The sequence below is a fragment of the Ceratotherium simum genome, chromosome X, assembly GCF_057802395.1.
Source record: "Ceratotherium simum simum isolate JZ-2026a chromosome X, ASM5780239v1, whole genome shotgun sequence".
Lineage (NCBI taxonomy): Eukaryota > Metazoa > Chordata > Mammalia > Perissodactyla > Rhinocerotidae > Ceratotherium > Ceratotherium simum.
In genome coordinates this window covers 56,317,237-56,893,952 of record NC_141940.1, presented here as the reverse complement: position 1 = coordinate 56,893,952, position 576,716 = coordinate 56,317,237, and the positions used below count along the sequence as shown (strand labels likewise).

General features: G+C 35.2%; 1 protein-coding gene and 1 pseudogene across 1 annotated transcript; both read left to right on the top strand.

The window, feature by feature from the left end:
- The first annotated feature begins 173,850 nt into the window (after nucleotides 1-173,850).
- On the top strand, nucleotides 173,851-174,157 carry LOC101392382 (U6 snRNA-associated Sm-like protein LSm6 pseudogene; annotated as a pseudogene).
- A 177,788-nt stretch (nucleotides 174,158-351,945) lies between these two features.
- Nucleotides 351,946-352,926, top strand: CPXCR1 (CPX chromosome region candidate 1). Its single transcript, XM_087427260.1, has one exon. It carries the CDS (start codon nucleotides 351,946-351,948, stop codon nucleotides 352,924-352,926), a length of 981 nt encoding a protein of 326 aa, XP_087283386.1.
- The last annotated feature ends 223,790 nt before the right edge of the window (nucleotides 352,927-576,716 follow it).

Below are 576,716 nucleotides of genomic sequence, written 5' to 3'. Positions count from 1 at the left end.
AAATACTTTACATAGGTCCAACTGGAAGTCCTAGCCAGAGCAATCAGGCAAGAGAAAGAAATAAAAGGGATCCAAATTGGAAAGGAAGAAGTGAAACTCGCACTATTTGCAGATGACATGATTTTATATAGAGAAAACACTAAAGAATCCACCAGAAAACTTTTAGAAGTAATAAACGAATATGGTAAAGTTGCAGGATACAAAATCAACATACAAAATCAGTTACATTTCTGTACACTAACAACGAAGTAGCAGAAAGAGAAATTAAGAATACCATCCCATTTACAATTGCAACAAAAAGAATAAAATGCCTAGGAATAAACTTAACCAAAGAGGTGAGAGATCTGTACACTGAAAACTATAAAACATTGCCAAAAGAAATTGAAGAAGACACAAAGAAATGGAAAGATATCCCGTGCTCTTGGATTGGAAGAATTAACATCGTTAAGATGTCCATACTTCCTAAAGCAATTTATAGATTCAATGCAATCCCTATCAAAGTTACAACAACATTATTCACAGAAATAGAACAAAGAATCCTAAAATTTATATGGAACAAGAAAAGACCCCGAATAGCTAAAGGAATCCTGAGAACAAAGAACAAAGCCGGAGGTATCACACTCCCTGATTTCAAAATATACTACAAAGCTATAGTAACCAAAACAGCATGGTATTGGCACAAAAACAGACACACAGACCAATGGAATAGAATCGAAAGCCCAGAAATAAACCCACACATCTATGGACAGCTAATCTTCGACAAAGGAGCCAAGAACACACAATGGAGAAAAGAAAGTCTCTTCAACAAATGGTGTTTGGAAAACTGGATAGCCACATGCAAACAAATGAAAGTAGACCCTTACCTTACACCATACACAAAAATTAACTCCAAATGGGTGAAAGACTTGAATGTAAGACCTGAAACTGTGAAACTTCTAGAAGAAAACATAGGCAGTACGCTCTTCGACATCGGTCTTAGCAACATCTTTTCAAACACCATGTCTGACCGGGCAAGAGAAACAATAGAAAAAGTAAACAAATGGAACTGCATCAAACTAAAAAGCTTCTGCACATCAAAGGAAACCATCAACAAAACGAAAAGACAACCTAACAATTGGGAGAAGATATTTGCAAACCATACTTCTGATAAGGGCTTAATCTCCAAAATATATAAAGAGCTCATGCATCTCAACAACAAAAAACTAACAACCCAGTTAAAAAATGAGCAAAAGACCTGAACAGACATTTCTCCAAAGAAGATATACAGATGGCGAACAGACAAATGAAAAGATGTTCAAAATCACTAACTATCAGGAAAATGCAAATCAAAACTACAATGAGATATCACCTCATGCCCGTCAGAATGGCTATAATTAACAAGACAGGAAACGACATGTGTTGGAGAGGATGTGGAGAGAAGGGAACTCTCATACACTGCTGGTGGGAGTGCAAACTGGTGCAGCCACTATGGAAAACAATATTGAGATTCCTCAAAAAATCAAGGATAGAACTACCATATGATCCAGCTATTCCACTGCTGGGTATTTATCCAAAGAACTTGAAAACACCAATTTGTAAAGGTACATGCACCCCTGTGTTCATTGCAGCGTTATTCACATAGCCAAGACTTGGAAGCAACCTAAGTGCCCATCAAGGGACGAATGGATAAAGAAGCTGTGGTATATATACACAATGGAATACTACTCAGCCATAAGAAACGATGAAATCCAGCCATTTGTGACAACATGGATGGACATTGAGGGTATTATGCAAAGTGAAACAAGTCAGAATGAGAAGGTCAAATACCACATGATTTCCTTCATTAAGTAGCAGATAATAACAACAATAAAGAAACACATAGAGACAGAGATTGGATTGGTGGTTACCGGAGGGATGGGGGAGGGAGGAGGGTGAAAGGGATAATTCGGTTTCGGTACATGTGTGTGGTGATGGGTTGTAATTAGTATTTGGATGGTGAACGTGATGTAATCTATGCAGAAATAGAAGTATAATGATGTCCACCTGAAATTTTTACAATGTTATAAACCAATGTTATTGCAATAAACAAAAAATTAAAAAAAAAATACATAGGTCCAGAGTTGGGGTTTGTTTTTCAGTCTTCCCCTGTCATTCTAATGAACACCCCCCAGTTGAGAACCAATAGAGTAAAGAAAACCTCAGGTAGATTGACACTGGTAATTCAATAAGGGAATATATGAAGGTATTTGCCAGGGAGAAGAAGGCTTGAGGTGATATTGAAGTGGTTTAATAATTTCAACATAACCTATTTTAATTTTATGTATAGGATTTGTTCTTTAGAATAACCAGATTCCAATAGGACTTTCTGCATGATGGAAATCTTCTGTATTTGCACTTTCCAGTGTAATACCCACTAGCCACAAGGGGTTCTTGAGTACTTGAAATGTGGCTGGTGCAAGTGAGGAAATGAATTTTTTATTTGATTTCATTTTAATTAATTTAAACAGCTACATATAATTAGTAACAATATATTGGGCAGGGAAGCTTTAGAATTTCAGCAAATAAATTAGCCACAAACTATCTTTCAAGGCAAATAACTGAAAACAACACAGAAGCCTGGCTGCCTTGATGGACTGCTGTTTAGACAGACAAAATACAGAGGATTGGCTCTAGTGTGAATCAACATCCAGAATAGAGGCTGAATATTTCTTTCCACCCTGAATTGTTTGGTTGTTTTGACATGCCTGCACATACAATTGTTCCTTCTTTGTCTTTCCTAGATTGGCTTTTTTCCTCAGCTAATTCTGAAAGAGTCCTCTCCCGACTCCAGCATGTTTCTTAAGATGCTGAGATGAAGCTTTTCTAATTCAGTTCCTTTCTCTGACCAAATTTGAAATTATGTATCCCTCCTGCTTTACTGACTGAGGTGATGCTATTCTCAAATTTTATTTTCTCCAATTGAATTTGAAGGAATACACATTTCTTAACTCCATACAATTCTTATACTACTGAAATAAAGGCTCTTCTAAGTAATTTTTTTCCTTGAATTTACAGCATCTTTTATAACTTAAACCACTGCTTAATTCCCTGAGATAGAGCAACACTTAGGTCCATATTTCTCTATGGACAGGTTTCAGTGGAGCTTCCAGGATAAGACAGACTAAGAAGAAGGACCAACCTGGCCACCAACTTCCAAAAAATTGGCCATAAAAACCCTATGAATAACAGTGGAGCACTGTCTGATACAGTGTGGGAAGGTGAAAGGATGGCACCAAAAGATTGGGCAGGGTTCTGCTCTGCTGTACACAGGGTTGCTAAGAGTCAGAATTGACTCAATGACACTAACAACAAAGTGTACCTACTATATAACCCTACACACACAAAAACACACACACAAATTGGCAGAAAAGTCAATTGCATATATTATGGTTTACCAGAATTAAGAGTCAAGAGGTAAGGAAAGAGGCTCAGAATATAATTTTTGTGCCTTAGGCAGGATCTAAATAAAAATCTTTCTTTAGTCTTTTCCATAGGTAAACTAATTATGCAGGAACTGTATGCTATTTTTATTGCCTTTTCCAATTAAATTTAATCCAGACAATTTAACTAGCTCTTGTTAGAGAATCAATGCATGACAATTAATAGTTTTAGCAAATTTCTTTCCCTGGTACTTAGTTTGCTATAAGTGCATAAAGACAGGGTTGGTTATCCTTCTTAAAGCTGATTGGAATTTTCTCATAATACGGTTCAGAATGTGGAGAAAAGGAATGGCTTGTGCCATTCCACCAGAGGAAATACGTAGCTGGAATATCCTCATAGATTTTGGGGGTTTTATTGTTTGTTTTTTAATTCTTTCTTTTTCATTTATTTATTTATTTTTTAATTTTTGTTTATTGCAGTAACGTTGCTTTATAACATTGTATAAATTTCAGGTGTACATCGTTATGCTTCTATTTAGGCATAGATTACATCATGATCACCACTCAAATACCAATTACAACCCGTCACCACACACATGTGCCAAATTATCCCTTTCGCCCTCCTCCCATGCCCCGTACCGTCTGGTAACCACCAATCCAATCTCTGTCTCTATGTGTTTGTTTATTGTTGTTATTATCTGCTACTTAATGAAGGAAATCATGTGGTATTTGACCTTCTCATTCTGACTTGTTTCACTTTGCATAATACCCTCAATGTCCATCCATGTTGTCACAAATGGCTGGATTTCATCGTTTCTTACAGCTGAGTAGTATTCCATTGCGTATATATACCACAGCTTCTTTATCCATTCGTCCCTTGATGGGCAGTTAGGTTGCTTCCAAGTCTTGCCTATTGTGAATAACACTACAATGAACACAGGGGTGCATGGATCTTTACGCATTGGTGTTTTCAAGTTCTTTGGATAAATACTAACAGTGGAATAGCTGGATCATATGGTAGTTCTATCCTTGATTTTTTGAGGAATCTCCATACTGTTTTCCATAGTGGCTGTAACAGTTGGCACTCTCACCAGCAGTGTATGAGAGTTCCCTTCTCTCCACATCCTCTCCAACATATGTTGTTTCCTATCTTGTTAATTATAGCCATTCTGACGGGCATGAGGTGATACCTCATCGTAGTTTTGATTTGCATTTCCCTGATAGTTAATGATTTTGAACATCTTTTCATGTGTCTGTTGGCCATCTGTATATCTTCTTTGGAGAAATGTCTGTTGAGGTCTTTTGCCCATTTTTTGATTGGGTTGTTAGTTTTATTTGTTGTTGAGATGCATGAGTTCTTTATATATTTTGAAGATTAACCCCTTATCAGATGTATGGTTTGCAAATATCTTCTCCCAATTGTCAGGTCGTCTTTTTGTCTTGTTGATGGTTTCCTTTGCTGTGCAGAAGCTTTTTAGTTTGATGCAGTTCCATTTGTTTACTTTTTCTATTGTTTCTCTTGCCTGGTCAGACATGGTGCTTGAAAATATGTTGCTAAGACCGATGTCCAAGAGCGTACTGCCTATGTTTTCCTCTAGAAGTTTCATAGTTTCAGGTCTTACATTCAAGTCTTTAACCCATTTTGAGTTAATTTTTGTGTATGGTGTAAGGTAAGGGTCTACTTTCATTTGTTTGCATGTGGCTATCCAGTTTTCCAAACACCATTTGTTGAAGAGACTTTCTTTTCTCCATTGTATGGTCTTGGCTCCTTTGTCAAAGGAGCCTTTGACATTAACTGTCCATAGATGTGTGGGTTTATTTCTGGGCTTTCGATTCTATTCCATTGATCTGTGTATCTGTTTATCTGTTTTTGTGCCAGTACCGTGCTGTTTTGGTTACTATAGCTTTGTAGTGTATTTTGAAGTCAGGGAGTGTGATACCTCCAGCTTTGTTCTTTTTTCTCAGGATTCCTTTAGCTATTTGGGGTCTTTTGTTGTTCCATATAAATTTTAGGATTCTTTGTTCTATTTCTGTGAATAATGTTGTTGGAACTTTTATAGGGATTGCATTGAATCTATAGATTGCTTTAGGAAGTATGGACATCTTAACTATGTTAATTCTTCCAATCCAAGAGCACGGAATATCTTTCCATTTCTTTGTGTCTTTTTTAATTTCTTTCGGCAATGTTTTATAGTTTTCGGTGTACAGATCTTTCACCACTTTGGTTAAGTTTATTCCTAGGCATTTTATTCTTTTTTTTGCAATTGTAAATGGGGTTGTATTCTTAATTTCTCTTTCTGCTACTTCGTTGTTAGTGTATAGAAATGCAACTGATTTTTGTAAGTTGATTTTGTATCCTGCAACTTTACCGGATTCGTTTATTACTTCTAAAAGTTTTTTGGATGATTCTTTAGGGTTTTCTATATATAAAATCATGTCATCTGCAAATAGTGCGAGTTTCACTTCTTCCTTTCCAATTTGGATCCCCTTCATTTCTTTCTCTTGCCTGATTGCTCTGGCTAGGACTTCAAGTACTATGTTAAATAGAGTGCTGACAGTGGGCATCCTTGTCTGGTTCCTGTTCTTAGAGGGATAGCTTTCAGTTTTTCACCATTGAGGATGATATTAGCTGTGGGTTTGTCATATATGGCATTTATTATGTTGAGGTACTTTCCTTCTATCCCCATTTTATTCAGAGTTTTTATCATAAATGGATGCTGTATCTTGTCAAATGCTTTCTCTGCATCTATTGAGATGATCATGTGATTTTTATTCTTCATTTTATCAATGTGGTGTATTACGTTGATTGATTTGCGAATGTTGAACCATCCCTGCATACCTGAAATAAATCCCAATTGATTGTGGTGTATAATTTTTTTAATGTATTTTTGTATGCGATTTGCTAGTATTTTGTTGAGGATTTTTGCATTGATGTTCATCAGTGATATTGCCCTGGAATATTCTTTTTTTGTGTTGTCCTTGTCTGGTTTTGGTATCAGGGTAATGTTGGCTTCATAGAATGAGTTAGGGAGCTTCCCTCCCTCCTCAATTTTTTAGAAGAGTTTGAGAAGGATAGGTATTTAGTCTTCTTTGAATGTTTGGTAGAATTCAGCAGGGAAGCCGTCTGGTCCTGGACTTTCATGTTTGGGGAGGTTTTTGATTACTGTTTCAATCTCCTTACTGGTGATTGGTCTATTCAAATTCTCTACTTCTGCTTGATCCAGTTTTGAAAGGTTGTATGATTCTAAGAATTTATCCATTTCTTCCGGATTGTCGAATTGGTTGACATATTGCTGTTCATAGTATTCTCTTATAATCATTTGTCTTTCTGAAGTGTCTGTTGTAACTTCTCCTCTTTCATTTGTGATTTTACTTATTTGTGCCTTCTCTCTTTTTTACTTCGTGAATCTAGCTAACGGTTTGTCAATTTTGTTGATCTTTTCAAAGAACCAGCTCTTGGTTTTATCAATTTTTTCTACTATTTTTTTAGTCTCTATTTCATTTATTTCTGTTCTGATTTTTATTATTTCCCTTCTTCTACTAATTTTGGGCTTTGTTTGTTCTTTTTCCAGTTCCTTTATGTGCATTGTTAGATTGCTTATTTGAGATTTTTCTTGTTTGTTGAGATAGGCCTGTATAGCTATGAACTTCCTTCTCAAAACCGCTTCTGCTCTATCCCATAAATCCTGGCATGTCGTATTTTCATTTTCATTTGTCTCCAGGTATTTTTTGATTTCTTCTTTGATTTCTACATTGACCCAGTCATTGTTCAGTAGCATTTTTTTTAATCTACAAGTATTTGTGGCTTTTCTGATTTTCTCCCTATAGTTGATTTCCACTTTTACACCATTGTGGTCAGAAATGATGTTTGGTATTATTTCAGTCTTCTTAAATTTATGGAGACTTGTTTTGTGGCCTAATATGTGATCAATCCTGGAGAATGTTCCATGTGCATTTGAAAAGAATGTGTATTCTTCGGTTTTTGGATGGAATGCTCTGTATATATCTACTAGGTCCATCTGTTCTCGTGTGTCATTTAAGGCCAATGTTTCCTTATTGATCTTCTCTTTGGATGATCTATCCATTGGTGTAATTGGAGTGTTAAAGTCCCCTACTAATATTGCGTTACTATTTCTGTTTTTATGTCTGTTAATAATTGCTTTATATATTAACGTGCACCTACATTGTGTGCGTAGATATTTACAAGTGTTATATCCTCTTGTTGGATTGTTCCCTTGATCATTATGTAATGCCCTTCTTTGTCTCTTTTTACAGTTTTTGTTTTAAAGTCCATTTTGTCTGATATGAGAAGTGCTGCCCCAGCTTTCTCTTCATTGCCATTTGCGTGGAGTATCTTTTTCCATCCCTTCAGTTTCAGTTTGTGAGTGTCTTTAGGTCTGAAGTGTGACTCTTGTATGCAGCATATATATGGGTCTTGTTGTTTTATCCAATCAGCCACCCTATGCCTTTTAATTAGAGCATTTAGTCCATTGACATTTAAAGAAGCTATTGATAAGTATGTACTGTCTACCGTTTTTTAACTTTTTATTTTTTCTCAGTTTTTCAGTCGTCCTTCTCTGTTCCTTTCTCCTTCTATACAGAATTGATGGTCTCTTTAGTTTGACTTCTGTCTAAAAACTTTACTCTTTAACTCCCCTCCTCCCTCATTTTATGTTTTAGATACATATCTAACCTCTTTTTTGTGCATTTGTATCCATTACCCTCTTATCATGGAAGTAGATAATTTTCCCTATTTGTGGTCTTCTCTTTCCCCTTCAATCAGTCCCTTTAACATTTCTTGTAGCACTGGTTTCTTGGTGACAAACTCCTTTAATTTTTGCTTGTCTGGGAAAATTTTGATCTCTCCTTCCATTTTGAATGTTAACCTTGCTGGGCAGAGTATTCTTGGCTGTAAGTTTTTTCCTTTTAGCACTTTAAATATATCGTGCCACTCTCTTCTAGCCTCTAAGGTTTCTGGTGAGAAGTCAGCTAATAGCCTTATGGGGTTTCCTTTGCATGTAACTTGTTTTTCTCTTGTGGCTTTTAGGATTCTCTCTTTATCTTTAATTCTAGACATTTTGATTATGATGTGTTTTTGTGTGGGCCTCTTTGGGTTTATCTTGTTTGAGGTTCTCTGTGCTTCCTGTACCTGGATGTCTGTTTCCTTCCTTAGGTTAGGGAAGTTTTCATCTATTATTTCTTGAAATAGATTCTCTGCCCCTTTGTCTCACTCTTCTTCTGGGACTCCTATAACACAGATGTTAGTGTGCTTGATGTTGTCCCAGAGGTCCCTTAGACTGTCCTCACTCTTTTTAATTCTTTTCTCTTTTACCTGTTCAGCTTGGGTAATTTCTTCTAGTCTTTCATCCACCTCGCAGATCTGTTCTTCTGTATCCTCTAATCTGCTTTTGAGTCCCTCTAGTGAATTTTTCATTTCCGGTATCGTATTCTTCATTTCTGATGGGTTCATTTTTATATCTTCCATTTATTTGTTGACATTCTCACTGAGATCATCTATTCTTCTCCCCAGATCAGTGAGCATCCTTAACAATCTTAGCTTGAACTCTTTCGGGTAGCTTGCTCATTTCTGTTTCACTTAGTTCCTTTTGTGGAGTTTTGTCCTGTTTCCTTCCTTGGAATATATTCTTTTGCCTCCTCATTTTCCTCTTTCCCTGTGTGTTTGACCACATATTAGGTAGGTCAACTGTGTCTCCTGCCCTTGGACAGGTGATGTTATGCAAGTGATGCCTTAGGAGTCGTGCAGTGAGCTTCCCTCAGTTCTCAATGTTGCAGGGTTGACCCCTATGTGGGCTACGTGTGTCCGTCTGTTGTGGCCTGTTTGCTTTCCCTGTATGCACCCAGGTAGGCCAAGTTATGCTCCTGGTCACCGTTGTAATGCTCAGCTGTTTGCAGTTGTTGTGGCCCTTTCAGTCTCTTTATCAGGTGTGGGGAGCCCCAGCACAGTTGGCTGAGAGTTCTAATACAACATTTGTGTTGCAGTATTTCTTTTAAGTGAGTAGGCCCCCAGCATGGCAGGTTGTTAGGCTCAGGGCCTTACAATTGCTATAAGCCTCCAGCCTTTAGGTGTCTTGTCAGCTATCTGAGGATTGCAGCTGGGTGGGACTGGCCTCAGGCACGGGAGCACCCAATTGTTTCAGGCTTTGGAAGGTGGGGCAAACCCCCTATGTGGGTCTTTGAGAGGCACAAGTCTTCTGCAGCTGACAAGCCTTGCCACCCACAGGTCCACACACACAGTCAACACAGTCCTGCCCCGTGTGTGCACCCTGACCTCCTGAAGTGGACCCAGTCTCTCCACAGCCAGAGTCCCACACTCTCCACCACTGCCCCACACTCTCCACCCACTCCTTGTGCATGCCCTGCCCCACTGAAGTGGGCTCAGTTTCCAGGCTGCAGAGAATCCAGGTCCAATCTATGCAGGCCCACACGTTGCCTGAGGGCTTGTTGTTGGGTGGGGCCAGTCTCTACGGTGGGCTGCCTGCCGTGCCTGAGCTGGATTAAATGGGTGCTCTAGCGGGTGGGGCAAACCCTGGGCTAGCTGGCCCCAGGGAGAAGTCCAATGGCATCTGTGTCAGCACGCCCACACCATGCCACAACAATGGATGCCGCCAATGTCCCAGTCCCTGGAGAGGTCTCACCTCTCACTAAGATGCACTCAGGGCCTATCAGATGAGTCTCTTTTCACCAAAGCACTACGCACTTTTCTTTCTGGTGATTTTCAGTTGCTTTCTGAAACGGGTGAGATTGTGCTTGGGCCCTTTAAGAGCAGTTTTAATTTCTTTGTGAACCAGCTTTTCTGGGGGTACTCCCCAATGTTTTAGTAGTAGGAAAATTCAGTTATTCTGCCACTTGTCTCGGTTTTGCTGGGTCCATAAAATGCCCACAGTTGGGGCACTCCCCGGCTCTGCCCCCTCGCCTCTAGGGAGGGCTGCGTACCTGTGGGCAGCTCCCAGGCAGCCGTGAAGCTGGCGGCTTGCGAAGGCAGCATTTTTTCTCTCCCCAAGGGAGTTTCTGCCTCTTCCACCTCAATTAGGATTGTCCTTTCTTGCAGGAGTTCCTCTTATCCGGTTTTCAGTTCTGTCTCAGGGTTAATTTTTCCACGAGTAGTTTTGTAAAATGGCTGTGTCCGCGGGAGGAAGTGAGTTCAGAGTCTGCCTACGCCGCCATCTTGACTCAGCTCCCAGTTATCTGGTTCTAAGTGGCTAGTTTTTGTTTACATGTTTGGACGGTAATTTCTTACCATTATTCACCCTTTCTCTTCTCACAGTCAGAGCCTTCTTCTGGTCTGCTAATTACACCTGAAGACGAAATTGCTGTAATCAATTTTCCATCTGTTATTGGCAACTGATTCTAACCAAAACATAAAAATAATAGAGGTGATAGAGGGTTATCAGCTTTCACCAAACTTGCTGCGCTTTTAACTTTTCCATTGGCCTCAGTTAACAAGCTACCTGCAACTACATTAGCCGTAGCAATACTGACTGGTCCTCTCCGGGTCAGTCTTCTCTGATCTCTGCACTCTAGACCTGCACATCAGTTCATTCTCTTCATCCAATATTATCTGCAAACAACCTCCTCAAATTGATTTTTTTTAAAGGCACAAAATAAGAAAAGCACAATTTAAAAATTGCTGGATATGACTACCTCTTAACTGCCCCTTTTATTGTCATGTTCACCTCTCTGCTCCTTTTGAATAGTGGTGTAGCTCCTTTACACTGAATTCTTAATGAAGATATTTACTGTGCATGCTCAATGAATGTGGGCTTTATGGAATAAATCCTCTGTTCTAAGCTGTGTCTCAGAGGACATTCTTTAGATATGTAAAAGAATTATCCTTTAACTGAGGTGGGTGTGTCCTACTTAGGCAAAGCTCTCATACTCAGGTCTTAATTATTTAAGAATGTCACAGAAAAATAATGGGGAATTTTTCTTTTACACATAGATCAGTTTTGCTTGCAAAAAAGCACACGCATCATGTGAATATAAATCTATCCTGGTCATTTTGTAAATATTACCACTTTAGTTGAAAGCTAATCTATAGTAATACTTTATACTTTATGGTATAACATGTGACTGGCCTTAGAAATATAATTGAGTAAAGTAAAAATTTGGCTTTATTAATTTATTTCAATTATGCCTTATAGACATAACCGAAGTAAGCAAATACATGCAACACATGAATTTATCCATGCTATAGACTGAATATTTGTCTCCCTCAAAATTCATATGTTGAAACGTAAACCCCAAAGTGATGGTATATGGACATGGGGCATTTGGGACGTGACTAGGTCATGAGGATGGAGTTTTAATAATAGTTTTAAGCTTTTTGTCAGAAACTATACAAGCAAGAAGACAATAGAGATACATCCTTAAAGAACTGGAAAAAATTTCAACATAAAATTCTGTACCCAATGAAAATATCTTTCAAATATAAAAGCAGAATTAATACTTTTCCAAACAATAAAAAGTGAGATAATTTATTGCCAGGAGATCTGCAAAATCAAAATGTTAAACAATGTTTTTCAGGAAGAACAAAAATATTTCAGATAGAAGTCCAGGCCCATAAAAATTAATAAAGAGAACATAAAATGGTAAATATATGCTGTCAGGGAAGAGGGAGAATCCCCCTCTGCCCTTTCCCTTAAAGTTTTCTGGCTGGACAAATAATTAAAAGACAGGTTAGCAGGAGAAAATAATACCAAGTTTAATAACATGTATACATGGGAGAAACCAGGGAAACTGAGTTTCTCAGCACAATGGCAGCGATCCTTGTCTTAAATACCATCTTCAGGTAAGGCAAAGGAGGATGTTGGGGGTGGGGAGGGAGACAGAAATCACAGTAATCAAGGGTATGTAGATTTAAGTCTTCTTCTTCTGTCCTGATAAGAGTTTTCACAGATAAGGTCATCCCCCCCTCTTACCACTACACAGAGGGAGATACCTTTACAAATGTAAATATTTGGTAAACAGAACTTTGTTAAGAATGGGTTTAGCGAGGACCCTGCCAGTCTGTCTACACCCAGAGTTAAATTCCTTTAGGCAGTTTGGGGGAGGTCAAATGTCCCTTAGAGAAAATAATTATGGTAAAGAGATGTATTTCTGCTGGCCAATTTTGATCTCCCACAATGCAAACATTAACAAAGACAATTTTTCTCACTTTTAATTTTTAAGAGATTTATTGAGATATAATTTACATACAATTCACCCATTTAAGGTGCATAGTTAAATGGCTTTTAGCATAGCCACAGAGTTGTGCAATCATCATCACAATCTATTATAGAACATTTTAATTACCCAAAAAAGAAATCTTGCATGACTTAGCTGTTAATTTCTGCAGTGAGTTGAATAATGATACCCAAAAATTCACGTCCACTCAGAACCTCAGAATGTGATCTTATTTGTAAGAGGGGTCTTTGCAGATGTAATTAAAGATCTCAATATGATATTATACTAAATTTAGGGTGAGTCCTATATCCAGTGACTGATGTCCTTGTAACAAGAGAGGAGGAAAGAGAGACATACAAAAGGCAGCAATGTGAAGATGGAGGCAGAGATTGGAATGATAGATCTACAAGGCAAGAAATGCCAAAGATTGATGGCAACCACCAGAAGCTAGGAGAAAAGAGTGGGACAGTTTCTTCTCAGAGCCTCCAGAGGGAACCAATCCTATTGACACCTTGATTTCAAATTTCTGGCATTCTCCAATTTGTCCATTTCATTTAAATTATCTAATTTGTTTACATACATTGTTGTTTACGGTATTTAATTAAAACTATTTTTATTTCTTTTAGGTTGGTACTAATGTCCCCTTTGGTATTCTTGTTTTTACTAATTTGAGTCTTCTCTTTTTCTCTTTGTCAGCCTAAGAAAGATTACATCAGTTTTGTTAATATTTTCCAAGAACCAACTTTTGGTTTCATTTATTCTCCCTATTGTTTTCCTATTCCCAATTTCATCATTTCCTCCCTTCTGCTTAAGGCTTATTTTGCTCTTCTTTTTCCAGTGTCTTAATGTGGAAATTAGGTCATTGATTTGAGATTTTCCTTCTCCTGCATCCCAAAAGTTTTGGTATAGTGTGTCATTTTTATTCTTCTCAAAATATTTTCTAATTCTCGTTTTTTTTTCTTTTAGACATTGCTTGTTTAATAGCGTGCTATTTAATTTCCACAAAACTTTGTGAATTTCCCAAATTTCTTTCTGTTATTAATTTCTAATTCCATTCTATTGTGAATGGAGGATAGACTGTGTATTTTAATCTTTTAGTATTTATTGAGGCTTAATTTATGGTCTAACCTAAGGTCTATCCTAGAGAATGTTCTCTGTGCACTTGAGAAGAATGTGTATTCTGCTATTGTTGGGTGGCATGTTCTGTCGATATCTGTTAGGTATAGCTGGTTTACAATTTTGTACAAATTTTCTATTTCTCTACTAATCCTCTGCTTTCAGGACATGGAATAGGATGGAACACTTCCCAAGTCATTTTATGAGGTCAGCATTCCTCGATACCAAAATTAAACATATTACAAGGAAACATGTCTAACGTCTAATATACTTAATACATATAGAATTGAAAATTTTTAACAAAATTGTAGAAAATTGAATTCTGTAACACATAAAAATGATAAACATCATAGTCAAGTAGAAGTTATCCTAGAAGGAATTCAAGATTGGTTAAACATTTGAAAATCAATTTGACTCACCCTATCAGCTAATTAAAAAAAAATCATGTAATCATCTCAATAAATCAACTCAAGAAAAAGTACTTGACAAAATTGAGCATCTATTCATGATAAAAATTCTTCACAATCTTATGATGAATTTCCTAAACTTGAGCTTCTACAAATAAATTACATCATGCTTAATGATAAAAGACTAAATGTTTTCAATCTCAGAATGGAATTAAGGCAAGGTTGTTCACTTGCACAATTATATTCAACATTGTACTGGAGGTCTTAGCTTTTATAATGGGAAAAGAAAAAGAAAGACAGTAAAAGAAGAAATACAACTGTCTTTATTCTTTGACAATAAATTTATCCATTCTCAAACAATATGATCAAGTATGTAGCAAATCAAACAAATCTTCAAAGAGTTATTCAGTCTACTAAGTGACTTTTACAAGTTCACAGGGAACAACATCCATATACAAAGTTCAATAATATTTTTACATAATATCAAGAACTATTGAAAATTTAAATAAAAACATCATATAAATTACATTTAAGAACATGAAACACCTGGGAGTAAAATTAGAAAATTTGTGCAAGATTTATACGCTGAAAACTGAAAAATAAGCACAGGAAAAGATGCTCCACAACATATATCATCAGTGAAATGCAAATTAAAGCAACAGTGGGATACCACTACACACATATTTAGAATGGCCAAAATCCAGAACATTGACAACACCAAATGCTGATGAAGAGGTAGAACAACAGGAATTCTCATTCATTGCCGGTGGGAATGCCAAATGTTACAGCCATGTTGGAATCTTAACAGTTTCTTACAAAGCTAAACATACTCTTATCATATAATCCAGCAATCATGCTTCTTGGCATTTATCCAACTTGGAAATTTATGTCCACACAAGAACCTTCACACAAATATTTGTAGCAGCTGTATTCAAAATTGCCAAAACTTGTAAGCAGCCATGATATTCTGCAGTAGGTGAATGGATAAATAAACTTTGGTCCATCCAGACAGTGATATTCACTTAAGAACAAAAAGATGATAAGCTATCAAGCCATGAAAAGACAAAGAGCAATCTTAAGTGCATATTACTAAGTGAAAGAAGCCAATCTGAGAAGGCTACATACTGTATGATTCCAACTATATGACATTCTAGAAAAGGCAAAACTATGGAGACAATAGAAAGATCAGTGGCTGCCTGAAGTGAGCAGGCGGAAGAGATGAATAGGTGGAACATAGAGAACTTTTAGGGCAGTGAAAATACACTGTATGATATTATAATGATGGGTATATGTCATTACACATTTGTCCAAACAAATAAAATACACAACACCAATAGTGAACCCTAATTTAAACTATGGACTTTGTGTGATTATGATGTGGCAATGTAGGTTCATCCTTCATGAAAAAAAAGTGTACCAATTTGGTGAGTGTTTTTTAATTTTTTGAGGAAGGTCCGCTCTGTTTTTCATAGTGGTTGAACCAATTTACATTTCCACCAACAGTGCACAAGGGTTCCCTTTTCTTCACATCCTTGCCAACATTTGTTATCTCTTGTCTTTTTGATGATAGCCATTCTAACAGGTGTGAGATGCTATCTCATTGTGGTTTTGATTTGTGTTGCCCTGATGATGAGTGATATCAAGCCCCTTTCATGTACCTGTTGGCCATTTCTATGTCTTCTTTGGAAAAATGTCTATTCAGTTCCACTGCCCATTTTTTAATGTTTTTTTTTTTTTTTTTTTACTATTGAGTTGTATGAGTTCTTTATTTTGCATATTAATCCCTTATCAGATGTGTGATTTGCAAATATTTTCTCTCATTCTGTAGATTGCTTTAACTTTTTGTTGATTGTTCCTTTTGCTGTACAGAAGTTTTTAGTTTCTTGGAGCCTCATTTATTTATTTTTGCCTTTGTTGCTTGTGATTTTTGTATCATATCCAAAAAATCAATGCCAAGATCTATTTCAAGGAGTTTTTTCCCTGTGTTTTATCCTGGGAATTTTATTGTTTCTGTTCTTATGTTTAAGGCTTTATACCATTTTGAGTGAATTTTTGTGAGTGGTGTAAGATAGGGGTCCAATTTTATTCTTCTTCATATAGTTATCTAGTTTTCCAAATACAACTTATTGAAGTAGCTATCCTTTTCCCATTGAATAATCTTGGACCCCTTGTCAAATAATTGTTGACTATCTATGTGTGTGTTTATTTTGGGGCTCTCAATTCTGTTCCATTGGTCTCTGTCAATATTTATGGCTAGTATCATACTATTTTGATTACTATAGGTTTGTAGCATAGTTTGAAATCAGGAAGTTTCATGCCTTGAGCTTTTGTCTTCTTTCTCAAGATTACTTAGGCTGCTCAGGATCTTTGGTGGTTCCCCACAAATTTTAGGATGTAATTTTTTTTCTATATCTGTGAAAAACATCATTGGATTTTTGATAGCGATTGCAATGAATCTATAGTTGACTTTGGGCATTTTAACAATATTGTCTTGATCCGTAAACATGGGATATATTTCCATTTGTTTGTGTCTTCTTTGATTTTTTTCATCAGTATCTTTTACTTTTTAGTGTCCAGATCTTTCACCTCCTTGGTTAAATTTATTTCTAAGTATTTTATTGTTTTTGATACTATCTTGATGGCATTGTTTTCTTTATTTCTTTTTCAGATGTTTCATTGTTAGTATATAGAAATACAACTGATTTCTGTATGTTGATTTTGCATCATGCAACTTTACTGAATTCATTGGTTAGTTATAAGTTTTTTGGTAGACCTTTAAAACTTTCTATATATAAGATCATACCATCTGCAAAGATAATTTTATTTCTTCATTTCCTATTTGGAATCATTTTTTCTTTTTCTCTTCTGATTGCTTTGGCTATTAATACCATCACTATGTGAATAGGGGTGGTGAGAGTGGGCAGCATTGATTTGTTCCTGATTTAGAGGATGACATTTCAATCCTTCTCTGTTGAGTATATTGCTAGCTGTGGGCTTTTCATATATGGCCTTTATTATGTTGAGATATATTCCTTCTATACCCAATTCTTTGTGAGTTTTTAAAATGAAATCATGTTGAAATTTGTCAAATACTTTTTCTACATCTATCGAGGTGATCATATGATTTTTGTACTTTATGTTGTTAATGTGGTAAATCATGTTTATTGATTTGCATGTGATGAACCATCTTTACATTTCACAGATAAATCCCACTTGATCATGGGGTAAGATCCTTTCAATGTGCTCTTGAATTCAGTTTGCTAATATTTTGTTGAAAATTTTGATATCTATGTTCTTCAGAAATATTGGTCTATAGTTTTATTTTTCCCTTGCAGTGTCCTTACCTGGCTTTGTTATCAGGGTAATGCTTGCCTCAGGTAATGAGTTTTGACATGTTTCTTCCTCTTCAATTTTTTGTATAGTTTAAGAAGTTTTGGCATTAGTTCTTCTTTAAATGTTTAGAATTCACCAGTGAAGTCATCTTGTCCTTGGCTTTTCTTTGTTGGGAAGATTTTGACTATTGATTCAATCTCTTTACTTGTTATTGATCTGTTCAGGTTTTCTATTTCTTCATAGTTCTGCCTCAGAACATTTTGTGTTTCTAGGAATTTATCCACTTCTTCTAGGTTATTGAATTTATTGGCATATGATTATTCATAACAGTCTCTTATGATCCTTGTTATTTGTTTGGTATTGGTTGTAATGTCTCCTCTTTCATTTCTGATTTTATTTATGTGAGTCTTCTCTTTTTTTCTTGTTAGTCTAGCTAAAGTTTTGTAAATTTTGTTTATCTTTTAAAATACCTACTCTTAGTTTTTTAATCTTTACTATTGTTTTTCTGTTCTCTATTTCATTTATTTCTGCTCTGGTCTTTGTTATTTCTTTCTTCTGCTAACTTTGAGCTTAGTTTGCTCTTCTTACTTAGTTATTTGAAGTGTAAATTTATATTGTTTATTTGAAATCTTTTTTTTCTTAATGTAGGTGTATATTGCTATAAGCTTCCTTCTCAGAACTGCTTTCAAAGTGTCCCATATGTTTTGATATGCAGTGATTGCACTTTTGTTTGTTCCAAGATGTTTTTTTATTTCATTTTGATATCTTCTTTGACCCATTAGTTGTCAGGTGTGCATTGTCTAATATCCACATGTTTGTGAATTTTCCAATTTTCTTATTGTTATTGATTTCTAGTTTCATAGCATTGTGATTACAAAGTATACTTGGCATGATTTCAATCTTCTTAAATTTGCTAATATTTTTTTTTTAATTTTTTCTTTATTGCAGTAACATTGGTTTATAACATTGTATAAATTTCAGGTGTACATCATTATACTTCTATTTCTGCATAGATTACATCATGTTCACCACCCAAATACTAATTACAACCCATTGTTTGGTGACCTACAGATGATTTATACTGGAGAATGTTTCATGTGCATTTGAGAAGAATGTGTATTCTGCTGCTGTTTGAAAGAACATCTGTACAAATCTATAAGGTCAATTTGGTCTAAATCGTGGTTGAAGTCAAACATTTACTTGTGATTTTCTGTCTGGAAGATCTCTCCATTGTTAAAAGTGGAATATGAAGTCCCTTACTAATATTATGTTGTTTTCTATTTCTCCCTTCAGATTTGCTAGTATTTGCTTACTATATTTAAGTGCTTCAAACTTGGGTGCATAGGTATTTACAATTGTTATATCTTCTTGATGAATTGACCACTTTATCATTATATTATGACCTTCTTTATCTCTTTTTTGAATTTTGGCTTAAAATCTATTTTCCTGATATAAGTATAGCTATCCCTGCTCTTTTGGATTCTACTGGCATGAAATATCTTTTTCCATCCCTTCACTTTGAGCTTATAAGTGTCCTTAAAGCTAAAGTGAGTCTCTAGTAGGCAACATTATAATTGAGTCTTTTACTTTTTTTTAATCCTTTCAGCCACTCTATATCTTTTGATAGGAGAATTCAATCCATTTTCTTTAGAGTAATTATTACTAGATAAGAACCAACTAATGCCATATTATTAATTGTTTTCTGGCTGTTTTGTGGTTCCCTTGTTCCTTTCTTCTTTTCTTTCTGCCTTCCTTTTGAATTGATGATTGTCCCTAATTTTATGCTTTCATTACCTTCTCCTTATCTTTTGTGTATTTACTGTAGGTTTTTGCTTTGTGGTTGCCTTGAGGCTTACATAAAACATATTATAGATATAATAGCCTATTTTATGCTGATAACAATTTAAGTCCAATCACATACAAAAACTCTATCTTTTCACTCCCCTCCTTTTTGTGTTTTTGATGGTACAATTTATATTTTTCATATTTTCTATCCATTAATAAATTATTGTAGATATAATTTTAATACTTTGTCTTTCAAACTTTATAGTAGAGGTAAAATGTTAACATACCACAATATTACAGTATTATAGCATTCTGAATCAGTCAGTATTTACCAGTGTCTGCTTACCTTTACCAGTATGTTGCATATTTTCATATGGTTTTATGTTACTAATTTTCCTCCTTACCTTTCATCTTGAATAACTTCTTTCAGCATTTCTTCTAAGGCAGGTCCATTGGTGATGAACTCTCCCAGCTTTTGTTTGTCAGAGAAAGTCTTTATTTCACCTTCATTTCTGAAGGACAGCTTTGCTGGGTAATGTATTCTTGGTTGGCAGTTTCTTTCCTTTAGCACTTTGAATATACCATCCAATTATTTCCTGACCGGCAAAGTCTTTGCTGAGTATTCTGCTGATAGCCTTATGGGAGTACCCTTGCATGAGACATTGTTTTTTCTCTTACTGCTTTTAAAACTCTCTCTCTATCTTTAATTTTTGACAGTTATATTGTAATTTGTCTTGGAGAAAAACATTTTGGATTGAAATATTCAGATGACATATTCACTTCATGAATTTTAATGTCCAAATCTCTCCCAAGGTTTAAAAACTTCTCAGCCATTATTTCTTTAAAAAAAAAGTTTTTATCCTTTTCTTTCTCTTTTCTCTTTCTGGGAATTCAGTGGTGCACACATTATTTCTCTTAGTGGTATGCCATAAGTCTCATAGGCTTTCTTTACTCCTTTTGATTCTTTTTCATTTTTGCTCCACTGATTGCTTAATTTCAATTGATCTTTCTTCTATCTCACTGATTCCTTCTTCTGCTTGGTAATGTGTGCTGTTGAAGCTCTGTAATGAATTCTTTGGTTCAATCATTATATTCTTAGGTCCAAAATTTCTGATTGGTTCTTTTCTGTTTTCTAGCTCTTTGTTGAACCTGTCATTTTGTTCTTGTATTGCTTTCCTGATAGTGTTAAATTGTTTTTATGTGTTCTCTTGTAGGTCTCTGAGAATCTTTAGAATAATTATTTTTAATTCTTTGTCAAGCAATTCCTTGATCTCCATTTCTTTGGGGCCAGTTACTGGACATTTACTAAATTCCCTTTGCAAAGTTTTGTTTTCCTATTCTCCATGACTCTATAGCCTTGAGTAGGTGTTTGTGCATGTGAAGAAGCTGTCACCTCTTTCAGACTTTATAGACTGACTTCGGTAAAAGAAAACTTCACATATGGGTAGGGACATACTGGAACATGCTGTTACTGTGGGTCTAGTGGTGCAGGGCACCAAGTACAGGGGTGTGTGGTGGCACCAGGTACAGTGAGGTGTGATGTTTCTTCAGCTCAGGCCACTGGCATCCACAGCATCAGCACCTGTGTGGTCCTTTGCAAGCAATGCTGGGGGACTGCAGTGACTGCAAGGTTTTTGGGTTCCTTGGTGTCACCTCCAAGTATAGCAGTTAGGAGCCAAGGGGTAGGCAGTAGTGGTGGCTTGAGTTAGTGTTGTGCACACATTCAGCTGTGGGGACCACATGCTGATGCCTATGTAGTGGCAGGGATGGATGCAGATCATAAGTTGTTATGGCAGCCAGGGCAGGCAATGAGGGCTCAGGCCAATGATGGTCTCACTAGTAGCTGTGGGAGTCCTGCCTGTCTGCATTCTCTCCTATGGCTACATAGACTTCCCCCAGGCATGCACACTGCAATGGAGGCCAATGATGGAGGATGGGTGGGGGGCAGGCCGGTGCACAACTGGAGGATTTAGATGCTGGTGTGCACATGCTGGTGCAGGCCAGTGACAGAAGACAAGATCTGATACAGGCCCACAAGCATCTGTGGGGCCCTTGGCTATCGGCATGCTCTTTCATAGTGCACAGTCTCTATTCAGGTGTATGCATGCAGTGTAGGCCAGTGACAGGTATAAGGCCAGTGGCATGCAAGTACACAGCTAGTGGGGTTAGCCCCAAGTGTGCACACAGCAGTGGGGCCCAGCTACAAGGGTCTAGGCTAGTGTCTTTTACTCCCATATCTGCAAGGCCTGGGCTGACTGCTGTTGTGGTTTCTGGTTCCAGCGGGGGTGGGAGAGGAGGCATCAGGGAGGGACTCAGGTGGCTGGCATCTGTGAACACAAATGCTTGTGGGGCAAAAGCTGGTGAAACCTGCAAGGTGTCTGTGGTGACTGTGCTGGCTGTTAGTTTCTTCAGTGGTGAAATCTGCTGTGCTTGTCTACAGAGCAGGTCACTATGAACCATGATCAATATTGCTGCATGGCTGTCATTAGTAGTCCCTGCTTTCCTTCCTTGTTCTAGCTGCCTCTCTATGTCTCAGCTTTGTAAGTCTGAATGGGGCAAAACCAAAGTATGACTTTCTTACAGTGCCATAAAAAGCTGTGGAAGCTGAACACTCACCCCACTCTTCCTTTTCTGGCAAGGGAAACTCTTTCTCGTTGGGAAGTCCCTGTTTGTGCTGAGCAATGCCAGCTTGGGGAATGGGGTAATGGAGGTAAAATAAAGCTGCCTTCCTTCTCTTCTTGTGAAGGTATTGTCATGGTTTTTGTACCACTGTGTTGCTAAAATTTCTTAAGTGGACTCCAGAGATTTTTCAGAGCTGTTTTAGTTTGTGGATAGCTGTCTGACTTTTTATCTTTGTGGGGGGATGGAGGCTGAGGTCTCCGATGTCAACATTTTAGAGATGTCACTTTGGTGCATATTGTTGATAACGGGGAAGAGTATGAATGTGTGGGTACATGAGGTATATCAGAAATTTCTGTACATTCTTCTCAATAGTTTTCAAGCCTAAAACTGCTAAGAAAATATAAAATTTTAAAAAATACTGAAAAAATTTAAAAGGTCTAAATGAAGAGATACTACTTGTTCATGTATCAGAAAACTCAATATTCTTAAGATGTAAAATCTCCCCAAACTGATTTTTATACTAAATGAAATCACACTCAAAAGTCCACTCAGTACTTTTGTAAAAATTAGAAATTTTATTTTAAAACATGTATTAAAAAGAAAGGGCTAGGATAGATTACCTTTCAATGTATCCCATTCCACTAATGAAAAAAAAATTTAGTAAGGCAGGCAGAAATAGAGGAAGCGACAAAAGGAGGGAGGGAGGCAAGAAAGGCAAGAGAGGCAGGGGAGAGAGAGGGAAAGCGAAAGAAATCTACTGTGCTCATAAAAGAGACCTTTTTTAAGGTTGAATAGGTATTAGAAATAATTTTTTACTAAATGAATAAATCTAGGACTTAAAAACCCCTTACTTACATAATTTGGGATAATTACATCAGAACCGTGATTTTAATATAGAGGAGACATTTGAAAGACCTGGGGAAAATCAATCCCCATCCCCTCTTTGCCCTTGAAACTTTTATAGATTTAGAGGATATCCTATAGCAGAGTCATAAAATGGAGCTCACAGTTGCACATTATGTCAGTGAAAGTATGCCACTGAGTTTATTGATCCTTAGTTCTTAGTTGGGAAGTGAAGTACAGATAGATTCAAGTAGAGGTTATCCTGTCAGATGTGGACTGAGAACAATTGACGTATCTATGTGTTCACAAAGCCAAGCTAAATGCTGCCAATCATTATGGATGAGGTAGTAGTAGAAAAAAAATGATTATTATAAGTTTGTGAACAACACTAAGGATCCTGATGCTTTCTGGTTCAGTCTCTTCCAATAAGCTATTATCATTAAGTCTATTTGGGAAAAAAAACAAAGTGTGGATGTTTCCCTGTGGGAATTATAACAGAAATTAATGATATTGTCTTCAGAGATAGTCACAGTTAAGTATATAACCTTGGTTAAATCAAGAACCAAGCTTGAATAAAAAGACTCAAAGAATACACAATAAGAAGATGAGACGAGAACCAGCATCTTCCGTAGGAGACATAGAATTTTGATTAAAGATAAGTAAAACCAAAACATGGTTTAAGAAATACTTAAAGACTACTTGTGAGGACAAAAGATACAAATGATTTTTTTTTTCCGAGAATGCTATCTTCTGATTCTGAGATCTTTGCATGATGATTTTGGCCCACGTGGAATAATTCTAAAATATATACTGGACCTAATTTTTGGCCTAAGATAGCAGCTGAATGGAAAATAAATTATGAGGTGTATTGCTTCTTCAATTAATGGAAAATATTGATAATATGGACAACCTACCTGGAAACAATTTGAAAAACCAGTCTCTATATTTAGTATACACACACTTCTTGCCTTTGAAAGGTGATATATGAAAAAACGATAGTGAATGATCACTTGAACATCTATGAGCAAAATTATCCCACTGAAAGCAGAGGAATTACATAGTTACACAGGTGTAATTGAAGAAATGCTTCTCACTATGTGAATTTCTCAGTATAAGTCATGCACATCTAGGGAAGTGCTCTGAGACTTGTCAACTGCATTGAGTATTCAAGTTATGTGGGATAAAAATGTTCCTTTTCCCACCAGAGAGTTTACTAACTGAGAATTTCAACTGCTACACGCTAATTACACTGACTATTTCATTTAGGTTTCTGTGTCTCCAAATAGTTAAAATGATCAGTGTGCAGCATTACTTGCACATGTCTAATACTCAACTATGAGTAATTATCTCTCATTTTTTTGTTTGGGTGGGAACACTGACTTTACACTGACATCTTAATTGTGGTAAGTAAGGGGACTAAGGATTTGCAGATTTCCTCTCAGTATGTAGCCAAACTAAGACACACTACAGGATAAAAAAATGGTTAGCCACCACTGGAACTTGCATTAACACTGATAGGTATAAGTTTTAATTGGATAGTTAAGTGTGATATCAGGAGCTGCAATAAAGAGATTGAGTCTTAATGTGGAATTTGGAACAGTCTATTAAGTAAAAAATAGCTAACTGGTTGAAAATAATTCCTTGTCTAATGATGTAAAAGACTAGGGTGATGTTTTCATTTAAAGTGTAAGAAAAAATGTAATAGCAGATCCATCAGTATAATTTATTGCTAATACGAGAACTCTTTGAAAAAGCTGTGCTCAGAGAGCATCCTCTGTAAAATGATTGTTTGTGTAGGGAAATCACACTTTCAAAGGACCACAAATGTTCTGTAGAGTAAAGAGTTGTAACAGAGTTCTCTGAGACTGGACACCCAGGAGTTTAGGAAACAAATGGCTAGAAGTTGGAACAACTTTCTATTTTAAATTTCCCAGTAATTTTTAAAATTTATTTTTGGAGAGATACTGTTCTTTGCTTTGAGGAAAAAGGTTTAAATTATCTTTTATTTATTCAAATATAAAGTGGAGTATCCTATTCTAGAATTGAAGGAATGAGTTCTACATTTCTGACAAAACCAGGGCAGAGAAATGGCTATATCCCCATGACATGAAATGGGAACTAAGATTTTGAGGCAATTAGTCTGAGTCAGTATGACCCTGAAAGCATAAGGCTAGTAGGAATGCACAGAAATCCTAGGTAGGACACTGGGCTTTCCACTGAGATTAGAATAATATTGGAGTAACCTCATCTTAAACCTAAATGACAAGGTGACCTAAAGTGAGACAGCCCATGAAAAACCTACTCTGTGTGTGTGCCTGCATGCGCACAGGCGTGCGCATGTGTGTGTATTCATCTATCTTCCTGAGTGTTATACATACAAGAACACAAGTTGAGAAAAATAATGCTTATTGTCATGGAGATATTGTGTTGTTTGCTATACTCAATCACTGTCTCAGTTCTGAATGCAAGCCTCCTCTTCCCATTCACTGAATTAATGACACAATACAGGACAGATTAATGCCAGTCATGGAGCTTTCAGAGTTGAATGCAAGCAGATAAAACTGCAATGCTAAATCTGTGACTGTGAAATTTCCAGTCTAATAATTACAAAAGTATGCAGCTGAGATTGTACATTTCATCCAACAATATCCATTTGAACTTTCATAATCAATAATTTATATAAGCAGATTGTCCGTAATGTGTGGTGTCTGATTTCTTTAGCAGTTCTGCATCTTGGCTGCACGCTACAATTATCTGGGAAATTTTTAAAAATTCTGAAGATCTTGCCTCATCCCCAGATAAATTAAATCAGAATTTCTCAAGAAGTGATCTGGGGGAGTATATTTAAGCTCTCCAGGTGAATCTTATGTAAAGTTATGGTGGAGAACCACTATCCTAGACTACTAAGGAAGCCTCCTACAGAAAAAGTAGAAAAGTTGCTGCTATAGAAGTGGTTCAACATTCACCTGCTGATCTGTTAACTGTTATAATAGTTTATACTAATAATAGTTAATATTGTTGAAAGTTAACTATTATCCAAGTTCTATAATACAAAATTTGCATATATTGTATCCTATAACACTCACATCAAGCTAATAAATTGGGTGCTATTATGTTGTTCTTTTTACTAATGAAAGAACTAAGACACAGAGAATAAGTTACTTATCCAAAACTTCTTGACTAGGAGATATGGGATTAGAATTCAAGATTCTCTGATTCCACTGTTGCACAGAACACTACACTATACTTTCATTTCGTGCTTAACATTCAAGAAACAGGATAAAGATATCCTCCATATGATTGGTATCCCAGGAATAATTCTCCAAGATCATTTATTCATTTAGGATTATATAGTCTAAGATTAACATTCTAAACCTTTTCAAATCACTTAGCCCTTGACCAAAGAAATTAATTCGGAGTATTATGTTACTGTATATAACAGAGAAAAACAATTATATTGTAGGCTGACCAATTTTCAATTTAACAAATTAAATATTAACCAATATATGACAATTTACTCATTTGTAGTTTGGCCTATCTGCAAATATCCAGATAAGCTCTGCTCATATTGAAGAATCTTTCAGACCATTCAAAATTAATTAGAATTTCAATACATATTCCAAGACAGCTAATAGCAATTGAAATATCAAAATACCACTAACTTCAGCTAAGCAAAATAAACAAAGCAGTGAACCCAAGAGAAGATTCAATATTATGTTATGTACATATCTGCGACTTCTGTTGTGTTATCTAAGATTCTTTGTTATGGCCCATCAGATCAGTTACAAATTTTAACTTATATGCCCCAAAGGACTTCATTGTACATTTTATAGATATTTCTCCCTAAAATAAATAAATAAATAAATAAATAAATAAATAAATAAATAAATAAATAAATAAAACTAAAAAGGAAATTTAGTGGATACTCCAGTTGTTTTTCAACTGCTAATAAATACCAGATTAGAAAAGTCATTAAAAATTGAAATGCTGCACCTTGGTTTGGGAGAGTGTTAATGCAACCAATCAGTGTAGGGCAGAGATCTCAAACTCAAATGCTTTCAGCGGCCAAGGAAATAGTGTAAATATGGGTTGTGTATAAGAGCATAAATGGCAACTGACACTTAGTCTTATCGTTATGGGGATAATAGGGGTCAGTGAGACAATGGAAAAAGAAATGCAGTTTTAGACAATTTTATCTATTTGTGAAGGAAAACAAAATCTTGTGGTTTTGAGAAAGAACATTAAAGGCCAATATTTTAAGTAGTTTTAAATAATAGCAATGAATGCATATGTTGATAACCCTGCAGACCAACACTATCTGAATCTAATCATTCTCTTATTCTCCCAAACATATCTCTGGATCGGTGGAGCCATCTCTTATCTGCTCATGAGAGCTAATTGTGCACATATTTTTCCAATGGTGCTTCAATGAAATCACATCGGTAGCTTGAAATTGGACATGGTGGGAGTATTTACACCACAGAAATACGCAATGCATAAAAATTCTTTTCCTTCTCCTTCTTATTATTTATTTTCTAGAGAGCTGGTTTACTAGCAAACTGCTGCTATGGATTGGATTTGGCATAGAGAGTACCAATTTGTGGCATCTGCTATAAAAGATGATGTCAGCTTGTTCCTAATGTATCAAGTATGGTGTATTCATAAGGAATACTTGGACCACAAGTAACAAAGCCTAATGTAGATTATTATAAATAAAATTAAAGGAATTCTTGAAGAGAACACTGATATAGCACATAGAATTAATGGAATTGAGGTAGTAGGTTGTGTTTGGTGGGTGAGGTGGGTCATGACCTCAACCTGCTCCAGGCTCTTGTTGTTCCTCCATTAATGATCTCAGAGGGTAAAGAGTGAAGAGAGAACCTCTTTCTCAGTTTTTCAATATATAAAGCATAGGTCAACACTCTGATTGGCCCATGTTCAATATCATGCATAGCCCTATGATCAACCAATAAAACAAGTAGATGAGAGCTGATGATCAGGTAGATAGGGATGTATATTCAGGAGGGCCTGGGTGATATAGAAACTGAACCATTCACCGTTATTTGCAACTTTATTAGAATATGGTCGGAGTGACAAAGGAACATTTCCATAATGGAAAGAACAATTTCTTTTATCAGAAAATATTTTACAAATAAGTATTCTTTTCAAGAATAAGAAAATCATATACATATTCCAATACTTTTCTAATTTTTGTATTTAGGTTCCTGACAAGTTTCATTGCCTTAAGTGCTGTCATGAAATCACTCCGCCTCTTTAAATTAAAACAGGTCTTAAGGCTTTTCCACAAGCGATAGATGTCAAACTTTTAGACTCTCATGACGTTCTTCTCTGGGTCTTCTCCAGCTTTTCCTATATCTATTAAAAAATGTAGGACAAAAAGCAGAGTATAATACTAAGTGAATGAATAATTAATTTAAAAAAATGTTTTCTGTCCTGACTCTCTCAATATTCTTCTTGCTACATCCCTGTGTTAGATCAACTTCCTTTCCCTTTGAGTAACCATGTTTTCTGTTCTCTTGCTTATATACCTATGAGAAAAATTGTTATTGTATCTAACTCTATGTTTAACTTTCTCAGGAAGTGCCAAACTATTCTCCAAAGCAAAGCAACTACACTATTTTACTTTCTCACTAACAATGTATAGGAATTCCAATTTCTCCTCAACCTCCTAAAAACATGTTATTGTGAAGTGGTATCTCACTGTGGTTTAGATTTGCATTTTCCTAATGATTAGTGATATGGAGCATCATTTCATGTCTTCACTGTTTATTTGTATATATCCTTTAAAGAAATATCTATTCAAATAATTTTTCCCATTATTAAATTAGGTTGTCTTTTTCTTGCTAAGTTGAAAGTTCTTTTTTTTATTGAGGCAACATTGGTTTATAGAATTATATAACCTTCAGCTGTACATCATTATATTTTGACTTCTGTATAGATTACATTGTGTTCACCACCAAAAGTCCAGATTCCACCTGTCACTGTACAAATGTCCCCCTTTACCTTTTTTGCCCTCTCCCCATCATCTTCCTTGTTCGATAACCAGAAATTTCTTCTTTGTATCTATGTGCTTGTTTGTTTGTTTCTTTTTAATCTTCCACATATGAGTGAAGTCATATGGTATTTGTCTTTCTCCATCTGACTTATTTTACATAGCATAATACCCTCAAGGTCCATCCATTTTGTTGTAAATGGCAAGATTTCATCTTTTTATGGCTGAGTAGTATTCCCCTGTATATACATATATACCACATCTTCTTTATCCATTCATTTATCAATGTGCACTCAAATTGTTTCTCAAGTCTTGGCTATTATAAACAGTGCTGCAATGAACATAGGGGTGCATATATCTCTTTGAATTAGTGTTTTCATATTCTTTGGATAAATACCCAGAAGTGGAATAGCTGGATGATATAGTTCTATTTTTAATTTTCTGAGGAATCTCCATACTGTTTTCCATAGTGGTTGTACCAATTTACATTCCTACCAGCAGTGTATGAGGATTGCCTTTTCTCCACATCTTCTCTAACACATGTTATTTTATCTTTTTAACAATAGCTATTATGACAGGTGTGAGGTGATTATCTCATTGTGGTTTTGATTTGAATTTCCCTAATAATTAGTGATGTTGTATATATTTTTATGTGCCAATTGGAAATCTGTATATCTTCTTTGGAAAAATGTCTGTTCAGATTCTTTGTCCATTTCTTAATTGGGTTGTTCATTTTTTTGTTGTTGTTGAGTTGTGTGAGTTCTTTATATATTTTGGATATTAACCCTCTATCAAATATATGATTTGCAAATATCTTCTCCCAATAGATAGGTTGTCTTTTCATTTTGATGATGGTTTCCTTTGCTGTGCATAAGGTTTTTAGTTTGATGTGGCCCCATTTGTTTATTTTTGCTTTTGTTTCCCTTGCCTAGGGAGACACATTCAAAAAGATACTACTAAGACCAATGTCAAAAAGCATATTGCCTATTGTTTTCTTCTAGGAGTTTTATAGTTTTAGAGCTTACATTCAAGTCTTTAATCCATTTTGAGTTAATTTTTGTGCATGGGGGGGTGTAAGAATGATAACAGTTTACTTTCATTCCTTTGCATGTGGCTGCCCAGTTTTCCCAACACCATTTATTGAAGAGACTTTCCTTTCCCATTGTATGTTCTTGGCTCTTTTGTTGAAAATAAGGTCTCCATAAATGTGTGGGTTTATTTCTGAGCTCTCAATTCTGCTCCATTGACCTGTGTGTCTGTATTCCTGCCAGAACTATGCTGCTTTCCTTACTATAGCTTTGTAATATATTTTGAAATCAGGAAGTGTGATACCTCCAGTTTTGTCCTTTTTTCCAGGATTGCTTTGGCTATTCAGGGCCTTTTGTTGTTCCATATCAATTTTAGCATACTTTGTTCTATTTCTATAAAAAAATGTCATTGAGATTTTCATAGGGATTTCATTAAATCTGTAGATTACTTTAGGTAATATGGATATTTTAACCATATTAATTTTTACAAACCACGAGCATGGAATATCTTTCCATTTCTTTGTGCCTTGTCTGATTTCTTTCAACAATGCTTTATAGTGTTCAATGTACAAGTCTTTCACCTCCTTGATTAAATTTATTTTTAGGTATTTAGCCTCTTTGTTGCAGTCATGAATAGGATTCTATTCTTGATTTCTGTGTCTGCTAATTTGTTTTTAGTGTGTAAAAATGGAACTGATTTTTCATGTTGATTTTGTACCCTGCAACTTTACCCTATTCATTTATTATTTTTAACAGTTTTTTGGTGGATTCTTTAGGGTTTTCTGTAAATAAAATCATGTCATCTGCAAATAATGACAGTTTTACTTCTTCCTTTCCAAACTGGATCCCTTTTATTTCTTTCTCATGCCTAATGGCTCTTGCTAGGACTTCCAATACTATGTTGAATAACAGCGGTGAGAGTGGGCATCCTTGTCTTGTTCCTGCTCTTAAAGAGACAGCTTTCAGTTTTTCACCATTGAAAACGATGTTAGCTGTGGGTTTGTCATATATGGCCTTTTTTATGTTGAGGTATTTTCCTTGTATACCCATTTTATTGAGAGTTTTTATCATAAATGGATGCTGAATCTTTCCACATGGTTTTTCTGCATCTATTGAGATGATCATGTGATTCTAATTCTTCATTTTGTTAATGTGGTATATCACATTGATTGTTTTGCAGATGTTGAACCATCGTTGCATCCATGGAATAAGTCTTGCTTGATTGCAATGTATGATGCTTTTAATGTATTGTTGTTCTTGATTTGCTAATATTTTACTGAGGATTTTCCATCTATGTTCATCAATGATATTGGTCTGTAATTTTCTTTTTTTGTATTGTCCTTGTATGGCTTTGGTATCAGGGTAATGTTGGCCTTGTTAAATGAGTTAGGAAGCATTTCTACCTCTTCAATATTTTGGAAGAGTTTGAGAAGAATAAGTATTAAATATTCTTTGAATGCTTGGTAGAATTCACTAGAGAAGTCCTGAACTTTTGTTTTTTAGGAGGTTTTTGTTTACTGTCAATTTCCTTACTAGTGATCAATCTATTCAGAATTTCTATTTCTTCTTATTTCAGTTTTGGAAAGTTGTATGATTCTAAGAATTTATCTATTTTTTTTGGTATACTTTTTCTTTGTATACCATTTCTTTGCATAACTTTGCCTTTTCGTTTCATGTGGGAGAGCTCCTTTCAAGATTTCTTGTAAGTCGGATCTAGTGGCGAAGAAATCCTTCAGCTTTTGTTGTCTGGGAAATTCTTTATTTCTCCTTCATATCTGAAAGACAACTTTATTGAATAAAGTATTTTTGGCTGACAGTTTTTATCTTTCAATATTTTGAAAGATAATCATTTCACTCTCTCCTGACTTGTAGGGCTTCTGCTGAGAAGTCTGCTGATAGCCTAATGGGGATTCCCTTGTAGGTTATTGTTTTGTTTTGTATTGGGTTCCCAGTTGCTCTTAATATTCTTTCTTTGTCATTGATTTTTGAACAGATTTATTACCATGAGTCTTGGTGAAGGTTTTTTTGTGTTGAGATAGTTGGATGTTCTATTAGCACCATAGATTTGTATATCCAGTTCCTTCCCCAGATTTGGGAAGTTCTCAGCTATTATTTCTTTAAATAAGATCTCTGCTCCCTCTGTCTTTCTTCTCTTTCTGGGATACACATTATTCTTATTTTTCCCTTTCTAATCAAGTTGTATAATTCCTGTGGAATTTCTACTTTTTTTGGTCTTAGTTCTTTCTCCTCTTCTATCTGCATCATTTCTACGTTTCTATCTTTGAGCTTGCTAATTCTCCTTTCCATATGATCTGCTCCTTTTCTCAATAAACTCTCATTTATTGAGTTCCTCAACTCCAGAATCTCTGTTTGGCTCCCTTTTTAGAGTTTTAATCTCTTTGGATAAATATTCCTTCTGTTTGTTGGTTTTATTCTTCAGCTCATTGAACTATCTTTCAGAGTTTTCTTGTAGCCCATCGAGTTTCTTCATGACAAGTACCTTGAATTCTTTATCAATAAAATCACAATCTTCCATGACTTTATATTTGGATTCTGGAGAATTGCTATTTTCTTTCTGTGATGCCATTTCACCATATCTTTTTGTGGTGATTGCTCAGTTATACCTGTGCTGGTGCATTTGTCATAGCAAACAGGTTTCCTATTTAGGTATAGTTTTGTTTGTTTTGATTCAAACTTTTCAACCACTTCAACATTAGAAGCCTTTCTTTTATTTTTCAGTAGGTGGTACTATAATGCTAGTTTTTGGTTCCTCTTACCTGAGCTGCCTCTGGCTATATATGAAGTTATGCATGTTTCACCTTCCACCACTTCTATTTGAGATGTTTCTGGTACTCTTGTCATTGCTGCCTTTGCCTCTTAGGGGTCAATGATGCCTTGCTGTTGCTGGTGTGCCTGTGGCCCCTGGCTTTGCCACTGGGGCACCGGGATGACTGACAATTCCACTGTGTCTGGGATCATCTGGGTCTGAAGCTCTGCCACAGTGGTGGGGAGAGGAGGAGGGTAGGAAAGGAGCTGGATTCAGGGGGCACTGCCTCAGCTGGTGCCTATTACCTGGTGGCCACAGGTGCCACTAGAGTTAGGATGTCAGAGCCCTGTGCACACCTCTGCTACTGCTACCAGAGTCTGAGCTATGGCTGGGGGCCTGAGATCATGGGGCTTCAGCTCTACTGCTGTTTTACTTCCGACGGCCACAGATGGTGCTGCAGCTGGCTGACTAGAGACACACACATGCCTCCACTGCTGCCCAACAGGTTCTTTGGGGCTTAGGGTGGCTAGCTCAGACACGGGGGTCCAGGACTCTACCTCTGCTCTTCTCCTGTCTAGCCTCCTCTATGAGATCCAATCCACCCACTTCTGTATGTACTGATGTGTTGATCTCTCCAGCATCTTGGTGTGTTAGGTAATGTAGCCTTTATTGGGTTATGGATGCTTTACTTGCTGTAGATTGAAGGGTAAATACAAAGGGATCCTCTTACTCTGCCAAGATAATGTTGTCTCCTCTGGTCCCTTTTCCTAGTTTTGATTCCTTATGATATTTAGGTGGGAGCATGGAGGAAATCAACAAGAGAAAGGTTTTTCTGTATACTCATGTGACACACACAAAAATTTCATCTTTGCATTAGTAAGTAGTTTCTTCTCTATTACACTAGAGAAATAGAAACAATTTATATATATATATATGAATTAGAGCACACAATTATGAAGGTTACAATCCCAATATCTGCAGTTAGACAGCTGGAGATGCAGGAGATCCAATAGTATTGTCTCAGTCCTAGCCTGAAGGTCTGAACATCAAAAAAGCCAGTTGTATAAATTCCAGCCTGAAATATGTCAAGTTTGAGACCTAAGAAGAGCTAACATTTCAGTTCAGATCTGAAGGCACAAAAAAAAATGATGTCCTAGCTCAAACAGTCAGGCAGAAATAGTCCCCCTTACTCATGAGAGAGTCATTCTTTTTGTTATATTCAGGCCTTCAGGTGACTGGATGAGGGCCTCCCACATTTGGGAGGGCAATCTACTTTTCTCAGTCTACCAATATAAATGTAAATCTCATCCAAAAACAACCTCACAGACACACCCAGAATAATGTTTGACAAATATTTGGGCACTCAATGGCCCAGACAAATTGACACATAAAATTAACCATCACAACCTTTTTGTTAGCAAATTTCTTCCCCCGTATTATTTGACCAAAGATAATGTTCATACTCTAAATAGGGAGAGAACATTTAAATTTTGGACTTGTGAAATAATTCTTTAAAAAAATGAAATTTTGTTGTTTTAAAATTTTAAATCTAAGCAACAACTTGACTAATTGAACAGTATCTTTGAGGAGTAACATCAGCAAGATGGTGGAATAGGAGATTCCAACTCTCACACCTTCACAGAAACACTAACTTTGACAACTTTCCATGTATGGTGAACCTGGGGGTATAGTGAAGAGATTCCAGCACTTTGAGAAAATATCTGAAAATATATGTATTGTTGAGGATAAAAAGAACAGCTTCACTTTAACCATGACATCCCTCCCCCAAGGTGGCACAGCTCAGTGCTAAGAGATACTCCCTTGACCCGTGATGTTTCACACAGAGGAGAGTGAGAAGAGTGAACACTTGGCTTCTTCACCCTTGCAGAAAATTGCTCAAGATGCCCACTTCTGCATTTCCCCACTCAGATCACTGAGGGGATTAGCACAGCTGTGTAGTCTGAGGGAAGATAAGATCAGGGAAAGCAGGCAAGTGCTCATAGCAACAGTTGCATGAATTTCAAAAAACTATCCACAGATCCTACTAACTGGCTCATGTCTCCACTGAGAGGCCCTCTCACAATGTCTCTAGGATGCCTCACTTGCAACGTCCCACACAATTGGCCAATATGCCCCTCCACCACTCTGTAGGTGCATGATAGCCTCCACAGACAGTGTGCACACTCCCACAGACAGCACGTGCAATCTTCCCAGGATAGCAAGCACACACTTCCACAGAGGGCACACGCAAACATTCACAGGCCTTATATTGATATCAGTAGCTGGCTTGACTCGACAGGATTGGGAGAAGGTACATAACCTTGAACATTTCAGGGGATTTCCCTGGGGAAAATAAATGGGAGGCTCTCAACACTAGATCTGACTTTGTGGGATGTAGAGAAGGTAAACAATCCTAAGACTTCCCTTACCCAAGAGGGAAAAGGAGAATTGGAGCAGATATATCCAAATGAAAGGCTTGAAAGACCTCCAAAATCTTTAACTGGGCTGGCTGGTGAAGATCTTTCTTTCCTGAGGCCAGTTAGTAAAGACGGGAGAAGGGACTTCTTCCTCAAACGCAAAGAGAGAAATGGAAGACTTGAAGGAAAATGAAGAAGCAAGGAAATATAATACCACAAGAGGAATACAATAAAGTTCCAGTGGATGACCCGCAAAATGGAGAGCTATGATTTTCCTGACAAAGAGTTCAAAATAATAGACTTAAACAAGCTCAGTGACTACAAAAGAACACAGATAGAAAACTAAACAAAATCAGGAAAATAATACATGAAACAAATGAGAAGTACAACAAAGAGATAGCAACCAAAAAAAGGACCAAACAGAAATTACGGACATGAAGAATACAATATCTGAACTGAAAAATTCATTAGAGAGCCTCAACAACAAACTTGATACGCAGAAGAAAGAATAAACAAACAAAAATTAGACCACTTGAAACAATACAGTCAAAGGAACAAAGAGAAAAATAATGAAATAGAAGAAAGAATGCCTACATAACTTATGGAACACCATCAAAGAAAACAATACACAATATACAAATTGAGTTACATAAGGTGAAGAGAAATAAACAGGGCCAAAAAGCTTATTGAAAGAAATAACGACAGAAAACTACCCAAATTTGGAAAAGTAAATGAATATCCAGATTCATTATGTCCAAAAACCACAAATAGACTGAAAATCAAAAAATCTTCACTTAGACACTTAATATGTCAAAAGTTAAAGACAGATTTTTGAAAGTAGCAAGAGAAAAGCAACTTGTTAAATAAAAGACAACGCCCATAAGACTATAAGCAGATTTCTCAGCAGAAACCTTGCATGTCAGGAAAGAGTGGGATGATATATTCAAAGTGCTGAAAGAAAAAAAACTACCAACCAACACTACTTTACCCAACAAAGTTTGTCCTCTAAGATTAGGAACAGGACAAGGATGCTCACTCCTGCCACTTCTATTCAAGATAGTACTGGAGTCCTAGCTAGAGAACTTAGGCAATAAAAAGAAATAAAAGACATCTGACTTGTAATGGAAGAAGTAAATTTGTCTCTGTTTACAGATTACTGATCATATATGTATAATACTCTAAAGAATCCACCATAAAACTTTTATAACTATACAACAAATTCAGTAAAGTTGCTGTATACAATATCAATATATAAAATTCAGTTGATTTTCTGTACACTAACAATGAACCATTTGAAAAAAAATCCCATTTACAATAGCATCAAAAACAATAAAATAGGACTACATTTAACCAAGGAGATAAACAATCTGTACATTGAAAACTACAAAACAGATGTAAGAAATTGAAGAAGACACAAAAAAAGGGAAAAGTATCCCATGTCCATGGACTGGAAGAATTAGTATTTTGAAAATGTCTTTACTACCCTAAACCATCTATAGATTTAATGCAATACCTATCAAAATTCCAATGGCATTTTTCACAGAAATAGAAAAAACAATCCTAAAATTCATATGGAACCACAAAAGACCCTGAATAGACAACGCAATCTTGAGAAAGAAGAAGAAAGCTGGAGATATCAAATTTCCTTATTTTAAATAATATTACAAGCCTATAATAATCAAAACAGTTTAGTACTGGCATAAAAACAGACACATGGACCACAGGAACAGAATAGAAAGCCCAGAAACAATGCCATATATGTATGGTCAATTAATCTTTGACAAGTGCACCAAGAACACAAAATGGGGAAAAGATAGTCACTTCAATAAATTGTGCTGGAAAAACTGGACATCCACATGCAAAAAAAAAAAAAAATAGAATGTTATAGGACTCTTATCTTACACCACACACAACTATCAACTCAAAATAATAATTACTTAAACATAAGACTTGAAATCATAAAACTCCTAGAAAAAAATATAGGGAAAATCTCCTTGACTTTGGTCTTTGTGTTGATTTTTTGGACATGACATCAAAAGCATAGGCAACAAAAGCAAAAATAAATAAGTGAGACTACATCAAACTAAAAGGCATGTCTACAGTAAGGAAATTTTTAACAAAAGGAAAAGGTAATCTATGGAATGCAAGAAAATATTTGCAAACAAAATACCTGAAGAGGTTAATATCCAAAATATATGAGGACTTCATGTAACTCAATAGCAAAAAATACGATTTAAAAGTGGACAGACCTCACAGATGCAGTTGGAGTTCTCCCTGGGGCCTGCTAGCCCAGGTCTGCCCCACCCACTAGAGCACAGATTTAATCAAGCTTAGCCAGGGCAGGCAGCCCACACTAGAGACTAACCCCACCCAACAACAAGCCCTCAGGCAACTTGTGGGCCTGCATAGATTGGTGACTGGATGCTCTGCAGCCTAGCAACTGAGCCTACTTCAGTGGGGCAGGGCATGCACAAGGAGGCGATGAAGAGTGTGGGGCGCTGGTGGGGTGTGTGGGGCTCTCACCGTGGAGAGACTGGGTCCACTTCAGGAGGTCAAGGCATGCACATGGGACAGGACTGTGTTGACTGTGTGTGTGGACCACTGGGTGGTGGGGCTTGTCAGCTGCAGAAGACTTGTGCTTCTCTAAGATCCACATAGGGGGTTTGCCCCACCTTCCAAAGCCTGAAACAATTGGGTGGTCCCATGCCTGAGGCCAGCTCCACCTAGTTGCAATCCTCAGAGAGCTGACAAGAGATCTAAGGGCTGGAGGCTTACAGAAATTGTAAGCCCCTGAGCCTAAAAATCTGCCACGCTGGGGGCCTACTCACTTAAAAGAAATACTGCAACACAAATGTGGTATTAGAACTTGCAGCCAACTGTGCTGGGGCTCCTCACACCTGATAAAGGGACTGAAGGGCCCACAACAACTACAAGCAGCTGAACATTACAACAGCTGGCCAGGAGCATAGCTCAGCCTCCATGGGCACCTACGGGAAGATCAACCACGTGACAAAAGAAGGACACACACAGCCCACATAGCGGTCACTCCTGGAAAATTGAGAACAGAGAGAAGCACACTGCTGGCCCTCATAAGGCATCACTTACATAAGGTCACCTCTGCAAGAAAAGGAGACGTAGCAGACCTACCTAATACGTAGACACAAGCACAGGGAAAGAGGCAAAATGAGGAGGCAAAGGAATACATTCCAAGTAAGGGAACAGGACAAAACCCCAGAAAAGGAACTAAGTGAAACAGAAATGAGCAACCTACCAAACAGAGAGTTCAAACAAAGAGTATTAAGGATGCTCACTGATGTGGGGAGAAGAATAGATGAACTCAGTGAGAATGTCAACAAAGAAATGGAAGATATAAAAAAGAACCAATCAGAAATGAAGAATAAAACACTGGAAATGAAAAATTCACTAGAGGGAATCAAAAACAGAGTAGACGATACAGAAGAACGGATCTGTGAGCTGGACGAAAGACTAGAAGAAATTACCCAAGCTGAAAAGGTAAAAGAGAAAAGAACTAAAAAGAGTGAGGACAGTCTAAGGGACATCTGGGACAACATCAAGCACACTAACATCCATGTTATAGGAGTCCCGGAAGGAGAGGAGCGAGACAAAGAGGCAGAGAATCTATTTCAAGAAATAATAGATAAAAACTTCCCTAACCTAAGGAAGGAAACACACATGCAGGTACAGGAAGTACAGAGAGCCCCAAACAAGATAAAACCAAAGAAGCCCACACCAAGACACATCATAATAAAATGTCCAGAATTAAAGATAAAGAGAGAATCCCAAAAGCCACAAGAGAAAGACAAGTTACATACAAAGGAAACCCCATAAGTCTATCAGCTGATTTCTCAGCAGAAATCTTACAGGCTAGAAGAGAGTGGCACGATATATTTAAAGTGCTAAAAGGAAAAATATTACAGCCAAGAATACTCTACCCGGCAAGGTTATCATTCAAAATGGAAGGAGAGATCAAAAATTTCCCAGACAAGCAAAAATTAAAGGAGTTTGTCAATAAGTAACCAGTGCTATAAGAAATGTTAAAATCACTGATTTAAGGGGAAAAGAGAAGACCACAAATAGGAAAAGTATCTATTTCCATGATAAGAGGGTAATGGATACAAATGCACTAAAAAGAGGTTAGATATGATATCAAAAACATAAAATGGGGGAGGAGGGGAGGTAAAGAGTAGAACTTTAAGACAGAGGTCAAACTAAAAAGACCATCAATTCTGTCTAGAAGCAGAAAGGAACAGAGAAGGATTACTAAAATACTGAGAAAAAAAGTTAAAAAATGGCAGTAAGTACATACTTATCAAAAGCTACTTTAAACATCAATGGAGTAAATGCTGCAATTAAAAGGCATAGGGTGCCTGACTGGATAAAACAACAAGACCCATATATATGCTGCATACAAGAGTCACACTTCAGACCTAAAGACACTCACAAACTGAAAGTGAAGGGATGGAAAAAGATACTCCACGCAAATGGCAATGAAAAGAAAGCTGGGGTAGCAGTACTCATATCAGACAAAATAGACTTTAAAATAAAAACTGTAAAAAGAGACAAAGAAAGACATTATATAATGATCAAGGGAACAATCCAACAAGAGGATATAACACTTGTAAATATCTAAGCACCCAATGTAGGTGCACCTAAATATATAAAGCAATTATAAACAGACATAAAAAGAGAAATAGACAGTAACACAATAATAGTAGGGGACTTTAACACTCCACTTACACCAACGGATAGATCATCCAAACAGGAGATCAATAAGGAAACATTAGCCTTAAATGACACACTAGAACAGATGGATCTAGTAGATATATACAGAGCATGCCATCCAAAAACTGAAGAATACACGTTCTTTTCAAATGCACATGGAACATTCTCCAGGATTGATCACATATTAGGCCACAAAACAAGTCTCCATAAATTTAAGATGATTAAAATAATACGAAACATCTTTTCTCACCACAACGGTATGAAACTAGAAATCAACTATAGGAAGAAAATCAGAAAGGCCACAAATACGTGGAGATTAAATAAAATGATACTGAAAAAAGACTGGGTCAATGAAGAATTCAAAAAATACCCGGAGACAAATGAAAATGAAAATACGACATGCCAGAGTTTATGCGATACAGCAAAAGCGGTTCTAAGAAGGAAGTTTATAGCAATACAGGCCTATCTCAACAAACAAGAAAAATCTCAAATAAACAGTCTAACAATGTACCTAAAGGTACTGGAAAAACTGGAAAAACAAACCAAGCCCCAAATCAGTAGAAGAAGGGAAATAATAAAAATCAGAGCAGAAATAAATGAAATAGAGACCAAAAAAAATAGAAAAAATTAATAAAACCAAGAGCTGGTTCTTTGAAAAGATAAAAAAATTGACAAACCTTTAGCTAGACTCATGAAGAAAAAAAGTGAGAAGGTACAAATAAGTAAAATCAGAAATGAGAGAGGAGAAATTACAACAGACACCTCAGAAATACAAAAGATTATAAGAGAATACTATGAAAAGCTATATGCCAACGAATTTGACAATCTGGAAGAAATGGATAAATTCTTAGAATCATACAAACTTTCAAAACTGGATCAAGAAGAAGTAGAGAATTTAATAGACCAATCACCAGTAAGGAGATCAAAACGGTAATCAAAAACCTCCCCAAAAATAAAAGTCCAGGACCAGACGGCTTCCCTGGCGACTTCCATCAGACATTCAAAGAAGACTTAATACACTTCCAAATTCCTCAAACACTTCCAAAAAATTGAGGAGGGGAGGAAGCTCCCTAACTCATTCTACGAAGCTGACATTACCCTGATACCAAAACCAGACAAGGACAACACAAAAAAAGAATATTACAGGCCAATATCACTAATGAACATCTATGCAAAAATCCTCAACAAAATACTACCAAATCACATACAACAATACATTAAAAAGATTATACACTACAATCAAGTGGGATGTATTCCAGGTATGCAGGGATGGTTCAACATTCGCAAATCAATCAACGTAATACACCACATTGATAAAATGAAGAATAAAAATCACATGATCATTTCAACAGATGCAGAGAAAGAATTTGACAAGATACAGCATCCACTTATGATAAAAACTCTGAATAAAATGGGGATAGAAGGAAAGTACCTCAACATAATAAAGGCCATATATGACAAACCCACAGCTAATATCATCCTCAATGGTGAAAAACTGAAAGCTATCCCTCTAAGAACAGGAACCAGACAAGGATGCCCACTGTCACCACTCCTATTAAACATAGTACTGGAAGTCCTAGCCAGAGCAATCAGGCAAGAAAAAGAAATAAAAGGGATCCAAATTGGAAAGGAAGAAGTGAAACTGTCACTATTTGCAGATGACATGATTTTATGTATAGAAAACCCTAAAGAATTCACCAGAAAACTTTTAGAAGTAATAAACGAATATGGTAAAGTTGCAGGATACAAAATCAACATACAAAAATCAGTTGCATTTCTATACACCAACATCGAAGTAACAGAAAGAGAAGTTAAGAATACAATCCCATTTACAATTGCAACAAAAAGAATAAAATACCTAGGAATAAACTTAACCAAAGATGTGAAAGAGCTGTACACGGAAAACTATAACACATTGCTGAAAGAAATTGAAAAAGACACAAAGAAATGGAAAGATATTCCGTGCTCTTGGATTGGAAGAATTAACATCGTTAAGATGTCCATAATTCCTAAAGCCATCTATAGATTCAATGCAATCCCTATCAAAATTCCAACAACATTTTTCACAGAAATATAACAAAGAATCCTAAAATTTATATGGAACAACAAAAGACCCCGAATAGCTAAAGGAATTCTGAGAAAAAAGAACAAAGCTGGAGGTATCACACTCCCTGATTTCAAAATATACTACAAAGCTATAGTAACCAAAACAGCATGGTACTGGCACAAAAACAGACACACAGACCAATGGAATAGAATCGAAAGCCCAGAAATAAACCCACACATCTATGGACAGCTAATTTTTGACAAAGGAGCCAAGAACATACAATGGGGAAAAGAAAGTCTCTTCAACAAATGGTGTTGGGAAAACTGGATAGCCACGTGTAAACAAATGAAAGTAGACCCTTACCTTACACCATACACAAAAATTAACTCCAAATGGATTAAAGACTTGAATGTAAGACCTGAAACTATGAAACTTCTAGAAGAAATCATTGGCAGTACGCTCTTCAACATCAGTCTTAGCAACATATTTTAAAGCACCATGTCTCACCGGGCAAGAGAAACAATAGAAAAAATAAACAAATGGGACTACATCAAACTAAAAAGCTTCTGCACAGCCAGGGAAACCATCAACAAAAGAAAAAGACAACATAGCTATTGGGAGAAGATATTTGCAAACCATACATCTGATAAGGGCTTAATCTCCAAAATATATAAAGAACTCATGCATCTCAACAACAAAAAATCTAACAACCTAATTAAAAAATGGGCAAAAGACCTGAGAAGACATTTCTCCAAAGAAGATATACAGATGGCCAACACACACATTAAAAGATGTTTAAAATCATTAACTATCAGGGAAATGCTAATCAAAACTAAAATGAGACATCACCTCATGCCTGTCAGAATGGCTATAATTAACAAGACAGGAAACAACATGTGTTGGAGAGGATGTGGAGAGAAGGGAACTCTCATACACTGCTGGTGAGAGTGTGAACTGGTGCAGCCACTATGGACAACAGTATGGAGATTCCTCAAAAAATCAAAGATAGAACTACCATATGATCCAGCTATTCCACTGTTGGGTATTTATCCAAAGAACTTGAAAACACCAATACATAAAGATACATGCACCCCTGTGTTCATTGCAGCATTATTCACAATAGCCAAGACTTGGAAGCAACCTAAGTGCCCATCAAGGGACGAATGGATAAGGAAGAGGTGGTATACATACACAATGGAATACTACTCAGCCATAAGAAATAATGAAATCCAACCATTTGTTACAACATGGATGGACATTGATGGTATTAAGCATTGTGAAATAAGTCAGAGGGAGAAGGTCAAATACCGTATGATTTCCTTCAATAAGTAGTAGATAATAACAACAGTGAACAAACACATAGAGATAGAGATTGGATTGGTGGTTACCAGAGGGCACGGGGTGAGGGAGGAGGGCGAAAGGGATAATTTGGCACGTGTGTGGTGATGGGTTGTAATTAGTATTTTGGTGGTGAACATGATGTAATCTATGCAGAAATAGAAGTATAATGATGTACACCTGAAATTTATACGTTATAAACCAATGTTACTGCAATATTCAATAATTAAAAAAAAAAGGGCAGATCTGAATAGACATTTCTCAAAAGAAGAATGCAAATGGCCACTAGATATATAAAAAAGTGTTCAGTAACACTAATCATCAGAAATGCAAATCAAAACCACAATGAGATGTCATCTTACACCTATTAGAATGGCTATTATTTAAAAAAATTAAAAAAGAATGATAAGTGTTGGCAAGATGTGGAGAAAAGGGAACCCTTGTACACTGTAGGTGGTACTATAAATTTGTTCGTCCATTGTGGAAAAACGTATGAAGTTTCCTCAAAAAATTAAAAATAAAAATTTATATTACCCAGTGATTCCATTTCTGAGTATTTTTCCAAAAGTATTGCAGTCAGTATCTCAAAGAAACTTCTGCATTCCTGTGTTTATTGTTGCATTATTTACAATAGCCAAGATATGGAAGCAAACTCAATGTCCATTGACAGGTAGATGGATAAAGAAAATGTGATATATATACACAAAGGAACATTATGCAACCTTACAAAGGAAGGAAATCCTGGCATTTGTGACATGTATGGACCTGGAGGACATGTTAAGTGATATAAGCCATACACAGAAAGACAAATATTGTATGAACTCACTCATAAGTGGAATCTAAAAGGTTCAAACTCAGTAGAAGCAAAATGTAACATGGTGGTTACCAGGGGCTAGGGGGAGGGGTATATGGGGAGATTTTGGTCAAGGGGTACAATTCTTCAGTTATGGAAGAGGAGAATGTTCTGGAGATTTAAAGGGTAGTGTGGTGACTCTACATAAAGATAATATACTATAGACTTGAAATTTTCAAAGAGCATAAATCCTAGGTGTTTTCACCACACACACACAAAAAGGAAGCTGTGTGAGGTGATTAATATGTTAATTAGCTTGATTATTTCACAATTTGTATAGCAAATCATCAAGTTGTACACAGTGGAATCTACACACACAAAAGAAACCTCCTTGAAATATTTATGCTGAAGTCTATCTCTTTAGTTTGGAGAATCAACTTGACACATTGGTAAAACTAATAATAGAATTTATAGCAAAAAAAAATACGTTGGACACCATAATTTTATAAAGTTCTATTAAATTAATGAAACTTGAAATACAAAGCAAAATATATCTGTGTTAAAATAAATTCCTCTATGAAATATATATATATGATGAAAGTTTGTGAAAGTCAAAAGAAGACATGTACATTTTGATTATTCAATCTTCTGATCAACATTTCCCAAATCACTTAGGAAATAAGAAATTAGAAGCTCAAAGATAAATGAAGGCTGCTAAGGTGGGCAAAAGGTATATACACAGATATTATGATAATTATTTCTTCCCCCATTTTAGAATAAATTTAATAATAAGTAATAAAAGAAGGCCAGTTATATAAGTACTATATTTATTTTCTTTTCACCATGAGATACATTATAATTGCTTGACCAAAAGAAATAGCTAAATTTATAAATGCTGCATTTACTTTTGTGCACATAAGCAAAGTGAAATAAAGAGTTTGTGAAAATTAATAAACAGAATCCTCATTAGATTGGAGTTTGGAGGCCAAAAGGGGGAGCTCTCATGCCCTACACTGATAGCACAGCCCAACAGGAAAAGGAAACACTTCCTTTTCTTAACCAGCAAGAAGTTTAGCCAATGAGAGACTGTCACAACTCAGCCAATGAAAAACCGCTGCAGTTTGAATTCCCAGTCTCCTCCAATGGACATTTTGTTTACAATAGCTCTCTCAACATCCTCTTTCCCTCTATAAAAGAGTTTCTCCTCTCCTAGTTGTGGGGAACTTGAACGTGGCTTGCCATGATTGCAGACCCCAAATTGCAATTCTTTGCTGATCTAAAATAAACCCATTTTTGCTGGAGAAATAACCAGCCGTCTATTTGTTTAAGGTCAACAGGTTGGACAATCCAAAGTTCATTTAGGCTGTGTAGATGAACAATGTAAAAAAATCAGGCAACCAAATGTTAATTTCTTCCATAGGAGGATTTCTTTTTGGTCCAAATTACCTATATTATTACTTTAACCCTCTGCTTTTCTTTGCCTGTGAAGGCATAGTCTTAATGTATTTTATACTATATCACATCTATGGCTTTTAAAGACTCACTGTCAGGTTTAATATGCTTAGGTTACTATGCTTGGATTCTGCAAGTTTTATCTGCCATAAATAGCAGCTTTTACATCCTTTATATCTTTCCTATATCAGCCATGCGTCAGGATAAACAACATGCCATAAAAGAGCAGAAGGCACGGTTAAGATAGAATCATTATGCAAATAGGTTATGACATGCTTTATATGAGAACAGCTTCCCTAAAGAGACCTAATGGGATGACTGACCTATAAAGCATTTAATTTGTTGTTAGCATTTCATTTAATTGTCTTGTAGTTCCTCCAGGAATAAAACTTTTAATTGTAAAAACTTCTAAATGACACAGTGGTTAATTCCTTTTCCTGTAACTAACAGATTCCCTCACTGTAGAACACAAAATTGTATACTATCATTTTAGGGCTGTTTCTCTGGAATGGTTTTTAAACTCTAAGATAATGAGAGGATCTACAGTAGTTAAATAGATCATTTCTTAACCTGTAAGAGCTTGTTTTAGGAAACAATTGCTTTGTTAATATGCACACAATTCTATGATCACAAAAGAAAGAAGAATAAGAATGCAGAGAGGGTATGATTCTTCATCAAGAACATAATGAATTTTTCACTTTAGTACAGAAAACCTTCTGTAGTATGGAATCTATATACTAACATTTGGCAATGAATAAATGGTAAAGATATCAGAGGCTAATAATGTTAAGACATTTCTTGCTGTTAATAGAATTTTTTAAGAATGTTAAACTTTTTCCACACACGTTATCTATACATACTTGGAACCATTTAAATTGTCCAAAAAAGTATTTTAGAATGTAACTCAGTGGTCCTCAAACTTATTTGCACACTGGAGTCATCCAGAGAGCTTCAAAAACTATTGATATCTATGTCCCACCCCAAGAAAGTGAGATATACTTCATCTAGGATGTGGCCTGGTCTTTGGAATTTTTGAAAGGTACCCAAGTAATTCTAATGTCCAGGTAAGATTGGGAAAATCTGGTGCAACTAGAATTAATTACTGGAACTTAAGTTCATTGTTACAGTTTCAAAATTAGAGAACTAAGCACTAGTTAAGTACTTGCTGATTAAGCTCGCCTATTAGGCATATCTAATAGTTTTTTTAGATGCTAATGGAACACACACACACACACTCACAACTTCTGAAAAATATTTTGACAATAGAGAACCAACCCTCTTAATTTGTTTTACCACATGAATATAGTAGAATAGCTAGTACAATGACACAAGTAAAAGCCTCAAGACTCATTTGCTGCTTTCAGAGCTACATGGAGATTTTTCCATTTTATCCATGAAACAAGTTGTTATAGAAATAAGAACATTAAGAAGTATTGGGTTATAAGCAAGAATTTTTCAAAACTATAAAATACAAATGAAAGGATTTTTTTCCCTCCTATTGGCCACAGACATAGACGTACTGCCAACAGTTCATGTGCCTTTGTAGTCTCTAAACAAGCAACCGACTTTGGACAGATTCAGAAGACAGAAGTAGCTTATCATAAGTTTTTTTAGTATATTATCAATGATACACCTCTAACTCCTTTTTCTGCAAATGTACTTTAAACTCTTGCCTAGATTAGGTGAAATTAAATACGGCAGATATGGTGGCAGAGTTGCTGTCATGAACTATGGGATAATGATATAAAAATATTTTATGATTAGAAAAAGCTTAGCAATCACCAACGTGTCAAGGCATACAAGCGCTAGAAGATCATATATGAACATCATAAATGAATTCAGGCTTAGGGATGAAAAGCCCACAGAGGTCTAGCTACCTCAAATATTACGTACCAAGTCACACTAAGGGTGAATAATTGTAACGATTTGCCAGTGACTGAAGCATTTACCAAGAGGAAGAATTTTCAGTGTTAAAAGTGGGACAGTCTTGGGCAAAGAGGGATGATTAGTTAATCTAACACATTTCACCTTCTGAAATTCTCTGAAAGCTTCTTTGTTGTTTCAAGGTACATATTCTTTTTTAAACACATTTTTTATTTTAGATACACAGAAAAGTTGCAAGGATAGTACAGAGAGTTCCCTTACACCTCACACCCAGTTTCCTCTATTGCTAATGTGGGAGATCAAGATTTGGCCACCCTGAAATATATCTCTTTACCTTGATTGTTTTCTCTGAGGGACATTTGACCTCCCCCACTAACTGCCCAAAGAATTTGACATGGTGTCTCCTTCCTGGAACAGATCTTCTATCTTGATGGCTGTAATGATAATGTAAAATAGATGTTACAATGGGAGGGGCACCAAGCCCCTTTTATCAAAAAACTCTATCTCTCCCTGACCACATTATCTATAGATGACCCTGAAAAGAATTGTCTTCTTGCCCTCTGAAATACCAGACCACTACCCACCCCCAACACCTTCCTTGCCTTTAGCTACAATACTTAAGCAAGCAGCTTAGACAGAGGGACAAGTTGCTCATTTCTGAGTTTCTCCCATGTATACATGTTATTAAGCTTGGTATTATTTTCTCTTGCTAACCTGTCTTGTTAATTATTTGGCCAGCCATAAGAACCTTAAGGGAAAGGGCAGAGGGGGATTCTCCCTCTCTCCCCACACTAACATCTTACATTAGTATAATATATTTGTCACAATTAATTAACCAATATTGATACACTCTCACTTTATTAAATAAAGCCTATACTTGATTAGATTTCCTTAATTTTTACTTTTTTATTATTTTTCTGTTTCAGGATCCCATCTAGCATACTACCACATTAAGTTTATTTATCACATCTGCTTAAGCTATCCCTCAAAAGCTTGAAGATGGAGAACATCTCTCAATTTGTTTTATGATGGCTAGCATTACCCTATACCAAAGCCAAAAAAAGACACTAGAAGAAAACTAAAAATCAACATCCTTTATGCATATTGATGAAAAAAGTTTTTCAACAAAGTACAACAAACATAATTCAATGGTGTATTAAAAGGATTATACACTATGACAAAGTAGGACAAAAATCAATCAATGTTTTCAACAAATGGTGCTGGAACAACTGTACATCCACATGCAAAAAAATGAATCTAGACACAGATTGTATACCCTTCACAAAAATTAACTCAAAATGGACCACAGACCTAAATGTAAAATGCAAAACTATAAAACTCCTACAAGATAACATAGGAGAAAACTTAGATGACATTGGGTATGGCAATGACTTTGTAGATACAACACCAAAGGCATGATCCATGATAGAAATAATCGATAAGCTGGGTTTCATTAAAATTAAAATCTTCTGCTCTACAAAAGACAATGTCATAAGAATGAGAAGACAAGCTATAGACTTGGAGAAAATATTTACAAAAGACACATATAATAAAGTATTATAATCCAAAATACACAAAGAACTCTTAAAACTCTACAATAAGAAAACTAACAACCTGATTTAAAGTGGGTGAAAGACCTTAACATAGATCTCACCAAAGAAGATATACTGACGTCAAATAAGCATACGAAAAGATGCTCCACATAATATGTCATCAGGGAAATGCAAATTAAAACAACAATGAGACACCCCTACACATCTATTAAAATAAACAAAATCTAGAATACTGACAACATCAAATGCTGACAAGGACATGCAGCAGCAGAAACTCTCATTCATGGCTGGTGTGAATGCAACATGGCATAGTCATTTTAGAAGACAATTTGGTACTTTCTTACAAAGCTAAACATACTCTTACCATATGATCCAGTGTTTGTGCTCATTGGCATTCACCCAAAGGATTTGAAAATTTATGTTCACACAAAAGTTTGCACATGAATGTTTATAGCATCTTTATACATAATTGCCAAAACTTGGAAGCAAGCAAGATGTCTGCAGTAACTGAATGGATAAATAAATTGTGTTATATCCATTCAATGGAATATTATTCAGCACTAAAAAGAAATGAGCTAACAAGCCATGAAAAGACATGGAGTAATCTTATATGCATATTACTAACTGAAAGAAGTCAATCTGTAAAGGCTACATACTTTGCTATTCCAACTATATGACATTCTGGAAAAGACAAAATTGTAGAGGCAATAAAAGTTTGGTGGTTGCCAAGGGTTGGTAGGGAAAGGGAAAGGGATAAATAGGCAGAGCACAGATAATTTTTAGGGAAATAAAAATACTCTGTATAATACTATAATGAAGGATACATGTTATTATACATTTGTCCAAACTCATAGAATGCACAACACCAAGAGTGAACCATAATGTAATATATGGACTTTGGGTGATTATGATTTGTCAGTGTAGGTCCAGATAATCCTGGTGTTCTAGCCAGCACTGGTGGTCTAGTGGTTAAGATTTGGCACTCTCACTGGCACAGCTCAGGTTTGTTTCCTGGTCAGGGAACCACACCACCCATCTGTCAGTTGTCATACTGGGGCAGCTGTGTGTTGTTTTGATGCTGAAAGCCAAGGACCTGGCCACCTGTTTCTGAAAAAATTGGCCATGACAACCCTATGAATAGCAATGGAGCATTGTCTGACATAGCACCAGAAGATGAGAGGATGTGGCAAAAAGACTGAGCAAGCAGGGTTCAGCTCTGCTGCAGACAGGGTCCCTAGGAGTTGAAATTGATTCCATGGCACTAACAACAAAATGTAGGTTCATCAATTGTAGCAAATGTACCAACTGGTAGGGGATGTTAATAATGGGGGAGTATATGTATAAGTGAGGGAAGAGAATATTTGGGAAATACCTATACTTTCCCCTCAATTTTTCTGTGAACATAAAACTGCTCTAAACAAATAAAATCTTAATGAAAATAGGTTTACAAAATCAATCTAACAATCAACATATACACCACACTGATAAAGGAAACAAAACCTTACAGGACCATTGATGCAGAAAAAGCATTTGACAAAATTCAACAAACTTTCATGATAAAAAAAAAAAAAATTTCACGAAATTACGAATATAAGGAAAGTGCCTCAACATAATAAAGGTCATATACAGAAAACACACAGACAATATCATATGCTCGATGAAAACAGAAAGAATGTTTTCCATCTAAGTTTAGGAACAAGATAAGGGTACCTGCTTTTGCCGCATCTATTTAACATGGTATTAGAAGTTCCAGCCAGAACAATTTGGCAGAAAAAGAAAGAAAAATATCCAAATTAGAAAAGAAGAAATAAAATTATCTCTGATCACAGATGATATAATCTTATATGTAGAATACCCTAAGGATTCGCAAAAATTGTTAAAACTAATAGACAAATTCAGCAAAGTTGTAGGATATAAAATCAACATGCAAGAATCACTTGCATTTCTATACACTAACAATATAAGTTCTAAAGAGTAAATTAAGAAAATTCAATTTACAGTAACATCAAAAAAGAATAAAATATTTGCAGTGATGTCAACAACATGGCAGAGTGAGCTTTTCCCTGTGTCTCTCCCCCTTCCAACTACTACTAAAACGACATTCATCAATCAGTGGAGGACACCCACACAGCACACCAGGACACTTGAGAGACCCAAGCAGCTGTGTATCTGAAGGTGGATGGACCACCCCACCTCCAAGGAGGTGGTGGAGATAGGTGAGCACCATCTGGATCCCAAGCAGCCCAGCACACACGTGTGTGATTATTTTCCTGACTGCAGTGATCATAACACCACTGCGGCCACAAGGATGGGAGCGTACCTCAACTCGACTGTGGAAACAGGTGACAGCAGCCCTGAGCCCCACGTATGATCACTTCCCCATCTAGTGGGGGAGCCCTCAGGGCCACACAGCCCACAGAGAGTGGCACAGGCTTAGACACAGTGTGGTAGCCCCTCCCACTAAGCACAAATGCCAGTGCTACCTAGGAGCAGAGGGCAGCTGAGCTGCCACTCAGGTAAACAAGCTCCCAGCTGTTGTGAACACCCATAGTACTGCTGCAGCCGCAAAGTGGGGAAGCATGTCTCAGCGGGACTGTGAGAGCGGGTGGCAGTGGCCCCGAGCCCCCGTGTGATCACTCTTCCATCTAGTGGGATAAACCACAACCCCACAGTGGTCCTAGGGAGTGGCTTTGGCTCAGTCCCAGAGGGGAGGTCCTGCCCACCAAGCACAACAGCTGGTGTGACCTAGGAGCAGAGGGTGGCTGAGATCCCAGTCTGGGTGAATAAACTCCAAGCTGCCATAAACACCCGTGGTACTGCTGTGGCCCTAAAGGGGGAAGTGTGTCTTGGTGGGACTGTGAGAGCTGGCGACAGTAGCCCTGAACCCCTGTGTGATCACTGTCTCATCTGGTGGGAGAATACACAGTCCTACCCAGTTCCAGGGAGTGGCTTTGGCTTGGTCCCAGAGGGGAAATCCCACCCACCAAGCACAATGGCTGGTGCGACCTAGGAGCAGAGGGCAGGTGAGATCCCAGTCCAGGCAAACAAGCTACTGGCTGCCATGAACACCCATAGTACCGCTGTGGCCCCAAAGGGAGGAAGCATGTCTCAGGGGGACTATGACAGCAGGTGGCAGTAGCCCTGAGCCCCCATGTGAACACACTCTCATCTGGTGGGAGAATCCACAATTCCACACAGTCCCAGGGAGTGGCTTTGGCTTGGCCCCAGAGGGGAAGTCCCACCCACCAAGCACAACAGCTGGTGTTACCTAAGAGCAGAGGATGGCTGAGATCCCAGTCTGGGCAAACAAGCTCCTGGCTTCCATGAACAGCTATAGTACTCCTGTGGCCCAGAAGCAGGGAGCACAACCCCTGGGGTCTGTGGGAGCAGGCAGCAGTAGCCCTGAGCCCCCCATGTGACTACTTTCCCATTCAGTGGGAAACACCACAGGGCCACTGTGATCCCAAGAAGTGACCCAGGCTTGGACAGGCACAGCTGACAGGGATCATGGCAGTGGGCTCAGATTACACAGTTCCTCCCCCCCCAAAATGGCAGTAGGCAGAACCTACATCCAAAATCTATCACTACCAGCCAGTATAAATCCACTCCATCAAATGGTGTAAAGAAATTTATTAATACTCCAGACCAGAAGAAAAAAGACAAACACCCAAAAATCAATCCTGAAGGCATGGAAATCTACAATCTAAATGACAAAGAATTCAAGATAGCCATCATAAGAAAACTCAATGAGCTACAAGAGAATTCTGAAAGACAGTTCAATGAAATCAGGAACCAAATTACTGAACAGAGGGAATTCTTCACAAAAGAGATTAAAACTATAAAGAAAAACCAAACAGTATTGTTAGAGATGAAAAACACAATGGATGAGATAAAGAAAAATCTGGAGTCCTTAAACAACAGGGCTGATAATATGGAGGATAGAATTAGCAATCTGGAGGTTAGGAACACAGAAATGCTTCAGATGGAGGAGGAGAGAGAAATTAGACTAAGAAGAAATGAAGAAATGCACTGAGAAATATTCGACTCAATTAGGAAATGCAACATAAGGAGTATAGGTATTCCAGAGGGAGAAGAGAGGGAAAAAGGAGCAGAGAGCTTGTTCAAAGAAATAATAACCGAGAACTTTGCAAACCTGGACATGGAGCTGGAATTACATGTCAAAGAAGCCAACAGGACTCCTTATTACATCAACGTAAAAAGACTTTCTACAAGGCATATATTAGTAAAGCTGGCAAAAGTCAACAATAAAGAAAAAATATTAAGGGCAGCAAAGCAGAAGAGAATAACCTGTAAAGGAAGCCCTACCAGGCTTTCAGCAGATTTTTCAGCAGAAATGTTACAGGCTAGGAGAGAGTGGAATGATATACTCAAAATTTTGAAAGACAAAAACTTTCAGCCAAGAACACTATATCCAGTGAAAATATCCTTCAGATATGATGGAGAAATAAAATTTTCCCAGAAAAAAGAATAGAATACTTAGAAATAAACTTAACTAAGTGGGGTAAAAAACTTGTACACTGGAAACTAAAACATTGCTGAAAGAAATTATGAAAGATACAAAAAAATAGAAAGATATTCCAAGTTCATGGTTCGAAGGCTTAATATTTTTAAGATGACAGTAATACCGAAAGCAATCTATAGATTCAATGCAATATCTATGAAAGTTCAAATTTTGATTTTACAGAAATAGAAAAACAGATCCTAAAATTCATATGGAATATCAAGGGATCCTGAATAGTCAAAAAAATATATTGATAAGAAAGAACAAAGTTGGAAGTCTCACACCTCCTGATTTCCAAACTTACTACAAAAGCTACACTAATTAAAATAGTGTGGTACTAGAATAAAGAGACATATAGAAACCAGTGGAATAGAAGAGAGAACCCAGAAACAAACCCTCCGATACATGGTCAAATAATTTTCAACAAGGGTGCCAAAAAGCTTTAATGAGTAAAGGACAGTCTTTTCAATAAATGCTGGGAAAACTGGATATTCATATACAAGAGCATAAATTTGGACCCTTACCTTACACCATATACAAAAATTAATTCACAGTGGATTGAAGACCTGAATGTAATAGCTAAAACTCTTAGAAGGAAACATAGGATAAAGCTTCATGACGTTGGATTTAGCAATGATTATACCAAATGTACAAATAACTCTTTTAAAAATGAATAAATTAGTGTTGACAAAATTTAAAAAAGACCTTTTGTGTATCAAAGGACGTCATTAGTGAGATAAAAAGACAACTCAAAGAATGGGAGAAAATATCTGCAAATTATCTATCTTATGAGGAATCAATATCCAGAAAATATAAAGTACTCCTATAACTCAACCAAAAGAAAAAAAATCAAACCCAAACAACCCAATTAAAAATAGGCAAAGGACTTTAGTGTATGTTTCTCCAAAAAACATATACAAATGGCCAAGAAAGCATATGAAAATATCATCATCATTAATTAGCAAAATTCAATCAAAACCACAATGCGATAACATTTCACATCAATTAAGATGTGTTTTATCAAGGTAAACAGAAAATAACAATTATTGGCAAAGTTGTGGAGAAATTAGAACCCTTGTGCATTATTGGTGGGAATGTAAAATGGTGCAACCTGTATTGAAAACTGTTTAACCCTTCCTCAAAATGTTAAACAGAATTACCATATGATCCAGCAATTTCACTCCTAGGTATATACACAAAAGTATTGGAAGCAGAGATTTAAACAGATATTTGTGCACCCATGTTCATGGTAACATTTTTCACACTAGGCAAAAAGTGGAAAAATCCAAGTGTCTACTCATGGATGAATGGATAAACAAATTGTGGTGTATACATACAATGGAATAATACCTGCACTTAAAAAGTAATGAAATTCTGGTACATGCTGCAGCATGGATGAACCTTATAGATCTCATACTAAGTGAAATATGGAGACACAAAAGGACAAATACTGTATGATTCCTCTCATATGAGGTACCTAGAGTAGTCAATTCTTAGAGACAGAAAATAGAATGGTATTTGCTTGGGGTTGAGTATCAGTTTGTGAAAATGAAAAAGTTCTGGAGATAGATGGTGTTGATATTTGGTTAATAATGAGAATGTACTTAGTGCCACTGAACTGTATACCCAAAAGAGGTTAAAATGAGAAACTTATGTTCTGTATATTTTACCATAATAAAAAGCTACATTAGTAAATCTCAAAAGTAAATTTCACATTTGTCTTATGTTTTACATATATATTAACATGTAACACTTGCATACATTGTCATTATTTACTTTTTCTTGTCCATAATTTCCATAGTGCATGACTTCTCTGCTATTACTTTTAATTAACAATTTGGATTATTTAAGCAACATGTTGAAACCGAGCATGAAGAGGTTAAAAAAATCTTCCCAGGGCTAGAAGAAGAGAGCAAAAACTGTGAGATAAGATTTGCTAACTAGAGCTGTGCATATTCAGCATAATCAACTGTTGTTTAAAACTAACCAGGTCTTTCTATCCCTCCTTAGTATATGAGTGAGCTGTCTTTCCCTGGAAATCGAGGTCCAGACATCAAGATTCAGCCTCACAAGGCCAAACTCAGGCTGAAGAGGAAAACTAACCAGAAAACTCCAGACAGTCAAGGCAAAGAAATTCAGTCTTCAAGGCCAAATGCAGGCTGGTGGGAAGGTGCCAGCCAGCACGTCCACATGCTCCCCCTCCTTTACCTAAAACCCCAGCATGTGCTCTTCCTTGCAACCTTTAAAACCCCTTGCCTCCCATCTTTCGGGGAGATGGGACAAATTTGAGAGCTCTCGTCTCCCGGCTGATGTCACCTGAAATAAAAACTCTTTCCTTGCCATAAGCCTGGCATTCCAGTTTTATTTAGCCCCTCTTGTGTGGCGGGTAAAGAACCTGGGTATGTATCCGGTAACAATATCTATGGTTAGCAGCTTTACTAATTCCTTGCATGTATGAGAATAGTCTTTACTTTGAACATGATTGATGCTATGACTGAGTAGGGAGTAGAGTATTACTCAGTAAAACATATTTTTTTATCCTAAATATTATTCTATATTCTATTGATTGAATATAATTATGCGTGTGTTTGTGGTAGAAAATGAAGAAGAGGTATAAATTTTAAAAGGATTTATACATACCACTTTATTTATACATACCTTTTATATATGTTATGGACACATACATATATAAACATATATGTGATCACATTCATTGAAAGAAACTGGAAACTGCTAGGATAACACAGCAAAGATAAATAAGATATCATTTTATCTTTTATGAAGTTTACATTTCCTTCTGCATGCCAGTCCCATTTTTAGTAAATTATAAACTGCTAAGATGCAGAAATTATATTATATTTGCTACATATTACATGAATTTCATATATTAAAATAGTGTATACATATATACACACATGTGTAAATGTATATGAATATTTTTATTTTATAGTGTGATGTCTATGTGAAAAAGTCACAGACCTGGAACAAGGAATCAATGAATGCTTTCAATATATAAAATGATTTGGAAAAGATTTAAACATCTGTGTCAAAAGGATCATGAGAAAAGGAGCTAGAAGATTGGATTCTGCTCTTGGCAGGAGTTATTTGAAGTTCATTTTCTTTATTTTTTTAAATTTCTACAGTGTAGATAATCATCATCATCTCAGGATTAAAATGATCAAATAAAATATGGATGTGAAAGTTATGAAGAGAAATTCAAATATTTTATTGTAGTTTAGTATTTGCAGAAACAAAAGTTGCAAATTAAGAACTTCATCTTACCTTTTGTCCTGAAAACGTTCATTCTTCAGAAGCATTTTAATAGGAACTTTTATTTCAGTATAACATATTTTAAAATGAATTATAATGATCTGTCTAGTTTCTACTGTAGCAATATGTCTTATCAAAAGTAAAATATTCTTTCATAAACAACAATACATATCTCTGTAAGGTCATGATTAAAATTATATGTTAGCACCTCAGAATCAAAAATATGACATTTAACTTGCACTATTGCTACTCCACATGTTAAAATTGGTAGAACTGCTTTGTGATTGTCATAATTTAAGTTGTACTTTCTTAGGAAGTTACAACTTAACTACACATTATTTTACTGTGTCACGAAAGGCCTAAATTATTTATAGAACATGAAAATAAGTGTATATAAAAAAGACAGAATAATAAACTGATAAAAAGTGGAAAATTCTTAAAGAGGGAATAAACAAGTGAAAACCAAGATAAGCCAACTATATGAGATAATCTACATGGAATCTTTGTTATATGCCTCAGAAACTCAAAGTAGAAATTAGTGTATCAAACCATTTTTAGAGAGTTGTGAATTTATTTTTTTATTCCTCCGTCTATATGGCCACCATGAAAATTTCAGTCCCTATGATGAGAAACATAATTTGGGAGAATAGTCTTTACCTAAGTTTACCATCCATATATACATGGATCTTGTTTAATAATACAAAATCACTGAGAAGAAAATTAAAAGCAACAGTAAGAACCTAAATTTGCATCCTTGCTTATGTGATATGAGCTAAGGGGAAGTGCTTCTGGACCTCCAGAGATATCTCAGAATATATCAGAATCTTGAACAACAAGGCGAGATATCAATGCCAGAAAAATCCTTGGTAAAATGCAGATGCTGCTTGAGGAAATGTTACATCGATACATATTAGATTGGATTAATATTAATTAGTTGTCTTCCCACCCAGCAGAAAGCAGTGCCTTGGCAACTACCCTTTCAAATTAGTCTGAATTTTATTGGTTTAGTGTGAGGAGCAATTTATGCCCTAGAGCATTGTTGAATAACACAGAGCATCCACCAGCAATAAGTAGAGCTGAACAGCTGGGTGTGGTCAGGGAAAGAAGCAGTCAAAGAGAGCCCTGCCAAAATCACTGTCATCCCGGTGTGACTGGGTGTATACACAAGGTTGCATTCCTTGAGGAGCAGGATCAGAGGTTTAACAATGTTGTATGGAGGTAGCATGGTAAATAGACTCTGTCAGAAGCTCAGCTGAGCCAGAGAGACTGAGAACACTGAGCTGTCAGGTGCGAGGAGCCAATTAAAGCAACAAACCAAAAATGAAAGTAACAATTAAGCCTTTAATCACTTCCTATGTTAGTATAAGCAAGAAACTAAAACCAAAGAATGTGCCAACTTTTCCCTGTTCAATTTTCCCCCATGGAATGGCACATTGGTTGATGTCCAGGTGGATCAGCACAGATGGGGGTCATTTCACTGTTGAGGGAGCCCAAAACAAAAGACTGTTACAGTTTTATGGGCCCTGGGAGTGAAGAGGGAGATGGCTGGAGTGGAAGAGGAATGAGTACAGAATCAGAATAGAGAAAAGTATCTTCTAGTTTTCTTCCTCCTCTCCACAATAATGAGGCCTCAGCTGAGGCACCTGAAAAAGATCTCAGCGGAAGGCCCCAGACAGGGAGACCTAGGAATAAAGGTGATTAGTTAGGAATGCAAATATGCATAAGAGCATGACCAGCCAGAGGGGGCATAAATTCTTGACTGCAACTCCCTTCAGAATTTGCAATACATTGGCTCCGCGTCACGTCTGGTGTGGTGAAGGCAGTTTTCCCCATGTGTAGCTTCCAAGTAAAGATTTTGTAATTGCCTATGGCTAGGCATGAAAACTCACACTTAGGTTTTAACTAGGACCTTTTACAAGTTTGGTATTTTAGATTCCAAATATAAGTAACATCATAAAGTACTTATCTTTCTCTGTCTGACTTATCTCCCTTAGCATAATGTGCTCAAGGTCTACCTATGTTGTCTTAAATGGCAGAATGTCCTTCTTTCTAATGACAGAGTAATATTCCATATATATATGGAATACACCACATCTTCTTTATCCATTCATCAACTGATGAGCACTTAGATTGTTTCCATGTCTTGGCTGTTGTGAATAATGCTGCAATAAGCATAGAAATGCATGTATCGCTTTGATATCCCTGTTTTAATTTCCTTTGGGAAGATAACCAGAATTAGAATTGCTGAATCATATGGTAAATCAATTTTTAATTTTTTGAGGAACTTCCATGTTGTTTTCCATAGTGGTTGATCCATTTACATTCTCACCAGCAGTATGAAGGGTACCTTTTTCTCCACATCCTCTCCAACACTTGCTATGTCTTGCCTTTTTGATGATAGCCATCCTAACAGGTGTGGGGTGATATTTCACTGTGGTTTTAGTTTGCATTTTCTGATGATTAGTGATGTTGAGCACCTTTTTACGTACCTGCTGCCCATTTGTATGTCTTTGGAAAAACGTCTATTTAGTTGTTCTGCTCATTTTTAAATCAGTTTGGGTCTTTTTGTTATTGAGTTGCATTACTTCTTTACATATTTTGAATATTCACCCCGTATCCAATATATGTTTTGCAAATTTTTCTTTCCCGTTCTATAGGTTGCCTTTTTGTGTTGTTAACTGTTTCTTTTGCTGTGCAGAAGCCTTTAAGTTTGAGGTAGTTCCACTTGTTGATTTTTACTATTGTTGTTTGCGCTTTTGGTGCCATATCCAAAAAATCATTGCCAAGACCAATGTTGAGGAGATTCTCCCCTGTTTTTTTCTAGGAGTTTTCTGGTATCAGATCTTATGTTTTAGTCTTTGATCCATGTCAAGTTATAGTTTATGAGTGGTGAAAGATAGGGGTCTAATTCCATTGTTATGCATATGTTTATCCAGTTTTCCCAGCACAATTTATTGAAGAGACTATCTTTTCCCCATTGGGTGTTCTTGGTTCACTTGTAGAATATTAGTTTTCTGTCTATGTGGGGGTTTAATTCTGGGATATCTGTTCTCTCCATTGGTCTGCATGTCTATTTTTATGCCAGTACCATAATTTTTTTTTCCTTTAGTTTTGTAGTATAGTTTGAAATCAGGAAGTGTGATATCTACGGTTTTGTTCTTTTTTCTCAAGAATGCTTTGGCTATTCAAGGTTTTTTGTGGTTCTATACAAATGTTAGGATTGCTTTTTCTATTTCTGTAATGAATGTCATTGGTATTTTGCTGAGGATTTCAATAAATCTACAGATAGCTTTGGTAGTATGGATATTTTAACAAAATTAATTCAATAAATGTATGATACCATACCTTTTATATCTCTTTTTAAAAATAAAAGTCCAGGAGCAGACGACTTCCATGGTGAATTTTACCAAACATTCAAAGAAGAATTAATACGTATCCTTCTCAAACTCTTCCAAAAAATTGAGGAGGGGGAAGCTCCCTAACTCATTCTACGAAGCTGACATTACCCTGATACCAAAACCAGACAAGGACGACATAAAAAAAGAAAACTACAGGCTAATATCACTGATGAACATTGATGCAAAAATCCTCAACAAAATACAAGCAAATCGCATACAACAATACGTTAAAAAGATTATGCACGATGATCAAGTGGGATTTATTCCAGGTATGCAGGGATGGTTCAACATTTGCAAATCAATCAATGTAATACATCACATTAATAAAATGAAGAATAAAAATCACATGATCATCTCAATAGATGCAGAGACAGCATTTGACAAGATACAGCATCCATTTATGATAAAAACTCTGAATAAAATGGGTATAGAAGGAAAGTACCTCAACATAATAAAGACCATATATGAGAAACCCACAGCTAATATCATCCTCAATGGTGAAAAACTGAAAGCTATCCCTCTAAGAACAGGAACCAGACAAGCATGCCCACTTTCACCACTCTTATTTAACATAGTGCTGGAAGTCCTAGCCAGAGCAATCAGGCAAGAAAAAGAAATAAAAGGGATCCAAATTGGAAAGGAAGAAGTGAAATTCTCACTATTTGCAGATGACATGATTTTATATATAGAAAACCCTAAAGAATCCACCGGAAAAAATTTAGAGGTAATAAACGAATACGGGAAAGTTACAGAATACAAAATCAACATACAAAAATCAGTTGCATTTCTATACACTAACAACGAAGTAGCAGAAAGTGAAATTAGGAATACAATCCCATTTACAATCGCAAGAAAAAGAATAAAATACCCAGGAATAAACTTAACCAAAGAGGTGAAATATCTGTACACTGAAAACTATCAAACATTGCTGAAAGAAATTGAAGAAGACACAAAGAAATGGAAAGATATTCCATGCTCTTGGATTGGAAGAATTAACATAGTTAAGACGTCCATACTTCCTAAAGCCATCTATAGATTCAATGCAATTCCTATCAAATTTCCAACAACATTATTCACAGAAATAGAACAAAGAATCCTAAAATTTATATGGAACAACAAAAGACCCCAAATAGCTAAAGGATTCTCGAGAAAAAAGAACAAAGCTGGAGGTATCACACTCCCTGATTTCAAAATATACTACAAATCTATAGTAACCGAAACAGCATGGTACTGGCACAAAAAAAGACACACAGATCAGTGGAATAGAATCAAAAGCCCAGAAATAAACCCACACATCTATGGACAGCTAATCTTTGACAAAGGAGTCAAGAACATACAATGGAGAAAAGAAAGTCTCTTCAACAAATGGTGTTGGGAAAACTGGATAGCCACATGCAAAAAACTGAAAGTAGATGCTTACCTTATACCATACACAAAAATTAACTCCATATGGATTAAAGACTTGAATATAAGACCTCAAACTATGAAACTTCTCGAAGAAAACATAGGCAGTATGCTCTTCGACATTGGTCTTAGCAACATATTTTCAAGCACCATGTCTGACCAGGCAAGAGAAACAATAGAAAAAATAAACAAATGAGACTACATCAAACTAAAAAGCTTCTGCACAGCAAAGGAAACCATCAACAAAAGAAAAAGACAACCTAAAAATTGGGAAAAGATATTTGCAAACCATACATCTGATAAGGGCTTAATCTCCAAAATATATAAAGAACTCATGCATCTCAACAACAAAAAAACTAACAACCCAATTAAAAAATGGGCAAAAGACCTGAACAGACATTTCTCCAAAGAAGATATACAGATGGCCAACAGGCACATGAAAAGATGTTCAAAATCATTAACTATCAGGGAAATGCAAATCAAAACTGCAATGAGATATCACCTCATGCCCGTCAGAATGGCTATAATTAACAAAACAGGAAACAACATGTGTTGGAGAGGATGTGGAAAGAAGGGAACTCTCATACACTGCTGGTGAGAGTGCAAACTGGTGCAGCCACTATGGAAAACAGTATGGAGATTCCTCAAAAAATCAAGGATAGAACTACCATATGATCCAGCTATTCCACTGCTGGGTATTTATCCAAAGAATTTGAAAACACCAATGCATAAAGATACATGCACCCCTGTGTTCATTGCAGCGTTATTCACAATGGCCAAGACTTGAAAGCAACCTACCTGCCCATCAAGGATGAAAGGACAAAGAAGATGTGGTATATGTACACAATGGAATACTACTCAGCCATAAGAAACAATGAAATCCAGCCATTTGTGACAACATGGATGGACATTGAGGGTATTATGCAAAGTGAAGTAAGTCAGAGGGAGAAGGTCAAATACCGTATGATTTCCTTCATTAAGTAGTAGATAATAACAACAATAAACAAACACATAGGGACAGAGTTTGGATTGGTGGTTACCAGAGGGGAATGGGGGAGGGAGGAGGGTGAAAGGGCTAATTCGGTACATGTGTGTGGTGATAGTTTGTAATTAGTGGAGCTGCAAGGTGTAGCATTTTTTAATGTAATTTGTAAGTTAAATAAGTATCAGTTTAAAGTAGATTGTTATAACTTTAGAATGTTATATATAATCCCCATGGAAATCACAAAGAACATATTAATGGAATATATACAAAAGGAAATAAAAAAATAAAAATCTATGTCTATGAAAAATCAACTAAACACAGAGGAAGACAATAAGGAAAAAAAAAGGACAAAAAACTATAAGATATATAGAAAATAAATAGCAAAATGTCAATAGTAAGTCTTCTCTATCGGTAAATACTTTCAATGTAAAGAGATTAAACTCCCCAATCAAAAGACATAGATTGGCTGAATGGATATAAAAGAAAACAGAATCCAACTATATGCTGTCTACAAGGTACTCAATGTAGATCTAAGCATGAACATAGGTTGAAAGTGAAAGGATGGAAAAATATATTCCATGCAAATAGTAACCAAAAGAGAGCAGGAGTGGCTATATCAATAACAGAGAAAACAGACTTTAAGTCAAAAGATGTTATAAGAGACAAAAAAAGACATTATATTATGATAAAAATGTCAATTCATGAGGAAGATATAACAATTGTTAATATTTATGCATCAAAGAGCAAAGCTTCTAAATGAAACAAACATTAACAGAAAAAAAAGGAGAAATTGCTCCACAATAAGAGTAGGAGACCTCAATAGCTCACTCTCAATAATGCATGGAAAAAAACAAGACAGAGATCAATAAGAAAATAGAAGAATTAAACAACACTATAGACCAATTGGATCTAACAGATATATACAGAACACTCCACTCAAAATAGCAGAATATATAATTTTCTCTATGGCACATGGAACAGTCTCTAACATAGACTATATTTTAGGCCCCAAAAGAAGTCTTAATACATTTATAAGGATTTAAATCACACAAAGTATCTTTTATGATCATAATGGAATATTGGAATATTCCATATGATCCATTCCATTTCTGATCCATAATGGAATAGATATCAACAACAGAAGGAAAATCAGAAAATCCACAAATATATGTAAGCAACACACTTTAAAAACCAATAGATCAAAGTAGAAATCAAAAGAAAAATTAGAAAATATCTGAAAAAAATGAAAACAAAACATACCAAAAGTAACGAGACTAAGTAAAAGCAGTGCTGAGAAATTTAAATTGTAAATGCTGATATTAAAAATAAAGAATATTCTAAAAATCAACAACCTAACTATAAATCTTAAGTAATTAGAAAAAAATCCACAGCTAGTAGAAGGAAATAATGAAGATTAGAACAAATATGAACAAATATAGAGACTAGGAAAACAATACAGAAAATCTATAAAACCAAGAGCTAGTTCTTCAAAAAGATCAACCAATTTGATAAATCTTTGGCTAGATTGATTAAGAAGAAAAGAAAATTACTGAAATCATAAATGATAGAAGGGGCATTACTATAAATTTTACAGATATAAAAAGTGTTATAAGAAAATATCGTGATGAAGTGTATACTAAAAAATTTGATAATTTTGATAAAATGTACAAATTTCTAAAAACAACCAACCTATCAAGAATGATTCATGAAGAAATAGAAAATCTGAGTAAATCTATAAATAGGAAGGAGATTGAGTCGGTACCCAAAAACTTCCCTACAAAAATAAGTTCCAGAACCCGATGGCTTTACCAGTAAACCCTGTTAAATATTTAAAGAAGAATTAAGAACAGTCCTCCTCAAACTCTTCCAAAAAATTGAAGAGTAAGCAATAATTTCAAACTCATTCTTTGAGGCCAGCATTATGTTGATATCAAAGCCAAAGACACTATAAGAAAAGAAAACTACAGACCAACATCTCTGATGAAAATTAATGTAAAAATCCTCAAAAAATACTTGCAAACTTAATTCAACAGCATAGTAACAGGATTATGGAATATGACCAAGTGTGATTCATTCCTGGAAGGTAAGGGTGTTTCAACATATGAAAATCAATCAATGAAATATGCCTCATTAACAGAATGAAGAAAAAAAGTCCACATAATCATCTCATATGATGCAGAAAAAGCATTTGATAAAATCCCATAACCTTTCATTAAAAAAAAATAAAAAAACACTCATCAAACCAGAGGGAAGAGCAGGAAACTTTTCAACATAATAGAAATCATATATGAAAAACCCAGAGATAACATCACCCTCAATGTTAAAAGACTGAAAGCTTTTCTTCTAAAGTCAAGCAAAAGACAAGGATACCTGCTTTTACCACTTCTATTCAACATATTACTAGAAGTTCTAGCCAGAGCAATTAGGCAGAAAAGATAAATTAATGGCATTCAAAATCTAAAGAAGAAATAAAATTCTCTCTTTTCTGCAGACAATGTGAACTTCTATGTAGAGAACTCTAAACATTCCACCAAAATACTGTTGGAATTATGCAACAAATTCAGAAAAATTGCGCAAAATCACATTCAAAACTCAGTTGTGTTTCTAGACATTAACAATGACCAATCAATAAATATAATTATGAAAAATTCCATTTACAATAATATCAAAAGGAATAAAATACTTAGGAATAAACAAGCAAGTAGGCAAAAGACTTGTAAACTGAAAACTATAAAACATTGCTGAAAAATTAAAGAAAATAAAAATACATGCAAGGGCATCCAGTATTCATGGATTGGAAGACCTAATATTGTTAAGATGTCAATGCTACCCAAAGTATAGATTCAATGCAATTCTCACCAAAATATCAATGATTATTTTGCAGAAATAAAAAAAAATTATCTTAAAACTTATATGGAATCTGAAGGGATCACAAATTGCCAAAACAATCTTCAAAAAGAAGAGTTGGAAGACTTACACTTACTGATTTCAAAACATATTACAAAGCTAGAGTAACCAAAATAGTGTGGTATTGACATAAAACAGACATATTCATATGGGAAAATATATATGGAACTATATATATATATATATAAATCACATTGAAACATTATTCAGCCTTGAAAAGGAACTAAATTCTGACATGTAACATATGCTACAACATGACTGAACCTTTAGGATATTATGCTAAGTGAAATAAGCCAGTCATAAAAGGATAAATACTATATGATTCCACTTAAAGTATCTAGTGTAGTCAAATTCATAGGGACAGAACGTAAAATGATAGTTTTCAGGGGTTTGGGGAGGAGAGTAATGGGGAGTTTTTGTTTAATAAGATAGAATTTCAGTTTTGTAAGGAGAAAAGAGTTATGCAGATGAATGGTGGTGATGGTTGCACAACAATGTGAGTGTACTTAATGTCACTGAGGTGTATACTTAAAAATAGTTAAGATGGTAAATTTTAAGTGTATTTTTCCACAATTATAAAAAAAATAAAAGGAATGTTTGAAACAGTAGTTCAAGATCCCAGCAATCCTGTAAACAGATTTACTAGCTTTCTAATTTTTCCAGTCTAATAAGCAGAAATTAACTCATTATTGTTCTAATTTACATTTATTTAAAACATAATGTATTTGAGCATTTCTTTTTTTTAAATTTTTTGTTTATTGCAGTAACATTGGTTTACAACATTGTGAAAATTTAAGGTGTACATCACTACACCTCCACTTCTGCACAGATTACATCATGTTCACCACCAAAACACCAACTACAACCCATCACCACACACATGTACCGAACCATCCCCTTCACCCCCTCCCTCCCTCGCCCCACCCCGGCAACCACAAATCCAATCTCTGTCCCTATGTGTTTGTTTATTGTGGTTATTATCTACTACTTAATGAAGGAAATCATATGGTATTTGACCTTCTCCCTCTGACTTATTTCACTTTGCATTATACCCTCGATGTCCATCCATGTTGTCACAAATGGCTGGATTTCATCGTTTCTTATGGCTGAGTAGTATTCCATTGTGTATATATACCACAGCTTCTTTATCCATTCGTCCCTTGATGGGCACTTAGGTTGCTTCCAAGTCTTGGCTATTGTGAATAACGCTGCAATGAACACAGGGGTGCATGTACCTTTACAAATTGGTGTTTTCAAGTCCTTTGGATAAACACCCAGCAGTGGAATAGCTGGATCATATGGCAGTTCTATCCTTGATTTTTTGAGGAATCTCCATACTGTTTTCCATAGTGGCTGCACCAGTTTGCACTCCCACCAGCAGTGGGAGTTTGGAGATAAGCATACATCTGTAAAACCATCACCATAATCCATGCCATAAGCATATCATCTCCTCCAAAAGTTTCCTCTTGCTTTCTTTATTTATTCTTTATGCAGTCATGTTAATGTTCTTGTACAAGAGGAGAAAAAGGGATCTCTTTGCTAACATTATTTCCTTTGAATTAAATATTTTCATAGTTCTAGTATTTAAGAAGTATACTGTACATGTACACTAGGAACTGGACTGAGAATTCTACACATAAAGTTGATCCACACCAGTAGATGCAAGAATAAGTTTATCCTATAACAATTGGGGAGGGAACCTACTTAAGATGTATTCACACTCTATTGCAAAATCTCAACCTGAAAAAATATAGTCTTAAGTGACAGTAAATAGATAAAAAAATAAGATGGCAACTTGAAATAAGAAAAAATACCTAAGATTGGAAATATAAATACTTTAAATAATTATTTATGCAGAATCCAAAATAGAATTTCAACAAAAATATTGTCACCTTCAAAATAAATAAAAAGAAAATAGACTTTGAAAGTAGAGCATAAAGTTGTAAAGAAAAAATGAGGTGAGGTGAACAGTAACAAGATGTGATAAAGAAAGAATACAAGAATAACCAAAATATAACAGCAGAATTAATGTCTATGAATCCGTATAAAATTTGAATTCATATTTTAGAGGATATGCAAGAGCACTCTTCAAATTCAGAGAAAAAGGACCAAAAATTGAAAATCATTAGTGAGATAAAGGAAACAAGGATAAAAAAAAATGCAAGAAAAGACAACAGATAAGGAGATCAGAGAGAAGATATTTACATGATACATGATATGCCTGAAGATAAGAGCAGAACAAAAAGAAGCAAACTTTATCAAAAAGGCAGAGCATAACAATTTCTTAAGTTGAAAAGCACTCATTGGGGCCAGCCTGGTGGTCTAGTGGTTAAATTCAGCACACTCTGCTTCATTGGCCTGGTTTTGGTTCCTGGGTGCAGACCTACACAACTCGTCAGTGGTCGTGCTGCAGTGGTGACCCACATACAAAATAGAGGAAGACGAGCAAGAGATGTTAGCTCAGGGCAAATCTTCCTCAGCAAAAAAAAGAAAAAAAGAAAGAAAAAGCACTTGTTTTGAAGAGCACTAATATATTTCCAGGAAAAGTTACTGAAAAGAGATCTCTACTTAGAAATTCCATTGGCAATGACAAAGGCAAAATGTTTAAATTTTAAGGATAAAAGTAGAGCATGATAAACATTTATGCAATAAATCTTAGCTACCTAAAAAGGAACCAAATAGCAAGTCATTTCTATATCTTTTCTATGCAATGAAAAATGCTAAGTGATGAAGTAGCAATATTTAGAGTTTTGATGGAAAATGTAGTGATATCAAACTGTAAAACAAGTCAAATGTTTTTCATATGTGATAGAACATTCTCAGATTTACAAGACATCAGACAATATGGTACCCATGAAACATTCTAGAAAAGTGTTGCTTGAAAGCATATTGTAACTGAGAAAGAGATGAAGCACATTTAAGCGACCAACAATGACACAGGATAAAAAATGACAAGTTTGGGGACTAAAATCAGTAAAATATAGAAGGGTCTAAATAAACATTGAAATGTGGATATAAAACATGTTCAAATATAAATAATTATTCTTGAAAGCTAATGCACTGGGTAAAGAATAATTTTAAAATCTGTATAAGATTGAAATCAATTCATAAATATAAAACCAAGAATAGGAAACAAGTCAAGTTCTTGTTATATTATTAGATCCTCTGCATCCTTCCCTGCCTTTATATCTACCCCATGGACTTGTCAATTATATGATTCAATTGATTCCCATTTCTTTTTTCAGAAACTTGAATTGGACATCTATCCCTTGGAACAAAAAGTGCTCTTGCTGAGATACTAAAATAGCAATTTTAAGTCTTAATATTCCATATTTTTTGACTCAAGAGATTGTAAAACATTTAAAAAGAGAATTAGATTCAGTAACGATGAATACCTTGGAAATAAACTTTGTATATAGTGCTGGTTGAAATGTGCATCTCTAGACCCATTTGAAAAACTAATTTGGAAATATCTAGTAAAATTAAAAATACACATTTATTTGACCCAGCAATCTCATTGCAGTTCAGCCTAAAATAAAAACAACAAAACAAGTTTAAAAAGTAGGTAAGGATATATGTACTAAAATATTTATTTCAGTATTGTTTATACTGATTAAAATGGCTAAAACTAAATTTTCAAATTAGAATAAATTGTGGTGAAAGCAAACTACAGGATATTACATAGCTAGGAAAAATTGATTTTGAACAGGAAGTATTAACCTAGAATGATGTCCATGTCATTCTACTAAAATAATTTAAAAAGTTTCAAAGTAATATACATACTGTGATCATATTTTTGTATTAAAAAATAATAATTTAAAAAGAGACTATATTGTATTCAGCCAACAAACGACTGGAATTTCCTGCAGCATGACTCCATGACATATTTTTGTCAGTGGGGGAAAAAAGTTGCTGAAGGTAAATTTCTCACATATGCTTTACTTCAATATTACTCCTATATATTGCAACTACAAATGTGGAACTGATACATTCAATATGGAGAGATCAGAATCCACAAGCAAATCTCTAAAGAGATAGATAAAACATATGGGTAACGTGTACAAACCGAATATTACAGAAAATTGAAAATCACATGAGATATTTTAATGCAAAATGGAATATATGTAGCATCTCCATTCTTTCTCCCAGGACAGAATAACAAATATAACGGTTAACATTTCCCTGGTCACTAGAGAAACCATTAGCAGTTTGCTCTGATTAATCATCTTATTTTATTCAATAAAATTTATATACATGACTTTAGGAAGAAAACATTAATTAGTTTCTGGAAAGACAAATCTTATTCTCTAATAGAATACTAAAATTTGATTGTGAAAATAACATAATTGAGTCTCATGAAGTTTTTGAGTATAAAAAAGACCAAATTGAAATGACATTTAGTAAGGGTAATAATTTGACCTACTGAATTATCAGAATAATGAATGGTACACAATGCTAAAATAGAATGAGATTTTAATTTTATGGATAACTAAAAAGTTCAATTAAATTGATAAAATCTCCATTCTTTTAAATTACTAACAGTATTTTATAATTCAGACTAAAGCATTATTAAGAGAAACAGTCATCATTATTACATGTATTTTATCTTTTCTTGGTGACCAACTATAAGATGTTTTTTACTTCTTTTTTGATGACTTGGATAATAATAGAGAGGTACAGGACAGATCATAGTTATTTCACTCTGACACATAAGTTCTCTCTTTACAAGAGAAAATTATTTTTATAGGTTTTAATAATGTATTTAGTGTTTTTCTAATGTTTAAATACATATGGAAACTTTTTACTTTCCATTAAAACAGTAAAACACTTTAAAATTGCAATCATGGTAAAGTCAAGTCTAAACTAGTAGAAGCTTTGGTTTTACATTAGCAGAAACTAAACTTGCAGAAACTAAACTAAATTTAGTACGGAGACTAAGTCTAGTCTCCGTAGCATTATGTAAAGTTGAGCAAATAATAAATAATTGCTTAAATGCAACCTTCATAAGTAGCAATCAAGAACCCCCACATCAAAATCACTGGAAATAGTAAGATATTAAAGACTGGCTTGCTGAGTGTCTACATTGTGACAAGCAACAGAGTTTACCAAAAGCTATCACACTCATTGTCATTTTATTCTCACAACAAATCTAAGAGTTAAGTATTATTTCCCTTTGTTTTTGGTAAGGAAACTGAGTCTCAGAGAGAATTAATGGAGTTTGTAAAGAAGGTAATTTACTGTGTTCAAGCCAGAACTGGACCTGATTTATATGTGACTGTAGGGGAGGAAAAGGCTTTTCTCAGCCTTTTTAGGGGTCTAAAAACTAAACAGACAACTATAGGTTAACAGGAGGAAAGCATACAGATTTTATTAAATTTTTACACATACCTGGGACTCTTCATAAGAGAATGAAGACCCAAAGAAGTGACCAAAGCAAGAAGCTTTTATACCTTTTCGACAAAGAAACAATAAATTTGTGAAGAATTGATAAGACAAAGGGGTTTGGGCTAGGGGTAGCAAGTGATGAACAAGTAACTGGGAAGATGAGGGTTTGTTTAACAAGGTTTGTTTGTACAGATTTCTCAGCCCCAAATTCTCCATCTCTGGTAATAAGAATGTCTTCCTTCCTCCTGGTGTGTGGAGGGTATCTTTCACATGGGAGTTTTGTGACCTGTTTCAGGGAAGAAGGGCAAGGAATGGGGAGGGCAGAGTGACCTTCCTGCTTCTGCCATTTTCTCAAACTTAGCCTAAAATATTAAATGTGCCAAAGTGCCATATTTTGGGGTAGTGAGTCTTGAACTCCATCATAATTCTACAACCCACGTTCTTTCCTTCCACTATATATTTAAACCCTAATAGGTTAAATGTCTAACTTAAATTTTGCCAAAACCAAGTTTGAGAGGATGTGAAAGTTCCTAAAAAAAAAGCTTAGAGGAAAAGATATTGAAAACAATTTATCACAAGGTATCTAGGGATAATCCTACATAAGATGATATGTCCTAGGATATCTAGAAGTACAACAGAAGTGATTATGTCATGTTCAATGTATTTACATAGTAGGGAGAGAGAATCAAATATCAGTTAATTAAAACCAAACTAATCTGAACTTGTGGTAGGTATAATTCTAAGATAGCTATCAAGATTTCCATTCACTAGTGTACACACCTTATAAAATACTCTAGGCTTGAGTGTGGGTGGAACAGATGAATATGATGGAATAGTCATTTTCTAGATTAGGTTACCTTGTATGGCCAATCATGGTGAGACAGTCCCTCCCATGATTGTATTACAATTATATGAGGCTCCCTCCTGATAGATTGGAGAGGGAGAAATCAGAGATGCTCTCATGTTGACCTGGAAGAAAGTAGACAGCATTATTTTAAACTGCATGGCCTATGGGGACCACATGATGAGAAAATGTAGTGGCTTCTAGAAGCTGAGAGGCCAAGAGCTAGTAAGAAAATAGCCATGATCAACTGAAGTGGGTCAACAACCAGTGTGCTAAGGAAGAGAATCCTGAGCCTCAGATGAAAATGCAGTCCTGGCCAACACCTTGATTTCAGCCTGGTGAAATCTGAGCATGCTGTGCAAGGACTCTTGGTTCCTGGAAACAAATGTGCTGTTTTAAGCCAGTAAGTGAGTGGCAATTTGTTACAACAGCAATAGAAGAGGAATACAGAACACTTAATTAAACTAGTTATTAATTTTGCATTCCAATTTACAGATGAGAAAAGTATGATTCAGAGAGCCTAAGTGACTTGTCAAGGCCATACTTACAGGGCCTTTTCTCATAGATCATCAATAAGATTAAATAATGTTTCAAAAATATTTCTTCTTGAGGTCAATGATTGATAAAATGTATTTAGAAATGTCACATTCTAAGATTTTTATGTAGAAGGTAATGTGGTAATTCTTAAGTTTGAGAACCAGAACATCAAATATTTGTTAAACATTATAATGAAAACTTTAAAATGTCCTAATCAGCTCAGACAACAATGAATTTGATCAAGCAAATCCACTTAAAACCCAGTTACCAAAGTGTTTACTTGTAGTTAATTAATCTACTAAATGTAGATCTCCCCAAAATATTATAAGTCCTCAATTATAATGCCGAAAATATTAGGACTAAAAAAGTTTAATGTGGATAAAATAGTTTGGAAATTTCTCCTATGCACATTCTCCCATAGAATAGAGATCTTTGTAAAAATCCAATCATTATTCAAATGTCACATTATACTATTTACTACTCACTCAGCCCAAGTTCTTTTTTAATGAGTCTAAAGGGAAGTCATTAGGTAATTCAAAAACACGAGACAGACATTCTTTAAAACAATTACTATAGCTACTTTAAAATAAAAAAAAAAAAATGAGAGGTGCTAAAAACTTCTGTTTTGTACCTTAATGTGGTACAAAGGGTAGAAGTGGAGATGCAAAAAAGAGGACTGACTATGAATCTTGGATGTAGAGTTGATAGGATTCCTGATGCGTTGAATGTGGCGTAAGAAAAGGAAAGAAAGATGCTTAATAATATACGTTTATAATCTGGCAGATCACTGATCATTTTCAAAAATTTTTAGCTCTTTTCACTTATTTATTTTTTCCAAATGAACTTTAGAATTCTTTTATTATGTTTTACTGCAAATTATTTTTCTATTTTTATTACTATTACATTTAGCAGGTGAGTCCAGAATAAACTAAGTACAATCTTGGGAGGCAAATGCTCTGAAATATTTATATTGATTATGTCTTGATAGTAAGATTCTGCTTAATTTCTAGTTTCTTCTTTATATGTTTTAGCACTTCTAAAGTTTACCTCAATTTCCATATCTTATATTAATAATTTTGAAACCAATGTATTTTATTTAAAGTGAAAACAACAAACAACAGCCAATAGTGAGGATACACTACTATAAGCATCAAGTCAAAATAGTCGTGGAGGGTTTAAATAAAGAAAGCAAAGAACTGATGGGGCTAACATCAACTGAATATTATTATGTGCCAAGCATGCTGCCAGCTCTTTTTGATGCATCATTATCATTTAATCTTCACAAGCATTCAGGGACAATATTGTTAACCACATTCTATTATAATGAAATTGAGGCTGAAAAACTCATATTATCCCAGGTCCTATAACTAGAAAGAAAAAGAATGTAAATGTACTGATAAAATATTCCATTTAGAATAGCATCACCCCAATTGACATGTTACATGGAGTCTTGTGATCTATGTATAGATTGTGTATTTTCCCCAAATCTGGGTAAAAACACTGGGTTTGTACTAGCCAAATAAGACCAATATTCATGACAACTAGCATTTTGCTAAAGTTTGGTAATGTATTTTAAATATCATGTTGAATGAATGCACAGTTTCATAAGCTATGTGTCCCCATCAGTAAAATAGGAAAAAATATCACTTTTCTCAGAAAAAAATAATGTGAACATGAAACACAATATTTGTAAAGAGTCAGTATACCAAAGTGCTTAAAAAGTGTGGACTCTTTATTCAGAAAGATCAAATCTAGCTATGATGCATATAGCTGAGTGACATTTTCACTTTAACTCTCCAATTCCTTATTTATGAAAGAATTAAATAAGAATACTTACATCAATGAATTGCTATGAGGATTAAATAAAATAATATTTATAAACCACTTAGCCTAATGTCTGGTATATAGTAAAAACAAAACAAAGAGTCACTAGTATTAATAGTTCTAATGTAATGGTAGTAATAGTAGCACAGGAGGAGTAAAATAAATTTTGCAGAGTGTCTAATACATTGTTAGGTACAAATTGGAGTGAGGAACAAAACTGCTTATGAATGAGATCCAAACAATTTAGTACTCCACAGTTATAACTCACAGTAGGTTATATAAATATGAATTTGAAGTTAGCACTCAAAACTTATGATTATATACACAATTACAGCTTACACTAAATCTCAATGGACTATTTCTGAAAGTTTTACAAGTCATAAAAACTATACAATTTAATTAACAGGTTATCTACTGGGATTGTTTGTAACTAGGCAACTGTGCCTGGATAATTGATTTCCAGTGAGAATATAATTTTTAAACACAACTTTCTGGCACATTTTATACCACATTTGGGGGGAATTATTTTATGATGGTTTTCCAATAATGTTTAAAAATATTCATATCCAAGTGATGTTTTTATTCAATTTTAAATATGGAAACCTATCTTTCACATATAAATGAGCAGAGTTATCTATTGATGAAAAAGTTGTATGCTCATATCCACTGCAAATTGCATCCCTTATAGTGCATTTGTATGTATATGTGATAATCAATTGAAATAGCAACATAATTATTAAGTTACATATGTAAATTGGTGAGTTGTCCATTAAAAATAATCCAATAATTGGTAATACTATTAATTGCATGCATAGTCTCTGCCCTAGATGTTGATCCTGCCAATTAGATGAGGGTGGAATGGGATACCATTTAAAAGCTGTCCTCTTAATTTTCAGTGATGTTCTTTGATTACTACATGTAGAGATTTAACGAGCTATATCCTAAAGAGCACTTTTTATTTCTCCCAATTGTGTTTTATGTGAAATGTTTCAGTAATCATGACATGATAAAAAGATACATTTAGGGGCTGGCCCAGTGGTATAGTGGTTAGGTTTGCGAGCTCCACTTCAGCAGCCCGGGGTTCACAGGTTCAGATCCCTGGCGTGGACCTACACACCACTCATCAATCCATGCTGTGGCAGCGTCCAACATAGGGAAAAAAAATACAGGACGATTGGCACAGATGTTAGCTCAGGGCCAATCTTCCTCAACAACAACAACAACAAAATACATTTAGAAGTGCTAATCACACAATATATTTTTTCCTTAGTAGAGGTGTAGCTAAAAATCAGTTCCTAAAAACAACTTTCTTCCTGCTTTGCACTTATTATGTAATTGGGGCATTTGCAATTACACTGCACCCTTCATTTAAACTATCATCAGAGAATATTAAGGACTAGGATGCTGAAAACAATAAGCAAACAGAAAAAGTAAAAATAATAAGCTTAATTAAACGTAATATTTGATGTTCTACCCTTTCTTTACAACCACTTTTTCTGTTTGTGATCAATTATTTGTTAAATAATCAAAGGCATATCCGAAACTGTTTTACAGATTGCAAACCCAAAGGCTAAGAAACCTCATAATGCCCACAACGCAGTATGGCACAGGGTTGTGGAAATGAGTATCAGAAGTTTCCAGGAGGGAAAATTAGTTTCTTATATGAACTGGGAGGAAGTTGAAGATTTGGGTTAATTTTATATGTTGCTACATTAAGTATGCATCTTAAAATTAATTAGAGTAATCATAAACAAACAGTACCACAGTGAAATATGGAATAAACTAAAACTCAGTAGAATCAAGAGAATTTAAGAAATTAGACAAATAGAAAGCACAAAGTAATATGACAGAAATAAATCCCAATATGTAGTTATAATAATAAATACAAATGGACCAATACTCCAGTTACAAAAAAGTATTGCTAGACAGTATACAAAAAAATCAATTAAAAGTTGTTTACAAAAAATACCTGTGTTAGAGGTCCCCTGTGTGCCTTCTGGAATTATGATCCTTGTATGTGTCCCCTAATTTTAGCTGAAGTGATTATGCCATTTCTTCAGATGTAAAAGTCATTCAAGTCAGCATCAATTCACTGGCCAGAATTGTTATAGATAACATGATTTCCATAGACTTCTGCATTGCAGGTGAAGGTGACATCTGGTCAAATTATTAGTATATTCTGCTATACCTGTATCAATGCTTCGGGACAGATGAAAAAGGTTAATATACTAAAAAGTTAATATGGAAACAAGAGACAGCCACCTGACTTCTAAGAAAGACCAGTATGGTTAATGGGATTTCTTTTAACTGGCTAAGTTCAGGACACTTAGAGAGCATGACTGATGTGAATACTGAAGTTTGGCTTCATTCTGCTGCCTGAAGTCTTGCTAATAGTAGTTTTGAAGTAAAGATATCTTGGCCAAAGTCCAGAGGGTTGGACTGTGCAGGTAGGAATGAACATAGCAAGTTTGATCTTGCAAAGAGCCTACTTATATGGCTGTCCTTTCACTGTCATCTAGGAAATTGGCCTTTGGAAGGCTCTCTACACCAATGAGGTTGTTTTGCCTGCCTGGAGCACTAAAAATCTGCTTTAGTTTTAGGAATTTGAAATTTGGGTTGTTGTGCCTGATAGACAGTGCCTATATGACCAGCCCCTATTCAAATCCTTAGGCATTTAATTTCTAATGGGCTTCTCTGGCCAGAAATATTGAACCTATGTTCTTCCATTTTTGTTGCTGAAGAAAAGATCACACTCAAGTGTGCTCCCTCAGAGGAGGAAGCAAACATAATAATTCTTAATCTCTCCAAACTCTGAATAATGTGTCTTATCCCTTGATGATCAATGTAATAAACTATAGCCATGAATACAACTACATCTGGTTCCTTTGAGTTCTTCTAATGAATCACTGAATGTAGGGAGTGGCCAAGGGATCCCTGACACATGAACAAATGTAAGAATGATTATAGACTTCCCATTTGGAAACTGTATAAGCAAAAACAAAAGGAAAACATCTTTAAAACACTGAAACTATTTTCTATGTTTAATTTTATATACATCAAAAATATCCTTGCAAAATGGAACAAAATGGCAGAGTAGGAAGCTCCCAGTTCTCATTCCCCAATAGAAACATCAAAAAACAACTAGAAACTGGCTGAACTAACATTATAGAAAATCTGGAAAAAAGACAAAGATGTACAGCAGTCAAGCAAATATGCAATCATAAAAAAAGCCACATTCAAAACACTAGAAAATTTCATGTGGTTTTCATTTGTTCTTGCCCCACCCATTCCATGGCACAGTGCAATCAATCCTGATCTGGAGCAGGCAGCAGCCCTGATTCCAATTCCTTCCCTTGAACAAGAGGAAGCAGAGCAGACATTATTTGCAATGTTCCAACCTGTCTGAACTCTGCCTGAAAGACTGGTCTCTGACTTGACTAACTCAGATCTCAGGTAGGGAAAAGTGGCTGGAACAGCCACTGGTTGTGAAAACTAAAGGGATACTAAAGGGCTGAAGAGTTCTGGGGCAAGAGAGTACAGGTGAAGACATACAATAGACCACCAAAGGCACTGAGGAAAATGTGGGGTAAAACTCTTTGAGGTGTGTAGATGTTCAAAAGCAGCCATGTATATGGTTGATTGGAGAAAGCCAAAAACAAACATAGACAAGATGCACACTCAGAAGAGACCTGAGAAAACATTAAGCTTCCATCTTGGGGAATCACTAGGCTCAGAGCAAGTCCACCTAATTGGAGACTATGCCAACACAAAGAAAGTCTGCAAAGACTGGGAGAGGTGACTGTTTTTTCAAAGGACCAATATTGAACAAAAAATAACAATGTGTATGGGGAAAAAGCAATGCATGTCTCATTCAAAGGAAGAAAATAATTTTGAGAAAGTATCCCTGAAGAAGCAGAGACATTGGACCTACTAGAAAAAAACTAAAACAACTAGCTAAACTATGTTCAGTGAGCTAAAGGAAAATATGGACAAATAACTAAAGGAAATCAGGAAAACAACATATGAACAAAATGAGAATATCAACAGAGAAATTACAAAAAGGAGCCAAACAGAAACTTGGGGTCTGAAAAATGTAATACCTTAATTAAAAAGTTAGTTCTAACAGTTCTTTGGTGGAGTCTTAGAGTTTTGTATATATATGATCATGTCATCTGCAAATAGAGACAATTTTGCTTCTTGCTTCCAATTTGGAAGACTTTTATTTATTTTTCTTGCCTAATTGCTCTGGCTAAGACTTCCAGTACTTTGTTGAATAAAAGTGGCAACAGTAGGTATCCTTATAATATTTCTGATCTTAGAAAAAAGGTTTCAGTTTTCAGTGTTGAGCATGCTGTTAGCTGTGAGCTTATCATTTATTGTCTTTATTATATTTGAGGTATATTCTTTCTATATCTGATTTCTAGAGAATTTTATAATGAAAGTGTTGTATTTTGTCAAATTATTTTTCTGCATCAATTAAGATGACCATATGATTTTTATCCTTCATTCTGTTAATGTGATGTATCACATTTACTGATATACATATGTTGAACCATCCTTGAATCCAAAGGATAAATACAACTTCATCATGTTTTATCATCTTTTTAATGTGTTGTTGAATATTTCTTGCTAGTGTTTCATTGAGGATTTTGTGTCTATATTTATCAGGGATTTTAGCCTGTATTTTCTTTTCTTGTAGTGTTCTTGTCTGGGTTTGGAATCAGGTTAATGCTGGCCTCATAAAATGAGTTTGGAAATGTTCCTTCCTATTCAATTTTTTGGAAGAGTTTGAGAAAGATTAGTACTAATACTTTTTTAAATGTTTAGTATAATTTGCACATAAAATCATCTTGTCCTGTGCTTTTCTGTGTTGGGAGATTTTTCATTAAGGATTCAATCTCCTTACTTGTTATTGATCTTTCAGATTTTCTTTCTTCATGATTCAGTCCTGGTAGGTTGTATGTTTCTAGGAATTTATCCATTTCTTCAAGCTAATCAGTTGTAATGTCTCTTCTTTTATTTATAATTTTGTTTCAGTCCTCTTGTTTTTTTATTTTCTTTGTTAGTTTATCTAAAATTTGTCAATTTTGTTTCTCTTTTAAGAAAAAAAAACTCTTAGTTTTGTTGATCATTTCTATTGTATTAATAGCTTTTATTTCATTTATTTCTGTTCTAATCTTGATTATTTCCTTCCTTCTGCTAACATTGGGTTTAGTTTGCTCTTTTTCTTCTTCCTTGAGGTGTAAAGTTAAATTGTTTAACTGAGATCTTTCTTTTCTCTTTACGTAGATGTTTATCACTACAAACTTCCCACTTAGAACTGATTTTGATGAATCCCTTAAGTATTGATATGTTGGGTTTCCATTTTCACCTGTCTCAAGGTAATTTTAATTTCCCTTTAGGTTTCTTCTTTGACTCATTGGTTTTCAGGAGTGTATCATTTAATTTTCATGTATTTGTGAATTTTTTTTCAATTTTCTTCCTTTTCTTGATTTCTAGTTTCATACCACTGTGGTCAGAAAAGATGCTTTATATGATTTCAATCTTCTTAAATTTGGTAAGATATGCTTTATGGCCCAATATATGATCTATCATGGAGAATGTTTTATGTACACCTGAGAAGAATGTGTAGTCTGGTGCTGTTGGATGGAATGATCCATATATGTTATTAGGTCCATTGAGGCTATGATGTTATCAAGTCCACTGTTTACATATTAAGATTTCTGTCTGGATAATCTACCCAATATTGAAATGGGCATTGAAGTCCCCTAAAATTATTTTATTGCTATCTATTTCTTCCTTCAATTCTGATGTTGGGTTCATATATATTTACAATTTTTATATTCTTTTGATGAATTGATGTATATAATGACCTTCTTTGTCTCTTGTTACAGTTTAGTCCTAAAGTCTGTTTTGTCTGATAAAAGTATAGGTACCTCTGCTCTGTTTTGGTTTCAATTTGGAAGGAATATCTTTTTCTATTCCTTCACTTTGAGCCTATCTATATCTTTAAAGATGATGTGAGCCTCTTCTAGACAGCATATAGTTGGTTCTTATTTTTTCATTCATGTAGTCACTCAAAGTCTTTTTATTGGAGAATTTATTCCATTTATATTTAATGTAATTATGGATAGGCAAGGACTTACTAATGCCATCTTATTAATTGTTTTCTGAGTGTTTTATAGTTCCTTTGCTCCTTTCTTCCTCTCTTGCTGTTCCTTTGTGAATTGATGATTTTCTGTAGGGGTCTTTTTTGATTCCCTTCTCTTTATATTTGTGTATCCTCTGTACATTTTTTCTTTGTGGTTACCATGTGGTGTACATAAAACACCATTATATCAGTCTATTTTAAGCTAATAACAACTTAACTTTGATCACATACATAATCTCTACCCTCTTACTTCTTCCAAATTTCATGTTTTTGATGTCACAATTTACCTCTTTTTATATTGCATATCTATTAACAAATTATAGTAGGTATAGTTATTTTTAATACTTTTTTCCTTTAATTTTTACACTATAGTTAAAAGTGATTAACATACCACCATATTACAGTATTAGAGTATTCTGAATTTGACTATATACTTACCTTTACCAGTGTTTTTTATTTTTATGTTTTCAAGTTACTAATTAGAAATGTTTTATTTAAGCTTGAATAACTCCTTTTAGCATTTCTTATAAGGCATGTCTAGTGGTGATGAACTCCCTCAGCTTTTCTTTCTCTGGGAAATTCTTTACCTCATCTTCATTTTTGAAGGACAGCTTTACTGGGTAAAGTTTTCTTGCCTGGCAGGTTTTTTACTTCAGCACTTTGAATATATCATCCCATTCTCTACTGACCTGCAAGGTTACTGCTGAGAAATCCACTGATAGCCTTATGGGGGCTCCCTTGTATGTGAGGAATTTTCTCTTGCTTCTTTTAAAATTCTCTCTGTGTTTGATTTTAGACAGTTTGTTATAGTGTATACCAGAGATGTTATTTTTGGGTTGAATCTGTTTGGGTACCTATGAAGTTTATGAACTTGGATCTCCAAATCTCTCACCATATTTTGGGATTTTTTATTTTTGTATTTTTTGTATATGAAATTTTGAATATTGAGTGTATATTTGAATATTGAATACTCAATAAGGTCCATGGTTCAAAAAGAAGATTCAGAGAAGTGGTTCTCCTAAAGGTAAATAATGGAAAACAATAGAGAAAACGTGCTGAAATGATACAAGAAAAATGCACACATACTATATTAACTATCTAATTCTGCATAATAAATTACCTCAAATCTTAAAAATAACAAACTTCAGTATGTCACAGAGTTTATAAGCCTCAGGAATCTGGAGTGGCTTACTGATGGTTGAGGCTGAGGGTCTCTTATGAGGTATAGGTGAGGGAAGGAGGATCCACTTCCAAGATTATTTACATTGCTGTTAGCAGGAGTCTTCAGTTCCATGACAAACAGGCCTCTCCAAAGGGCTCATCTTTTTATAAGCTAATTTCTAAAGTAATAACTGCCTTGTTTTGTGGGTCACACAGAATAATCCTAGTACAATGTGGGAAAGGGCTACCCAAGTGTGTGAATACCAGGAGGCAGAATCATTGAGGGCCTCTTGGAGGCTGCCTACACCACATATATACATACATGTATTACCGAGGAATGCCTTCCAGGGGAAAGAGAAAAGAATTTTCCAAACCACATTCTCACACTTTTGAGGACATTAAAGGAATATGAAATCAATTGGGAAAATAAGATGAAATAAGATTAAAAAATAAAGTGAAAGATAAAAAGCTAGTGAAACAAACAATAAACTAGAAAAAAAGGCATCAGAGGACTTCCTGGTAAGTGAAGACAATGGTAAATTTATAGAAAGTAACTTCCCCAAATCTCCTCCCCAAACAATATGGAATAATTCCATAATTACAGAATTTCTATGCAAAACCACACATTGGAAAGATTGCAAAATAACTGTGAGTAAAAAGGAAAAAAATGAAGAAAGAAAAACATTCTGGTAGTATCCCTACATGTTCCTGATCCTCCTTTGCCCCACTATGGAGCTTCACAACTAGCAAAATCAAACCCAATAAAACTGCTAGGAAGATACAGGAGGTATACTGGTTTCCCCACCCCAACCCCTAGAAGAGTTGGAGTAACCACCAGAAAGATTAAATCACCCAAAATATAAAAACAGTTTAAAAAAAAGTAACCTGGAAGAACTGAGCAGGACTGCAGGAAATGGATTTCAAAGTAAGAGCTATTTAAAGGGTCAGGTAGCCATTTAAAGGGCCAGGCACAAGATTTAAAGGCATGGACAATATTTAAAGGGACAAGAAAGATTTAAAGGGACAGTTTTCTAAACACGTAGCTACTGGGGGAAAAAGTCAGAAAGGAAGAGAGAAGGACTCTCTCATATTGAGTTGTGAAGGAGAAGAGAAGAAAAGAGGGAAAATTACTGTTGCAAGCAAGAGAACCAAAAAATCTTGGAGGATTCTCAACTCTGCCCCCATCATCAAAACAAATATAAAAAATGTGCTAAAGTACTTGAACTTTGCTAGACTGATAGAAAATGTTATCCTTAAACTGGGAATCTTGTAAAACATCACAATATCACAATGATGAATAAGGGTGAAGTAAAATCCATAAAGAACTATTGCAGTATATCAGGAAAGTAATTTTCACCCAAACTAACTGAGGAAAATTTCCCCTGAGAAACAACCATGAAAGAGAGTAAAACCATAAGTCTACACTGCAAATAGAGTTAAATATATTCAAACATTTTAATTGATTTAAGAATTCAAATCTAAGAACAGAAGTATATGAGAAATTGTAAAAATGGAAAAAAACTTGATTTAACTCAGAAAATAAATGGAAGAAAAGGACAAAATTATTTCAGAAATGAAGGATAAATTACAAGGTGCCTAAAGAAGAATACACTAAAAAGAAAATGTAATAAGAGTCTTACAAAAAGCAAGAAAACAACTATAGGAAGGAAATGACATAACAAAGAAGTAAAATGGGCCAGAGTAAAGTAATGGAAATAAAAGAAAGGCAATGTAGAAAAAATATCTATATTATCAGAGTTTCTGAGGAATTAGAGCAAAACAAAGGGAACTAACATCTAAAATGATAATCCTAGAGGGGCCAGCCTGGTGGTGTAGCTGTTAAGTTCGCACATTCAGCTACAGTGGCCTGGGGCTTGCCAGTTCGGATCTTGGGCATGGACCTACTCACTGCTCATCAAGCCATGCTGAGGCAGTGTCCCGCATAGAAGAACTAGAAGGACCTACAACGAGGATATACAAAGATGTACTGGGCTTTGGGGAGAAAAAAGAAATAGAGGAAGATTGGCAACAGATGTTAGCTCAGAGCCAATCTTCCTTAAAAAAAAAAAAGCTTTAAATAAAATAAAATGATAATCCTAGAAAACTTTCAAGATGTAGAAAAAGACCTGAATTACATATTTAAAGGTCTCAGTGGTTACCCGGGAAAATTAACCCAGGACAAATATCTCTGAAACTTAGTATAGCCAAACAATTACATTTAAAATATAAAGATAAAATCCATAAGGCTTGCAGGAAGAAAGAACAAATAAAAGAACAAATAACTTACAAAGCAAAATATTTACCTTAGCATAAGACTTTTTGAAAGCAACATCCAACTCAACAATGGAGGAGCATTGGGAAAAAAACACTCAATGAAAGAAACTATAAACCAAGAATTTTATATAAATCCAAGCTGTCCTTCATATATCAATGCTATATAAAAATACTCTTCAACATACAAGAGCTTAAGGAATTATGTGCACATCAACCCTTCCTGAGGAATCCACTAGGAGATGAGCTTCATCCAACCAAAAGATGACTAAAAAAACTTCAATAAACTAAACAATGGTGAGCATTTGAAAATCTGTAAATGTACATATAAAACTGAAACAAGGTTTGGGATCATGGTGAAAGACTAATTTACAATGGATTCGTATTGTGACAAAGTAAAAATATTGCAACTAAAAAAAAGTGAAAAGAGAAAGGAAAAGACTATAGTAGAAAATGCTAATTGCTGTGTAGGCAATAGGCAGGTATCAAAAGATAATGGGGAAAAAACCCTGATAAGCTAGACAGTAAAAGTTTAAATAAGAAAACAGGAGACTAAGAACATTTTTAAAAGCACGGGTATAAGAAAAAGTAGTAGAACAAATGTGAAATCTTCCTAAATATCCAAACTTAAAAAAAAAAAGCACAAAGAATACACACCTTGTAGATAAAACAAAACAAATATAACAAAATACACATAATTAATAGAAAAGTATAAAAGAGTTGAAATTAAGCATATCAATTGTAACAATAAATATGCATGGGACAAATTCACTTATTTAAAGAAAAGTTTCCATTTGTGTTGTAAAACAAAACCCCAAAATATGCTGTTTACAAGAGACACACTCAAGACAACAGGATTCAGAAAGACTTAAAAATAGAGATGGGCCAAAGTATATAAGATAAAGTAAACCAAAAGAACTCATAAGGAAGGAAATACTAAAGATAAAAGTAGAAATTAATAAAGTATTTAATAGTAAATTGATAGATCTGATTAATCAATCTATTTTTTTGAAAAAATAATAAAATATATAAATGTTCATCTTATTTGCTAAGAAAAAAGTGAGCACAAATATATAAAATAAGATATGATAATGGGGACTAACCATTAAAATAGAAGAAATTTTAAAAACATAAAAGACAACTGTGACACCTCTACGCACATAGATATGAAAATAGTTTCCAAGGGAAGCACAGATAACCAAAATTGATCCCATTAAAGTTAGAAACCTTAAACAGACCAATTTCCAAAGAAGAAATAAAGTTTTTAAGGAACTACCCCATACTGCATCAGGCCCAAATGATTTCACTGAGAAATATTATCAAACTTTAGGAGACTAGGTAGTGCCAATGTTCTAAAAATTATTCCAGAGCATTGCAAAAGAAGGAAAACCTTCCTTTTATAAAACAAATATAACACTAAAACTTTCATCAGGTAAAGGCAGTACAAAGAAAGAAAATAGACCATGAATATCAGTGCAAAAATCTAAATAAATATTAGCTAACAAAATCCAACTACACAATAAGAACATAATATATCATGGTTAAGTGGTATTTATTCAAAGTATTCTAGGTGGTTCAATATTAAAAAATCATTAATATTGTACATCATATTAATAAATCTAATGAAAAAATCATATGACTATATCTTTAGACCCTGAGAATTGCTCTGACAAATTCCACACCTATTCATGATAACAAGACACAAGGAAATAGTAACTGAAGAACACTTTCTCAAAATGATAATATATACATCTCTTAATCCTAAAACAAGTATCTTTTAATGGAGAAACATTAGATGCATTTCCACTAAACTCAGGGACAAGGCAAGGGTACTTATTATCTCTGCTTCTGTTTAACACTACTATTCACTTCTATTCAACACTACTGAATATTTTATTCAATATTTAATATTACTTAATCCAATTAGGCAAGAAAAGTCAATGAGGCATAAGAATAGATAAAAAATGAAATAAAATTATCTCTATTTGCAGATGATATGATAATTGTGTTGGGAAGGAGGTTCCCCAAGACTACCACCAGGTTCAATGATTTGTTAGGACTCACAAAACTCAGCATACAGTTGTATTCATGGCTATTATTTGTTGCAGTGAAAGTATACAAAGGAAAATCATCAAAGGAAAAAAGTGTATTGGGAACAATCTGGATGAAATCAGGTACAATGTTCCAAGAGTCCTCTTCCAATGGTGTCACACAGGATGCACTTAATTTTTCCAGAAACAAATTGTGACACAGGTATGAAATGTCTATCAAGGAAGCTCATTAGAGACTCAGTCTCCAAGGTTTTTATTGGAGGTTGGTCATGGAAGTATCCTCTGCCTAACACATATCAAAATTCCAGTCTCTCAGAAGAAAAGCAAGTGTACACCATAAACCATATTGTTTGTACAACTTAGGCACAATGAGCTACAGTTATCAGTTCTAGGAATGGTGATAAACCTTCCTAAATCCAAGTTCCCACATGCCAGGCAAGGGCCAAACTTGCAAGTGGGCCTTTCTAAAGATAACAGTCTCAGGCCTGCTACATTAATTATTTTCTACACATTAATAGTCTACCTGGAAAGCCCCAAAGAAACAATGATAAGATTAACTTAAAAAAATAAAAGAATCCAGTGAAGTAGGAGGATACGAAATTAACATACAAAAATCAATACACTTCATATACACAAATGATAAAAAGAGAAAATAATGTTAAAAAAATCTCATTACAATAGCAATAAAGAAGATTATTTAGTAATAAATTTAATAAGAAAAACGCAAAACCTATATTGGGAAATTTTAAAACCTTCCTGAGTGACACCTAAGAAGATTTAAAACAGAAAATATTCCCTTAATTTTGGATAGCATAAATCAATATTATGAAGAGGTCAATTTTCCTTAATTTATTAATTCAATGCAATTCCAATAAAAACACTGTAAAAAAAATATTTTATGGAGTTAGACACATTGGCACTAAAGTTCACCTAGTCAAATATGAAAGAATAGCTAGGAAAATATTGATAAAGAAAACCTAGGAGGGAGAACTAGTCTTATAAGTCATGAAAACATGCTTTAGAGTCTCTGCAATTAAAATAGTGTAGTACTGGCACATGGGCACATGAGTAGGAAAAATAGACCAGTGGAACAGAATTTAATGTCTAGAATTAGATACAACAACATATGGACATTTAGTGTACAACAAAGCCGGTATTTCAACTCACAGTGTAAAAATGGACTTTTTTTGTGTGTGTGTGAGGAAGATTGGCCCTAAGCTAACATCTGTTGCCAATCTTCCCCTTTCTGCTGAGGAAGATTGGCTCTGAGCTAACATCTGTCCTCATCTTCCTCTACTTTGTGTGTGGGACGCTGCCATACCATGTCTTGATGAGTGGTGCATCAGTCTGTGCCAGGGATTTGAACCTGTGAAGTCTAGGCCACTGAAGCAGAGCATGTGAACTTAACCACTATACCACCAAGCTGGCCCCCAAAATGGACTTTTTAATAAATGATTATTGGAAAACTGTGTAACAATCCAGAGAAAAGATAAAATTAGACTCATGTTTCACACTATACCAAAAAATAAACTTCAAATGGATTAGAGATCTAAACTTAATATATGAATGCCTAAAGTACTAGAAGAAAAGATGGATGAATTTCTCTTTTTTTTCTTAATAGAAATCTAATTGTTTTCCTTTTTTTATTGAGGTATAATTGACCTATAACATTATATTAGTTTCAGGTGTACAACATAATGATTTGTTATTTGTATACATTGTGAAATAATCACCACAATATGTCTGGTTACTGTCTGTCACCATACATGGTTACGATTTTTTTTGGGGATGAGGACTTTTAAGAGTTACTCCCTTAGCAACTTTCAAATATGCAATATAGTATTATTAACTATAGTCACCATGCTGGACATTACAGGTGAATTTCTGTTTAACCTCAGTGCAGTGAAAGGTTCTCTAACTATGACTCAAAATCCAGAGACAATAAAATAAATGACTGATAAATTTGACTATTTTGAAAAAATTTTGTATGACAAAAGTGACCATAAATAAAGTCAAAAGGCAATTGACAAAGAAAAAATATTTGCAACGTATACTATACACAAAAAGCTATTTTCCCTAATATATAAAAACTATTAAATGTTGAGGGACAAAAGACCAAAACCCAATAGAAAAAAATTAAAAGAAGATATGAATACACAATTGACAAAAAAGACGTAAAAATGACTCTTAAACGTATGAAAAAAATTCTCAAGATCACTCATAAGTAGAGAAATGTAAATTAAAAAAACAAAAAAGAAAAGAGATACCATTTCTCACCTATCAGACTGGCAAAAAAGAAAATGACAACACATTCTGTTGGTAAAGCTGTGGGAAAGCAAGCACTCACAGTTAAATTTCATTTGTTCAGATCAAAAATTTTTGCAACATGTTTTTAATTAAATTTATTTTGAGATAATTGTAGATTTGCATGCAGTTGTAATAATACCGGCTCATGACAAGGTTGACATAAGGGAAGCCATGTTGTAGAAAAGAAACCCTATTGTAACTTTGAATGACCTCTGACAAACTAACCCAGCTGGGTATGCACCCTCCAGGGGATCTAACTGCTTTGTTGATTTTACAACCCCTGCCTGTGCATATACCTCCCAGCTGCGATAAGATGATAACTTTGTTCTTTTGAGTTACTTAGGAATGTGATGACCCCCAACAGAGAATCTATGCTAATAGCCATCATCAATGAAAACCAAGATCTGGGGTGGTGACTCTCAGTCTGTAAGACTAGAATGTCAACATTCCTATCCCCCTCCCCTATAACTCACTGGCCCATAACTGTTGTAAGATTTTGTGCCCTTTTAAGATGGTTCTTTCAGACATGAGTCAGCCATCTTCCTCTTGCTCGCAAGCTGTAATAAAAAGTCCTTTCTTTCCTACCACCTTGCCTCTTGACTATTGGCATGTCTGGCGGCGAGCAGAAGGCCCCACATTGGGCAGTAACAGTAACAAATTTTGTTACAAAAACAGTAACAAAACAGAGATTCCAGATGCTCTTTACCCAGTTCACCAATGACAATATCTTGCAAAACTACATTATAATATCACAATCAGAATGCTTACATTGTCCCACCCAACCCTTATTCAGATTTCTCCAGTTTTATTTGTACTCATTTGTGTGTGTGTGTGTGCGAATGTGTGTGTATTTAGTTTTACACAATATTATCACAAGTATAGGTTCAAGCAACCAACCACCACCAGAGTCAAAAAACAGAAAAGTTCCATCACCACAATTACCCCTCATTTTTTACAACATATTTGAAATCTCAATTTTTCTCATACCCCATGTCCTAACCACTGGAAAACACCAAGTGGTCCATTTAAAACCGAAGCGAGTTCGTGAAATACTTCAGGGAGTCACAGAGTAAAAACCAAGGCTTTTATAATCACCCACAGAGTCATAAGTGATTTGGCCTCAGCGCCTACCTCTCTGGCCTTGTCTTTTACTACTCTGCCACTCTGCCTGGGGCTCATTCTGCTTCCGGCATAGGCACACTGGCCTCCTTGCTGTTTCACAGTCACCCTCATTATGCTATTGTCTCTGAGTCTTTACTCTCATTGTTCTTTCTGCCATAAATGCATTTACCCCATATTTGTACATGTCTTCCTCACTTCCTTCAGGACTCTGTTGTAATGTCATCAATTTACAGAAACCTCGCCTACCCACCTTATAGGAAAAAGAACCCCCTAGCTTGGCACTCCCTATTTTTTCACATCCTGCTTTATTTTTCTCCATAGCACCTATTAATATATCTGGCATCATATATATATATATATATATATATATATATATATATATATATATATATATATATTATATATATTCATATATGTGCCATGTGTTTACATTGTCTGTATCCTCCTACTAGAAAGCAAGTCTCATGAAATTTGTTTTGGTCAGTCCTATATTCCTAGCACTTGATTAGTTCTGGAGAATTTAGTAAGCTAAGTAATATTCGTTGAATAAATGGATGAGAGAAAATAGAATACAAATAAGCTATGTCTAGTAATAGTGGTGGTGGAGGGAGCCTACCTATTGACTAAATGCAGCCAGATAAGAAATAAATCAAAATGAAGAACTGAAAATTTATAAATATGTGAAATTTGACCTATTATTGGTTGATCTGTAGTCTGCTAATTTCTCTTTCTATTGTCGGGAGAGAGGAAGAATCTCCCTCTGCCCTTTTCCTTAAGGTTCTTATGGCTGGCCAAATAATTAACAAGACAGGTTAGCAGGAGAAAATAATACCAAGTTTAATAACATGTATACATGGGAGAAACCAGGGACACTGCGTTTCTCAACACAATAGCAGAAATTCTCGTCTTAAATACCATGTTCAACCAAAGACAAAGGAGGATGTTGGGGGTGGGGGTGTCAGTTACAGGAGATTATCACTAAAACACTGTAAACAAGAGTAAGGTTTATTATGCAGTTTTAAGGCCTCACCTTCCACATCGATAAGTTTCTATAAATTAGGTCATCCCCCCTCTTCCCAATACAGAGAGGGAGATACCTTTACAAATGGAGACTTCCCTTATAAATGTAAATGATTGTCTGGCAGCTCCTCGCAGGGCCATCCAGAGAATGTGGCCAAAGAGACAGAACTTCCGATAAGATGGGCTTGTTGGTGCCTTTTCTATTGTAACCTCTATCCTACATTATCTTTACAGCCATCATGATAATAACTCCTTCCTGAAACAGATCTTTTGTTTTAAATTCTTTAGGCAGTTTGGGAGGGGAAACTCAAATATTCTTCCTGAGTTCTCTGAGTCCTTATTGTCTTCAGCTCGAAATAATCCGCATACCAGAGTGGTGCCTCTTGGGATAGCTTGCCCTGAGCACCATCACTATCCACTGTGAAAAAGATACACATATGCAAGTCTGTGTAAGCACAGAATGAATGTCTGTCAAGATATGCCCCAAAGTGTTAATAGTATGTAGCTAATACTATTGGTGCCACATCTAGATCCCTGTGCCATCTCTAAGCTTCTGCAAATTTTGTGCTGAAGATTTAGATCAGCAAACTTTAGAGCTTGCCCTTAGGTACTGGATCTACTACCCTGTATGAGGATGCCTGGGAGTTTTACTCATCTGCCCCTTAACCACCTGTAACCAAATACTGACAAAAGTGGGAGTACAAAGCCTTCAATATCTTTGTCTGGAAACAGGAAAAAAACCCTGAGGCTGGGATGACTACATAATTTATGGGGCCCAATGACAAATAAAAATGGTAGATCCTTGTTCAAAAATTAAGAGGAGCCTTTCTAAGTTGGGAGAGTCTGTGCAGTTAGGCCTCATGTCCATAATACTGGCCCTGTTTTGAACTATAATTTATGCTCTGGAAGTCCAGAGGTATTTGCTGAATTTCTGACTTCACCTGAAATTGTACCCTTTCTTGAATCCTTCTTTGTCCTGCCACTTCCCTTTAATGATTTTCCTGGGAGTACTCCTTTAATAATTCCCTTACACCTGAATCCATGGCTAAGGATCATCATTATGAGTAGTAAATGTTTTCACAATGTAACTATGAGGTCATGTTGCTCAAAAAAATGCTGAATAATACACAGTTTGCTGCATTCGATATCCAATTAGAGAGAATATACTAGGTAAACAGCAGAATTTACCCACCATAAATACTATTTGCTCTCAAGTTTTTAACACTTGTTATTTTGGTAACATTGTATCAAAAATATGATATAAATGAATAAATAAACAAAGAAAAATCCTAACCACACTATGTTCTCTGTCCACAGTAAAATGAGAAGCAGGCTGGCAAACTTTCCTCAAAGTGTTTGCTTCCTCTGACTATTTCAAAGCATTAAAGAAAGTAGTAATGAAAGTTTCCATATCCTCATAAATTCTGCAAAGCAGTACGAGAGATGTTTGTAGAGAATGTTTTCACTCTCAAAATAACCATGGAGAGCTTTAAAGGAACTGTGAAGTGGCATGAGCTGTGAAGTGGCATGATAAGACTGGTGAGGCATATTTAGCACATACAAAATGTGAGCCTCTTTTGAGCTGTTGAATTGGATTGTCACTCTTTTTACTGCCATGAATTCAATCTCCTTATTCTCTCCACTTCAAATGATTCTTTTCAATAGGTATAGGGAGCATACGTGGATACTCCAATGGCTGGACACTCTCTGTGAAGAAACAAATAACAGATCTAACTAAGAGAAGGGTTTAATCATCAAAGGAAATTTCAGTCAATTCTCCAATGCCAAATTGCCTTCCAATAGTTATTAATACAAAGCTGATATCTCTAGGTTATACTAGGCTAGTGAACAAAAATATATGTGGCAGGCTTAAATATATCTGTAACACATGAGTTTCCTGTGAGGGTTCTGCTGGAGTTATAAACCAGAAATCATTACCACCCTATCATTTAAAAATTACTGGTACAATCAAATATTTTTTGCATGTGGGGATTTTCTAATCTTCCCTGATCATAGTGGATGTCTATTAGGTAGAGAATTTAATAGTTCTCTTATACTCACCTCTCACTAAATACTGATTTTTTGTTGGTAGTGGCTGGTTAATAGCTTATAGAATTAGAATTCAAAGTAACAGAATGAAAACAAAACAAAATGAATTAAAAATTGGTATGCCTTTTGAATGTGTCTTATCCATGCAAAACATTCTATTCATATAAAATACAGGATTGAACAAAGTAATGCATCAGAGACAAAACCCAGGAGAATCCCTATATATATGATATTCTGCCTCTGCCAATAATTGATTGATGTATGGCAACTTGCCTGAATCATGTGTGAGGCACAATGTGGAGTAGACATCCACAGTGGGGCACAAGGGAAACATTTATATCATAGCAAGCTTTATATGGTGTGGGACTTATTTCTTTAATATTTATCTTAATTTTAGTTTCACCAGTAAGTACATAAAATTAGTCTCATGGCTTACACAGTATAAACTTGAACATAAATTGAGGGATTAATGACAGACGGTTAAAAGGAGTGACTAGATTTCTCTCGCGTCCATTCATGCGTGTACTTGGAGAGGTAGAGAAATCATGTCAATTAATTTTTTTTTTGTTTTTTTGCTTTAAAAAACAGAAATTTATTCTCTCACAGTTCTAGAGGCTAGAAGTCCAAGATCAAGGTGTTGGCAGGGTTGGTGTCTTCTGAGGCCACTCTCCTTGGCTTGTAGATGGCCACCTTCTCCTTGTGTTTGCACACGGTCTCCCCTTGGTCTGTGCATGTCTGTGTCCTAATCTCCATTTCTTTTTTTTTAATTATTTGTTTATTGCAATAACATTGGTTCATAACATTGAATAAATTTCAGGTGTACATCATTATACTTCTATTTCATGTCAATTAATTTTATGTAGCCTGGTGGTATTCAGATAAAAGATAAGAAAAGTCTGTTCACTCAGCAAGCCCAATTATCACTCTTCTTAAATGTGTAAATGGAATTTAAAAAATGTGCTTACTGTGATGGCATAGACAAACATTCATAGGTGTTTCAGAAGTTCCAGGTAACCTGATTTTTATCTCAGGTTCCAACTTTCTTATCATAAACTCTCATTCGTTGATCCTCCTCAAAGGAACCATTGATTGGGGATTTTAAACTTCTATAAGTGTGCTTCTGTAGCCCCCTTTTACCTCCAGAATACCCTGAGTAGTTTCAATCCATCTTTTAGATATCCCGGCACTACTACAGAAAAGCCTCACGTTCTAGCAACCCAGGAAGAATGTGTTACTATTTTCACCTAGATTAACAGTTCAGAAGTTATCTTTCTAATCACTTGGAGAGTTTTTCTCAGGTGTTGGCCGGTAATAGAGTTTGGAGATCAAACAAATTATTCCAGAGTAGTTAATTTCTAAATGAAACTCCATATCTACCACATGTCAGAATGTAGCAGAAAATAGGCTGAAGACCCTTACAGAGGCAGTTACATTTAGTGCACGTTTTATGAGACACATATAAAGCACTCATTAGCTACATGATTCAAGATAATATGTATTTTATCAAGCAGTTACTATGGCTTGGCCACATACAATTCAGAATTTATTTCTTTGTAGCCTTAACACTATCTTAAGGAGTCATTTTGATAAATTTTCTATAATACATTATATAATTCAGGACATTCTTTGTCATCTCTTCAAAACCCTTTACCCCTTATATGGTGCCAACAGCCTTAAGCATAATGGACCCAAGCAGCCTCCATGGAGAGGTTATTTGACTTTTATAGATCAATAGTAGACAGTCTCATGTCCCTTGTCTAACCTCTTGCTTAATGCTCAAGTCTAACTTCAAATGGGCCTTCAAAAAGCTATTTTCATTATAAATTTATTGAAAAATCCGTAAACATTTTTTCTCCTAACTTGACCCTCAAGGGGAAAAACTACCTCATATGGGACATTTATTCTTAGCACCAATAGCACTTCCACACACCAGCCTCTCCCTTCCTGGGACCTCCCAACCTTCTATGAGAAAAAATATATTTGAGCATTATAAGTATTCTTTGCTTTCCCATTAGAAATATTTCCTTAAGGATTCCTTCTGATTTACCTTTATGTTGGTGCTTAACTCCCTGTTTTCCTCAGCAACAGGAGCATGTTATTATTTTTTAACCATGAAGTAATTTGAAAAGCCATAGAATATATTTATACCTCTGAATGGCTTATCTATCCTGAATGCAAAAAGATAAGTTGGTTTGTCTTTGCTATGGATAATTGATCTTGCTAACAAAGGAGCTGAAGGGCTCCCTTGATTCTGAAGAGAGCACACACAGAGGATGCCAGAGTGAGAAACTTATTATCTCTATAATATCTCACTCTATTTTATAAAAAGAAACAAATATATTTTGGATAAAGCTCTTTGTAAATGGAATTTAATGATTAGTAATATGATTCTAAGAAAGCTGGTTCTATACTATATCTTAGATAATTTTCTAGTTTTGAAAAGGCGATTTGTACAAATAATTCTAGTTGCTTTTAGCAAAAGCAGGAAATTTCCTTCTACTTCTTTTGAGTTGTGAATTCCAATTAAAACAGAAAGTCAGTTACTTACAGTGATGTATTTCTTTTACTTGGGGACTAAATTAATGCAAATCTAAGGTGCCCTGTGTGTTCTAAAAAAAAGCTATTCTACTGAACTATATCCTTTTGTTACAGCTTCCCAAATTCTTTTGCCTCTTTTATCTGTCTCTGATCTCTAGCTCTGACCAGGCAGATTCCTTATGGAGATTAAGAAAGAGTAAAAGTAGGTATTATAATTTGGCTAAGATAACTTCTGGGAACTTCAAAAATGATATAAGCAAAGAGATCTTCTTGAAGAGTTGAGCATAAGTGTGCTGCTCCAATACAACCATTTATTTAAGCAGTGTTGTATTTTGAATTTTGTCTCCCTCAAAATTATATTCAAGTCATAACCCCAGTGCCATAGACTGAATATTTGTGTTCCCCCAAAATTTGTTGGTTGAAACCTAACCCCAATGTGTTGGTATTTGGTTCGGGGGTCTTTGGGAAGTGATTAGGTCAGGAAGGTGAAGCCCTCATGAATGAGATTAGTGCCTTAATAAAAGAGACCCCAGAGAGATTTTTCTTATTTTCTGCCATGTGAGGACACAGAGAAAAGACAGTTGTCTATAAACCAAGAAGTGAGCTCTCACCAGATACTGCGTCTGCCTTGATCTTAGACTTCCCAGTATCCAGAACTGTGAGAAATAAATTTTTGTTATTTATAAGTCTATGATATTTTTGTTATAGCAGCCCAAATGGACTAAGACATCCAGGTACCTGTGACTGTGACCTTATTTAGAAATAGGGTTTTTCCAGATGTCATCAAGTTAACATGAAATCATATTGCATTAGGGTAGGCCCTAAAATCAATATGATTGATGTCTCTATAGGAAGAAGAGAGGACACACAGAGATAGAGAGATGCACAGGGAAGAAGGCCATAAAACAGTGGAGGCAGATTTGGAGTAATGTCCTGCAAGCCAAGAACACTAAGGATTGTCAACAACCAATAGAAGTTAGGAGGAAAGCATGGAGTAGTCTCCCTCAGAACCCCCAGAAGGAACCAACACTATTGACATCATGATTTCAAACTTCTGACCTCCAGAACTGTGAAAGAATTAATTCTTATTGTTTTAAGCCACCCAGTTTATGGTGACTTGTTATGGTAGTCTTAGGAAAATAATATAGACTTTAATATAGGAGTGGAGTACTGTTGTAACAAATACCTGAAAGTACGGAATTTGCTTTGTTATTGGGAAATAGGAATAGGCTGAAGAATTTGCAGGTTCATGATAGAAAAAAACCTAGATTGACTTGAAGAGGCTGTTCATAGAAATATGGATGTTAAAGGCAATTATGTAGAGTGCTCGGAAAGAAGATAGGAGAGCTGTAAAGCTTCTACTGCCTTCGAGAACATGTATATCATCAAGAACAGAATGTTGTCAGAAATATGAATGTTAAAGATGCTCCTGGTAAGGTCTCAGATAGTAATCAGGAACATGTTATCGGATACTGGAGAAAAGGGTGATCCTTGTTATAATGTAGCAGAAAATCTGGCTGAATTATATTCTACTGTTGGGTGGAAAGCAGAACTTGTAAGCTAAGGAGATTTCCAAGCAAAGTATTGAAGGTGCAGCCTGGTGTCTCCTTACTGCTTATAGTAAACTATGAGAGGAAAGATAAATTGAGGAAGGAACCGTTAAACAAAAAGGAACCAGAACTTGATGATTTGGAAAATTCTTAGTCTATCCATATTGAAAAAAATAAGAAAGTGTCCTCTGAAGAGAACACTAAGTGTCTGGCTGGACAAACTTGCTGGAGAGATGAGGCATGTGACTCTTGGATCCAATCAAACATCTCAGGAGAAATACTGCCAGCTTGGACTGCAGGGGAGAGAGACAGGAGGGAATAAAGAACATCTGTCAGACTTCTGGGATTCTACAAGCAGGAAATAAGCTGCAGAGGGCAGAACCACTGCTGAGAGCTGAGTGAGTGAGGCTGATACATCCTCTACATGCACAGAGGCCAGGGCCAACAGTTTCTCTGAGGGCCAGGAGGATGAGGCTCATTGAGCCTCCATGGGCCCAGAGGGTGGATCAAGTGACAGAGAATTATTCTCGGGTTTAAAACCTAATGAGATTTTCCCTGCTGGGTTTTATACTTGTTTAGGACCCATGACCCCTTTTGTCCTTTCACCTTCTCCCTTTATAATGGAATATCTATCTTATGCCTATCCCACCACTGTATTTTGGAGGCAGATAACTTGTTTCCTAGTTTCACAGGTCCACAGATGGAGATACATTTTGCTTCAGGATGGACCATTCCCAGAGTCTTACCCATAACTGATTTAGATGATATAGATGAGATGTGGAACATTGTGAGTTAGTTAATATATTTATATGAGATTTTGGTGTTAGAGTTGATGCTGGAAGGGGTTAAGAATTTTGGGAATTTGGGAAAGGTGAATGTATTTTGCACATGGGAAGAACATGAATTTGAAAGAGGCAGAGGGCGATCTGTGTGTGTTGAATTGTATTCCCCAAAAAGTTACGTAGATGCCCTAAACCCAGGTACTGTGAATATGACCTCACTTGGAAATAGGGTCTCGGCAGATATAATCAAATTAAGATGAGGTCATATTGGATTAGGGAGGGCCATAATTTTGTGATTTTTATTCTTATAAGAAGAGAGGAAATTTAGACACAGAAACACACACAGGGAGAACTCCATGTGATGGCAAAGCAGAGATTGGAGTGATGCTTCTACAAGCCAAGGAATGCCAAGGATTGTTGGCAACCACCAGAAGGTAGAAGAGAGGCATGGACAGATTCTTCCTCAGAACATCTAGAAGAAACCAATCTTGCCAATGACTTGACATTAGCCTAGCCTCCAGAACTGTGAGATAATAAATTTCTGTTGTATTAAGTAAACTCATTTTTGGTAATTTGTTACAGCAGCCCTAGAAAACTAACACAATCAGTAAACACTAGATGGGAAGGGAAAAATGGCAAGAAACTTGCCTTAATTTGCTTTAAAATCAGAAAAAATTTCCTAGAAGAAGAGTTGTCATAGCAGTACCGATAAGGATTCTAATTATTTTTTCATTCTCTGCCATGGTTTATCGCTATTCAAGGATATTAAAATCCATGTTTGATGTAACTGAAATATAGATATGCAGAGAGAAAAAATCAGAATTTTATAATATTAAGCAAAGGAATTTATATCATAAGGATCCAGTCAGAAGACAGGAACCACACTATGATTTGAACAAGGAACATTTAATGTAAAGAATTGTTAATCAGTAACAAGGGAATAAAATACTAGAGAGTAAAGAGAACTCAAAAAATCCAAGTATAGCAGATATAGGAAGGAGCCATTACCTCAAGGGTGAGGTAGAGTATTCAAGGAAGGATATAGTTGTTACCTCCATGGTAAGGCAGAGGAGCCAAAGAAGGAAAAGGTTTGGAAGATTCCCACCACCACCATTCCCCACCCAAAACTGAGATTTAGACTTCTTTGGGATGGGCATGGCTATGGACTACTAGATGGTAGGGAAGTTCATTGACATTCTTCAGGTTGAGGTAGGTAAGCATGAGACCACCCACTGGTGTGACAACAAAACTAGACTGCTTGCAAGATTCTTTGGGAAGCTACTCTTGGAAGCACTACTGAAAATAGCTGGGAAGGTGAGTGCCACTAAGTGTCCCCATGTTGCAGACCACATACTACAGGAACAAGCAGTGAAGAGCACATTAGAACCATAAAAAGAAGGCTCTTCTTACTGTAGTGTACCTATAGCACACTTTACTGACAAAATTTAAATCATGTCAAGTGGCAAAGTAGAAACATTTATAGAATCTGGCTCCAGTAAAACAAAGCAGGACAAAGAAAGGTAGATTTGGAGCTGGGAGGCAATAAAATGATAAATAGCACAGGTATAATTCTTTATAAACTTGAGATGTGAGATTCTTTTGTTTCCAGACACTATGAGTTTGCAGTCTATAAGCCCCACATACCTAAGAAAATACCAATAAAGATTCAGATTTTCCCTCGACAAACTCTATGATTCAAAAAGTTTTTTAAGTTATGAACAAGAATTAATAATTAAAAACATAGAGATAACAATCCAAATAGACCTCCACTCACTGCTAAATATAAATTTTGTATTCTTATATAATGCTTACTAGTCAGAGAAAATGAGAAAGAAATTACTTTTAAGCTATATGCTCCTCATTACAGTTAAGAAAATATAGCATTGTCAAAATGAACTATTAGAATATCTCCTTTGATAAATAAGAGTATTTTTCTTTCATTGTTTAGAATCTTTGACCATACAGGGTTATTTTTTTTCCTGTAAAAATCTTCAAAGATGATGACACAAATTAACTTAGTAAATAACAAATTCTTCAATTGAACTGTTTCACTTAAGGTTACCATTTTTCTTAAATAAATGTGATATTGAAATAATCATGAATCTGCTTAGAGTATTCAGATAGGTTCAGATAAAAAAAATAGGAATGTGATTGCAGTATAGTTAAGGGAATATTTATGAAGCATTATTTTCCTTGTTATAAAAGTTTACTTGGTGGTAGACATGGCATTTAAAAATCACCCTAATCAATAAATTGTTCAGGCAACATTTATACAATTTAAGAGTAATCAATTTTGTTGAGAAAAATATTGACTTAAAAATGTACATATTATCACCAAATCCCCGAACCTTAAAATGAGAGTTTGTTTTTTGAAGAAAGGAAATAGTAGAATTGTACAAACACAAATAAAGTGTTTTTTACATTGTACAATGAATATTGAACATACAAACTCATTACACAAAATGTTTATAGGGTGAAAATACAGTTAAATTCAAGAAGAAAATGGGTATATTCCTAAATCGTGAATTCAAAACAAAAGATAATGTTAAGTATGTTTTGAGATGCGATTGTAATCTTTTGAAGATGACCTCCCATAAAAATTGACTTGGAAACATTGTCAATACACATTTTTGAGCTATTTTTAATGTTTCACCCATGTAATGTAAAGCATGAAAAAGAAAAACTAGATTATGAGCATGACACTTCAAAGTCAAATATGAACCCTTACCAGTTACAGGAAAGTGTTAATTTTGTGTGTGTTACAATGGAGATACAACAAAATATATACAACTGTTAATGTTACTTATTTAAATAGTAATGAAAGAAATGGCTCAAAATTCCATTGCTGCCTATCCTACTTAGTCTAGAATATAGAGATATACAATTTTCCTCAAAACTTTTTCTTCTGATACAGGCAGTATCATGGTTCTCTGGAAAGTAATAAGGTTATGAACAAAATTGTCACAGAGGAATCTGACAGATGCCCATTTGCAATCTATGCTACTTATGTAGTTAGCTGCTTTTGCTTCTCACTTATCAGAAACTTTTCATCAATGCTTCTTCAGGTTTCAGCAATACCTCAAATGAAAAACAAGTTTTTTACTCAAGACATAAAAGTGTATCTTTGTTCTAAAGCCATAGGACTCAAAACACAGTCTTAATAAACTAACAGCATATTCAAACATTTTTTTCTAGTTTCATATCATCCTCAGTATTCTCAATGTATAATATCCAATATTAAATGAAGAATTATATAAAAATAATTCCTACATATTAATATAAGAATTGTCCATTTTTCTAGAATCTTTTACCCAGAAACAGAATAAGCATATATCTGGACAACTGTGATAGGTACCTGATGAGCCTGAGGCCTTGAAAGACAATCAAGTGCCTTCTGAATCATCAAAAATTAAATTACTTTCAGTATAATTTCAGTTTTATGTGAGTTTTGTCTTCTAAGTCTCTGAAAATTGATGATTCTTGTGTAGACTATATGGAAAATCTCTGCTAACTTAATATGTGATTCACTAGAAAACTTTCTTTATGACCACACTTGCTAAAAGAGAATTTATTGTAGCTGTGATCAATATTAGCCCCCACAATTATTGGTTAAACTTGGAGATCATTTCATAATTTCCTAATTATCCCATCCTGAAACAGGTATCAGGCAACTATGCCACACACACCTCATGGCCATTCTAAAAGAGACACAAACTCTCATAAATATTAAAACTACTATGCCTCTTCTTGGTTAAATAAAGAGATAGGGACACATCTTGCCTGCCTTAATTTCTTTTTATTGCCAAGATGTCATTGGCTTCATACTTTGTATTGCCTTATGTAGTAACAGTTGATTTTTAGAAGTCATTTTCTTTAAGTCATGCATTGTTTCCCATCTAGATTGAGGCTGGCTCTCTCTGGTGTGTAAATGTAGGCATTTAAGTGGCTATGTTTCTATCATAGAGAAGTATTATTTATGAAGATGTCCTTTTTTATTGATTGCTTAATCAATTCAAAATATAAAATATAAATTTAAATATATCCTACAGTCTTTTTTTATATAGGATCTTTTATATTTATATTTAAATTCCTAAAGTACTCACTTTATACAATGTCCTATACATAGCAGACGTGCAATAAGTATTTTGTAAAATGACTAAATGTTTTGAAATGCAGTGATGCAATTATGGAAAGTAAAGTTTAGGTAAGACAGAAAAGGGGGCTTCCTGACATTAACAGTAGTTAAACTTTTAATATTGTACATCCTAAAACATTAGGGAATTTATGAGATATATTGCTGTAACTCTTCAAATTTGTTCATGTAATGTATTAGTTTCCTTGCACTTCCATAACAAAGTGCCACAAAGTGGCAATAACAACACTAAACAACAGAAATTTATTGTCTCATAGTTATGGAAGCTAGAAGTCTGAAATCAAGGTGTCTGTATAGTCATCCTCTCTCTGGAGCTGCTGGGGGAGAATCCTTCCTTGCCTGTTTCAGCTTCTGGTGGTTGACAGCGATCCTTGGCGTTCCTTGGTTTGTGGCAGCATAACTAATCTCTGCCTCCATCATTACATGGCATTCTCCCTGAGTGTCTGTTTCCATGTCTCTGTCTTCTCTTCTTCTAAGGACACAAATCATTAGATTAGTTCAGTATAACCACCATAGTTCAGTATAACCTTATCTTAAATAATTGCATTTACAAAGATGCTATTTCCAAATCGGGTCACATTTTGAGGTTCTGTGTGGACATGAATTTTGGGGAACACTATTCAATGTAGTACAGGGAGTTTTAAGTTACTGTATAGAAACAAGAAACATGACTACATGGTTTCTAAAAGCATATTCCAGAGCTTAGGTTATTTTATTTTATTCATTCTGCTTTGTCTAATAAATATACTATTATAAGGCTGTGGAACCAACCACTGTTTTTAAGATTGTAGGCAACATGAGCATATAATAAGTTGAAATCTCTTTCTTTACATACAGAGTAAGTACTGTTTGTTCTCATATATGCAACTGTGAACAAAATTAACTCCACATGAATTGTGCCTCAAATAAAAATCTTCACTTCTTCGCCATTTAGCTTTAGTAAATAGGTCAAGTAAGTGTTGGACCTTTAATTCTTCCCTTTCACATTCCACATATTTAACATGGGCACAATTTTAAGTCTCTTATTCTCTGCTTCTAATTACAAATCTTTTCATTGCCACCTAGGATCACATCCCTGAAGAAAGTGACATGGAATTCTCCATAGGTCATTCATAGTTGCTTCGATAGCATCATCTCCAAATAATTGTGTAGTCTCTAAACTGAAAATTACCTCATTTCAAAAGTAATTTCATTTTAATCTACCTGAGAATTTGTTCTATTTTTTAAATAGTATATAATATAAAGTGCTTTGTTTAGAATAACCATATTCCATTTTCTGATAACATGATCTTTATTATATTGTGTACAATCAATGATTTTTAATATCTTCACAAAGTTGTATAACAATCACTACAATAAATTTTAGAACATTTTCATCATTCCAAAAATAAACCCTGTACATATTAGCAGTCACTCTCCCATTTCATCCCAATCGCACCACCTCCCAGCCCTAAATAAACACAAATCAACTTTCAGTCTCTATAAATTTGCCTATTCTGGATAATTCATATAAATGGAATCATACAATATATGATCTTTTCTGACTGGTTTCTTTTACTTAGCAAAATGTGTTCAAGGCTCATCCATGTCGTAGCATGTATCAATCGTTCAGTCCCTTTTTTGTTGAATGATAGTCTAGTATATGGATATACCACATTTTGTTTATCCATTCATCAGTTTATAGACAATTGATTTGTTTCCACTTGTTAACTGTTATGAATAATGCTGCTATGAATATTAGTATATGTTTTTCGTGTAGGCATATGTTTTCATTTCTTATGGGTATATACTTAAGAATGGAGTTGGTAGACCTTATGGTAACTCTGTGTTTAACCTTTTGAGAAATGTCAAACTTTCTTCCATAGCAGCAGCATAATTTTACAATCCTACCAGCACTATATGAGGGTTCCACTTTTGTCACGTCCCTACTGACACTTGCTAATTTTTTAAAATTATTATAACCATCCTAATAGATGTGAAGTGGTATCTCATTGTGGTTTTAGTGTGTATTTTCCCAATTTCTAATGTTGTTGAGCATCTTTTAATGTTCTTATCAGCCATTGCATTTCTTCTTTGGAGAAATGTCTATTCAAGTCTTTTGCCCAACTTTAATTGGGCTGTCATTTTACTGTTGAGTTGTAAGAGTTCTTTATGTATTCTAGACATACGCTTTGCAAATGTTTTATCTCATTTGTGGGTTGTTTTTTTTCTTGATAGTGCCCATTAATGCACAAATTTTTAAATTTGATAAAGTCCAATTTATCAATTTTTTGATGGTTGTGTTTTTAATGTTACACATAGGAAGGCTTTGCCTAATCCAAAGACACAAAGATTTACTCCTATATTTACTTCCAATAGTTTTACAATTTTAGATCTTATATTTAGGTCTATGATCCATTTTGAATTAAATTTTGTGTATGGTGTGAGGACAGAGTCCACCACTTTTCTCTTGCAAGTGGATATTCAGTTGTCCCAGCACCATTTGTTGAAAAAATTATTCTTTCCATATTCTTTCCTTGGTATCCTTGTTGCAAATGAATTGACCATAAATGTGAGAGTTTATTTTTGGATTTCCCAGTCTATTCTATTGATCTTTATGTCAGTCATTTTTCCAGGATCACTCTGTCTTGATTAGAGTAGATTTGATTTAAGTTTTCACATTGGTAAGTGTGAGTCCTCAAACTTTGTTGTTTTCAAGACTTTTCTGGGTCCCGTGATTTATCATACAAATTTTAGGATGGGCTCGTCAATTTCTGTAAAGAAACTATCTGAGATTTTGATAGGGATTGTGTGTGTGCTGTTTAATTTTCCATATTTGTAAATATCCCAAATTTCCCTTTGTTATTGATATGTATTTTATTTACATTATGGTCAGAGAGCATCCTTTGTATGAATTTAATCTTTTTAAATTTATTGAGCTTGTTTTATGTTCTACCATATGATCTACTCTGGAAAATGATTCATGTGCACTTCAGAAGAATGTATATTATGCTGTTTTTTGTGGAGTGTTCTGTACATTTCTGTTATATCTAGTTGGATTATAGTGTTGTTCAAGTTTTCTATATTCCTGTTGATTTTCTGCTTATTTTTTTAATCAATCATTGAAAATGGGGCATTGAAGCTGTTATTGTATTGTTTATTTCTCTGTTGAATTCTGAAAGTTTTTGCTCTACGTACTTTGATGGTCTCTTATTAAATATATATGTATATATATATGTTCATATATGTTTTAGTTGTTACATCTTTCTTATGATTGACTATTTTATTATTATAAAATGTTTCTCTTTAGATCTAGTTACATTTTTTGGTTTAAAACCTATTTTGTCTGAGATCAGTATAGTCATTCCAGTTTTCTTTTGGCTGCTATTTACATAATATCTCTCTTTTTCCATCCATCCTATTTGTATCTTTGAATTTAAAGTATGTCTCCTGTAGACAGCATAAAGTTGGATCTTGTTTTTTTTTGTTCATTCAATCTCTTTGATTGGATTGTTTAATCAGTTCTCATGTTATTATTGATAAAGTTAGATTTACATGGATCATTTTGCTTTTTTTTCTGTGTCTCCTGTTTTTGTCCTTCTATTCCTCTGTTTTTGCTTTCTTTTGCATTGTTACTCTGTTTTAGTGTAATATTTTAATTCCTTCAATGATATTTCAATACACTTTTTGAGGTATTTTCTTGGGGGTGACTCTAGAGCTTACCTAATACATCTTAACTTATCAGAATATACTTCACATTTATACTGAATTAACTTCAGTTAGATATAGAAATGTTACTCTTAAATAGTTCTATTGCCTTTTCTTACTTTTGTCCTATTATTTTATACATTTTTCATCTAGAAATACTATAAACCCAAAGCATTGTTGTAATTACTACTTTATATAATTATATGTCTTTTAAAGAAGGTGAGAGAAGAAAGTAAAGTGCCCATTTTTTTTCTGATGAGAAGTCAGCTCTTTATCTTATTGGTGTTTCCTGGTATGTGATAAGTCATTTTTCTTTTACTGCTTTCAATATATTCTTTTTGTCTTTCAAAATTTTACTATTAAGTGTTTGGTTTTTTTTCTTTGTGTTTATCCTACTTTGAGTTGATTGAGCTTTTTGGATACTTAGATTGTTTTTCATTAAATTTGGGAAGTTTTCAGACATTATTTCTTTCCATTTGATTATTTTTCATTTCTTTCTCTCTCTCTGTTGATATTCTCTACTTGATAAGATACTACATCATGTCTTCCTTTTCATGTTTAAGTATGATTTTGTTTAGGTCTTTGAACACTTTATAGTGGCTGCTTTGAAATTTTTGTCTGATATATCTGACATCTGGGCTCTCACAAAGACAGTTTATATTTCCTGGTTTTGTGTATATGGGTCATACTTTTCTGCTTCTTTGTACATCTCATATTTTTTAATTGAAATGTTGACATTTTAGATGATATATTGTCGCAACTTTGAGTACTGCTCCTCCCACCGGGGGTTTATTGCTGCTTTTGTTTGCTGGTTTGAATGTCTTTTGACTTGGCTGGACTATTTTCGTAAACTCTATCCTCCCCCTAACTGTAAAGACTTTAATGTTGCTCTTCTGAGGGCATAGCCTTAAAAATATGCACAATCATCCTGTGATAATAATGGTTTGAGCAGGACTCACTTTGCCTATCTCTTTCCCTGACCTCTCTGTTAAACGGTCTTCCTCTTTCGGCATTACATTCATCCTTTAGGCTTCAATAATTGCTAACTGACTGCTCTATCATTTTCAAAATTTCCCTGGGGAGTAAACTGCTCCACAGCCTAATCCAATTAAAATTTATATGCTTTACAAGGTACTTTTTGTTGTTTTCTTTGAGGAAGAGTAGCCCTGAGCTAACATCTGTTGCCAATGTTCCTCTTTTCATTGAGAAAGATTGGCCCTGGGCTAACATCTGTGCCCATCTTCCTCTACTTTCTATGTGGGACACCTGCCACAGCATGGCTTGATAAGCAGTGCATAGGTCCACACCCGGGATCTGAACCTGTGAACCTAGGCCGCCGAAGCAGAGCATGCAAACTTAACCACTACGCCACCGGGCCAGCCCTTTGCAAGGTAGTTTTGAGGCCAGTATTTGAGTTTAACCCCAGAAAGGTTCTTAGATTTTCTGTCCCTGGTCCCCCCTGGTAACTAGGTGGCCTACACTTTAGGCTGTTGCTTTCATGGAGCTATCAGACTTTTCCTATTTGCTTAGCACAAAAGCCTCCGTTATTTTCAAGAGTACCTTTAGGATTGGATTCCTCCTCACTGTGTTCCACATAAAATCATTTCCTTTGGGAAGAGCTTTGAATCTCTTTATTCTTGTGGACTGTATCTCCCACTGGGAAAAATCTCTGAGTCAATGCTCTAGAATTGTGGGCAAGTATAGTGACCCACTTTCCTCAGAATTAAACTCTTGCTATATGAGCAGGGCACTGTGTGGGAGTGGTTGCCTCTGGTCTTCTCAGCTTGCCTGAGAAGGATATAGAACCTCCACCCTACAAGTGAGCTGTGGAAAGCGTGGTTTTGGCCCTAGTATTCTTTTTTTTTTTTTTTTTTTTTTTTTTATAGAAACTGCAACCCTATAAGCTCAATAGTCTTTTTTTTTTTTTTTTAAAGATTTTATTTATTTATTTTTCCCCCCAAAGCCCCAGTAGATAGTTGTGTGTCACAGCTGCACATCCTTCTAGTTGCTGTATGTGGGACGCGGCCTCAGCATGGCCGGAGAAGCAGCGCGTCGGTGGGAGCCCGGGATCCGAACCCGGGTCGCCAGCAGTGGAGCGCGCTCACCTAACCACCAAGCCACGGGGCCGGCCCGGCCCTAGTATTCTTAGTATACCTTACTATACCTTAGTATACTTAGTGTACCTTAGTATACCCCACCTTATGGGTGGGGGTTGGGTGGAGAAAGGAAGACCCTGACTTGCAGAAAGACTGGCAGCTTACATCTGCTGAGTAGATTCTGTAGCTCTTCTCTGGGAGCTGGGGAGAGAGATGGAGCCTCATTTTCTTAGCCACACCCATCCATAGTGGAGCTTCCTTCATGCTAAGCTTGCAGTGGAGGAGGGACAGGGTTGGTCATGGCTCCTTCACCACAGACTCTTACGCTTCTTACCAATACTTAGTAGATTTTTATCAATGAATGTTTCTTCATTTGCTGTGTGCCCCTAGGACAATTTCCAGAGACTTTAAATGATTACTTTATAATTTTAACAGTTGTTTTTTTTTTCTGGATAGTGGGTCAGCAGAGCTTCTCACATGCCATTCAAGAAATATACTTTGCAAGTTTTACCATTAATTAAATGCAGACATTTCTATAACTGGATATAGAATAGAGAGAATGTAAAATTAATAAAAAAGGTATTATACTTGTTCAAATTCAAACTGAGTTCTTATAAATTACATGGTCAATCTATCCGAGAATTTTGCCACTTGTGAGAATTCTTTGAAGAACCTAGCAAGGGATTTAAAAAAATTACACACATAACTTGATATGTTATCAGTGCTTTCGATCATTTAGTCAAAGGTGCATTGTATGTTTTCTTTAGAGAAATAGAAAATAGAATTCAACATTCAGTATAAAATACATTATGAATATCATATGGAAGTTAATTCCTATTGTTTTAAAAAAATATATCAGTCAAAATGCACATAAACACACGCACACAGACACACACACATACACCAATAAAGCCTGACGACATGAAACCTCTAAGACTCTTCACAGGAAGCCATTTTTATAGCTAAAATTGCATATAACTGTTAAATCTATAAGACAAGACTTAAATCCATGACAGATCAAAGCAATTGAGTTTGTTTAGTTCTCCATCATGCAGCCATTATTTAGTTAGTGAAATACACAATCTTATTGACATTTATCCTCTTTCTTTTATTATCCTTCTTTGAGCATTACAGATTAGATTTTCAATCTCCTGTCTATTGCTTTATCTAACTTGCATATACCATGTTCAAAAGAGAAATGATTAAATGTATGTATATACAAGTGTGTATAAATAATATATATAAATATGTATATATATAATTGCATAAAATACACACATATTCATAATGGATAATATTTTTGAAATTAACACAGTGATTTACTTTTCATTACACAAAAATTATTTTTCTCAATTTCTTATCATTTGAATTAATAGCATTCATTGAAAAATAGAAAATATATAGAAATTGTTCACCTTGAAATTCAAACTAGATTTTTAAAATCAATAATGACAATAGTCTTAAAGACCATGCAAGTTCTGAAAGCTTTCTTTGAATGCCAGGAACCAAGCCTGGCCTAATTGGATCGTATAAATTTATAAGCCTGTATATGCCTTTAAGAAAAAGAATAAGCTAGATTATAATTACAAAAAATAACTCAATTAAAAATGGGCAAAGGGGGCTGGCCCCGTGGCTTAGCTGTTAAGTACAAGCGCTCCGCTACTGGCGGCCCGGGTTCAGATCCCCGGCGCACATCAATGCACCGCTTCTCTGGCCATGCTGAGGCCACGTCCCATATACAGCAACTAGAAGGATGTGCAACTGTGACATACAACTATCTACTGGGGCTTTGGGGAAAAAAAAGGAGGAGGATTGGCAATAGATGTTAGCTCAGAGCCCTTCTTCCTCAGCAAAAAGAGGAGGATTAGCATGGATGTTAGCTCAGGGCTGATCTTCCTCACACACAAAAAAAAGACAAAGGATTTGAGGAGAAATTTTCCAATGAACATATATATAAATGGCCAACAAGCACATGAAAAGATGTGTATTGCCGTTAGAGAATGCATATCAAAACCACAATCAGATACTACTTCACATCTAAAATCAACAAGACAAACAATAAATAATATTGGCAAGAATGTGAGAAATTGGAACCCTTGTACCTCACTGGTGGCATTACAAAATGGTGCATCTACTTTGAAAAATAGTTTGGCAGTTCCTCACATAGTTAAAAGTAGAATTACCATATGACACAGTTCCTAGATATAGACCCAAGAAAAATGAAAACATATATTCACAGAAAAACTTACAGATGAAGGTTCTTAGTAGCGTTATTGATAATAGCCAAGAAATGGTAACAGCCTAAATGTCCATCAACTGATGGATAGATAAATACTATACAATATGTCCATATAATTGAATATAATTCAACATTAAAAAAGAACAAAGTACTGTTACATGATCTAATGTGAATATTGAAAACATTATGCTAATTGAAAAAAGACAAACACAAAAGACGACATACTGTATGATTCCATCTATATGAAATGTCCAGAATATGCCAATTCATAGAGACAGAAAGTAGATTAGTGCTTGCCAAGGGCTGTGAGGAGAAGGAAATGGAGAGTGACTGCTAATGGATGGGGGTGTATTCTTTTGAGAGTAATGAAAATACTCTAACACTAAATTGATTTTGTGGTTGCACAATTTTGTAAGTATACTAAAGATCACTGAATTGTATAATTTAAAATGGTGATCTTTATAGAAATTATATTCCATATAATTTCTAATTTAGCTATAAATATAGATTTCATTATATCTCAACAAATCTATTATTTTAAAAAATGAATATGTGGTATTGAAGTAAGCAAAGATACCACTAGACATGAAATGAGGGAAAAAAGACTTTTGTGCACTTCAATGAGGTGAAAGGATATAAGGATGTAATAATAATAATAATAATAATAATATTTATTATATAATTATTATATATCACATTTAAAGAGCACTTTATATATATCAGGCACTATTCTAAGAGCTTTCTATGTATTAACTCCTTTAATCCTCACAATAACGCCAAGAGGTATGCACTATCATTGTTCTCATTTTAGTAATGAGGAAACTGAAGCAAAGGAAGGTTAGGCAACATACCAGACATCATGCAGCTGGTAAAACACAGATGTCACCAAGTTAAACAGTTAAGCTTTGAATCCAGGCAATTTGACTTCAGAGTCCATGTTATCATAACCACTTTACAAAACTGACTCTCATACAGTCAAAATATGCAATTAAATTACTATAACATCCATTTTGAACTCAAAACTCCTGAGTAAGAAATAAATAAAAGGATTGGAGAAATAGCCAGTATTTAGAGGATCCCAATTAAGGGGTAAGAGGGAGGGGCTCCTTGTTTCTTAAGGCATAGCCTGTGAAAATTATAAGAATTATCATAATAATACCATAGCCAATATATCATGAGAGAAGTAGAGAGGCAATGTTGAAGGCATTAATTAAAAGTAGTTTCACAATGTCCTAAATATTGTGGTATCAGGGGGATAACATAGCTGAATTTTCCCTGAATACTTGGCAGGGTTGGGAAGGCAAGATGTGCTGAGAAGAGCATCAGAAGAAGCCTGAGCTTATGACAAGGAGACCACACATTTCAGATTACATACAAACAGAGGCTTATAAGTACTATAGATTTCTGAATTGGGTACCAGTAAGTGGGCATAGTTGGAACCAGTCATATTGCAGTAGACACCAGAACAGATCATCCTATAATTGATTCAGATCAGTTTCACAGTATCAGAGATAGAAAAGACCCTTTGTCTATAACCTCTCATATGCCATTTCAAATTGCTGGGTCATACCTTTTACTCCTGCCACTACTGGGTGATATTTTTGTTCAAGCTGCCACCAGTTTCACACAGGTGCAATCTAACAGCACCTTTTGTAGGACTCAGACTATCAACCTCTCATTTCTTGCTCTGTGTTTTCTATGACACACATAGGAAACCTTTCAGCATTCACTCTTGTGCAACAACAGATATATGAACATGCAAAGAAACAGGAAAATGGGACATATACAAAGAGAGGAAAAGTCAATAGAAATTAACACTGAATAGCCCAATGTTGAGTTTAGCACAGAAATACTTCAAAGCAGCTATTAAAAATACAATCAAAGAATTAAAGAAAACTATATTTAAAGCACTCAATGATATTACAGTGACAATGATTCAACAAATATGGAATCAAAATAAATAAAGAAAAACTACTCAAAGTATCGAAATTAAAAGATGAAAAGTACAATAACTGAAATGAAAAATTCACTAGATGAGCTCAATCACAGAATTGAGATAGCAAGAGAAATAAACTGTGAACTTGAAAATAGATCAATAGCAATTATATAATCTGAACAGAGAGAGAAAAAAAGATTAAATAAAATGAACAGAGCTTCAAAAATCTGTGGGTAAATATCAACTGCATTAACATAAATTTATTGAAAGTGTTATAAAGAAAGAAAAGAAAGGGACCGGGAACAATATTTGCAGAAACTGTGGCTAAAAACTTCCTAAATTTTATGAAAATGATTATTATACAGATCCAACAAACAGAAGGAAGATAAACTCAAAGAAATTCACACCCGAGCATATCATAGTCCAGCTGCTAAAAACCAAAAACAAAGGGAATGTCTTTTTAAAAAAATAAGAAGAGGTAAGAACAAGTTGGGACCTCTCTGAGGACTGAGAAACTGGCGGGAGCCATTTTTGAGATCATACTCAACCTCGCAAATGCCAGCACTGGTGGGTGCCATTTTGAAGTTTTCCCCTTAATGTGCTAGCACCAGTGGGTGCACCCTGCTGAGAGCCCCACCCACCTCTATGCCTCAGCTGAAATTTATATCTGGGCAGGGCAATAACCTCACCCACCAAAGCACCACAGCAAACTTGGCCACACCTCACAGCAAGTCCAGGAGCCAATATCACCCACCAATGTGTGACAGCAGTTGTGGGTGTGCCTCACAGCCAATCCAAGGGCTAGTCCCTCCCACCAATGTGCAGCAGCAGTTGTGAGCATGCTTTACAGCCAATCCAGGGGCCATACCCACCTACCAATGGGCTGCAGCAGTAATGGCCACATGCTGAAATAGTACTGGGCATCAACTCCATTCATCCTGGTGCATTAACCATGGCCCCACCACAACAGGAGGGCACATGTGGCCCACAGAGGGGACAACACTTAAGCACCTGGCTCTGGTGGCCAGACTGGATTGGGCCTCTGGGCTCCGCAAGACATTTTCTACAAAAGGCCATTTCTTCACGACTGGAAGAGGCATCTGATCTACCTAATACATAGAAACAAACACAGAGAGTTAGGCAATATGGAGACACAGGAATATATTTCAAACAAAAGAACAAGACAAATCCTCAGAAAAGGAACAAAATGAAACAGAGATAAGCAATCTACCTAATAAAGAGTTCAAAGTAATGGTCATAAAGATGCTAACTGAACTCAGAAGAACAGGTGAACACAGTGAAAACTTCAATGAAGAGATAGAAAATATAAGAAAGTACCAACCGGAAGTCATAACTGAACTGAGAAATACACTAGAGGGGTTCAACAGCAAACTGGATGAAGTAGAACAAATCAGTAACCTAAGACCAAACAATGGAATTTACCCAGACAGAGCAGCAAAATAAAAAAAAAGAATTTATAAAGCAAAAATAACTTAAGGGATCTCTGGGACAACATCAAGTAGAATAACATTTGCATTATAGGGGTCTTAGAAGAAGAGACAGAGAAAGGACCAGAAAAATTATTTGAAGAAATATTGGCTGAAAACTTTTCTAATCAAGGAAAGGAAACAGATATTCAGGTTCTGGAATCCCAGAGAGAACCAAACAAGATGAACCCAAAAATACCCACACCAAGACACCTTATAATTAAAACGGTATAAGTTTATGACAAAGAGAAAATCCTAAAAGCAGTAAGAAAACAGCAACATGTTACATACAAGGGAAACCCCATAAGGCTATCAGCAGATTTTTCAGTAGAAACTTTACAGGACAGACGGGAGTGGCATGACATATTCCAAGTGCCAAAAGGAAAAAACTTCCAACCAAGAATTTTCTAGCCAGCAAAGTTATCAATCAGAATTAAAGAAGAAATTAAGAGTTTTCCAGAAAAGCAAAAGCTAAAAGAGCTCATCACCACTAAACCAGCACTACAAGAAATGTTAAAGGGACTTTTTTAAGCTGAAAAGAAATGTCAATAATTAATAATAAGAAAACATATGACAGTAAAAATATCACTAGAAAAGGTAAATATATAATAAATGCAGTGGATCAATCACATATAAAGTAAGCATGAAGCTTAAAAGACAAAAGTAGTAAAATCAACTAAAATTACAATAAATAGTTAAGGGTTCCATGAAAGAAAAGGATGTGAGTGTGACATCAAGATATTAATCAAGGAGAGGGAAAGATAAAGCTTTGGAATGTGTTAAAATGTAAGTTGCTATCAACTTAAAACAGACTACTATTTACATAAGATGTTATATGTGACCCACAGGGTAACAATAAGGGAAAAACTCATAATAAATACAGAAAAGAAAATGAGAAAAGAATCAAAACACAACATTAAAGAAAGACATAGAATCACAAGGAAAGAGAGAAAGAGAATAAAAGAACAGAGAGACACTACAAAAACAGCCAGAAAACAATTAACAAAATGGCAATAAGTACATATCTATAAATAATTACTTTAAATAGAAATGGGCTAAATTCACCAATCAAAAGACAAAGAGTGGCTGAATGGATTAAAAAAAAGCAAGATCCATCTATATGCTGCCTGCAAGAGACACTTCAGAAGTAAGGACACACATAGACCTAAAGTGAAGGGATAGAAAAAGATTTTCCATGAAAATGAAAATGAAAAGAAAGCTGGAGCAGCTGTACTCAGACAAAATAGATTTTAAAACAAAGACTGTAATAAAAGACAAAGAAGGGAATTACATAATGATAAAGAGGTCAATCCAGCAGGTAAATATAACATTTATAAATATATATACTAAAATACATAAAGCAAATATTAATGGACTTAAAGAGAGAAATTGAAAGCAATACAATAATAGTAGGGAACTTTAATACACCATTTACTTTAATGGATAGATTAGAAGACAAAAAAATCAATAAAGAAACACTGACCTTAAATGATACATTAGACCTAATGTACTTAATATATATACAGAACATTTCATCCAAAAGCAGCAGAATACACATTCTTCTCAAGGTCACATGGAACATTCTCCGGGAAAGATCACATGCTAGGCCACAAAGTGAGCTTCAATAAACTCCAGAAGATTGAAATCATGTCAAGCAGCTTTTCCAACCACAGTGGTATGAAACTAGAAATCAGTTACAAAAAGAAAAAAGAAAAAAACGCCACAAAAACATGGAGACTAAAAACATGCTACTGAACAACCAATAGGTCATCAAAATATCAAAGAAGAAATAAAAAACTACCTAGAGAGAAATGAAAGCAAAAATGTGACATACAAAAATCTATGAGAAGCAGCAAAAGTGGTTGGTTGTAAGAGAGAAGTTCATAACAATACAGACCTCCCTCAAGAAGCAAGAATAGTCTCAAATAAACAACATAATTTTACATGAAAAAGAACCAGAAAAAGAAGAGCAAAGCCAAAAATTAGTAGAAGGAAGGTTATAAAAAATATTAGAGAAGAGATAAACAAAATAGAGACTGAAAAAACAATAGAAAAGATCAATGAAAATCACAGTTGATTCTTTGAAAAGATACACAAAATTGACAAACTTTTAGCAAGATTAACTTAAGAGAGGGCTCAAATAAATAAAATCAGAAATGAAAGAGAATTTACAACCAATACCACAGAAACACAAAGAATCACGAGACTACTGTGAATGATCACATGTCAACAAATTCAACAACCTAGAAGAAATGGATAAACTCCTAGAACCATACAATCTTCCAAGACTGAATAATGAAGAAATAGAAAATCTGAATAGATTGATTAATGGTAAGGAGATTGAAACAATAATCAAAAATCTACCAGAAAGCAACGTCCAGGACCAAACCACTTAACTGGCAAATTCTACAAAATATTCAAAAAAGATGTTATACCTATCCTTCTCAAACTCTTCCAAAAAAAACTGAAGAGGAGAAAAAACTTCCAAACACATATTTTTTTTCAATTACTTTATTCAGATCACAATGGTTTATAACATTGTGCAATTTCAGGTGTACATTATTATTTATCAATTTGTGTATAGACTGCATTGTGGTCACTACCAGTAGTCTGATTTTTATTCATCACCATACATATGTGCCGCTTTACTCCTTTTACCCACCCCCTAACCCCCTTCCCCTCTGATAACCACTAATCTGTTCCCTTTATCCATGTGTTTCTTAATCTTCCATCTTTCTCTATATGGCTTATTTTGCTTAATATCTTACCCTCAAGTTCCATCCATGTTGTTGGAAATGAGATGATTTTGTCTTTTTTATGGCTGAGTAGTATTCCATTGTATATATATATACCACATCTTTATCCATTCATCCAAGAAGGGCACTGGGGTTGCTTCCACATCTTAGCTACCGTGAATAATGCTGCAATGAACATAGGGGTGCATAAATCTCTTTGGATTGTTGATTTCAAGTTATTTGAATAAATACTAATTAGTGGGATAGCTGGATTGTATGGTATTTCTATTTTTAATTTTTTGAGGAATCTCCATACAGTTTTCCATAGTGGTTGCACCAGTTTGCATTCCCACCAGCAGTGCATGAGAGTTCTCCTTTCTCTACATCCTCTCTAACATTTGTTATTTTTTGTCTTGGTAATTATAGCCTTTCTGACAGGTATAAGGTGATATCTCATTGTAGTTCTGATTTGCATTTCCCTAATAGTTAGTGATGTTGAACATCTTTTCATGTGTCTGTTGGCCATCTGTTTGTCTTTGGAAAAATGTCTGTTCAGATCCTCTGCCCATGTTTTGATCTGGTTGTTGGTTTCTTTGTTATTGAGTTGTATGACTTCTTTATATATTTTGGAAAATAACCCCTTGTTGGATATATGATTTGCAAACATTTTCTCCCACTTGGTGGGTTGTCTTTTCATTTTGTTCATGGTTTCCCTTGCCTTGCAGAAGCTTTTTAGTCTGATATAGTCCATTTGTTATTTTTTTCTTTTGCCTGAGTAGACATAGAATTCGAAAAGCTGCTGCCAAGACCGATGTCAAAGAGTGTACTGCCTATAATTTCTTCTAGTTTTATGGTTTCAGGTATTACATTCAAGTCTTTAATCCACTTTGAGTTAATTTTAGTGGATGGTGCAAAATAATGGTCTACTTTCATCCTTTTGCAAGTGGCTGTCCAGCTTTCCCAACACCATTTATTGAAGGGATTTTCATTTCACCATTGCATGTTCTTGGCTCGTTTGCTGAAGATTAACTGTAAATAGATATGTGGTTTTAATTCTGCACTTTCAATTCTGTTCCATTGATCTCTGTGTCTGTTTTTGTACCAGTACCATGCTGTTTTGATTACTATAGCTTTGTAGTATGTTTTGAAGGCAGGGATTGTGATGCATCCAGCTTTGCTCTTTTTTCTCAGGATTGCTGTAGTTATTCAGAGTCTTTTGTTGGTCCATATAAATTTTAGGATTCTTTGTTCTATTTCCATGAAGAAAGTCATTGGGATTCTGATTGGGATTGCATTGAATCTGTAGATTGCTTTAGGTAATACTGACAATTTAACTATGTTTATTCTTCCAATCCATGAGCATGGACTATCTTTCCATTTCTTTATATCTTCTTTAATTTCATTCAATAACATAATTTTCAGTGTACAAGCCTTTTACCTCTTTGGTTAATATTTACTCCTAGATATTTTCTTCTTTTTTGTTGAAATTGTAAATGGGATTGTATTGTTGACTGCTCTTTCTGCTAGTTGATTATTAGTGTATAGAAATGTAACTGGTTTTTGTAAGTTGATTTTGTACCCTGCAACTTTGCTGTAGTTGGTTATTATTTCTAATAGTTTTCTGATGAATTCTTTAGCGTTTCTATATATAGAATCATGTCATCTGAAAATAGCAAGAGTTTCATTTCCTCCTTTCCAATTTGGATTCTTTTTACTTCTTTCTCTTGCCTAATTGCTGTGGTCAAAACCTCCAGTACTATGTTGAATAGGAGTGGCAAAAGTGGGCACCCTTGTCCAGTTCCTGTTCTCAGAGGGATAGCTTTTAGTTTTTCACCATTAAGTATGCTGTTGGCTGTGGGTTTGTCATATATGGCCTTTATTATGTTGAGATACTTTCCTTCTATATCCATTTTATTGAGAGTTTTTAGCATAAATGGATTTTGGAACTTGTCTAATGCACTCTCTGCATCTATTGAGATGATCGTGTGATTTTTATTCTTAATTTTGTTAAAGTGGTATATCATATTGATTGATTTGCTGATGTTGAATCATCCCTGCATCCCTGATATAAATCCCATTTGATCATGATGTAGATCCTTTTAATATATTGCTGTGTTTGGTTTGCCAATATTTTGTTGAGGATTTTTGCATCTATATTTATCAGTGATATTGGCCTGTAATTTTACTTCTTTGTGCTGTCTTTACCTGGTTTTGGTATCAAGGTAATGATGGCCTCATAGAATGACTTAGGAAGCATTCTATCTTCTTGACTATTCTGGAGTATTTTGAGAAGGATAGGTATTAAATTTTCTTTGAATGTTTGGTAGAATTCTCCAGAGAAGCCATCTGATCCTGGACTTTTGTTTTTTGGGAGTTTTTTGTTTACATTTCCAATACCTTTACTTGTGATTGGTCTATTCAGATTCTCTATTTCTTCTTGATTCAGTTTTGGGAGGTTGTATGAGTCTAAGAATTTATCAATTTCTTCTAAGTTACCCAATTTTGGGGCATATAGTTTTTCATAGTATTCTCTTAGAATCCGTTGTATTTCTCCAATATCCATTGTAATTTCTCCTCTTTCATTTCTAATTTTATTTATTTGAGTCCTCTCTCTTTTTTATTAGTGAATCTGGCTAAGGGTTTGTCGATTTTCTTTATCTTCCCAGAGAACCAGCTCTTGGTTTCATTGATCCTTTCTATTGTTTTTTGTTTTTAGTCTCTATTTCATTTATTTCTGCTCTTATTTCTATTATTTACCTCCTTCTGCTGACTTTGGGACATGTTTCTTCTTTTTCTAGTTCTGTTAGGTGTAGGTTAAGGTTACTTCTTTGAGATTTATCTTGTTTTTGTGGTAGACCTGTATTTCTATGTATTTCCCTCTTATAACTGCTTTAGCTGCATCCCATAAGAATTGGTAGGTTGTGTTTTCATTTCTATTTGTCTCCAGGTATTTTTTAATTTCTCCCTTGATTTCTTCACTGATCCAATGTTTGTTCAATAGCATGTTGTTTAGTCTCCACATATTTGTGACTTTCCCAGTATTTTTCTTGTAGTTGATTTCTAGTTTCCTAGCACTGTGGTTGGAAAATATGCTTGATATGATTTCAATGTTCTTAAGTTTATTGAGGCTTGCCTTGATTTCCAACATATGGTCTGCTTTGAGAATGTTCCATGTGCATTTGAGAAGAATGAGTGTTCTGTTTTTGGATGGAATGTTCTCTATATATCTATTAAGTTCATCTAATCAAGTATTCATTTAAATCCACTATTTTCTTGTTGACTTTCCGTTGGGATGATCTATCCATTGATGTAAGTGGGGTGTTGAGGTCTTCTACTATTATTGTATTACTGTTAATTTTTCCCTTTAGGTCAGCTAATAGTTGCTTTATATACTTTGGTGCTCCTGTGTTAGGTGTGCATATTTTCATAAGTGTTATGTCCTCTTGGTGGAAAGTCCCTTTTATCATTATATACTGTCCCTCTTTGTCTCTCACTGTCTTTTTTATCTTAAAGTATGCTTTTTCTCATATAAGTATAGGAACACTTGCTTTCTTTTGTTTACCATTTGCTTGGAGTATCATCTTCCATTCCTTCACTCTGAGCCTATGTTTGACTTTAGAGCTGAGATGTGTTTCCTGGAGGCAGCATATTATTGGGTCTTGTTTGTTAATCCATCCAGCTACTCTGTGTCTTCGGAGAATTCAATTCATTTACACTTAGAATGATTATTGATATGCAAGGGCTAATACTGCCATTTTATCTCTTGTTTCCTTGTTGTTCTATGATTCCATCATTTCTCTTCCCTTGTATTTCTGACTGTCATTTTATTTTGGTGGTTTTCTGTGGAGGTTTTCTCAGTTTTCTCTTTTTTTATGAATTGTGGCTGTGGTCTGATATTTTGTTTAGTGGTTACCATGAGGTTTGTATAAAAGATCTTGTAGATGAGATAGCCCATTTTCTGATAGCCTCTTATCTCCATTAGCCTAAGTAGGTTCCATCCCTTTCCTCTTCCACTTCTGAATTTTTCTTGTCACAAATTATTCTGTTTTGTGTTGTGAATTTGTGACTAAGTTAACGTGTTTATAGTTACTTTTGATGCTTTCCTTCTCTTTATCTTTTAACTTATAATTAAGTATTTGCTTCCTGTTTTGAAAGAGAGCTGCAGTTTTGTGATCTTGTCTGTCTATTTATCTCCTTGCTGAAAGCTTTGTGGACCTTTGCCTTTTTGTTTCAGCTATGAGGGCATCCTTGATCATTTCTTGTAGGGGAGATCTAATGGTTATGAACTCCATCAACTCTTTTTTATCTGGGAAAGCTTTTATTTCTCCATCATATCTGAAGGATATTTTCACTTTATAGAGTATTCTCAGCTGAAAGTTTTTGTCTTTCAGTATTTTGAATATATCATTCCACTCTCTGCTGGCCTGTAAAGTTTCTGCTGAGAAATCTGCTGAAAGACTGATAGTGGTTCCTTTGTAGGTTATTTTGTTCTGCCTTCTTGCCCTGACTATTTTTTCTTTGTCATTGACATTTGACAGTTTTAGTAGTATGTGCTTTGGTCTTTTTGCATTGATGTAATTAGGAGTTCTGTTGGTTTCTTGTATTTTATAAGCCCAACTCCTTCCCCTAGTTTGGCATGTTCTCAGCTATTTTTAGTTTGAACAAGCTCTCTGCTCCTTCCCCTCTCTCTTCTCCTTCTGGAATGCATATAATCTTTATGTTGCTTTTCCTAATTGAGTCAAATATTTCTCAAAGAATTCCTTCATTTTTTTTTAAATCTTAGTTCTCTGTCTTCCTCCACCTGAAGCATTTCTATATTTCCTTACTCTAAATCACTAATTCTTTCCTCCCTAACATCAGCTCGATTTTTTAGGGATTCTAGATTATTTTTTATTTCATTAATTGTGTTCTTCATATCCAGAATTTCTGCTTGGTTGTTTTTTATAGTTTAAGTCTCTTTGGTGAAATCTTCCTTCTTCTCATTAACTTTATTTCTGAGCTCATTGAATTGTCCTTCTGAGTTTTCCTGTAACTTGTTGAGTTGCTTTATAACAGCTATTTTGTATTCTCTGTCATTTAGATTGTAAATTTCTGTGACTTCAGGGTTGGTTTATGGAGACTTGTCATTTTCCTTCTACTCTGAATTGTTGCTGTCATTTCTCATGGTGTTTCATGAACTAATATTTTGCTGACACATTTGTGGTAGTATCAGGTTCCAGATTCCACCTGCTACCACTAGGGGGAAGCAGGAGCTTTGTTTCTGATCCAACTCCTTCTGCTGGAAGTTGTGGAAGTACAGTTGGTGCTCCTACTAGCTGGGAAAGCATTCACAGGTGGGCTCAAGGCTGCCACTGCCTCTTCTTACAGTTGAGCTGAGGCATGTTCCCACTTGTGGAACTGTAGTGGTACTATGGGCGCTCCCACCAACTGAGAACAGTCCACATGTGCATGTAGATCTGCTGCCACCTCTTCTTATGGTCACATTGTCTGCTCTGCTTTTTGGGCATGGCTTCTTCATGGGGTGAGAGCCTGGCCACTCATTGGGACTGCAGTGGCATGGTGGGCTCTCTTGCCAGTGAGGAAAGCATTTGTGTGTGGGCTCAGGGTTGCCACCACTTCTTCTTACAGTCATGCTGAGGCTCATTTGTGGGGACACTGTGGTACTATGGGTGCTCCCACTGGCTGAGAAAGCATTTGCATGCACTTGGATCTGCTGCCACTTCTTCTTACAATTGCACTGGCTGCTGTGTTTGCTGGGTGGGGCTTCTCCATGAGGTCTGAGCCTGGGTTATTCATTGGGACAACAGTGGGACAGTGCACTCTCCCACTTGCTGGGAAAGCATTCATGTGTGGGCTCAGAGCTGTTTCTGCCTCTTCTTATTGTCACACTGAGGCACGTTCCCACTTGCAGGACTGCAGTAGAACTATGGGCGCTCCTGGCTGGGAAAGTGATTGTGCATGTGCACAAGGCTGCCAGAGAAGGGTTGGGGAACACTCATCTATCTCCACTACTTCCTGAAGGCCCAGTCTATCCACATTCAGATGTATAGCTGTGTGGTTCTCTCAGGTGTCCTGTTGTGCTGTGTGGATATTGTCCATTGGTCAATGAATGTCCATTTTGTTGTAGTTCAAAGAGGAAGACATGAGGGGAACAGGTCCCTCCACCGTGATGCTGATATCACTCCTCCCCAAACACATTTTATGAAGCCAACATTACTCTTACACCAAAACCAGACAAGGATGCCCCTAAAAAGAAAATTACAGGCCAATATCCCTGATGAACATAGATGGAAAAATCCTCAAAAAATATTAGCAAACCAAATTCAAGAATACATTAAAAAGATCATACACCCACCATAATCAAGTGGCATTTATTCTGGGGATGCAAGGATGGTTCAACATTTGCAAATCAACCAATATGATATACCACATTTACAAAATGAAGGATAAAAATTGTATCATCATTGCAATGGATGCAGGAAAAGCATTTGACAAAATTCAACATCCATTTATGATAAAAACTCTCTACAAAGTGGGCATAGAAGAACACACCCCAACATAATAAAGGCCATATATGACAAACCTGCAATTAACATCACACTTAATGGTGAAAAGCTGAAAGCTTTTCCTCTAAAATTAGGAATAAGACTAAGGATGTTCACTTTCACCTCTTTTATTCAAAATAGTATTGGAAGTCTTAGCCACAGCATTTAGACAAGAAAAATAAATAAAGGCATCCTAATTGGAAAGGAAGAAGTAAAATTGCCACTATCTCCAGATGACACAATGTTATATATAGAAAACCCTAAAGAATCCATCAAAAAATTATTAGCGCTAATAAGTGAATTAATAAAATTATAGGGTACAAACTCAATATAGAGAAATCTGTTGCATTTCTATACACTAACAAACTATCAGAAACAAAAATCAAGAAAATAATCTGGTTTGCAATTGCATCAAAAAGAATAAAAAATACCAAGGAATAAATTATCCAAGGAGTTTTAAGACTTGTACTCTGAAAAATATAAGACATTGATGAAAGAAATTGAAAACGACACAAATAAATAGAAATATATACTGTGATCATGGCTTGAAAGAATTGATATTATTAAAATGTCTGTAGGACCCAAAACAATCTACAGGTTCAACTAAATCTCTATCAAAATCTCAATGACATTTTTAACACAAATAGAACAAAGAATCCTAAAATTTATATGGAATGACAAAAGGCTCTGAATAGCCAAAGCAATCTTGCTAAAAAAGAACAAAGCTGGAGGTATTATATTCCCTGATCTCAAAATATACTATAAAACTATAGTAATCAAAACAGCATGGTACTGACACAAAAACAGACACATATCAATGGAACAGAAATTGAGAGCCCAGAAATAAACCCACATATCTATGGACAGCTAATTTTCAACAAAAGAGCCAAGGACATACAATGGGGAAGGGAAAGTCTCTCTAATAAATTATGTTGGGAAAACCAGATAGCCACATGTAAAAGGATGAAAGTACATCATTTTCTTACACTGTACGCAAAAAATAACTCAAAATTGACTGAAGACTTGAATGTAAGACCTAAGACGATCAAACTCCTAGAAGAAAACATAAACCGTATGCTATTTGACATTGGTCTTAGCAGTATCTTTTTGAATATTGTGTCTCCCCATCAAGGGAAGCAAAAGAAAAAATAAACAAATGGGACTACTTCAAACTAAAAAGCTTTTTCAAAGAAAAGGAAACTATCAACAAAATGAAAAGACAACCAACTGAATTAGAGAAGATATTTGCAAATTATATATCATGTAAGGGTTTAATGTCCAAAATATATAAAGAATTCATACAATTTAATATCAAATAAAACCAAACAATTAAAAAATGGACAGAGAATCTGAACAGGCATTTTTTCCAAGAAGACATACAGATGACCAACAGGTATATGAAATGATGCTAAACATAACTAATCATCAGAGAAATGTAAATCAAAACCAAAATGAGATATCACCTCACACCTGTTAAAATTGCTATTATCAAAAAGACATGAAATAACAAATGTTGGTGAGGATGTAGAGAAAAGGAAATCTTTGTGCACTGTTGGTGGGAAGGTAAATTGGTGCAGCCACTATGGAAAACAGTATGGAGGACCTCCAAGAAATTAAATATAGAACTTATGACCCAGCAATTCCACTCATGGGTATTTATCCAAAGAACACAAAAAAACTAATTCAAAAAAATATATGCACATCTATATTCATTGCAGCATTATTCATAATAGCCAAGACTTGGAAACAACCTAAATGTCCATTGATGGATGAATGGATAAAGAAGATGTAGTGTATATATATAAATGGAATACTACTCAATCATCAGAATGAATGAAAACATGCCATTTATGACAACATGGATGGACCTTGAAGGTATTATGCTAAGTGAAATAAGTCAGACAGAGACAGTCAAATACTATATGATTTTACTCACATGTGGAATCTAAAAAAACAAAACAAATGAACAAAATAAAACAAAATCTCATAGATAGAGAGAACAGATTCATGGTTAACAGAGGGGAAGGAGGTTGGGGTGTGGGTGAAATGGGTGAAGGGGGTCAACTATATGGTGATGGATGGTGACTAGACTTGTAGTGGTGATCACCTTGTAGTATAAACAAATGTTAAATTACAAAGCTATACAACTGAAACTCATACAATAAAAAAATAAACTAAAAAAACACTTCTAGGGGCTGGCCCTGTTGCATAGTGGTTAAGTCCATGTGTTCCACTTCAGCATCCTGGGGTTCACTGGTTCAGATCCTGGGCACAGACCTACTCACTGTTCATCAAGCCACGCTGAGACAGCATCCCACATAGAAGAGCTACAACTCTACAACTATTGTACACAATTATGTACTGGGGCTTTGGGGTGAAAAAAAGAAAAAGAAGAAGATTCGCAGTACATGTTAGCACAGGGCCAACCGTCTTCAAAAAAACAACACTTTGACACACAAAGAAAAAAATTTTAATTAAAAAAATAAGAGAATAATGACATGACATACAAGGCTATAATACTTCTGACAGCTATTTTTTAATCAGAAAAATTGGAACACAAAAGGGAGTAAAATGATGAGTTCAGCATAGTAAAAGGGAAAAAATACTTTCAATTAAGAATAGTATGTGGGTTCCAGTCCAAAATGGCAACATAGGAAGCTCTTGAAATCACTCCCATGGACACAACTCTCTCTGAAAGAAATCCGGAAACTAGCTGAGAAATTTCTACGCATAGGGAGAACAAGAAAATATCCAGATAAAAATTGGTAGGAAAGACTCAGACACACACTTCCCATGAACCCTATCAGCACAGCAACATACAATCATGAGGGAACTCACAACCCTCAACTTCTGCTTGAGGAATGAAGAATTTAAACCCAATATCTAGAGTCCCAAATTTAAGACTTTCATCTGAGGGACAGGTCCCAAAATTACCTAACTCTGAGAGTCAACGAAGCTTGTGTCCGTGAAACCCACAAGACAACAGCAAAGAAACAAACAAAATAACAGTTTTTAACAGGCTCCCAAAGACTTGTTGTAAATATACCTCAGATCTCAACCCAGAGGGAGCAGACAGAAATGCCAGTCTCCCAGTCTTTCCCTGAAAAAGGCCTATTTACGTACTTCAAAAGCTGTGGCCTGAGAGTCAGACTTCTAATTTAGCATATATTTTGGGACAGACTGTGATTTTCCCAAGAGACTGGGGAGGCTGAGGAGCATTGTTCTCCCTCTGGCCCACTCCAGGTTGCTAGTGCCTACCTGGAAGGAGCTTGTGCATACACCTGCTGTCCTGGATTTTGCAGCTGCCACCCAGGGAATGCACCCCTTGATCTCTTGGCTCTGGTGCCCAATGAGGCTTGCATTTCCTGGTCCCACAGGACTGTAGCAAACAAAGAAACAGTTTTTAATGGCTATTCCCTTGAGGCTCAGCACAGAGGGAGCAGAGAGAAATACTGATCTCCCAGTCTTTCCCTGAAATAAGTTTATTTGTGTACTTTAAAACCTGTTGCTTGGGGCCGGTCCCATGGCGTAACAGTTAAGTACGTGCACTCCGCTGCTGGCGGCCTGGGTTCAGATCCCACGTGCACACTGATGCACCGCTTGTCAGGCCATGCTGTGGTGGCATCCCATATAAAAAAGTAGAGGAAGATGGGCACAGATGTTAGCCCAGGGCCAGTCTTCCTCAGCAAAAAGAGGAAGATGGGCATGGGTGTTAGCTCAGAGCTGATCTTCCTCACAAAAATAAAAAAATATTAAAAAAAAATAAAAGCTGTTGCTTAAGGATCCAGACTCCAATCAGCCTGCATCTATATGCTGACTGAGATCAGCCCCTTTGGGATGCTAACAGGTCTTGGCACACCCTCAAGGACTGGAAGACACAAAAACAAAGGCAGCAGCTTGGACAATCACAAAAGTTTGAGAGAAAGTCAGAGCTTAAGCTGGGCTGAACAGTAAGATTCATTTCCTACATGAGACCACTCCATAAAGACTGGTAGAGTTACCTGTTTTATCTAATGTACAGAAACCAACAAAGAGGGTCAAGGAAAATTAAAACAAAGGGATATATTCCAAACAAAAAAATAAGATAAAACTACAGAAACATACCTTAATGAAATGGAAATTGATTTACCTGATAAAGAGCTCAAAACAATGGTCATATAGATGCTCCCCAAGGTCAGAAGAAAAACTCATGAACAAAGTGAGAATTTCAACAAAGAGACAGAAATATAAGAAAGTACCATACAGAAATGATAGAGCTTAAGGGGCCAGCCCAGTGGTGCAACTGCTTAAGTGCACATGCTCCGCTGCGGCGGCCCGGGGTTCGCAGGTTCAGATCCCGGGCGCTCACTGATGCACTGCTTGTTAAGCCATGCTGTGGTGGCTTCCCATATAAAGTAGAGGAAGATGGCCACGGATGTTAGCTCAGGGCCAATCTTTTTCAAGAAAAAAGGGGAGGATTGACATCAGATGTTAGCTCAGGGTTAGTCCTCCTCACAAAAAAAAACCAGAAATGATAGAGCTGAAGAATACAATAACTGAACTGAAAAATTCACTAGTGGGGTTCAACAGCAGACTGGATGATGTGGAAGAAAAGGTAAGTGAACTTGAAGACAGAGTAATGGAATTCAATCAGAGGAGCAAAAAGAAAAAGAGTGATGATAGTTTAAGGGCCTTATCAGACATCATCAAGCAGACCAATATTTACACTATAAGGGTCTCAGAAAAAGAAGAGAGAAAGAGGCAGAAAGCTTATTCAAAGAAATAGTGGCTGAAAATTTCTGTAACCTGGGGAAAGAAACAAACGTCCAGACTCAGGAAATCTAGAGAGTTCCAATAAGATAGATATAAAGAGACCTACACTGAAGCACATTGTAATTTAATTGAAAATGTTAAAGACAAGAAGAGAATCTTAAAATCAGCAAGATAAAAACATCTTGTTACATACAAGGGAACCCCTCTAAGACTTTGAGCAGATTTTTCAGCAGAAACTATGCAGGCAACAAGGGAATGGAATGACATATTCAACGTGCTGAAAGAAAAAAACAAACAAACAAGAATACTCTACTCAGCAAAGTTGTCCTGCAGAATTGAAGGAGAGAGAGTTGTCCAGATAAGCAAAAGCTGAAGAAATTAATCACCACTAGACCAGGCTTATGAGAAACGTTAAAGGGACTTTTTCAAGCTGGAATAAAGAGACACTATCTAGTAACATGAAAAAATATGAAAGTATAAATCTCACTGGTAATGGTAAATATATAGTTAAATTCAGAATACTCTAATTAAATAATGGTGGTGGGTAAATTACCTATAAATCTAGTACAGAAATTAAAAGACAAAATATTACAAATAACTATGAATAAAATGATTTGTTAATGGATATACAAAGTAAAAAGATGTAAATTGTGGCATTAAAAACATAAAATGGAGGGAGAGTAAAAAGGTAGAGCTTTAGTATGCATTTGAAATTAAGTTCTTATCAGCTTAAAATAGACTATTTTAAATATAAGAGATTTTATATTGAAGTCTCATTGTAACCATAAAGTAAAAACCTATAATAGATACTCAAAAGATAACTAGAAAGGAATCTAAGCATAACACTTCAAAAAATCATCATATCACAAAGGAAGAGAACAAGAGAAGCAGAAATGAACAAAGAAATTATATAACAGCCAGAAAACAATTAACATAATGGTAATAGTAAGTGCCTATCTTTCAATAATTGTTTTAAATACAAATGGACTAACTTCTCCAAAAGATAGAGTGGCTGAATAGATAAAAATATGAGACTCAGCTATATACTGCTTATAAGAGACTCACTTCAGCTTTAAGGACACACAAAGACTGAAAGTGAAGGGATGGAAAAAGATATTCCATGCAAATGAAGATCAAAAGAAAGCAGTGGTAACTATACTTATATCAGACAAAATAGACTTTAAGCCAAAGAATGTAATAAGAGACAAAGAATGTTATTATATAATGATGAAGGAGTCAATCTGACAAGAAGATATAACTTTTATAAATATTTATGCACTTAACATGGGAGACATAAATATATAAAGGAAACCATCAACAAAATGAAAACTAACCCTACAGAATGGGAGAAGATATATGCAAATCATATATCTGACAAGGGGTTAATATCCAAAATATATAGATATCTCATACAATTCAATAGGAAAAAAACAAACAATCAAATTAAAAAGTAGGCAGAGGAACTGAATAGACATTTTTCCAAAGAAGACATAGAAATGGCCAACAGGCACATGAAAAGGTGTTTTGACGTCACTAATCATCAGTGCAATGCAAATCAAAACCACAATGAGATATCACCTCACACCTGTTAGACTGGCTATCATCCAAAAGGCAAGAGATAACAAATGCTGGCAAGGATTGAAGAAAAGGGAACATTTGTGTACTGTTTGTGGGAATGTAAATTTGTGCAGCCACTATAGAAACAGTATGGAGATTCCTCAAAAAATTAAAAATAGGACTACCATATAATCCAGCAATTCTGCTTCTGGATATATATGTACCGACATGTTCATTGCAGCATTATTTACAATAGCCAAGACATAGGAACACCTTGTGTCCACCAATGGATGAATGGATAAACAAAATGTATATATACAAAAACGGAATATTATTCAGTCATAAAAAATGAAATCCTGCCATTTGTGACAATGTGGACAGATCTTGAGGGCATTATGCTAAGTGTAATAAGTCAGAGAATGGCAACACTGTACTACCTCTCTTACACATGGAATGTAAAAAAGAACAAACTCAAAGAAACAGAAAACATTGATTGTTGCCAAAGGTGGAATGGGGCATGGGGAAATAGGTGAAGGTGAACAAAAGGTACAAACTTCCAGTTACATGATAAATAAGTTCTGGGGATGTAATGTACAGCATGGTGACTATTGTTAATACTGTATTTTATATTTGAAAGTAAATCTTAAAAGATGTCATTATAAGGAAAAAAATTGTAACTATTAAGGTGATGGATGTTAACTAAATTATTGTGATAATCATTTCTCAATATATGCAAATGTCAATTTATTTAGTTGTACACCTTAAAGCATTACCATGTTATATTTCAATTATATTGCAATAAAGCTGGGGGAAAAACCTAGTAGAATATCTTAAAAAGAAAAAAGAATGTTACATTCAGCAAAATTTTCCTTCAAAAAGGAAGGTGAAATAAGGAATTTCAGGATAAACAAAAAATAAGATATTTTGTTAGTTATGTAACTGACTTCAAGAAATGTGAAAAAAAGCATTTTAGAAAAAAATAAGTGGCATGTATGGTAACTTGAATTCACAGGAAGAGTTTAAGAACACATGAAATTTTATGAACGTAATTTTCTCTTTTCTTAATTCCTTTATAAACACAAAATTGTATAAAGCAATAATTGTAACTTGCATTATCAGACTTATAACATATAAGATGTAATATATGTAACAAAAATAGCAAAAAGGAGAGAAGAGAAATTAGAGCCATATGGCAACAAAATTTGAATATCTTAACAGAATTAATTCATTATTTACCTTAAGTAGATTGGGATGAATTTAGATGTATATTTTAATTTTTATAGGAATTGCTAAAAATGTAACTCAAAACATATAGTTAAAAAATCAATAGAAGGACTTCTGGTTTCCAGTTTGACATGTAAAAAGCTTGAAAGTCATGTCTCCCATCCATAGAACAAGAAAAAGCTGAATAAACAACAAATAGAAACATAACTCTTCTTAGAGCCACCAGAGAACTGAAGTCACAGAAGAAACCTCTGCCTAAAAAATTAAAAATATAGACAGGCAGATACAGAGAATCTCAATTTACCAGAGCAGAAACCTGCATAGGATCCAGTAAGATAGAAGACACTATACTGTAATTGATGAATTTCTGGAGACTTGCCTGGGCAAGTTTGAGAGATTACAAACTATGGGGAGGCAGTCTTAGGGGAGCTCCCACAATTTTGTGAGTTTTCTGTCCAGCAGCCATACCAAGTTTTCACAGAAAAATTGGAGGAAAATCCCCTCATACTTCTGGCAAGGAGAGGGAAAATGTCACCATTTTGAAATACCTCCAGAGCATTCTGTTCTTAGCAAGACCTGACCCTCCAAAAAACTATTTCAACAGAGCCTAACAGATTAGAGTTTTACCAGATCCTAGGTTACTTGGGGAAAGTGAAATATCCAACTCCATCCCACACCAGCTTTTGATATGGGGAAGGAAAATACTCAGGTCTAGCCTTCCCTAGCCTTCCAGTCTCAAATAAAGGAGGGTTGGAAGCTCAGAAGCATTTATGAAGCTCACAGAGCTGGGGCACGTTTATTAAAATATTGATACCTAATCATAGGACTATAGAATGCTTCCCTTCCTCCACATCTTACCAACACATCACTAAAGACATATTAACCACAGTTCATTTTACCCAGTACTTCATGTCCAACTTTCAACAAAAAATTACAAGATATATTTAAAGGCAAAGAAAATAGCTGGAAGAGACAGAGCAACAATAAGAACCAGACTCAGATGTATCAGGGTAGTTTGTATTATCATAGGAAGAACTTAAAATAACTATGGTTAATATTCTAAGGGCTCTAATGGAAAATGTATATGACATACAAGAACAAATGAATACTGTAAGTAGTAAGATGTAAACACAAAGGAAGAATAAAAAAGAAATGCTAGAAATAAAATAAGAATAATAAGAAGTGAATAAAAGAAATGAATAATTCCTTTGACAGACTCACTAGTAGATTGACCACAGCCAAGGAAAGAATCAGTGAGCTTGAAAACATGCTGATAGATACTTTAAAAATTGAAAAGCAAAGAGGAAAAAAAGACCAAAAAAAAATGGAGCAGGATAGGTAAAAATTATGTGAGAACTCCAAAAAAATGTAACATATGCACAAAGGGAATACCAGAAGGGGAATAAAGAAAGGAACAGAAGAAATATTTGAAACAATAATGATTGAGAATTTCCCAAGATTAATACAGACATCAAAGCACAAATTAAAGAAGCTTAGACGACACCAAGCAGAATATATGTCAAAATATCTATACCTAGGCCTTAACATAATCAAACTACAGAAATACAAAGACAAAGAAAAAATCCTTGCTGGAAGCCAGAAGAAAAAATCACCTTACCTAGAGAAGAGTAATGATAAAAATTATATCAAACTTGTTTTCAGAAACTATGCAAGAAAGAGAATAGACTGAACTATTTGAAGTGTTGAAACAATAAAAAAAAAAAATACCTAGAATTCTAATCCAGTGAAATTATACCTAAAGGTGAAAGATAAATAAAGACGTTCTCAGACAAACAAAACTAAGAGAATTTATCACCAGGGGACCTGCCTTTCAAGAAATGTTAAAGGATATTCTTCAGACAGAAGGAAAATATTGTAAATCATAAACTCAGATCTACATAAAGAAATGAAGAACATTAAAGAAGGATTATGTGAAGGTAAAATAAAATATTTTATTTGTTTCATACTTAATTGATCTATCAGATAACAGTTAATTCAAAATAATAATAGCAACAATGTATTCAATGCTTATAGCTTATGGGTCAGTAGAATGAAGGACAACAATGATAGAAAAGATGGGAGGGAGGAATTAGGAATACATTGTTATAAAGTATTTGAACTACCTGTGAAATAGTATAGTGTTATTGGAAAGTAAACTTGGATTAACTGCAAATGTATATTGCAACTTCTAGGGCAAACACTAAAAAAAAATAAAAGAAATATAATTAATATATATGCTAAGAAAGGATAGAAAATGGCATCATGAACATCATTCAACTAAAACCACAAAGGCAGAAAAACAGTGGAAGATAAAAATAGAAACAGAAAATGTACAATGAATAGAAAACAGCAACAAATATGGTACATATTAATCCAACTATGTCAATAATCACTTAAAATCCCAATGGTCTAAATGCACAAATAAAAGACAGAGATTGTCAGAATAGATCAACAAACAAGACCCAACTATCTGTTGTCTACAAGAAATCCATTTTAAGTATAAAGACACATTTATATTAAAAGTAAAGTGATGAGGGGGCTGGCCCCGTGGATTAGCGGTTAAGTGCATGCGCTCAGCTACTGGCGGCCCGGGTTCGGATCCCGGGCATGCACCTACGCACTGCCTCTCCGGCCATGCTGAGGCCGCGTCCCACATACAGCAACTAGAAGGATGTGCAACTATGACATACAACTATCTACTGGGGATTTGGGGGGGAAAAAAAAAGGAGGAGGATTGGCAATAGATGTTAGCTCAGGGCCAGTCTTCCTCAGCAAAAAGAGGAGAATTAGCATGGATGTTAGCTCAGGGATGATCTTCCTCACAAAAAAAAAAAAGTAAAGTGATGAGAAAGATATATTATGCTAACATTAATCAATAGAAAGCTGGAATAAATTTATTAATTTCAGACAAAGTTTACTTCAGAGAAAGAAAAATTATCAGGGGTAAAGAAGGGCATTACATAATGATAAAGGAGTCAATTCTCCAAGAAGACATGACAATCCTTATTGTGTATGCACGTAAAAACCATGTGTCAAAATACGTGAAGCTAGTATTGATAGAACTCCAAGGAAAAATAGCTGAATACACTATTATAGCTGGAGACTTCAACACGCTTTTATCAGGAATGGATGGATCTAGCAGGCAGAAAATCAATAAAGATATAATTGAACAGAACAGCATGATCATTCAACTGGATCTAATTGACATTTATAGAATATTTCACCCAAAAAAGCAGCATACACATTCTTCTCAAGCTCACATATAATAGTCACCAAGATAGACCACATTCTGGGCCATAAAACACACACTATCAAATTTAAAAGTATAGACATAATTCAAAGACTTAACTCTGTTCAGTGACCCAGTTACCCTCAGAATTCTACCTTCCAAAACACCATGGAATATTTCTAGTCAGGAAGACCACTGGACTTTGTGTGATCCCCAAGCCACAGTCTATCCTTCCTATTTTGCAGTTCCCTCTGTCAAAGTTTTCACCTATCCATAATCCACCATCAGGCCAGTCCTGAATTCAGCCCTGCAAGACAATTCTGTTTCAAGGACAGATCCTCAAGTAATGACTGCTTGTCTGGCTTTACCTTTAGTCTCTACCACTGTGTTTTGCCTACCTGGTCAGTATCTTACTGCCTTCTGGAAATCTCAGTGCTGGCTGATCCATGAGTTTGATAAGACCTTAGACTCTGTTTCTAGTCTTCCCAGCTGTTGCCCCATATTCTGTTTCTGGTGCATGGTGTTTCCAACCATTATCTGTCTATCCTCATAAGTAGGGCTCAGGTGAGATCCCAGTCTACTCTTTTCTCTTTCTTATATAACATTCTTGGAACCAGGGGCAGAGTATCATGTCTTGAAGCCAGCATCAATCATTTATGAGGCTGGTGGAGAAAAGTAGATTCAATTAATTATTCCCATTTTTTAGATGAAGATACTGAGGCTACGGCAGCTCAGAGGCTTGTCCAAGGTCAAAAAGGCCCTCAATTTCTGGGAAGGAAAATGTTTATTATTGTGTCTCTGCATGCCAAGTTTTTCTCTCTGCTATACAGCAAGATTCTACCACCTGGCCTCTATGAGCCCAGTATTCCTTCTTTAATCAGGATGACATAAAATGAGAGGAAAGAAAGAATACGAAAGACAAAAAAATTTACAATTCAGCATAAATTCAATTTGATATGACAAGGCCAAGTCTATCTTTTCATGGTGACAGTTGCTTAAAGGACATTGATTCCATGGCATCATTAAAGTAATAGCAAAGACAGATTATAGGAAATTGTGGATTGATTGATAAGTGTTGTTCAATCTGTTCAATGAAATAAAGAATTGGATCATCAACATTAATTTAAAAATGCAGCAGAGAAATTAAAATAATTCACTAAAAATATGTGTTTAATACAAAATATAGAAACAAATGAGGAACAAGAAGGACACGGAATATAAAAAAAAAAAAACAAATTGGCCAGTTTAAATTCACTCACATCAATTTTTTTAATTACATTAAATGTTTAAAAATCCCACTTAAAAGGTGAAGATTGTTAGACTGTATAAAAAACAAACAAGATTAAACTACAAGTTGTCTTTTGTTTCAAAGAGGAGACATACTTTTGTTTCAAAGGTACAAATAGTTTGACAGTAAAAGTTTGGCAAAGATATATCATATAAGCAACAATCTTAAAAAAGTAGAGTGGCTATACTAATATCAGACAAAATAGACTTTAAGGCAAAAATTTTTCTAGAGAAAAAGGACATTTCATAACAATAAAAGGGTCATTTCATTAAGAAGATAAAACAATTATAAATATATATACAAAAAAACAAAGGCCTGAAATACATGAAGCAAAAACACAGAACTGAAAGGAAAAATAGATAATTTTAAAAATATATTTGGAGATTTCAGTACTCTGCTGTCAGTTTTGAATAAAAGAGCTAGACGGCACATCAGTAAGGATATAGAAGACTTGAACAATGTTATCAACCAACTTAACTGAACAGATACCTATAAAGCAACCCACCCAAATAAATGTTAGACTCTGGCAGAAGGACTCAACTCTTGGATTACGGGGCTTTTTATCTGTCTAATTGGAGAAGTGTCATCTCATTCCTTTGCATAATTGGGAACTGTGGTATACATAAGTCAAAATGACATATAAAAATCTTTATTACAGTCCTATTAATCCAGAGCATTTATAATGGGGTGGAATGTTGGCATCTGTCCTCTGCTAAAGTGATAAGGGGGCAAGGATCCATGTCTTACAGACTCAGCTGTATGATGTGGAAGACCAATAGTGTTATTCATGACTTCAGCACTCATGTTTGTGGGAAAACTAGCTCTTCCTCTGGAATTATGAGGGAGCTAGGGTTCTAGCATTACATTTATAGCTGTACAATATGGCAAAAACTTGGGCTGAGCCACTAACTCACCAATCTACCAAAACTGATTGCCTTAACCATTTTGCTATATCTGGTTTCCATGAAGTTTGCAGAAGGCCAGTCTGCAAGTAGCCAGTATTATATGTCAATCCTTATCTCTCACTCCTACAGATGATATTCAAAACAACTATCATAAAAATTGATGAAGTTTAGTGTCATAAAGTATAGTCTCCTGACTCAAAAAAAGGAGGTAACTAACACCAAGGTAATAAAGTACAAAATAATCTGACAAAGGCCTTAAATGTTGTTTTAAAAAATCCTCAGAGATGAAAGGGAAAATAAGAGTCGTGAAACAGAAACAGGACTAGGAAGTTAAGAATACAAAATGAGAAGATCTGAAGAAAGACTAATAAAAATTTTAAAATACAAATTTGAGTAATTGAAAAAATATAAATCTCAATAGACAAGTTAAATAATAAAATAGATGCAAATAAAGGCACAATTAGTAAAAGGGAAACTATACTCAAAAAATGTTACAGAATGGAGCTCAGAGGTATAAATAGGAGACTATATGAATTAAGTTTGAAATATAGAAAAAGAGAATGGGAATCTTAACATTCTTCTAATAGAATGTCTTATTAAGTTAAAGAAGAGAAAAAATACTGGAGAGTCCAAATTAAAAGTCCAAATTAAAAGACATAGACTGGCAGAATGAATAAAAAATGAAACCCATCTATATGCTGCCTACAAAAGACAAAATGTAGATCTAAGGACATGAAGAGACTGAAAGTGAAGGGATGGAAAACATATTCCATGCAATGGAAACCAAAAGAAAGCTGGAGTAGCTATACTTATAGAAGAAAAAACAGACTTTAAAACAAAAACTGTAATAAAAGACAGGAAAGGTCATTATATAATGATAGTGATCAATCCAACAAGAGGATATAACATTTGTAAATATTTATGCACTCAATACATGAGCACTTAAATATATAAAGCAAATATTAACAGACAAAGGGAGAAATAGCAAGACAATAATTGTAAGGGACCTTAAGACACCACTTGCACAATGCACGCATCATCCAGACAGAAAATCAATAAGGAAACATTGGCCTTAAATGACATGTTAAACTACATGTACTTAACAGATATTTACAGAACATTCCATCCCAAAACAACAGAATACACATTCTTTTCAAGTGTACATGGAACATTTTCCAAGATACATCATATGATAGGCCACAAAACAATTCTTAATAAATTTAAGAGGATTGAAATCATATCAAGCATCTTTTCTGAGCACAATGGTATGAAACTAGAAATTCCATAAAAAAACTGGAAAATTCATAAATATGTGAAGACTAAACAACATGCTACTGAACAACCAATGGGTCAAAGAAGAAATCAAAAGAGAAATCAAAAAATACCTTGAGACAAACAAAAATGGAAATGTAATAAACCAAAATTTATGGGATGCAGAAAAAGCAGTTGTAAGGGGGAAGTTCACAGCCATAAATGTCTACCTCTAGGTACAGGAAAAGTCTCAAATGAGCAACCCAACTTTATATCTCCAGGAAGTAGAAAAAGAAGACTAAACAAAGCCCAAAGATAGTAGAAGGAAGGAAATAACAAAGACTAGAGCAAAAATAAATGGAATAGAGACTAAAAAGGTAGTATAATGATCAATGGAACTAAGAACTGGTTCTTTGAAAAGATAAACAAAATTGGCACACTTTTAGACTCACCAAGAAAAAAAGAGAAAGGAATCAAATAAATAAAATCAGAAATGAAAGTGGAAAATATTTTAACTGATATCACAGAAATACAAAGGATCATAAGAAACTACTATGAGCAATTATACACCAAAAATTTGACAATCTAGAAGATATTGATATATTCCAACAAACATACCACCTACCAAGACTGAATCATGATGAAATAGAAAATCTGAAAAGACTGATTACTAGCAAGGAGATTGAATCAGTAATAAAACACATCCCAAACAAACAAAATTCAGAACCAGACAGCTTCACTGGTGATTTCTACCAAATATTTAAAGAAGAACTAATATCAGTCCCTCTCAAAAACTTCCAAAAAAGAGAAAAGGGTAATTCTTCCAAACACATTTTACAAGGCCAGCGTTACTCTGATACCAAAACCAGACAAGGACAACACAAAAGTAAAGAAAAGTATAGGTCATTATCCCTGATGAACAAAGAAGCAAAAATCTTCAACAAAATATTAGCAAATTGAATTCAATGATACATTAAAAGGATCATACACCATGATCAAGTGGGACTTATTCTAAGGATGCAAGGATGGTTCAGCATCCACAAATCAGTCAATGTGATACACCACATTAACAAAATGAAGTATAAAAATCATACGATCATCTCAATAGATGCAGAAAAAGCAATTGACAAAGTTCAACATCCATTTACGATAAAAACTCTTAACAAAGTAGGTATAAAGGGAATGTACCTAAGCATAACAAAGGCCTTATTATATGGCAAGCCCACAGCTAATATCATATTCAATGGTGAAAAGCTAAAAGCTTGTCCTCTAAGATTAGGAAAAAGACAAGGATTTCACTCACATCGTTTTTATTCAATGTAGTGTTGTAAGTCTTGGCCAGACTTACATCAAAAGAAATAAAAGACATCAAATTGGAAAGAAGTAAAACTGTCACTGTTTACAGATGACGTGCTATTACATATAGAAAATTCTAAAGAATCCATCAAAAAACTGTTAGAATTAATAAATAAATTTAGTAAAGTTGCAGGATACAAAATCAATACAAAAAAAATCTGTTGTGTTTCTTTACACTAATAATGAACTATCAGAAAGAGAAATTAAGAAAACAATCCTACTTATAATTTCATAAAAAAGAATAAAATACCTATGAATAAATTTAACCAAGGAGGTGAAAAACCTGTATATTGAGCACTACAAGACATTAATGAAAGAAATTGAAGAAGACACAAATAAATGAAGATATTCTGTGCTCATGGTTTGGAAGAATTAGTATTGTTAAAATGTTCGTACTATCCAAAGCAATATGCAGATTTAATGCAGTCTTTATCAAAGTTCCAATAGCATTTTTCTCATAAATACAACATAGAATCATAAATTTGTATGGAACCACAAAAGACTCCAAATAATCAAAGTAATATGAGAAAGAACATAGCTGGCGACATCATGCTTCATGAATTCAAACTACATTATAAAGCTATAGTAATTAAAACAGTATAGCAATGGCATAAAAACAGACACAAAAATCATTAGAACAGAATAGAGAGCCCAGGAATAAACCCACACATATATAGTCAAGTAATTTACAACAAAGGAGTCAAAAACATACAATGGGGAAAGGACAGTGTCTTCAATAAATGGTGTTGGGAAAATTGAACGGCCACATGTAAAAGAATGAAACTGGACCATTATCTTACCCCATACACAAAAGTTAACTCAAAATGGATTAAAGATTTGAACCTAAGACCTGCAATCATAAAACTAGAAGAAAACATAGGTTGTAAGCTCCTTGGCATAGATCTTGGTGATGACTTTTTGAATCTGACCCCAAAGCAAAAGCAACAAAAGCAAAATAAACAAGTGGGACTATGTCAAACTAAAAAGCTTCTGCACAGCAAAGGGAACCATCAACAAAATGAAAAGGAAACATACGGAATGAGAGAAAATAATTGCAAATCATATATCTGATAAGAGGCTAATATCCAAAATATATAAAGAACTCATACAATACAATAGCAAAAAAACCAAAAAAATTGATTAAAAAATGGAAAGAGTATCTGAAGAGACATTTTTCCAAAGAAGACACACAGATGACCAACAGGCATATGGAAAGATGCTCATCATTAATCATCAGGAAAATGCAAATCAAAGCCACAATAAGGTACTACCTCACACCTATTAGAATTGCTATTATCAAAAAGAAAAGCAATAACAAGCATTGGTGAGAATGTGGAGAAAAGGGAACCCCTTTGCAGTATTGGTGAGAATGTAAATTGCTGCAACTAGTAGGAAAACAGTATGGATGCTCCTCAAAAAGTTAAAAGTAGAACTATGATCCAGCAACTTAATGATCCAGCAATTCCGCTTCTGCGTATTTTTCTAAGAAAGCAAAAACACTAATTTGAAAAGATATGTATATATACATATATATATATATAGATATGTATATAACCTCATGTTTTCCTGGAAAACATTTAAAAGCAAAGAGATAAATGGAAAAAAGAAAGATGAAACTGTTTTGGGTAAAACTAGGAGATGCGTACTTTTCCCAAATTGAAGCTATATTTAAGTTTTTCAGATGTGCCTGAGATTAACCAGGAAAGACACTAGAACAAGTGTAGATTGAAAGTCACAGGAAGATAACACAAAGGTGAGAGGACCTTGTGACTGTACTTATAAAGTTCCTGCAAAAGTACACTTCCTGATGGTAAGGGACACATCCAGAATGCAAAAGCTGTATTCATGATTTGCTACAATAGGTGCAGGAATGAGGATGTACTGTCTAAATTATAGGTGGCAGGGCTGTTTCTGAATCCATGTTACTTCAGAGAAGCTGCAGTGGCATGGCTACATAAATATTCCCCTAATAACTACAATTGCAAAAAACAGGCTATCTTTGTGGCAGAAGACATTAATACAGCTTTTTGTGTTGTGTAAACTAAAATAGAATACTATTCCAACCACCTCCAGGAACCTCTTGCAAATAGCTAGTTCAGAAAAGCCTAAATCATTCAATAATTAATAATGAAAAAGCAAGTAGTAGAGCATTAAACATGATATTATAAGGAAAAATAGACAAAAGGAGCAAGATCAGAAAAATGTTGTTATTGGGTCAATGAAAATTGTGAGTATAAATGCTACCATAAATAAAGAAAAAGTAAGCAATAGCTCCCAGAAAAGAAAAACACAAAAAGAAATGCAACAACTCAGGGAGGAGAAGATTATACGCCAAAAGGAGATTAAACCTTAGCTGACAGAACTCAGAAAGAAAGAAGAAGAAACAAAACAAACAAACAAACAAAAAACAACAGAATTCACATGAATATTCACATGAATATAAACAAATTGGGAGAATTATGGGTGAGAAATGGTATTCCAGAAAAGAAAGTATGAAGACAGAACTGTGAAAAATGAGCAAAATAAAATAAAAATGAAGAAATAATTAGGGTTAGTGAGAAAATAAATGAGAAGAAAGGCAAGTAATATTCTTTTACATGCATAATGATTATCCTCACTGTGAGATAATAGAAAATATATATTCGTTTCTGCCCCCAGTTCCTGGCACAGAACTCCTAAAACCCTTATAATTTCATTTTTTTTTAATTTTTTGTTTATTGCAGTAACATTGGTTTATAACATTGTAAAAATTTCAGGTGTACATCATTGTACTTCTATTTCTGCATAGATTACATCATGTTCACCACTAAAATACTAATCACAACCCATCACCACGCACATGTACCGAATTATCCCTTTCACCCTCCTCCCTCCCCCCTTCCCCTCTGCTAACCACCAATCCAATCTCTGTCCCTATGTGTTTGTTTATTGTTGTTATTATCTACTACTTAATGAAGGAAATCATACGGTATTTGACCTTCTCCCTCTGACTTATTTCACTTTGCATTATACCCTCAATGTCCATCCATGTTGTCACAAATGGCTGGATTTCATCGTTTCTTCTGGCTGAGTAGTATTCCATTGTGTAATTTTACCACAGCTTCTTTATCCATTCGTCCCTTGATGGGCACTTAGGTTGCTTCCAAGTCTTGGCTATTGTGAATAACGCTACAATGAACACAGGGGTGCATGTACCTTTGCAAATTGGTGTTTTCAAGTTCTTTGGATAAATACCCAACAGTGGAATAGCTGGATCATATGGCAGTTCTATCCTTGATTTTTTGAGGAATCTCCATACTGTTTTCCATAGTGGCTGGAACAGTGTGCACTCCCACTAGCAGTGTATGAGAGTTCCCTTCTCTCCACATCCTCTCCAACACATGTTGTTTCCTGTTTTGTTAATTATAGCCATTCTGACAGGCGTGAGGTGATATCTCATTGTAGTTTTGATTTGCATTTCCCTGATAGTTAGTGATTTTGAACATCTTTTCATGTGTCTGTTGGCCATCTGTATATCTTCTTTGGAGAAATGTCTGTTCAGGTCTTTGGCCCATTTTTTAATTGGGTTGTTAGTTTTTTTGTTGTTGAGATGCATGAGTTCTTTATATATTTTGGAGATTAAGCCCTTATCAGATGTATGGTTTGCAAATATCATCTCCCAATTGTTAGGTTGTCTTTTCGTTTTGTTGATGGTTTCCATTGCTGTGCAGAAGCTTTTTAGTTTGATGTAGTCCCATTTGTTTATTTTTTCTATTGTTTCTCTTGCCCGGTCAGATGTGGTGTTTGAAAAGATGTTGCTATCACCGATGTCGAAGAGCGTACTGCCTATGTTTTCTTCTAGAAGTTTCATAGTTTCACGTCATACATTCAAGTCTTTAATCCATTTGGAGTTAATTTTTGTTTATGGTGTAAGGTAAGGGTCTACTTTCATTTTTTTGCATGTGGCTATCCAGTTTTCCCAACACCATTTGTTGAAGAGACTTTCTTTTCCCCATTGTATGTTTTTGGCTCTTTTGTCAAAGATTAGCTGTCCATAGACGTGTGGGTTTATTTCTGGGCTTTCGATTCTATTCCATTGATCTGTGTGTCTGTTTTTGTGCCAGTACCATGCTGTTTTGGTTACTATAGCTTTGTAGTATATTTTGAAATCAGGGAGTGTGATACCTCCAGCTTTGTTCTTTTTTCTCAGGATTCCTTTAGCTATTCGGGGTCTTTTGTTGTTCCATATAAATTTTAGGATTCTTTGTTCTATTTCTGTGAAAAATGTTGTTGGAACTTTGATAGGGATTGCATTGAATCTATAGACGGCTTTAGGAAGTATGGACATCTTAACTATGTTAATTCTTCCAATCCAAGAGCACGGACTATCTTTCCATTTCTTTGTTCCTTCTTCAATTTCTTTCAGAAATGTTTTATAGTTTTCAGTGTACAGATCTTTCTCCTCTTTGATTAAGTTTATTCCTAGGTATTTTATTCTTTTTGTTGCAATTGTAAATAGGATGGTATTCTTAATTTCTCTTTCTGCTACTTCGCTGTTAGTGTACAGAAATGCAACTGATTTTTGTATGTTGATTTTGTATCCTGCAACTTTACCATATTCGTTTATTACTTCTAAAAGTTTTCTGGTGGATTCTTTAGGGTTTTCTATATATAAAATCATGTCATCTGCAAATAGTGACAGTTTCACTTCTTCCTTTCCAATTTGGATCCCTTTTATTTCTTTCTCTTGCCTGATTGCTCTGGCTAGGACTTCCTGTACTATGTTAAACAGGAGTTGTGACAGTGGGCATCCTTGTCTGGTTCCTGTTCTTAGAGGGATAGCTTTCAGTTTTTCACCATTGAGGATGATATTAGCTGTGGGTTTCTCATATATGGTCTTTATTATGTTGAGGTACTTTCCTTCTATCCCCATTTTATTCAGAGTTTTTATCATAAATAAATGGATGCTGTATCTTGTCAAATGCTTTCTCTGCATCTATTGACATGATCATGTGATTTTTGTTCTTCATTTTATTAATGTGGTGTATTACGTTGTTTGATTTGCGAATGTTAAACCATCCTTGCATACCTGGAATAAATCCCACTTGATCATGGTGTATAATCTTTTTAATGTATTGTTGTATGCGATTTGCTAGTATTTTGTTGAGGATTTTCGCATCGATGTTCATCAGTGATATTGGCCTGTAATTTTCTTTTTTTGTGTTGTCCTTGTCTGGTTTTGGTATCAGGGTAATGTCAGCTTCGTAGAATGAGTTAGGGAGCTTACCCCCCTCCTCAATTTTTTGGAAGGGTTTGAGAAGGATAGGTATTAAGTCTTCTTTGAATGTTTGGTAGAATTCCCCAGGGAAGCCGTCTGGTCCTGGACTTTTATTTTTGGGGAGGTTTGTGATTACTGTTTCGATCTCCTTACTGGTAATTGGTCTATTCAAATTCTCTACTTCTTCTTGATCCAGTTTTGGAAGGTTGTATGATTCTAAGAATTTATCCATTTCTTCCAGATTGTCGAATTGGTTGGCATATAGCTTTTCATAGTATTGTCTTATAATCTTTTGTATTTCTGAGGTGTCTGTTGTAACCTCTCCTCTTTCATTTCTGATTTTACTTATTTGTGCCTTCTCTCTTTTTTTCTTGGTGAGTCTAGCTAAAGGTTTGTCAATTTTGTTGATCTTTTCAAAGAACCAGCTCTTGGTTTTATTAATTTTTCTATTGTTTTTTGGTCTCTATTTCATTTATTTCTGCTCTGATTTTTATTATTTCCCTTCTTCTACTGATTTGGGGCTTTGTTTGTTCTTCTTTTTCCAGTTCCTTTAGGTGCATTGTTAGATTGTTTATTTGAAATTTTTCTTGTTTGTTGAGATAGGCCTGTATCGCTATAAACTTCCCTCTTAGAACTGCTTTTGCTGTATCCCATAACTTCTGGCATGTCCTATGTTCATTTTCATTTGTCTCCAGGTATTTTTTGATTTCTTCTTTGATTTCTTCATTAACCCAGTTGTTGTTCAGTAGCATTTTGTTTAATCTCCATGTATTTGTGGCTTTTCTGATTTTCTTCGTATAGTTGATTTCTAGTTTCATACCGTTGTGGTCAGAAAAGATGCTTGGTATTATTTCAATCTTCTTAAATTTATGGAGACTTGTTTTGTGGCCTAATATGTGATCAATCCTGGAGAATGTTCCATGTGCATTTGAAAAGAACATGTATTCTTCGGTTTTTGGATGGAATGCTCTGTATATATCTACTAGGTCCATCTGTTCTAGTGTGTTGTTTAAGGCCAATGTTTCTTTATCGATCTTCTGTTTGGATGATCTATCTGTTGGTGTAATTGGAATGTTAAAGTCCCCTACTATTATTGTGTTACTGTCTATTTCCGTTTTTATGTCTGTTAATAATTGCTTTATATATTTAGGTGCACCTACATTGGGTGCGTAGATATTTACAAGTGTTACATCCTCTTGTTGGATTATTCCCTTGATCGTTATGTAATGCCCTTCTTTGTCTCTTTTTACAGTTTTTGTTTTAAAGTCTATTTTGTCTGATATGAGTACTGTTACCCCAGCTTTCTTTTCATTGCCATTTGCGTGGAGTATCTTTTTCCATCCCTTCACTTTCAGTTTGTGAGTGTCTTTAGGTCTGAAGTGTGTCTCTTGTATGCAGCATATATATGGGTCTTGTTTTTTTATCCAGTCAGCCACCCTATGCCTTTTAATGGGAGCATTTAGTCCATTGACGTTTAAAGTAGCTATTGATAAGTATGTACTTACTGCCATTTTTTAACTTTTTTTTTTTCTCAGTGTTTTAGTAGTCCTTCTCTGTTCCTTACTTCTTCTATACAGAATTGATGGTCACTTTAGTTTGACCTCTGTCTGAAAGCTGTATAATCATGGAAATAGATACTTTTTCCTATTTGTGGTCTTCTCTTTTCCCCTTAAATCAGTCCCTTTAACATTTCTTGTAGCACTGGTTTCTTGGTGACAAACTCCTTTAATTTTTGCTTATCTGGGAAAATTTTGATCTCTCCTTCCATTTTGAATGATAACCTTGCTGGGCAGAGTATTCTTGGCTGTAAGTTTTTTCCTTTTAGCACTTTAAATATATCATGCCGTTCTCTTCTAGCCTGTAAGGTTTCTGCTGAGAAGTCAGCTGATAGCCTTATGGGGTTTCCTTTGTATGTAACTTGACTTTCTCTTGCAGCTTTTAGGATTCTCTCTTTATCTTTAATTCTGGACATTTTGATTATGATGTATCTTGGTGTGAGCCTCTTTGGGTTTATCTTGTTTGGGGCTCTCTGTGCTTCCTCTACCTCGATGTCTGTTTCCTTCCTTAGGTTAGGGAAGTTTTCATCTACTATTTCTTGAAATAGATTCTCTGCCCCCTTGTCTCGCTCTTCTCCTTCCGGGACACTTATAACACGAATGTTAGTGCACTTGATGTTGTCCCAGAGGTCCCTTAGACTGTCCTCACTCTTTTTAATTCTTTTCTCTTTTACCTGTTCACCTTGGGTAATTTCTTCTAGTCTTTCTTCCAGCTCACAGATCCGTTCTTCTGTATCATCTACTCTGCTTTTGAGTCCCTCTAATGAATTTTTCATTTCCAGTATTGTATTCTTCATTTTTGATTGGTTCTTTTTTATATCTTCCATTACTTTGTTGACATTCTCACTGAGTTCATCTATTCTTCTCCCCAGATCAGTGAGCATCCTTAACACTCTTAGTTTGAACTCTCTGTCAGGTAGGTTGCTCATTTCTGTTTCACTTAGTTCCTTTTCTGGGGTTTTGTCCTGTTCCCTTACTTGGAATGTATTCTTTTGCCTCCTCATTTTGCCTCTTTCCCTGTGCTTGTGTCTATGTATTAGGTAGGTCAGCTATGTCTCCTGCTCTTGGATAGGTGACCTTATGTTAGTGATGCTTTAGGAGGCTTCCAGTGTGCTTCCCTCAGTTCTCAATGTTCCAGGGGTGGCCCCTATGTGGGCTACGTGTGTCCTTCTATTGTGGCCTGTTAGCTCTCCCTATAGGCACCCAGGGAGGCTGAGTTATGCTCCTGGCCAGCTGTTGTAATGCTCAGCTGCTTGTAGTTGTTGTGGGCCCTTCAGTCTCTTTATCAGGTGTGGGGCACCCCAGCACAGTTGGCTGTAAGTTCTAATACCACATGTGTGTTGCAGTATTTCTTTTAACTGAGTAGGCCTCCAGAGTGGCAGGTTGTTAGGCCCAGGGCCTTACAATTGCTGTAAGCCTCTAGCCTATTAGGTCTCTTGTCAGCTCTCTGAGGATTGCAGCTGGGTGGGGCTGGCCTCAGGCACAGGAGCACCCAATTGTTTCAGGCTTTGTAAGGTGGGGCAAACCTCCTATGTGGGTCTTTGAGAAGCACAAGTCTCTCTGCAGCTGACAAGCCCTGCAGCTGACAAGCCCTGCCGCCCACAGGTCCACACACACAGTCAACACAGTCCTGCCCCATGTGAGTGCTCCGACCTCCCGAAGTGGACCCAGTCTCACCACAGCGGGAGCCCCACACACTCCGCCACCACCCCACACTCTCCACCCGCTCCTTGTGCACACCCTGCCCCGCTCAAGTTGGCTCAGTTGCCAGGCTGCAGAGAATCCAGTCACCAATCTATGCAGTCCCACACATTGCCTGAGGGCTTGTTGTAGGGTGGGGCCAGTCTCTAGGGTGGGCTGCCTGCCCTGGCTGAGCTGAATTAAATCGGTGCTCTAGTGGGTGGAGCAGAGACTGGACTAGCAGGCCTCAGGGAGAACTCCAATGGCATCTGTGTCAGCACGCTCACACCAGGCCACAACAATGGCCGCCGCCAATGTCCCAGTCCCTGGAGAGGTCTCACCCCTCACCAAGATGCACTCAGGGCCTATTAGGTGAGTCTCTTGTCACCAAAGCACTGTGCACCTTTCTTTCTGGTGATTTTAGGATGTTTTCTGGAACGGGTGAGTTTGTGCGTGGGCCCTTTAAGAGCCAGTTTTAGTTTCTTTGTGAACCGGGTTTTCTGCGGGTGCTCCTCAATGTTTTAGTAGCAGGCAAAGTCAGATCTTATGCCGCTGGTGTCGATTGTGCTGGGTCCACAAAATGCCCACAGCGGGGGCGCTCTCCGGCTCAGGACCCTGCGCCTCCAGGGAGGGTGCGTACCTGTGAGCTGCTCCCGTCGGCCGTGAAGCTGGCGGCTTGTGAAGGCGGTGTTTTTCCTCTCCGGAAGGGAGTCTCTGCCTCTTCTACCCCAGTTAGGATTGTCCGTTGTTGCAGGAGTTCCTCTTATGCAGTTTTCAGTTCTTTCTCAGGGGTAATTTTTCCACAAGTAGTTGTAAATTGGCTGTGTCCACAGGAGGAGGTGAGTTCAGAGTCTGCCTACGCCGCCATCTTGACTCCGCCCCTCAAAACCTTTATAATTTCTTAAGTGATAAGAACAGTAGGAGCATGTCTTATTCTAATATTTGGTCTTTGGCCCCATCCCTGGCACAGGGTTCCTAAAACTCTTGTAAATTCCTAAGTGATAAGAGCATTAGGAGCATCTTTTGTTTTATGAGGTGACTCTGAGCGGGTTCCTCGATAGCATCAGGATGGGGGTTGGTCACCAGAAAGACCAAGTCATAATTAGGAGCTTGGGATTTTTAGCCCCACCTCTCATCCTCCAGAGTGGGCAGAGGGGCTGGAAATAGAGTTAATAATTGATCATGCTTACATGAGGAAACCTCCAAAAAAATTCCAATAGCATGGGGTTTAGAGATCTTCCAGGTTGATGAACACATACACATGCCAGGAAAGTGACACACTTCAACTCCACAGGGACAGAACTGCTGTCTTCAGAACTTTCCCAGACCCTGCTTTATGCATCTTTTCATCCTACTATCCATCTGTATCCTTTATCATACCCTTTAATAAACTGGTAAAAGTAAATAAGTGTTTTCCTGCGTTCTGTGAGGCACTCTAGCAAATTAATCAATCCCAAGGAGAGGGTCATAGAAGAATAAATGATAACCTGGGCTTATGACTGGTGTCTGAAGTGGGGTGGCAGTCTTGTGGGACTGAGCCCTTAACCTGTGAAATCTGATGCTATCTCTGAGTAGATAGTGTCAGAATTGAGTTGAATTGTAAAAGACCAACTGATGTCACAGAGAATTGCTTGGTGAGGAAAAACTTCCACACATTTGGTGACCATAAGTAACAGAAGTAAAGTGTTGTGAATGTTGTAGTAGTGTGAGAGTAAAGGAGACACACAGGAGGAAAGAACTGAAGTTTTTTCCTAATATTTAACTCCCAAAAAGAAAATTGAGATGATGAGATAGGATAAATTTTAAAAGATATAATTCTAGAGCTCTATCCAGAAAAAAAGAAGCATTGAATCCACATAAGGCATTGCACACTATGTGTCCTGACAAAATGATCCTGAACAGCCAAAATGACACATGTCCTGCTAAGATGACTAGAATTCAAAATTAAAGACATAAATCTTTGGGAAGCCATAGAAATTATCATGTCACAAATACAAGAAAAAAAAAATATGGCCAGCTTTAAATTTGTCCATAGAAGCATTCAAACATCAAATGATAGAGCAACAAGCTCTTAAAAATCCTTAAGGAGGAAGGTCTCCATAAAGTGATAGTGACTACTTAAGCCTGAATCTCTGCATACATCCTCCAAACACCCATACTGTTTAAGAGAGGGAACAAATAAAACCACATATAACCAAGACCTTCAGAATAACTAGTAGATCAAACTACCTACTATCCAATTCAGTGGTAGAGCTTTACCTGTACAAATAAAAATGGACACAGAGAGGTTCAGAATGATGGTACAGAGATAAAATTACTCCAGCAAGATTAGGCCCTAGGCTGAGTGCAAAAATACTGAGAAAAGATATGAAAAATGATACATCAGAGCATGGGCTACAAAAAAAAATCTAAAGGAAGTGATTTAAAGTACTCAAAAATCAAGAAGGTAGTTATAGGAAAGTACCACTGTTGTTAAAAAAACGGTAACTTCTGTTGGAAATTTGTCAATAAAGGGAAGGAAAGAAGCAAGAAGGATACTGTAACAGTTATACAAAAGCAAAAGGCATTGGAAAATCAGAAAAGACATCAAACTCTCTCCACCAGAAAGAGAACAACCTCGATTAAATAAACTGCACTTCACTGTACCAACATGAGAGGTCACCAAATGAAGAAACATACATAGCCACTCGAAGTCCTCACTCCTATTGTCATACAACTGTTAGTGCTGATCCAGCTTAAAAAAAAAAAAAGAAGTCTATATGCAAAGATAGCTCCTATAAGAAGAAAAGAGAATAATAAAATGAAATATTTCAACTGATGAACACCTGCCCCGAAATAAACACAAAATGAAGAAGAATATAATGCAACAGCCCAACACAAATTAAATGGCTTTAAACAAATATTTACAAATATAAAAAAAATTCTTGAATTGGAAATTCAAAATACTTCAAGGAAAAATAAATGTAGCCCAAGGATTTTATAGCTACACAAAGAGCCCATAAAGTACCAAAGCTACAAACAAACTAGTTGGAACACGCAAGAACTAAGGATATGTTCTTCCCATGAGCCTTCTAAAGGGAATCTTAAAAGGCCAAATTCCAGCCAATGAGTAGGGAATTTCATCAAAAAGACTTGGTATACAGTGAATAAATCTATATAATTATAGAATAAAAGCTTAAGCAAAGTTAGTTATTAGGGTGACAGAACATAATGAAATATTGTTGCATTAACAATGTAAAACTGTTATAACTTATAAAAAGTGGAAGCTGACTAGGAAAAGAAGGTAGGAAGTAGAGTAAGTATATTGATTGCCTGGTGTTTATTAGCTAAAAATAACAGAATATCATTTAAACTGACAAATCAAAATATAGAAGTATAAACATATTGACAGTACAGGTATAAACAGTAACAAAAATATTATTAAATAAAACTAGGTTATGGAAGAGAGGAAGGGGAGAGAGGAGGAAAAGTATATAGGCTACGATTTTTATCATTTGTAAATAGGATAGTGATTCTCAAATTTTAGCTCCTAAGACCCTTTTACACTACTAAAAATATGAAGGAACTCAAATAGCTTTTATGTATGTAGGTTTTATCTATCAATAGCTATCATTTTAGAACTTAAAATGGATAAATTTTGGTTATTAATTTTCCTAAGAAGTTACCATAATATACCCATTACATGTTAATATAAATAACATATATATCTGAAAAATAACTATATTTTCCAAAAAAGGAAAGCAATTAGTGAACAGTGGTATTGTTCTACATTTTGCAAATCCCTTAAATATCTGACTTAATATAAGAAACTTGGATTCCCATATCTGCTTCTGCATTCAGTCTCTTGTTTCATAACACATTTTCTAGGCTTTGGAAAACTCCACTCAACACACAGGCGAGAATGAGAGTAAAAAGGAAAATGATATGTTAGTATTATTATGAAAATAAGTTTGATGAAACAAACTCTTCAAAAGTGTCTTGGGACTCTCAGGAGTCCCAAACACATAGTATGAGGTTGAAAATATAGGAAATAAATAGTACTTGTCAAAAATAAATACAGGGGTAATAATACTATATGAAGTTATCAATATTAAGGTAACCACGAAAATTACACAAAAATCTTTCTAATATGAGAGTAAGTACAAATAAAGAAACAAAAGCCAAACAGATCAGAGTGAAAAACTTTTAAAAACGTAATATCGGTGATAAAATAAAACAGAAAATTAAGATAAGGTCAAACATATTTGTCATATCTGTTCTTAAATTAAACAAGGAGGTCATTAGACTGAGGTGGCTCTAATGACATACACAAGCAAACCAAAATCTAAGCCTGTAAATGCCTCAAGGTTATGAAATTAAAACCTATGGACAACCAATCACACACAGACAACTAGGCTTTAAGCTAGAGTTAATAATTTCCTTCCTTTGGGCCGGCCCGGTGGCGCAAGCGGTTAAGTGTACGTGCTCTGCTTCGGTGACCCGGGATTCGCAGTTTTGGATCCCAGGCGTGCACCCATGCACTGCTTGTCAAGCCATGCTGTGGAGGCATCCCATATAAAGTAGAGGAAGATGGGCATGGATGTTAGCTCAGGGCCAGTCTTCCTCAGCAAAAAGAGGAGGATTGACAACGGATGTTAGCTCAGGGCTAGTCCTCCTGACACACACAACATAATAATAATAATAATAATAATAATAATAATAATAATAATAATTTCCTTCCTTTGCTTTCACCTCTTCTCTATAAAAGTCTGTCCTCAGCTCCTGTTTGTGGAGAGTTCCTAATCACTTCTGATTTGACACTGCCTGATTCCAACCAATTTTTGCTCAAACAGTTAAAATTTTTAATATGCCTCAGTTTATTTTTAACACTGTGAAAATAAATGAGATTAATTCAACAATTAAAAGACAAAAAGAACCACAATTTAAGCTTAACTTTATATAATATACGTGACACTTCTAAAGCAACTTGATGTTGAGCAATTAAAATTAGAAGTGTGAGAAAAATTGTACTAGTCAAATGAAAATAAAAATAAATTTGAGGTCACAAAGTAGTACAACACAAGGTATAATCAATGCCAAAGCTACTAGACAAGAATTTGAAGCACAATTTTTAGTGCTAAAGAATACAATTCAAAATGAAGATAAAACATTATGAATAGCTTATTAATCAAAGAACATAGTATCAACATTCATAAAGCAAATCCTACAGCAAAAAGAAATAGAGATAAACATACAAGTGTTAAAATACTTCTATTCCAATTCTTTGAGTCCCTGACAGATCAAGTATGAAAAATTAAGTATAGTTACAGAAAACTGAAATAATATAACTGCAAAGTTTGGCTAAACCGTATATATCTAACTCTGTATTTGAAAATAGACAGCATGCATTCTTAACAATTGTCCATCTAACTTTCAAATTGACCAAATAGGAGGACTTAAATCAAACTTCAATAAATTGAAGATGAAAAATAATCAAGATTCCTTTGATAATTTTGAAAAGAAATTAAATAATCCTTTCTGGAATTAAGTAATAATTCTCTCTTAATGAGCTTTCAAGTCAAAGTAAAAATACAACATAAAATGTATATATCTCAAAAATAATGAGAATGAGAAACTATGAGAGATCTAGACAGTGTTCAGAGGAAAGTTCTTAACATTAAATGGATATATTCATTCATGAAGAAAAAAATAAAGTCAAAAGCGTAAAATATGCAACTTTAGAAGTTAAAAATGGAACAAATATTGAAGGGAAGAACAGGTATGAAATTATTTCATATAAGTTATGTTAATGAATTTTCAGAAAAGAAAATTGTGTACTTAGTAAATAAATACAAACTCCTTTTTGTGAAAAATCCAATAATTTAGATAACATTAAAGGACAAAGCACAAATATAGTAAATACGAAATGATAAGAGGAAAATAACCACAGTAATACAGAAATCAAATACACAATAAAAATAACAAATCTATTTTTCTAGGAGAATGTAATTTGTTCAAATTTTCTCCAAAAATGGTGAAACATCTGTTTATCTCAGTGCTATTTATGATGTTCCAAAGCTGAATAAAGAACAATTGCTTTCAGTTTCTTTTTTGAAGCAAACTTCTCATTGACGGTAAAAGACTACAAAGATTGAACAAAAAGAAAAAGTTACAGACCAACATCCTTATAAATATTAGCACAAAACTCTACATAAAATGCTGACAATATAACAATATATTAAAAAATTATACAACATTATCAATAAAGTTTGCTCCAGAAATGCAAAAGTGAACAATATTGGGAAATATATTAATACTATTTATTATTTACATAATAAAAATCATGTTATTGTTTCTATAATGAGGCATTTGTAATCCATTCTTAATTTAATTATAAAATAAATAAAATAGGAAAAATGAATAATTCATTAAGACAAAAATATATGCCCCGTGCTTTTAGAGAGCATCAGATTTATTATAATTTAAGTTAGAAACAAGACAAGTGTGTCCACCATCACCTGCATTATTTATCACTGTCTTCAATTATTAGCCAATATGTCTAGACAAGAAGAGAAATCAATTATAGATGAAAAACCAAAATTGCAAGGGAGAACACATCAATTACCATTTGCAGATACTATGATTTTATAACTGGTACACTCAGGAGAAATTAACAGATAGACTACTAGAATCATTGTAAGATTTCACTAGGGTAATGGAGTATAAAGTTAACTGTAGAAGTCAATAGCTTTCATATTAACAATAGCATTAATTTAGGAAATATAATGTAAGAAAAAACGTTACTTGCAATAGCAATAAAGATGAAATACTTAGGAATAAAAATATAAGAAATGTGCAAATCTATATGAAGAACACTTTTAAATAATTCTGAGGGACCCAAAATAGACTTGAACAAAATGGAAAGGCATTCCATGCTCTTGGAGATAAAGATTCAAAATCATATATATATAAAATCTTTATAAATTAATACATTTTATGCAATCTAAATAAATGTAATAATGTGGTATTGATGTTATATTTGGAGATGTAAATATAGAAATATTAAAATCTATGTGGAAAACTCTTAAGAATAATAAGGTGGGACTGACCCTTACCAAAATTAAAACAAAACTTTAATGATTAAAACATGCAGCAATGTAGATGAATAGAAAAAAAAAAATGGAACAGGATAAAATGTTCAGAAATTGACCCAAATATACATGGAAATTGATTATGAGTCAATTTCTTCATGATTGCTAAAATAGAATTACTTATCTCAATCTTTCAGATAGCCAAGCAGGAACTAAACTGATTGTAGCCTCTAAGCCAATAGCTTCAGACAGTGCACAGTGTCTTCATAGAATCTTTAGAAGTCTCTTCACTGCATATTTCACAGTTTGGTTTCTTACAGTAAGTAAGCAAGAAGAACATCTGCATCTCACTTTGTTTGCCATGATGGTCTTAGCCCAATAAAAGATGTACTCCACCTCCACTTTGACATTGGTTTTAGAAGACAGCTTTTAAAGTGCAGCACTGCTCATTTTGGAAAAGGGGTTATACAGCTATTTGAAGAGTCAAAATTTCAGGTGAACAAGAAACATAACATCTGGACATGCTTGCATTGGAGAGAATTGCACAGTTAGGAGAAGGAGATGGTGATGAAAAGCCAGTCAGTAGCTCTTATTAGATGAAGATTGAAGGAATGCTCAAAATATGTGTCTTGATATATATTGCATTTTTTAAGGATATACAAACTAGTTATAGAATGTCTGCTCCAAAAATGCATATAGGAGGTGGCTCGAGCATCACGGCAAAGTGAGTTGCTCCCTTTGTTTCTCCTCTCTAAGTTACAACCAGTAAAACCTCCATGAGCCAACAAAGGATTCTTTTCACAGCACACCAGAATGCCTGAGAGATCCATACATCTATATATCTGAAGGTGGATAGACTGGACCTCATGGAGGTGATGGAACCAGGGGACCAGTGGCAGTGGCTTCCAAGATTGGGGGCTCCAGGAACTACAGTAGCACCCACAAGCAGAGGCTCCAGGAATTGCAGCAATGCCCACAAACAGAGGATCCAGAAACTGAAGCAGCACATATAACCCAAGGATCCAGGAACCTTCTGAGGTGACTGGGATTGGAGGTTCCAGAAACTGCAGAAGTCTCTGCAACCCAGCCCCCTCCCCTTCCCCTGGTAGTGGTACTTGTGACCCTGACACTCACAGCAGTGGGGACTGTATCCAAGACTCCATTGCTCCCAGCAGTTGAGGTGGTGCTTGTGACCTCAGATTCCTAGAACCATGGCAGCACCCAAGACTAGAGGCTCCAGGAATTCTGGCAGCATTCAAGAACAGAGGATCCAGAAACCACAGTGGCACTTGCGACCAGAGACTCCAAGAACCATGGCAGCAACTATGACCCAAGTACCCCTCCCCCTTTAGCAGTGGCAGTGATGCCCACGATCCCAGCCTATCTAGTAGTGACAGTGACACCCACAAATACAGTTCCCCTGGCAGTGGCAGTTTCAGCACACCCAGAAAACCTGGGAGCAACAACAGAGTCAGCACACATGGCAGCAGCCCCCAGCTGCAGCAGCGCCAAAGAAACATGGAAAGCCCAGTAGGAGCAACAGCAGAGACACTGACCCTGGTCTTCCACCTGCAGAAGCAGTGCCTGTGGACCCAACAACCCTGGATGTGGTGGAGACACCCATGACCACAGTTCCCACCTCACCCTCCCACTCTCCCTGCCATGATGGGAAACCTGTGATCCAGGTGACCCTGGAAGCAACAGAGGTGCTCACCAGCCTGGTAATCCCAGTGGCAACATCCATGACTGCAGCAACACCAGAAGCAGCAAGGCACCAGCAAACTGAGAGCCACAAGCAGCACAACAAGGGCACTGGCAATATGTCTGGCAGAGGTAGAGGAAGGTGAAAAGCACTGGCTCTCAAATATAAGAACAGACTCAGAATCAAAGTAAACAAAGCCTTACCTAAATAAGAAAAATGTTTGCTACTATAAATACACTGGCAGAAGAACAACTCTTCAAGCACCATGAAAAATTACAGTAACATGGTATCACAAAAAGAAAATGGCAATTCTACAGAAATAAAACTTCAAGTCACAGAAGATTGCTATCTAGCTGATAGAGAATTCAAAATAGCTGTCATGAAGAAACTCAATGAGCTACAAGAAAACTCAGAAAGATAGTTCAATGAGCTTAGGGATAAAAACAATGAACAGAAGGAGTACTTCACCAAAGACGGTGAAACTCTAAAAAATAACCAAACAAGTTCTGGAGCTGAAGAACTCAGTAATTGAGATAAAAAATAAAGTAGAAAGTATTAGAAATAAAACAGACCATATGAAAGAGAGAATTTGTGAGCTTAAATAAAGAAATCTAAAAATAATTCAGAGGGAAGACAAGAAAGAACAAAGACTTTAAAAATATGAAAAAAATTCTATGAAAAATATCTGACTCAATTAAGAAAATCAACATAAGGATAAGGGTATCCCAGAATGAGAAGAGAGGGAAAAGGGAGCAGAGAGCTTATTTAAAGAAATAATAGCTAAGAACATTCCAAACCTGAAAAAGCAACTGGATATACAAGTACACGAAGCTAGTGGAACACCTAATTATCTCAATGCAAAAAGATCTTCTCTAGGACACTTTATATTAAAACTGTCAAAAGTCAAAGACAAAAAAAGAATATTAAAGATAGGGAGAAAAAACAATAATACACAAGGGAACCCTCATTAAGCTATCAGAAGATTTCTCAGCAGAAATTCTACAGGCCAGGAGATAGTGGCATAATTATTCAAAATATTGAAAGATAAAAACTGTTATCCAAGAATACTCTATCCAGCAAAGTTATCTTTCAAATATGAAGGAGAAATAAAGGCTTTCCAAGTCAAACAAAAGGTGAGAGAGTTCATCATCACTAGACCTGCCTTACAAGAAATGTTTAAAAGAGCTCTTCTACCTGCAATGAAAAGGCAAAGATATAAAAAGCTTTAAGCAAGGTGATAAATAGACAGAAAGAATCGGAAAATTGAAACTGTATATCAGAATAGTTTAGTAAACACTTAGTTAGAATATAAAGGTTAAAGGTAAAGAAAGCATTAAAAATAATTATAACCACTTCAATTTAGTAACAAACTCACAATACAAAGAAGGATAATTTGTGACAACAAAAACATAGAAGAGGAAGAGAAAAAGAATGGAACCTGCATAGGCAAATGAAGATAAGATGCTATCAGCAGAAAAAGGACTATCTCATCTATGAAGTCTTTTACACAAACCTCATGGTAACTACAAAACAAAAATTCAGAATCATGAAACATAATAAAAAAGAGGAAACTGAGAAACACATCACAGAAACCTACCAAACTAAAATGCCTGACAGAAACACAAAGAAAAAAAAATAATGGAAATATAGAGCAACGAGAAAACAAAAAATAAAATTGCAGTATTAAGTCCTCATATATCAATAATCACCCTAAATATAAATAGATTGATTTCACCTATCAAAAGAAACAGAGTGGCTGGGTGGATTAAAAAACAAGACCCAGAGCCAGACCTGATGGCCTAGTGGTTAAAGTCGATGTGCTCTACTTGGGCATCCTGGGTTCAGTTCCCAGGTGCAGAACTACACCACTGGTCTGTCAGTAGCTGTGCTGTGGGAGTGGCTCACATACAAGAACTAGAAGAATTTACAACTATACACAACTAAGTACTGGGGCTTTGGGGGGAAAAGGAAGAAAAAGGAGGAAAATTGGCAACACATGTTAGCTTAGGGCAAATCTTCCCCTGCAAAAAAAAAAACAAAAACCCAACAATATCCAACAATATGCTGCCTCCAAAAAACTCATCTCCACTCTAAAGACAAGCATAAACTCAAAGTGAAGGGATGGAAGATAATGCTCCAAGCAAATGGCAGCCAAAAGAAAGCAGGTGTAGCCATGTTTATATCAGACAAAATAGATGTCAATCCAAAAAAGATGACAAGAAACAAAGATGGAAATTATACAATGATAAAGGAGACCATCCACCAAGAAGACATAACATTTATTAATATATATGCACCTAATATAGGAGCACTAAAGTATATAAAGCAACTATTAACAGATATAAAGGGAGAAATTGACAGCAACACATCATAGTAGGAGACATTAGTACCCCACCAACATCAATGCATAGATCATCCAGACAGAAGGGCAACAAGGAAACATCAGCCTTTGATGAAACACTAGACCAGATGGACTTTATATATATATGTTATTATGTCCAAATAATGTTATTTTGTCCAAAAGCAGCAGAATACACATTCTTCTCAAGTGCACGTGGAGCATTCTCAAGGATAGACCATATGTTAGGAAACAAAACAAGCCTTGATAAATTTAAGAAGACTGAAGTTATATCAAGCACCTTTTTTGAACACAATTGTATGAAACTAGAAATCAACTACATGATGAAAGCTGGAAAAGTCACAAATATGTCGAGACTAAACAACATGGTACTGAACAACTATTGGATCAAGAAAGAAATCAAAGGGGAAATCAAAAAATACCTGGATACAAAAGAAAATAAAAACATAACATACCAAAACCTATGGGATGCAACAAAAGCAATAATAAGGGGGAAGTATATAGCAATACAGGCCTACCTCAAGAAAGAAGAAAAATCTCAAATAACTAATTTCACTATACCTAAAAGAACTAGGAGAAGAAGAACAAAGCCCAAAGTCTGTAGCAGGAAGGAAATAATAAAAATCAGAGTGGATAAAAATGAAATAGAGACTAAAATAAGAATAGAAAAGATCAACGAATCTAGGAGACAGTTCTTTAAAAAGAAAAACAAAATTGACAAACCTTTAGCTAGACTCACCAAGAAAAAGAAAGAAAGCTCAAATAAATAAAATCAGAAACAAAAGGGGAGATATTACAATGGATTACACAGAAACACAAAAGATTATAAGAGAATACTATGAAAATCTATATGCCAACAAATTGAATATCTTAGAAAAAATAGATTAATTCTTAGAAACGTACAACCTCCTAAAACTGAATCAAGAAATGTAAAGGATCTTGATAAACTGATCACTAGTAATGAGATTAAACAATAATCAAAAACCTCCCCAAAAACAAAAGCCCAGGACCAGATGGCTTCTCTGCTGAATTCTACCAAATATTCAAAGAAGATTTAATACCTATCTTTCTCAAACTGTTCCAAAAAATTGAAGAGGAGGGGATGCCTCCTAACTCACTTTACAATGATGGCATAACCCTTTCCAAAACCAGAAAAGGACAACACAAAGAAAGAAAATTACAGGCCAATATCACTGATGAACATAGATGCAAAAATCCTCAACAAAATATTAGCAAATTGAATACCACAATTGTACACACACAATGTGTTAAAAGGATCATATATCACAATCAAGTGGGATTTATTCTTGGAATGCAAGGATGGTTCAATATTGGCACATCAAGCAATGTGATACATCACACTAACAAAATGAGGAATAAAAATCACATGATCATCTCAATAAATGCAAAGAGACTAAATGACAAGATTCAGCATTCATGTATGATAAAAGCTCTCAATAAAATGGGTATAGAAGGAAAGTACCTCAATGTCATCAAACCACATGTGACAAACCCACAACTAACAACATACTCAATGGTGAAAATCTGAAAGCTATCCCTCTAAGACCAGGAACTAGACAAGGATATCTACTCTCACCATGCTTATTCAACATAGTATTGAAATTCCAGCCAGAGCAATCAGGCAAGAAAAATAAATAAAAGGTATTCAAATTGGAAAGGAAGAATGAAACTGTCAGTATTTGCAGATGACATAATTTTATGTATAGAAAACCCTAAAGAATCCTCCGAAAAATTATTACAAATAATAAATGAATACACTAATGTTGCAGGGCACAAAGTCAACATACAAAAATCAGTTGTGTTTCTCTACACTAACAATAAACTAGCAGAAAGAGAAATCAAGAATACAACCTCATTTACAATTGCAACAAAAAAATAAAATACCTGGGAATCAGTTTAATCAAGGAGATGAAAGACCTGTACACTGAAAACTATAAGAAATTATTGAAAGAAATCAAAGAAAACACAAACAAAGGGAAAATTGTCCCTTGTCCATAAATTGAAGGAATTAACATAGTTAAAATGTCCATAATACCTAAAGCAATCTGCAGATTCAATGCAATCTCTGTCAAAGTTCCAAGGACACTCCTCACTGAACTAGAACAAAGAATTCTAAAATTTATATGGAACAACAAAAGACCCTGAATAGCCAAAGCAATCCTTATAAAAATGAATAAATCTGGAGGTACCACCCGTCCTGACTTCAAAATATATTACAAAGCTATAGTAATCAAAACAGCATGGCACTGGCACAAAAATAGACACACGGATCAATGGAATAGAATTAAGAGCCCAGAAATAAACCCACACATTTATGGACAGCTTATTTTTGACAAAGAAGCCAAGAATATACAATGGAGAAAAGAAATTCTCTTCAATAAATGATGTTGAGAAAACTGGACAGCCAGATGCAAAATAATAAAGGTAGCCCACTATCTTACCCCATACACAAAAATCAATTCAAAATGAGTTAAAGACTTGACTGTAAGACTTGAAACCATAAAACTCCTAGAAGAAAACATAGGCAGTACTCTCTTTGACATTGTCTTAGAAGCATCTTATTGAATATGTCTCCTTAGGCAAGGGAAACAAAAGAAAAAATAAACAAATAGGACTACATGAAACTGAAAGCTTCTGCACAGCAAAGGAAACAATCAAAAAAAATGAAAAGACAACCTACTGATTGGGAGAAGATATTTGCAAATCATTCATTCGATAAGGGGTTAATATCCAAAATATATAAAGAACTCATACAACTCAACAACAAAAAACCAAACAACCTGATTAATAAATGGGCAGAAGATCTAAACAGACATTTTTCCAAAGAAGATATACAGATGGCTCACAGGCACATAAAAAGATGTTCAACATCGCTAATTATTAGGGAAATGCAAATCAAAACTACAACAAGATATCACCTTATGCCCATCAGAATGGCTATTATTAAAAAGACAAGAAATAACAAGTGTTGGAGAGTATGTGGAGGAAAGGGAACCCTCTCACCCTGCTGGTGCGAATGTAAATTGGTGCAGCCACTATGGAAAACAGTACGGAGATTCCTCAAAAAAGTAAAAATAGAACTACCATATTATTCAGCTAGTCCACTTCTGGATATGTATCCAAAAGGCATAAAAACACTAATTCACAACATATGTACCCCTATGTTCATCCCAGCATCATTCACAGTAGCCAAGACTTGGATACACACTAAGTGCCCATCGACAGATGAATGGATAAGGATTTGGTAAATATATACAATAGAATACTACTCAGCTATAAAAAAAGATAAAAATCTTGCCATTTGTGACAACATGAATGGACCTTGAGCGTACTATGCTAAGAAAAATAAGTCAGATGGAGAACGACACTGTATGATTTCACTCACATGTGGAAGAAAAACAAACAAACAAATACATAGATACAGAGAACAGATTGTCTTAGCAGTATCTTATTGCCAGAGGGGATGAGGGGTGGAAAGAGGACAAAAGGGGTAAAAGGGCACATGTGTAAGGTGATGGATGGAAACTAGACTTTTGGTAGTCAACGTGATGTAGTCTATACAAAAGTTGAAATATAATAATATACACCTGAAATTTACATAACATTATAAATCACTATTACCTCAATAAAAAATTTTTAAAAATTAAGAAAAAGACATTACTGGGACAACTGACAAAACTTGAAAGGGCCTGAGGATTAGGTGGCAGTAATATATCAGTGTGAATTTCCTGATTTTGATGGTTGTATATGAGAAAATATAAAGTTTAACAGATCTAATGGGATATCATATTCCCAAATAAATCCCAATTGGTTCAGGGGGAAAAAGAAAGAAAGAGAAAGGAGCTTTCTCTCTACCATGCCAAATGGCAGAGGATTAAAGAGAAAATGGCACATATTATAAAATGTAAACGCTATCCATTGGTTTTTACTTATATTTATATAATTACCAAACACCTCATCTAATGCAACTGACAATTAAAAGCAATTGAACCCCCCAAAAATATGCATATGGAAGACTTCCATTTTCTGCTCCAGCGTGTAGTGAGCTTCAATCATCACTTTCATTTTAATAACAACAACAAAAAGCTAAACAAACTGAAAATAAACCACTCTTCTTAAGTCCACAAAAGAATTGCAGTCATAGGACAAATTGACATAGCAAATATTGAAGAGACAGACAGGCAAATACAGAGAATCTCATCTTATCAGAACAGAACACCCAGGAGTAGAAATTGCCATTGGAGCCAGTGCTAGGATAGCAATACTTCAAGAATTGATGAATTGCTGGAAGATCAGTGTGGACAAGCTTTGAAATTTAAAATTCTGGGATGAATAGTCATAGGGGCGTCCGTACTTTCACGAGTTTCATCTCGAGGAGCTCTACTAGATTTTCATGGTGAAGAGAGAAAAAATAAATCCCCTTGTCCTTTCTGCAGAGGGAGGGGAAAAGTAGCCATTTGGAAATACACCTAGAGGATTCTGTTCTTAAGAAAGCCAGCCCTAAATAGAAATTATTTTACCACATCCTAAACAACTGGGATTTTACCAGAGCCTATCCAACCTTCAGAAGGGGAAATACTCAACTTACCACCTTCTAGACTTCTTGTCTCACCTAAAGGGGAGGGACTGAAAAGCACTTTTGAAAGTCACAGCCCAGGTGCACAAGCTCACTAAAAAATTGAGACCTAATCATAGGACTGTAGAATATTTTCCTCTCCCCATGCCTTTCCACTACAATAATCTGGCTCCAGTAGAAGTGGAATACAAGTGAAAGAAATGCATGTTGAGACTTTACATAAAAATGGGTAACCCAAATAATATAGGGGAGACAAAAAAGGACAACAAAGAAAATTTTGTTCTCTGAAACCTACAGCTAGGAAAACAGCTGATAACCATATAATCTCACACTAAAGCCTTATTTACCTCAGTTACTTTTATCCAGTACATTGTCTAGCTTCCAACAAAAATTTACAAGCCATAATAAAAGGAAGAAACACAGTTTGAAGAGATAGAGTAAGCATGAGAACCAGACTCAGATATAACAGGGATGTTGGAATTATCAGACCAGGAATTTAAAACAACTGTAATTAATATGTTAAGCGCTGTAATGGAAAAGGAGACACCATATAAGAATAGATGTGTAATATAAGTAGAGAGATGGAAACTCTAAGAATGAATCAAAAGAAAATGCTAGAAATCAAAAACACTGCAAAAGTAATCAAAAGAGTATGGTGCTGGCATAAAATGGACATATATCAATGCAATAGAATAGAGAGCTCAGAAGTAAATCCACACATTTATGGTCAACTGATCTTCAGCAAAGGTTTCAAGAAGTCACGATGGGGAAAGGATAGTGTCTTCAATAAATGGTGTTGGGAAAAATGGGTATCCACATACAGAAGAATCAAATTGGACAATTATCTCACACTATATACAAAAATCAACTAAAAATGGATTACAAGTCTTAAAAGTAAGACCTGAAACCATAAAACTATTAGAAGAAAACATAGGGAAAAATCTTGTTGACATTCATCTTGGCAATATTTTTTTGGATATGACACCAAAAGCATGGGCAACAGAAGCAAAAATGTGACTATTGTTAACAATACTGTATTATATACTTGAAATTGGCTAAGAGGATAGATTTTGTGTTTTCCCTACAGAAAAAAGGAAAAAATACAAGGAAAAAGGTAACTATGTGAGTGATGGATATGTTAATTAGCTTGATTGTGATGATCATTTCACAATCTACAGGTATATACAAAAATCAAGTTATGTACCTTAAATTACAATTATTTTTGTCAATTATACCTAAATCAAACTGGAGAGAGAAAGAAAATAGACAAGTGGGGTTGCATCAAACTAATAAGTTTCTGTACAGTGAAAGAAACCATCAATGAAGTAAAAAGGCAACATATGGAATGGGATAAAATATTTGCAAATCTATAAGGGGTTAATGTTTAAAATACATAAGGAACTCATACAGCTCAATAAAAAAAAAAAATTACCCAATTAAAAAGAGAACAAAGGACCTGAGTAAACATTTCTTAAAAGAAGACATACAAGTGGCCAAAAGATATATGAAAAGGTGCTCAACATCAATAATCATCAGGGAAATGCAAATCAAAAACACAGTGCGATATCACCTCACACCTGTTAGAACGGTTATTATATAAAGGCAAAAGATAAGTGCTGGTGAGGATGTAGAGAATAGGGAACACTTGTACACTATTGGTGGGAATGTAAATTGGTTATAGCCATTATGAAAAACAGTATGGAGGTTCTTCAAAAAATTAAAACTAGAACTACTTTATGATCCAGCAATCCTACTTTTGGGTATATGTCCAAAGGAAACAAAATCAGGATCTCCAAAAGATATCTTCACTTCCATGTTTATTGCAGCATTATTCACAATAGCCAATATATAAAAACAACCTAAATGTCTGTCTATGGATGGATGGATAAAGAAAATGTGGTATATATACACAAGGGACTGTTGTTCAGCCTTAAATAAGAAGGAAATTCTGCCATTCATGACAACAGGGATGAACTTGGAGGATGTTGTGCTTAGTGAGATGTCAGACACAGAAAAAAAATACTGCATAATCTCACTTATACGTGGAATCTAAAACAGTCAAACTCACAGAAGCAAGGAGTAGAAGTGTGGTTGCCAGGGGCTGAGGGGTCAGTGTAATGGTGAGATGATAGTCAAAGTGTACAAAGTTTCAGTTATGCAAGGTAAATAAGTTCTGGAGATCTAATGAACAGCATATTAACTATAGTTAACAATATTGTAATGTATATTTGAAATTTTGTGAGAGGATAGATCTTAAGTGTTTCACTATAAAAATAAAAAAGAATATGGTAAATATGTGAGACAATGGATATTTTAATTAACTTGATTTTGGTGATTATTTCTCAGTGTATACATATATCAAAACACCAATTTGTATACTTTAAATATATGCAATTTTCATTTGTCAGTTATACCTCAATAAAGCTGAAGAAAACACACTATAACAAATGAAAACATCTTTGATGGTCTCATCAATAGACTGGACACAGCTGAGAAAAGAACCAGTGACTTTGAGAAAATGTCAACAGAAATATCCAAAACTGAAATGCAAACAGAAGAAAGAATGAAAAAGATGGAAAAGAATACTCTAGAACTGTGAGACAATTCCAAAAAGTATGACATATGCGTGATCAGAAAACCAAAAGAAGAAAGAGGAAAATTCAACAAAGGGAATTTTTGAAGTAGCAAAAGTGTAGAAACATTTCAAAAATTATTGACAGACACCAAGCACAGTTCCAGGAAGCTAAGAGGACACCAAGCAGGATATATGTCAAAATATCTACACCTAGGCATATCATATGCAAACTGCAGAAAATCAGATAAAGAAAATATCTTTTAAAAAGACAGAGGAAAAAAATTCTTTTCCTATAGAGGTGCAAGGATAAGAATTAAATCAGGCTTTTCTTCAGAAACCGTGTATGCAAGAAGAGAGAGACGTGAATTATTTAAGATGTTGAAATTTAAAAAACACCACCTAGAATTCTATATCCAGTGAAATGATCTTTCAAAAATGAAGGAAAAATAAAGACTTAGACAAACAAAAACTGAGAGAATTTGTTTTCAGTAGACCTACCTTGCAAGCAATGTTAGAAGATGTTCTTTAGACGGAAGGGAAAAGTATATAGGTTAAAAACTCAGATCTACGTACAGAAAGGAAGAGCATTAGAAAAGGAATAAATAAAGGTAAAAATAAAACTATTGCTTCTCTTCTTAATTGATTTAGCAGATATAGTTTGTTCAAATAATAATAGCAACAATGTATTTGGTAATTAGAGGTTATGTATCATTGAAATGGAGGGCAGCAATGTTAGAAGCGACAGGAAGGAGGGATTAGGAATACTTGAATATAATTATTTGCACCACTTGTTATAGTGTTACTTCAAAGTGACACTGGATTAGTTATAAATGTATATTGAAAACCCCAGGACAACTTTTAGAAAAGGTTTAAAAAATATATAGTTGATATGCTAAGAAAGGCTAGAAAATGAAATCATAAAATGCTCAGTTAAAACTACAGGAGGCAGAAAAAGAGTGGAAGCCAAAATAGAGAACAAGAGTGTGTGAGAAAAACAACTATTTTGAGTTGCTGCCTTGGCATTTCACAGTATGACAACCCCACTCACACCGAGTCTGGACATTTAAAGACCCAAGCTCAGGATTCCTGCCACAGCTCCCGCTTTGCTTTTCGTGAGGCATCTTTTAAAGTAACCACTTAGAGTTGAGCCTGCAAAAAGTTAGTGACCTCCGCCCCAATCGCCTTGTAGGTAATAGGTGCTTGCCACCCTGCTCTCTATCTCCCGCTTGCTTGTGATCTGAGACAGAGGATTGCACTTCCATCAGCTCATTGTGCCCCCGACCCCGTTTCTGGGATCTGTAAGTAACAAATCTTGTGACTTTACTTCCTTTGTGTGGGTGTATTGAAACTGTGTCTTTCAATCAAAATGACCCTGGGGGTTTCACTTCTCCAAAATGGGAGCTCAGATGCTGAGGGAGCTACCTGCTGACTCCATGTGTCTATGGATAGATGGATAAAGAAAATGTGGTATATATCTATACAAGGGAATATTGTTCAGCCTTAAAAAGGAGGGAAATTCTGCCATTCTGCTTGTGCCTCTTCATTCAACAGGTCATAATCTGCTTATTCTTAATTTAATACACCAGTTACAACTTCTCAACACAATTGGTGGTGAGGAGGATGGGATTGTGGGTGCAGTTTGTACCCCTATACAAAGCCTTTTAGCTGCAACTGGCTTACTAACTTCTTCTCTCAGACCACTCAGTCCCTCTGGAAAGGAATGACTGCTTGCTGGTGGTCTGTGGCGTTACTTTGAGCTGCTGTGTGTTGCTGCTTCCAGGTATTGTCATGTGTCCTCACCTTAAATTGCTGGTGCTGTTAAAGGTCAGACTTCCCTGTGGACACTGATCGGCCGGCCCCAGTCTGTGGTGGATGTGTTTCCCATTAGTCTCTAAACGAGACTCCTCTGGGTGTCTGGTCTGGAAGTGATTGGCTATTATCATAGGCAAAAGTACTGGTGTTGAGCCAAGGTGAGCTAACCAGGAAGGTAGGTAGGTCTCTGCCTCTCTCCCCCAGGCATGGGGGCTATCATGTCCTAGAAGCCAAGGAAAGTTCCCCTAGATTAGTACCAGAAGGGGAGGCCAGCTGGTCAGGACCAAGATGTTGAGCTTGGAGAGCTAGCCCTAACCCACGACAGAGTCAACTCTACCAGGGGCATCATGGCACTCTGGGCAGGCAAATCCTTCTGAGGCAAGTGTCTCCTATGTTGCTGCATCCCTTGCTGCTGTCACAAATTGTCCCCCAGCCCCTCAGAGGTTGAGTGAAACACCCTAGAATGGGAGGTGTCAGCATATGAGTCAAAGAGGAAGCCTCCTTCCCAGGTGTTCCCTGTCACCATCCATTGTATCAAAAGGTCCGATGACTAGCATGAATAAGAAATGGAAACATGTAACTATACAATGATAGAAATGCAAATTTTTCTAGAAAAAATTGTCCAAAGGGAGGGGGAGAAGGATGCTTTCTGTAATTATAAGGTCATGCTGTTACTATTCATGGAAATGTCTTATACAACACAACAGTCATTAGACTGCATTGATGCTGTAGCTAAACATAGAAAAGAGAATTTTTCTGAAGCCCAAAATCTTGTTTGCCAGTAAAGGTGAATGGGCAGTACTGCCACCTCAGCCAGGAACTCAATGGAGGGGCCCTAGGAGATATGGGGGCTTCTGGGCCACATAGTCCCCACTGAGCACCGGTTCCTCAACCCAGCTCCCTCCCTCACAAGATGACCAACAGGCCTCCCTGTACTGGCAGCTGCAGAGATCCAAGGTCCCTAATGACTTAATCTCCAGACAGCCCAAGCACAAGTTAGAAACCTTTGCTTGGACAGTGAGACCTCTTCGAGAGACTGCCGGCCCAGTCCCGTGGGTATATGCAGTCACCTCTGAGGACCTCCCAACCCTGGCAGCAGGATCCCATACTCTGACCTCCTCCAAGGCCCCTGCCCTAGGGACCCAGCTGCTCCTTTGAGCATATCCTTCTTCTGAGGGACAATCACCCGTATACTTCTTTAATGATCCATGGGGACACACATAAACAATGTTTTTTATGTCTCTCACTGACACTGGAACCTCAATTACAGTGCTTCCCAAGAACACCCCACAACATAAGCGAGGGGCATCCTTTAAATTACAAGGTATAACAGGCAGGATAGTAGAAGGTATTCAACTTCCATTGGATGTCACTATCGGAATAATCTTTATCAAAAATATTTTAGTGGTGGTGGCCCCTTTGACCTTTTTTCTGTTATAGATATGGATGCTTTGATGTGCCACCACACCATCTGGAACAAACCAGAATTCCTGGCATTTGGAGCTGCACATTAGGAGCCTATAAGACTGCCACTCCTGATTCAGACAATAAATACCCCCAACATCGTTTACAACTGGGGACTGAGAGACTGCAGCCCATAAGTCAAGTTTTATTCAAGAAAGAAGTCATTAAACACACCATTTCTCCTTTCAATTACCCCATTTGGCCAGTATTAAAGCCTGCTACTAATGAGTGGTGCCCTACAATTGACTACCAAAATTTAAACACTTAGGTGCCCCCATCAAGGCTCTTATTCCCAACATTGTCCAGTTAACTGAGGACATCCAAAGGGCTCCAGGGGACTGCTTCCAGGATCAGTCTAGCTAATATGTTCTATTTAGTATTGATCGCCAAGGAGTCCCAGCCACAGTTTACTTTCACTTTCAAAGGCACCCAATATATCTTTACCCAGCTGCCTAAGGGCTGTCTTAACAGCCCGGCTATTACCCACAATCTTTGCTGGCAAGACCTGGATGCCCTGACAGTGTTCCCTTGCACCGTCTGGCACTACATTGATGACGTTCTAATCTGGGGCCCCTCAGAGGATCAGTGTGTGATGGCCTAACATGGCTAGTGACTCATCTATAACATAGAGGTTGGGCTATTGCCCCACATAAAATTCAAAAGCCAGCCACAACTGTCAAATTTCTGGGCATTAATTGATCCCCTAAAGGCTGGGAAATTCCGCTTACAGCTAAATATTAATTTCTAACTATTTAGCCTCTCATCACGCTATGGCAAGCCCAACGCATCTTTGGTCTCTTCACATTTTGGAGGTAACACATACCACACTTATTCATCATTCTTAGACCCATTTATGCAGTCATACGCAAATCCTCCACATTTTATTGGGGAGAAGCTCAACAACAATCTTTACAGCTGGCACAAAGATCAATTAATTAAGCCCTCTCCCTGGTTCCCCTGGGCTCCTCCTTCCAGTTGAGGTGCTGACCACCATGGGCTATGCATCCTGGAGCCTTTGAACTAAACAAGGCTCCTCCTGGCTGCCTATGGGCTTCTGCACCAGACACCTACCCTCCACAGTTGCCCCCTACACCTCCTTAGAATGTCAAATTCTGACCACTTATTGTGCTTTGTTAGAAACAGAGGCCTGTTCTCTGCAAACCCACATTCCTATTACGTCATGGATAAGAGACATCTCCCAACAGTAGCTTGGCATGGCAACAAATGCCTCTTTGCTGAATTGGAAATGTAACCTTCAGGAATGAGCTAAACCTGATATGGCAGGCCTTTCCAAATTATAGGAGGATGTGATTTCCCCACTCCTCGGCCCCCTGCCCATGGATCTTCAGGAACTGGTAATAGTACCCCCTTGCCTAAGCCTCTGGCAACCTGGAGTATCCCCTGCAAAGAGCTGATGGAGTGACAAAGTGAGTCTGTGTAGTTAACAGATGGCAGCACCACCACAGTACAAGGTGGAACCTGTTGGAGAGCAGCAGTGTACCATCCTGACAGTGGCGCCACTCTTATCAAAGATAGCAAGTCGGGGTCAGCTCAGCTTGCTGAGTTTGTGGTGGTACAAATGGCTGTGCAGAGCACCATTGCCCATGACAAGCCTCTTGTCCATATTTTTACTGACTCGTGGGTAGTTGCTAACAGGCTAGTGGTTTGGTTGGGCCAATGGCAGCAGGACAATTTTCACATCCAAGGCCATCCCGTTTGGGGTGCCCCAATTTGGAGGGATATAGCCCAGGTGCCAGTCAAAATTAAGATTACCTACGTTTCAACACATACAAATGCTACCGCACCAGAGGCTGTCCTTAACTGCAAGGTGAATGCCGTTGCCCCAATCCAGGTCACTGCCCACTCGGGGCTCTCAACTACCGACTCTATACTAACAACTCCCTCAACTCCTCCACCCACTACCACAAAATCCCAGCTTCCCCCTCCCCCATCAATCAGTCCTCAGCTCCACCATTCCCGCCTTTGTTAGTCACCACTTCCATACTCCTTATTCCCTGGCTGAATGGTCCCATATCTTTCTGGTCATAGAGGAGCTGCTGTCACACTGGTCTGGGACTGTTGTAGGGGTGTTTTACTTATGGCAGCCCTTGTAAAATGCATTGTTTTTAATTTCAAATTATGCTCACAAACCAAACACTGGAAACTGCCTCATCATGCTTTGGTTCCATGAGGGGACCACCCATTTTGCTGCTGGCAGGTTGATTCCATAGGGCCGCTTGCTCTGTCTGCAGTCACTACCCAATTCACCATTACATGTGTGGATAATTTTACCAGGCTACTGCTTGCTACACCTACCAGGAACACCTCTGCAGAGCAGGTAACTTCTTTCTTTTCTAAGTATATCCTGCTCCCATTTGGCCCTCCTGACATCATTGACTCAGATTAAGGATCTCATTTTGCTGCCCATATAACACAGAACTGGGATCTTGAACAGGGCATCCAATGGAACTTTCATCTCTCATACCAGCCACAGGCCTCTGGCATTGTTCAACACCACAATGGTCTTTTAAAATCCTTGCTCCTTAAGTTACAGGGTGGTAAATGGACTCCTAAATGGAATTTCTTGCTATCAGAGGCAATTACCACTTTAAACTCAAGGCCATAAGGCCACCACTCTCCTCATACCAACTCAGCTCACCCGGCCATGCTGCCTATGATTGTTATCACAGGGGAAGCTGATACTTTCATCTTACAGGATGATATTATTTACATGTTTACCAACAATTTTGAGTCCTCATACAGATTTAAAATGTTGATTATCTTGCCTTCCAATATTCATTGGCAACCCAATTGGAGATGGGTGGTTAGCGATGACTCCCTGGTCATAGATAGTCCTGGCCCATTAGAACACAGATCTACTATGCTGCAGCTGGACCGCACTTTCCTGATTGATATACAAATTCCAGCTGAAATTCCAAAGTATAGTGGCTTTAGTGGATGGCTTATTTCTCCTAACCATACCTCCCCACAGGAAGTGGAAATAATCCTGGGCACTGGCCATTACACTGCCCTAATTGCAACCCTAATTGGCCCACAGGCTTATGCAATTCAGATCCATCTATGTTAATACAGGGCCAAACATTAGATTGTCATGGGTATATAACTAAATTTTCTTTAATCAAAGCTACACATGTGCCTCCAACCTTTACTATGTATTGATGAAGACCTCCTATGCATCGGAGGAGAGTAACACCCAATCATTTGCGAGGTGCATACCTGAGGACCCTCAATATTTGCTGAGAATTTGTGATACCAGTAAAACACTACCGACGGTGCAAGCAAACCTTAATCAGGGCATCCTAAATCTATGTGACCCTGTTAGACCTCTTGGGCCCCTCAGTTCCTCTCCTTCGTGGCTACCTGGGAGAGCCACCCCTCACTGGGATGGCACCCTCCACCTGCGACAATGCTGGAGATGACAACGCCCCAGCCCATGACGTCACAGGACACAACTTCATCCCAAATGCTGCCTGCACAATGTTCCACTATAGCAGAGATGAAACCAAGGAAGACACGGCAGCTGATGATGGTGAGCATTCCCCAGGACTTGGTTGCTCAACTGAACACTTGCTTATCTAAGTTCCCCAATGATGATCCCTTTGAGTGGCATTTTGCAGAATTAACTGTGTGTTTACCTCAGGGTTCCCTTGCATACTACAATGCTTGCTGCTCTAGTGTGAGGTGGTACTCTGACTGCTAAGCTGCTCTCCACTGTGCTTTTGAGCTTTGGAAAGCCAAGGTATGTGTTGAGTCTCACAATCTTACAGGGGCCTCTTTAAACACTTCACTTAGTTGCTTGCCCTCACCATATCCATTAAATTGGTCCGCATTATGCATCCTGCTGGGGGTTAGTGAATTTAATTTCTATTGAGAGGACCCATCGCTGGCTACAGATGCTGCTACCACCACAGCACCCCCCTTAAACCTTCCAGGACCACAGCCACGGTGTCACCTTTCTATACCATCCCAAAGAGACCCTTTCCCACTGTCACCACTCAAGATTCCACAATCCTCTCATTTAAGCCCTCCAATAGTCTTAATATATTTATACAATGGGAAGAAATTGGAGCTCATTTTTGGGGCCACCATCATTGATGGGCATGTTACCAGGTTTGACAAAGGCTTTTTCCTGAGTTAGTGGCCTACCCAGCTAATTTATTGACCCTACCTTTGTTTGCCCAACTGAAGGCACCCCATGCGCTCCTGTGTCTTGCCCAGCCACTCTCTATGGTGCTCAACTTCTCATGTGCCAGGACACGTCACAATAGAGTATGTGGCACTTGGCAGGAGCTTCCACATACCCTTTATAATCTTCCTTATCTGTCCAGCCACCACTACCACATGGATGAATATGACTTCCACCTCGTACCAGGGATAAGACTTACATGGTCTTGGGCCTAGTGACCCGGCCATCCAGGGGGGAGCCACAACCTACTTTGGCTTCCCTGATCAGGCAGTTGTGGGTCCAGTGCCCTGGGGCCATCACACATAAATAGTTCTCCATATGTGCACTTCTCCCTTCTTCAACCTTCAACACGTTTGCCTCCTTGCTGGCCCCTGGGAAGTCCTGTCTGTTCATACCAATGTACTTTAGCCTCTCTGAGACTACCCTTACAAATCACTGAACAGGACCCTCAATCTGTCTTTCTTTCTTCCCTTCAAGTCAAAATCGTGTGGTATTCGTTCCCATTAGGTTGGAAGCAGGTCTGCTACTGTCCTTCATGGAGACTGGGTTAGACGCTGCTGCAATGAGCATGTAACAACAGATTATTAAGGCAAATACCAACCTGTCAGCCACCGTGGCTGAACATATTGGACTGTTACACCAAAGCCTAGCCTTTACACTACAACAACATGATTCGTTAGTTCAGATGGTTTCAGATAACTGTTTAGCTTTAGATTACTTATTGGACAAGGAAGGAGGTATATGCAACTGTAAAGGACATGACTTGCTGCATACATTTTAATAATTCTGGACAAATTCATACAAATTTATAGAAGATGGCCCAACAGGGACAAGTATTCCATAATTTCACTCAAATTTTTAATCAAATACCTACTTTAACCTTATCCAAAGGCTTTGATTTATTTTCTTGGCTGGACCCCAGCAAATGGGGGGATGATTATGGACAAAATTTCAAACTATCATTTATCTATAGATATTGTTGATTGGCATTTTGCTGTACTCAAATGTTTCATGTGCTGGGTGACCAAAGCCTTACCAGTGGCTTTTAACATCTCCACTGTCCAAACAGTGTCCATGAGTTTCCTTAAAGATTAATGCCTAGGCATCATCGGGTCAATTGTGATGAGAAAACAGCTATTTTAAGTTGCTGCTATGCATTTTACAGTATGACAACCTTGCTCACACCCAGAGTCTGGACATTTAAAGACCCAAGCTTAAGATTCCTGAAACAGTTCCTGCTTTGCTTTTCTTGAGGCATGTTTTAAAATAACCACTTAGAGTTGAGCCCACAAAAAGTTAGTGATCTCCACCCCAACCACCTTATAAGTAATAGATGCTTGCTATCCTACTCTCTATCTCCTGCTTGCTTGTGATCTGGGACAGAGGACTGCCCTTCCACCAGCTAATTGTGCCCCCTCCCCCATTTCTAGGATCTGTAAGTAACAAATCTTGTGACTTTGTTTCCTTCGTGTGAGTGTATCGAAACTGTGCCTTTAATCAAAGTGACCCTGGGGTTTTCACTTCCCCAAAGTGACAGCTTGGATGCTGAGGGAGCTATGTGCTGATCCCATGTGGGTGGCTTACTCCTCCTCATTCAGCAGGTCATAATCTTTATATTCTTAATACACTAGCTTTGCCTTCTCAACACAAATGGTAATGAATAGAAAACAGAAACAAATATGGTAGATAGTAATTCAACTATATCAATAATCTTTTGTCATTTTAAACTTCAAAGGTGTAAATGCACCAATTAAAAGACAGAGACAGCTGGAGTAGATCAAAAAGCAGAGCCCACTATATGTTCTCTACAAGAAACCCACTTTAAATATAAAGGTATATACAGATTAAAAGTACAGGGATAGAGAAAGAAATACCATGCTAACATTAATCAATAGAAAGTTGAAATGGTTTTATCAATATCTGTCAACACAATGCATAATAAATCTATAAATCAAAATTAAGGTGAGTTTATTATGAGCCAGGTTTGAGGACTATAGCCTGGGGCCTTCCTTGAAAGAAGGGCACCAAAGAAGTGGGGTGTACAGAGTAGTTATATACCGTCTTGGAACAAAGAGCATACATCACATATAAAAATGCTGAAGTTCTAGCACCTTTAATCCCCACAGGTATATCTCCCAAAAGCACTTCCTAATAAACTTCTGACATGCAAATCTCTGCCAGAGTCTGTTTCCAAGGAATCTGATCAGGATCAATTTATTAGGTAGTATTGTTGAGTTCAGAGGTTTGCAATAACGACACCAGTAGCATACTCCTTAAATCTGGTCTCAGACAGGGTTGGCGGAGGCCGGGCTTGTGGGGCACCTGGAGTGGGGCTCTGGATCCCAGCCATGAGATTTCTGATCAGGATTGTTAAAATGAGTCTGCGGAAGCAAACCCCCAGTGACTCCTTAAAGCAAATCATTGGACGACCAGTTGTGGTAAAATTAAATTCTGGAGTGGATTATCGAGGGGTCCTGGCTTGCCTGGATGGCTACATGAATATAGCCTTGGAGCAGACAGAAGAATATGTAAATGGACAACTGAAGAATAAATACGGGGATGCATTTATCCAAGGCAACAATGTGTTGTACATAAGTACACAGAAGAGGAGGATGTGAAGACACCAAGAGTTGTACACCAAGTACAATACTTTTCATTCATACTTGGATCTATATTTTATGAAGTATTTGGTTCTTTTGTGATACAATTTGTCCTATTTCATAATAGTTGGTGATTTTTCACTGACATGTGGGTAACATATATGTATAAAATTGTGGATTTAATTATAAAGAGTTCTTTCATATTTAAGTTTCAGTCATTTTCTTTTATTGGTATGTCAGTGTGCAGAATGCAAAAAGAATAAAAAAAATAAAAAAGAAAAAAAAAATCTGGTCTCAGACAGTAGGGATTGGTGGGAACCCGTAGTTCCACAAAGTTTGAGGCACTCTGTCTTAAATTCCAGAAGCATGTTGGAGAAAACAAGTGTGATATACAATTTGACCCTTGTGGGATCATCTGTTTCCTTGATTAGCTTGGTTTGAAATGTCACCAGTTTGATAGTCTTCACAGTGGGGAAGAAATTGCCCCTGAAATCTCCTCCATTCAATCAGTCAAGTCAGCTATGTGCTGGGCATTATGCTCTTACACTCAAGAGAATCAAAGATGCATCAAACTACCCCTGAAAGCTCTTCCATTCATGTTGGACGACCCAACATAACGACACATTATGTTCGGGTTGTTAACATTGCACTACCCTTGAGAAAATCAAAGATGCATAAACCTGGTTCCTGGCCTCAAGTAGCTCTTTGGTTTAGAAGGTAGTTCTCTAACTTCTGTGCATCAGAACCACCCATAGAACCTGTTAGAAATACCCATGATTGGCCTTGGAATGGGACCAGGAATTATTCCTACTTAATTTTTATATTCTGATACAAATAGTCCCTCAACCACTTGTGGAGAGACTTGAATTCAAAAGATGATATAAAACGTGCATTGCTTGATCAACAGAGCACCAAGTGTCATGATAGGCTCTGTGGAGAATATCTATATAAATATGAAAAGGAATATCTCTTTTACTACTGTCATAAGATGCTTAGCTGGCACAGCAGGACAGTGGTCAGCAGGTCAGTGGTCACAAGGTGAGCACAGCAGGTCTGTAATTAATCCTTGGTTTCCAGGAAGAGATGCTTACCCTTAAAGAAATGCTGATATGGGGGGAAGTTACATCCCTATCTTTAAGGACATCATTCTTGTCTTTGGGACATAGTAAATGTTTAAAGCAAATGTACAATGCATGTTCAACAGGCCACGTCAGGCCCTTTTGGAAAAACAAGGTCAGGCCAAGTTAGTTTTAAACCAAATGGCTTCCTCATATACTCCAGCATATCCTATTGCTTTTTATTTATTTATCATTTCAGACAAGGCATATGTGATGGTTAATTTTATGTGTCAACTTGACTATGCCAAGGAATGCCCTGGTAGCTAGTAAAACATTATTTCTGTGTGTGTCTCTGAGATGTTTCTGGAAGAGATTAGCATTGTGATTCAGTAGACTGAGAAAGACTATAGTCCTCACCAATGCAGATGGGCATCATCTAAACCATTGAGGTTCTGAATACAACAAAAAGGCAGAAGATGGACTAATTCTCTCTCTTGGCTTGAGCTGAGACATCCATGTTGTCTTGCCCTCAGACATCTGTGCTCCTGGTTCTTGGACCTCCAGACTTGGACTAGGACTTACACTGTTGGCTCCCCTGATTCTTAGGCTTTTGGTTTTGGACTGAATTATACCACTGGCTTTCTTAGTTCTTCATCTCACAAATAGCAGATAGTGGGGCTTCTTGGCCTCCATAATCGTATGAGCCAAATCCTATGGTAAATCTCCTTTTATATATCTATCTATCTGTATATATCTATCTATATATATATACAGATAGATAGATATATCCTACTGGCTCTATTTCTCTGGAGAACTGTCACTAATACAGATTTTGGTACTCAGAGTGGTTCTAGAGAAACTGAATTGTAAGGATGAGTCTTGGAATTGGTTCTGGGTTTCTGGAATTGACTTTCTTAGGACAGTTGGTATATTCTGAAAAAAATATATATTTCAGATTTTTCAAGGTACTAGGAATAGCATAAAGAAAATGTTAAGAACAAAGTTGACATAGTTTACAATATAAGAGCCTTCTAAAAGAGAAGAAAGGACAAGTGGAATCCTATAAAAGAGAAGAGATTATCAGAGCCCTTAATTTATAACAAAGAAGAACAATCTTAGACATGTTAGACATGCAAAGAAATTTGAAGATGAGTTCATTTTACAGTTTATTAGTTCAATCATCTAATTTTACAAATGATAAACCTGAAGTCCAGCTAAGAGAGATGAAATAACTTAACCAAGTTCAGAATTAGAATCAGAAATAGAACTTAATTCTTCTACCAATTCAGTTCTCAATTATTTTAAATATTATATGGCTGAAGTTTTCACTCAGAAGAATCCTAGTTCATAGTGTCAAATTAGACTGAGTATATTTTAAGATGTTCTCAATTGCCAACTTTGTAGAATTAGAATATTAAAACTGGCAAAACCTATTATTTATTTTAGACCAACTCGATTATTTAAAAAAACAAGAATATTGATATCCAAAAAGGTGAAGGGACTTGCTTAAAGTGTGATAGTGAGTCAATGGCAGAGCCAAACTGGAATCCTTGAATCTCCTACACTTATACATGTTGGCTTTATGTATTTTTGAATAATATCTTAAGAGATCCTTCTACTATGGCAATCAGAATAGCCTTTTTAAAAACATAAGTCAGATCATGTTACTCCTATTTAGAAACTTGCAATGTCTCTCCATTTTATTGCCATTAAAAGGTAGTCTTTAGAATGGCTAATATGGCCTTATCTGATCTGGCCTCATGTTACCTTCATGGCATCATCTCATACTAACCTCATCTTTGTTCACTCCAATTCAGCCACACTTTCCTCTTTTCTATGCCTTGAAAACTCCATGTATTAGGCTGTTGAAATAACTATTCCATCAGCCGGAGAACATTTTTACGAACTAGCCTGCTTAATGACTCGTATGCTTATCAATTGATTTAATACTGAAATCCCTTCTCTAAGTCATTCAAGGATTCCCACTCCCCCTACCTTGGCGTACTGTTTTTTCATTGTATTTATTACTTTCTGTCACACTAAGTGATTAGTTATTATTTTTTGCCAGCTTTATTGAGGTATAATTGACAAATAAAAATTGTGTATATTTAAGGTGTACAATTCAATGATTTGATATATCTATACATTGTGAAATGGTTACCACAATTAAGCTATTTAACACATCCACCACCTCACATGGTTATGTGTGTGTGTGTGTGTGTGTGTGTGTGTGGTAAGAACATTTCAGATCTACTCTTTTAGCAAATTTCAAGCACACAATACAATATTATTTACTATAGTCATGATCCTGTACAATAGATATCCAGAACTTATTCACCTTTTAACTGAAAATTTGTACCATTTGACCAACATGTCCCCATTTCACACACCCTCCGTTCCCTGACAACCACCATTTTACTCTCTGATTCTGTGAGTTCAACTTTTTTAAAATATACATATAAGTAAAATCATTCAGTATTAGTCTTTTTGTGTCTGGCTCATATCACTTAGCATAATGTCTTCCAGTTTCATCCAGGTTGTCACAAATGGCAGGATTTCCTTCTTTTTTATGGCTCAGTAATATTGTATTATATATATATAATAATATATATGTAATATATTATATATATAATAAATCATGTATATCACATTTTGATTATCCATTCATCCATTGATGGACGCTTAGGGTGTTTCCATATCTTTGTTTTTGTGTATAGCGCTGCCATGAACAGGAGGGAAGATATCTCCTGGAGATCCTGATTTTCTTTCCTTTGGATATATATCCAGTAGAAGGATTGCTGGATATTATGGTAATTCTATTTTTAATTTTTTGAGGAACCTCCACATTGTTTTCCCTGGTGGCTATACCAATTCACATTCCCACCAACAGTGTACAAGGGTTCCTTTTGCTTCACATACTTGTCAACACATTATCTCTTGTCTTTTTGATATCCTAACAGGTGTGAGGTGAAATCTCATTGTAGTTTTGATTTACATTTTCCTGATGATTAGTGATGTTGAGCACCTTTTCATATACCTATTGGTCATTTGTATGTCTTTATTAAAAAAATGTCTGTTCATATCTTTGCTTACTTTTTAATTGGGTTATTTATGGTTTTTGGCATTGAGTTCTATGAGTTCCTTACATATTTTGCATATTAACTCCTTATCAGATGTATGGTTTGCAAATATTTTCTCTCATTCGTAGATTGCCTTTTCATTTTGTTGATTGTTTCCTTAGCTATACAGAAAATCTTTAGTTTTATGTAGTCCCGCTTGTTTATTTTGGCTTTAGTTGCTTGTGTTTTTGGTGTCATATCCAGAAAAATCATTGCCAAGACCAATGTCAAAGAGCTTTTCTCTATATTTTCTTCTATAAGTTTTATTGATTCAAGTCTTACACTTAAGTCTAATTTCAAGGTAACTTTTTCGTATGATGTAAGATAAATATCCTATTATTTTGCATATGAATATACAGTTTATCCCCTGTCATTTATTAAGCAGACTATCTTTTCCCCAGTATGTATTTTTGTAAAAGATTAGTTAACCATAAATATGCATTTTTTTCTGGGATTTCTCTTCTGTCCCATTGCTCTATGTGTCTGTTTTAATGTTACTACCACACTGTTTTGATGACTATAGCTTTGTAGTATAGTTTGAAGTCAGGGAGTGTGCTGCCTCCAGCTTTGTTCTTCTTTCTCAGGATTGCTTTGATTTTTCAGTATCTTTTGTGGTTATAAATGAATTTTGGGACTGTTTTTCTATTTCTGTGAAAAATGTCATTGGAATTTTCACATGAGTTACATTGAATCTGTAGATAGCTTTGGGTAGTAGGGATGTTTCAGCAATATTAATTCTTTCAATCCATGAACAATGGATATCTTTTCATTTATTTGTGTTTGATTCAATTTCTTTCATCAATGTTTGATAGTTTTCAGCATATAGATCTATATCCTCCTTGGTGAAATTTATTCCTAAGTATTTTATTCTTTTTGATGCTATTGTAAATGGGATTGTTTCCTTAATTTCTTTTTCAAATAATTTATTATTAGTGTATAGAAATGCAACTGATTTTTGTATGCTGATTTTGTTCACTGAAATTTGCTGAATTTGTTTATTCTAACAGTTTTCTTGTGGAGTGTTTAGGATTTTCTATATACAAGATCATATCTGCAAACAGAGAGAATTTTACTTTAACCTTTCTGATTTGGATCCCTTTAATTTCTTTTTCTTGTCTTATTGCTCCAGCTAAGACTTTCAGTATTTCATTGAATAGAAGTGGTGAGAATGGGCACCTTTGTTTTCTTCCTGATTATATAGAAGCAGTTTTCAGATTTTCACAGTTGAGTATGATGTTAGCTGTGAGCTTGTCATATACGGCCTTTATTATGCTGAGGAACATTCTATCTATATCTAATTTGTTGAGTGTTTTTATCAGGAAAGGATGTTCAACTTTGCCAAATGCTTTTTCTGCATCTACTGAGATGACCATATGAGTTTTATCATTCATTTATTAATGTGGTGCCTCATGTTTATTGATTTGCATATGTTTAATTATTCTTACATCCAGGGATAAATCTCACTTGATCATGGTGTATGATCTTTTTAATGTGCTGTTGAATTTGGTTTGCTAGTATTCTGTACAGGATTTTTGTGTCTATGTCTATCTAGTTTTCTATTCTTTCTATCTGGCTTTGGTATGAGGGTAATGCTGGTCTCATAAAATGAGTTTGGAAGTGTTCCCTACTAATCAATTTTTGGAAGAGTTTGAGAAGGATTGGCATTCATTCTTCTTTAAATATTTGGTAGATTTCCCCTATGAAGCCATGTAGTCCTGGGCTTTTCATTGTTAGGAGGTTTTTTTAATTACTGCTTCAATCTCCTTACTCATTATCGGTCTGTTCACGTTTTTTATTTCTTCTTGATTCAGTCTCTGTAGGTTGTGTGTTTCTAAGAATTTATCCATTTCTTCTAGGTTATCCAATATGCTGGCATATAGTTGGTCATAGTAGTCTGTTATGATCCTTTGCATTTCTGTGGTATTAGTTATAATGTCTCTTCTTTCATTTATAATCATGTTTGGTTTCTCTCTCAGGTTTGTCTGATTCTTTATCATCTGTGTGTTTGTTTGAAGGAGCAAACACCTCTTTCAGTCTTTACAGACATTTTTTGACAGGTAAAGGCCTTCTCCTGTCAGGTACTTGGGCTGATGGGATTGCATCCAGGATCACAGTTGAGTGGGGTTGATACTGGGTCATGTGACTGTTACTGGGTCCACAGTTGATTCTACTGTTGGCTTACCTGTTACCAGATGCTTGAGTGGGCGTGGGTCCTGTCTGGTCCCTGGGTGGATGGGACTGCTTCCAGGACATTTGTTAATGGGGCTGGTGCTGGAACAAAGATCCACTTCAGGGTCCACATTTGGGTTCTCTTATGGCAGGCCTGTTACCAGGTGCATGTAAGGGAATGGCTTTTGTTGGTTTCCTGGGAGGGCTCCTGCTGGGTCACTAGGCACATCTTTGAGCTTGCAGGACTGGTCCCAGACCATGGCTGAGAGGGGCTGGAGCCAAGTTACAACACCAATTCAGGATCCACAATTGGGCTAAGGTTCACAGGCCTGCATCTGGGAACTCAAATGAGTGTGTTTTCCTTTGGGTACCTTGGTGGGCAGTATAGCTCCCAAACTGTGGCTCAAAGATCCTGAAACTGGGTTATGAGATGCTTGATGATCTGCAGTCAGACGAGTTCAGTGGGCCTGCCTCTGGGGACACAGTTGGGAATGTCTCCTGCTGGGCCCCTGGGAAGGCAGGACTGTCCTAAACTGCAGTTTTGAGGGGCTGGAGCCAGGTTATAAGGCTGCTTCAAGACCTTCTGTTATAAAGAGGTCAGTAGTCCTGCCTCCAGAGGCACAGACTGACATGTCTCCAACCAGATCCTTGGGTGGGTAAGATTGCTTCTGGACTATAACTTGGAGGGGCTGGAGCCAAGTTAAAGGACTACTTCAAGATCTGCAGTCAGACTGAGTTCAGCAGGCCTGTCTCTGGAGGCATGGACGAACATATCTTCTGGTGGATCCCTGAACAGTCAGGGCTGCTCCCAAACAGTGGCTTAGCGGCTGGAGCTGAGTTACAGGGATGTTTGAGGATCCACAATTGGACGAAGTGCCATGCGCCTGCCTCCAGGGGCACTGACAGATGTGTCTCCTGGTGGGTTTCTTAGTGGGCAGGACTTGCTTCCAGACCATGCCTGACAAGGGCTGCAGCCAGATCACAGACTGTTTCAGGGTCCACAGCCGGGATCAAGGCTGGAAGCCCTGTTACTTGGGACATGGGCAGCCATGACTCCTCTTGGGTCCTTTGGTGGATGGTGCTTGCTGTAATACCAAGGCCAAAGGGGGCTGTAGCCAAGTCCACATAGGAGTGAGGCTGTTTCCAGGTCTGTAGCTGGGACCACGGTTGGCAAGCCTGCCACCTGGGCATGGGCTTGCCTTCTCAAAATAGCCCTTCTCCGTCTTGGGCTCGCCTGGGATTTCACAACCGCCTACCTTGATTCCAAAGCTCTCATAAATGCATTTTTGTCCATGGATGGCTGCCAAATTATTGTTTCTGTAGGAAGATTTGAGCAGGAGATCTCCTATTCCACCATCTTGCTGACAACACACTCTCTAGTTATTATTATGTTTAATGTTTTTTTGTGTCTACCCCAGCTAGAATGTAAGCTCAATATGGACACAGACTTGAGTCTGTTTTGTTCACTGATGTATCTCATGTATATACATAGAAGAGCATTTGATGCCTATTAGGGACTTAATTTTTTTTTATTTGAAAAAAATATAGAAAAATAGCTCAGGGGTTGGAGAAGGAATCAAATTCCCTGTGATCAAATCCTCTGGTTAATTTGGCAGCTTGTCTTATGGAAAAGCCCATACAATAATCAGAAAAAATATTTAAATATTAGGCATTAAGTTATCAAGATCCTTTTCAATAGTAAAGTTAATAGAATAAAGGCTCAGGAAAAGAGACAGCAGCAATGTAACCCAGCCATAAAATCAGCACATTCAATTCCAAGTGATTTCACTGCATGTTGTGGTTTAGTCTAAAAGAACCAGGTAGTTCAAAATTTGTGGCAGCCAATATGAAATTACTTATTGCATGCCTCTTGTATGTATTTTTGATACAGTGTTAATGCATCAACATTTTGGTACTCTAATAAATGAACTTCCAAATACTTTTCTACAATCGATGTTGAAATATTCTTCAGTTAAGAATTAGGGCAATCATTTATCCATGGTTAGGTCAGGTTTAGGTTTCTCTTTTATTCACATGAAACATGTTCTGCAGATTTTCTTTGACATGGGGTATTTGTGAAGGTTTTGCTGCCCTTTAATGCACTGCTTAGTGTTCTGGTATTTTATTAGTTTCATATGAAGTTTGATTCATTTTTTCTATTTATATTCAATGTTAGAATTTGGTTTTTTCATAATTTTTATTTTGTTTCTTTACATGTAAAATGTATAATCAAAGTCATATAAAATGGATAGTCAGGGATATCTAACATCACTATATTTATCCTTTCCCTAATGTCCTTCCCCCCAATTTTATTAGTTTCTGGTTTATCCTTCATATGTTTCATTTTCCAAAAATAAGCAGATATGTATATGTAATTTCTTTTTCTGTCTTACACTAAAGATAATATAATATATATATTCATTAGCAACTGGCATTTATCACTTAAACATATAACCAAAAAATCACTTTATTCTAGTTCATAGAAAGTTTCTTCATTATTTATGTTTTAAGAACTTTTTGAGGTATAAGTATCATACAATTCACCATTTTAAGTGGCAATCCAATAATTTTTAGGAAATTCATATAATTGTGCAACCATCACCATATTCCAGTTTTAGATCATTTTCTTTACCCCAAGAAGATCCCCCATACTTGTTTGTGGTCAATCTCCATTCCCATCATCCACAGGCAACCATTAATCTACTTTTTGTCTTCGTAAATTTATCTTTTTTGAGCATTTCATATAAATGAAATCAGTATGTGGTTCTTTGTGTCTGATTTCTTTTACTTAGCATAATATTTTTGAGGTGCATCCATGTTGTACCATATATCAGTACACCATTCTGTATATTGCTGAGTAGTATTCCATTGTATGTCCACACCACGTTTCATTTATCTATTCACCAGTGGATGGACATTGGATAGTTTCTTGTTTGGGGCAATAATGAGTTGTGCTGCTATGAAGACTTATGTACAAGCCTTTTGTGGACATACATTTTAATTTCTTTCACTAGATACTTAGATGTCAAATAGCCATATCGTCAGTTTATGTATAACTTTAAAAGGAGCTGCCTAATTGTATTTCAAAGTTGCTCTACCATTGTATATTCACTACAGCCATTGTAAGGGTTCCAGTTCCATCGCGTCCTTGTCAATACTTATTATTGCCTTTGTTTTTTTATTATACACATTCTAGTTGGTGTGAAATGATATCTCATTGAGGACTTCAGTTGCATTTCCTTAAAGGTTAATGATGTTGAGCATTTTTTCCAATTCTTATTATCCATTTGTATTGCTTCTTTCGAGAAATGTATTTTCAAATCTTGTGACCATTTCTTAAATGGATTGTTTATCTTATTTTTGAGTTATGTACTCTGGATACATGTCCTTTATCAGATATATAATTTGCAAATATGTTCTCCCAGTCTCTGGCTTGCCTTCTATTTTTTTTTTCTGGTGTCTTTTGCACTGCAAAAGTTTTTATTTGATGAAATCTAATTTATTATGTTTTTCTTTAATAGATTGAGCTTTTCATCATGTGTCTAGGAATTCTTAGCTTAACCTGATGTTACAAAGATTTTCTCTCATGTTTTTTTCTAGAAACATACTTTTAACTTATATACAAAAATGTAATCCTTTTCAGGTTAATTTTAGTGTATATAGTTTAAAGGAACATCTACATTCATCTTTTTGCATGTAGAGAGACAACTGTCTCTGTATCATTTATTGAAAAGACCATCCTTTCTCCTATTCATTGTTTTGGTTTTTTTCTGGATACTCAATTCTGTTACATTAATCTACATGTCTTTCTTTATGCCAGTTCCACATATTGTTGATTACTGTAGCTTTGTAGTAGATTTTTAAATTGGATAATGCCTATATAAATTTTAGGATGAGCATTTCAATTCCTGCTGAAAAAAGCTTGCTGTAATTTTGATGAAGATTGCTTTTAATCTATACACAAATTGGAGAGAATTGCCATCTTAATATTGAGTCTTCCAACTGATGAATAGGGATTATCTCATTTATAGATTTTACTTGATTGTTTTCATAAATGTTTTATATCTTTAGTGTAAAAGTCTTGCATTTATTTTTAAAATTTATTCATAAGCAGTTTATTATTTTATGTTTTTGTAAATGGAATTGTTTCGTAACTTTATTTTTGGATAGTTCATAAGTAATATATACAAAACAATTAGTTTTTATATGCTGTTCTTCTATCATGCAACCTTGCAGAACTTGTTTCTTAGTTATAGGCGAGTTTTTTGTGAATTCCTTCAAAGATTTTACATAAAGGATTTTGTCATCTGTGACTGAAGAAGATTTTCTTCACCCTTTTCAAACTAAATGTTTTCATTGTTATTACTGTTATTGTTATCATTATTATTTTGCCATATTGCATTGGCTAGAACTTTAGTACAATGTTGCATAAATATCGCAAGAGTGGGCATACCTATCTTGTTCCCAATTTTAGGGGAGAAGAGATTCAGCCTTTTACCATTGAGTATGATGTTAGTATAGGTTTTTTTGTGGATGACTTTTATTTGGTTATAGAATTTACCTTTATTCTTTGTTTATTAGGTTTTTTATCAGGAATAGATGTTGGATTATGTTAAATGCTTTTTCTGAGTCTACTGAGAAGACTACATATGTAGTTTTTATTCTTTATTTGGTTAATATGGTGTATTATATTGATTTCTGATGTTACGCAAAACTGGCATTCCTGAGATAAATACCACTTGGTCATGGTGTATAATTCTTTGTATAAAATACTGGATTCAGCTTGCTAGTATTTTGTTGAGAATTTTTGCATCTATATTTTTAAGGGATATTATATTGGTCTGTAGCTTTCTTTTCTTGTGATGCTTTTGTCTGCTTTGGTATCAGGGTAACACTGTCTTCAGAGCAAGAGTCAGGAAGTGTTCCCTTCTCTTAGAATTTTTGGAAGAATTTGTAAGGGATTGGTGTTAATTCTTCTGTTAACATTTGGTAGAATTCACAAGTGAAGCCATCTGGGCCTGGACCTTTGTGGAAAGTTTAATTCTGTTTCTTGACTCATTATAGGCTATTCAGGTTTTCTGTTCTTTCTCGAGTCAGGTGCAGTAGTTTTTCTCGTTCTAGGAATTTGTCAGTTTCATCTAGGTTATCTAATTTGTTGGCATGCAATTGTTTATATTATTCTCCTATAATCATTTTTAGTCCTGCAATGTCGGTAGTAATATCCTCTCTTTCATTTCTGATTTTAGTAATTTGAGTCTTCTTTCTTTTTTTTTTAGGTGAATCTAGTTAAAACTTTGATAATTAGCACTGTTGATATTTTCAAAGAACAAAAAATACGTTTTTTGGTTTCATTTATTTTTCTATTTTCTATTTCATTATTTCTGCCGTATTCTTTATTATTTCCTTTCATTTGTTTGTTTACACTTTTGTTTTCTCCTCTTTCTCTATTTTATTAAGATGAAATCTGAGGTTATTGGTTTGAAACCTTTATAATTTTCTCATATATGCATTAACAACTATATATTTTCTGCTAACCTCTGCTTTAGCTGCATCCCATAAATTTTAGCATGTTTTGGGGTGTGTATTATATAGAAAATATTTTTATATTTTTGCACAGTTAGGGCTGTCTGAGTACGTATTACTTGGGACCTGGGATAAAAGACAATCCTAGACACTAAATTGTGAATGGTTAGGTATTGAGAGACCATCCAGAGAGTTTTACCTGCTTCGAGGTATATGCATACTTCTCAAAGGGGGACGAGACCTAGGACCATGAGACCTAGGACCATGAAGATATTCCTTAGGTTTTAAAACTGAAGATGCTAGTCTTATGACCCCTGCTGGAAGGATTTACTTATATTCTAAAGAATAAGAGTAAGGTTCCAAGATCCTTCCCAAGGAACAAGGGGTGTCCTCCCCTTATTTTGAGAGTGACAAGGAGACAGCTCTGTCTTTTCTACATAAACACTCAGATTCATATTTTCAGGTTTTCTCGCCTACAATACAAACTCTAGTACCTGTAGGCTAACATCTGTTTCTCATTGTGTCAGCCAGGAGTAAAATTAGGACAAAGGTAGACTGGTATGGTTATTATTATGTAAGTATAAATAATCTGCTCTGATCCAGAATCCTTATGCTTGTGTTCAGGAAAACACTAATAAATATAGATATTAAAAAATTAACACGTGTTTTCATTTTCATTTACTTTAAACAATTTCTAATTTCTCTTGGGAATTGTTCTTTGACTCATGGGTTATTTAGAAGTTTTTTGTTTAATTTCCAAATATTTGGCGAATATCCAGATTTTTTTCTAGATGTTTAATTTAATTCCTTTGGAGTCACAGAACATACATCGTATAGTTTCAATTATTTTATGTATTGAGACTTGTTTTATGGCCTACCGTATGACCTATCTTCAATAATATTCTATAATCGCTTGAAAATAATGTGTATTCTGCAGTCATTGAGGAGAGTAGTTTATATATGCCTGTTAAGTTGAGTTGGTTGATAGTTGTTCAAATATCATATATATTTTCTGATTTTCTGTTTAGTTCTTTCATCAATTATTACTGTTTAATAGTGTATTTATATCATCAATTCTGTCAGTTTTTGCTTCAGGTATTTTGTACTTCATGGTTAGTATATGTGTATAATTGTAATATCTCCCTCATGAATTCACTCTTTTATCACTAACAAGTGTCTTTTTTTTTACCTTCAGTAAATTGTTTTAAAGTCTATTTTGTCTAATATTAATATATATGTACTCTGGTTTACTTATGCATACTATTTGCATGGTGTATCTTTTTCATTTTTTTTTTTTACTTTCAACATATTTCTGCCTTTGATACTAAAATATGTTTCTTGTGGACAGCACAGGGTTAGATCTGTTATTTTTAAAACTCAGTCTTCCAATCTCTTCCTTTTGGTGGGAGTATTTAACACATTATATTTTAGCATAATTATTGATATGCTTTTTGCTGATAAGTAAAACTAAGCCACTGAAGCAGTATAAGTAATAGATGAGGAGTAATCCCTAATATGACCTATGAATCCACAGACGCTTTAACTCCTTACCAATTTGTTCTTGCATCTTTCAAATGCATCACGTTATTTCCCATTTTAGGGCCTTGATAGCTATTGTTTTCTCTGGCATGTTCTTCCTCCATTCTACATCTGACTATTTTCTACTCTATCTTCATCTTTCAATGAAATAGTCACTTCCTCAGGAAACCCTTTTGTGACTCCTTCATCACAGTTATACTTTAATGTTATTTCTTCAAAAATTTTATTATTTTTAAGTAGAAGATAATTAGAATAGTTTTGCAGTGAATGCTCAATACCCACCACATACATTCTATAATTAAAATTCTACTCTTCATGCTTTACTACATACCTAACCTTCTCTTCATTCATATTTCCATCCATAAGTCCATCTTATTTCTTGTTATTTTTCATATAAGCTTGAGACATTAGTATACTTCACTCTTAAACACTTCAGATTTATCATTAATTAGAATTGCATATTTTTAAGTTATTTTTTTCTTCATAGGTAAAACTTATATACAATGACATGCACAAATTTTTTTGATAAGCACATGCAGGTGGGTAACTCAAAACCCTATTGAGATATTGAATATTACATCATCTCAGAAAGTTCTCTTTATATCCTCTCAGTCAATATATTCTCCACAAGCAAGAATACTCCTAATTTTTTCCCACTATAGATTAGTTTATCCTATTATAGAAGTTCATGTAAATATAATTATATGCCAATAGAATTACATTACAGTAGGCATTTTTCACTCAGCATAATGGTTTTAATACTTATCCATGTTGTTGCTTGTATTTGTAATTCTTTCTTATTTATTGCTGGATATTCTGTTAAGTTAATATCTCACATTTATCCCTTCTTCTGCTAATGGATTTTTGTTTATTGTATTGACCACCACATACCCAAAACGTAGATAATCCCTGGATTATAGTCGATATTCAATAAATGTTTGTTTAATAATTATGTATTGAGTGAGGATATAAATGATAATCCAAAATATACCATTGAATCTGATCCTCACAACCTAAGGATTTTGCCCTTTGTACCATTAATTATGTGTTCCAAATTACGAAGCCTGCCAGAGCTGTTATCTTAGATATATTATAAATTATAAACATATTTGTCAAGATTATTTTTCAAGAAATATGATTAAGTATATATAATTGACCAATTGGATATTTGAGTGATTTCATAGAGGCTAAACCTGACGCATGCTGCATTTCTGAAAATTTGGCTATGATATTCAACAGTAATCAAAATCAGGAACTTCTTTTTAATTTTTTTTGTAATGGAATCTGTAAAACTGTGATGTTGTTTTGTAGATATAGAAACGTTTCTCACTTTTAACCAACTGATATAAGCATTTAGAAAGTAGTTTGTAGAATTAAATCATATTTTATCCAATATTTCTGTGCATATTTTATGTTAATCACATGAAAAAGATAAGATTTTGATTAGTATTTCAATAAAAATTGATCACTAAAGGTTATATGAAGAAAAAGGTAAGAAAATATTTTTTCTCATTTTCAAAATAGCTTAATTTTAATACATGCTAGTCACAAATATATCTAAATTTTCTGGAAGAAAATAAAATAAAAGATAAATATTTATAAGTAAAATGTAACCCATATTAAATGAAAGGTATCATTCAAATAAATTAAACTCATGAAAGTTCACGTTGCGTGAATTCTGAGACAACAGTGAACTTGGGGTAAATTTTTAAAAAGTAAATGAAGAGAGATTTTATTACCATCAATATTTTTTCTTCCCAACAATATATTTCCAAGAGAATTGTTTAGTTCTTGTTTAATTGTTTAATTCGAAAGTAAAGTTAATTCTAAGTTTGAGTCAATAGCTACAAATTACTACTCAATGTTTCTTATCTTCATTAATATGAAAGCACAAGAACAATAATTTGCTGTTGGCAGGATATCTCCTTCTTGGAAAGAGATAAACACATTTATGTAATATGCTTACTTACATTATTTACTGTCTTAAAATTTATCTTTATATTCCAATATTTAATAACCTTTCAAAATGTAGTAAAATCAGAATTCTGCAAATAAATATCTGACTTTGGGATTCTTATTCCTTTTTTCTTGTGAATTTATGTATTATCCTGGATAAGTCTTTCTTTGTTAGTGGAGTGGTAAAATATGAGGTTTGGTTCAGGATTTAGTCACAACTATATAAGCCATATTTGCTTGTAGATACCATGATGCATTTAGCCTACACAAAAGAAGTATTCATTGAGTTCCACTCTAGGTCATTAGAACTCAACATTGGAGAATGAAGCCAGTGCCTATAAATAATAGAAATTGTATTTTTACTAGTCATGGGTCTCCATTCATGTATTTGCTTCATGGATGTTGAAGATAGTGGTGAATGAACTATTAAACAACAAGATTTAGGCATTTGTAAAGAATGTTTGAGTATGAATAGCTAAAGGCTGGGATGAGCACTCTCAATTATCTCATGTATTCCATGAGTTGATATGAGTATTCCATGAACAAACTACTCACACACAAAAATTTTAAAATCCATATTCCAAGAAGAATCTTTAATAAAGCTTTGTTAAAAAATAAAAATAAAAATAGCTTCCATTCCTTTAGGTTTTTTGGAACCTAGCTAAAATCATTAAAAATTTCAGATATAAACACCAATGTCACATTTAACTGACTTTCTCTCTTTTCAAAATACAAATAAAATAACACTTTGTGCTAAATTGACACTTACCATTTCTAAAATACACTGAAATTCCTCATCTGTGTGTGAAAGTTCTTTACATCAAAACTAATTTGAAAAATTTGAATTTCATGTTGGAGCACAATTGCAGTTTTTAGAACATTGGGTTGTCTTCAGTCAAAAACAAAAATATGGGAATTACAGGTCAGAATATAACAGATGTGCATTGTTCAATTGGTTCAATAAGTTACTATTAAAGTTTAAGTGAACCAAGAAAGAAAGTGTAGGATAAAGGATTTAGTAGCAGACTTTTAGTAGACTTCAATTACTAAGTGGTCAGACTGAACATTTGTAGAATTCCCAATCTGCAGCTAATTGATTGGTGTCATAAAGACAAATCCTGAGTGGTACACATTTGGAAAACTATGCCTGTACATGTTATGCAGCATCTTATTGCCCATTTATAAATAGCCACATCTGTACTCTTTTGACTTTGTAGGGTCCGTAGACTTTTTTGAGACTTGCTTTTATTTTTCGTGGAGTCTGGGTTATAACCATAATAGTATGATAAACATTGTATGACATGTCTATTCTAATATGTATCTAGACAGGGCCTTTTAATGATATTAGTATTAGTCTACAAGCCCCATACCACATCATATTGTATGTATTAAAACACATTCATATCTTCCATTAGGTATAATTCAACTATATAAGTGGGTTGAGATGCAGGCTAAGGGATTACATTTTATAGGCTTTTGATTAAATAAAACTTTAATAATTTATATTTTGAATTATAGTATTTTAGAACTATAAATTATTTTCAAGTCTTAATATTTTTGGGGTCTTAATATTTTGTAAATATCCATGCACAGTGTCTTAATTCTTGATAGATAAAAACAGTCTTGGGCATTTTAAAGGTAATTTCCATAAATAATGTGCATAGGCAAGTCTCCATGTATGTGAAAATATTAGTTCAAATGGTGTAGCAATAATGGACACATGAGGGAAAAGTCTATTTTTCAAGATTTCATTCATCTAGTTATTTTAAGACTCAAACTACCAGAGAACAGAAACTATCAAACATAGTAATATAAACAAAAGGGAATAAAAATATATTCTTTTTTTTTTTAAAGATTTTATTTATTTATTTCCCCCCCCCCCCAAAGCCCCAGTAGATAGTTGTATGTCATAGCTGCACATCCTTCCAGTTGCTGTATGTGGGACGTGGCCCCAGCATGGCCGGAGAAGCGGTGCGCGCCGGGGATCTGAACCCAGGCTGCCAGCAGCGGAGCGCGTGCACTTAACCGCTAAGCCATGGGGCCGGCCCTAAAAATATATTCTTATTGCGATGATTTCATAGTTTACATTTTTTTGAAAGATGTTTTAGTGGTTTCTAACTGTGAAATTTTGGGTTGTACATTTTTGTTTGTCCATCACCACATATATGACTCCCTTCACCCCTTGGGCCCACCCCCCACCCCCTCTACTGCTCCAGTGCAACCACAGTCCAGTTTTCTCTGTCCATGTGTTGGTTTATATTCCACATATGAGTGAGATCATACAGTGTTTGTCTTTCTCTTTCTGGTTTATTTCACTTAACATAATAGGCTCCAGGCCCATCCATGTTGTTGCAAATGGGACGATTTTGTCTATTTTTATGGCTGAGTAGTATTCCATTGTATATATATATACCACATTTTCTTAATCCAATCATCAGTCGAGGGACACTTAGGTTGCTTCCACTTCTTGGCTATGGTCAATAATGCTGCAATGAACATACGAGTGCATAAGCCTCTTTGGATTGTTGATTTCAGGTGCGTTGGATAGATTCCCAGTAGTGGGATGGCTGGATCATAGGGCATCTCTATTTTTAATTCTTTGAGGAATCTCCATACCGTTTTCCATAGAGGCTGCACCAATTTGCATTCCCACCAGCTGTGTATGAGGGTTCCTGTTTCTCCACATCCTCTCCAACATTTGTTGTTTTTTGTCTTGGTGATTATAGCCATTCTAACGGGCGTGAGGTGGTATCTTAGTGTTGTTTTGATTTGCATTTCCCTGATGATTAGTGATGTTGAGCATCTTTTCATGTGCCTATTGGCCATCTGTATATCTTCCTTGGAGAAGTGTCTGTTCATTTCCTCTGCCCATTTTTTGATCGGGTTGTTTGTTTTTTTGTTGTTCAATTGTGTGAGTTCTTTATATATTATGGAGATCAACCACTTGTCAGATGTATGTTTTGCAAATATTCTCTCCCAGCTGGTTGGTTGTTTGTTCATCTTGATTCTGGTTTCATTTGTCTTATAAAAGCTCTTTAATCTGATAAAGTCCCACTTGTTTATTTTTTCTTTAGTTTCCCTAGTCTGGGTAGGCATGTCATCCGAAAAGATTCCTTTAAAACCAATGTCAAATAGTGTGTTGCCAATATTTTCTTCTATGAGTTTTATAGTTTCAGGTCTCACCTTCAGGTCTTTGATCCATTTTGAGTTAATTTTTGTGAATGGCGATAGCACATGGTCCACTTTCATTCTTTTGCATGTGGCTGTCCAGTTTTCCCAACACCATTTATTGAAGAGACTTTCCTTTCTCCATTGCATGTTCTTAGCACCTTTGTTGAAAATTAGCTGTCTGTATATGTGTGGTTTTATTTCTGGGCTTTCAATTCAGTTCCATTGATCTGTGTGTCTGTTTTTGTACCAGTACCATGCTGTTTTGATTACTATTGCTTTGTAGTATGTTTTGAAGTCAGGAATTGTGATGCCTCCTGCTTTGTTCTTTTTCTTTAGGATTTCTTTAGCTATTCGGGGTCCTTTGTTGCCCCATATAAATTTTAGTATTCTTTTTTCTATTTCTGTGAAGAATGTCATTGGGATTCTGATTGGGATTGCATTGAATCTGTAGATTGCTTTAGGTAATATAGACATTTTAACTATGTTTATTCTTCCAATCCATGTGCATGGGATATCTTTCCATTTCTTTATGTCATCATGGATTTCTTTCAATAATGTCTTGTAGTTCTCATTGTATAGGTCCTTCACCTCCTTGGTAAGATTTATTCCTAGGTATTTTATTCTTTTTGATGCAATTGTAAATGGTATTATCTTTTTGAGGTCTCTTTCTGTTAGGTCATTATTAGCATATAGAAATGCAACTGATTTTTGTAGATTGATTTTGTACCCTGCAACTTTGCTGTAGTTGTTGATTGTTTCTAATAGTTTTCCAACAGATTCTTTAGGGTTTTCTATATATACAATCATGTCATCTGCAAATAGTGAGAGTTTCACTTCTTCGTTACCTATTTGGATTCCTTTTATTCCTTTTGCTTGCCTAATTGCTCTGGCCAAAACCTCCAGTACTATGTTGAACAGGAGTGGTGAGAGTGGGCAGCCCTGCCTCGTTCCTGTTCTCAGAGGAATGGCTTTCAGTCTTTCCCCGTTGAGTATGATGTTAGCTGTGGGTTTGTCATATATGGCCTTTATTATGTTGAGGTACTTTCCTTCTATTCCCATTTTATTGAGAGTTTTTATCATAAATGGATGTTGTATCTTGTCAAATGCCTTCTCTGCATCTATTGAGATGATCATGTGGTTTTTATTCTTTGTTTTGTTGATGTGATATATCACGTTGATTGATTTGCGGATGTTGAACCATCCCTGCGTCCCTGGTATAAATCCCACTTGATCATGGTGTATGATCTTTTTAATGTATTGTTGTATTCCGTTTGCCAATATTTTGTTGAGGATTTTTGCATCAATGTTCATCAGCGATATTGGCCGGTAATTTTCTTTCTTTGTATTGTCTTTGTCTGATTTTGGTATCAGGGTGATGTTGGCCTCATAGAATGATTTAGGAAGTATTCCATCTTCCTCTATTTTTTGGAATAGTTTGAGAAGGATGGGTATTAAATCTTCTTTGAATGTTTGGTAAAATTCACTGGAGAAGCCATCTGGTCCTGGAGTTTTATTTTTTGGGTGGTTTTTGATTACTATTTCAATCTCCTTACTTGTTATTAGTCTATTCAGATTCTCCATTTCTTCTTGGTTCAATTTTGGGAGGTTGTATAAGTCTAAGAATTTATCCATTTCTTCTAGATTGTCCAATTTGTTGGCATATAATTTCTCATAGTATTCTCTTATAATCCTCTGTATTTCCATGGTATCCGTTGTAATTTCTCCTCTTTCATTTCTAATTTTATTTACTTGAGCCTTTTCTCTTTTTTTCTTAGTAAGCCTGTCTAAGGGTTTGTCTATTTTGTTTATCTTCTCGAAGAATTTTTAGACTCAAACTACCAGAGAACAGAAACTATCAAACATAGTAATATAAACAAAAGGGAATAAAAATATATTCTTATTGTGATGATTTCGTAGTTTACATTTTTATTCAATATACTTTCTAGTAAGGGAGGAAAGGCAATCTTGTCAAAATAGGTCCACAATTTAGACAAACCTTTCAAACACAAATTATATTCCAGATAATTCTAAAGTATAGTATATTATGATGTTTAAATTCAAGATATAACAATTCAACATTTTCTGTTTTCTTGATGAAGTGAATTTAACAGATTCTTTTAATCAGCATTAAATACCTCCTGAAGCAGAGAAATACTCTAATATTGCAGTCCTTTTTCTAGTGCTCCAAATCTGTGATTCATTGAAAAAAAATCTTAAAAAAGTTCAAACCTGGAAATAATATGTGGCTCCAAAATACAATAATGTATTATACAGGTGTAATACAAACCTTATCTTTCACAGTCTGAAATCCTTATCTGATTTGTGGAGTTTAATATTAATATATTAATGTATTGTTTTAAAGAATAAAAGCACAAATTCTAATTTTACTCTGTTCAAAGAAAAACTACTTTAAGATATAAGATAAGCAATGTTCTATAATACTGTAGAAAATAAATATGTTTTCTATTAAATTGATTAAATTCTCAGTCAAGCCATAAAAACCTACATTAAATCAGGTGGCATAATAATCTATAAGAAAATAATATTGTTTGTTGAAATTGAAATGCTTAGTTTCAATATATGGTTATCTGTCAGAGTATTATGCAGCTATAAACACAAGATAGAATTGAACCTTTAGGGACACGGTGTTGAACTTCTAAATCTTATTACACTAAAGGTATATACTTCATAAAAATGTTAGACATATGAAGAAGCCATCATCCTGACAACATTGAGCTACAGCTAGAATATAGAAGAAAAAAACTCCAAAAAATTTGGGATTGGTAATAAGTTATATGGATATTCAGATGGTGGGTAAATTGTGTTAAATGAACTAAATAAGTGTGAAATTTAATTTATTTGGGAAAATGTTCAGACCATAGTTCAAAACTTAATCATAGACAATGATCAGAGGATCACAAAGAAGAACATTAGTGGAAAACTAATATGTTCTAAATAGCTCTGTGTTAGTGATATTAGTAATATCACCAGTAGTTCAATCCTTAACTTTTAGGAAGAAATGTTGATTTAACAAAATATTTGTTGTAACTTTGTTGCAATATATTTTATACTCTAAATACAAGTTTAATAGAATTTATATTTTATTTCATGCTTCACTGTAGTATAAAACTTTTATTTATCACGTTTTCTGTGATTAACTGATTAATTGATTGATCCATTGCCTTATTTTAAGAACTGCGCCAAAAAGTGTAACAAATTTACTGGATATGGTGTATTGTCAACAAAAGAATAAGAGAAAATTAATGACATAAATAAAGAAATGTTATTCAAAAATAAGTCAACTTCCGGTTTCCAGCACTACATAAAAGAAGGTTGCAAGTCACCACTTCATCCCAACAACAAGTAAAAAGCTGAATAAGTTGAAAAATCAATAATTCTTCTTGGGCCCATATGTTAAGTGAGGACACAAGGCAAACCACTTCCCCCAAGATTGCAGAGAAAAACAGGCAAATACAGATTTCTGACTCACCAGCAGAAATCACTGCATGAACCAGAAACAGGGTAGGAATATCTGTACTATAAGTGATTAATTGCTGGAGACTCAGTGTGGACAACTCTGAGAGTTAAAAACTCCAGGGGAGCGGGCCCGGTGGCGTAGTGGTTAAGTTCATGCGCTCCACTATAGCGGCCTGCTATGCACCGCTTATCAGGCCATATTGTGGCAGGCCTCCCACATAAAATAGCGGACAATGGGCACAGATATTAGCTCAGGGCCAATCTTCAGTTTTGTGAGATTCACCTCTGAGACTTTGACCAGTTTGTCACAGTAAACATCAGAGAAAAATCATCTTGTCCTTATGCAGCAGGAGGGGAGAGAAAACCATTTTGAAATACAACACAGCCCTCTGTTTTTCTTTAAAAAGTCTGCCCTCAAGGGAAACTATTTATACAATGCTTAACCTGTTGGGGTATTATCAGAACCTAACTGAACTGAGGAAACAAAAATACCAAGTCAAGTCCACTATAGCCTTCCATGTGGGAGAAGAAAAATACCCAACTCCAGCCCACTTTAGCCTTCCATGTGGGGGAAGTGAAATACCCACACTCAACCTTCTCTAGCCTGTCTCATCTAAGGGGGAGGAAAAAACTAAAACCTTTTGTGAAGTTCACAGTCCAGACACATAGGCTACTAAAAAACTCATATCTAATCATAGGACTATAGAATGCTTCCCCTCCCCCTACATCTTACCACCATGTTACTAAAGGCCTATTTACAACAGTTTCTTATACCCACTACATCATGTCCAGCTATCAAGAAAAAAATTCCAAGGAATACCAAAAGGCAAAAAAACACAATTTGAAGAGACAGAGCAAGCACCAAACACAGACATGGCAAAGATATTGGAATTATCATACCTGAAATTTTAAACAACTGCAATTAATATGCTAAGAGCTCTAATGCCTAAAACAGATATCATGCAAGAACAGATGGGCAATGTAAGTAAGGAGAAGGAAATCCTAAAAAAGAACTGAAAAGAAATGCTAGAAATCAGAGACACTGTTACAGAAATGAAGAACGTTTTTAGTGGGCTTATTAGTAGACTGGACATGGCTGAGGAAAGAATCTCTGAGCTTGAGGATATCTCAATAAAAACCTTCAAAATTGAAAAGTAAAGAGAATAAAGACTGAACAAAAAAGCCCAGAACATCCAAGGACTGTGGGATAACTTCAAAGATGTAACATATATATAATGATAATACTAGCAGGAGAAAAAAATATTCGAAATAATAATTACTGATAATTTCCCCAAATTAGTATGAGATATCAAACCATAGATCCAGGAAGCTCAGAGAACACTTATCATTTTCTAACTTCAGAAAATTATAGATAAAGAAAAATCTTGAAAGAAGCTGGGGGGAGGGGAACCTTACCTATAGAGAAGCAAGATAAGAAGTGTACACAATATATCCGTAGAAAACATGCAAGCAAAAGAGTGAAGTAAAATGTTTAAAGTGTTGACAGAAAAGAACCACCAACCTAGAATACGGTATCCTGATACATTACCCTTAAAAAGTGCAGGGAAAATAAAGACTTCCTCAAACCAACAAAAATTGAGGGAATTTGTTGCCATTGGACCTACCTTGAAAGAAATGTAAAAAGAAAAGTTCTGATAGAAGGAAAATGATACGTCAGAAACAAAGATCTACATAAAGAAAGGAAGAGCATCAAGAAAAAATAAGTGAAGACATAAAAACTTTTATTTTCTTACTCTTAATTGATCTAACATATAACAATTTGTTCAGAGTAATAATAGCAACAATGTATTTCAATATTTATATATACTTATGTATGTTTATGTATCGCTTATATATAAGTAAAATGAAAGACAGAAATGATACAAAAGATGGGAGGGAGGAATTAAGATTATTTTGTATTATAAGATATTCACGTTACCAGTGAAGTAGTATAGTGTTATTTGAAAATGGACTTGGATTAGTTGTAAATGTATATGGCAAAGTCTAGGGCAACCACTAAAAAAGGTAAAAAAAATGAAATATAACTGATATACTAGATAGCAGAGAAGATAAAGTCATATAACATGCTCAATTAAAACCACAAAAGGCAGAATAAAAGGAGAAGACAAAAAATGGAACAAAGAACAAGGGCAAAAATAGACAGTAGCAAAAATATATGGTAGATAGTAATGTAACTATACCAATAATCACTTAGAAAGTAAATGATCTATATGCACAAATTAGAAGAAAGAAATTCTTAGAGTGGATCAAAAAACAAGACCCAACTATCTGTTGTCTATAAAAACACACTTGAAATACAAAAATACATATGGATTAAAAGTAAATGGATTGAGACAAACATACCATGATAACATTAATCAAAAAAAGCAGGAGTTGCTATATCAATTTCAAACAGAGCAAACATCAAAACAAGGAAAGTTATCAAGGATAAAGAAGGGCATTATAGGGGCCTGCCTGGTGGTGTAGTGGTTAAGTTCATGCACTCCACTTTGGTGGCCTGGGGTTTGCAGGTTCAGATCCCAGGTGCAGACCTATACACCGCTCATCAAACCATGCTGTGGCAAGCATCCCACAGATAAAAAGTAGAAGAAGATGGCCACAGATGTTACCCTAGGGCCAATCTTCCTCAACAAAAAGAGGAGGATTGGCAACCGATGTTAGCTCAGGGTTTATCTTCCTTACCAAAAAAAAAAAAGAAAAAAGAAAAAGAAAAAAAGAAAGGCGTTACACAGCAATAAAGGAGTTAATTCTCCAAGAAAGCATACCAATCCTTAAAGTGTGTACACTTAACAACACAATGTCAAATTACATGAGACAAATCTAATAGAACTGCCAGGGAAATATATGAATCTACTATTACAGTTGGAGACTTTAACAACACTCTATCGGAAATGGACAGTTCTAGCAGGCAGAAAATCAATAAGGACATTGTTGAATTCAACAACACTATCAACCAACTGAATATAATTGACATCTATAGGATTAGGAGTTGACTAGATGGTGACATAAGAGGCCCAAGAACTCACCTGCACCCATGGACACACCAAATGTACAGTTGTACATGGAGTAATTTCCTCTGAAAGAAATCCAGAAACTAGCTGAGTGACTACTACACATCAGGGGAATGAGAAAATATCCATATCAAAATGGGTAGGAAAGGCTGAGACACACTTTTGCCATAAACCACATACTTGGACAGTGCCATACAGTCAAGAGGGAACCTGTAACTCTCACCTTCTCCCTGAGGAGTGGAAGGTTTGGGCCCCACATGTAGCAACCCAAATTTTAAGACTCTTATCTGAGTGACAGGCCACCAAAACACCTAGCTCTGAAAATAACAAGATTTGTGTCCATAAGATTCACAAGACTATAGCAAACAAAAAGCTATTATTAACAGTTGTGTGAGCACTCACTGTGGATATCCCGCCTGGGCTCAGCACAAAGGGAACAGGCAAAATCACCCATTTCACAGTCTTTCCCTGAAAGAGGTCCATGTGCAAACCTGAAAGCTGCTGCCTGAGGGTCAGGCTTCTAATTTAGCACACATGTAAAGGCTGAATTTTATCTTGCCCAGGAACTAGGAAAGCTGGCAGACACCTTCCCCTCCTTTTCCCTCTAGCCTGCTCTAAGTCACCAAAATCTCCCTAGAAGGAGCATGTACACATAACTGTGCTCCAGCTATTGTGGCTACCATTTAAGGGCTGGGTCTATACATCACTTGGCTCTGATAGCAAATGTGGCTTGCATTCACAAGTCCCTTGAAACTGTAGCAAACAAAGAAGCTGTTCTTAATAAGTAAAGAGCATCCCCTCACAGTTATACAACCTGGCCCAGCACAGAAGGAGCAGGCAAAAAAGCCCTTCTTCCAGTTTCTCCCTAGAAGGGGCTTAACTACATACTTTCCCAGATGCTACCTAAGGGTCTGGCTTCCAATAAGCCATCCTCTAGATGCTGAATGTGATCTTCCCTTTTGGGACACTGACAGGCCTTGACACACCCTCAACTACTGGGAGGCACTAAGAACAAAGAAATTGGATTGGACTATTACAAAAGTTAAAGAGATAACCAAAATCTTGGGCTGGGCAGATTGACAAGATTTATCTCCTACATAAGACCACTCTGTCAAGACTGAGATAGGTGGTTGTTTTATCTAATACACAGAAACCAGCACAGAGAGTCATGGAAAAATGAATAAATAGAGGAATATGTTCCAAACAAAAGAACAAGATAAATTTCCAGAAACAGATTTTAATGAAATGGAGATAAGTAATTTACCTGATAGACTGTTCAAAATAATGCTCACAAAGATGATTACTGAGGTCAGGTGAGCAATGCATGAACAAAATGAGAATTTCAAAAATATATAGAAAATATAACAAAGGTGAAACAGAAATCATAAAGCTGAAAAACACAATAGCTAAACTAAGAAATTAAATAAAGGGCTACAAGATCAGACTAGATCAATCAGAAGAAGGATTAGCAAACTCAAAGACAGGGCAGTAGAATTCAGGGCAGTGGAAAAGAACAAAAAAGAGTAAATTAGATTGAAGGACTTACAGAATACCATCCTATGGACCGATATACACATTATATGGATCTCATAAGCAGAGACAGATAGAAAGGGACAGAAAGCTTATTCAAAGAAATATTGTCTGAAAATAAATAAAACAGATTTCCACATCCAGAAGGCACAGGGAGTACCAAAGATGATCCATAGAGACCCACACTGAGACACATTATAATTAAATTGTCAAAAGTTAAAGACAAAGAGAGAATCTTAAAAGCAGCAAGAGAAAATAGCTTGTTACATATGAGAAAACCCCCATAAGACCATCAGCAGGTTTTTCAGCAGAAATTTTTCAGGCCACAAGGGAGTGGCATAATATATTCATAGTGCTGAAAGAAAAAAAAAACTGCCCACCAAGAATACTTTACATGGCAGTGTTGTCCCTCTGAATTAAAGGCGAGTTCAAGAGTTTTACAGACAAAGAAAGCTGAAGGAGTTTACCATCACTGAACCATCCTTACAAGATATGTTAAAAAGAGTTTTTCAAGCTGAAATGAAAAATAGACTTTTAGTGAAAGACAATAACAAGAGACAAGGAAGGTCATTAAATATTGATAAAGGAGACTATATATCATGAAGATACAACATTACTAAATATTTAAGCATAACTAAGCTTAAGCATTGCTAAATACCCAACATAGGAACACCTAAATATATACCTAGTAACCTAGTAACCTAGGTTTCCTAATACCTAGTAACAGGAAAACATATAAATGTAAAAAATTCAATGATAAAGGTAAATATATGATTAAATCCAGAATATCCTAATGTTTTAATGGCTATGGGTAAATCACTTATAACTCTAGTATGAAGGTTAAAAGAAAAAAAAAAGTATTAAAAATAGCTACAATAATTTGTTAATGAATATACAATGTAAATAGTTACTAATTGTTACATCAAAAACATAAAATGTAGATGAGGAGCTTTTGTATGCATCAGAAGTTATTATAAATTGTTATAAATATAAGATTTTTTTGTAAACCTCATGGTAACCACAAACTAAAAGCCTATAGTAGACACACAAAAGATAAAAAGAAAGAAATCAAAGCATACCACTAAAGATGATCATCATATTACAAAGAAAGAGATCAAGAAAGGAAGAAGGGAACAAAGTAATTACAAAAACACAAAAAAATAAACAAAATGACAATAGTAAGCCCATGTCTATCAGTAATTACTTTAAATGTAAATAGACTAAATTCTCTAATCAAAACAGAGTGGATGAATGGCTAAAAAATGAAAACTCAACTTTATGCTGCATACAAAAGACTCACCTCAGCTTTATGGGCACACATAGACTGAAAGTAAAGAGATGGAAAAAGATATTCTTTGCAAATAAAAACCAAAGGAAGCAGAGGTAGCTATACTCATATCATAAAAAATAGACTTTTAGTGAAAACAATAACAAGAGACAAGGAAGGTCATTAAATATTGATAAAGGAGACTATATATCATGAAGATACAACATTACTAAATATTTAAGCATAACTAAGCTTAAGCATTGCTAAATACCCAACATAGGAACACCTAAATATATAAAGCAAATATTAACAGATCTGAACAGAGAAATGGACAGAAATACAATAAAATCCAGGGACTTCAATACCCCATTTTTAACAATGGATAGATTATCCAGACATAAATTAATAAGGAAACATTGGACTTAATTATGTGTTAGATCAGATGGAACTAATAAGACATATGCACAACATACCCCCCAACAGCAGAATACACATTCTTCTCAAGTGCACATAGAACATTGTCCAGGATAGTTCACGTTAGGCCACAAAACAAGTCTCAATAAATTTAAAAATATTAAAATCATATCTAGCATCTTTTTAAACCACAATCAATTACAAGAAAAAAACTGAAAAATTCATAAATATGTGGAGATTAAACAACATGCTCTTAAACAACAAATGGGTTAGAGAAGAAATCAAAAAGAAAAAAAAAATCTTGAGACAAATGAGAATGGAAACACAACATATCAAAACTTAGAGGATACAGCAAAAGTGGTTCTAAGAGGGAAGTTTATAGTGATAAAGGCCTATATGAAGGAAAAAAATCTCAAATAAACAATCTAACTTTACACCTCAAGGAACTAGAAAAAGAAAAACAAACCAAGCCCACATATAGCAGAAAGAAGTAAATAACAAAGACCTGAGGGGAAATAAATTATTTAGAGATTAAAAAGACAATGGAATAGGTCAATGAAACTAAGAGCATACTTTTTGAAAAGATAAACAAAATAGACAAAACTCGTTAGACTTACAACTGATGCCACAAAAATACAAATGATCATAAAAGATTACTATGAACAATTATATGCCAACAAACTGTACAAACTAAAAGAAATGGATAAATTTCTAGAAATATACAACCTACCAAGACTGAATCATGAAGAAATAGAAAATAAGAATAGACCATTACTAATAAGGATATTGAAGCAGTAATCAAAACTCTCCCAAGAAAGAAAAGTCCAGAACCATATGGTTCTGGAATTCTGATAGAATTCACAAGTGAATTCTACCAAACATTAAAAAAAGAATTAACCTATCCTTCTCAAAATGTTCCAAAAAACAAAAGAGGAAGGAATACTTCTCAACTCATTTACTGAGGCCTGAATTACCCTGATACCGTATTCAGACAAGGACAGTACAAGAAAATGAAATTACAGGCCAATATCCCTGATGAAGATAGATGCAAAAATCCTCAAAAAAATATTAGGAATCTGAATTCAACAGCATATTAAAAGGATTATACAACGTGTTCAAGTGGGATTTATTCCAGGGATGCAATGATAATTCAACATCCACATAGTCAATCAAATCATTAACAAAATGAAGGATAAAAATTATATGATCATCTCAATAGATGCAGAAAAGGTATCTTTAACATTTAACAAAATTCAACATCTTTTCATAATAAACACTCTAAACAAACTAAGTATAGAGGGAATGTACCTCAACATAATAAAAGTCATATACGATAAGACCATAGCTAACATCATACTCAACAGTGAAAAGCTGAAAGCTTTTCCTCTAATATTAGGAACAAGTCAAGGATGACCACTCTCACCACTTTTATTTAACATAGTATGAAGCCCCAGGCAAAGCATTAGGGAAGAAAGCAAAATAAAAGACACACAAATTGGAAAGAAAAAGTAAAATTTTCTCTATTGGCAAATGACAGGAGATTATATATAGAAAATGCTAAAACTCTACCAAAAAATTGTTAGAACAAATCAACAAATTCAGTAATGTTGCAGGATATAGAATCAATATACAAAAATCAGTTGTATTTTTATACAATAACAATTTCTAATAACTATTAGAAATAGAAATTAAGAAAACAGTCCCATTTACAATAGCATGAAGATGAGTAAAATACTTAGGAGTAAATTTAACCAAGGAGGTGAATGAGCTGTACATGGAAACTATAAGACATTGATGGAAAAGCATCTGAATCTGAAGAAGACAGAAATAAATGAAAAGATATTCCATGTTCTTGGATCAGAAGAATTAATATTGTTAAAATGTTCATAATACACAAAGTGATCTATAGATTCAATGCAATTCCTAGAAAATTCCAATGGCATTTCTTAAAGAAATAGTAAAAACAATACTAAAATTCATATGGAATGACAAAAGACCATGAATAGCCAAAGCAGTCTCGAGAAAAAAGGACAAAGTTGGAGGCATGATATTCCTAATTTCAAACAATATTACAAAATTATTGTAATCAAAACACTATGGTACTGGCATAAAAATAGACACATAGATCAATGGAACAGACTAGAGAGTGTGGAATAAATCTACACATATATGGTTAATTAATTTTTGACAAAGGAGCCATGAATATACAACGGAGACAGGATAGTCTCTTCAATAAATGATGCTGGGAAAATTAGATTGCCACATGAAAAAGAAGAAAACAGAACCTCTATTTTATACAATACATAAAAATTAGCTCAAAACTGATTAAAGACTTGAATGTAAGATAAGAAACTGTTAAACTCCTAGATGAATTTGTAGGAAGTAAGCTTCTTGACATTGGTCTTGGCAATGAATTTTGTATTTGATACCAAAAGTAAAGGCAACAAAAGCAAAAATAAATAGGACTACATCAAACTAAAAAGCTTCTGCTCAGCAAAGGAAACTAGCAACAAAATAAATAGGCAACCTACACAAAGGAAGAAAATTTTTACAAACCAAATATCTGATAAGGTGTTAATGTTTTAAATATACAAATAATTCATACAACTCAACAGCACAAAAAAAAAAATTAAAAAATGGACAAAGGACTGAATAGCCATTTTTTCCAAAAAAGACATAGACATGGCAAACAGGTACATCACTAATCATCAGGGAATTGCAAATCAAAACCAAATTGAGATATATCCTCACACCTTTTTGGATGGCTATTATTCAAAAGAGAAGAGATAACAAATGTTGGTGAGGTTGTGGAGAAAGGGGAACACTCATACACTGTTGGTGGGAATGTAAACTGTTATAGCCACTATGAAAAAGAATATTGAAGTTCCTTAAAAAATTAAAAATAAAACTACCATATGATCCAGCAATCCCATCTCTGTGTGTATATCCAAAGGCATGAAACCATTACCTCAGAGAGATATCTGTACTTCCATGTTTATTGCAGCATTATTCACTATAGCCAAGGTATAGAAACAAAGTGTCTATCAAAGGATGAATGGATTAAGAAATGCGATATATGTATATAATGGAATGTTATTTAGCATTTAAAAAGAAGGAAAGCCTGTCATTTATGACAACATGAAAGAATCTGGAGAGCACCATGCTAAGTGAATAAGCCAGATGGAAAGACAAATACTACATAGCATCACTTGTATATAGAATCTAAAAAATCAACAAAAAAGTCAAACTCATAGAAACAGAGTAGAAAAGTAGTTGCTAGGGGATGGAGTGTGGGGAAAATATGGAGAGATTGGTAAAGGGTACAAGCTTTCAATTATAAGATGAACAAAGTCTGAGGATCTAATATACAATATGGTGACTACAGTTGATTACACTGTATTGTATAATTGAAATTTTCTAGGAAAGTAGAACTTAAATGTTCTCACACATACACAAAAAAAGTAAATATGTGAAGTGATTGATGTGGGAAATCAATGGGGGAATCCTTTCCCAATATATATATATGTCAAATCATCATGTTGTACACTTTATCTTACAATTTTGTCAATTACACCTCAATAAAGCTGAAAAATAAATAAAATACAATGTTATTTTAAAAAATTGACATATATAGACCACTTTATCCAACAACAGCAGAATAAACATTCTTCTCAAACTCTCATGGAGCATTCACCAAGATAAACCATATATCTAGACATAAGACATGCCTTAACGATATAAAGAACAGACATCATACAATGTCTGCTCTTAGACTAGAATGGAATTAAAATAGAAATCAAGAACAGGAAGATAACTGAAAATCCCATAATATGTGGAGATTAAACATGACACTTCTAAATAATGCTTGGGTCAAAGAAGAAATCTCAAGAGAAAATTTAAAATATTTAAAATACAGTCATGAACCTCATAATGACATTTCAGTCAACGTGGATCACATATGCTACAGCAGTCCCATAACATTAGTACCATATAGCCTAGATGTGTAGTAGGCTATACAATCTAGGTTTGTGTAAGTACACTCTCTGATGTTTGCACAATGACAAAATTGTCTAATGACACATTTCTCATAACGTATCCCTGTTGTTAAGCAAGCATGACTGTAAAGGAAAATACAGCTTATCAAAATTTATGGGATTCAGCAAAACAGTGCTTAGAGGGAAATTTATAACATTGAATGCATACACTCAAAAAGAAGAAAGATCTATAATCAATAATCTAAGTTTCCGCGTCGGCCCCGTGGCTTAGCGGTTAAGTGCTCGCGCTCCGCTGCTGGCGGCCCGGGTTCGGATCCCAGACGCGCACCGATGCACTGCTTCTCCAGCCATGCTGAGGCCGCGTCCCACATACAGCAACAAGAAGGATGTGCAACTGTGACATACAGCTATCTACTGGGGCTTTGGGGGAAAAATAAATAAATAAAATTATTAAAAAAATAATAATAATCTAAGTTTCCTCCTTAGGAAACTAGAAAAAAAAAGCACATTAAAATCAAAGTAAGCAAAAGAAAAGAAATAATAAGAGTTAGAGCAGAAATCAATGAGATTGAAAGCAGAAAATCAAGAGAGATAATCAAAAAAACCAAAACCTGGTTCTTTGAAAGATCAATAAAATTACTAAGCCTCTAGCTAGGCAAACAAAGAAAAAAAAAGAGAAAGGACACAAGTTACTAATATCAAGAAAGAAAGAGAGAACATCACTACAGAGCCCACCGACATTAAAATAATAATAAAGGAATATTATGAACAACTCTATGGTGACAAATTTGATGACCTAGATAAAATGGACCAATTTCTTGAAAGACACAAGCTGTCAAAATTCACACATGAAGAATTAGACAATATGAATGGGATGATATCTATTAAAGAAATTGAATCAATAATTAATAACCTTCCAAAACAGAGAGCAACAGGCCCAGATGAGTTCGTTGGTGAATTCTACCATGTATTTAAGCAGGAAATTGTACCAATTCTCCATAATCTCTTTCAGAGGATAGAAACAGAGGGCATACTTCTTACCTCATTCTATGAGGTGAGAATTACCCTAAAACAAATATGAGACAAAGAAATTATAAGAAAGAGAAACTAAGGACCAATATATCTGATGAACATAGATGCAAAAATCCTCAACAAAATATTAGCAAATTGAATCCAACAGTGTAACTGGTTTAACACTCGAAAATCAATTAATGTAATCCATCACATCAATAGACTAAAAAAGAAAAATCATGTAATCATGTCAATAGGTGCAGAAAAAGCATTTGACAAAATCCAACACCCATTCATGATAAAAACTATCAATAAACTAAGAACGGGGGAAACTTCAGCAGCTTAAGAAATAATATCTACAAAAAGCCTATAGCTAGCATTATACTTAATGGTGAGCAACTACAAGCTTTCCTACTAAGATCAGGAAAAAAAGTGTCCCTTCTGACCACTCCTTTTCAACATTGTACAGGAAGTCCTAGCTAATGCAATATGACAAGAAAAGAAAAGATATAGAGATTGAGAAGGAAGAAACAAAACTGTCTTTGTTCACAGATGACATGATCAACTGTGTATAAATCCAAAAGAATTGACAAAAAAAAAAAAACAACTCCTGCAACTAATTAGCAATTATAGCAAGATTGAAGGATACAGGATTAATATACAAAAGTCAATCGCTTTCCTATAAATCTGCAATGCGGAAGTGGAATTTAAAATGAAAACACAATACCATTCACATTAGCACCTCCCCAAAATGAAATACTTAGGTATAAGCCTAACAAAATATGTTCAAGTTCTATATGAGAAAAAAAATACAAAGCTTTGATGAACAAAATCAAAGAAGAACTAAAGTAACGGAGAGACATTACATGTTCATTGATAGGAAGAGGCAATATTATCAAGATGTCAATTTTTCCCAAATTGACCTATAGATTTAATGCAATCACAATCAAATATCAGGAAGTTATTTTGTGGATATTGACAAACTGATTTTAAAGTTTATAATGGAGGAACGAAAGACTCAGAATAGTCAATACAATATGGAAGGAGAAGAACAAGGTCAGAGAACTGACACTACCAAGACTTCAAGACTTACTATGAAGCTACAATCACAAAGACTATGTGATTTTGGTGAAAGAATAGACAAATATATCATAGGAAAAGAATAGAGAGTCCAAAAACAGACCCACATAAATATAGTGTACTAATCTTTGACAAAGGAACAAGGCAATCCAATGAAGTAAAAATAGTCTTTTCAACAAATGGTGCTGGAACAACTGAACATTCACACACAAAAACACAAATCCAGACACAAACCTTACACCCTTCACAACAGTTAACTCAAAATGGATCATACCTAAATGTAAAAGGCAAAACTATAAAACTCCTCAAAGATAGCATAGGATAAAATCTAGATGACCTTGGATATGGCAATGACTTTTTAGATACAATACCAGTGGTATGTTCCATGAAATAAAAAATTGATAAGCTGAACTTCATTAAAATTAGAAACTTCTGCTTGGCAAAAGACAATGTCAAAATAATGAGAAGATAAGACATAGACTGGGAGAAAATATTGGCAAAATACACATCTGATAAAGACTGCTATCCAAAATATACAAAGAACTCTTAAAAATCAATATTAACAAACAACCCAATTAAAATATGGGCCAAAAATCTTAACAGACATTTTGCCAAAGAAGATACATAGATGGCAAATAAGCATACGAAAAGATGCTCCACATCATGTTATCAATGCAAACGAAAACAACAATGAGATACCACGACACACCTATTAGATTGGTCAAAATCCAGAACAGTAACACCAAATGCTAGAGAGGACGTGGAACAGCAGGAATTCTCATTCATTGCTGGTGGGAATGAAAAATGGTACAGCCACTTTGGAAGACATTCTATCTGTTTCTTATGTATCATATATGTATATCAATGTCTATTACCAAATGAAAGAAGCCAATCTGAAAAGGCTACATACTGCATGTTTCCAACTATATGACATTCTGAAAAAGGCAAAATTATGGAGACAGTAAAAAGATCAGTGGTTGCCAGAAGTTGGAGTAGAGGAGGGATAAATAGGCAAAGCACAGAGGATTTCTACGGCAGTGAAAATACTCTGTATGAAGCTATGACAGATAGATGCCATTACACGTTTGTCCAAACCCATAGAATGTACAACACTATGAGTGAACCCTAAGGTAAACTACAGACCTTGATTGATAATGATGCTAAATGTAAGTTAATCAATTATAACAAATGTACCACTCTGGTGGAGGATATTGACAATGGGGGAGTCTACACATGTGTAGGGAAAAGAAGTATATGGGAACTCTCTGTACCTTCCTCTCAATTTTGCTGCGAACCTAAAACTGCTCTAAAAAAAGTCTTAAAAAATTAAGTTAGATGGAGTCTTATACAGTAGAAACAATAATTCTACATTTATTAGTTTTCCAAACTAAATAAATACCTGTCCTATAAATATGGTATATGATGTTTCATATTACAAAATATTTCATATTCTAGTGACAGTATTTTATGCCTTGGATCAACAAGTATAAATTTATGGAAGTGAAATAATCTGGGTTGGCTATTCCTTATTTATTTTAATAAAATGTAATCTCCAAACTTGATTCTTAGGAATGTAGTCCAGCAGTTATGGAATTTGGAACTGTGGATTATAAAGCCCCTTCTATGTATCATAAAATAATCTAAATTAATTCAGAATTCAACAAGATTTTGAGGGAAGTTCTAAATTTTCTCTAATGAAATAAACGAATCTAAAGTAACTCTAATCCTATTGAATGATTTTTGCTCCCTTGCCAGTCAGTTACTGTTGCCCCTGAAATGTTTAGTCTAATACGCCTCTCATTCGTATGATATCTGACTAAATTTTGGTAATAGTTTAATTTTTGTCATATTCAAAAATTATCTTTCATAATCTATTAGGTTTTTGTATCAAGGATATGCTGATCTGTTTCCATGAGTTAGGGGATGTTTTCTTTTTTCCTATACTGTAAAATAGTTTTTAAGTTTGAAATTTTTAAACGTTGTACTCTACTGTCAACAATGTTTTTCTTCATTGTTTAGAATTTCTGGTTAAAAGATCTATGCCTACTATTTTATTGTTTGACAATATCAAATCATTGATTCAATATTTTTGATGTTTTTATTGCTATTCATGTGTTTATTTTTTTAATGGAGTTTTGGTGAGGCATTTTTCTAGTAACTTATCCCATATACATTTTTAGATTTATTGTCAGTTGGTTCATAGTCTCTTCATTTCTTCTACATTTCTGCAGAATCTGTTTTGTCTCCTATTTCTCATTCCTAATAATATTCTAATAATACTTATTTGTTCCTTTTCTCATTTTAATATTCATCTATCTTGGCAGAAATTTGTCAATTTATCTCAACTATGTAAATATTTCAATTTATTGATTTTATATATTTGTTTCCTATTTCATTAATTTCTGCTCATAATTTTCTTATTTATTTCTAAATGTTTTTGATTTATTCTATTTTTGAGCTTATTGATTTCAGCCTGCCTTGTAAAATGAGCACTTAAGTAGTGCCATTTGAATTGTGCCATTTGAATTGAATCAGACATATTTTATATATGTATTTCTGTTTTCTTCCAGCTGTAAATATTTTGTAATTTACAGTATAATTTCTTTTTCACATAACTTACTTATAAGTATGTCTTTTAGTTTCATATGCATGGGAATAATTAAAGCTATCTTTATTTTTTGGATTTCTAACTTAATTGCATTGTGATCAGAGAATGTGGATTTTATGATACTAAGCCTTTGAAATTTATTGGAACTCAGTCTATGGTTTGGTATGTTTTGGTATGTGGTTATTGTACAGTGTATGCTTTAAAATATCATGTATTTTACACTTATTTGTTATAGTGTTCTGATTATATCTATTAGATTAAGCTTATTGTGTTATTCAAATCTTCTACATCCTTACTGAGTTTCCATTTCTTTGAGCCATCAATTACAGGTAAAAGTGTTAGAATATCCTACTATGATAGTGTATTTATTTTTTCCTTATATTTGTGTCAGTTTCTGTTTTATATATTTTTAGATGCATACAGATCAGTGGTGTGCTGGTAAATGTTTGAAAATCAGCTCTCTGCAAGGAAAATGATACCCTGATTTGTAGTGTTTGCCAATTTCTGTAGCTCAAATGGCCCCATCAAGCTATCAAGCTGAGGTCACTAAATGCCGAGCCAAGAAAAGATGCTAACAATCAACTCTCACAAGCCAATTGTAGTAGGCTCCAGCACACCACCTATACAAATGTGGAATTGTTATATACTCTTGGTTATTTGAATATATGTGTGTTTGTGTGTGTATAATCTCTGTTAATTTTTATTTATTTTTTTCTTTGAAGCGTGTGTGTGTGTGTATGTCTGTGTGTTTTGTAATGCTATTAATATCTCTAACTCACCTTTCTTTGGTTAGTATTTGCCTGGTGTATCTTTTTCTATTATTTCACATTCTGCTTTTATGTACCCTATATTTAGATATGTTTTTTGTAAATAGCACATGGCTGGATTTTATTTTGTATGTACTTTTACACTCTTCATATTTAAGAGATTTAAATTACTGAAAAATTTTTGTTAATTTAAATTATTTAATTTTGTGTTTTAACTTCCTGTCTTTTTTTTCTCTTTTTTCCTACTTTTTAAAGTCTTTTTTCTCATTTCATTTTTTTGCCCTCTGCTTGTTTGGAAGTTATAAATTTTGACACTTTAACAGGCATATTGAATCAAAATTATAACCTTCCTTGCAAAATAAATAATACAAGTTCCTAAAAACATTTTAACTATGATAACCACCCTCTTGACTAATAATTTTTTTTGTTTTCATGTGATAAATTTTCTCTATATCCCAGTAAAGAAGAACTATTAGTATTTCAAACAGTGAATATTTGTTTACATATGACCACGTATTTACCATTTTCTTACATTGATTATTCCTTCTTGCATCTCACAATACAATTACTAATATTAAATATCAGTTGTATCCTACTTTATTTTACTACTTCAACATCAGGAAATATTCCAACTTCTCATCAGTTTTATCCAATGTATTACCTCAATTGCATATTTTTTTTCTGAAAGGTAAAGCTATGACTTCTATTTTATACTATTGATTTTCCCTCATTCATGGTGAAACTGTGTGAAACCACAATTGAACATTTAAGAAAATATTGTAAAAATCATTCAAGTTCCATTGATTTTTGTAGCCAATGTTTTTGTTTTTCACTTCTATCAATAGGTTATTAGAAGCAACATCAAATTAAGGTTTTTGCTATATATATCCATATGGTGTGTGTTTTTTAATATTGCAACAAATTAATATAAGATAAAATTTAAATAATAAATGAGCATGTCTGCTGATTCTCCTTTTAACATTATCACATTACAAAGTTATGCAATATTTATAATACATTTAAAAACAATCCTAGTCTGGATTCTTAGTAAACTGTAAGCCAGGTTCTAAATTATATTGTCATCTCATGGCTATAGCGATAGCTCTCTGTCAAAAAGCAAAATAATCTGCATTTTGAAAAAAATATATAGATTTACTTTAATCTCCCCACATAACCCAAACAAACAAAAATAAAATCTGAATTTGAAAAAGATTTCTAATAAATAAAATGACTAATATGGTTTGCCGTAAATGTTTTAACAATTGAGGTCTAAGGAGATAAAGATTTTTTGCTATCTTGATGTGCAAAGAATCAACTTAGAAATCATTTCCTTGGGATCAATGTCATTAGGTTAGGTTAATAAAGTTATTTCCTACATGACCTTTTAACAAACAATCTTCTGAATTTATATCCAGTTCGGGGCCCTTGGCATCAATGATGTATATGATCTAATATCTTCTCTTTCTAGTTCAGTTACTTTTTAAAGCCTGTAGAAAATATCCATTTGATCTTCAGCCTCAGCAAATTCAGAAAGATTCGTAGAGAAAAAGAAAAAACGGATTGATATTTTTATATAAGCCTCAATTTGGGAGTTTTACAACATTGCCTGATAGCTTTAATCAGATAGTCTCATCTGTCTTTGTTCTATGTCAAACAATTCACTACTGTAAATATAAGGAACTGGTAATGAATAGCACCAAATTGAAGTAGTCATTATGTCTTTAAGCTCTATATCCTTAGAGAGTGTGAGCCTGCATAATTTTTAAACAGAAGCAATTTTAAATGGGAGATATAACATCAGCCATTAAAACTAGCAGGTGAATTAGAACCAATATAAACTTTAATCTGTTTTGAATCCCGGCTCCATGCATATAAATTTTGTTGGCAGCTTATGAAAGTAAAAGAGCTGCAATGGTCTACATTCTCATCAAACATATATCACAGTAACAGATGAGTTGGTTTATGCATGAAATTGAATGAGTTATATTCTGTATAGTGAAAAATTTGAGCATATGGCAAATAAATATTTGGGTGTGATTATGAAACAATGCACTTGCTTTGTACAGCATAATATAGTCAGCTCACAGAGGTTTTAGGGTTGTTAACTAGACATATCCTTTTCTCTGATTAGCCTTACAAAAGTGATATTTCTATCTTTTTTTCTTTTCTTTTCAGAGAGCTGCTGTAGCAAGATGCATTAGGGTGAGAAATTATAAATGGAAAACTCATAACCTATAATCCTGAAGTGAATTTTTATTCTTTTGGTTCTTACAGAAAATAAATAGTGGTGGAACTTATGGCTCAGTACTTAATTCTTTGTCCCTTAATTCTTCCCTTCATCCCTGGAAGGATCTGTTTATTCTTTTTCATCTATCTCAAATCTACTTCTTTTCAAATATTAATGTTACATATTAATATTTATATATTAGTGTTAAATACCATTATTAATGCTAATGTTAAATCTTTCTCTAAATAATCTAGTTCATATCAATCTAGTATCTATAGAATAGTTTAAGGTTTACTTACATCATTTTGAATTTTTTGCTCTATGTGCTCTGAATGTAGGGCTTTTCTCCTAACAATACTGTAAGCTTCTGGAGGGCAAAATCCAAAAGTCAGTTTTAAGTTTTTATCTTATCTAATCTTCCAGCACTTGACATACTTGATCTGTCACTCCATCTTGGCATTATTTCCTTACCTTCTAGAACATCATCCTCTTTTTATTTCCTTCTTCATTAACTAGTTCATCTTGGCTTCCTGTACTAATTACAGATCATCTTCTCAACCAAACTTGTTCTCTTTTCTGTGCACACTTTCACCTTAGGTAATATCATCATTTCAGTGGTTTCAAATACCAAGTGTATTCTGATGACTTCCAAATGTGTATCTTTAGCCTGCCTCTCTCTTGAGCTCCAGACTTCTCTAACTGGAAATTTAGTGGAAATCTCAGACTTACCAGGTCCAAAATGGAAATCTTGCTTTCTCCTTCAAAATTTGTACATACTCCAGTGTTTCACATCTACTATAAATGTTACCATTACACAGCAAGATGCTTGGGCTCCAAACCTAGGAGTCCTTGCCTCATCTCTCTGTCTCACAACTTATATTCAATTCGTCAGCATGTCTTTTCAATTATGCCTTCAAAATATATCCCCAAACCAATGACTCCTCTTTTATGTTAATACTATCCTGGCCCAAGCCATCATCACATGTAATTTGCACTTAGAATAGCTTAATATAAGATCTCACTAGATCTCACGCTTTTTTTCTTGCCTCATTACATATGTATAAACTCATTTGATTCTCCACTGAAGAACCACAATGATCTTTTAAAAAATAAATCCCATCAAACTCCTAATAAAATCCTCCAAATGTATTTTGGCTTATAAGGCTCTACTTATACTTGCTCCAGGCTACCTCCTGACCATACTCCCTACCACTCCCACTACTCTTCCCCTTCAGCCACATTATCTTTCCATTTTCCTTGAAGCATACCAAGCATGCTCTCCCCTCAGTGTCTCTGCATGTGTTGTTTTTCTGCTAGAAATCCTCCTTCCTAGAGCATCATATGTTTCTTTTCTTCATTTTATTATCAGAATGTAACTCAGCAGTTACCTACACATAGTGACCTCCCTTGCCACCCAGAAAAGAATATCTCATATCTAGCATCATTCTTGATCCCCATACTCTGTAATTTTTCTTTCATTGTACTCATTATCTGAAATTGTATTATAGAATATTATTTTCTGTTTTCCCTACTACAACACAAACTCCCAATGTAACTGTATTTGGAGAAAGAGCCTGTAAGGAGGTAATTAAATTTAAATGAGGTCAGAAGGGTGGGGTCTTGATCCAATAGGATTAGTGTGCTTATAAGAAGAGACTTCCAGAGAGCTTTGTCTCTTCCCATGAGTGCACAAAGAAGAGGTCATGTGAGGATACAGTGAGAAGGCATCTATCTATAAGCCAGGAAGAGAGTCTCATCAGAAAGCTAGCACCCTGATCTTGAGCTTCCCAGCCTCCAGAACTGTAAGAAAATAAACTTCTGTTGATTAAGCCACTCAGTCTATGGTATTTTGTTATAGTAACCCTAACTGACTAAGAGAGATCATCCCAGAGATTCTGCCCCAAATGAACAACTGCATGGATATCCCCCACACGTTCAAATTCTACATGTCAGACTGAACAAAAATTACCCTCCCACTTCAACCTGTTTCTTTCCAAATACACCCTATCTCATCTTATAGCAACACTTTATACAAAGTCATGCAAAACAGAAACCTGAGAGTTATCTTTGATTTCTCCCTCTCGCTAGCAACATCTGATCAATGACAAAGTCCAAAGCTTCTATTTTATTATCATTACTTAAGATTATCTTACTTTCTCCATGTTCCTGATACCACAACCCAGGTCCAAGGTCCACCATCTTCTTTTTTTTTTATTAATTGATTTTAATCTCGCTTCTGCTGGTTTGTCCATTTCAAAGTTACTCTCCATAGTGAAGCTAGAGTAATTTTTTAAATATATACATTTTATTTTTTAGGGAAGTTTCAGATTCACAGCAAAATTAGGCAGAAAGTACTGAGAATTCCTGTATATTCCCTACACAAACACACACACACATAACCTTCCCTGCCATCAACACAGTGCACCAGGGGGGTACCTTTTTAAAAAATCCATGAGCCAACATTGACACATCATTATCACCAAAGTCCATAGTTTATATTAGGGGTAACTCTTGGTGTTGTATATTTCGTGGGTTTTGAAAAATATATAAAAAAATATATCCAACATTATAGTATTATACAGAATAGTTTCACTGCTTTAAAATTCCCCTGGGCTCCACCTATTCACCCTCTCTTCTCCCAGACCTCTTCCAACCACTGATCTTTTTTATTGTCTCCATAATTTTGCCTTTCTGGAATGCCATATGGTTGAAATCATACAGTATGTAACATATTCAGATTGGCTTCTTTCACTTAGTAATAAACATTTAAGATTTCTTCGTGTCTTTTTGTGGCTTGATAGCTCATGTATTCTTGGTGCTGAATAATATTCTATTGTGTGAATGAACCACCATTTATTTATCCATTCACCTATTGTAGGTCATTTTGGTTGTTTCAAGTTTTGGCAATAATTAATAAAGCTGCTATAAACATACACATGCAGATTTTTTTTGTGGACATAAGTTTTCAACTCATTAGGGTAAGTACAAAGGAGTGCAACTGGTGGGTTTCATAATAAGAGTATGTTTAGCTTTATAAGAAACTGCCTTTCACAATAGATTTACCATTTCACACATTTCACAGTGGGTTTCTTATCTTTGCTCCTCTATAAGTGAGGTATTTTCTCCCTCTGGTTTCTTTCAGGATTTTTTTCTTTATTTTTGATTTTTCTGTAGTTTGAAAAAGATATGTCTAGTTGTGGTGTTTTGGGCATTTATCCTGCTTGGTGTTTTCTGAGCTTCCTGGGTCTGTGGTTTGGTGCCTGACATTAATTTGGGGAAATTCTCAGTAACTATTGTTTCAAATATTTCTTCTGTTTCTTTCTCTCTTTCTTCTCTTCTGGTATTCCCATTACATGTAGGTTATACCTTTTTTTTTTTAATTGAGATATAACTGACATAACATTGTATTAGTTTCAAATATACAACAGAATGATTCAATATTTGCATAAATTGTGAAATAATCACCACAATGTCTGGTTAACTTCTATTACCACACAGTTACAAATTTTTCTTGTGATAACAACTTTTAAGATTTACTTTCTTAGCAACTTTCAAATATACAATACAGTTTAACTATAGTAGCCATGCTATATATTACATCCCTATGACTTCTTTATTTTATTTAGGTATGTTATACTTTTGAAGTTGTCCCACACTCCTTGGATGTTCTGTCCTGTTTTTTTCAGTCTTTGTTCTCTTTGTTTTCAATTTTGGAGGTTTTTATTGAGATACCCTCAAGCTCAGAGATTCTTTCTTCAGCCATGTCCAGTTTAATAATAAGCCCATCAAAGACATTCTTCAATTCTGTTACAGTGTTTTTGATCTCTATCTTTCTTTTTGGCTCTTTATTAGATTTTTCATCTTTCTGCTTACATTGCTCATCTGTTCTTGCATGCTATCTGCTTTATCCATTAGAGCCTTTGGCATATTAATCATACTTGTTTTAAATTCCCAATATAATAATTTCAATATCTCTCTCATGTCTGTTTCTGATGTTTGCTCTTGTGTTTTTTGCCTTTTGTTATGCCTTGTAATTTTTTCTTGATATCCAGACATGATGTAGTGGGTGAAAAAAGAAACTGCTGTAAATAGGCCTTTAGTAATGTGGTAGTGAGATATTGGCAGGAGAGACGGCATTATATAGTCCTATGCTTCAGTCTGAGTCTTTTAATGAGCCTATGCCTCTGGACTGTGAACTTCACAGTGTTTTTCAGTTTTTTCTCACCCTTTACATGGGACAGGATGCCTAGAGTGAGCTGGAGTTGGGTATTTCCCTTTCCTCAGGTCATTGAGCCTACACCAACTGATTAGGTTCTGTTTAACTAGTTTCTCCTGAGGTCAGGCCTTGTTAAGAACAGAGTGCTCTGGTGTATTTCAAGATGGTCCCCTTCCCCTCCCCTGGCCAGAAGCTCAAGGGGATTTTTCTTTGATTTTTACTATAAAATCCTGGTTAAATTCTTGGAGGTAAAACTCACAAAAGTATTGGGCCTCCATATGACTGAGTCCCCTAGGAGTTTTTAATTTTCAGAGTTGTACACATTGAACCTCCAGCAATTTTTCACTTACAGTTCAGGTTGTCCTACTCCTGCACTGATTCCTGTGGCATTTCTGCTCATGAGTCTCTGCTCAGGTGAGCCATGACTCCCTGTATTCACCTGTCTATCTCTCAAATCTTGGGGGCAGCAGTTTACTCTGTGTCCTCATCTCTCTTATTGATCCAAGAGAGTTTATTTTTAAACCTATTCAGCTTTTTACCTGTTGTTAGGATGGAATGGTGACTTCCAAGCTCCTTACTTGTGAAACCAGAAACAGGAAGTTGGCCCTATGTTTTTAATATCAAATTGCAATTGTTCATTGCTCATATATAGGAAAGCAACTGTCTTCTGTATATTAACCTTGTATCCTATAACCATTATCTTGTGACTTATTAGTTCCGAGAGGTTTTGTTTTTGTTGAATGTTTCACATTTTCTACATAAACAATCATGTCATCTGTGTATAAAGACAGTTTTATTTCTTCCTTCATAATATTTATACCTTTTATTTGTGTGTGTGTGTATTTTGTCTTATTGCATTAGGTAGGACTTCCCGTATGGTGTTAAAAAGAGGTGATAAGAAGGGACTTGCTTGCCTTGTTCCTGATCTTAGTGAAAAGCTTCTAGTTTCTCAGCAAGTATGATGTTAGTTATAGGTTTTTTGTAAATGTTCTTCGAAGTTGAGGAAGTTCCTTCTATTCCTAATTTGCTGCGAGTTTAACCATGAATAGAATAGATGTTGGATTTTGTCAAATCATCTTTTTGTTTTCACATTGATATGATCATGTGAATTTTCTTCTTTTGTCAGTTGATGTGATACATTATATTAATTGATTTTCAGATGTTGAACCAGCCATGTATATTTGGAACAAATCCCATTGGTCAGGTGTATATATTTTTTTATCTTTCACTTGCTTTTAAAATTATTTATAATAATAAAATTATTATTCTAACATAAAGAAAAGACACTTAAGGGGAAGAGCCTGGCTGGACCTTAGACCTACTCTCTAGCGTATGACTTGCCTTATCATGTGTTTATGAGTGTGTTTTGGGGGAGTGAGGAGGCATGAAAGGCTGGAAACAATGAGTTATGCCCTCCTCTGACATTTCGGCTGTGCTATGCCTATAGCTAGTGAAACCCAAATCATTTTCAAGAGTTTGTAAATTCTACTTTTTTCCTGCTTCCATTTCTCTTTTTATGTTCTTAGCATCAAACAGCCTCTTGTTTTCTTTAATTCCTCCCTCCTCCAAGGCCTGATATGTATAAATATCATTAAAATATACTCTTGATCAAGAAATAAAGAAGAAAATTAGGAGAAGACTGAGTATGGGGATTATATAATTGTCCTCAAGAATAAAATTACTTGCAGGTTTTCCTCTCTATTCTCAGCTGTTATATTTTTGTAATATATAATTCTTTTTGTACATTCCTGGATTCAATTTGCTAATATTTTATTCAGGGTTTTTGTAACTATGTTCATGAGGTATATTAATCTGCAGTTTTAGTTTTCTTTAATGTCTTTGTCTAGTTTTGGCATTAGAGTAATCTTTACCTAACAGAATTAGTTAGAAAGTATTTTCTCTGTTGCTATATTCTGGAAGAGATTATAAAGATGTGGTATAATTTCTTCCTTAAGTGGTTGGTAGAATTCACCAGTGAACCCATCTGGGCCATTTTTCTTTTTCTTTCTTTGAAGACTACCGATTATTCATTTAATTTCTTTCATAGATGTAGGCGTATTCAGATTGTCTATTTCTTCATGTGTGAGTTCTAGCAGGTGTGTCTTTCAAAGAACTGGTGCATTTCGTCTAGGTTATAGAATTTGTGGACATTGAGATGCTCAGAATATTCCTTTATTATCCTTTTAATGCCTATGGGATGTACAGTGATGGCCCCTCTGTCATATTTCTGATATCAGCAATTTATGCCTTCTCTCTCTTTTTTCTTAGTTAGCCTGTCTACAGCCTTATCAATTTTATTGATCTTGTCAAAAAAACAGCTTTTGGACTCATTTATGTTCTGTCTTCCATTTCATTGATTTATCCTCCAGTTTTTATTTCTTTTCTTCTGAGTATCTTGGATTTAATCAGCTTTTCTTTTTCTAGTTTCGTAAGGTAGAGGCATAGATTATTGATTTTAGATCTTTCTTCTTTTCTAATAAATACCTTTAATGATATAAATTTCCCTCAAGCACTACTTTTGCTGTACCCCATAAACTTTGATAAGTTGTGTTTTAATTTTTATTTAGTTAAAAATATTCTTATGTTTCTGAGATTTCTTCTCAGGCCATGTATTACTTATAAGTGTGTTGTCTAATGTGCAAGTATTTGGGGATTTTTCCAGTATTGAGTTTTAGTTTAATTCCGTTGTGGTCTGAGAGCTTACATTTTATGATTTCTAGTCTTTTAAACTTGTTAGTGTGTGTTTTATGGCGGAGAATGTGATCTATCTTGGTGAATACTTCATGTGAGCTTGAGAAGAATGTGTATTCTGCTGTTGTTAGATAAAGTAGTCTGTAGGTGTCAATTATATAAGATTGATGGTGCTGTTGAGGTCAACTATGTCCTTACCGATTTTCTGCCTTCTGAATCTGTTCATTAGTGATAGAGGTGTGTTGAAATCTCCAAGTATAATAGTGTATTCATTTATTTCTCCTTGCAGTTCTACCAGTTTGTGTCTTATGTATTTTGACATTCTGTTGTTAAGCACACGCACATTAAGAATTGTTAGGTCTTCTTGGAGAATTTCACCCTTATCATTATGTAATGCCCCTCTTTACCCCTGAAAATTTTTCTTGCTCTGTAATATGCATTGTCTGAAACTAGTATAGCCACTTCAGCTTTCATTTATTAGTATTAGCATAGTAAATTTTACTCCATCCCTTTTCTCTTACCCTGTATATGTCTTTATATTTAAAGTGAGTTTCTTGTAGACAATATATAGTTGGGTCTTGTTTTTGTATCTCTGACAGTTAATTGGTCTTTTAATTGGTCTGTCAGTTAATTAGTCATTTAATTAGTGTATTTAAACCATTGATTTGATTATTAATATAGTTAATTAATATTTATCTTGTTTGTTACTGTTTTCCATCTGTTACCCTTGTTCTTTCATTCTATTTTTGTATTCAAGTGTTTTTCTGCCTTATGTGATTTTACTTTATCATTTTATATGATTCCATATTTTTGCCTTTCTTAGAATACCAATTATACTTTTTTTAAACTTTTATTAGTTGCTCTAGAGTTTGCAATATACATTTAAAACTAATTCAAGTTCATTTTAAAATAACACTATATTCCTCACAAGTCGTGCAAATAACTTACAATGAAGTGTTCCTGATTTCCCCTTCCTGACCCTTGTAGTATTGTTGTCATTCTTTTCACTTCTCCATACTCTATAATTTTCAAATATGTTTTTGCTGGTATTATTTTGAACAAACTGTTACCTATTGGATAAATTTAAACAAAAAAATAAAAATTTTGATTTTACCTTCACTTATTCCTTCTCTAATGTTCTACCTTTCTTTACGTAGATTCAAGTTTCTGGCCTATATTATTTTCCTTCTCTCTGAATAACTTCTTTAACATTTCCTGCAAGGCAGGTCTACTAGCAACAAATTCCCTCAACTTTTGTTTGTCTGAAAACATCTTTATTTCTCCTTCACTTTTCAAGGATAATTTCTCAGGATACAGAATTCTGTGTTGATATTTTTTCTCTCTGTCTCAACATTTTAAATATTTTGATCCATTTCCTATTTTTTTGCATGATTTTTGAAGTGAAGTCTGATGTAATTCTTATCCTGGCACTTCTATATATAAGGTGTTATTTTCCTCAGGCTTCTTTCAAGATTTTTTCTTTGTCTTTGATTTTCTGCATTTTGAATAAGATGTGATTAGATTTATTTTTTTTACATTTATCCTGCTTAGTGTTCTGTGAGTTTCCTGGATCTGTGGCTTGATTTCTGCCATTAATTTTGGGAAATTATCAGTCATTGTTGCTTCAGATACTTCTTGCTGTTTCCTCTCTTTATTCTCCTGGTGTCCCTTTATGCATATGTTACATTTGTAATTGTCCCATAGTACTTGGATATTCAGTTCCCTTTTTTTCAAGCTTTTTTTCTCTTTACTTTTCAGTTTTGATTCTTTCCTTAGCTGTGCCCGGTTTACTGATGAGCCTGTCAAAGAAATTCTTCATTTGTAATATTGTTTTTATATATCTAGCATTTTTTTGATTCTTTCTTAGAATTTCTTTTTATCTGCTTCCATTATTGTGATGATTTATTTTATGTATCAGCTTCACTGGGTAATGTGGTACCCAGATATACGGTCAAACATTATTCTGAGTGTTTCGCTGAGGCTTTTTTAGATAGGATTAACATTTTGATTGGTAGACTGAGTAAAGCAGATTGCCCTCCCTAATGTAGGTGGGCTTTATCTAATCAGTTGAAAGGCTGAATAAAACAGAAAGCCTAACTCTGCCTTGAGTAGATAGATTTCTTCCTCCTCAGAGTAGAGAGAATTCTTCCTCTCTGACCACCTTTAGACTAGGTCATCAGCCATTTTCCTGCCTTCAGACTCAAACTGAAATATCAGCTCTTCTTGGGTCTCAAGCTAGCTGGACTTTGGCCTGGAACTACACCATTAGCAGTCCTGGGTCTCAGGCTTTGGGACTCAGATTGGAACTAAACCATTAGGTATCTTGAGTCTCCAGTTTTCCAACTCACTCTGCAAATCTTGGGACTTTCCAACCTCCATAATGACATCAGTTTCTTGCAATAAATCTCTTTCTCTCTCTATATATATAGCCTATTGGTTCTGTTTCTCTGGAAAACTCTGACCCATCCTTTCTTGCATGTTGTCTACTTTTTTCCATTAGAGACTTTAGCACATAAATCATAGTTATTTTAAATTCCTTGTCTGATAATTACAATATCCCTGCCATATCTGAGTCTGTTTCTGATCCTTGGTCTGTCTCTCCAAATGCTTTTTATTGCCTTTTAGTAGACCTTGTAATTTTTTTGTTGAAAGTCATACATTATATAGTGGGTAAAAAAAGTAAAATAAATTATCTTTCAGAGATGTTTTGGTAGGGTGTAGGGCTAGGCTAAGCTTTCTTTAGTACTGTTATTAGGTGTCAGCCTTTTAGTGAGCCTGTGCCCCTGAGCTGTGACTTTCACAAGCGCTTCTCAGTCCCCCTACTACCTTAAGGTGAGACAGGATGACTAGAGCAGTCTGGAATTGGGTATTTCCCTTCCCCTAGGTCAATTGGTCTCTGATAAAACCCTACTAGATTAGTCTCTATTAAAGTAGTTTCTCTTGAAGGTAGGTCTTATTAAGAAGAACAAAATACTCTGGGTGTATTTCAAAATGCCTAGTTTCCCCTGTCTGCCAGAGCATGATGGAATTTTTCTCTGATCTTCACTCTGAGAACTTGGTAGGACTCCTTGAAGTAAAACTCTCAAAAGCATGGGACTCCCTTAAGATGGGGCCCCACTGGAGTTTTTAACACTCAGTCTTGTTCACACTGAGCCTCTAGCCATTTGTCAATTACAGCTTAGGTTTTCCTACTTCAGTACTGGTTCCCAGAACATTTCTGCTTGTGAGCTTTTGCTCTTGGACATTGTATCTGTTTGAGTTTACCTGTCTGTATCTCCAGTCTGGGGGACAGTGGTTTGTCCAGTGACCTGAATTCTCTGGCATATCAAAGAAGAGTTGTTGATTTTCAGTTTGTTCAGCTTTTGACTTGTTGTTAGGATGGAGTGATGACTTCCAAGTTCCTTACATGCCAGACCAGTAACAGAAAATCATTCCAGCAAGGGTAATTTTTATCAATTAAAAATATAATCTTTTTATTTGCTTATAGTTTCTCATTGTACTCAACATAAAGCCCAAATCCCTCCTTGATGAAGACCTTGCTTACTTCTCCAGTTTGAACTCTCAGAAAAGTCCTCTTCAGGATTCTTAATTTTTAGCTATAAATGATTGGTTATTCATAACCAATAAGTGACATGATTATTCATGTATGTTTTCCCTTTTCCTAGAATGTATTTTCCTGTCTCCTTTACTTAATAATTCCATTTGACCTTTAGACTTGAATAGCACCTTTTTTACAAAGCTTTTTCTGATAGCAGCTCTCCTACCTCTGTCCCCTAATCAATGGGTGGAATTCACCTCTTTTTTATTTGTTCTTCCATAATATGTACCTGTAAATATCACATGGCATCAAAATCATCTCTGTATAACTTAGACTGAGGAAGGTATGATATCAAAGGCATAAATTTTTGATAGGAAAAATATATCACAAAATAGATTTATATTCCGAATTAATTGTTCTCTATTCTATCCCCAGACTCTCAAATAAGGATTGGCATAAAATAGATGTTCCAATAAATATTGGTTGAAATAATATATAATACATGAACATACAGGTCATAAAAAGTCTGGTTAAAGAAGTGAGCATATAAGATATTCATCTTGATTTTCCTTTTTAAGTTGTTGTTAGAGAACGTATATTCCTTGAATACTAAGAGAGAAGTAGCTTTCTTTAACTCTCTCTCATTGCTTTCCATTGAGCTTCTATTGGAATACATAACTAAGCCTGCATTTCATAAACAGTACAAATAGAACATTGATCCACTGAAAAATGGGAGTGAACTGCATTTGTTAAACCAAACTGTCCTTTAGATGTGTGCATGCTATGAAGGGTAGGGAAGATGGGATTATAAGAGCATTCACATTGCTTTTATTTAGCAAGAGCCTTTGCAGTCTAGCCCGAATAGAGTTTTCAGTTATACATCCCAATATATCTAATCTTTCCAGTCTTTCCTTTGGGGTGAATTACATTTAACTACTTCCATAACTTTGTGCCATTCCCTCTACACATTACTGTTTTCGAATTTCTACCAGTATTTCATCATTCTACTTAAATGCCCACGTTTTGTCCTTGATCATGTCAGCAAAAAAAAAATTCATATGTAAAATACATATCATAATACTTGTTTCATACTAAGTGGTCAAGACTATTAATCCCTTCTCTCTGTACTACTGTCATGAAAAGCATCACACTCTGCATTGAAGTTTGGATATTTAGTTATCTCTCACTAAATTGCCCATTCTCTGAGGGCAAGACCTGCTTGATTTTCCTCTTTCTTTCCACACTTTTGAACATTATTTTTACATAGGTACATGCATTTATCAAAATTAATTGAACAGTACACTCAAAATCTATGCATTTTAGTGCATGTAAGTTATACCATAATAAAAATTTCTAATGTTCTGCACAATTTCCAGCAAAATCACATGCATGTGTTGCCCATTAGCTATTTTCTTTGTTTATTTGTTTTTTTGTGTGTGTGTGAGGAAGATCAGCCCTGAGCTAACATCCATGCCGATCCTCCCCTTTTTGCTGAGGAAGACTGGCCCTGAGCTAACATCTGTGCCGATCTTCCTCCATTTTATGTGGGACTCCACCACAGCATGGCCTGACAAGCGGTGCGTTGGTGCGACCCCGGGATCTGAACCCAGGCTGCCAGCAGCGGAGAGCATGCACTTAACTGCTACACCACGGGCTGGACCCCTATTTTCTTTGTTAATGTGTATTTTCTACTATGTTCCTCATAATTTTCATATGGTGAAGTACGAAACAAAACACTAGATATTAAATGTTTTCCCTGTTAGTAAATTAGGAGACTTTTCTTTAGAAAATCACTTTCTCTGTGAACATCCTTTAACAGAGCAGTCTTCAAATATATGTAACACATCCATGGGAATATCACTTCAGAAAATTGTTCTTAAAAAAGCTTATTCTGCCACATTGTGCTCAAATTCCTTTACACGACTTTTAAGGTCTTCTACCTTACCCATCTTACATTCCATGATACACACTCCCTTGTAGCCAGGATTTTAATTTCTCTACCTGTGTGTTTTGCTTGTTCCACTACTGGGTCTTCCCATTATTCAATTAATTCTCTCCTATGTATTTGCCATTTTAAATTATTTTCAAACCTCAAAGTCAAGTTATCTATTCTCCTCCAAAAAAATCTTATTTGACCATTTACACCCTTATCAGTTTTTTTTCTTTTCTCGCTTCGTATTGTATGAATTTGTATTTGCATCACCACAAAATTTTTATTCTTCAAGAATACATATTTTATTGCTGTGTCATTCAATAATTGTCATAAATATCTTCTCGGAGATGATGTCATTGACAACACAAAGCAGAGTGGTTGCCAGTGCCAATTAATCTACTCTTTTATTAACTTGTATTTTCCTTATATTATTTGTTACTTTATAAAATTATTTTTGTCTACATACTTATTGTTTTTATTCCTCTAATGTCTGCAAGTTTCCTGAAGGCAGTTATTGTCTGCTGTTTGCAGCTGTTTATCCAGCACCAAGAACATTGTTCAGAATATACTATGTTCTTATATAATATACATTTTTATAATTGAATATATGGCTCTAATATAATTAATATAATTCAATCAACTCCATATTTCTTCCATATTAAGTTGTTTGTGATTTTCCACTTTATAAATGGCTATTCCTTTAGAGATATCTAGCTCAAACTCCCATTGCGTCCTTCAGATAGAGTCCAAGAAGACTTATTTTGGAATCAAATGTTATGAAATTTTAGTTTTATAATATTTTATTGTAGTATAATTTACATGCAGTGAAATGCTTGGATTTTAAGTATACTGTTCAATTAATTTTGATAAATGCATATACTCAGGTTGCACACACGTACTCTTTAATATATGCATTATCCCAAAGAATTCCTTATGTCCCACCCAGTCAACAACTCATCAAAATAAAATAATCTCATTTCTATCAAACTATGTTAGTCTGTCTGCTCTTGAGCTTTCTATAAATGAAATGACAAAGTGTGTAAATTATACTTTTACTCAGAATAATATTTTTAATATTAATCCACGTTGTTTCATGTATCATTGGTTTGTTCTTTTTCTTATTTAATATTCCATTGTATTAATATATCATAGTATTTTTTAAAACATTGTCCTGTTCATGGACACCGAGATCATTTCCAATTTTTGGCTATTATGAAGAAGGTGCTGTGAACATTTATAAACAGTCTTCTAGACATATGATTTTATTCTCTTGGGTAAACACATGGAAATGGAGTTATTTACTCATAAGGTTGATGCATGTTTACCCTTTAAGAAACTGCCAAGTGATTTTCCAAAATGGTAGTTCCGTTTTACATTCTCACCAGCTGTATATTATATTTCCATTTTGCCACAGTCTCATCAACATTTGATGTCATCAATATGTTTTTATTTTAATGATTCTAGGTGTGTAATGGTTTTGGTGTGCATTTCCCTGGTGAATAATGATTCTAAGCCATTTTTCATTGTTTATTGGTTATTTTTATATATTTTTGTGCAAGATCTTTCCAAGTTTTGGCTCACAGTTTTAAACTGATTCCTCAGTCTTTTTATTGAATTGTAAGAGTTATTTATATATTCTGTATTTAAGTCCTTTGTCAGATATGTGTTGCAAAACATTTTGCCATCTGCATTTTGCATATTTACTTACTAAAGTCTTTTGATGAGCAGAAATTTTGAATTTTGTTGAAATTGACTTACCACTTTTTCTCATATGGTTAATGTTTTATTTGTTTGCTCTAAGAAATCTTTCCCAATTCAAGGTCTCAAACATATTCTTTTTCTTCTAGAAGCTTGCTAGTTTTACCATTTATGTTTGGAGCTGTGATTCCTCTTTGATAAATTTTAAGGGCATGATGAGAGTTAGGCTTTGAAGTTGATTTTTTTCTTTCTATATATTCAGTTATTTCAGCACAATTTTCTTAGGAAAGAATCTCCATTTCCCATTCAGTTATGTTGGTGCCTTTGTTGAAAATCATTTTAATCTATACATGTGAGTCTCTTTCCAGCTTCCCTTTTCTCCATTAATGTATTTGTCCATCCTTACACCAATGCCAAGTTGTCTGTGTAATGTTGCTTTTTTTTAAGTTTTGATGTCAGATAGACTAAGTCCTCAAACTTTGTTTTCCTTTGTAAGGATTCTTGTGGTTGTTCTGTGTCCTTTGAATTATCATATAAATTTCTAGAATCATTTTGTCAATTTCCTCAAAAAACATGCTGAGATTTTAATCAGGATTTTATCTATAGATCATTTTGGAGCTGTTAACATCTTAACAATATTGAGTCTTTCAATCAATGAACATGCATATCTTTCTATTTATTGGAGTCTTTTTTTTATTGAGGTAACATTGGTCTATAACATTGTATAAATTTCAAGTGTACATCATTATACTTCTATTTCTGGGTGGATTACATCATGTTCACCACCCAAATACTAATTACGATCCATCACCACACATGTACCTAATCATCCCTTTCACCCTCTCCTCTTCTCCTATATTTCTCAGTGATATAGAAGTTGGTGTAGCTAATAATTTTATATTTGGGTTGGTGTTTTTATTTTTTTTATTTATTTATTTTTTTTTACAATTTTATTTATTTTTTCCCCCAAAGCCCCAGTAGATAGTTGTATGTCATAGCTGCACTTCCTTCTAGTTGCTGTATGTGGGATGCAGCCTCAGCATGGCTGGAGAAGCAGCGCGTTGGTGCGCGCCCGGGATCCGAACCTGGACCTCCAGCAGGGGAACATGTGTACTTAACCACTAAGCCACGGGGCCGGCCCCAGGTTGGTATTTTTAAAATTTTATTTTCCAATGTTTACTGGTTATATAGAGAGATGTAATTGATTTTTTATTGACTTGTATTATGTGACATTCCTAAATTTATATATTATTTCTGGTATATTTTTGCAGATTCTTTAATATTTTCTTGGTACAAAATCTAGTCATTTATAAATAAGTACAATTTTTATTCTTTGCCAACCTATATAATTTATATATTTATTCCCCCTCTTGCTTAGTTAGTATAACTAGAACCATCAACACCATATGAAACAGTTGCAGATGCCATTGCCTTGTTCTTGATCTAAGGGGTAAATATTCAGTGTTTTACTAAAAATTATGATATTGATGGTAAGATTTTTGGAGCCACATTTTACTAGGTTAATTAGATGTCTTTTCTTCCCAGCTTGTTAAAAGTTTTTAACATAAGTGGATGTTGAATTTTTCAAATGCTTTCACTACTTCTATTGAGATAATTGTGTAGTTTTCCTCCTTTTTTTGTTAGTATGTTGAATTACATTTACTTTGTATAATAGTGATATTATTTCTTTCCTCAATATTAGATAGAACACAACAGTGAAGCTATCTTGGCCTCGATTTTCCTTTGAAGAATATTTAAGCTATAAAATCAAGTTATTTAATACATATACGGCTATTTAAATTTTATCTTTCTTGGGTCAGTTTTGATAAGTTTGTCAAGAGATTTTGCCATTTCATCTGAGTTTTGGAACTTACTGGGAGTTTTTCATAACATTCCAATATCATTTTTTAAAAAAAATTTTTGAGGTATAATTTACACTTGTTGGAATCACGGATTTTATGTGTACATACAGTTCAATCAGTTTTGCTAAATGCATACACTGTGAAACTACACACCTATCAAGACACCAAATATTTTTACCATGCTAGAAAGTTCACTCATGCCTCTCTCCAGTCCATCCCTAGTCCCTTCAAAGCAACCACTGAACTGATTTTTGTAAACACAGATTAATTTTGCCTGTTCTTGAACTTCATATAAAAAGAATCATAATATATACTCTTTTGTATCTGGCTTATTTCACTCAGCATAATATTTTGAAATGTATCTGATTTTTTTGTTCAGATCAACAGTTGTGCATTTTTTGTTATCGAGTGGTATTCCATTGTATGAATACAGCAAAGTATATTTACCATTAACCTGTTGATGGACATCTAGTTGTTTCTAAGTCTTGGAAAATATAAATAAAGCTGCCGTGCATTTTCTATTAAACTTTCTTGTGGACACAATTTGATATTTTTTTGACATTTAATAAAGAATGTGTTGCTAGATCACAGAAAATATTTATGTTTTACATTTGAAGCATTAGCCAAATGGTTTTCCAAGGTAGTTTTACCAATTTATACTCCCAACAGCAATGTATAAAAGTTCCACTTTCACCAAATTCTCAGAAAAATTTGTTCTTGTCAATCTTGTTTTCATTTTTGCCATTCGAATGGATTTATGATAGAAACGTGTTTTTAATTTGCATTGATGACTAATGAAAGTGAGTTCTTTTTATGCAGCAATTATTATTACTATTAGTAAATATCCTTTTGTGTGAAGTGTATGTTCAAGTTTTCTTGTCCATATCATTATGCTGGTTTGATGGTCTTTTTTATTATTGAGTTGCAATAGTTTTTTATGTATTCTGGGGACAAGTCTATTTGTAGATATGTGTGTTGCTAAAGTTTTCCAGTTTCTAGCTTGACTATTTTCAGAATGTTGTCTTTGGATCAACAAAAGTATTTAATTTGATGAAGTCCCATTCAGCCACTTTTCTTAAGGGTTATTGCTGTGTCCTCTCTAAGAAATCTTTACTAATCCAAAGTCTAAAGACATTCTCCTATGTTTTATTATGGAAAATTTCTAATTTCATTGTCTGCATTTGGATCTATGACCCATGTTGAGCTATGCTTTTAATGTTGTTATATTAAGGGCCAATGTTCATTTTACCGCATATGGCTATACAATTTTTTCAACACTTTTTGTTTAAAAGACTAATTTTTCCCCATTGGATTGCCTTGACACTTTGTTGATAATCTATTATCTATATTTATGGGTGGATGTGTGAAATCGTATTCTGGTCCATTGATCTATATGTCTATCTTTATGCCTATTTTAAAATAGAGTCACACGTGCATAATGACTAGTCAATGACAGACCGCATATACGACTGTGGTCCCATAATATTAGTCCCATATAGCCTAGGTGTGTAGTACGCTATACCACATAGGTTTGTGTAAGTACACTCTATGATGTTCGCACAATGAAGAAATTGCCTAACAACGCTTTTCTCAGAACGTATCCCTAGCATTAAACAACACGTGACTGTACAGGTTTTCTTATTATTCAGATACGGTGAGGCCAACATATCATGTGGTGATTGCCATTGAAAAGATTGTTCGTTGCACTCACAGATCCCAAGAGATGGGGACATACCAGGCCACAGTGGGTGCTATATGAGGAAGTATGGGGCTGGTTCAGGAGACAGACGAGTGGGGGAAAATGTGGGCAAGAACTTTTATTGTGGTTTCTGCAGGAAGGGAAGGGCAAAGCAGGGTAAGAAAGCTAGCTTTGGCTAGTTTGAACAATTTTAGTGGGCTCTGGAACATAGAGACCATAACTATTTTTCTGGTACCTTTTTGTTTTAGGCTTTTTGCTTCCTGAAGCCATAGATTTTAGTTTCTGTTTCTGAGTGGTAACTCACAGGATCAGTCTTCTAGGCAATTGAAGGAAAAGTGAGGAGAGGGAGGGGCCCCAGTGGGCAGCCCTCTTCAGTAGCTGTTTTTTCCACTCAAGTCTTCCCAATGCACCTCCCAGAGATTGGTGTTTACACTTAGCCATAGTTTCCTCTCCTTGAGACAGCACAGTTAACCCCCTTGTCTGAAATATCAGTCCCTTTGGACTGTCATTTTTTGTTTTTCTTTTTTGTCTCCTATCTTTCTCTGACTGTTTTTACCCTTTGGGTGTTTACTGAATAAACTGTTGGTCCCAAGTGACCCTATCCATAGGCAGTGACCTCCCTCTCTAGGGTGTCCCCATTGACTTCTTAGGGCCTTGTGAAACAAGAGTCTCACTTTTAAGAAAGCAATGCTTATTTTATCAGTATTTTTGAGGCTCAGTACTTTTAGATCATAAGGCCCCTCACATTGTGGTAAGCAGTAGTGCTTAATAAGGCCCATGTGCATTATCCCAGCATTTTACATTTCTGAATCAGTTGTGTGACCTCCTCAGAAATCTTAGGCAGGGCAGGGATAAAGTGCCCTCTCCCTCTTTTCCTTTTCTTTAATTATTGTGACACTGGTCTCCAAGGGTGTGATTCCTTGCATCCCACTGGGTCAGGGGATAAATTGCAACATAGCAAGGTGAGCAACAACACAAGAGTTTACATCTGGAACAACAACTTTTGTGGGGTGCCATGCCATGGTCCCTGAGGTGGATGTCCTCATACTGACTCTGTGTGTGTGTGCCTCACAACACACAAGCACCTTCAAAGAGTACTCTCCCCGGGGCCTACCCAGTGGCACAAGCGGTTAAGTGTGCACGCTCTGCTTCAGCGGCCTGGGGTTCACAGGTTGGGATCCCGGGTGCACACCCACACTGCTTGTCAAGCCATGCTGTGGCAGCATCCCATATAAAGTAGAGGAAGATGGGCATGGATGTTAGCTCAGGGCCAATCTTCCTCAAGAAAAAAGGGGAGGATTGGCATCGGATGTTAGCTCAGGGCTAGTCCTCCTCACAAAAAAAAAAAAGAGCACTCTTCCTTTACTCAACAGGGTGGGCTGAAATGTATGGGAAATAGCACACCAGTTTGCTCCACTACTTAGTGTAGGCTGGTCGACTAATCAGCCCATCTCACAACACTTGGGGGCAAGACATATATCCTTCCTTTCAGAGGAGCCTTTCATAAGCTTAGTTAGTTAATATAAAAAACAGTTACTCCTGGGAGTGCATCTCAAATCTAGACAAGTAACCCAGCTCAAACTGGAACTCTGGGAGGACTCAGCTTTCAAGTTCTAATTTCAGGCTGGGAATCCATAGCAACACCCAGCAAATGCAACAAACTACTTGTGGCTCCAATGCAGGAGAATGCCAGCAGGTACAGGTATTTTCCCAGGTTGCTGCTGCCGTCTGATGAAATCAGTTAGTTAGCCAAGAGCAGTCTAGTGGCCTACCATTATAGTCTAAAGCCAGACCATTGTCCTCTTTGCGCTAATTGTTTTAAAATACAAATTCTGCTATTATTCAGGTATGGTGAGGCCAACAGATGAGGATATAACTGCCATTGAAAAGATCACTTGTTACACTCATAGATCCCAAGAGAAGGGAGCATACTAGGCCAAGGGGGACCACATGGGGAAGCACTAGTGTCAGTCAGGAGGCAGAGAGAGTGGAAGGAAATGTGGACAAGAACTTTGTTGTGGTTTCCACACGAAGGAAGGGGCAAGGCAGGGTAAGCAAGCTTAGATTTGGCTAGCTTGAATAATTTCGGGGTTTAGGGCATAGAAGCTGCCCCTAATTGTCTGGTAGCTGGACCTGGGGTGGTTGGTGGCCCTGAGTGTGAGAGCCCCATAGAGGAAGTGGTTGAGGGTGTGGGCTCTGGATTGTTGGATTTGCATTTGAAAGGCATGCTTTAGAGTGAGTTGTTTACTCTCTCTAGTGATTGGCTAGCATTGGGAGGGGAAGTCCCTCCAAGGTCAACAAGGCCCCAGATTTCAAAGCATCAGGTTAAAACATAAATAAAAAGACAGCATTAATACAATGCCAATAACACCCTTTCTTGATTACTGTAGCTTTATAGTAAGTCTTGAAATCATGTAGTATAAGGCCTTCTACTTTGTTCTACTTTTCAAAGTTGTTTTGACTCTTCTAGATTCTTCCCATTTTCACATAAATTTAGAATCAGCTTGACAATATCTAAAAAACTCCCTTTGACATTTATTGTAATATCTGTGAAATCTGTAGTGATGCCCCTTGTTTCCTTTATGGTTGGTATTGGTAGTTTGTATCTTCTCTTCTTTTTTTTATTGATCAGTCTTATTGGAGATTTATCAATTGTATTATGTTTTATAGAACCAGTCTTTGAATTGTTGACTTCTCTATTATTTTATATTTTATTGATTTGTACTCTGATTTTTATGGGTTTTTTTCTTCTACTTACTTTGCTTTGAATTGGCCTTTCTTTATAGATCATTATTTCTCTATCTTATTTCTTTTTTTTTTTATTGATGTTTTAATGGTTTCTAACATTGTGAAATTTTGGGTTGTACATTTTTGTTTGTCCATCACCACATATATGACTCCCTTCACCCCTTGTGCCCACCCCCCCCCCCCACTGCCCGGGTAACCACAGTCCAGTTTTCTCTGTCCATGTGTTGGTTTATATTCCACATATGAGTGAGATCATACAGTGTTTGTCTTTCTCTTTCTGGCTTATTTCACTTAACATAATACGCTCCAGGCCCATCCATGTTGTTGCAAATGGGACGATTTTGTTTTTTTATGGCTGAGTAGTATTCCATTGTATATATATACCACATTTTCTTAATCCAATCGTCAGTCGAGGGACACTTAGGTTGCTTCCACTTCTTGGCTATGGTGAATAATGCTGCAATGAACATAGGGGTGCATAAGCCTCTTTGGATTGTTGATTTCAGGTGCGTTGGATAGATTCCCAGTAGTGGGATGGCTGGATCATAGGGCATCTCTATTTTTAATTCTTTGAGGAATCTCCATACCGTTTTCCATAGAGGCTGCACCAATTTGCATTCCCACCAGCTGTGTATGAGGGTTCCTGTTTCTCCACATCCTCTCCAACATTTGTTGTTTTTTGTCTTGGTGATTATAGCCATTCTAACGGGCGTGAGGTGGTATCTTAGGGTTGTTTTGATTTGCATTTCCCTGATGATTAGTGATGTTGAGCATCTTCTCATGTGCCTATTGGCCATCTGTATATCTTCCTTGGAGAAGTGTCTGTTCATTTCCTCTGCCCATTTTTTGATCTGGTTGTTTGTTTTTTTGTTGTTCAATTATGTGAGTTCTTTATATATTATGGAGATCAACCACTTGTCAGATGTATGTTTTGCAAATATTCTCTCCCAGCTGGTTGGTTGTTTGTTCATCTTGATTCTGGTTTCATTTGTCTTATAAAAGCTCTTTAATCTGATAAAGTCCCACTTGTTTATTTTTTCTTTAGTTTCCCTAGTCTGGGTAGGCATGTCATCCGAAAAGATTCCTTTAAAACCAATGTCAAATAGTGTGTTGCCTATATTTTCTTCTATGAGTTTTATAGTTTCAGGTCTCACCTTCAGGTCTTTGATCCATTTTGAGTTAATTTTTGTGAATGGCGGTAGCACATGGTCCACTTTCATTCTTTTGCATGTGGCTGTCCAGTTTTCCCAACACCATTTATTGAAGAGACTTTCCTTTCTCCATTGCATGTTCTTAGCACCTTTGTCGAAAATTAGCTGTCCGTATATGTGTGGTTTTATTTCTGGGCTTTCAATTCTGTTCCATTGATCTCTGTGTCTGTTTTTGTACCAGTACCATGCTGTTTTGATTACTATTGCTTTGTAGTATGTTTTGAAGTCAGGAATTGTGATGCCTCCTGCTTTGTTCTTTTTCTTTAGGATTTCTTTAGCTATTCAGGGTCTTTTGTTGCCCCATATAAATTTTAGTATTCTTTTTTCTATTTCTGTGAAGAATGTCATTGGGATTCTGATTGGGATTGCATTGAATCTGTAGATTGCTTTAGGTAATATAGACATTTTAACTATGTTTATTCTTCCAATCCACGTGCATGGGATATCTTTCCATTTCTTTATGTCGTTGTGGCTTTCCCTCAATAATGTCTTGTAGTTCTCATTGTATAGGTCCTTCACCTCCTTGGTAAGATTTATTCCTAGGTATTTTATTCTTTTTGATGCAATTGTAAATGGTATTATCTTTTTGAGCTCTCTTTCTGTTAGGTCATTATTAGCATATAGAAATGCAACTGATTTTTGTAGATTGATTTTGTACCCTGCAACTTTGCTGTAGTTGTTGATTGTTTCTAATACTTTTCCAACAGATTCTTTAGGGTTTTCTATATATACAATCATGTCATCTGCAAATAGTGAGAGTTTCACTTCTTCGTTACCTATTTGGATTCCTTTTATTCCTTTTGCTTGCCTAATTGCTCTGGCCAAAACCTCCAGTACTATGTTGAACAGGAGTGGTGAGAGTGGGCAGCCCTGCCTCGTTCCTGTTCTCAGAGGAATGGCTTTCAGTCTTTCCCCGTTGAGTATGATGTTAGCTGTGGGTTTGTCATATATGGCCTTTATTATGTTGAGGTACTTTCCTTCTATTCCCATTTTATTGAGAGTTTTTATCATAAATGAATGTTGTATCTTGTCAAATGCCTTCTCTGCATCTATTGAGACGATCATGTGGTTTTTATTCTTTGTTTTGTTGATGTGATGTATCACGTTGATTGATTTGCGGATGTTGAACCATCCCTGCGTCTCTGGTATAAATCCCACTTGATCATGGTGTATGATCTTTTTAATATATTGTTGTATTCGGTTTGCCAATATTTTGTTGAGGATTTTTGCATCAATGTTCATCAGCGATATTGGCCGGTAATTTTCTTTCTTTGTATTGTCTTTGTCTGATTTTGGTATCAGGGTGATGTTGGCCTCATAGAATGATTCAGGAAGTGTTCCATCTTCCTCTATTTTTTGGAATAGTTTGAGGAGGATGGGTATTAAATCTTCTTTGAATGTTTGGTAAAATTCACTGGAGAAGCCATCTGGTCCTGGACTTTTATTTTTTGGGAGGTTTTTGATTACTATTTCAATCTCTTTACTTGTTATTGGTCTATTCAGATTCTCCATTTCTTCTTGGTTCAATTTTGGGAGGTTGTATAAGTCTAAGAATTTATCCATTTCTTCTAGATTGTCCAATTGGTTGGCATATAATTTCTCATAGTATTCTCTTATAATTCTCTGTATTTCCATGGTATCCGTTGTAATTTCTCCTCTTTCATTTCTAATTTTATTTACTTGAGCCTTTTCTCTTTTTTTCTTAGTAAGCCTGGCTAAGGGTTTGTCGATTTTGTTTATCTTCTCGAAGAACCAACTCTTTGTTTCATTAATCCTTTCTACTGTTGTTGTGGTCTCAATATCATTTATTTCTGCTCTGATTTTTATTATTTCTCTCCTTCTGCTGGCTTTGGGCTTTGTTTGTTCTTCTTTTTCTAGTTCTGTTAGGTGTAATTTAAGGTTGCCTATTAGGGCTTTTTCTTGTTTGTTAAGGTGGGCTTGTATCGCTGTGAGCTTCCCTCTCAGGACCGCTTTTGCTGCATCCCATATGGTTTGATATGGCATGTTATCATTTTCGTTTGTGTCCAGATAGTTTTTGATTTCTCCTTTAATTTCATCAATGATCCATTGGTTGTTCAGTAGCATGTTGTTTAATCTCCACATTTTTGTCACTTTCCCAGTTTTTTTTTCCTGGTTCATTTCCAGTTTCATAGCCTTATGGTCTGAAAAGATGCTTGTTATGATTTCAATCTTCTTAAATTTATTGAGGCTTGCTTTGTTTCCCAACATATGGTCTATCCTAGAGAATGTTCCATGTGCGCTTGAGAAGAATGTGTAGTCAGCTGTTTTTGGGTGGAGTGCTCTGTATATGTCTACTAGGTCCATCTCATCCAGTTTTTCATTTAAGTCTAATATTTCTTTATTAACTTTTTGTCTGGATGATCTATCCATTGCTGTAAGTGGGGTGTTAAGATCCCCTACTATTATTGTGTTGTTGTTGATTTCTCCTTTTAGGTTTGTTAATAGTTGTTTTATGTACATTGGTGCTCCTATGTTGGGTGCATATATATTTATAAGTGATATGTCTTCTTGATGGAGTGTCCCTTTTATCATTATATATTTCCCTTCTTTGTCTTTCTTAACCTGTTTTATCTTGAAGTCTACTTTGTCTGATATGAGTATGGCAACACCTGCTTTCTTTTGTTTGCCATTAGCTTGGAGTATTGTCTTCCATCCTTTCACTCTGAGCCTGTGCTTGTCTTTAGTGCTAAGATGTGTTTCCTGAAGGCAGCATATTGTTGGGTCTTGCTTTTAATCCATCCTGCCACTCTGTATCTTTTGAATGGAGAGTTCAATCCATTTACATTTAGGGTAATTATTGAAATATGAGGGCTGAATGTTGCTGTTTTGTCACTTATTTTCTGGTTCTTTTGCATTTCCTTTGTTTCTTGTCCCATTTGTTTTGGACTGCCAATTCAGTTTGGTTGTTCTGTCTTATGATTCTTCTAGTTTTCTCTTTGTTTATCATATGTGGTTTTGCTTTGATTATTTGTTTAGTGGTTACCTTGAGGTTTGGGCAAAAAATCTTGTGTATGAGATAGTCCATTATCTGATAGCCTCCTATTTCCTTATACTAAGTCAATTCAGTCACTTTCCTCTTCCCCTTCTAAGTTGCTCTTGTTATACCTTATTCTATCTTGTGTTGTGGCTGTGTGTTTACAGTGATGAGGTTAAATTTATTTTTGGTGAATTTCTTCCTTTGATCTTTGAGTTTAGTATTTAAGTGGTTGCTAACCTATTCCGGTAAAGATCTACTATTTCTCTGATTTTGTCTACCTACTTTTCTCCTTACTCCAAGTTTTGTGTTCCCTTTCTCTTCTTTTTTTCAGGCCTGAGGGCCTTCTTGAGTATTTCTTGTAGTGGGGGTCTCGTGGCCATGAACTCCCTTAGCTTTTGTTTATCTGGGAGAGTTACTATTTCTCCATCATATTTGAAGGATATTTTTGCTGGATAGAGTATTCTTGGCTGAAAGTTTTTGTCTTTTAGTATTTTGAATATATCATTCCAGTCTCTTCTAGCCTGAAAAGTTTCTGTTGAGAAATCCGCTGAGAGCCTGATGGGAGTTCCTTTGTACGTTATTTTTTGTTTTTGTCTAGCTGCCCTTAATATTGTTTCTTTGTCGTTGACCCTGGCTAGCCTTACCACTAGGTGTCGTGGTGAAGGCCTTTGTCTGTTAATATATATAGGTGTCCTGTTGGCTTCACTTACTGGTATTTCCTGCTCCTTCCTCAGATTTGGGAAATTCTCAGCTATTATTTCCTTGAATAGGCTCTCTGTTCCTCTTTCCCTCTCCTCTCCCTCAGGAATACCTATAATTCTTATGTTACATTTTCTAATAGAGTCAGATATTTCTCGGAGTCTTTCTTCATTTCTTTTTAGTCTTAGTTCTCTCTCTTCTTCCATCTGGAGTATATCTGTATTCCTATCCTCTAAAGTACTAATTCTTTCCTCCATATTGTCAGCTCTGTTCTTTAAAGATTCCAGATTCTCCTTTATCTCCTCCATTGTGTTCTTCATCTCCATCAGCACTGATTGGTTTTTCTTTTCTATCTTATTTCTTAAAATGGATGTTTACATTTATAAACATCCCTTTAGAAACTACTGTAGCTGTGTTCAACAGATTTTTATTTATTGTTTTCCATCATCATTCTGTTTTAAGAATACATAGATATGTTTGTGTGTGTGTATTTGTATAGATATTTTCCCTTTTATTCCTTTGATCCATGGGTTATTAAGAAGGATGTTGTTTTATTTAAAAATGTTTTGAGATTTTTTTGTGTGTGTGTGAGGAAAATCAGCCTTGAGCTAACATCCATGTCAATCCTCTTTTTGCTAAGGAAGACTGGCCCTGGGCTAACATCTGTGCCCATCTTCCTCCACTTTATATGGGATGCCACCACTGCATGGCCTGATAAGCAGTGCATCGATGTGCACTCGGGATCCGAACCCGGGCCACCAGCAGTGGAACACACGCACTTAAGCGCTACGTCATGGGGCCGGCCCCTGTTTTGAGATTTTTTAAGATATCATATTGTTATTAATTTCTACTTTAATAATGTTTTGTCAGAGAAAATACAGTGTATAATTTATAAGTTTTAATATTTATTGATACTGATGTTGTGGCCTAGAATATGATCTATCTTGTTGACTGGTCCAGATGAATTTGAGAAGAATGTGTATTCTGTAGTTGTTGAGTGTAGTGGTTTTCAAATATTATATCAAGATGGTTGATAGTCAAATCTTCCCTATCAAATCTTCCCTATACTTACTTTTTGTCTATTTCTCTTAAATTCTGAGCACAAGTTTTTCAAAACTCCAAATATAATTTTTGACTATGTATTTCTCCCTTTAGCTGTGTCAATTTTTGCTACATGTATTAGAAAGTTTTGCTGGTAAGCATGTATACATTTAAAATGGTTTTGTCTTCTTGATATATTAACATTTTTATCATTATGAAATAGCCCTTTAGTAATTCTTTCTCTTTAAGTCTACCTTTTCTAAAATTAATATAGCTATATCAGATTTCTTATGCTTAGTGTATTTGTGGTTTATATTTTTTCTATCATTTTACATTTAAACTGTCTTGTTCTCTATCTTTAAAATGTGCTCCTTATAAACAACATAATTGGATCTTGCTTTCATTTTCTTCACTGACTTTTAATAGTGGATGTTTATCCAGTTTATATTTAATATAATTACTGATATGTTTGGATTTATGTCTAAAATATTGGTGTTTGATTTCTCTTTGTCTCATTTGGCTCTTGTACCTCTTTTCCACCTTTGGTAGCTCTTGCTTCATAAATTTCAGTATTTTTTAGTGTTCCATGGTATTTCCTCCATTGGATTTTTACTTATGTCTCTCTGTTATTTTTAAGTTGCTCTAGATTTGTAATATATATCTTTATCTTATTAAAGTCTACTTTAAAATAATTCTACTATTTCATCATCAATATAAAATCTTACAAATATATATTTCCAATTACCTCCTTTCTTCTCTTTTTATTCTTCTGTGTTATAAACTCCATATTTTGTTACAATTTTTACTTCAGTCAATAGTTTTTGAAGAGATTTAAGTATATATGTATGCATATAGATATGTATATATGTGTGTATACGAATATTTTTTAAAAGTTTCCTTACATTTATTGACATATTTACCCTTTCTGATGTTCTTAATTTCTTCCTGGAGCCCCAAGTTTCCATCCAGTATTATTTTTCTTCATTCTAAATAGCTTACATTATCAAGTCTTTCAGCACAGCTCTGCTGGAGACAAATTCTTTCCTCTTTTTCTCTCTGAAAATAACGTTTTCATCTTCATTTTTTGAAGCTCAGTGTAGAATTCTAGGTTGACAGCTTTTTCTTGTCAGCACTTTAAAGATGTTTCATTTTATCACTTTAAAAATGGCTTATTTTCCTTTCTCTCCATTGTTTCTAATGAGAAATGTGCCATTACTTATAACACTGTTCCTCTCGTGTAATGTATTGGATATTTTTTCCCGCTGGCTCCTTTCGTGATTTTATTTTTATTTTTTGTTTTCAGAAACTTGAGTATGATTTGTCTAGTTGTGTTTTTCTTTTTATTTATCCTGCTTAGGCTTTTTTGAGGTTCATGCTTCTGTGTACTCTTTTCTTTGATTTTGGGAAATTATTATGCATTATCTCTTCAAATATTTCCTTAGCTCTATTCCCTATGTCTTCTCCTTCTTAAACTTCAGTTACTCAGATGTTAGAACATTTAGTGTTGTCCCACAGATCTCAGATGCTTTATTCCATTTTTTACCCCTTTTTATTTTTTTAAATTTCACTTTCGAAATTTCTATTGATCTTTCACTGCCTATTTTCTCTGCTGTGTCCTGTCTGCTTATTAGCCTGTTGAAAAACTTCTTCACGGACATGGTATGTAAAAGAACAATAGAGATTAAAGTAAATAATGTTTATACCCAGGAGAAGACATACCCCTTCTTCCTCCAAGGCATTAGTGTGGGAGATTGAGACACTCTACTGTGTAGTTGATCAGAGACAACTGCTTGTTGTTTGTTTATTTAGATTCACTTCAACACAGGCTTCACCTGATTTGAGGATATAACAAGAACTTTTCCTTCACCAAGACTAGGGATCTGAGTGCTAGGAAGTTTTCACTCAGTTTTCCTGCCCTGTCCTTTAGCAGGACTCATGGACTTATGTTTCCCTGGTGGAATTCTCAGAGCTTCTCTCCTACAAGCTAGAGAATACTACTATCTTGTACTTAGTGTAAGGCTCAGAATGCACATGGTGTTACAGTTCTTCTTCCTTGCCTTTAAATTTCAGCGAGGCCTGTGCACCTATGATATGGTGCAAGAGGTTTATCTCAGCACTCCTGATGTTCCCCGGTTGTAATTGGACTCTTCCTAGTACCCAGTGTAAATCCTAGAATGTCTGTAGGCTTTATCTAAATTCTCCTGCTCTGACCTCAAACTTCAGATAACTCTAAGTTATCTGCATCTTAGAGATGATCTCTCTCAGATTTCTTGCCTTGCCTACAATCTTTCTCATGAGCACTTGGTGAAAGCCTTTAGAAAAAAGTTGATGGGTAGTTGAAAACTCCCTATCCTTATTTCTGGAGCTTACAGAGATAACTGTCATATTAGTCAACACTCAGCCTTTAAAAATGTGTTGAAATTTGGTCTATTATAATTTTGAACTCCAGTTAATTATGCATGTTTACATATTTAGGGAGAAGAATATCTATGCCTGCAACTTATTCTGAAATACATTAAAAAATCTGACTGATGGGAGCAGCCCAGTGGTGTAGCAGTTAAGTGAGTGCGCTCCACTTGAGTCGCCTGGGGTTCACAGGTTCGGATCCTGGGCGTGCACTGATGCACCCCTTGTCAAGCCGTGCTGTGGTGGCATCCCACATAAAGTAGAGGAAGACAGGTATGGATGTTAGCCCCGGGCAATCTTCCTCAGAAAAAAGAGGAGGGTTGGCATCAGATGTTAGCTCATGGCTAATCTTCCTCAAAAAAAAAAAAAAAAATCTGACGGATGGATAGAGGGATCAACAGATGGCTAGTTATATAATAATGCAAATATAGTAGGCTGCTAATTCTAGAATCTAGATGTTCCTTATATGGGTGTTAACTATAAAATTCTTTCAATTGGGCTGTATGTTTGCAGCTTTTCATAAAAAAGAATTAGATAAGAAGTTTAGCTCTATGTTGATAATGGTATATTCTTTCTCCCACTCTTCTGCCAAATACAAATGCTGCTATGGGATCCCCTCTCTCCTAGGAGGGCTGATTAACTTTTGAGATTTTAATTCCTTGGATTTCTTTACAACCACAGGTCTCTGAATGGGTTAAAACATATGCTGCTTAGCTTGTATGACTTATTCTTCTTATTGAGGTATAAACAACATTTTCTTGTTGCTTTCTAAATTTAGGTATATCTTCGTATGTTTTATTATCAACTATTTAAGGCTTTCGATATACATTGCGGAACATCTTTCTGGAAATATTATACAAAGTAATACCCCCACCATCTTTTTAAAAAAGGGTTACATGTATCAGGGAAATGCAAAGCAAAACTACAATGAGATACCACCTCACACCCATCAGAATGGCTATAATTAACAAGACAGGAAACAACAAGTGTTGGAGAGGATGTGGAGAGAAGGGAACTCTCATACACTGCTGGTGGGAGTGCAAACTGGTGCAGCCACTATGGAAAACAGTATGGAGATTCCTCAAAAAATTAAGGATAGAACTACCATATGGATCCAGCTATTCCACTGCTGGGTATTTATCCAAAGAACTTGAAAACACCAATGCGTAAAGATACATGCACCCCTCTGTTCCTTGCAGCATCATTCGCAATAGCCAAGACTTGGAAGCAACCTAAGTCCCCATCAAGGGACGAATGGATAAGGAAGATGTGGTATATATACACAATGGAATACTACTCAGCCATAAGAAACGATGAAATCCAGCCATTTGTGGCAACATGGATGAACATTGAGGGTATTATGCAAAGTGAAATAAGTCAGAGGGAGAAGGTCAAATACCGTATGATTTTCTTCATTAAGTGGTAGATAATAACAACAATAAACAAACGCATAGAGACAGAGATTGGATTGGTGGTTACCAGAGGGGAAGCCCCCCTTCCAAATTTCAACCCATTTGGTTTCAGAAATTATAAATCTTATGACAGTAAAAATCTATATTTAGAAACAGTAAATTGTGCATGTAATTCACAAACTTTGTTATAAATTCTTTAATATTTTTTCAATACAAATATTGAAAAATATGCATTTATTACACTTTATCATGCAATTCAGACAAATGAGTATATATTTTGGCTATATTCTTGCATTGGATTTCATGATCTTTTTGTCAAAATAAAAAATAATCTGAATTTTTAATTCTGTCTAGCTAATCCAGGGAGCTGTTCCTTAGTGAAAATTCTCAAAACCTTTTGCCCCTATAAATCTATCCAATAGCACTAAGTTACTTTGCAAATACCTTTAGAAAATTTTTCCTTTATTTTTGTTTTACATGAGCAGTCTTGTGTAATGAATATATTATAGCTGTATTTTTTGTTTACCAGCTATTTTAGGGCAAATAAATACAACTCACTAGATTTTCTCTTCCCCCAGGTAAGTCTGTGTTATTGTTATTCAGTGCAATGAATGTAACAGAGGTTGAAAATGAATAAATTCAATTTTTAGAACAGAAGCCTGTTGATATTTACACATAGGAAGAGAATTCTTAGAAACTGTCAAAAACAATGAAATGGAAAAATAAAATAATGTGTAAGAAAGATATTGCCCACCAAGATACATAAGCAAATACTATTCTTCCACATTTAAAGGGAGTATAAAAAACTACATATGTGTTTTGACATAACATTGATTTTGCTTTGTTTATGTACAAAATCAATGTTGACAATGAACCTATAATTTCATTGTTGCAGATTCAAACATAGATAGAAATCAGACAATGGTTATATAGAATAAAGGGTAAGAAAGAATACTTTCCACGAGGCTTTATCAAACAGGGACAGTTTGGGGCAATGTGGACATCTTTCTTCTTCGTTCTTACTAATGAGAAAATGTCTTCTACTGTTTGTATTTTAAATCATGTTGTTAAGGGCTTTTGTCAAAACAAAATATTGAAAGCACAGAAGATAAAATGCCTTTTTTTTAAAAAATATTTTGTTTATTGCAGTAACATTGGTTTATAACATTGTATAAATTTCAAATGTACATCATTATACTTCTATTTCTGCATAGATTACTTCATGTTCACCACTCAAATAGACTTTAAAAATTAGAAAGAAATGTCTGTACAGGAAAATTGTATAGATTTACTAATATTTTTAAAAGAATATTATTAAATGGAATTATGAATAATTCTTGCTTATATTTCCATTTTTATATTTTGCTACAATAAATTGTCTGTGATATAAATCATAAGCTTTTGGGGGCTGAAAAGTTTGGTTTTTCACCATTACTAAGTCAAGAAGAAATGTTGGGTAAATAATATAAATAATAATTTCACCTAATCAAACAGACCATGTAAGTATTTGAAGATGATGACTTGGGTGGAGTTAGCATTTAACACTTGTCCATATAACAAACCTAGGACAATACTCCAATAATAGGTTTCCTTCATGATAACACTTGTATATATTAAACAAAAATGCGTTGTTATTAATGACCATTTGTGACCAAAGTTGGCATCATCAAATGCCTGGTAATTAGGCTAAGATTACTAGGCATGATAAAATTTGGTGATTGCTAAACACCAAACTTCATGAGAAAACAAAGAAACTAATATACTTGGAATTAAGTTCTAGTTATAAATCATATTTCTAAGGTACTTTAAATTTTTTATGCTATGTGCTTTATGAGTTACAGTGGCCTAAATAAAAATAGCTTATCTTTGTCTACAAAGGAACATTTGTTTACTTCATCAAAAATACCTCACAACATAACTATGCCTAGAGATATTGCCAATTTTCATCTTAGTGATTTTTATGAGAGAAATCAATATTCTCATTTCATTCACCTCTGAGGTTAGAAATGGATCAGAATCTAACTTTTAGTCACATCATTTACATGACTTTATAGTGACCTACTTATAAGCAACTGTCTGGTTGTAAACTAAGCTGACACATTTTCTCTTCTGGGTATACGTAGATGATTTGCTAGAGAAACTTGTAAACTTGTTCTGTGGGCTGTACCAAGTTTCTTTTTTTTATTAAAGAAACATGGAAAATACTTATATTTATATCAAGTTTCTAGTCAATATCCAAATGTGTATATGCTATAAAAGTAAAATGAATCTTATAAAATATTTGATTCACTATGGTACATTCTTCATATAAGTGAGTTCTATTTTTGATTATTTATCAGTAAAACTTCAAGGTACCACCAAATCAGGAAGTGTTACTTCAAAACTGCTGAGTATATATTAGGCGTTATAGAAATGAGATCCAGGGTCTTTGTCTTTGAGAAATCTGTCATTTTCTTGAGGACAATAAGACTAGGACATATGAAACACTAATAAAAAATCCTGTGGAGTCTAGAAAATAAGTGACATTATTCTAAACTAGATTACTAAAGGGAGTTTCCAGGAGGAACAAAAAGTACAGAGATTTCCCATAAACTCCTTCTCAACTCCCAAGCCAATTTCCCCTATTATTAACATCTTGCATTGATGTGCATTGGTTACAATTGATAAACCTACACAGATACGTTGTTATTGACTGAAGCCCGTAGTTTACACTAGGGTTCACTCTTTCTGTTGTACAATACTATGGATTTTGACAAAAGCATAACATTATGTATTCACAAATACAGTATAATATAACACTGCCCTAAAAATCCCCTGTGCTCCAATAACAGGTTTCATCTCGCCCCTGCCCAAACCTCTAGTCTTTTTACTGTCTCCATAACTTTGCTTTATTCCAGAATGCCATATCCTTGGAATAATGCCACATGTAGCCTTTTCAGTTGGCTTCTTTCATTTAACAATATACATTTAAGGTTCCTCCATGTCATTTTGCAGCTTGATAGTGTATTTCTTTTTATCATTGAATAATATTCCATTGTATGGATATACCACACTCATGTATTCATTCGCTTATTGAAGGACGTCTTAGATGCTTCCAAATTTTGGAAATGATTAATAAAACTGCTATTCACATTATTATGCAGGTTTTTTTGTGCACATGAGTCTTCAACTTATTTGAGTAGATACCTAGGAGCTCAATTGCTGGATTATATAGTAAGACCAGGTTTAGCTTTGTAAGAAACTGCCAAAATGTCTTCCAAAGTGGCTCTACCATTTTATATTCTCATCAGCACTAAATGAGAGTTCCTGTTTCTTCACATCCTTGCCAGAATTTGGTGCTATCAGAGTTTTGATTTTTAGCCATTCTAATAAATGTGTAGTAGTATCTTGCTGTTTTAATTTGCAATTCCCTAATGACATATTTATTGAGCATCTTTTCATATACTTATCTGCCATCTATATATCTTCTTTAGGAACATGTCTGTTCAGATATTTTGCCAATTTTTTTTAATTGTGTTCCTCACTTTCTCAACATTGAGTTTTAAGTGTTCTTTGCATAATTGGAATACTCGCCTTTTATCAGGTATTTGTTTTGAAAATATTTTCTCCCAGTCTGTGGCTTGTCTTCTTATTTTTTCAATAGTCTCTTTCATAGAGCAGAAATTTTTAATTTTAATGATGTCCAACTTAATTTTTTGTCATGAATTGTGCTATTGATATTATATCTAAAAACACATTGCCAAACCCAAGGTCACCCACATTTTTTTCCATTGTTACCATCTGATTTTTATAGTTTTGCATTTTATATAGGTTTATGATCCATTTTAAGTTAATTTTTATTAAGGGTATAAGGCCTGTATCTAGATTTATTTATTTATTTATTTGGTGAGGAAGATTGGCCCTGAGCTAACATTTGTTGCCGATCTTTCTCTTTTTGCTTGAGGAAGACTGGCCCTGAGCTAATATCTGTGCCAATCCTCCTCTATTTTGTATGTGGGACCCCACCACAGCATGGCTTAAAGAGCAGTGTGCAGGTCTGCACCCAGGATCTGAACCTGTCAACCCCAAGCCGCCAAATTGGAACACACAAACTCAACTGCTACTCCACCAGGTGGCCCCTAGATTTATTTTTTTGCATGTGGATGTCCAGTTATTCCATCACAATTTGTTGAAAAGTCTATCTTTTATCCTTTGGATTTCCTTTGCTCCTGTGTCAAAGATCACTTGACTATATTTGTGTGAGTCTATTTATGGGTTCTCTATACTATCCCATCATTCTATTTGTCTATTATGTCATCAATACTACATTGTCTTGATTTCTGTAGCTGTATAGTAAGTCCTGAAGTCAGGTTGTGTCAGTCCTCTTACATTGTTCCACTTCTTCAATATTATGTTGATTATTCTTCATCGTTTGCTGTTTTATATAAACTTTGGAATCAATTGGTAGATATCCAAAAATTAACTGTTTGGGATTTCGATTGAGATTGCATTGAATCTATAGATCAAGTTGGGGATAACTAACATCTTAACAGTATTGAGTCTTCCTAACACTTAACAAGGAATATCTCTCCGTTTATTTAGACATTCTTTGATTTCTTTCTACAGGCTTTCACAGTTTTCCTCATATAAAACTTGAATATACTTTGCTAGATTTACACCTAACTGTTTCAATTCTTTTGCTAATGTAAATAGTGTTGTCTTTTTAATTTTAAATTCCAATTGCTCATTGATAGTTTTTAAAAAAGTAATTGACATTTGTATGTTAAAATGCTATCCAGCAACTTTGATGTAATTACTTGTTATTTCCAGGAGTATTTTTGTTGATTCTTTTAAGATTTTCTGCACAGACAACTATGCCATCTGAGAACAAAGACAGTTTTATTTCTTCCTTCCCAATCTGTGCACCTTTTCTTTTCTCTTCTTGTCTTACTGCATTACCTAGGATTTCCAGTATGATGTTGGATAGGGGTGGTGACAGGATATATTCTTGCCCTGTTCCTAAGCTTAGGAGAAGCACCTAGTCTCATCATTAGCAATGGTTAGCAATAGTTTTTTGTAGATGTGCATTATCAAATTGAGTAAATTCTCCTCTGTTCTTTACTTGCTGAGAGTTTTTTTTTAATCATAAATGAGTGTAGGATATTGTCAAATGCATTTCATGCATCTACTGATATGATAATATTATTTTTTTTAGTTAGCCTGTAGATTTGATGGGTTACATTAATTTATTTCCAAATGTTGATGCAACCTTGAATACTTTCCACGTGGTCATGGTTTTAATTCTTACTGTACAACGTTGAACTCAATTTGTTAATATTTTGTGTAGGATTTTTGCATTTATGTTCATGAGAGATATTGGTCTATGGTTTTCCTTTATTGGAATGTCTTTATCTGGGTTAGTACTAGGTTAATGTAGGCCTCATAAATTGAGTTAAGAAGTATTCCATCTGCTTCTATTTTCTGTAACAGATTCTAGAGAATTTGTATAATTTTTTCTTTAATTGTTTGATAGTATTCACCATTGAAACTATCTGTCTTGGGCATTTTCTGTATAGGAAGATTATTAATTATTGATTCAATAACTTTAATAGACCTACCCCTATTCAGATTATCTATTTTTCCTTTTGTGTGTTTTGGTAGATTATATCTTCCAAGTAATTGATGCATTTCTTCCAAGTTATCAAATTTGAGGTCATAGTGTTGTTCATAACATTCCTTTATTATCTTTTTAATGTCTGTGGGATTAGTAGTGATGGTTCCTTTTTCATTTCTCATATTAGTAATTTGTGTCTTTTTTCATTTATTAACTAGCCTTACTATAGGTTTATCAATTTTATTGATCTTTTCAAAGCATAAACTTTTAGTTTTGTTGAATTTATCTATGCTTTTCCTGTTTTCAAATTTATTAATTTCTGCTATGATTTTTATTAATTTTTTTCTGCTGCTTCCTTGAGTTTAATTTGCTCTCTTTTTTTCTCGTTTTCTAAGGTGAAAGCTTAGCTATTGGTTTTAGATATCTGTTCTTTTCTTTTTTTGTTGTGGTAAGAACACCTCACTTGTGATTTACCTTCTTAATAAATTTTTAAGTGCACTATACAATATTTTTGACTATAGGCCCAATCTTGTACAGCTGCTCTCTAGAGTTTATTCATCTTACATAACCAAAACTTTATACTCATTGAACATCAATCCCCCATTTCCTCCTCCTTCCAGGCCCTGGTAACTACCATTCTACTCTCTGTCTCTATGAATTTGATTATTTTAGATATCTCATATAAGTGAAATCACTCAGTATTTGTCCCTCTGTGACTGGCTTATCTCATTTAGCCTAATGTACTCCAGGTTTATCTCTGTTGTCACATGTTGCAAGATTTCTTTTTTTAAGGCTGAATAATATTTCATTGTATGTATATACCATATTTCCTTTATCCATTTATCCATCGATGGACACTTAGAATGTTTCTATATTGTGTTGATGGGCACTTAGATTGTATTCCATTATTGTAAATAATATTGCAATAAACACCAGAGTGCAGATATCACTTTGAGATCTTGATTTCAATTATTTTGAGTATATATCCATATATGGGATTGCTATAAATTTATGCTTCATTGCACTGCTTCATCACATCCAACAAAATTGCTGCATTGAATCTTAAACAGGATGTAAGTTTTAGAGGGGAGGGAAGGATGTACCTGGGATCAGAAAACCAAATAGAACTTTGAAGTATAATCAAATTTAAACTTTGAAGTCTATAAAAAAAGAGCAATAGGGATCTGCCCAGTGACGTAGTGGTTAAGTTCATGCATGCCACTTCGGTGGCCTGGGGTTTGTGGGTTTGGATCCCAAGCATGGACCTACACACCACTCATCAAGTCATGCTTTGGGAGCATCCCATATACAAAATAGAGGAAGATTGGCACAGATGTTAGCCCAGGGCCAATCTTCCTCACCAAAAAAAAAAAAAAAAAAAGAGCAATATATAATAAAACCCAATAATGTCGAGAACTTAAATACTATATATAAGTTCAACATAGTGGACTGAACACATATATTTATGTCCATCTTCTACCTAAGCCCTTAAAATGATAGTAAGTGAATTTAAAAAGCATGCAACTTTACAGACAAAAAGAATGAGACAGTAGACAATGGCAGATAAGTGATGTCATAAAAATTTTCAATTTTGAAAGTCCTATCTAACTGAGGATACTAGAGAAAGCTGAAACCTCCACTTGCAATGCAGAAAACCAACAAGGAGCAAGTTGATTTTAAATTCACAACACCATAAAGTATGAAGACTCAGAAATATCAAATTTTTCTAAAAGTGGATGTGTAATATATGGCTGAACAGGAATATTAGCTGAAAACTTATATGAGGAACATATAAACCCCTAGATCATCTTCCTCACCTTTCATAGCCAGATAACGTTTCCTTCCCTATTCCAGATAAAGACAAGAATTTACTCTGTGGATAAATTTTATAAAGCTGAAAATGGAGGTGAAGCATTATCCTAAAAATAGGATGATTAATGAAAGTGTGCATGCTGAATATTGAGTTCCCAGCAGACCTCTGAATGATTTTACCTCGTAACTCTCTATAATCTAGATTTATACTCTCCATATACGAGATTGGAGAATTCCTGCCTGAGGAAAATGATGGCTTGAAAGAACCTATAGTGAGAACCACAAGTTAGAAATCCCCACCAATGTACATATGGCTTCCAATTAACTTTTTAGTACCTAATTCTTAGATATGAATGGATAGCAAAGGATTGCCATATATTTGAGAAATACACCAATAGCAAGGTCAGATACCCTAACAAACAACTAAAAAGGAAAAAATGCAATACAGAGAGTAATATCTGATGTAAGCCAAGGGCAGAGAATATATTGCAGACATGAAATAAGAACAGGAAACCATAGAAAAAATATTCAGAGAACAATGAACTCTTTAAAAATAAAAAAAAGTCAATAAAATCAATAGCTGATTTGGAAAACAGATAAAAATATGGATTAACAGTAAGAGGAAAACATGAAGTTTAGATGATGAGTCTAGGAGGTCAAAACATTGCTCAATAGAAGTTTTAGAAAGATAGAAAAGCCAAGGTAGGAGGAAGAAATTATAAAAGAATAATCATAAGAAAATTTCTAGATCTGAACCACAATTTTTCTATATTAAAAGAATCTCAATTGTCCAGCAAAATTAATGTCAAATGCAACTGTATCAAAGCATACTATTATGTAATTCCAGAATTCCCGGAGATAAAGACAATCCTGAAATTTTCTACTGAGAAAACAAATCCCAAAAGACTATACTGGATTCTCAAAAGTGATACTGTTTGTTAGTTTTCTCTTGCTGCCTGACCAATTACTAAAAACTTAGAAGCTTAAAACAACACAATTTTTTTTGTTTTCATCTCACATTTTCAGTAATCCTGATATAGGTTAGCTGGGTTCTCTTCTCGGAGTCCAAGCAAGCCAAAATCAAGGTTTTGTTCAAGGTTGTTTATTTCATCTCAGGCTCTGGGTCCTCTTTCAAGCCCCCTAAGGTTGGAAGATTTCAGTTTCTTGTGGTTGTACAACTGAAGTCACCTTATTCTTGCTGTCAGCCAGAGACCACTCTCAGCTTCTAGAGGGCCTTGCCACATCGTCCCCTCCATAGGCAGTTCACAACATGATTGTTTGCTTCTTCAAGGCCAATAAGACAAATTATCTGTCTCTTCAAATCTTTTTGACTGCTTTTAAGGGCTTATCTGATTAGGAACAATTAGATAAGGCACATCCAGGATAATGTCTCTTTTAATAACTCAAAGTCAACTGCTTAGGGAACTTATTTCTGTAAGTTTCCTTCTACCATTTAACATAACATAATCATGAGAATAATATCCTATCATACTCAGAAGTCCTGCTCACTTGAGGGGAGAATTTTATGCAGACTATGTACATGAGAGGGCTACAATCTTGTTGGTCATCTTAGAATTCTGCATTCCACACACCGGAAATTAGAAAAAACAATGTGTATTGTTTCCTCAGATTTTTAACCTGGAATTCCCTAACCTGCCAAACACTATCAATGAAGTGTGAGAGTAAAATACACATTTTATAGTTTAAAGTCCTTAACTCTACCTTAAATTCACTCTTTCTTGGGAAGCTACTGTTGGCTGTTCAACAGCAAAATGAGAAATTAAATAATGAAAGAGGAAGACATTGCATTCATAAATATGGTGGTACACATAGTATGGAGGTGAAGAAAATTACTAAATTATTAAATACAGATGGTCCCTGATTTATGATGGTTTAACTTATGATTTTTTTGACTTCACATGGTTGCTGCAAAGGCATGGTATGGTGCAAAATCAAGACACATTTAGTAGAAACCGTACTTTGAATTTTGTTTTTCCCCAGGCTAGCAGTATGTGGTAAAATACTCTCTCATGATGCTGGGCAGCAGCAGTGAGCTATAGCTCCTCGTCAGCCACACAATCATGAGAATAAACAACTGATACACTTACAATGATCCTGTACCCATATAACCATTCTGTTTTTCACTTTCAGTACAGTATTCAATAAATTACATAGGATATTCAATACTCTATTATAAAATAAGCTTTGTGTTAGATGATTTTGCCCAACAGTAGGCTAATGTTAAGTGTTCTGAGCCCATTTAAAGTAGGCTAGGCTAAGTTATGATGTTCCATACGTTAGATGTATTAAGTGCACTTTTGATTTACTATATTTTCAACTCGTGATGGGTTTATCAGGACGTAACTCGATTGTAAGTCAAGGACAATTTGTAATGGTGAAAAAACTCTCTACAGTGATAGTTGTACAATTTGCCAAAAGATCATGCAGTTCAAACTCAAAAAGCACGATAAAATGCTCCAGGAATGATATCTCTATCAATAAAAGGGGAGGGGAGGTTATACATTACTAGTGTTTGATTATATTGAGATTACACTAGGGGCAATATTTATATTACCATAATAATATCATCACTGATTATATAAGTAAAAATTATAATATAACTTTATGTGGGAAGTATGGTAGAGGGAAATATGTGTATGTGATGTATAAAAATACTAAATTCTAACTTTCCAAATAAGAAGTTAATAGATGATGTGTAGAATTAATAAATTAGAAATAATAATAAAGTATTTTCTTTAGATATATGGAGGTACATGACAGAAAAAACAAGTAAGATAGATAAAAGTAGCTGCCTTTGAGAAATGATCATTGGATTGAATGGGAGGGAGGGCAGCATAGTATATAAATATGGTATATTTCAATTTGGATTCTTTTTTCTTTTATTTTTTCCAATTATTTTATTTAGGTCATAATGGTTTATAACATTGTGTAATTTTAGGTGTACATTATTATTTGTCAGTTTCTGTGTAGACTGTATCATGCTCACCAACAATACTCTAATTTTTATCTGTAACCATGCATATGTGACCCTTTACCCCTTTTGCCCACTCCACAACCCCCTTTCCTCTGGTAACCACTAATCTGTTCTCTTTATCCATGTGCTGGTTGATCTTCCACATATGAGTAAAATCATAGTGTTGTTTTTTCTTTGTCTGGCTAATTTCACTTAATATCATACCCTCAAGGTCCATCCATGTTGTTGCAAATGGGACAATTTTATTTTTTTTTATTACTGAGTAGTATTCCATTGTATATATATACCACATCTTTATCCATTCATCAGTTGATGGGCACTTGTGTTGCTTCTACATCTTGGCTATTGTGAATGGTGCTGCAATGAACATGGGGGTACATAAATCTATTTGAATTATTGATTTCAAGTTCTTTGGATAAATACCCAGTAGTGGGGTAGTTGGATTGTATGGCATTTCTATTTTTAATTTTTTGAGAAATCTCCATACTGTTTTCCATAGCAGCTTCACCAGTTTACATTTGCACCAGCAGTGTATGGGGGTTTCCTTTTCTACACATCTTCTCTAACATTTGATATTTTTTGTCTTGGTAAATTATAGCCATTCTGACAGGTGTAAGGTGATATCTCATTATAATTTTGATTTGCATTTCCCTAATAATTCCCTAATAATTAGTGATGTTGAACATCTTTTCAAGTGCCTTTTGGCCATCTGTATATATACTTTGGATAAAAGTCTGTTCATATCCTCTGCCCATTTTTTGATCGGGTTTTTTGTTGTTGTTGTTGAGTTGTATGAGTTCTTTATATATTTTGGAGATTAACCCCTTGTTGGATATATGATTTGCAAATATTTTCTCCCAGTTGGTGGGTTGCCTTTTCATTTTGTTCATGGTTTCCTTTGCCTTGCAGAAGCTTTTTAGTCTGATGTAGTCCCATTTGTTTATTTTTTCTTTTGTTTCCCTTCCCTGAGTAGATATGGTATTCAGAAAGATGCTACCGGGACTGATGTCAAAGAGTGTACTGCGTATATTTTCTTCTAAGAGTTTTATGGTTTTAGGTCTTACCTTAAAGTCTTTAACCTATTTTGAGTTAATTTTTGTGTAGAGTGTAAGACAGTGGTCTACTTTCATTCTTTTCCATCTGGCTGTCCAATTTTCCCAGCACCATTTATTGAAGAGACTTTCCTTTCTCCATTGTATGTTCTTAGCTCCTTTGTCAAAGATTAACTCTCCATAGACATGTGGTTTTATTTCTGGGCTTTGAATTCTGTTCCATTCATCTGTGTGTCTGTTTTTGTGCCAGTACCATGTTTTTTTGATTACTATAGCTTTGTAGTATATTTTGAAGGGAGGGATTGTGATGTATCCAGCTTTGTTCTTTATTCTCAGGATTGCTTTGGGCATTTGTGGTTTTTGTTGTTCCATATAAATTTTAGGATTCTTTGTTCTGTTTCTGTGAAGAATGTCATTGGGATTCTGATTGACATTGCATTCAATCTGTAGGTTGCTTTAGGTAATATGGACATTTTAACTATGTTTATTCTTCCAATCCATGAGCATGGAATATCTTTCCATTTCTTTATATCTTCTTCAATTTCTTTCAATAATGTCTCATAGTTTTCAGTGTATACGTCTTTGACCTCTTTGGTTAAATTTATTCCTAGGTATTTTATTATTTTTGTTGCATTTGTAAATGGGGTTGTATTCTTGACTTCTCTTTCTGCTAGTTCGTTATTAGTGTATAGAAATGCAACTGACTTTCGTAAGTTGATTTTGTACCCTGCAACATTGCTGTAGTTGTTGACTATTTCTAATAGTTTTCTGATGGATTCTTTATGGGCTTCTATGTATTGAATCACGTCATCCACAAACAGCAAGAGTTTCTCTCTTTCCAATTTGGATACCTTTTATTTCTTTTTCTTGCCTAATTGCTCTGGCCAAAACCTCCAGTACTATGTTGAATAGAACTGGTGAAAGTGGGCACACTTGTCTTGTTCCTGTTTTCAGAGGGATAGCTTTTAGTTTTTCACCATTAAGTATGATGTTGGCTGTGGGTTTGTCATATATGGCTTTTATTATGTTGAGGTACTTGCCTTCTATATGCATTTTATTGAGAGTTTTTATCATAAGTGGATTTTGGATCTTGTCAAATGCTTTCTTTGCATGTATTGAGATGATCATGTGATTTTTATTTCTCATTTTGCTAATGTGGTGTATCAAATTGATTGATCTGCAGATGTTGAACCATCCCTGCATCCTTGGTATAAATCCCACTTGATCATGGTGTATGATCCTTTTAATGTATTGCTGTATTCGGTTTGCCAATATTTTGTTGAGGATTTTTGCATCTATGTTCATTATCAATATTGGCCTGTAATTTTCTTTGTGTTGTTCTTGTCTGGGTTTTGGTATCAGGGTAATGTTGACCTCATAGAACGTGTAAGGAAGTGTTCCAACTTCTTCAATTTTATGGAATAGTTTGAGAAGGCTTTGTATTAAATCTTCTTTGAATGTTTGGTAGAATTCTCCAGAGAAGTCATCTGGTCCTGGGCTTTTGTTTTTTTGGGACATTTTTGTTTACTGTTTCAATCTCTTTACTTGTGATTGGTCTATTCAGATTCTCTATTTCTTCTTGATTCAGTTTTGGAAGGTTGTATGAGTCTAAGAATTTATCCATTTCTTCCAGGTTTTCCAATTTGTTGCCATGTAAGTTTTCATAGTATTTTCTTAGAATCCTTTGTATTTCTGTGGTATCCATTGTGATTTCTCCTCTTTCATTTCTAATTTTATTTATTTGAGCCTTCTCTCTTTTTTATTAGTGAGTGTGCCTAAGGGTTTGTCAATTTTCTTTATCTTCTCAAAGAACAAGCTTAGTTTCATTGATTCTTTCTACTGTTCTTTTAGTCTCTATTTCATTTATTTATGCTCTGATTTTTATTATTTCCATCCTCCTGCTGACTATGGGCTTTGTTTCCTCTTTTTCTAGTTCTTTTAGCTGTAGTTTAAGATTACTTATTGGAGATTTTTCTTGTTTGTTGTGTTGTGCTTGTATTGTTATAAATTTCCCACTTATAACTGCTTTTGCTGCATCCCGTAAGAGTTGGTATGTTTTATTTTCATTTTAATTTGTCTCCAGGTATTTTTTAATCTCTCCTTTGATTTCTTCATTGATCCAATAGTTTCTCAGTAGCATGTTGTTTAGTGTCCTCATATTTGTGACTTTCCCAGTTTTTTTCTTGTAGCTGATTTCTAGTTTTATAGCATTATGGTTATAAAAGATGCTTGATATGATTTCAATCTTCTTAAATTTATTGAGGCTTGCCTTGTTTCCCAACATATGGTCTACCTTTGAGAATATTCCACACGCACTTGAGAAGAATGTGTATTCTGCTGTTTTTGGATGCAATGCTCTGTATATATCTATTACGTCCATCTGATCAAGTGTTTCATTTAAATCTACTATTTCCTTGTTGACATTTTGTCTGGATGATCTTTCCATTGATGTAAGTGGGGTGTTGATGTCCCCTACTTATTGTAATAGTAGCAATACTATTGTATTGCTGTTGATTTCTACATTTAGGTTTGTTAATAGTTGCTTCATATACTTTGGTGCTCCTGTGTTAGGTGCATATATATTCATAAGTATTACATCATCTTGGTGGAAATTCCCGTTTATCACTATATACTGCTCCTCTTTATCTCTCATTGTCTGCTTTATCTTGAAGTCTGCTTTGTCTGATATAAGTATGGCAACAGTTATTCTTTTGTTTGTCATTTACTTGGAATATCCTCTTCCATCCTTTCACTCTGAGCCTATGTTTGTCTTTAGAGCTGAGATGTGTTTCCTGGAGGCAGCATATTGTTGTCTTGTTTTTTTAATCCATCTGGTTACTCTGTGTCTCTGGATTGGAGGATTCAATCTATTTATATTTAGGTGTTTATTGATATTTGAGGGCTTAATACTGCCATTTTATCTCTTGTTTTCTGTTTGTTCTATAATTCCATCATTTCTCTTCCCTTGTGTTTCTGACTGCCATTTCATTTTTGTGGTTTTCTGGGGTGGTTTTCTCAGTTTTCTCTTTATTTATGATTTGTGACTCTGCTCTGATTTTTTGTTTAGTGGTTACCATAAGGTTTGTATAAAAGATCTCGTAGATGAGATAGTCTATTTTCTGATAGCCTCTTATCTCCATTAGCCTAAGTAGGTTCCATCCCTTTCCTCTTCTCCTTCTGACTTTTTAAATTGTTCTGTTTTGTGTTGTCACTTTGTGACTAAATTGAAGTGTTTATAGTTACTTTTGATGTATTCCTTCCCTTTATCTCTTATGTTATAATTAAGTGTTGGCTCACCTGCTCTGATAGCTGTAGTTTTCTGATTTTTGTCTGTTTATCTCCTTGTTCAAAGCTTTGTAGACTTTTGCCTTTTTGTTTCAGGTATGAGGGCTTCCTTTATCATTTCTTCTAATGGAGGTCTAGTGGTGATAATCTCCCACAACTTTTGTTTATCTGGGAAACCTTTTATTTCTCCATCATATCTGAAGGATCATTTTACTGGATAGAATATTCTTGGCTGAAAGTTTTTGTCTTTTGCTATTTTGAATATATCATTCCATTCTCTCCTAGCCTGGAAGGTTTCTGCCAAGAAACCCAATGAAAGCCTGATAAGGGTTCCTTTGTAGGTTACTTTTTACTGCCTTCCTGCCTGTAGTATTTTTTCTTTGTCATTGATTTTTGCCAGCTTTACTATTACATGCCATGGAAAAGGTCTTTTTGCATTGATGTAATTATGAGTTCTGTTGGCTTCATGTATTTGTCAGTCTGGTTCCTTCCACAGGTTTGGGAATTTCTTAGCTATAATTTCTTTGAGCAAGCTCTCTGCTCCTTTCTCCCCGTCTTCTCCCTCTGGAATATCTATAATCCTTAAATTGCTTTTCCTCATTGAGTCAGATAGTTCTCAAAGAATTCTTTCTTTTTTTTAAATCTTAGTTCTCTCTCCTCCTCCACCTGAAGCATTTCTATATTTCTATCCTCTAAATCACTAGTTCTCTCCTCCATATCATCAGCTCTGTTTTTTAAGGTTTCTAGATTATTTTTTATCTCATTAATTGTGTTCTTTGTATCCAGAGTTTCTGTTTGTTTTTTTCTTATATTTTCAATCTCTTTGGTGAAGTATTCCTTACGTTCATTAATTTTATTCTTGAGCTCATTGAACTGTCTTTCTGTGTTTTCTTGTAATTCATTGAGTTTCTTTATGATAGCTATTTTGAAATATCCATCATTTAGATTGCATATTTCTTTGACTTCAGGGTTGGTTTCTGGAGACTTGTTGTTTTCCTTCTGCTCTGAATTGTTACTGTAGTTTTTCATGGTGTTGGATGAACTAATCCTTTGCTGGTGGTTTTGTGGTAGTATCAGGTCAAAGATTCCACCTGATACCACTGAAGGGAAGCAGGAGCTGTGTTTCTGATCCCACCTCTCCTACTGGAAGTTGTGCAGGTACAGTGGGTGCTCCCACAGGCTGGGATAGCATTTGTGCATGTGTGCAGGACTGCTGCCACCTCCTCTTACAGTCGCACTGTGGTGCATTCCTACTAGTGGGGCTGCAGTGGCATAGTGGGTGTTCCCACATGCTGGGAAAGCGGTCACACGTACATGCAGAGCTGCTGCCACTTCTTACACTCATGCTGAGGTTTGTTCCCACTGGCAGGGCCATGGTGGCATGGTGGGTGCTCCCATGGGCCAGGGTAGCCTTCCCTTGCAGACTGGGTTGTCCCCACTCCTCTTAGAGTAGCACTGGCAGCTGTGAGAGGACCCATGACCTGGCTCACTGCTACTGGGGTGTGGTGGGGGAGCACTCACCTATCTTCACTGTTTCCTGGGACCCAGTCCATCCACTTTCAGATGTATAGCTCTGTGGGTTTCTCAGGTGTCCTGTTGTGTTGTATGGGTATCCTTTGTTGGTCAATGCATGTCCATTTAGTTGTAATTCAGAAGGAGAAAGACAAAGGGAACAGCTCGCTCCACCATGTTGCTGAAGTCACTCAAGTCTTCTTTTTTCTACTGTAAACAGGTATTACTTTGATAAAAATTAAATTAAAAATTGAAAGACTCATAAGTTTTGAGTGTCTGACTTTCCTTTTCAAACTGCAGTATTCCACTCCAAGTTTTAGAGATAGAATATCAAGCTCCATATTCCATTTCTCTTTTTCTCTTTTTTTCATCTTTTAAGACACTTTAATCTTTCTTTAATTTAATTTTTAATAGCCAGTCTAATTATTAAAACCTTATAAGTGAACAGCATTTTGATGAAAATAACACTTGTATGTATTTTATTATTTTATTTCTTTTTTTTTTTGTGAGGAAGACTAGGTCTGAGCTAATATCTGTGCCCATCTTCCTTTATTTTGTATATGGGATGCCTGCCACAGCATAGCTTGATGACTGACTCATAGGCCCCCACCTGGGATCCGAACCTGCAAACCCCGGACCGCCGGAGTGGAACGTGCGAACTTAATCACTACGTCACCGGGCCGGCCACAATGATTGTATGTATTTTAAAAAGTTCAAAACATAAAAAATATTTGGTTATATAACACCAGTATTTTTTTCATAGAATTGAAATATTAAAGTACTGCCTTGGAGAAACCTTATACTCAACCATGTTCTCATCATAATACACATGTCTCATTCTCACTTTATTGATAGAGTCAACAGCAAAGGAAATCCCTGCATGTATCCTTTTCTTAATTTTTTTTCCCTGTTCTTTCTTTATTTATATTTTTATGTTTTTTTTAATTTTTTAATTTTTATGTTTTTTTTTTATTGTGGTAACATTGGCTTATAACATTATATAAATTTTAGGCGTACATCATTATATTTTGCTTTCTGTGCAGGTTACATCATGTTCACCACCCAAAGACTAATTACAATCCATCACCATACACATATCCCTAATCACCCCTTTCGTCCTCTTCCATCCCAGCTTCCCCTTGGGTTATCACCAATCCAATCTCTATGTGTTTTTTGTTGTTGTTTTTATCTTCCATTTATGAGTGAGATCATACAGTATTTGACTTTCTCCCTCTGAGTTATTTCACCCAGCATAATACCCACAAGGTCCATCCAAGTTGTTACAAATGACCAGATATCAATGTTTTTTTATGGCTGAGTAGTATACCATTGTGTATATACACTACATCTTCTTTATCCATTCGTCCCTTGGTGGGCACCTAGGTTGCTTCCAAGTCTTGGCTATTGTGAATAATGCTGCAATGAACATAGGGGTGCATGTACCTTTATGCATTCATGTTTTCATCTTCTTTGGATAGATACCCAACAGAGGAATACCTGGATCATATGGTAGTTCTATTCTTAATGTTTTGAGGAATCTCTATACTGTTTTCCATAGTGGCTGCACCAGTTTTAACTCCCACCAGCAGTGTATGAGAGTTCCCTTTTCTCCACATCCTCTCCAACACATATTTCCTGTCTTATTAATTATAGCCATTCTGATGGGAGTGAGGTGATATCTCATTGTAGTTTTAATTTGCATTTCCCTTATAATTAGTGATGTTGAACATCTTTTCATATGACTGTTGGTCATCTGTGTATCCTCTTTGGAGAAATATCTAGTCAGATCTTTTGCCCATTTTTAAATGGGGTTGTTAGTTTTTTTGTTTTTGAGATGTATGAGTTCTTTATATTATGTATATTAATCCCTTATGATATATTTGGTTTGCAAATATCTTCTCCCAATTGTTATACTGGCTTTTCATTTTGTTAATTGTTTCCTTTGTTGTGCAGAAGCTTTTTAGTTTGATGTAGTCCCATATGTTTGTTTTTTCTGTTGTTTCCCTTGCCCAGTCAGACTTGGTACTTGAAAATATGCTGCTAAGACTGATGTCGAAGTGTGTACTGCTTATGTTCTCTTCTGGAAATTTCATTGTTTCAGGTCTTACATTCAAGTCTTAATGCGTTTTGAGTTAATTTTCAGGTATGATGAAAGATAACGGCTTACTTCCCTTCTTTTACATGTGGCTGTCCAGTTTTCCCAACACTATTTATTGAAGAGATGTTCCTTTCTCCATTGTATGTTCTTGGCTCTCTTGTCAAAAATTAGCTGTGCATAAATGTGTGGGTTTATTTTGGGGTCCTTGATTCTGTTTCTTTGGTTTGTGTGTCCATTTTTGTGCCAGCACCATGCTGTTTTGGTGACTATAGCTTAGTAGTATATTGTGAAATCAGGGAGTATGATACCTCCAGCTTTGTTCTTTTTTCTCAGGATTCCTTTGGCTATTCAGGGCCTTTTGTTGTTCCATATAAATTTTAGTATTCTTTGTTCTATTTCTGTGAAAAATGTTGTTGGAACTTTGATAGGGATTGCATATAATGTACAGATTGCTTTAGGAAGTATGGACATTTTAACTATGTTAATTCTTCCAATCCAAGAGTATGGAATATCTTTCCATTTCTTTGTGTCTTCTTCAATTTCTTTCAAGAGTGTTTTATAGTTTTCAGTGTACAGATTTTTCACCTCTTTGGTTAAGTTTATTCCTAGTATTTTATTCTTTTTGTAGGAATTGTAAATGGGGTTATATTCTTAATTTCTCTTTCTGTTACTTCATTGTTAGTGTATAGAAACACAACTGATTTTTGAATGTTGATTTTGTATTCTACAACTTTGCTCTACTCATTTATTATTTCTAAAAGATTTCTGGTGGATTCTTCAGAGTTTTCTGTATATAAAAACATATCATCTTCAAATAGTGACAGTTTCACTTCTTCCTTTCCAATTTGCATTCCTTTATTTCTTTTTCTTGCCTTATTGGTCTGGCTAGAACTTCCAATACTATGTTAAATAGGAGTGGTGAAAGTGTGCATCCTTTTCTTGTTCCTGTTCTTAGAGGGATAGCTTTCAGTTTCTCACCATTGACAATGATATTACCTAGGGGTTTGTTATATAGAGCCTTTATTATGTTGAGATAGTTTCCTCCTGTATCCATTTTATTCAGAGTTTTCACCATCAATACATGCTGTATCTTGTTAAATGCTTTCTCTGCATTGAGATGATTATGTGATTTTTATTCTTCATTTTGTTATTGTGATGTACCACGTTGATTGATTTGCAGATGTTGAACCATCCCTGCATCCCTGGAATTAATCCCACTTGATCATGGTGTATGATCTTTTTAATGTATTGTTGTATTTCATTTGCTAGTACTTTGTTGAGGATTTTTGCATCGATGTTCATCATTGATACTGGCCTCTAATTTTCTTTTTTTGTGTTGTCCTTGTCTGGTTTTGGTATCAGGGTAATGTTGGCTTCATAGAATGAGTGAGGAAACTTCCCCACCTCTTCAAATTTTTTGAAGAGCTTGAGAAAAAGAGGTATTAAATCTTCTTTGAATGTTTCGTAGAAGTCACCAGGGAAGCCATATGGTCCTGGACTTTTATTTTTGGGGAGTTTTTTGATTACTGTTCTGATTTCCTTACTGGTGATTGGTCTATTCAAATTCTCTCTTTCTTGTTGATTCAGTTTTGGAAGGTGGTATGATTCTAAGAATTTATCCATTTCTTCTAATTATCCAATTTGTTGACATATAGCTTTTCATAGTATTCTCTTACAATCTTTTGTATTTCTGAGGTGTCTGTTGTAATTTCTCCTCTTTCATTTCTGATTTTATTTATTTTAGCCTTCTTTCATTTTTTCTTGGTGAGTCTAGCTAAAGCTTTGTCAATTTTGTTTATCTTTTCAAAGAACCAGCTCTTAGTTTCATTCACTTTTTCTTTTTTTTTTTTTTCAGTCTCTATTTCATTTATTTTTGCTCTGATTTTTATTATTTCCATCATTCTACTGATTTTGGGTGTTTGCTTTCTTCTTTTTCCAGTTTTTTAGGTTCACTGTTATATTGTTTATTTGAGATTTTTCTTGTTTGTTGAGGTAGGCCTGTATTCCTATAAACTTCCCTCTTAGGACCACTTTTCTGTATCCCATAAGGTTTGGCATGTCGTATTTTCATTTTAATTTCCTTCTTCAGGTATTTTTTTTTATTTCTCCTTTGATTTCTTCGTTGACCCAAATGTTATTCAGTAGCATTCTGTTTAATCTCCACATATTTGTGGCTTTTTTGATTTTCTTCCTGAAGTTGATTTCTACATTCATACCATTGTGGGCAGAAAAGTTACTTGACATTACTTTAATCTTCTTAAATTTATTGAGACTTGTTTGGCCTAACATGTGATCTATTCTGGAGAATCTTACATGTGCGTTTACAAAGAATATGTATTCTTTGGTTTTTGGATGGAATGTTCTGTATATATCTACTAAGTACATCTGGTCTAATGTGTCATTTAAGGCCAATCTTTCCTTGTTGACCTTCTTTTTGGATGATCTACGCATTGGTGTTAAGTGGAGTATTAAAGTCCCCTACTATTATTGCGTTACTGTCTATTTCTCCTCTTATGTCTGTTAACAATTGCTTTATATACTTAGATGCTCCTATGTTGGTTGCATAGACATTTATAGATGTTATATCCACTTGTTGGATTGTCCCCTTTATCATTATTTAGTGCCCTTTTTTGTCTCTTGTTACAGTTTTTGTCTATTTTGTATGATCTATGTATTGCTACCTCAGCTCTCTTTTCATTGCCATTTGCATGGACTATCTTTTTCCATCCCTTCACTTTCAATTTGTGAGTGTCTTTAGGTCTGAAATTTGTCTCTTGTATTCAGCATATATGGGTCTTGCTTTTTTATGCAATCAGCCTTCTGATTGTAGCCTTTATTCTATTGATAGTTAATGTAACTATTGATAAGTATGTACTTATTGCCATTTTGCTACTTTTTTTCTGGGTGTTTTAGTAGTTCTTGTCTGTTCCTTTCTTCTTCTCTTGCTATCTTCCCTTGTGGTCTGATGGTTTTCTTTAGTATTATGCTTGGGTTCCTTTCTCTTAATTTTTTGTGTATTAATTATAGGTTTCTGGTTTGTGATTACCATGAGGTACATATATATTAACCTACGTATATAGCAATCTATATTAAGTTGATGGTCTCTTTAGTTTGACCTCTCTCTAAAAGCTCTACTATTTTACTCCCCTCTTGCCACATTTTATGTTTTTGATATCCTGTCTAACCTCTTTTTTTGTATGTGTGTATCCGTTACCCTCTCATCATGGAAATAGATCATTTTAGTACCTTTGTCTTTTGACCTTCATATTATCTTCATAGGTGGTTGATCTGCTATCTTTACCATATTTTTGCTTTTATCAGTGATTTTATTGCTTTTTTTTTTTTTTGGTAAGTTTCTTATTCCTATTTGTGGTCCTCTCTTTCCCACTTAAATAAATTCCTTTATCATTTCTTGCAAGGCTGGTTTCTTGGTGACAAACTACTTTAGTTTTTGCTTGTCTGGGAAACTCTTTATCTCTCCTTCCATTCTGAATGATAACCTTGCCAGGTAGAGTATTCTGGTCTGTAGGTTGTTTCCTTTCAGCACTTTAAATATATTGTGCCACTCCCTTCTAGCCTATAAGGTTGCTGCTGAGAAGTCAGCTGATAGCCTTATGGGGTTTCCTTGGTATGTAACTTGTTGCCTTTCTCTTGCAACTTTTAGGATTCTCTCTTTATCTTTAAATCTTGACATCTTAATTATAATGTGTCTTGGTGTGCACCTCTTTAGGTTTATCTTGTCTGATGCTTTCTTTGCTTCCTGTACTTGGATGTCTGTTTCCTTCCATAGCATAGGAAAGTTTTCAGCTATTATTTCTTTAAATAGAATCTCTGTTCCTTTGTCTCTCTCTTCTGGGACAATTATCATACAAATATTAGTGCACTTGATGTTGTCCCAGAGGTCCCTAGACTGTCCTCATTCTTTTTAATTATTTTTTCTTTTATCAGTTCAGCTTGGGTGATTTCCTCTAGTCTTTTGCCCAACTTGCTGATCTGTTCTTCTGTATCATCTACTCTGTTGTTGAGTCCTTCTAGTGAATTTTTTATTTCCAGTATTGCATTCTTCATCTCTGATTATTTATTTTATATATTTTCCAATTCTTTGTTGAATTTCTCACTTAGTTCATCCATTCTTCTCCCAAGATCAGTGAACATTCCTATGACTTCTTTTGTTTGAGCTCTTTCTCAAGTAGATTGTTTATTTCTGTTTCATTTAGTTCTTTTTCTGGGGTTTTGTCATCTTCCCTTACTTGGAACATATTCGTTTCTCTCCTCATTTTTCCCCTTTCTCTGTGCTCATATCTATGTATTATTTAGGTCAGCCTACATCTCCCGATCTTGGAGAGGTGGCCTTATATAAGAGATGTCTTCTGAGGCCCGGCAGTGTGCTTCCCTCTCATCACCAGTTCCAAATGTTCCAGAAGTCTCCCCTGTGTGGGCTATGTGTGTCCTGTTGTGGTAAGGTTGCTCTTGCTGCAGGTGCCCAGGGAGGCTAGGCTGTCACCCTGGCCAGCTGGTTGTAATGTTCAGTGGTATGTGGCTGCTATGGACCCTTCAGTCACTTTATTGGCATGGGGAGCCCCAGCACAGTTGGCTGCAAGGTCTAATAGCACATTCCTTTTGCAGTTTTTCCTTTAAGTGAGTAGGCCCCCAATGTGGCTGGCTGTTAAGCTAAGGGGCTTACAATTTCTGGAGGCCTCTGGCCTGCAAGGCTGTTGTTATCTCTCTCAGGATTGCAGGTGTGTGGAGCCAGCTCCTGTCATGGGAGCAGTTAATTGTTTCAGGCTTTGGAAGGTGGGGCCAATCCCCTATGTGGCTGTTTGAAAAGCACAACTCTGCTGCAACTGACAAGCCCCACCACCCACAGGGCCACACACCTCATCAATGTAGTCCTGCCCTGTGCACACACGCCACTGCAGAGGCCCCACACACTCCACCAACACCCTACACACTCCACCTGTCTCCTTATGCACATCTTGCCCAACAGAGGCAGACCCACTTGCTGGGCTGCAGAGGTTCTAGGCACCCTGCCTATGCTGGCCCACAAAGTACCTGAGGGCTTGCTGTTGGCTGGGGCCAGTCCCCAGGGTGGGCTGCCTGCCTTGGCTGAGCTGGATTAAATTGGTGCTCTAGTGAATGGGGCAAACCCTGGGCTAACAGGCCAGGGGAAGTTCTTCAATGGCGTCTGCTTGTATCTATGTCAGCATGCCTGTACTAGGTCACAGTAATGGCTGCTGCCAATGTCTCAGTCCCTGGAGATGTCTCACCTCTCACTGAGATGCACCCAGATCCTATCATCAGGTGTGTCTCTTTTTACCAAAGACTGTGCACCTTTCTTTCTGGTGATTTTAGGTTGGTTTCTGAAATGGGTGAATTTGTGCATGGGTCCTTTAAGAGCAGGGATTTTTTTCCCTTATGTCTGGTAGCTTTTCTGGGAGTATTCCCAGTTGTTGTTAGTAGCGAGCAAAGCCAGATATTATGACACTCATCTCAGTTTTGCTGAGTCCAAAAACTGCTTATAGCAGTAACACTCCCCCGCCCAGATCCCCTGCTCCTCCAGGGGAGGCTTCATACTTTAATGTTATTCCTGGCTGGCAGTGAAGCACCACGGCTCATGAATGTGGCTTTTCTTCTCTCCAGAAAGGAATTTCTGCCCCTTCCACCTCATTCATCACTGTCCCTTGTTGCAGAGGTTCTTTTTATCCAATTTTCAGTTCTCTCTCAGGAGTAATTGTTCCAAGAGTAGTTGTAAATTTGTTGTGTCTGTGGGAGGAGGTGAGTTCAGAGCCCACCTATGCTGCCATCTTGACACTGTTTCCGACCTCATCCTCTCCTACAATTAGTTTTTTACAAAACTGCCATGTATATCATGCTGTACCAAGTATTTGCTATTTAAATGACAGTTTTTTAAAAATGGTAAAGTAACATGGTCTGACATTATGAGCAAACCTACTTTCCTTTCTTTAACAATAATTGATTTTGAATTTATTATTCAATTTTTGTTTGTTTTTTGTCTTTGCTATTTATAAATAACAGTAGCTTAGATAGAGGCACAAAATTTTCAATCAGTGATAAATGTAGTCTAACCACTAAATTAACAAAGATTTTAATTTAGTGTGTTTTTTTCTGGGTTTTATCTTATTATGTTTTCTCCTAGTAGTGGACTTTGGAGACTTTAAATTGAAATATAAATACATACACTTCTGACAAAGATATGCAATATGTAAGTATAACTTGGAATAGAAAAAGATAATTAAATAAAATTTTATAACACCCTCTTTGGGAAGATTTTCTTCTCTATAAGCATTTTAATGACAGTAATGTTGGAAAGGGCAATTGCACAGGAATTCCATGTATCTAAAGTTATGTTGATTCACAAGCATTGAAAAAATATTGCCACAATATTATTTGGGGTAAAAATACTTAACTGTAAAATTTTCTTGGCAGACTTAGACTAAAACTTACATGTTATAATGTGAAATTAGGTTTCTTAAATTCCTACAGCATTTAATTTCTATCAAGTTTTGGATAGAGGTTTTGGATACACACACACACACACACTCACACATTTAACACTCTTCTTGATGTTTTCTCAAAGGTCACATTGCTCATCCATCAATTCTTTGAGAGAGAATCTAGGAATATTCATGCTGTGATGTTGCCCATCTGTCATTTTGCTAGGAATAAATCAATACTTGAGATTAAAGTTTTCTATGGGAGCAGCCTCAGGCAGACCTGTGATAGGCACTTAGTGTAAAACTAAAGTGCTGTTCACAATTTTAATTGATGGAACATAATTTATATCGAATTTACTCCAATCAATGACTTACCAAGGGAGAGAAGTGTGCAAATTGTATAAAATTACATACAGATTCTCCTTGACTTACAGTGGGGTTATATCCCGATAAACCCATCACAAATTGAAAATATCATAAGTTTAAAATGCATTTAGCACACCTAATCTACCAAACATGATAGCTTAACCTACCCTACCTTAAATGTGCTCAGAACACTTACATTAGCCTACAGTTGGGCAATCATCTTGAGTTTCATCTTAAGAGTAATTGCCTTCCTCTTCTTCTTCTCACCAGAAGCGGGAGACACAGATGGGCATTTTGTAAACATGATGTGATGCAAAAATATGATATCCAATATATGCTGGCAACACAGTCACTGTGGAGTATTGGTTGTTTGCCCTTGGATCATGTGGCTGGCTGGGAGCTGTGGATCGCTGCTGCATATCAAGAGAGCATTGTACTGCATATCGCTAGCCTGGGAAAATATTAAAACTCAAAATTTTAAGTACAGTTTCTACTGAATACATGTCACTTTTGAACCATCATAAAGTTGAAAAATTGTAGGTTGTAATATCGTAAGCTTGAGGCCATCTGTATAATATTCTCAGATGAAGGATGCTATGCTTATAAAATTTTCAAAGTTAACCATTTAAATAAATTACAGAACAGCAACTTTTTATGTTGCTGTCATTTTTAGTTGTATTTTGCTTTGTTTGGGGGTTGGTGTTTTGTGTTGTCATTTTTGTGTAGTTTTGCTTTATCTCATTGGAAGAGACAATATTTTGACTATATTATTTTGAACATATTAAACATAAGGACATATAAATTTTATATATGTGCGTGTCTCCAATCTAAATGTCCACAGGTGAAACTTTTCTTAAATACTACAAAATACAATGAATCATAGAGTAATCATTTCTTGTAAAAGTTACTGTACTGCTCAAAAGTTAAAGACAAGTTTCCAATAGGAAGACTCTGTTCTCCTTTTCTTTTTCACTCAAATTTTGCAAAGAATCTGGGAAAAGGTAAAATAAGTGCAGAAAGCTAGTGGTAGAGAGACAGACAAAAGTTCCTAATGCTCTCTGCTTTTCCTAGCCTTAGCTTTAAAAGAAACATGCAAATCTTGAAACAATGTATTAAAATTTTTTTATTCTCAATTTCACCACTTGATTTCAAATTATCTGTCATATCTTATTTAAAATTTTAGCAAGGGACTATTTTTTATTAGGTATGTGTACTGTCTACTTGTACTATGAAATTTTCTCATTTTTAAAAATATTACTTCATTAAAAAAAAATTTGTATATGTTCTATTCTGACATCTCAATTTTCCACTTCTCACTTAATTTCTTAGACTATAAAAGGTGGTTTCTTTGATTACTTTTTTATGCGAGTTGAGAATAATTTGTTTTTATCTATTCTTTTAAACCTTTCCAAACATGTGTGTTTAATATTTGCCACATGGTCTCTCAGTGTACTTCACATCTCTGACCCATTAATCAGTTCTTTCAAAAACCTCTGGACTCTTCCAGGTCCTCTCTTTCCTAGATTTCCCTTTGTTCCCATGTGTGAAATCTGAAATTAGAGGAACAGAATGACCAACGAAAATAAAGTGAATGACATAGTCCAGCAATGGCTTTGGAGACTTAAAGATGGCAAAGCAGACAAGCAAAAAAAAAAAAAAAGCCACCAAACATCTTAGGTGTGGGAGAGGGTTCAACTACTTCTTTGGCAAAGGAATCCATTTATGATTAAATGGTATCCCAATCATATAATAAAATTTTAAATTATACATGGGCTCAATTCCCTAGGAGAAAAGAGCATATTTTTCTATGTGATTCACTGGAAAACTAAGATGTTCTGTTTTAAGTTACTGTGTCTGAATGATCATTTTAGTTCCAGCAAACAAAGCTCTCAATGGGTAACCACACTTATCTGTTATAACTTTCTAAGACCTAAGGAATCAATAATTTTTCTTTATGCCTTTGCATGTGCAAGCTTGCAATCTCCACTTCTCAAACACTGCCAGCAAGATCATCTTTCTAATATCAAAATCTGATAAGGCCACACCAATTCATTATGGCCTCACTCACTCTCTGTTGACCACAAGTCAAATCTCCTTAGTATGGAACATCACCCCATTCACAATCTAACTTCAATCACCTTGTCAGCCTTGCCTTCTAAAACTATCCCCATGCTACTGCTATAAAACACTCTGGGTTCTAGAAACAATAAATTTCTCTTCATTTCCATGATTTGTTTTGCCTTTTCATAACAACTCTTTTATGCTACATTTTCACCTCTGCCTGATGTGAATTTCTCTCACTTTACTCATTTCTGGAGATAAACACCCATCATTCAAAATAGGTTCAAATGTTGCCTCTCTTGTGAAGCCTTTTTCACCTTTAATGATTGCCTCAAGCAGAGTTAGTTGATATCTCAAGTGTACTTGCATATTACCATCCTCATGCTTATTTTAGCACTGACTGCATATGTTAAAACAATTTGCACATCCATATTCTCACTAAAACATGAGTTTACTGAAGACCAGGATTGCAGTTTATTAGCCACTATATTCAGAGACTGGCATAGTGTGTAAGACAAATTACACATTTCATCAATGGTTGTAGAATGGAGGAATCATTTATGGCATGCATGTTAGCATTGCAAAGGCTGTATCTGGGCAATGTCTGTGTTGAATTAATCAATTATGACATGCCCATTATTATGGGGGCTGCACTTTCACAAAATAGCTGTAGTTTGAATGGCAGCCCCCTCAAAATCATTCTGTTAGAAACCCTTTCCTCTATCTTTCAGTTATCCATTCCTTTATCTGATATGACATTCAATGCCTTACTTTTGTCTTTTGGCCATAGCTCAGAAAGTTTGCTGCAGCATACAGAGTTTTTGGAGTCTTACAGGCCCATGTTTAAATTTTGTCTCCACTATTTGGACAATAAATGATTTAGTAAAATGCAATTAATCTCTCTGGGCCTCAGTTTTCTCTACTAACTAAGAGGTTGCTGTAAAAATCAAATAATGTTATTGTAAAGATAAACAATTGACAAACAGAAGATATTTAGTAAATATCAGGTCCCTTTATAGCCTCCCAAGAATCTCACTGACTTATCAGTACCCACAGAGTATTCTCCATGTTACACTTCTTCTGTTCATCCATCCACCATCCTTATCCATCTAATATCCCATTCTCTCAATAAATATGTTGTTTTAAGGTATCAGTAAGTGATGGTGGTTTTAATTAGCTAATCTTTCCAAATGGATTAAGTAAATAATTGCCTTCTTCTACCACATAATACCTGAGTCATGTCCAGTGGGGAATATATGGTGATAGATACAATTTTCCCCCAAAAAAATTTATTGTTAAAATTTAATAAAGTAAATTTGGGGCAATGAGTTTCTCCTTTTACCTTAAATTATAATTAATAATAATTGCTTAGTGTATTGTTTCTTAATAAAACCAGATGTGAAAATCTCTACCACCCTTTTACTCTACACTATTCATTCTTAGTTTTTGACTATTCCTCAAATAAACCATTCATTACTAATCCTAACATTTTTTTAATTTGTTTCTGGGAAAGCAACGTTTTGGTATCTTATATGGTAGAAAATGCTACTTACCTGTCCAATGCCCATTCTCCCCTATTTTCCTTGGTAAAAGAACCCAGAACCTCTTGTAGCAAAGTGTGGATATATGACTAAGTTGTAACCCGTGAGATGTAAGCAACGTTATTTATGAGACGTTGGGAGGAATTCTAAATGAAGTTGACTCTGCTAGGAGGTATATCCCTCTTGCTATTCTTTTTTTCTTCTTCTTGCCCCCTGAAGCACCTATCTTTGAACATGTGGTAGCCTTGAGGATAGAAGCCAATGGTAGGAGGCTGGAGAAAAATATATAGATATGTAAGATTTGGGGTAACTATGGTACTTCCATACTAGCCCTATACTGCCCACCTTAAGATTTCTATTATGTGAAAGAGAAATAAACTTATGTTTACAGCTACTGTTATTTTGAGTTTTTCTGTTAAATGCAGCTTAACATAATCTTAATGGATATCAAATAAGGCATATAATGCAATTCATGTAGAAGATAAAAGCATTTCTACTGTTTTTTGTCTTATTCCTCACTAATTCTCTTGCACTAGAGAAAACATCTTACTCAGAGTAGCCTCAAGAAATTATGCAAGTGACATGATGACGTCACAGCCAACAGGCCTAGATAATTAGATCTGCTTAAAAAATGAAACAAAATGAACAAATAGGCAATCAAACACCTGTCATTTATAAGCCCAAACTGAGGAGAGAGCTACAGACATTTAAACACAGAGTTTCTATTTGTTGTTTTACTTAAGTGGAAATAATCTATCCATTATCCAGTCTTCCTCAGTTTTCTTTTCCTCTCTTCCCACTATCAAAATCTATGGCTCTGGCTTTTCTGTTTCTTTATTTAGTTTTAGAATTCTATATCATAAATTTTCTTGTATTGTTACTTTATGTACCATTGTGTTCTAATTTCCAAACCACCTGCTGTAGTGTAAACATAAAACTTTTACTGTTTCACTTACCTGTCCCAAATAAAATTTATTTCCTGCTTGAATAAATGACCTTCAGTTTCTATCATGAATTTGAAAACAAATATGCCTTTCTGTTAGGCTCTCCAGAGTAGCTTTCTTTGCCCTCTCTCTGTACAACATTTATACTGACTACTTTGGGGGCCATTCCTTTCTCTCTTTGTTGAATAACATATTTATTTTTCTTTTCTAAAATATACTTTGGAAGTTTGTAACCTTTTCTATGTATTTTTTTCTATAATCATCTAACCATAGGATATTTATTCAAATAGCTTCAACTTCAAAAACAATACATTTTTTAGATAGTAAAGTTTAAATATATCATGTCTGTTTTATTTTTGTCATTTATATTTCAGTTCAATTCAACGTGCACCACATTGCCAGCGATGTATGTGATCAGCTTTGCCAAGGTACTGAGAGCAACACAAGAGTGTTAACAATGTGGTCACAGCCCTCTAGGAACCTAGAATTTGGTTAAAGACATAAGACATAAACATGTGGAGTAAGTGAGTAATACCATATGGCTTATCGGGAAATGTCAAAATGAAAAGCATAGACATTAAGGGTTGATTTGGTTTTAGGATTTTAGCAGCATCTTCCAGTTGCTCCTATCCAAATGCCTTAAGATGATTGGACTCTGTGTATAATGTTGCTACCCTCTCACCATCTAATCTGTCATCTATCTAAATACCTCCAGTGAGAGCGCCCAGTGCTTTCCTGTGCAATCTATTTCATCTTTGGGCAATGTCAGTTGTTTGAAAGCCCCATGTTGAGACAAAATTCATCTTCTTCAAGCTTCCACCTATTAATTTAAGGTCAGGCTCTCCCCCTAACCATTTATGAGGTCTGGAGCAAGAATACAAATGGAAGCCCATATATCATACATCTAAATGTTTTTTTTGTTTTGTTTTGTTTTTTTGTGAGGAGATCAGCCCTGAGCTAACATCCGCCAATCCTCCTCTTTTTTTTTTTGCTGAGGAAGACAGCCCTGGGCTAACATCTGTGCCCATCTTCCTCCACTTTATATGGGACGCCGGCACAGCACGGCTTGCCAAGCAGTGCGTCGGTGCGCGCCCGGGATCCAAACCAGCGAACCCCGGGCCGCCGCAGCGGAGCGCGCGCACTTAACCGCTTGCGCCACCGGGCCGGCCCCACGTCTAAATGTTTTAAAAGTATAAATCAAGCTAACCAAACTTTGAATGAAAATATCCTTACATTGACAACTATACCATCATAATGACATCATAAAAATATATGTAAAATTATGGGTTTTATATGAATGAAAATTGAAAGAATATCAAGAAGACTTTTGAAACATGCCACATTTAGATTAGACTCCACTTGAGATATTATGATATTTCTTTGTGTATAGTGATAATCTACTGAATGAGTCTGATACCCATAAAAATGACACTACAGTCTCCAGTGGCAAGCAGCCTTTCTAATTCTATCCAAATTCTTATATCTCCTTCTCTGTATTCTCATTTCTCTTCTTTCATTGCTTTTGCTATGTGCCCCTTTAACCTTGCATATTTGCTATTATATATTTCATTTTTAATTCCACACAGTTTTTCCTGCCATTCTATTCCTTATTCCACTGGTTTTTGTCATTTTTATTTCTCTCATTTCCTCTTCCCCTTCCTAAAGATAGGCCAAATAGAGAAGAGAAAATGTTGAGAAACTTAAGAAATCATTTTTAAAAGTTATTAAGTTTGTAACAGTAATTTACTTTTGAGGTTTTTTTGTAATGGAGCATGACCAGATTAATGAAGAATATTAATATAATTCATCTTTTTCTATCTAATAAAACATATATGAGGAAAAGTAAACATTTTCATTGGTATGAAATGCTTTTGAATTTTATGATTTTATTGAGAATTGAAGTACTTTAAATTTTTGAATATTTCGTTACTTATTTTTCACTTTGCAATATTGTCTTCATTAACAATCCTGAGTAACTTTTAATTTTTAGATTTTTAATTAAGTTTGGCTGCACATTTTAGGGACACTGAATATTTTTGTAATTTATATAACAGATAACAAAATAATCCAATTTCCTGGTCTCCTACAAATTATCCCTTCAAGGAATGTAGGCTTGCTGCCCACGTTTTAAATAAGCATTACCCTTAGCCTAGATACCACTGTCAATTATTAATCTTTTATTATTGCCTCTGGGGAAAGATTAAAGGAAAAGTAGAAACATAGCTGACAGTTTGGTTATCACATCTGGAATAAATGAAAAGCATGGCCTGAATCCATCAGGGAAGATTAGGTAAATGTGAGAAAATTACTGATGTCCTTTCACACATGTAAATTCAAACTAACTCTAAATTGAGGTATCAAACTTTGGTCAGACAACACATATTGCTTGTTTAATATTTAACAACACAAAATAAGAACCAGAACAGGTAATACTATATCATTCATGAAGCTGCTTTACAAGTGATTATTAGAAAAGTAAGAAAATATCAATGTACAGACTGTGTTAATTAGGATCAGATATTTGACATCAAACTATGTTGTGGAAAGAGGGGTTAGTGTGATACATGGGCAGTCACTGTTGTGAAATAAAACCCCAATAATTCCAATCAAGTAAATTATTCCACAGAAATAAAATTAATGTGCACTTTGTTCCAGGCACTGGTTAGTCAATTTCATAAACTTTGATCAAACTATTAGTCTGTAGAAACCATGATGAGCTGGACATTTTGTTCATTTTATAAATTGCTGAACTGAGATTCAAAGTTGTTCATGGATACAGAATTTGAACACAATTCTTCTGAATGCAAGCCAAGTACTCTTACTCATTCCACACAGTGCAGAATGTAATGTGAAATTCAGCTACTTCTAGAAGTTATATTTTTATATATTGATCATGATTGTACATACACACACATAAAGCTGGGATAAAACTAAGTATTTTTGTGTGATGCAATGAAGTTAAACTAAGTTTATACTTAGTCCCTTGCTATTATTAGAATAATTAAAAATAAAATATCACGTTTTCCTTTATCTTTAAAGGAAATACAATGATAAAATATAGTCCACCTCTACTTTCTCACTTCAGGTAGAGTAATGGAGGCTTATCTATTTCTGCTCTGTAAAGCACAGATAACTGAGGTTTTTACAAAGGGCAGCATCCTCTCAAACACCTTACCAAAATAGCATAATAAGACATGAATAAAACAAAGTAGTTTTGTGTAATGCAATGAAGATAACTACCAGGAATATAAAACATACGTTCATATACAGTTATGCTATAATATATATTACATTATTTTCATTTCAATTTTAAATTAGGTTGTGCCAGTTGGGGGGGGGTCTTCATTTTTAGAAACAAATTCCAACCAATTGAGACACAAAAAGAATCTAGTGGAAGAATATGCAGAAGAACATAAACATTAGGATGACTGGAGAACTTGTTGAAGAAAATAGATTAATCAAGGAGATAAGGCTGATCAATAACCATAACCATAACCATTACCACTACCATAAATTCTCTTTTTTTAATCATCATTATAATTGTTTTTGTTCCACATCCTTTCAAATTTCAGAGTATTGAGGGGAGCATCTAATTGGCTAGTGCTAGGTCACATGATTATTTCACATAATTATTTGGTTCTAGCTTCAGTCACTTAGAAAAATGCATTTCCAATTTATCCATTTTACTGTTTGAATCAATAGTGTCTTCCTTTTCTATTGCTGAGTAGTAATCAACTGTATGGGTACATCATAGTTTGTTTATCCATTCTCTTGTCTAAGAAAAACAATTTTTTTCAGTGTTTGATAATCATAAATAAAGCTGCTATAAAAATTCACATACAGATTTTTGGGAAAACATACATTTTATTTCACTTGGAAAAAACCTAGGAGTGGAATCACTGGGCCATATAATATGTGTATGTTTAATTTTTTGAGAAACAGCCATTTTTTCCAAAGTAATTGTATCATTTTTCTTCCCCAAAAACAATGTGCAAGAGTTCCAGTCGCTCTACATCCTCATCCACATATATGGTATTATCAGGTTTTTGTTTTGTTTTATTTTGGTTTTTATTTTGCCATTTTAATAAGTTTTAATGGCCTGTCATTGCAATTTTAATTTGTATTTCCCTAGTGACTAATGATGTCAACCACTTTTTCATATGCTTTTTTCCATCTATATATCTTCTTTGTTCAGATTTTTTGCCTAGGGGTGGCATGAGTCTCTTATGGGTAAATCTTAAGAGTTTTTTATAAATTTTGGGTAGAATTCCTATATATTATGTTTAGACTTTTTACATTTAATATGATTTTTAACATGATTGAATTTAAATCTACCAAATTTCTAATTTTTTTCTGTTTGTCTCACATGGACTTCCTTAACTTTGATATCTCATGTAGCTGTAGCACAATATAAAACCTAGGAAATGGATATTGCTGCATCACTACCAACAAGACTACAGATCTTATTTGAGGATAGACTGTTATAAGTTATACATGTATTTTGTAAACCCTATAGCAACCACTAAAAACATAAAAGAAGTATAACCAATAATAATCCAATAATAGAGATAAAATTGAATCACAAAAAACATTCAATTAATCTAAAGGCAGAAAGAAAAAGAGCAAAAAAGAATCAAAACAGGTGGACGTAGAGCTATTCCAGCACCACTTTTTGAAATGTATCTTCTGTCCCTATTCGATGGTTTTGTCTTTATTAAAAATCAAATTACTCTGTAACTGTTGATTTATTTCTGAACTATATATTTTGTTCCACTGATTTATTTTTATATTCTTATGAGAGTTCAATTCTCTCTTGATTAATATAGCTTTCTAATATATTTTAAAGTCAGGAAGTGTAAGGCCCACAAATTTATTTTTCTGTTTTCGAGATCACTTTAGATATACAACAATCTTTGCATTTTTATATTACTTTTGGAATTGGCTTGTCAATTTTTGCCAAAAAAAGGATGGTCACTTTATGACTGGAATTTTGTTGAATCTATAGATCAATGTTGGTAGAACTGATATCTCAACAATAACGAGTCTTCAATTCAATGCCATATATTCATGTCATATAATTTTAAACAATTTTTTGTAATTTTCAGTATAGATACCTTGAATGATATTTATTACATTTTTTCTGTCTGTTATAGATTTTTTTAAAACTATAGTAAATGGAATTGAATTTTTTAATTTTCTCTGTTCTTATTTATTTTTCTTGCCTTATTGGAATAGCTAGGGTCTCCTGTTCAACAATATTGTTTTTTTCCAATAGTTTCTTTCTTTCTGTTGATATTTCCTATATTTAATTCAATATGAGAGTATTTTTTTTTACATTCCTGAACATGGTTATAATAGTTCTTTTAATAACCTTGTTCATAATCCCAGCCTTTGGGTCATCTCTAGGCTGGTTCTATGGTCATCTTTTCTCTTTAAAATGGTTCATGTCTTTTTGTTTCTACATATTTTGAATAATTTCTATTTGATTCTGTGTATTTTGAATGATACAGTGTAGAATATCTGGATTCTGTTGTGTCCCTAAGAAGTGTGTGCATGTTTTTAATGCAGGAGTTTATTTGATTTAATTCAAATGTAAAATCCTGTTGCCGTTGCTGCAACGGGAAGCAGCTCAAATTTTATTTCAGTTCTTCTAGTCTCAGCTGACCTGCTTACAGTTTGTCCCACACATGTATATTTTAGGTTTCAACCTGATATTCTGACAGAGTTTATACATAGAATGTGGGCCTTATATTTCATATGTCTTGCCTTATTGCACTGTATAATACCTCGCAACATTAGGGAGAAAGTGTACATATTTCACCATTCAGATTGATGTTAGCTGTAACTTTTTCATATATTTTTGCTATCAGATTCTATCCCTTCTATAATTTGCTTTCTGAGAGATTTTATCATACATGTGTGTGAATTTTATCAAATGGTTTGACTGCATCTATTTAGATAATGGTATGATTTTCTTCTTTTATTAAATTAATATGGTGAATTACATTGATGGTCTTACTGATGTTAATGTAACTTTGCATAATTGCAATAAACTATACCTAGTCATTGTTATAGACTGAGTATTTGTGTCACCCCAAAATTCATATGTTGAAACTTAATTCCCAGTGTGGTGGTATTTGGAGGTAGGGATGGGGGTACGGAGGCAATTAGGTCACGAGGGCAGAGCTCTCATAAGTGGAATTAGTGCACTTATAAAGGAGACCCCAGACAGCTCCCTTGCCCTTTCTGCCATATGAGGACATAGTGAAAATACATCTGTGAACCACAAAGTGGGTTTTCACCGGACACCAAATCTACTGATGCCTCAATCTTGAATTTCCCAGCCTCTAGAACTGTGAGAAATAAACTTATGATGTTTGTAAGCTACCCAGTCTATGATATTCTATTATAACAACGCAAACAGACTAAGATAGTCGTGATGTATTATCTTTTTTATAGCTATATTTGACTTGCGATCAAAGGTGGTTAAGGGTTTTGTATCTATGTCCATTAGATGCATTTATCTGAAAATTTATTTTATTGTACTTTTTTCTTATTTTTGTATCAGAGATACACTGGACTCATAAAATTAAATGGAGATATTTCCAACTTCTTATTTTATGAATATATTTTGTAGAATTATATGATGATAAGTTCAAGGATTTGGGAGTTGATCAAAGAAGAGGTGGTATTACAAGATGCAATGACACACAGCAAGCTTTATGGGCTGCTGCTTAGACAGAATTGCTTGAGAGGGGATATCCCTCCTAATAAGAGACCTTCCAGAGGCAGCAGTGCAAGACTACCAACTAGAAGAGGAATATGACAAGGGACCTCTCAGGGGACGGGAGAAGGAGAAATCTGAGAGGGGTCTTAAATGTCTAGGTGATGTCACTCAGCAGCAAGGTGGGGAATCTCTGTATCAGAAAACTCTAAAGGGCAGCAGCAGTTTGGAGTCTTTTATAGCTACATGGTTTGTCTTATCTGTGGTTAGCAGATGTCAGGTGCAGTTTTGCGGGGTATGTAATGAAGGCAAGCTCTAAATGGCTCAAAATATGCTTATTTGGACTATATTTAAAGCAAATGGTTGTATAAGAATTAGAGTTTACCACTGTCAGACTTTGAGCTAACAGTCCTAAGCCTACTGTGGAAAAGTAAGTGACACAGAAGGCATAGGGGCCATCTTTGGTCCATTTATACAATAATCCATCCCCTGGCCCCATACTGTTTTATGATCTATGTTGTATATTATTTTGTATTGCCTGAGTTTGGAGCCAGTAATAAACCATCTTAAAGACCCAGAATTCTGTAAGGACATAAACTAGGATTTCAAAGCCCGTTCAAAGCAAGTCTGCTCATTTAGTGGGGAAAGCAAGAACAATAGATCAGAGAAGGAGAAAATTTCGATTTGTTCAATTTGTTCAGTCAGTAGAGTGATATTATGGCCTCTTTGGTGCATATCCATAGCTATCTGTACAACTTGGTGAATGTTACCTACCCACATACAGCAAGATATATTAGCAAGTACACAGCTCCTCTCCTCATTCAGAAGCCAATAAGTAATTAAGAGCTAGGCAATTATATAACACGATGGCCCCTAAAGTATGATGAAATTCAGCCAAGAGTTTTAGTCCTTGGGCTGTTTGTTTAATTTGTGTGGATAACTCCTTGGACATGTCTATCTGTGCTTTTCTTCATTGTTGTTTGTTGTTCCACACATATGTTGTTCCTAGTGTCCCCAAAATTAAATGTTCCTAGAGCCATTATAATCAGGAAATACTATTGGCAAAGCTAGTTTGTGGCATTAGGGAGTTGTAGCTAGTGTGGTTTTTGAGGGTTAGTATTTTGGGAGCCCTCTGCTGAGTAAAAATCTATTGAAATTTTGAGCCAAGCCCAAGTATAGGAAATATCGTCCAGAGTTGTATGAGGGGAAACTTATGATAGCAGAAGCCATTTAATTCCTTCACAGGCCCACCAGACTCCCTGTATTCTCTGTGTTCCTATGAAGGTTAGTTTGTGTGGCTTAGTGCAGTTCCAAGTAGTGTTAATAGGAGCATATAATGTTATAGTCAAACAAGCTTGCATGTTATTCACCATGCATTTAGCACCTGGATCAACTAAATCAGTTATGGGATCAGCCCATCATTGCCCACAAATTTGTGTGAGATTAGCCTCTAGACATTATTGTTGGATGTCAATAGTTAGGGAAATAGGTTTATCTTTATAAGTGAGGTTTACGGGCAGCTTGGCCAAGGAAGGAATGTTATGCTATGTGTACTAAAATCAGGTTGGCAGAAGCAAGCCTAAGATGGGATCAGATTTACCATTTTATGTATTTTAGAGGCTAAGGCTATATGCAAATTTGGTTTGTTGGTCAATTTTATGCTCATTCTTGCTTGAATTGGAATACATTGGTAATTGAGTTCCTTGCCAATTGCCAATAGTAAATACTATTGTTGTTTTCCCACAGGTACGGGATAGGCTTTGCAGGTCGTCTCAGTGGTTTGATAAGAAGTTTAGTTTAGTCATGTACCAAATTAAATATTGAACAAGGGACAATACCATATAGGATCCTCACAGGTGAGCCAAGTTATTTCAAATATATACATCAATTTTGTAATACATTTGATCCATTTCTGTAGCTGTTTTTTGCAATGTTGCTGTATTTCAGTGGAGAACCACCTGCTCCATCACCTCCATTCTAGGTGACACTTGTCTACAGCAACCATTTGTATAACTTTAATAGCCTCAGGTTAGCTTTGTTTGGAGGATATTTTAGTGTTTTTTCTTCTATTTCTGCTAAGGTGAGATAAGACAGGTTTTTGAGGACTCAGCAAATGAGTGTCCAAAAGATGAACATTGAAAGGCAATCTTCCACAAATATTTCCCAAATCCTTATTACTGGTGGTTTTGGTAGGCCTAAAAAATTTTATAATAGCTTGTAAGAAAGTAGTTGTCAATTTAGGTGGAAAAACTCCCAAGGTAAAGAGAGGTTATATTTCTCAGTGGGATTAAACATGTTTTTTGTAAGAATTGTCTTTGCTGTAACACCCAAAAACTATAATCTTTTACTGTGGGCAGCCAGTGCTGCAGTTGCTGTGGAGCCTACTTCTGTTGAATGTTATGTAAAACTTGCAGTTGGTATTGTTATATTGAAGAAGAATTCCCAAACTGTTTGTACTCCCTGATTTTTTAGACATGCCTTGGCCTAGGTAATATTATGTTGCATACATGGACTTTCTTGCATATGTTGATTAGTGGTCAGAGAGAATGTTCATGGTAATGTGCTCTTGGCTACTTGGTTAGTACAATTTATTTCTGCCTCAATAAATGGGGCTTGTACTGGATGGGGATGGAGATCATCGTAATTAATGGGAAAAGAGGTCAACAGTTGTAAGAGTGAATATTGTTGACAGAAATTTCGTTGATCCTTATCCCATGGGTTAGTAACAGTCAATATTTTATGAACACAGGCTCTGTTGGTATTGGATTTGGATTACAGTGTTTTTAATTTAATTGCACAAATCATGAGCATCCTGGCTATAATATTGAGTGCATATTATTTTAGGGAAGTTTTTAAATGAGACATTATTAGTGACATTTCATTGGTCTCTTTGTTCTATGGCATTAGTTGATAATAGTAGGTTTCATCTGATTTGAAGTAAAAGTTGGCCCAAAGGCTTAGAAGGCACCTGTGAGTCACAAGTGGTCTCACAGAGACTGGCTTAGCTAGAAGAGGTGTTGTTAGCAGTAGTCAAGATAGGTGGAGGAGTGAAAGCCTCAGTGTTGATATCTGTGGTGATGATGGAGGATTGACTAACCTAAATATCCAACAGCATGTTTCCCATTGTCCCCAATCTGACTCATATTGTATATCACTCTGTTTCGTGCATGTGGTGTGTTATTTCCAGACATACCTTATCAGCAGTGTGGTGTAGATTACCAGGGCTAAAGTGATCTACCAGTGGATATGCAGTTGGCACTGGTGAGAGTAGGGAGTTCTCAGGAAGAAAAAGGCACAGCGACAGAGTAGGGTTTTAAGTCAGAGATCATCTGCTGTCACAAATAGGGCTTCTGATGGTCCCCTGGATATTCTGCAGATCGTGTTACCATGTCTCGGGACAATTAGTTCCATCCCTTGGGTGTCAAGAGCAGATCTGTGTTTATTCCACAGTTCCTTTAGTGGAGCAAGGTATGTGGGCGGCAGATGAGGATGTCTTTCTCTCCAAATAGTGCTGGATGGTTTGTTTGGCTTATACTGGCTGATGAGCTAACACAGGCTGAGGATGGTCCCAGAGTCGGTGGTCCATGTCAAGGTCCTTATAAGAATCGAGAGGGAAAATCCAGCTAGGCCCTGGATTTTCTATGAGGAAGAAGGAAAAGGTGGAAGTCCCAGATGGGTTTTCCTTTGCTATGGGCAACAAAGTCATGGCTCCCATGTCCAAAGAATTTTGTAATTGTGTTGTGTATGGTGTGAGAGTACACACAAGCAGATGTCACAGCATCTCTATTGATGGTTTCCTCATTTGTTCTGAATTAAGATATGGTGCAGTTACACCATAGGGGCATGCATGTAAGGTAATAAAGACCGATTGGAATTGGGAACCATTATCCTCCAAGTTCTCTTAATAGTCCTCATTTTAAAATCCCATTATTCCATCTATGATACCTACTGCCATAGGATGATAGGATAAGTGGAAAAAAAAAAAAAAAAACAATGTTGTTATTTAGTGCCCATTTTCATGTCTGATTTGCAGTGAAATGAGAGTCTTGATATGACTGTATGGGCACTCCCTAAGGCTATTAAAGCTGTTTGGTTAACCCCTCATTAACGTTAGCAGAAGTTGATATTTTGCATGAGTAAGCCAATAAAAGTTTTGTGTAGGTATCTACAATTGTTGAGGCATATTTAATGGCTAGTGACACTGCAGGGAGTGGTCCAATGAAGTCTATTCACCAGTTCTGTTATGACCCTTTTTTACTGTAAATTTCTTCTTCCATGGGTAGGCCTAGTGTCTAGATTTTGGGCATGTAGTACAGTGCCTAATGGCTTTGTATAAATGTCCTTCTGCTGAGCTGACTCTAGTACCAATGCAATTTTATAACCCCATGATGCCCAAATGCCTTGATTTCTCATGTGCTCACCAATAGAAAGGTTAATGTGGCTTGTCCCAAAGTTCTGGAGACTCTTCTTCCTTCCAAAAGCTTACCTGCTTTGGTGGTGTGGTTAGTTTGTCAGATTTGGCATTGTATTGTGCCTCCTCTATGCGTTGTTTGGTATGAGCTGAGGTGTGGTGCAGCAGGATGGGTTGAGTGGGAGCTTATGTGGTGATTTTTATCCCACATCTCTTTACCCCAAATGTCTGGGCCTCGTATTTTCCAGCCCTGATTTTGCCAACATCTCAACCAGTTAGTTAGCCCATGAGACACTAACTATAAGTCAGTAAAAATATGAACATTAGAAAAATGTTTATTGTGGGTATATTTTACTTCTAGGACTATTGCATGCATCTCAGCCCATTGGATGCTTTGGTCTATACCCCATGTGGAAATTGGTATAGGCTGCTGCTGTCCATTGTCTGGCTCCCTTATACCCCATGCTTACTCCATCTGTAAAGAAAGACCATTGCCATTGCTTTTCTTGCTTTGAGAATGCTGATCAACCTCCCTCCAGTCTCCATTGAGCATGAGGTAGAGGCATTTCCGGGGGTTTTGGCAAGTTAACCTAAGTGGCAGGGCATGTAGTTATTACTTCATGAAATTCTGACACTTCAGAAGGGCCAGGTTTAGATTGGTTCTGTAGATACCATTTCCATCTTAATAAGAAGCCTCTGTTGCTGATCCAATTTTACAGGAAACTTTTTCATTACCTAAGGCATAATAGGAATATCAGTCCATAGGTTAATTGGCTCTTCCCCAAAAAGGGCTTCAGTTTGGGGAAGTACCCAGTATGGCACCAGGAGTTGCCTTTCTAGTATTGAATACCTTTGAGCTGAGTCTGGGAATGGCTTACATCAAAAGCCTGTGGGTAAGCATTTACCTTTCCATTTGGACAAGAGGTTCAAGGAAGCAAATTTTGGGGTGGCCAAAACTTCTAATTTTAAGTAAGTCCTATCTTTGGGATACCAGGGCAAGAGCCAAAGTAATAAGGATCTCATTATCTAGTGCCCATTGTTGCTCAGGTCCCCACTGAAAAATGGAAGATTTATAGGTGACTGAATAGATAGGTGCCAGCAAATACTGGAGGTGAGGTGCCAAAATGTGTTGATGCCAGAATCCAAACATTCCTACAAAACGTTGGGCCTCTTTTACCAATGAAAGACGTTGGATTTCTAGAAGCTTGTCTTTTAAGGATTGGGAGTAGTTTGCCCTTCTGAGTTCCAAATATAACCCAAATATTTAAACAACTGGGAGCAGCTTTGTATTTTAAGGGAGGCAATTTAACATCCCCTTTCAGCAAGGTGTTTATTCATGGTTGTGATGGTGTGTGAGACAGAGTCTTGGTCAGTTCCGGTGAGGAGGATATCTTTGATATAATGCCAAAGCAAGTTCTTTGTAGAAGTATGGGGCAAGGCATCTAGGTCCTGTCTGCAAAGGCTGTGTGCAATGAGAAGGCTAATTAAGTACCTCATAGGCAACCAGAAAAAAGGTGTACTGTTAACCCACAAAGGTAAAGGCAAATTGTAGTTGACTCTCCTGTGAAAGTATTAATAAGTCGAATGTGTCAGTCAGGTCTATAACTCCAAACCTTTTCTCCACATTGTTTTGAATGTCATCCATTAAGGCAATTATATTTGATAGAGGTGCTCTAATAAAGGGAACAGCTTTGTTTACCTGTCTATAATCTATAGGTAGCCTCCATTCATTAATAGTGTGTCTAAGCACAGGCCATACAGGGAAAATGAAAGGTGAGATGGTAGAAATAAGAGCCCCTTCTTTAACTAAGTCATCTATGACAGAACATAATCCTTAAGTGCATTGCCTTGGCTGGTATTGTGGCATAATTTACCATCCACACCCCTAGGGAAAGGTTAACTGGTTTCCACCAGGTGGTACCCACCAGTAGCGTAGAAGCCTTAGGCTTCTTCCACAAGATGAACTGCTGAATGAGGTGATCCCTTCCAATAATAGAAAAAGAGATAGTCTTGGAGGGGGAGCAACCAGGACCGAAGCATTTTTTAGCAAAGCTGAGCCAATGTTAATAGTTAAGCAGGCACTTACTGATTTGATTAATCCTCCACCCAAGTTAGTCATCTTCTGGGGCAGGGAGGGGTCCCTTTAAAGCACGAGTGCTTCCTGAGATTAGGGAAATTTGGCACACGTGCCAAACAGCTCCAGCCAGTGTTATTTTTTGAAGACCAAACCACAGTTAGTGTGATAAAAGGGCAAATGTCTTCCAGAAGAGACCTGCTTGGGAACCTGCTGAGTCCCTATGTGGGATCCCTGCCCCTGGTGGAAGTCAGGAGCAGGCAAAGAAGGTAAGGCTGCCTCCCAAGTAGAAGACTGCCATAGATTACAATCTAAACCTAGTGAGGTGATTGTTCCACTGATTTACCAGAGATCATCCAGTTTTTGACCCCCTTGTACCCTAGAGTACAATATAACCTCTCTTGTTCATCCCATGGTTCATGCCTAAGTGGTGGCCTGGGTGTAGGTGGTTTGTTTGTCCCAGGAGGGGAGCAACCTCACTACTGATAGCAACTTTGATGTAGGTCAGATGGAGCACTGTTTGAGGGATTAACAGGCAACACTTAACTCTTAATTTGTCTTCCATGAGATTCTATTAAGTCTAGAGCATCTATGGCTTCTTGAATTTTCTATTTTTATTTTTGAATGTGGTAAAATACAAAACATAAAATTTACCATCTTAACCATTTTTAAGTGTATAGTTCATTAGTGTTAAGTATATTCACATTTTTGTGCAACCAATCTTCAGAAATCTTTCATCATGCAAAACTGAAACTCTATACCCATTAAACAAAAACTCCCTATTTCCGCCTCGCCCAGCATCCTGGCAACCACCATTTTACTTTCTGTTTCTATAAATTTGACTACTCTAAATACCTCATATAAGTGGCATCATACAGTATTTGTCTTTTGTGATTAGCTTATTTCACTTAGGATAATATCCTCTAAGTTCATCCATGTTGTAGCATATATCAGAATTTCCTTCCTTTTTGAGGCTGAATAATATTCCATTGTATGTATATACCACATTCGTTTATCCTTTCATTCATGGATGGACACTTGGTTTGCTTCCACTTCTTAGCTATTATGAATAATGCTGCTATGAAAATGGGTGTGCAAATATACCTTTGAGACCCAGTTTTCAATCCTTTTGGGTATATGCCCAGAAGTGGAATTGCTGTATAATATGGTAATTCTATTTTTAAGTTTTTGAGAAAACACCATATTGCTTTATACAGTATCTACACCATTTTACATTCCCACCAATAGTGCACAAGGATTCTAATTTCTCCACATCCTTGTCAACATTTGTTATGTTCTAGTTTTTTGATAGTAGCCATTCTAAAGGGTGTAGTTTTGTAACTTTGATTTGCATTTCCCTAATGATTAGTGATGTTGAGCATCATTTCATATGCTTGTTGGCTGTTTGTATATCATCTTTACAGAAATGTCTATTCAAGTTATTTGTGCATTTTTTAATAATGTTATTTGATGTTTTGTTGTTCAATTGTAGGAGTTCTTTATATATTCTGGATATTAACTCTTTATCAGATATATGACTTACAAATATTTTCTCCCATTCTATACGTTGCTTTCTCAATGTTGATCATGTCCTTTGATGCACAGAAGTTTTTAATTTTGATGTAGTCCAATTTATCTATTTTTACTTTTGTTGCCTGTGCTTTTGGTGTCATATAAAAGAAATCATTGCTAAATCCAATGTCATGAAGTATCCTCATCAACATTTTACATTTTTCGGGATATTCTATTTTGCCAATCTCATAGTTGAAAAATATATTCTTGGATTTGTTTAAGACTCCATTTTCATTTAAGGTGAGATTGCTTATTGAATTTTCATATATTTTCTTTTGTGAATTGACAGTTCATAATGTGTGCCTTTTATTTACCTGAATTTCTGTGTTGTATTCTTATTTTGGAGAACAAATTATTAAGTTACTTTGGATGCTAATTCCTCATTTATTGCACAAAATGCAAATAAACTTTGATATTTTTCTACCCAACTGTATGTATTTTTGTTAATTTTTGGCATATTTTTTTCTTTTTTGGGGGGTTAAATATAATAAAATTATTTTTCTTTTTTGGGAGGTTAAATATAATAAAAATTTTTATTTTTATGGTTACCAGTTACATTTTAAAATAAAACTTTGCTTCCAAAATGGTATAGGTATTAACTAATTAATAATGTAAACCAAGGAGATCTTAAGTGATTAATATCAACAATACTTTGTTTGTGGATGGAAGATTATTGAAAATGTGATTTGTGAAGTTATTTGTTTCTAAGCACATTCAAATTGAATCTTATTTCTTTTTAAAATTATTGCATAGTATGAAAAATCTTACAAAGTTAGTATTTTAAAAATATAACATTAAAAAATAACAGATACTCCAATATTATTTAAAAATATGTGCACAACCACAAATATATAGAATAACACAGATCTAAATACAGATTAACTGGCATGTAGTAGGCTATCCGTGAAAAGTGACCATCTACATTATTTCTCATAAATAAAAGACTACAGACACAAGAAGAGTTATTGAAATATTTCATTGCCAATTTTCTCATTTTTTACTAACTTCTATGGCATTTCTAGTCATGTTGTTATCGAACCAAAGTGGGTCCGCTTCTTGGTAAGTTGAAATCAAAGCCTTTACCAGAAGTAGTTGTCACAAAAAGTAAAGATTTATTTGCAGCAAATAAGGATCCCATGGGGAATTATCTCTAAAGCTGTGGCTCCCTGAGCAAGGGAAAGTAGGGGCCTTTATTTAGGATGGGGAATGAATATTCAAAAGGGAACTTTCATCATCACATGTAGAAGTGGGTATTTGCTTGCACAGCCAAAGTTGGAAAATATGCTTCCACATACATTGCATGTTATGGTAATAAGGCCTAAGTTCCTCCTGGGGCAGAAATCTTAACATTAAAATGAAGCAAAGGTAATCTCTTGGGCACTTCTCGGCCCGTCTGTGCAAGCATCACTCTTGTAGTGTGGTTTGGACTGGTACAGAGTGGATGGTGATTGCATTTCTTAACATAACTAAAAAAACCACTTGGAAAAACATTTAAGTACCTCCAAAACCTCCTTTGAGTTACTTGGGGCAGTTAACTGGTGACAATGTCTTCAACACATGCTAATTAAACAGAGGTTTGCTTTGCACATCAATTTTTTTTTAATATTGTGGTTATCTTAATCTGTTCAGGCTGCTATAACAAAATACCATAGAATAGGCAGTTTATAAACAGTGGAAATTTACTTCTCACAGTTCTGGAGGCTGGGAAGTCCAAGATCAAGAGGCTGACAGGTTTGATGTCTGGCGAGAGCCTGTTTTCTGGTTCGTAGATGACTGTCTTTTGGCTGTGTCCTCACATGGAGGAAGGGATGAGAGATTTCTTTGGCCTCTCTTTTATAAGGGTACTAATCGCATTCATGAGAGTTCTTCTCGCATGACCTAATCACCTCCCAAAGCCCCCACCCCCAAATACCATCACATTGGCATTAGATTTCAAGATATGAATTTTAGGGAAATACAAACATTCTGTTTATAGCTTTCAACACCTAGTCCCCCAAAATTTATGTCCTTCGTACGTGCAAAATATATTCATTTTGCCCAATAGCCCTGAAAGTCTTAACTTGCCTCAGCATCAACTCAAAAATCTAAAATCCAAATTCTCACCTAAATATTATCTAAATCAGATATGTGTGAGACTCAACATACAATTCATCCTGAGGGAAATTTTTCTCCAGCTGTGAACCTGTGAAACCAAACAAGGTGCTTGCTTGTTTGGCTTGCTTACGTGCTTCCAACATACTATATTGGAGCAGGCATAAGACAGACATTTCCATTCCAAAAGGGAGAAATAGAAAAGAAGAAAGGGGTAACAAGTCTTAAGTAAGTTCAAACTATAAGGCAAATTCTAAGACATCTTAAGGCTTGAGAATAATCCTCTTTGGCTCAATATTCTGTCTTTCAGGATCACTGGGCAGGTGTTCCCACCCTCTGGATCCACAGAGGAACAGGTCCCATGTTCTGGACACACTAGGATGGGGGTCCCACCTTCTAGACACACTGAGGTGGAGATACTGCCCCACAGCTTTGCTGGACAGGGTTTGGGCTCCCAAGGCTCCAGGTAGCCCTGCCCCTTGGCTCCACTGGGCATTGCCCTACTGGGAGCTTTCTGTGGTGACTCCACTCTCACAACAGTATTCTACCTGGACCCTGCCCCCACAGACTGGGATCCTGTGCCTGCAACTCTCCCAGGGTGAGGTCTTGTGCCTACTGCTCTTCTGGGCATCCTTTGAAATTTAGGTGGATACAGTGATGAGCCCACAGCATTGTTGGCCATAGTGCAAACCACACTGAGACCAGTGAAACCACACCTGGGGTGACCAAAGAGTGAAGCTCCAGAGTGCAGACAGCAGAACTCACAATGTGAGGTGGGGCTGGGTAAGGCTCACTCAGGCCCCACAGGTATGGCAACTCCTCCTTTGAAACCTCTCTGATGATCTTTGAATTGCTTTGGGGGAGACTGGGGTCATTCTTCCATTGTCTTGAAGAATAGCTCTTGTCTTCTGTTGAGATGGCTGTCTAATTTCCTTATCAAAAGGTCATTTGGCCAAATCCTTAGTGTTCTTTTCCAAACAGACTCTCTCATTCCTTTCAAAATACATAGGCTGACAATATTCCAAATCTTTAAGTTCTGCTTCCCTTTGATTAACAATTCTGCCTTTAAATCATATCTCTCATCTCTCATTTTACTGTATGAAGACAAATGGAACCAGACCTCTCCTTTAACACTTTGCTTAAATATTTCCTCAGTCAAATATCCAATTTTATTGTTCATAAATTCTACCTTCCACAAAACACTAGGATATGAACACAATTCAACCAAGTTCTTTGCCACTTTATAACAAGAATGACATTTCCTTCTGTTTCCAATAACATTTTGGTCTGAGATCTCATTATAATGGTTTTTTTTTTTAAGATTTTATTTATTTATTTATTTTCCTCCCAAAGCCCCAGTAGATAGTTGCATATCATAGCTGCACATCCTTCTAGTTGCTGTACGTGGGACGCGGCCTCAGCATGGCTGGAGAAGCAGTGCGTCTGTGCGTGCCCGGGATCCGAACCCAGGCAGCCAGCAGCGGAGCGCGCGCACTTAACCACTAAGCCACGGGGCCGGCCCTCATTATAATGGCTTTTACAGTTCATATTTCTATCAACATTCTGTTAAGGATTACTTAGGTAATCTCTAAGAAGATTGAGGCTTTCTCTATAGCTCTCCCCTTTTTTTTTAACAACACTCACCAGGATCACCTTTAAAGGCCCATTCACAGCAATGTAGGCTTTTTCTAGCATGTGACTTAAAACTTCCAGCCTCTTTCTATTACCAAGTCCCAAAGCTGCTTCCACAATTTTAGGCCTTTGTCATAGCAGCACCCCACATCTTGATAGCAATTTCTATCTTTCATTTTCTTTTTTTCTAAATTTATTTTTAAACAGAGAAAAATAAAAATACAACAGTTGACTCATTTTTCCCACCTCCCACCTCTGGCAACCATCAATCTGTTCTCTGTATCTCTGAGCATTTTTTGTTTTTTTTTAGATTCCATATTGAATCATACAGTATTTGCCTTTTTCTGTCTGACTTATTTCACTTGGTATGATACCCTCGAGGTCCATCCATTTTGCCACAAATGGCAAAATTTCATTCTTTTTTATGGCTGAATAATATTTTATTGTGTGTGTGTATATATATATATACACACCACATCTTTATCCATTCATCCATCAATAGACACTTAGATTATTTTCATATTTTGGCCATTATAAATAATGCTGCAAAGATCATGGGGGTGAATATATCTTTTTGAGTTAGTGTTTTGGTTTTCTTCAGATAAATACCCAGAAGTGGAATTGCTAGATCATATAGTAGTTCTATTTTTCACTGTTTGAGGAAGCTCCATACTGTTTTCTGTAGTCACTGTATCAATTTACATTCCCACCTACAGTGCACAAGGGTTTCCTTTTTTCCACATCCTTGCAAATACTTGTTATTTCTTGTCTTTTGAAAATAGCCATTCTAATAGGTGTGAGGTGATATCTCATTGCAGTTTTGATTTTCATTTCCCTGATGATTTGTGATGTTGAACATCTTTCATATACCTGTAGGACATCTATATGTCTTTGGAAAAATGTCTATTCAGATCCTTTGCTCATTTTTTAATTTGATTTGTTTTTTTTGCCATTGAGTTTTATGAATTTTTTATATATTTTGGATATTAGCCTCTTGTCAGATAAATGATTTGCATTTATTTCTCCCATTCAATATGTTACTTTTCATTTTGTTAATAGTTAGTTTTGCTGTGTAGAAGCTTTTTAGCTTGATGTAGTCCCACTTTGTTTATTTTTACTTTTGTTGCTTTTGCTTTTGGTGTCAGATTTAAAAAGTCATTGTAAGACCAATGTCAAGGAGCTTACCACTTGTGTTTTCTTCTAGGAGTTTTATGATTTCATGCCTTATGTTCAAGTCTTTAATCTATTTTAAGTTATTTTCTGTATATGATATAAGATAGTGATCTAGTTTCACTCTTTTACATGTGGCTGTCCAGTTCTCCCAACACCATTTATTGGAGAGACTATCCTTTCCCCACTGTATATTCTTGGCCTCTTTGTCATAAATTAATTGACCATATATGCATGTGTTTAGACTCCATTCTGTTCTATTGATCTATGTGTCTGTTTTTATGCTAATGCTATACTATTTTAATTACTATAGCTTTGTAATATAGTTTGAAAGCAGGGAGCATGATGCCTCTAGCTTTGTTCTTCTTTCTCAAGACTGCTTTGGCTATTTGGGCTCTTTGGTGGTTTCATACAAATTTTAGAATTGTTTTTCCTATTTCTCTGAAAAATGCTATTGGGATTTTGATAAGGATTGCACTAATATGTAGATTGCTTTGGATATTATGGACATTTTAACAATATTAATTCTTTTAATCTATAAGCATCAAATGTCTTTCCATTTATTTGTGTCTTCTTCAATTTCTTTCCTTAATGTCTTGTAGATTTCAATATACAAGTCTTCCACTTCCTTGGTTAAATTTATTCCTAGGTATTTTATTCTTTTTGATGCAATTGTAAATGAAATTGTTTTCTTACTTTCTCTTTCTGATAGTCTGCTATTAGTGTATAGAAATGCAACAGTTTTTTCTGTATTGATTTTGTATCCTGCAACTTTACTGAATTCATTTATTAGTTCTAAAAGTTTTTTGATGGGGTCTTTAAGGATTTCAAGATATAGTATCACATCATCTGAAAATATTGACAGTTTTATTTTTTTCTTTCCAATTTGATTGTCTTTTATGTTTTTCTTGTCTAATTGCTCTGGCTAGGACTTCCAATACTATACTGAGTAAAAATGGCTGGAGTAGATATCCTTGTCCTTTTCCTGATCTTAGAAGGAAAGCTTTCAGCTTTTCACCATTGAGTATGATGTTATCTGTGGGCTTGTCATATATGGCCTTTATTATGTTGAGATATGTTCCCTCTGCATCTGCTTTGTTGAGAATTTTTATCATAAATGCAAGTTGAATTTCATCAAATGCTTTTTCTGAATCTGTAGGGAGATCACTTGATTTTTATCCTTCATTTTGTTAATGTGGTGTATCACATTGACTTATTTGTGGATGTGGAACCATCCTTGCATCTCTGGAATAAATCCCACTTGATCATTATGTATGAACCTTTTAATATCTTGTTGAATTCAGTTTGCTAATATTTCATTGAGGATTTGGGGGTCTATGTTCATCAGGGATATTAGCCTGTAATTTTCTTTTCTTATAACATCCTTGTCTGGTTTTGGTATCAGGGTAACGCTGGCCTAATAAAATCAGTTGGAAAGAGTTTCCTCTTCTTCTATTTTTTTGGATGAATTGGAGAAGAATTTGTATTAATTCTTCTTTGAATGTTTGGTAGAGTACACCAGTGAAGCTCTCTGGTCTTGGACTTTTGTTTGCTGGGAGATTTTTTTGATTACTGATTTAATCTTCTTACTAGTAATCCCAATGTCTGTCTTAGTCTTTTTGGTCTGCTGTAACAGAATACCATAGACTGGGTGGTTTATCAAAACAAGAAATTTACTTCTCACAGTTCTGGAGGAACACAAACATTCAGTCTATAATACCGTATGTAAGGCTTTATTTGTAGTTTGTAGCAAACACTCAAAGAATAAATAAATCAATATCAATCTTAAACTCTTCAGAATTTGATACTTACAGTAGCATCAAAAAAACCCTAAAATGCTTAGTAATAATATCTAACAAAATAACAAAATGAATACACTGAAAATTATTAAAAAATTGAAGAATTTAAATAAAACTTTAATAGACAGATATTATATGGATTAGAAAACCTAATATTATTAAGATATTGATTCTTTAAAAATGCAACTTTAGACTCAATATCATGTCAATCAAAATATGAGCAAGGTTTTTGTAAAAAATGGTTAGCTGATTCTAAAATATATGTTCAAATGTAGGGACTTAAAATTGCCAAAACAATTTTGAAAAATAAAAACAAAGATAGAGGTAATATAAATATATATAAAGTACGGTACTGGCATAAGAGAAGACATGCAAAACCAAGTGCGAGAATGGAGTCTAGAAATAGAGCCTAACAAGTATGGGCAATTGATTTTCAACAATAGCAATAGGATAATTCAATACAGGGTGGATTTTTTTTCATAAGTGGTGGTAGAACAACTGGATATCCATATGCAAAAACCTGAAACTTGACCCCTATCTTACACTATACACAAAAATTAATGCCAAATACATAATAGAGATAAACATAATTACTAAACTATAAAGTTTCTAGAAGAAACCCTAGGAGAAAAAATTCATAACCTTGAGGTAGTATATTTCTTAAGATGCAAAATATAACAATAAAAATGTTAAATTGAACTTCATCAAAATTAGTAACTCTGCTCTTTAAAACACCATTAACAAAAAAAGGAAAAGGAAGCCACAAACTGGAAGACTTTATCTGATAACACAAACCCATACATACACACATACACTCAAATGCATATCTATGATTAAGGACATATCTAAAATATATAGAGAACTTGTTCAGCACAGTAAAAAAAGTACAAACAACCCAATACAATTGGAAAACAAAAAGATTTGTACAGATACTTCATGTATATTATACATGAATGGCCAAGAAGCACATGAAAAATACCAAATATTATTAGCCAGCAGAAAAAATACAAACTGAAATTACAATTATATACCATTTTATAGCCATTAACTCACTACAATAAAAATACTGACTATACCAAAGTTTGTCTGGGATGTGGAGCAATTTGAACTCTCAGGGACTGTAAATGGCAATGTAAAATATTATAGCCACTTTGGAAAATTTGTCACTTTATTTTAAATTTAAATATATATGTATCCTATGAAAATAACAATTCTACCATAAGTACTAACAGAAGAGAAATAAAAATTTATGTCCACAAAAATACTTGCATAATAATGCTTAAAGAATCTCTATTCATAATTGCCCCCAAATGGAAACAATACAGATATTTTATAGTTGAACAATTTGTATAATATTCATAAAATGCAATACAGCTCAACAATACAAAGGAACAAACTACTAATACATGCAACAATATGGACAAATTTCAAAATTATTACGTTAAGCAAAAGTGACCAAACAGATAGGATACAAATTGCATAAATCTAGTTATGCACGAAGTAATAGAACCAGCAACACTACTTTGTAGTAATAGAAATCACTACAGCGGTTGCCTCTAGGGTATGGGAATTGACTTGATAGGGACATACTGGAATGTTCTGAGTTAATTAAAATGTTCTAGATTTTGATTTTTGTATTGTATACACAGGTATATACACTTGTCAACACTCATCTAATCACACATTTCAAATCTGTGCCTTTTCTTGTATGTAAATTATACCTCAAAGTAATTGTGGTTATACATACAGTTACAAAGGGACATTGATAGGATTGAGAAAAGTCACTCTTCGTCATAAAAGTTTACACATATATGACATCATTGGATTGCATTACCTGAAAAGCACAATATTGTATTAATCCTACAATTTATTTATAAAATAATTATTAATAATTATTTTCTTATCAATAATTAAGCTCTACAGTTGTATTATGCACATTTCCATATAGATATAAATTATATAATAAATAGAGATATAGATTTTGTTTTGAGTTAAGAGATAATTTTTGACATACAGAATTATTTTGAAGACCAAATGAAAATATGTATGTCAAGACCCTGTGACACTAAGGGTTCTTAGAGGTTGACAAGCTGCAGACTATTTTCATTTATTCAAGTTTCATAGTGTGTCAAAAACACCAAAAAATGCTAGAGGACGATGACAAAAATGCAGCATATTTTAATATTTATGTTTAACAAATTGATATTTTAACACAAATGAGTATAATTCAATATAAATTGAAGAAAGTAAAAAAATAATTGTGTTATTTTTCAACCTAGTATGAAAACATATTTGTTTCATTGGAATACTTAATCCATTTACATTCAACGTGATTACTAATATATTTGGGATTTAATCTGTCTAAAGTTGTTCTTGCTTCTAATCCCACCTGCTCATTGTTCTCTTTCACTCACTTTTTTTTGCCTTCTTTAAAATAAATTAAAACAGATTGATTTAATATGTTTTAATTTATTTTATGGACTTTTCTCTGTTACTTTGGAAATTTGTAAATTTTCATCACATTCTTTTAAGATTTGCCCTAAAATTTAAAACTTTCATTGTTGATTTCTCAAATTCTAATATTAACTGGTTCTATTACTTTTCAACATCAGGACATTTTTAAATTATTCATCCCTTTCCCAACTTACATGCTGTTTTCATAAATTTATATATGTATGCATATATTTATTTATTTACATGCATCTCTACGATGTTGTGATTGTTTTACATAGTCAGTTTTTACCTATATTTAACTATTTCTTTGCCCTTTATTCTTTCTTGCATGTCCCATCTTTCTATCAGAGTATGTTTTCTTATGCTTGAAGAATACACTTTAACATTTCTTTAGTCTGGGTTTGCTAGTGACAAAAATTCTAAGATTTTTTTTCTAAAATTGTTTTTTTGCTACTTTCATTTTTAAATGGTATTTTCATTGAGTATTAAACTCTAGGATGACATTTATTTTCTTTCAACCTATTGACTGTCAATATTCTACTGTCTTCTGGATTCTGTTAAAGGTCAGCAATTGGTCTAATACAGTAGTTCTCAACAGGGGTAAAGGACAATTGTTCCTCCAGGGGGTCTTTGGCAATGTCTGGAGATGATTTTGATTATCACAACTGGGGAGAGGGTGCTACTGGCATCTGGTGGAAAGAGGCCAGGTATGCTGCTGAACACACTACAATGCACAACACAACCCCACCCTCCAAAAGTATTATCTAGCTCAAAATGTTAATAATGCCTAGGTTGAGAAGCCATGTTCAAATCATTGATTCTTTGATGGTAATTGTCCTCTAGTTACTTTAAACTTTTTCTCTGTCTCTACGGTTTTAGTTAGTGTTACAATACTGTATCTAGAATAGAATTTATTTTTATTTATTCTTAGTGTTTTCTGGGCTTGTTGAAGATCTACATCAATATTATTTTCTATCTGTTTAAGAAGATCCTCAGATATTATCTCTTCAAATGTTTCCTCTCACCCTTTTCTACCTCTGCTAATTCTGGAACTCCAATTAAACATATGTCAGACTTTCTCATTAAATCCTTTATTTCTCTTTCTCTCTCTTCCGCGTTTTTTCTTTTTCTCAAGCTTTCTTCTTTTCATTCTTTACTCTTGGGTATTTTTCTTCTAATTTAGCATCCAGTTCATTAATTATATTGTCAGTTGTGTCAAGTTTCTTTCTAAAACTGTCCACTAATTTCTTAATTTCATCAGTTTAAAATTTATGTATTTTTAATATCTTCATTGTTATATATTATAGTTCCTAGTTCTTAGATGAAATTTTGTATTGTATGTCTTATCTCCTTGAACATAGTAAGAATTTTAATTTTAAAGTCCATGTCTGATAATTTCAGTATCTGGAAACACTATGAGTTTGTTATTTCTGCTTGTTCAAGCCATGTTGTCTCCTCTTGTGTCTGATTATTTTCTACTGCATTTGTAAAATTTTTTATAAAAAATATTTGAGGCATAGGATATCTACTTCTAGATAAGATTTTCAGCTACTTTTGCCAGAATCTTTGATGCACTAGCAATCTGTGATCACCTTAATCTAGTTTCAGGGATTGAGATATTTTCAGGGATACCCAGATGACTGGAAGTAAGGCTGTAGTTCTTGAGATGGTTGGTTATTTTCAGCCATCACTCCTAGGTGCAGTCCTTAGTGACCCCAGCCCAAATCACATGATTTCATTTTCTCACCAGCATCTCTGCCCTGCACTCCAACATTTGTCTCTAGGTGTGTAAAGCAAAAGAGCTCTAGTCAGTCTCTCAGTTGACTATTTTGAATCAGCATTCACCTCTAGGGCAAAATTGGGCCCAAATGCTCATGTATCTAGATTTCTGACTTCTTTAGGATCTATGTTTAGTATATCATTAGTACTGTGCTAGCTCTCTAATGCCTTCAAATAGAAATGCTTTAGAAATTTTGTTCAGTTTTCCAAGTTGACCTTAGTGAGAAGGTTGCTCTGAATTACTTAGTCCATCATTACCAGAGCTAGATGCTTATAGATGGGTATTATTATCTCCATTTTATATATAAGAAAATGGATTCTCATAAAGGGTATATAAATTAGCAAGCTCATACATCTAGGAAGTGGCAGAGCTGGGCTTCAAACTCATGTGTACTTGCTTCTAAATTCCATGCTTTTTCAACTATAACATGCTGCTTTCTTTGTATTAGAAGAACATGTTATTCCCTTGGGATTATTGGTGATAAAAAGCAGAGAACAAGAGGAGTCATAAATTCTAATCCAGACGAGATTAAGATTCTGAAAATTGCTATAGAGATAAAAATCTAAATACAGAGTCCAGGAGGTCAGAGACCTTGAAAGAACACTATTAAGAGATCAAGGTTGAGTAATTAATTGTTTATTTTTCCTTAGGCCTATTATATACTATGCCGTTCATGTGACACATTCTCAGCAGGGATTTCAGGTATTGATTTAAGACAGCAAAAAAGTTACAGTCCTGTCAGAAAGTCTTTTTTTATCTCTTAATGAAAAAGGGTAGAAAGAGATGCTAAGAGTACTCACATGTCCTTTTTTAATAGGTGAGCTTTTGTTTTAGGGTTCTGTGGACATAAACAGACTTTTTAAGTGTGGCCTAGATTATCTGGCATTGGACACAATCATCCTAAAAATTCCAAAATGAAGAACCAAATTACCAGAACAATTTGGAGTTCTCAACATTTTCCCTTCTAAAGCCAAGTGCTTAAAAACATATACATAAATACGTTATCTTTTTGGCATTTAGCATTAAAATATACCTATAGTGCTAGAAGTTGACTAATGTACTAAATATGCCAGAATATATTATGTTAGTAAGGGTATTCCCTTTATTTCCTACAATTAAAAAAAGAAATTGCTCATTCAAACAATCTTCTTAGAACTAAATATTTTATAAAATTTGTAATATAAATAACTTATTAATCAAAATAGTGAACATATACATCACTCCCCAAAGTTTCTGTATTCTCCTTTGGAATCTCTTCCTCCCACCCCACCTCTGCCTCTCCCTACACAACCACTGTTCTGCTTTCTCTCAATATAGTCTCTCTCTCTCTNTCTCTCCCTCTCTNTCTCTCTCTCTATATATATACACATATATATATATACTCTTTTTATGCAGTCTTGTTTTTGTGGCTTCTTTCATAGGCATAATTATTTTGAGATGCGTCCATGATTTATGTTGTTGCATATATCAATAATCATATACTGTTGTATGGATATGTTGCAATTTGCTTATCCATTCACCTGTTTGTGAACATGTGGGTAGGTTTTTGTCCTTAAAAATGAAGGTGCTATTGCTGTGATTATACAAGTCTTTGTATGGACATGTGCTTTTATTCATCTTGGTTATACCTAGTAGTGGAATGGTTGGATCACGTTAAGTCTATAATTTCCTCTTTAACTATTGTTTTCCAAAGTGGTTATGCCACTGTACATTTCCACTGGTAGTTTATGAAAGTTCTAGTTCCTCTACATCAATTCTAAGAATTTGTAGGATTGGTATTTTTATTGTCTGTTCTAATATGCATAAGGTCAATCAAGATGGTTTCAATTTGCAGTTGCCTAATGGGTAATGACATTGAGCACTTTTTCATGTGTCTATCTGCTGTCCGTGTATGTTTTTATCTTTAGATATTCTTGAGATTTGTTCTGGAGGAAGTTAAGTTACTTGAAAACAATTTGGTTCTTTCATGTCTTGCTTTCAGATTTGTTAGGCAGAAATAGCATGGCATTTAATCAAGGACTAGTAATTCCCCAATACTGAGGCAAGATGCTTTTTAGTAGTCTACGCAATGACCCATGAGCCATGAAGTTTTCCAATCTGGCAAGGGAACATGCACCCTTTCTGCCCCTGTGTGACCTTCCAATACTGTTTTTCTAATCCTTTCAGGTGTTTCTTTCCTTGGCCTAGGTTAAGATTCCTCACACACAGATGCTGATGAATACTTGACGGGAATCCTCTTCAGATCTGAGGAGTTTTCTCTCCATGCTACTCTCTCCTCTCTGGTAGCATGGCCCTGCAAATTCTATCTGCTTTCATCTCCCTGGACTCTCAGCTCCACCTCCTCAATTGAGGGTGTTAGTGGCTTCACCTGGGATCCCCCTCTCTGCAACAAGGCACGTAAACTCTCTCAAGACAGTAAGCTGGTTCAATTGTAGGGCTTACCTCATGCATTTCTCATCTCTCGGGAATCACTGTCCTCCATTGCCCATGCCTTAGAAACTTTTGTTCACTTTTTTAGTTGTTTGCGGCAAGAGTGTTAATCTGGTCCCTGTTATTCTATCTTGTTTGTAAGTTTAATTCCTAGTCATTTAATTTTTGGAAAGGCGTTTAAGAGGTTTTGGTGTTTTCTTTTATTTTAATGTTGGCCAGAAATCTTTCAGTGTGTAAATTTCACTATTAATCTCTCCTCCTTTTGCCCCCTCTGATATCTTCCATCCCATATTGATAAGTATAATGGACTAAAATGGCTTTCAGATCTTGGTTAAATAGAAATATCAATAAACTACTTTTGTCATTGATATTCTTAAACATGCATAATGTCTTATATATGTTACACAACATATACACATATACACCAACATATGCAGTTTACCAAAGAACACTGGACTCAAATTACAGAAGCATCAGTTTCACTTTTAAATATCCACTTTCATGCCTGAGTTATTCATAAAATTTGTTTCTATAGCAAAGATATTATTACAAAGTAATAATTAAAATAGTTATTCTACAAATATTGATGTTAGTATGTCTACATTTGTGTGTTCATGGAGAGAATTGAAATTATAGAGAGTAAGATCATTTGCAAGGCAAATCAAAAGTGATGACTAGAAATAAGACTTCCTACACTTAAAAGTTAAGAATTAGGTTAAGTAGCTCAGAGGCAAGTAAAGAAGAACTAGACTGGCCCCTCTTCACTACTCAAACATGTTCTTGATAGTCTTAAAGTGTATTTGCTCCTTGAGAAAATGCCCTGTTTCCCTAGATCAACGGACTCAAAAGCTATTACTAAATTTTACTACTCATCAATCTAAGGTCAGTAACTCCTGCCAATGGGAGCTGAGATGAAGACAGTAATAATTAAATAAAGTGAAGGGAAACAAGCTAGTTAAGTAGTAGGATGACTGCTGACTGATTTAACCTCTACCATTTCATTTTCACTCCAATTATTGACTAACAGCTGATTGTCCCTTTGAATGTAACATAATGTCTTTAACAATGCCTTTAATACAAAATGCTTAGATTTGATTGAAGTGTTTAATTTCGTTAAGATAAGAACTAAAATAAAAAACATAGAGGAGTTCAAAAGTGATTATTTACCAAGGAAAAAAGAAAATTTCAATAAATTCCTAAAGATAAAAATCACACAGATTGCAGTTTAGCAAAACCCCAATTAAAATAGAAATGAACAAAACTTAAGAATTTTGGAACTTTCTTTTTAATAACTCAAGGGTCAAATAAGAATAAGAAGAAACTTGTATTAATACTGTACAATAAATATACCTAAAACATAAGAATACATAAATATTATAAGGAAATAAATTAAAAATTTTATTATTGGTAAATAATAAAGTTAGTTGAGCCATATTGCTATAAGACTAAACAGACTTTAAAGCACATGTCACATACTACACTACATTATGATAAAATGTTAAATTAATCAGAAAGAATCAAGATAAAGACAGATACAAGGTACAATAAACAATATTAAAAATTAAATGAGGGACATAATTGCAGATACAATAAAGATTTAATACCTTATGGGAAATAGTATTAACATGTTTATTCGAAAATTTTGAAAAGTTATTATAACTGACAATTTTCTTAAAAAATACAAATCATAAGAAGAAGCTTGATCAAACAAGATCCCAGCAGGATCCAGGTGTCACACTCAAAAAAGGGTGAGAGAGACGAGGGAATGGATTATTTACAGAGGAGTGGGAAAGTTATGGAAAACAAACCAACAAAGTGATGGTGAAGCATCTTATGGCTAAAAACAAGAAGTCACTGCCACATCTAGCCCTAAAGAGGTAAAAAAAAGTCATAGTTGCCAGAATATGTCAAAAACTATATAGCTATAGGGAGCTGAAAGTAGCTGTGGCCTTAGGCAAAGAAATGTAACCACTGCTATACTGAGGCCCAGCAAGGAGGGAGCCAGGGAATAAGCAAATATTTTGGCTTCCAGATGTTTTTAGGTGCATCCCATTGTCAAAAGACAAATGTAAGTTATAAGTCAAAAAAGCAAGTTTGAAGGAATACATAGCAGTCACAGCGCAAGTTGAAGAAGCTTATCAGGAGGAAAACAAAGACAATCCAACACACTTATTACAAATAAAATAAGACATTCAAATGGACAATAACTGTTTTAAAAAAGAGGAAAGTTTAAGCAGTAGTTAAAAATTGATCCAACAAACAAAATTGAATAACCAAAACCTCATTGGGCCAATAAGTGTATAAGCCAATTTTACCAATCATTTAAGAGAAAAATCCTTAAAGCTGCAAGAGAAAGTCAAGTTAAATACAAAGGAAACCCCATAAGGCTATCAGCTGACTTCTCAGCAGAAACCTTACAGGCTAGAAGAGAGTGGCACAATATATTTAAAGTGCTAAAAGGAAAAAACTTACAGCCAAGAATACTCTACCCAGCAAGGTTATCATTCAAAATGGAAGGAGAGATCAAAAATTTTGCAGACAAGCAAAAATTAAAGGAGTTTGTCACCAAGAAACCAGTGCTACAAGAAATGTTAAAGGGACTGATTTAAGGGGAAAAGAGAAGACCACAAATAGGAAAAATTACCTATTTCCATGATAAGAGGGTAATGGATACAAATGCACAGAAAAGAAGTTAGATATGATATCAAAAACATAAAGTGAGGGAGGAGGGGAGTTAAAGAGTAGAGCTTTCAGACAGAAGTCAAACTAAAGAGACCAACAATTCTGTATAGAAGAAGAAAGGAACAGAGAAGGACTACTAAAACACTGAGAAAAAAAAGTTAAAAAATGGCAGTAAGTACATACTTATCAATAACTACTTTAAACCTCAATGGACTAAATGCTCCAATTAAAAGGCATAGGGTGGCTGATTGGATAAAACACAAAGACCCATATATATGCTGCATACAAGAGACACACTTCAGACCTAAAGACACTCACAAACTGAAAGTGAAGGGATGGACAAAGATACTCCATGCAAATGGCAATGAAAAGAAAGCTGGGGTAGCAGTACTCATATCAGACAAAATAGTCTTTAAAACAAAAACTGTAAAAAGAGACAAAGAAGAGCATTACATAATGATCAAGGGAACAATCCCACAAGAGGATATAACACTTGTAAATATCTACGCACCCAATGTAGGTGCACCTAAATATATAAAGCAATTATTAACAGACATAAAAAGAGAAATAGACAGTAACACAATAATAGTAGGGGACTTTAACACTCTACTTACACCAACGGAAAGATCATGCAAACAGAAGATCAATAAGCAAACATTGGCCTTAAATGACACACTAGAACAGATGGACCTAGTAGATATATACAGAGCATTCCATCCAAAAACCGAAGAATATACATTCTTTTCAAATGCACGTGTAACATTCTCCAGGATTGATCAGATATTAGGCCACAAAACAAGTCTCCAAAAATTTAAGAAGATTGAAATAATACCAAGCATCTTTTCTGACCACAATGGTATGAAACTAGAAATCAACTATAGGAAGAAAATCAGAAAAGCCACAAATACATGGAGATTAAACAAAATGCTACTGAACAATGACTGGGTCAACGAAGAAATCAAAGAAGAAATCAAAAAATACCTGGAGACAAATGAAAATGAAAATACGACATGCCAGAATTTATGGGATACAGCAAAAGTGGTTCTAAGAGGGAATTTTATAGCAACACAGGCCTATCTCAACAAACCAGAAAAATCTCAAATAAACAATCTAACAATGCACCTAAAGGAACTGGAAAAGAAGAACAACCAAAGCCCAAAATCAGTAGAAGAAGGGAAATAATAAAAATCAGAGCAGAAATAAATTAAATAGAGACCAAAAAAAAAAATAGAACAAATTAATAAAACCAAGAGCTGGTTCTTTGAAAAGATCAAGAAAATTGACAAACCTTTAGCTAGACTCACCAAGAAAAAAAGAGAGAAGGCACAAATAAGTAAAATCAGAAATGAAAGAGGAGAAATTACAACAGACACCTCAGAAATACAAAGGATTATAAGAGAATACTATGAAAAACTATATGCCAACCAATTCGACAATCTGGAAGAAATGGATAAATTCTTAGAATCATACAACCTTCCAAAACGGGATCAAGAAGAAGTAGAGAATTTGAATAGACCAATCACCAATAAGGAGATCAAAACAGTAATCAAAAACTTCCCCAAAAATAAAAGTCCAGGACCAGACGGCTTCCCTGGTGAATTCCACCAAAGATTCAAAGAAGACTTAATACCTATCCTTCTCAAACTCTTCCAAAAAATTGAGGAGGGGGGGGAGCTCCCTAACTCATTCTATGAAGCCAACATTACCCTGATACAAAAGCCAGATAAAGACAACACAAAAAAAGAAAATTACAGGCCAATATCACTGATGAACATCGATGCAAAAATCCTCAACAAAATACTAGCAAATTTCATACAACAATACGTTAAAATGATTGTACACCATGATCAAGTGGGATTTATTCCAGGGATGCAGGGATGGTTTAACATTCGCAAATCAATCAACGTGATACACCACATTAATAAAATGAAGAATAAAAATCACATGATCATGTCAATAGATGCAGAGAAAGCATTTGACAAGATACAGCATCCATTTATGATAAAAACTCTGAATAAAATGGGGATAGAAGGAAAGTACCTCAACATAATAAAGGCCATATATGAGAAACCGACAGCTAATATCATCTTCAATGGTGAAAAACTGAAAGCTATCCCTCTAAGAACGGGGACCAGACAAGGATGCCCACTGTCACCACTCCTATTTAACATAGTATTGGAAGTCCTAGCCAGAGCAATCAGGCAAGAGAAAGACATAAAAGGGATCCAAATTGGAAAGGAAGAAGTGAAACTGTCATTATTTGCAGATGACATGATTTTATATATAGAAAACCCTAAAGAATCCACCAGAAAACTTTTAGAAGTAATAAACGAATATGGTAAAGTTGCAGGATACAAAATCAACATACAAAAATCAGTTGCATTTCTATACACTAATAAGGAAGTAGCAGAAAGAGAAATTAAGAATACCATCCCATTTACAATTGCAACAAAAAGAATAAAATACCTAGGAATAAACTTAACCAAAGAGGTGAAAGAGCTGTACTCGGAAAACTATAAAACATTGCTGAAAGAAATTGAAGAAGACACAAAGAAATGGAAAGATATTGCAGGGTCTTGGATTGGAAGAATTAACATAATTAAGATGTCCATACTTCATAAAACAATCTATAGATTCAATGTAATCCCTATCAAAGTTCCAACAACATTTTCCACAGAAATAGAACAAAGAATCCTAAAATTTACATGGAACAACGAAAGTCCCTGAATAGGTAAAGGAATCCTGAGAAAAAAGAACAAAGCTGGAGGTATCACACTCCCTGATTTCAAAATATACTACAAAGCTATAGCAACCAAAACAGCATGGCACTGGGACAAAAACAGACACACAGATCAATGGAATAGAATCGAAAGCCCAGAAATAAACCCACACATCTATGGACAGCTAATCTTTGACACAGGAGCCAGGAACATACAATGGAGAAAAGAAAGTCTCTTCAACAAATGCTGTTGGGAAACCTGGATAGCCAGTTGCAAAAAAATGAAAGCAGACCCTTACCTTACACCATACACAAAAATTAACTCCAAATGGATTAAAGACTTGAATGTAAGACCTGAAACTATGAAACTTCTAGAAGAAAACATAGGCAGTACGCTCTTTGACATCTGTCTTAGCAACATCTTTTCAAACACCACATCTGACCGGGCAAGAGAAACAATAGAAAAAATAAACAAATGGGACTACATCAAACTAAAAAGCTTCTGCACAGCAAAGGAAACCATCAACAAAACGAAAAGACAACCTAACAATTGGGAGAAGATATTTGCAAACCATACATCTGATAAGGGCTTAATCTCCAAAATATATAAAGCACTCATGCATCTCAACAACAAAAATCTACCAACCCAATTAAAAAATGGGCAAAAGACCTGAACAGACATTTCTCCAAAGAAGATATACAGATGGCCAACAGACACATGAAAAGATGTTCAAAATCATTGACTATCAGGGAAATGCAAATCAAAACTACAGTGAGATATCACCTCACGCCCGTCAGAATGGCTATAATTAACAAGACAGGAAACAAGTGTTGGAGAGGATGTGGAGAGAAGGGAACTCTCATACACTGCTGGTGCGAGTGCAAACTGTCACAGCCACTATGGAAAACAGTGTGGAGATTTCTCAAAAAATCAAGGATAGAACTAGCATATGATCCAGCTATTCCACTGCTGGGTATTTATCCAAAGAACTTGAAAACACCAATGCATAAAGATACTTGCACCCCTGTGTTCATTGTAGCATTATTCACAATAGCCAAGACTTGGAAGCAACCTAAGTGCCCATCAAGGGACGAATGGATAAAGAAGATGTAGTATATATACACAATGGAATACTACTCAGCCATAAGAAAAGATGAAATCCAGCCATTTGTGACAACATGGATGGATATTGAGGGTATTATGCAGAGTGAAATAAGTCAGAGGGAGAAGTTCAAATACCGTATGATTTCCTTCATTAAGTAGTAGATAATGACAACAATAAACAAACACATAGAGACAGAGATTGGATCGGTGGTTACCAGAGGGGAAGGAGGGAGGGAGGAGGGCGAAAGGGATAATTCGGCACATGTGTGTGGTGATGGGTTGTAATTAGTATTTGGGTGGCGAACATGAAGTAATCTATGCAGAAATAGAAGTATAATGATGTACATCTGAAATTTATACAATGTTATAAACCAAAGTTATTACAATAAACAAAAAATAATAAAAAAAAAAAGATCAGTTCACAACCCTACTCTAATCCTCTTGCCTGCCAATAACACTTTGTCCAAATTCTAGTCTTTATAATAGAATACAAGGCCTCATAGATCTAGCCCCTCCTTGTTCCTTTGACCTAACATCTTACCAATCTCTTTTATAAACATATAATTTGTCCTAAAATACACTAAGTTGGTACTTTCATCAGGGACATTGCATTTGCTTGCTGTTCCCTCTGTTTGAGGAAAGAATAAAAGAAAAGAAAAGAAAAGAAAAGAAAGAAATATTTATAGTTGATCAGAATTTCTACATGATTTTCAGCAAGAGGAAATTAGGTTAGCTATTCCAAAATATTACTGAGAATAGAACTCTGATCTCTTTCCTTCCAAGCTCCTTTTGTCATTTTGTTTTAAATTTGCCTCTTTTAGACAGTATATAGCTGAATATCTTAGTGGTTCATTTTTAATGTGGTCTTATGCATTTGATGAGTATTCCTGTTTTTCAATTGGTGAGTCTAGCCCTTTCATATTTATTGTGACTGCTCATGAAATTGCACTCACTCCAACATTTTATTTTTATGTAGGAATAATGTATAAATTATATATTTATTTATTTATAAATGTATAAATGTATACAGTAACAATGCAAAATTATAAGAATATGGTTAAGTGACTTTTGACAATTGTATTTACCTATGTAACCACAACCCTAATAAAGATATCAAAAATGCCCATCATCTCAGAAAATTTATTTTTTTTGGTGAGGAAGATTAGCCCTGAGCTAACATCTGTGCCGATTTTCCTCTATTTTTTATGTGGGTCACGGCCACAGCATGGCTAACGAGTGGTGTAGGTCCATGAATCTGGGATCCAAACACATGACCCCCCGGCCACCACGGTTGAACATGCCAAACTTAACTACTACACCATGGGGCCAGCCCCAGAGAGTTTTTTTTTTTTTTAATATTCAATTTATTTAAACAAAAAAATAGTTCACCCATTTATCTCACCCCTCACCTCTTGCAACTACCAATCTGTTCTCTGTACCTATTAGCTTGTTTGCTTTTCTTTGTTTGTTATTAGATTCCACATATGAGAGAGATTATACAGTATTTGTCTTTCTCTCTGACTTACTTCACATAGCATAATGTTCTTGAGGTCCATCCATGTTGTCACAAATGGCAAGATTTTATTCTTTTTATGGCCAAATAATATTCCATTGTATATTGATGGGGTTCAGGGCAGGCTGCCCCAAGATGTGCCACTCTGGTATGTGGATTATTTTGAGCTGAAGACAATAAAGGTTCAAAAGACTCTAAAAGAAACTTTGGCCTACCCCCTAACTATCTAAAAGAATTTGAGTTAGAAGACCTGTTCCAGGAAAGAGCTAATACCAGGAGATAACAATAGTATAATGTAAAATAGATGTGATAAGAAAGGCACCCACAGGCACATCTTATCAAAATTCTGTCTCTTGGGCCACATTCTCAAACGTTTGCTTTTCCATTTCCATGTGAATTGCCTTCCTCCCCTTTGAAGTCCCAAACCACTACCCCCAACATCCTCCTCTGTCTTTAGGTGAAGATACTCTTTAACTTGGCAGCTCGGCCATTTTGGTGAGTTACCCAGCTTTTCCTGGGTCTCTCCCATGTATACATGTCATAAAGCTTTGTTTGATTTTCTCCTGCTATTCAGTCTTATGTCAGTTTAATTTGTAGCCCAGCCAGAAAGGACCCAGAATGGGGAGAGGATAGCCTTCCTCCCCTACAATATATATACCACAATTTGTTTATCCTTTCATCCATCAATGGACACAGATTGTTTCCATATCTTGGCTATTAAAAATAATGCTGCAATGAACATGCGGGTACATATATTTTTTTAGAATTAGTGTTTTTGGGTTTTTTTTGAATAAATACCCAGAAGTGGAATTGCTGGATCATATGGTAGTTCTATTTTAATTTTTTGAGAAACCTCCATACTGTTTTCTATAGTGGCAGCACCAATTTTCATCCCCACCAATAGCACACAAGGGTTTCCTTTTCTCTGCATCCTCACTAACGCTTGTTATTCTTGTCTTTTTGATAATAGCTATTCTAATAGGTGTTTGGTGATAGCTTATTGTGATTTCGATTTGCATTTCCCTGATGATTAATGATGTTGAGCATCTTTTCATGTGCCTGTTGGCCATCTATATGTCTTCTTTGGAAAAATGTCTATTCGGATCTTCTGCCCAATTTTTATTCAAGTTGTTTGTTTTTTTGCCAGAGTTGTATGAGTTCTTCATATATTTTGGATTTTATCCCCTTACAAGAGATATGATTTGCAATTATTTTCTCCCATTTGGCAGACTGCCTTTTCATTTTGTGATGATTACCTTTGCTGTGCAGAAGTTTTTAGTTTGATGTGGTCTCACTTGTTTATTTTTGCTTTCGTTGCTTCTGCTTTTGGTATCAGATTCAAAAAAATCGTTGCCAAAACCTATGTCAAAAAGCTCACTGCCTGTGTTTCCTTCTAGGTGTTTTATGGTTTCAGGTCTTATGTTCAAATCTTTAATCCATTTTGAGTTAATTTTTGTGTATGGTATTAGATAGTGGTCCAGTTTCATTCACTTGCATGTGGCTGTCCAATTTTCCCAACACCATTTATTGAAGAGATTGTCCTTTCCCCATTGTATACTCTTGGCTCCTTTGTCATAAATTAATTGACCATATATACATGAGCTTATTTCTGGACTCTCTGTTCTGTTCCATTGATCTATGTGTCTGTTTTTATGCCAGTACCATACTATTTCAATTACTATAGCTTTGTAATAGAGTTTGAAAGCAGGGAGCATGATGCCTCCAACTTTGTTCTTCTTTCTCAAGATTGCTTTGGCTATTTGGGGTCTTTTGTGTTTCCATGCAAATTTTACAATTGTTTAATCTATTTCTATGGAAAATACCATTGGTAGTTTAAGGGGGATTGCATTAACTCTGTATATGGTTTGAGGTAGTATGTACATTTTAACAATTCTTCCAATCCATGAACACAAAATATCTTTCCAGTTATTTGTGTCTTCTTCAATTTCTTTTCTTAATGTCTTGTGGTTTTCTATACACAGGTCTTTCACCTCCTTGTTTAAATTTATTCCTAGGTATTTTATTCTTTTTGACGCAATTGTAAATGGGATTCTTTTCTTATTTTCTTTTTATGATAGTTTGTTATTAGTGTAAAGAAATGCAACAGATTTTTGGGTATTGATTTTGTATCCTGCAACTTTACTGAATTCAATTATTAGTTCTAACAGTTTTTGATGAAGTCTTTAGGGTGTTATATTTATAGGATCATATCATCTGCAAATAGTGACAGTTTTACATTTTCCTTTCCAATTTAGATGCCTTTTATTTCTTTTTCTTGTCTAATTGCTCTTGCTAAAACTTTCAATACCATGTTGAATAAAAATGATGAGGATAGACATCCTTGTCTTGTTCCTGATCTTAGAGGGAAAGCTTTCAGCTTTTCACCATTGCATATGATGTTAGCTGTGGGTTTGTCATATATGGCCTTTATTATGTTGAGGTACATTCCTTATATACCTACTTTGTTGAGAGCTTTTATCACAAATGGAAGTTGAATTTTGTCTAATGCTTTTTCTAAATCTATTGAGATAATGATATGATTTTTATCCCTCATTTTGTTAATGTGATGCATCGTATTTACTGATTTGAAGATGTTGAAATATGCTTGCATCTCTGGGATAAATCTCATTTGGTCATGGTGTATGATTCTGTTAATGTATTGTCGAATGTGATTTTCTAATATTTTGTTGAGGATTTTTGCATCTATGTTCATCAGGGATGTGGGCCTGTAATTTTTTTTTGTGGCCTCTTTGTCTGATTTTGGTATCAAGGTAATGTTGGCCTCATAAAATTTGTTTGGAAAAATCCCCTCCTCTTCTATTTTTTTTGCAAGAGTTTGAGAAGGATTGATATTAATTCTTTGAATGTTTGGTAGAATTAACGATTGAAATGTCTGGTCCTGAACTTTTGTTTGTTGGGAGGTTTTTGATTACTGATTCAATCTCTGTCCTAGTAATAGGTCTGTTCTAATTTTCTATTTCATCGTGATTTAATCTTGGTAGTTGTATGTTTCAAGGAATTTATCAATTTCTTCTAGGTCGTCCAGTTTGTTGGTTTTTAATTATTCATAGTAGTCTCTTATGATTATGGGATATCAAAATTGGCCAACCTGAATTATGTCTCTTTACTTTGATTATTATCTCTGACTGATATTTGACCTCCCCCAAATTGCCTAAAGAATTTAACATAGAAGGCCTGTTCCAGGAAGAATTTACTATCATATGATGGCTGTAATATAATATAAAATAGATGTTACAATATGAAAGGCACCAACAAGCCCATCTTATCAAAAATTCTGTCTCTCCCAGGCTGCATTCTCTAAGTGGCCCTGCAAAGAGTTGCCAGACAAACATTTACATTTATAAGGGAAATCTCCATTTGTAAACATATCTCCCTCTCTGTATTGGGAAGAGGGGGGATGGCCTTATCTGTGCAGTATGGAAGGAGAGGACTTAAATCTACATACCCTTGATTACTGTAATTTCTGTCTCCTTTCTGTCTCCCTCCCCACCCCCAACATCCTCCTTTGTCTTTAGCTGAAGATAGTATTTAAGACGAGAATCTCTGCCATTTTGTTGAGAAACTCAGTTTCCTTGGTTTCCCCCATGTATACATGTTATTAAACTTGGTATTATTTTCTCCTGCTAACCTGTCTTTTAATTATTTGGCCAGCCATAAAAACCTTAAGGGTAAGGGCGGAGGGGGATTCTCCCTCTTTCCCAACATGATCCTTTGCATTTCTATGGTATCAGTTGTAACATCTCCTCTTTCACTTCTGATTTTATTTATTTGAGTCCTCTGTCTTTTTTTCTTGGTGAGTCCCGCTAAAGGTTTGTCAATTTTGTCTATCTTTTCAAAGAATCAATTCTTAGTTTCATTAATCTTTTTAGTCTCTATTTCATTTATTTATTCTCTAATTTTTATTTCCTTCCTTCTACTAACTTTGGGCTTCATTCGTTAATCTTTTCCTAGTTCACTGAGGTGTAAAGTTAGGTTTTTTCATTTGAGACTGTTCTTGTTTTTTGAGATAGGCATTTATCAGTATGATCTTCCTTCTTAGGACTGCTTTTGCTGCTTCTCATAAATTTTGGTATGTCACATTTTCATTTTCATTTGTCTCCAGGTATTTTTTTATTTCTCTTTTGATTTCTTCTTTGACCCATTGGTTGTTCAGTAACATGATATTTAATCTCCATCTATTGGTGAATTTTCCAGGATTTTTTGTATAATTAATTCCTAGTTTCATACCATTGTGTTCAGAATAGATGCTTGATATGATTTCAATCCTCTTAAATTTATTAAAACTTGTTTTGTGATTTAACATATGATCTATCTTGGAAAATGTTTCATGTGCACTTGTGAAGAATGTGTATTCCGTTCTTTTGGATGGAATGTTCTGTAAATATCTGTTAAGTCCATCTGGTCTAACATGTCGTTTAAGGCCAATGTTTCCTTATAGATTTTCTGTCTGAATGATCTATCCATTGATGTAAGTGGGGTATTAAAATCCCCTATAATTATTGCATTGCTGTCTATTTCTCCCTTTAGGTCTGTTAATGCTTGCTTTTTATATTTAGGTGCTCCTATGTTGGGTGCATGAATATGTACAAATGATCCCATTATGTAGTGTCCTTCTTTGTCTTCTATTACAGTCTTTGTTTTAAAGTCTATTTTGTCTGTTATAAGTATAGCTACTCCAGCTTTCTTTTGGTTTCCATTTGCATGGAATATCTTTTTCCATCTTTTCACTTTCAGTCTATGTATATTCTTATATCTAAAGTGTGTCTCTTGCAGGCAGCATATAGATGAGTTTTTTTTTTTTTCCATTCAGCCACCTATGTCTTTTGATTGAAGAATTTAGTCTATTTACACTTAAAGTAATTCTTGATAGATATGTACTTATTGATATTTTGTTAATTGTTTTCTAGCTGTTTTTGTTGTTCTTCTCTGTTCCTTTTTTCTTCTCTTACTCTCTTTCTTTGTGGTTTCCTGACTTTTTTAGTGGTATGCTTAGATTCTTTTCTCTTTATCTTTTGTGTATTTACTATAGGTTTTTGCTTTGTGGTTACCATGAGGCTTACATATAACAACTAATATGCACTTGCGCCACCAGGCCGGTCCCTAGTATTATTTGACTAGATTACATTTTATATTGTCAGATGAATCCAAGTATTATATAAACTGGACCTAACACTTCAAAAAAAAAAAAAAACAACTAATATCTATAACAGTCTATTTGAAGTTGATAATAACTTAAGTTTAATCCCATTCTAAAACTCAACATTTTTTCTCTCCCCCCCACATTTTATGTTTTTGATGTTACATTTTACATCTTTTTGCTTTATATATCTCTTAAGTAATTATTGTAATCATAATTATTTTTACTACTTTTGTCTTTTAACCTTCATATTAGTTTTATAAATAATTAATCCAATACCTGTACTGTATATTTACTTTCCACTCAGATTTATTCTTTCATATCTGTTCTTATACTAATTAGTGCCCTTTTTTTAGCTTAAAGTAGTCCCCTTAACATTTCTTGTAAGGCTGGTTTAGTGGAGGTGAACTCCTTTAGCTTTGGTTTGTCTGGATAACTCTATATCTCTCCTTCAATTCTGAATGATAACTTTGCAGGGTAGAGTATTCTCGGTTGAAAGTTTTTTTCTTTCAGAACTTTGAATATATTGTGCCACTCCCTTCTGTCCTACAAAGTTTGTGCTGAAAAATCTACTGATAGTCTTATGGGGGTTCCCTTGTATATAACAAGTTGTTTTCTCTTGCTACTTTTAACATTCTGTCCTGTCTTTAACTTTTGACATTTTAATTATAATTTGTCTTGGTTGGGTTTCTTTGGGTTCATCTTATTTGGAACTCTCTGGGCTTCCTGGGATTAAATGTCTGTTTCCTTCCCCCAAGTTAGGGAATATTTTAGCCATTATTTCTTCAAATAATGTAAGACATAAAGTTTCCATGTGCCCCTTTCAGTCAATTTCCATTCTCTGCTGCTGAGAAAACTTCCATTCTTACTTCTGCAAAAATGTATTAATTTTTCTTTTTTAGGTATACTTTATATAAAGGAAATCATGTTGTGTGCACTCAGTTGAATTCTTGAGAGGTATAGCTATTAATGTTATAATAATAAAACATTGGAAAAGCTAAGCAACTTACAGAGATCAAGATAGGAAATGTCTAGTATACTGTTGTTAGATGTTTACCAGGAACACTTACCTACTTACTTATTCATTTATTCATTTATTTATTTATTTATTTATTTATTTATTTATTTATTTATGTATTTATTTATTTTTCCTCTATTCATTTATTTTTGTTTAACATTGGTTTACAACGTTATATAAATTTCACATGTACTTCATTATATTTCAATTTCTGTGTAGACTGCATCATGTTCACCACCCAAAGACTAATTAGCATCCATCACCATACACATGTTCCCTGTCACATCTTTTGCCCTCCTCTCTCTCCCCGTCCCCTCTGGTAACCACCAATCTAATCTCTGTATCTATGTGTTTGTTTGTTTGTTGTTGTTGTTGTTATCTTCTACTTATGAGTGAGATCATGCAATATTTGACTTTCTCCCTCTGACTTATTTCGCTTAGCATAATACCCTCAAGGTCCATCCATGTTGCTGCAAAGGGCAATATTTCATCTTTTCTTCTAGCTGAGTAGTATTCCACTGTGTATATATACCACATCTTCTTTATCCATTCACCCCTTGATGGGCACTTAGGTTTTTCCAAGTCTTGGCTCTTGTGAATAATACTGCAATGAGCAAAGGGGTACATATATCCTTATGCATTTATGTTTTTGTGTTCTTTGGATAAACACCCAGCAGTGGAATAACTGGATCATATGGTAGTTCTATTCTTAATGTTTTTAGAAAATGTCCATACTGTTTTCCATAGTGGCTGCACCAGTTTACATTCCCAGCAGCAGTGTATGAGGGTTCCCTTTTCTCCACATGCTCTCCAATGCTTGTTATTTCTTGCCTTGTTAATTATGGCCATTCTGATGGATGTGAGGTGATATGTCATTGTAGTTTTGATTTGGATTTCCCTAATAATTAGTCCTGTCAAACATGTTTTCCTGTGTGTGTTGGCCATCTGTATATCTTCTTTGGAGAAATGTCTGTTCAGATCTTTTGCCCATTTTTTAACAAGGTTGTTTGTTTTTTTGTTGTTGAGATGTGTGTGTTCTTTATATATTTTGGATATTAACTCCTTATCAGATATATGGTTTGCAATGCCACAGTAAAATAACATGTGTTGTTATTTTGAAAAGTTGACAAAAAACCATGTGTTATGTTTGGTTAAAGTTATTCTAACAATGAAAAAAGTAATGTACTTTTTTCCTCCCCCAGAAAAGAATTTTTGGGATTTAGGACCACATAAAACCACGGCTATCAAAGTGGACATTAACCAGATTATTTAATAAAACTTTATATATAAAACATTATTGGGTCTGCCCCATGGCTTAGCAGTTGAGTGCGTGCACGCCGCTACTGGCGGCCGGGGTTCGGATCCCAAGCGTACACCGATGCACCACTTCTCTGGCCATGCTGAGGCCGCGTCCCACATACAGCAACTAGAAGCATGTGCAACTACGATGCACAACTATCTACTGGGGCTTTGGGGAAAAAAAAAGGAGGAGGATTGGCAATAGACGTTAGCTCAGAGCTGGTCTTCCTCAGCAAAAAGTGGAGGATTAGCATGGATGTTAGCTCAGGGCTGATCTTCCTCACAAAAAAATAAATAAATAAATAAATAAATAAATAAATAAATAAATAAATAAAGCGTTATCAATGAGTATATTTGAACTTCCAGAATTAATTAGATGAGAGGGTAACCAGCATGACACAAGAAGAGTTATGTTCTTGTATTACTTATAATTACATGAAATAAACTAAAAACTCATCCAAGCTTACTGGATTAGGATGTTTTTAAAATATATTAAAAAAATGGTTTCCTATTTCTCCCTCATAAATTCTTTAGGACAATGTCAGCACCAAGTATATCATTCTGCTTAAGAGCAATATGATTTATTTTATAAATCAATATTAGTTTTATAATTTTATCTTAAATGTCAACCATTTGTCATGTGTAGCGTATAACATTTAAACACCCCCTTAATGTCTCATAAAGCAATGCAGATGGATAGATAGAAATATAATAGATAGAAAAATATAGAGATAGATATAGATATAGACATAGACATAGATATAAAGATATAAACTATTCATAGGAATAGAGAATACAGAATTTATAGACTATATAATTTCTGTTATTAAAGCATATTGACAAAGCTTTTCTCAATCACATATGTCCTTCCCTCAATTTAAGAAAGCATAAATATATCATAGTTTAAAGTGTTATTGTTGAATGTAAGTCAGTGAAAATGGAGTAGGCAGCTTCAAAGGCTTTTCCCTTGTTAAAGAGAAAATTACTCTGATATTTGTTAAAAATGTAAGGAAGACTTTATACAGGACTTTTTTGATAAGTGTCAAGACTACCACAATAGAGCAGAGAGATAGGGTTCAACTCCAAATACACAAGAAAAAGTGGTGATTTACAGACAAGGAACAGGTTGAGGAGGTTGATGAATGAAACTTTACTAAAAAGAAACATCAAAGTTATGGGGATTCTTACTAAATCAACTAAGGATTCTTGCTGAATGCAGGCCAAGGACTCATACACAAAGGTAGGGGATGAGGAATTTGATCAGATATTGAGGGTGGGGGATTCTCTCTAAACTGACTTAGCAGGATTCTTTCTAAAACTGGGCAATACAGTTCCAACAAGAACAGGAGCCAAGTTCAAGGCCTAGTCAAGGAGAAAACTCAGATGATCCTAACTAAAGTTTGGCCAAGAACAGAGTATTTTTCAGTTCCTCTTCTTATTCAAAGAAATACAGACATTATTCTTTCCTTTGAGAAATATAAATTCATTTCTAGTTCGGTCACTTTTCATTCATTAAAGACCAGCTGAAACATCTTGAGACTTGGCAGTAGGGCAGTCAGTTGAGACAATTTCTAGATGTTGGGCTCAAAGCATCTGAGTGGCCCACACAGCAGCAGCTCTAAGTATGAAAGTTCTCCATGTCCAACTACAGCTTACAGGACTTCTTTAGATCTTGGAGGGGGAAGATCAGCTACAGAAACCTGGAGTCCCTATAAGGATCTGGACAGTCAGGTTCTATTTCCCATTGACTCTAAGTCAGAAGTGTGGGAGAAAAATTAGATATGTTAATTTGGAGATTTACAGCCAGATAATGAAGGGAACTAGAAGAATTGAGAATTTGGTAATTTCTGAAAAAATGTGCAAGACAGCAGAATCCAGTCCAATTTATAGGTAGATAGCAAAAGCTCAAATACAATGAACAGAACTAGAATCTAATAATCCACAAGGGTGAGCTATAGTTTTCCATTGAAATATAAATTTCTCTCTACAGTCGCTCACCTTTTTGATCAAAGATAACCAAAGTAAGGTAATTCTTATTTATGAAGTAAGTCTAATCTCATTAGATTTGGCCTGATTATTTACATAAAAGTGCAGCAAGAATGGTAATTAATCACATAAACATTTTTAAGTTTTCCTTGCTTGAACTTTTCATAAGGAATCTCAAATTAGACTTTTAAAAACCTCTGGAGGCTAAGAAACCAAGCCAAGAACTCACCACCAGAAGTCAGCTGCAATACCTATAGATTTGGGTGAATTCCTCTCTTCTTGAGGTCCCCAAAATAGCCTAAGTTTCCTGGCACTGCTGTGAAGTGACTTTTCTTATTCATCTATCAGGCTGGGAAGCCTGTAAGCCAGGTACCAGGCTGTTATTTCCTAACCGGGCTTTGAAAGCATTGGCTCCATAAAGTCAAACTGAGTTCCTTAAAACTATCTGTTCATATCTCATTCTATGCATCATTCTTAAATATGACATTTCATCAAAGCCTTAGTTATATAACCAGTGTTTCCAAATAAGTTTTGTTACAAGGAGGACAGATTATTATTGAGCTCATGCAAATAATCATATTGTCATGAAAGTAAGACTATTCAATAAGAATTTCCAAATTCTGAAGGGATCAGTCAAGGGAGAAAAGATAAATGTTTCATGTCTGTTTACAAAAGTATAATATATTAATCAGTACATATTATAGATAACAGAAAAGAGAAAGGGATTCCTTATATCCAGAAGCAATATTTCAAACAAAAAAATATAATTACCCTTCATCAATTCAGTCCCATGTAATTAATTCTTGTTCTGTTTCTTGGATTCGCAGTTTCATGAACCCATCTGTTTCTCCACTAGAGTTCTGGAAATCCTTACTCAGTCAAGTGGTTTGCTCTCAAAGTTATTTAAGCAATACTATCAGAAGCCTGTACCCCAGAGTACCTTGGGGTACTCAAGATTCTTGCTCAAACAGGTACCTTTAATCCTAAAGCTCTAACCCAGCTCCATAGATTGTACTCAGAATCATAAGAGTCAAAACCTGTCCTTACTGTGCCTCAATAGATTATCATCATAAACACAGGCTCAGGAGTCAGACTCACCAGTGGATCCCTGACCAATCAGTCAGACATGAAGACAAAGGCTACAAAGGTGCTCTCTTTGATCTTGAATTTCTCAGCCTCTAAAACACAAAGAAATAAATTTCTGTTGTTTATAAATCACCAAGTGTATGGTATTTTGCTATAGCAGCCCAAATGGACTAAGACATCATTTTATTTTATTAGATATTTCTGTATCAAATATTTTTTGTCTTCCCTATTTTCTCCTGTCTACTGTTGCTATGCCAGTTAGTTGTAAGTAAGGGCTCTGGAGTATGAGCTAGAAGTATAATCTTTAAAGATTCAAATTTGCCATGTTATTCCTAGAAATATTCCTGGAAATCTGGTGAGGAAGTTCTTCAAGTGGTTTATTTTTATGAAACACTAAAGAGCTTCATGAGAAACAATTTACATCAAAGACAGAATCAAAGCAGCTAAGCCTAGAACAAAACTAACAGCTAAGCAATGATTTTGAATATAGTAGAAATCTATGTCTTTGTATCTATCTATCATCTATTTATCTGACTATCTTTGTTTTGGCCTAGGCCTCCTAGGGACATGTGTTGGAAACTTAAGAAACAAAGAATAAAGAAAAGGTGATCTGTTTTGTGTACAAAAGGGACTTTCTCCACTTCACTGAGGTGACTGTCAGAATATCACAGGTTAGAATAACAAATGACTACACTCTGATAGTGTTGGTCTGAGAGGAATAGTATCTGAAGTAGCTAGCCAGACAACATGAGGTCTAACAACATGTAAGACAGTCATACAAAGCCCAAATCAGAAGCAACACTCCCAGCTTCCCTAAGATATCAAGCTGTGTTCCTTCATTTGGGTGAAATAGACAAAGTATTAAAATCGTGTTGCTACAGTAAAGCTTACAGGGTCATAAAATCAGTACCAGAAAAAAGAAAGGAGAAACATGGCACTTGGAAGCCAAGAGAACCACATTTGGTAGCAGAAGTGAAACAACCTCTAGGAATTTCCTGAATTAGTCAAGAGACAGTTGAGGAGCAAAAGAAATACAAAACATTTTGTAGATGGAGAACAAGTAAAAGTAAAATATTGTTTGATGTGACCCTATTGTTAAAATTTCCCTTTCTTCATATTGTTGAACTTGATTTCTTTACCTTTTAAGTTTCTCAATAGTCCTGCACTGTTCTAAATTCCTCCTTTCAAGATATTTGTGTGATTTCTAGTTACTGCACATTTTTAAAATGCAGATGCACTATTTTCAATTGTCATTATCTTAGGCATACTACATATTCCCTGAGTACACTAACAACGGAGTGTTGGGTAGGATGGGGCAATAACTGTCCTATGCTATGATAATTGCATAAGCAGTCATATGTCACTTGATAGTTTAGCTAAATTTTTGTGACTCCATAGAATTTTTTGTGTGTGTGTGAGGAAGATCGGCCCTGAGCTAACATCTGCCAATCCTCCTCTTTTTGCTGAGGAAGACTGGCCCTGGGCTAACATCCATGCCCATCTTCCTCCACTTTATATGGGACGCCGCCACAGCATGGCTAGACAGGTGTGCGTTGGTGCGCCCCTGGGATCTGAACCGGTGAACCCTGGGCCCCCGCAGCAGAGTGCGTGCACTTTAACCCCTTGTGCCACCTGGCCAGCCCCTGTGACTCCATAGATTTTTTATCAACAGGAATAGAATGAAGGGAAGGGAAGTTTTCCTCTAACTTCTAACCAGAGAATTAGTTTACATCACTTCTTAGGCAAGTCCCTCTACTTTTAGTACACTAATGAGCTAGGCTTTCTATTGCTTGATGCACTGCTAGACTTGATACACTGCTGTTAGACTTCTACTTTTCCATAGGTAACCTCTTTGTTTCCCTCTCCCAAACTGCTCCAACATCCTACAAAGAAGAGAATTCAGAGAAGATATAGTTCTTGGATAGAGCAGAAATTCTCCAGAAACAAAGTTTAGTAACCAGAACCACTTCTAGTTGTCTTATATCTTTGTCTCTGAGCAAAATTTGATTCAGAGTGGCACAGCCAGGATCATGATCAGCTCTTAGAAATAATCCCCTCAAGAAATGCTAAGGTTGTTTATGAAAGCAATTGGAATAAATTAATTTCAAAGGAACTTGTAGCTTGCTAGTGAAACCAATCCTTTTTGTCAGATGTTTTCAGTAATTTATTCGTATTCTTCTGATTTTTCTCCACATCCAGTTTCACAGCTGTTGCTTGGTACAAATACATTGTTTATAATAATAGGGACATCAGCTTGGGGGTAAAACAATCAATTATGCAAATAATGTTAGAAAGATGCAAAGCTGCTGTCCTTATCTTAATTGGACATACCCATCTATGGTAGAATATAATCTGTGTTGCAAAGTATATGGACAGAAGTTTCAATTTCCCACATATTGCACAAGAAACAAATGATTTAACATATAGGTCCCTAGGTCAAATAGAATCTAATAAGTCAGAATATAGTGATGATAAGTATATGATAACTCCAAAATCAAACTGTTCATACTTTAATTGTGCTTCTGTTTCATTTTGTTTTATTATTGTTATTGTTTATTATTATTATTGTTAATTAAATAACTCATGCTGCATTTTTTTTTTTTTTTTTTTTGTGAGGAGATCAGCCCTGTGCTAACATCTGCCAATCCTCCTCTTTTATTTTGCTGAGGAAAATTGGCCCTGGGCTAACATCTGTGCCCATCTTCCTCCACTTTATATGGGACACCGTCACAGCATGGCTTGCCGAGCAGTGCGTTGGTGCGCCCCCAGGGATCCACACCGGCGAACCCCGGGCCACCACAGCGGAACATGCACACTTAACCGCTTGCACCACCGGCTGGCCCACATGCTGCATTTTTTAAAATGTCACTTTTGAAAGTGGGCTTAATTTAGTTTCAAGACTGCTATTTTGAGGAAGATTGCAATGCATACTAGAGTCCAACTGCATTGCATTTAAAACAAAGATTATATACATAATAAACTCAATCGGATCTTACAGAATGGGTCAAAACAGCAATTGGGCATTTGTGATTGTGTAATTATGTATGTGTGTTTGTAGATAAAAACTATTAGTCTAGTCTGTGATCCATAAAATATTTATCCATTTTTAAAATATAATAGATGGGCCTGGGCAGAATCAACTGGAATTAGCTTCTATGCAGTAAAAGGAAATGACAGGAAGAAAGTCAGCACTGCATTTTGTGGCTGGCTTAATAGCCAATTGTTGATGTAAATATATTGCTGTTATGAAATGGATTCCAAGGGAGCCTGAAGTAGGTGGTGGGTGGAACCTCTAAGGATTTAGATAAAGGCATTTGAAACCAAAATTTTTCCCTATAATTTTGTAGAGTTTATGAAGCATGGTGACTTTCTTTTCATTGGACATACTTCTTGTCATGTTGTAAATAACTGATGCTATGTCACTATATAAGGAGCAAAAACACAAAATAAAAGGAGGATAAAATCTGCAAAGTAGTGGAAATTGAAAACAAGGTTGGAGGCAGTGTTCAAGCTGTGAGTCCTTTGAAATCATCGATAATCTTGTTCTATATTTTGCACAGCCCAAAGAAAGACTCCTGACTCAAATGTCACCTCCCACCTTATTTTCTATTTCCAACATACATTTGATTTCCTTTCTTTTCTTGGTGTTGTGTCAGCAATTTTCACACTGATTTATACAATGATAGCAAGCACTTTCCTGGGGAATTAGAGTAGCACCAGGGTAAATAAATTCAATGTAAGTATCATCTGTGTAGAGTTAAAGCCAAAAAGTGCTCTGAATTATAGAATATCTTTCAAATTCATGTACCCTCTAAATTTTAAATGGGTTAATCATTAGAATATATATAGGTATCCTAATGGACTTGCTTAATAATTCCCTTATGTAATCACTAATAGTTCTATTAATTTGCTTATATATATATATAAGCAAATTATATGGATATATATGGATATATATATATCCAATAACAAATCTGATATGACTTTTTCTGAAATGTATGAGTTTAAAAATCTGATATTGCTATTATTACTTTAATATGGAGTGTTTTCCTCACAGTGTGTTTATTGCATATTTAGGCAAAAATTTTGCCCAAGAAGTTAGAATAAACTGGATCAAGAAGAATGGCACAATGTCCATTTATGTGAGAAATAATAGAGTAAAGCAAAACTGTGAGTTTCAAAGTGTGCCAAGTCTATCATTGCCCATTTGCTGAGTGATTCAGTGATTCACTCCTTACAGTGATTCAGGAGTTTAAAGAATCCTATTTTGATATTGAAAAAGTGAGTGCCCGCCCAGTGGCATAATGGTTAAAGTCGTGCCCTCCATTTTGGTGGCCCAGGGTTCGCCGGTTCGGATCCTGAGTGCAGACCTATGCATTGCTCATCAAGCCATGATGAGGTGGCATCCTACATAGAACAAGCAGAAGGATGTACAATTATCTACTGTGGTTTTGGGGAGAAGAAAAGGGGAAAAAGGAGGAAGATTGGCAACAGATGTTAGCTCAGGACCAATCTTCCTCAAAAAAAAAAAAGAAAAGAAAAAGTGAAATAGCAACTGAACATATGACAGATTGTCCTATATATAAAGATGTACTGTTCAGAACAATCTTTTTTTCTTCTCCAGTGTTTTTTGAACCACTTACAAACTGACCCACTGAAAGAATTACTTTATTATGTAGAAGTATTTGAAAACTATTTTACGTAAAAAATTGTAATATATTGCAAAAGAGATTCCACAAGTCTTATTTCTTCTTTACTGTATATAATCTCCAAATAATATAGAATACTATTATTCATTTCCATAAAATTCAATCTTTATCTTTTTTCTATTGAGATATAATTTACATACAACATTATATTAGTTTCAGGTGTAGAGCATAACGATTTGGTATTTGTATATATTGCAAAATTATGTTATAAATTTTTTTAACTTTGACCACTGATTGGCTACCACCACTATACTGCAAAATTATACATACTTCTGGATCATTAGGAAAATTTTCTGTTTTACATCATCTTCATAATTAATTGGAGGACATCCCTCTATCCCGTCCTTTCTTCTCTGAATAGCCTGCCACTTTAAATAGTCAAACATCTAGTAGAAACATGGGAATGAAGGGAAACTAAAATGTTTCAAAATACTTTTGCTGAAAGGAATAGAATTCATATTTGGACTATTTACTTTTATATGGGAGAGGTCTGACCCCATATTACACTACTACATTCAAGATATTAAGAATTTTGAAAAGTATGCAAGACCTGCCCTTCTATCATCATAAGAATGGATACACAATAGAAAGACAAAGGAGAAAATGAGAGTAGTTTCCATTTTTACTAGACTACAAATCCAGAAGTAACATTTTGTCTTACAAAAATAACTATAATTTTTATGTTTTATTTATTGCAATATTTTTGTATCTGTCGACATGCTACATTTACATCATTATAGTGAAGTAGTCTACCAATATTTCTATTTTACAAATAAATTAAAAAGCCAAAAAATTAAGTTTTTCAAAGGCATGCAACTTTTTAATTGGGGAACTAAAATTAAAATCTGTCTCTCCCTCATAATTTTTTTCTATTAGACTACAAATTGTCTTTATTTCAAATTAGTTCCTGTGGAGTATATGGTGAATACATATACAGCCTCAATTCCATCATCCTTCTACTGTGTCTTTCTATACTATTTAGACTAGTAAATCTAAAAGCTATGCTTCTCAATATCCTTTGCAACTAAAAATCTAGATGCAAATTAAGTTCCACCAATCAGAATTTTGAAAAGTGAAAGTGAACAGGTCATATGCCATTTGCTTTGAATGTTGTTTTTCACAAGTAAGGCTAACTAATTCCCAATCTCCCAGATAATGGCAGACATAGAAGTACAGTAGTCCCCTCTTATCCATGGTTTTGCTTTCCACAGTTTCAGTTGCCTTCGATCAACCATGGTCCAAAAATATTAAATGGAAATTCCAGAAATAAAAAATTTATGTTTTAAATTACATGCTGTTCTGAGTAGCATGATAAAATCTTGTGCAGTCCTGCTCTGTCCTGCCCGGGACACTAGTCATCCCTTTGTCCAGCATATCCACACTGTGTACACTACCCACCCATTAGTCACTTAGTAGTGTGGGAGATCAAGATTTGGCCACCCTGAAATCTCTCTCTTTACCTTGGTTGTTTTCTCTGAGGACATTTGACCTCCCCCACTACCTGCCTAAAGAATTTGACATAGTAACTCCTTCTTGGAACAGATCTTCTATCTGATGGCTGTAATATAATGTAAAATAGATGTTACAGTAGAAAAGGCATCAACAAGCCCATCTTATGTCTCTCTGGCCACATTCTCTGGATGGCCCTGCAAGGAGTTGCCAGACAAACATTTGCATTTATAAGGGAAATCTCCATTTGTAAATGTATCTCCCTCTCTGTATTGGGAAAAGGGGGGATGGCCTCATTTCTAGAGACTTAACAATGTGGAAGGTGAGGCCTTAAATCTGCATAATAACCTTACCCTTGTTTACTGTGCTTTAGTGGTAATCTCCTGTAACTGACTCCCCCCACCCCCAACATCCTCCTTTGTCATTAGCTGAACATGGTATTTAAGACAAGAATTTCTGCTATTGTGTTGAGAAACGCAGTGTCCCTGCTTTCTCCCATGTATACATGTTATTAAACTTGGTACCATTTTCTCCTGCTAACCTGTCTTGTTAATTATTTGGCCAGCCATAAGAACCTTAAGGAAAAGGGCAGAGGGAGATTCTCCCTCTTCCCCCAACAGTAGTCATCTCAGTTATTAGATCAACTGTCACAGTATCACAGTGCTTATGTTCAAGTAAGCCTTATTTTACTTAATAATATCCCAAAAGTTTAAGAGTAGTGATGCTGGCAATTCAAATATGCCAAAGAGAAGCAGTAAAGTGCTTCCTTTAAGTAAAAAAGTGAAAATTCCCAACTTAGTGAGGAAAGATAAAATTGCATGCTGAGGTTGCTTAGATCTATGATAAGAAAGAATCTTCTATCCATGAAATTGTGAAGAAGGAAAAAGAAATTCATGCCTGTTTTGCTGTCGCATCTCAAACAACAGAAATTACAGCCACAGTGTATGATAAGTATCTAGTTAAGATGGAAAAGGCATTAGATTTGTACAATAAGATATTGAGAGAGAGAAACTACATTCACACAACTTTCATTAGTGTATACTGCTATAATTGTAGTATTTTATTAGTTGTTGTTAATCTCTTACTGTGCCTAATTTATAAATTAATCTGTATCATAGGTATGTAGGTATAGGAAAAAACAGTATATATAGGGTTTGGTACTGTCCACGGTTTCAGGCATCCATACAGGGGCTTTGAATATATCGCCCATGGATAAGGAAGGACTACTGTATTTTTGCAGACCAGTGCTGTGGAGTCATTAATAGAGGACCAACATAGAACTTACTCTTACAAACTTTATATTGAAATAAGCACTTTTTATTCTGTATTAAATCCTACTTTTATTTTTGCTTAAAATAGTAGTAATGGTATATGTTTCTTACAGTTAAACCCTCACTTAAATCCTATTAAATACCAGAAAAATCATTTGACTGTTTTGATATTTTCTGTTTCATTTCCAAATATTTAGTTTTGTGACTTTTGAAGAAAAAATCTCATTAAATTTTCTATGTGGAGGTTGGTGTCAAGAGGGCAGCATAAGCAGACTCTGAACTCAGCTCCTTCCATGGACACAACTAACTTACAACTACTCTTGGAACAATTAACTCTGAGAGAGAACTGAAAACTGGATAAAAAGAAACCCCACAACCAGAGACAGTGCTGACTGAGGTGGAAGAGGCAGAAATTCCTTTCTGGAGAGAAGAAAAGCCACCATCACAAGCCACAGCACTTCATGACTGACTGGGAGCAATCCCAAGGTACGCAGCCTTCCCTGGAGGAGAGGGGGATCTGGCGGAGGAGTGTTACTGCTATAAGCAGCTTTTGGACTCACCACAACCAAGATGAGTGTTATAAATCTAGTTTTGCTAGCTACTAACAACAACCAGGAATACCCCCATAAAAGCTATTGGACATAAGGAAAAAAAAGCTTGATCCTAAAGTGCCCATGCACAAATTCACCCATTTTGGAAAGCAACCTAAAATCACCAGAAAGAAAAGTACACAGTCCTTTGGTGAAGAAACTCACCTGATAGGCTTGGAGTGCATCTCGGTGAGAGGTGAGACCTCTCCAGGGGCTGAGACATTGGCTGCAGACATTATTTTGACCTAGTACAGGCATGCTGATGCAGACTCTGGCAGATGCCATTGGAGTTTCTCCTGGCCTGTTATCCCAGGTTCTGTTCCACCCACTAGAGACTCAATTTAATCCAGCTCAGCCAGGACAGGCAGCCCACCCTACGAGCTTGCCCTGCCAAACAGCAAGCCCTCAGGCAACTTGTGGGCCTGCATAGGTGAAGTGCCTGGATCCTCTGCAGCCAGGAGAGTGGGTCCACCTCTGTGTGACAGGGTGTGTGCAAGGAGTGTGTGGAGTGGGTGAGGCCTCTGCAGTGAGATCACTGGGTCTGCTTCAGTGGGTCAGGGCACACACACAGGACAGGATTATGTTGACAATGTGTGTGGCTCTGTGGACAGTGGGGTTTGTCAGCTGCAGCAGACTTGTGCTTATCAAACAGCCACATAAGGGATTGGCTCCACCTTCCAAAGCCTGAAACAATTGGGTTCTCCCATGCCTGGGGCCCACCCCACTCAGCTGCAATCCTGAGAGAGCTGACAACAGCCTTGCAGGCCAGAAGCGTACAGCAATTGTAAGCCCCTGAGTCTAGCAGCAAGCTATGCTGGGGGCCTATTAACTTAACAGAAAAACTGCAACAAGAGTGGGCTATTAGACATGGTAGCCAACTGTATTGGGGCTCCCCATGCCTGATAAAGTGACTGAATGGGCCATAGCAGCCACACACCACTGAGCATTACAATCAGCTGGCCAAGGTGACAGCCTAGCCTCCCTGGGCACCTGCAGCAAGAACAAGCCTGCCACAAGAGAGGACACATGTAGTCCACACAGAGGTCACTCCTGGAACATTTGGAACTTGTGACGAGAGGAAAGCACACTGCTGGGCCTCATAATGCATCTCTTGCATAAGGCCACCTCTTCAAGATTGGGAGATGTAGCTGATCTACCTAAAACACAGATATAAACACAGAGAAAGAGGCAAAATGAGGAGACAAGGAATACATTCCAAGTAAGGGAAGAGGACAGAACCCCAGAAAAGGAACTAAATGAAACAATAAAAAAAATCTACCTGACAAAGAGTCAAATAAAAAGTCAAGGATGCTCACTGATCTTGAGAGAAGATTGGATGCACTCAGTGAGAACTTCAACAAAGAATTGGAAAATATAAACTGGAAAATATATAAAAGGAACAAATCAGAAATGAAGAATACAATACTGGAAATGAAAAATTCACTAGAGGGACTCAATAGCAGAGTAGATGATACAAAAGAACAGATAAGAAAACTGCATGAAAGACTAGAGGAAATCACTCAAACTGATAAGATAAAAGAAAAAAGGATTACAAAGAATGAGGACAGTTTAAGGGACCTCTGGGACAACTTCAAGTACACTAACATCCTTATTATAGGTGTCCCAGAGGGAGAAAAGAGAGACAAAGGGGCAGAGAATCTATTTGAAGAAATAATAACTGAAAACTTACCTAACCTATGGAAGGAAAGAGACATCCAGGTACAAGAAGCACAGAGAGCACCAAACAAAATAAACCCAAGGAGGGCCACACCAAGACACGTTATAATTAAAATATCAAGAATTAAAGATAAAGAGAGAATCCTAAAAGCTGCAAGAGAAAGAAAAAAAGTTACATACAAAGGAAACCCCATAAGGATATCAGCTGACTTCTTAGCAGAAACCTTACAGACTAGAGGGGAGTGGTATGATGTATTTAAAGTGCTTAAAGGAAAAAACCTACAGCTAAGAATACTCTACATGGCAAGGTTATCATTTAGAATGGAAAGAGAGATAGAGTTTCCCTGACAAGTAAAATCTAAAGGAGTTTATCACCAAGAAACCAGTATTACAAGAAATTCTAAAGGGAATTATTTAAGTGGGAAAGGGAAGACCACAAATAGGAATAAGAAAATTATTTTAAAAAAGCAATAAAATCACTGGTAAAGGCAAAAATACAGTAAAGGTAGCAGATGGACTAACTATGAAGATAACATGAAGGTCAAAAGACAAAAGTATTAAAATTATCTATTTCCATGATAAGAGGGTAACAGACACAAACACAAACAAAAAGAGGTTAGATATGATATCAAAAGCATAAGATGTGAGAGGAGGGGAGTAAATAAGTAAAGCTTTTAGAAAGAGGTCACACTAAGGAGACCATAAGCTTAATATAGATTGTTATATACGTGGGTTATTATATATGAACCTCATGGTAATCACAAACCAGAAACCTATAATAAATACACAAAAAAATAAGAAAAAGGAACCCAAACTTAATACTAAAGAAAGCCATCAAACCACAAGGGAAGATAGCAAGAGAAGAAGAAAGGAACAGACAAGAACTACTAAAACACCCAGAAGAAAAGCAACAAGATGACAATAAGTACATACTTATCAATAGTCACTTTAAATTTCATTTAACTAAAGTCGTCAATCAAAGGGCATAGGGTGGCCGACTGCATAAAAAAACAGGACCCATATATGCTGCATACAAGACACACTTCAGACCTAAAGACACTGACAAACTGAAAGTGAAGGAATGGAAAAAGATACTCCATGCAAATGGCAATGAAAAGAAAGCTGAGGTAACAATACTTATATCAGACAAAATAGACATTAAAACAAAAACTGTAACAAGAGATAAACAAGGGCACTACATAATGATCAAGGGAACAATTCAAAAAGAGGATATAACACTTGTAAATATCTGTGCACATAACACAAGATCACCTAAATATATAAAGGAATTGTTAACAGACATAAAAGAGAAATAGAGAGTAAACACAATAATAGTAGAGGATTTTAACACTCCACTTGCACCAATGCGTAGATCATCCAAAAAGAAGATCAACAAGGAAATGTTGGCCATAAATGACACATTGGAACAGATGTCCTTGGTAGATATATACAGAACATTCCATCCAAAATCCTCAGAATACACATTCTTTTCAAATGCACATGGAACAATTTCCAGGACAGATCACACGTGGCCAAACAAGTCTCAATAAATGTAAGAATATTGAAATAGTACCAAGCATCTTTTCTGACCACAACAGTATGAAACTAGAAATAAACTACAGGAACAAAATCAGAAAAGCCACAAATATGTGGAGATTAAAGAAAATGCTACTGAACAATGTTTGGGTCAATGAATAAATCAAAGGAGAAATCAAAAAATACCTGGAGACAAATGAAAATGAAAATATGACATACTGAGAGAAGTCAAGATGGCGGCATAGGCAGACTCTGAACTCACCTCCTCCCGCAGACGCGGCCAATTTACAACTACTTGTGGAAAAATTACCCCTGAGACAGAACTGAAAACTGGATAAGAGGAACTCCTGCAACAACGGACAATCCTAATTGAGGTGGAAGAGGCAGAAACTCCCTTCTGGAGAGGAAAAATGTCGCCATCACAAGCCACCAATGTCACGGCCACCTGGGAGCAGCCCACAGGTATGCAGCCCTCCCTGGAGGAGCGGGGGCCTGAGCCGGGAGTGCCCCCCTGTGGGCATTTTGTGGACCCAGCACAATCCAGAAGACTGGCATAATATCTGACTTTGCCTGCTACTAAAACATTGGGGAGTACCCCCAGAAAAGCTGGTTCACAAAGAAATCAAAACCAGCTCTTAAAGGGCCCATGCGCAAACTCACCCGTTTCAGAAAGCAACCTAAAATCACCAGAAAGAAAGGTGCACAGTGCTTTGGTGAAAAGAGACTCACATAATAGGCCCTGAGTGCATCTCAGTGAGAGGTGAGACCTCTCCAGGGACTGGGACATTGGCGGTGGCCATTGTTGTGGGCTGGTGTGGGCATGCTGACACAGACACCATTGGAGTTGTCCCTGAGGCCTGCTAACCCAGGGTCTGCCCCACCCACTAGAGCACCGATATAATCCAGCTCAGCCAGGGCAGGCAACCCAACCTAGAGACTGGCCCCACCCAACAACAAGCCCTTAGGCAACCTGTGGGCCTGCATAGATTGGTGACTGGATTCTCTGCAGCCTGGCAACTGAGCCCACTTCAGTGGGGCAGGGTGTGCACAAGGAGAGGGAGAAGAGTGTGGGGTGGTGGTGGAGTGTGTGGGGCTCCCGCTGTGGAGATACTGGGTCTGCTTCGGGAGGTCGGGGCGCGCACACAGGACAGGACTGTGTTGACTGTATATGGGGACCTGTGGGTGGCAGGGCTTGTCAGCTGCAGAAGACTTGTGCTTTTCAAAGACCCACATAGGGGGTTTGCCCCATCTTCCAAAGCCTCAAACCATTGGGTGCTCCTGTGACTGAGGCCAGCCCCACCTAGCTGCAATCCTCAGAGAGCTGACAAGACACCTAAAGGCTGAAGGCTTATAGCAATTGTAAGGCCCTGAGCCTAACAACCTACCACTCTGGGGGCCTACTAACTTAAAAGAAATACTGCAACACAAATGTGGTATTAGAACTTGCAGCCAACTGTGCTGGGGCTCCCCACACCTGATAAAGAGACTAAAGGGCCCACAACAACTACAAGCAGCTGAGCATTACAACAGCTGACCAGGAGCATAACTCGGCCTCCCTGGGCCCCAACAGGGAGAGGAAACAGGCCACAAAAGAAGGACACATGTAGCAGACATAGGGGTCACCACTGGAAATTTGAGAACTGAGGGAAGCACACTACAGGTCTCCTAAGGCATCACTTACATAAGGTCACCTATCCAAGAGCAGGAGACGTAGCTGACCTACCTAATACCTAGTGACAACCACAGGGAAAGAGGCAAAATGAGGAGGTAAGGGAATACGTTCCAAGTAAGGGAAGAGGACAAAACCCCAGAAAAGGAACTAAGTGAAACAGAAATGAGCAACCTACCAAACAGAGAGTTCAAACAAAGAGTGTTAGGGATGCTCAGTGATCTGGGGAGAAGAATAGATGAACTCAGTGAGAATGTCAACAAAGAACTGGAAGATAAAAAAAGAACCAATCAGAAATGCAGAATACAATACTGGAAATGAAAAATTCACTAGAGGGACTCAAAAGCAGAGTAGAGGATACAGAAGAACGGATCTGTGAGCTGGACGAAAGACTAGAAGAAATTACCCAAGCTGAACAGGTAAAAGAGAAAAGAATTAAAAAGAGTGAGGACAGTCTAAGGGACCTCTGGGACAACATCAAGCACACTAACATCCGTGTTATAGGTGTCCCGGAAGGAGAAGAGCGAGACAAGGGGGCAGAGAATCTATTTCAAGAAATAATAGATGAAAACTTCCCTACTCCTAAGAAAGGAAGCAGACATCCAGGTACAAGAAGCACAGAGAGCCCCAAATAAGATAAACCCAAAGAGGCCCACACCAAGACACATCATAATCAAAATGTCCAGAATTAAAGATAAAGAGAGAATCCTAAAAGCCACAAGAGAAAGTCAAGTTACATACAAAGGAAACCCCATAAGGCTATCAGCTGACTTCTCAGCAGAACCTTTACAGGCTTGAAGAGAGTGGCACAATATATTTAAAGTGCTAAAAGGAAAAAACTTACAGCCAAGAATACTCTACCCAGCAAGGTTATCATTCAAAATGGAAGGAGAGAGAAAAAATTTTGCAGACAAGCAAAAGTTAAAGGGAGTTTGTCACCAAGAAACCAGTACTACAAGAAATGTAAAAGGGACTGATTTAAGGGGAAAAGAGAAGACCACAAATAGGAAAAATTATCTATTTCCATGATAAGAGGGTAATCAATACAAATGCACAAAAAAAGAGGTTAGGTATATCAAAAACATAAAAGGAGGGAGGAGGGGAGTTAAAGAGTAGAGCTTTCAGACAGAGGTCAAACTAAAGAGACCACCAATTCTGTAAAGAAGAAGAAAGGAACAGAGAAGGACTACTAAAACACTGAGGAAAAAAAAAGGTAAAAAATGGCAGTAAGTACATACTTATCAATAGCTACTTTAAAAGTCAATGGACTAAATGATCCAATTAAAAGGCATACGGTGCTTGATTGGATTAAAAAACAAGACCCGTATATATGCTGCATACAAGAGACACACCTCAGACCTAAAGACACTCACAAACTAAAAGTGAAGGGATGGACAAAGATACTCCACGCAAATGGCAATGAAAAGAAAACTGGGGTGGTAGTACTCATATCAGACGAAATAGACTTTAAAACAAAAACTGTAAAAAGAGACAAAGAAGGGCATAACATAATGATCAAGGGAACAATCCAACAAGAGGATATAACACATGTAAATATCTATGCACCAAATGTAGGTGCACCTAAATATATAAAGCAATTATTAACAGACATAAAAACAGAAATAGACAGTAACACAATAATAGTAGGGGACTTTAACACACCACTTACACCAACGGATAGATCAAGCAAACAGAAGATCAATAAGCAAACATTGGCCTTAAATGACACACTAGAACAGATGGACCTAGTAGATATATACAGAGCATTCCATCCGAAAACCGAACAATACACGTTCTTTTCAAATGCACATGGAACATTCTCCTGGATTGATCACATATTAGGCCACAAAACAAGTCTCCATAAATTTAAGAAGATTGACATAATACCAAGCATCTTTTCTGACCACAACGGTATGAAACTAGAAATCAACTATAGGAAGAAAATCAGAAAAGCCACAAATACATGGAGACTAAACAAAAAGCTACTGAACAACGACTGTGTCAATGAAGAAATCAAAGAAGAAATCAAAAAATACCTGGAGACAAATGAAAATGAAAATAAGACATGCCAGAATTTATGGGATACAGCAAAAGTGGTTCTAAGAGGGAAGTTTATAGCAATACAAGCCTATCTCAACAAACAAGAAAAATCTCAAATAAACAATCTGACAATGCACCTAAAGGAACTGGAAAAGAAGAACAAACAAAGCCCAAAGTCAGTGGAAGAAAGGAAATAATAAAAATCAGAGCAGAAATAAATTAAATAGAGACCAAAAAAACAATAGAACAAATTAATAAAACCTTGAGCTGGTTCTTTGAAAAGATAAGCAAAATTGACAAACCTTTAGCTAGACTCACCAAGAAAAAAAGAGAGAAGGCACAAATAAGTAAAATCAGAAATGAAAGAGGAGAAATTACAACAGACACCTCAGAAATACAAAAGATTATAAGAGAATACTATGAAAAGCTATATGCCAACCAATTTGACAATCTGGAAGAAATGGATAAATTCTTAGAATCATACAACCTTCCAAAACGGGATCAAGAAGAAGTAGAGAATTTGAATAGACCAATCACCAGTAAGGAGATCAAAACAGTAATCAAAAACTTCCCCAAAAATAAAAGTCCAGGACCAGACGGCTTCCCTGGTGAATTCCACCAAAGATTCAAAGAAGACTTAACACCTATCCTTCTCAAACTCTTCCAAAAAATTGAGGAGGGGGGGAAGCTCCCTAACTCATTCTACGAAGCCAACATTACCCTGATACCAAAACCAGACAAGGACAACACAAAAAAAGAATATTACAGGCCAATATCACGATGAACATCAATGCAAAAATCCTCAACAAAATACTAGCAAATCGCATACAACAATACGTTAAAAAGATTGTACACCATGATCAAGTGGGTTTTATTCCAGGTATGCAGGGATGGTTTAACATTCGCAAATCAATCAACGTGATACACCACATTAATAAAATGAAGAATAAAAATCACATGATCATGTCAATAGATGCAGAGAAAGCATTTGACAAGATACAGCATCCATTTATGAAAAAAACTCTGAATAAAATGGGGATAGAAGGAAAGTACCTCAACATAATAAAGGCCATATATGACAAACCCACAGCTAATATCATCCTCAATGGTGAAAAACTGAAAGTTATCCCTCTAAGAATGGGAACCAGACAAGGATGACCACTGCCACCACTCCTATTTAACATAGTACTGAAAGTCCTAGCCAGAGCAATTAGGCCAGGGAAAGAAATAAAAAGGATCCAAATTGGAAAGGAAGAAGTGAAACTGTCATTATTTGCAGATGACATGATTTTATATATAGAAAACCCTAAAGAATCCACCAGAAAACTTTTAGAAGTAATAAACGAATATGGTAAATTTGCAGGATACAAAATCAAATACAAAAATCAGTTGCCTTTCTATACACTAACAACGAAGTAGCAGAAAGAGAAATTAAGAATGCAATCCCGTTTACAATTGCAACAAAAAGAATAAAATACCTAGGAATAAACTTAACAAAAGAAGTGAAAGAGCTGTACACAGAAAACTATAAAACATTTCTGAAAGAAATTGAAAAAGACACAAAGAAATGGAAAGATATTCCGTGCTCTTGGATTGGAAGAATTAACATAGTTAAGATGTCCATACTTTCTAAAGCTATCTATAGTTTCATGCAATCCCTATCAAAGTTCCAACAACATTTTCCACAGAAATAGAACAAAGAATCCTAAAATTCATATGGAACAACAAAAGACCCCGAATAGCTAAAGGAATACTGAGAAAAAAGTACAAAGCTGGAGGTATCACACTCCCTGACTTCAAAATATACTACAAAGCTATAGCAACCAAAACAGCATGACACTGGGACAAAAACAGACACACAGATCAATGGAATAGAATCGAAAGCCCAGAAATAAACCCACACATCTATGGACAGCTGATCTTTGACAAAGGAACCAAGAACATACAATGGAGAAAAGAAAGTCTCTTCAACAAATGCTGTTGGGAAAACTGGATAGCCATATGCAAAAAAATGAAAGTAGACCCTTACCTTACACCATACACAAAAATTAACTCCAAATGGATTAACGACTTGAATGTAAGACCTGAAACTATGAAACTTCTAGAAGAAAACCTAGGGAGTACACTCTTCAACATCGGTTATAGCAATGTATTTTCAAGCACCATGTCTGACCAGGCAAGAGAAACAATAGAAATAATAAACAAATGGGACTACATCAAACTAAAAAGCTTCTGCACAGTAAAGGAAACCATCAACAAAATGAAAAGACAACCTAACAATTGGGAGAAGATATTTGCAAACCATACATCTGATAAGAGGTTAATCTCCAAAATATATAAAGAACTCATGCATCTCAACAACAAAATAACTACCAACCCAATTAAAAAATGGGCAAAAGACCTGAACAGACATTTCTCCAAAGAAGATATACAGATGGCCAACAGACACATTAAAAGATGTTCAAAATCATTAACTGTCAGGGAAATGCAAATCAAACCTACAATGAGATATCACCTCATGCCAGTCAGAATGACTGTAATTAACAAGACAGGAAACAACATGTGTTGGAGAGGATGTGGAGAGAAGGGCACTCTCATACACTGCTGGTGGGAGTGCAAACTGGTGCAGCCACTATGGAAAACAGTATGGAGATTCCTCAAAAAGTCAAGGATAGAACTACCATAAGGATCCAGCTATTCTACTGCTGGGTATTTATCCAAAGAACTTGAAATCACAAATGCATAAAGATACATGCACCCCTGTGTTCATTGCAGCGTTATTCACAGTAGCCAAGACTTGGAAGCAACCTAAGTGCCCATCAAGGGACGAATGGATAAAAAAGATGTGGTATATATACACAATGGAATACTACTCAGCCATAAGAAACGATGAAATCCAGCCATTTGTGACAACACGGATGGACATTGAGGGTATTATGCAAAGTGAAATAAGTCAGAGGGTGAAGGTCAAATGCCGTATGATTTCCTTCATTAAGTAGTAGATATTAACAACAATAAACAAACACATAGAGACAGAGATTGGATTGTTGGTTACCAGAGTGGAAGGGGGGAGGGAGGAGGGCGAAAGGGATAATTTAGCACATGTGTGTGGTGATGGGTTGTAATTAGTATTTGGGTGGTGAACATGATGTAATTTATGCAGAAATAGAAGTATAATGATGTACACCTGAAATTTATACAATGTTATAAACCAATGTTACTGCAATAAACAAAAAATTAAACAAAAAATAAAGAAGAAAAAAATAAAGAAAAAAAAAGATTCAGATCAAATAGTAACAGGGTCAATCTAATGGGGAAGATGCAACATTGTTGATGTTGTTCAAAGGGGATTTTAATTTTATGAGCAAAGTTTTCTTCCATCTTTTAAAAGAATGATAAACATTTGTATTATTTCTATAAATACACACAGAACACTATATTCCCGCTATTCCAAACCTCTTTATGTTCCTTGTAAGAATAAGATTCTTTCTTTCAACACATTTGCAATAATTTGCCTGTTTCTCCAACTTTCTGGAACATTCCTCATCTTAATATTTTGATTGCCAGCTCCTTCTCATTATTCATATTTCAGCATAAATTTAATCTCTCCAAAGAGGGCCGCCTTGACATAAAAATCTAAAGTATTTCCTTACATTCCCAAACAAGTATTTGTTTGAGGACCTGTTTTCAATTCTTTGGGAATATACCTAGAAATGGAATTGCTAAGTCACATGATAATTCTACATGTTTAACTTTTTGATAAACTTATAAATGTTTTCCAAAGTGACTTGACCATTTTATATTTCCATCCACAATGTATAAGTTTTTCAACTTTTTTGTATCCTTGCCAATACTTGATATCCTCTGTTCTCATGACCTAATCACCTCCCAAAATTGCCAACTCCTAATACCGTCACATAGAGGATCAGGTTTCAACATATAAGTTTTGAGGGGACATAAACATTCAATCTATATCAAATAGTAAGGAAAATGAATAAATAATAAAAATTGCTTAGGCCTCTTTTAAAGTTATTTAGCATGCTCACACAATCTCATACTGAAACCAGTAAACAGCCATTGATGATTTAGCAGCTAGTAACTATGGAGGATCAGAATTGGCCACCTCAAAATATGTCCCTGCCTGAAAGACACTTTGACCCCCACCCCCACTAACTGACCAAAAGAATTTGGGATGGGAATCTTGCCCCCAGAAGGGGCCATTGCCATAGACATCTCCAGGTATCTCAGATGGTCCTTGCTAAGCCCATTCTTAGTTCTGGTTACCCTATGTAAGAGACATTTACATTTGTAAAGGAAATCTCCATTTGTAAAAGTATCTTCTTCCCTGTACCAGGAAGAAGGGGAGATGGCCTTACCTAGAAACTTATCAGAACAGAAGGCGAGGACTTAAATCTGCATGATAAACTTTTACCCATTTTTAACTGTGCTGTTTAGGCAACATGCTATCTGACTCCCACTAGGTTCCTATAGATAACATCTCCCTAGAAGCCTGGGTCACCATGGTAATGGGTGTTTGAGCTATTTTTTTCAGTAATTGGAACCATTTGTCCACTTCAGGCCAGTTGAGACCACCAACTTATCAACTAGGCCCGTGCAGACATATGTCTGATAAGTGACCTTTTGACGTCAAAAGGTTGGAACTCCACACTCTGGGCATGCTAGTGCTGCTATTCTGTGAACATGTGTCCTATAAAGAGGCATAAAGCTTGACTATGCTTGCACAGATCATCGATTACCTCATCTCTCCTCGCCTCCAATCATTTTATACCACCTTATCCCCTACTCCATAAATATCCCTGAGTCCCTATTTTTGGGGAAGCATATTTGAGATTCATTCTCCTATTTCCTCACTTGGCTGCCTTGTGATTAATAAACCCTCTCTGTCTGCTGCAATCTGGTAGTCTTGGTGTTTGTCTTTCTGAGCGGTGAGCAAAAATGGGCCTGGTGAGGTAACAATGCCAGAAAGACAAAGAACAACTGTGGTTACCTATCATTGTCTTTGGAATTTCTCCAGGCCTGCTGTGATGGTTAATTTTATGTATCAACATGATTGGGCTAAGGGATGCCCAGGTAGCTGGTAAAAAATTATTACTAGGTGTGTCTGTGAGGGTTTCTCCAGAAGAGATTAGCATTTGAATCAGTAGACTGAGTAAATAAGATTGTTCTCACCAATGCAAGAGGGCATCATCCAATCCCTTCATGGTCTAGGTAGAACAAAAGGGCAGAGAATGGCAAATTTGCTTTGTGCTTGAGCTACAACATACATCTTTTCCTCCTTTCAGACGTTGACACTCCTGGTTCTCAGGCCTTCAGATTTGCATTAGAACTATACCACCAGTTTTCCTGAGCCTCCAGTTTATAGATGTTAGATCACGGGACTCTTCAGCCTCCATCATCATGTGAGCCAATCCCTCTCGATATATATATATATATATATCCTATTGGTTCTGTTTCTCTGAAGAACCCTGACTAATACAGATTTTGGTACCAAGAATATTCTAGAGGAACAGAATTTTAAGGATGAGTTTTCTGAATTGTTTCTGGAGTTTTTGGAATTGGCTCTCTAATCTGATTAAATTTAAAAATGCTAATGACCCTGTTTCTAATAGTAAATAGATCATTGATAGTCCATAGTATGAATTGTTTATAGAGATAAGTAAAATATCTGCATTGGATACTTCTAATCAACCACTTATAAGAAGCAAGGAGCTAGGTGACAGGATACTTTCAAACATTTTTGGAAAACTAATGAATGTAATGACATTGGTTGATTGCTCCTGATGTCAATGGACAAAGTAGTGAAAGAAAAGGATGAATGCAGGGGTTCAAATTCCCAGCTAAAAATGCCCTAAGATCTTCTTTGTGTGCCCTAAAAGAGTCCCATAGCTCTTGTAGCTGCAGGGCTGAAATTGCTGAAAATCAAATGCAGAGCTTCATCCTGTGACTGGCTGAATTACAACACAAGCTGAACTTCTGGCCTCACAGGATGTCTACTGTTAAACTGAGGGCACTGATTTGGAAAGAATGGGATCCTATGAGTTGGATGGAGACATGTAGGAAGACCCTGGTGAAGCTAAGGACGTTGAGCCTGGTAGAATTGGCCTCCACACCCCCAGCAGAATTGACTTTCTCAATCCCAGTGGCAGTGGCTTCCCCACCCCCAGTAATATTGGCCCATCCACCCACAGTGTTATTGGCCTTTCCACCTCCCTCTTCACCCTGCATTGCTTGAAGAAATGGTAATGGCCTCACCTGAGGCAGTAGCTATGCAAGACAATGCTGATTCTCTTTAGAACCAAGCCCTACCACCACTTCTAGATTATAACTAGACCCAAGTCCCAGCCCGGCCCTAAAGGTGAGGTACAAAGTATGACTCATGAGATATGCTACACTCCAAAAGAACTGGTTTGGTGTCCTATTTATACAGACAGAAAACCAGAGAACATGTGTGGCAATTGATGCTAAGGGTGTGGCATAATGGTGGAAGAAACAAAGTTGGATCAGGCCAAAGTTATTGACATGTGCTCACCAAACAGAGATTCTGCATTGGATGTTGAAGCTCAGGGGAGTTAGAAAGGACTCTATCAATTTGTTTGGTTGGTTGGCTAAAACAAGAAACAAAAGATAACCCATTATGTGTGAATTGTAAATGCTGAACATGCCTTGGTTTAATGTGAAAGAAGGAATTCAGAGGCTTAGAGAGATTGGAATGTTAGAATGGGTATTAGAATGGATTTGTCATTCAAAACCTATTCACCCACACTGAGAGGGTCTAGAAGACATAACTTTCATGAATATTGTAAAAAATAAATTTGTACAGGGAGCCCCAGCCTCCTTGGAGAGCTCTATTATGGCTTTTCTCTGTAGGCCAGACCTCACTGTTGGAACTGCAGTCACTGAATTGAGAAATCCAAATGCAATAAGGGCAATTGGATCCTAAGGTGGCAGGGGCCAAATGGTGACACTCAACTGCCAAAGATAATGTGAATATGTTTATTGTAACAGACATCAGAGTCAAATAATAAACCAGAATAGTCTGACTTGTGCAGACATATGGCATTGGGTATTTAACAATGGTGTTTCTAGAAGTGAAATAGATAGGAGGCCTACTGAATTCTTACTTGATCTATATCAGCAGACAAGTTCTACATCAAGTGAAAAATAATTTAACTCAAATTATAAAAACAGAATCATGTTGCCTCAAGCAATTACCAAACTTGAGCCAGTTTACAGGCCCAGGACACTTTGAATGGGTCCCGTTGAAGAAAGACCCTCACAACCATAGAAATTTTATACTTTTGATCCTCACCTAGTCTTCCCCAAAGGAACCTATGGCTTTTTACTGGGGTCACTGTACATTGGGGAAAAGGAAATAATCAGAAGTTTTGAGGACTACTGGACACTGACTCTGAACTGACGCTAATTTCAGGATACCTAAAATGTCACTGTGGTATACTAATCAAAATAGGGGTTTATGGAGGTCAGGTGATCAATGGAGTTCTAGCTCAATGCTAATGGCTCCCATGATTATGCAGGCTGAGCAATCTTATGGTCTACCATCTGCCAGCAGGAAGCCCATGAATGCTGATGGTGTAGTTCCAGTCCAAACACAAAGGCTTGAGAACCAGGGCAGCCATAGGTGTAAATTTCAGTCCAAGCCCAAGGTCTAAGAACCAGGAGTGCCAATGTCAAGGGCAGGAGAAGATAGACCTCCTAGTTAAACCAGAGAAGCATTTGCCAAATCAATAGCTGCATACCAAGTATCAGACAATGTTTTAATTTGCTCAAGCAATGAAACCACATCTGGTACAGTAGCTGCAATTAGAGTTACCACCTGGTTAAGCTTATAATAATCCACTGTCATTCTTCAAGCTCTGTCTTCTGCATAGGCCAAGTAGGACAACTGAATGAGGATGTGGGGGGAATCACCATCCCTGTATCTTTCACCACCCCTTTCATCTTTCCTCAATGGTGGCACTAATCACTACAATCCCTCCAGGGATGTTGTATTACATTTGATTTACTATTTTCCTAAGTAAAGGTAGTTTTAATGGCTTTCACTCAGCCTTTTCTACTGTAATAACCCACACTACATAAGTGAGGGAATCAATGTGGGGGTTCTGCCATCTGCTAAGTATGTCTATTCCAATTATGCATTCTAGAACTGGGGAAATAACCACAGGACAGGTTCGGCGACTCACTGTGAGATGGACCTGAGCTAAAACTCCATTGGTCATCTGACTTCCATAAGGGCCACAAAAAGCAGTTTGCTTTCAGCTGGCAAAGCTAGTAATAGACATTTACTGTTCTACCTAAGGGATATATCAACTCTCGAGCCCTATGTCATAATTTAGTTTGCAGGGATCCTGATCACCTTTCCCATTCACAACCTATCATGTTACTCCATTACATTGATGACATTATGCTACTTGAACCTAGTGAGTGAGAAGTAGTAACTTCTCTAGACTTATTGGTAAGACATTTGTGTGTCAGAAGCTGGGAAATAAATTCAATTAAAATTCAGGGGCCTTCAAACTCAGTAAAATATGTAGAGGTCCAGTGGTTTGGGGTATATCGAGATATTTCTTATAAGGTAAAGGATAAGTTGTTGCATCTGGGCCCTCTTGCAACGAAGAAACAGATACAATGCCCAGTAAGCCTCTGTGGATTTTAGAGGCAATGTATTCCACAAAAGAAGGCTTTGGAACAGGTCCAAGCTGCTGTGTAAATTGTTCAGCCACTTGGGCCCTCTAATCCAGTAGAACCAGTGGTGCTTGAAGCTATAAAGTTGGGAAATGGTATATATGTGATAGGGTCCAAGTAAGCCCTGAGGGCACAAGTTACATAAAGAAGGGGCCCACATGCCTGTGCTCCCCATTCCTGCTACAATGCCTTGTCTCTCCCAGCCTGCATCTATGACCTCATGTGGTGTTCCCTGTGATTAGTTAACAGAGAAAGAGAAGACTTGGGCCTAGTTTACAGATGGTTCTGCATGATATGCAGGCACCCCCTGACTGTGGAAAGCTGCAATACTACAGATCCTCTCTGGAACATCCTTGAAGAACAGTACTGAAGGAAAATCATCCCATTGGGCAGACATTTGGGCATTGAACCTGGTTGTCCACTTTACTTGGAAGGAGAAAGACTAGACATGCAAATTTTCTGGTTCATGGTCTGTGGCCAATGGTTCATCAGGATGGTCAGGGACTTGGAAGGAACATCATTGGAAAATTGATGACAAAGAAATTTGGGGAAGAGTTATGTGGCTAGACCTCTCAGAATGGGAAAAAATGTGAAAATCTTTGTGTCTCATGTGAATGCCCACCAAAGAGTGACTTCGGCAGACGAGGATTTTAATAATCAAGTGGATAGGATACTCATTCTGTGGATACCAGTTAGTCTCTTCCCTAGCCACTCCTGTCATTAACCAATGGGCCAATAAACAAAGTGGTCACAGTGGCAGGGATGAAGGTTATGCATGTGCTCAATAACATGGACTTCCACTTACCAAGGCCAACCTGGCTACAGCTATCAATAAGTACCCAATCTTCCAGCAACAGAGACCAACACTGAGCCCCCAATATTGGACCATTCCCTGGAGTAATCAGATAGCTACTTATTCACATTTTAATTACATTTTACTGCTTCCATCATGAAAAGGGCAGCATTGTGTCCTTACTGAAATAGACATTTACTCTGGATATGGATTTGCCTTTCCTGCATGCAATACTTTTGCCACAGCTACCATCAATGGACTTACAGAATGCCTTATCCACCATTGTGGTATTCCATACAGCATTGATTTTGATCAAAGGACTTACTTCACAGCAAAAGAAGTGCAGTAATGGGCCTATGCTCGTGAAATTCACTGATCTTACCATGTTCCCCATCATCCTGAAGCAACTGGCTTGATTGAACTGTAGAATCATCTTTTGAAGACTCAGTTACAGAGCCAGCTAGCTGGCAATACCTTGCAGGGCTGAGGCAAGGTTATCCAGAAGGCTGCATGTTCTTTGAATCAGTGGCCAATATATGGTGCTGTTTCTCCAATAGTCAGGATTCACAGGTCCAGAAATCAAGGGGTGTAAATGGGAGTGGCACCATTGACTATTACCCCTAGTGACTCACTATCAAGATTTTTGCTTCCTGTTCCCATGACTTTATGCTCTACGGGTCTAGAGGTCTTAGTTCCAGAGTGAGGAATGCTTCCACCAGAAAACCCAACAATGATTCCATTGAACTAGAAGTTAATAATGCCACCTGGCTACTTAGGGCTCCCCACGTCTCTGAATCAACAGGCAAAGAATGGAGTTATTGTGTTCCCTGGGGTTATTGATCCTGACTATCAAGGGGAGATTGGACTACTATTCCACAATGGAGGTAAGGAAGAGTGTATCTGGAATACAGGAGATCTCTTAGGGCCTCTCTTAGTATTACAATGCCCTGTGATTAAGGTCAATGGAAAACTATAACAACTCAATCCAGGCAGGAATACAAATGGCCTAGACCCTTTAGGAGTGAAAGTTTGAATCACTCCACCAGGTAAAGAACCACAAGAAGCTGAGGTACTTGCTGAAGGCAAATAAAATTCAGAATGGGTAGTAGAAGAAGGTAGTTATAAATGCCAGTTACATATAAATGCCAGTTGTAAATGCCAGTTACAACCATGTGACAAGTCACAGAAATGAGTACTGTAATTGTCATGAGTATTTCCTCCTTATTTTGTTATGAATATATTTCTGTATACATACACATATTAATAAAATATTTTTGTTTTCTTCCATCTCTTATTCCCTTATCATGTAACACAAGATGTATTGACTTGATATCAGCATTTAAATATTGTTAATATTACATCATACTGTTTAAGTTATGGAATATCAAGTGAAGAGTGAATATTACTCAAGGTCTTTACCTCCTCTTCTAGAGAAGAGATTAATGCATTTTTAGTTGTATGCAGGATAATTGTATCATGTTAGGCAGAATTGTGACCTTGTTATTGTCTTTATTTGGAGATTAAGTATGGTTTAAAAAGATGCATATGGGTGTCAAAGTGACAAGAGGTGGACTTGTAATGATTAATTTTATGTGTCAGCTTGACTGAACTAAGGGATGCCCAGATAGCTGGTAAAACATTATTTCTGTGGGTGGCTGTGAAGGTTTTCTGGAATAAATTAGCATTTGAATTGATAGACTGAGTAAAGAAGGTTGCCCTCACCAATGCAGGTGGATATCATCCAATTCCTTGAGGACCTGGATAGTACAAAAAGTCAGAAGGGCAAACATGCTCTGTCCCTGAGCTGAGAAATCCATCTTCTCCTGCCCTCAGACATCTTAGTTCCTGATTCTTAGGCTTTCAGACTCAGACTGGGACTTATACTATTAACTCCTCTAGATCTCAGGCTTTGGGGATTGTAGTTGAACTATACTACAGGCTTTCCTGGCCTTCCAGCTTGCAGATGGCAGACAAGATAGCAGGATTTAGCCTCCATAATCACACAAGTCAGTCCCTCATAATAAATCTCTTTTTATATATCTATATGTGTATCTATATCTGTATATCATCCATATCTATATCTATATCTATCTGTCTATCTAGATATAGTTCTGTCTCTGGAGAATCCTGACTAATACACTTGATTTTTATTCTTTTGCTCTATTATTCCTTTTTCCTGGACAAGTGGTTCAATTTTGATGCCACAATTTGACTTCTAATCTCTACCCAGGCCCATATTGACACTTCTTTGGTTTTAGGATTTCTCATCATTCACCTTCTACAGTGCCTTTAAGATAGGCTTTATCTTAGACAAGTGACACTCAACTCTCATATACCCTCTGAGCCTCATGGGCTCACACGTATCAGGAAATTTTTCAACTTGACCCAACCTAACAGCACATGGTAATTAGAAGTGTTCTGGAGACATGATCAAAATAAAAGTACATTAACAAGAGTCAAAAAGATATTCAAATAATATAAGGCTCCCTATTGTTTGATGACTGCAAGTTGATAAACTAAAGGGAAATCAGTTAGGTAGTGAAAATAAAATGTTCACCTAAACTAACAAAAAGGAAGACCAGACAAATGATGTAAAGACAATAAAAGTTTGTAAACCAACTTAATAAAATGTAACAATGAGCCATATATTATCTCAATGTAGGATTGCCAGGTTTAGTAAACAAAAATATAGGATGCCCAGTAAAATTTGAATCTCAGAGAAACAATGACTTTTTTTAGTACAAGTATGTCCCAAAACATGTTTGACTATATTTGGTACAGACTTATACTAAAAGTATCCTTTTTTTAATCGGAAATTCAAATTTTACTGAGTGTCCTGTACTTTATCTGGCAATCCTATCTGCATGCTGCTCCAATTTTAGGAACAGCATATAGTTAAGATTTTATCTATAATGAGACAAAAATTATGAAGTTATGGGTATTCCCAGCCTTTACTCTTCCCCTACCATCTAAAAATGATTCAAGGTTTGCTATTTCAGTTATTCTCTCCTCCTACCCTCTGCAGAGAGTTCTGTTTGGTTGCTGGGTTGCCAAGTTCTGTGGATATTGTGATGCAGAGTCAAAAGAACTGTGAAAGAGGTATAAATGGAGAAGTAGAGGGCAGAAAGACAGAAGAGCAGGTTGGGCCTAGTGAAGGACATCTTTTGGAGGGATTTGTACTACTGAGAATGAAGAGAATTGGTAAGTTAAAAATGAAAAGGAAAATATAAGGGATCTTAAATAAGTATGTTTTAGTCTATATAGCCATTTTATAGTGTTTAAAATTATTTTAGAATTAACTTTGGTTGCTTGATTTATGATTCTTTGATAGAGATGCTACTCTGAGACTTGTTCCTTTGGGTCAGGCCTTCAATATGTTCACATATGATTCTGTGAATATACCTCAAACGGAGAAAAGTACCTCATTTTATTTATCACTAAATTTTTGAGTGACAAAAACATTTTAAAAGTAAAATTAACAAATTTGGAGGAAACAAAAGAAGTTAAGTTTCCTCAAATGAAGAAGTTGAGGCATAGTGAGGGGTTTCCTGACACTCATAAGTGCTTGGGGCTCAGAAGACACATGTTAATTGAAGACCTTTCATCCGAGATAATGTGAAAGTGTACCTCGGAGAGTTTTTCACAAGAGAAAGATGAGACATTCAATTCCTGTACAGAAGTTTTGACTGAGCTGATAAATTGTTAATTCAGTTTGGTGTAAAATTTTTAAATTTTTTGTAGAAGGAACACACATCCTTCCTAGAGCCTGTGGGCATTGGAGGACACAGTTTGATGAGAATAGAAACAAACTTCCCTGAATTTAGAGGCTAATTGAATCTAATTTAGAAAGGTTCAAAATAACCAGGTTCATTTCAAACTCCATATATACATTTTAAACTTCAACAGATCTTATATGTAAAAATCTGAATCAGAAGAGAGAATATTTGGAAACATCAGCCCTGGTGTTTAGTTACAGTTTTTGTTTTATATCACTTTTTACAAAATTAGCCTTTATAAAGATATAACTGTAATATTGTACTTCCTCAAGGACCCAACGACCAACTCAAAATGTGTCTTATTTTAATAATTTTAAACATTATACTTTTAAAAGCTCTTAGACACATTTACTTTTATCTTTTTGAAATATAACAATTTTGGTTTTCTGTCTAATAAACAGTGAAATGTTGCTTTCAGTAAAATATTTAGTACCATATACTGTATATATATACATATATATAATTAAATATAAATTATATATATAACTAAATAAATGCTCTAACTGAGTAAAGAACATCAAATATAAAGAATAGAGAACAGGAAAAAGATTAGAGGACTATTATTCTATTGCATAAATAAACATACATATTTGGCTGAGTAATTAGAAAATGATAAAGTAAGGAAGAAGACATATGGCTCTTGGCTATTTCCAAACATAAATTCAGGCATTAAAAGAGAAAGATGATGTTGAATAGAATACCCCATATGTTTCTTGTGCAATTTCAGTGAGGACTTATTTTTTAAATGAAAAATAGTGGCCCTAAGTACATAGATTTCTGATGTAGCTTCTCTGCAGAGGAAAACAAGCCTTCAGATATAACTTATACCCTGTTGACAAACACATCTTATTATATTTTAATAGCATGACTATCTGTGATAGATATAAGCACATGCACTGGATATATCTTCTCTAAAATGCGAGTGAAGAATGTAGAAGGGAACAATGAATCTCATAGTTAGCCTGGGATGTGGAAGTCGAAGACTCTACCAAAAGGCAAAGCAGAATATATACTTTACTTGAAGGTAAAAGGCACAGGAGCTGACTGGTCTCCATCTGTTTTATGAAAATATCTTGATTTCTTTTCAGGGTGCATCTGACAAGATCTAGATGACTAACAGGAACTCAAGTTCCCACCAAATTACTGGATCTCAGCCTTACTGAGAAGCAGTCCATCATATCATCCTCAAACTTAGTGAGTTCAATTTTATTTTAGACATCTTCTAAAATGTAGACTCTGTTCATTGTCTTACCTTGATTATAACTCTGTTGTAGCTGAGATGTCTTGATAGAGCCTCTCTAACTGACAATCTTGAACAGATCAAACTCAGTTACGCTCAGCAAGGACCCACTCCTTAAAATTTGGGGAGTGTATGAAGACACTAAAGAAGAGAATATGGAAAAGTAGACTAGAGGATCAAGAAATAAGACTTGAGGAAGACCTACATTTAAATGTTAGGAAGAATTAAAAAAAAACAAGTAAAAAAGACCAATTGGAGAAGGATAAAAGAAGCAGAAGGGTAACAAACAAACAATCACATGGTAGCAGAAGTCAAGGAATAGTATGCTTAAAAGTAGGGGAAAATGAAGAGTGTAAAATTCCATGACCTTGCTAGAACAGCACTAGAGACTGGATCATATAGAATAAAATCGCTTTGTGATCACTGCTCTCAGTAAAAAATTTAAAGTCTGTTTGAGAGAAAAATAGTTACACTTGAATTAACATCAAATTTTGGGAAAAAAGACTTACTTAAAGGTAAAATTTTAAGTTAAATATGAGTATGAAATAACAAAAAGATCAGCAGTATTAGAACAGAAAAAGTGTATTGAGTGAATAGAGGAAAGCAAGTTGAACATGGAAGTGGAGTCAGATTATGGAGGGTCTTTGAAGACCGCAGTTTGAGATAAAGGCCTATGCTACTTTACATCTTTAAATTCAGCTGATGTATCCATAAATTCTGTCTAGATTAGCTCACAAAAGCCAGCCATAAAAAATGGAAGCCAAGTTAGTTAATTTCTCAACTTCCTTTGGATTTGTTTTCAGCCCACTTGCATTTGCCTTTCCCCACTATGTCCTTCAGCAAGAAATTTCCCTATCCATCTTCTACTCTGAAATCTTGCAACTCAGATTGTCCCAAGTCCCCTCATATAAAGGACTAGGAAATATATGGTTCAGAGATTTAGTATCCACGGAAGGTGTTTGAGCAGGTATGTGACCTAAGGAAAGAAGAAGGTAAGAGGAGAGGAGTGAGCCAAGAGTGTGGAACCAGGGAATTCAGCTACTATCAGCAGTGAAGGAAGCATGATGTCATTATTAGCTTGATTAGTGCTGAGGCAGTGAAAATGAAAAGGAAATGGTGAATTTGAAAGATATTTTAATAAATGACTCAGAGTTTGGACTTTTTACTATTCAGCTTCCCACTCTCTTATCCGCTCTGCCTTCTCCTCCCACATAATTCATAATTGTGGTTCTTTGCATAGACATTGCTTTAAAAGACTAAAACAAAGGAAAAATTCCAAGGGAAGAATAGCTTGTTCTTCATACAAATTCAACCATTTTGTTTTCACATAGGTTTTAATTCACTCTTAGACATATATACTCATAAAAAACTGCCTTCTACTTTAGTCTCATTTTAAAATCTCAGGTCAGTAATTCAGATCTATCTTATTAAACACAAATTTTATTTAATTCATAATCCAAAAGGGAATAATTGGGCTTCTTATTGAGAACTATATGTGCTCTAGTACATAGAGTACATTTCTGTATTAGCCAGATGAGAGTTTATGTTATTGCAAGTTTATACAAGTTGCAGAACTAAGCAATGAGAATACCTATTTAAAGGAGTCATATTTGCCCTCAGGTTTGATTTTTCTTATTTTATTTTGTGGGTCTGTGACTCTGATACTAAAGGTGCAAAAAATATATATGTTTTATGTATATATTTATTTAAAGGTGTGAGAAAGCATGGGAATAACACATCCACATGCTTTTTGCCAGGACTAAAACACTGACTTCTTATGAAGTGGAGCATTCCTCAATTTAATGGATCTTTGTCTTCTTTCTCATAAATAGAACCCAGAATGACTTCTCCTACTAAAGAAGAAAGCAATCCAGCTGACAATGCTCTAAAAAATCCAGAAAATGAGGCTCCAAATGACTGTAGTACAGATATACAGCCTTTATTTGCTGATTCTAATATAATTTCTCAGATGGAAAGCAACTCAATGAACGGGGAGCTAGACACACCAACCTCCCAGGAGCATGCTGTTCCTCAAGCACCGGAAAACAATGAGCTTGAAATAGAGGAGACTCAAAAAGATCCTCAAAAAGAAGATTTAAGGAAAGAAGAGTGCCTTCTAATTCAGATCCCCATTCCTAGAAAATGGGTCTTTCTCATGTCAAGATTAGAAAGAATTACCTTTCTGAATATCCCACTAGTAAAAATTGATAAAAACAATCCCTTAACTAATAGAGCAAGATCCTCCTCAGGAAAAGTGGAGATGAAATCAAGTAATTTCTGTCATAGCACCATAAATTACAAAATTCATCTCCAACTCTCAACTTCATGGAGAATCCCATTCATTAACAATCATGAGATAGAAAGAATGACTCTCCATCTGCTGTTTGGGAGACATTTCTTTCGGGGTGCAGGTCATCAAAATACCATGTGGGTAAAGCAAAAATATATAGCATTTCTTCCTCATCAAAATGTCCTCACCCATAAGGAGGAGGTATTAATATTTAGAAGACCTTTGAAGGTGTGCTACTACCATCCCCTCATTGAGAGAATGACATCAGGAAAATTTTACAAATCAATTGACACTAAAGGGAAGGATGAATTTCACATTTTTGTGAGGCCTGTGTTCTGTGGCCTATGGACCCAAATTCAAAACACATTTAATAGAAAAGCTTTTGAGGCTCATTTGAGATCTCACCATAATAGGATATTTGTGATCACAAGCACCACAAAGGGTTGGAAATACCTATGTCCTATTTGTGGGAGTAGTTTCAACAATTTGGTTGAATTTAGAGAGCATTTCTGTAAATTTCCTGGGAATTAAGATCAATTGAGGTGAATTTAACTTCTAAAAATCCATAATTTCACTACTAAATTGAGACAAATTTGCATGAACATAAATTTTAATATTGTTAGATAAAGTTGCAGAGAGGAACACAAAATAATAGGATATATCATGAAAAAACATCTTTGAGAAAAGAGGAACAGTTTTTAAGGAAGCCTCTGTTTACACTGTGCTATTACAAATAGATCAACAAAATATCAGGCCCTTGATCTGTATTGAGTCAGCAACTGAACTAAGAAAATGTCTGTACTTTCTTAACATCCATTTCTGCAGATAGGAATATTGTTGATATTATCAGATTCCAGATTCACAGGATCCTGACAATGATAGCAAATGTATATTGGAAGGCTAGACAAAGTTCTACCAGATGTTTCTAGAGACTCTGCTAAATTTAAATCTGAAATGTTCTCCATAAATTCAATAAAAATCATTTTAAAGACATTGAAAGTTGCATTGTATGCTTACAACTAGATAAAAATTCCTGTGCCTAGAAAAAAAAGTGTATTATAAATATGCTACATTTATATGATAATTTTGATGATTCAAAATAAAAATTAAACTCATAAAAAGAAAATAATGTGATAGAAGTGAAATAATTTGAGATAGAAATGGACAAATATTAAACTGACAGCATACCACTGTAACCATTTTTTTCTTGGATAGATTCTTCATTATTGCCTACCATCACCACCCAAATTTTACATTCCCTCATGCATATATAAAGTGCCCAAACATATTTAAGGAGTTTCCTATCCTGCTACTTGCAGCTCAAATTTCTGAACCTTCTCTTTTCTTTGATCTGAATATTCATAGAAAGTAAAGGTAGACTCCATAAGTACACCTCTAAGTCAACTCATGTTTATTGGTCAGCCATTATGTGTGAAGCACTATGGTAGGATCATTGCATGTGTTAGTTAATCTTCACAATAATCTTACATGTATGCATTTTTATGACAAAATTAAATGCGTAGAAACAGTTTACAGGAAATTGAATGACTTTCTCAGGTCACACATTTAGTAAGTGCATGCTGTTGTTATCATATAATAAGGTAATATAGCTGGAATTTACTTTAATGGGAGGCTTGTTGCATATTCTACCTTATTTAATAAGTATGTATGTATAAAATAACATAGAATCTATTTAATCCATATATATATATACTGCATTACAGAAATCCTTAAACTCTCATGAAGCAGAGGATACTTAGCCTATATCTAAGATAGGTCAAATTTATTCATCTGGAGGTAAATTTGCTGCTTCCAGATACAATTATTCAGTGTCAACAGTGAATCAAAGTGAACAATTAAACTGATTAAGACAACAGGCTACATCAAATGTTTCTCCATTTCTAAAAATACATGCTATTTGAATTTTTATCTCATTAAAGCAAATGAGATATGAAATATAGTTTTACAAAACTGTAAGCCATCAAGTAGATATAAATAAAAATAAAATACAAAAAATTCTTTTGTTCTTCATTTTTCCTAACTGAGGATAAAATAAAAATTGCAATTTGATTTAAAAAGTAGGGTTTATCATTGTCACATTACCATCCATGGAATCCACATTTTAGCTGGCAAACCTCCACAAAATTTGAAAATATTATTTAAATGCAGAAAAAAGTAGTTAAACTGGAATTATTCACATTTTTGTCAGAAATACAAAGGTATCTCTTGAGCTAAAATTTTAGAAATGATAAATGAGAATCAGAATTAAGACAGAATAACAAAATCAGAAGAATCTAAAATAAAGAATCCTTTATTCTTTATTTTAGAAGGAAATACATCCTTCTCTAGCAGCCTACTTGAAAGATATTCTCAACCTCTGTAGAGAAGGAAAGTAAGTTAATACCTAGAAAAAGATGAATGAGTAATGCAGTTCAATGTTTAAAAAGATTGTTTTCTATCTTTAAAAATTTGCAAAGTACCTCAACACCTCACAAGTGTACTTATTTTTTCGCAAAGATACAGGAATAATCACGTATGTTATTCCTTTTATGATTGTATTAGTAATCTTCAGGATTTCTTCACAGAACATTATATTTTAAAACATAGGTACAGGATATTACCTTTATTTCATATATACACATTAACTAGCATCAATAATAATATATTACGTTAACAACATCAAGACCAGCAAATTATATACTCAATACAGAGTAGAATACATTTTTAGAGTAAATAAGCTTATGGAACTCTGAAAATGGCAGCCTTTTACATTTTAATGTTCTCGAATTGTGACTAGTTAGAGTTTAAGACTATATTCTTATATTTTATTTCAAAAGTGTATCTTATAACAAAGTTTTCTATTTACCTCATAGTATTTATCTGTTATCAGTGTGTTGAATATCTCTTTGTAAGTTATGTTTTTAGACATATTTAATCAGAGCAATTCCAGGTTTTTGAAAGAATGAAACTGCATTACACATGTGGTAATAATTTTATTCTAATTTATACAAGACATTTTAAAAGTTAAATTGAAAGCATGAAAAATATTCTGGGAAATCTTCTAAAATTACAAGAAAAGTGAATTCTCAAACAATAACTGGTTTTATTCACACTTTCAATGAGCATATTTAGTGTCTAATACCATTCATTTTACATAGAAACAATCTGAGATGACTCATTTTAATCAATAGAAATAAAGGGGCTGAGAATATAGTTGTATCTGATGTCTGATTTTGGATTTTTTTGCTTCACAGTTTGGATATGAAAGCTCCCAAACTGTGGATTTATATACTAAGAATCTAGTACTACAGAGTCATTCATATTAAAAAAAATAGATTTAAATTCTAAGTAAACTATTATTATTCAACTCATGTATGAAATGCATCATATATTAAAATGTAGTCAGCAGTTATTTGTTCAATTGTCAATTTGAAATAAAAATTATTAATTTAATTAAATCATCATATTGAAATCAGCTTACAGATTTTATTATAATGTTTGACTGTTATAATGCTAACAACTGATTTTAAACAATTTTATAAAACTTTCATTTTTCAAAAGGAAAACTTGGGTTACAAGTTTTCTTAGTTTCAGCTAAGATAAATAGAGTAGTTATTGTACAATAAAGTAATGATTATCTATAGATTTGATGAGTGATCATTTACTGTTCTTGTGTAAATCTCAAACTTTTCTAAGACTCACTATAGTTTATGCTAGCTGATGGGTGCTTTGTTTAGAGAAAATTTGTCCTGTTTCTACATCCTGTGAAGAGGCACGGACAGCTGTTGTTCATAACTTTTCACAGATGTTTGTATGCAAACAACCTTGGAAGCTATAGATAGTATCTCCCTCTGGAGCAGAAGGGAGATTAGATTTCTTTCCTAACCAGGGTATTAAACATAATGTCTCCCTCAAAGGCAAAGGTTGGGAAAGTTTGCAAGCAGCCCTCTTATAAGATTGGGAGTTTTCTAAATTCAGCGTTCCTCACTAATGACACAAACCCACTGTGTGCACAATATTTACCTGCGCACTTTGCATCATCCCTGCATGACTTGGAAGGCAGGGAGAAACAATGCAAATAGAAAGCTCAGGCTGCCTGCTTTGCCATGAGTAATAAAGTTCTTTGTCTCTGCCCCAGGAGTCTCATATCTTTTGTTTGCATCCATGAAACTGTGGCAAGCCAACTTCAAGATTTGAAGCAGGGTAAAATCTCAAACTCTGCACAGTTCTCGATATTTGAAAGAAAGCTGGGTGAATAAAATCATTGTTAACCAAATTTTGTTATTTTTAACTAAGTGAGACCTTCTATTCCTTCAATAAACTCAAAGCACAACATCGTTGAGTATAACATGGTTAACTGGGATAAAGTATTAGTATGAATGTGTAAGTACACACAGGTTAATGAAAGAAGCATTGGGGTAATTTAGGAGTCAACCATTTTATTCTTCACTGAACAACCACTTCTGTGAATGGAAGTTACATATCTGTTACTGCTTCTGAATCTGAGCTTATAGAATATAAATATGACTTAACTCTCACTAAATTAAATATTAGAAAACTTTCTCTTTATCTGGATATTCTGATGAATATACATACTCTTTCTTGGTAACATCTAGAAGTACCTGACAGTCAGAGTAAGAACAACAACAACAAAATCAGAGCAAGGAAGAGATTTGTATTATTTAACTGAGAAATACTAGACTACTTATTAATCAATAGAGGAGGGAAAATCAGAGGTTCAAAGTTAATGCTAAAGTTTCAAAAAATACGTTAATAATTTTGGCATTGCATGGTATTTTGGATCTTTACTAAGCATTGAGCAGTATATCGTTTTAGAGAGTTATTCATGATGTTTTACTGTAACCAATATTTATTTTTCAATAAAGATGTTATAATTAAAATATTATTGCATAAATAACATATAGTGCATGAAATGTATGTAAATGTAAAACTATAGCTGTGCTGCTAACAACATTTTTTAATGATTTCCCTTAAAAGGTGATTATATCAACATACGGTATGGAATAACAACAAAGGGAAAGGAAAGGAAAGGAAAGAGAAAGAGGAAAGAGAAAATTAATAATATAGATTTGCTTTGTTTTAGTCTCTGTGAAAGCTGATGACATCTAAGAAAGTGTAAAGAAAATTTCCAACCTAAGTCTGGAAGAGAAAAGAAAAATTTTGACATGGTTTTGTACGTGGATCCTGTGGTATGTCACTCAGTATGCCACTCAGATATACCTCTCGAGTATGGAGTCACTCATTCCCCAAACATCAAGGATTGTTGCCTGCTGTCCACTCACAGTGTAGTCCCTCTCTGGAAATTGCCCTCAACCAAGGTTCTATCCCCTTTCTAGTGCCAGCCCACATTCAATTACTGACCAATGAGAAGATATAAAACTTGGCCCCTTGCCTCATTTCAGGACATTGCTGAAGGGCATCCCAGCTCCAGAGCTCCCTTGAAATTGTCTAAAGTCTTTTAACTGCTTCACATTTGAACTCGGCCTTTAAATAATCCTGCTTCCCTCACTTTCTCACAGGTGTTGTTGTCAGTGGTATTCCACTCCACCCCACACATACAAAAAAATTTCCTGAACATAAATCTCTGTCTCAGAGTCTTTTTTCTAGTGAATCTGATCTAAGACAGTTTGGAACAAAGAAAGGAGGCAAGAACAATTAACAGAGACAAAAAGAGATAATATGACCTAATGTCAAAATCATTAACTTGAATGTGATTCAGAAGAACAGACAGGTGTTTTAATAAGAGTAAACCATCTGGCAAGTCTGTTATGCATGAAGCAGAAGAAGGAAATGGATAATTACTAACTTTAAAAGTAAGAGCTGCAAGGTAAAATATTTTTTTAAAGACTATGACAGACCGTTCTAGATGTCATTAAAAGCTATGACAGACTGAGCATTTTGTTCTTATTTGTATGTTTGAGAGTACTTTCTGTACACTTAGAACACTTTTAGGAAATTATCGATCACATATTTATATAAATATAAACAACAGCATGGCTTTTCCAAGTAAACTACATTAGAACAAATTGAATATTAAGAAATATACATCAGATTAACTTTTCTCCACTCAAAAGATGAAACAACAAAAAGTTCTCCCTCACATAATCCCCCTTCTACAAATCTCCATTCTCTACAGTTTTCATCCATATTGTTTTTGAAATTTTCAGAAAAGATTCATCTAGCAATTCAAAATTCACAAGTAATATTACTCATTTATTTTCTTCTCACTTGTGTTTCTTTCTTATTTATGTTGTATCTTTCCTTTCCTGAAAAGACAATACAAGTAAAGGAGCACCCTGAAAATCCTTCAACTTTGTTGAGGAGAGGGCAGCTATAAATTGAGAATTCAATTTCCTAATCATATGCATGCAATCTCAATGTGTTTAATTACCAAACATAAAATCTAGAAGGAAAACTAATTGACTTTACTGAGTTCCTACTATGTGCATAACACTGTGTTAGGCACAATAAGAACAGTATTTGCCAAATTTCAGTTAATAGTATTAACTCTCAAGATGTTTGCCATATCCAAATAATATTTTTATTATTTTACACAACAGTTTTATTTAAATTGACTAATTTTTTTGCTTAAATTAATTACAATGGACATGAGTGGGTAAGAAAAAAGAGACAGATATGAAAGTTGTGTGGGCAATGGCCTCTGAAGAAAACCTGTACTCAAAATTGGAGAGTAGTGACTAGCAACTTCAGGGATGGCAAATGAATTAGGTCTTGATCTGCTGATTCAAGTTTCCAGGGTAACAGTGGGCAGGAAAAGGATAAAAATATTAAAGCTTTGCTTGACCTATAATATTCTGCAAACTATACAGGAAAAAAAGGACTCCAGTCTGAGGAAAAATTTGGCCAAGGAAATATGCAGAAATAGACAGAAAGTAGAGAATTGAGTATCTGCAATTGATAGATTTATGTAAGTGTATTATAGAGAGAAGTTGCAATCAAGATGAGGCCAAAACTAAAAAATGTGAGAGATGTGTAAAATGGGAGGACCTAAGGAAGAAATGTATGAGCTGGAGTTGAAAGATAGAGAGCCTCTAACAGGTATAATTTTATGGATTAAGATTAAAGCCACTTTAGGAAAGAGTCTGAGCTGAAGGAGGAATGTAGTGTGAAGATTGAGGCCTAGAATGAAATATGTAGAGAGTTGAAAGAAGAAAGGTTGAAAGAATATAACAATATGAGAACAGAGGGATATATTGGACTTTTTAAAATGGCATTCAGGAATTGGTTGAAGTTGAAGGAGGGAGATTGAAGATGGAGGTTCTAAAAGTTGGAAGATGAGAAAGATGGGGACTAGGAGGGGCTACTAAGAATTGAAGTTGGGGATACCAAAATGGGTGGCAGACACAGAAGTGGAGAAACAAGTTCATGAGTAGCAGACAGTGGGAGAGAAACAGTTTCAGAAGGTCAGTCCCCTCCTTATGAGGCTTCACAGATTGTCTTACTGAAAATGAACAGTGAATATAACAATGCCAGTCAGCATTCAGTGAATACAGTTCATATGTCAGTGCACCACTAAGTAATCTGGTGTTCTAACAGAGATACTGGTACCACCTACAGGGCAACAACATCTATGGACTGATAATGTGTATGAGGTAGTCTGGGGGTTCAATGAGTTTACAAGGTAGTTGGGAAGATAAAACTTGCATATATGAAATAGAGAACACTTAAGTGCTAAAATAAGTTTCAAGAGTAATTCAGATAAAATGAAAAATACAAATAAACAAAGTAATGAGATATAACTTTATAAATAAGGTAGAAATGAACCTTAAAATATGGACAGGGTAGAGATATGAGGAGACTGGCAGAGTGTTCAAATAAAGTGAGGAGTTTAGTAAGTAAAAAACATGAAGAACAAAATTGACATATCCCCACATGTTAATTTTTTTGAGAAAACTAATTCACATTAGATGGCAAGTAGGCGGTAAATATCTTTCTGCTAGGCAATATCTATGATTCTTTCTTGTAGTACTAATATTCAATAAAAATAACTTTAGCTAGATGGTATAGAAATACTAGGGGAAAGCCCTAGAAGCCACACTTAAATTGGAGGACTTGATATGTTGGACAAAAGTAGCACTTGTAGAGTGTTGTGTGATATGGCAGCAGCAGTGTCATTAGATGCTGGTATCTGCAGTATGAACGATAGAGTAGAAGAGAATAGAGGATAAAGGATAAAGACTAATAGACTATTGCAGTCATACAAATATGAGGTGGAGTGGTAGCAGCAGGAACACAAAAGTACAGATAATCAAGTAAATGTGGCTAAAGACAAAATGGCAGGCATTGGTGAGTGGTATTAAAAAATCCTGGCATAAAAAGTAGTAAGAGTCAAATACTATACCTATATTTCTTCCTTTGAGAGCCATAAAAAAGTGATCCACCAGACTAAAATAAAGCTAGTGGAACTGGGTGCCAGTTTGTTGAGATGAGGAATTGGTTCTGGATATATTGGCTGAGGTCACAATTGATCATTGAACTGAAAATGATCTGGCTGCAGTTAAAATGTGTCATATGTCAAGTAAATATGCATTTATACATATATATTTGGAAATCATCTATGCAGAGGTGGGAATGAAACCATGAAAATGGATGAATTATTGAAATGATAAATTAGAGAGAGAAAACAGTTTTGAGGAATAAATTTTGGGAAACATGCTCTAAAAAGTGTGAAGGAAAATAAAAACCAGAAAAAAAAGACAGAGGAGCAAGCAGAATGGTAAAAGTGGAACCAAGGAAATCCAATGTCCTAGAAGCTAAGACAAGAAAGCACTTTAATGATTGAGTTATCAAATGAAACAAAAATCAATGCAACCAAAGAGACTATTTACAGGATGGTGGCCCAAAGAGCTTTGTGTACCTTTGTCTTTTTGTTTCAGGTAGGGGGGCTCTTTTCAACTTTTCTTATAAGGCAGGTCTAATGGCAATGAACTCCCTCAGCTTCTGTTTGTCTGGGAAAGTTTTTATTTCTCTGTCATATCTGAAAGGTAACTTTGCTGGATAGAGTACTCTTGGCTGACAGTTTTTATCATTCAATATTTTTAATATATAATTCCATTTTCTCCTAGCCTGTAAAGTTACTGTATCAGAAATCCACTGATAGCCTAATAAGGGTTCCTTTGTAGGTTATATTCTTCTCTCTGGTCACCCTTAATATTCTTTCTTTGTCATTGACTTTTGATGGTTTTCAGATAATGTGCCTTGGAGAAGGTCTTCTTTGTTGAAATAATTAGATATTCTTTAGCTTTATGTACTTGTACATCCAGTTCCTTCCCCAGGTTTGGAAAGTTCTCAGCTATTATTTCTTTAAATAAACCCTCTACTCCTTTCTCCCTTTCTTCTCCTTCTGGGATAACTGTTATCCTTATGTTGCTTTTCCTAATTGAGTCATATTTCTCATAGAATTTAAAAAAAATCTTAATTTTCTCTTCTCTTCCACCTGAGTAATTTCTAGATTTCTCTCTTCAAGCTTGCTAATTCTCTCTTCCATATGGTCTGCTCCATTTCCAGTGCTTTCTACTTTAATCTGCATCTCATTCATAGTCTTCTTTAGCTCAAGAATTTTTTTTTTAAAGTTTTAATCCCTTTGGTGAAGTACTCCTTCTGTTCATTAGTTTTATTCCTGAGCTCATTGAACTGTCTTTCTGAGTTTTCTTGCAACTCATTGAGTTTCTTCATGACAGCTATTTTGAATTCTCTGTCAGTTAGATTACAATCTTCTGTGACTACAAGTTTGGTTTCCAGAGAGTTGTCATTTTCTTTTTGTGTACTGTGTTATTGTAGTTCTTCATGGTGCTTGAGGAGCTGCTCTTCTGTCAGGGCATTTGTGGTAGCAGACACCTGTCTTATTTGTGTAAGTCTTTTTCTACTTGATTCTGAGCTCCTTCTGGTTGTATTTGAGAGCCTGCACTTTCCACCCTCCACTGCCTTTGTCAGAGGCATTGTCACTACCATTGTTGTGCTGCTTGTGCCTCTGAAGTTGCTGGTGTCTTGCTGCTTATGATGTTGCAGTCACAGAGGTCACTGGGCTGCAAGCACCTCTGCTGCTTCCAGGGTCACCTGGGTCACATGTTCCCCCACTGCAGTGGGGGGAGGTGTAGTTTGGGGCTTAACCCAGCTTCCTGGGCACCTCTTCCATGTCTCAGTTTATTGGGTCTGCAGGCACAGCTGCTATAGGAGGGGAGACCAAAGTTATGGGCACCTCTGCTGCTGGGTGTGATTGAGATCATGGGCTCCACTGTCGCTATTACTTGGCTTCTCACAGTCTCTCCACAGGCTAGGCACTGCTACCACATGTTCCACCTGCCCTGTTGCTTCCAGGTCCTGGGGGTGCTGGCAGTGCTGATGCTGGGGGCACTGGGTTTGCAGATATCACTGCCACCGCCAGGTGGGCTGGGGTCATGGGCAACACCACCACCACCATAAAGGGAGACTTACCTGGGTCACAAGCACTGTTGGGACACCTAAAGCCTCTTGTCTCTCATGCTTGTCCAGTTCTTGGGACCTCAGGTCATGGGCACGGCTGCCACTGCTGAAGGCCCAAGATCTTATAAGCAGCTCCCTCTGCTGGCAGAGCCAGTGTTGTGGTGCCACCCCCGGGGGCTGGGTCACAGGCACTGCTGCAGCTCCTGAAGCCTCAGGTTGCAGGTGCCATCCACCACTGCTGGAGGAGGGATAAGGGTTAGCTGCAACTGCCATTGTGGCTTCTGCAATCTCTGGTCTTGGGCACTGGGATGATACCTGGAACATCAAATCAAGAGCACTGTCACCACCACCAGGGGTATTGGGGTTTTGGATGCAGACCACATGCTGGAAGGGCCAATGTCAAAGGCGCATCACCAGGGGAGGGGGTTTGGTCACAGGTATCATTGAGGTTCCTGGAGCCCTCGGTTGTGGGCCCACAATGATTCCTGACACCTTCAGGAGCATAGGCTGCCTGGATTCCTGGGACCTCAAAAGTGGGTGTTAGCTCAGTTCCTGAGGCCTCTGGTCACAGGTACAGCTACAATTCCTGGAACTTCTATTCTGGGGAGCTGCCACCACTGCTACCCTCTTTCCACTGCCTCCATGAGGTCCATTCCACCCACTTTCAGATATATAAATGTATGGATCTCTCAGGCATTCTGATGTGTTGTGCAGAGAGTACTTTGTTGGTCTATGGATGTCCTACTGGTTGTAACTTAGAGGAGAGAGACAAAGGGAACAGCTCACTCCACTATAATGCTGACATCACTCTCCAAAGTATCTTTTCTGACCAAAATGAAATAAAATGAGAAATCAAAACCAAAAGGAAAACTTGAAAATTCAGAAATAAGTAAAAATTAAGCAACACACTTTTAAATAGCCAATGGATGAAAGAAAAAAATCACAAGGGAAAATAGGAAAAAATCTTGGACAGATGAACATGAAAAGACAACTTAACAAAACTTATGGAATGAAGTGAAAGCAATGCTGAGAGGTGCGTTAGTAGCTATAAACACTTATATTAAAAAAGAGAGAAGATCTCAAATCAACAACCTAATTTTATGTTAAGGAATTAGAAAAAATAAGAATGAACAGAACCCAAATCTAGCAGAGGAAGGAAATAATAAAGATGAGTGCAGACATAAATGAAATAAAGAAAAGAAATATAAGAGAGAAAATCAATGAAACCAAGAGTTGGTTCTTGGAAGAGATCAACGAAATTGACAAATCTTTAGTCAGATTGTCTTAGACATAAAATAAGACTCAAATACCTAAAACTGGAAATGAAAGTGGGGATATTACTACTGATTTTACAGAAAAAAAAAAGGATTATAAGGGAGTACAATGAAAAATTGTATGCTAACATACTGGATAATCTAGACGAAAGACAAATTCCTAGAAACACACAATCTTCCAAGACTAAATCTTGAAGAAACAGTAGCTCTGAATAGACTGTAACCAGTAGGAAAATTGAATCAGTAATCAAAAACCGGCCAAAAAGAAAAGTCCTAGACGACATGAGTTCACTGCTGAATTCAACCAAACATTTAAATTAGATTTAACACTAATGTTAAAATCTTCCAAAAAATTAAAGATGAAGGGACACTTCCAAACTCATTAGATGAGGCCAGCATTACTCTGATACAAAAGCCAGACAAAGGCACTACAAGGAAAGAGAACTACAGACCAATATCTCTATTTAATATTGATGTAAAAATTCTCAACAAAATACTAGCAAAACAAATTCTGGAGCAACTTGAAAGGATTATACACCATGACCAAGTGGGATATATTGTTGGAATGCAAGGGGAGTTCAACATATGAAAATCAATCAATGTAACACACCACATTAACCAAAAGAGAGAGAGAAAAAAAAACACATGATATCTCAATTGATGCCAAGAAAGCATTTGACAAAATTAAACACATTTTCATGATAAAAACACTCAACAAAAAGGAATAGAAGGAAATTTCCTCAACATAATGAAGGCTAAATATGAACAAACCACAGCTAACATCATACACAATGTTGAAAGACTGAGAATTTTTTCTCTACGATCAGAAACAAGACATGGACACCTATTTTTACCACTTCTATTCAACATAGTATTGGAAGCCCTACCTGGTGCAATTAGTCAATAAAAGTAAATAAAAGACATCCAAACAGGAAAGGAAGAAATAAAATTATCTCTGTTTGTGGATGAGATGATCTTATATGTAGAAAATCCTAAAGATTCCACACACACACACAAACCATTAGAACTAATAAACAATTTCAGCACAGTTGCAAGATACAAAATCAACACACAAAAATTAGTTGTGTTTCAAGACACTAACAATTATCAATCTGAAAAGGAAATTAATAAAACTATTCTATTTATAATACCTTCAAGAGAAATAAAACACTTAGGAGTAGGCTTAACCAAGGTGACAAAGATTTATGTATGGAAAACTACAGAAAATTGTTGAAAAAAATTAAAGAAGACACAAATAAATGGAAAGACAACTAATGTTTAAGGATTGGAAGATTTAATATTGTTAAAATGTAAATACTTCCCAAAGCAACCTACAGATTCAATGCAATTCCTATCAAAATCACAATATCTTTTTTTTACAGAAATAGAAAAATTCATCCTGAGTCATAGAGAATCTCAAGGAAGTATAGATAGACAAAACAATCTTGAAAAAAAGTAACAAAGTTGGAAGTCTCACTTTCATTATTTCAAAGCTTACTACAAAGCTACAGTAATCCAAAAGTGAAATACTGGTATAAAGACATATAGACCAATGGAAGAGAATAGAGAACCTAGAAATAAGCCCACACATTTATTTTCAAATGATTTTCCATAAGGGTGCCAAGACCATTCAATAGGGAAAGGACAGTATTTTCAATAAATGGCGCTAGGAAAACTAGATATCCATGTGCAAAAGAATGAAGTTGGCACCTTATATTACACCATGTACCAGAATTAAATAAAAATGGATTGAAGATGTAAACATAAGAGTTATAATTATAAAATTCTTAGAATAAAACATAGGGCAAGTATTTAATGACATTGAATTTGGAAATTAATTTTTGGATATGACATCAAAGAGATAGACCACAAAAGAAAAAATAGATAAATTGGACTTCATCTAAATCAAAAACTTTTGTGTATCATAAAACAGTATCAACAGATTGAAAAGGCAGCTCGCATAATGAGAGAAAATATTTGCAAATCACATATACAATAAGAGATTAATACCTAGAATATATAACAAACTCCTGCAACTCACCATCAACAAAAAATACAACCCAATTAAAACTGAGCAAAGGACTTTTAAATAGATATTTCTTTAAAGAAAATACACACATGGCCAATAAGCATATAAAAATCTGCTCAACAACATTAATCATTAGGGAAATACAAATCAAAACCACAATGAGAGACCATTTTGCTTTGCTTAGGATGGTTATTATAAAAAAAATAATAAACATTTGTGAGGATGTGGAGAAATTGGAATCCTTGTGAATTATTGGTGGGAATGGAAAATTATGCACCCACTATTCGTGGGTATGATATGCACCCATATGATAGTTCCTCAAATAATTAAAAATATAATTGCAGTATAATCAGCAATTCCACTTCTGGATATGTACCCAAAATAATTAAAAATAGGGACTGTAACAGATATCTGTGCACCAATTCATAGCATCATTATTCACAGTAGCCAAATGTGGAAACAACTCAAATGTCCATCACTGAATGAAAGAATACATAAAGCGTGGTGTATACATACAACAGAATATTATTCAGCCTTAAAAACGAGTGAAATTCTGACACATGCTACAACATGGATGAACTTTGAAGACATTATGTAAAGTGAAATATACTAGACACAAAAGGACGAATATTTTATTATTATATTTATATGATGTACCTAGAGAAGTCAAATTTACAAAGACAGATATTAGAATGGTGGTTTCCAAGGGCTGGGCTAGGTGGAGGGGATGATAGGGAGTTATGGTTTAACATGTGAAAAGAGTTTCAGTTTGTCAAGATGAAAAAGTTCTGGAGATGGATGACATAGCAATGTTACACAGCAATGTAAATGTACATGATGCCACTGAACTGTACACTTAAAAAGGCTTAAAATGGTAAATTTTATATCATGTATGTTTTATCTCATCAAAATAAAGAAGAAATTACAATGAAAATTAGAAAATACATTAAGATGAATTAAAAGGTAAACACAGCATGCCAACACTTATGAGATGCAGCTAAGGTAGGGCTCAGAGGGAAATTTATAGCTGTAAAAATCCATATTAAAAAAGAAGAAACATCCCAAGTCAACAACCTAACTTTCTACCTTAAGACACTAGGCAAAAGAAGAGCAAACCAAATCTAAGTAAACAGAAGAAAGGAAATAATAAAAAACAGAGCTGAAATTAAATGAAAAAAAGAATAGAAAAACTATAGAGAAAATCGATGAAACCAATAGTTTGTTCTCTGAAAAGATCAACAAAATTGACAAATCTTTAGAGAGACCAAGAAAAAAAGAAGGATGACTTAAATTACTAATATTAGGAATGAAAAAGTACATTACTACCACTCTTAAAGAAATAAAAATGATTATAGGGGAACAATGTGAAAAATTGGTTGCCAAAAATTTAGAAATCCTAGATGAAATGGACAAATTCCTAGAAAAAAAAACTAACAGAACTGACTCAAGAAGACACAGGGAATCTGAATAGACCTATAACAAGTAAATAGACTGAGTGAGCAATCAAAAATTTTTCCACAAATAAAAGTCCAGGCCCAGGTGCCTTTACTAGCTAATTCTAGGAAACTTTTAAAGAAGAATTAATACCAATTTTGGCAAACTCTCCAGAAAAATAGAAGAGGAGAGAGCACATCCCAATTCATTTTGTAAGAAACAGTACTACACTTATACCAAAACCAAAGACATCACAAGAAAATAAATCTACAGGGCAATATCCCTTAAGAATATAGATGTAAAATCCTCAGCAAAACTTTAGCAAACTAAATCTATTAATATATAAAAAGGATTACATACCATCATTTTTATATATTGGATTACATGGTATGTAATCCTTTTTATATATTGGTGGACTTAGTTTATAAAGGATTACATACATACCATGACCAAATGGCATTTATCTCCAGAATGCATGGTATGGCTTAACATCTAAAAATTTATTGTAATATACTGTATCAATATAATAAAAGACAAAAACTTCTCAATAGAGAAAAACCATTTGGTAAAACTCAACAGCTCTTCATGATAAAAAACACTCAATAAAGTAGGAATTGAAGGGAAATTCTTCAACCTAATAAAATGTGTCTATGAAAATCCTACAGCTAACATCATACTTAATGGTGAAAGACTGAATACACTCCTCCAAAGATCAGTAAGAAGACAAATGTATTCTGCTCCTGCCACTTCTATTCGACATTGTATTGGAGGTTCTCACCAGGGAAACTGTGCAAAAAAAATGGAATAAAATCCAACATGGAAATGTTGGAAAGGAAGAGATGAAACTATTTTGCAGACGACATGGTCTTATATACAGAAAATTCTAAAAAAGACCCCACTAAAAAATTATCAAAACTAACAAATGAGTTCAGCAAGGCTGCAGGGTAGAAAATTGTACCAAAGTTTGGAGTACTGAATAGAGCCACTCTAAGGCTGTTTTCATAAAAATGAAAAGTATACAGTTTCTACAAAGAACTGCTCAGTTGTATCCATGATGAAAGATAGAGTAAATAATGCAGTTGCTCTGAAGGCTGCAGACTTTGGAGTCACAATGCGTCAGATTGGCACAAATATTTTTGTAAAGAAGCAGCAGATATAATTTTGGTTGAAGATGATTTCTAAGCCATAACGTCTGCAATTTAAGAGGGTAAAAATATGTATGATAATCTTAAAAAGGCTGTTAGATTCAACTGAGCACCAATATAGCTGCATAAACTTTAGTCTCAATGTGTATATTAATGAGACATTTCTAATTCTTTTCAATGACATGCAGATTTTATAAATTAATGTTAGTATGCATGAACTTCCAGCTTTTGAGTCTTAGAATAAACCAGTGGATAAAGATATCATTTGTAAACCTCTGTACAACTGGAAAGGTAGCATTTTGACCAAAAACTTGGTAATGAAAATACTTGTTTCAACAATCAATGTGTGCAGTACTTTGTCTTTTGATGTGAGATATGAGACAATGTGATAATGACTTGAGACACAACAATGACCTTCACATTCTTTGTATTTTATGACATGTTTAATGAATAAGTTCCAGATCCTAAAAAAGCTCTGTATCAGGGTGCATAGTGGCAGGAATTAAAAAGAAGTTTGAAAGGAGCAGGGAAAGGATCCAGAAGTATGTTAGTTTAATGTCATCATTTATCTTGAAGTATGATGCATATTGCATTTTTTTTATAAACTAAAAATTGCAGTCTGAGGACCAACTGGAAAGTCAAGTTCAAGAAGACAAATGAGGATTTGAGAACTTCTTAATTTCTATTTCATTGACTAAAAATGAGCATTAATGTTAAAGACTTGATTTGTGACTTTAAGATGCTGACAGTCTGAAATGAAATTACGCAAGTTTGATAATATATTCCTTGATTTAAATTGATTTTTGTGACTGAGGGGAAACTTATAAAGCATATATTCAGTTAATTTTTTAAAAAGACAAAACCAGAATTACCTTCTGCCTGTAAAGAAGCCTAACAGTACAAACACGCTATCTACCTTAGATTGTTATCAATATGTATACATACAGATAGATGATGATGATAGATAGATAGATAGATAGATAGATAGATATGTATTTTAAAATGTACTATTTATAGTGGCATTGATTTATTACTAATACTCTAATAAAATTAATCATTTCAAAGGCGTTCTGTTAGGTTTAGAAGTTGAGTCGCAGGAGTGCCATATTTCAGCTATTGTATCTTCTTTTTCCAGCAACATAAGCAGCTCAGATAGCATATGCTACCATTTTGTATTTCAAGGTTATTTTTTTAACTAATAGATTTTATTTTTTAAGCAATTTTAGGTTTGCAGAATATATTGAGCAAAAATTACAGAGAGTTCTCATATACCCCTTCACCCTTCAAATGTTAATAACCTTGCACTAGTGTGATATATTTGTTACAATTGATGAGCCAATATTGATGCATTACTATTAATTAATGTACATAGTTTACATTAGGATTAACTCTTTGTGCTGTACATTCTATGACAAATATATAATGACATGTGTCCATCATTAAAGTATCATACAAAATAATAGTTTCATTGCCCTAAATGTTCCCTGTGCTTTATTTATATATTCCTCCTTCCCTCTCCCATCCTCTGAAAACCACTGATCTTTTTACTGTCTCCATAGTTTTACATTTTTCCAGAATTTCATGTGGTTGGTATCATACAGTATGTAGTCTTTTCAATTGGCTTCTTTCACTTAGCAATATATATTTACGTTTCCTCCATGTGTTTTGGTGTCTTGATAACTCATTTCTTTTTGTCACTGAATAATATTCCATTGTATAGATGTACCAGAGTTTCTTTACTCGTTCACCTACTGAAGGGCATATTGATTGCATCCAAGTTCCAGTAATTATAAATAAAGCTGCTATAATCATTTATGTTCAGATTTTTCTGTGAGCATAGTTATCAACTCATTTGGGTAAATATCCAGAAGTGCGATTGTTGGATCATATGGTAAGAGTATGTTTAGTTTTGCAAGAAACTGCCAACCTGTCTTCCAACATGGTTGTACCATTTAGTATTCTCACCAGTAATGAACGAGGGTTCCTGTTGCTCCACATTCAGGTCAGCATTTGGTGTTGTCTGTGTTTTGGATTTAGCCATTCTAATAGGTGTATGGTGGTATCTCATTTTCGTTTTACTTTGCATTTCCCCAATGGCATCTGATGTGCAGTATTTTTCACATGCTTATTTGCTACGTGTATATCTTCTTTGGTGAGGTGTCTGTTAAGGTCTTTGGCTCATTATTGAATCAAGTTTTTTGATTTCTTATTCTTGAGTTTTAAAAGTTCTTTGTAGGGCCCGCCCCACGGCTTAGTGGTTAAGTGCGTGCACTCCGCTCCTGGCGACCCGGGTTCAGATCCCGGGCGCGCATCGTCACACCGCTTCTCCGGCCATGCTGAGGCTGCGTCCCACATACAGCAACTAGAAGGCTGTGCAACTATGACATACAACTATCTACTAGGGCTTTGGGGAAAAAAAAAAAAAGGAGGAGGATTGGCAATAGATGTTAGCTCAGAGCCGGTCTTCCTCAGCAAAAAAGAGGAGGATTAGCATGGATGTTAGCTCAGGGCTGATCTTCCTCAAAAAAAAAAAAAAGTTCTTTGTATATTTTGGATACCAGTCCTTTATCAGATATGTCTTTTGCAAACATTTTCTCCTAACATATGACCTATCTTTTCATTATCTTAGCAGCGTCTTTTTCAGAGAAGAAGTTTTTCATTTTAATGAAATCCAATTATTATTTCTTCCATGGTCATGCCTTTGGTGTTATATCCAAAAAGTCACTGCCAAACTCAATGTCATTTAGGTTTTCTCCTATGTTATAGTCTAGGAGTTTTATAGTCTTGCATTTACATTTAGGTCTATGAACCCTTTTGATTACAATTAAGTATGATGTTAGCTATAGGTTGTTTGTAGAAGTTCTTTATCAAGTTGAGAAAGTGCTCCTGTCTTCCCAGCGTGCTAAGCATTTTTATCATGAATGGATGAACGTTGGATTTTGTCAAATGATTTCTCTGCATCTGTTGACATGATCATATGATTTTTCTTCTTTAGTTTGTTAATTTGATGGATTACATTAATTGATTTTCAAATGTTGAACTAGCCTTGCATACTTGAAATAAATCTCACTTGGCCATGGTGTGTAATTCTTTTTATATATTGTTTTATTTGATTTGCTAATGTTTTTCAGGATTTTTACATCTGTGTTCATGAAAGATATTAGTCTGTAGTTTTCCTTTCTTGTGATGTCTTTGTCTGATTTTCACATTGCTTGCCTCATGAGTTAGGAAGTATTCTCTCCGGTTCCATTTTCTGAAGATATTGTATAGAATTTGTACAATTTGTTCCTTAAATGTTTGGTGAATTTCACCAGTGAATCCATTTGGGCTTGGTGCTTTCTGTTTTGGTAGATTATGAATTATTGATTCAATTTCTTTATTAGATATAAGCCTATTCAGGTTATCAGTTTTTCCTTGTTTGAGCTTTGCTGTATTGTGTCTTTCAAGGAGTTGGTCCATTTCATCCAGCTTATCAAATTGGTGAGCATAGAATTATTCATAAGATTTCATTATTATCCTTTTAATGCCTATGGGATCAATAGGGAGAGCCCATCTTTCATTTTAGATATTAGTAATTTACATCTTCTCTCTTTTGTTCTTAGTTAACCCAGCTACAGGTTTATCAATTGTATTGATCTTTTCAAAACAACAGCTTTGTTCAAGGTTTTTTGTGTTTTGTTTTGGTTTGGTTTTACTGCAGAAGATGTGACCACTAATAGATCACTGTTTTTGCTTGTTTGTTTCATAGTAAGATAGTAAGTATGAATCTCTGAGTTGTATGTTAGAAAATTAAGCTTCAAATTGTGGATCAATCATTTACTTATTGAGCATCCACAAGGAAGAGTCATGAGAGTAAAAAGGGACCATATAATTTATTTAAAAGTTTGCAAGTTAAAAAATTAAATATCTTATCCCAGCTTTGCTACTAACTAGACCTGTCTTCTCAGGGTGGGAAGGGGGGCAAAAACACTTAGCCTCTTAATCTCAGGCTCCATACTAGGAAAATAAGGTGGTTGGACAATATCTAAAGTCTTTGACAGACATGATATACCATGATTCTATGAAATTGCTACAGCTTTTTTTTTTTGAGCTAAATAATAAGTTGAGTGAAATTAAATTGCTGATATACTATCTTTTTATTTTCCTACAAAAACAAAAATTTATATGATTCAACCTGATATTTTAAAAGTTTCATTTATGTGCCAGATTCTATTCATTTATGTGCCAGGCACTGAGGATACAGGGATGTATGAGATAGTTACCTAATTGTCATACTATACTGAAACCTCTCTAAACAATTCATGGTATTCTCAAATGATGCCCAGAGCAGAAGCAGTTATACAGAGTGAATATAGCAGGGAGTGTCTCAGAATTTCAACGATGATCAATCTTAGAGCATAAGACATAAGTCAAGCAGTAAAATTACAGATCACCTACTTTTTTTATCTCCTCTCTGGCCCCCTTTCATGTTTTCAATTCAAGTTTCTGCAGTTTGACCCCATTCAGATTGGAACTCTACCTGGCCTCTTTTTGAGTTTAATTTCTTCTCTGGGCTACGAGAGATGAGGCCACCCTGACTATTTTCAGGGGAATGGAAACTGTATTGTTTGAGAAGCTAATTATGTACAAAGCAAAACGCCAAGCAATTTATTCAACTATTGTAGAGGTCCTGGTCAAAATGAGTCAAATTACTGAGAGCCCTTAGTGACAATTCTTCATGATCTTTTACCCCAAGAATTTGTATTCTAAGTAACTATTAAAAATGCATACCTTATATTCTCCTCATTCTAAAAAAACATGCTGGGTCCTATCTTTGATGTTATATCCCTTAATGAGTAACAAATCCATTCAGATCATGTCAGATGTGGTCACAGTTTTGTAATAGAAACACTTTGATTTGTAAAAGTGAGAATAAATTTTTATTGTGGAATGGTAAGGCTAACTTAAGGATTCTTTACTGTATGTTAATGTACTCACTAAACCATGACCAGAAGATTTTGGTAAAGACAAGGCCTCTAAATATATGGAGATTAGGATGCTGTTGAAGTTGATCATTTGTAACTTTGAAAGCTTTTAACATTAAAAAAGGAAATAGCATAGCTTTTATACATTTTTATCTTGGTTTTTCCCTGTCACACTTGTAATTCATTAGCAGAAATTCAAAATAAAAAAAAATTGCTGTTTCAAAATTTTTACATTAGTTATATGAGTGGTTAGATATCACCTTACTGATCATTTCAATAACTCCATGAATGGCAAAAAATGATAAATCAATTAATATTTGTTGAATGGTTGAATTTGCATAATTTCTGGTTTTAAGTAAAAAATTTCTCCATTTGTCTTTTTTTGAGCCTAATGTCTTATGTATTTCTGTATCCTTCTTTTTGGCATAGACATACTAATTAATCCCTTATAGACAGCAGTTTCCATGAAATTCTAAGAAAAAGGGTTGGAAATAAAAGGTAAATATATTATCTCAAATGTTAGCAAACTGGGGAAAGAGAGCAGTAAAATGTAAGAAAATCTTAAATCTAGTGAGTTTTCTTCCATTCAATATTTATCATTATTTTACATGGGGCTTTTTAGTGAGTATTGTGAAGACAACAATGAAACTGGATTTTGAAAATTGTGCTTATTGCTTTTATTGCTTGTATTATTTGTATTAAGATAAAATCTCTCTAAATTAATGAAGTTTGCTCTATTCTGAAGTGTGGTTTTATCATGTCTTAGAGTGAAATTTATTACCAGATACACATAGTGAAATTTTTTATGTTGAAAAGCAATGGTAACGTAGATTCAATATGTGGGCATTCATTTTCCAGGTAACTCTATGATGATGCATATATTCTATACAATAAGTAGTTATAATATTTGAAAGACAGACTTGGTTTCTTCAATAGAAAACAAAGTATTTGAGCATTATTCGTGTCTTCTTTTTTGTAAGCTTTGCGAAACATGGATGAATCTTTATATTTGGCATAAATTGTTTTATAATGCTCAGAATGCTACATTCTGCCTGAAACACTACAATTAATTTCCAATGGGATCAGTAGAAATAGTACAGCATCCAGCTTAAGATTATATACACAAATGCAAGAAACACTGGCAAAAAAATAGTATATTATATCCCTATCTAAAAATGAATTAGCATCCAAGCTATATGACATTCTTATCGTTTGTCACAGATTTATTCTTTGTTTAATTTTTCTAGTTGGAAAGAAGAAAGCCACACACCATTTTAGCATTCATTTATGTTTCTTTGATTCCTTTATGTGCTAAACATTTTAAATGATTTTTCAAATCTGCCTATACCACATTAAATAAACATAACTTCTATAATTTTATCATTGCTAATGTCTACAGTGTAAGGAACAGATTATACTTAAAATTTCCCGCTTTTCAAGCTCTAGCTAAGAAAAACCATACACATGAAAACGACATTCCTAGAGCCATCACGTAAATAAGTATTAGAGCAGAAAACCACTGGGAGAACCAACTTCATAAAAGACCCTCTGTCATGAAATTTTCTAAAGAACTTTAAGCTAAGAAAATCTTCAAAATCACATATAATTTCTTTTATAATCTGGCTGTCTCCAAATCAAACAGCTAACATAATTAATGCCAAAAATGCTCAAGAGTTGGGGCATCCGCTTTATCATGATAGTATTTAGCTTCTAGTCCCAGTTATCCCCAAGTCCTGTGTATGACTCACATACTTCAATAATAATTACCAAATTCCAAGAGGTAGGTTTTAGTGACCTGTTATACAGATGAGATGGCTAAGGCTAAGGAAGGCTAAGTGATGGAGACCAGATATAAATATGTGGGCAGAGTTGAAATTTGTAGCCTAGTCTGTCTGCCTTCTTTTGGCACCATGCTGCCCTATTTTATTCCATTATTAATACTGTTTTTTCAGCCAGAAAATATCTCCTGTCTCTTTTGTATTTATCTAAATCTTAGTCATTGTTTAAGACCCAGTGATTTTTTGCTTCTTTGAATTTCTCTAATAATTATTATTAGTACCACTGATTTGGTAGTTATCAGACATTGGATTACTTACATTTCTTTTGTCTTCTCTTCATCCTGAGATTCTTGAAAACTGAAACCATATCTTATACCTGTTTGTACCTACCATACTACCTGGCATCACATATTAGAAATAAAATGTAGTTCGGGGGGGAGGTCTTGGTAATCTTAATTAGATTATCCAAACTGATCATAGTGGATTTGTGACCTCTGGCAGTTATTTAACCTTTCCAAGTTACGTCTTATTAATCTTCAACATGCACGTAAGAATATCTATAATATAGGACTTTAAAGAAAGATTAAAAATAAGAGACTAGGTATAAAAATGGAAGTAATACAGAGTAGCAGTTAAGTGGATTGACTCTAGAGTTAGAAATCAAGTGCTCAAATACAGGCTCCACTCATCTTAGGAAATTGACTTCTGGAGCCTCAGTTCCTTCATTTTGTAAAATGCATAAAGTAATAGAACCTACATTATGGGAATATTGAGAGGATCAAAAGAGTTAACAACGTAAATAAAATAGTGCCCACCAACAAAGTGAGCACTCTATAAGTGTTAGCTATCGTCATCTAAAAGATTCTCAATAAATGTTGGTTCCTACTACATCCTCTGGCACAATATAACTTTATGCACACATAGTAAGAATTCAACAAGATTTGTTAAACTTTCCTTTTGCTTTGCTTATTCCCCAATTAAGGATTGGTTGTGTTCTAAAGTTTCTTCATGTCAGTAGCTTATAACTTGAAATATTAATGCAATGGAAACAATGCCATAAAGTTTATAGCATGGGTACCTTATAATATGAATTGGTTGTTAAAAAACTATTTTAACACATAGAGACTAAAAACATGGTTCTAAAAGTACTATTTCAACTACTACTAATCAGCATTTATAACACCGTTTCTTTAGTTTTCTCAGTACCTTATTCTCATGGTTGTCTTCTTTCTCTCTGTCTGTTTATTCTAAATCTTTCTTTGGGCTATCCCTTTCTCCTCCCAACCTTTAAGGGTTGGAGTCCCTCAGAGCTTGATCCTCGGCCCTTTTTTATTTATTTATTTTTTGGTTGAGATATAATTGACATATAACATTGTATTAGTTTTAGGTGTACAGCGTAATGATTTGATTTATGTATATATTCCAAAATGATTACTATAATAAGTTTAGTTAACATCCATCACCACACATAGTTACAAATGTTTTTTCTTGTGGTGAGAACTTTTAAGATCTACTCTCTTAGCAACTTTCAAATATACAATACAGTACTGTTAACTATAGTTAACATTTTAAATATTTCTAATGACAATTATTTTTTGTGTTATTGCATTATTTTCTGTATGCAAGATTGAGCTATTCAAGTCTGTTGACTGTTCCTTTTTTCTATTGAAGTAATAGAATTTTTCTTATTCATTTGTAGAGCTTTTAATTTTTGGAAACAGGTGCTGCAAATATTTCCCATGTTTGTTCATTTGTTTTCAGCTTCATCAATAGTGCTTTTTGGTATTCAGAAATATTAATGTTGGTACAATAATAACTATCAGTCATTTTCCCATGGCTTTAAATGAGAAAAAATGCTTTACTGTTCCATCTTGTTATTTTCATGTCCAATATTTCTGCGTATTTTATAATTTTCTTTTTCCTCTCTTTCATCCATTTAGGCTTACTTTTGGTATATAGTGGAACACAGGTGTATACTTGGAAATTTTCTTTAGTTGTCAATTTTTCTAACATATTTTTAAAATAATTTTTTCCCATTGATTGATTATCTTCTTTTATCATGTATTAAGCTCATATTATACTGTTATTCTAGTTCCCCTTTATTTTTATTTCACATTTTATGTAATTATTCCCTTAACTTGTAAATTTGAAAGCCACTTTATTAACTTGTATCAATTTTGACACATCATTTTCTTAAGATCTCTTTATTTCATATGAAACATGACTCTGATGGGTATCTTGGAAGTTGTCTCCATTCTAGACAGTCAGAAGTGGAAAAGAGCATGGAGGATCACAAGAAGGATATTTATTTTTATGGACCAGGCTTGAAAGTGCTGGATATTCCACACACATTGCATTCACCAGAACTCTGTCACTTGGCACCACCTTTAGAAGGTAAACTGGGAAATTTAACCTTGCTATCTATGAGGAAAAAGAATTGAATTTTGTATTCAGCCAGCCAAATCTCTACCAAAAAGAGTAGAAAATTCTTAATGTATTTTTAGCTATTGCCAAATGTCCCATTTGGAAGGGTTATATCAATGTAAATTCCTACTTTACATGTACTATAGTGTCTGCAAAACAGTACGTTTAGAGTAGAGAAATTCAACATGTTTTTATAGCTCAATCTTACACTCTTCTATCCCCTCATGTTTGTATGCAGTTTTATAACTAACTTCTATTAAAATATTTTGCAAAATATCTTCTTTCTCGAAAAAATGTTTTTGAATTTATTGTTTCTGCTGTATTCACAACATTTGATTTAAATATATAGTCCATTGCCTATAGCATTAGCATCACAGGTTATTAGTGACAGTATTGAAAACCATGAAATGAAAATAGAGGATCAGAAAATTACATAGCATTACCATTCTGTATTAATTTTCAAGTTATATTATAAACAATTCTAGAGAGAAGCTATTTTACATATAGTATGAAAACCTATTAACTAAAAAATGTAGCTCCAATGTGGCTTTCACATAGGCTATAATAGTCATTTTCTCTACTGCACTTGAGAGTGGGTAATGTTTTTTGTTATTTTAAGAAAGATCTATGTACATTTTCTTTCAGATGCTGATTTCATTTTTCTTAGAGTAAAGGTGATATTTTGATTAAAAAACAGGAACTAAAAAACATATATAAGTTTATTTTTGTTCATTTAGGAGTAAATATTAAAGGAAATGTGGAAATAAAAGGAAAATTTACACCCCGAGTAAGTTTTTGTAACAACTGTATCTTAAAGTATTAGACATATAATTATTCGTAAAGAGTGCTCATCTGTTTGATACTTCTGGTGATAGTGAAAGTCTTTGAGAATTTCAAGAATAAGAAAAAAATGTTTTGATGATAAAGTTCTATTGGGATGTAACTTGCCTTTTCTATTCCCTTCTATTCATTCTGCTAGAATAACTTGAGATTTCCTGATTCAGCAGGATAGCATAATGACTATGCGGTGTTGCTGATTAGAGGTCACCTGAGTGTTCTTCCAATTGTACCTATCGCATTTATATACCACTGAACTATAAAATATGAAGTTTTTATAGTTAATACTGCTTGGCTATGCCTGAGTAGCTCTTATTTATGTTTTCAGAACCATAAAAATAGATGAGTTGGATAAAATCATTTATTAAAAATTCCACAACGAAACAGTTTACTGATAAAAAGGCACCAAAAGCATTAAACCTGAAAAATATACTAACATTTACATCTTCACTCTAAATTTTTACTCTATTATCATATTATAGTTCTTTCTAATCTTTCTTCAAATTTAACTATACCCTAACCATTATTATAAATTGCATTTCTCTTTAGAAATAGTGATTCCTTCAGAGTAGCTACTTGTAAATAACCATATAGTCAAACAGTGGAGAATTCTAAACAATCTAATTCTTTTATCCTTTCTTTCATGTGTAATTGTGAAATCTACAACACAAAAAAATTGCTACTTTCCCAGGGGAGTACCTGTTTCAACTGACAAATCCCTGTATATTCTTCTGCATGTGGACTTCTCCCTTGGTAATAGGTGGAAATGTTGGTTATTTTAAGTCAGTATTAAAACCCTACATCTTAAAATATGAAAAATTCTGTCTAAGGATCACTGTCTCCATATAAAACACTGCAAAATAATGTAAATAAATTCCTCTTTATAAATCCACTGATTATTTCTGCACAAAGAAGGTGTGGCAAGTACTTGGGGAGAACTAATACGTATTGTATATAGAAATTAAGGCTCAGAAGATATTAAAATGAAAAAAGGTGGAAATAGATATTTGCTGGTGGTTAATATCTTTAATTGTGTTTCTTGCACAGTCAACTTTGTAAAATGAAGTTTTTATAATATTTATCAACATACTTCATCCCTAGAAAAGAAGCTGGCCATTAGCTAACCTAAACGTATTGAAAACAAGTAGATGACATTAATGTTGGAAAAGAAATCTATGCAATTTCCAGATTTTCACCATGTAAACTATTTTGAATTAACACTAGTAAGAAATATGAAGGCTATTTTGGACTATGTGTTAGAGTAAGTAGTTCTGTATAAAAATATTTCAAATAGCATATTTCTGCAAGAATCTCAGAGTGTTACATGTTTGTAATATGAATACATTTCTTGAATACCCAAAAGAGAATATATATATAGGGTAAAAATCTATACAACATTTGTGGGAAAATATGTATTAACTAATATATTAAATTAGTTTTGAAATAACTTTTTCCTTTTTTAATAAAATATAAAGCAAAAACGGTAATATCCTTCAAATGGTACTAAGATCCACAAAGAAAAAGAGAAAACATGTGTGGATGTGTGGGAAAAAAGGGGAGGATTGAATAATATTTCAATATTACTAATTATCAAGTAAACCTGAACTGTTGGTAATACTGAGTCGAGATAAATAAGCATTATATCAACTCTAAAATGCTAAATACCTATGATTTGAAAGTAGCTCAGAGATAATCAATCAGTGGAAAATAAGTTAGGGAATAAAAGAATCCTCCTCTTGAGAAATCTTATCCACCACATCAGTATAATTGTGAAGCTCCCTCAGTTTTCCTCCAAACCCAAAGCATTCCATACTATAGATGACATTTGTCTACTACACAGCTTAAAATAAATCAATTCTGTGAAGATCCATGAAATTACTCCATGTGAAATCAGGTGGTAAAATTATTCTCATCACACGTCTTTGCATTATTTAGACTCTTAAAAACAGATCATCTACAGCCTACAATAGATAGATAATTCATGGTTTTCTTTTTAGGAAAGTGTTCAGTATCACAGTAATAATTTTCTTATAATTTTAATTGGACCTTAAAAATTAATTTAGCTGAGAAACCATTAAAAGTTTGTTTTTACTTTGTAAAATGAAGAAAAATTTTCTTCATCATTTCCTCTTAGCAGTAATTATGTATTTTACAAATAGTTTGTTGTGTTTTAATCCTACATTCACAATTATTCATTAGTCTAACAGGTACATGAAGTTTTCATTAACTATAATAAAGAGATTACTACTGTGTGTCTCTTTAAAGTAAATATATTATGATGTTTCCCCCCCCAAAAATATTAGTTAGTATAGCAGTACAGTTTAGTTTTGGGAAAAGAAAAAATACACTTGTAGCAAATTAATCGTGTGCAATTGGTGATTTTAGTCAAATAGGATCTTGAGATAGAAAACATAGTCAAAGACAAAAGAAAAATCTATAATTGAAAAAGTTTTCAATGTGAAAGTTTTATATTAAATGATTCAGAAAAGCTTGTAAGATTTTTAAAAGAACACAGGTAAATTCCAAAGAATTTACTTGTTTCTAATTAAATATAAATAAAAATTACCTTTACAGCTAAGCACAAATTACAGCAATTTTAAGGTGGTTACTACTAACTCTTTGAGAATAAAAAGAAAATAAAAGTTAAAATGTAATAAGTACATATAGCATTATAATGCTCAGGGTTTGGTATCAAGAAATAAAATGGAAACTGGGTCAATATTATGTAAGCTGATATATAAGCATATGATAGGACATGATATGAGCCTAAACACAAAACCATTAGTAGAAGAATCTCAAAAGAATTCTAGTTCCATGAGGGAAAGAAATTTGTTTGTTGTTTATGGAATCAGAACAATTCTTGGCAAATAATAGACTCTCAGCATTTGTTTTGTTGAATAAATAGCTTGAATGCATAAGTGAATAAAATGAGAAATCCAGTAGAACGGGGTTCATTCTGACATAAACAACTTTTTTTGGACTGGCCAGATCAGATTTATTTATTCACTGATTCAACAAGTTTTTATTAAGGACCAACATGGATAGAGAGTGTAAAAAGGCAGCCAAAGAAAAGATTGTTTATAGTTACATTGGAGATCCAGAAATGCCCCAGTTCTCTGATTAAGTGATATTGCTATTTATTGAAGGTCAGTTTGAAAAGAATCAGAAACTGTATCTTATATGTGAAGGTAATTTGAAAATTAAGTCTAGCTATTTAAGGAGGATGGCAAATCTCTGTAAGTAGTCATGAGAGAATAGAAAGCAGTATTCTGAGGTGGCATCTGTTGGTAGATATATGGCTCAAAAATGATGACTTATATGTTCACCTATTTCATGATATATTCAACAAACACTTCACAAGTATCATCTACAGGGCAAGCATGATGCTTGATGCTACAGACTGATATAAAATTAAGCCACAGCTTCTGTCAGTAAGCTGTTATGAAGATAAAAAGATCAGTTTCTTGAATATTCTATATACCTAACATTAGGAAAAATGCCTGGAGAATAATGAAAGAAGAGTCCGAGAAGGCGGCATAGGAAGACTGTGAACTCGCTTCCTCCCGTGGACACACTGAATCTACACCTACATATAGAGCAGTTCCTCCTGTAAAAGAACTGAGGGCTGATTGAACAGCTTCTGTACCACAAACAATAGAGGGACCACATAGAAAAGAGTAGGAGAGACAAAGGCACAGTATCAATGGGAACCCCACTCCTGATGCCACGACCTGCAGCAGGGAGGGATATCACTAAGGGGCCCATGCGCAGCCTTTCCTGCCCTAGGGCACAGCAAAAAAACAGTGGGTAAAAGGGTACCTAGATTATACAGGAAGGAAATCCGTTTACTAACACTAGAGTGTCTGCCTAATGGGCGGGGAACTACTGTAACTCTCTCCAAGATTGGAGGTGCTGATGAGTGCCATTTTTTTCATTCCCCCACCACCTTGGTAGTGTGGGTAGGAGCATGCTCCAAATACTCTAGCCAGCCTGCTAAGGCTGCCCCAGTGTGCCTTGGGCCCTTGGCCCACACCAGTTCCAGTCATTTCACCAAGGTAGCCCTGGTACAGCATGCCCTGGGACCCCCTGGCCTGTACCCACTCTGGTTCCAACTGTCTTGACAGAGAGACGTCAGTGTGGTACGCCCCAGGACCCCCAGCTCACTCTCATTCCAGTTCCAGCTTTCTCACCAGGGTGGTTCCACCACAGAGGACACTGGGATCCCCTGGCTCACGGCCACTCCAGCTCCAGCCATAACACCAAGGCAGCCTGGATGCAAAACGCCCAGGAACTCCCCTGGGCTGTAACTTATCCAGGTCCAGCTGGCCTGCCAAAACCACCCAGCACATGCAGTCTGCACGGTGGATGCTCCTATACAGGGCCACTCCTTCAAGACCAGGAGAGGTAGCTGTTTTGCTTAATTCACAGAAACAAACACAAAAATTCAAACAAAGCGAGGAGACAAAGTAATATGTTCCAAACAAAAGAACAAGACAAAACCTCAGAAAAAAAACCCTAATGAAATGAAGATAAGAAATTTACCTGATAAAGAGTTCAAAGTAATGGTCATAAAGATGCTCACAAAACTCAGGAAAAGAATGGAAGAACACAGTAAGAACTTCAAGAAAGAGTTAGAAAATATAAGAAAGAACCAATCAGAGTTGAAGAATAGAATAGCTGAAATGAAAAATACACTAGAGGGAATTAACAGCAGACTGGATGGTACAGAAGAACAGATCTGCAATATGGAAGACAAAATAGTGAAAATCACCCAGTAAGAATAGCAAAAAGAAGAAAGAATTTTAAAAAATGAGGATAGTTTAAGGGAACTCTGAGACAACATCAAGCATATTAACATTCACATTATAGGTTTCCCAGAAGAAGAAGAAGAGAGAGAAAGGGTCAGAAAACTTATTTGAAGAAATATTGGCTGAAAACTTCCCTAACATGAGAAAGGAAACAGACATCCAGGTCCATGAATCACAGGGAGTCCCAAACAAGATGAACCCAAAGAGATCCACACCAAGACATATTTAATTAAAATGGCAAAATTTAAAGATAGAAAATCTTAAAGCCAGTAGGAAAAAAACAAGTCACATATAAGGGAACCCCAATAAGACTATCAGCCGATTTTTCAGCAGAAACTTTGCAGGCTAGAAGTGAATAGCATGATATATTTAAAGTGCTGAAAGGAAAAAACTTACAACCAAGAATACGCTACCTGGCAAGGTTGAAGGAGAGATAAAGAGTTTCCCAGGCAAATGAAAACTAAAGGAGTTCATCATCACTAAACTGGCCTTACAACAAATGTTAAAGAGACTTCTTTCAGTGGAAAAGAAAAAGCTATAACTAGAAATAAGAAAATATACGAAAAAAAAAATGTCACTGGTAAAGGCAAATATTTAGTAAAGGAAATAGATTAGCTGCTTAAAAAGCTTGTGTGAAAGTTAAAAGACAGTAGTAAAATCGAGTATAACTATAATAAGTATTTAAGGGATACACAAAATAAAAAAATGAAAAATATGATGTCAAAAACATAAAATGTGAGGTGGAGTAAAAATGTACTTTTAGAATGCATTGGAACTTAAGCAACTTTCACCTTAATATAAACTATAATAAGTTATATATAGGTCAATGTACCTAAACCTTATAGTAACCACAAAACAAAAACCTACAACAGATATGCAAAAAATAAGGAGAAAGGAACCCAAACATAACAGTAAAGAAAACCATCACACCATAAGGGAAGAAACAAACAAAAAAAATAGAACTACAAATAAACCAGAAAAACAACTAACAAAGTGGCACTAAGTATATACATATCAATGATTTCTTTGAATCTAAATGGACTAAATTCTCCAATCAGAAGACATAGGGTGGCTGAAAGGATAAAAAACAAGACCCATCTATATACTGCCTACAAGGGACTCACTTCAGATCTAAAGATACACACAGATTGGAAGTGAAAGAATGGAAAAAGATATTCTATGCAAATGGAAATGAAAAGAAAGCTGTGGTAGCAATACTCATGTCAGACAAAGTCGACTTTAAAACAAAGACTGTAACAAAAGACAAAGAAGGTATGACATACTGATAAAGGGGTCAACCCAAGAAGAAGGTATAACATTCATAAATATTTATGCACCCAACATAGGAGCACGTAAATATGCAAAGTAAATATTAACAGACATAAAGGGTGAAATAGCCAGTAATGCAAAAATAATAGGAGACTTTAATACCCCACTTACATCAATGAATAGATCATTCAGACAGAAAATCAATGACCTTAAACAATACATTAGACCAGATGGATTTAATAGATATATACAGAACATTCCATCCAAAAACTGCAGAATACACACTATTTTCAAGTGCACATGGAACGTTCTCCAGGATAGCTCACAGGTTAGTCCACAAAACTAGTCTCAATAAATTTAAGAAGATTGAAATATCAAGCATCTTTTTCAACCAGAAATCAATTACAAGAAGAAAATTAGAAAAAAACACAAACACACTGAGACTAAACAACATGCTACTAAACAATCAATGGGTCAATGAAGAAATCAAAGAGGAAATCAAAAACTACCGTGAGAAAAATGAAAATGGAAACACAATTTTCCAAAATCAAAAGACTGAGCAAAAGCAGTTCTAAGAGAGAAGCTCATGGTGATACAAGCCTATTCTCAAGAAATAAGAAAAATCTCAAATAAAAAATTTAAATTTACACCTAAAGGAACTAGAAAAAGAACAAAGCCCAAAGTTAGTAGAAGGAAAGAAATAACAGAGATAATAGTGGAAATAAATGAAATAGAGGCTAAAAAGACAAAGAAAAGATCAAAGAAACTAAAACTCCTTATTTGAAAAGATAAACAAAATTTCTAAACTTGTAGCTAGACTAATCAAGAAAAAAAGAGAGAGATCCCATATAAATAAATCCAGAAATGAAAGAAAAGTTACAACTGACACCATAGAAATACAAAGGATCGTAAGAGACTACTACAATTATACACCAACAAATTGGAAAACCTAAAAGAAACAGATAAATTCCCAGAAACACACAACCTTCCAAGAAAGAATCATGAAGTAGAAAATCTGAATAGACCAATTACAAGTAAAAGAGTTGAATCAGTAATTTAAATTTCCTAGAAAATAAAAGTCCAGAACCAGTTGGCTTCACAGGGGAAGTCTACCAAACATTTAAAAAGGAGTTAATATCTATCCTTCTCAATTTATTCAAAAATTTGAAGAAGGAACATTTCCAGACTCATTTTATGAGGTCAGTGCTACCCTGATACCAAAACCAAAGACACCAAAAAAAAAAGAAAAAGTTACAGGCCAATATCTCTAATGAACATAGATGTAAAAATCCTCAACAACATATTAGAAAACTAAACTCAACAACACAGTAAAAGGGTCATACACCACAATCAAGTGGGACTTATTCTAGAGATGCAAGGATGGTTTAACATCAGCAGATTAATCAATGTGATACACCACATTAATAAAATGAGAGATAAAAATCATATAATCATCTCAATAGATACAGAAAAAGACTTTGACAAAATTTAAATTCAATATCCATTTATGATAAAAACTCTCAACAAAGTCTGTATAGAAGGAACATACCTCAACAAAATGAGAGCCATATATGACAAACTCACAGTTAACATCATACTCAATGGTTCAAAGCTGAAAGCTTTCCTCTAAGATCAGGAACAAGACAAGGATGCCTACTCACCACTTTTATTCAACGTAGTATAGGAATTCCTAGCCACAGCAGTTAGGCAAGAAAAAGAAATAAAAGTCATCTGTATTGGAAAGAAAGAAGCAAAATTGTCACTATTTGCAGATGACATGATACTATATATAGAAAACCCTAAAGACCCCACCAAAAAACTATTAGAATAAATGAATTGAGTAAAGTTGCAAGATAGAAAATTAACATACAGAAATCAGTTGTGTTCCTATGCACTAATAACAAGCTATCAGAAAGAGAAATTAAGAAAATAATCCAATTTACAATTGCATCAAAAATAATAAAATACATAAGAATAAGTTTAGCTAAGGAGGTAAAAGACCTGTAGTCTGAAAACTATAAGATGTTAATGAAAGAAATTGAAGATGACAAATAAATCTAAAAGTATTCCATGCTTATTGATTGGAAGAATTAATATTGTCAAAATGCCCACACTGCGCAAAGCAATTTACAGATTCAATGCAATCCCCATCAAAATGCCGATGACATTTTTCACAGAACTAGAATAAAGAATTCTAAAATTTGTATGGAACCACAAAAGACACTGAATAGCCAAAGTAATCTGGAGAAAGAAGAACAAAGCTGGAGGTTTTATGCTCCCTGATTTCAGACTATACTACAAAGCTGTAGTAATCAAAACAGTATGGTACTGGCATGAAAACAGATACATAAATCAATAAAATAGAATAGAATAGAATAGAGAGCCCAGAAGTAAACCCAGATATCAATTAATCCATGACAAAGGAGTCAAGAATGGGGAAAAGAGAGTCTCTTCAATAAATAGTGTTGGGAAAATTGGACAGCTGCATGCAAAAAAAATGAAACTAGACCATCTTACACTATATACAAAGATAAATTCAAAATGGATTAAAAACTTGAATGTTAAGACCTGAAACCATAAAACTCCTAGAAGAAAACATAGGCAGTCAGCTCTTTGACATAGGTCTTAGAAATACTTTTTTTGACCAATCTCCTCAGGCAAGGGTAACAAAAGCAAAAATAAACAAATGGGATTATATCAAACTGAAAAGCTTTTGCATAGTGAAGGAAAACATCAATAAAATGAAAAAGCAACTACTGAATGGGAGAAGATATTTGCAAATCTTACATCCAATAAGGGATTAATATCTAAAATATATACAGAACTTACACAACTTTTTTTTTTTTGTGAGGAAGATCAGCCCTGAGCTAACATCCACGCCAATCCTCCTCTTTTTTGCTGAGGAAGACTGGCCCTGGGCTAACATCTGTGCCTATTTTCCTCCACTTTATATGGGACGCCGCCACAGCATGGCCTGACAAGTGGTGCATCGGTGCATGCCCGGGATCCGAACCTGGGCTGCCAGCAGCGGAGCACGCGCACTTAAGCACTACACCATGGGGCCGGCCCCAAGAACTTACACAACTTAATATCAAATAAACGAACAACCCAATTAAAAAATGGCAGAGCACTTGGATACACATTTTTGCAAAGAAGACTTGAAGATGGCCAACAGGCACATGAAAAGATGCTCAATATCACTAATCGTTAGGGAAATGCAAATCAAAACCATAATGAGATACCACCTCACACCTATCAGAATGGCTATTATCAACAAGACAAAAAATAACAAGTGTTGGCGAAGATGTGGAGAAAAGGGAACCCTTGTACACTGTTGATGAGAATGTAAATTGGTGCAGCCACTACGGGAAACAGTATGGAGGTTACTCAAAAAATTAAAAACAGAACTACCATGTGGTCCAGAAATTTTACTTCTGGGTATTTATCCAAAGACAATGAAAACACTAATTTGAAGAGATATATGCACCTCATGTTCATTGCAAAATTATTTACCGTAGCCAAGATATGGAAGCAACCCAAGTGTCCACTGATAGATAAATCGGTAAAGAAGATATGGTATATATATGCAACGGAATATCACTCAGCCACAAAAAAGAATGAAATCTTGCCATTTGCAACAACATGGATGGACCTAAAGGGTATTATGCTAAGTGAAATAAGCCAGAGAAAGACAAATACTGTGTGATTTCATTTATATGTGGAATCTAGAGAATAAAACAGAACAAACAAAATGGAAAAAGGCTTACAGATGCAGGAAACTGGGGGTTAACAGAGGAGGGAGAGGTTGGGTGATGGGCAAAATAAGTGAAGGGGATTAAGAGGTACACACTTCCAGTTACAAAATAAATAAGTTTAAAATAAGTAATGTGCAGCATAGGGAATATAGTTAATAATATTGTAATAACTTTGTATGGTGATAGATTGTAACTAGACTTATTGTGACAATCATTTTGTAATGTGTATAAATATCAAATACTTTTGATGTACACCTGAAACTAATAGGATATTGTAAGTCAATTATACTTAATTTAAAAAAGCCTGGAATGTCGAGGTTCTAGATAAATATTATTTACATATATGAATAGATTACATAATTTAGTCGTAGAGAAGGTTAACTGAACAAAATAGTATACTATATGGTCAGCATTTAAGGTAGACATAAGATGCTATGGAATGACAGAAGAAGTGATCAACATTAACCTGGGCCAAAGGGAAGGGGTAGGTCAAAGGTTCAGGGAAGCCTAAGGAAACACTTGACCTGAGTCTTAACAAATCAGTACAAGCGGGTACAAAAGTGAAAGAAGAGAATTCCAGGCGAAGGAAATAATGTATTCAGAGGCACAGAGGCATTGCTAGACATGGTTTGTTGCAGAACTGAAAGTAGATCAAAATGGCTTGAATATAGTGTGTCTGCTAATGAGGTGGGAGGTGTTAGCAAGGATCAAGTTTCTGTACTATTTCATGCTAAAAATATATTGAAATTATAATTCAGATAATTAAATGTCATCAAATAACTTTGAGCAGGTGAGAACTGTGATCAGCTTGGAACTTTTGCTTTGGCAACAATGTGGAGGATGGACTTGATCGGGAGGAAACCGGAGGAAGTTCCATTAGAAGATTACAAAATATCACGAGGATCTCAAGTAAGATGATGGTAATGGGAATCAAGAGTAGACAAATTTAAGAAACATTTTTGAGATTAGATCAACTTGGATTGGTAATTTTATGTTTTAGGGTGAAAAATTGGGACCCTTAAAAGTTGATTTCAAGGTTTCTGGATTGAGCAAATGGGTAAGCGGCACTGCCATTCATTGATATAGGTAGATAATTTAGGAATATAGGTTTGAGTGGAAAAATGGAAAGTTTCATTTTAAATATGCCAACTCTAGAATCCCTGTGGATCATCAAAATGGAAAAAGCCAGTAGATAGTTAAATTCATTCCCTTGAAATTCAGAAAATTGATATAGTCTAGAGATAAATCGGTCTTCATCAAAGTGGAGTTACCTGAAATTGTATGTGGATGAAATGAACCCAGAGATGTGTATTGAGTGGGAAAAAAGCAAACCAATACTAATATTTAAGGGTCAAATAAGAAAGTGAAATTCTTAAAAGAAATTGAGAAAAACAATTCTACTACTTATATGTAGCAGAGAAATCAGGCATCCCAAAAACCATAGAATGAGAAAATTTAAAGGAGAAAGTGAATAGTGTCAAATGTGCAGAAATGTCAAGATAGGACTGAAAATCACACATTAGATTTGACAATTATAGTATCCTTTGTGATCTTGGAAGAACATAACCATGTTGGGTTGTGTGAGGAGTAAGTGGGTATTGAAGAATTAGAGATAGTGAGTGTACACCAGTTCTTTAAAGAAGAATGGTGTTAAAAGAAGAAGGGGTATAGCAGTAGATCAAGTAGGCTCAAGAGTTGAGGGAGGATTCTTTTTATAGGAGAGTGTTCATTATCTTTAGGTGCTGAGAAAAAATTAATCTGTGGAGAGGAAGAGATTGAAAACACAAGGAAATAAGATAAAATTGAAGATATAAAACGCGAGCAGAGGGATCAACTGTATGGACAGTGAGGGAGAAATTCTTTGGGTGAATCTGAAGGGAAGCTGGTAAATTTGGATGTAGATTAAAAAATAAGATTGTAGTCATGGGGAAAAGAAGCTGAAGGAGTGTTATATGATAGCTCCATTTTCTCTGTAAAGTAGAAAGCAAGTTGTCTGATGATTGAGATAGTTGCCTTATGAGCTTGGGGAAAATGAATATAACAGCTACTGTGGTAGATCAAGTAGGGGGATAATTAGCTGAGTTTGGAGAAAATTATAGTGGTACCAACTCACATATAGTTGTGGGATATCCTCCAGGACTGCTCAGCAGTTTGGCTAAAGAAGTGGAAAAGCCAGAGTAAATCAAATTTCATCCAAACACTGCAAATTGATTACAGCGAATAGAGTAATTCTACAGGACACACTTTGCATGTAGAATGTAACCTCTCTTATTTACTAGCAGAAAAATAAGTAGAGTAAAAGATTACTAAAGGAGGAAGCCATAGTAAAACACTTAATTATAGAGCATATTTTTAAAATAAATAATTTTACAAAAATATGTATATTTGGCAAAAACTAAATTAAATAAATATTCCTCAAAAGAACTGGATTTTACTCACAAATAGATAAGAATAATTTAAAAATCAGAGTATAACGTGTGTAGTAAACTGGTGCTTCTAAAATACTTGGAGAAACTTTACGAAGACTTATTTTCCCAAGAAGTTTAATCATTTATGCTGAAAAAAAATAATATCATATACTTCTATTTCTCTACAGTTTACTAAGTGCTTTCCCATACATTGCCTCATTTAATTCATGTAACAAACTTATACAGCTAGTATCATTTTCCCCATTTCACAGATGAGTAAATAAGGGCTCTGAGAAATTATGTGACTCGGCCAAAGGCACGCTATATGCATTTATAAAATAACTCACTTAAAAATGACTTCGTTGGTAAGTAATGCAAAGGCCATCATCAATTCAGGCTGTATCCAAACTATCACAAAATCTAAATGAGTAGAGTCTAAATTAATGTCATTTGCTTATTTTTGTTTTGCTTTTAAATACATATGAGCGTCTTTTATATCTGGCCAATCATCTTTCATCTCTTTAAATACATGTAATTTATTTGTTTTTAGTTTCAATTACTCTTTCTAAAAGAATGTGATTTGAATCTCATTTTGTTTCCATTTTTCTTATTATACAAATAATTTAAATCAGAACCTATTAATGCTAGTTATTTTTTTTTCCTACTTCAGGAACACAAATATTTACAAATAACATCCATTGTTTCTAATTTCTACAATTGTAAGGAACTTTTCCCACAGATGTTTGGTATGTTTTATCTTTTATGTATGTGTTAAATTTGAGAGGTTCTAATTTTGCTATTTATTAGCTGCATGGCCCTGAATGAGTTCATTAACCTCTTTCTGCCTCAGTTTTCTCAGGTGTAAAAGCTGAAATTGTAATAACATTTTCTGCACAGTGTTGTGAGATTAAATGTGTAAATAATTGTAAAGATTGTAGAACCCTGCCTGGCATATAGTAAATAGTTTATAAGACTACTTTTATCATTGTTGTTATGTTGCTTTGCTAAATTGCCTGTAAAGGAATAGATTAACAATATATTCCTTATTTGTAGTTTATTTTAGAAAAACAATAAAAATCCAATACCTGGGAAATTTTTCATTCACTTTAGATGTTTACATATTTAAAAACTGAAGTGTTCATCATAGTTATAAAATATTAATTTGTATAACAGTAATTTTGGTAAGTACAAAAGGCATGCAACACTTTTGAAAAACGTTGCTGCAAAAAATATAATAATATTTTTTCCAGACGCACACAAGCAAACATAATAGAATCTTGAATATCCTTGTATTTCAATACTATATACAGTCTTCTTTTGAATCTGTCTTTTCCTGAAGAAACTATATTGTATTCTCTTAGCATACTGACTTGTGGTGGAATGGAAGGGGCGATGAAGGAATGGATGAAGAAGACAAGATATTGAGAAATAGGTGTAACGCTAATGCCACTTTTGTCATTTAAATAGATTAAATAGATTTTCATAATATATAGATATCTGAAGTGTGGTAGAAAAATTGATTTCTTGCATGAGTTTAACACACATACATCGTAATCTATATTTAAAACATATATTTAATGAATTGAATATGGTATTCACAATTTATTTTGATCATAATTTGGGTAGTTCTTGATGACAATTGTATATAATTTTAATGGAAGAGGATAAAAGAAAGAAAGACATTTGGAACTACCTATTACTCATTCCCTCTAGTTTTATCTTTCTTTGGATCATAATTCACGCTTTAAAAGAAGAAAAGAGTAGTATTACATGAGGATAACATTTTCTTCACAGAGTTCATAAATAGTTTACGTTAACATTTTAATAATGTAAAAGTATAAAGTTGTTTATTGGCTATACCAAAGATGAAGGAATCTGACTTATTGAGTTATTACTAAGTCACAGTGGGCAATTTATTAAATTTATGTAAAATAGTATAAAATAATTTTAAGTTTATTTTATGAATATTCTAAACTGCAGTGACAAAAAGACCTTAATCTATATCTTAGATGATTATACAAATATAGACTGTATTGCTAATAAAATTATGATTTCTCAAAATTATCATAATAGGTTACTCATTGTCTTTAGTGGAAAAGATTGGAGGAGGACAAAAACACTTTCTTTTCTTTGTAAATCACAATTGAAATGAATGATCAATTATCAATTGAAATGAATTTTCAAAAGCACTGGGTAACTTTTTCCTAAGTATTAGATAAGTGGCCTCCATTTATTAAATTATAACTGAATTATATTGGGGATTATAGAATATAATATTAACTAACACTTACTCTTAGAGAGTAATTTTCTAACTCGTACTGAAACAGCAGCAAATTTGTAAAGTTTCTTTGCAAACAAGGCAGATCACTGCACCCAATAAACTGGCATACAGATGCTAATAGATTTCCAAGAGGTTATCAATTGGGGATGCAGCAAAATAACAAAACACGAAGGCATTAGCTAAGATGAAGGAAATCAGAGCAGCCACACTTACTACAGTAGCATTATACATTGTTCCAAACAACTTTAAGCTCCTGTCAGTCTGTTTCTCCTACTTTGAGAGTTAAACTTGACAAAAAAAAAAAAACCAAAATACTCTTAAACATGTTTTAGGCCCAGCTGAACTTATTCTTCTAACCTATTATAAATCTACCTTCCATTGGCCTTCACTTGGGCCCTTCCCAGAGCACCCAAAAATGCAAACATTTAAAAATAATAAATAAAATATTCTAGCATCATCTCAATCTAGTAAAGATTTCATGATATATGTGTCTGTAATAAGTGTCATATATGCTACTTTGGTGTGGTCTGTAGAGAGAAAAAATATGTCAAGAGGAATAGAATCTGGCCATTTAGGAAAGCAATAAAATGAGAAAAAAAAGCCAAGTCATTGAAAAATCCTTAGCTGAATCTCTATGAAAAACATACTATGACTTTATTTTTTGTAATATGGTGGGTAATACATGTTGTCTTGAACTACTAAATATTTAAAAGAAATATATTTAATATGTAAATGTCTTATATTCTTGGGATCTAATACCTCTTTAGTATATCACAATCTATTCTACTTAATTGCTTGTTTCTATGTCTCACTTTCTGTCTCGTTAGCACCTTGAAAGCAGGTACTGAGTTTGAATCTCAAATATATGCCCTTCACCACACAGCAATTCATTTATGTACTGAACTTTTGAAGAAGATTTAGGTTGTTTCCAGGTGTTGGATATTAGAAAATCATTTTGTTAGGAATATTCTTGTTTCTCCTGATACACGTGTACAAGACTCTCTCTCTGACATATAACAATGAATGTAATTGTTAGATGTATGCACGTAGTGAATGTACATCCTACACTGTGAAAATTATTTTGCCAAGTTATTTTCCAAAGTGGTTGTATAGATTCACACTCCCACTAGCAATGTATAAAAATTTATGTGGTTCCATATCTTCACAAATACTTGGTATTGTATAAATTAAAAAAAGAATTGACAATATAATAGGTATAAAATGGTGGTTTTAATTTAATTTAATGGTAGTTTAATTTCCATAATTGACTAATAAGGTGGAATATCTTTTGTTATGTTTATCTTCCATTTAAATATTGTCTTCTGTGAAATGCCTGTTTATTTTTTATATTTTTTGCCTATTTTTCTACCTGGTTGTGTGTGCATGTATTCCAGATGCTAATGTGTTTTTGTCAATAAATATTACAAATATATTCTCCCAGTAGTGTTACTTTTTCTGATAGTTTTCTTTAATATTTGTTTTCAAATGTATAAATTGCTTCCAGTAAGATTTATTCTTTTAAGATCTTAAGACACTGTGCATTATCCCAAGTCATAATGCTATTGAATTTTACTTTCATCTAAAAGTCTTATAGTATTTTGTATCTCTCTTAAGTATTTAGTTCTTTTGCACTTGGTTTTTGTATATGGTACATGACAGGGAAGGAGAAAAATAAAAGTCAGAGAATGAGATGTGATAACAGAAGCAGAGTCAGAGACATGCTCTGTTGCTGGGGGAAAGGTGTCACAAGCCAAGGAAAGCTGGTGGCTTCTTGAAGCTAGAAAAGGCAAGCAAACTGATTCTTCTCTAGAGCCTTCAGAAAGAAATGCAGCCTTGCTAACGTCTTTCTTTTAGCCCAGTGAGACCTGATTTGGACTTCTAACATACAGAACTGCAGGATAATAAATTTGTATTACTTTAAGTCACTTGCCTGTGATAATTTGTTATAGCAACAATAGAAAACTAATAACAAATATTATATAATTCTTCATTTATTTGGGATTTTTTTTAGTGGCTCTCAAAAATTTCATGCTGTATTTTTCTTCAGAAAGTTTTGAATGTATGTGATATATTAATCCCCATGGAAGTTTTATTTTGATTGCTATTATAAATGATATATTTTTTAAATTTACATTTTCCAGTTGTTGGTATAAGTATATAGAATTTCATTTTTTTTCTATAGAAAAGATGTTGTGTAGCTAGATCAGCTATTATATAGATAGCAATATCATCTGTGAATAATGACAATTTTTTTCTTCTTTTTTAAGTAAAGAAAATCCACCTTTAAAAATGTGGGCATGCGTGGTCCATTCTGTTGGGGGCCTGAATGGAAAAACAGGGAGATGAAAGGTGAATTCTCTTTCTTCTTAAGCTAGAGCATCTATCTTTTCCTGCCCTTGGACATCAGAGCTCCTGGTTATTGGACCTTTGGAGTGCTCCTATTCTGATCAATGCATACCTTTTTCTTCCTACAGTATTTGCTCTATGAAGCCTTCTAAACTAACCCACCTTGGTGTTTTAAGATTCATAGTATTCAAGAGTCTGGAAGAGCCTTAAAGAGAAACTGAATTCATTACACTTCTCTGGTGTTTATTCCCTCTTTACAACTTAAACTGCCTTCCTTTCTTCCCTCTTTCCTTTCTCTCTTCCTTCTTTCCGTCCTTTCTCCCTCCTTCCCTCGTTCCATCCTTCCTTACTTCCTTTCTTCCCTCCTTCCTTTCTCTCTCTCTCATCTGTTTATATTCTTTATAAGGTCTTCAAGGACAGAATCTATTTTTTCAAATTTGTACACACCATACATTATTTAAATTTCTGAAAACTCCTTAATCTGATGGGTTGACAGTCTTGCTATATTTCTTCACATTACTACCTTTCACCACTTCTTAGGTTTTCCTCCTGTCTCTCTTTTACATCTACACCCTCCTGTACTCCCAATGTTGTCATTTCCATCTGCTGTTCAACATTTTTTATTACTCTTTTGTTACACAAAATACTACACAATACTCTTTTTACCTGTACCTTTTGTATTTCCTTTTTTTTTTTTGGCATGCAAGGTTTTCTTCTTTCTGTGTGCTTTTTTGATATTGGGTTTCAACAGATGAGAAGTTTGCCTAGGTGAAGTCAGAAGACAGAAAGCCGAGAATTCTACAACTATCTATAGACTATGAATGGAGTCAAAGAGCAAACCTCATAAAATGTGAATTGTCATACTTGTTCATCCTCATATTGTCTATTATGTAGCATATGTGGGGATTTTTGAATGATCTAATTTTATAGATAAAATAAGTGGAATACTCAATTCATATGTTATTTTTTTTAACTAACACTCAATAAACTTCTTTGTATTGTGATAATTGTATTAAAAATAAGTTTAATTATTATTTAATTTTAACTCTGGGTTTGTTTTTCAGGCTGTTATAAATGAAACCGTTTTTATTTCTTATTCTAATAGTTTTCAGCTAATATATAAAAATACCATTTATTTTTACATATTGACTTTCTATCCTGTTATCTTGCTAAATTGACTTATCAGTTCTACAGGTTGCTTTATAAATTATTTAAAATTTTCTGTGTAAACAATCATGACATTTGTAAATAGAGGCAGTTTAACTTTTTCCTTGGTATTGTTTATATTTTTTATTCTTTAACTTGCCTTACTGCACTGAATATGGCCTGTGCTACAATGGAGAGTAGAGATAGAGTAAACAACTTGATCTTATCCTAGATATTAGGGGGGTATTATTCAATATTGCATCATTAATAATGATGATAGCAGTAGAGTTTGGGTTGTTTTGTTTGTTTGCTTGCAGATGCCCTTTATAAGACTGAGGAAATTCCTTTCTCTTACTAATTTTCTAACAGATTTTTATGATTAATTATTGGAGAATTTCATCCAATGATTCTCATGCATTCACAGCAATTATCATATGAATTTTTCTCCTTATTCTGATTTTTGGTGAATTACATTGATGATTAACAGGTGATAATTAGTTTTACATTCTTGGAATGAACTCCATATTGGTCATGATGGATTATACTTTTTATATTTTGCTGTATATAATTTATTTACTAATATTTTTAAGGATATTTGTATCCATGTTCAAGAAGAATGTTGATCTATAATTTTTTTTGGCAATGCTTTTGTAAGATTTTGGCAATGCTTTTGTATCAGCTTTATGCTGGCCTAGTAAAATGAGTTGTGAAGAGTTAACTAGTCATTTAGTTTTTGAAAGATTTTGTAAAGTATTTTATTACTCCCTTAAATAATTGGTATAATTCAACAATAAAATAATTTAAGCTTGAACCTTTCTTTGAAGAAATATTTTGATAACAGTGTCAATTTTTTTAATATATATAGACTATTAATGTTTTCTCTACATTATATTGTGTCAGTTTTTATAAGTTTTATTCTTCAAGGAACTTGTTCATTGCACCTAAGTTGTGAAATTTATTAGCAAAAGGTGTCCCTAATGCTCTTTTAATATTCCCTTAGTATCTGTGAGGATAGTAATATCTCCCCAATATATCCTGCAATTGATAATTTGTGCTTTTATTCTTAATAAATCTCCTGAATATTTTATCAACCTTGTTGACCTTTTAGTAAACCAACTTTTGACTTTGTAAACATTTGCCATTATTTATGTCTTAGTATTCATTGATTTCTGTTCTACATTGTTTCTTTCCTTATACTCACTTTAGATTTACTCTCCTATTCTTTTTCTAGCATCTTAAAGTGGAGCTTTAGGTCAATGATTTTATTCCATCTTTATTTTCCAATACTATCATTTAAATATATACATTTCAATATATTCACAGCTTTAGGTACATCCTACATATCTTCAGACATTGTAGCTTTATTATAAATTAATTCAAAATATTTTTTTAATTTTTTTATGATTTTGTCTTTGACCCTTGTGTTATTCAGAAGTGTCTTGTTTTGTTTTCAAATATTTGCAGTTTACTACATATCACATTTTCATTGTTTCCTAATATAATCTCATTACAGTCAACGAATATGCTCTATTTGATTTTAATTAATTTAAATGTATTAGCACTTGTTTTATGGCCTGGCACATAGTCCATCATGATAAATGTTGCACAGGCCATTTACAACCCCGTATAGATTTTGGCTCCTGCCTAGCATGTAGAAAACTGCAAAGAATGATACTCTCATCCTAAAAACAATAAAAGTCCATGCAGACTACAAAATAATAGCTTACATTGAACACATCGAAGAGCTGAAGTACAACCAAGTAGCTTGGATTCCAAGGAAAGACAGGACTCCTCCAAGGAGCGATGGAATATGAGTACCAGCTCACCTATGGCAGAGTATGGTAAAAAGAAATCCTAAGTGTCCTATGATCAGGTCATAGAAATGCAGTAAAATTTTTTAATAAATTTTAAAGATTAAAAGTAAGATAGTGTAACAACACACAGCCTCTGGTAGCCCCAGACCACAGACACAATGAGAATCTTTACTTACTCAAATACTGTTCCCCACAGACCTTCACTGTGTTGAAGCCAAGGCAATATACAGGTACAAATTTTGGGAGTCCTCAGCACCACTTTCACTTCTAACACCAACTGCAACTTCAAGGGTCCCTAAGACCACCCTCACACCTGACACTAATTGAAAGTTTGGGTGACCCCAAAACCACCCTCAGGTTCAGTAATTTGCTAGATGTATTCAAAGAACTCAAAGAATGCTATTATACTTACAGTTAAGTTTTATTATAGCGAAATGACACAGAATAAATAAGCCAAGAGAAGAGGTACAAGGGACAGGATCCAGGAGAGTTTAAAGTAGAAGCTTTCATTTGTCCTCTCCCACTACAGTTGTGGACAGTGCTAACTTCTCTCAGCAATAATGTGTGACAAAACATACAGAGTATTGCCAGTCAGGGAAGCTCACTCAAGCCTTGGTGTCCAGAGTTTTTATTGGAGATTGGTCATGCAGTTATGGTTGACTGTCTGATCTGATACCACATATCCCAAAGCCCCCTCCTTAAATTGCATTGATAGCATAGATTATTTGCTGTGGCCCAAGTCTCCAGGAAAGCCAAGACACTATCATCAGGCAAGACATTCTAAGGCCTTGAAGATGACCTCCCAGGGGCCAAAGAAAAGGGTCAGACCTCTCTTTGGGTGAAGGTAATCCTTAACTGTACAACAGGAGTGAGTCTCAGAGGTTAAAGCCTAAAGGAGGAGATCATTTACTACTGTGGGAAAGGCATGAGTCTCAGTTCAGAACATTCTCTACAATGGAATAAAATCTTTAAGTGCTTGAGAAAAGAGTACTGAGCCCTATCACCTAGAGGGTACAGATGAAAACCTATTGCAGCTGTGGGAAGGGAAAAATAAAAACAATAACAAATGTTTAGAAAAATAAACCTTAACCTCGAAGGAAGGGACACAGAAGTGTCCTGGGTCCAAGATCCTATACAAATAGCAGGAGTATCCTACCACTGGATGAAGGTTAAGAAAAATCTCTCCTGCACAAGTCACAGTAAAGATGCAAGGCCAAGTTTGGCTGCTAATGGAAAGGGGCAGGTTCGTTGGAAAAAACCCAGCCCAGAAGTTGAGCACATAGGGCCTACCAAAGACTGAGGCTGCAAAGTAACTTCTCCTGCCCCCACCATGAGCCTGGCATACAATGCATAATAATCAACAGTGGTTTAAAACTGTGGGAGCATGGAAATAGACTACCTCTGGGGAAAAGACACATGGGAAAAGACTAGAGTTAATAACGGAACAGAAATATTGAGATAAACCCTATAAAGGCATAGTTTCCATCCTAAGCACAAGTTAATGCTAGACAAACTTGAAGCCTGTGGTATCCTAAAGGTAATCATAGAAAAAATAAAGACAAAACTCAATGAAAGTCCTGACTAAATCAACTCAATCCCTCAAGCCACTCTACAAGAAGAAGAGTTGTATTCATTTCCAGGCATTACTATTATATAACTTAGTCTCTACTGCTAAAAATATGATTTCTCACATTCAATCAAATACCACACACACACACACACAAAAACAATTTCAAGAGTGAAAGCAATAAAAAGATCCAAACTCAGAGTTGGCATAGATGTTGGAACTACCAAAGAAAATTTGAAATAACTATGATTCACATGTTGAGACTCCCACATGCATCTATCGATCAGTGGGTGAATGGATAAAGACAATGTGGTATTTATACAATGAAATATTATTCAGCCTGCCTTAAGGAGAAGGAAATTTTGATTTATGTTACAACATGGAATAATCTTGAAGATATTGTGCTAAGTGAAATAAGCCAGCACAAAAGAACAAATATTGTATGTTTCCACTTATATGAGGTGCCTCCAGTAGTCAGATTCATAGAGGTGGAAAATAGAATGATGGTTGCCTAGGACTGGGAGAAGAGAATGGAGATGTATGGTTTGATGGATATTGAGTTTCAGTTTGTGAAGATGAGAAAGCTCCGGAGATGGATGGTGGTGGTAGTAGCACAACAATATGCATGTATTAATGCTACTAAACAATACACTTAAAAAGAGTAAAAATGGTAAATTTTGTTACATACGTTTTATCACAATATTAAAAAAAAAAAAAAAAAAACTCCTCACCAAACACAAGGACATGTAGATCTTCTCCTATGCTTTGTTCATGATGTTTTATAGTTTTGCATTTTACATTTAGATCTATTATTCATTTTGAGTTAATTTTTCTGTAAGTTGTAAGGTCCATGTCTAGGTTTAATTTTTCATACAAATATCCTATCATTCCAACACCATTTTTTGAAAGATTCCTTTCTCCATTGAATTGCCTTTGTTTCTTTGTCAAAAATTGGCAGACTGTATGTTCATGTGCATATTTCTGGACAGGCTGTTCTGTTCCATGACCTATATAACTATATTTTTCATCAGTATTTTGCCTTCTTTATTACTATAGCCTTACAGAAAGTCTTCAAATCATGTTATATGATTCCTCCAAATATTTTCTTCTGCTCTAGTTTGTGTTGGCTATTCTATTTCCTTTGTATTTCCATATAAACTTTAGAATCAGTCCAAAATAGCTTGCTGAAATTTTGATTGAGAACGCATTGAATCTTTAGATGAAGTTGGGAAAAATTGGTATCCTAACAATTGTTTTAATCCATGAATATAAAATATTCATCATTTACTTAGAACTTCTTTGACTTTTTTATCTGTGATTTTTAGTCTTCTGCGTATAGGTCCTATGCATATTATGTTAGGCTGAACCTAAATATTTCATTTTTTCTGATTGCTATTTTAAACGGAATTTTTTCTAAATTTCAAATTCCAATCATTCATTGATTGTATATAGAAAAGTAAATGACTTTTGTATATTAACTTTCTATCCTGTAACCTTGCTATACATGTTTATTAGTTCCAGGACTTTTTGTTGTTGTTGTTGATACTTTGGAATTTTTAACATGCACAATTATGTCATCTATGAAATAAAAGATGGCTTTATTTCTTCCTTTTCAGTAGGCATATCTTTAATTTCCGTTTCTTTTCTTATTGCAGTAGCTAGGACTTCCAATATGCTGTTGAATATAATTGGTGAGAGAGGACATCCTTACCTTGTTCCTCATCTCAGAAGGAAAGCCTCCAGTTTCTCAACATTGAGTATGAGTTAGCTGTAGATTTTGTAGATGTAGTTATCAAATTGAGGAAGTATTTCTCTATTCCTAGATTGCTGAGAGTTTTTATCATGAATGAGTTTTAGATTTTGTCAAATGCTTTTTCTACACCAACTTATGTGATCATACGTCTTTTCTTCTTTAGTCTGTTGATGTGGTGGATTACATTAATAGATTTTCACATGTTGAATCAGTTTTGCATATCTAGAATAAATCCCAGTTGGTTGTGGTGTACAATGCTTTTTATACATTGTTAGATTTGATTTGTTAATATTTGATTGAGGATTTTTGCAACTATGTTAAAGAGAGATATTTGTCTGTAGTTTTCCTTTCTTGTGATGTCTTTACCTGGTTTTTGTATTAGGTTATATTGACCTTACAGAATGAGTTAGAAAGTGTATTAGTTTCCTAGGGCTACAATAACAAGTACCACAACCTGGATGGCTTAAAACAACAGATATTTATTCTCTCACAGTTCTAGAGGATAGAAGTCCAAAACCAAGGTTTTGGCATAGCCATACTCCTTCAGAAGCTTCTAGGGGAGAATACTTCCTTGCCTTTTCCAGCTTCTGATAGCTTTAGGCATTCACTGTATTGTGGCAACATAACTCCAATCTCTGCCTCCATTGTCACATGGCATTGACCCTGTGTGTCTCTGCCTTCTCTTCTTAGAAAGACACCAGGCATATTGTGTTAGCGTCCACCATAATGACCTCATCTTAACTTTATTATATCTGCAAACACCTTATTTCCAAATAAGGTCACATTCATGTGTACTTGGCTTAGATCTTCAACTTATCTTTTTGGATGACTGTATTCAAACCATAACAGGAAGCATTCCATCTGCTTCTATTTTCTAGAAGAGATTGTGGAGAATTAGTGTCATTTCCTCCTTACATGTTTCTTAGAATTCACCAGTGAAACTATCTGAGCCTCATGTTTTACTTTTTGGAAGGTTTTTAATTATTAATTCAACTTATGTAGTATATGTAGGTCTGTTCAGATTATCTATTTCTCATTTTGTGAGTTTGGGTAGTTTTTGTATTTGAAGGAATTCACCCATTTCTTCTAAGTCATCAAATTTGTGACCATAGATTTGTTCATAGTTTTCCTTTATTATCCATTTAATACCCATTTCCTCAAAAATTTAAACATAAAGTTACCATATGATCCAGCAATTCCACTCCTAGATATATATCCAAAAGACTTGAATACACAAGTCCACACAAAACCTTGTACATGAATATCAATAGCGGATTTATTCACAATAGTCCAAAAAAGTTGAAACAACCCAAATTTCTGTCAACTGATGAATGGATAAGCAAAATGTGATATATCCATACAATGGAATATTATTAAGCCATAAAAAGGAATAAAGTACTGATACATGCTACAACATGAACAGTTATAACATTTTGCCTAGTGAAAGAGGCTAGGTAAAAAAGGCCATATATTGTATGTATTTTATTTTAATAAAATACCCATAAATGGCAAATCTATTGAGACAAAAAGTAGATTAGTTGTTGCCAGGGGCTGTGTATTAACTTGCTAAGGCTGCCATAACAATATACCACAGACTGTGTTGCTTAAACAACAGAAATTTATTTTATACAGTTTCTAGAGCTAGAAGTTGAAGATAAAGGTGTTGGCAGATTTTGTTTCTTCTGAGGCCTCTCTCCTGGGATTGCTGATGGCCACCTTCTTGTTGTATTCTCACGCGGTCACTCCTTGGTCTGTGTTTTTCTGTGTCCTCATCTCCTCGTCTTATAACAACATTGGTCTTGTCGAATGAGGGCCCACCCTAATGACCTCATTTAACCTTAATTACTTCTGTAAAAGCCATATCTCCAAATACAATTACATTCTGAGGTACTGGGGATTAGGACTTCAACATATGTATTTCAGGAGGGCATAATTCAACCCATAACAGGCTGGGAAGAAGGAGGAATGAAGAGGGATTGTTAATGGGTATAGGGTTTCTTTTTACAGTGATGAAAATGTTCTTAAATTAGATAGAGGTGATGGTTGTACAAATTTGTGAACATACTAAAAACCACTGAATTGTACTGTAAAAAATAAACTAAAAAGATAGGACAAAATCTTTGTGACATTGGGTTAGACAACTAATTTTTAAACATGACACCACATCTATAATCCATTAAAAAATCCATAAATTAAAGTTCATCAAAATGTAAAAGTTTTGCTCTGCAAAAAACCTATTGAAAGGATGAAAAGAAAAGCCACAGACTTGGAGGAAATATTTCCAAATCACATATCTGATGAAATACTCATATCTAAGATAGATTATGTGAAGAACTCACTAAATTAAAATTAATAAATCAATGAATGCTATTAGAAAATGAGCAAAAAGCTCAGGTAGTCACTTCACAAAAAATATATATGTGGATGGCAAATAATCACTTGAAACAATGTTCAACATGATTAGTTACTAAGTAAATGCAAATTAAAATCAGAGGATACCACTATTTATTTATTTTAATTCTTAAAGTAAAAAAAAAATACTGATAATAAAAAAGCTAGCAAAAATTTAGAACAATGGGATCTCTCATATATTGCTAGTGGGAATGTAAAATGGTACGACTACTGTGGATACATTTTGACAGTTTTTTTTTTAATTTACAAAATGTTAAACATATAGTTAACATGAAACCTAGCATTTCCACTCCTCAGTATTAACTCCAGAGAAATGAAAACTTATGTTCACACAAAAAGCTGTCCACTAATATTCATGGAAGATTCCAGACACTGGAAACAAGACGAATGTTCTTCAATAGGCAAATAAATAAATTGCCATACATTTATACAGTGAAATACTATCCCGCAATATAAACAACAGACTCTTGATATATGATGAATCTCAAGAACATTATGATAACGAAAAAAGCCAATCTCAAATAATTACATATCATATTTTCCCATTTATATAATATTCTTGAACTGACTACATTTTAGTGATAGAGAACAGATCAGTGGCTTCCAGGAATAAAGTGACTTAATGTATGGGAAGAATATGACTATTAAGGAGTACCATGAGGGTGTTTCTTTGTAGCGATGGAACAGGTGTAAATCCTAATTGTGGTGATGGTCACCCAAATCTACATATTTGATAGAATTTCATTAGACTACAAAACACACACACACACACAAGAGTGTATGTAAAAACTGGTAAAATCTGAATAAGTTATGTACCTGAGTTAATAGTATTTTATCAAAGTCAATTTCCTGATTTTGACAATTTGCTATAGTGAAGTAAGACATTGTTAAGCACAATGAAGGATACAGAGGAACACTCTGTCTCACTTTTGCAATTTCCTGTGAGTCTGACACTATTTCAAAATAAAAATTTATTTAAAAGATAAAATTAAAAGAATGGCATTTAAAAAAATTTTGAGAAATTTCATCACTAGTAAACTTATGTCAAGAAAAATATCAAAGAGTTTTCTTCATGCAGAATGGAAATGAACCCCAATGAATGCTTAGCAAATGAAGAAGGAATTACAAACAATGGAAAACTTTTGGCATAATTTTTTTATGTTTATGGATTCTTGGTCATAAAATCTCTTCACCACTCAGTAGCTTGGCAACTACATTCTTGTTATATAAATGGAAGATTTCATATAATGGAGATAGGTTGTCATTCTCAGTTTACTTGAGCAAAGCGAATTAAGAATATTGGTTATATACTCATTATCCAAAGTTATTTTTTCAATTTTATGTAGAAATAACTAATTATTTAAATAGCATGTGAATTAATCTGACATATTCAAATGATTGTGTTTATCTATTTCTACTAGTCATTGCATAAATTTTCACCTCTTATACTGGATTTGGGATTGTAGTCTTGAGGCCACAGAGCTAGCTCAAGTTGTACTCAAACCTGTTAATGCTTCGTTCATCTTGAAAATATTTTATATTTTAGAATAAAGCAGTTTGCATCTTTATCCTTAAAAGTTTACTCACTCAGCAGTAGTGGATTTGCTTTTCAAATGTAACTAGAGAAAATGGGGAGAAAAACTACATATGTATAGCTGCTATTGGTCAAATAAATCAAAGAAATGAGTCATAAAATCCATGAAATGTTACAAACAACTTTCATGTTGGGAGGTCAACCTGAATGATATTCTGTATTATAAGCCTATGGGCCACTGATATAGGAGTAGATTCCTGGCATATAAAAATGTGTTTTGAGATTCAGCAATTTTGATGGATAATCAATACAAATATAGCTCCTTTTAATAACAGAATAATTTTAGAACTATGATTATCAAACAAAAATACATTTTATTTCCATTTTTTATGATTAACATATCACTTTGTTGTATAGCTAGATGATACCAATTTGTTTTGCTTTCTTCAATAAACAGTTATTGAATGCTACTGCACTCAAAGAATGCTTCTTTTGTCTTTATTCCTTATCTCAGTTTAGAGCATCATTATCAATAAAATACAGAAATCTGAAGCATTTCGTTCTCTTTCTTTTCTCACATGCCCCATATCCAACTTATTATAAAATCTTGTAAAAGCTAATATTCCAAATATCTCTTGAATCCATTCCATTTTCACCATCTGTCTCTTCCACTCCATATACAGGCTTAGTTCAAGCCCTCATTATCTTGCATATGAACTATAGCAAACTATAACCCGATTCCCCTAGCTTCAATCTCCTCTCATACTAATCTGTGTTCCACTCTATACTAATTACTTGCATCTTTAGAAAAAAAAAAAAAAAAAAACCACAAACACAGTCATATTAATCTGCTTCTAAAAAAAAAAAAACATGATAATTCTATATTGCCATAGGCCAGAGTCTATATCATGGCATATAATATACTCTCCATAAAAAGGTTTTATAGTTTTAACCAGTGTCTTCAGCACAGTCTCCAATTCTCCACACACTTTAATCAAACTACAGTTTTTACTATTTCTTCAAGAATGCCAAGCTAGTTTATGAACATCTCTCTCTGCTTGAAATACATATCACCACTACCCAGTCCCACTTTTTGCTTAGTATAAAAATCCTATTTATCTTTCAAAAAGTTGTTCACATATCTCTTACTAAATGTCAATTTTGCAAATACATTAATATTGATAAAGTAATATTTTCAGAAACAATAAGCAATACTGATGTTTGGTCATTGTGCATCAGTGTTGTTGGCTGTTAAAATATTAAAATCCTTCCAAACCAGTGGGAACATGGCCATTATGCTGAGCCTCTATTTAGCTAATAGACCTCTTTTCTTGGAACCCATGGACCAGCCAAAGACATATGCCTAAAAAGCTAATAATTTATAAAACAGAAGGTATCCACAATTCTTTTCCAACATTATAACCTGCAAACATTTGGATTGATTTCTCAGTGTCTGTGGTTATGCCAGTTTTTAAATATTTTGTCACCTCTGAACAAAAGTAAATATAGAAGTCAATTACTTCTTCACATCAAAATACTTAATGTCTTTAATAATTTTTGTGTCTTCCGTATGAAAGCACTTTGCTACTTTTCTTGATATTACAAACTTTACAAAAATGCTCTTAAAGAATATTTAAATGTAGCCAGGAGGCAATGCATATGTGCAAATAACTAATAAATGATATATGTGCCACCAGTGCTACAAAAGACTGGAAATTTTAAGAGGTGAGCAATTACTGTTGACAAGAGGCGATAAAGATAAGCATTGAATTATGCATAGTTTCAGTAATTTAAATTGAAGATGAGAAAGACACATCAAAAAAATATTCCCAATGAAATAGGTGAAATAAACATTGAAGTTGGATAATAGAATGTATAGAATGAAAGAGATTAAACATATAGAGAATAGTAGTAGAACCTTAAGCCAAGTAAGTAAGGTTGGTGGCAAACTATGGATAATCATAATGTTTTACGCTTTTACATATCACTGCATATGTTTTGCTAACATATTGCTTAGAATTTTCACATCTGTGATCATGAGAGATCTCTGTCTGAAAATTTCCTTTTATGTAATGTTTATGTAAGGTTTTTATATGAAGGTTAATTTGGCCTCATAAAACAAGTTCACAAGAATTTCCTGATTTGTATGTTGAGTGGTTCAAATTAATGTTATTTCTCAGGTAAATATATGAAAAAAATCACAATGGAAGTTAGCTGGGCCTGGAGCTTTCTTTGTGAGAATATTTTAAATTATATATTTATTTTAAAAATAAAGAGGTACTTTTGTCTTGTGCCTGTTTTGTTAAATTGTTTGACAAGGAATACATCTAAATTTTAAAATTTATTCCCATGAAGTTGTTCATATCATGCATTTACTATAATTTTGTTGTTGCTTTTATGTAAAATTGATTGTAAGGTGTAATAAAAAAACAAAAAGTGTGTAGATTACACGTGTACCATTGATGATTTTTTATAAATATACTCAAATTCCACTCATATAACCATTCATATAACACACCCTCATATAACTACTCATTTCATAGATTACCAGTACCTTAAAAACCCTCTTTTTTTCCTTTTCATTCTCTATTTCTCCAAGGCAAACTATTATCTGGACTTCTAATGTATAGATTAGCTTTGCCGGTTTTTAACTTAATACAAAAGGAATAAAATAATATGTACATATTTTGAGTCTAGCTTTTGTTCCCCAACACTATGTTTGTGAGATTCGTCCATGTTGTTCATGTAGTTGTACTTCATACATTCTCATCCATGGATAATATTCCACTAAATGAATATACAACAATTTATGTATCAACGATACTAATATAGACATTTGGTTATTTCAATTTTCGAGTTATTACAAGTAGTGTTGCAAAGAATATTCCTATATATGTATTTTCATCAATGTGTGTAAGTATTGCTATTGGTTATACCTAGGATTAGAATTTCTAGGTGATAGGATATGGATTAATTGAGCTAATTAGATCCTGCCAAACATTAGTTAACATAATTTATTCTCACACCATCATTGTAAGAGAGATCAAGTTATTCCACATAATTTTCAACACTTGGTAGTGTTTAGTGTAGGTAATGATTTCTTAGGACAAACAAATAAACAGAAACCCGTAAACCATAAAAGAAAAAAATAGATAAATTGGACTTTAAAAGTTAATGTTTTTAACTCTTTAAAAGACAAAACTCGGATTATGAAAACACAAGCCATAGAATGGGAAACCTTATATCAAAGGGCAAAGGACTATCAATAAGACAAAGGACTTGTACCTAGAATATATACAGAATGCTCATCACTCAATAATAAAAAGACAAACAACCAATTAAAAATTGGGTGATAAATTTGAACAGACACTCACAAGTGAAAATATATAAATGGCCAATAAGCATATTATATCAATAGTCAGAGAATAGAAATTAAAACTGAATAGAGGAAGTTAAAACCTCTTCAAACACATTAGAATAGCGACAATTTAAAAGACTGACCATACCATGCTGGTGAAGACGCAGAGGGACTGGAACTTTCAGATGTTGCTGGTGGGAATGTTAAATGGCATAACCACTTTGGAAATGGTTTGGCAATTCCTTAAAAAGTTAAGCTTACACCTACCATATCAGCCAACCACTGTACTCTTTAGTATTTACCAAAAAGTAAACATATATCAATACAAAGACTTATACATGAATGTTCATAAAATCTTTGTTTTAAATAGCCAAAAACTGGAAGCAATCCAATGTCTATCATTGGGAGAATGAACAAATAAATAGCTGGACATTTATATAATTGAATACTAGTCAACAATAAAAAGAATGTACTATTGATACACTCAAGGACCTAGATGAATCTCAAAAGCGCTATGTTGAACAAAAGAAGGCTGACACAAAAGATTACATAGGGTATTATTATTTTTACTTGAACTGTAAGAACAGGAAAAATGGTCTAAAGTGATAAAAATCCAATCATTTGTTGCCTATGGGGATTGGGGAAATTGACTGGAAGGGGGAATAAGAGAATCTCTTAGGGTCATAGAAATGTTCTATATTTTCAGTAAAATTTTTTGACTCTCTATTTTAGAATAGAGTTTAGGCACTTGAGTTTTTCACCACACCTGCTGAACCAGCAGAGAATACGTAAGATTACAGCTGTTGAGGTTGGTTCCAATATGGTTTATTCATTGGAATATTCAGTACCTTAGTGAATCTAGATTAGCTGAGCATTCTTTGTTGTATTACAGTTTTTAGTTACAGTGGGTTTTTTTCTTTTAATGAAAAAACAGGGTAGTTTAGACTTTATAGCAGGAGTCCAAGACTGGTTAGGAAAGTGACAGGAGTGCCATGATGGAACAGAAAGCTAAGGTCATGAAATACTTAAAACAAAAGTTACTGACTAAAAGCTGTAACCAGGCAGTAAAGACTGTAATTCAAGCCTAGTTACAACTACAAAAACGAGAAGGCAGACCACGTATATACTAACTAGTAAGAACTTAAGAATGTTATGTGATCCTTATGGCTTTGAATGTCATAATGAAGCAGGAATTAATTCCTGAAATAGTTGATTTGCTAATTGCCACCTCCTTGGAATTAATTGAAATTGATTAAACCAGAAGTGACAGAGTATAGTTCTTTGTCCCATGAAGCTTGTAAGAAATCTAAATCTAGTATAGGAATTTGGATATGTTGAGTAATGTTGGGAGAGGGGGATGAACATGATAAGTGTCCTCAAAAAAGTTGTCATTAGAAGAACATTTTGTGTAATCCCACGGTGCAGAACAAAAAACAATTAGAAACTTTAAAAGATTTTGGCTTTATTTCAAGAAGAAACTTTAAAAGTTTAGAGATGTGTTGAAATGAAAAGAGATTGAATTTGGAGGTGATAAATACCCAGTCTCATTTTTAACACAAATAGATAGTGAGCATGTAGATATCCAGTTTTTGCAACCCAACTTGTTAAAGAGACTATCCTTTCCCCACCGGGTATTCTTGACACCTTTGTTGAAGATCAGTTGACTGTATATGTGTGGGTTTATTTCTGGGCTGTCTATTCTGTTCCATTGGTCTATATGTCTGTTTTTATGCCAGTACCTTACTGTTTCAATTACCATAGGTTTGTGATATATTTTGGAATCAGTAAATGCTATGCCTCCAGCTTTGCTCTTCTTTCTCAAGATTGCTTTGGCTATTTGATATCTTTTGTGGTTCCATACAAATTTTAAGATTGTTTTTTCTATTTCTGTGAAAAATGTCATTGAAATTTTGATAGGGATTGCATTGAATCTGTACCTTGCTTTGGGTAACATGAACATTTTAACAATATTGTCTTACAATCCATGAACACAGGATGTCTTTCCATTTATTTGTGTCTTTTTGAATTTCTTTTATCAATATTTTGTAGTTTTCAGTGTACATCTGTTACCTCCTTAGTTAAGTTTATTGTTAAGTACTTTATTCTTTGTGATGCAATTGTAAATAGAATTGTTCTCTAAATTTCCTTTCCAGGTAGCTCATTAATGTGTAGAAACACAACTGATTTTTGTATGTCAATTTTGTATCCTGCACATTTACTGAATTTGTTTATTAATTCTAACAGATTTTTTCTGTGGAATCTTTTGGGCTTTCTATATATGAGGAAGGCCATGTCATTTACAAATAGAATTTTACTTCCTCCTTTCTGACTTGGGGGCTTTTATTTCTTTTTCTTGCCTGATTAATCGTACTGGCTTGGATTTCCAGTATTATGTTGAATAGAAGTGATGAGAGCATGCATCCTTGTCTTCTTCCTAATCTTAGAGGAAAAGCTGTCCGATTTTCACCACTGAGTATGATGTTAGCTGTGGGATCATATATGGACATTATTATGTTAAGCTAAATTCCTTCAATACCTAGTTTGTTGAGAGTTTTTTTAATCATGAAAGAGTGTTGAACATTGTCAAATGCTTTTTCGGCATCTATTGAGATGATCATATGATTAAAGTACTTAAATGGATTAAAGACTTAAATGTAATACCTGAAACTGTAAAATTCTCGCAAGAAAACAGAGGAAAAGCTTCATAACATTGGTCTCGGTAATGATTTTTTGGCTACGACACCAAAAGCACAAGCAACAAAAGGAAAATTAGACAAATGGGACTACATCAAACTGAAAAGCCTCTGTATCACAAAGGAAACAATCAACAGAGTGAAAAGGCAACCTACAGAATGGAAGAAAATATATCTAATAAGGGGTTAATATCTAGAATATATAAAGAACTCCTTCAATTCAACAGCAAAAACAAACAAAAAAATGATCCAATTAAAAAATGAGAGAGTAGAATGGTGGCTGTCAGGGGCTGAGGTCAGGGGGAAATAGAGAATTGTTATTCAATGGGTATAAACTTTCAGTTATGCAAGATAAGTTCTAGAGACCTGCTGTACAACATTGTGCCTATAGCTAACAATATTGTATTGTGTACTTAAAAATTTCTTAAGACGCTAGATCTCATGTTTAGATTTATACCATAATAAAAAAATAAATTGGGAGCAACTATTGGTCTATAAACTTTTAAGACATTTAAAATAAGGAGTAAGAGATTGCATAAGTCTGCAAAGTCAAATTGTTTCTGAAGACTAGAATTGGGATGCAATTTTACTTCTAAAAATTAGTGGGACAACAATAAGTGATCTTGGAATATTTGTGAGTAAACAGACAAGAAAAGAAGAATCATAAAATATTTAGCTGAACGTTAATTTTATCAAGTAAAAAAAAACAAAAAAATATAATTTTTGAGATTTTTTTCCTTCGAATGATATATTTTAGCAATTTTTTAAAAACTATCCATTGATTTGTTTTCTAATGAATTTAACCCTAGCACATATTTTTGTCCTCACAATAATGAGGCAGCTTGGTAAAAATGCCTGGCACATAGATGCCCACAATGTTAGTTTATGTGTTCATTTTTAAATAGTGTATGCATTTATTATATTACTTTTGCCATATGGTTGCTCCTTTTAGGCTATGAAATTAGTATTTTTCTCTGTCTCTCCTCCTTCACTTTGTTCATTCCAAGACCAAATAATAATTCATATCATACCATGTGGAACTAATAAAGTGTGGTGATTAAGAGTGTGGGTTATTGAATCAGATGGCTTGTGTCTTGGTCTTGGCTTTCCAATTTCTAGCCACATTATCTGACCTTGAGCAAGTAATTTAACCTCAATGTGATCTATTACTTTATCTACCACATAATGTTTTATGAGCATCAAATCAGTTAATAAAGTCTTTTTAACCAGTGCCTGGTCCTTGGTAAGTGGTTAACAAATATTCACATCATGTTGATGATGATGACGATGACGATGACGATGATGATGATGATGATGATCTGACAACATTTGTAGTGTCTGCATAGAGCGTTATCTTCAGAATAAAAGATCACCATGAGTTTTTAGAAGTTATGGGCATGGAGAGAAGGCACAGCACACATACTTTTCCCTGAAGCTAATATTTCCAATATCTTGCCTGAGTAATCTGCTCCTTAGGTGACATCCCATGACAGCAGTCACAATTTCAGATGTAATACTTAAAATGTGGCTTTTGGCCTAGATGTTTCCTGCCAGCATTTTTATACCATTAGAAACCCTGCTATATAGACTCTTGAAAGAATACAAATTGTCACCAGCCCAACTTAATGTAGAGACATATTCTGAACCATGTTCTTCATTCGCTCTTTCTTTAGGACTAGCATTACACACTGAATTGTACCTGGATTCTACATTTGATCCTTAACATCAATATCATTTTCTCTCACATCTCTAAGATCCTGCCACATATTGGTAAACACTAAGTTAATTTAAGGCTGTTGTATTTGGCTATTCTCTTTAGAGACAATATATTATTGTTAAGTTAGGTAGGTGAGTGACTTATATTTGGAAGCAAGTTTCAGTACCTAATATGAGGCAAAAATATAAATTCTTTGTGTGAAAGTATTGTTGTCTTCATGGAGACTGTGGCTTTATAATATTTAATAAATAACATAGGCTTTCCAATACTATGTAGTAGTTCTTTGAGAGAATTCCTTGAATTTCTTATTTTTATACTGTGCCTGAAAACTCAGATTTCTGAAGTGAAACTACAAGTTTCTATTTGAACAATTTAAAGCCAATTTGTATAGAATTATATTTTAGACAGCTATTACTTATGCTGAAAGTTATACATAAAATACAAGAATAAGCAGTAATCATGAGATTTTCACAGGGTACATATTAAATGTTGCAGGTGGGCTGGCTTTTTCATACCAGATTCTAGCCTAAAGATAAAAGAGGCTTTAAGTATGGAAGTTATTGAGGAGTATAAAACAATGAGAAAATTTGGCATACATATAAATAGAGACTATTTCCTGGGAAATCTTTTCTATTACTATTTGCTTTATTCTGTGATTTTCATAGCAGAAATAAGAATTACTATAAATTGTTTAATTTTCCAACTCATTCCCTGGAAAAGTGCTATTTTCATTTTCATAAAATACAGTATAATTAAATAAGGCTTTAATACTGAAAATTTATATTATAGTATATGATAGGTGTATTGACATCTATAATTTTGAAACATATGTCTTGAGGAAAGTGTGTAAAACATATACGCATAGTATAACAAAGAGTTATAAAGTGAACACATGGAATCAGCATATAGGTCAAGAAATGGAACATTGCCAGTCTCTTTTCCTAGTCATAGTACTTTTTATCCAACATAGAGACAAACAAAGTAATGACATTTCTGGTAACAATCCCATGTTTTTTTTAAAATATATGTTTTCACTTATAAATATATCCTTCAAAAATGTAGTTTTGCCTGTTTTTGAAATATACATAAATGGAATTGTGTGGGTTTCCATTTCCATTCCAAACAATATGGGTTTGTAAGTGTATGTCTTGCTTCTTTGCGTGAATGTTGTTTGTAAAATTTGTTCATGTTATTGCTTGAGTTGCAGTTCGTTCATTTCCATTATCACAAAACATTCTATTGTATGAATATACCAAAATTAATTTATGTATTCTATTGTTTATGGACATTCTTATTGGTCCCCAACTTTAGGTAATGTAAACAATGCTTCTGTGAACATTCTTGTTCGTGTATCTGAGTTAATATGTGCATGCATTTCTCTAGAACTATATACCTAGGAGTAGACTTGGTAGACTAGGTTTTAGGCATTTCTTCAACTTTATCAGATAATGTCAAAGTATTTTTCAAAATGATTATACCAATCTACAGTCCCACCAGCAATACATCAGTGTTCTCCACATCCTTTCCAATACTACTGGCAAACTTTTGAGTATGTGGTAGACACATTATTTTTTTCTCATTAATTCTCTTAAGGGACACTATATATGTTAAACACTAAATGATAGGTTATGCTGCAGTAACAAATTAACTTTCAAATCTCAGTGGTTTTAATACAGTAAAAGTTTATTTTTTATCCACATTACACATCCACTGCAGATCAGTAAGAATCTGCTCCACAGAGCCATTCATGGACCCAGCCAGATAGATATTCTGCCATCTGTACTATGTGACTTCTAAGGTTGCCACTGAAGTAGAAGAGAGGGATGGATGAAGCACACTGGCTTTAAATTGCCTCAGCCTAGATGTGACTCACATTATGGCCAGAAATAGACAAATAGTCCTAACTTACTCCCAAAGCAGTCTGAGAAATGTAGGAGAGCTTAGGGGATATTTGGTGAGCACCAACGGATTGTGCCATGTGTAAGATTCTTGTATTAGTTTCACTTTAAGAACTCATAAATTCCTATGCACTTTCACTGTATTTAATTCATTTTGTGGACTTTTATGATCAGTTTTGATATATTTCTCTGAAGAGACTGTATCTTGGCTCTTCATGCTGTCTTATTACTAGTTAAATGATATCAAGATTAATACTGAGTTATCTGAAAGACCATTATCTTATTTATGCCAAATACTGCTTAATTAAACTGTTATATTTAGAGTTTATTTACAGTTGACAAAAAGCTTTTACATACACAATCCAATCTGATTATCACAATTCTTGAAATATAAAAGGCAAAGGTTATTATCCTGATTTTGCACACAAATTGTGAGAAGCTCAGGGTGGTTAACTGTGACAATCACAGCTAAACTACAATCCATGTCTTCTTACTTTTCTGTTCCTCATTCTGATATATCACACTGCCTCTTGCTTTGCATTTTGGTTAACATAATCACCATATCTCTTTACTATTATGTATATCTAGAGATTACAGTTTGACAAAAGGCTAAGCTCTACCATAATTTGTTAAGTAAAATGCTCATCATTTACTCATAAAATAATAATCCTAAAATTTACGTGGAACAACAAAAGACCCCAAATAGTCAAAGCAATCCTGAGAAAAAAGAACAAAGCGGAGGTATCACACTCCCTGATTTCAAAATATACTACAAAGCTATGGTAATCAAAACAGCATGGCACTGACACAAAAATAGACACACAAATCAATGGAACAGACTCAAGAGCCCAGAAATAAACCCACACATCTATGGACAGCTAATTTTTGACAAAGGAGCCAAGAACATACAATGGAGATAGGAAAGTCTCTTCAATAAATGGTGTTGGGAAAACTGGACAGCCACATGCAAAAGAATGAAAGTAGACCATTATCTTACGCCAAACATAAAAATTAACTCAAAATGGATTAGAGACTTGAGTTTAAGGCCTGAAACCATAAAACTCCTAGAAGAAAGCACAGGCAGTATGCTCTTTGATATCATTCTTAGTAGTATCTTTTTGAAAACCATGTCTCCCCAGGCATGGTAAACAAAAGAAAAAATAAATAAATGGACTACATCAAACTAAAAAGCTTCTACACAGCAAAGGAAACCATCAACAAAATGAAAATACCACCTAACAATTGGGAGAAGATCTTTGAAAATCGTATATCTCGTAAGGGGTAAATATCTAAAATATGTAAGGAATTCATACAACTTAACAACAAAAAAGGAAACAACCCAATTAAAAAATGGGCAAAGGATCCAAATGGACATTTTTCCAAAGAAGATATACAGATGGGCAATAGGCACATGAAAAGATGTTCCACATCACTAATTATTAGGTAAATGTAAATCAAACTATAATGAGATATCACCTCACACCTGTCTGAATGGCTATGATTAAAAATACAAGAAATAATTGTAGGAGAGGATGTGAAGAAAAGAGAACTTTTGTATACTTCTGCTAGGAATGTAAATTTGTGCAGCCACTATGGAAAACAGTATGAAGAGTCCTCAAAAGATTAAGAATAGAACTACCATGTGATCCAGCTATTCTACTGGGTATTTATCCAAAGAACACAAAAACACCAATTGGAAAAGATATTTGCACCCCTATGTTCCTTGTAGCATTATTCACAATAGCCGAGACTTGGAAGCAACCTAGGTGCCCATCAAGGGATGAATGGATAAAGAAGGTGTGGTATACATATACAACGGAATACTACTCAGCCATAAAAAAAGATGAAATCTTGCCATTAGCAACAACATTGACCGACCTTGAGGGTATTATGCTAAGCAAAATAAGTCAGACAGAGAATGCCATATACAATAAGATTTCACTCATATGTGGAAGATAAAAACAACAACAATGACAAACAAATGCATAGATGTAGAGACTAGACTGGTGGTTACCAGAGGGGAAGCGGGGAGCGGGGAGGGAAAAAGAAGTAAAAGGGCACGTGTTACAGTGATGGATGGTTATTAGTCTTTGGGTGGTGAACATGATGCAGTCTACATGAAAATCAAAATATAATAGTGTACACCTCAAATTTATATAATGTTATAAACCAATGTTACCACAATAAAAAAAATTAAATTCAAATTAAAAAAAAAATAATAATACAGTTCAAATAAGGGCAGGAAATCATAATCAACTTGATTAACCAGTGCCAAACCTTGAATAAAAAGTTTCTAGCACTAGGACATTTTGATGGGACAGGAATTTCCAGAAGAGCAGCTGTTAAGGAGTGTCTAACAAATGATCGTATGCCGTGGGGATCAAGGCAGTTAGAAAAGAACAAAATGGAAGAGAGAGCGATAAAACAACTTGATTTTTTTTCACAATTAATACTAGTCAGTCAGCCTAAACGAAATTATGTATAAAAAAGAAGTCATTTGTCAATTCTTTTTTTTTTTTTTTTTGTGAGGAAGATCAGCCCTGAGCTAACATCCATGCCAAGCCTCCTCTTTTTCACTGAGGAAGACTGGCCCTGGGCTAACATCTGTGTGAACACACTTTTATACAGGCCGCCACCACAGCATGGCCTGACAAGCAGTACATCGATGCGTGCCCAGGATCTGAACCCTGGCCGCCAACAGCAGAGCGTGTGCACTTAACCACTATGCTACGGGGCTGGCCCTGTCAATTCTTAAATATGCAACAGATCGGAAAAAACATTGAACTGCTAGTTAGGTTCTAATGCCAAGTTTTTTTGGTTAACTGACTCTGTAAACTTTGGACTCGAAACTTTGGTGAGGCTTAAGCTCTGTTGACCCAGTATACTGACTGATGCAATTGAATAGTTTAAATCTAAGGTCCATATTCAGTTCTAAAAGTCTATACTATGTGTATTTGCACATATTATATCTATACCATATATATAAAGAGAGATGTGCATATATACTATACATATACTGATATATACCAGTGTGTGTGTCAGTAAATAAAAAACTAATTGGAATTTTGCTTCAAAATGCAGATATATGTGTGAGCTCAGACAATCCCAGTATTTCTTTGACATTTATTTATCTAAGAGAAACTGGAATAATTTTCATGTATTATATATCCCTCATTTTCAAAGCCTCTATGTATTAAATAATTGTGTTGTGGATAGCATGCATTTAGAAGGCAAAGAACATGGTAAAATGAAATGTTGTTGACAAAATTGGCATACTTCCAAATTCTCCAATTACCCATTCTTCCTCTCTCCACTGTCTAATTTTATTAGTCAGATTTTCCAGAATTCTTTTAGTAGTTACCTTTATAACTTTACATGTATTATTCCTGTTTTACATGTATTATTATTATGAGCAATATACATTGCCCTCCTTCTATAGAAGATAATTTTATTATTTTTATATTTATCAGCAATTAGTGTGTATACTATGTTAAAACGCATGAGCTTTTTAAGTGCATATGATCTATTGTACTATGAACAAAAAAAAAATCACATTTCTTGCTAAATCTGCCTAAGATATAGAGTTAAAATCTGTAAGCAACTTGTGTGGTTCAGTTCATTGATACTTCAATATGGCAAATAATATTTACATTAATTTCTAATGTACCAGTGCAACACATCCTTCAGACTGAATGAGTATTTCACAAAGGCTGTGATGGTTTAAATAAACAGATGCTACTTTATGTGAAAATATGTTTTTGTGTTGCAGGTGTATGTGTGTGAATAGACATGCACCAATCATACACCCTTCAAGAACACAGTTGCTTCATTTTACATGAACAGGACTGCCCTGTACATACGAAAATAGTGGCTTGGCCCCTGCTGACACCAGATTCTAGCCAGGTTCTATATTAATAGTACACCTCAAATGAAAAATAAAAACTTTGAGTAAACATTAAAGGAGTTGACAGAACAAAATTTGAAATGATGTAACAGTCTCTTTTACCACTGAAAGAATTAAGTTGTTAGATTGTTTTCAATCTTATGGTAAATTATCAAAGTAAGTTATGAAAACTTTTTAGGGGAATTGTAACACTGATTAGCCAAAGGTAACTTTAGTCCATCTTAAAAGCAGCATTTGCTTACCAATGCAAAGCAAATTAAGAGATTTCAGATAAGATGGAGAGGTAGCTTTTCTAAAAGGATTTGATTATAGGTACTTCTCAGCAAACTTTCCAGAACATCAAACTGAAATTAATATTATCATCATTTAAGTTATAGGGTAAATGGATAACCCGAGACATTTTTTCTGGCTGAAACAGATTCCACAGTAAAGAAGTCTTAACTACTATCGGATATACTAGTTGTAGAATGATTTCATAGGTAACTACATTAAAAATTTTAAATTTCATATATATTCCATTTTTACCCAAGTGGAAATATAAAGGTATAATTAATCCAGGATAAACACTAAAACCCACATTCTATTGCAGACATAATTTCAAACCCTTGTACTTTCTATGCTGAGTGAATAATAGATGCAAGGCTTTTACATTATTCATCATTTATTCCTTTAAGTACTTTAATTATTAGAACTCATTGGCACATTATGACCAAACTCTCTTTAAAGTGTATAGTTTATGATAAAAGTAAGTTAAAAAATTAAAAATTGACCTGTTGAATTATCACCTGATTCATTAGAAAAATAATTTAAATAAGTATTCTACTTTCAAAACTAGTTATTTCATATTTCTTTGGCAAAATTCTTTTACTGTCTGTGTCTTGGTGGTAACTGTAATGCGAATCAGAAATTCATCACGGGAATTTTGGACTCAGCTTAGGGCTCTAGATAAATGTAATTTAATTCTATGTTCTCAAGCTTCATGCTTTAGATAAATTTGAAGATTCAGAGAAATATATGTAGCATACTTATAAACACTGCTATGAAATGCATAAGCATCTTAAAATATTTTGTCCTCATCCTTTTATTAAGAATTACCATTTACTTAGTGCTTATTACTTGACATACAGTTTGTATACATTATTTTTACAACAACATCATGAAAAAGATGATATTATCTCTACATTAAATATAACAGACCTGAGGATCAGAGAAATTGTCTTATCCATGTTTGCACAGTTAGTAAATTAGAGAGCCAGAATTTCAATACAATTCTGCCTGGCCCCTAAGTCTACCCTTTTCCCACTCCACTATGATTCATTTAATAACATAAATATTCCTTAATTTGTTTAAGTATTCCTTTCCTCCTTGTCATTTAGGTTGATCCACCTTACTGAGAAACCCAAGGAACAATGCAGGCTGGTCTGGCTGTGGCTTTCCTAGGGCTTGACTAGGTAGGAGCTGCATTTGGTTAAGCAGGAAGGATTCCATAATATGAGAAAAAATGAAGAAAAAAAAAAGTAAAGCAATTTTTTTTCTTGGTCACAAATTGAAGAGTAAGAAAGAACAAAGAAAATATTTCACTTTCAGAATCAGAAAAAAAATAAATTTGAAAATAAGAAATTACTGCTATTTCTTTATAGGATTAAAATCAGTCTTAAAATAATGTTTTCTTTTAAAACACACTACAAATTATCATCTTAATATTTAGTTTCAAAGTTTGCTGTCCTAAATTTTAGAACAAAAAAAACTCCCAAAATTATACTCTAGTAGAAATATAATCTGAATTTTACTTCAAACTAGTATATTCATTAATACCATTGTTGAAAGAAAATACACAAAATGATCAGTAAAGATTTTTAAAAATAAAAGGAGCTATCCTGACCAAACACAGAAATAACAGTCAACATCACTGATGCATTTAGACGATGAAGAAACTGCAAAATAATACCATTTGACTGGGCATATGAGTTCTAAAACACATGCACTACAAGAGCTTAATACAGGAAAATGCATTATGGATACTTAGGGGAAACAATACTAAGATCCTCTAGATGCAATCTCATTGTGGATAAGGAATTGTCAAAAGAACTGTGACCCTTGTCTAATGTATCTGAGGTGAGAGTGGGCAACTGAACTTCTCTCCTTGGAGAAACCCAAATTTCTCTATTTTTTATTTTCCAAAGTAACCAGATTCTTTCTTAATCATGTCCAAACATTAGTCTGTATTTCATAGTGGTTAACAGAGCATACTGTGGGAGTAAGAGCCATCTAAGTTGAAATATTGCCTCTGCTACTTAGTAGTTATATGACATTGGAGAAATTTTTCAACCTTGCTAAGAGTTGGTTTCCTCATCTAAAAAGTGAGCATAGCAATTTTGCCTCCTTATTTGTGCTGCGAGAATTGAGATGCTGTGTGTGTTCTTACAGAGCTCCATGTAGTTCCTAGAAGGTAGTGAGCTCTCAATAAATATTAGTGTTTTCCATTGTTAGTATTTATTACAAATCAAAATATTTAGTTAAATTTATTATATTCAGATACTATGTGGAGAAACTGCTTTGTAAAAGAATTTCATTTTATTCAACTATATAATAAAACTCTCAAAAGGAAAAAAACAATGCCTCAAAGAGAAACAAGATAGGAAAAGCAAGTATTGCTATTTTAATGAATGATAGTTTCTACTTATTAATAGAAATTATTAACTAAGACAATGAAAGTCTGAATGAATTAGTAACTTAGTTCCCAAGTAAATACTCTCTGTATCTTCAATTTAACTGTTCCACTGTCATTTCACTGCCTTGTCTCAATTAACACCATTTATCTCACCCACGCAAGCTGGAAATCTTGGAGTTATTAACAGCAGAATTCTACCTCAGCACCCTATATCAAATGGTCAGCAAATCTTGTCTCCTTAATTTGTTTTGAGTGTATTCACTTCTCAACATTCCCATTACAACTACCACAATTCAAGTCTACTTCATGTTCCTACAAAGTCTTGAAAGCCAAATTTCCCTCCAGAGCATAATGACGACATATGTATTCATGTGTGTCTATCTCTTCTACTAGAATTTAGATTCTATTTTTTATGAGCTTGTATTTATTTATTTATTTATTTTAGATTGCATAGTTAAGAGAGATTATATGATATTTGTCTTTCTCTGTCTGACTTATTTCACTTAGAGTATTGCTCTCGAGATCCACCCACGTTGTCACAAATGGCAAGATTTCATTCTTTTTATGGCTGAATAATATTCCATTGTGTGTGTGTGTGTATGTGTGTGTGTGTGTGTGTATTTATACACACCACTATTTCTTTATCCATTTATCCATCAAGGGACACTTAGGTTGTTGTCATACATTAGCTGTTGTAAATAGTGCTGCAATGAACATGGACACTTGGGTGAATGTATCTTTTCAAGTTAGTGTTTTCATTTTCTTCAGATAAATATCTAGAAGTGGAGTTGCTGGATCATATGGTAGTTCTATTTTTGATTTTTTGAGAAACTGCCAAATGTTTTCCACAGTGGCTGCATGAGTTTACATTTCCCACTGACAATCCACAAGGGTTCCCTTTTCTCCATATCCTCACCAACACTTGTTATTTCTTGCCTTTTTGTTAATAGCCTTTCTAACAGGTGGGAGGTGATATATCACTGTGGTTTTGATTTGCATTTCCTTCATGATTAATGATATAGAGCATCTTTTCACATACTGGTGGCCAGCTGTATATCTTCTTTGGAAAAATAACTATTCAGATCTGCTCACTTCTTTTTTTTTTTTTTTCTTTTTGGGGGGAAGTTTAGCCCTGAGCTAACATCTGATGCCAATCCTCCTCCTTTTGCTGAGGAAGATTGGCCCTGGGCTAACACCCAGGCCCATCTTCCTCTACTTTATATGGGACGCCTGCCACAGCATGGCTTGACAAGCGGTGCATCAGTGCGCACCTGGGATCCAGACCTGCGAACCCCAGGCTGCCAAAGCCGAGCATACGCACTTAACTGCTACGCCACTGGGCCAACCCCAGATCTGCTCATTTTGTAATTGGATTGCTTGCTTGCTATTGAGTTGTATGAGTTCTTTATATATTTTGGATATTAGCCCCTTATCAGATACATGATTTGCAAATATTTTCTCCCATTTAGTAGGTTACTTTTCATTTTGTTGATGATTTTCTTTGCTGTGCAGAAGCCTTTTAGTTTAATATAGTCCCACTTGTTTATTTTTACTTTGGTTGCTTTTGCATTTGGTGTCAGATTCAAAATATCATCACAAAAACCTGTGTTGAGGAGCTTGTTGCCTGTGTTTTTTTCTAGGAGTTTTATGGTTTCAGGTCTTGATATTCAAGTCTTTAATCCATTTTGGGTTAATTTTTGAGCATTGTGTTAGATAGAGGTCCAGTTTCATTCTTTTGCATGTGGTTGTCCAATTTTCCTAGCACCATTTATTAAAGAGACTGTCCTTTCTCCATTGTATATTATTGGCTCCTTTGGCATAAATTAATTGACCATATCTGCATGGGTTTATTTCTGGGCTCTCTATTCTGTCCCATTGATCTACGTGTCTATCTTTATGCCAATACCATATCGCTTTAATTAGTATAGCTTTGTAATATAGTTTGAAACCAAGGAGCATGATACTTTCAGCTTTGTTTTTCTTGCTCAAGGTTGCTTTGGCTATTTGGGGCATTTTATGGTTCCATATAAATTTTAAAATTATTTATTCTGTTTGTTCTACTTCTGTGAAAAACGCCCTTGGAATTTTGATAGGGATTGCATTGAATTCGTATATTGCTTTGGGTAGTATGGACATTTTAACAATATTAATTTTTCCAATCCATGAGCGTAGAATATCTTCTCATTTATTTGTGTCTTCTTCAATTTCTTTCATTAATGTCTTGTAGTTTTCAATACACAGGTCTTTTACCTCCCTGTTTAAATTTATTCCTAGGTATTTTATTCTTTTTGATGCAATTGTAACTAAGATTGTTTTCTTAGTTTCTCTTTCTTATAGTTCATTACTAGTGTATAGAAATGCAGTAGAGTATAGATTCTATAAGCAACAATTTCCTGCTGATCTTCCCATCTCCTGCAGTTTTATACCTAACAAAAGATTGTTGCATTGGAGGACCAACCAATCCTTGTGGAATCAGGCCTTTTGTTCTAGATTGCTTTGTAAACCATCCTAGCTATCAAATACAATATGCCATTCTTTCTACATGGATAAAGCAAAAGTAGTTGATCTTAATGGCATCTTATTTCATTACTCTGTAATTTTCATATGCATGTTATTTTGCCCACTTGAATTGTTCTAAAAAAATAATAGTTAATATTTACTGAGGACTTCTTAAATGTCAGACCCTTTATTTTTGCATGTACCTATTCCTTAATTTCTTCAAATACTCTACATGTCAGGCATTGATAGTCTCCCCATTTTACAGATGAGGAGATTGTAATCCAGAGATGTTAGTTTGCCCAAAGCACATAGCTAAAACCTCAATGTTAATTAAAATGGCTAACATTTACTCAGCATTTCATTGTGGCAGTGAGTGTTGACTGAGCACTTTACAAGGTTTGTGTTATTTTCTCCTCAGAATAGCCCTTAAGAGTATATGATATGCTTGCAATTTTCCAAAAGAGGAAACTGAAGCATTTAGAAATTAAATAACTGTACTAGGATACTGGGGAAGCTAAGGTTTATACCAAAGCAGCATGATTCCAGAAGTCATGCTTTTAACAGCTATGCTCTATTGCTTTCCTGAATAGCTCTGTGTAGGTACTAGGCCTTGTGATCACAGAGGATGTTTCAAATAAGAGCATGTGATGATATAATTATGAATATCACTATGATAGAGTAATAACATATCTCTTATCACTGGGGGATATAATATGCATTCTACCATCATGACTAACTGAAAATTAAGATCAGACAATAGAAGTTTAGCATTTTTATTGGAATAAATAGATATTAGAAACTGCAGAGGTATAACATTAAATACGCTCCATTTTAATCTCTCTGGCTCTTAGATTGTACCTACAGCTTAATTCAGTTAAAATAAAACACAGATTAAAATTATTTTGATATCTTATAGATAAAACAATCAGTTTCCTAATTCTGTTTTCCATTTATATAAAATGAAATCTGTAGCATGACTCCCTGGGTTATAATACTATTGCATACAGCCTTGGATAGGTTTCTTAAGCCCTCTGTGCCTCAGTTCCTCATCTTTCAAAATGGGGATAATTATAATACCTACCTCTTAGGGTTGTTATGCAGTTTAAACTAGTTAGCACATGTAAAGTATTTAGAACAATGACTAGCACAGAGTAAACACTAAGTAATTATTAGCTATTATTATCAAGATTATCATTATTGCAATACAGATATGAAAAAAATCTTGTGCACTTTGAAGACAAGGATGTTTAGCTATGCTTGATTTTTTCTTCACACCATGTCCCAAATGAAGCCACCCATCATGCTTTTATGCTTTCCTGTATAAGCTACTAGCATCATTTTCTTCCTTTCTAGATTCTGAAACAAATGCAGTTCATTTTCTGTAAAAATTTGGAAATAAGAATTTTTTTTAACTTCTAAAGATACTGCATTGAAAAACAGAAATATCTACATAGCACTAAGATAAAAGGGTCAGGGACAAAATTTATTAAGAAAACAATTTGTGTAATTTAATAGCTGAAAGAAAAAAGCAGACTTAGAAATGTTCACAGAGATCAGATGGGTTTCAAAATTCCCCAGTTGCTGATCATAACAGATTTGTTACCATGGCATTGGCTAGAATAAAAGCTTTCAAATGAGCAACGAAGGATGCATTTTCTGTAGCTATTACAAGTGTATTTTCTGGAGCAATCTATATAGCCAGAGTTAACCCTCTTGCAATGTAGGTTATGAGTTAATTTTTCTGGCATAGTTGTTATCTTGGAGAACAGGCACATCAACGTTTCTTGACACTAGCAAAGGGATTTTTTATTCAATTTTGTGGACAAAAGAGATAGAAAAATAAAAAGGAAATAGAAAATGCTGAACATAGATGATCTAGATAGATAGACAGATAGATAGATAGATAGATAGATAGATAGATAGACAGACAGACATGCCTATGTGAAAACTTTGACCAATACCATGGAAAGAATTTAGCATATTCTTCAGCTACCAACCCAAATGATTTGTTAGACTTTGAGAATTCTTTAAAGGACCAACTTTTATATACCATTATGTTATATAGGTAACACAAAAGATTGTGAGATTGATGTTTGATTTCAAGTTTCCTATGTAGTAACATTTTTGTTTTCCACGTAGGAATTCAGGTGCAGAGAGTTGAATTAGTAACAATCCACATTTGATGGCACATTGTCATCATTAATCAAGGTAGATCTTCCCCTATTTTTATTTATTTTTTTCTATCTAAGATTCCATTTTAATTTAATGTGTTTATCCTTGTCCTTATTGTGTTGTTGGGGTACATATATATTTTTAGTTAATAAAATAGGAATTGTGCCAAAGATCTAATTTTTCTTTATCTATTCAATATTATATTTTTAACATACATCCATGTTGTTACACATAGATAAAGTTTGCTGATCTAAATCGTGTATAGCATTCCACGTATAAATCTACTGTACTGTACCTATCCATTCCTCACATGTTGAACACCTAGGCTGTCTTCAGCTAACTGCCAGTAAGATTGAGCTTATCTCCAAATACTTGTAACCACTCAAGTAGCTCCTGCTGTAAATAGCTTATATCCATTGCTCATTTTTCTCTTCTTTTTGAGGTTTATTTTTAGTGATTTTCAAAATTATTCATATATGATAACTAGTAACTCTTATCAGTTTTAGAATCTTCAAATATCATTTCCTACTCTTCTAGCTGATAACTTTGGCTATGGTGCCCTTCACTAAAAAGAAAACTTTAGCTTTGATGTAAAGGGAATTGATAGTTTTTTCTGATGTTAAACCATCCTTACATGCCTAGAATAAGCCTTATTTAATTATTGTGAATTATTTTTCAATACAGCAATAGACTAGTGCTTTTTAAACCTCTGCTCACATTACATTTTCTAATGACTCCTTTACTGAAGCAAGGAATATGCCTAAGCTCCATGTATGGGAGGAAGTCTATTCAAAGGAATGAATCAGGAAGGGGAGTTATTGCAACCACATTTGCAAACAATGTTCCACATGCCTCACCCCCATTCCTCACATACTAATATTCTTATCAAATTTATTTTCTAATTATCCTGCTCCATATAGGCGTCTGTCTTAATTTGGGTATCCCCAAAACAAGGACTCAGATACAGAAAGTTTATTTGGAAAGTGACCCCAGGCAGCAGAAATGAGGATATGGAGATTGCAAGATAGGAAAAGAGTAAAAGCAAATAAACAAAAATGAAATAAATATATATAAGGGTGCATTATCAAGGTCACCACTGTAGGCAATGGAGGATTGATTCCACTCAAACATCAAAAGAGAATGTAGAGTGTCTCCCAGAATTTTCTCTTGAAAGATTAGAGGATGGAGAATTTATCTACCATATCCCATTCCCCATTGGCTAAGGGTTGTCACAGAGAGTTAATGTCCTACCATCCTTCTGGGCTGCACTCATAGGTAGACCAAGTGGCAAGAACAGAAAAGATTTAGAGCACATGCTTAAGATAGTCACTTTTAGTGCAAAGTAAACCTGAGATCACACTTAGGTAGGTGATATGGGGGTCTTGGTTACCTGTTCATGTAACTTACTCTTGCCTTCTGTGCTTGTCAAAGCCCAATCTCAAATATATCATGGTTGGCTGTGGTAATAATAAAGTGGATTGCTGGTACACTCAACCGATCTTATAGTTTAATGGATCTGACAGTATGCAACTCAAAGAGCTCCTGTTTATGAAAATAAGTAAAGGAAAACCTCATTTAAAATGAAATCAGGTGGCCAGAAGGAGAAGCTCTTGTGCACTACCACTTGTATTTTGACAGATAGTAACAGGAAGAAACATCTTTTACTCACCCTGGCAAGAGGAAGGAAGATTTTTCTCCTTGCCCAGCAACAAACCAGCCAATGAGAACCACCACAACTCAGCCAATGAGAAGTTGTCACCACTGGGAACTCTCGTTCTCCTCCAATGCACTTTTGTTCAAAACCACCCCTACCAACTCCCTCCTTTGCTCTATAAAGGAAAGCCCCTCTCCTTTGCTCTCTGGACTTGCCCATGTTTTGCCAAAACTTGTTATCCCAAATTTCAATTCTCTGCCATTCCCAAATAAACTCACTTTGCTGGTAAATTAACTGCCTGTTCTATTTTTAAGGTTGACATGTCTGATGCCCCTATGGTCAGATTCTCTGTCTGTAATAAAGCTGCTGTCCAATGCAAAGTGGGTCTCTGTTTTAAGGCAGAATCTTTCTTTTAAAACTTAGAGATATGCTCTGCAACTCTCCTATTATTGCTACCAGAGAATCCACATAGCATAGTTATCCACCATGTATACTTCTAGTACCACTGGATCTACTGACTCTTATGGTTCCAGTGGGAGGCCATCTTTCAACACAGCCTGGATCTTCTATTAAGCCTTCTCTTGTTTTAGACTCCATTCAAACCTGAAAGCCTGTCAAGTAATCTAATAAATCCATTTTAGCAGTAAGCTTAATTGTGGGATATGTTGCCTCCCAAATCCAAATAGGCCCACCAAATGCTGTGCTTCTTTCTAACTGTTATGCAATTCAAGATGAAATAACTGGCCTTTACCATAGAAGGGAGGTTCTAATATGCTCCAGATTATTGGAGACCTAAAAACCTCACAGATATAACAGGCCCCTGAATCTTTATAGGACTTATCTCCCACTCTTGGACATATATGTGTCTTATTGTAGCATATAGAATATTTGTCATTTCCTATTTGCCACTTCTGACTAGCATGATTTTATCAATGTAGTATGCCAGTAAGATGTTCTAAGGAATATCAAAATCATCAAGGTCCTTTTGGATCATACTGTAACAGTAGTATAGTTAACATAGACCTAAAGGGAGACAATATATATGTACTGTTGCACTTCCCACATAATAGTAAGCAGCGGTTTTTTGTTTTTGTTTTTTTTACTTTTTAATGACAAAAACTGAAAATACATATGACATCTGAGTAGTTGCCAATGTATGCCAAAGGTTGTGTTAATTTGCTCCAGAAAAGATTCTACATCCAGCACCAAGGATACAATTAAAGCTACAATTTCATCAAGTGTACGGTAGTCCATCATCATCTGTCACTATCCATCTGGTTTTTGTAAGGGCCATACAAGTGAATTAAATTATTACATAGGTAATATGATGGGGTCTACCACCTTTGCATCATTTAAACTGGGAGAGTGACACTTATCTCTTCAGTTTTAGTCTGGATGTAGTATTGGTCCTGCTTTACTTTCTTAGACAAGGGAGGCAGTTTCTGTGGCTCAAGTAACCAATGTGAACTGTTGGGTATATTCATCTCAATTATGCATTCAGGAACTGGACAAATGACCAGTAGAACCACTGGATTCACTATAACATGCATTTGGACCAAGATTACATTTATTTTACTTTACATTACTTTACTTTTATAAGCTCCTCAGTCTAAGTGGGCAATCATGATGCTGTTTGGGTCCCCTGGTCTTTGTGTCAGCTCAGATCCTTTATCTAAGGGTCTCAAAAGAAATGAGAAATTCACTTTTCTTTAGAGTGCTCTTATTCAGGTAAATGACCTCAAGTCCCTTAGAGGAAGGATTGAGGCAGAATTTATTGTACATATTTAAAGTAGAATCTCAGTGTCCTTATTCAAGGGGATGCAGCCTCCCATTCAAATAATGGGCATGAGATATGAGGACTGCTTCAGTCTCTGGGCACTGGATAAGGGATTGCGTGATTTTCCACTGCGGCGGCTAACATCATCTTTCTGCTTTCCAGTTTTTGATTTTATATGATTAGCCAAATCAAGCAACACTTTAGTTGGCTGAACATTTATCTCTTAGGTCTGTTATCCATCGCCATCAATCTCTGCAGGTCAATGTATCCTGGTTGTCACTCTGCCTTTCATGGTAATTATGGCCATCTTGCCTCTGGTGGCTATCTGTACTCCAGTATTTCAGAAACCTGTCATTCCCTTTGACAAAAGGGAGCCAAATTCTATCTCTTACCATCAACTCTGGCCTATGGCCACTACAGAAAGTAGTAGAAATGACAGTTCCCCTGTGAAATTGTGATTTATGATGAGAAATATATATATTTGATTTTAGCCCCTATTTCTAGTAGAGAGCTCATAAAACCCTTGGGATTTCCTGAATGATGAGAGCTATAAAGCATTTTGTTATGTTAATGGGTGACTTTTGGAACTCACTTAATGGTGGGGGCTGGTTGCCAGGGGAACCAATCATGTGATTAGACTTGGAACATTCAGTCCCAACCCCCACCCTCCAGGGGGAGAGGAGTGGAAATTGTGTTCAATCACCAATGGCCAATGATTTAATCAATCGTGCCTATGTAGTAAAGACCCCATAAAAACCCAAAAGGACTGGTTTGGAGACTTTCCATGTTGGTGAACACTTGGAGGTGCTGGGAGAATGGCACCCCAGAGAGGGCATGGAAGCTCCACATCCCTTCCCACATACTTTGCCCTATGCATCTCTTCTATCTGAATGTTTATCTGTATCCTTTATCATATTCTTTTATAATAAACTGGTAAACACGAGTAAACTGTTTTCCTGATTTCTGTGAGCCACTCTAGCAAATTAATCAAACCTAAGGAGGGGGTAATTGGAGCCTACGATATATAACAACTGGTGTCTGAAGTGAGGGTGGGGTAGTCTTGTAGGACAACACTTAACCTGTGGAATCTGATGTTATCTCCAGGTAGATAGTGTCAGAATTGAGTTGAATTTGTGGACATTGCTGACGTCCAAGAATTGTTTGGTTTTATGTGGGAAGCCTCCCCCCCACATTGGAATTAGGTCCAGGAACCCAAAATATCACCCAACACTGGTTCATTCCTTTTTGCCTTAGTGAAAGAAATTTGTTCTAGATCCTTCAAGGAACTTGGTAAATTGCTAGGTTCTCTGGTCTCATTTAACAAATCTATTCTAATATTCCTACCTCCCTGAGCCCTGTGAATTCTTTCACAATAATCTTCCAAGAGAGTTTGAGCATCACCACCTTATTTATGCAATAATTATGTCCAATCTTCAAGGAGTCATCCAATCAGAATGCTGGGGCAGGCTCCAGCTATTCCTGTTAGGATATTAAATACTGTGTCACCAGAGTACCCTCATTTCAATAAACACTTCCCCATCTAGCCATATATTCCAGTCCTGCTAGCCAGATACTGTCAAAATTGATTCCCACTTATATTTGACCACTCACTGCTGGTACATATTAGCCAGGTTCTCTATTTTTTAGTGAGTAAACTCCTCCTGGAACATTATAAAGGCAATGAGAACTCGATTCACCAGTATTTGGGAGAATCATAAAGAATTTCTCCCAGAATTTTCTTCTGATGGTTGGAAAGCTAGAGAATTTATCCACTGGCTCCCATTCTCCATTGGCTGAGGACTTGCCTGAAGGCATAAACTCCCTTGTTCTTCTAGGCTGTGTATTCCCACAGGCAGTGGGTGCTCAAGGGGAGTCAGAAAGCTGAAAGATATACATTATGTGCTTGATACGGGACACTGCTAATTCAACATGAATCTGAACTTGCATGAAACTGTACATTGCAAAAGCAGCTGAAATAAAAGGTGGACTGAAGAGATATGAAACAAGGATCTAAATGCATCTGCTACACAAGGCTTATTTTTATATTCTGATAATACCAATTATTCTTTAATAAATTCCTCCCAAATCCTTATTTTTAATTTTCTCATTCTAATCCTTTACTCACAGCCCACTTATTCCCATTGTAAGTAAATTAGAGTCTTTCAACTCAAAGTTTAGACTTAGGTCCAACAGGCTTCTAGTTGTTGGGAGACAGTTCTCCAGGGGACTCTCAAGATTCTCTATGTCTTGAAAGTAGAGGGACTGACTGTTTTTGTTCTGGACTATCTTTTTAAAGATGATCATATAACGAACACCCTTTGAAGATTAAGATAATATCTTCTTCTGGAAAAAAAGAAAGATTTGAATTTCTTAAGCTCAGGGTTTCTTTTCCTGTAAAACAATCATTTGCATGTACTGTATAGGCATCGTCTAGCCCTCTTTGCCTTGTCTTGTGGAAATTTAGACTCAAGATTGGGCTCAAGAAAGTGCTTATGCTCTGGCTACTATTATTTCTGTATGTGATAAAGTTTTTTGTCTCTGACTCAGAAGTCTTGTATCTTCTGCCAACATCCAGGAAACTGTGGCAGACTTGAGCTTTCAAGTAGGGAAAATCTCAGAGCCTTCCACTTCTTTGCGTTGGTTAACATTTTTCTGTAGAACATATTATTTTCAGGAATGGATTACTGACATCAAGTGGAAAACGTCTATATATGAAGGAACTTGCATACCCAGTAGGGAAGACAGTGGCCTGACTTTGTAACTCTACTGATGAACACTTTAATGAATCAGTAATGAAAAATATATGTAAAATTATGTACTGAGGTCAGCATTTTAGAAAGTAATAAATGACTTAGCTAAGAATCTTTTTGTTTTAAAATGCAAGCATTCAAAACAGTTTTTTGTAAACCAGAAAAGTAAACTATTAAATTTCATACTTCTACCTGGGAGTAGAATAAGAGAAACATATTAATAACAATAATGATGGTAATTTAAAAGTGGTAATAATTTTCCCTAAGTGATTTTTTTAGCTTTATATTAGATTAAAATATATGAAAGCATAATTGAATATTCTGGTTGAAATGTTTAAAATATTAACTATTCATTATTGGGTCACGCATGAGATTTATCTCCACATTTTGTTATAAAATCTCAGTGAGGTCAGTTTCTATCTGTACATAATGTTTAAGTTTCTGGTGTAATAAAATCTGTAAATGTTTGGTTTTCTCAAGTACACTTGCACTTATTTTATTTTTTTTATTGAAATATAGTTGACATATAACATTGTGTAAGTTTAAGGTATACAATGTGATGATTTGTTACACTTGTATACTGCAAAATGATTACCACCATAGTGTTAGCTAATACCTTCATCACATCACATAATTACCTTTTTTTGTGTGTATGTGGTAAGAACACTTAAGATGTACTCTCGTAGCAACTTTCAAGTATATAATACAATATTATCACCATGTTGTGCATTAAGTCACCAGAACTTATTCATCTTTTAACTGGAAGTTTGCACCCTTTGATGGAAATCTCCCCATTTTCCTCACCCCCCAACTCCTGGAAAATATCATTCTTGTTTTTGTTTCTATGAGTTCAGCTTTTTAAGATTCCATATATAATGATATCACACAGTATTTGTCTTTCTCTGTGTGACTTACCTCACTTAGTACAATGTGCACAAGGTCCATCCATGTTGTCCCAAATGGCAAGATTTCCTTCTTTCTAATGGCTGAATAATATTCCATTGTGTATCTTCTTTATCCATGCATCCATTGACACTTAGGTTGTTTCCATATCTTGGCTATTATAAATAATGTTGCAGTGAATATGAGTGCAGATATCTCTTCAAGATCCTCTTTTCATTTCTTTTTGATATATACCCAGAAGGGAATTGCTGGATCATATTGTAGTTCTATTTTTGACTTTTTGAGGAACCTCCATAATGTTTTCCATGGTGGCTGCACCAATTTAAATTCCCAACAATATGGTGCTGCCACTATGGAAAAGAGTATGGAGATTCCTCAAAAAATTAAGGATAGAACTACCATACGATCCACCTATTCCACTGCTGGGTATTTATCCAAAGAACATGAAAACACGAATGTGTAAAGATACATGCACCCCTATGTTCATTGCAGTATTATTCACAATAGCCAGACTTGGAAGCAACCTAAGTGCCCATCAGGGACAAATGGATAAAGAAGACGTGGTATATATACACAATGGAATGATACTCAGCCATAAGAAACGATGAAATCCAGCCATTTGTGACAACATGGATGGATATTGAGGGTATTATGCTAGGCAAAATAAGTCAGAGGGAGGTCGAATACCATATGATCTCACTCCTAAACAGAAGATAAAAACAACAACAAACAAATACATAGAGACAGAGATTGGATTGGTGGTTACCAGAGGGGAAGGGGGGAGGGATGATGTGTGTGGTGTGTGGTGATGGATTGTAATTAGTATTTGGGTGGTGAACGTGATGTTATCTATGCAGAAATAGAAGTATAATGATGTACACCTGAAATTTATACAATGTTATAAACCAATGTTACTGTAATAAAAAGGGAAATTAAAAGGGAAAAAGAGAAAAAGAAGAAATTCACCTTCTATGTTGACATCAAGAAAAAAAAAAAGTAAATTCCCAGCAATAGTGCACAAGGGTTTGCTTTTAACCCACACCCTTGCCAACATTTGCTATCTCTTGTCTTTTTGATAACCATTCTAATAGGTGTGAGGAGATATTTCATTGTGGTTTTAATTTGCATTTCCCTGATGATTAGTGATGTTGAGCACCTTTTTATATACCTGATGGCCATTTGTATATCTTCTTTGAAAAAAATGTCTATTCAATTCTTTTGCCCATATTTTAATCAGATCATTTATTTTTTTTGCTATTGAGCTGTATGAGGTTTTTTACATATTTTGGATATTAATTCTTTATCAGATAAATGATTTGCAAATATTTTCTCCCATTCAGCAGGGTTGCCTTTTCATTTTGTTGATTGTTTCTTTTGCTGTTGAGAAGCTTTTTAGTTTGAGGTAGGCCCACTTATTTATTTTTGCTTTTGTTGCTTGTACTTATGGTGTCATATCCAAAAACCCACTGCCAAGACCAATGTCAAGGAGCTTTTAACCTTTGTTTTCTTCTACGAGTTTTATGATTTCAGGTCTTATGTTTGTGTTTAGTTGATTTTTTTCAAAATCAAGTTAATTTTTGCGAGTGGTATAAGAATCCAATTTCATTCTTCTGCATGTGGTTGTCCAATTTTCCCAAAACCAATTGTTAAAGAAACTATCCTTCTCCCATTGAGTATTCTTGGCACCCTTGTCAAATATTAATTTACCACATATGTGAGGGTTTATTTGTGGGTTCTTGACTTTGTTCCATTGATCAGTGTGTATGTTTTTATGCCAATACCATACTATTTTAATTACTATAGCTTTATAGTATAGTTTGTAATCAGGATGTGTGATGACACCAGTTCTGTTTTTCTTTCTCAGGATTGCTTTGGCTATTCAGAGTCTTTTGTGGTTCCATTTTTATGGGGTTTTTTTACTCCTCTGAAAAATGTCATTGGAATTTTGAGGGGAAGTGCATTGAATCTATAGATGGCTTTGCGTATTATGGACATTTTAACAATATTAGCTCTTCTGATTCATGAACTTGGGATATCTTTTCATTTTTTGTCTTGTTCAATTTCTTTCATCAAAGTCTTGAAGTTTTCAGTGTTCAGATCTTTTATTTTCTTGGTTAAACTTATTCCTAAGTATTTTAGGTTTTTTATGCTATTGTGAATGGGATTTTTTTCTTTATTTCTTTTTCAAGTATTTCATTGTTAATGTAGAGAAACACAGCTGATTTCTGTATGCTGTTTTTGTATCCTGCAACTTTACTTAATCTGTTGTTTAGTTCTAACAGGTTTTTTGGTGGAGTCTTTAGGGTATTTTATATGTAAGATAATATCATCTGCAAACAAAAACAATTTCACTTTTTCCTGTCCAAATTACACGGCTTTTTTTCTTTTTCTTTCCCAATTGTTCTAATTAGGACTTCCAGTACTTCATTGAATGAAAGGTTTTTGCTTTGTGGTTACCTTGAGGATTGCATAAAATATCTTAGAGATATAATAGTCTGTAGTATGCTAATAACAGTTTAACTTTGATTACATACAAAAACTCTACCCTTTTACTCCTCCCTTTTATGTTTTTGATGTCACAATTTATGTATTTTAAATGGTTTATCTATTAATAAATTATTATAGCTGTGTCTATTTTTAATACTTTTGTCCTTTAACCTTTATACTACAGTTAAGTAGTTAACACACCACCAATTTACAGTATTAGCGTATTCTGAATCTGACTCTATATATACTTCCACGAGTGTTGTATATTTTCATATTTTTATGTTACTAATCACTGTCCTTTAATTTCAGCTTGAAGAACCCCTCTCAGCATTTCTTAAAAGACAGATCTAGGCTAATAATTGAGGTGATGTCAGCTTCATGGCGGAGTGAGCTTTCCCGTGAACTCTTTCCCCAATAAGATACAACAAAAGAAACAGTCACAGACCAACAACGGAATCCCAGACAGTGAAAAGCAAGATCAGAAAGACCCACACTGCTGCACATTTGAGAGTGGAACTTGCTGGGCCCCTGGAGGAAGTGGGGAGAGGTAAGGAGAACTCATCTCCCTCCCCATCAGATCAGCAATCCGGGTCCCCGAGGCTCCCAGAGAGGGGGAGGGGCGGCCCTCTTCGAGGGAACCGTAGCTCTTTGGGCTTTCTCAGCCAGTGGGAAACTCCCACACAGAGGACTCAGAAGAGCTACAGGGCTACCATCAACATCTGAGCACCCCAGAGAGCGGATAAGGAGGGACGAATGAGAAGACACCCACGCCAGGGACCAAGAGAGCAAAAGAGAGAGCCCCGCACTCCCCGAAAACCGGACCTTGCAGCTCAGCTGACCAGACCAGACCAAGCGATCTGACCCGCAGATCACAGGGAAAACCCACGGCAGAGTGCAGGGGGCTCAGATTACACAGGCCTTTACCACTACACAGTGGCGGCGGGTGGAAATTTCAACCAGAGATTTCCAGGATGAGGAAAAACAAAGCCAACACAGGAACCACAATGCAAAGATACATGAAATCACCAGACCAGAAGGAAAATGACAAGCACTCAGAAACCAACCGTGAAGACACAGAAATCCATAACCTAAACAACAGAGATTTCAAAATAGCTGTCATAAAAACACTCAACGAAATATGAGACAACACAGACAAACAATTCAATGAGATTAGGAGTTTCTTCACAAAAGACATTGAAATCATAAAGAAAAACTAATCAGTGTTGATGGAGATGAAGAACACAATGGAGGAGATAAAGGAGAATCTGGAAGCTTTCAAGAACAGAGCTGACAATATGGAGGAAAAATTAGCATTTTAGATGATAGGAATACAGATATGCTCCAGATGGAAGAGGAGAGAGAACTAAGACTAAAAAGAAATGAAGAAAGACTCCGAGAAATATCTGACTCTATTAGGAATGTAACATAAGAATTATAGGTATTCCTGAGGGAGAAGAGAGGGAAAGAGGAACAGAGAGCCTATTTAAGGAAATAATAGCTGAGAATTTCCCAAATCTGGGGAAGGAGCAGGAAATACCAGTAAGTGAAACCAACAGGTCACCTAAATATGTCAACAGGCAAAGGCCCTCTCCATGACACCTAGTAGTAAAGCTAGCCAGAGTCAATGACAAAGAAACAATATTAAGGGCAGCTAGACAAAAACAAAAAATAAGGTACAAAGGAACTCCCATCAAGCTCTCAGCGGATTTCTCAAGAGAAACTTTACAGGCTAGGAGAGACTGGAATGATATATTCAAAATACTGAAAGACAAAAACTTTCAGCCAAGAATACTCTATCCAGCAAAAAAATCCTTCAAATATGATGGAGAAATGGTAACTCTCCCAGATAAACAAAAGCTAAGGGAGTTCATGGCCACGAGACCCCCACTAAAGAAATAATCAAGAAGGCCCTCAGGCCTGAATAAAAGAAGAGAAAAAGTATACAAAGCTTAGAGCAAGGAGAAAAATAGGTAAATAAACTCAGAAAAATAGTAGATCTTTACTGTAATAGGTTAGCAACCACTTAAATACTAAAATCAAAGATCAAAGGAAAGAAATCACCAAAAATAAATTTAACCTCATCACTGTAAACACACAGCCACAACACAAGATAGAATAAGGTATAACAAGAACAACTTAGAAGGGGAAGAGGAACGTGATTGAATTGACTTAGTATAAGGAAATAAGAGGCCAACAGATAATGGACTATCTCATACACAAGATTATTTACACAAATCTCCAGGTAACCACTAAACAAAAAATCAAAACAAAACCACATATGATAAACAAAGAGAAAACTAAAAGAGTCATAAGACAGAACAACCAAACTGAATTGGCAATCTGAAACAAATGGGACAAGAAAAAAAGGAAAAACAAAGGAACCAGAAAATAAGTGACAAAACAGCAACATCAAGCCCTCATATATCAATAATTACCCTAAATGTAGATGGATTGAACTTTCCAATCAAAAGATACAGAGTGCCAGGATGGCTTCAAAAGCAAGACCCAACAATATGCTGCCTCCAGGAAAGACATCTCAGCACTAAAGACAAGCACAGGCTCAGAGTGAAAGGATGGAAGACAATACTCCAAGCTAATGGTAAACAAAAGAAAGCAGGTGTTGCCATACTCATATCAGATAAAGTAGACTTCAAGATAAAACAGGTTAAGAAAGACAAAGAAGAGAAATATATCATGATAAAAGGGACACTCCACCAAGAAGACATATCACTTATAAATATATATGCACCCAAGATCATATACCATGATCAAGTGGGATTTATACCAGGGACGCAGGAATGGTTCAACATCTGCAAATCAATCAATGTGATACATCACATCAACAAAACAGAGAATAAAAACCACATGGTCATCTCAATAGATGCAGAGAAGGCATTTGACAAGATACAACATCCATTTATGATAAAAACTCTCAACAAAATGGAAATAGAAGGAAAGTACCTCAACATAATAAAGGCTATTTATGACAAATCCACAGCCAACATCATACTCAATGGGGAAAGACTCAAAGCCATTCCTCTGAGAACAGGAACGAGGCAGGGCTGCCCACTCTCACCACTCCTGTTCAACATAGTACTGGAGGTTTTAGCCAGAGCAACTAGGCAAGAAAAAGGAATAAAAGAAATCCAAATAGGTAATGAAGAAGTGAAACTCTCACTATTTGCAGATGACATGATTTTATATATAGAAAAGCCTAAAGAATCTGTTGGAAAACTATTAGAAATAATCAACAACTACAGCAACGTTGCAGGGTACAAAATCAATCTACAAAAATCAGTTGCATTTCTGTATGCTAATAATGAACTAACAGAAAGAGAGCTCAAAAAGATAATACCATTTACAATTGCATCAAAAAGAATAAAATACCTAGGAATAAATCTTACCAAGGAGGTGAAGGACCTATACAATGAGAACTACAAGACATTATTGAAAGAAATCCATGGTGACATAAAGAAATGGAAAGATATCCCATGCACGTGGATTGGAAGAATAAACATAGTTAAAATGTCTATATTACCTAAAGCAATCTACAGATTCAATGCAACCCCAATTGGAATCCCAATGACATTCTTCACGGAAATAGAAAAAAGAATACTAAAATTTATATGGGGCAACAAAAGACCCTGAATAGCTAAAGCAATCCTAAGAAAAAAGAACAAAGCAGGAGGCATCACAATCCCTGACTTCAAAACATACTACAAAGCAATAGTAATCAAAACAGCATGATACTGGTACAAAAACAGACACACAGATCAATGGAACAGAATTGAAAGCCCAGAAATCAAACCACACATATACGGACAGCTAATTCTCCACAAAGGAGCTAAGAACATACAATGGAGAAAGGAAAGTCTCTTCAATAAATCGTGTTGGGAAAACTGGACAGCCACATGCAAAAGAATGAAAGTGGACCATCTGTTATCGCCATTCACAAAAATTAACTCAAAATGGATCAAAGACTTGCAGGTGAGACTTGAAACTATAAAACTCATAGAAGAAAATATAGGCAACACACTATTTGACATTGGTCATAAAGGAATCTTTTCGGATGACATGCCTACCCAGACTAGGGAAATTAAAGAAAAAATAAACAAGTGGGACTTTATCAGATTAAAGAGCTTCTATAAGACAAACAAAACCAGAATCAAGCTGAACAAACAACTCACCAGCTGGGAGAGAATATTTGCAAAACATACATCTGACAAGTGGTTGATCTCCCTAATATATAAAGAACTCACACAACTGAATAACAAAAAAAACAAACAACCCGATCAAAAAACGGGCAGAGGAAATGAACAGACACTTCTCCAAAGAAGATATACAGATGGACAATAGGCACATGAAAAGATGTTCAACATCATTAATCGTCAGGGAAATTCAACACTAAGATATTACCTCACTCCTGTTAGAATGGCTATAATCACTGAGACAAACACAACAAATGTTGGAGAGAATATGGAGAAACAGGTACCCTCATACACAGCTGGTGGGAATGCAAACTGGTGCAGCCTCTATGGAAAACGGTATGGAGATTCCTCAAAGAATTAAAAATAGAGATGCCCTATGATCCAGCCATCCCACTACTGGGAATCTATCCAACGCACCTGAAATCAACAATCCAAAGAGGCTTAGGCACCCCTATGTTCATTGCAGCATTATTCACCATAGCCAAGAAGTGGAAGCAACCTAAGTGTCCCACAACTGACAATTGGATCAAGAAAATGTGGTATATATATACAATGGAATACTACTCAGCCATAAAAAAAGACAAAATCGTCCCATTTGCAACAACATGGATGGGCCTAGAGGGTATTATGTTAAGTGAAGTAAGCCAGAAGGAGAGAGACAAACACTGTATGACCTCACTCATATGTGGAAGATAAACCAACACATGGACAGAAAAAACTGTATTGTGGTTACCAGGGGCAATGGCGGTGGGGGTGTGCACAAGGGGTGAAGGGAGTCATATATATGGTGATGGACAAACAAAAATTTACAACCCAAAATTTCACAATGTTAAAAACTATTAAAACATCAATAAAAAAATGTGCTAATACTCATTAAAATAAACAGTAGATCTAGTGGTATTGAATTCCCTCAGATTTTGTTTGTTAGGGAAAGTTTTTATCTTGCCTTTATTTCTGAAGGACAACTTTGCTGTGTAAAGTACTTTTGGTGGCAGTTTTTTTTCTTTCAGCATTTTGAATATATCATCTTATTCTCTTCTGGCCTGCAAAGTCTGTGCGGAGAAAACACTGCTGTCGTTTTAGGAGTCCCCTTGTAGGAGAGATTTCTTTTCTCTTGCTGCTTTTAAAGTTCTTTTTGTCTTTGCTTTTAGACAATTTTATTATAATATATTTGGAGAAGATCATATTGGATTGAAATTTTTGGGATGACATTAGCTTCATGAACTTGGATATCCAAATCTCTCCTCAGATTTGAGATATTCTTAGCCATTATTTCTTTAAAAAAGCTTTTTACCACTTTCTTCCTCCCTCCTTCAGTGATTCATACAGTGCTTCTCTTAAAGATGTTCCTAGCAGTCTCTGTATGTCTCTGCTTTGCCAGTCTGGGTGGGCAAACTGAAGCAAGACCTTCGTGCAGTGCCCCGAAAAGCTGGGAATCTGGTTGCTCACCCTGCTCTTCCTTTCCTGAGGAGGGGGAATCTTTCTAGCTGGGGAGTTCCATCTTAGTGCTAAGCAGTGTCAGCTTGGGAGATGGGATGATGCAGGCAAAGTGAAGGTGTCTTCCTTCTCTTTTTGTGTGGTTATTCTCAGGTGTTTTTGTTCCATTGTGCTGCTGAAGTTTCTTAAGTGGACTCCAGACCTCTCCGAGACCTGTTTTTATTCATGGATAGCTGTCTAATTGTTGATTTTTGTGGGAGGACAGAGACCGGAGTCTCCCATGCTGCCATTTTGGTGACATCACTCTCCACATGCATTCATTTTACAAGAAGATTAATGAGAAGAAATTATCTTTTCTTCCCAAAAGAAAATCTTTCTGAACTACAGGCATAACCTCATTTTATTGCACTTCACAGATATTGCATTTTTTACAAATTGAAGGTTTCTGGCAACCCTGTTTCGAGCAAGTCTATCAGCACCATTTTTCCAATAGCATTTGCACACTTCATGTCTCTGTGTCACATTTTGGTAATTATCACAATATGGAAAAATTTTTCATTATTATTATATTTTTTATGGTGATCTGTGATCAGTGATCTTTGATGTTACTATTGTAATTATTTTGGAGTGCCACGAACTGTGCCCATATAAGATGGTGAACATAGATAATAAATGTTGTATGTGTTCTGACTGCTTCACCAACCAGCTTTCTCCCATCTCTCTCCCTCTCCTCAGGTCTCCCTATTTCCTAAGACACAACAATATTGAAATTAGGCCAATTAAAAACCCTACAATAGCCTCTAAGTGTTCAAGTGAAAGGAAGAGTTGCACACCTCTCACTTTAAATCAAAAGCTGGAAATGATTAAGCTTAGTGAGGAAGGCATGTCAAAAACCAAGAGATGCTGAAAGCTAGGCCTCTTGCACTGAACGGATAGCCAAGTCACGAATGCAAAGAAAAAGTTCTTGAAGGAAATTAAAACTGCTACTACAGTGAACACATAAATGATGAAAAAGCAAAACAACCCTATTGCTGATGTGGAGAAACTTTTAGTGGTTTGGATAGAAGATCAAATCAGCCACAACATTATCTTAAGCCAAAGCCTAATCCAGAGCAAGGTCACAACTCTATTCAATTCTATGAAGGTTGAGAGAGGTGAGGAAGCTGCAGAAGCAAAGTGTGAAACTAGCAGAGGTTGGTTCAGGAGGTTTAAGGAAAGAAGCCATCTCCATAACATGGAAGTGCAAGGTGAAGCAGTAAATGCTGATATAGCAGCTGCAGCAAGTTATCCAGAAGATCCAGTTAAGATAATTAATGAAGTGGGATACACTAAACAACAGATTTTCAATTAGATAAACAGCCTTATATTGGAAGAAGATGTCATCTAGGACTTTCATAGCTAGAGAGGATAAGTCAATGCCTGGCTTCACAGCTTCAAAAAACAGGCTGACCCTTGTTAGGGACTAATGCAGCTGGTGACTTTAAGTTGAAACCAATGTTCATTTATCATTCCAAAAATCCTAGGGGTCTTAAGAATTATGCAAAATCTATCCTGCCTGTGCTCCATAAATGGAATAACAAAGCCTGGGTGAAAGCAGATCTGTTCACAACATGGTTTACTAAATATTTTAAGCCCACCGTTGAGAACTACTGCTCAAAAAAAAAGATTCCTTTCAAAATATTACTGTTCATTGACAATGCACTTGGTCACCCAAGAGCTCTGATGGAGATATACAAGATTAATATTGTTTTTGTGCCTGCTAATGCAACATCCATTCTGCAGCCCATGGATCAAGGAGTAATTTAAAATTTCAGGTCTCGTTATTTAAGAAATGCATTTTGTAAGGCTATAGCTGCCATAGATAGTGATTCCCTTGATGGATCTGGGAAAAATAAGTTGAAAGCCTTCTGGAAAGGATTCACCATTCTAGATGCCATAAAAACATTTGTGATTCATGAGAAGAGGTCAAAATAACAACAATAACAGGAGTTTGGAAAAAGTTGATTTCAACCCTCAAGGATGACTTTGAGGAGTTCAAGACTTCAGTGGAGGAAATAACTGCAGATGTGGTGCAATTAGCTAAAGAACTAGAATTAGAGGTGGAGCCTGAAAATGTGACTGAATTGTTGCAATCTCATGATAAAACTTTAACAGATGAGGAGTTTCTTCTTATAGATGAACAAAGAAAGTGGTTGCTTGAGATGGAATCTACTCCTGGTGAAGATTCTGTGAAGACTGTTGAAATGACTGTGATCCTAAAAGAAAGGATTTAGAATATTACATAAATTTAGTTGATAAAGCAGTGTCAGGGTTTGATAAAATTGACTTCAACTTTGAAAGAAGTTCTACTGTGGGTAAAATGCTATCAAATGCATCGCATGCTACAGAGAAATCATTCGTGAAAGGAAAAGTCAATTGATGTGGCAAACTTTATTGTCTTATTTTAAGAAATTGTCATAGCCACCTCAACCTTCAGCAACCACCACCCTGATCAGTCAGCAGCCATCAGCATCAGGTAAAACACTCCACCAATAAAAAGATTACAACTCGCTGAAGGCTCAGATGATGGTTAGCATTTTTTAGCAATAAAGTATTTTTTAATGAAGATATGTACTTTTTTTTTTAGACAGAATGCTATCACACACTTAATGGCCTACAGTATAGTGTAAACATACCTTTTATATGCACTGGGAAACCAAGAAATTCCTGTGACTTGCTTTATGGCAATATTCGCTTTATTGTGGTGATCCAGATCCAAAGTGGCAATATCTCCAAGGTACGCCTGTATTTAACATTATTTTGAAAACCATTATATCACGCATCAGTGTTTTAAATGTGTACAGTTTAGCTAAATCTACGCAGTATAGCAAGTTAACACCAGCTATTAAATGTAACAGTACTTGTATGTAAATATAAACAAATTCCCTCTTATTTTTAATTTTATTGAGTAATGTTTGCCACAGGGGATATAAAGTCACCCTAGAATACATTAGGTTAAAAAATTCTGTAAGTGCTAATTTGCTTGACTCTTAACCTCAATTTTATCACTAGCTTTCAATTCAATAGCAAGCAACAAGCCAGAAAAAAAAAAAAAAACTGCTCTTGAATAATAAGAATATATATTTAGGATTGCTTGAGAAAAATCATTTTAATATTCAGAATCAATACAGAAAAATGAATTTGTATATTGACAAAATAATATTAACAAATATTGTACATATAAGTCCTATTACTTGGATATATGACAGCCAATAAATAAATTTTGAAATAAAAATAAGTATAATATATTGCACAAATTAGGTTAGCATTGTGTGTATATTGATTTTTACAATTTCATTTAGAAACATATGCAAAAATACATTCAAGGTGAACCCAAACTATAAGCTATGTTTATAAGTATCTATTTGAATTGTATATCTAGATTGTTTTAGAATAGAAATTTGAAAAAATTATATACTTTATGATTCTGTTTATTTTATCAAATGATGAATCTGTAATATCTATTTCTTCCAAGAAAGATAAATTAGAAGATATTAAAATGGTTGTTTGATTTTTCTCCAAGTTCCTTTCTTTGGTTAGATTTTCACTGGCTCCTCAAGGTTATTTCTTCGTAGACTAATCTTTTACTCAGTCTAATATTAAGATGTCTTTTTTATCTAAGAGAAGAAGTTGCCTACTATAATTTTAATGTCTCCTATGTGTATCAAGCATGATAGGTGATCTGTATAATTAACATTCTTAATCAGTAATGTGTAGCAAGATCATTGTTTGAGATATTAAGTAGTGTTAATTTTCAAGCATTTTTTCTTTACATATGTATGGATTTTGAAATTATAGAAAATAAAGACCCAAATCTTGGTTATACGGATTAATGCAATTTTATGTGTGAATGCATACATACAAACACTATCCCATTTAAGATATGGAATATTCCCAGTAACCCAGAAGTTTCCCTCATTCCCATCCCAGGCACTAACTCCTCCAAAGTAATCACTATCCTGATATGCATATATCAGTTTTGCCTGTCCTGGAATTTCATGTAAATAGAATCACATAGTATGTACTTTTTTTGTCTGTCTGCATTTGCTCAGTATATGTCTGAGAGAGTCAGCTTATTTTGGCATGTAACAATAGTACATTCTACTTCATATCTCCGTGCTGTTCCACTGTATGATTATACCACAGTTTGCTCATCCATTCTAATGCTGATGGTCAATTGGGTTGTTTCCAGGTTGTGGGTATTCTGAATAAAGCTGCTATATAAATTTTAGTGCATATCTTTTAGTGGGTGCAATCACTTATTTATGTTAGGTATATACTCATTAGTGGAATTGTTAGGTCAGTGATAGGGTAAACTTATTGTCAGGAAAAAAAGGTGAAAAACTTTCAAGTGGACAAAAATTGATGATAATGCAAATGATTCATGCCTATAGCAATGCAAATTAATTGTGTCTGAGGGAATGCATTTCATTCTTGTCCTGAGGGTAGACCTGTTTTTTTTTTTTTAACTATTTGTAAATTCTTTTTAGAAATCTTTATTCTGTATGTGTGTATTTTTTAGAATTCTTTTTTGAACTGGTTGTAACATCTCAATTGTTTCATCATTAATTAATGAGTTAAAAATATGTTTGTTTTGTATTTGTATGAGAGCCATGATTTTACCTACTTATATCTAAATATCTATAGTACGTTGGGCTTTAGTAGATACTGCCAAGGAATTATCCAAGTTGATTGTAATAATTTATACTCCTACTAGCAATGTATGAAAGTTCCAATTGCTCTACATCCTCACCAACGCTTGCAATTATCAGTCATTTTAATTTCAGCCCTCCTTTTGTACCTGTAGTGCTATCACATTTGATATTTATTTGCAATTCCTTGATAACTAATGATATTGAGCATCCTTTTATATGCTTTATGGCTTTGGATATTTTCTCTTATTAATTGCCTACTCAAGACTTTTTCCCTTTTTTGTATTGGATTACCTAGTTCTCATTATTTTGTTCATTATATATTCTGAGTAAGAGTCCTTTGTACAAATATTGCAAACATTTTCTTCCAGTCTGTGACTTGACTTTTCACTATCTTTGTGGTGTTTTTGATGAACACAAGTTCTTAAGTAAAATCCAAGTAATCAATATTTTCTTTTATGGTTAGTGCTGTTTGTGGCCTGCTTACAAAATATTTGTCTACCCTAATATTATGAAGATATTTTGTCTTTTCTTCTTGAAACTTTATATTTTTAACTTTCACATTTAAAGACAGAATGTATCTTTAATTTTTTGTGTATGGGTTGAGCTAAGGTTAAGATTTTGTGTTCATATGTAAATCCAATTAATAACCAGTCCAATTCATTAGAAGGCAAGTTTTTCATCACTGTATTTCATAATACATCATAAATCAGGGGGCTGCATATATATGCTGTTCTGTTTCTGGACTTTTTATACTCTTCCAATGATATAAGTGTTCATCCTTTGCAAGTAGCATCCTGTTTTAATTATTGTAATTTTATAAGTTTTTATGAGTCACTATTGATCTTCTAAGGATGTTTACCTTTTTCATGACTATCTTAGTTATTCCAGGCTTTTTAAATTGCTATCTAGTTTTTTTTTTTCAACAAAAATACTTGCATGATGTTAACTGAGATTACATTGAATCTACAGATGAATTTGGGAAAAATAGACATCTTAAAAATATCGTTCTCCAATTCATAAACTTAGCTTATCCCTCAAATTATGTAGGTATTCTTTAATTTTATAAACATTTGTTTTCTCTGTAGAGTTAACTTGTATCTTTTATTACATTTATTCCTAAGCAATTCTTTTCTAATATACCAAAAATAGTATATTGTTTTATATTTTAATATTATTTTTTCCCATTATATAAAAATAAAATTGATATTTTTATGTTGACATGAATCTGGTGAACTTAATTTTATCTATCAATTCTAACAGTTAGTCTGTAAATTTCTTTAGATGTTTTGTGTTTGTAATCCTTATATATATGAATGAGTATTTTTTTCTTCTTTTTAGTCTTCATAACTTTTATTTCTTTTACTTGATGTATTGCACTGGCTAAGACCTCCAATACAATAAGTGACAATGGATATCTTTGATTTGTTACCAAAATGATGGGGATATAAATATTCCACACATAATTATAATGGTAACTATTGGTTTTTTGTTGATAGTCTTTATCAGATTAAGAAACTTCTTTCTGGGGCTGGCCTGGTGGCATAATCGTTGAGTTCACACACTCTACTTCAGCAGGCCAGGGTTTGTGGGTTTGGATCCCAGGCGTGGACCTACATACCATTCTTAAAGCCATGCTGTGGCAGCATCTCACATACAAAATAGAGGAAGATTGGCACAGATGTTAGCTCAGGGACAGTCTTCCTTACCAAAAAAAAAAAAAGGAATAAAAGAAACTTCTTTCTCTTCATAAACTACTGATTTTATGAAATCATGAAGAGGTGTTGAAGTTCACCAGTTGATTTTATTTATTCTAGCAACATAATCCTATTTTTTAATCTGTGGAGAATTACATTATCTTTTAAATGTTAATTCCATCTTGCCTTTTAGAATACACCAAACTTACTCATGAGATTTCTACATCATTTTATTTCAACTAGCCAATATTTGATTTAGAATTTTTGTAACTATGTTCAGAAAAATTAACACATAATTTTGCTTCTTTATAAAGCCCAATCAAAATATTTGCTTATTTCCATTGTTCTATATTCTTTGACCAAGTTATTTAAAAATATGTAGCCAAGTTACCAAACATTTCAGGATTTTCTGGTTATATTGCTCATATTATTTCTACTTAATTTTACTGTGGTTTGAGTACATACTGTGAGTCTTTTTTAACCTTTGATATTAGTTGAGATCTGCTTAATAGCTGAATTTAAGGTCTATTTTGGTAAAGCTTCATGTATATTTGAAAATAATATTTAACTTGCAAATATTTGATTCAGCATTTTGCTTATATCAATTAGTACAAGTTAGTTACATTATTGTTTAAATGTTTAATATTCTTACTAACATTATATGAACTTTTTCTATCATCTACTGAGACAGGTGTGTTAAAATGTCTAAAGGTGATTATGGATTTATTTTTTTAATCTTTAAATTTTTGCTTCATGTATTTTGAAGGTTTGTTATTAAGTCTATTTACATTTAATATTATATCTTTCTCTCAAAATTCTTTTATTGTTATGAAATATTTTCATTTGATGTTAATATCATTACAACAACTTTATTTTGGGTTGGTGATAGCATGGTGTAAATTTTTCTATCATTTTATTTTCAATCATCATCTTTTATTTGGAATTCTTAGTTTTTTTATATTTACTGAAATTAGTGTTACGTTTGTGCATAATTCTTCCTTTGCCATTTCTTTCTGTGTCCCATGTCTTTATTTTAATTTATCCACTTTTTCTCTATAAGTTTTTGTTATAAATTCTATTATTCTTCTTCTAATGATCATGTTAGAAACTACAATAGCTGTCATAATGACTACCTCATAAGTTGTATTAAAGATTCATTTTTTTTAATATATGATAAGGTCTCTCTCTTTTGCTGTGTTTGCCACAATAGCTATGTGGTGAGAAAATTCAATTGAAATACACTTCAGAAAGGAAAATACTTTAGTACTTCACTTCAGATATGTTTCTTTCTCAGCCTAAGAGTTATTAGAATTAGTGTTTATGTTGTTGATGATATTCTTAGACAGATTTTCATTGATGTTGTTAATGTTAGTGGTATTTCAGTATTTTAGTACTAAAATATATGTTAACATATAGTTTATAGAACTTGCACTTTCTGAAATTTAAGGTATAACTTGTGGTATACAACATAGTTATATTTTTAAAGTTGGATTTTAATGTTTACTGTTTTGGGGATACAATACTTCATGTTAACTATTATTTCAAACTCATTTGTTTTATTAATATCTTTCATATTTTGCTTATTTTACTTTTTGTCTCCTTAAGCTGTCAATTTCTTAAAAAGACCTATAAACATATGCCACAACTTTTGTGATTTTGTAATATTTTCTTGTGTTTCTAACACTCTCATTTTTAAATGTGTATACATATTCTAATGATGTGTTGTTTGCTGCAGAAAAAAAATATCACTTTATTTCATCTTTGTGGATTGTTAATTCTAATAATGTAATAATCACTGTGTTCTTTATTTAAAGTGTTTTGTCTTGTAGCCCGCTTTCTCTTATTTTTAAAAAGTTCATCATTGATTAACTTTTGCTGAAATTGTTGGCATTTCTTTACCAACACTTTATTTTCTGCCTTAAGATGACATTTGTTTTAATTATGTCTTTTGTAAAACTTAGGTAGATGGATCTTTTTTAAATGAAATACAAACATCATTCTTTGTCCTTTAATATGAAATTTTGACTCATTGTCTTTTATTGTGATCACAATAACTTTTATCTTTTCCCTGCTGTGTCAGGAACCAAGACCACCTCTAGGTTTGATGATTCACTAGTAGGACTCACTGGACTCAACATATAGTCATACTTATGGCTAAGAATTATTATAACAAAAGGATACAAAGCAAAATAAACAAAGGAAAAAGGTACGTGAGATGAAGCATAGAGGAATCCTGGTGCAAGCTTCCAAAATGCATCTCCCAGGGGAGTCACACAAGACATCCTTAATTCCCCCCATCAGTGAGATGTGACAACGTGTGTGAAATGTTGTCTGCTAGAGAAGCTCCTTAAAGTGCCCATGGTTTTAACTGGGGAATGGTCACATTGGTAACCTCTGCCTAGTATGTATTAAAATTCTCAATTCCAAGAGGGAAAGCAGGTGTTTAATATAAACCATATTATTTATACACTTCAGGCAGAGTGAGCCACTCTTATCAGTTCTGGAAATGGTGGGAACCCTCCCAATACCCTAGTTACAAGACGTATACCAAAAGCCAAACTTGTAAGCAGGACTTTCTAAGAATAAGCCATCATGTCTGCTTTGTTAGCTCTTTTATGCGTACCTGCTATGTTATTTTATATTTTTGATTTATATGTTCTTATTGCACCTTTTTTTTCTAAGGTAGTCAAGTTTCCTTATTTTTAGTGGTTTTTAAAAATCTATCTATATTCCTTGTATAGAATATACATAATGATTCTACTAACAAATCTACTAATGATTACCTTTTATATATTGACCAATATAATTTAATGTATAATCTTTCATTGGTGTAAATAGTTAAATAGTATCTGGGACCTCATCCTTTATTTTCACAGAAAAAGGCAAGATATTTTACTATGATGTTATTATTCAGTCTCCATGTCCCAACTCTCACCTCCAAATAACTGAAATCTGTTTCAGTTACAGGTTTACTAGTTATCATTATTATTTTATTTTTTGCACTATGTCTTTTTCCAGTGTTACCAGTGATGCCCTAATTTGGCAAGTCCAATAGTCATATCTCAATTCTCACTTTGTTCACCCATCAGCAACATTTAATACTCCTTTTTAAATTACTTATGTAACTTAGTATCGTGTGTGGTCACTGATGTCTCTGTTCCATTATCTCCATTGTCAGTCAGTGACCTGTCAGAGATTTCCTTGAATATCTAAATCTAATTTAAAAAATGTTCTCTGGGGGCTGGCCCGGTGGCGCAGGCGGTTGGGTGCGCACGCTCCGCTGCGGCTGCCCGCAGTTCGCTGGTTCGGATCCCTGGCACGCGCACGGACGCACTGCTTCGGCAAGCCATGCTGTGGCGGCGTCCCATATAAAGTGGAGGAGGATGGGCACGGATGTTAACCCAGGGCCGTCTTCCTCGGCAAAAAAAGAGGAGGATTGGCGGATGTTAGCACAGGGCTGATCTCCTCACAAAAAAAAAAAAAAAAGTTCTCTGCCTTTAAATTCTATCAACAGATGCTACCTGAGAATCAGCTTCAACCCAACTGTCTGAAATAATGACCAAACTCTCTGCCAGTCTCTCAGTTATCTGCCAGGCAAATAAAAATGCACAATATTGATTTTTGGAGGACAAAGTTTTATTGCTCACCGTGGCACCAGCAAACCATACCAGGAATGCAGGCCAACATCCCCACAACTGACAGTCCTGGAGTTGAGAGTGTGGATGGTATCTGTTACATAAAATGCTAAAATTCATCAAAATTTAACAGCCTCTTTCTTCATCAAGCATTCCCCCAGACTCTGCATGTGTTCAACTAGACTTCAGTGCTCCAAAACAGTTGATTCTAATAGTTCTTACTAGCTCAATACTTGCTTCAGTGGAGGTTCTAATCCACCATCTTGCATGATATCACTGGCTAATTGGTTGCTTCCAATTTTTGACAATTATGAATAAAGATACAATAAACATATGTGCCAAGGTTTTTGTTTGGTGATAAGTTTAAAACTAATTAAATAAAATTAATTTAATTCATCATTTAATCAAATGTAAATACTTTGAAACATGAAAATATAGCAAATTGAAACTAGTGAGATGCAATTAAAGATATGCTTCAAGGTAAACTTATAGCAATAAATGCTTAGATTAAAAGATAAGGTCTAAGATTAAGCTTCCACCTTAAAAAATATATAAAAGAGTAAAATAAACCCAAAGCAAAATAACAGAAGGAAATAAAAACATAACAAGAAAAATCATTGAAATAGAATATAGAAAAATGATATAAAATTCAAAAAAATAATGTTTTTTGAAAAGACAAAAAAATTGGTAAACTTCTTGTTGGACTGATCAAAAAAGGAGAGAGGAGATGACACAAATTACTAATATCAGAAATAAAAGAGGGCATCACAACTGACCCTACAGACAGTAAAGTCTAATAAGGGAATATTATTAATTTGAGAAATATTATAAATAAGTACTTCAAACATTATGTTTGATAACTTAGGTGAAATGTAAAAAATATCCTTGCAAGTCACAAAAGATTAAAGTTCACTCAGGAAAGATTTGGCAAACTGAATATCCCTATATCAATTAAAGGTAATTAATTCCTTGTTAAGAACCTTCCCACAAAGAACGCTCCATGCCCAGAAGGCTTCACTGGTGAATTGTTCAAAATGTCTAAGAAAAAAACATTTGTAGTATCTCCATATAGTGCATTATTATTCAGCAATAAAAAGGAACAAATTACTGATACATGTAACGCATGGATGGATCTTAAAAGCATTATGGTATATAAAAAGAGATAGACAAAAAAGACTGTATGCTTTATAACTCCATTTATATGAAACTTTAGAAAACACAAAACATTAGGGATAAAAAGCATATCAGTCCTTGCCAAAGTCTGAAGGTATAAGGAGACAATTGACTGCAAACAGGCCTGAGGGAAACTTTTGTGATGATGGAATTGTTCTATACTTTGATTGGGTAGCGATTATGCCACTGAATAGAGTTGTCAATCATGTTGACTTGGCAGTCTACGTGGGTGGATTTTATTGTATGTAAATTATATCTCAAGCTGATCAAAAATAATTTAATATCAACTATATAATTTATAGAAATTTTATCATGTGCTGATCTAAAACCTGATTTTAAAAGTAATGTGGTAGAAACTAATTATACTATGCCATCTGGTATCTAAAAATAAGAGATTAAGAAGATATATATTTATATTCATATTTATATTTATATTAATAACAGATGAGCCAAAATCTAGTAACTGGGTGAGATAGTGAATAGGATAGAGAGGATAAGGATGGAAGCTAAACTTTTCTGAATGCACCTTGTTTAGTAAATTTGACTTCAAAAATATGCAAATACCTTAAAACAAAAATAAATCACAATAAAACATCAATCTCTAAAATTCAAAAACAGAAGGAGGAATTTAAGTAAATATGGATTTTTGACTTTAAGATATCAATAATTTGACTACACATCCCTAACCCAAGAACAAGAAAAAAATCCTGAGTAAATATCAAACTTCCCTTATTAATCATTTTATTAGCAATAGTATTGGTATTATTACACTGAAAAGAGTATACAGCAGGATAAAGCAAATAAGCAAGATATGTTATTGGCAATCACAGTGTTCATCATAAGAGAAAAAAAGAAATACACTTATAAAATCAAAGAAATTAAGCAAAAAACTAAACCCTGAAATCCTAAATGTGAATTGGAAATATCAGTATAAACATAAAATATTCTCACTGAAAAAATTTTGAAGAGAGTATTGCCTAGAGCTATATGACATTGCATGTAAATACCATTTACAACTAAGAACCAGGTTTCCTTGGAAAGATGAGTCTGTGACATTTTGTCATACAGAAAGTAAAGAAATCGTCAAAAGAAACCCAACTGGAGTAAAAAGACTGTTAACCCAGAAAAACAGAAACCAGTTTAAGAGGCAAAGCATTTTGGGATCAAAGAATTGCAATTCAGGGAGCACAGATTCAGATAGAAACCCAAATAGTGTTCCACTAGGGAGTAGAAGTCAGGGGCTTTTAAAGGCAAAGAATGGAGGTTGTATTACAAGGAATTTTAGTTGGAATTGGAGACAGAGATCTAGTCATGGTTAAACATTGATTGACTATTGATTCTATCTTCAGAAAGTCCACAACCATCAGTCTTTGTGATCAGGATGTCCATTCTCTGCTGACTTCTCAAACAATTGCTTGTAGAATAATTGCCATTTTGGCCCAGTCCAAAAGTTTAGCCTGGTCCAAGGTTCAAGACAGCAAGGCAGTTTCTCTGGAAAGGCAGCTGACTCCATTTTAAAGTGACTCCACTAAAGTCAATTTTGACAGGACTAAGGAGCCATGTTGAAAGGACTTTCTGTCCAAATCTGTTAAAATCCATGAGTTCATGATTACACACACACACACACACACACATACACAACAATCTTATTGATTTACTGCTTTTGAAGTGTTCTAAGGAACTCGGTCATTATTCAGAAAACTATTAAATAAGAAAAAATAAACAGTTACTCTCCCTTTCTTGGATGAACTGTACCTAATGGTAATGCAAAGTTTAAGAATAAAGTTTTTCTTTATAAAACTACTCCAGTTAACCAAAATAAAAATTGTGAAGTCCCTAATGATATAATGTTTTTTAAATTCTCTCAGGTATTTATGCTCCATTAACAAAATGGCATTGTTATATGGTAGAAAGCTTATTCCTATAATCAGAACTCCTAAATTTTAATTCATCCCACTTTTCCTCTTAATAAGCAAAGGCACATCATCTGTTGTTACTGCTTCAGTATCCTAAAATATAAAATATGAGTGTTAGATTGGATGATCTTTAAAGGCCTTTCTATTTAAAATAAAGACTAAAAGCTTAAGGTATTTAACAATGGATCATTTTCCTATCTTGCATATGCATAACTGAAATTATGTGATTGAATAATTCTGTTTTACTATCTACTTAATAACCATTAGCTTAGTATTACTTTATTGACTTAATTTCAGAGAGAAAACATAGAAATATAATTTGTATAAAATTATCATAATTTCTTCTCTGAGTTTATTTCAGCTACAAATGCAGGAAATACCTGATGTATTTAAGTTCTATGCTAGACAAACCAAGAAAATCAATATCATGTGACCTAGAATCTAGTCTCAACTGTGCTATTAACTTCTTGCTTGACTTAGTACAAGATGATTAGCTTCACTGTATTTCATTTATCTTATCTTAAAAGTATATGGTATAAGACTTCCCATCAGGACAAGATGGTGTAAATCTGTTTTTCCCTGCTTCTCCCCAATAACCACTACCGTAAACTTTGGAAATGGTGCAAGAAGCAACTGTGGGGGAAGAGGGAGAATCCCCCTCTGCCCCTTCCCTTAAGGTTCTTATGGCTGGCCAAATAATTAACAACACAGGTTAGCAGGAGAAAATAATACCAAGTTTAATAACATGTATACATGGGAGAAAGCAGGGACACTGCGTTTCTCAACACAATAGCAGAAATTCTCGTCTTAAACACCATGTTCAGCCAATGACAAAGGAGGATGTTGGAGGTGGCGGGAGTCAGTTACAGGAGATTACCACTAAAGCACTGTAGACAAGGGTAAGGTTATTATGCAGATTTAAGGCCTCACTTTCCACATTGATAAGTTTCTAGAAATGAGGTCATCCCCCCTCTTCCCAAAACAGAGAGGAAGATACCTTTACAAATGGAGATTTCCCTTATAAATGTAAATGTTTGTCTGGCAACTCCTCGCAGGGCCATCCAGAGAATGTCACCAGAGAGACAGAACTTCCAATAAGATGGGCTTGTTGGTGCCTTTCCTATTGTAACATCTATTTTACATTGTATTACAGCCATCAGATAGAAGATCTGTTCCAGGAAGGAGTTACTATGTCAAATTCTTTTTTTTTTTTCTTTTTTTTTGTGAGGAAGATCTGCCCTGAGCTAACATCTGTGCTAATCCTCCTCTTTTTGCTGAGGAAGACTGGCTCTGAGCTAACATCTATTGCCAATCTTCCTCCTTTTTTTTTTCCCCCAAAGCCCCAGTAGATAGTTGTATGCCATAGTTGCACACCTTTCTAGTTGCTGTATGTGGGACGTGGCCTCAGCATGGCCAGAGAAGCGGTGCATCGGTGCAGGCCCAGGATCCGAACCCGGGCCGCCAGTAGCAGAGCACACGCACTTAACCGCTAAGCCACTGGGCCAGCCCTAATTCTTTAGGCAGGTAGTGGGGGAGGTCAAATGTCCTGCAGAGAAAACAATCAAGGTAAAGAGATATATTTCAGGGTGGCCAAATCTTGATGTCCGACACAACCAAAGACTATTATGAAAGTGGATAAGAAGGGAATCTGATTTGGAATCTCCAGACTAGAACAACACAGATGGCAGGGCATCTTGTGTCCTTTCACACAACAGAAAGGCAACCCAGACCTGGTGTTTTCCAACCTCTAACCTAGGAACAGATGGCAACCCAGCTAGACTTATTCCTCCACCAGATCCCTCTGGTGAAACCAGGTCCCTCCAGCAAAACAAGTCAAGCCTGGAAACACTGGCAAGGGGGATTCATTGGTTGATTGGGATCCTAACCAAAAATAAGGGGTGAGGGAAAACACTCTCCTCTTCCACCTAGAGTCACTGGGGTGGGCAGGCTGGCTGAACCAACAAAAAGGATGCAGCCAAAACAAACAACCCAATCTGGGAAGTCTCATTGTCCTCACAGCTCAAGACTCTCCTCCCCTACCCAGAGACACCCAATGGGGCAGGTAGGCAGAACAAGAAAAAGGGACGCAATCACAGCAAGCAGGCTGGTTGGATAATCCATTTTGTCCCCAGGGTCATGAGACTCTCCTCCCCTGCCCAAACACACAAAGGTCGCCGGGAGGGACAGGCAAAGGGGACTTAAATCAGAGCAAGCTGCCAGGTATGAGAAGCCTTTTTGTTGCCAACAATATAAACTCTCTTCTCCCACCTGGAGGAACCAAGGTGCGCTGTGGAACTTGCAAAAAGGAGATAGCCATAAAAAATGACCCAGTCCAGGAAGCTTTTCTGATCCTGGGGGTCTAAGAATTTCCATCCCAGCCCAGAGACACAGGGGCACAGAACCAGGAAAAAGAGCACAGACATAACAAGTGGTCAGCTTGGTAACACTTTTTGTTTCTGTGGGCCAGACTATCCCCCCCCAACCAAACACACACACACACACACATACACAGGGGGAGCTATGACTCTCCTTCACCAGGCATAGAGACATAAAGGGGCATTGGAGGACATGTCTCCACCTGAGAGACACCCAGGGACCAGACCTATGGAAACCTGTTTCACTTCTTTGGACAGCAACAGCAGGAAACAGTGGGAGTCCTGAGGCAAGAGACAAACAAAGCAGACCAAGTGGCAATACAAAGACTCCAAAAATTAAAAGGCTTTAGAATCAGAAAACACAATGTTAGGCAAAGACCCAGGTGAATAAACCTAAAGAAGGTGACTACTTACTAAATTTTATTTAAATGTGAGTTGGAGTCTCCTAATATAATAGACAAAAAATCCACAATAAAATTGAAAATCATCCTTCATACTAAGAAACAAGAAAATACAAACTGGAATGAGAAAAGATAATCAATTTATGCCAACAGAAAATTGAGAGCAAAGAAAATTACTAGAGAGGAAGAAGAACTTTACAAAGGAATAAAAGGATCAATCCAAGAAGACATTGAAATTCTTTTTTTTTTAATTTTTTGTTTATTTCAGTAACATTGGTTTATAACATTGTATAAATTTCAGATGTACATCATTATACTTCTATTTCTGCATAGATTACATCATGTTCACCACCCAAATACTAATTACAACCCATCACCACACACAGGTACCGAATTATCCCTTTCTCACTCCTCCCTCCCCCCTTCCCTTCTGGTAACCACCAATCCAATCTGTGTCTCTATGTGTTTGTTTGTTGTTGTTATTATCTACTACTTAATGAGTGAGATCGTACAGTATTTGACCTTCTCCCTCTGACTTATTTCACTTTGCATAATACCATCAATGTCCATGCATGCTGTCACAAATGGCGGAATTTCATCATTTCTTACAGCTGAGTGGTATTCCATTGTGTATATATACCACATCTTCTTTATCCATTCTTCCCTTGATGGGCACTTAGGTTGATTCCAAGTCACGGCTATTGTGACTAATGTTGCTATCACAGGGGTGCATGTATCTTTACACATTGGTGTTTGCAAGTTCTTTGGATAAATACCCAGCAGTGGAATAGCTGGATCATATGGTAGTTCTATCCTTAAATTTTTGAAGAATCTCCATACTGTTTTCCATGGTAGCTTCCCCAGTTTGCACTCTCACGAGCAGCGTATGACAGTCCCATTCTCTCCACATCCTCTCCAACACATGTTGTTTCATGTCTTGTTAATTATAGCCATTCTGACAAGCGTGAGGTGGTATCTCATTGCAGTTTTGATTTGCATTTCCCTGATAGTTAATGACGTTGAACATCTTTTCACGTGCCTGTTGGCTATCTGTATACCTTCTTTGGAGAAATGTCTGTTCAGGTCTTTTGCCCATTTTTTAATTGGGTTGTTAGATTTTTGTTGTTGAGATGCATGAGTTCTGTATATATTTTGGAGATTAACCCTTTATCAAATCGAATGTATGGTTTGCAAATATCTTCTCCCAACTGTTAGGTTGTCTTTTTGTTTTTTTGATGGTTTCCTTTGCTGTGCAGAAGCTTTTTAGTTTGATGTAGTCCCATTTGTTTATTTTTTCTATTGTTTCTCTTGCCTGGTCAGACATGGTGCTTGAAAATATGTTGCTAAGACTGATGTCGAAGAGCGTACTACTTATGTTTTCTTCTAGCATTTTCATAGTTTCAGGACTTACATTCGAGTCTTTAATCCATTTTGAGTTAATTTTTGTGTATGGTGGAAGATAATGGTCTACTTTCATTTTTTTGCATGTAGCAGTCCAGTTTTTGCAACACCATTTGTTAAAGAGACTTTCTTTTCTCCATTGTATGTTCTTGGCTCCTTTGTCGAAGATTAGCTGTCCGTAGATGTGTGGGTTTATTTCTGGGCTTTTGATTCTATTCCATTGATCTGTGTGTCTGTTTTTGTGACAGTACCATGCTGTTTTGGTTACTATAGCTTTGTAGTATATTTTGAAATCAGGGAGTGTGATACCTCCAGCTTTGTTCTTTTTTCTCAGGATTCCTTTAGCTATTCAAGGTCTTTTGTTGTTCCATATGAATTTTAGGAGTCTTTGCTCTATTTCTGTGAAAAATGTTGTTGGAACATTGATAGGGATTGCATTGAATCTATAGATTGTTTTAGGAAGCACGGACATCTTAACTATATTAATTCTTCCAATCCAAGAGCATGGGATATCTTTCCATTTCTTTGTGTCTTCTTCAATTTCTTTCAGCAATGTTTATAGTTTTCGGTGTACAGATCTTTCACCTCTTTGGTTAAATTTATTCCTAGGTATTCTATTCTTTTTGTTGCAATTTTAAATGAGATTGTATTCTTAATTACTCTTCCTGGCACATCATTGTTAGTGTATAAAAATGCAACTGATTTTTGCATGTTGATTTTTTATCCTGCAACTTTACGGTATTCTTTTATTACTTCTAAAAGATTTTTGGTGGATTCTTTAGGGTTATCTATATATAAAATCATGTCATCTGCAAATAGTGACAGTTTCACTTCTTCCTTTCCAATTTGGATCCCTTTTATTTCTTTTTCTTGCCTGATTGCTTTCGCTAGGACTTCCAGTATTATGTTCAATAGGAGTGGTGAGAGTGGACATCCTTGTCTGGTTCCTGTTCTTAGAGGAATAGCTTTCAGTTTTTCACCATTGAAGATGATATTAGCTGTGGGTTTATCATATATGGCCCTTATTATCTTGAGGTACTTTCCTTCTCTACCCATTTTATTGAGAGATTTTATCTTAAATGGATGCTGTATCTTGTCAAATGCCTTCTCTGCATCTATTGAGATGATCATGTGATTTTTATTCTTCATTTTATTAATGTGGTGTATTACGTTGATTGATATGCAAATGTTAAACAATCCCTGCATCCCTGGAATAAACCCCACTTGATCATGGTGTATAATCTTTTTAACCTATTGTTGTATGCAATTTGCGAGTATATAGTTGAGGATTTTTGCATTGATGTTCATCAGTGATAATGGCCTGTAATTTTCTTTTTGTGTGCTGTCCTTGTCTTGTTTTGGTATCAGGATAATGTCGGCTTTGTAGAATGAGTTACAGAGCTTCCCCCCTCTCCTCAATTTTTTGGAAGAGTTAGAGAAAGATATGTATTAAGTCTTCTTTGAATGTTTGGTAGAATTCACCAGGGAAGCTGTCTGGTTCCGGACTTTTATTTTGGGGGAGGTTTTTGATTACTATTTTGATGTCTGTACTGGGGATTGGTCTATTCAAATTCTCTATTTCTTCTTGATCCAGTTTTGGAAAGTCTATGATTCTAAGAATTTATCCATTTCTGCCAGATTGTTGAATATGTTGGCATATAGCTTTTCACAGTATTCTCTTGTAATCTTTTGTATTTCTGAGGTGTCTGTTGTAATTTCTACTCTTTCATTTCTGATTTTACTTATTTATGCCTTCTCCCTTTTTTTCTTCGTGAGTCTAGCTAAAGTTTGTCAATTTTGTTTATCTTTTCAAAGAACCAGCTCTTGGTTTTATTAATTTTTTCTATTGTTTTTTAGTCTCTATTTCACTTATTTCTGCTCTGATTTTTATTATTTCCCTTCTCCTACTGATTTTGGGCTTTGTTTGTCCTTCTTTTTCCAGTTCCTTTAGGTGCATTGTTAGATTGATTATTTGAGATTTTTCTTGTTTGTTGAGATAGGCCTGTATTGCTATAAACTACCCTCTAAGAACAACTTTCTCTGTATACCATAAATTCTGGCATGTCGTATTTTAATTTTCATTTGCCTCCAGGTATTTTTTGATTACTTTTTTGATTTCTTCATTGACCCAATCCTTGCTCAGTCGCATTTTGTTTAATCACCACCCGTTTGCGGCTTTTCTGATTTTCTTCTTATAGTTGATTTCTAGTTTCATACCACTGTGGTCAGAAAAGATGCTTGGTATTATTTCAATCTTCTTAAATTTATGTAGACTTGCTTTGTGGCCTAATATGTGATCAATCCTGGAGAATGTTCCATGTGCATTTGAAAAGAACGTATATTCTTTGGTTTATGAGTGGAATGTTCTGTATATATCTACTAGGTCCATCTGTTCTAGTGTGTCATTTAAGGCCAATGTTTCCTTATTGATGTTTTGTTTGGATGATCTATCCGTTGGTCGAAGTGGAGTGTTAAATTCCCCTACTATTATTGTGTTACTGTCTATTTCTCTTTTTAAGTCTGTTAACAATAGTTTTATATATTTAGGTGCTCCTACATTGGGTGCGTAGATAATTACAAGTGTTATATTCTCTTGTTGGATTGTTCCCTTGATAATTATGTAATGACCTTCTTTGTCTCTTTTTACAGTTTTTGTTTTGAAGTCTATTTTGTCTGATATGAGTATTGCTACCCCAGCTTTCTTTTCATTGCCATTTGCGTGGGGTATCTTTTTCCATCCCTTCACTTTCAGTTTGTGAGTATCTTTAGTTCTGAAGTGTGTCTCTTGCATGCAGCACATATATGGGTTTTGTTTTTTATCTATTCAGCCAACCTATGCATTTTAATGAGAGCATTTAGTGCATGGACATTTACATTAGCTATTGATAAGTATGTACTTACTGAAATTTTTAACTTTTTTCTCAGTGTTTTAATATACCTTCTCTGTTCCTTTCTTCTGCTATACAGAATTGATGGTCTCTTTAGTTTGAACTCTGTTTGAAAGCTCTACTCTTTAACTCCCCTCCTCCCTCATTTTATGTTTTTGATATCATAGCTAACCTCTTTTTTGTGCATTTGTATCCATTATCCTCTTATCATGGAAATAGATAATTTTTCCTGTTTGTGGGTTTCTCTTTTCCCCTTAAATCAGTCCCTTTAACATTTCTTGTAGTACTGGTTTCTTGGTGACAAACTCCTTTAATTTTTGCTTGTCTGGGAAACTCTTTACCTCTCCTTCCCTTTTGAATGAGAATATTGCCAGGTAGAGTATTCTTGGCTGCAAATTTTTTCCTTTTAGCACTTTAAATATATTGTGTCACTGTCTTCTAACCTGTAAGGTTTCTGCTGAGAAGTCAGCTGATAGCCTTATGGGGTTTCCTTTGTATGTAACTTGTCTTTCTCTTGCAGCTTTTAGGATTCTCTCTTTATCTTCAATTCTGGACTTTTTGATTATGATGTGTCTTGGAGTGTCAAGGTTTACCTTGTTTGGTGTTCTCTGTGCTTCCTGCACCTGGATGTCTGTTTCCTTCCTTAGGTTAGGGAAGTTTTCATCTATTATTTCTTCAAATAGATTCTCTGCCCCTTTCTCTTGCTCTTCTCCTTGTGGGACACATATAACATGGATGTGAGTGCGCTTGATGTTGTCCCAGAGGTCCCTTAGACTGTCCTCACTCTTTTTAATTCTTTTTTCTTTTACCTGTTCAGCTTGGGTGATTTCTTCCAGTCTTTCATCCAGCTCGCAGATCCGTTCTTCTGTATCCTCTACTCTGCTTTTGAGTCCCTCTGGTGAATTTTTCCTTCCAGTACTGTATTCTTCATTTCTGATTGGTTCTTTTTTATATCTTCCATTTCTTTGTTGACATTCTCACTGAGTTCATCTATTCTTCTCCCCAGATCAGTGAGCATCCTAAACACTCTTTGTTTGAACTCTCTGTCAGGTAGGTTGCTCATTTCTGTTTCGCTTAGTTCCTTTTCTGGGGTTTTGTCCTCTTCCCTTACTTGGAATGTACTCCTTTGCCTCCTCGTTTTCCCTCTTTCCCTGTGCTTGTGTCTATGTATATGTAGGTCAGCTAGGTCTCCTGCTCTTGGATAGGTGACCTTATATGTGATGCCTTAGGAGGCCTCCAGTGTGCTTCCCTCAGTTCTCAATGTTCCAAGAGTGACCCCTATGAGGACTACATGTGTCCATCTTTTGTGGCACATTTACTCTCCCTGTAGGTGCCCAGGGAGGCTGAGTTATGCTCCTGACCAGCTGTTGTAATGCTCAGCTCAGCTGCTTGTAGTTGTTGTGGTCCCTTCAGTCTCTTTATCGCAGGTGGGGAGCCCCAGCACAGTTGGCTGCAAGATCTAATAGCACATTTGTGTTGCACTACTTCTTTTAAGTGATTAGGCCCCCAGCGTGGCAGATTGTTAGGCTCAGGGGCTTACAATTGCTATAAGCCTCCAGCCTTTATGTCTTTTCTCAGCTCTCTGAGGATTGCAGCTGGGTGGGGCTGGCCTCAGGCACAGGAGCACCCAATTGTTTCAGGCTTTGTGAGGTGGGGCAAACCCCCATGTGGGTCTTTGAGAATCACAAGTCTTCTGCAGCTGACAAACCCTGTTGCCCACAGGTCCACACACACAGTCAACACAGTCCTGCCCAGTGTGCATGCCCTGACTTCCTGAAGTGGACCCAGTCTCTCCCCAGTGGGAGCCCCACCACTCCACCACCGCTCCACACTCTCCACCTGCTCTTTGTGTATGCCCTGCCCCACTGAAGTGGGCTAAGTCGCCAGCCTGCAGAGAATCCAGTCACCAGTCTATGCAGGCCCAGATGTTGCCTAAGGGCTGTTGCCGGGTGAGGCCAGTCCCTAGGGTGGTCTGCCTACCCTGGATGAGCTGGATTAAATCAGTGCTCTAGTGGGTGGGGAATACCCTAGGCTAGCAGGTGCCTGGGAGGACTCCAATGGTGTCTGTTTCAGCACGCCCACACCAGGCCACAACAATGGCCACTGCTAATGTCCCAGTCCCTGGAGAGGCCTCACCTCTCACTGCGATGCACTCATAGCCTCTCAGGTGAGTCTCTTTTCACCAAAGAACTATGTACCTTTCTTTCTGGTGATTTTAGGTTGCTTTCTGAAACAGGTGAATTTGCGTGGGCCCTTTAAGAGCCAGTTTTGATTTCTTTGTGAACCAGCTTTTCTGGGGGTACTCCCCAATGTTTTAGTAGCAGGCAAAGTCAGATATTATGCCTCTTGTCTCAATTGTGCTAGGTCCACACAATCCCGACAGCTGGGGCGCTCCTGGCTCAGGGCCCCACTCCTCCAGAGAGGACTGCATACCTTTGGGCTGTTCCTGGGGGGCCATGAAGCCCTGCAGCTTGTGAAGGTGGCATTTTTCCACTCCAGAAGGGAGTTTCTGTCTCTTTCACCTCAATTAGGATTGTCATTTGTTGCAGGAGTTCCTCTCATCCAGTTTTCAGTTCTCTCTCAGGGTAATTTTTCCACGAGTAATTGTAAATTGGCTGTGTCTGCAGGAGTAGGTGAGTTCAGAGTCTGCCTACACTACTGTATTGACTTCTCTGCCGACATTGAAATTCTAGATGTGTAACCACCAAAAAAAAAATCAAAAAGTACCTAATAATATATAAAGTAAAACCTGATAGATCGAAAAAGAGAAACAGACAAATTCACAATTATCTTTGGGCTTTAAACAACTCCTCTCAGCAACTGAAAGAGCTATTAGATAGAAAATCAGCAAGAACAACTGAACAACACAATCAAACAACAAGATCTAATTGACATATGTACAACAGTCCTCTCATCAAGAGAAGAATATGTATTTTTTGTGTGTGAGGAACATTAGCCCTGAGCTGACATCCATTGCCAGTCCTCCTCTTTTTGCTGAGGAATATTGGCCCTGGACTAACATCCATGTCCATCTCCCTCTACTTTATTTACATGGGACACTGCCACAACATGGCTTGACAAGCAGTGCGTTGGTCCACGCCCAAGATCTGAACCTGCAAACCCCAGGTTGCCAAAGCAGAGTGTGTGAACTTAACCGCTATGCCGCCAGGCCGACCCCAAGAACATGTATTTTTTAAAGGGTCCATGGTCCATTCACCAAGATAGACCTTATGTAGGGTCTTAAAACAAATCTCAAAAATTTAAAAGATTGAAATCATACAGTATGTGGTCTCTGACCATAATGGAATTAATCTAGAAATCAATAACAGAAAGACAATAGAAGCAGCTCTAACAACATGGAAATTAACCATCACATGTCAAATAATAATCCATGGGTCAAAGAGGAAATCTCAAAGGAAATAAAACAATACAGAAACTGAAAGAAAAAATATCAAAATATGTAGGTTGCAGCTAAATCAGTACTGAGAGGAAATTTTATACCACTAAATGTTTATATTACAATTGAGTAAAGATTTCAAAACTTTGACCCAGTGTCCTACCTCAAGAGAGTAGAAAAAGAAGAACAAAATAAATCTAAAGCAAGTAGAAGAAAGGAAATAAAGATAAGAACAGAAATCGATGAGATTGAAAATAGGAAAAAAAATAGATAAAATCAATGAAACAAAAAGACAATTTTTGTTAAAAAAATAATAACACTGATAAACTTCTACTAAAACTGACAAAAATTAAAAGAGAAGATAAAAGTTACTAATATCAGGAATGAAATAGAAGTTATCACTACAGATCCTGTAGCCATTAAAATGGTAATAAGAATACTAAGAACAATTTTATGTGCATATATTTGGTGACTTAAAAATGCACCAATTCCTCCTAAACCACAAACTACCAAAAATCAACCAGGATGAAATAAGCAACTGAAATAGATTTATAACCATAAAATAAATTAAATTAAATTATTAAGGTCTCCTGAAATAATAATCTCTAGTCCCAGATTGTTTCAATGTGGAATCCTACAAAATATTTAAAGAATTAACACCAATTTTTCACAATCTCTTCTAGGAAAAAAAGAGGATGGAACACTTCCCAACCCACTTTATGAGGCCAATATTAATCTGATACAAAAATCTGACAAAGACGTATAGAAAAGTAAAACTATAGACCAGTATTTGACTCTGGTAATGGCTACACAAACCTATATGTGTGAAAAAAGAGGATAGAACTAATTACACACACATATAAATGAGTACAAGTATAACTAGATACATCTGAATAAGATTGGTAGATTGTATCAATGTCAATATCCTGGTTGTGATATTGTGCTACAACTTTGCAAAATGTTATCATTGGGGGAAAGTGCCAGAGTGTAAAAGGGATCTCTCTGTATCATTTCTTACAACTACATGTGAGTCTACAATTATCTCACAAAAATGTCAATTGAAAAATATATGTTATTGTAGAAAGAAGACTGGATGTGGAATGAAAGAATCATGGAATCATGAGATTTGAGAACCATAAGGGACATAAGGATCATCATCACTAAAACCTTATTTTACAGATAAGGAAACAGAGATATAGAGACTTTTTCCAAGGTCACAAAGAAAATTAATAAGAATCAGAAAACCTGAGCTTGTCCCATCTCTGCCATTTGCAAGCTGTGGCCTTATGCAACTCACTTAACCTCACTTAGCCTGTTTCTTTATCTGTATATTAAGGATAATAGAATTATCACCAACAACCTGACAAAGATTTTTATAAGGATCAAGTGAGATAACCTATGTGAAATTGGTTTTAAAACTATAAAGTTCTATCTGCTTCAGAATGATGAAAATAAAATAATAATTATGAAAGCACTTTTAAAAGATAAGAGCACCATATAAATGTAATTGCAAAGAAGAACAAGATGTTTAGAATAGATTTCTAAGATAAAAAGTTTTTCTTTTTTATTTCAAAGCTGTGTAAGCTTACATTTTTACTGATTTTAAAGAGCTCTATTATAGATATGACTTTTTTATTTAATTTAACTTGACCTATAGGAAGGTAATTATTTTGTTTCATTGAAACTAAACACTTTTTTTATTTGAGTTCTTAGTTTTACAATTCACAGCATATTTTAAACAAAACCCTAGTCCAAATGGATGGTGTTAATGTATGTTTTGCCCCGTGCTCAAAAATATATTTATGTTTTGCAGCTAATTACTGCTAAAGTATATTCTTAAACTGTTTATTCTTTAGATGAGAAGAACCATGTTTAAAAATATTCAGAGGTGCAAAAAAATTTCAATTAAATTCTTTTGAATACTTAGTTTATTAAATCACTAACTCCACTTGTATCAGGTGAACTTTTAGGTAGTATATCTGTCCCTTTAACTTATGCTCATGTCATATTAAGAAAAATATAATAATTTTCTGGTTACATATTGCGGCATTATATCCTTTCCCTGCTTTTTCCATGTGCCCATTGCCTAAATGAAATGATCCATAATGATAGTATTCAATTATTTGAAGAAAAGATGAATCAGCTTACTACCTTATTAACCTTGAAGGGTGCAGGTCTGTACAAGTTACTAGCTAACAAACTTTTAGTCATTAAAAAGTACTTATTTCAGGAGGGAAAAAAAGAGAAATCTTGTTCATGTTCTATTAAATAGCTCATTATGAAAGTAAAGGTAGCATTTTTAGCATCTTTGTTATCCAAAAGAGAAAAAATCTGTCCTAATCAACTCTTTGTAAAGTAAAAGTCTAACAGGTTCCTCCCCCCCAATTTATAATTTGTAAAACTTTACACAACACAGGCTGTGTTTACAGGGGTTTAACTTATCTTAATAGGAGAAGATCTAGCCTCTTATTCACTATTATTAAGTACTCATATTTCATTAAGTTGTTTTGTATTTTCAAATAAATTTCTGGACTTGTGGTAATCATACCTGACAAATGTTGAATCAGAGTTCAATAATGCACGTGTGGGTATTTCTTGGGAACTTGAAGAGTAATAGAATCTTTTTGGTTTGCCATATTAATAAAGTTGAGCAATCAAAATGCTGTCTATGCATTAAAGATTTAGATTTCCATTAATATGGCTTCCGTAGCCATCTCACTTTAATAGACTTTATCTTTTTCCTTAATATAATTTTAACTTCCTATACATGTGAATTTAGTTGCTAAGACATTAAATGTTAATGCCTTCATGTCTCGAGAGACTCAAAGGTGCTGTATTGAGGTTTTGCCACTATTAAATTTCTAAAAATGTAAAGCATTTAAACCACATGTAGAATAGATCATAGAACAATATTTTTGATGCTGTGAAAATTGGATACTGGCTGAATTTAAACACACAGAAATATGTAATGATGTAGGACTCATGTATAGATTTTTAAACAATATCAAACTTAGCTACTATCCCTTGTAGGAAAAAAATGGTATTTCTATGATGTTTGAGTGCTAGTTTGGTTTTTGATGCATAATTCTGTTTCACTATATAGTTGTAATTATCTTTGAATGCACCATTCATATGTTTAGCATTGTCACAAAATTATATTGGCATGAAGGCTTAATTTTGTTCCCTAATAAACAATATTTCATGAGAATGATATGAGTGAGGAAAAGGAAAGCAGTCAACTCTAGAAATCTCAAGTAAATTATTATGAAATGGTATGCAACATTGAAGGAACTGAAAACTTAAATATATTCATCATCATTATTGGTAAACAGAGCCTCTAAGGAGGCAATCTAGTATAGCATAATGGTTAAATACACCTGCTCTGGGGCCAGATCATTGTTTGAGGTACTAGTTCTTCCACTTAATGATTACATATCATTGGGAAAATTATTTAGCCAAAGCTGCCTCATCTATAAATATGGGAAAATAATAATACATATGTTTTAAGGGTGTTATGAGGATAAACGAAGTATTATATTAACATTGAGCCTGGCACACAGCAAGCGCTCAAGAAATTTAAGCTACTATACCTTAATATGATATATCTGAAAGGTTAAATCATTTGGATAACCTACCTGCTCTCTCCTGGGAGCACATTCAAGGCTTGGAAACAGTTGTTATCTGGGGAACTGGAAATAACTTAAGGGGGCAATATGAAAGAAGGCAAGTAGCATGTTGACCTGTGGCTAGGGTAGACATTAATTTTGTTCTGGCAGAGAAGACTGATGGCTTTTCTGACACTTGAGCTGTAAGTGAGAGAGGTAATATATGTCTATGTATGGGCATCTGTCTGTGGTCAGCTGGGAAAGAGTAGCAAGGAGAAGAAAGAATAGATAACTTAATAAAATGAATTACTCTAATGTTTAATAGGCAACATAATTAAATAGATAATGGAAAAAATCATAATTGTAACTACAGCTAAATTCTTTGATTCTTAAGTTCCTCTCCATGACTTGGTATCATGGGAATTTGGCCCACTTGGTCTGAGAAGAAATTCTGACCCTGGATAATATACGGAAGTAAATGTTCCATCTGTAAATATAAGGAATGAATGAAAATGAGAGAAATTTGTGTCTAGATGAAAAAAAATGAATAATTTTTAAAAGAACACTTAATGTGTAAATTATTATAATTAAGAACAAAATATTTATTTAAATGTTAATTTTATCTGTGTTTAAAATAAATTGAGCTATTCAGGGTGTACAACTAAGGTACTACTTAAACAAAATCAGGAACCAATACATTTCAAATGTTTGTTAATGAAAATTTTCTTGCACTATTTCAAGAAACATAACACTTTTCCAGAATTTTGGTAGATGAAATAAAAGTTATTAAAATGGATTAATAAACCAGTGGTATATTTCTTTTACAGTTCTCTAGTAATACGATAGTAGAAAAGGAGATTGCCAAGAGTGGCTATTAAGGCATCCCAGATATATAATTATTCGTGTATTTAGTAATGCCCTACAAACCTGTAACAAAGATCAATGGCTTACAGAAGAATTTGGTATCTAAAGCATATTTGCTATGATTGCAATTGCATTTGTACACATATTTTAAGCTGTTGATAATTTAAGGTCTGTCAAGCAATGGAAATCAAAGTCACTGTGCAAAACTCCCCAAGATAGCATCAAAAGAGAAATAGATGTTCCAACATCTCTAGACACTCTTGCCATTTGTGACACATGCTGTAGTACAAAAACAGAGCTCCCTGAACATATCAGAGAAGATAATGCCATTCAAAACAAAAATCTCAAAGGTGAATCCTCCAGTAGGAAAAATGTATTTGATAAGTGGAGCAAAAAATATATTACTAAAAGCAGCAGCTCTGATCCTGCTATGATATGGCTATACTAAAAAGATAAGAATTTCTTTAATTCTAATAATTACAAACACAGTTGAATTCTTTGATACCTTCCTAATGGATTAATGTTTGCCTGCCTGATGCTCAGATGCCAGAAGCCATGGAATTGATCAAAATAAAAAGTATCACTTTTATTTGAAGTTTTGCTTGAAGTTTAAGAGCTTTATATGGCAAGTGTCAAGTTTTAAAAATGTTTACCAAGGTACAGGAGTCTTTCTATTGGGAAAGAAATATTTTCAGAGAAAGTAAGTCACATTAAAACAACCAATGTTTTTAAATCTTCAAATGCCTTGCAAAAGAATACATGTACCTTTCTCTGACCTGTGTTACCATGGAAATACATTTAGTATTATTTCTGGTATCTGATTTAATAAAATTAATCAGTTAAACAGGTAATTAGTTAATGAAATTAAGCTATTTATACAGAGCAACTAAATATGCAGGAGTAGTTTTTTTCTTGTTCTTAGGAAAAATATTAAAATTATATAATTCACTCTAAGTTTACTGGAATAATCAACGTAGAATTCTAAGGCAAAAGTTGCTCAGAAGTATATACACATTTCAATATTTCAATTCAATATTTCATTTGAATTCAATGTTTATCTAGATGGGTTATCTCATAAACAAAGTTCCAGAAGCAATTGCCAAGCTAGAGCATTTAATATATTGCATTCTGATGCATAGATGACGTTTAGAATTCTTCTAGGATCTCAGAATATCACAGCTTCCAGGATCATCAAGCTATCTCTTCTGCACTCACATGGGTTGTTTCAGAAGAGTTTGAGAAGGATAGATATTAAGTCTTCTTTGAATGTTTGATAGAATTCACCAGGGAAGCCATCTGGTCCCGGACTATTATAAATGGGAGGCTTTTGATTAATGTTTTGATCTCCTTAATGGTCATTGGTTTATTCAAATTATCTATTTCTTCTTGATTCAGTTTTGGAAGTTTATATGATTCTAAGAATTTATCAATTTCTTCTGGATTTTCCGATTTGCTGGCATATAGCTTTTTGCAGTGTTCTCTTAAAATCTTTTGTATTTCTGAGGTGTCCATTGTAATTTCTCCTCTTTCATTTCTGACTTTATTGATTGAGCCATCTCTCATTTGTTCTTGGTCAGTCTAGCTAAATGTTTGTCAATTTCGTTTATCTTTGCAAAGAAGCAGCTTTTAGTTTCATTGATTTTTTCTGTGGATTTTTAGTCTCTCTTTCGTTTATTTCTTCTCTGATTTTTAATATTTCCTTCCTTCTACTGATTTTGGACTTTGTTCTTCTTTTTCCAGTTCCTTTAGGTGCACTTTTAGATTGTTTATTTGAGATGTTTCTTGTTTTTTTGAGGTAGGCCTGTATTGCTATAAAATTCTCTCTTAGAACCACTTTTGCTGTATCCCATAAGTCTTGGAATGTCATGTTGTCATTTGCATTTGTCTTCAGGTATTTTTTTATTTCTCCTTTTTGTTTCTTTGTTGACTCAATGGTTTTTTAGTATCATTTTGCTTAATCTTCACAAATTTGTGTTTTTTCCAATTTTTTCTATATTTGACTTCTAGTTTCACACCACTATGGTCAAAAAAGATACGTTATTATTTCAGTCTTCTTAAATTTATTGAGACTTGTTTTGCGGCCTAAGATGTGATCTATTGTGGAGAATGTTCCATATGCCTTAGAAAAGAATGTGTATTCTGTCCTTTTGGGATGGAATCTTCTGTATATATATGCTAAGTCCATATGGTCTAGTGTGTCATTTAAGGCCAATGTTTCCTTATTGATCTACAGTTTGGATGATCTATCCATTGGTGTAAGTGGAGTGTTAAAGTCCCCTACTGCTATTGTGTTGCTGTTTATTTCTTCTTTTATGTCTGTTAATAATTTCTTTATAGGAGGTTGGTGTCAAGATGGTGGCATAGGTGGACTCTGAAGTCACCTCTTCCTATGGACGCAACAAATTTACAGCTACTTTTGGAACAATTACCTTTGAGAGAGAACTGAAAACTGGATAAAAGGAACCCTCGCAATAAGAGACAGTCCTGACTGAGGTGGAAGAGACAGAAATTCCTTTCTGGAGAGAAAAAAAGCCACCTTCACATGCTGCAATTCTTCATGGCTGCCCAGGAACAATCTAAAGCTGCACAGCCTTCCCTGGAGGTGTGGGGGATCTGAGCAGGGGAGCATTACTGCTATAAGCATCTTTTGGTCCCAGTACAACCGAGATGAGTGTCATAATATCTGGCTTTGCTGGCTATGAGCAACAATGGGGAATACCCCCAGAAAACCTATCAGACATGAGGAAAAAAAGCCAACTCTTAAAGGGCTCCCACAGAAATTCACCCATTTTGGAAAGCAACCAAAAATCACCAGAAAGAAATGTGTACAGTCCTTTGGTGAAAAGAGATCTACAGGATAGGCTGTGGGTGCATCTCTGTGAGAGGTGAGACCTCTCCAGGGAATAAGAGATTGGCAGCAGCCATTATTGTGATCTAGTACAGGTGTGCTGACATGGACACTGGCAGACGCTGTTAGAGTTCTTCACCTGCCTTGTTAGCCCAGGGTCTGCCCCACCCAATAGAGTGCCAGTTTAATCCAGCTCAGCCAGAACAAGCAACCTGACCTAGGGAGTGGCCCCATCAACAGAAAGCCCTTGGGCAACTGGTGGGCCTGCATAGGCTAGGTGCCTGGATTTGCTGAAGCCTAGTGAATGAGTCCACCTCTGCAGTACAGGACATGTGCAAGGAGACAGTGTCGCATGTGGGGCCTCTGCCATAGGGCAACTAGGTCCATTTCAGGGGGTTGGGGTACACGCACAGGGCAGGACTGTGTTGATGGGGTTTGTGCTCCTGTGAGAAGTGGGGCTTGTCAGCTGGAGAAAACTTGTGCTTCTCAAACAGCCACAGAGGGGATCAACCCCACCTTCTAAAGCCTGAAAATCAATTGGATGTTCATGTGCCTGGGGCCAGGCCTGCCAGGCTACAATCCTAAGAAAGCAGACAAGAGCCTTCAAGGCCAGAGACATACAGCAATTGTAAGCCCCTGAGGCTAAAAACCAGCCACACTGGGGGCCTACTCACTTAACAGAAAAACTGCAACAGGAATGTACTATTAGAACTTGTAGCCAACTGTGCTGGGGCCCCCTCAACTGATAAAATGACTGAAGGGTCCATAGCAACCACGTGCAGCTGAGCAATACAACCAGCCAACCAGGGGCACAGCCCAGGCTCCCTGGGCACCTGCAGCAAGAACAACCCTGCCACAACAGAAGGAAACATGTAGACCATAGGGGGGTCACTCCTGGAACATTTGGAACTGGTGACAATTGGAAGTACACTGCTCAGCCTCATAAGGCATAACTTTCATAAAGCCACATCTCCAAAATCAGGAGACATAGCTGACCTACCTTATATGTAGATATAAGCACTGAGAAAGAGGCAGAATGAGGAGACAAAGGAACACCATCCAACTTGGAGACAAATGAAAATAAAAATACAACATGCCAGAATTTATGGGATACAGCAAAAGCAATTCTAAGAGGGAATTTTATAGCAATACAGGCCTACTTCAACAAACAAGAAAAATCTCAAATAAACAATCTAACAATGCACCTAAAGGAACTGGAAAAAGAAAAAACAAAGCTCAAAATCAGTACAACAAAGGAAATTATAAAAATCAGAGCAAAAATAAATGACATAAAGACTGAAAAAACAATAGAAACAAGTCAATGAAACCAAGAGCTGCTTCTTTGAAAAGACAAGCAAAATTGACAAACCTTTTGGAAGATTCACTAAGAAAAAAAGAAAGAAGGCTCAAATTAAAAAAAATCTGAAATTAAAGAGGAGAAATTACAACAGACACCTCAGAAATACAAAAGATTATAAGAGAATACTACAAAAAGCTATACACCAACAAATTGGATAATGTAGAAGAAATGGATAAATTCTTAGAATCTTAAAACCTCCCAAAACTGAATCAAGAAGAAATAGAGAATTTGAATAGATGAATCACCAGTAAAGAGATAGAAACAGTAATCAAAGACCTCCCAAAAACCTAAAGTCCAGGACCAGATGGCTTGCATGGTGAATTCTACCAAGCATTCAAAGAAGAGTTAATACCTATCCTTCTCAAACTCTTCCAAAACATTGATGAGGAGAGGAAGCTTCCTAAGTCATTCTACGAAGCCAACATTACCCTGATACCAAAACCAGACGAGACAACACAAAAAAAGAAAATTACAGGCCAATATCACTGATGAACATGGATGCCAAAATCCTCAAAAAAATACTAGCAAATTGAATACAACAATATATTAAAAAAATCATACACCACATTCAAGTGGAATTTATTCCACAGATGCAGAGACAGTTCTAAATCTGCAAATCAATCCACATGATACACCATATTAACAAAATGAAGAATAAAAATCATATGATCATCTCAATAGATACAGAGAAAGCATTTGACAAGATACAGCATCCATTTATGGTAAAAACTCTGAATAAAAAGAGTATATAAGAAAATTATCTCAGCTTAACAGAGGATATATGACAAACCCACAGCTAACGTGATTCTCAATGGAGAAAAACTGAAAGCTATCCCTCTAACAGGAACCAGACAAGGATGCCCACTTTCACTGCTCCTATTTAACCTAGTATTGGAAGTTCTAGCCAGAGGAATCAGGCAAGAAAAAGAAATGAAAATGATGCAAATTGGAAAGGAAGAAGTGAAACTGTCACTATTTTCAGATGACATGATTTTATCTATAGAAAAAAACAAAGGAATCCACCAAAAAATGTTTAGAAGTAATAAACGAATATGGTAAAGTTGCAGGATACAAAATCAACATACAAAAATCAGTTGCATTTCTATACTCTAACAATGAAGTAGCAGAAGGAGAAATTAAGAATAAAATTCCATTTACAATTGTAACAAAAAGAATAAAATACCAGGGCCAGCCCAGTGGCGTAGCAGTTGGGTTCGCGTGCTCCACTTCAGTCACCTGGGATTTGCACTTTTGGGTCCCAGGTGCAGACCAGTGCACCACTTGTCAAGTCATGCTGTGGCGGTATCCCATATAAAGTAGAGAAGGATGGGCACGGATGTTATCCCAGGGCCAATCTTCCTCAGCAAAAGGAGGAATATTGGCAATGGATGTTAACTCAGGGCCGATCTTCCTCACAAAAAAATAAATTAATTAAAAAAAGAATAAAATACTCAAGAATAAACTTAAAGAAAGAGGTGAAAGACCTGTACACTGAAAACTATAAAATATTGTTGAAAGAAATAGAAGAAAACATAAAGAAATAGAAAGATATTCCATGCCCTTGAATTGGAAGAATTAACATAATTAAAATATCCATACTTTCTGAAGCAACCTATAGATTCAATGCAATCCCTATCAAAGTCCCAACAACTTTTTTTCACAGAAAGAGAACAAAGAATCCTAAAATTTATATGGAACAACAAAAGATCTTGAATAGACAAAAGAATCCTGAGAAAAAAAGAACAAAAATGGAGATATCACACTCCCTAATTTCAAAATATACTACAAAGCTATGGTAACCAAAACAGCATGGCATTGGCACAAAAAGACACACAGATCAATGGAACAGAATTGAGAGCCCAGAAATAAACCCACACATCTATGGACAGCTAATTTTCAACAAGGAAGCCAAGAACATAACAAATGGAGAAAAGAAAGCCTCTTCGATAGTTTTGGGTAAACTGAACAGGCACATGCAAAAGAATGAAAGTAGAGCACTATCTTACACAATACACAAAAATTAACTCAAAATGGATTAAAGACTTGAATGTAAGACCTGAAACCATGAAACTCCTAGAACAAAACATAGGCACTATGCTCTTTGACATCAGTCTTAGCTATGTATTGTCAAGTACCATATCTGACTGGGCAAGGGAAACAATAGAAAAAATAAATAGACGGGACTACATCAAACTAAAAGTCTTCTGCACAGCAAAGGAAACCATCAACAAAATGAAAAAACTATGTTACAATTTGGAGAAAATATTTGCAAATCTTATATCTGATAAGAGGTTAATATCCAAAATATATAAAGAACTCATGCATCTCAACCACAAACAAACTAAAATGGGCAAAAGAACTCAACAGATATTTCTCCAAAGAAGATATAGAGATGGCCAACAGACACATGAAAAAATGTTCATCATCATTAACTCTCAGGGAAATGCAAATGAAAACTACAATGAGATATCACCTCATTCTCGTCAGAATGGCTATAATTAACAAGACTGGAAACAACAAGTTTTGGTGATGATGTGGAGAGAAGGGAACACTCGTACATTGCTGGTGGGAGTGCAAATTGGTGCAGCCACTATGGAAGACAGTATGGAGATTCCTCCAAAAATTAAGAATGCAACTACCATACAATCTAGCTATTCCATTGCTAGATACTAATCCAAAGAACATGAAAGTATGAATGTGTAAAGATACATGCACTCCTATGTTCATTGCAGCATTATTCACAATAGCCAAGACTTCGATGTAACCTAGGTGTCCATCAAGGGATGAATGGATAATGACGATGTGGTATATATTCACAATGGAATACTACTCAGCCATAAGAAACAATGAAATCCAGCCATTTGTGTCAACATGCATGGGCCTTGAGGGTGTTATGCTAAGCAAAATAAGTCAGAAGGAGAAGGTCAAATACCGTATGATCTCACTCATAAGTAGAAGATAAAAATGACAACAATCACAAAGAGACAGAGATTGGATTGGTGGTTACCAGAGGGGAAGCAGAGAGGGATGAGGGCAAAAGGGGTGATTAGGCATATGTGTGTGGTGATAGATTGTAATTAGTATTTGGGTGGTGAACATGATGTAACGTATACAGAAAGTGAAATATAATGATGTACACCTGAAATTTATATAATGTTATAAGCCAATGTTACTGCAATAAAAAAAAATAATTGCTATATATATTTAGGTGCTCCTATGCTGGGTGCATATATATTTACAAGTGTTAAATCCTCTTGTTGGATTGTTCCCTTGATCATTATCTAGTGCCCTTCTTTGTCTCTTATTATAGTTTTTGTTTTAAAGTCTATTTTGTCTGATATAAGTATTGATACCCCATCTTTCTTTTCATTGCCATTTTCATGGAGTATTCTTTCCAACCCTTTACTTTCAGTTTGTGAGTGTATTTAGGTCTGAAGTGTGTCTCTTGTATGCAGTGTATATATGGGTCTTGCTTTTTTATCCAATCAGCCACCCCATGTGTTTTGATTGGAGAATTTAGTCCATTGATATCTGAAGCAGCTATTGATAAGTATGTACTTATTGCCATTTTGTTACTTTTTCTCTGAGTGTTTTAGTAGTTTTTTTCTCTTCCTTTCTTCTTCTCTTATTCTCTTCCCTTGTGGTTTGATGGCTTTTTTAGTATTATGTTTGGGTTCCTTTCTCTTAATTTATTGTGTATTTATTGTAAGTTTCTGGTCTGTGGTTACCATGAGGTTCATATATAATGTTACATAATAGCAATCTATATTAAGTTCGTCTCTTAAGTTTGACTTCTTGTTAAACTCTCTACTCTTTTACTCCTCTCCTCCCACACTTTATGTTTTTGATATCATATTTAGCCTCTTTTGTTTGTATGTGTATCTGTTACCCTCTTATTGTGGAAATTGATAGTTTCAGTACTTTTGTCTTTTTACCTTCATATTAGCTTCATAAGTGGTTTATCTGCTAACTTTACTGTACATTTGCCTTTACCAGTGATGTTTTTGTTTTGTTTTTATTTTTTGATTATTTTCTTACTCCTCTTTGTGGTCTTCTTTTCCACTTAAATAATTCCCTTAGTATTTCCTGTAAGGCTGGCTTATTGGTGATAAACTTCTTTAGTTTTTGCTTGTCTGGAAAACTCTATCTCTCCTTCCATTCTGAATAATATCCTTGCTGGGTAGAGTATTCTTGGCTGTACATTTTTTCCGTTCAGCTCTTTAAATATATCATGCCACTCCCTTCTAGACTTTAAGTTTTCTGCTGAGAAGTCAGCAGATAGCCTTATGAGGTTTCCTTTGTACGTTACTTGTTGCCTTTCTCTTGCAGCTTTTAGGATTCTGTCTTTATCTTTAATTCCAGACATGTTAATTATAATTAGTCTTGGTGTGTGTGTCTTTGGGTTCATCTTGTTTGGTGCTCTCTGTGCTTCCTGTATCTGGATGTCTGTTTCTTTCCTTAGGTTAGGAAAGTTTTCAGCTATTATTTCTTTGAATAGATTCTCTGCCCCCATATCTCTCTCTTCTCCTTCTAGGACACCTATCATATGGACATTAGTGTACTTGATGTTGTCCCATAGGTCCCTTAGACTGTCCTCATTCTTTTTCTTCTTTGTTGTTTTGTTCTGCATGGGTGATTTCCTCTAGTCTTTCATCCAGCTTCCTGATCCATTCTTCTGTATCATCTACTTTGTTATTGTGTCCCTCTAGTGAATTTTTCATTTCCATTGTTGTATTCTTCAGTTCTAATTGGTTCTATTTTGTATTTTCAAATTCTTTGTTGAAGTTCTCACTGAATTTGTCCATTCTTCTCCCAAGATCAGTGAGCATCCTTATGACTATTAGTTCGTACTCTTTGTCAGGTAGATTGCTTATCTCTGTTTCATTCAGTTATCTTTCTGAGGATTTTTCCTGTTCCCTTATTTGGAACATATTCCTTTGTCTCCTCATTTTGCCCAATTCTCTGTGTTTATATCTGTGTATTAGGTAAATCAGTTATGTCTCCTGGTCTTGGAGAACTGGCCTTATGTAAGAGATGCCTTATGAGGCCCAGCAATGTGCTTTCTTCTTGTCATCAGTTCCTAATGTTCCAGGAGTGTCCCTTGTTTGGGCAACATATGTCCTTCTATTGTGGCAGGGTTGATCTTGCTCTAGGTGCACAGGGAGGCTGGGCTGTCCCTCTGACTGGCTGGTTGTAATGCTGAGCTCTGTGCAGCTGCTAAGGTCCCTTCAGTCACTTTATCTGGCATGCGGAACCCCAGTACAGTTGGCCATAAGGTCTAATATATTCCTGCTGTAGTTTTTCTGTTAAGTGAGCAAGATCCAGAATGGCTGCTTGCTAGGCTCAGGGGCTTACAATTGCTGTAGGCCTCTCTTCTGCAAGGCTGTTGTCAGCTCTCTCAATAGTGCAGCTGGGTGGGCCCATCCACAGGCATGGCAGCACACAATTGTTTCAGGCATTGGAAGGTGGGGCCAATCCCCTTTGTGGCTATTTGAGAAGCACAAGTCTGTTGCAACTGACAAGCTCCATTGCCCGCAGGCCCACTCACCTGTCTATGCAGTCCTGCTGTGTGTGCAAACACTGACCTACTGAAGCAGGCCCACTTGCCCCATTGTAGAGACCTCACACACTCTGCCAATACAGGCCCACCCCTCAGGCATGCTCTTCCCCTTGCACAAACTCTGCCCCACAGAGACGGACTCACTTGCCCTGTTGCAGAGGTCTTACACATCCTATGTGGGCCCACAATTTTCCTGAGGGCTGTCTGGTAGTGGGTACAGTGCCTAGGGTGGGCTGCCTGTCTGGGCTGAGCTTGATTAAATCAGTGCTCTAGTGGGTGGGGCAGATCCCTGTGCTAATAGACCAGGGGAAGAACTCCAATGGCATCTTCCAGCATCTGTGTCAGCATGCCCATACTAGGTCACAATAATGGCTGCCACTAATTTCTTAGTTCCTAGGAAGGTGGTTCCAGCTGCCTCCTGCCTCACTGAGATGAGCCCAGAGCCTATCAAATGAGTTTATTTTCACCAAAGGACTGTGCACCTTTCTTTCTGGTGACTTTAGGTTCCTTTCTGAAACAAGTGAATTTATTTGTGGGCCCTTTAAGAGCAGGCTTTTCTTTCTCATATGTTTGATAGCTTTCCTGGAAGTATTCCCTGTTGTTGTTAATAGCCAGCAAAGCCAGGTATTATGACACTCATTTCAGTTGTGCTGTGTTTAAAAGCTGCTAATTGAGGCAAAGCTCTCCTGCTCAGATCCCTCACTCCTCGAGGGAAAGCTTCATACCTTCAGATTGCTCCTGGCCATGAAGTATCATGGCTATAATGTAACTTTTTCCTCTCCAGAAAGGAATTTCTGCCTTTTCCACCTCAGTCAGCACTGTCCTTTGTTGAGGGGGTTCTTTTTATCCAGTTTCTGGTTACCTTTCAGGGGTAATTGTTCCAAGGATGGTTGTAAATTTGTTGTGTCCACAGGAGAAGGTGAGTTCAGAGTCCTCCTATGCTGCCATCTTCCAAGAAATCCCCCCATAATTTTTTAATTTAGGTATCATTGTGAAATGATAAAAAGTTATGTGTAATAAGGAGTCTTTATATTAATTGATCATATACACATTTTCAATAAACAATGTAGGCTTTTGTGATTCCCTATGCTATATATGTTCTAATTATATTTATTGAATTGTAATTTTATTTTTATTTAATATTATAAAATTTTGAGCCTGTACTTTGTAAAGCTTGCATTTTATATTTTGTATTTTATTTTACAAAAATTAAAATAACAATTCTTTTATATTTCACAAAAATATTAGTCATCAAGGGGTTGGCCTAAAAACAAACAAAAAAATGTTAGTCCTTAAGCACCTCTGGTTTAAGAACACTGACGTATGGCATCCTTACATGAGTTAGGAAAACTTGCCATGTCTGGCCAAATGCAGCTGATTATCAAATCAAAAAGTTTAACAAGTAGAATGAATACTAGGTTTCACCCCCCTCCACTGGGCATCCTTTAAAAAAGAGTAGCCTGCATAATTATACTCAGCCACGTACAATGTGTATGCTCTGTGAGAAACTTGGTAATTGTAATAATAAGGGAGTAATATTGTCTGTTGTTGTTATTGTTGTCTTACTCATAATTTCTTTGAGTCAAGAGCCTAACCTTGCTAAAAGTGTGGCAAAAACGCTATAAAAGCACTTTGTAGACCCATCATTACGAGGTTGCGTCTGTGCCATTTTCTAGCTGAAATATCATGATAAAAGTTGACGTCTGACTCCTTTATTACATTGCACCAGGAACAATGAAATCTGAATAAACTAGGATCAAACTTAGAGGGCAAATTCTGGAAAGGAATTATTAGAAGCACAGTCTGAGTTACTTAAAAAGTTTATGTCTAAACCATCTTTAGTGTTTGTGCTTCCGAGGCTTTGAGGTGTCTGCTTGAAAATTAATTGCTTGAAAATTAATTGCTTAAAAATTAATGAAGAAGAATTATTTTAAAACCTTCACAATCAGCAACATGGAGTGTAACAGTGAAAGTGATTCACAGTCTATACATATATATCATATATAACAGGATATTCTCTCTCTCTCTGTCACATATACACGTACACCCATTCAGTCAGAAAGCACAAAAAGCAATGGATGACAACTTGAATCTTCAATGTTAATTTTCTCAGGAAAATAAAGAGGATATTTCCAATTCCAGCTGAGACAATCTGTTCAAGACATGGATTTGACAAAACCCTTAGAACTTTGAGAGAAAGTGATAGGGAGAGACTTCATAAGCACAGAGTACATGAAAGAAAAAACAGATGTAAGGATTTTTTATTTGTTCTTTGAAGGTATATCCACTTATGTTTTTGAGCAATTGACTATTTTCTAGTCTGTCAAGTTTGGGAACTGCATTTATAGCTTTTCATCTGTGAATCAACTCTCATAGGCACTCAGAGCTCTACTCCAACAGCATATAACCAAATAAAAACTTTTATACACATGTCAAACCAAGATTTGTATCATCCCCTCAAGAAAAAAAGAGTACTTAATGTTTAAGAACCTATCAAACTATAACTACTTTCTAGATCAATGTTTCTAAAAAAATTTGGCTGTCCACAGGGATGAAGCAGAAGCAGGAAGCACAGGGGTTATTTGCAGTTAGTGACAGGAACCCTTAGTAGGGACGAAAGAATTTTAAGGAAGTATGTCTACTTTCAAAAGTCCCCTTTAAACAATTATGTCATTCCCACCCTGGGGGTGAGAATATATTCCCCTCACATAATAATTAGAATAATTGTTAGAGAACATTGTTTCCTGATTCCTTATGCATTTTATAATTTCTAAATATTTATCATTTGGTTAAAATCAGTGATCCTTAAAGAGGCACTCAATCCAATTTTTTAAATATTGGTTCTAAATTTGGTAGGCAGTAATTAAAATATTAACTAAACGATATGGAGATGGAAAAGTTAGCATAGTTAAATAAAAAACATATATTATCCAATAATAGGTTATGTGTCCGGCATCAATACATCACACATATGGGGATTACAAAAAAATGTGTGTTTAAGATAAGGATCCTCTTTTCAAAAGAATGAGCAATCTAGTGGAGAGGCAAAATGAGTATATAGAGGAGCTAATGAGTTAGAGAACAATTAAATGTTAAACTGTGTCAAACAACTCGATGAAGGTGAAGAGAACTAAAATGTAATGACCATCTATTCTATGGGATGCTTTTTGTTTATCACTTCATTTTTTCCTCATACAACAACTCTAAAAAGGGTGTTTTATTCCTTTTTATTGATTGACTCGAGGTGCCAAAACACAATGTGTGTGTGTTTATGCAATTAGTATTCAGCTGACAGTACCAGTCAGTAAATCTGCATCAATCCTACTCCTAAATGCCACCTAGCACATAGAGATCCAGCACTCCTCCCTATAAACTCCTCAGATCTCTTCATAATCCAATAACCATAGGGTCAAGATAACTGGAACCCCCAGGACTATGTTCAAGTGTTAGAACCTGCATCTATTTATGCATAGTAGCCAGCTCCCAAGATGCCCCCAATAATTTGAGCTTTCTGGTATTCACGGCCTTGTTTAATTTTAACCCACATTAAAGTCACACTTGTCTGTGTGATCAATAAAATAGTCAGAGGTAACAATGTGCAATTTCTGAGGCTAGATCATAAAAGGCATTTCAGCTTATGGATCACTTGCTCTGGGGAAAGACAGCTTACCACATCATAAGGAAAACTCAATCAGCTCTGTGTAGAGGTCCACATGGAAAGGTTACTAAGGCTTCCCACCAACAGCCAGCACCAAGTTGCCAGCCATGTGAATGAGCCATCTTGGGAGCAGATTCTCCAGCTCTAGGAATGCTTTCAGTTGACAACTTCCCTGGTTGACATTTGACTGCAATCTCATTAAACTTCAAAACAGAACTGCCCTGCCAAACCACTCCCAAATTCCTAACTCACAAAAATTGTTAGAGATAATTCATGTTTGTGTTTTAACCCTCTAAGTTTTTGGATAACTTGTCACACGGCAGTACATAATGAATATAAATTTGTGTACCTAAAAGTATGGTGCTGCCATAATAAAACCTTAAAATGTTGAGATGGCTTTGAGATTGGGCTAGAGATATAAGCCAGAAGGACATTAAGGATAATGTTGGTGAAGGCCTAAAGAGCCTTGAAGAGGCTGTTAACAAAAGCCTGATGACCCTCAAGGAGGCTGTTTTGGTGAAGGATTAAAAGAATGTGAGGAGGGCCGGCCCCGAGGCTTAGCGGTTAAGTGCGCGCGCTCCGCTGCTGGCAGCCCGGGTTCGGATCCCAGGCGCGCACTGATGCACCGCTTCTCCAGCCGTGCTGAGGCCGCGTCCCACATACAGCAACTAGAAGGATGTGCAGCTGTGACATGCAACTATCTACTGGGGCTTTGGGGGAAAATAAATAAATAAATAAAATCTTTAAAAAAAAAAAAGAATGTGAGGAAAATGTTATTGGAAACTAGAGGTAAGGAGATCCCTGTTTTGTAGCAGTGAAAAGTTGAGCAACACTGTAGCCTGTGTTAATATGAAAGTTAGAATATATATCCAATGAACTGGGAGACCTAACCAAAGAGATTTCTAAGCATATTGTTGATTGTGAAGATGCCACCTGGCTCCTCCTATGCTGCACTGCTGGGTTTTTTATATTCATCCTTGTTAATTCTATTCTGAATGCATACACAAGGTATTGTGGATCACATACACATTAGTTATGAATGTCTACGTAATAATAATTATGTTTGTCCTCCACGCCCCTGTCCTTACCTCTGGGGCAATATAATACAAGCCGGAAGGAAAAAAATCTACACAAGTGGCCACAGTCTCCATAGGCAAGGGAAGGAGACAAATGAATTTTCCCTGCTTATACACAGGAGAAAGAGGCAGTTGCCTACTCTCCCCTCTCAAAAGGAAGAAGAAAAAAAAATGCTCCTAGAAACAGTACAAAAAGAGTCCTGGATTTTCACTCTCACCTTTTTGAATATAAATACATCTCTCCAAGGGCAGTGGTGTTGGTAGCTTTTATAACATAGAGTTATCTCTAAGGTTCCAAGCCTTATCTTTCCTTCAAACATAAACACATAGCTCCAGAGTTAGCCAAATTTCTATGGAGTTCTCTCACTGTCTATACAGTTATTAATTAACTTCCTAACTCTTGCTCTTAGTCCAGGATCTCAAATTTTTAACAAAATGTAATTCAGAATGCCCCAACTCTGCAGAAACACAAAAATGTTCTCTCTACACTTCACAATTTCACCTCAAGTTTTTCTCTATTGTTGGCCTCTGGAAATTTATCCATAATATACCATTCCATTGATCATTTTGTTTTAATCTTACCAAGAGGGGCTATGACAAAATCCCTTCAGTTTGTCTCAAACAACACTTATCCAGCCATTGGCAGCACGATTCAAAGGATAGGATAAAGAAAATCTGCAGTATTGGTCTCAGGCACTCCCTCCAAGGGTCTTTGGTTTACTCAGTTAAATAAATCTAGCTTAGAATTATCAATCATAAAGGTCTATCTTAGAAAGGGGGCTTCCTCCTTAAGATTTTGTATTAATTTTGTCAAAGTAGCCAGAAGCATACCAAGGTACAAGATATATTAATAATTTGCACTGTAAAGGAGGAAAAATATCTTTTCCTTCTACTCTTCTAAGTCCCTGGCTAGGGCCCCTGTAATAAAAGATTAACAAGAGAAAAATATACAAATTTATTTAACATAAGTTTTATATGACACGGGAGTAAGGAAGACACAAAGAAACAGACCCGAAGAAGTGGTTAAACCTGAACATTGTTATGCTCGGTTTGATGAAGGGTTGAAAGTTGTATAAAAGGTAATGGGACAAAAGGTATGAGTCAAGGGTAGTAAACTGTGGGAAACTTAGCAAGGGCTGTTCATTCAGATTCCTTTCAGGTGTGCCTCCCTCTTTGGAGATTAGGATTTCCTTCAGGTATAGGGAGGGCATCTCTTACAGGAGGATCTTATCACCTGTTTCAGAAGAAGGTCAGAGTCCCTCTAACACCTGCCATTTTTCAGATTCCTTCAGTTTAAAATAGTCAATATGCTAAGGTGCCATATTTCAAAGTAGCATATCTTGAACCCTATCAGTGCATGCTTCACTTTGGCCTACAAAGAAGAAATCTATGGTAAATTCTGTTACCTATACAACTCGAATCAGTGAGGTGAAGCTGACTTGAATGTCTTCTAGATTGAGGCAGGGTCATGAACCACTTGAGCTAAAGTCTGAGACAAATTTCATACCACCTTTCTAATGGAATAAGTCCTATCATAGGTAAACATCCCACAGAATAAATGTCTCTGAGGAATAATTGATCTCTTAGAAATGCTTTCTTGAACACTTTAATGTTTCTGCTAAGTATAGCTTGAGTATAAACCAGAGAGAATGAGAGAAAGAAAAGTTCATGTCTGCCTTTCACACATAGAACACAAGAAGCACAATCCCACAGGGCACATATGACACCCCTAGAAACAAAGATTATAAAACTGTTAGGGACTCCTAAGCAGGACATCAATCAGTCAGGCAGCACAAGTGGACAGAGCCTCCAATTTTGTCTCACAACTCCCACTGGTTGGTAAGTTTTAGGCCTCTCTTCTCCCACCACTCTCATTCAATCCAAATATTTCAATTCAATTTAGTCCTTGATTCAGAGGGACAGCATAAAGGCAATCAGTTTCAAGCAATCCTGCTTACCCAAGACACCACTTCATATGTTCCATGAGGTGTGGATGGTATCTGTAGATATCTTGTGTGGAAAAGGTAAGAGCTGAGGCCTTCTCCAGCTGTCTAGCAGGAGTGGAGGGGGAGTTGTTGTCTCAGCAGTCAGTTTGAATTCAAAGTACACATGGTGGCATGGAAAGCAGTTTGGAAGAACTTCTCCCAACCAGCGCAGTGTAGAGGAGAAAGAACTATTCCTCTACCCTCTAGGTCCCTCTGTCTGGTCTAAGAATTAAATTGACGTGAGACAGAATAACAGGAGAAAAATCAAACAAAGTTTAATAACACCTATACATGGGAGAAACTCAGGAAAACTGAGTGACTCACCAAAATGTCGAAAGCCACCACCTTAAATAGCATCTTCAGCTAAAGACAAAGGAGGATGTTGGGGGTAGTGGTTTGGAACTTCAAAGGGGAGGAAGGCAATTTACATGGAGATGGAAAAGCAAATGTTTCATAAACAAATGTTTGCTGTGCCATCTATAAGCAATGTAACCTGAGAAAGAACTTTGATAAAAATGGGCTTAACAAGGATCTTCCCAGTCTACATACCCAAAGTTACCTAGGGTGATGGCCTGTCCCGGGGACAGGACTTCTATCTTAAATTCTTTTAGGCAGTTAGGGGGAACGTTAAAGTTTCTTTCAGAGTCTTGTCCTTAAAAATATTCAAGCCAAAAAGGTACATTTTATGGTAGCTAATTCTGATCCCCCACAGCAGCAAGGTGGGAAAATAGCATTAGGCCAAGCCTCCAGAACAGTTTCTAAAAGACAAAGCTCATTAATACCCCCCTCCCTCAACATTTTCCAGAGGTTTACGTTTTCCCTTGCCCAATGCTGTGGTTTTTGCTTTCCCTTTATTTTTACAAAATCTGCGTGTCCCATTTCAGTAACTCTAACTTTACATTTTTTCCAGTCATCCTCTATTTTCAGATCTTTACTCCAGAATATTATGGTAGAAGAGAGACAAAAGCCTTTTTACAGAAGGACATTTTTATACAACTTAAAGTCTGAATCTCTCAGCTTCCTTTCCAGCCAAGTTGACCTGGGGTTACTGTTACAAGAAACAAACCTGGGATTACTGTTACAAGAAACAAAGACACATCAGGCCCAGGCGAATGGTCAGGTCAAAATTCTGATTTCATTTTCAAAATGTATCTATACCATCCAAAAATTTCGAGAAAGAAGATCATCCCTTTCTGGGTATAGTTGCATTTAATAATCAAACTACGTTACTAGAATGTGTGTACGTTGAAAAGATAAGGGTGTAAAATCAGATTATCAGCTCATTGATGAGTTACTTCTGCTAAAAAAGACACAAATCTCAGACTGCCAATACTTCAAATGCAAAAAAAAAAAAAAAGCCAACAGTAGTGAGATATCCCTGAGAGGGAGTTGAAAATCCAATTTGATCCAATTGCCCAGGAGATGGGGATGAGGAGTGGATGGTTTCACCCTTGAAATTTGGCCCTTCCGCACCTTGTAGCTATTGGCAGGAATCACAATCCAAGAATGAGATAGGATAGGTCAGTAGTGGTTTCATCAGAGAACAACCCTATCTGTGGACATTTGCATGTGACCCAGAGAGTTCATTCACTATCCCTGATTCATTTTCACTGCCCACAGCTCCGCAGAGGGGCGTCTTTCAAGTTTCAGAGTCCTAGTGCTGCCCACTGAGAGTATGAGCACACTTGCTCTTGGCTTAGAAAGCTGACAGCCACAGCAGGCAACATTGCATGATACAGACCCAGGCAATTAAAGGAAACTTCCTATGATTCTAGGATACCAAAAAAAAAAAAAAAACAATAACTTCTTCCCCCCAAAACAATGGCTTCTCTCTGCTTCTGGAATTGGAAGGAGTAAACATCCCTGTCTCATGCAAAGCCAAGACTCTGATGGGTTATCTGGGGCTTTCCTGCAAGAATTTTTTTAAGCTCCTTTTTCATCAGTCAGTGAGCCTGAGTTGACCCACCACCAAAATGGGTGCTTCTCTTTTCCACAAGACCTCATTAGGAAGCTTTGAAGGTACTTTTCAAAAAGGCACATATCCAGTAGCCTAAAACTCCAAATGCATCTTTATCTAGAGACTGCATCCCTCTTTCCAGCTGTCTCCCTTTACATATTGCATTTCCTTAAGCAGAAATCATAACAAAAATCCATCAAGGAGACTTCTTCTGTCTCCCATACCTAAAAATTCTAATATAGTTTTAGGCCTCCTTTTTGATGGTAAGAAGCCAGCAGTTATTTCCTTGACTGTCAAAACCTGAAGTTAAGAGGCATCCGTCCCACCCATGGGAAGCAAAAAACAACTTATCCAACTAACACTTCTCCTTGCAGCTTTCCCTGATCAGGGTTTGATACCAAGCAATGGGCTCACTCTGCTCACCCTAATCTGACCCAATTAATCACAATGAGTTAGGGCTTGAGAAAGGAAGTTTTAATTCGATTAGTTAGCATAATTGGGAAATGGCAAACTGTCGTCTCAAAAAAACCATCTTCTAAAATTAAAGAATCTTGAGGTAATTATATAGGGCAAATGGGCAGTAAGGAAGGGGTCCAGGGATGTTGGTCTCCAGGCATCATGAGCTCCAGGCATCACATTGTTCCATTCTTCTGTCAGCTGTGATAGATACCTTGTAGGTGTTTCCCGCCTGTGGTCAACCTGTTCCTGGAGAGAAACTCAGAGAACAAAGTTTTAATTTATCAAGCCGTAGGGGAGCACATGTGTAAGCAGAGGCCATAAAGCAGGAGAGCATGTGAATTTTTTAGGGTATGTGCAGAGCAGTGAGTAGTCACACAGAGGAGGGGCAGGGGCCATTTAGTGTAACAAGATGGCCTCACTTATGCTCATTTACAAGATGATCCCTCTTGAGCACTTTTGACAAGCACATAATATTCGACATCAATCTCCACCATACACCAAGATGCAATAGTATAGAAAACAAATCAGAGCCATTAAGGAAAAAACAGCAAAATTCTTCTCTTTTTTCCCCTGCAAGTTTTGCACAGACTTCTAGCAATTGAATTCAGTGTTAATAGGGTTAAAACCATGGCTGCCAAGAGAAGCTGTAATCTCCAGCTCCAGGCATGGGAACGCAAATGTGAGGTGGAATGCAGCTGCAGTGCAGCCTTTTAAACTGCCTCCTATTTTTTCTTTGACACCTAGCCTGTGCTAGAAGGTTTCTGGGTCTTTTCTTTCTGCCATCTCACAGGCCCTTGCAGTTTCACCCCACATGTCTCTCTTTTACCCCTACTTCCTGTATCCCTTCCCCCATGTGGGCACATATGTGCTAGTGTCCAACAGAACTATCAGTATTCAAATTCCCTCACCTCCTTCATTTTTCCACAACATAAATGGACAAGGGTGGGGTCACCTCTAACACTTCAAGAGGCTGAAGCTAGAGTAGAAAGGGGTTGAGGAGTCAGAGGGGAGCAGAGAATGTATTCTGAAGATACTGAGTCTGGCATCCTTCTGTGTAGTTTCCAGCTGCAAAGCTCAGGACAGCTTAGCACTGATGCTTAGATGACTACACTCTGGACTTGACTTAATGCTATAACGCAATGGGACTTGGAGGTCTTGGAGGTATGTGAATGTATTTTGCATGTGGAGGGACTTGATTATAAAGAGGAGTAGAATTGACTACCCCAAAATATGTCTCTTTGGCATAAGGATTATTTTAAGCTGTTTATTTTTAAGAGACAGCAGACACAAGAGAATCTCTGAAAACACAGTAGAAGTTGCCCTTTTGTGAGGGAAATTTACATTTATAAAGAAAATCTCCATTTGTTAAGAATGTCTCCTTTTCTGTGCCAGGAAGAGAAGGATGCCTAAATCTCTAGAAACTCTTATCAAAGGAAAAGGCAGTGACTTAAATCTGCATAACAACCATACCCTTATTTACTGTGCTTTTCCTGGTAACCTCCCATATCTGGCCTTCCCCCACCCTCCCAAATCTTTCTTTTGTCTTTAGCTGGAGATGGTATTTAAGATGGTGGCTCGGGCCATTTCAGGGAGTGACTCAGTTTTCCTGAGTATCTCCTGTTAAAAAGAAACAACAGGCTCAAAATGGAGTCATTTATGCTAAGCTTCACCAAGACTTAATACCTAACCTAATTGCAGTTTCAGCCTCTCCCAGGAGTGGAATTTTAAACTGATCAGTCTGGAATTTCATGATCAACACTGGTGATGTAATCTGCCTGATAAGACCCCTTGCTTTCTCCTAAGGGAGGATGACGTTGCCTGAAATAATCTACTCATTTAACTTCTTTGTCCTACCTTCTTTCTGCTTATAAAAACCTTACATTTTGTACAACTCCTGGGAGCTACTATCTATTTGCTGCCTGATTCATGAATTACTGGATAAAGCCAATTAGATCTTTAAATTTAGTTGGTTGAATTTTTGTTCTTTAACACTCCCATGTATACAGGAGGTATTATAGGGGAGGAAGAAATATTCCTCTACTCTCTAGGTCTTTCTGGCTGATCTAAGAATTAGATTGACATGAAACAGAATAACAGGAGAAAATCAAAGTTTAATAAGACGTATACATAAGAGAAACCCAGGAAAACTGAGTAATTCGTCAAAATGGCCAAAGCCATCATCTTAAATACCGTCTTCAGCTAGAGACAAAGGAGGATGTTGGGGGCAGTGATTTGAGACTTCAAAGGGGAGGAAGGCAATTTACATGGAGATGGAAAAGCAAATGTTTCATAAACAAATGTTTTCTGTGCCATCTATAGACAATCAGACCAGAGAGAGAACTTTGATAAAAATGGACTTGCTAGTGCCTTTTTGTCTACCACATCTAGTTTATATTATACTATAGTTATCTGATACTAGCTCCTTCCTGGGACAGGGTTTCTATCTTAAATTCCTTTAGGCAGTTAGGGGGAAGGTCAAAGTTTGTTTCAAAGTCTTTTGTTCTTAAAAATAATCAAGCCAAAGAGACAAATTTTGGGGTGGCAAATTCTGATCCCCCACAGTATACGTCACTAAACTTCTATTTGTTTTTCTCCTGTTAATCTGTCTTTTATTACAGGGAGGTCTCAGTCAAGAACCTAGAATAGTAGAGAGAAAATTATTTTTCTCCCCTACAATTAATTGAGGAAAAGAGGGCCTACTGTGGTAGCCATCTTCTAAGATGACATCCAATGAGCCTCACCTCCTGGTATTCATATCTTTGTATAGTCTCTGCCCACATCATGACTTGTTTGTGTGACCAAAAGTATATAACATGAGTGATGATGTATGATGTCCAATACTACATCATAAAGAACATTGAGGCTTCTGCCTTGCTTTCTTAGTGAGCTCACTCTGGAGAAAACTAGTGTTGAGGAGGAAAACTTTCACTCTGCCATCTTAGGTTTGATAGCTGAGTCTATGAAATAAACTAACAACAGGCAGTTTAACAGGAGAAAAAGTATACAAATTTAATTTTTAATATTATGTGCATGGAAGCATCACAGAAAAAATAGTGAATACCCAAAATCCATGAGATTTGAAAGTTTATAATACTGTCTTAATAAGGAAAGCAGAAGGGGGATGTGGACCACTTAGGGAAGGGTAAATGATTTTAAGATTAATGGGCCTGTTAAAGTAACCAGATTGGACCCAAGATGAAGTTGCTCATGCTAAGCCCCATGTCAGCAAAACCAAAACTTAGCTAAGTTTCTGTGCTCAGCTCTCCTAGAAAAGAAAGGCCTAGGTCAACCAACCAGTGCTTACCTGCTCAGCACAAGTTACCTAACCCAGCTCCCAGACTTCCCTTTGCTCCATATAAGAAAAGTAACCCTGCTTTACCCTATCAGCAAATGCCCAGTATAGCTTCCTTATTCCTGCTCACTTTGGTCTATAAAAATCTCTTGCCTTTTACAGTTCTTCAGATCTCCTTTCTATCTGCTAGATTGGATGCTGCCTGATTAATGAATCACTGAATAAAGTCAATAAGATCTTTAAAATTTACTTAGTTGAATTTTGTTCTTTAAATGGTCCTTAGGAGAATAGATGGGAGGTTTGATAGTTTGTGACAAAGTTTGTCTGGGTGTGGTGTTGACTTTTAGTTTCCTCTCCTGTATTCAGAGTCAATTTTTCCTAGTTGATGAAATTCCCAGGGAGGAGATTTATGACAATTGAGTTCCTTTTGGAGGATCTGTCTTTAGGTATACAAGGAGAGTCCAGAGAAAGCCTTTTCCTGCATTTGCTGTTTTCCAAGTGCTTTTAACTCAAAATAATCAATATATCAAAATGGCATATTTTAGGGTAGCATGTCCTAAACTCCTTCACCAGCCTACATGCCTAAGGACACTCAAGTGACATTGTGGTGATGCCTACATGCAGAGGAATCGAGGTCCTCTGCCAAAGCCAGCACTGACTTGTGAGCCATGTGATTGAGTGACCTTGGAAATGGATCCTTCAGCCCCAGGCAAGCCTTCAGTTGACTGCAGCCTTGGCCAACATGTGCCTGAAAATTTATGAGTGTCCCCAAGCCAGAACTGCTCTGCCAAGCCACTCCTGAATTCCTGACCCACAGAAATTATGAGAAAAATAAATATCTTTGTACTGTTTTAAATCACTAAGTTTTGGAATCATTGTTTATGCAGCAATAGATAACACCATGTAATGCAGGTTTCTAGAAATTTTGAATATTATTCTTGTGTATAAAAGTGTATGTGGTGAGTGAAGGATATAAGTGAGAAATTGGGGAAATATGAATAGAAGGCAGTGTGCTCTACTAGAAAGAGGAGTTTCTGTAGGGTCAAAGAAACTTGGATTACACCCCATTTCTGCTAGGGACTGGTTTTATGACTTTGATCAAGTAAATTTTCCTTCTTAGGCCTCAGTTTCAACTATATAATTGAAGACTGGCTCCTAGCCAATCCTATAGGGTTGTTGGAGAGGGTTCCATTTACTATGGTCACATAACAAATCATCCTAAAATTCAGCAATTTAAAGTGATATATTATCCCTCAGAGTTTCTGTGGGTCAGATATTTAGGAGTGACTTGGTTGGAGAGTCTCATAAATTTGCAGCCAAGGACTAGGGTCATCTCAGAGGCTTATTCACTTATTTATCTGACACCTAAGCTGAAAATATTCAAACAGCTGGAGGATGAAACAACTGGAGACCTTTCAGCATCTTTAAAAATATCTCTGTGATCTTTCCACATGATCTCTTGAATATGGTGGATTTAGAGTAGCCAGGCATCTTACCTGGCAGCTGAAGTCTCCAAAAACAGGAGTCCTGAAAGAAAGCCTAGTAGCTGGAAAGCTGTATTGCTTTTTATTACCTAGTCTCAAAAGTTGCATATCCTCATTTCTGTTGTAGTCACAGGTGCACTGATATATATAGCCATATTTGCAAAATACAGTAGGCCACAGAGAGATGAGAAAATATATGTAAAATGCTTAGTTAGTATTTAATAAATAGTAGCAGTTAAGCATAAGGAAAGATAATGGAAAACATTGAAAACGAAGTAAAAAAAAAAAACAAAAAAGGGGGCCGGCCCGGTGGCGCAAGCAGTTAAGTGTGCAAGCTCCGCTGTGGCAGCCCGGGGTTCGCCGGTTCGGATCACGGGTGCCCACCGATGCACCGCTTGTCAAGCCATGCTGTGGCGGCATCCCATAAAAAGTGGAGGAAGATGGGCATGGTTGTTAGCCCAGGGCCAGTCTTCCTCAGCAAAAAGAGGAGGATTGGCAGATGTTATCTCAGGGTCGATCTTACTTACAAAAAAAAAAAAAGTAAAGGAATCATACTATGATTACCCCAGAAATATTATTAAAAACAAATAGAATAGATTTTCAGCCTGATAGTTACTTCTGCGTAATAGCTACCTTTTCAAAACAAGTAACACCTCTTTTGGTTTCTCCACCCTTATAACTCGAGTAAACTTCATATGGTCATTTTTATGCAAAAGCAATCAGCACACTAAAGTTTGAGAATACTATTTACAGTTCATTCTAAATGGCTGGCAGATTATTGAGGATTGCCTTAGCTGGCTTTCTCTCCACATAGTTGTTAGCAATTCTAACCCACATATACCAACTATTAATAAGTGAAGATGAAACTATTGGTTAAAAATAGGAAAATAAAATAAGTTTTTTCCCCACATCTCCTGTAGATATAGAGTTTACCTAACCTGAACTAAGTGCACAATTATTTTCCAATTTTACTTTTCCCTGGTTCTTGACATGGGACACATTTTTATTTTCAGTAGCTCGATTGAATTACTATTTCTATCCCAATTCATCTGAGCATTTGAAGAAACTCCAAATAACTATAAGACTGTGATTAAAGATTCTTTATTTAGGAGCTGATTAGACAATTCTCAGATTATTCAGTCCTCTGGCCTCATGTTTCTTCAAGTCCTCCTACTGTTTAATTTGCCTGTTTAGTTCTTATTACCATCTTCTCAACAGGGTGGACAGGGTGACTGAATGGAAGTAAAACTTAAGTAATTTGGTTGTGTTAGTAACTCCTTTAAAAATGTGGTAGATGTGGAGATTATGTTCCTTGCTCTACTTAATGTAGAAAACTGAGATTCTCAAGGAAAAATCCTCATGAAGACAGGATAGCCTGCCAAATGTGCAGTGACAACTCCCAGAGGCAACAAAATACAACTCAAAGAATTCTGTACCACTTCAGCATTCTCGCTTATATAAACACTTGCAATATAATGATTTATTAATCATTTCCAACTCAGGCACAAAATATATCTACTGCACATTTATTATTGAAATGTTCTCATCTGATAACATAATTACTGCATGCTATGGTATAAAATACAGCTATGATTAGATAGATATATTGGGGAGCACTGATACGAGCAAAAAGACTCAGAGTCATTATTGTAATCCTTGTTATTTGCTTTATAAGAATTGCTGAAGGATAGATTTTTATAATAAATGCAATAAAAAATTTTTCTATTCAGATTTAAGGAGTAAAATGTGCTGTCTTCCTGATGCTCTCTGAAAAGCCTAAATACTGTTATTTCAAAAGAAATTATTAACTAATGTTGAATTTAGGTTTTGAATGCTAATTAAAAATCTGTGAATCTTCATTGCTCCGTGATAAACAAAACAGAGTTTTAATATTTGCACTAAACTAATTTTATTGACAAAGGCTTGGCATCGTGAAATGCCAAACTTCAGATTTAGTGAAAAGCTTACAGTGTTTTGATGAATTTTGAAATGTGTCCAAACATTTAATTTTGTAAAGCATCTGTTACAGACCAACTCCTGGAATGCTAAACGTTTCTGTGTGTGTTCCACTTGGTTTGGTAAAAAGTTCACTTTGTTATATTCAACATTTTTTTTCAACATGACACACTGACAAGCCAAATTCCCAGCAAGACACTGTGGCAAAGGAAAGCATGTCACATTGTGTTATTTTTAATTTTCTCTAAATCTGATGGTAGATTATTGTTAAATTAAATATCACTGAGAACTGATTTACAATTTAACAAATCTCTATTTAATGTTTTAGCAAAATAATTTCTAATTGTAAATTTGAAATACTTTTTTAAGACTTTTTAAACTTTCTGTAAGAACAAGCAGACAAAAAGGAACATTATTCTTCATTATAATGAGTAAAGCAAATACACATTTAGGGTTACAGAAAGTTGTTTAGTATTTTTTTATTTCATCAGTTTCTAAAGGTAAACTAAATAAAATGTATGTATTTTTTTCCTTTCCAAACAACTCCCACAAATACATGGGACAATTACTACAGTGAATTCATTCCTTTTAGGTGGTTGCAAGAAAATTTTATCTATGAGTGCTTTTCTTCTTAAGAAGTAAAAATTAGGGGCAATTTGAAGCATTTCCTTAATTTTCATTAAGTTCCAGAATGATGAAATATGCAAAGTTGGTGAGGAGCTCAGGTTATCATTTGATCCGACATAGTCAAAGGCCAGTGCTTGACTTTATATGTGGGAAAATTATTCAAGCTAGTAGACTCCATGTGTCCTTTAGCCATCAGTTTTTAAAGCTTTATGCATTGAATGTTAAGATATAACATGCTCTACTTTGGTTTTTGTTCACTATATTTTCTTTCTTTTTAAATCTCTGAGGACAGTAATAATAACTTGTCATAATCATTCTCATCAAAATAAATCCTGACTTTTGAAAGCAATTGCATTTAAACAGCAACATTTAGTAGTACAAAAATAGTCTTGCCTTATTTGTAATTTTATAGGTAAATAAACACTATCTTTCCGATGGTGTATTATCCTATAAGTAACTACTGAGTTTTCAGAGACCAACATAAAAACTTACAACAAATAAATAGAAATCCACATTAGTTATTCTAATTTATGAGCATTTTTAAAACAACCAAACCTATCTCTTACTAATCTTTTAAAAACTTTTTATTAATTATGAACTTTCATTCTACAGTTTCTAAACATTCTGAAGAAAAGGGATACCAATTATATATGAAAAAGGGAAATTTTACAATGTTAATTTGTATACATATCCTCAATAGATGACTATAAATGCACTTCAAATAGATTCTTGGATAACCCAGATGTGGCCAATTGTGGATAATATATTGATGTTAATAATACAATAAGTAAATATAAATTTATAGGTATAGATACAGATTCAGATATAGATATAGATATAGATATAGATATAGATGCAAATACAGATACAGATATAGATGTATATATATCCTTACTTCAAACCTCCAACCAAGTACCAATGCTAGGACTTTCTTTTATGGTTATCTTGGTATCAAGATGTTTCTGTTTCTCTATCCTCCTCTGTTTAGGGAAATTATTTTTTCTAGACAAAAATTTTTTCTAGGAAGTGGCATTTCACATTGTAATCATCGTGAGTAAAACCCCTCCTAGACTAGTGAAAGAACCTCACCTACAACCATGGGACAGCAGTAGCGTTGGACCTTAAGGTTGCTATTAACGGAAGGCCCATATAATAGACAGAAAAAAACAAACAAAAAAAATAAGTTAACAGAGTTTTTCTTTCACAGTGTATGTGTATATATGTACGTATGCTCAAAAGTGGGTTGAGGTTTTTTTTGCCAGGTTCTCTTCTATTATCTGCAGACATTAGCATGGCATCCAAGGTTCCTTTATAGCTCTAAAGCACAGGAAATAAAGTTACTTGCAAGTTCTCCCAATGGTAATCCCTGCTTCTCTACTCTCAGCTTTTCAGGCATAATCTATTTTTTCCCAGTTCTCTAAATCCTCCTTTGCACCTCCCCAATCTGCTAGTCTAGTTGAGTCCCTGTTAAATGCCCAGAGTTCCTGAAGGGTGTCTGATATTTTCTTTGTCTTTAAAAGTTTGCTGTTGTGGTATAAACATATGCTCTTGTTCCCTGGTCTTCTCTTTCGAATTTCAAAGGCCTGTTTTGTAAATAACAAATAAATAAATAAATTTTTTCTCTTTCAATAAAATCCTACTTCAATTTTAATTTATATGGATGTCGAAAAAATCACCAACAAACAACATGGAAGTGAGGGAAAGAAAGAAAAAAAAGTATATATATAGTTTATCAGAATTTTTTTGTCCCTGAAATATAAGCCAAAACTGATTCTTTGTATAGGCAGGAACAGAAATGAATGATGGAGAAGATCTTCTTTGTTCTCATGTGTTATGACTTTGTTAAATTAACACTTGTTAAGTGGAGCACAGGGTACTGGATGGCAAGTTTTGGTTCAATAGTAGGCCACAAGAAAAATTGAAATAGAGAATTTTATTACTCACAAGTCCTGAAGGAAGTACACAGCACACCTTGAAGGGCCACATGGGGAGGTCACGGCAGAGTACACCAACAGGACCTGGGGTACATGCCTTTATTAGAGTCCACAGGTGAAACACTTTGAGGTTCCTGGATTGAGGCCAAATTGACCAATTCAAACCAAAAGGGTGGGGTTTTAGTAAACCCCAGAGGGGTCTTATCCAAAGGGTACACAAGGGGAGGATCAGGGAGGCAGAGGAGATTGTTAATCACAAAGGCTATTGGGGAAGTCATATCAGGAACTTACATTTACTTGTGACTCTGCGGAGTGCAAGCTAGGGCATGCACTTGCATGAGGGTGCTAGTGTCAGTTTAAGGTCCCTGTAGGCCACCTGGCCAAACAAAATGAATGCTGAGGCAATAGTATCTTGGAGTAGCTTAGCTAAACTCTAGACATGATCATATCCCTTTAGTTATGTCAATTAATTCAAAAAGGTTTTTATCCATGGGGAAATATGTATAACAACATCTTTTGTTTGATTTTACAAAAATGGCTCCACTTCTTGCTATTGAGAAATCTTGAGAAAGAATTACACCATTTTGCATAGGGAGATTCAAGCACTGTGGAGACAATATTCCAAAATTTTCTCAGTGATTGGAATGAGTGAGATCTATTGGCATGGACCAAGGAGAATCTTATCAAGTCCAAGTTAAAGGAAATTTTATCAAAGAAACATAACATCTCGTTGTATTTTACATTTTTTCCTACTATTAAATTTGTGTACTTTTTCACGTACTTATAGGACACTTGCGTCTCTTTTCTTTTTTTTAGTTACTTCTCAGACCCTTTCCTTTTCTATTGATGTTTATTTTTAATTTATTTTAAAAGTTCTATACATATGTATATGTATACACACACATACATAGAAAGTATATGTGCAAATAAGAACTCTAAAATATAACAAAAAGATAGAAAGCGACTATACAGTGGGTTACTTTTGGCATTGAATTAAGTGAGAGAGAAAGCAAAAGGTCATTCTGGGTTTGTGAAGCCATAGATATTGAAAGCTGCCATTAAGTATTTCTCCTTGGGTAGATTTGCACTTAGGAGAAATGGTTGTGTGTCTGTGGCAGAGACCAATACATTATGTGGTCTCCTATATTTCTCAGCCTCCTTGCAGTTACACAGGACCATGGGACTAATTATTGCCAATAACATGTGAACGGAAGTTATGCATGTCTCTTCCAGGCTGAAGCATAAACTATGGAATATGAGTTCTCCAGCTTCTCTTTCCCCAATATAGTGACTATGGAGTCCTTTTGCTGAAACATGAAATCATATGATTGATGATTCAAGCAGCTTGGATTGTTCATCATTGTATAGAGACCGACTGCCCTGGTAAATCACACAATACAGTGTACTTTGCTTAACGAAGAAACTTTACCTGTTAATCCACTGAAATTTAAAAGCTTTTATTTAAGTAAAAGCAACATAATGTAGCCTATGCTGACTGATATAGTATATAAGTTGAATAATAATAAAATAATAATAAAAGCTCTTAATTGGACATAGCTAGTGAAGGATTTAACATTTTCAATGAACTTTTTATGGTTGAAGGAGAGAATATAACCCCAGCTGTCATGTTTCCAAATGCCATCAAAAAGCTTCTCCAACACAGCAAGCATCCTTCCACCAAGTGAAATAAAACTGTTGCTCTGTTATGACCAAGAAAATGAGATATGACCAAGTGGGAACAAAAATTTAATAAAGACAGTATAAGCCACTCTGATCTAATTGATATTCATAGATTACTACATACAACAATTGCATAATACACATTAATTTCAAGAGCACATGGAACATTAACAAAGATAAACCATATTATGGTCCATTAACCAAGTCTCAATACATTTTTTTTTTTGTGAGGAAGATCAGCCCTGAGCTAACATCTATGATAATCCTCCTCTTTTTGCTGAGGAAGACCGGCTCTCAGCTAACATCTATTGCCAGTCCTCCTCCTTTTTTTCCCCAAAGCCCCAGTAGATAGTTGTATGTCATAGTTGCACATCCTTCTAGTTGCTGTATGTGGGACGCAGCCTCAGCATGGCCGGACAAGTGGTGCATCAGTGCGCGCCTGGATCCGAACCCGGGCCACCAATAGCAGAGTGTGCGCACTTAACTGCTAAGCCACGTGACCAGCCCTCAATACATTTTTAAAGATTTAATTCATACAAAAGATATTCTCTAACCGCAATGAAATTAAATTAGAAAATAATAATGAAAAGACAGCTAGTAATAGCCCAGATATCTGAGAACTGAACAATGCACTTCTAAATAATATGTGAATAAGATAATGAATTTTAAGAAAAAATATTTTTAAAAGAATGATAATGCAAATAGAATAAATGGAGATCTGAGAGATGCAATTAAAACAATCCTTAGAATAAAATTCATGCCTTCATATAGTGTATAGTTAAATAATACAGTAAAAAGAAAATAATGACCTAAGGTTCCTCCTTAATAAGCCAGAAAATGAAGACCAAAGTAAACCCAGATTGAGCTGGAGGAAGATAAAAATTATTATAAAAACAGAAATCAATGAAATAACAAACAGAAAGATAATAGAGAAAATGAAAAAAGCCAAGAGTTAGATCATTGAAAAGATCAACAAAATTGATAAGCACTAGACTGATTAAGAAAAACGAAAGTGAACACACATCAACAGTTTTAAGAATAAAAGAGATATTTCACTATAGATCTTACAAATATTAAAAGAATTATAAAGGAATATCATGAAAAACTTTATGCCAACAAGTTTGGAAACTTCGATGATGAGGCCATTAACATAGGCCCTTCTCCAATCTGACTCGTGTCCTTATAAGAAGAGGAAATAAGGACACACAGAGTGACACCAGGAGTATGCATGCACAGACCAGCAACCATGTGAAGAGGCAACAAGAAAGTGATCATCTGCAAGCCAAGGAAAGAGGCCTCAGGAGAAACCAGTCCTGCTAGCACCTTGATCTTGGACTTCCAGACTCCAGAACTGTGAAAAATTAAATTTCTGTTTTTTAAGTCACCTAGTCTGTTATATTTTCTTATGGCAGGCCTAGCAAACTAATATAGATGAAATTGAAAAAAAAATACAACTTATCAATAACAGTACATAATTAAGGGAAAAATCTGATTACTCCTTTATTTATTAGTGAAATTGAACTCACTATCAAAAAGCTTTTCACAAAAATAACTCCAAGCAAAATTGTTTTAGTAGGAAATTCTATCATACATTCAACTTTACACAAACATTTTCAAAAAATAGATGAGTGAAAAGAAAACTTCATAACCCATTTTTGAAACCAGAAAACACTAGTAACAAAACTTGAAAAATATATTACAAAAAAGAAAATTATAGACCAAAAGCACTCATGAATACAAACATGAAAATAAGTAAAAGATTTGAATATATATTTCACAAGAAATGATATGTTAATAGTCAATAAACAGACAAAAAGAGGTTTAATATCATTAATTCTTGGAGAAATGCAATTTAAAACCACAATGAAGTACCTCTATACACATATTAGAATGGCTAAAATTAAATAGACTAATAATATCGACTCTTGGTTAAGATGTACAGCTACCGTAATTCTCATATATTGCTGACATGAGAAAAAATTTGACAACTTTTGAAAATTTAAAATAGATTTACCATATTATTCAGCTGTATCATCATTAAGTATTTTCCCAAGAGAAACAAGCATATGTGCATATAAAGATTTGCATATTTGTGTTTATAGCAGATTTATTTAAAATAACAAAAATACTTGAAATAACAAAAAAAAATCCATCAGGTCGTGAATGGATTAATAAATTTTAGCTCACTCATATAGTGAAATAGATCTCAAGAATAAAATGTTGAGAGAATTTACACCAAAGAAATAGGCAAACAATCAAACAATGCAAATCAGAGCTTTCATTTTTTTTTTTTTTTAGTGTTGGCATACCAACAGACCATTACCTGAACTCCTGATAAACTTGAAAGAAAAACCAAGATAGCAAATAGTAAAAACAAAAAAAAAAAAAAAAGAGAGAGACAGAGACAGAGAAAAGGGGAAAGAAAAAGCCTACATACAATAAGTTCACCAAAATTAGATGACAAGGAATTAATCAAGGATCAAAATTTTGGTGAGCATGGTGAAAACAACAGCAGTAGCAGGGCCTGCAAAAGACCACAGCTGTGTGCCTGGAATGGTGGCATTTGAAAGGGGACTATGGTGCTGCCCCACAAACTGTAGAAACCAAAATATCACAGAAAGAAAGGCTTCTACTGTGGGTTTTTTTGTGTGTGTGTGAGGAAGATCAGCCCTGAGCTAACATCCATGCCAATTCTCCTCTTTTTGTTAAGGAAGACTGGCCCTGGGCTAACATCTGTGCCCATCTTCCTCCACTTTATATGGGATGCCACCACAGCATGGCCTGACAAGTGGTGCATCAGTGCGTGCCAAGAGATCCGAATCCAGGCTGCCAGCAGTGGAGCACATGCACTTAACTGCTACCCCATGGGGCCGGCCCCAAGGCTTCTACTTTGAATGGAAACTTGGATATATGGATCTGAAAATCACTGGTCAAATTAGGGAAATGGCACATGTATTCCAACTGGCAGATGACAGCAAACACTGCACAAATTTGGGAAGAACAAATAACCAGGGCTGATTTTCAAAAGTTAAGAGTCTCTTTTGAGCAAAACCTATCATAACTCAAAATAAAATTGAGTATGACAAGAGCATTGGGGGTAAGAAAGAAAAAAAAATTAGCTAATATACGGAGGAGGGCAAAAAATGAGCAAATCCAAGAAAGTACAATTAATGCAATATCTAAGCAGAACATGATAGAGTACAACCAAAAGATCATTGAAAACAAAATACATCAACTAAGAATAAATGCAACAATTTGGAAGACAAGGGCTTTACATGTTTAGGGCTAGAGTTTATGACTGAAGATAAAAGAAATTGTAACCTCACCACACTCTGAGAGACAGATAATTAGTTACACAGAGGATATATTTTATGTCCTCCACAAAAACAAGAAATGAGAGACTCTTCAAGATATAAAGCTAGGAAAGCTACACTAGCACATTGACCACCCATGGGCACTTTCTCCTAATAGTCCAAGAAATCTCACCTCATTTAAACAAGGAAAACAGAAAAGGAATATTATCTTACATATACATATATAAGAAAAAAGATAAAAATGAACCTAATGATTTTCCAACAATAAGAAAACACCATAAAATTGTGATCATAAAGAAAATGGAAATCATAAGCTCACTTTCAAAATTTTAAAATAAATTAGAAAATGATTGAAACTTTGTAATAATAGGATATGAAATGACTGGCACCCATCAGGAAATAAGTAGGAGGGAAAAAAAGATTTTGAAAATAAGTACTAAATTAAAAGACATACTTGACCAAATAAAAGCCATGGAAAGTATAAGGAAAATAAAAGATGGAAAGAAAACAAGTAAACATTTAAAAATCACACAGAAATAAAGACATAAATATTACTCAAAGGAAAATGGTAGATGCTGAAGTCAGGCAAAGGACATTTGTGATATATAAAGTTGGAGTGTCCTAGAAAGAAAATTCACTAATGAAGCAGAGCCAATATTAAAAACAATAGTTCAAGAAAACTTTCCTGAAAAAAAAAATTGAAAATTGACACAGAACTGTTTACATAGTGATGTATCTTAGTAAAATCACTGGACATTAAATGGAAAAAAAATAATTTTTTCTACATTCAGACAAAACTTGCAGCCACCTATAAAAGCAAAGCAGATTTGTATAACATATTCAACAACATTTTATGACAATAAACAATTGAGGTCATGTTTAAGACAGTCAAATAAAAAGAAAGGCAAGCCAATGATTACATCTAGAGTCAAATAATTATTCATCTTTAAAGATCACTGAATAACAGTTATGAATATACAAAAATTCAAAGAATATTATTTACATGAGTCTTCAGCAATAATGTCCTAGATAATAAGATTCAGACAACCATAAAATGATTGAAGAAGCTTCAAAATAAGATGGAGAAGTGAGTGTTGAATATATTTAACATTAGCACTAAAAATAAAATTTTACCCTAAAAGTGACCAAATTATACAATGTTATATCTCTAACAATGTAGAAAAACACAAAACTACAACGTTGGGGGGTGATGTCAGCATCATGGAAGAGTGATCTCTTCCCTTAGTCTCTCCTTTCAAAGAGACAATGAAAAGGACATTCATAAACCAACAGTGGACATCCACACAACACGATAGACATCTGAGAGATCCACACAACCATATGTCTGAAGGTGGGGAATGCTAGACCCCCTGTGTGGCAGTGAAAGGAGGTAAGTGGATCTCCACTCCCTGCCCAGCAGCAGAAATCTACAGCATGGGACCTCAGGCAGTGGCTGGCACGTGACTCTGAGAGAAGAAAGGGAAAAAGGCAGCCCTCCAAAGGAGTGTTTTTGCTCTCAGAGTGGCCTCCCAGCCAGCTGGAACACTCCATACCAAGGAGGATAAGCAACCACAGGGGAGCCCTCACCACGCTGTGGAGACCAGGTGGGCAGCCAGTGAATGCAGAGCAGGAACATGGGTGGGAAAAAAAGGCAGCCCCTCCCTCATACCACCTGGCTCAGCCAGTCGGCCTGGGCACAAGATCCCCACCAGAGTGCCTGCACTTATGTGTGTAAAGCAGCAGTGGCCAGATGCATAGGTGCATATTGACACAGCTTCCAATGGGTGGGCACAACTTTGAGGGATAGCAACAGGCTCAGAAAACACAATTCCTGCCTCCCCCCAGTGGTGGCAGGTGGAATCTGTGACAGATACTACCACTATGAGACAGCAAAAGTCCACCCCATAAAACAGCATGAAGAAATATATTAACACTCCAGACCAGAAGGAAAATGGCAAGTATGCAGAAACCAGTCCTGAAGTCACAGAAATTTATTATCTAAATGACAGAGAATTCAAAATTGTTATCATAAAGAAACTCAATGAGTTACAAGAAAACTCAGAAAGACAGTTCAAAGAACTCAGGAATAAAATTAACAAGGAGAGGGAATTCTTCACAAAAGAGATTGAAACTATAAAAAAAAACAATCAGAAATGCTTGAGATGAAAACACAATGAATGAGATAAAAAATATCTGGAATCCTTAAAAAACAGAGCTGATATTATGAAGGACAGAATTAGTAATTTAGATTACAGAAATATAGAAAAGCTTCAGGTGGAGGAGGAGAGAGAACTAAGACTAAAAAGAAATGAAGAAATTCTCTGAGAAATATCCCCCTCAATTAGAAAATGCAACATAAGGATGATAGGTATTCCAGAGGTAGAAGAGAAGGAGAAAGGAGCAGAGAACTTGTTCAAAGAAATAATAGTTGAGAACTTCCCAAACCTGGGGAAAGACCTGGAATTACATGTAAATGAAGCAAATAGAACTCCTAATAAAAAGACATTCCCCAAGGCATATAATAGTAAAATTGGCAAAAGTCAATGACAAAGAAAAAATATTAAAGGCAGCAAGGCACAAGAAAATAACCTACAAAGGAACCCCTATCAGGCTTTCAGTGGATTTCTTGGTAGAAACCTTACATGCTAGGAGAAAATGGTATGATATATTAAAAATATTGAAGGACAAAAACTTTCAGCCAAGAATACTCTATCCAGTGAAACTATCCTTCAGATATGATGGAGAAGTGAAAACTTTCCCAAATAAACAAAAGCTGAGGGAGTTCATAGCCACAAGACCACCTGCTACAAGGAATGATCAAGAAGACACTAATAACTGAAGAAAAAAAAGAAACCGTTGACAAAGCCTTGAGGAAGAAGATAAATAGACAGACAAAATCATAAAATTGCAGTTCTCTATCAGAACAGGTTAGCAAATACTTAATTATTACACTAAAGATAGAGGGAAGGAAAGCATCAAAAATAATTATAAGCACTTCATTTTCATCATAAACTCACAACACAAAATGGAATAAGTTCTATTAACAATAACTTAGATGGGGAAGAGGAAAGGGATGGAACCGGCTTAGGCTAAGGAGATAAGAGGCTATCAGAAAATGGACTATGTCATATATGAGATCTTTTATACAAACCTCTTGATAATCAGCAAACAAAACATTGGAACACAGACACAAATGATAAATAAGAAGGAAACTGAGAAAACCATCATAGAAAGTCACCAAACTGAAACGGCAATTGGAAATACATAGGATGAGAAACAAGGGAAATACAGAACAACTGGGAAAAAAGAGATAAAATGGCAGTATTAAGCCTTCATACATCAATAATCACTCTAAGTGTAAGTGGACTGAATTCACCAATCAACAGACACAGAGTGGCTGTATGGATTAAAAAACAAGAGCCAACAATATGTTGCCTCCATGAAACACATCTCAGCTCTAAAGATAAACACAAACTCAGAGTGAAGGGATGGAAAACGATCCTCCAATCTAATGCCAAACAAAAGAAAGGTGTTGCCACACTTATATCAGACAAAGGAGAGTTGAAGATAAAAAAGGCAATGAGGGCCAAAGAGGGGCAGTATATAAAGATAAAAGGGATATTCCACAAAGACGACATAACACTTATAAATATATATGCACCCAACATAGGAGCACCAATGTACATAAAACAACTATTAACAAACCTAAAAGGAGACATTAACAACAACACAATAATAGTAGGGGACCTCAACACCCCACTTACATCAATGGATAGATCATCCAGACAGAAGTCAATAAGGAAATAGTGGAATTAAATGAAAAACTAGGCCAGATTGACTTAATAGATATATACAGAGCACTCCATCCCAAAACAGCAGAATACACATTCTTCTGAAGTGCACATGGAACATTCTCAAAGATAGAACATATGTTTGGAAACAAGGTAAGCCTCAATAAATTTAAGATTGAAATCATATCAAGCATCTTTTCTGACCATAATGCTATGAAACTAGAAATCAACTAGAAGAAAAAACCTGGGAAAGTAACAGATAGGTGGAGACTAAAAAACATTCTACTGAACAACCAATGGATCAATGAAGAAATTAGAGTAGAAACCAAAAAATATTTGGTGAAAAATGAAAATAAAAGTACATCATACCAACTTGTATGGGATGCAGTAAAAGTGGCCCTAAGAGGGAAATTCATAGCAATGCAGGCTCACTTTAACAAACAAGAACAATCTCAAATAAGTAATCTTCAACTACACCTAACAGAACTAGAAAAACAAGAACAAACAAAGTCCAAAGTCAGCAGAAGGAGGGAAACAATAAAAATTAGAGGAAAAATAAATGAAATAGAAACCAAAAACAAAAAAAACAGTAGAAAGGATTAATGAAACAAAGAGTTGGTTCTTTGAGAAGATAAACAAAATCGACAAACCCTTAGCCAGGCTTACTAAGAAAAAAAGAGAAAAGGCTCAAGTAAATAAAATTAGAAATGAAAGAGGAGAAATTACAATGGATACCACGGAAATACAGAGGATTATAAGAGAATACTATGAGAAATTATATGCCAACAAATTGGACAATCTAGAAGAAATGGATAAATTCTTAGACTCATACAACCTCCCAAAAATGAACCAAGAGTAAATGGAGAATCTGAATAGAACAATCACAAGTACGGAGATTGAAATACTAATCAAAAACCTCCCAAAAAATAAAAGTCCAGGACCAGATGGCTTCTCTGGAGAATTCTACCAAACATTCAAAGAAGATTTAATATCTATCCTTCTCAAACTATTCCAAAAATTGAAGAAGACAGAACACTTCCTAATTCATTCTACAAAGCCAACATCACCCTGATCTCAAGGCCAGACAAGGACAAAACAAAGAGGGACAATTACAGGCCAATATTGCTGATGAACATACATGCAAAAATCCTCAACAAAAATATTTGCAAACCGAATAGAGCAATACATTAAAAAGATCATACACCATGATCAAGTGGGTTTTATAGCAGGGATGCAGGGATGGTTCAACACTGGCAGATCAATGTGATAGACCACATTGACAAAATGAGGAATAAAAACCACATGATCATCTCAATTGATGCAGAGAAAGCATTTGACAAGATACAACATCCATTTATGATAAAAACTCTCAATAAAATGTGTGTACAAGGAAAGTACCTCAACATACTAAAGCCATATATGACAAACCCACAGCCAACATCATATTCAATGGGGAAAAACTGAAAGCCATCATTCTGAGAACAGGAACAAGACAAGGGTGCTCACTCTCACAACAGTTATTCAACATAGTACTGGAGGTTTTGGCCAGATCAATTAGGCAAGAAAGAGAAATAAAAGGTATCCAAAGTGGCAAGGAAGAAGTGAAACTCTTGCTGTTTGCAGATGGCATTATTGTATATATAGAAAACCCTAAAGAACTCATCAGAAAACTATTAGAAATAATAAACAACTGCAGTAAAGTTGCAGGGTATAATCAACTAACAAAAATCAGTTGCATTTATATACACTAATAATGAACTAACAGAATGAGAACTCAAAAATACAATGCTATTTACAATCACAATAAAAAGAATAAAATATCTAGGAATAAATTTAACCAAGGAGGTGAAAACCTATACAATGAGAACTACAAGACATTATTGACAGAAATCAATGGTGACATAAAGAAATGGAAAGATATCCCATACAGGTGGATTGGAAGAATAAACATAGTTAAAACGTCTATATTACCTAAAACAATCTACAGATTCAATGCAATCCCAATCAGAATCCCAATGACATTATTCACAGAAATAGAAAAAAGAATACTAAAATTTATATGGGACAACAAAAGACCCCCGAATAGCTAAAGCAATCCTATGAAAAAAGAACAAAGCAGGAGGCATCACAATCCCTGACTTCAAAACATACTACAAAGCAATAGTAATCAAAACAGCATGATACTGGTACAAAAACAGACACACAGATCAATGGAACAGAATTGAAAGCCCAGAAATAAAACCACACATATACAGACAGCTAATTTTCAACAAAGATGCTAAGAACATACAATGGAGAAAAGAAAGTCTCTTCAATAAATGGTGTTGGGAAAACGGGACAGCCACATGCAAAAGAATGAAAGTGGATCATCTGGTATCGCCATTCACAAAAATTAACTCAAAATGGATCAAAGACTTGCAGGTGAGACCTGAAACTCTAAAACTCATAGAAGAAAATATAGGCAACACACTATTTGACATTGGTCATAAAGGAATCTTTTCAGATGACATGTCTACCCAGACTAGGGAGACTAAAGAAAAAATAAACAAGTGGGACTTTTTCAGATTAAAGAGCTTCTATAAGACAAATGAAACCAGAATCAAGATGAACAGACACCCCACCAGCTGGGAGAGAATATTTGCAAAACATACATCTGACAAGTGGTTGATCTCCATAATATATAAAGAACTCACAAAACTGAACAACAAAAAAACAAACAACCCGATCAAAAAATGGGCAGAGGAAATGAACAGACACTTCTCCAAAGAAGATATACAGATGGCCAATAGGCACATGAAAAGATGTTCAACATCACTAATCATTCCAAGATAATTGCCATTATTTGGTCTGCCTCGAAGCTCCATGGAAGCCCGGTGGCATAGCGCTTAAGTGCTCGTGCTTTGCTTCAGTGGCCTGGGGTTCGGATCCCGGGTGTGCACCGACGCACCACTTGTCAAGCCATCCTGTGGTGGCATCCCATATAAAGTAGAAGAAGACGGGCAAGGGTATTATCCCAGGGCCAATCCTCCTCAGCCAAAAAAGAGAAGGATTTGCAACAGATGTTAGCTCAAGGTTGATCTTCCTCACCAAAAACATAAATAAATAAATCAACAAAAATAATATTTATGTTTATATTACCTGACTGGGAGTTCACTCATCACAAACAGTCTTTTTGCTAGAACGTTTGTTGAAAAGAGCCAGCAGTGATTGTTTAACATTACAGTTACACAAGATGGGGATAGACATTCTGGCTAATAAGAGGCTTACAAAATATATCAAAAGGAAAAGCTGGGAATGAGATACCCATAGGGAGCTTTGAAAAGCCGCCACATATTTCCCAGGAATCTAGAAGAATATGTGCTCATACAGGGCTGTGTGAATTTCAAGGAAAGATCTGAGGAGATGCTAGACTCTTAGCTCTTGTTGATCTTGAGGTTCTATGTAAAAAGGAAGTGAAATCTAGGGCAAAATTGTAAATTATGGGAGTGCTGAAGGTGTTTCTCGATATGCAAAGCCACTTGGCAAAGATTAGGAAAATTATTCATTCAAGCCATTTAAAGAAACGTCTGTCCAATCATTAGTTGATCACTAAGCTAACTGAGCAAAGACTTCAGCAGTCACACAGGACAAATAATATAGACTTTACAGAGTTATTTCAGAAAAGTCACTAAACAAGCAGCAAAAACAGACCCTGTGGGGTCTCTTATTTCCAAAGTAGTCATGTTATATTATTTAAATGTTAAATTTTAACAGAAATTTATTAGTCACAGAAAATAAGGGCTCATAACATGAAAATAAGTAGTCAGTAGAAATTTTCCCTAATGAAGCCTAGGCTTCAACAGAGAGATAAATATTATTTTAAAAAATCAAATAGAGGGACCAGCCTGATGGCATAGTGGTTCAGTTCACATGCTCCACTTCAGTGGCCCAGGGTTCATAGGTTTGGATTCCTGGCACAGACATATGTACCACTTATCAAGCCACACTGTGGCAGACATCCCACATATAAAGGAGAGGAAGATGGGCATGGATGTTAGCCCATGGCCAATCTTCCTCAGCAAAAAGAGGAGGCTTGGCAGCAGGTGTTAGCTCAGGACTAGTCTTCCTCACCAAAAAAAAAAAAAAATGTCAAATAGAAACACTAGAGTTGAAAACTGAAATAACTAAAATTAAAACTTCACTAGAGGGTTTCAACAGCAAATTTGAGCAGGCAGAAAGAAGAATCAGTGGGTTTGGAGATAGTTCAATTCAGATTATCTAATCTGATGAGCAGAAAGAAAAAAGGAAAGAACAGCAGAAAGAAATAAGTGAAGAAAAATGAATAGAGCCTCAGAAAACTGTGGGGTACTCTGAAGCATACCAATCTACACAACATGGACTCCCAGAGGAGAGAAGAGAGAGAAAGGAGCAGAGAAAATAGTTAAAGAAATAAAGTTGAAAAACTTCACAATTTGATGAAAAACATTAATTTACATATACAAGAAACTCAACAAACTGCAAGTAGGTTAAATCTAAAGAGATATACACCTGTACACAGCATAATCAAACTGACAATGGCTAAAGCAAAGAGAGAACCTTGAAAACAAAGAGAGAAACAATTAATGTACAAGAGATCTTCAATAAGATTGACAGCTATTTTCTCATCTGAAACCATGAAGAAAAGAAGGCAGTGGAATGACATATTAAAAGTGCTGAAAAACAAATCTGTTAACGAGGAATTCAATATTTGGCAAAACTATTCTTCACAAAGGAAGGAGAAATTAAGACTTGCCCATATAAACAAAAACTGAGTTTGCCACTACCATATGTGTCCCACAACAAGTACTTCAGGCTGAAATAAAAGAACACAGTAACTCAAGCCAGTTAAAGAAATAAAGAACACTGGTAAAAGTAACTGGCAATATGGTAAAGGTAAATATAAAAAAATCAGTATAAATGTATTTTTTAAATTTTAAATTCTCTCTTATTATATCTGACTTAAAAGACAACTGCACAAAACTATAATTATTACATCTATGGGCACACAATGTTTAAAGATGTTGTCTCTAGGGGCCGGCCCCATGGCATAGGGGTTAAGTGCACACGCTCCACTGCTGGCAGCCCAGGTTCTGATCCAGGGCTTGCATCGATGCACTGCTTGTCATGCCATGCTGTGGCAGCATCCCATATAAAGTGGAGGAAGGTGGGCACAGATGTTAGCTCAGGGCCAGTCTTCCTCAGCAGAAAGAGGAGGATTGGCATGGATGTTAGCTCAGGGCTTATCTTCCTCACACACACAAAATAATGTTGTAATCTCTAACATAAACAACATAAATGTGGAGGAGGAGGGTGCTATATAGATGCAAATTTTTATATACTATTGACATAAAGTTCAAGTTAATTCAAACTGATGGTTAAGTTAGATGTTATTATAATCTCCAGGGCAACCATTAAAAAATAACTTTAAAAACACGTAGCAAAAGAAATCAAGTAAAAATAAATTATTCCTTATCAGCAAAAATATTAAATATGAGTGGACCAGATACATTAAATCAATGTGGACTAAAATTTCCAATTAAAAGGCAGAGATTTGCAAAATAGATAAAATATATGATATAACTATATGCTGTCTATCTAAGACTCACTTTAGATTCAAAGATACAAATTGGTTAAAAGTAAAAGGGTATAGAAAAATATACTATGCAAAGAGTAACCAAAAGATGGCTGGTGTGACTATACTAACATCCAACAAAATAGACTTTAAGACAAAAATTATTACTGGAGACAAAAAAGAACATTGTATAATGATAAAATGGTAAATTTATAACTATATATATAACAATTATAAACATACGTGAATCTAGCAGCAGAGCCAAAAAATACACATAGATAAAGTGATAACAATGAAAAGAGAAGTAGATAATTCAAATTTAATATTTGGAGACTTCAATACTCAATTTCAATAATGGATAGAACAGCTATACAGTAAGGAAATAAAAAACTTGAACAATACTGTACAACAGTTAGACTTGGACATCCATAGGATACTCTATCCAACAACAGCAGAATATGCATTCTTCTCAAGTGCACATGAAACATTCTCTAGGATATCTTATATGTTAGCCCGTAAAGGAAGCCTCAGCAAATTTGAAAAGATTGAAAGCATGTCAATTACATTCTGGTTTCTTTCTGTAATAAAAGTAGATATTAATAACAGAAGAAAATTCTCAAATATGTGGAAATTAAACAATATATTCACAAATAACAAATGGGTAAAAGAAAAATAAGAGAAATTAGAAAACATTTTGAGGAGAATGAATATAGAAACATAACATTCCAAAATTTATATAATCCAGCTAAAGCAGTGCTTCAATGGAAATTTATAGCTATAAATATCTATGTTAAAAAGAAGAAAGATTTCAATTCAATAACCTAAGATTCCACTTTAAGAAACAAGAAAAAGAAAAGCAAACTAAATCCAAAGCAAGCAAATGGAAGGAAATAATAAAAATTAGAGTGGAAATAAATGAAATAGAGGATAGAAAACCACAAGATCAACAAAACCAAAAGTTGGTTCTATTAAAAGAAAAATAAAATTGACAAACTTTAGCTGGACTGACTAAGAAAAAAAGATTTAGATTACTAAAATCAGTAATGAAATACAAGATATTAGCACTGATCTTACAGAAATATAAAGGATTATAAGGGCATACTGTGAACTATTCTATGCCAACAAATTAGATAACGTAGAAGAAATAGACAAACTCCTAGAAATACACAAACTACCAAATTTGACTCAAGAAGAAACAGAAAATTTGAATAGAAGTATAACAAGTAAAGAGACTGAGTTAGCACAGTCACACATCACTTAACAATGGGGATATCATCTGAGAAATGTATCATCAGGTGACTTTGTCATTGTGCAAACATCATAGAGTGTACTGAAGGGGAACAAAATTTGCCACCCCAAAATGTGTCTCTTTAATATGAGGATTGTTTCAGGCTGATTATTTTTAAAAAACAAAAGCCTCAGAAAATCTTTTCTTGTTACCTTCCCCTTACCTGCCTAAAAGAATTTAGATTAAAAAACCTGTCTCAGGAAGTGAGCTATCTATCACCTTAGCATAACATGAACTATGTGGTAGACAAGAAGTAACCTAGAAAACCCCATTTGTTGGGGTCTCCTCTGTGTTCTTCTCTTTCTGTGTGGCTAAACAAACACTTGTTTTCCAAATATGTGCTCCTTTTCACCTATCTGTGAATTGCCTTCCTTCCCTTTGAAGTCCCTGAATCTCCCTACCTCCAACATCTTTTGTCTTTAGATGAGGATGATATTTAAGATGGTGGCTCTGGCCATTTTGGTGAGTAACTCAGTTTTCCTGGGTTTCTCCCATGCATAAATGTTATTAAACTTTTATTTGTTTTTCTCCTGTTAATGTCTCATGTCAATTTAGTTCTTAGACCAGCCAGAAGAACCTAGAAGAGTAGAGGAAAATTTCCTCCTCCCCTGCAGTACTTACACAAACCTAGATGATATAGCGTACTATACACCTAGGCTATGTGGTATGAATCTTATAGGACCACCATTGTATACGTGCTGTGTCATTGACCAAAACATCATCATGCAGCACATGATTATAATAAAAAAAATCTCCAACAGAGAAAAGCCCATGACCACATGACTTCACTGGTGAATTTTACCAAACATTTAAAGAAGTTTTAACACCATTTCTTCTCAACCTCTTCCAAATAATAGAAGAAGGGAGAACACTTCCAACTCATTCTATAACCCAGAATTGCCCTGATAACAAAGACAGGCAAAGAAAATAACAATAAAATGATAGACCAATATATCTTTTCAATATAGATGCAAAAATCCTCAAAAAGATACTGGCTAACTAAATATAGCTACATGTAAAAATAACTATACACCATTACCAGGTGGGAATTATCTTAGAAATGCAAATGTGGTTCAAAGTATAAAAACTTAATCAATATAATATATCATATTAATAGAATATTGTAAAAATAAAAATTAATGACCTTAATAGATACAGAAAAAGCATTTGATAAAACCTAACACTTCTTCATTATAAAAACTATCAACAAGCTAGGAATAGAAGGGAAATACCTCAACTTGATAAATAACATTTATCAAAAAGTCATAGCTAACATCACACTAAATTGGGAAAGACTGAAAGCTATCCTTCTAAGGTCAGGAATAAAACGAGACAAGGATGTCTCTTTTCACAACTTTTATTCAATATTGTCCTTGAATTCCTAGTTAGGGTAATTATTCAAGATAAAGAAATAACGGGTGTCTAAATTGGAAAGGAAGAGGAAAATGTATCTTATTTGCAGATGACATAATCTTATATATAGAAAATCCTAAAGAATCTACCAAAAATAAAACTAATAGAGATAATAAATGAGATTATTTAGCAAAATTTCAGAATACGAGATCAATGTACAAAAATCACTTGTATGTCTATACACTAGCAATAAAAAATCTGAAAACAAAATTAAGTAAATAATTTCACTTACAGTAATATCCATAGAATATATATCTAGGAATACATTTAACCAAGGAAGTGCAAGACATGCAACTGAAAACTATAGAATATTCTTAAAAGAAAATAAAGACCTAAATAAATGAAAGTTGTCCCATTTTCATGGATTAGAAGACTCCATATTATTATGATGGCAAAACTGTAAATTAATCTAAGGATTCAATGTAATTCATATCAAAATCTCAACTGTTTTTTTTCAGAAATTAATAAACTGATTCTAAAATTTGTATGGAACTGCAAGTTTCACAAAGTAACCAAAAAAAAAAAAGAAAACCACTTTTTTTAAAGAACAAAATTGGAGGACTCAAACCTCCTAATTTCAAAATTTACTACAAACCTATAGTAATTTAGACAAAGTGATACTGTTGTAAGGATACACATATACACCAAAGGAATATAATTGAGACTCCAGAAATAAACCCATACACTTATGTTCAATTCATTTTTGACAAGAGTGTCAAGTCCATCCAATGGAAATGTAGTCTTTTCAACACATGGCACTAGGACAACTGGATATCAAATGTAAAAGAATGAAATTGAACCCCTAACCACATCATATACAAAAATTAACCCAAAATGGATCAAAGATGCAAATGTAAGAGCTGAAACTATAAAACTTGTAGAAGAAAACATAGACGAAAATCTGTGTGACCTTCCACTGCTAAAGGTTTCTTAGCTATAACATGAAAATCATAAGCAACAAAAAAAGATAAATTGCATCTCACCAAAATTAAAAATTTTTCTGCCTCAAATGACACTATGAAGAAAGTGAAAATAAAGTCCACAGAATAGTCAAAAATATTTGCAAATCATATATCTGATGAGGGTCTAGTACAAATACTATAAAAATTGTTCTTAAAACTCAACAAATAAATAATAAATAACCCAATTAAAACTTGAGCAAAGCATATATGTGGCCAATAAGCAAATAAAAAGTTATTTGACATCATTAGTCTTCATGGACATGCAAATCAAAATCAATGAGATACTATTTTGCAACCAATAGTCTTGCTATAACAGTAAAAAAAGGGCAAGAACAAGTGTTGGTGAGGATGTGGACAAATTTGAACCCTCATACATTGCTGAAGAGAATGTAAAATGCTGCAGTCACTGTGGAAAACAGATTGGCAATACCTCAAAAGTCAATTAATTACCATATGACCCAGCAATTCCACTTCTATGTATATACGCAAGATAATTAAAAACATATGTTCAAGCAAAAACTTGCACAGGAATGTTAATAGCAGCATTACTCAAAATAGCCAAAAAGTAGAATAGATAAAAATATCCATCAGCTTGTGAATAGACAAATAAATGTGGTATATCTATACAATGGAATATTATTTAGCCATTAAAAGGAATGAAGTACCAATACATGCTACAATGTCAATGAACCTCAAAAACAAGCTAGGTGAAAGAAGTCAGACACAAATGACACATAATCTATGGCTCTATTTACATGAAATGTCAAGAATAGGCAAATCCATAGACACAGAGTATAAATCAGTGATTGCCTACGAATTGGGAGAGGGGAGAATTAGTATGCTAATAGGTATGGGGTTTCCTTTTAGGGTGATGTAAATGTTCTGAAAATATATAATGGTGACAGTTGCACAACATGGTGAAACTACTCAAAAACCACTGAAGTGTATACTTGAAAGTCATGAATTTCATGGTGTGTGAATTATATTTCATAAATATATACTCCATCACCAAGTGGGATTTATCTTAGGAATGCATGTTTGATTTGGCATCTGAAATTTAAACACTGTAATATGTCATATTAATAGAATAAAAGCCCAAATCCATATGATTACTTTTAGAGATGCATAAAAAACATTTGAAAAATCCTTCATAGTTTCATGATAAAAACATTCATAAAACTAGGAATGAGGGAATTTGCATATCCTAATAAAGGGTATCTATTGAAAACACACATTAACATAATATTTAGTGGCAAAATACTGAAACCTTTTCACCAAAGACCAGGATTAAGAAAAGGATGTCTGCTGCCACCACTTATATTCAAAAACATCCTAGAGATTCTAGCCAGGGAAATTGGGGAAAAAAATAAAAATAGAAGTTTCCAAGTTGGAAAGGAACTAGTAAAACTATTTCTTTTTACAGAGAACATGATCTTCAACATAGAAAATCCTAAGGAATCTGCAAAAAGTTTATTAGAATTAGTAATGAATTCAAGTTTATATAATATAAGATAAATATATGACATATACAAAAGTCAGTTCTATCTCTGACATTGAACATTCCAAAAATGAAGTTAAGAACACAATTCCACTTATAAGAGAATCAAAAAGAATAAAATACTTTGGAATAAAGTTCAAAAAGTATAAGACTAGTACACTAACAACAACAAAGTACTGTCAAAAGAAATTAAAGAAAACATAATTAATGGAATAGTATCCCATGTTCATGGATCACAAGACTTAATATTCTTAAGACAGCAATACTCCCTAAATTTATCTATGGATTCTGTTCAATTCTTGTCAAAATCAAAGCTGTTTTTTTTTTTTCAGCAATTGAAAAGCTAATCCTAAAATTTATATAGATAATCAAGTGACCTAAAATAGCCCAATAATCTTGAAAAAAGAAGAACCACATTGCAAGACTCACTTTTCCAGATTTCTAAACTTATTATAAAGTTACTGTAAGCAAGACAGTGTAGTACTGATATGAAGATAGACATATAGACCAAAGGAGTAGATTGAGGGTTCAGAAATAAACCCTTCCATCTATTGTCAACTGATTTTTGATAAGGGTGCCAGGAAAATTCAGTAGAGAAAAAATAATCTTTTCAACAAAGAGTGCTGGTACAATTAGATATCCACATGCAAAAGAATGATGTTGGACTCCTACTTCACTTTATATTAAAAAAATTTAATCAAAGGGCCCGGCTTGGTGGCATAGTGGTTAAGTTCATCATGCTCCACTTCGGCAGCCCAGGTTCAGCAGTTTGGATCCCAGGCATGGAGCTACACTACTTATCAGCCATGTTGTGGTAGTGACCCACATACAAAATAGAGGAAGACTGGCCATACATGTTCGCTCAGGGTGAATCTTCCTCAGCAAAAACAAACAAACAAACAAAAAAACTAAAATGTATCACATATCTACATATAAAAACTAAATGTATAAAACTCAGAAGAGAATATAGGAATAAATCTTCATGATCTTGCATTAAGCAATGATTTTGTAGATATGACATTACAAACACAAGAGACAAAATAAAAAACTAGATAAATTGAACTTCATCAAATTAAAAACTTTTCCACTTCAAAAGAAAATATCAAGAAAATGAAAAAACAATCCACAAAATGGTGAATGTTATTTGCAAATTATATATCTGATAAGGGATTTGTATTCAGGATACACGTGCAAGTCAACAATAGAAAGACAAATAAAACAATTAAAAACTGGACAAGGGATTTAAATAGACATTTCTGCTAAGAAGGTATACGACCGGCCAAAAACACACGACAATATGCTCCAAATTATTAGTTATTGGGGAACAAAACTCAAAACCACAATGAGATACCTCTTCACCCTCACTAGGATGACCGAAATAAAAAAGACAGACAATAGCACGTGTTGTAAAAGATTTATAAAAGTTAGTAACTTCATACATTCTGGTGGGATTGTAAAATGGTACAGCCACTTAAGAAAACAGTTTGATGGTTTCTCAAAATATTAAATATTGAATTTCTATATAGTATGGGTTGAATTGTATTCCCCAAAAAGATATGTTGAAGTCTTAACCCCCTATATCTGTTAAAGTGACATTACTTAGAAAAAGGTTCTTTGCAGATGTAATCAAGATAACATGAGTTTATTAGGGTACTCCCTAATGCAATACGACTGCATCTTTTTAAGAGGAAATGCCATGTGAAGACAGAGACACACAGGGAGAACATGATGTGACAACAGAGGCAAAGATTGGAGTGATATAATAGCAAGCCAAGGAATGCCAAGGATCCACACCCACAACCAAAAACTAGGATGAGGCAAGAAAGGACACTCCTCAATCTCAGAGAAAGTATGGTCCTGCTGATACCTTGATTTTGGACTCTAGCCTCCGTAACAACTATAAGAGAATAAATTTTTGTTAGTTTAAGCCACTCAGCTTGTGATATCCTGTTATGACAGCCCTAGCAATCTAGTACACCATGTGACCCAGCAATTCCACTCCTATGTACCAAAGAGAATTGAAAACACATTTCCTCACAAAAGCTTGTACAGGAATGTTCATAGCAGTTTTATTCATGAGAGCCAAATAATGTAAACAACCCATATGTCCATTTATTAATGAATTGGGTAATCAAAATGTGGTCTAATCATAAAATGAACAGTATTTTGCAACAAAAAGAATGAAGTACTGACACATGCTCCAATATAGATGAATCTTTAAAACATTATGCTAATTTAAAAAGTCAGTCACAAAAGGTCATCTATTATATGGCTCAATTTATATGAAATATTCAGATTAGGCAAATCTATACGGCAGAATGTAGATTCATGGTTGCTTAGGGCTGGTGCATCTGTGGGGCAATGGTGAATGAGGAGTGACTGCTAAAGGGTTTGGAATTTCTTTTTGGAGTGATAAAATGTTTTCAAATTGATTGTGGTGATAGTTGCACAACTCTGTGACTATACTAGAACCACTGAATAGTACACCTTAAATGGTGAACTTTATACCATGTGAATTATATCTCAATAAAACGTATTAAAACATAAAAAAATTGACAAAAATAAAGGAGGTGTGGGCTTTGAAAAAAGTAAAAGCAATAAGCTCCATTCATATTAATTATTTTAATTATGTCTTTAAGTAAAGGAAACGCCACTACCAAATAGCCTCTCCAGTCTCTTTTTCAATTATTAATTTCTACCCTATCTTGATCTTCTTCATTATGGGATATTCATATACTCCCCTTGATGCCTTTCAGAGTATCATCTCTATGACTCATAGGGATTGATTTAGATTGAATGTGTATATAGCTAGCAATCCTAAATAGTTTTACATACCACTTCCTGGTCAGTTGACCCAAATTGCTTCATAGTGTCCAAGATTTCATACTGAGGGTTGGCAAAGCAGATCTGAGCTTTTGAGGTAATGATTTTCAGATTCTGTGGCTTTCATTGAGGGTCTAAATTCTGCCTCTTGTGCAAATATTTTCTTTTCTAAGTCATGATCTTCCTAACTGAATCTGAATACCTCCAAACTAGAATAGGTAGAGAAAATTTGCCCTGGCACTTTAATAGGTGAGGTTGGGATCACCAGTTTTCTCCCACTGTGATATTGTGATTTATAATAAGAAATATATATTTTATCTTTGCCCCTGTTTCTGGCACAAAGCTCTTAAAATTCTTGGAATTCCCTAAGTGATGAAAGTCATAAAAGTGTCTTATTTTATGTTAATGAGGTGACTTTTGGACCACACCTAGGGATGGGGTCCTTGGTTGCCAGGGGAAACAAGTATGTGATTAGAGGGTCAAACTTTCAGTCCCACCCCCTGACCTTCAGGAAGGGGAGAGGAGCTGGAGGTTGAATCATCACCAATGGCCAATGATTTAATCAATCTTGCCTATGTAATAAAGCCTCCATAAAGACCCAAAAGAACTGGGTTCAAAGAGCTTCTGAGTTGGTAAACATGTGGCGATTTAGGGAGAGTGGTGCACTCAGAGAGGGCATGTATGCTCCACACTCTTTCTGCATACCTTGCCCTAAGCATCTCTTCCATTTTGCTGTTCTTGAGTAATATCCTTTTATAATAAACCAGTAACCTAGTAAAATGTTACTCTGAGTTCTATGAGCACTCTAGCAAATTAATCGAATCCAAGGAGGAGGTCATTGGAACTTCCAATCTATAGCCAGTGGGTCAGAAGCACAGAGGATAACTTGGGCTTGCAATTAGCATCTGAAATGAGGGAGGAGGGCAATCTTGTAGGACTGAACCCTTAACCTGTGGAATCTGATGCTATCTCTGGGTAGATAGTGTCAAAACTCAGTTGAATTGTAGAACACCCAGCTGGTGTCCTGAGAATTGCTTGTTGGTGATGTGGAAACCCCCTGCCCCCATGTTGGAATTGGGGTGCAGAACCTATTTACACACCATCTCTAAAATTTGATTATATGTTATCAACTTTCTATTGGAAATTCCATCAATTTCTTCTTTGCTTCATCCAGTTCTCCAAACAAGTTCACCAGTTATGAATTCCTAACTCTATTTTTATTTTACTTTTTCCTTTCCTGTTCTCTATTTTCTCTATCATGAAGCCCCAAATGCCAAGTGTACCTGAGGTAAGTTGCTGCTTCCTGAATATTCTCTTGACCTTTCAAGAATAGGTTTACATAAGATGTGCAAAAGTGAGTTTACATACCATGTCCAAAAACACGAAACTGCATTAACACAGCATCCATCAAAATCTTCATGAATAGTATTAAGTGAAGTATGTCTCTCTAGCCTTGGTAAAGTCAGTCTAGGGTCATTTGCATTGTCTTATTCTTTCTGGGTTTTTAAAGTGTATTTAATATGTGGGTTTGAGAACAGGTAGGGTAATTACTTTATTAGGGTAAGTCTGACTAACCTCCACTTCTGCCCACTGCAGCAGGTTATTTGCAGTATCTGCTCACAAATTGCAGCTACATAAGTGTTTGCCTCCAACCCAAATGATCCCCTCCATTCAGCAGCCTATAGAATTAGCAACATACTTAACTGGTTATTAATTTTAAAATGCAAGCCAAAATTGATTCAACCGGCTTTTAATGGTATTTCTCTGTAAACTGCCTAACACTTAACAAAACGTCTTCAGGATTCCATAGTCACCTTGTTATAGTCTCTAGCTACCTGTTATTTTTGTCAAGTAACCATTTGTTTTAACTGAATTATTTTAATAAAGTTAATGTAGCATCTATTTCTTCAGATAGATACAGAAACATGAGAAGGCTTTCCAGTGACAGGAAAAAAATGGGCTTACTGTTTTTACTCTTACCAGTATTCCCTCTTATATATCTATATAGATATATATATATAGATGATAGATATATAGATATAGATATAGATATAGATATAGATATAGATATAGATATAGATAGATACAGATAGATCTAGCTTACACTAGGGCTGCCCACAAGAGCCAGGGCATAGAATTTTACTTAATTTTCTTTTTGCCCGGCACGCCCCATCTATTCGCTTAGTCATTTCTCCTAGGTCTAAGCCTATTTCCTCCAAATTCCATTGATAATATTTGTGCCTCATAAACTGCTACTTCATAACAAGGATGGGTAGGCAGCCATTCTGGCATCAAGTTCTCATCATGTTTTTCTATCTTCTCCTTTCTAGTCCTTATGATATATGAGTCTGAATGGCATTGCTGCTTGTTGGCACCAATCCAAGATAACACAAAGGATTGGATTATCAAATCAGATTCATCAGGGTTAAAGATCATACCCAGTTTCAAGCTTTACTAATAATTAAATTGTCACAAGTAATAGTTAGAGAAAAGTGAAGTAGGAAAAAACCCAGGACCAATCATGCAGTTCTGCCAGTCATTTCTTACTGTACAGAAAATGCTCTAGCTCAGATTAAAATATTAGGTCCCTAAGTGATATGTGGGATTATATGGTTTACACAGAAGGGAGTTCTTTCAGTCATGAAATAGCTCCATTTTGTGTTATGATAATTACATAGCAGAGATTCCAGGTTTCTTCTTGAATGTAAGGAATCAGAGAAGGCAACTTCTGCTAAAAGTATTCCTTAGATAAGGACTCTCCTACTAGCAAATACCTATAGCTTGTTTGCCAGGAAATCTGTCATTAGCATTTGACTTGTTCCTCTTCTACATTCCTCCATTCTTCCTTGAAGAGTTCCCCATAACAAAGAAAGAGAGTGGATTCCTGGCCTGCTGCAAATCAGTTCCTTCCTTTAAACACACATACACACACACACATACACTCACACTCAAGTCCCAAAATCTAGAACCTTACTTAATGATGAAATACTGGAGATAATCATAGTAATAAGATGAGGATACCTACAATCTCAATTATTATTTAATATTGAATTGTATCTATTAGTCAATACAATTTTATACAAGAAAAAATAATTGGACATATAAGAGAATGTAAACCCATCTCTCTTAACATATGAAAAGATTGTATATATTGAAAACCCAAGAGAAACAATAGAAAAACTAAAAACTATTATAAGAAGATAAATTAATAAAATAACAGGATATAATGATTTTATTGAAGGAGAGTTGAAATACAACATTATATTATATTATATATATTATATTAGTTACAAGTGTGTGACATAGTGATTTGACATTTATATACATTATGAAATAACCACTACTGTAAGTCTAGTAACCGTCTATCACCATACAAAGTTATTATAGCATTTTTTACTATATTCCCTATGCTGTGCACTACATTATTGTGACATTTATTTTATAACTAGAAGTTTATACCTCTTAATCCTCTTCACCTATTTTGCCCATCATCCCACCACCTCTCTTTTGGCAACCACTAGTTTGTTCCTTGTATCTATAAGTTTGTTTTTGTTTTGTTTTGTTATTTAGATTCCACATATAAGTGAAATTTTCATCTGTCTGACTTATTTCAGTCAGCATAATACCCTCTAGGTCCATCCACATTGTTGCAAATGGCAAGCTTTCATTCTTTCTTAATGGCTTAATGATATTCCATTGTATATACATATTCCATTGTATATACCATATCTTCTATCATCTATTGATGAACATTTAGGTTGCTTTCATATCTTAGCTATTGTAAATAGTGCTGCAATGAACATAGAGGTGCATGTATCTTTTCAAATTAGTGTATTTGTTTCCTTTGGATAAATACCCAGAAGTGGAATGGCTGGATCATATGGTAGTCCTATTTCTAATTTTTTGTGGAACTTCCATACCGTTTTCCATAGTGACTATGCCAATTTGCATTCCTACTAATAGTGTACCAGGGTTTCCTTTTCTCTACATCCTTGTCAATACTTATCATTTGTTATCTTTTTGATAATAGCCATTCTGACTCGTGAGAGGTCATATCTCACACTGGTTTTGGTTTGCACTTCCCTGATGATTACTGATGCTGAGCACCTTTTAATGAGTCTGTTGGCCATCTGTATGGAAAAAAATCTATTCAGGGGGCCGGCCTGGTTGCATAGTGGTTAAGTGTGTGTGCTCCACTGTGGTGGTGCAGGGTTTGGATCTTGGGCATGCACTGATGCACCACTTGTCAAGCCATGCTGTGGCGGTGTCCCATATAAAGTGGAGGAAGATGGGCATGGATGTGAGCCCAGCACCAGTATTCTTCAGCAAAAAGAGGAGGATTTGCAACAGATGTTAGCTCAGGGCGAGTCTTCCTCACAAAATAAAAAAAAAGTCTCTTCAGTCGCTCTGCCCATTTTTAATTAGATTGTTGTTTTGATATTGAATTGTATAAGTTCTTTATAGACTTTGGATATTAACCCCTTGTTGGATGTATCATTTGCAAACATCTTCTCCCATTCAGTAGGCTGCCTTTTCATTTTGTTGATGGTTTCCTTCTCTTTGCAAAAACTTTTTATTTTGATGTAGTCCCATTTGTTTATTGCTGCTTTTGTTGCCCTTGACTGAGGAGACAGATCCAAAAAAATATTGCTAAGACTGATGTCAAAGAGCTTACTGCCTATGTTTTCTTCTAGGAGTTTTATAGTTTCAGGTCTTACATTTATGTCTTTAATCCATTTTGAGTTTATTCTTGCATATGGTATAAGCAAGTGGTACAGTTTCATTCTTTTGCATATAGCTGTCTAGTTTTCCCAACACCATTTATTTAAAAGACTGTTTTTTCCCCATTGTATACTCTTGCCTCTTTTGTCATAGATTAATCGACTATATAAGTGTGGCTTTATTTCTATTCTGTTCTATTAGTCTATGTATTTATTTTTATGCCATAATATACAGTTTTGACTACTATAGCTTTGTAGTATAGTTTGAAATCAGGGAGCATAATACCTCCGGCTTTGTTCTTTCTCAAGATTGCTTTGGTTATTCAGGGTTGTTTATGGTTCCATACAAATTTTAGGATTATTTGTTCTAGTTCTGTGAAAATGCCATTGGTATTTTAACAGAGATTGCGTTGACTCTGTAGTTTCTTTGGGTAGTATGGACATTTTGACAATATTAATTTTTCCAGTTCATGACCACGGTATATCTATTCATTTATTAGTGTCATCTTCAATTTCTTTCATCAATGTCTTATAGTTTTTGGAGTACAGGTCTTGCACCTTCTTGGTTAAATTTATTCCAAAATTACTTTATTATTTTTGATGAAATTGTGAATGGGATTTTTTTCTTAATTTCTCTTTCTGATTGTTTGTTATTAGTGTATAGAAATGCAACAGATTTCTGTATATTGTTTTATATCCTGAGGCCTTACTGAATTCATTTGTTAGTTCCAATATTTTTTTGATGGGGTCTTTAGGGTTTTCTATATATAGTATCATGTCATCTGCAAATAGTGACAGTTTTACTTCTTCCTTTCCAATTTGGATGCATTTCATTTCTTTTTCTTGTCTGATTGCTGTGGCTAGGACTTTCAATACTATGTTGAATAAAAGTGGTAAGTGGTGAGATTGGGCACCCTTGTCTTGTTCCTGATCTTAGAGAAAATGCTTTCATTTTTCACCATTGAGCATGATGTTAGCTGTGGGTTTGTCATATATGGTCTTTATTATGTTGAGGTATGTTTCCTCTATACCCACTTTGTGGAGAGTTATCATAAATGGATGTTAAATTTTGTCAAATGCATTTTCAGCATTTATTGAGATGATTGCATTTTTGTCTTTCATTTTGTTAATGTGGTGTATCACATTGATTGATTTGAAGATATTGAACCATCTTTGCATCCCTCAGATAAATATCACTTGATCACAGTATATTTTAATGTATTGTTGAGTTTTGGCTTGCTAATATTTTGTTGAGGATTTTTGCATCTATATTCATAAGGAATATTGGCCTGTAATTCTTTTTGTAGTGTCTTTGTCTGTTTTTGACATCAGGGTAATGCTGACCTAATAAAATGAGTTTGGAAGCATTTCTTTTGAACTTTTTGGAATAATATGAGGAGGATAGGTGTTCATTTTTCTTTGAGTGTTTGGTAGAATTTACCTGTGAATCCAACTGGTCCTAGATTTTTGTCTGTTTGGAGTATTTTGATTACTGATTCAATTTCATTATGAGTAATCAATCTGTTCTGATTTTCTATTTCTTCCTGATTCAGTCTTGGAAAATTGTAAGTTTCTAGGAATTTATCCATTTCACCTATGTTATTCAATTTGTTGGTGTATAATCGTTCATAATAATCTCTTATGATGTTTTGTATTTCTATGGTGTCGGTTGTAACTTCTCTTTCATTTCTGATTTTATTTGTTTGGGCCCTCTCTCTTTTTTTTTTTGGTTGAGTCTGGCTAAAGGTTTATAAATTTTATCTTCTCAAAGAACCATCTCTTAATTTCATTGATCTTTTCTTTCTTTTATTTTTTTTTGTCTCTATTTCATTTATTTCCACTCTGATATTTTTTGTTGCCTTTTTTACTACTAACTTTGGGCTTGTTTGTTCTTCTTTTTATAGTTCCTTTAGGTGTAATGTTATATTGTTTATTTGAGATTTTTCCTGTTTCCTGAGGTAAGCCTGTATCACTGTAAAACTTCCCTTTTAGAACTGCTTTTGTTGTGATCCTTAGATTTTGGAATGTTGTGTTTCTATTTTCATTTGTTTCAATGTATTTTTTGATTTCTTATTTGATTTCTTTGTTTACCCATTGGTTGTTTAGTAGCTGGTTGTTTAGCCTCCATATATTTGTGTTTTTTCCCATTTTATTCTTGTAATTGATTTCTAGTTTCATACCATTGTGGGCAGAAGAGATGCTTGATGTTATTTCAGTCTCCATAAATTTATCTAGATTTGTTTTGTAGCCTAACATTTGATCTATCCTGAAGATTATTCCATGTGCACTTAAAAAGTATGTACACTCTGCTGTTTTTAGATAGAATGTTCTGTATAAATCTATTAAGTCCATCTGGTCTAATGTGTCACTTAAGGCCAAAGTTTTCTTGATTTTTCTGTCTTATCTATCCATTGACATAAGTGGGATGATAAAGTCCCCTACTATTATTGTATTGCTGTCAATTGCTCCCTTTATGCCTGTTAATATTTGCTTTATGTATTTAGGTGCTCCTATGTTGGGTACATAGATATTTACAAATGTTATAGCCTCTTGTTGGATTGATCCCTTTATAATTATGAAATGTCCTTCTTTTTCTGTCATTATAGTCTTTGTTTTAAAGTCCATTTTGTCTGATGTAAGTGTTGCTATCCCAGATTTCTTTTTGTTTCTACTTGCATGGAATATCATTTTCCATCCCTTCACTTTCAATCTGTTTGTTTTAGATCTGAAGTGAGTCTCTTGTAGGCAGCATATAGATGGGTCTTATTTTTTTATTCATTCAGCCACCCTATGTCTTTTCATTGGAGCATGTAGTCCATTTACATTTAAAGTAATTCTTGATAGGTATACACGTTATCCATTTTGTCCATTGTTTTCTGATTTTTCTTTGTAGTTCTCTTCTGTTTCTTTCTTCTTCTCTTGCTCTCTTACCTAGTGTTTTGATGACTTTCTTTAATGTTATATTTGTATTTTTTCTTTGTTTTCTGTGTATCTATTATAGGTTTTTGGTTTTGCTTACCATGAGATTCATATATAGCAACTGACAGCAGTCTATTTTAAGTTGATGGTCACTTGAGTTTGACCTATCTAAAAGCACTACTTTTTTACTCTTCCCCATGTTTTGTGTTTTTGATGTGACATTTTACATTTTTCTATTTTGTGTACCCTTTAACTAATTATTGTAAATACAGATGATTTTAAGGTTTTTGTCTTTTAACCTTCAAACTTGCTTTATAGCAACTTTTCCCACTACTTTTACTATTCATTTGCCATTAACAGTGAGATTTTTTTCTCTCATAATTTTCTTATTCTATGTATGGCCTTTTCTTTTCCATTTAAAGACATCCCTCTAACATTTCCTATAAGGATATTTTAGTGGTGATGAACTCCTTTAGCTATTGCTTATCTGGGAAACTCTTTATCTCTCCTTCAATTCTGGATGATTATCTTTCCTAGTAGAGTATTCGTGTTGTAAGTTTTTCTTTTCAGCACTTTGAATATATGGTGCCACTCTCTTCTGGCCTGTAAGGTTTCTGCTGAAAAATAAGCTGATAGTCTTATGGGGGTTTCCTTGTATGTAACTAGTTGTTTTTCTCTTGTTGCTTTTAAGATTCTTTATCTTTAACTTTTGACGTTTTAATTATAATGTGTCACTGTGGGTCTCTTGGGGTTTATCTTATTTGGGATTCTGTGCTTGGATGTCTGTTTCTTTCATTAGGTTGAAGAAGTCCTCAGCCTTTATTTCTTCAAGTAGGTTTTCTGTCTCTTTTTCTCTCTCTTCTCCCTCTAGGACCCCTATAATACAAATGTTAGTACTCTTGATGTTGTCCCAGAGGTCCCTTAAGCTAGCCTAACTTTTTTATTCTTTCTTCTTTTTGCTGTTCTGATTGGGTGATTTCTACTGCACTGTCTTCCAGATTGCTGATCTGTTCTTCTGCATCATCTAATCTGCTGGTGATTCCCTCTAGTATATTTTTCATTTCAATTATTTTATTCTTCAGCTCTGATTTGTTCTTTTTATTTTTTCTATCTCTGTTGAATTTCTCACTGTGTTCATCTCTCTTTTCTTGAGTGTGGTGAGCATCCTTATGGCCATTACTTTGAATTCTATCTGTTAGATTGAATATCTCTGTTTCCTTTAGTTCTTTTTCTGAAGTTTTGTTATGTTCTTTCTTATGTTTGGAACATATTCCTCTATCTCATTTTGCCTGACTCTCTATGTTTCTCTGCATTACATACATCAGCTATGTCTCCCTGTCTTGAAGGGGTGGCCTTATGTAGGTGTCCTGTGGGGCCCAATAGTGTAATCCTCCCTGGTCACTAGAGCCAGGTGCTCCACATGTGTCCCCTATGTAGATTGCATTCACCCTTCTGTTGTGCATGTGCCACAATTGCTGCAGACATGCTGATGTGTGGGGCTGGCAGCCCCAGTGTGGGAGCCACTTTAGATGGGCTCTGGTGGTGGCTGGGGCCACCTGCTGGGTGGGGTGGGTTGGGAGCTTCTTTAGAGGAGTGTTGGCTGATGTGAGCAGGTTTTATGGGGTTAGTCTGCAGGTGAACACTGGGGCAGGATGAGTGGTGCTAGAAAGATAGATGGACAGTGTCAGTAATGGTGCATTCCAGGGCTGGGCCAGCTAGATAGAAAGTGAGTAAAAAAATGGCATCCAACAGTGGTCTGTTCCTGGAGAAAGTTCCAACAGATCTCTGCCCTTCCAGTACATGCCCTAAAATTAGTCAATTAATCTCCCTTATAACCCAGGCACTTTGAAACTGCTGTCTCTGTTCTGGGACTTGGAACAGGTGAGTTTGTGTGCATGTCCTCAAAGAGTGGAGGTTTGGTTTCCTATAGCTCTCCTCAATGTAAGCCTTGCTGGTTTTCAAAGCCAGATGTTTATGGGGGCTCATCTTCCCGGTACAGGTCCTCTGGGATGGGGAACCCAATGTGGGGCTTGGACCCCTTGCTCATCTGGGAGAACCTCCATGGTTGTGATAGTCCTCCCATTTGTGTGTCATTGCACCAGGGGAATGGGTCCTGACTAGACAGTATCTCTACCTCCTACCCATACCATAGCTGAGTTCCCAGTATAGTTCTTTACATTGAGACCCTGAAACTCACATTCTTCAAGTCCCAGCACAGAGGTAACTGTTTGAGATAGTTTTTGTAGAGGTAGTGGTAGTTTTAGTGTGTCCATGGGAAGAGGTGAGCTCAAGATCTTCCTACTCTGCCATCTTGATCCTCTCCTTCTCCAACAGAAAATAAATTTAACATAAGAAATCTATAGCCACTGGAAAGATAAAGAAAAATAAAAATGCTTTTCTATAGAATGTTGGAAGGACCAAATTAAGAAAAAATATGGATGAGAGATTTCTATGAATATATATAGTTTTTATATAGTATTGACTTTGTAAACAAATAAATATTATGCATATTCCTATTAAAATTGAGATAGATTTCCTAAAAACAGAAAATGTACAAAAACAAATGTACCTACTATGTATATCAAATTAATGACAAACCTCACAGTAAAAGAATTACTTCGAGTTGATGGGGTTCAGGACTCACTACTCCAAAATATGGCACCTTGGCATATTGAAAATTTTAAGCTGAAGGAGTATGAGAAAATATGCCATTTGCTAGGTTAGCATGTCCTGAAATCTGTCAGAAGGAACCAGGGCTCTTTGAAAGAATAACTGATTCAGGTCTAGAGCAAGAAATATTTAAGAAAAAACAATTTGAGCATCAAAATTATTACTAAATATAACTGATAGAAACATATTTAATATGGAAAATCCCATGTAATCTCTTCAGAATAATCATTAAATTCTTGTTAAATGATTAGAGGTAGTTAACGTATTATATTTTTATTGAGGATTCCACTCTTCTCCAATTTTGTACTTTTAGTAATTTCAACAACTACTTCAAAACTTTCTGTCTTGCCTCCAACAGGAGGTTTCCCTCATGTTTTCACTGGAGGTTTATATTTTAAACCATAAACTAGAGATGGGGTCTTCTGGAAGGATCAAAGAAGGACAGTTTCAGGGACTCGGTGTAAAGAACTATACTAGGAACTCTTAGCTATTGTACCAGAGGATGTACTCATGGTTACAAACTCCTTAGAGAGATATTTCCACTATGAGCAGGCATTTGTTCCTGAGGAATTAAGATTTGGGATATCCACGTCTCTTTCACCCTGGAAAAAGATGGTTTCCTAAAAGTATACTGCTGATTCAAGAATGACAGAAAAATCAAATAACACAAGACAGAATGAAACTGTGGTTATTTATTTGGGACATTTTTTGGCATTTTATGAAAATATTCTATTGTCTAATAGGCTTAGGATGAAGCACCTTTTTTTCCTCTTCTTATTCTCTTGCTGTCAATTTAATAAGCTATAACTGCCAATTGGAAAAAAATTGTTTAAAATCATGTTCACAAGGCTTATTTACCTAAAATAGACTTTAAAAAAATCGCTTTATTGTTATATTGTTCTTGATGACCTCTCAAAAATTATGAAAATAAAAATATTGTGTATGTGAGATGATCCAAATTCAGGGAAGGAGGGATTAAATTCTTCAAAATCTTTTCCACCTGGGAGGACTCTATAAAAATTCAGGAACACTTAATATTTCTATTACTTTAAGGAAAAGCATTCTCTAAGAAATATTAATATGGAGAACAAATTCAAGCTAATAAATCTTGATGGGAATTTAAATATAATGTCTCTAATTGGAATTAAGAGTAGTTTTTTGTTTTGTTTTGGTTTTTAAATGGTTAAGTTTTATTTATTCTAATAATAAAAACTTGTAATCAAGCAAACCATATTTGTAGATAGTGCTCCTGGCAATCTTCCATGATTTTATACGCTATCAATACAGACAGATAGATAGATAGATAGATAGATAGATAGATAGATAGATAGACTGCACTTTAGTATAAAACTACTCAGGTCACTAGTTAGATATTTTGTAAATTGCCTTTATTGGTCCCTCTATTTTTCATATCATTGCAGTTAATTTCATAGGCTCAATAAAAATCAGTCTTTCTATCTACCTGGATATAAGGTAAACCAAATTTTTTACCACAAACTTGTCAGAAAGATACTCTTAATGGTAAATTTTATTAAATTAAGTGTGTAAAGCTCTCTATTAAGAAAAAAGAATTGTACTTAATATGTGGAAACAAACCTATAAATTCCAGGAAATTAATCTAATAATTTCTCTGTAAGTTATAATCTCAGCCTTACAGGTAGAAAAACATGTCACTTCCTGGAAGGCTGGCAACATTATCAGACACTGAAGAATTTGTAGAACAAAAGATATTTATAGATATTTCATTTGAAACTCAGAAAAGAGACACTCAAGTCTTTGTTCATGGCTCCAAGCAGAGGAAGTGATGGGGCAGAATATACAAATAAATAAATGAACATATCTTGACCCATAAGCATAATCTCAGAATGTAGTCCTGGATGTTTTCAATGAAAGATCCTGAATAATTTTAACCTTTGACCTAGACCGTGATAGTTTTTCAATAGTTATACAAGTCTCTAGATTTGTTGACTGTATACAAGGAGATTTATGTGATTGTTATTACACCTGTGTAAATAAAACAAGCCAAATAAGACAAAACACTACAATATAAAGACACAAATCTATAGACAACATGTAGTAGCTATCGATAGGTCACCATAGAAATTTGCTCAGAAATTCTTCCTTAATATAGGAGACTAAATTAAAGAAATAAAATCATCACATACACAATACTACTTGCAATTGTAAATATACATGCATTGTATAAAGTGTCAATGCTCAAATTTCTGTAATATGCAACAAATGTAAAACATGGTTCGCTAAGCTATTAAGTAATGATCTTAGTACAAAGTACAATGGACTAGATCATTTCTTTGCTAAGACAAATCTTAAACTATTATCTTGGTCAAAAGGAGAGATACAGAGACAATTGCCCCAACCTTGAGCTGGGATAGAATTTTGTGTCTGATGTGATTAGCTTCTTTTAGGAAGAAATTAACATTCCAGATAAAATGCTTTGTAGACTTTAATGAGTTTAAGACCCCCTTCTGGGAATCCCACAGACATGACTATCAGCTTCTGGTGGAGCCCAATGAACTTTAACCAGTTTTTCAAAGAATCTAATGCTTTAGAAGTGGTTTTCTTTTTATTTTCAAATTCTAATTTAACCGTTTTTTTCCAATATAATTTTCTTACTAGAGGAAATCTTTGAATATGCCTGTTCTGAGACCTCTTTCCTTGTAGCAAATTTAAAATAAACTTTGACATCTGCTTATACTCTATTTGTCAGGAAAAATTCATACAAGGACATGTAAGAAGTATTGTGCACTGAAACACTGGTGAGGACCATTATCTGCATTTCAAAATTTTAAAGATGGGCACACAATGGAAATACAAAATGTGTGCATTAACTTAAGCTCTGGATTTAACCTCCACCATCCCCGTATCCTCTACAAGATAATAAAATGCATCTACAAAATCTCTTTCAATCTTTCCAAAAAACAACTCCCAATCATACTAAAATCCATCAAAATTATATATATATATGCACACATATTCTTAATATTAAAACAGAAAGAGATCACACACTTGACAGGCAACAGAAAAAATAATTATTCACTCAACCCTCATTGATGCTAGCCTTAAAGGCAAAATTGTTTGATTGGCAAGAGAAAAGATAAGTACGTATGATATATAGATATAGTGGGTCATGGAAGCTAAGCCAATTATCCATTATCCAACTTATTAATTTTCATATACTTTGAGAGCAGCATTATTCAATGTAACTTTTATTCTCCATCCCTCCTTTGATTCATTTAACTCTGGGGCATCAGAATTGGCCACCCCAAAATGTGGCTTTCTGGCATGAAGATTATTTTGGGTTAATGAGGATTATTACTTTTAAAAACTGCAGACATGGGAGAAGCTCTGAAAAGTAGAATTCACCCTTTGTAAGAGATATTTACATTTGTAAAGGAAATCTCCATCTGTAAATGTATCTCCCTGTCTGTACCAGGAAGAAGGGGGGATGATCTTATCTCTAGAAACCCTTATCAATGGGGAGGGCAAGAATTTATGTCTGCATAATAACCTTATTCTTGTTTAGTGTGCTTTTCTGGTAATTTCCCATAACTGGCCTCCCCCCCAACTAATTACCTAAAAGAAATTTAAGCTAGAAGTCCTCTCCCAAGGGCAGGACATCACCATAGATAGATGGAAGGTCCTTGCTAAGCCCATTCTTATCAAAGTTCTGTTTACCAAAAATTTGCTTTCCCATTTCCATGTGAATTGCTTTCCTTCCCTTTGAAGTCCCAAATCACTACCCACAACATCCTCCTTTGTCTTTAGCTGAAGATCATATTTGAGATGAGAGCCTCCACCGTTTTGTTGTTACCAAGTTTCCTTGCTCTTTCCCATGTATACATGTTATAAAGCTTTGTTTGATTACTCCTGTTATTCTGTCTCATCTCAATTTAATTTGTACCCCAGCCAGAAGGATCCAGAGTGGGTAGAGGATAACAATAGTACCCATTGCTCCTAACCACAGAAATGAGTAGTGATAGTGTGAAAGCTAACCACTGATACAATGCATTAATAGAAGCAGAAGTAGTGGAAGCATTGATGCCATGCAGGGGTTTATTCCATAGAGTGCTTTCAGATACAATACTGACTCTGTTTTGCTGCACATGAATACATTTCAGATTTAAGATGAAAGTTTTGGTCTGTGTTGGTGTAGAAAAGAAATTTTAAGAAAATTTTTTTGAATATTTTAGTAATTAAGACAAACTTTTATTTTCTTTAATTCAAGCAGTGTTTGAATAGACAGATGAGACTGTAACTTGGCATCAGGTTAAACAGTGAAGAAAACTTTGTTGTATTTAAAATATTAACAGATTCTCTCCTTGGCCAAACTCGAGTCAGTCTCTTCTGAACTCTCTTCTCATCCAGGCTCTGACTTTTCGGTTTCTATGTTCATCTCTTCGTTGTCCAATTTTAGCAAGAATTCTGCTGTCAGTTTAGCCAGAATTCCCCATCCCTGATATCTGATCACCCTCAATGTCTGATTCGGTCCCTCATCCTCCACCATCCCCTACGTGATGTCTCACTACCCTGGTTTGCCTTCAGCAAGAATCCTGTCAGGTCAGTTTAGCCAGAATCCACCCTTATTCCTGATATTTTCTCTTAATGACTTTCCATCCACAGACCCTCACATTCTGCTTCTTGGCTATACAATCCCTACTTTTCTTTGTTTTATTTGGAGTTGAGCTCAATCTATTTCCTCTACTACAAGACTCCATTGTATTAGTCCCTACATCTATTGTGATAGTCTCCCTTAATAAATTCTGCCATATTATTCTTTAACAAGTGTTATGAATGTTTTTTCTTTAAAATTATCTTCAGAATCATAAGTGAAAAATAAGTAAAATATGTTTACACAGCAAGCAATTGCAAAATCAAACAATGTAATAAAGGAAAAAATAGTCAGCAAAAACCTGGGGTGCTGGTTTCACAAATTCAAATCTGAAGGAACAATTAAATTGAATCTTTGGGGGCCAGCCCCATGGCTTAGCGGTTGAGTGCACACGCTCCGCTGCTGGCGGCCTGGGTTGGGATCCTGGGCGCGCACCGATGCACTGCTTCTCCAGTCATGCTGAGGCCGCGTCCCACATGCAGCAACTAGAGGGATGTGCAGCTATGACATACAACTATCTACTGGGGCTTTGGGGGAAAAATAAATAAATAAAATTATAAAAAAATAAAATAAAAAAAATTGAATCTTTGAAACATTAGTCATGAGCCCGACATCTTTGTATAGTACAGGCTTCTTGCTAAAACAATTACATATTAAAAAAAATCAAAGTGAGTACCATGCGAATTGTGAGTAAGACTCAAGACCTGCATTCCAGCTAGAACTATCTTATTGATATGTCAACTCAGTGAAACAGAATGGGAACTTAAACCACTTGGGATGATAAAATTGTTTTTCTCTTTGCTTCTTTGTAAATTTCTAACCCTTGGTTAAATTTCAAATTAAAAATAGATATATAATGGAATATTATGCATCCACAAAAAACGAGGAAATTCTACCAGTTGCAACAACATGGATGGACATTGTGGGTATTATGCTAAGTGAAATAAGTCAGACAGAGAAAGATAAATACTTTAGGATCTCACTTATATATGGAATTAAAAAAAACTCATAGAAAAAGAAATTAGACTTGTGGTTACCAGAGGAAGGTGGTCAAAAAGTACAAACTTCCAGCTATAAGATAAAAAAAAAATTAGAGATGTAATGTACAACATGATGACTAATATCACAAGAAAAATTTTTTTTTTCTTTCTTTTCTTTTTATTGTATATATATATGAGAAACTAAATGTTAGTTGAATCTATTGTGGTAATCATTTTACAATGCATTTCACAATATACCATTTCATAATAATACCTCATTTCACAATACATGTAAATCAAACCATCATGCTATATGCCTTAAACTTATACAGTGATATATGTCAATTATTTCTCAATAAAACTGGAAAAAAAAAGAATACACAAAGAGCACTAATATTTTGGTCTTAAGTTTAATATTTTTGTCTTAGTTTTAGAAATAATCAGTGTATACTTATTATTTTATTTGATAAATAAATTCAAATTAAAGTTGTGAAATTGAGTACTATATTTAGATTTCCATTTTTGAGTTCAAAGGTATGAGAGAATATTACTAAATTTGCATACTAGAATATTTAAGAGTACTTTATATACACCATATTTATGTTTCATCACATTTATTTAATTTAATTAAGTAGCTGAGTGCTTTTGTATTAGATAATTAAAGCACATAAACAGAAAGACAAATTATCTTCATGATGGCAATTATTTCTTGACAAAACTCCACACAGGAGAAATTCTTATAATTTAAAATTTTAGAAAAAATGAAAAATATATTTATATGCATTCCTGAGGAATGAAACTAACATCCAATTCTGTTAAAATAACACCACTTCCCATTAAATAAACACAATTACTTAAATGGTTAACATCAGTTATAAAAACACAATGAAAGAAGGCATTTATTCTTGTATTAATTACTCTGTAATATGGAAGTTTACTTGTTCTCATTAAGTTCTTTTGTAGCTGCTATAAATTATACACCTAAGACTACAATCACAAATAAAACATATATAATAAAATATTTAATCCATACATGATTCAATATCTAATTAAAAGTGAACACCACAGAAGAAAAAGAAAAAAAAAAAGTATGAAATAAACTTTTATAATCTAGAAAAACACTAATACTCTGGAAGGAGAACTTAAAGCAATGCACACTGACCATCTAAATGCAAAGATAACTCAACCATATGGTTTTCTAATCTTGTGGCATTCAGGTGCACTTAAAGGCCAGGAATCTAAATTGGTCTTTGAAAATATCACAAAAAGCCTTATACGCTAAGTTTAAGTTATTAAATGAAACACTGCCAAATAATTACTTTGTGATCTTGGCCACGTCACTTTGAAAAACAGAATGTCTGGGGGCCAGCCCGGTGGCGCAAGCAGTTAAATGCACGCACTCTGCTGCGGAGGCCTGGGGTTCGCCGGTTTGGATGGGTGCGCACCAAAGCACTACTTGTCAAGCCATGCTGTGGCGGCTTCCCACATAAAGTGGAGCAAGATGGGCACGGATGTTAGTCCAGGGCCAGTCTTCCTCAGCAAAAAAAAAAGGAGGAGGATTGGCAGGTGTTAGCTCAGGACTGATCTTCCTCAAAAATAAAAGAAAAAAAGAAAAACAGAATGTCTGGTAAAATTGCTTATAGATAATTTAGTCCAACTTTCTCATTTTATTTTATTTATTTATTATTTATTTTTATTTGTTTATTTTTGTAAACATTATTTTTATCATGGTAAGAACACTTAACCTGAGGTCTACCTTATTAATAAATTTTCAATGCACAATACAATATTGTTAACTATAGGCACAATATTGTACCAGCATATCTCTAGAACTTCTTTGTCTTGCATAACTGAAATTTTATACCTGTAAAACAGCAACTCCCCATTTCCCTCTCTCTCCAGCTCCTGGCAACTACAAGTCTACTCACTTTTTCTATGAGTTTGACTGTTTTAGATACTTCATATAAGTGGAATCATGCAGTATTTGTCTTTCTGTGACTAGCTTATTTCACTTAGCATAATGTCTTCCAAGTTTATCTATGTTGTCACATAATGTAGGATTTCATTCTTTTTAAGGCTGAATAATATTCCATTATATGTACTAACAAATTTTCTTTATTCCTTCATCCATCAATGGACATTTAGATAGTTTCCATATTTTGGCTTTTGAGAATAATGCTGCAATGAACACGGGAGTGCAAACATCTCTTTGAGATCCTTATTTGAAGTGTTTGGATAAATACCCAGAAGTGGGATTACTGGATCATGTGGTAGTTTTATTTTTAATTTTTTGAGAAATCTCCGTACTGTTTTTCATAACAGAGACATTTTGCATTCCCACCAACAGTGTGCAAGTTTTCCAATTTCTCCGTGTCCCATCATTTGTCTTTTGTTTTTTTGATAATAGTCATTCCAACAGGTACAAGATGATATCTCATTGTGGTTTTGATTTGCATTTCCCTGATGTTTAGTGACATTGAATATCTTTTTATATATCTGTTGGTTATTTCTATGTTTTCTTTGGAGAAATGTCTATTCAAGTTTTTAGCCCATGTTTTAATAGGGTTACTTGTTTATTTGCTATTGTGTTGTAGGAGTTCCTTATATATTTTGGAGATTAATTCTTTATCAGTCATATGGTTTACAAGTATTTTCTCTCATTTAATCACTCTGTTGAATTATTTCCTCTGCTATGCAGAAAGCTTTTTAGTTTTACATAGTCCTATTTGTATAAATTTGCTTTTATTAACTGTGCTTTTGGTGTAGTATCCAAGAAATCATTGCCAAGATCAATGTCATGAAGGTTTTCCCCATGTTTTCTTCTAGAAGTTTGACAATTTCAGGTTTTACATTTAAATCTTCAATCCATTTTGAGTTGGTTTTTGTGTATTGTTTAAGATAAGGGTCCAATTTCATTCTTTTGCATGTGGATATCCAGTTTTCCCTGCACCATTTGTTGAAAAGACTATTCTTTCTTTATTGTGTATTTTTGGCACCCTTGTTGAAGATCAGTTGACTGTATGTGGCTTTATTTCTGTGCTCTCTATTTTGTTCCATTTGTCTATATGTTTATTTTTATGCCAGTACAATACTATTTAATTAGTGTAGCTTTGTAATATATTTTGAAATCAGAAAATGTTATTTGTTCTCTAGCTTTCTTCTTTCTCAAGGTTACTTTGGCTATTCAGGGTCTTTTGGAGCACCATCTGAATTTTAGAATTTTTTTCCACTTCTACAAAAATTGCAAATGAGATTTTGATAGAGACTGCATTGAATCTGTAGATCACTTTGGGTAGTATGGACATTTAGCAATATTAAGTACTCAAATCCATGAACATGGATGTCTTTCCATTTATTTGTGTCTTAATTTCTTTCACTAATGATTTCTAGTTTTCAGTGTACAAGGTTTTTACCTCCTTAAGTGTGTTCCTGGGTATTCTATTTCTTTTGATGCTATTATAAATGGAACTGTTTCCTTTAAGATTCCTGAATCTGGATGTCTATTTCCCTGTCTAGATTTGGGAAGTTTACAGTCATTATGTTTTTAAATAAGCTTTCTACCCTTTTCTCTTTCTCTACTCTTTCTGAGATTTTCATAATGTATATGTTATGTGCTTCATGGTGTCTCATAATTCCTTTATGTTTTCTTCACTTTTCTTTATTCCTTTTTCTTCTCCTCTGACTATATAATTTCAAATTTATTGTCTTTGAGTTCGCTGATTCTTTTTTCTGCTTGATCAGGCCTGTTGTTGAATTCCTCTAGTGAATTTTTATTGTCAGTTATTGTATTCTTCAGCTCTAGAAATTCTGTAGGTTCTTTTTTTATTATTTATATCTCCTTGTTGATATTCTATTTTGTTGGTGTATCATTTTTCTGATTTTGTTAAGTTGTTTATCCATGCTTTCTTATAACTCATTGATCTTCTTTAAGACGATTATTTTGAATTATTTGTCAGCCAATATGCAGGTCTCCATTTCTTTAGAATCAGCTACTGGAGATTTATTTTATTCTTTTGATTGTGTCATGTTTTCCTGATTTTCTGTGTTCCTTGTAAATTTGCTTTGGTTTCTGCACTTTTGCATAAATAGCCACCTCTTTCAGTCTTTACAGATTGACTTTGATTAGGAAAGATCTTCACTAATCAGCCTGACTAGTGATTCTGGGCCTTTGTTCATAGCTGTCCCTAGCATCAATTCTTTTGTTTTGCCTTGTTTTGTTTTCAGTAGCTCTTAATCTTGCTGTCTGGGTCTATGATAGCTCTATTAGTGCTCCCTGTGAGATGAAACTGAAATCAGACCCTCAGATGGTACACTGAAAGGCCACGGATGCTCGAGGCACACTACACTCTTCTCCTTCCCTTCTGGAGGAGAGGCCCCAGTTATGCATATTTTAGTAGCCTCACAAAGCTGTGCTGGCCACCGTGAGCCTCCTACCCCTTTTCCTTTATTGCTAGCTACCCGAGGCATCTGGGCTATACTGATTTCTTCAGGACTTCATGTGAAGTGGGGCACAAACTAGCCCTTCAGAGAGTGCACTGAATGGCCAGGGACTTTAAAGCCATACTCCACTCTTCTCTCTCTCCTGGAGTAGAAGCCTCAGTTATGCACCTTCTCCAAATCTCACAGAGCCAAGTCAGCCACAGTTAGCCTCCCACCCCTTTTCCTTTGTTTCTAGCTACTCCAGGCATCTGAACTATTCTGGTTCTTTCAGTGCTCCATATGAGGTGAGACAGAAGCCAGACCCTCAGGGAGTGTACTGAATGGTCAGGGTATTGGACGTTCATCTCACTCTCTCTTCACTTCCCTAAGGGAGAAGTCACACTCCAAGGCAATCTCTCTTGGTACTGAGCTGTGCAGGCTTGGGGAAGAGGCTGACATCAGTAAAGTGAAATTGCTCTTCGTACCCATTTCATTGCAGCTATTTTTGCTTTTGTTTTTTCTGGGATACTGTAATTTCTTAACTGGATTCAGAACGTCTCATAAACATATTTTAGTTATTATATCATTATTAAAGCAGTGATTCTTTGGGGGAATAAGGGCTGAGATTTCTTATTCCACTATCTTGCTGACTCCTACTCTGTCATTTTATAAAAAGAAATTGAGACTCAGAAAGAGAATAACTTGACCAATCCTGTAGCTAATCAACTTCATAGAAGGAATTAGAATCAAAATTTCCTAACTGACAGTTGAATGTTTATTTCATTATGTCACATTCAATCTCTCAGGAACTCAACTATTACAACTCTAGACATGGAATAGTTAAATCTGCTTCATTATCTCAATAGGGCTGTTGTAACAGTCAAAGGAAATAACGTATATGAAAGAATTTTGTCAACTAAATAGTGTTATACAAAAGTAAAATATATTTTATAAAATTGGAGGAAATATGTGTTCACAATTATAAATGTCAGCAATTTCCTAGTGAAATGAAGCCAAAATCAATAATGTTCCTTTTATTGTATAATGGATTTCTGGAATGTGGTACTGTAACAGATGTAAATTGTTGTGACCTTCATGACTATAACATTTCTAGGCAACTATGCCTTATCCATATCTTTGAGCAAACAAAGCCATAGACTTGATTCTGTCATTGCCAATTTAAGATTAGTCACCTAACCAAAGGGCAGGGCAGGTAAGGTAATCCATTGGATAGACTCTCCCACCACACACCTCAGTTGAACTGAACCAATTCAAATTCCTCTCCTGGGAACTGGAATTAAGAAATACAAAGAGCATAAGGCACTTAACATTAGTAGCTAAGACTGAAAGTTTATGATACATACAAGGGCTAGAAAAAGCAAAGCAAAGAAAAGCTTAACCCGTGCCAGGAGAAAGTAGGTTCCTGATATAATCATATTACCAAATACATTTCCACTTCCAGTCAATTTGTACCCTTAATCATGCTTTTTTTTTTTTAAGTGGGCCAAGAGAGAGTCTATATATTACATTGAAAAATTCCTTACTGGGACAGGAGTAACTTTTATTCAGATATAAGTCTTATTCACATATAGATAAGTAGTTTAGCTTCTTCTTTCCAACCTATGGCTATATGAGATTCCATAGATATCCCCAAATATGTTTTAACTCATTTTATCTATCAAAGAAAGAAAATCATTTGGCTGAAAATTGAGGTAGCTCTTTTTGAGATCATGAAATAGCAAATACTAACAAAGTAGTTCATTGGAATTTCTTTATAAAAATTACTTAGATATGGAAAAGACTCTCAATTTTCTGGATGTGAAAAAACTGACTCAATAACCAATGGAAGTTATTGAGTCAGTAATGAAAACGGTAAATATCAATGAGTTAAAATCTGCTCTGATGCATTTCTTATTAAAATTTAATACATTGACATTCTGGTCTTACACATCACACTTATGACCTTGGACAATATGAATCTATTCCTAAGAGGTGGATCTGTTTTTGCTGTTCTGACAGAATTGTCATTCTAAGTCTCCAAGATTGAGAGCCAGATAACCAGCAATGAAAATGGGATTGGGGAAGCACTGCCTTATACTGCTTCTTGAGATGTACCTTGTGTTTTCCTAAGCACACAGGATGCCTTCTTATGTTTTCCTTAGCAATCACCATACCCCTTGTAACATTATGTTGAATGATTTTTTTAAAAGTGGGAAAAATCAAGTCCTATCACTAACTAGCTGAATGATCTTGGCCAAGTGATATAACTTCTCTGTACCTCATATTTTTCATATGTACAAATGAAGGGGTTAAGGTTAATGATCTGTGTGGTGCCTTCCAGGTTAGCATCCTGTCTTCTACACAATATACATATACATATATAAATATCATCTTGTGAGGCTGCTTGGGTGACAGCTTTCTGATCTTCTCTAGCAGCAAACCACCATCACTTCTGGTTGAACACGTTCTTCTCTGTAGTCCTAAATTCTTCTGGGGCAGTGACAATCTTTTTCAAGTCAATCACTATATTAGTTGATTTCCTTTCTTATCGTTTTATTTCCGCCATGCCCCTTCCTCCTTCTGCATTTATTTTCCTCCTCCCCCTTTTTCTTTCTCAGTCTTAATCAATTCATTTTTTATAATCTTTTCTACATTTTAAAATAGATGATTCATGAGAGGAAATCATTCTAACTCATTTGGACTTAGTATATTTTTATCATGAAAGTCAGAAATCTCCAGGGTTTAGCAAACATAAAATATTTAGTTTCAAATTTTCTTGAAATATTGGATTTGATTCCTTTGATTTTTTATAAAATATGATCTCAGGGTAATAACTAAGCCATCAGGAGAGTTCCTATTGGAAATTCTATTATCTGGGAGAATTTATTTTAATCAATTGGAAATACTGATTACTTTGTGGTTTTTCACCATATGACCACAAATATACCCTTTATGTAAATGCTATTTGAACTATTAGATAGTATTTTTAAATTGCAATTCATACAATATATAATGCTTTAATTTTCTTTCAAAATTCAAGACACAATTCATCATCTATTCATTCAGATTAGCTATCTACTTCATTGAAGTCTTTACAATAAATTAGCATGCTTAATTAGCATGTAATAAATTAGCATTGAGGCATACTGTATGCCCAGGCTTATGCTCAGTACTATGGAAGAATCTTAAAATCTTATGCTCGTCTTTTTTATCTTGAATATATAAAAAATATATAGAATATATGATATAAGCTTTGAGGTACTTTAGAAGTACAGAGATTTTATTACTGTATACCAATGTAATTGAAGAAGGTTTCATGGAGATTGTGGGAAATGTCTTCCATTTCATCTATCTCTGTTTTGCTCATCTCCTACTGACATCAAGAACTGCTGAAAGGATTTATCCTTTCAAAGGCCACTTTCAATTCTACCTCTATGATGAAGTTGGTTCTGGTGAACTGTCTTGGCACTCACCTCAGCAACAGATATTTATGAAAATACTCTGAAAACTGAAAAGTTATATAAGATATAAGTTGTAATTTACTTGATCTGCCCAAAGATGTGGTCAGTTTATTTATTTATTCAACGGATATTTATTAGTGGCTATTGTAAGCAAGACAAGGCAAAGAAGACATGGAACTTAGAGCTTATATTCCATTTTATTGGTTGACAGAGTACTGAAAACCTGTACTCTGAAAGTATATTTTATTTCTCATTGGGAAAACATTCAACTATGAACACTCAAAATAGTTTAACAGAATACACATTGTTTCCTGATAAGGGCCTGAGGCAACTGAGAAAATATGTGCTCTTAGACACCAAAAAGACAACATTATGTCTTAAATACTATCTATGTCCTGAGTGAAAGACAGCTCTCTTTCAATCACTAAATAGCTGAGAGATTTCCAAGAACACCAAGGATCTCTATCCACTATTCAAATCAAGGAGACTAGAATGTTTCCAGAGAGGTACGACTCAAATAGAAACTTGGAAAGTTGAATATTAGGGAGTAAGAAGAAGAGAGAAAGGGAAATCACAAAAATTGTATGTAAACATTTGAAAAAATGTTATGTAGTAAAGGAATAACAGATACTGCTGCTGTTTACTTTCTGTTTACTACATACCAGGTGATGTTCTGTTTTCTTTGGGCACATTGTATTATTAACCTCTCACAAGAACACTGTGAGGTAGATAACTTTATATCTGTTTTGTGTATAAAGAAACAGGGCCTCAAAAGGGTTAAGTAATTTTTCCAAGGTCATAACATTAAAAAAGGCAGAATGTAAACCCAAGCTTGTCTGACTGTAAAGCATATTCCCTTAACTACTGAACTCCTTGACTTCTTGATCAAGAAATAATATGTGTTCTGTAAAACTATTTTCAGTGTTCACGGCTGAATGTTTTCCCAATGAGAAACAAAATATACTTTCAGAGTACAGTTTTTCAGTACTCTGTCAACCAACAGAACAGAGTATAAGCTCTATGTTCCATGTCTTCTTTGCCTTCCAAAGTGCCTAGTTTATAGTAGACACTAATAAATATCTGTTGAATGTATTGCTCCAAAGACTAGACAAAGGTCAATGGGAAAACTGTGGATAACTATAAGAAATATAAAACTTTCTCTTTGAATATTCTCTTCATGAAGGCAGGTACTGTGTTTTTCTTGCTCACTACCATATCTCCAACACAAAGTACCAAGAACATAATACACATTCATGTATTTGTTGACTTAATATGATAAATAGAAATATCACTCCTATTTCACTGACAAAGAAGAAGCCATCAGAATAGCACTTCCAGTGTGTATAGTATGTTGTTATTTTCCAAAGAAGGAGGAGAGATGTATATGTGTGTATGTATATATGGTACACATATAATGTATATATATTTGCTTATGCTTAAAAAATGGAAGCTTAAACTAAACATGAATAAAAAATGAAAAGTTTCCTATAAAGGAAAGAAAGAAGAGGGTGAAAGAAACAGTGGTAGAAACAATTCTTTGGATATACCATGTTTTGTGGATTTGCTTTGGGATCCATGTAAATATGTAGAAATTTATAAAATGAAATAAAATTTTAAAAGGTTGTCCCTAAAAATCAAATGCAGAATTATTCAAGTGAGATTGTATATCAAACTGAAGGCATAACCATGTGAAAAATATTTTAATTAACTTTAAAACACAGTAATTGAACAATACACCGCTAATGAAATGCATTCTAAGGACAAAACACATTGCTAAAAATATCACAAACTGTTTTCTTTCCTCATATTATTGGTGAGAGTGTTGGTATTATTACTCTGAAAATTGTGTGTATGCATTATGAAGTAAAGCAAGTGGATAATTTTATCAAATAAATTGCAAGCAAAAAAAATTAGATGAAGCAGAAAACTATAGATCATTGTTCTCAAATTTGGATGAACACGGGAATCACTTTCAGAGATTTAAAAATAAAGCCGACGCTTACATCCTATCACCAGAGATTCTGATTTAACTAGTCAGGTGTATGACTTGGACATTAGGATTTTTAAAACTCCCAGGTGATTCTGATATGCAACTAAGATTGTAAACAACTACTATAGATTAAGAGACTTAGGAGACATGTTAATAGATTGCAATGTTGTATGAACATTAATTGTTCTTATTCAAAAAAATACACTAAAATTTTAAAAAGCAATAATTAGGAAAATTTGATGATATTAAGAGCTTATTATTAAGATTTTTAAGTGTTATATTATTATTGCGATGATATTTTAAACGAGTCTTTATCTTTTAGTGATTCATGTTAAAATATTTATGGATAAAATAGTACAATGTGTGTTTTATTTCAAAATAGTCAAGAGGGGGTTTGGAGGGAAGAGATGAAACAAGTTTGGCCATAATTGATAAATTTTGAAGCTAGGTGGTGGGTATGTGGAGGTTATTATAGTATTCTCTCTACTTTTTAAATATGAATGTAATTTTCCATTATAGAAAGTAATAGCAAATATAATGACACTTCCACATTTTCCTTTCTTCCACATCAATCAACCTAACCTATATTTTTGCTCATCTACTATTCTTCTTGTTACAATGGATGAACTCTCCTATAAATCTCCTATTATTCCTTTCTCTAATTTTTCTACTAAACTAACTCAAACTAAGGTCTCCTTCTTACCACACTACAGAAACAGCTCTTGTCAAGATCATTGATGACTTCTACACTGCAAATTTGAACAAGTGATTTCAATCCTCTTATAACTAGACCTATCTACATATTTTGACAGTTCATCACTCTGTTATTCATGAAACATTTTCTTCATTTGGCTTTCAGGACATCATGACCCTCATGGTTGTCCTCTTTTCTCAGTGACCTCTCATTCTAAAGCTTTTTTGGTGATACCTCATCACAGTCTGACCATTGCATACTGGAGTGTCTCTGTTCTTGAACCCCTTTCTTCTCTATCCATACTTAGTCCTTTGAGAAGATTATCTTTTCCTATGTCTTTAAATACCATCTATATACTGATTTTTTCCAAATTATATGTCTCTATCACAGAATGAATAGCAGTCTTGTATGCTCTTTAAATATTACACACTTTGGAATTGATTACAAAGAACACTTTAATAACTTTTAAAAAGTAACAATCTTATAAGCCATAATCTCTGACCAAAATTGGATTATACCAAAAGTAAAAAAAAAAAAAAAAAAAAATACAAGAAATAATCAAAGCTAACCAATAAAACCTTAGCCACTGCACATTTAATTAAAAAATCAAAATTGAAAATACAAATTACTTAGTCATCCTAAAAAAAGTAAATAAATGCCTCATATCAAACCTAAAGTATGAACTATTCAGAGAAAATTTCATAGTATTCAGTGTTTTATTATTGAAGAAAAAAGATTGCAAGTTAATAAACTAAAGATTTACCTTAAGAATTTATAAAAAGTAGTACAGAAAAAAGAATAAAAAATGCTGAAAGGAATAAATTAGAAAATAAGAAAAGATAAACTTGATAAGTAAATAAAATAAATGTTTATCATTTAGAATGTTTAGCTGAATCATCAAAAACACATGAAAAAGAGATGAATATACATAAAGTTTTAAAGAAAGAATTGGATTTAATTCAAACATGAGGATTGAACTTGATTTCAAAAGACTTTTACAACTGTAATTAAATAAGAACCAATATATGCTGCATAGCCTCATGAGCCACAGCAAAGCTACAACTCCCAGAACCTGTTATTTCTAAAGCCTACTCAGTAGAGAATGACAATCAGGGCCAACGAGTTTTAAGACCAAATGTCCTGGCTACTAGCTGTTAAATAAATACCTATAAAACCTCAGAATTCCCTTGAATGGTGTGTCTCTCATATTTTCTCTAAGTGCTCTTTAAAAAGCAACCAGAACTCTGGAGAATGTAAACTAAACCTTGTGCTTTTTTTCTGCCTCTACATTGCACTCCTTGCTTGTGTACTGCAGAGTGCTGTGTACATCATAAATCAATACTAATAGTCACCTATTTGACATATCGTGAAAACTATGATCTAATCAAGTCTTAAGGGACACTGTTTGTTATAAATAAACTACTTTGAGACATGTAGTTTGCTCTTTGAGTTCTTCTGGAGAGAAGCTGGCATGAATTGTTTCTTATGGCAAGCAATTTTATTGAATTTAAAATAATTCTCATGTCTTTTCATAGCATGTGCAATACTTTGTGAACTTTCATCTGCTTTACAGGAAAAAAAATCAGTTGAAACTTAAAACCATACAAGAATTTTGTTTTGTGTCTTTGTATTTTGTACTTACTGTATTTTGTATTTATGTATGTCCCCTATCCTAAACATATTGTGGTACTTATTTCAAAATGTCAAATTATTCCATCTTTTTTGATAGTCAACTGAAACTTCCTGCCATTAAGAATAAGTATCATGCACACACAAAAAAAGGAATTTTTTAAGGGCACATTTGATATTTTCCAATTAAATTTGAATGATTCAAATATGGAAAAACAAATCTTAAAATAATGGAAAAATCTGGAAGCTATAGCTCATTTCCAAAAAGCAGCTTTATTTTCCTCTGTGGGAGATCAAATTGACCACCCTGAAATATCTCTCTTTTACATTGATTATTTTCTCTGACGACATTTGACCTCCCCCAAACTGCCTGAAGAATTTAACATATAAGGCCTGTTTCAGGAAGGAGTTACTATCATATGATGGCTGTAATATAATGTAAAATAGATGTTACAATAGGAAAGGCACCAATCTCCTCTTATCAAAAATTCTGTCTCTCCCCGGCCACATTCTCTAGGTGGCCCTGCAAGGAGTTGCCAGGCAAACGTTTACATTTATAAGGGAAATCTCCATTTGTAAAGGTATCTCCCTCTCTGCATTACGAAGAGCGGGGGATGGCCTTATCTGTGGAAACTCTCATCAGTATGGAAGGAGAGGACTTAAATCTGCATACCCTTGATTACTGTGATTTCTGTCTCCCTTGTGTCTCCCTCCTCACCCCCAACATCCTCCTTTGCCTTTAGCTGAAGATGGTATTTAAGATAAGAATTGCCGCTATTGTGTTGAGAAACTCAGTTTCCCTGGTTTCTTTCATGTATACATGTTATTAAACTTGGTATTATTTTCTCCTGCTAACCTGTCTTTTAATTATTTGGCCAGCCATAAGAACCTTAAGGGAAAGGGTGGTGGGGGATTCTCCTTCTTCCCCAACACCTCCAAGAATAATTTCCTTTTAACTTGAAGAAAATAGAAAACAAATTCTTTGTTAGATTGTCTTTCACAAACTTACCCTAGATTAAATCCATCTCACTCAGATTGAAATGTAAATCTGTTCACTACATGAAAAGTAGAATTGCATCTATATCTTACAGTCATTTTTATTAAATTTTACTAAAGACTAGACTACATGAGAGGTCTAGATATACTGAGAAAATTTATTTATTTATTTATTTATTTAGTTAGTTAGTTAGTTATTTTTGTGAGGAAGATTAGCCCTGAGCTAACATCTGTTGCCAATCCTCCTCTTTTTGCTGAGGAAGATTGGCCTTGGGTTAACATCCATGCCCATCTTCCTCTACTTTATATGGGACACTGCTACAGCATGACTTGATAAGCAGTGCATGGGTCCACATCCAGGATCTGAACCTGTGAACTCCAGACCACAGAAGCAAGCAGGCAAACTTAACTGCTACACCACCAGACAGGCCCCATAGATACAATGAGAAAATTTTTAATGCTATTTTGCAAGAAACTTCTTTAGGACCAAATTTATAGTAAGCAAATCCCTGAGAATATGGAAAAAAATGTAAAAGGAAAAATTCAGATAATATCTGAATTTAAAGTTAAGAACCCATATCATTAAACAAAATTTGCTAGCCATCTGTAGGGAAAAAAGATACCAATAGTAAAAGTTTATTTGTTATGTTAAAATACTATTTTCTCCACCAGTAAAATGTTCCACCTTCCTTTCACCCTATTATATTATGCTCTATTCTATTGTTTTCTGGAAGAAGTTGTAAATGGGTCTATCATTGTACCTGTGCATTTTATAAGTACCTCTTTATGAGTCTTTATCTCCTACTATACCATGAAGTCCTTATGGGCAAGATTCATTTCTTACCTATCTTTCTATCTCCCATGCTTGGATTCTCTTTACAGAAATGATAGTTGGAAACCCCATTGAACTTTGAGTCTTCATTTTATTTTTCATGGTAGAGGAAAAAAAAAAATCTCCTACTTTTCAATTTCCCAGGTTCAGGAAACTTTCTATGTCTATGAGGCTCCCTCTTCAGGAAATAATTTATTTATAGAATATTGGACTTCTAATTTCAGAAGAATTATTTGTATTGATGAAAACAACCATAAGGGAGAGATTTCTAAATAATTGGCCAATTTAAGGTACCTTGACAAATAAATGTCCCATTCTACATTAATAAATTAGCCTCATCTATTATAAATCAATGTTTTTGAGTTTGTTGCATATGAAAACACTTCCATATCTTGTGATCAGTCATTTTAAATTTAAAAAAATCAAAACCTACAAATCTGAGAACAACTCTGAACCTAGAGTTAACCACTGAGACATCCCTGTAAGACTCTGAAGTATTGGTCTCCTCTTTCCTATCTTTTTAGCTGAGCTAAAGGAGCTTAGAAAAGGGCTAAAGGTCTGGGGATACAAAGGGGAGAGAAGTCATTCACAGGAAGGCAAGAGGAGATGTTTGGAAAACAAAGGTTGCTCTGTTATGCAGATAAGTTTCTTAGGTAAAAAGGCTTTTCTGGTAATAGTTATCTTCCTGTTATAGGCCCCCTTTCCAATCTAAATTTAGGCGGCTGAGGAGGAGGTAAAGAGTTTGCTGGATTTTGATTGTCTTTAACTCAAAATAATGCTTACACCAAAGAGACATATTTTGGGGTGACAAAGCCTGCTCACCTTCAGTCCTGCTTCTAAAACTTTAAATAAGAAGTTTCACAATCCAGAAGCTAAGTTGATAGATTGCTCCATAGCTTATCGAACCAGTCTCAGTCTTGAGAATAAGTCAGTTCAGTTAAACAGTTGTGTCTCATTTCAGGAGGTGGATGATGCAGGTGGGCTTCCAAAATTAGGCCTATATTGCATACGCAAGCAATCAGGTATTTAATAAAATGCATTTCTATGGAAACAGAAATAAAAACAAACCTTAATGGTTGGAGCAAATTATAAACTCAATGTCTGAGTCCTGAGAGCTGCCAGTTAAGAAGATTTCTAAATGTCAGGCTCAAAGCATCTTCAGATGGAGTGAGGGCAGGTAGTGCCAATCTGACAGATTTTCCTGGTTTGCACTTTGAACTTCTCTGATGATGTCATCAGGTGTACTGGTAAACTTTCTGAGTGGCCCACACAGCAACAGGCATGAAGATTGTCTAAACATGATCTATTGTGGCAATTTCTCTGGTTTATATCAAGTCACCCCGCTTCAGTTTGCAAGGCTTCAGGAAAAAAGGCAGTTTTAGTTCTCAATGGTTCCAAGTCAAAAGGATGGGAGAAAACGAGAAACGTTAGTTTGGAGAGTTGTAGCCAGATATTTGAGGAAAATATAATTCAGGATCCAGTCCAGTTTACAGGTAAATAACAAAACCTCAAAGACAATTAACAGAATTAGAGTTTTATATCCACAAGTGTGTATTATAGTTTATACTGAAACCCAATTTTTCTCTCTACAATCAAGTCCATTTCTATGAAAGAAAACCATAGTAAGACTAATTTGTTTACAAATTAAATCTATTCATATTAAATTTGGCCTAATTATTTATATAAATGCAGCAAGAATAGTGATTGACCATTGTCAGGGGAAGAGACAGAATCTCCCTTCGCACTTTTTCTTACGGTTCTTATGGCTGACCAAATAATTAACAGGACAGGTTAGCAGGAGAAAATAATACCAAGTTTAATAACATGTATACATGGGAGAAACTCAGAAATGAGCAACTCGTCCCTCTGTCTAAGCTGCTTGATTAAGTATTGCAGCTAAAGGCGAAGAGCGTGTTAGGGCGGGTAGTGGCCTGGGACTTCAGAGGGCAGGAAGACAATTTTTTTCAGGGTCATCTATAGATAATGTGGTCAGGGAGAGACAGAGTTTTTGATAAAAGAGGCTTGGTGCCTTTCCTATTGTAACCTCTATCCTACATTATCTTTACAGCCATCATGATAGAAGATCTGTTCCAGGAAGGAGCCACCATGTCAAATTCTTTAGGCAGTTAGTGGGGGAGGTCAAATGTCCCTCAGAGAAAACAATCAAGGTAAAGAGATATATTTCAGAGTGGTCAAATCTTGATCTCCCACACCATATAGGCTCTTTTAAGTCTGCATCCTGGAACTCTTCACAAGGAATCATAGATTACTCTTTAAAAGCCTCTGGAGGCTAGAAAGCCAAGCCAAAAACTCACTATCAGAATTTGCCTGCAATTCCTATAGATTTGGTTGAATTCCTGTCTTTTTGAGGTCTCCAAAATATCCTGAGGTTCCTGTGTCTGCCAGGAAGTGATCTTTCTTACCTTTTAAGGCTGATGGGAATCCTGTAAGCAAGGTACTAGGCTGATTTCTCCAAAGGGCTTTATTGGCTCCATAAAGTCAACCTTAGTTCCTTAAAGCTGTCTAATCATATCTGATTCTATGCACATCATTCTTAAAGATGACATTCCAGTCAAAGCTTTGTTAATAAAATCAGATTCCAACTGTTTCCCATTATAAAGAAAACAGATTTTTATTGAACTTATGCAATAACTATATTGCCATGAAAATAAGAATACTCAGTCACTAAGAGTTTTCAAATTCTGGAGGGATCAGGTAGGGAGAAAAATTGTCTCATCTTTCTTTATAAAGGTACACTTTACCAAATTGCTCTAAGAAATAGGTAGCTTAAGAGAAAAAGTTTCCTTAAATCTGGAAAAACAAAACATTAAAGAACCAGCAATGTTTCAAAAAAAGTCATAAAAATTATAATCATCCTCCTTAGTTCATTCAGTCCCATGTTATTAATTCTTGTTTTGCTTGAATCAGTTTTTCCATTAGTTCTGGAAATTCTTACCCAGTTCTTACCTGAAAATTATCAGAAATGTGTGCTTGCCAGAGTCCTTTCTGTGAATCTCCTTCATGATGAAGCACTTTTAAAAAAGCCTCAGAGTAAAACAATAACTGTAAATCACAAAAGACTTAAAAATGCCCATTGTTAAAGATCTGATGAGAGTTAATTATAATGCAATGACAAGGAAATTTGATTATTTCTGTGACACACAACATTTTCAGATAATAACTAGAGTTATAAGTGATAACATACCAGGACATATCAGATTTCTAGAAATTTCATATAATTTCTGGAAAACATATTAATAACACATATCCATACAAATAGAATCTAAAAATTTATCTGCATTATACTTAATGCTAATAACTCTGAAGACATGTCTATTTAATTAAATTCACAAAATTCAACTAGCTTTTATTTGCCAAAGATTATCCCAGACCACGTGAACTTGAAAAACATTTGGGTTAGCTTCTATATTTCTGAGAGTTTTGTTATACTCAACCCTTACAAGTGCTTGACTTTCAGTCAAACTAATAGAGCTTTTTTACAAATTAGTTTGGGAAATACTCTCCAGAGGTAGAAAAATATCACCCATCTACAATGTACATATATAGGCACGTATAAACGTACAGACAGGAGCAGAGACTTTTGCTATTGTTTTAAAATTTTAGCCATGAGTCAGGTACAAAATTCACTAGTTTATAAAATAAGATTTGGACCCAAATTTTATTTTGGCAATTGGAATAATAAGTTCACCTGCAATAATGGCTAAAGCTTTTTACTAATGTTTTTGGAGGGAACATTTTAAGATTTTCATGAGCTCTATTTCCAAATAATTCGTTTTTTTTCTTTCTCATGAGAAATTTCTCCCGAAAGTTTGCATTTTAAAGGATGGCTCTTAGATCCTAGAGAAGATGGAGAAGAAAATCTACATCACAAAGGCACATAGAAAGTATCCAAGTGTTCTCCAATTTGAAGTTTTGGGGGCATATTTGCCTATTATCAGATGTCTAAGGTAATTACTATTTAATTTTTTTTTATCTTTTTCTTAATTGTAGGACAATTCTGTTTCCAATGTCCTGATCTTTAAAAATATCTTCAAATGTCTGAAGGCAAATGGGAAAGGGCCTGGGTGAATTTTGAGTTGCTCTGAGTTATGCTTTTGTTTCTCTAAAGATTGAAGTTGCAAATAAAGAATTGTTGATTTTTAACTTCTTTTTTTCTTCAGCATTCCTTCAAGGTATTTTCAAATTGGGTAGCTGCTTTCATTATAATACTTAGAGATTAACTAGACCATTCACTCACATTAGTTTGAATTTGCCTTTTTATATCAGGAAGAAAATTTCGCACCAATGTGGAAATTAAATGATTTTTATGTTCCGGAGGTTCAAAGTTTAAGGCAATATGCCTCTGAAAAGTCTGTTTAGTGCATTCAACAGAGACTTTCAGATACTTTGCTTCTTTCTGAGTATACAATTCAACCTTAGACTGATTTAGCTTAGGGGGAAAGCCTCTACTATTGCTCCTATCAGACTCTGAATATCAGCTTCCAGCTGAGCCATTTCACACTCATTTGTAGGAGAGCCTGAGAGAAATTCTGGCCATTCATTTTCTCTATGAGGGGGGGTTTTCCCAGGGGGCTTCTTGGCTTCTCTGATAACTACAGTATAATCAAGGGTAAAAAGACTACTCCTTAATGGCCAGTCTAGGTCCCTGTGAGTGGGGTTGTGAATGGCCACCAATCTTTTCAACTCTTCTGTAAATTTGGTAGGATCTTCTGAAAGTGGAGGTAAAAGGGCTTATATAATTTAGAAGATCTGCTGCTGTTCAGGGGACGTAAATTCTTTGCAGTAGAGGTCCAGGATACATCCACAAAAGACGTTGTACAGGAAGGCATGAAGTTGGCAGAGTCTGATTACAGAGACCTGGGAAGTAGGAAGAGTTATAAGGGACAGCAAACTGGGCCTTACTGGCTGTCTTGGGTGCTTCTGCTAAATTCAAATTCCTAGCTTTTAGTATTTACATGAGTAACCTGTATACCCTGGGCCTAGAGAGTAGGCCAGAACACTTTGTGTATATCTTGTAAAGAAAGGCAAATCAAAATAGGCAGCTGAGTATTTAAGAGATTTTCTGGGGAAGTTAGAGATGTTTTGGGATTTAAGGATATTTTCTGAGACAATGGGGCTGGCTTTTGAGAAGGGGGCAGTTTAGACAGATTCCAAAGATCTTCTGGAGGGTCAGTGACAGGGAGTTTGAAACAAAGAGGAGTATAAGATGGCGGAGAAAGGGAATTATTTATGCTAGATGTGGACTTGAATTTTTGTTCTAAGTCTAATTCCTGTTCTTCTGTCTTATTAAGGGAGTCCCTAATGCTAGCCATTATACTCCTTTATATTCATTTTTCAACTTGATCTTTCCATAGGTACCAATAAGACAATTGTTTAGGATGAGAGCCCTCTATTTTTTTTTTCTTAAAAATATAGCCAATTCAAAGAATCCACCTTCTGACCACAGATGAGTAGGATCTTATATTAATCTCTATAGCAACTCAAATCAATAAGCCTTTTTATGGCTTAATCATGGATGCAAGAGGCATCCTAAAGGAGACTGCAAAAGATGCAGCACTTACAAGATCCAGAATGAGACAACGAAGACTGAGATGACAAAAACCCTTTATGGATTGAGACCCCTCATGACAAACTCCTCTGAGAACTGCTACAGTTGGACAAAGAAATGCCAATTGCAAGCCTGGTTGTTACATGTGCTTCTGACTAACTGGTTACAACTGCTTGGAATCTCATTTTATTTGACTGGCCACCAAATGCACACTGGTACACGCACCTTCCAGATGGCAAAGACCACAAAGAATATTCTCACTGGTCATAAAGCTAAGCTCTCAAGACACAAAACAAAATGAAAGGAAAACCTTATCATTTTTTTCATGTGCATATTAATGGCTTTAGCTTAGCCTTGGGTTTCTTGGAACCAAATTAATACCTAAGAGGGATGTGCCACTGAGTTGGGGATTGTGTGATGTTTTACAGGGTACCTCATTGCATGGATATTTTCTTGAGGCTGGCTGGTGACCTTAGTGTCAGTATGACACTTTCCATGACCAACTTATTCTAACACTGGAGTCTTTCAGTTAGGTGGCAAGCACTCTAACAGATTTTAAGTGCTTGAACCATGCCCACCAATTTTGCAGCTGCTTCTGAGATTCCTGTTAGCAATAGCCTTTATCTCATACGCACATTTACTCACAGCAAAATTTGTCTAAACAGATGCTGGTTTGATGAGAGCCATGAACTCACCAGTCTGTGAGGGTGGCTCAAACAACAGGCTTATAGGACCTACACCTGTGTTATACCTTATGGTTTTCCTCCTTATAACAAATGACACAAAAGACAGAGACAAAGAAAAAAAGTGAAAACAAGAGTACTCATACAAATCTTTACCAGAATCCCTATACCCAAGAAACTAACACAAATATTTTTCTCCTGCTAATCTAAATTTAGATAAAGAAAAGAACTCTTACCACTCTCACTTCCATCAGACCCTGCAGGCAGAGATCTGGGAGACTGATGTGGTAAGAATTCTTATCTTCTGCCAGCTTTTGGCAGAGGTCCCAGAATCTATTAGCTGCAGTAGCCCTGGAGTGAAAAGTGTGCAGCCAGTGAAGGTTGCTTCATGGTAACCAAGTGTAGGGGCAGAAAAATTTTCTTCTTCCCTTCTAGGTTTTTTGACTGGTCTAGTAACTAAATTGATATAGGCAGATTAACAGGAGAAAAACAAATTTAATTAACATACATGTGGGAGTCCCATAAAGATATGAAAACTCCAAAGACAGCCACATAATTTAAGTTTATATAGTATCCTGACCTAAGGAAAGGGGTAGGGCTCGGAGAATATAAAGGGGAGGAAAACCATTCACAGGAAGGTGAAAGGAGATGTTTGGAAAATGAAGCTCACCCTGTTATGCAGTAAGTTTCTTAGGTAAAAAACTATCTCTGATAATAGCTATCTTCCTGATATAGGCCCCATTTCCAATCTAAATTTAGGCAGCTGAGAGGGAGGTAAAGAGCTTTTCCTGAATCTGCTAGATTTCAATTGACTTTAGCTGAAAATAATCCTTATGCCAAAGAGACATAATTTGGAGTGGCAAAACTTGCTCCCGCTCAGTACTTATTAGCAATAGTCTGCTGTGCCAAAATTTGTTTTTAATTATCTTTACAGAACTTTGGTTTCTACTTTAATTCACTATAGTTAATAGTATTATCAATTTAAAACAGTGCTACTTTAATTTGACATGAAACAGAATTAGTAGGATTTTTAAAAATAAAAATCCTTCAAAATGCTGCATGATGCTAGATTACTTTTAATATGACATAGATTGACGATAGATAGATAGATAGATAGATAGATAGACAGATAGATAGATGATAGATAGATAGATTGATATATATATGTGAAAATAGTATTGAGATTTGGCTACAAAATGTAGATTGGCCAAGTTCCTTTATCTCAATTTCTCTGAAACTGAACTAAAACACCATTAAATTTATTTTTTAAATGCATAAATCCAAAATATAAAGATAATGGTGGAAGAAACAAAATTTTGGAAGCTGCAAAGCAGATGGACTACTTTTAACTGACTTAGAAACCCAAAGAACTACATCTGAAGTTGTCAGTAGGGATACTATAGAATCCTACAATTTATATCACAAAATCCCCAAATGATTCTTCAAAAGTTCAAGAGACTACAAGGACAAGCCACAGACTGGGATAAAATATTAAAAAAAGACACATCTGATAAAGGACTGTTATGTAAAATATACAAAGAACTCTTAAAACTCAGCAATAACTAAACAAACAACCTGATTAAAAAATGGACATAGTCCTTAACAGACATCTCACCAAAGTAGATATACAGAGGGTAAATAAGCATTTTCCTCACATATCAGGAAAATGCAAATTAAAACAACAACGGGATACCACTACAAACCTATTAGAATGGTCAAAATCCAGAACAGTGACAATAGCAAATTCCATTCTAATTGTGAACCTTTGAAATCAAACATTATGTGCTTCCAAATACAATGGTGGGACAGGCATAAGATAGATACTCTCATTCCAAAAGGGAGAAATAGGAAAGAAAAAAGAGTGATAGGTTAAGAGCAAGTCCAAAACCTTAAGGCTTGATAATCTTTTTTGACTCAGTGCTCTGTCCTCCAGGCCCACTGGGGTGAGGTTCCACCTTCTCAACCCACTAGGGTGGTGTTCCTGCCTTTCAGACCCACTGGGGTGGGGGTTCTTGCTTTCAGGATACATTGTGGCAGAACTTGGGTCCCCAAGGCTCCAGCTGGCCCTTCCCCCATGATGGCTATGTGCTAGGCCCTGATCCGATGATGGTTCTCTGTGGTGGCCCCATCTCTGTGGCAGCTCTGTGCCTGAGTCACACACCTTCCCTAGGCTTCTCAGGGTTGGAATCCTGTGCCAGTGTCTTTATCAGTCTAGGGTTATGAGTCAGCCCTACTCCCAGGGCTCTACTGTGCATTGCCCTAAATGGGGCTCTCTGCTATGGCCCTGCTCTCTAAGGTACTCTGGGCCTGTGATGGAAGGGGCAGCCACATGAGCTCTGAAATGCCTTCAGGGTCACTCTTCCATTGTCTTGGACAATCGATCTTGGCTTCTGTCTAGATGACTGACTAGTCTCCACATTGTCTTGATGAATAGCTCCTAGTTGTTGTTGAAATGGCTGATGCATACTAATATCCTTTTCAAATCTGGCCACACCCTTCACGTTCTCTTCCAAACAGCCTTTCTCATTTTATCTAATATAGATAGGTTGAGAATTTTCCAAATTTTTAAGTTTTGTCTCCTTTTTGTTTAACAATTCTATTTTAAATCATTTCTCTCTTCTTGCATTTTACTATAAGCACTCAAGAGAAACCAGGGCACTCCTTCAGCACGTTTAGATATTTTCTCAGCCAAATATCCAATTTCATCACTCACAAATTCTACCTTTCATAAAGCTCTAGGACACAGACATAATTTAGCCAAGTGCTTTGCCACAATATAACAAGGTTCACTTTTCCTCCAGTTTTCAATATCATGTTCCTCATTTCCATCTGAGACCTCATCTGAATGGCCTTTACCATTCACATTTTTATCAACATTCTGTTCATGACCACTTAGGTATTCTTTGGGAATACTAAAAGTGTCTCTACAGTTCTCCCATTTTTCTTTTAAGCTGATGTCACAATATACTTGAGCATTCTATTCACAATAATGTAGGCTTTTTTTTTAGCATGCCACTCAAAACTCTTCCAGCCTCTGCTTGTTACCCAGTTCCAAAGGCTCTTCCACATTTTTAGGTATTTTTATAGCAGCAACCTCACTTCTTGGTACCAATTTTCTGTGTTAGTCCATTCAGTTTGCTATAACAAAATGCTGTAGACCAGTGGCTTAAAAACAACAGCAATTTATTTTTCACTGTTCTGGTGGCTGGGAAGTCCAAGATCAAGGTGTTGATTCAGTGTCTGATGAGAGCCCACTACCTGGTTCATAGATCGTATCTTTTTGCAATATTATCACATGGCAGAAGGGGTAAGGGAGCTTTCTCAGGCCTCTTTTATAAGGATAGTAATCTCATTAATGAAGCTTCTGCCCTCATCTCCCAAAGGCCTCACTTCCTAAAACCAACACCTTGGGTGTTAGGATTTCAACATGTAATTTTACGGGACAGAAACATTCAGACCATATAAGCATGTTTGATTTCTCCTGAAACCCCTGTTCTGGGCTTGCAGACAGCTGCCTTCTCAGCCATTTCTCTGTACATGTGTTACCATACTAAAAGGGGTTACCTGCCCAATGCACATTAAAAAAGCCAATTATTATACCACTAGTTTTTGAAAAAGAAAAGGCTTTATTGCAAGGTGAACCAGCAAGCAGATAGGAGGCAAAGCTCTCAAATCTGTCTCCCTGATCCAGGGCTTAGGGCAAAATTTATGGGATAAAGGGGCAGGGTGGTCTGAAATGTGGAGATAGATGATTGGAGGTAAGGAGAAATGAGGTAATTGATGATCTGCACAAGCGTAGTCAAGCTTCATGGCTCTTCATAGGATGCATGTTCACAAAACGGTGGTATTAGCATGATTTGAGGGTGGAGTTTTTGGCCCCCTGATGTCAAAGGGTCAACTAACAGGCATTTGTGCAGGCCCAGTTGCTGGGTTGGTGGTCTCAACCAGCCTGAACTGGACAAGGGGTTAACTCTCATTTCCTGGAAAACAACTCTTAATTACTCTGTTGATAAGTTGGGAGTAGTTCAAAATGGTCCTAGTGGGCCCATGGTTACATGTGCACTTTTGGCGTCTCTTTCTCTTCTTATCCAACTGGGGTCCTACTTTTATGACCTCATTTAATCTTAGTTACCTCCTTAAAGCCCTATCTCCAAATTCAGTCATATTAGAGGTTAGGCCTTCAACATATGAATTTTGGGAGACCAAAATTCAGTCTGTAACAGTTCCCAACAAAGTCTCATATCCAGAAACTAGGAAACTATTGTACAAATTCAATAAGAAAAACAAACAACCTAATTAAAATGTGAGCAAAATACCTAAAATTGATCTTCCCAAAAAGAAAATACAAATGCCCCTTAAAAATTCTGAAAACTTCCCCAAACCGTTAGTAATTTGAGATACTCAAATTAAAACTATTAAGAGATACTATTGCATGCTCACAAGATTGTCAAAATCACAGTCTGGTAATATGGAGCAATGGGAATTCTAATAAACTGCTAGTGCAATCATAAATTGGTATAATCACTTTGAAAAGCTGTTTGTCACTATCTAGTAAAGTTGAAGATAAATAAACTCTTTCACTTCTCATATTTATTCCTATACTTATGTCTTAGAGAAACTCATACTCATATACACCAAGATGCATACATAAGAATATCCATAGCAACTTTGTTATAATAACCAAAATTTTTGAAAATAATACATAAAAAATAAGATGGATCTGTAGATTGTACTATATGCATCCACAATTCATTTAAAATACCAGTGAAAATAAAAGTTAGTGATAACAAGTGTTAGCTTCCTATGTGTAATATTGAATGAAAAAAAGGCACAAAATAATGCATGCAGTATGATTTCCTTTGCATGAATTTCAAAAATAGGAAAAATCACTATTTTTTAGGGCTTCAAACACTGGTGGTAAAATAGTAAAGAAAGTAATATTACAAAAATCAGTATAGAAATTAATTTTAAATGGATGGGAGGACCATTTGAATGGAATGGGGCAAGTCCGAGTCCTAGGGAGCTGACAATATTCTATTTCTTGAAATTGATAGAATACTATGTGTTGAAACATATTGAGAAGGTATTTATGCAACTGAGTGAGAAACTGAAGGTAGATTATGAGTAAGTATTAAAACCTAAGCAAACGAGAATACAGAACAATTGTTAACTTCAAGGAAAAAAGGGGATTTTGAAAAATGAAATACTATGAATAGCATTTCAAAAAATAGTAATCTGAACAACAAAAATTTATTTAAATAAAATATAATTAACAAAATTGGAGGTATGGGAAAACAGACAGCTGTGTACAGGAAGAGTTTGAGAAGGAGACAGGGTGATTTTTTAAAAAGTGTAAATTATTATTTTCCATAAAGGAAATGCAATAGAAAATCTTGAGAACTGAAAATCGAAGCATGGCCCAAAATAGCACATTATTAAAGATAAGGAATAAATATCAAAAGAATCACTTTAAAAGGTTGAAAGTGGTTGACTCTGAAGAACAGGAAATTAGGAATGAGGCAGAATCATGTTTTTAATACTAAATCTTACAGAACCTTATATAAATACAACTATTTTGTTTCTAAAAATATTTTAATGAAGTATGACATAAAGAAAAGTACATTAATAAAACAGTATGCAAAATGATAATAAAGTGAGCACACACATGTAACCACCACTTAAATCAAGAAAGAGATATTACCAGTGACCAGAAGCACCCTGCATCCTCCCAATTACTAACTCCTTCCCCTCCCCCAGGATGTTCCCCACTTTCCTGATTCTGAAACCATAAATTAGTTTTGCCTACTTTTTAATTTTATAAGAATGGAATTATACAGTGTGCCTTCTTTGGCATCTAGTTTATTTCACTATGTGAGATTTAAGAATGCTATTGAGCAAAGAGTTTACTAATTTTAATGCTGTATAGTGCAACATGTGGCTATTACAAATAAAGCACCATGGACTTTATTGTACATGTCTTTCCACATGTGCATATAATTTTGTTGTGTATAGACCTAGGATTGACATTTTTGGAGTCATAGATTGGATGACCACATAATTTGTCACCCGAACTATGATAGATGTACAATATTGCTCATATTTAAAGCATTTAATTTGATGTATTATGACATAAGTGATATCTTTGAGAATGAAATGAGGGGCTATTTATAACTTCTCTTCAGATTTGCTAGATATTGTCAATTTTTCCAAAGTGGCTATACTAATTTATATACTTGATAGGAGTCTAAAAAAGTTTCCATTGTTCCACATCTTTGCCAATAGATGTTATTGTTAATTTTTTAGTTTTAACAATCTTAGTGAGTATAGTGGTTGTCCTTGTGGTTTAAATTTACATTTACCTGATTAAAAACTTTGAGCACCTTTTCATATGTATGTTTATTGCTATTTGTGTATCTATCTTTTGTGAACTGTCTGTTCTAGTCTCTTGCTCATTTTTCTTTTGGTTTGCCTTTTTTTATGGATCTATTGGAGTTCTTTACATATTGCCTATACAAGTTCCTTTTTTGTTACATGTGTTGCAAATCTCCCATATAGTGTTTTGTGATTTTACTTCCATAATGGTGTCTTTTGAATAAAGGCTGTTAATTTTAATACAATTCAATTCATCAATATACTTCTTTATAGATAATAAACTTAGCATCCCGTTTAAAGAAATCTTTCCCTATCACATGATCATTAAGATGTTATTCTTCATTCTATTCTAGGATGTTATTCTTCATTCTATTCTAGGTTTTTTCTTTTGACATTTTACATTTACATATACAATTTTTCATGTGGGGTGAGGGAGGGGTGAAGTTTTATTCCCTTTTCTTTCATATGAATATCCAATTGACTCATTACTACTTAGTAAAATGACCACTCTTTTTCCATTCCTTTTCAATATCATCTTCATCATGAATCAAATGTCCATTTTTGTAGGAATCTGTTTCTGGTGTCTCTTGTGGTCCATTGGTCTATTCGTTGTTTCCTGTGCCAATATCACACTGTCTTAGTTTCTTTATAATAATTTAGTATCTGCTAGTGTATATTCTGTAGAATTGTTCTCCTTAATTACTCATTCAGCTGTTACTGCTTTTACATATACATTTTAGAATCAGTTTGTCAGTTGCTGGGAAAAATAGTCTGGTTTAAATTTTAAATGGAGTAGATTGAAACTATAGATGAATTTTGGAAAAATTAACATATTTATAATATTGAGATTTCCAATTCCTGAACATGGTATCTCCTTCCATTTATTTAGGTCTTCTTTAATTTTAGGGCTGTTTATAGTTATTTTTTTTTCTAGCTTTATTAAGGTATAATTAAACAAAATTGTAAGATATTTAAAGTGTACATGATGATTTATATACATATACCTTGTGAAAGAACTCCCCCCATTAAGTTAACTAACACATCAATCACTTTACTATAGTTTTCTATTTAGAGATATTCCACACCTTTTATTTGATTTGCTCCTAGACACTTCTTTTATTGTATAGTATCATTTTAAGAATTTCATTTTCTAACCTTATGTTGCCAATTTATAGAAATGTCATTTTTTGTATATTGACTTTGTATCCATCATCCATGTTAAACTCATTTATTTATTTAAAAAAATTATCTATGGATTATTTTCATGTTATCTGTGAAAATGATAGTTTTATTTCTTCCTTTTCAATTTTTATATAGTTCATTCTTTTCTTTGCTTTATTTCACCAGATAAGATTTCCAGTACAGTGATGAATATATGTGGTCTTGGGGTTCTGTTCCTTATCTCAGAAGAAAAGCTTTCAACTTTTCACTTTTAGGTATGCTATTTATTGCTGGGTTTTTGTAGATATAATTCATCAGAATAAGGAGATTCCCCTCTGTGATATTGTGATATATAGTGAGAAATATATATTTGGTCTTAGCCCCCATTCCTGGCTCACAGCTCCCCAAACCCTTGAAATTTCCTGATCTATAAGAGCAATAGGAGCATCTTTTTTATAACATTTGGTTTCTTGTTCTCAGTTCCTAAAATTGCTTCAGAGCCATAAAGGTGAAAGGGTTCTTTTGTTATTCAAATGAGCCCATTTAAATCACAACTGAGTTTATATTAATGAGGTGACTTTTGGAAATCCTCTAAAGATGGGGGGGGTTAGTTGCCAGGGAAACCAATCATGAATACAGTGTTGTCACTTTCAGGCCCACCCCTTGGTTTCTGGGAATGGGAGAGGGGCTGAAGGATGAATCAATCGCCAATGGCTAATGATTAAATCAATCATGCCTATGTAATGAAACCTCCATAAAAATCCCAAAGGAGGGGTTTTAGAGAGTTTCCAGGTTGGAGAACAAGCATGCTTCCATGTACCCCTGTGACAGGCCCCAAACTCCACAAGGACAGAAGCTCCTTTGTTCAGGACTTCCCCCTATATATCTCCTTATCTGGCTGTTGATTGGTATCCTTTAATATCCTTTGTGATAAACCAGTAACCTAGTGAGTAAACTGGTTTCCTGAGTTCTATCAGTAGCTCTGACAAATTAATTGAACCCAAGGAGGGAGTCATGGGAACCTCTGATTTATAGGCCATCAGTCACAAGCACAGGTAACAACTTGGACTTGTGATTGGCATCTGAAGTGGGGGACAGTCTTGTGAGACTGAGTGACTAACCTGTGGAATCAGATGCTATCTCCAAGTAGATAGTATCAGAATTGAATTGAATTATAGGACACCCAGCTGGTGTCTGAGGATTGCTTACTGGTGTGGGGAAAAAAACTTTCCACGTTGTAATTGGGTAACCAGAATCATTAGTCTTCTATTCCAGGATTGTTAATAGTTATTATAATGAATAAATGTTGAATTTTACAAATGCTTTTTTCTATGCCAATAGAGATAATTATTTATTTTTCCCCCTTTTTTCTGTGAAAACAGTGGATTACTTTTATTGGTTTGGAAGGTTAAACTAACTTGAAATCCTAGAAAAGCAAACTTGGTTGTGATGTGGTATCATTTCTACACATTGGTGAATACAGTTTACTAATATCTTGTTGAGAAAATTTTCTCCTATGCACAGGATTGAGTCAAATATGTCAATTTTTTCCTGTGTGATTTATAATTTTTGTGGTCTTTTAAAATATATCTTTCTCTTTTTTATATTATAAACATACTATTCTTTGCTTTTCTCTTTAATTTTGAAGTTTTATTTTTCATATCTATGGCTTTAATCAAATTGAAGCTCATTTTTGGAATATGATATTAATAAGGATCTAACTTTATATTTAACCACATGGATAGCCTCTTAGCAAAGTAACATTTATTGATCTTTTCATACTGACTTGAATATCAAACTATGTTGTGAATCAACATCATGTATCTATTTATTTAGTTCATCTTTTATGTCATTCAATAAAATGTTATAATTTTGTTAATAAAGTTCACGCAACTGGTTTCCTAGAGTTCTTTCCAGGTAAATTGTATTTCTCATAGTTGTAAATGTAATTTTTTAAAAATTATATTTCAGTAGATTTTTTATGGTGTTTAGGAATAAGAACTCTCTTTTTGTGGTTAATTTATCTAAATAGTTGCTTGGATTCTCTTTGAACAGTCACACCATTTACAAATAATGTCAATTTCTATTATTTCTTTTTCTTTACATATTGCACTGGCTTGGAACACAACTTCAGAGTTGAATAGAAATGATGACAGTGGAAAGCTTTGTCTTATTTCTGACTTTCAAGGAAATCTATTAAAAAATTTTACCTAATAGTAAAATATTTGTTGTAGAATTTTGATATAAAAACTTAATCAGAACATAGATGTTTATTATATTCCTGATTTGCCCAGAGTATTTATAATGACAGATTTAACATTTTATTGTTTTTTTCTGAATGCATTGAATTAATTAAATGGTTATTCTCCTCTATACTGTATAACGTCAAACATAATTAATAATTCATAGGGAGAAACAGAATAAAGATTATAAAATGTTACAGCCTATGAATACATGCAAATTGATTTTTTAAAATATCTGAGGAATTTGGACATCTTTCTTTGAAATCCTACATTTGAAAATCACAGTTAGTCAAATAGGGTAAACCTCCTTTCAGACTACTTCAATTAAGAAAGCATGCATCTTTAAAATACACAACTGCCTGTCTAAATTATTTCATAGTTCTTGAAATTCATCCTTCTGATTATTTCTTGAAATAAATAGATCATTTCTGTGGAATTTTAAAAATCATTTTTTGGTATACATGGTATAATGGTATTTTGGTATAATGGCATTATCTGTCGTAAAATCTACTTGTAACAAATCACGCTAAGCCTTTTCCACAGAAAGTCTATCAAGTCAGGGTGTGTAATCTAAGAAACATGCCCCAAAGCAGGAACTAGAAACAAAACACTATGAAATCAATTCTAGGGCCTTAACAAGCCTATTTATTAATTGGACAAACTGAAAATGTGGTCTGCTGGAATCATTTTTATTTGGCATTGTTAAATGAACCAGTGTGCTCGGCTTGGTTATTAAGAAGCCCCACAGTAACTGATTCTACCTTCCCTGTTCTCTAACCCCTTGTTGGCTGATCTAGAGCTAGAGTCTCCATCTCTTAAAGCACAAGTATAACTTTTCTAAATCTCATTCAAATTAGATTGTTTCAGTTGATGTATTCCAACTTTATTAAAAATAACCAGAGGCAAAAATAGTAACAGGAGATTAAAGCCTGTCTAAATTTATTATTTTTACAAGTAATAGTCCAGTTTTATGTAAATAAAGCTAGTTGCTTTTTCAACATCTGTCTCTATTTGAGTTAGCAGTAGCAGAGGCTAATTTTATTGATGAAATTTTGAATGATATCTAAACTTATCCCATGGTCCTTTACAATGAATAACTTTATAACACTCATTTTGACATAACAGGGAGAATGCTTATACTGTTAATGCTCACATTTCAACAACTACAACAAATATATTTGGATGCATGCATTTCATTCTTGGCAGTAACTATGGCAACTCCTTTGATGTATATGTGCCTTAAGACATATATTAAACATACATGTGTGTATTTATATATACATACATATAAATAAATATTATATATATATATATTCATGTGTGTGCATGGGTGGGGGAGGGTGGGGTAGAGGTAGAAAGAGGGAGGGAAGGATGAATGGGGGTGGAAAGGAGAGCAGAAGGGAGAAAGAGAGAGATTGAGAAAGAGAGAGAGAAAATCTATTTTTTTTATTTGTCAGATTAACTCAGGTTAGGTGTCTTTCCAATGTTTACTTTTAATTGTATGCATGAATAAGATTATCTGAACAATAGATACTCATAAATATAAAATTTGGCATGAGGGGTAATGTTAAGTCTGTGTTTAATTAGTCCAATTGCCAAACACCTGTTTCATTTATTCCAACTGTGTTAATTTTAACTTTGCTGCTCTGTCTTCCACTTTCCATAACTCAGTGTCATCATCCTCTCTTGAAAACTTGATTTTGGGAAAATAGTAGCATTTGACTAACCTGGCTATATCACAGAGGCACCTAATGCCAAGCTCTTTTAGAGACTAGAATTCAAAAGGAATCATGTGTGAGGAAGTCAAGATGGCAGCGTAAGCAGACTCTGAACTCACCTCCTCCCATGGACACAGCCAATTTATAACTACTCGTGGAAAAATTACCCCTTAGAGAGAACTGAAAACGGGATAAGAGGAACTCCTGCAGCAAAGGATAAACCTAATTGAGGTGGAAGAGGCAGAAACTCCCTTCTGGAGAGAAGAAACACCACCTTCACAAGCCGCCAGCTGCATGGCCGCCCAGGTGCAGCCCACAGGTATGCAGTCTCCCTGGATGTGCAGGGCCCTGAGCCGGGGAGCGCTGCCGTTGTGGGTATTTGGTGGACCCAGCAAAACTGAGACAAGTGGCAGAATAACTGACTTTGCCTGCTACTAAAACACTGGGGAACACCCCCAGAAAAGCTGATTCACAAAGAAATTAAAACCGGTTCTTAAAGGGCCCACACGCAAACTCACCCGTTTCAGAAAGCAACCTAAAATCACCAGAAAGAAAGGTGCATAGTGCTTTGGTGAAAAAAGACTCACCTGATAGGCCCTGAGTGCATCTCGGTGAGAGGTGAGACCTCTCCAGGGACTGGGACATTGGCGGTGGCCATTGTTGTGGCCTGGTATGGGCTTGGCAAGACAGATGTCATTGGAAATATCCCTGAGGCCTGCTAACCCAGGGTCTGTCCCACCCGCTAGAGCACCGATTTAATCCAGCTCAGCCAGGGAAGGCAGCCCACCCTAGAGACTGGCCACACCCAACAACAAGCCCTCAGGCAACTTGTGGGCCTGCATAGATTGGTGAATGGATTCTCTGCAGCCTGGCAACTGAGCCGACTTCAGTGGGGCAGGGCATGAACAAGGAGCGGGTGGAGAGTGTGGGGCAGCGGTGGAGTGTGTGGGGCTCCCACCGTGGAGAGACTGGGTCTGCTTCAGGAGGTCGGGGAGTATACACGGGGCAGGACAGTGTTGACTATGTATGCGGGCGGGTGGGCGGCAGGGCTTGTCAGTTGCAGAAGACTTGTGCCTCTCAAAGACCCACATAGGGGGTTTGCCCCACCTTCCAAAGCCTGAAACAATTGGGTGCTCCTGTGCCTGAGGCCAGCCCCATCCAGATGCAATCCTCAGAGAGCTGACAAGATACCTAAAGGCTGGAGGTTTATAGCAACTGTAAGCCTCTGAGCCTAACAACCTGCCACGCTGGGGGCCTACTCACTTAAAAGAAATACTGCAACACAAATGTGGTATTAGAACTTGCAGCCAACTGTGCTGGGGCTTCCCACACCTGATAAAGAGACTGAAGGGCCCACAACAACTACAAACAGCTGAGCATTACAACAGCTGACCAGGAGCATAACTCAGACTACCTGGGTGCATACAGGGAGAGCAAACAGGCCACAACAGAAGGACACATGTAGCCCACATAGGGGTCACCCCTGCAACATTGAGAACTGAGGGAAGCACACTGCAGGACTCCTAAGGCATCACTTGTATAAGGTCACCTATCCAAGAGCAGGAGACGTAGCTGACCTACCTAATATGTACACACAAGCACAGGGAAAGAGGCAAAATGAGGAGGCAAAGGAATAGATTCCAAGTAAGGGAACAAGACAAAACTCCAGAAAAGGAACTAAGTGAAACAGAAATGAGCAAGCTACCTGACAGAGAGTTCAAACAAAGAGTGGTAAGGATGCTCACTGATCTGGGGAGAAGAATAGATGAACTCAGTGAGAATGTCAACAAAGAAATGGAAGATATAAAAAAGAACCAATCAGAAATGAAGAATACGATACTGGAAATGAAAAATTCACTAGAGGGACTCAAAAGCAGAGTAGAAGATACAGAAGAACGGATCTGCGAGCTGGATGAAAGACTAGAAGAAATTACCCAAGCTGAACAGGTAAAAGAGAAAAGAATTAAAAAGAGTGAGGACAGTCTAAGGGACCTCTGGGACAACATCAAGCACACTAAAGTCCCGGAAGGAGAAGAGCGAGACAAAGCGGCAAAGAATCTATTTCAAGAAATAATAGATGAAATCTTCCCTAACCTAAGGAAGGAAACAGACATCCAGGTACAGGAAGCACAGAGAGCCCCAAACAAGATAAACCCAAAGAGGCTCACACCAAGACACATCATAATCAAAATGTCCAGAATTAAAGATAAAGAGAGAATCCCAAAAGCCGGAAAAGAAAGACAAGTTACATACAAAGGAAATCCCATAAGGCTATCAGCTGACTTTTCAGCAGAAACCTTACAGGCTAGGAGAGAGTGGCACGATATATTTAAAGTGCTAAAAGGAAAAAACTTACAGCCAAGAATACTCTGCCCAGCAAGGTTATCATTCAAAATGGAAGGAGAGATCAAAAATTTACCAGACAAGCAAAAATTAAAGGAGTTGGTAACCAAGGAACCAGTGCTACAAGAAATGTTAAAGGGACTGATTTAAGGGGAAAAGAGAAGACCACAAATAGAAAAAATTATCTATTTCCGTGATAAGAGAGTAATGGATAAAAATGCACAAAAAAGAGGTTAGATATGTATCAAAAACATAAAATGAGGGAGGAGGGAAGTTAAAGAGTAGAGCTTTCAGACAGAGGTCAAACTAAAGAGACCATCAATTCTGTATAGAAGGAGAAAGGAACAGAGAACGAATACTAGAACACTGAGAAAAAAGAAGTTAAAAAATGGCAGTAAGTACATACTTATCAATAGCTACTTGAAACATCAATGGACTAAATGTTCCAGTTAAAAGGCATAGGGTGGCTGATGGGATAAAACAACAAGACCCATATATATGCTGCATACAAGAGACAAAATTCAGACCTAAAGACACTCACAAACTGAAAGTGAAGGGATGGAAAAAGATACTCCACACAAATGGCAATGAAAAGAAAGCTGGAGTAGCAGTACTCATATCAGACAAAATAGACTTTAAAACAAAAAATGTAAAAAGAGACAAAGAAGGGCATTACATAATGATCAAGGGAACAATCCAACAAGAGGATATAACACTTGTAAATATCTATGCACCCAATGTAGGTGCACCTAAATATATAAAGCAATTATTAACAGACATAAAAACAGAAATAGACAGTAACACAATAATAGTAGGGGACTTTAACACTCCACTTACACCAATGGGTAGATCATCCAAACAGAAGATCAATAAGGAAACATTGGCCTTAAATGACACACCAGAACAGATAGACCTAGTAGATATATACAGAGCGTTCCATCCAAAAACCGAACAATACACGTCCTTTTCAAATGCACGTGGAACATTCTCCAGGATTGATCACATATTAGGCCACAAAACAAGTCTCCATAAATTTAAGAAGATTGAAATAATACCAAGCATTTTTTCTGACCACAAAGGTATGAAACTGGAAATCAACTATAGGAAGAAAATCAGAAATGCCACAAATACGTGGAGATTAAATAAAATGCTACTGAAGAATGACTGGGTCAAAGGAGAAATGAAAAAAGAAATCAAAAAATACCTGGAGACAAATGAAAATGAAAATACGACATGCCAGAATTTATGGGATACAGCAAAAGCGGTTCTAAGAGGGAAGTTTATAGCAATACAGGCCTATCTCAAGAAACAAGTAAAATCTCAAATAAACAATCTAACAATGCACCTAAAGGAACTGGAAAAAGAAGAACAAACAAAGCCCAAAATCAGTAGAAGAAGGGAAATAATAAAAATCAGAGCAGAAATAAATTAAATAGAGACCAAAAAAATAATAGAAATAATTGATAAAACCAAGAGCTGGTTCTTTGAAAAGATAAACAAAACTGACAAACCTTTAGCTAGACTCACCAAGAAAAAAAGGGAGAAGGCACAAATAAGTAAAATCAGAAATGAAAGAGGAGAAGTTACAACAGACCCTTCACAAATACAAAAGATTATAAGAGAATACTATGAAAAGCTATATGCCAACCAATTCGACAATCTGCAAGAAATGGATAAATTCTTAGAATCATACAACCTTCCAAAACTGGATCAAGAAGAAGTAGAGAATTTGAATAGACCAATCACCAGTAAGGAGATCGAAACAGTAATCACAAACCTCCCCAAAAATAAAAGTGCAGGACCAGACGGCTTCCCTGATGGATTCTACCAAACATTCAAAGAAGACTTAATACCTATCCTTCGCAAACTCTTCCAAAAAATTGAGGAGTGCAGCATCCTCCCTAACTCATTCTACGAAGCCAACATTACCCTGATACGAAAACCAGACAATGACAACACGAAAAAAGAAAATTATAGGCCCGTATCACTGATGAACATCAATGCAAAAATCCTCAACAAAATACTAGCAAATCGCATACAACAATACATTAAAAAGATTATACACCGTGATCAAGTGGGATTTATTCCAGGTATGCAGGGATGGTTCAACATTCGCAAATCAATCAACATAATACACCACATTAATAAAATGAAGAATAAAAATCACATGATCATCTCAGTAGATGCAGAGAAAACATTTGACAAGATACAGCATCCATTTATGATAAAAACTCTGAATAAAATGGGGATAGAAGGAAAGTACCTCAACATAATAAAGGCCATATATGAGAAACCCACAGCTAATATCATCCTCAATGGTGAAAAACTGAAACCTATCCTCTAAGATCAGGAAGCAGACAAGGATGCCCACGGTCACCACTCCTATTTAACATAGTACTGGAAGTCCTAGTCAGAGCAATCAGGCAGGAGAAAGAAATAAAAGGGATCCAAATTGGAAAGGAAGAAGTGAAACTCTCACTATTTGCAGATGACATGATTTTATATATAGAAAACCCTAAAGAATCATCCAAAAAACTTTTAGAAGTAATAAATGAATACGGTAAAGTTGCAGGATACAAATTCAACATACAAAAATCAGTCGCATTTCTATACACTAACAACGAAGTAGCAGAAAGAGAAATTAAGAATACAATCCCATTTACAATTGCAACAAAAAGAATAAAATACCTAGGAATAAATTTAACCAAAGAGGTGAAAGATCTGTACACCGAAAAGTATAAATCATTGCTGAAAGATATTGAAGAAGACACAAAGAAATGGAAAGATATTCCGTGCTCTTGGATTAGAAGAATTAACATAGTTAAGATGTCCATACTTCCTAAAGCAATCTATAGATTCAATGCAATCCCTATCAAAGTTCCAACAACATTTTTCACAGAAATAGAACAAAGAATCCTAAAATTTATATGGAACAACAAAAGACCCCAAATAGGTAAAGGAATCCTGAGAAAAAGAACAAAGCTAGAGGTATCACACTCCCTGATTTCAAAATATACTACAAAGCTATAGTAACCAAAACAACATGGTACTGTCACAAAAACAGACACACAGATCAATGGAATAGAATCGAAATTCCAGAAATAAACCCACACGTCTATGGACAGCTAATCTTTGACAAAGGAGCCAAGAACATAAAATGGAGAAAAGAAAGTCTCTTCAACAAATGGTGTTGGGAAACCTGGATAGCCACATGCAAAAAAATGAAAGTAGCCCCTTACCTTACACCATACACAAAAATTAACTCCAAATGGGTTAAAGACTTGAATGTATGACCTGAGACTATGAAACTTCTAGAAGAAACCATAGACAGTACGCTCTTCAACATGGGTCTTAGCAACATATATTCAAGCACCATGTCTGACTGGGCAAGAGAAACAAAAGAAAAAATAAACAAATGGGACTACATCAAACTAAAAAGCTTCTGCACAGCAAAGGAAACCATCAACAAAACAAAAAGACAACCTAACAATTGGGAGAAGATATTTGCAAACCATACATCTGATAAGGGCTTAATCTCCAAAATATATAAAGAACTCATGCATCTCAACAACAGAAAAACTAACAACCCAAATAAAAAATGGACAAAAGACCTGAACAGTCATTTGTCCAAAGAAGATATACAGATGGCCAACAGACACATGAAAAGATGTTCAAAATCTTTAACTATCAGGGAAATGCAAATCAAAACTACAATGAGATATCACCTCGCACCCGTTGGAATGGCTATAATTAACAAGACAGGAAACAACATGTGTTGGAGAGGATGTGGAGAGAAGGGAACTCTCATACACTGTTGGCGGGAGTGCAAACTGGTGCAGACACTATGAAAACAGTATGGAGATTCCTCAAAAAATCAAGGATAGAACTACCATATGATCCAGCTATTCCAATGCTGGGTATTTATCCAAAGAACTTGAAAACATCAATGCGTAAAGATACATGCACCCCTGTGTTCATTGCAGCATTATTCACAATAGCCAAGACTTGGAAGCAACCTAAGTGCCCATCAAGGGATGAACGGATAAAGAAGATGTGGTATATATACACAACGGACTACTACTCAGCCATAAGAAACAATGTAATCCAGGCATTTGTGACAACATGGATGGACATTGAGGGTACTATGCAAAGTGAAATAAGTCAGAGGGAGAAGGCCAAATACCATATGATTTCCTTCATTAAGTAGTAGATAATAACAACAATAAACAAACACATAGAGATAGATTGGATTGGTGGTTACCAGAGGGTATGGGGGGAGGGAGGAGAGCGAAAGGGATAATTCGGCACATGTGAGTGGTGATTGGTTGTAAGTGGTATTTGAGTGGTGAACATGATGTAATCTAGGCAGGAATAGAAGTATAATGATGTACACCTGAAATTTATACAACGTTATAAACCAATGTTACTGCAATAAACAAAAATTAAAAAAAAATAAAAAACTAAATTCCAAAAACAAAAAGAGAGAATAAAAAAAAAGGAATCATGTGATACAAAAATAACTCTGTAAAACAAAAGCCACCTGATATCTTTTTTGGGGAATAATGGGGAATAAGCTCATTGTAGAGTAATGCTTTGAGTTCCTAATATCACATGTGAAGAAAAAAAATACTGTGATTTATATATTTTCAAAATACAAAGGGCCAATTATCTCACCAAAGATTTGAAGGATTCTATGTGTATATGAGTGTGTTTTAACTCAGCTGTAAGTGATGGTTGAAGATTTATCCCTTTGAGGTTAAAAATACTAATGCAATGAAATGTTCTACCTCATGAGGAGTCAGTGTTAGTGATTGAGATGTTCTCTGTTTATTTACCCACTTTGCTCAAGTTCACCACTAGTGAAGAAGGTGTCATTTATCATAATAATTCATCAAAGCTACTATGAGAATAGATCAATATTAGCAAGATTGTATTTTTCTTTCTTGTAGGTGTTCTTTGTTTAGGAATTTCCTTGCACAGAAAGAGCAGTGGGATGATGGAGCAAGAATCATGGGTAGGAGAACAGAAGAGCAGACAAAAAAGGTTAGAGGGAGACTAAGAGATGGAGGATTTCTGCAAGTCCAGGAGAAACTTATTTGCTGTGGGCTAAAAGATGACCCAAGGAGAATTATAAAGAAACAATTTACACCTTTCCTTGGACTCCCAGGGTACATTTGTGTCTGCTTACTATTAAGATTAAGTTATTCCTTCTAATGAGTTCTTTCAGGTTGTTATGAGAGGTTTGGGGATTCGATTGGAGACGTAAAAGACACTTTCCACTCCAAACAAATGGACTGAAGGTATATTTTATTATATAGAGGATAGTAAAGGCGATAGTCTGCAAACAGATCCGAATAGGTCAAATAATAAGAGGGAAAAACACCAGCTCGACTGGAAAGAGAAAACATCCACATCGGCTGAGATAGCAGCAGACCCGAATAGGTCATATAATAAGAGGGAAAAACATCAGATCGATTGGAAAGGGAAACACCAGATCGACTGAAGGGAAATGACACAAATCAACAGGAAAGAGAAACACCAGGTTGACCGAAAAGAGAACACATCAAATCAGTTACTTCACAGTAAATTAATTACTCATAACATCCATGCCCCACTGCCGGGAGAGTCCTGTCAATCGACACGGCTGGGCAAGGATCACACATCCTGGGCAAGGCGTCCCTTCCACAGGTGGAACTCTCACCGGGTCTCAGTCTCCAGCAGTTTATATAAGCAGTTACAGAGTTTATAGAGCAAGCATCCAGTGTTTCCATGTACAAATGGTTATCAGTGGCGTACGTGCACTGAGCCCCTTGGCTAACGTCCCAGCCCAGCAGTTGTGTACGTGCATTGTTTTCTTTGGTTATCATCTTAGCCCGGCACAGATGGCCAGTCCATCCCGTGCTATGATGCTCCAAGAGCCTTGAAATGTTACAACTTGCAACTCCCTCCGTGGGAGAAGGGCCAGTTCCCACCACGCAGAAAGCAGCTTTTATATTTCTTATTGTGCTGGTGGCTGTAGGTCAATGGAGCGGCCAAACATGGCTGTACTCATGTCAAGACATACTTGGCCATGGCCGTCTCCATTAACCATAAGACACCATATGCACAGACAATGAACTTTGT

Bases quoted from the DNA above. Each gene is read 5' to 3' on its own strand.
- CPXCR1 (XM_087427260.1), top strand. From the start codon at position 351,946: ATGACTTCTCCTACTAAAGAAGAAAGCAATCCAGCTGACAATGCTCTA.